This window comes from Diceros bicornis, chromosome 2 (genome assembly GCF_020826845.1).
Source record: "Diceros bicornis minor isolate mBicDic1 chromosome 2, mDicBic1.mat.cur, whole genome shotgun sequence".
In the NCBI taxonomy this organism is placed as follows: Eukaryota; Metazoa; Chordata; class Mammalia; order Perissodactyla; family Rhinocerotidae; genus Diceros; species Diceros bicornis.
Genome location: NC_080741.1, coordinates 79,726,930 through 80,303,645, shown reverse-complemented (window position 1 = coordinate 80,303,645; position 576,716 = coordinate 79,726,930). Strand labels below are relative to the sequence as shown.

Below are 576,716 nucleotides of genomic sequence, written 5' to 3'. Positions count from 1 at the left end.
GCATGAAATCTGATTGTCTTGAAGGATTTATTGATTTTGGAAGCAACCATACCAAAAGGCTGGACAATTGACTCTTTCATAGATAGAGGACTCTTTTGACACTATTGTTCCAACATCAGTTAACATATGTTACGTTATTGCACAGCGTAGATACTATCCTGAATGTGCAAAAAAACAGCAGACTTGCGCCTTGAAACCTTGAAAAAAGAACACAGATGATCCCGTCTTGCATTCTTCCTTTTTGGGTTATTACCACAAAAATAAATAATACAGGAGCTCTGTGCGGTCGAATGTGAGAATAAAGTTGTTTATAAAAAGTAGACAGCATATGCATACTGTCATGATGAAGCATAAGTGGCCACTTGGAGGAAGACTAAATGCATTCTAAGTGTCACCTTGGAATACAGATGAGAATGGAGAATGCTTCAGCACTCTCTCTATCTTTTACATCCTTCTTTCTTCTCCCCTTTTCTACTCAGTCTATACAATGCTTAAATGTCTTCCATCTCAAATGAGATCGTGAATCTTCATCAAGTTACCACTCTTTTGTGTATCTTCCTTCTTAAACAAACCTCTTGAAAGAACTGTCTACACTCATTGTCTCCACTTCCCCACTGACTGTCCTCCCCTCTTTAGGCCAGTTCTGTCTGGATTTCCCCCAATAGTCCACCGATGAAGTCCAATAGTTTAAGAATTCCTGTACTTTCAGACATTTAGATTATCTCCTGTCTTTGGCTCTCTGTGCATGCACTGGGTATTTTTCTGAGATGAATTCCTGGAAATGGAATTGGTGGGTCAAAAGAACAAAAGTTTTAACAGATACTGCCAAAGTGTCTTCCAAAAGGGCTGAACTAATTTACATCTCTCTAATGGATCTCTTTGTAGCAATTGGAATTGGACTATTTTTTCTTTTGGAAACTCCCTACCCCACAGGATTCTCAAATTCTAGTGTAGATGCACATAATTTGGACAACTGGTTAAAAGGTAGATTTCTGAACCCCACCCTTGACCTTTTAACAAGCTTTCTGGATGATTCTGATACACCAGATAAGAGTTTTAAGAAACTATCCTTACCCCCTTGGCCTTCCTCCTGTCTCTGTCTGTCCAGTGGAGCTCTTCTTGCTATGCTCAGCCCTTAAACAGTACTGATCTCAGGGCTTATCTCTTTTCGCTCCACATAATGTCCTTGAATGACATTATCCACTCACACGGTTTAAATCACCACTGATATGCTGATGTATCCCAAAAGAATATCTCCAATTCCGACCTCTCCAGAGAACATCACACCCATATATCCAATTGGGCTATATCCATATGGATATTCCACAAATTCAAAGTGACCAAAGCTTGAGGCATCACCTTCCCCATGAATCTACTCTTTCTCTAACTCAGTTGGTGGTGACCACGTTAGAAACATTTTTATCTGCTGCTTCTCATTCATTTCCCATTTCCCATCTGTTACCAAGTCGTGCTGATTATACCTTCTCAATATTTCTCCAATTCTTTGCTACCCTCTCTACCTATAATTACTGCCCTCATTCATATCATCATCATATTTCTCACCTAGACTTTTATAATAGCTTTGTAACTGGTCTCCAGGTCTCCTGCGTTCTATCTTTCTCCATCTGATCTATTCCTCTCAGAGCCAGAATGACCTACCACAAAGGCAAATGTGACGAAGTTACTGTTTTCTCTAAAACCTCTCCATAGTTCCACTATTTAGCAAGGCATACAAGGGCTTCTTTGACCCCTCCACTCTCACCAGCTTTCTCCTTCTAGCTCTTCTCATCCTGCACTTTACTCCCACATAATACCAAGCTGCTTTATTTCCCCAACATAATATGCTGTTTCATGACTCCATGCTTATGCTATTTCCTTGCCTGGAAAGCCTGTCCTCTTTGTATTTTATTTTGTCCAATTAATTTTTATTCATAGATTAAGACTTAATTTAGGTATAATCCCTTCTTGGAAGTAGTCTTTGAATTCAGCTCGGGTAAAATGTATATCCTTTATATTCCATAATCACACATTCATATTTCCATCCTTCCTTCCTCCAACAAATGCTAACAGACTGATTACTATGCATGGGCATCATAATGAACACTGGGAACACAGTGGAGAATAAAATGCAATGGTCCTTGCTCTCACTGAAACATTATAGGACTTACTGTGTTACAGTAAAATGTGGTTTTATATCTGCCTCCTCAAATAGGCTGTAAGTTCTTCAAGTTAATGACAATGTCTTACTAATCATCTTTGTATCCTCATTCTTTGGAATAGGCCCTCAATTAATGTTTTGGACAAAAGTGGACAGTATTCACCCAAATGAGATGATTGTGACTTGCAAATTATCTGAAACTTTTTATTGGTATTTGAGATGAGTCCTGAGATCAGCTTTTTAGAAAATCATTTTAATCTTAGGTTGGAAAAGTTATTTTCCATAAAATCGTCTTATAGATAAACATTTTAATCAATTGTAGGGAATCCAGAAACATGCAAATCTGACTGTCTTTAGAGCCTTGGGAGAACTACTAGAACTATAAAAATCTACCTTTGAAAGGGAGGTTACATCTTCTTCTTTATCATGTAATTCAACAGATACTTGGACTTAAAAAATTTCCTTGTAGAAAAGAAAGCATTTAATTAAAATTTACAAGAGGAGATCTGTCGTCTCTGCTTTACTATGGTGGCTTATCAGAGATAGCTACAAATGTCCCCGAAGGAACTAAAAGGCCAAACATGAGCTGTATTTGAGTGTCAGCAACTCCCAGGGACAATGGAAAGCCTTGGTACTTTCATATGGTTTCATTTAGAGGCTCAAGAAGGGTTTGTCAAGTCAGCACACAGGGTTATCAGACACACCAGATGCTTCCTTACTCAGCGTATTCAGCGTGTGTGAAAGTATATTTTGCCGAATTAGACTTCTATAACATGAGATTTCAGGAATATGACTTTCGGTTCAGGAAAGCAGCATTTGGTCTTCTTTAGATTTAATTTTTTTTTAATGCATAGGTATTCCCTAAAGTATAAGGCCTACACAGCATTTTAAAGGTGCCTACATTCCATTTCAAAGAGATGGCAGAACATACATCATGTCAATGAATCAGAACACTGCCTCACACATTTCAGCCGGGGAGTTTACAAGAGTTCTTTGGATAGTAAGAGTAATGTAGCAGATGTTAGCACAAAAGAAAGAGCAAATGAGAGGTGAATTACAGGGTGACGAGGCTTGCATGAATCTCATTTGTTTAACCATCTGAATGGTACACTCCAGGTATTAAATGAGCTAGATACTATTGAAGACAATTTTCTGAAGAGCCAGGAAGGTGGTTTAATGAACTATGCCCACTTGAATGTCTTCATATCATCTTGCCTTTTCAACCAGCCATAGCTTCCTTAGCTGTTCTCCCTAAGTCTTGTAAAGTAATGCTTTGGATGATTATGACCTTGTCATTCCATTTTCTAGGTAATGTAACATCAGGGATTATTATATGATTAGTAATTTAATTAGCAGGTGTATTAGCAGAGATTCTTTTGCAAATTAAGAACTTACTCTTAATAATCACTCGACATCTAAAAAGCTGGCAGTTTGAGGTGTGCAAATTTAATCTCTTTACTTCCTCAGACCCACCCCAGTGGCTAGAAGCTGCAATACCCTTCACTTTCTAAAATGTTACTTGTCTGAAAACAACCATGGGTTTTCACAATGCTTTCAACGGCTTAACAACTTGATCAAATTAATGATGCAAAGCTATTGGTCCAGGACAGCTTCTCTTTTTTCGCCTATCACTTCTGAAACCAGGTGAAGCTACTTACTCTTGAGTAGAGAGTAGAGACTATAATTTAGAATAATTGCCAAGAATAATGGATAGTTCTGCCATTCATTTCTCATTCACTGGAGGTTTCTCCCTGTTCACAGATGAGAATTTCAGTGGACTGGTAGGATAAGTTAGTTTTAAAGCTCACCCACAGATCTGCTACCTTCCACCTACTTCTGGGAAATAACTGGATAGAGAATAACACTTAAAAAATATAATACTTTTGTGGCTGCAAAGGCAACAGTTGCCGAAAACTTTTCTGTTTTGTAGACAATGTGGGATTTTTTAAAACGCTTTAATTAAAAGTAATTTGTCTTATACTGTAAACATCAGTATAGTAAATACAATTCGGTCTTTCCATTTTAACAACTACATCAGTTTAGGAATACATAAGCCTAGTAGAACTGGTATGAGGAATAAAAAATTGATGATTTTTTTTTAAGATTAATACTGAATCATGAGTGAATCCACATGCTATACTTTAAGTATTATATCTTGGGATTTACTGACATCCTCTGCAGGTGTCTTATGTTTCTGATAACTAGGAAACAAGGAAAGACCAGAGAGATAGATGAAACTCTTTACAAGGAAGTTCAAGGTCAAAGAGGTATAATGGGACTTTGATGATCCAGCATCCAAGGCTAACAGATACCCACTCAAAGAAGCTAATAAAATAGGAAACTTATTGGAAGCACTCATACTTATCTCCTGCACCAGTGGTGTGCTGGAGCCAGCTCTCAAGAGGCTCCAGCAGGGGAGAGACTGTGCACATCTCTTCCCAACCCTATGTTCAATGACGTCCTGTTGGTAGCTTAAAATTGGCTAAGGTGGAAGTATTTACACCATGGAAATTAGCAAAGGCTATGGATCTATCTTTTGGGTTTTTTCCTCCAGGTACACCACTGTATTCTGACCAATCATAAGAGATGGAATCTGGAGCAGAGAGTCAGGAGTCAACCAAGATTATTCTTTCTGTAACTCTAGGACTTCAAAGGCTCTCCTGACTACTCTTGCTGCTTCTATTCTCCTTCTGCTGACCTTTTCGTGGATTTACATGGCTCCCAAGTTCCAATAGTCTATAGAGAAATAGAATAAAACCAGAGTCCCTTGTATCACCAGAATGACCCTTTTTATGTACTAGTCAGTCCACGTCACTCTCTGCTCAAGTCTTCTAATGGATTCCATCACATTCAAAACAAACTCAAAGTTCTTGCAGTGACCTAAAGGGTCCCTGATCTGACTCCCTCCTCCTCTCGGATCTCAATGTCCACCACTCTCCCCACTTGCTCCCCTTTCTTCTTCTTTCTTCTGCTGTTTCTCTGATGGCCAGGCATCCTACTGCCTTAGGGCCTTTATAAATTTTACTGCCTCTGTAGCGAATATGCACTAGGAAGACAAAGCGATATTGACTACAGGGGAATGATCGCACCAGGACGAGTACCAACCAAGGTTAGCAGTGTTATGAAACATGCGCCCCGACCGGGAGGCACAAGCAATGTCTAGAGAGTAAATGAGACTCACAAAGAGATGAGAACAAAGGAAACTAAGAGAAATGCTAAGGAACAATAAAACAATTATGTGGGTAACTATGCTACAACAAAGCCTTCAAACAGTCACAGGACAAATAAAAGCAAATTGGTCACTGTTAATGAGCCTCTCTCCCTTTCAAACAATGCACGGCACTTTGGAGAGAGTCACACAATTGTGGGATAAATCAAGCATAAAATTAGCATATATGAGGTTGACAAGTGTTGAAGAATTTGAAAGTTAATGGAAGAACATACTATAATTTTCCCTAATAAATATCAGACTTTTCATAGCTTACTGTAAATCATTATATAAATCAAGAAAAATATTTCTCAAAAGATATGAAGTAGGAATGAGATATTTGCTGAGATATTTTATTAGTACTTATTTGCCTACTTATAGAGGGCAAACAGTAACCATTAGCTATGTGCCTATTACAGAGTATTAAATTATATATCTATAACATTCTATATATCATAGCAATTCAATCAGATGGTGAAATTAGAAATGCCATATTATTGATGAAGAAACCAGGGTACAGAGTGGTTATATAACTTGCTGTGGTTCAATTAACTAGCAACTAGAGTTGCTAGGACTTGAGTATAAGCAGTTTACAACCAAAGTCCACTACATTCTGATTATTAAAAAATCATTTCTTAAACAATTGCAATTTCTTTAGCGTTTAAGGCCAAAGACTTCCTTAGGTGAGAAACTTCAAAGTTAACTATTTCTGTTTCCTCAGTCTCTACATTCCAAGTCACAGGCTCTCCTGCTCTCTGCGCATCCTTGTTACCTCCCTCTTGTATTACCACCCAGTCTCCTAGCTCCCGCCCTTTCCTGTTTCAGTCCATTGTACAAGAATACAGGTGCTCACCCTGTCTCTCCCTGCTCAGACTGTGCAAACAGCTCCTCATTCCTGTGTGGTCTGTGCATCAGGGCCCATCTCCAAAAGGTTTGTAACTGGCCCATGACAATATAAGTACAGTCACTGAGAGTAAGCATTTTAGTAATTTTTATAGCTATTTGTCAGAGTAATTTGTTGAAATTAATAATGAAAGTTTGAGCCTGTATTTTGTATGTCCTTTTTAATTTTATTTTTCTAGTAGTTCATTTTTATTACATTTTATACAAGTATGGGTATGTGATGAATTAGAAAACAAAAAGTGACTTTCACCACAGATAAATTGAGCAATACTTCTCTCCTGCAAGGTAACCAACCATCCTGCTTTCCTGAGACTGTGGGGGTTCCCAGGATATGGGGCTTTCACTTTTTTAAAACAGGGAGAGTCCCAGGCAAGCCTGGACATGTTGGTCAAACTACTCTACAGCCTCTAGTCTAAATTCCAAATTCCTCTGCTTGTCTTTTACAGTTTTTTTTTGATCTGATCTCCTCTTACCAGCCACCTTTCCTTCTTCCTTTTCCCAAACACATACCATTTTGTTTTCTGAAATTAAGAATTGTCAGTGAAAAGGCTCAAGGATAGAGGACACGATTCATCCTGGATGCCAACTCTGATCACAATAGTTACCACCCAAAGCATTGAGGCCTCGTCTGAGAAGGACAGCAAGGCAGCGCAGTGGCAGGAGCGGGGATTTCCGAGTAAGATGGCGGGCACAGGTCCTGTTCTACCTCCCTCCCATGCCTGTCCCAAGAAAACGACTTTCCTCTTTAATCCTGCTTACTCATTGTAACGGTTAATTTTATGTATCAACTTGACTGGGCCATGGGGTGCCCAGATAATTGGTTAAACATTATTCTGGGTGTGTCTATGAAGGTGTTTCTGAGTGAGAATAACATTTGAATCAGTGGACTGAGAAAGCAGACTGCCCCCTCCATTGTGAGTGGGCCTCATCCAATCCATTGGAGGCCTGAATAGAGCGAAAAGAAGTAAGGGAGAACTAGCTGTCTCTGCTAAACCTGTTTTTGAGCTGGGACGTTGGTCTTCTGCACTCAGACTGGAACATACCATTGGCTGGACCATTAGATCTCTTGGTTCTCAGGCCATCGACTAGGACTGGAATTATACCATTGGCTTTCCTGGATCTCCAACTTACAGATGACAGATTTTGGGACTTCTCAGTCTCCATAATCCTGTAAATTCCTTATAATAAATAAATAGATGATATAGATAAATATAGATACAGATATAGTTATAGATATAGACATACGCACAGACATAGGCATAGACATATCCTATCGGCTCTATTTCTCTGGAGAACTCTAATACACTCATCCATAGACTAATGTGGGTATCAAAAGGCTGTTGGGCAGATTATAGGAGACACTGTATAGAAAGCAGGTAGGCAAAGCACTGAGCATGTTACTCAGTATAATTAAGCTATTATTGCTATTTCAATAGAGATCAGTGATATTGGCCATGGATCCAAGGGCATGAGGAGGAAAGTGAGAAGGGATTGCATAGAAGGCATATATTTGTCTTCCTTGATTCAATTTGACAAAAATGCATGTTGATCATCATTGGAAAGTTCTCCAATTTACTATTTTGAACTATATATCTATATTAATTCCAAGTCTCAAATATGCATATTGTTGAAAATAAGTAGATTATGTCTCTCCTTTACTGCATGAATTGTATTGTACTGCATTGCATAGAATATGCAATATTGATAAATATCTTTTTGTGTAAATAAACAAATGAGACCTCTCATTTCATAGTTGTTCTAAAACAATATTGCTTACTCTTTGCGCACCAGATGTTACATTATTTTTTTCATGATTTTGTATTTAATTGATTTAGTTGATATTGATTTTATGTTTTTTGTTGTTAAATTTCATACATTCTAATTTACAATAGAATATTTCCTAACACTATGTAAATATTTTTGGAAGGGGGAAAGTTATTTTAATGAAACTGTGAAACTTTGTCCTGTCTATAAATCTCACTTTCAAAACCAAACTTTTGTATAAGGCTTTACGCCACAATTTTTGTCTTCTTGTTTCGTATCAGCATTTCTTGTAGGTCGTTAGGACGGTAGCTGCAGTTGTCACCAGTCTAGTCAAGTGTGAATCTTACATGTGGCACTTTCTATGGTTGGATGTAAAAATTCTGTAAAAAAGTTGAAGGTCATTCTTGCCATCTGTTCATTTTTAACTGTAGGAGAATATAAGCGTTCCTTTCAAAACAATGCTTGTGTTCTTTGGAAATTAAATAATGATAGGCTGGCAGTCTGCTAGCTTGGATTAGATATACCTGAGTCTTAACAATTTCAATGCTTAATATTATCAATTACTATATTCATATTAAAAATATTCAAACTTGTGTAGGATTCTGACCAATTTGCTTAGACTACGTATTTTTGTCCAAATCAACATTGAACTGGGTCATTTCCACTGAGTTCTGCCAGCTTTCAGGGGCACAAGTAAGATCTTTGGTGGCAGGTGGACCTGGATTTAAATCCTATCCTGTGCCGCTATGTGACCCAGGGTTATCATTCACCTTTCAAGTTTTCGATTTTAACATCTGTACAATGGGAAACTAATATCTACTGCAAAGGGATTTTATGAGGCTAAATGAGAGAATTATTTCTTAATTTACTCCAAAAATATTTATTTTCTACTAATCCAAGGCACTTTTCTAGATGCTGAGAGTTCAGCAGTGAGGAACAGTCTCTATTCAAGTATAAAACATGCTACATAGTGCTTAGCACACAGCAGATCATCAGTGTTGGCTTCCTTCCCTTTTAAAGTGCAAATTATTATATACTATATGGTCTTATGCATACTAGATTATACATAATGCCTTATATTATTAGCTTTCCTTTTTAAGTGATTATGTCCCATGTATCCAACTAGGTTATTTGAAGGCAAGGAGTATATTTAACAATTCTTTCTATTTTATACAATACCTGGCAGTACTGTGCACCTAGGGCATAATAAGGAAACTGAACTAATGCAATAGCCAGTGAATGACTGGCATTTTGTCTGGGGCAGATGGGGGAAGTGGGGGTTTGAGAGGAATAGCATCAGTCTAGCTCTGAACTTCAAAGGCAGGTTCTTTGACGACTTGACTCAGTTCCCGTGTTCTACTGGATACCCCCAGGTGTGCTTGCGGAAAAAGGATTGTTATTTTTGAGGCATGACCAGTAGAGAATATCCTCTATGTGACTGGCGTTTCTTCGCATACTCTAGCATGCAAATATTAATGTTTGATCTCAGAAAAAATTAAAAGCCTTAAGCAACACGACTATTTTTAAATGTCAGTCTCTTACTTCCCAACATATTTCATCACCACAGGATTACTTTTTTCTAAATATTTAATTATCAAATTAATTTCCCTTGGATAAGAGCTGGAGTAAACTTATTTTACAATTTTTCTCCCACTCTTTCATTTTTACGCATGCATGCACACACATATACACACACACACACACACACACATACGAGCACTTTCGCTGAATCCTAAAATTGAACACATTCTTAATTTTATTTTAGTCCCAGAGAAGTATAAATGATATTAGCTCAGTAATGTGCGAGCTTTTGTTTCCAGAATTTTTTGAGTAGGTGCATGGGTTTTTAATGTATTATAATTGAATCAGCATTTTGGTAGATATGTAAGAATGTCGTCAAGAATCCATGTAACTGTTCTCGTAAATGCAAAATAATTAATCCTCTGTTTCTAAATGTCCTAAAAGTAAGTTCAGGAGAGAACAAACATTGTGTGAAGGAAAGAATGTATAAGGTCTTCAAAAAAATGTACTTTCACTTAAACAAAAATGTGACAATCATTTAACTTAAACTCTATCCATTTTATTCATTTCTATAGCTCGAGAGAGATACTTTTTTTCTGAATAATTTAAGTGTAGAGGGAGGAAAAGATGGTCCAATTAAAGGACAAGAAGGCAAAACTATAAAATACATATATAATCATATCCAACATTATTCTCTTTGAACTACCAGATTTTGGGATTTTCCTTTGTGTAATAATCACAAGAAACTATTCACATTTTACATAGTTACAAATTGGGTCTGTAAAGCCACACTTATGTCCTCTACTGTTGACTGACACTTCCAGCTGCCACTGAGATATTGACACTTGCAACTTGATTTATCATCAACCTTCTTGCCATTGTATCCCCATCACTTTTTTCTTCGTCACTCTTACTGCATAAGTAGAGAAATTATTTTTGAATGTTTATTTTCCCTATTGCACTCTACTGCCCAATCTCATTGATTTTTCCTTCATTGAATCCTCAGTCTTTTCCTTGCCATCATCTGATTCAGAACCATGTTAGGCGATGCCTATGTGACAGCAAAATCTTATAATTGGTCTCACCGGTTTATACCCTTTTGTTTCAACCCTTCACTGGTTTATACCCTCTGTTTATGCTCTTACTGGTTTATACCCTTCATTCCAATACATTCTACACACTGTCACAAAGACCAAGCTTCCTAAACAACACTGTAACATGTCTTCGTTTTTCCAATCCTTCCTTGACCCCAGAAGGGCAGAGAGACACTCTACCACTGCTCCAACGTTCTACTAAGACTTTATTCTAGTATCTTATTGCCTTGAATACATTGAAAACAGTAAATTAACAAGTAGTGAACGCTTACTGCTTATGTTAGCACTGTTACAAGCGTTATTTCTTTTTACCAAAAATTCATTTTACTGACATATAATATACAAACAGAGAAGGGCACATAATGGTACAGCTTGATGAATTTTCACATGCCAAATGCATGTGTATAACCTGCACTCAAATTGCATTAGCTTTTTTAATCACCATGGCTATTCTACGTGATATACTGTAATCTAAGGGAGGTCAGTTATGAATGAATAAGCTTGCATTTAAACCAACCCGTCAAAATACAGAGCCTATGTTCTTAACGACATTTGTAAACATTACCTATATTTGATCCAGACAAATCCATATGATTATCGTCCACCAAACATTTTATACTTTTTTTTTGCCTCCACTCATGCTATTTTTCTAACCCCAAAATGTTCACTTTTCTTCTTTCTCCCTCCTTAACTCTCTCTTTCCTTCTTTCTCCTGCTTCTCTTTGAATAAGCAGACCAAACCTTTTTTCCCATTACCTGGCATATTTTGGCAGGATGGGGTAGCAGACAGAACCCAGGCTTCAGAGCTAAAGAGTTCTGGGTTCAAATTTCACCTGGGCCATATACTAGCATTTATTGAAAATCTCTGCATATTGTCCTCATGTGAAAAGTAGATTTAAAAATAACCACACCTTAGGGTTTCTCTACAACAAAAACAACAAATATGAAATACCTAGCACAATGCCTAGCGGGTAACAGATACTGACTAAAATGTGATTCTTACCCTTAATAAGGTTCCAGCATCTCTCTCTCCCTCTAATACCTCTGTTGGTTTCCACCCATTATTTGACTCTTATTCATGCACAGCATGGTGGACTGCCTTTATCTTTGTCCTATATTGTTATTGATCCCTTTTCTTCTAATTCAGCGTCATTTGTATGTATTCCCTGTGTTTCCAAATAGACAGTAAGCTCCTTGGAGGTAAGGATAGCACTTCATATTTATATGTATTCTTCATTAAAGACACATTCTGTAGCCATCCTATATGCATTTGTTGATTCATAAACGTCCCTGTTCCTGGCACACCAGTGGATGGAAAGGTCCTACATGACAGATAAAAATGATATCTAAAAGCAACCTGCACCAGATTTAATATTTTCAATAAAATTATTTCCCCAGCTGCACTGATATATTTATAGGGAAGAAAACAACTGACATGAATTGTGTTTCTTAGTTTAATTTAATTACCTATGTCATCATAGCTCTGGGAAGAAAAAAATAGTATAATATAATTCTAACTCACTAATTCCATTAAAAGAAAGAAGAATTCAACTTTCAGTGAAATAAAAATTCAACTTTCTGCTTTGAAAAATCCACAGGACTTGGTGCTGTTGTCTTTAAATTAATGATCTAACCCCTTGGCTATAAGAAGTAGTTATTGTACAGGTGTAAAAAGAAACAAAAGCAGCCATGTAGAGAAGAAATAACTGCATTCTTGGAGTGGAAAGTAATCAGCCTGGAAATGTAAGAAATCGAGTGGGAAATGAATGAGAATCTTAACAAAGCATCAATATACCAATTCTGGCCAATGTTCCTGCCCTTTTTGGCAGGCAGTGAGTGTCATAATTTGGAAAAAAAATGTTTTTTCTTTGAGATTTTTTTAAGGGGGAAGTAGTTTGAAAGCTGTTTGTGTCACGGAGTCGAGGTTTCTAGAAGCTGTCCCAGTGTTTATTGCTGATATTTTATGTGGCAGTGATAGAAAGAAAAGATATTACATTATAAATATTGGAACTATCACCCACTGCCTCCAGGAAGGAATCATTCTTGTTCTCTTGGTCAGCTCCTGAGCACTCCTGGATGGACAGAGTCTAGGTAAGAGGAAATGAAAATGAGAAAGGAAGTAGCAAGGATAAGTTGGTCTACACAATAAAGAGATTATCCAGAGAGCACAGAAGAGAAGATACAAGGGAGACTGAGAGGGAGATTTTGAGGACTTCAGAATTAAGGTAGAGAGAGATTTTAGAGCGGCTTATTGGAGTTTGAGAGATCATGAAAACAAGAGGGATGAGGAGAACTTCAACTGCTAAAAGATGTGAATGTATTCCCCCCTTTGCCAGCTTTGTGAGAGGCAAATATTATACCAGGGCGATGATCAATGCAAGTTTCACCAGCTGAGAGCCACACTCTACTTCAGAAAAGTTAAGAAACAAAAGAACATACTCCTTCTCTTGATATCCCCCTATCTCCCCAATGGCTTTAGGAGCTTCATCTTAGGTATCCGTTTTGGGGTAACTTAGTATAATAGCAGCAGCAGCCACAACAGCTGTTAATATTTATTGAGTACTTACTATATGCCAGTAGGAAATGAATGAAAATCAGTCTCTGGATCATTTAATTTTATTCTCGCACAAATATTTTTGTGATAAGTGCCATTATTATCCCCAAATGACACATAAGGAAACTGAGACTCATAGTACCTAAGTAATTTTCCAATAGTACATACACCAATTTAGGAGTGGGACCACTCCAGATGCCAAATCTAGAGTTTTAACTACTACAGTGTTCCATAAAACAAAAAAGCAAACTGTGAGATATATTCATTGAGCACTCACTAAGTGCACCAGAAACTACATTTAGCATTTTATCTCTTTTAATTTTTTTAGGAAAAAAAGTTTTAATTAATGTTCCCTGAAGTGTCTACTAGCCCCAATCACTAATGCAATTCAGTACCTAAAATCTGGTGCTTTGATTAAGTGTTCATCAAAATCTAAACCGTTTAGTGACATGAATGCTACTAATTTCACGTAAATAGAGCTCTAATTAAAAACAAAAACAGAGCAGGGGACTCTCACCTCTGGGAAGATAGAGCAGATGTATTTTTTTTACCACCAAATACAACTTAAAACCCTGGAAATTATATATAGAACAAACACAAGAAGACTCTGAAAGATGGTTAGGGAACTTGGAACCCAAGGAACAGCAGGGTGGGTTCCTATATATCCCTGGGTTTCTATATATCCCAGATAGGGTGCTGTGTAAGTCGGAAACATGGAAATGCCAAAGGGCACAGGCTAAAAACCCCAACAAAAGCCTGAGCTCTCTAGCCAAAGGACCAGGAAAGGATAGCTTAGCAAGACAGAAAACTTTTGGACAATACCACTCTACTCCAGCCAAACATCACAGAAAAAACTGTGGCACCCACCTACACCCATGCCAGCAAAGGCTGAGTGGGAGTCTGAACTTCTACCCTTTCCAGGCTGTACCAGGGTACTCCAACCCTCCCTGCCAGCTGGTGTCAGAGAAGGCTGAGTAGGGAGTTATGACTTTCCTCCCTATGGGACAGTAAGGAAGCCACCATCCCCTTCCTGTGACATCAATGACCACATGGGAAGCTTGGACTTTCACCTCCACCCAAGCAGTAATGAGACTACACCTCTACTCTCCACTAAGGCGATGTCAGAGGAGGCCTGGCACAGAGTCACGAATTTTACCACCACTTAGTGGTAACAAGACTCCTGCCCTCACTCATGACGTCAGTACAGGACACGTGGGAGTAGTAATGAGACACTCCTACCCCTTCCATCCAGGGAGCTGTCATATCATGGAACCTATTTGAGATTTATAATTCCCATCCTCACTGACCAGCAATGATGAGCCCATCCCTGCACTGGGTGTTAATGGAGACTGAATGGGGAACCTAGACTTCTACCTCCAACTGGCAATAACAAAACAGCAAGCCTCCTTCTCTGCCATAGCAGCGTAAAAGGAAGTCAGCTAAAACAGAAGGTTTAAATAAGATCCAGAGTCTGAAAACATAATACCTGAAATGGTTAAGTTTTCATCAAAAACCACTCATTGTACCAAGAACCTGGAAGATCTCTAACCAAATTTAAAAAAGATAATCAAGGGGCTGGCCTGGTGGTGTAGCAGTTAAGTTCGCTTGCTCCACTGTGGCGGCCGGGGTTCTCTGGTTTGGATCCTGGGACAGACGCACTGCTTGTCAAGCCATGCTGTGGTGGAGTCCCATATAAAGTAGAGGAAGATGGGCACAGATGTTAGCCCAGGGTCAGTCTTTCTCAGCAAAAAGAGGAGGATTGGCAGCAGATGTTAGCTCAGGGCTGATCTTCCTCACACACACACACACACACACAAAAAGACAATCAATAGATGCGTACCTTATGATGAGAGGAATGTTAGAATTATCTGACAAATGTTTTAAAGCAGCTATCATAAAAGTGCTTCAATAAGCAATCAAGTACACATTTGAAACAAATGAAAAATAGAAAGTCTCAGGAAAGAGATAGAACGTTTTAGCAAGGAACTAGGAGATAAAAAGAAAACCAAATGGAAATTTTAGAATGAAAAATACGATAGTGGAAAAAATTTTAAAACTCAATGGATGAGCTCATCAACAGAACGGAGGGGACAGAGCAAAGAATCAATAAACTTGGAGAGAGAACAATAGAAATTATCCAACCTGAAAAACAGAGAGAAAATAAGGAAACAAGAAAATGAACAAAGCCTCTTGAACCTGTGGGACTATAACAACAGGTCTAACAACCTCTCTTGTCATGGGAGTCCCTAAAGAAGAGGAGAAAGAAAGCAGGACTGAAAAAGTACTGAAAGAAGTAATGGCTGAAAACTTCCCAAATTTAGCAAAAAACACAAATCTAAATATTCTAGAAGCTGAGCGAACTTCAAACAGGAAAATCCAAAGTTCACACAAATACACATTATAATTATACTTCTGAAAACTAAAGACAAAGAAAAAACCATGAAAGCAGCTAGAAAGAAATAAATGTATTACCTACAGAGAAAACACCAATTCAAATTGACAGTTGATTTCTCATCTGAAACCACAGAGATCAGAAGGAAGCGGCATATTTTTCAAATGCTGACAGAAGAGCAATCAACCCAGAATTCTATATCCCTTCAGGAACGCAGAGCAAATCAAGACATTTTCAGATGAAGGAAAACTCAGAGAATTTGTTGCCAGCAGACCTACCTTAAAAGAATGGCTAACAGAAGTTCTCTAAACAGAAACAAAAAGGAAACTTAAAAAGAAAGAACCTTGGGGGGCCAGCCCGGTGGCATGGCAATTAAGTTCACGTGCTCTGCTTCAGCAGCCCGGGGGTTTGAGGGTTTGGATCCTGGGCGCAGACCAGCACACCACTTGTCAGGCCATGCTGTGGTGGCATCCCATATACAGTAGAAGAAGGTGTGCATGGATGTTAGCCCAGGGCCAATCCTCCTCAGCAAAAGAGGAGGATTGGCGATGGATATTAGCTCAGGGCTAACCCTCCTCACCAAAAAAAAAAAAAAAAAAAAAAGAAGAAGAAGGAACCTTGGAACCTCAAGAAGAAAGAACATAGTACGCAAAAATATAGATAAATACAATAGAATTTCTTTTCTTGAGTTTTCAAAATCATGTTTAATGTTACAACAAAAAAATTATAACACTATATTATGTTGTTCGAAATGTATTTAGAGGGAATATTCAAGACAATTACGTTATTGATGTGGGAGAGTAAAAGGACATAAAGGGCAATAAAATGTCTTCAGTTTATTGTAAATAGTAAATTGATGACACGAGGAGATTGTGATAAGTTATGTATATATAATGCAATACCTAAAGTAGCCACTAAAAAGCTATGCAAATAAATACACTGAAAAATACTAGAAATAAATTAAAATGCAATTAAGAAAAACATTCAAGTAACATACACGAAGACATGAAAAAGAAAACTGAACAAACAGATAAAAAAGTGGCAGGTTTAAGCCTCAATATATCAATAATTATTTTAAATGTAAGTGTAAATGGTTTAAATTCACCAGTTAAAAGACAGAGATTAGGGGCCAGCCCGGTGGCGCAAGCGGTTAAGTATGTGCGCTCCACTGCGGCGGCCCGGGGTTCGCCAGTTTGGATCCCGGGCACACACCAACGCACCACTTGTTAAGCCATGCTGTGGCAGTGTCCCATATAAAGTAGAGGAAGATGGGCACGGATGTTAGCCCAGGGCCAGTCTTCCTCAGCAAAAAAGAGGAGGATTGGCATTGGATGTTAGCTCAGGGCTGGTCTTCCTCACGAAAAAAAAAAAAAAGATAGAGATTGGCAGAGTGGATTTATAAACATTAGCCAGCTATATCCTATCTATAAGAAACTCACTTAAAAAATAGTAATATAGACAATTGAAAGTAATAAAATGGAAAAATTAATCAAAAGAATGCAGGAGTAGCTTTGTTAATATTTGATAAAGTACACTTCAGAGCAACGAATATACCCAGAGTCAGAGAGTAACATTGTATAATGTTACATGGGTCCCAAAAGACATACCAATCCTACATATGTATGCACCAAACAACAGAGATGCAAAATATGTGAAGCAAACACTAGTAGATTTGAAAGGAGAAATATGCAAATCTGCAACTATAGTTGGAGACTTCAGTGACCATCTCTCAATAACTGATAAGATAATGAGTTAAAAAATCAGCAAGGATATGGAAGAACTCAACACCGTAAACCAATAGGACAGAATTGACATTTATAGAACACTTCATAGAACAACAGCAGAATACACGTGCTTTTCATGTCCCCGGGGACATATACCAAGACAGACCATATCCTGGGGCACAAAACAAATCTCAACAAATTTTAAAGAATGGAAACCATGCAGAATATGTTCTCTGACTATCATGGAATCAAACAAATAAAATAACATTAAGATAAGAGGAAAAAAAAGGCTCCAGGGGCCAACCCGGTGGCATAGTGTTTAAGTTCCCACGATCTGCTTCGGCGGCCTGGAGTTTGCAGGTGCAGATCCTGGGTGTGGACCTACACACCGCTTATCAAGCCATGCTGTGGCAGGCGTCCCACATATAAAGTAGAGGAAGATGGGCACAGATGTTAGCTCAGGGCTAATCTTCCTCACCAAAAAAAAAAAAACTCCAAATACTTGGAAACTAACCAACACACTTCTAATAATCCATCAGTCAAAGAGAAAGTCTCAAAGAAAATAAAAAATACATTGAACCAAATGAAATTGAAAATATAGTATAAGAACACTTGTGGGACATAGCTAAAGTAGTGCTGAGAAGAATATTTGTAGCACTACATGCATATGTTAGAGAAGAAGAAAAATCTCAAATAAGTAATCTAAGATCCTATCACAAGAATCTAGAAAAAGAATAGCAAAATAAAGCTAAAGCAAGCAGATGGAGGGAAATAATAAAGATAAGAGCAAAACTCAGTGAAATTGAAAACGGGAATATAACAGAGAAGATCGATGAAACAAAGAACTAATTCTTTTCAAACACCAATAAAATTGGCAAACCTAACAAAACTAACAATGAAAAAAATATAGAAGACACAAATTTCCAATATCAGGAAAAAAACAAGAGTTATAACCATAGATAATTCAGACATCAAAAGAATAAAAAGTGAATATTACAAACAACTCACATACATATATTTGATCATTTAGATGAGATGGACCAATTCCTCAAAAAACATCAATGTACCACATCACATCCAATACAAAATAGATAATTTGAATAACACTATTACTATTAAGAAAATTGAATTCATAATTAAAAACCTCCCAAATGATGACTCTCCACGCCTAGATGGTTTAAATGGAGAATTCTACAAAATGTTTAAGGGAGAATTAACACTAATTCTAAACAATCTATTCCAGAAAATACAAGAGAAGGAAACACTTCCCAGTTTATTTTATGAAGCTGGTACTACAATGGTACCATAAATAGACAAAGACAGTACAATAAAGGAAAATGATACATTAATATTTCTCGTGAATATAGACAAAAATAAGTCTTAAAAAAGTTAACAAATAGAATTCAGCAATATATGAAGAGGATTATATACGATGACAGTGGCATTTATTACTGGAATGCAAGACTGGTTCAGAATTCGAAAAACAATCAATATAATCTATCATATTAACAAGCTAAAGAAGAAAAATTATAGGATCATATGAATCTATACAGAAAAAGGATTTGAAATAATTCAATAATTCTTCATGATACAAACTCTCAGAAAAAAATAGAAAGAGAGAGGAATTACCTCAACTTTATATAGAGCATCTGCAAAAACCTTCAGCTAACATATTTAATAATAAAAGACTAGTTTCTTTCTCCCTGAGATCAGGAACAAGGAAACAATGCTCACTCTCATTACTCTTATTCAACATAGTGCTGAAAGTTCTAGCCAATGCAGTAGGGCAAGAAAAGGAAATAAAGGCATACAGATTAGGAGAAATGAAACTGTTCCTTTACATTTATTTACAGCTGATATAATTGTCTATGTAGAAAATCACAAAGAATCTCCAAAAAGAAAAAGTAGAACTAAGAAGGGAATTCAGCAAGGTCACAGGATATAAGATAAGCATACAAAAGCCAATTACATTTTTGTGTATTAACAATGAATGCCTGAGCACCAAAATGTTTTAAAATATCATACCACTTACAGTTGCTCAAAGAAATGAAATACTTAGGTGTAAATCTAACGAAACTTGTGTGCTGAAAACTGTAACATTCATGAAAGAAATCAATGAAGATCTAAGTAAATTGAGAGATATAACATTTCCTGGATCAGAAGATTCAACATAGCAAAAATGCCAATTCTCCCCAAATTTATATATATTAATGCAATTCCTATCAAAATTGCAGCAGGATTTTTTTTTGTAGATATACGCTAGATTATTCTAAAATTTATATGGAAAGATAAAGGAAGCAAAGTAGCTAAAACAATATGGAAAAAGAAGAACAAAGTGAAAGGAAATATTCTTTCTAATTTCCAAATTTATTATGTACGTACTGTAATCAAAACCAAATGGTATTAGTCGCAGGATAAACATAAATCAATAGAACAGAATAGAGGATTCAGAAATAGACCATTCAAATATACAAACCGATTTTGACAAAGGTGCAAAAGTAATTCAATAAATAAAAGACAGCCTTTTCAACAAATGGTGATTGATCAATTGGATATCCATGGTGGGGGGGGGCAGGAGGGGGGCTGGGGGGCAGTGGAAAAAGAACCTGAATCTAAGCCTCACACATTATGCAAAAATTAACTCAAAATGTATTACAGAAGTAAATGTAAAACCATAAAACTTAGGAAAACATAGTAGAAAATCTTTAGGATCTTGGGCTTATCTAAGAGTTCCTAGAATTGACAGCAAAAGCATGATCCATAAAAGGAAAAAAATAATAAATTGGACTTCATCAAAATTAAAACTTTTACTTTGCAAGCAACCCCATTAAGAGGATGAAATATAATACTGCCAGGAAGGGAAAAAAAACAAGACATTTTTAAGGTCATTGTTGCAATGTGATATTTTGGAAAATTCTCAATTTAAGATAAGGAGAAAAAGATATTTCATCCAAGGCTCTCAGTTGCCTCAAAACCTAGAAGTTAGTGTCTTAGTCTTGAAAGGAAAATTAGCTTTCTTTTGTTTGCTTAACTGGTAAATGGCAAAACAGGAGAGTATTTTTGGTGCCCAATCCTGCCTTCCAAATAAAGAAACTGAGGCCCAGAGAAGCCAAGTGGCTCCCATTTATTGACTGAGCCAGGACTAGAACCAAGATCTTCAACTTGGGTTCATTCCACTGTAGCACACTGATGTGATTAGTATAGGATTTGTAGCGTTTCATTTTGATGATGCTGGATGACTCGCAAACTGAAGGTACCCCTTTTCAATTTACTAATAACAAAAGATTCCTATATTTGACTCCAGAGATTTAAAAAAGTGACTCAAAAAGTCATCTGATGCACAGAACGGGAGAAAATATTTACAAACCACATATCTGGTCAGAGACTAGTATCTAGAACATGTAAAGAACTCTGAAAACTCAACAGTAAAAGAACACACAATCTAATTCAAAAATGGGCAAAAGATACAGAGAGACAATTCACCAAAGAGGATATAGAGATGGCAAATAAGCACATGAAAAGATGTTCAATATCATTAGCCATTAGGGAAATTCAAATTAAAACTGTAATGAGATATAACCATACACCTGTTAGAAAGGCTAAAATAGTAGTGAGAACAACAAAGGCTGGTGAGGATGAGGAAGAACTGAATCACTAATAAGTTGCTAGTGGGCATGTAAAATGGTTTGGCTACTATGGAAAACAGTTTGGCACTTTTTTTGATAAACAAAACATGCAAGAAACATATGACTCAGCATTTGCACTCTTGAGCACTTATCCCAGAGAAATTAAAACTTATGTTCACACAAGTTCTCGACATTAATGTTTATAGCAGCTTCATTCATAATAGCCCAAAACTGGAAACAATCCAAATATCCTTCAATGGCTTCTGTACCCTGAAATTCTACTCAGCAATAAAAAGCAATGAACTATCAATACATGTAGCAACCTGGATGAATTTCCAGAGAATTATGCTGAGCGAAAAAGGTCAATCCCTAAATAGCATAAACTGTATAATTTCATTTAACATTCTTGAAATGAAAAAAATCACAGAAGTGGAGAACAGATTAGTGATGGCCAGGTATTAAGAAGGGGGTGGGCATGGGAGGGAAGTAGTGTTGCTATGAAAGGCAACATGAGGAATTCTGTTTTAATCATCTTCTCTTCACCCCATTAGTGAGGGACAGATTCCTGCTTTAGGGTTATGCAACTGGACAAACACTCGACACTCAACACCAAACAAATGAGACTGCCAGTAGTTTATTGGTTCATATACTCACACCTGGGGAAGGAGGAGGCTGCGCCCTGCGGGACCACATGGGGATTGCACTTGGGAACACAGTAAACAACTAGAGCCTGTTGGAGGGAGGCTTTGTAGTATCAGGAAGATGAGGTGACCCTTGGTTCCCATGGAAGGATGTGATTGTCTTATTTGAATAAGTCTGTGGGTTACCAGGGAAGTGAAGCTCACCACTCAAGGTTAAGCAGGAAAAGTGTCTGGTCTCCATGATAAGGAGGGTTGTATGGTTAGGGGACCTTATCTGCAGGAGCAGAATGGGAGAGGAGCTTATGGTTTGGCCACTCGAGGTGCTCTCCGTTTTCCTGATATGAAAGCAACGTAATATTGGGCTTACATGTTAGACCCTAAACCATAGATCCTTATGGCAAAGGAAATTTTCTGTATCTTGACTGCATCAATACTAATAACCTTATTGTGATATTGTAGCACAGTTTTGCAAGATATTACCACTGGAGGGACTGGGCAGTGCAAACAGTCAGCAGAGTGGTGGCTTAGAAGAGGAAGAAGTATTTGCAATCACCTGGACTTATTTCAGAAAGAAAAGAGTTGGTTCTGAAAAGATTGGTAGTACTTGAACAGATAGCCTCCAAAATAATGTGAGACTGCAAATCTCAAAAGACTGTTACAGAATTTAACAATTATTCTTTATATGCATTTGTATACCATCTATTGTCCGTTGTTTTTTCTATGCAATTTAGGATGTGAAAAGAGATAGAAGACATGGTCCCCACTCCTGAGGACGGTCCAGCTCAGCAGTTTTTTTAAGTACATCTTTTTTTTTTTCTTTTTTTGTGAGGAAGATCAGCCCTGAGCTAACATCCATGCTAATCCTCCTCTTTTTTTGCTGAGGAAGACCGGCTCTTAGCTAACATCTATTGCCAGTCCTCCTCCTTTTTTTTCCCCAAAGCCCCAGTAGATAGTTGTACGTCATAGCTGCACATCCTTCTAGTTGCTGTATGTGGGACGCGGCCTCAGCATGGCCGGAGAAGCGGTGCGTTGGTGCGCGCCGGGATCGGAACCCGGGCCGCCAGTAGCGGAGCGCACGCACTTAACCGCTAAGCCACGGGGCCGCCCCTGGCTCAGCAGTTTTTAAACATATATGCATCAGAGAAAACACAAGGCAATGTAATCCAGTGTAGTTCTGGCCAGTACAATACAAAAGTACTCCCTGAGGGAGAGCGAGTTTAGGTTTGGGTGTACTTATGCAGCAGGCAATGGAAAATGCACAGTCATAATAATAGAATTTGAAGATGCAGAGAGAAAGGGAAATGAACAGACTTTGAGGTATAAATAGATACAGCAAAAGGTGCACAAATATAGTGTGTTCAGCGACAACAGCCAAAACAGAAATTTCTTTGCGGAGTATAGCTCAGTGGCTAAGACATTACATTCTGTCATTGAACTGCCTAGGTTCAAATATTGATTTTTGCCCTCTTACCAGCCATTTAACTTTGGGCAACTTACCTAACCTCTGCAAGTACCATTTCCTCATCCTCATTTCTTTATAGGATGGCTGTGATATCCAGATGTGAAAATGGGTAAAAAGGGTTTGCCACAGTGCCTAGCATATAACGTGCAGGTGAGAATTGTTAAGGAAAATTTAAAAGTCGCATAGGTGTGATAGGACCACATAATTAGAGGTTTAAATTTTCAGGGTCAGGAGTCTCAATTTGGTAGGTCCGGGAGGCCAAGGGGAGCCATGGAAAGTTTTTCGAAAGGGTTTACAACCCATTAAGTAAAATATATTGATTGAAGCAGTTATTGATATGCTCGAACCTTCCCTCTGCTGCTCTTCACAGTCACTCTTTGATCCAGGCATTGCTGTCCCCATTTCACAGATAAGGAAACTGAGGCTTAAAGGCAGTGAGTTACTCAATTTCACACACCAAGAAACATGAGCGCCAGACTTCTAACTCCGGGTCCAAAGCTCTCCACCAGTCAGTGGTTTGCATGGAGTACATAACTACAGTGTGTTGTTGACGGCTGGCCACACCTGAAAAAGGGGTAGGTTTCACAGGAGCCGAGAGGACGAGAGGTGCGCATTTGAAGAAGTAAGTGAGTATGCAAAAGTTCATTATTCCATATCGTGAAAGTAATTGTTTAAGAAAATTAATCATCTCGTAGAATAAAAGCTGGATGGGGGAGAGGTTGAACGGTGACCATAATAACACAATAATCCGAGAATATAAGGAAAATCTCTCCCTTGCTGTTGGTGGTTGGAATGGACGGAAAAAACAACTGGAATATGAAGGAAGAGTCTATGGAGAAATCAATGTATATTTTGAGGCAGAAGTTTTAAATCTTAGAACAGTGACCTCTATATCCTTTGATACTTTATATACTGATTAATTAACCTGTCTCCTTCCAAAATGTCCCCCCACATTAAAAACCACCTTCAATGTAATTAGGAGGGGCCAAGGATCCTAAAGAATTTTTCAAACTATAATGATTATTCTGAAATGTTACTGTTATTTCCCCTTTGCACAAACGTCCTAGACACATACAATTTTTTGAGAGGTTCTTTGTCTGATTTTCTTTCTCCCCAACCATAAATTTGCAAGGAGAATGGTAATTATATGGTAAACATTTGGCTTTGCCATTACTGCAAATAGTATTACAATTTTCTAATGATAAGCCTGAAATTTTCCGTGAAATATAAACACAATCAGCTGTCAAAGCCCTTTTTAATTCACAAAGAATTAGAAAAAAGCGTTCTTGGATTTTTCTCAAGAACAAAAAATGGTATTGTGATAGTTTTGTTCCTCATTTCGGTCTTTTAATGAATATTGTCTGTAATTCCCAACTCTGAATATTACTGAGTGATCACATTTTTCTTGTCTTAATTTATAGGTGAATTCTTTTGTTTGACAATTAGAATTATAATTACCTGTAATTTCAAAGCTTAGCTTTGATTTCTAAGAAAAGGAGCTACACTAAGATTTAGAATAGCACATGGATAGTGAAGTGAAAGTAAAAACAATGTGATCAAATCTAGAACAGACTAGAAAACAATTTAAGCTCAAAGAGCCAAATTAGTTGTCTAATAATCATAGAACTAGTTTCTCATTTTGACAAAACTTATTTTACTTTTAAATTTCACTGACATATATGCAAAAAAAATGTGCTTGGTCTCTTAGACGTAAGAGGGCTAGTCCCACTGACAAGATATTAGAATTTCTGTATATGTAACAGGACACAAATTAATTGGGAAATGTTCACAGTCTTTCCACCCTCCTTGAGGCCTCCGCAGAAGGTCTTGTAATTGGCACAACTTGTCCTCTCCCTTCTTTTCTTTCCTAAAGAGCAGATATCCCATGCCACTGTAGAGAAGCGAGGTCAATCTGTAAGATAAAGGAATGGATTGAGAGGGAGCATGGGAGAGACCTAGAAAGGACTGGATGTTATAGGGATGGGAGAAATTCAGAAAAATTTATGGAAAGAGACACTTCTCAGCACACGTGATGAAAGTGGGTAGGAGAGAAAAGGAAATGTTAAGAGTCTCCATGGAAAATATTCCTAGATCCTCTTTTTGTAGGATTGCCAAATATATACTTATATATATGTATAGGTCATATATATATATATTGACATATATATGATGTATGTATATATGTATATATATATATATACACACATATATATACATATATATATGATGTTGTGAGATAATAGAAAATATATACGTTGATCTCTGCTGGTGGTTCCTGGCACAGAGCTCCTGAAACCTTTGTAAATTCCTAAGTGGTAAGAGCACTGGGAACAGCTTTTGCTCTAATGAAGTGACTCTGGGAGGGCTCCTGGATGGGGGCTGGTCACCAGAAAGACCAAGCCATGATGAGAAGTTTGAAATTTTCAGGCCCACCCCTTATGCTCCAGAGAGGGGACAGGGGCTGGAAACGGAGTTACTAGTTGAACACGGCTACATGAGGAAGCCTCCACAAAATCCCAAAAGTACGAGGTCTGGAGATCTTCCAGGTGGGTGAACACATCCATGAACTGAGCGAGTGATACACCTCAGCGCCATGGGGACAGAAGCTCCTGTGCTTGGCACCCTCCCAGACTTTGCCCTATGTATCTTTTCATCTGGCTGTTCATCTCTATCCTTTTTCATGTCCTTTAATAAACTGGTAAACATAAATAAGTGTTACTCTGAGTTCTCTGAGCCACTCCAGCAAATTAATTGAACCCTAGGAGGAGGTCATGGGAACCTCAGATTTATAGACGAATGGTCAGAAGCACAGGTGACAACCTGGACCTGAGATTGGCATCTGAAGTGGAGTGGGAACAGTCTTGTGGGACTGAGCCCTTAACCTGTGGGATATAACGCCACCTCCAGGTAGACAGTATCAGAATTGAGTTATATCGTAGGATACCCAGCCAGTGTTGTGGAGAATTGCTTGTTGGGGGAACACGCCCACACATTTGCTGAACGGAAGTGTCAGAAGTGAAGTGCTCTGTATGAAAGGTAAGGAGGCACACGGGAGAGAAGACTGGGTCTTTCCTAATACTGATGTCCAATTAATTTTGAATTTCAGATAAACAACAAATAATTTTTTACTTTAAGTAGGTCCCAAATACTAGGTTATCCTCTTCCTTCTTCCTTCCCTCTCTCCCTCCTTCTCCCTCATCCTTCCCTCCTTCCCTACTTCCTTCCTTCCTTCCTTCCTTCCTTCCTTCTTCCCCTGGCAGCCTTGCTTTATATTTTTGTAGAATTGAAAAAGGATGGAGTCTCTCATGTTAAGGCACTAAAATGGAGCCAGGCAGACATGAAGAGGAGAGGAACAAATTCCTCCTTCAGATGAACTGTTGAACTCATTAGATGCCTGAAATGCAACTGCAAGTCTTCTCAAGGAAGAAAAGATTATTGGGACAGAGACCTCATTTCTGTCAAGGTCATCTTGAACATTCCTAAATTTTAATGGCTTGTTTCAATTGACCCTCACCCCATGACTACCTTGTGCCTGGAATTTGTTAAAAGACATTCAGATGGAGAAAGACAAACACCGTATGATTTCATTCATGTGGAAGATAAACAATCACATGGATAAGGAGAACAGATGAGTGGTTACCAGAGGGGAAAGAGGTGGGAGGAGGGCGAAAGGGGTAAAGGGTCACATATGTATGGTGACACATAAAAACTAGACTATTAATGGTGAACATGATGCTGTCTATACAGAAACTGTAACCTGGAATTTACACAACGTTAAAAGCCAATATGACCTCAACAACAACAACAAAAAGACATTCCTTTCCCTTTTCTTCTTTGCTTTTGTTAGACATAACTATAAAACCTTCCCTCTCCCTTCAACCTCCGGAACACAATTCAAGTGCTACTTGAATCTGTGTTCCCAGGCTGCAGTCCTAACAAACCCTGAATAAACATCTTTTTGTTTAAGTCTATCAGAGTCTACTTCATAAATTGTCTACATTTTCTACTAAGGAATGGATTTTTTAAAAATGACTTGAGCTATTGGACTAAATGTCATTGATATGGCCCTATTTGGGGATAGGACTAGGTGGATCCAGGCTCTACCCTGTCACATTTCCCACAATAGGCATCAGGGTGATGTCTTGGGAACTTTCTGAAAGTTGAGGAGAACCTGAGTTTTAAATACCTTGACTTTGCTGCAATAGACCCTTGGCACTGAAAGATCTGAGTGTTTAAGCATGAACAAGAGAATAATAATAACTTAAGAAAACCTCAAAAATTTACGAAATGTAATAATCTGTTCCAATAAAAATGATTGCATGTTTTACAGGGATTTTATCCATAATTAAAGCAATCATGGAAAGAACCAGATGTGTATAGTAAGGTCGGCTTTAGTATAATTATTTGCTATCTTATATTTGGCTGGAATTTTTAAAAACAAAGCTCATTCCCATAGCAGAAGAGAGAAGAATTGTGCTATTGCAATTTCACATACCTTATTTTAAAATTTAAATTTGAGGCAGAAATTATATACACAAAGCTATTATTTGGCTGTCTCTGAGTCTGCAGAAGACAGAGAGAACTCTTCATGCAACATGGGGCATGACTGCCTTCAGATAGGCGCTATAATTAGTCACAATAACTTTTTTCCACAGCATTAGAAAATGTAAAGTATCCATACTATGAGCTGTCAGCCTCAGCTGTCTGTATGTTATTATTCTAGTGGAGTAAACAGATAACTGGTTAAAAATCAAAGTTGAGGGGCCAGCTCAGTGACACAGCGGTTGGGTTCGCATGCTCCGCTTCAGTGGCCCAGGGTGCACGGATTCGGATCCCGGGTGTGGATGGATGCACCACTTATTAAGCCAGGCTGTGGCAGCATCCCATATAAAGTAGAGGAAGATGGGCATGGCTTTTAGCCCCAGGGAAAATCTTCCTTAGCAAAAAGAAGAGGATTGGCAACGGATGTTAGCTCAGGGTTAATCTTCCTCAAAAAAAATAAAATAAAAAAATGAAAGGTGAAAGGTTTTCTCTTTTTCTTTTTAAGTTTTGCTAATCAATTTCTCTCCCAGCCCTCACTCTTAAAGGTCTTACCTTTCCAATATTTTGCTTACAAACCTTCAACAGCCCTTCACTGAACTTTGGATAGGTTCCATGTGCTTTTTATGTCTGAAAAGGCCTTTTGTCACTTGGCTCCTGTTATCCTCTCTAGCCCCAAACTCATGATGGGCAGCTTCTCTGAGATGATCCCCTACTCCCTCTCAGTTAGGGAACTTTGTACATGGTGGTCCTTCTGGGTGGAAAACACTCTTCTCCACATCCCCACCCCTACTTGACTAACTCAGACTTATTTTCCTTGTCTCGGCTTGGACACCACTTCTGAGATGTCCTCCTTAACCAAAATCGATTGGGTAACCCTGCGATTAGCTCCTGCACCTACTGACCTTGTATTAACCATAGCAATTATTACACTCCATTGTAAATGATTACTTATTTATATGTCCTACTGGACAGAAAGTTCCTTTAGGATTGAGCCTTATAAACAACTTTATTGCCAGGATGTAGCACAGTCTCCTTACAGGATGGGTCCTCAATAATTGTCATTGAATGAATGCAGAGATAAATGTTTGTGCTGCTAGGAGTTTAATTTGCTATGGCAGGCAGATTTTCCAATGGCAAACTGGTTGCATCAGCAATGCAAACAACAGCCGTTCCAACGAGAAACCACTGAAAATTGCTGCAATTATCAAAAACAGGTGGAATTCAGGCATCTGCTTTTAGTACAATCCGTTCTCTTTGAAAAATACTCACAGAAAAGTGGTTCACTTTAGATGCAGCCAACTATGCTCAAACCTGTGTCACACATCATGTCTTTGAAACTGTATTAGTCTCTGCCATTAGTGAATATGAAGGATACTACCCTCTCTTAAACCCTCCCCTTTGGGAAGCCTGGTGGATGGCTCAGATCTCTGCAATCCATCAATCAGTGAATGATGCAGTCCATTTTTAATCTCAAGTCATACTCCAACACCGGCCATGGCTACATAGTCGATATTTGACCATTTGAAGCTTAAATTGTTTTCCAGGTTGATAACTGTTCAGTTGGTCAATTGCCCAAAAGACAATCCCATTGACTGTCTTAATAAATAATTGAAGTTATATTCTAGAATTTTTTTTCAGTCTTTTGAAGGCTGAATCAAACAAACCAATTAAAATCTGCTCATTTGCTTGGCGATCAAACTGCCAACATCTGCCTTAAGTAACCACACAGATTCAGACGACAGTGGTGGGCCAAGGTGAAAAATTTGACGATTTATGTGTGTTTCCAAACAGGGGAAGACAGTGGAACAGAAAATGAGATGGGTCCAATATTTGTTTGAATCTGATTTTGATGAGAACAAAATGGGAAAATCAAAAAAGTAATTTCAAACTCTCTTTTTAAAATAAAAGAGTATTGGGGCTGGCCCAGTGGCACAGTGCTTTAGTTCACGCACTCCGCTTCAGCGGCTCGGGGTTCACGGGTTCGGATCCTGGGCGCAGACCTATGCACTGCCCATCAAGCCCTGCTGTGGCATCATCCCACATACAAAATAGAGAAGGATTGGCACAGATGTTAGCTCAGCAACAATCTTCCTCAAGCAAAAAGAGGAAGATTGGCAACAGGTGTTAGCTCAGGGCCAATCTTCCTCACCAAAAAAAGAAAAGAAAAGAGTATTATCTCCCCTGCTCTACCCAATTATTAATAGCTTAGCATTATACATACTGGTTACAAGTACTCCAAGAGTCAGGACTTATCCTATATTGCTCTAGTTTAGCAATAGGCATTACAAATACAACCATCATTTGTGGACAGCTTAGACAATATTGAGCAAGTTTAGCAGTTCTCATGATTTACTATTATTTTGGGGGCAAGATGTACTAGATTAGTGATTAACTTATATTATTGCTTCTTGAGTGATCTGGGATATAACACCAGTGAGTTTAAATACCAGCTAGCTACCTTTAAAGTGCCTGGGGAGTTGAAATAGCTGTATCTCTGAGTATTTGTACCAAAGAGGATCAAGCTACTAGATTTGATATAAGCTTTCCCATTTATCCATTTTGTTCTGAGTGCTACCCATTTGAAAGCTCTGCAGTGTTATTTTAAAGCAGTTATGAGAATTTATTAGACACTGATGGAATATGTTGGGCCAGATATAATGGGAAAAAAATACCCAGGCTTCACTTGGGCTATTTTCTTGGGCTTTATAAAAGAAATATCGAATAGTTAATATTGTCTTGGTATTTAATATCTCATTCTGGGGAACCCTGGACATAATCGATCCTTTTGTCTTCATTCGATTTACGTTGTCTGCTCTCAGAGTCTGTTGAGAAAATACCAAATACCAATTATAAATAGTCTCGTTAATTCATAAATATGGCCTCTGAGCCTCCAAATTTTCAGCCATTTTGCTTCTATGAAACAAAAAACTTTCAACCTACACTGAGTCACAGTGTCATTTTTTTAAACATTTAAACTATCTCAACGTCTGACAGATGTATAACACAAAGCATTTAAAAGGGAAATGTTTTACTTAAGTAAGTTACAATGCTACAAAACACTGTCAAAACACTACAAAACACTTCACTTCAAATCACCGACTCTTTAAAGAAAATCCTAGAATACATAACTTCCCAAAACATCAACTAATCTTTATTTTGGGTTGGTTAGTAATTGCCTAGGATGTGATATTCTTTCGGGGTGATAAAATCCAAAAGAAAACAACCAAAAACTGGCTGGAGATGATCCATTTAGCACCCATTTTTATTGCTAGTGCAACACTGGCCAGAGGTATTTGGAACAGAAATTTCTCTTGGATAGGCCAGATGGAGAACAGCCCTATATCCTAAAGAGCTCAAGTTTGGAAATCTTAACTCTCCTCACTTCCATGATCTTGATTTGAAACAAAGCAATCAAATGCAAATACATTTCTCCAAATGGTCAGGGGGCCTCCTTCGTTGACTGTGGGCATCACTTGTGTTCAGAAGCCTCAATAATTACCATTTATAGACTTCAGGGTTAGAAACCTGCAGCCTTCACTTTCTTTCAGCTCTAAAATGTAGGAATAGCATAAACGTATTTCTAATCACTTTACTTAAAAATGTAACCCTCCCAACTCAATTCATCTGTCTCTTGCTGAATTTGATTTCCTCCATAGCATGAGGGACGATCTGACCTATTAAATAGTTCACTTATTTATCTGTCTCCCAAAACTAGAATGTAAGCTCTAACTGACATTAAGGGAAGGGATTTTGTCTGTTTTGTTCACTGCTTTATCCTCAGAATGCACACAGCAGACGGACCTAGTAAATAGTTATTGAATATAAATGAATGAATATGTTTACATATTCATCATCATTGTTTCATTCATCAAACAATAAGCTACTAATTAATAAAGACTGTCAAGCAAAAAACAAATCAGGACTCAGGGGAGGAGAGATTTGATTCAAAAATACTATTGCAATGTGGGGAAGGAGAGGGAGTTAGGGAATGGGGGCTACTGCAATAGAGAGAACACCCCTATCATAAGATCTGGAAGCATCTCAAAGGACAGGGAGAAAGGGTTGTCTCTTAGGGAGGAGTAAAGGAGGTTAGAAAGAAGTGGTGTGGGGGAGGGGGATAAGTAGGTGCTGGCTTCAGATGCTTCATCAGGAATGCTCTCCCCCAAGGTCAGCCAGCTCTTCACAGGGACCATTAGGAAGGCGCCTTCTGCTTTCCAATACTGGCAAGCACGGATCAACATCCTGGGGCCTCTGAGAGGGAAGAAGTCTGACTAAAGTTTGGTCAAGTCAAGTTAGTGGGTATTCTGTCCAGATGGGACAGTGGGGGCAAACAGGTCAACTAAGCATTAATGACACAAAGAATGGGAGTTTGGAAAGTGTGTGTCTGGTTTTGTAAATGAGGTGTGGGGGAGGGCATCTACATATCTTATTTCAGTGATACAGGGAAGTGTGGTTCTCTGCAGTAAGCCATTTCCCATAGCACAAAAGGGTGGAGAGATTTCTTGACTACTGCTATTTTCCAGGAGCACAGGGCTCAGGTAAAGTTCAACGTTGTCAAGGGGGTTATTTCTACGCCATCACCAAATGAAAAAAGGTTATAAGTATAAAATGTAATGAAACAAGAAATGACAAATATAGAAATTGTGCTGTACACCCCGTACACCAAGTCCATCATGTTATATTTTTTCCCAGTTCCAGCTCTGTCATTTTAGTAGATGTTGCCTCATTCACACATTTGTCATACATACTGACTACAAAGACAAGAAGAGTGGAAATATTGTGCAAAATTCTGTCTGTAGCTCCTCTCCATGAGCATATGCCCCAAATGAGTGGGAGATGGGAAATGTGACTGGATTCTTCTTCTGTTTGACGGTGCTAATTGTGATTCTACTATTTACAGAGATTCATATTTTTCATATATGATGAATCTCATGAACAAACCAACTACTTTTATGTGGTTCGTCCATCTTAGCGAATGGCAGATTCACATTTTTAGTTGCTTAGGCCCCAAATCTGGAGTCATCCTTACTCCTATCTTTTGCTCACATCACATATTCAATCCACCCACAAATCCCCTCTAAATACATTCATAATCTGACCACTTCCTACCACCTCCACTACCTCCCTGGTCCAAGGTCATCAGCTTGATTTTTACAATCATCTCCATCACACCAAGCATGTTCCTACTTCAGGGATTCTGCCCACTCTGCTCCCTCTGCTCAGAATGCACTTCCCCCATCATAGTTCTCTCCCCACATCTTTGGTTCTTGGCTCAGACGTCACCATATCAGAGGGGTCTTTCATGTCCATCCTACATAAAATAGCCACCTCCGCATTCCTCAGCACTCTCTTACTGTGCTTTATCTTTCTCCATAGCACTAACCACCACCATTCATTTGTTCATTCATTCATTCATTGTCTCTATCACTCTATCATAGGATTTTTTTGTTCATTGCTGCATCCCCAGCACCTAAAACAGTATTTGTCATGGTCTAGGCATTTAATAAATTTTTTGGATGAATAAAGGATTTATAGTTTCATGAAATTTAAAGTTATTTGTACAACTCGCTTGCTCTGAGATTTTAGGGGGAAAGAAAAGGAGAGCAAATTGTCAGCAATACTGAAGAATTTTTTACAGATTGTCGTGATGATCTCCCCTTGGAAAAAAGAGAAAAGCTAGACTGCCTACATTTAAGTGAAATATTAGATTCTTTTTTTTTTTTTTTTGTATACAGTCTACCATGAGTCTAAGTTAAGTCTTATAAATATAAGCTTATATTTTAAGTTCCATTCAGGTGGATATTTTTTTAGATGTTACTCATCTTTATATACTCAGCATCTGGTACATGAATATAGGTTGGCATAACTTGGGGAGAAAATGTTTAGATTTTTCTGAATTTGTATTTTCAATCAGTTGGGCCAATAGTTATTAGACCTCTACTCCTCAGAGTGGGTTTAGGAAGACAAGCCAATGAGAGATATGTCCCTGCTTCTTGGAAAGTCCTTGTGAAAGTTGGACCAATCAGGAACTAGCCGTGCTTTGATAGAGAGGGACATGAAGAGGGAAGAATGCAAAAGATCTGAGACCTGGACTCAGACTGAAACGGGTAGAATGCTATGAAATCTGCCCTGTTTGCAAAGTATTCTGAGACTGAGCCTACCTCGCACCCTCCTTGAGTAGCAACCTTGGCCCCAGACCCAACATTGTAGCAAGCCACCACCAGGATTTCATTCCCAGCCACATGCATTGTCGGGAGAAGGAAGCCAGGACCATGAGAGAATCTTGCCCTGGAACTAGGGGTGGAAGAATAAGTATAAGGGCAAAGGTGTGAGTTTCTTTCATTGATAAAATCCAATAAATAACCCTTTCTTCTTATGGATGGCGTAGGGAGAATTGGAATTAAAAAAAAACTATAAATTTCTCAAGCTGGTTGACACTCATTTGACAAGGCACTTGAAAAGAGATTTAATGTTAATGTAAAAGATATGGATATTAAAATTCCAAGAAATTTTTTTGTGTTCATTAAAATATAAATGTCAACTCAGTGCCAAAGAAGATTTATAAAAAGTGGACAGCTACAGGCTGGTGGGAGTATAAATTAGTGCAAAGTTTGTTGAGGGCAAATTGGTACTTTCATCCAAAGCATCCCAATGTCCGTGTCCCTTTTACCCAGCCGTTCCACTTCTAGGATTTTATCTTGCTTCCTCCCGCCAAAGAGCAGAGATGTTCAAAAACTAATTTATGTACAAAATATTCTTCAAGACTATTTATAACAGCAAAAATTTGGAAGGAATCTAAATGTTTAACTAGAACGAATTATTTTTAAAATTACAGGATATCCATGAACCAAAAGGTATGTTATTTTAAAATACCAGGCAGAGCAAACTCTGAGCTGTTCAATCAAAGAATAAATTGTCCATGCCAGGGCGGGGAAGTGCCAGTTTAAAAGTCTCTTAAACTCAGCATAAACGTAGAGGCCTTCCTGCTGTCGTCTGCTCTGTTCTCTGAGCTGGAACTGCGGTATAACTGTCCTCTTTCTTCAATTCTATTCTCTTTCTTTTCATATTTTTTAATATTTTAATATTTTAAATTAATTTCTAACTCCAAAGCATTTGTAATGTTTGATATATACATCAAGATTTCCAATGTTTCTTCTAAATCAGAAGACGTAGCAGGGTGAGGCTAGCACTCTCAGGTGGAGAGAATGGCCTGGATCCAGGTGGATAATCGGGATGTTGAACAACCAGTAGGGCTCAAACACCAGCCAGGCAGAGCGGCCTCCAGCTGCCATGCTGGAGCCTGGCTCTGATCTTTCCCTTCTCGTTGCTGGATCACTGGGTCATGCTAGGAGTCCTGGGAGAGGATCCAGGGCAATGTGGGGCCCTTAGGGAATGGAGCACTTGGGAGTTCACTTACCTGTGGCTGCTTATTTCTTTTTAAGAATCGTTTTCAAATAAAAAGAGCAGCTGTAATAAGAGACTTGGTCAGGCCCCCAGAGGTGACTCTGAATCCAATAATCTTTCCCCGCCTTCATCCAATCCAGAGGAAAAAAGGCCTGAGTGTCGCTAAGGCATTTGAGGGCTAGTAGAATATTAAAGGGTGAACTCTAGACCAAAAAAACTGTGGTAATCTGGGTGTCCAATAAATGAGGTGGCCTGGAGGAACCAACAAAGGCCATAGGACTGAAAAATGAGGGATGGTTTCTCAGTTTCTGCCCATCAAAAGCTTCTAGAGATGAAGGGCGGCAACTACATGATTTTTTTAATGGTTGAGTTTGTACTTAGAAAAGCAAACATCATTTTGCAGATTAGCATTCAAGGAAATTCTGCCTCTTTCTTTTCCTGGTCTGCTGACTTTAACAGATTTTCATTTATTTTGTGCTCTCTTGCTTTCATCTTTAAACACCGTTTGCTCTCTCCACAATATAGTATGACAATGACAGAAACTAAGTTTCAAAAGAGCTTCTAAACACAACGTTTAGATGGTTACAATTTCTCCTCTAAAAGTAACATATCCTACTCTTCTATTAACTCCAATAACATTCAATTATTGTACAAAGTGCCAACACTTTATTCAAAAGGCAGCCAGCTGGGAAAGGGAGCCACGCTCAGAAGACTGTCCAGAGTCAGTCTTTCACTAGATGCCTTTAATCTATAATTCAGTATAATTCTGGCCCTCTGACTACACTGACTGGTTGAAAAATGGATGCAGAACCTTCATTAGTTACCTGGAGGTAGCTAGGAAACTTTTACTAGAACTGTATAGCAAGAGAAGCTTTCCCCATGACATTTCTGAGATTCCTTTCCCTTATAAGACATAAGAATGCCTGAAAGACTCACCGGCACTTTATATCATCAATCTTTATCTTCTGAGCCCTGAAAGAGAGGTAGAGCTCTGATCATGTTTTAATCTCCTGGTTGCAGCCATGCCTGGAGCTGTGGTACTCCCATGAACCTTGCTTTTAGTATATAGCCAGCTTGAACCTAAGTTTTTGGCATTTGACTAATACATTTGACATTTAAACCTCATGAAGATTGTTGTTGTCATCAACTGCTTTGCATGGATAGTGACACCTGACCCATTTGCGTGAACATATCCATTTTGAACATACTTCAAAATGCTGAAAAGAATGAACTAAAATTGCCCATAAAAGGGGGGAATTTTTAGGTTAGCTATGTAGGAAAGAGCATCTACCCATAAAAACTCAAAAGAATGGATCTTATTTGAAGATCTTCCAACTGTGACTGGAAAATGAAGACATTTCACTCATATTTTTCTTTTACCTAACACTTGCAATAGTTACCTTTCTCTATTAGTCATTTTTGTTTTCTATACTTATATTTAATATGAGTGACTCAGGTTTACACTTGGCATACAGACGTCACTGAATTGTTTATTTTCGTTTATGAGCCTTTGTAGACTTTCATTCCTTTTTTTTCCACTTCCACTTTTTGCCTATGTCATCAGGGAGAGGAATTATTTTTTGAGTGCTCATTAAGGGTCACACAGTTTACATATATCATGTCACTTTGTACTCATAAAAAGCCTAAAAAGGTAGATTTATTCACTTTTTAAAGCTTGTATAAATGGAGACTTTGTCAAGTTTAAGTAACTTGCCCAAGGTCAAAGCTCATAAATATTGAAATGGGAATTGACGCCCAGGTTTCCTGTGTTGGTAACTCATGTTCATTCACTAATAATAAAAATAATAATAATAAATAATTATAATAGAAATAATTATACAAACGCTTACATTTACTATGTGTTAAGCCCTTTACACAACCTAACAACCCTCTGAGGTAGATACTATTTTTATCTCTGTTTTAAGAATGAGGCAACTATAGCACAGAGAGGTAAAGGCTCTTGCTCAAGATCACACAGTAAGTGATGTAGTTAGGAGTCCATTCAGGTCAGACGTCAGGAATCCTTGTTTTTAAAATACTCTGCTATACTGCATCTAATTCAATGATTTTCTCATTCTTTGGGCCAGGGCAGTGTTTCTCAAGCATATTTTTATTATCACCTCCCTAAGGCGCTCTTGCGGCTGAAATCCTTCCATTGAGAAGGCAAGCCCTAGAATATACGTTTCGTACGAGCATAGGCTGTGTCTCCTTCATCTTTATCATTTCTACTAACCCAAATTAACCTCTTTTCTCCATGACCTTTATCTTTGTTCTGTGGAATTGTATTTGGATCTTGGATACATTAATTGACTTGAATGAGCAGCATTTACCCCAAAGCAGAATAAATTACACAGCCTCTGGTCAACCGTGCATTTTTAGCAGAACTTGGATAAAAAACCCTCCCTCAGCTGCCCACCTTCCTTTCTGAAAGATATAAGAAGATGGCATTTTGAATTTAGAGCTGCAATCTACAGAAAGATTTTCCAATGAAGAGATTTAAAAATTCCTTTTTTGGGGACCTTTCGTTCAATGATATTTTCTGAAAAATGTATATATTTCTATTTGTAATGTTGAAATACTGTCTAAAATCTAAAAATATTCTAAAGAGTTTGATATTGGGCTTTCACAGAATATGAGAGTGTTTTTTCCTCAGACTCTAGCAAATTGCTTTCCATTTCTCTAAGTAAAAGGAAACTGTTTGGGGGAAGATGAATAAATTTTTTCTATTCGGGCTTTTTTTCTACTGTGAAGTTACTTGGTACCTCATGAGAAAACAGCTGTTCCTGTCTTTATTTCTACCTTTGTATCTGTTTCTAAATTAATTTATGACCAATGCCACCTTTGTTTTGTTTTTTGACTACCACTAAAAGACGAATTATGAATTAATAGGGAATTGTTAATTTCAGCTCAATCAATAGCATCTTTAATAAGTGAGGATGGCCCATAAAGAACCAATAAACCACTATTGGTAATGATTGGTAATCATTATTGGTAAACATTAGTAACTTACACTAAACTCAAAGTGACAAATATATAAAACATATATTGGCAATTTATTACAAATATCTAGGAATCAACTTATGCTAACCTTAGATTTCAGTTATATTTGTTGACTTCAGTCGACATGATAATGAGAACTATTTTCAAGGCCTTAGGAGCAGGCTTTTATGCCCGAGACCAGAGAGTAAATTTAATTGACATTCCCTGATATTCAGACTTGCCTCATCTGTATAGCCTCCACATGAATTTTCAATTCAATTTCACCCTCAAATGGGAACTCCCACAAATCAAAACACCTTGTTGAAGCAGCAGAAAATGAATTATGTGGATAACAATATTTCATCAAGCTTGAAACTCAGCTGTGTTCTGTCCAAAGCAGTAAAACTGTGTAAATAAATTGCTAAGTCATACTGAAATTGATGACTTGTATCTCATGTTTTAAAACCAGAATGACTAGTTAGAAAGAGAGAGGAGAAAAATAATTCCTTTCACATGGCACATTTTATTGTTATTTTCAAGTTCAAATGAAAGTTGGAGCAAAAGCTATCTTATTAGACTTAAATAACTTCAAATTAATATTAACTTCTGTGGCTGTTTGTATGTGTGCATGTGGATTCAGATTTTTTTGTGCGTGTGTGAGGAAGATCGGCCCTGAGCTAACATCCAATGCCAATCCTCCTCCACTTTATATGGGACTCTACTATATATGCCACCGGGCTGGCCCCTGGACTCTTCTTTTTTTAAACTAAGATTTTCCTACTCAAAGATTTTAAGAAAAACATTGTATAATTGCAATTTCATTGTATTATAACGACCACATAATTTTTAGCTGCAGAGGAGGAAAAAGTTTTCCTCGACCCTCTTGTGTCCCTGGCTGGGTCTGAAAATTAAACTGACAAAGATAGATTAACAAGAGAAAAGCACACAGATTTTGTTGAATATTTACATGTACCTGGGAGCCTTCACAAAAAGAATGAAGACCCAGGGGCCGACCCAGTGGTGTATCAGTTAAGTTTGCATGCTCTGTTTCTGTGGCCCAGGGTTCGTGGGTTCAGATCCTGGGCGTGGACCTATGTGCCGCTTATCAAGCCATGCTGTGGCAGTGTCCCATATAAAGTAGAGGAAGATGGGCACGGATGTTAGTCCAGGGTCAATCTTCCTCAGCAAAAAAGAGGAGGATTAGCAACAGATGTTAGCTCAGGGCTGATCTTCCTCAAAAAATTAAAAAAAAAAAAAAAACAATGAAGACCGAAAGAAGTGACCAGAGCAGGAAGTTTGTTTTTACCTTTAGACAAAGAAACAATAAATTTGTGAGGAATTGGCAAGACAAAGGGGTTTGGGCTAGGGGTAGTAAGTGGTGATGAGGTAACTAGGAAGATAAGGGTTAGATTAACAAGGTTGGTTTGTACAAATTCTTAGCCCCAAATTCCCCATCTTTGGTGTTAAGAATGTCTTCCTTCCCCCTGGACTAGGAGGGTCCCTTTCACACAGCAGTTTTATGACCTGTTTCAGAGAAGAAGGATGATGAGGTGGAGGAGGTCACAGTGACCTTCTGCTTCTGCTGTTTTCTCAAACTCCTTCAGCTTAAGATATTCGATATGCCAAGGTCCTATATTCTGGGGTAGCATGTTGTGAACCCCATCACAACCAATTGTCAATGAAACTTTTAAAATTTTACATAGCTGGAATATCCATTTCGGTACACAGGATAACCCAGGCCAGTTCAGCTCTCTACCACCTGTCACACATTTCAAGCACCTCCTCGCCCAACCAAACTCAAATACCACCGTGAGGAGTTTCAAAGAGGGCCAGAGCCAGAGACCCACTAACAGCTGCGGAAACAAAGTAACATTTAACAAGAGATAACAGCAGCACATCTTCTTCTCAAAGGACTGTTTGAAAATATTTCTGAATCCTGATCTGAGTCAGATGACAAGAAGGGCCACTGCTAGACATGATCTTCTACTCAGAAAAAACCACCCTTCCTTAGGTAGGTGGGAGTAGAAAAGAAAGAAAATGAACAGCTTGGAAATCAGTGTGGAAGGAGGGAGAAACATATTTGCCTGTCTATCTAGAATCCTCGTTGAATCTAAAGCTATAGAGTTTGGGTCTCCCTAATATCTCCTGCACCCAGAAACTAGGATGGGTGCTCTTACATACTGAAAGTCTCATTCTGTTGGCTGAAGTACTGCCTTTTTAAGGTTTCCCCCGCCAGATTGAAATATTCCCAGATGAGAGAGTTTATCAAATACTTTCCCTTGAGGGCTACAAGGGGAGCTGGCCTGAGCAGGTAAGAGCTTTCAGAAGGAATGCAGAGACCTGAAAGGTGAAGAAGAGTAATTTCTTCTGGAGAGGAGAGCAGGAGAAGCAGGCTAGTCAGAGAGAAACGGCATGGGGAATAATTACCATTTACTGAAAGGAAGCAAGACTAGCAACATTGGCAAGCTCCTTCTCTGAACTGGAGGGAGTTCTTTTCCACATTGTTTTAGCAAATTCCAGTGAAAGCGACATGGTTGTTCTTGCTAGGATGCTGGTCTTCATCTAGCCCGACATTCAGGCTGGGCTTCACTGCCTTTAAGTATTGAGGACATATTTCTAAGCTAGGTAGTGGGCGCCCAGAGCCTGACGATTCCCACCGATTCCTCTACAGACCACATCTGCACGAGCTCCTACACCTCTTATTTAGAGAGTGTTTCTGTGGTATGGTCCTTGTATTTTCTTCCTTCTGGACGTAGTTTATTTAGGATGGATCAGCCCTTTCTTTGATGCTTTAAGTTTTAGACATTCCAAAAAATTGGGGGGATAGGCCGAAACCCCTTTACTTACTTTCCATTGTTGTTTCTCTATTCTTTTAGCCATTTCACTGAGAAGTTGAGACGGTGCAGACCGAGAAAGAGTGGATAGGAAAGGATTTAAACTGCTGTGTTCATTTTACCATCTTTATCCAGAAAAGCAGCTTATTTTGATTATTTGAAATTTGTTCTGTTCTATTACATATTTTATTCCTCTTTTAACTTCTAGACAGAAACTGGAAGGCAAGATAGTGTTTTCAGAGATTCTGAGCTGGTTCTATATCTTTTTGGGATGTAACAATCATAGGCAATATTTATTGAGTGCTTATTTTGTGTCAGGCATTGTCCCAAGGTCCACACTAACCTTCTAAGGTAGGTACTATTATTATCCCAATTTTATAGCTGGAACATCCACCCAAGAAATTTGGTTTCTGAGTCCTTGCTTTTATCACAGTAAAATCCTGTTATACTGGGGGAAGCCTGATCAGATCCTTCGTGCTTAAAAATAAATTAATAACTCTTTGTTGTCTTTATTCTGTCCACTTGACTATTAAGTTAAAATAAAAACAAAAGAAAAACCCGTGTACCAATCTTCTACCCTATGTTGCAGTTGAAAAGACTTCATGTTTCTGAATCACGCCTCCTGAGCATCTTTTGCCTTGCACATCACAAGAACGAAACTTACAATTTTGATGCGCTGCATATCTGTTATGCTTAGGGCAGAGAAGGATAGACTCAGTGTCACCAACTAATTGCCTTGAGGAACTCAAGGGTGGGTTCAGAAGCATTTAACAGTTTAAGAAATGCAATCACCAACCACCCTGAATCAGACCAAGCCTCACCACAAGAGGGAGGCCTATGACGCTTTCCTTTTTTTTTTTTTTTTTTTGCTGAGGAAGATTGGCCCTGAGCTAATGTCTGTGCCCATCTTCCTCTATTTTATATGTGGGACACATATGTGTGGCTTGATAAGCAGCGCATAGGTCCACGCCCAGGATCCGAAAACTCTGAACCCCAGGCCGCCACCGAAGTAGAGCGTGCAAACTTAACCACTACACCACCGGGCTGGCCCCGCCTTTGCCTCATTTTTAATGCTAAGATCTCCACTCCGGGAGGCGCAAAAGCCTTATTACCATAACCCGCAGTGTATGTGGAAGCATGTTTTCCAACTGAGCCTGCGCAAGTGAATACCCACCTCTCCCTTTTGAATATTCATTCCCCATCTGAAATAAAAAGCCCCTGCTTTCCCGTGTTCTTGGACAGCCACAACTTTGGAAATGATTCCATGTGTCCTCCTATTTGCTGCAAATACACCCTACTTTGTGTGACAACTACTTCCGGTGGAGAGTCTGATTTAACTCGCCAGGAGGCAGAACCCTCTTTGGTTTCGGTAACACCAGGACCTTTATCATACAGTGTATAAAATTTCTATTCTAAAAATCAAATGTCTCATTTGGAATGATTTCCCTTTCTTTAACCCAATAAAGAAATTCCTTTTCTTTAACTTCACTGGTTTAGAACCCAATAGTTTTCCTCCTCCAGGAAATCAGTTTTCGTGTCAAAGTTCTTTTTCTAATATTTAGCAATTATGTGTACTTATTTTACATTTTAATCATATCTTTCTCTATGTGCGTATGCCTGGATTCCTTTCCCTGCCACACGTTCATTGTCAAAGTATTCAGTTCAAATGGAAGAGAAAAGCATTTCATAAGTAGCTCAGTCAGTATTCAGATCATAGAGACAAATCCTTCAATATCCTTTTGTTATGTCTTGAACCAATATCCTTTGGTTCAAGAGAAAGAATCTCTCTATGGATTTATTTTCCCTGGTCTATAGAATGCTTGCAAAACCTTATCACTCTCACAGTGATAACCATTTTAAGGTATGTCGGCAACTCGTTGCTGCCACAAGGTTAACATTATTGCTATACTGCTTTGCCATCAGTTGCTCATGATTGAAAGACTTCATCCTATGTCATCTTTTGATGCCTTACTGATACTTTGTAGGATATTTTGTTGCTGTCACAAATCCCTTGTTTTAAGAATCCTTTAGGTGATAATAGGATTGATCATCACAAATTGCGAAAGTCACATTTTTTGCAGAGGATATATTTTAAAGTCCTTTCACAATTCAAAACTCACATAATCGAAGTCACATTCTGCCAAATGCTGGCTGGTTCTTGTGTCTCCCGGCTTAAGTGGTACTTCACATGGCAACAACCCCAGTAGAGTCAATAGGTCACTCAAGATGGACATTCTGCAATTCTGAAGAATTTAAAAACTTTTAGCCTCACAATACTTGTTTCATTTTGTAGAAGACAGACTTTATTAATATTTCCATCTTGTATGATTTTAAATTTTATAATCCAAATTAGAACAAATAAAACCATACTATATTTTATTCTGTCATCTAAGTTTATGGAGACAAATAAATCTAAATCAAATTGAATTTAGTTCTTTGTTGTAATTAACCACTACTGAGAATGCAGTAGTGAGGGGAGTGAGAAAAGATACTTGTTCCTAGCACAGTGCCTGGAATATAGCTGGGGCTAAATAAACATTTCTTGAAAAAAAATGAATGGATGAATGAGCCCTTGCTGTCCCACTAAACTATTTTCTTAACATGTAATCTCCCCAGCCATAGAATAAATTTTTATATTTCAATCCTTTAAAACTTTTTATAGGCTTTTCTATTCACTTTCTTTGCATTTGTAATGCGTCATTGAGAACGTCTTACTTCTATCCTTAGTATTGTTGATTCCAAATGGAATGTGTGTGAGTTGACTGATGTCGGTGCCAACAAAACCCCATTCTACCTGAGACTACATAGGTGCAACTACAGTTTCCAGAACAAAGGGGGACAGCGCTGCTTTAGTTTTGCACCATCCAGGCTGCCTCTGGCAGGCAGGGCTCCACAACTACCGACTCACACTTCCAGGCCCTGCGCTAAGTGTGCTAAACTCATTGTCCACCTTATTTCTGAAACCACTCACATGCAGCCACCTTTCATTAATATTATCCACTTTACATGTGAAGACACAGACACTTAGAGAAGTTTATCCCAGGCCCACAGGTAATAAATGCCAGAGCTCAAGTGAAACCTGAGGTCAGACTGAAACCCTAGCAGCATCTTTAACCACTCTGTTCTACTGTCTCATGAGACATTTTCACAAAGAAATGATGAGGATGGGAGGGAAATCAAAACACCATTCTGAGTAATCAATATTACTCTGGGAAATTAGTCCAGATGATTAAAAACATAAAAAGACAGGATAACTATTTTCAACTCTCTGAAAGGCTATCATGCAGTAAAAATTCATTTAGATTTTTCTGTAGAACACCCAGAATTAGATGTTAGGATTAAGAATGGAAGTTTTAGGGTGAGCAATTCAATCTCAATATATGAGAAACACTGGTAATATCTAAAGCAAATAGATTACAGGCTGCTTTGGCAGGAAATAAAAGCTTCAATCAGAGTCACAATGATCACTTGCAAAGATGATAAAGAACAGATTTGTAGATGAATAGCTGCACCAAATGGCCTTACTGTACCTTTCAAACTAAAGATTTCATAATTCTGTCATTCAACAGAAGCTAATAAAAGAAGGCAGTAGAAGAAAGGGTGAAGAAACATTTATTGACCACTTACTTAAGAACACTATTGATGCATCATCTCACTTAATACTCACCAGGAGGTCAAGGTTGTCTATGAGGTCAAAATCATTATTTCCATCTTGCGTACAAGAAAGAATTGAAACAATACGTCCATCTCACAGACATGAAAACTGAGGCTTAGAGAATATAAATAATACGTCCAACACTGCATAGCTGTATAATGACAAAGTCTAGATTGAACCTCTGATCTTTTTGACTGTAAGCAAAGGTTCTGAGCAGAAGAAAAAACTGTGGGTATAGAACTACTGGAAGAAAGACAGGGAGACTGTTAAAGAAAAAAAATTCAATGACACTTATTACAGATGGTAAAGCAGACTTTATTCAAGACCTTTATGATAGGTATAGGGATGGCTACAATGGGATTTTACAGTGGAGGAGAGATTGAGCTCAACGCTGAATACAGCATGGGCAAGCGGGAATATTTAGCCAAGGAGCAAGTCTGGAGGTCAGTGGATGGAAACTTACTAAGACGAAACACCAGCGATAGAGGTTCCTGGCTAAACCGACCTAAGAGGATCCTTGCTGAAGACAGGCCAGGGTGATTAGACTGGTGTCTGAGGATGAAGGATGAATGGTGGAGGATGAGCAACCTGATCAGATATCAAGTGTGGAGGGTTTTATTAAACTCACTCAGCAGGGTTCTTGCTAAAACTGTATTTTATAAGTGTACAGATGGGCCCAGGAGCAGTTTCAGAAATCTTACTAAAGTTAGGTCAGGCAAAGAATCTTTGTCAAGACGAAGCATAAGACAAATTCAAAGAGATAAGCAGAAGTCAGAACCTGGAGCAATCCTTGGCTGAGGAGGCACTAGCTGCAGAGTATGCCTTTGGGGGAAGGGCTGGCCGTCAGTGGGAATGGGGGGACAAGCAGCAGAGATGAAGATATTAACACAGTGTAAACCTCTGCCGGGAAAGCCTCGTATTTGTTCTAAGGATTTAAAGTTACTGTATCAAGTATATCCAATTTTAAACTGGACTTAGAGAAATTAGGTGTCTCAAAAGAGATTAGAGCATGGGGGAATAATTCATGTATTTTTAATCAACTAAATTTACTAGCCACTGGTGAGAATCACTATGATGAGTAACGTCCAAATAATTTGGTTGTGACTGACTTCTTATGGGCAACTTGGAAATCTTAATGGGCATTTCTATATATTCATTTCTTCAATGAGTATGTTCTAGGCGCTGAATCCTCATCACTGGAAAAAAGACGTAAACCCCTATCCTCATGGAGCTTACAATTGGGAGTGGAGAACAAGAACATATAAATAAATTCTGTAGCATACTGAGAGAAGTGCTACAGAGAAAAAAAACAGCATGACAAATGGGTTATGAGGTTGGGAAGGAGCTTTCAATTTTAAATCTAACTGCTGAGAAAGAGTCATTTGAGCAAAGGCTTGCAGCAGGAGGAGAAAGGAGCTGTGCAGATATTTCAGGACAGATCATTCCAGACAGAGGAATAGCCAAGGCAAAGACCACAAGGAAGGAAACACGGCCATGTGTTCTGAGAACAGTGAAATGCGCAAGGGAGGAAAAAGAGATGAGGTCAGGGATAAGCACGAGACGAGCTCACGTAGCACCTTGGGGAGCATCGTAAAGCCATTAGCTTCTACTCTGGATGCAATGGAGAACTACTAGAAAATTCTGAGTGTAGGAGTGGCGGGATCTAACTACATTTTAAAATTATAAAATAGATACCAAAATATCTCAACACGTTCATGAGAAATGGATAGTCTAGTAGAGGTAGACTCCACAAGGAGATAAAAAAGAGGATTCCTATTGTATATCACACTGAAGAAATGTATTAAAATTCCCTTCAGATAGCTAATCTCCTCTTGCCTTAGAAAAATCATTCTCTGCTAATAACACCATCTCTCTCTGCTAGTAACACCATCTCTCGCCTGCCCCTCTTCCTGACACAGCTGCCAAAACCCTTTCCTACTGTTCTCAGCTCATCTTCAACTTCGATAACTCACTTGACAAAATAAATGCTCTCTATTTAACTCTAGAGGAAACTTCTGTTGTTTTCTCAAGCATGCCCCTTGAAAGGCTCTACACTTTACTCAACCCAAACTTATCAAAATATTCACCAGAGAAAACCAGGTCCTTCTTCGGGATAATTTTGCTGCTAAGAAAATTTTCTGCACATTGTTACTTTTATGCTGACTATTCTTTAAGTACACTAAACAGGATTTGAAATTAGGTTTTTTGAGACTTAGGGATTGGGGTCTTTCTTGAAGTTAGTTCCTTAGCACATGGACTATGATGTGTTGGCACTCGTACTTTATTTCAGAAGAGGATGCCATTGTGGTAAGTGGTGAAATATCAGGAGGACACTGAATAGAAGGTGAAGAAAAGGAGATTTTATTTCCAATCCCAAACTGAAGGTCATAACATTCCTGAATTATCCACAAACAGGCCTGCCAACCAAGGGTTGATTTGGAGGTTCATGCTCTGGTGAGACTAAGAAGGACTAAGATCTGGAGATCCAATTTATTCTTCTTGAGTTAAAGCAAAGGCCACAGAAGTAGAGACAGCCTGCAGGGAGGAGGTTGGCTGGGCCAGCGGACCAGACCAGAAGGAGGAGAGGGGAGGTGTTGAAAGAGTGGGCGGAGGTACTAAGTCGAGATTTGCTATTTTGCCCAAGGCTTAACCATTTGAATAAAGCCAGAGGCTGTGAAAATCAGCAAACTCAGTAGCACTCACTTCTTCCTTCTCCCACTTTTTGCAAAGGTGGTACCATCAGCAGGAATAACAGCTCTCTACAAGGCTTCATCGCAATAACATGTTCTCCACAGATCAAATTGGATTACCACAAACATCGACATTAAAAGAGATTGCCAGTCTTAATTTGAGATGGGGGGGTGACGCTAGAAAATTCCCTTATTTACATTTACTCCAAAAATACAATCAATGCCTTAGAGCCCTGCTGCTCAGAGTGTGGAACTCACAGGAGCAACATCAGCATCATCTGAAAAGTTCGAAGTGCAGAATCTTGGACTGCACCCAAAGCCTACTGAGTCAGATTCCGATTTTAATACCATCCCCAGGTGATTTATATGAAGATTATAATTATAGAAGTAGTGTCTTACAATAATTATTCTCAAACTTTGCACATTAAAATCATCCAGAGAGGTTTTTTAACATCCTTAAGTGCAGGTGGTACCTAAATATCATATATTTCAATTATCAGTATTTTTTTTAAATGCCCAAGTGATTCCAATATGCAGACAAGTTGGTGGATCAGTACCTTAAAGATAATAACAACATTTGCATTCAAATGGAAACGTGCCCCAAACTTTGCATGACTGATTACCACTTAGGTTTTCCTAGTACCTTGGATATTAAAAATATCAATAAATCCTATCATATAAAATTAATTCTTAAATTTCCAAATTCTAATGACATAAAATTTCTAAAATTCTGATGACATTTATTTTAATTTGCAATAGATCCATAACTGACAAGTGGTCAGAGAAATCGAGAAAGACGGCTGAGTCTTTCCACCCAGAAACGTTAACAATTCTTTGTTTTTAAATATTGTTTATAGTTTAAGGCTGCTTTTTTTAATTGAACAATTCCCTCTTTCTTATTTCTCAAATCATTACTTAATAAGGGAGATAAGGAATCTTGACTATGCCCAATACTTCCAGACATAATTATTACATATGTTTTGCAAGTTAGCTTCAGGAGCTGAAAGATTTTTCAACTGCGGGTGATACTTTTGTTGAATCAACAAGATTGACTGGTCTTGTGGTTGGTGTTTAGTGAGTCAATCATTTTCACTACACAATGGATAACATTGAAAGAAAATGTTCTTTTATTCATTGGAAGCCTATCATGTGATATTAAGAATAAAGAAAATGAACCCTCCATGGAACCAAAGTCAATCTTCCACAACGTAACACATCCACTAGGAGAAAAAAGAGTGTCAGATGAGAAACAAATTGGCTAAATTGGTTGAAACGTCTCTTTAAAATTAAGTTTACATATTAAAGAGAAGGTAAAAGGAATAAGTGCATCATTTTATACAACACAACTATCTTCTGATTTTCAGCTGTTTCATATTTCAGTTTTTCTCCCTTCTTACATTTTTAGCACTTTTGGTTACGAGCAGCAGAAAATGAAATCAAACTTGCTTAAAAAGAAAAGAAGATGAATTCATTGGTGCATATAACTAAAATACTCAGGGGTATCTGGCTTCAGGTTGCTGGATCCAGATACTCAGATTATGCCAGAGTTGGTCTTTTTTCTCCAGGTTAAGCTTTTTCTCTGCTGCCTTAATTTGTAATTAATTTTGCACTGCATAACGCGCCATTACATCCAATAAACTCCCAGTGTATCTCTCACTGGCTTGTCTGGTTTCAGTTGCCCATCATTGAATCAGATTCCTTGGTGAAGGAGACGCTTCTTGGCAATATCTGGGTTGTGTGCTCATCCAATGGAGCTGAAGATAGGGCCAACCTTGTTTCAACTACATAAACTAAGAAGAGGGGAGTGGCAGCTCCCCAAAAGACAATCAAAGGATTGATGTCAGAAAAGGGAATATAGATGCCAAGGAGGCAAAAATAACACCCTACAAAGGCTCCTATATTATTTGCCTTTAAAATAGATGCATGATATAAGAATTACCTTTGAGAAACAGGAGCCTAGGAGAAATAGGCTTAGAGAATAATCAATTTATCCACCTTTGTATCCTGTGGCATGGGCCTGCAACACATATATGTTGTATCTATTTTAGGAAAAAAATAGTGTCTTGTGTTCCCAATCATGAATCCCGGAAGTACCACAGTCCATAAAGAGGAACCCAGGGACAATGGAGGGTGGGACAATCAGGCACACTGTGGTAAGCCTTACTCACTAAGTGTTTTTTTAATTTTGTTGGGTGTGTTGCTGCATTGTGAAATCCATCTCTTCTGAGCATGGCCAAGTGCTAATCTTTTACATGTACTCTCTCCTTTATCCATCTACTGTTGATATGAAGATGCTTACACTCAGGATTTTTTTGTGTATGCGAGGAAGATTAGCCCTGACTAACATCTGTTGCCAATCCTCTATTTGCTGAGGAAGACTGGCCCTGGGCTAACACCCACGCCCATCCTCCTCCACTTTACACGGAAGGCTGCCACTGCATGGCTTGACAACCCCTGGCCGCCGCAACGGAGCACTTGCACTTAACCACTACACCCAGGCAGGCCCCAACACTCAGGATTTTTAAGTAATTTGAACAAAGAAAATGAACTTTCTGTGGACCAAGACTCTATTTTCCAAAATGCAATACATTCAGGCCTGGGCAGACCAGGGCTTCAAGCTGGGTTCCTAAGACTTAACAGATATCTGCTCTTTATAAACATAAATACTAGCTCCCAGAAATTCAGGGTGGATCCTAAGATGGTAGTCACATGACTGAAGCTGAAATCTTATCTACTTCTCAGTCTTATATTGTGTTTTTTAAGACAAGCAAAAAAGGGAAAAGATTTATAAGACTGAGTTATATAAATAGGATTGATAAATGAAATAGTTAAGAGACACTCAAATATTTTTATGTGAAAACTGTCTTTCAATGACTTATGGGTGTACTGAGTAATATACTAGATAGATGTCTAAATATTTTGTCTTTCTTGTGCCCACCCCACACCAAGAATTAGAATATCAGCCGTTACTCAGACTTGTCAAAGTGTCAACCTAAGAGATTCACAGTGTAGTATAATTTTAAAAAGTGAACCACAATTGCTTTGAAGTAGGATCTCACATCCTCAGCACAATTATCATTTTGAGCCAGATAATTCACTGCTGCAGAGGATTCTCTTACACAGAATAGGATGTTTAGTGGTATTTCTAGTTTCTACACTAGATGCCAATAACAGCCCCCCATTTTCGTGACAACCAAAAATGTCTCAGACATTGCCGAATGTCCCCTGGGGGGCAAGATTGTTTCTGGTTGAGAACCACTGCTTGAAAATCTAAAATGAAAATAATGCAATACATAGAGTACTTTTTATCAATATAATGTGAAAGCTGTAATCCCGAATACAAATATCTTGTCTCTTCTTGCCCCTTAACTTCTGGCATTGTTACAACTATTTCTTTGGAATGAACCATAAACCTATTTTTTAAAAGTTGTGGGAATAAGAATCCGAAACTGCACAATCGGAGAACTCCCCTTGCTCCAACAACCTTCAAAGGTAAAAGTAAAGAGACCGGCTGCTTAAAGCCGTGCCAGATGGACATGCTTCTTTAAATGAAGATTCCTCTTTTCCATTTCCCTTCTGATTTCTGCTGGTCACTATGGCAACGAGAACAGGAAAGATTCAGAACCAGGACACATGCACTCCAGCATGACAAGTTCAATTTAAATCTAGACCAGCAATGTAACAAAAAAAAAAAAAAAAACCTCTGCGAAACCTAGTGAGTGCATGTACACTGCCAGAGGATCCATGTGCTTCATGATGGCATTCTCAGAGTGACGCTCAATTCAAGAAAACTCTTGGGATCGTCAAGAGTGGGAAAAACTCAAATATTTTCATTAAGGCATCACTTTGCCAAATCCCTCCTGGGAGTTTTGGATCCCTCAAATCTCAGGCAGCTTAACATAGTGTCCTTTCTTAGCACTTGGAGATTTTTTCTGCCCATAAGGTAGAATGATGAATGTCTCCAATGGTAAAGAGTGAACAGGATTTTGAATATTTAAATATAGGCTGGAATACTCATATGTTCCAAGTAAGGAATATACTTACTTCTAGCATATCACTATAAAAAAAAAGAAAGAAAAAAACTGTATTTTCTAATGGGATTCTTTTTCCTTTTGGCCTATCAAAGTTTTAAATATATATTTAGAATTATGTTTAGAGCCAGAGATATATTTCAAAATTGAAATCACAAAGTACAAAACAGAAACAATGAGTTGTCTCCTAGTGGGATTAAAAGTCGTTGTTTGGGATATATGATTTCCTGATTTTTATCATTGCAGACTATTAAAGACAATGATGCCTAGGGCTTTCTTTTCCTAGACTTTGCTATAGCTATACCTCAATTTAAAGAGCTTGGGAATTGAATTTCTTACTTTCATAACGCAAAGTCCTAAAGGTGACTTCAACCTCTAACTATGGATTAGTCTTTGTAGAGGAACAAATTTAGCTATTTTACACAAAATGACTCTATAACTTTAAAAATTCTTCTAGAAAAAATAAGACAAAATTAATTAATAATTCACCCATTCCTTTCAAGAAAGAAGTTTATTTTTATACCCAATTTAATCCCTCATAATGTGTCTAAAGACTATTCTCATTTGAGCTTTTCCAAGCAAATAATGGAGTTTATAACTGTGCCTGCCCCACTATGTGGTTCCGCTTCAAACATTCCTGAGATGTATTGGAGTTGTATCTCTGTTTCCCCTTCTCCAGGTTAGTTCTTCTAATTCTAAGAGCATTTCTTAGAATTGGTTTTAAGTTTTAATTTCTTAACCAGTTGGGGGCCTCTCTTTTGGTTCAGTGTAACCTTGTAAATGAGGATGTACCAAACATGAATACACAGTTTAATAAAATGCAAAGCAAATAGAACCTTCTAAATTCCTATCGTTGTAATCTTGGTATTGTGTTACTTAAACATATATATATATAAAAGAATTAGCCAGGGTCTAAATTATGAGAGACCCTGGCTACTTATCTAATGAGGTTAGATCCTCTAGAATCCTAACCCATAGTTTTTCCTTAAATTGTCTTCATCTATACTCAGATAAATAGCAAGTTAGTTACCCCTTATATGTAATAACAATGACAAACCACTCTAGGCCCAAGACCAACAATGATGCAGGAAATTGGCTCGAGTTCACATTCTTAGGTATAAGGTGATGATGAATAATTATGTTGAACAATAAAGTATTAAAGAATGCTCTTTGATCTAAGAGTAATGTAGTATATGGCATTTACCACAGGGCAGCAACCTGATATGGATTTGAAGACTTTTTCCCATGAGGGCTTTGTAAGATAAACTTACAGGAATTTCAAATTAATTTCTCCCTTCACGTTCAGAATAAGAAAGTTAAGAAAAATGGAAGAGTACCTGAGTTTGCTAACATCTCCTCTTTTACATAAAATTCAGCCATGTAGACAATAAAACTTTTGGACATTAAGTTACATGAAAAATGATACTTTCTTGTCATATTACAGAACACATACATTTAGATAAATTTTTAAAAACCAAATATATATTTTTATGTATATTTGGCTCCCCATTAACTTTAGGTTAACTTTGGAAACTGCAATAAGTCTAAAAGGTAACAATTGGCTTAGATGCATATCTCTTGAGGATTTAGCAGGTGTTCAACAGCTAAAAATGAAAAGATAAGTAAATAAGTAAACCAAAAAGAAAAAAAAAAATCCAGAGTCCTACAAAGCAAAACAAATTATTAGGGTCAAAACAAATTAGTTTGAAAACAACTGAAATTAGGGTTCCAGTATATGCAGACACACACTTATTTCATAAAGAAAACTATACGTCAGGTCAAATAAACTGTTTGCAAAATTCCTGAGAGAAAACCATCGCATCAGATGTAGGAAAGATCCATTTTCAACCAGAGATTAGCTAATTTATTTTCTCTGATAAAATGAAGAACCATTTTGATACTGATGTACAGGGTCAGGCATAATGTGCAGGTTGAAACTATCAGGTTAAGTGATATTCGGTATTTATCTGTAGATAAACGACTTTCCCTCATGGTTAAGTCAGGAAGAGTCCTCTGTTCTCCCACTCAAGGTGAGGCAAGTGAGGCACTTGCCTCGAGCAGAAAGTTTAAGGAGATGTCAAAATTATCAATAATCAAGATAAACAATGCTTTAATGCAATATTTTTAAAAATCAAAATTAATACAAAAAATCCATGGTGGAGCAAATATCACATTTGTAAATAAAGAGAGAATCTGTATTGATTCCAATTTGTTGTTGGCAATAGCTGTTAACCATTTGCTATGTGAAAAATTTTTTAATGATTTTGAAGGTCCACTCTTTTTCCGCTCTACGTTTTAAGAAAAGAAAAGACAAATGAGCATTACTTTCTTTACTTGGTATTCAGATTATTGTTGCTGTGGTTAACTGAGAAATATTTCAATTTTAGTCTCATCATATGACAATATGCAATTGAGTACATTGCCTTATAAATATTGCTCCATGACAGTTCATTTTAGATGCCAGCAGTGGCAGTCACCAGGAACGATATCCTGTTTGAAGACATGTTCAAGGAGGGTTAGATTTTAAAAGCTCCTCTTATATTATACTTTAATTATTTTTCTTTTTATATTGTCTTAAATATAACAACTGAAACCTTTTTGCAGATACAACAATACCAACAATTATGACTTCTTTTAAATCTCTGAGAGTTATGAGAGTAGGAAGATATCTGTGAAAGTGATGACAAATTATAAAGCACTATGCAAATGCAAAGTATTAGTCAAGTTTAAAAACTAATATCTAAAAAGTTGAGATTAATTAAAAAAATTATTTTGAAATAATTACAGGCTCACAGGAAGTTGCAATAATAGTATAGGGAGTTCCCATGAACTGCCCCCAGCTTCCCCAAATCGCACCTTATTTAACTGTAGTATAAGACCAAACAGGAAATTGACATTGGTACAATCTAGAAACCTTATTTAAATTTCACCAGTTTTTATATGTCCTTGTATGTGTGTTTCTATGTTATTTTGTCACCTGTATAGATTATTGTAACATTCTTGACTCTTGCCCTCATCCTCACATTCCAAATTTTTACCAGTAATACCTATTCGACATTCGGAAAAAAATTTTTTTACGTTTGCCTTCTGTCTATGCTCACTGCAGCTAGTTTAAGTCTCCTATCTGGTCTTTATTTTTAATCTTTCCCTGTTCTAACCCATCCTCCCAACTATTACACAGTGGTGTCTATACTGGATGGCTCCTCTTTAAGCACATTTGATAGCTTCATACAGACTAGAACACAATTCCCCTATTGTTCACCTTCTCTGAATTCTACTCACCAGGCTTCTGGCTACTCCTGCACTCTTGTCTCAGAGTTCTTAAAAAATACGAGTGACATTAGAATTTATAAATATTCACAGCTATCTCCTTAAGATCATGGTAAGATTTCACTTCCCCAACTTCTTATATTAAGGTGAGCCCATGGGAATTTTTGACCAATAAAATGTGAGCAAAAGTGATGCATGTGATTTTGGGGAAAAGTCTTTAAGACTTAGTGCTGAATTTAGCATAAGCCCATTTTCTGTTGCAGTGGTAGATGTATGTGTGTGGTATGTAGATATATTGGCACATGCATCACACTATATTATAAATATTTGTTTACTTGACTATATCCCTTGCTAAATTGTGAGTGTATGTTGAATTGATCTTGTTGGAAGAAAACTTTTCTATAAAGTTTGATGACAGTAATACTATAGACTTATGACAGTAATGTAATAGGGCTGGGCATTACATGAATGAGCATGGATATGTTTTTAATCCATAAATGAATAAAATTTTAGAAAGAATTCTTACCACATACTCCTTGGAATATGCAATTATTAAGTGCAAACAGAAGACAAGAAAGGAGGGTTCAAATCTAAACTCTACCTCTACTAGCTATGTGTTTTGAATTATCACAGGGACGGTCATTATCAACCTTTCTGGATTATTGTGGGGATAAAGGAGATAACATAAAGTACCGAACGAAAAGTAGGGGCTTCTTCAGAAATCACTGGAAACAACATTGTGGCTTTATGCAAGTTTGGCTGCTCTACCCCAAACAAAGTAACAGTGGATTAATCAAGCATCATCACAGGAGAAATGAAGGGCTGCAGTGGGGCTCTCTGGTGTTGAGGGTCCAGTCAGCTTCTTTGTGTGCTGTCAGCCTCAAGAGATGGCTTGTTTTATGGTCTGAAATGGCTGCCCCAACTCCTATTGATTGCCATGTTCACTTTTCCAGCAAATAAGGAAGTGGTCATATTTCTCTACTTTAAGGTCATGACTCAGAAGTTGCACACATCACCTTTTGTCTTAGTCCACTTGGTCTGCTGTGACAAAATGCCACAAACTGGGTAGCTTATAAACAACAGAAGTTTATTTCTCATAGTTCTAGAGGATGGGAAGTCCAAGATCCCTGTGCCAGTGTGGTCGTATTCTGATGAGAGCCCTCCTCCTGATTCACAGTCAGTCAGTGTCTTCTAGCGTCCACCTCACAGGGTGAAAGGGATCTCTTCCCGGCCTCTTTTTTATGAACACTAATCCCATTCACGAAGGCTCCACCCTCATGACCTAATCACCTCCCAAAGGCTCTGCCTCCTAATACCACCATCTCTGGGTGTTAGGATTTCAACATATGAATTTTAGGGGGACACAAACATTCAAACCATAGCACTTTCCTTTGCATGCCATTGTCAGCTTTTCTTTGTACGGCCGCATCTGTTTGAAAGAGTAGCTAGCAAATACAACCTTTAATTGGGTGGCCCAACAACAATTTGGGAACCCTATTTCTAAAGAAGACAACAGAATGGATAAGTGAGGTAACAAGCATTTTCTGCCATGAGTGTTAACCTAGGTGAAAATGTGAATTTTGCACCAATTGACTATTTGATGTTTCTCCATTATCTTTCTTTCTAGATCACTGAGCCATAAAATTACATGCGTATGTTGAGAACTGTATCACACATGAGATAGTTAAGATGTAAAATCCCCCTGAGGACAGCCAAAGGCGGATGTACTTACCTTCCAGGGTGTACGGCAAGGTTGCAATGTAAAAATTAACCATTGAATGGTTCCAACAGAAATTAGTGAGTATGTAACAACTAAGCAGACAATTGTTGATTCAAGGAGTACGCGCAGAGTGAAAGAAACCCAGTATGAGGATATAGGATAGAGAATGTAATCTCTTACAATCACCCAGGGTGTGGGGCTCCAGAGAAGAAGGTGAGGTGGGCTCAAAAAAGAATGCCTTGAGCTGTGAGAACACAGTGTGGCCCTGGGACACAGAGAAAACACCAGAAATTTGGACAGACATCTTGGAAGATGCAAAGAAAAATATGTTTTCTGTTCTTAAAACAATTACCGTCTCATTGGTGGTCACAGAGCTAATATAGGTGAAAGAATTAAACAACAATGTTGAGGGGGCCCGATTAAGGACTAAAATCAGCAGTACTTACAATATAAGAGATTTTTAAACAGTGCCTCTTGCTTCTAGATTTCTTTAAAGTGTTCAGCGAGAACATCAATCAAACATATACTAATCCCTGTATTATGGACTGGTTTTAATGCTGCTATTTTAAAAATCCATAACATTTTCCGAAATACGGATTCTGGGTTTCTGTCACAAAAGTCCTTATTCTCACCTTTCAAAAAAAATCAATTGATGAAACATTTACTGAATACTAAGTAATGTGATCTGCTGTGTAGTGTGACCAAGATAGAGCTGCGGCATTTGAGATGTTTATGAAATAGGGCGGGAGGAGGAGGTAGGTTGGTACAAGGGTGACAACACCACACTATAACACGATTCTCACACTGACATGCACCGAGAAGCAAAGCACACTGGACTGACTTCATTCCAAATGAGGGCAGATTTCATGGGAAAGGTAGCATTTAAAAAATCTCTTGAAGGAAGCAAGAATTTTAAGAATCATTATTGATAGAACAGAAAGGTAAGACCACGCGACAGCAACACTATATTTGGGAGAATATTTGGGAAACAGACGCACTTGTTGAGCTCTATACAATGGTCTGTCACATACTTATCCCACCAACAAATTTTGTTAATTATGCCCCCAAACTCCATCTCTTTTGTGCCTCCTTCTCTATTGACAGTACCAGCACCTCAAGCTAAGCATCCAAGACTTTGTCATCTTTTATCTGGTAACTGTCACGGCCTCCCGTTGGATTCCACTCTGATCCCTGCAATCCATTTTCCACATGACAGCCAGACTTCTTTTTATTTATTTTTGGTGGGGGAGGAAGATTAGCCCTGAGCTAACATTTGTTGCCAATCCTCCTCTCTTTTTGCTGAGGAAGACTGGCCATGGGCTAACATCTGTGCCCATCTTCTTCCACTTTGTATGGGACGCCGCCACAGCATGGCTTGACAAGCGGTGCGTCGGTGCACACCGGATCTGAACCCCAGGCCGCCGCACTGGAGCGAGTGCACTTAACCACTACACCACAGGGCCAGCCCCCAGCCAGACTTCTTTTTAAAAGGCAAACTCCATCCAATCTCTTTCTAGCTTAAAACCTCTCAACAGCTTCCTAACATGAATAGGAGAAAATCCTCCATTTGTAACTCAACCTCTAAAACTTGGCCCTGTCTATACTCCAGTCAAATCCATCCCAATCTCACCTTTGCTCATAATGCTCCATCCACACTGATGCACTTTCATTTCCTGCTGTAGAACCCCTGAGCATTCTAGTCCTGCCTCTAGAAACAATTTCACTGGGCAAATTCTCACTCATCTGTTAGGTAGCATCTTAGGTGCCCTTCCTCAGAAAACTGTCGCCTCCAGTCCCATCTGGGTTTCTTTGTTAAAATCTCTCACTCTTCCCTTAGTCTTTTGTAGGATGTATGCCAGTTTGTAAAATGTGTGAGCATTGCCTAATGTTTGTCTCCAGTATGGCTGTTAAATTCCGTGAGAGTAGAGACCAGGCTGATCTTCAGTCCTTTGTCCTCAGTGACTGACACTCAAAAGATATTTAGTGAATAAATGAATTAATGCATGAATGAATGAGCAAAGAATCAAGGACTTTCATCAAACATGCAACAGAATGTGGTTTTTAAAGCCTCCGTCTGTTTTATCTTCACGATGTGTCAAGACACATTGAAACAACCACATTTGTGTTAACAGTGTGTCTGAGGGAAAAGTAAAAAAAATTCAGATAGGTAAATGAAAACGTGGATTTTTAAGATTGCACTGCTGGTAAAAAAAATAAATAAATAAAAATATAAAAGATAATAATTACAGGTAACAAAGTAGATACTTTAAGCACAGTCTAAATAAATTATATATTAACTAATTTACGCCCCATGCAATGGTGAGTATTACTATGCCCATTTTGTAAACAGGGAAAGTGAGGCACAGAGCTATGAGATGATTTCCTCCAGATTGCCCAGCTGTCAGGATGGCAAAGACCGGAATCCTCAGAGAGCGGCTCTTGGTCATACTGCCTCTTAGTTTGATTGTCTATTAACATAATATATTAAGTTGATAGCAGTTTCTCTGACATTTTAGATTTTACTGCCTTAAGTAATTCTTCCTTTACTATAATGAAAATATGATCTGATTAATAGTAAGAAACAAAGTTATAGACTTTGAATACAATAAAAAATAAAATAAGGCCCACAAAGTATGGTTGACATGTAAAAATGTAAAATCTATCATGTTAATTGAGATTACTAAGTATTCCATTGTTTTTGTTTTGTTTTGTTTTGTTTAAAGCTCTGTTAGCGAATTTTGAATTTTTGAAAGCATTAATGTTTCTTGTAAAATTATCATGTTTTATCCTACACCGGAGGATTTGGGACTCAAAACTATGGCACCACTCTAGAGGGGAAAATACCTATGGGTAGATTATTAACTATATCAGAGGGATCTTGGTGTAAAATAGAGCTACTTGAAATAGATTTAACTTTTTAGTAAAGAGCATTATGGTAAGACACAATTTCAATTTTCACATAGTGACTTGGAATAACTTTTACTTTCTCAATTAGGTTTTTTTGCCCAATCTATACAAACCTAGAATTTTGTAGATAGAATTACCCTCTGCTAAATCTTATTCTTTACATTTATCTGGAGCAACACTTCCCATATTACTAGAGAATGAAGGCAAATGTTTTTAGATTCAATTTGTGTTAAAATAATCCTAATCAATATCTTTTCGGTTTCTAAATAATAGTTAATTTCCAATAAATGCAACCTAATTTACACACCATTTTAAGTGACCTAAATGGCACTTAATTACAATTTTAAACCTGTCTCTGGTTTAATTACGCTTTTCAATAGATGCTAAGAAGAGTGTTCCTAAGTTTGGTATATGTTCACACACACACACCTACATGTGTAGATATGTATATGCATATTTCAATTAATGCAATATGTATTCCAATGAATATTCATTGGAAGCCATATAGCCTAATGGCTAAGATCATGAGCTCTAAATGAAGATTATCTGTATTCCAAACCTGGCTCCATCACCTATTAGCTGTGCGATTCTGTCACCTAGTAAATTCATTTATAAAATGAGGATAATAAAATTACATATGTTACAGAGTTTCTGTAAAGATTCAATGTGATAAGACAAACTTTTAGCAGAGTGCATGTTTAATAAACATTAGCCATTGCAATAGAATCATAAAATATTTGGGTCTGTTATCACAGAACTTTAGAAATAATTTTGATGAAGGGTGAAGATTTTCAATTCTGTTATTCTATAGCATTTGAAAAAATACTGATGTATTCGTAAAGAGATTTTCTGATTTGTACTGAGAGGTCCATTTAAAGTAGTAGTATTTCCCATGTTCTACTATATCTCTCATTTTGATTCATTTTTATCTTGTGATGTAGAAGGAAAACAGTGGTAAATAACATTTCAACACTCAGTGAATCTGTCTAACTATCTAATCTCAATCCATCACTCACCACTCTTATTTAGAAATCAAAAGCATTCTAAGAAAAGAATACTTACAATGAAGAGCAATACTTTAAGCCTTCAAGTATGACAGATTTAAGCAAAAATACAAATCAGTATGCAGTGCAGGGTCTGAGGTTGGGTTTTACCAATTGGCACTCTTGAGCTGAGATTTTGGCATATGGAATTTTCATTTGAGCAACAAAATGCATTTAATTGTGTAATTTACATTCCTTAATGAATGCATGTAGAAAGCAAGAGTAAATAGAGGACATTTTAATTTTTGATGTGAAAAGTATGATTGGCTCTTGTGAGGCAATGTCTTCCAAGAATCTTCTTGGCTTAGAGTATATTAATGAAATTGTTAGGGGAAATGAGAAATTGGGGTCAGTTGGTAGCAGATTATATGAGACAAACAACTCTGAGACATTTATGCCTTCAACGAATGTTTGTATACATATTTTATAAAATAATGATAAGGATTTTCCTTTTCTTTTTTTTAGTAAAGAAGATTAGCCCTGAGCTAACATCTGCTGCCAATCTTCCTCTTTCTTGCTGAGGATGATTGGCCCTGAGTTAACATCTGTGCCCATATTCCTCTATTTTGTATGTGGGATGCCGCCACAGTATGGCTTGATGAGCGGTGTGCAGGTTTGCACTCGGGATCCGAATCTGCGAACCCTGGGCCGCTGAAGCAGAGCGCATGAACTTAACCACTATGCCACCGGGCCAGCCCCAAGGATTTTCAATTTTTAAATCTACCTCCCTCAAATTATCTTTCACTATTAAGTTTTATTGTGTAATATTGAATGAAATAATAATGGGACCATAGAGCTATACTAGAAGGCTTATTAATTTTTGCCACTCACTTGAATCAGGAAACATAATATTTACATTTGAAGAATGTAAAGAATGTAAGAATTCTGTTATTTTTACCATCCCCCTTAAAGCGAAACGGAAAGTAGGTCTAAAAGCAACTTTCTGATATTTTCACTACAAGAATTTCATGCAGATATATTTGTCATTCATTTTGTTGCATAAATATTTATTAAAATATTTACTGTACATCAGGAATTTGCACATATGTATTTAAGATATCAGTATTTCCTCCCTTATTTTTCTATGATGAAGTACAATGATGTAGAATAGATAGTTACCTCTACAATAGCTTTTTTTCCTTCTTCTTTGATATAAGCGATGTGCTCATCTTAAAAACCGCATTGCCTAGCATCCATCGCACATAGGGGTGATCATGCAAATAGATTCTAGCCTGGGAGATGTAAGTGGAAGTAGTTGAATGGAGTTTCCAGAAAATCTCTTTGTAAGGAGAGAAGGAACTCAGTGAGCCTTTGCCCCTTGTCCCACACAGTCTTGCTACCTACATTCCGTAAGTATAGTGACGACAGCTCTATCCTAAAGACACAGAGCAGCAAGTATCAGAAGCCTCGTCTCCTGATGTTTTGGTAGAACTGCTATATCAGACTTCAGCTTCTGGACTTAGCACATGAGAGAAAAATAAACCCAAATCTTGCTTAAGCTATTCTTATTTGGGTTTTCTGTTATGGACATCTAAAGCCATTCTATAACTGACATTCAGGAACCTGCATTCCCAAATTCATTTTATTAAGGAATTGTACAATTATTTAAGTTCTATAAATTCAGTAGGGAGTATAAGATCTTAAAAACATGCCGCATATGTGAAAAAACCCAGAGCTAACATCATACTCAGTGATGAAAGACTAAAAGCTTTTCCCCTAAGATTAGGAACAGGACAAAGATGCTTGTTTTTGCCACTTCTATTCAACATAGTATTGGAAGTTTTACTCAGAGCATTTAGGCAAGAAGAAGTCAAAAAAGACATCCAAATTGAAAAGCAAGAGGTAAAATTATCTCTGTTCACAGATGACATAATCTTGTATGTAGAAAACCCTGAATAATACACACACACACACACACAGTTTAAAACTCATAAACAAATTCAGCAAAGTAGCTGGGTAAAATATCAACACAAAAAATCGGTTGCATTTTTACACTAACATTTTACACTAACAACAATCAATGCAAAAAGGAAGTTGAAGGAATAATTCAATTTACAGTAGCATCAAATAATACAATGATTAGTAAGAAATTTAACTACAGAGGCAAAAGAGTTGTACATTGAAAAGTAGAAAACATTGCTGAAAGAAATTAAAGACTTAAATAAACACAAATACATCTAATGTTCATGGATTGGAAGACTTAATATTGTTAAGATGACAATACAACCCAAATCAATCTATAGATTCAATGCAATCTCTATCAAAATTCCAGTGACATTTTTTGCAGAAATAGAAAAAAATCCAAAAATTCTTATGGAACTTTAAGAGATCCCAAAGCCAAATAAATCTTGAAAAAGAATAACAAAGTTGAAGGACTCACGCTTCCTAATTTCAAAACTTACTACAAATCTACAGTAATCAAAACAGTATGGTACTGGCATAAGGACAGACACATAAACCATGGGAATAGAAAAGAGAGCCCAGAAATAAACTCCCACGTATATGGTCAATTGATTTTCAACAATAGTGCCAAGACCATTCAATGGAAAAGACACTCTTTTTTCAACAAATAGTGCTGGGAAAAAATGAAGATAGACCCTTACCTTATACCATATACAAAATTTAATTCAAAATGGATCGAAGACCTGAACTTAAGAGATAAAACTATAGAACTCTTAGAAGAACATATTGGGGAAAATCTTCATGAGATTGGATTGGCAATGATTGCTTGGATATGACAGCAGAAGCACAGGCAACAAAAGAAAAAAACTAACACATTGGACTTCATCAAAATTTAAAAACTTTTGTGCATCAAAGGAAATAATCAGGAAAGTGAAAAGACAACCCACAGAATGGGAGAAAATATTTGCAAATCATATATCTGATAAGGGATTAATATCCAGAATATATAAAGAACTCCTACAACTCAACAACAAAAATAACCCAATTCAAAAGTGGGCAAAGAGCTTGAATAGACGTTTCTCCAAAGAAGACATACAAATGATCAACAAGCACATGAAAAGATGCTTAATATCACTAGCCATTAGAGAAATGCAAATCAAGTCCACAATGAGATATCACTTCATGTCCATTAGGATAGCTATTATCACAGAAAAAGACAGAAAATAACAAATATTAGTGAGGATGTAGAGAAATTGGAACCCTTGTAAGTTGCTGGTGGGGATGTAAAATGGTGCAGCCTCTATGGAAAAGAGTTTGGTGGTTCCTGAAACAGTTAAACAGAATTATCAAATGACCTATCAATTCCACTTCTAGGTATATACCCCAAAAAATTGAAACCAGGGGCTCAAACCAATACTTGTGTACTAGTGTCCATAGCAGCATTATTCAGATAGCCAAAAGGTAGAAGGAACCTGACTGTCTATCAACAGATGAAGGAATAAACAAAACACAAGAGATACATACAATGGAATTTTATTCAGCCAAAATAGGAAGGAAATTCTGACACATGCTACGACGTGGATGAACCTTGGAAATATGCTAGTTAAATAAGCCAGAAGCAAAAGGACAAACATTATATGATTCCACTTACATGAGGTATCTAGAACAGGCAAATTCATAGAGACAGAAAGTAAAATAGAGGTTACCAGGGGCTGGGGGGAGAGAGAATGTGGAGTTATTCTTTAAAAAATACTGTTTCTGGGGCCAGCCCAGTGGTATAGTGGTTAAGTTCCCGTGCTCTGCTCCAGCAGCCTGGGGTTCATGGGTTCAGATCCTGGGCGTGGACCTACACACCATTCATCAAGCCATGCTGTGGTGGTGTCCCACGTACAAAACAGAGGAAGATTGGCACAGGTGTTAGCTCAGGGCCAATCTTCCTCACCAAAACAAACAAACAAAAATACAGTTTCTGTTTGGTATGATGAAAAAGTTCTGGAAATGAATAGTAGTGATTGCACAACATTGTGAATATACTTAAGGTCTCTAATTTGTACACTTAAAAATGGTTAAAATGGTAAATTTTATATAATGTATATTTTACCACAATTTTAAAAAATGTACTGCAAGGATTCCATTTATTACCTTTCATTGTGTAATTAGTTTACAATAAGTTTAAAATAATTTTTAAAATTTAAATATATTATATTTCTTATATTAATATAGAAAAACAATCTAAAATGTCATAATAATGTGTTACTAAGAATTTTACAAAAGATTGTTATGAAAGAATATCAACTAAATCTTATTATCATGGCATATATCCTTGAGCATTTTTAATATGAAATAAAGAATCCAAAGCCATAGATATTCTATAGCTAAAACTAACTTGGGCAAAACTAATACTTGTAAGGTAAGGGATTTCAATCTAAAACAAATTAGTTTCTCTAACGACCTTTGTCATCCACCACAATTCAAAGTCTATAACATATAAGATGCAAATCTTGGATAAGAATTCTACACACCAATTATGACATCTAGCCTTGGAATTGTGATTTAATATAAAATGTATTTTGAAAATAAAATAAAATAACCCATATTGGTATTCTTTCTTAAATTTAAAAGATTTGCTTGTTTTTGTTTATGAGTTTTACTTTACAAAAGAGAAAAAGTAGAGTAGCCTAATACTTAAAACACAAGCTTTAGCCACATTATAAACAATTCTAAAGAGCATTCTATTTAATTCACTTTTTCTAATATATGTAGGAGGAATATCAGTCATAGCATTTTCAGAATAAAGGAACTAAAATGTAGAGTGTGGCCAATTCTATGATGTGCATTGAAAATAATTCTTTTAAGATTAGGAATGTGGTCACTGTATTCTGATGCCTTTGAATGTTAAGCTTCTTTTCTTTGATGGAAATCTTGCAGTTTATCTCTGAATATCAAAGCACACCTTGCTTTGAGACAAAATGGATGGAAAATATTGTTAACAGTAAGATAGGATGGGACAGAAAGTAGAACAAGTTGTTCAGTCACAAAATGCAGAAAAATAAAAATAAGAATATCCACCCCAAATTATTTCCTCAAGATTCTAAATTCTCTTTATAATCAATATCAATTCTTCCAGTCTTTTTTCTTTTTTTTTTTTTTTGCTGGGAAGGATTTGCCCTGAGCTAACATCTGTTGCCAATCTTCCTCTCTCTTTTTTTTTTCCTCCCCAAAGCCCCACTACATAGTTGTATATTCTTGTAAGTCCTTCTAGTTCTTCTATGTGAGTTGCTGCCACAGCATGGCTACTGACAGATGAGTGGTGTGGTTCTGCACCCAGGAAATGAACCTGGGCTGCCGAAGTGGAGCACACTGAACTTCAACCACTAGGCCATCAGGGCTGGCTCTAATTCTGCCAATCTTAACATAAAGTTAAGTTTCCAAATACTAAAAACTGAGTCACTAGAAAATTTATACAGTGCTCCTTCCCCACACTGCCTCATTGTGACTGCAGCGCTCAACGCTAACCACTCCTAAGCAGCATCACTTTAAGTTATTAGAGGACAAGTTAAAAGTGAAAGTGCAACTTTTCAATTTACCATTTTGTGAACATAAAAACATGTCAATTTGGTCCCAGTATTCTCTGCTTTTTGGACTAGAGAAAAATAGGAATCATTTATTTTTTGAAGAGTGTTGGACCACTGGCTTTAGGTACAATCAATGTTTATCAGGGATTGTTAATAATGCTCTGATAAAAACACATTCCATTCATTCTAGCTCTTGACTTTCAAAGGCAAGGCAATTATAAAAAAGAAAGATTGGCAAAGAAATATTGCAATATTTTGGCATACCTTATATTCTTTCAGTATGAATAGTCTTAAAATACACAATAACAAATTTTAAACTCCAAACTACGATTGCATCCAATACACGCAATAGAAAGTTAAAAATCAACTCCCAGCCTAAGCCAATTGTGTTAGTCCCATATATTTGCCAGTACGATGGGTCAGACCAAGTTTATCAGCAAAGCAATTTCTTGGATAATAACTGAGAGTCTGATACTGAAAATGCGTCCCATTGGCTCATTCATAAATGTTACTTTCACAATCTCATCACTTATATTTGAAGTTGAACCATAGCCTTATGATTAGAGTATTAACCTATTAGATACAATACAGCTCCCTGATTGACAACAAATGTTTTAATATTTTGGCCTGAAATATTTAGCTTATTGATATGAAAAATCACTACCAGTTGGGGATCCTGGGCTGACAGTTTACTCATTCACCATTTCCAAATCCTCTGAGGGTTCCAGTTGGGAGAGCTGGACGCCTAATTACCTAAAGTTAATGAAGCCCTATTTGTTATGGCGTAAGCTGGTCTGCTTAACTTGGCCAACTTCGGGACAACTAGGCATCGTTAGCGTTACCCACTGACTCATTGAACTATAAAATAAGATTTAGCATTTCATTCTCAACAACCTTTAGGTATCCAAGAAGAAAATATGTCATGACTTATGATAACAATGTCTTCTAGAAGAATTAAATTAATGAGTAAATATAAATAAGAATTCAGATGGCTTTTCAAGTAAATGAAGCAATGTCCTGAATGCGAATTCTAAGTAACATGAATTGATATTAAGACTCAATAGTCAAGCAACAATTTGCATATGAAGATAATTTTTGGCAAAATTAAGACATTTTTTGTTAAAATTAAGTAGCAGAATTAATAAGATAAACTATAGATTTGTGACTTCTATTCAAAAGTGGGATGGAATCATTGGCAGGATACCAGAGCTCCCACACCAAAAACTAGAATCGGTAATGTCATAGAAGATCTGAACAACACGTTTAACCTAATTTGACATTCATAGACCTCACGGACATTCATAGAACACTGCACCCAACGATGAAAGAATATATATATTCTTTGTGAGTGCACAGAGAACGTTTGCCAAAATAAAGCACATGACAAGTCATCAAATAAACCTAAACAAATTGCATAGAATTTCATTCATTCAAATTATGTTTTTGGAATACCGGGTAATTAATTAATTAGTCCCATAAAAAATAACTAGAATATTCCCCAGCTTCTCGGAATTCAAGCGATACATTTTTAAATAAAATGTGGGTCAAGAAATAAACCACAAAGAAACTCAGGAAATCTGTGGAACTAAATGATAATAAAGGTACAATTTATCAAATCTTCTGAGATACACTTGCTACAGTAGCTTTAAAATGCAAATGTTAGAGGAGCCTGGCCCTGTGGCTTAGCTGTTGAGTGCGCGCGCTCCGCTATTTGCTGCCCAGGTTTGGATCTCGGGCGCGCACCAACACACCAGTTGTCCGGCCGTGCTGAGGAGGCGGCCCACATACAGCAACTAGAGGGATGTGCAAGCATGACATACAACTATCTACTGGGTCTTTGGGGAAAAAAGGAGAAGGATTGGCAATAGATGTTAGCTCAGGGAGGGTCTTCCTTAGCAAAAAGAAGAGAATTGGCATGGATGTTAGCTCAGGGCTGATCTTCCTCACAAAAAAAAAAAAAAAGAAAAAAAATGCAAATATTAGAAAATAACGAAGATTGAGAATGAACTAAATATCCATCTTAAAAAACTAGAAAAATTCCAAATTAATCCCAAGGAAGTGAAGGAAAGAAATAATAAAGAACAAAAGATAAATTTGACCATTTAGGTGAAAAGTACATATTTCTTGAAAAACTGATTATCAAATCTGACACAAGAAACACTACGTCCAGATGGTTTTAGCAGTGAGTGTTTCCAAATATTTTAGGAAGAAAATGTGAATTTCGAAAAAGAAGGGATACTTCTCCCCTTGTTTGATGACACCAGCATAACTATGACACAAAACCTGATAAGAACATTATAAGAAAGAAAAATTATAGGCACATCTTTCTCATGAACATAGATGTAAAATCCTCAACAAAATATTATGATATCAAACGCAGGGATATATAGAAAGGATAATACACCACAATTAAATGAGGTTTACTCTGTGAATGCAAAGTTGGTTAACATTTGGGGAAAAAAATGTAATTTGACACATTAACCACAAAAAGCGTGGCAAATCATATCTTTGACTGCAGATAAAACTTGTGATAGAATTCAACACTCTTTACTAAAAACAAACTCACCTTCTCTATCACTAAATTTAACGTTTTCAATGCTTCTTAATTCAGTGTGCTTTTCAGTCTCTCTTGACAGTTCTTTCTGTTCAAGATTTTGGGCAACAAGCACAGGTTAAACTATAATTCAAAACGATTGTGAATTCACGACAGCCATGACCTCAAATGATTACATGCCTGAAAAACTCATGCTTAGGGAGATAACATTGAGTACACACTGCATTTACTTACATTCATGCAAGATTGACTCAACCTGTCAAATATTTAAAAATCAAAGCCAGACTTACTGCCCAAACATATATTAAATCATGTGCACAAATGATTCATATCAAAAGTCAATCCTCCTCCAGCATGCTGGCAGCCACGAACAAATCACAGTTATGCTTAAATCTGAAGAACTACTCTTCTCATATATTGTTAATGATGAGATTACACAGGCAGCAAAGAACAGGAGATGAATGGGTGTTCATAAAATATAAGATGTATGCTCTAGTAAGACCCACAGTAATTGAAAGAAATTAGATCATGGTGGCACTACGTTCTATTCTGTCTAGTTTTTTCCATCTCCCAGCAGAAGTTGATATAAGAAGAGAAAATATTTGCTGGTCGATGCACAGGGCAGTGAAACTTTCCCACTTTCGTGCAGATGGAAGCTAACTTAATCTGGTTCATATGTTCTAAGCACATCTTAAAATAAAAACTGGAGGCTGATTTGCACCCAGAAAAACTGTGCATAAAGCTGCAGACGTAGGCAAGCAATTTAAACTTCAAATATGTCATTGCAATTTTTCTTAATTACAAAGAGGTAATAATGGTACCATTTTCACTTCATCATTTGATTCTTTTTGAAACCCATACTTACATTTTGAATATTACGTCTAACCTAATTATTTCAAGAATGTTGAAGTTGCTTTAAAAAATCAATTACAATACCCGGTATGTTTTGTTTCTACTTACAAATTCGTTATTGGAACTTGCTGTCAGAATTCATCTCAGTAGACTTTCCAGCTATAATACATGTATGACATCTGTTATTTTCTCTTGCAAGTGGAGTCCTGGAGTACTTTGGCAAACTTGCTTATGAAAATATATAGTAACCATTTTAGCATCATCCTACATAACTGGACAATGCTTATCTAACAAATGCCTTTATATCTTTATTGAATTTTAAAATCTTATGCTACCATTAAAAATATAATGGGGGGCTGGCCCGGTGGTGCACGTGGTTAGGTGCTCGTGCTCCACTGTGGCGGTCCGGGGTTCGCTGCTTGGGATCCCGGGCGCGCACCGACGCACTGCTTGTTAAGCCATGCTGTGGTGGCGTCCCATATAAAGTAGAGGAAGATGGGCACGGATGTTAGCCCAGGGCCAGTCTTCCTCAGCAAAAAAAAAAAAAAAAAGGAGGATTGGTATCGGATGTTAGCTCAGGGCTGGTCTTCCTCACACACACATACACAAATATATATATATATATATATATGTATATATATATGTATATATATAAAATTATTTTTTTCCCAAGGAAAACAGAAAGCCTAGCACTAAATTACAGTGAAGTGTTTTGTTAAAGGGGTGGCTCCTTTATTTATATAACTAGTTGGCATGTTTTCCATATTAGCCAAAATAAAAGGACATGACAAATAAATTTGCCTTTGTCTTAGTCTATTATTTCAACCCCTGTTGAATCCAAGCTCCATGAAGGCAGGTGGCATGTAGGTCCTTTTCACAAATTTATTCCCAGATTCTAGCACGGTGCTTATCACATGGTAGGTGCCCAGTAAATTTCCATTGAATGGATAAATGAGTTTGCCACATGATGTCACCTTTCAAAGCTAAGAACAAAGAAATAAAAGATAAAACTTGGGTTGAAGGTCCCCAAGACCACTCCCTGTTTCAATGACTCACTAGGAGGAGTTACAGGACTCAGCATACAGTCTTACTGATAGCTATGATTTACTACAGTGAAAGGACACAAAGAACAATCAGTAAAGGGAAACACTTAATGGGGTGAAGTCCTCAGGAAGGGGGTACAAGCTTCCAAGAGCCCTCTCCCAAAGGCATCACATAGGACGTGCTTAATTCCCCAACAGCAAACTGTGAGAACACTTGTGAAATGTTTCTACCAAAGAAGCTCATCAGACTCAGAGCCCAGCATTTTTACTAGGGGCTGGTCACACAGGCACTCTCTGCCTAGCATGGACCCAAATTCCAGACTCCTTGAAGGAAAGTAGGTGTTCAGCATAAATCATATTGTTTGCATAAACAGTTTAGGCACAGTGAGACATTCTTATCCGTTCTAGGCATGGTGGGAACCCTTTCAATATCCCAGTTCCCAGATGCCAGCCAAGGGCCAACACTGCAAGCAGCCCTTTCAACGGAGAGTAGTCCCAGGACTGCCATGTTACTGTTTTCTACACAGTGCTCATTTTAATTCATCAGGCAAATACAGTGCCTCTCAACTTTTCTATTTGATCTCCTTCTTCCATTTTAACAGAGCCCTGTGGGAAATCCCATATATACCTGATATCGTTAACTGTCAGCAAATGTCTTTTAACACTAAGTAACATAACTAATAATATGTATCTCTCTTTGGTGGAAGTTGTGATGAAAACCATATTATATGGCACAAAACAAATATAAAAAGTCCATTTCTTTATTGGACTGCTCTACTATTACGAATTATTTTGGTGGTGGTCCTGAGAGGGGTCATTTTTCCAATTTTGACTCACTTTAAAAGGCAGAGATGGTATCTTATTAATATTTTGTCCCTTGAAGCATTTATACTTTCTGTAAATTATCAATGCTACAAATATTTGTTGAATGAATGAATAGATTTATGAACACATATTTACATATGCTCTTTGAAAGATAAATTTTGCCATTGGCTGAAATTTTAGTACTCAAAATTCCTTTAAAAATATTGCTTTGCTGCCTCCTAGGTAACTTGTTCTGGTTAAAGGCATAGATTTTTTTTCTTAATGAATGAATAAAAATGAGTCTTAGCTTCAAATGGAAACTGTATATGTTTAAGAAGGGAGCTTGAATTTGGGAATTATTGTCTTCTGATGGGAAGATAGGATGATTATGGTAAATTGCCTTAATGGCACCAATACTTCACCTTTCCAAGGATATGGCTTTGTCATGTAACTGTGCAACTCTTCCCAACAAGAGGATGAGTATATTTTTCCACCCCTGGAAACTAGATTTGATCACATGACTTGCTTTGATGAACAGGATGTCATTGGTCATGATGCAAGTAAAGCTTGAAAATCACTTGTGAGATTGGGTTGATGCTCTTGGGCATCTGTCATTGCCAAGAGAAGGATGGGCCTGGACTGGCCCACTGCTCCCAGGAGAAGGATGAGAGACATGTGGAGCAGAGCTGAGTGTTCCCGTCCAAGCCCTGTCTGGAGCAGCTGACCCACTGCCAACTCCCACATGTCTGAGTGAGCCAAGCCAAGATTAGCAGATCCTCCAAGCTGAGCCTGGCCTGGATCAGCTGAATTGCACTGACACATGAGAAACAAATGTTTATTTTTGCATGCCACCTGACTGTTAATAAAAGTCATGTAAAAGTCATGGAGGCAAATTACAGGATACGTTTTGCCAAGTCACAAGGAGGAGAGTTTGTAATAATACTAAGCACTTACAGCTGACTGGAGACAGACACCAGGCATTTCCTGGAAATGGTATTTAGGTTTTAAAGGATTTTTATTGGATCAGTTAAAACTAAAACATAAGAAACATTTTGCAAGGGCCATTTTAAGATAAGGCTTGAGTCATTCTAAGTTGGGCATTATAAGTTAATTTGCTGTCATTTTATATTCATAGTCTACAGAAATCGTAACTTCCTGGTTATACTCTATTCTTATCTTTAAATTTTTATTTAAATCTTGAACAAGTTTCAATGTACAAGACACCAGCATGGCAGAGTTAGCAGAAACAGAAAGGGTGGTAAACAGTTACATTACGGTGCGGTGAAGAATTCCCAAATTGGCCCTGAGTTTCACCAATAGGAGGGTGAGTAGTAGGAGCAGAAACAGAAGTGGAACACCAGAATCCCTACTTTCATCTCTCTAATCAAGGGGAAGATAAAGGCAAGACATGGGAAAAAGGAAGTAAGAGTTGTCCTATTATGGCCGCGAGTTCTCAAATTCCCAAAAGGCTTGACCTGCTCAGACATCCCTACCAGCTGAAAATAATAAGGCAACCTGCTGCAAAAGGTATTTTCTTACAGACTCTAAAGTCATTTAAGGCAAAGTCCCATCTGACTATATTAGTTAGGAGTAGCATTATCTACCATAACAAATTAATTCCAAAATTTTAATGGCTTAAAACAGTAAATATTTATTGTTTACATAATATTCTAATGTGGGAAACTTTTGTCCTTGTCACTCTTCAAGAACTCAGGCTTTATCCATCCTGTGGTTCCACCCTTTCCTAGGGCCTGAGTGTCCTCTGCAACCAGCCAATGCACAGGCAAGAAACAATGAAGAAAGTATACTTGCTTCTTAGAAGCCCAGCCAGAAGTCACCCTTTCTCCGATATTCCACTGGCAAGAACTAGTCACATAGTTCTAGTCACTTAGTTCTCCGATACTCCACTGGCAAGAACTAGTCACACAGTTCTAGTCACTTAGTTCTCCGATACTCCACTGGCAAGAACTAGTCACACAGTTCTAGTCACTTAGTTCTCCGATACTCCACTGGCAAGAACTAGTCACACAGTTCTAGTCACTTAGTTCTCCGATACTCCACTGGCAAGAACTAGTCACACAGTTCTAGTCACTTAGTTCTCCGATACTCCACTGGCAAGAACTAGTCACACAGTTCTAGTCACTTAGTTCTCCGATACTCCACTGGCAAGAACTAGTCACACAGTTCTAGTCACTTAGTTCTCCGATACTCCACTGGCAAGAACTAGTCACACAGTTCTAGTCACTTAGTTCTCCGATACTCCACTGGCAAGAACTAGTCACACAGTTCTAGTCACTTAGTTCTCCGATACTCCACTGGCAAGAACTAGTCACACAGTTCTAGTCACTTAGTTCTCCGATACTCCACTGGCAAGAACTAGTCACATAGAGGTGCAAAGGAGGCTAGGATGTGTAGTTGCAGGCTGTACAGCAGCCTGTTAGCAACAACTTTGCACAACGGAAATGAGAGTATGAATTTTAGGTGGATAACGAGCCATCCCTGCCATGCTGATACAACTGTGCTATGCCCAGGTTGACCAGTTGGCCTTCGATGTAGCAAGTGCTCAATACATGTTGGTAGAATAATTAAATTAATGAACGATCTGGACTCGTGTGCCCGTGTTTGTCCTGAAGCGTTGATACAGCTACTAGTAGTGTGTTTGTTGGCTCTCAATGAGTAATTGCTCCTTGCCAATGGCTAAGCTCATTAACTAGCTCTATGAGATAGATATTACCAGTATCCCTGTTTTGCAGATGAGGAAACTGAGGTTTACTAGCAGTTAAGTGACTTGCCCAAGGTCACGGAGCTATTAGGTGTTGAAATCAGGATCACGCCTAAGTCTGTCTGACTCTACAACTGTAACTTTTAAAGGCATTTAACGACTCCGTCACAGCTTTAGCACAATCACATGCTGATTTGTAATGGAACATTTTCCATGTATGGACATCTCTTTGCTAGTTATTGCAAGTTCTTGGAGGAGATAATCGGTCTTCAATGATTTTTGCCCCTGCACTGCCCCCTCGCTGACAGCTGGCATAAATTCAGTCTTATAACAACCTATATTGAAACATAGAAAAATAAAAAGTTGAACCATTCCTTCCATGTTGCAAATTCAGTCTATTTTAGTATATTTTAAGTGTACATAACAGTATAAATATATATAACATATATAATATATAACATATATATAATATATATATAAAATATATAACAGTATATACATATAATAGTAAGTAAATACTGTTAAAGCAAGTCAAATTCCCAGTTTCCTGTTCTATAGTCTGGTTTCAAATTAGGGTTTAGAAAAAAAAAATGGAAAATATAAACTGAGATAAGATTTCTGTTCTAATTTTTGGAAAGAAACACATCCAAGTGTTCCATGGCTGAAGCTGAAAATGAACCATTAATATAGAGCAGGCTTAATTATGATCTGGAGATATACCTTAAACATCAAAATCATAGGTATGGCTTGAATCCATCACCAATAAACTGTGTGCAGAGTTCTGAGCCCCAGCAGTTAGGAGAGCCAAGAGTGAAAAGTTCAGCTATATCCTTGAGACATATGATATCTCTATATAAAAGGAAAACCAATAGGTTATTTTGATAAAAAAGAAAAATGGTGCTAGATTATTATTTTTATTGAGTTAAAAAGCATTTATTACAAGCATCTAAAAGCTTTTTATGTTGAAGGTAGTGATCCGATTTTTCCATCTTTCACCAAAAACTGAATAAATTGTGAAAGCCTTAAATTGTGGCTGGAGAAATCCGGAGTGAGTAAGAAAATATTTGTGAAAACGCAATATTGAATTCTTTGTGAGATCCAGCTGGAGCAGATGTAGTCCTTTATCTATGACAGTTTAAATCAACTTATTCTAAAGTTCTTGGGCTGGCAATTTATTAATATTCAGTTTTACCAAATATTTTTACAAGAATGATTTTAATTTTGAGATAAACAGGTAGTTTACCTTCATATAAAAATTGATAAAAATAGAATCCATGATTTATGTTCACTGTATCAGTGGATAATTAACATCAGACAAACCTGCAAAACCATAGTGGCTTCTAGATTCCTTTCTCTCTTACATGAAGTCTAATGAGGGTTGGGTGGCCCTCCGCCATCTTGTAGTTGTGCTGTCTGTGGCTTCTAAGGCTGCAAAGACAGGGAAAGAGAGATGGGCAGGAAGCATATCCTCTTAACTGTCTTGGCCCCTAATTGACACATCTATTCTGCCTATAGTCCATTAGTCAGAACTAGTCCTGTGACCCCAACCTAACTACAAGGAAGACTGGGAAATGTAGAAGAGGAGCACAGGACTACGTAACGAGCACTGTTTCTGATCTGTTCATAGCAAAAACAGGCACCCAAGTTTCCTGAGAGCTGGTGTAGAGATTTTCCCATGGATCCTAATGCCCCCACAAAGTGTACTTATTGAGCTCAAAAGAAGTTATCTTTGACCTTTTTCAGCTGTGTTCATCATGGTTTTCATTTAAATAAAAAGACAATTATGACAGCATTGTGGTGGCAGATATTATCATAACATTCTCAATCTTGTGACTCTGAGTTTGAATTTCTTGATGTTGACCGAGGAAATTTATTTTATAAGCATCAAATGATTCACTGTTTAAACTGGGTTACCTGAAGCTTGGGGATTTAGTAGGCATGTAGAGTAGTAGGAGCATGAATGATTTAGTAGGGTTCTTCTCATAAAGAATGATATTTTTTTCTCTTTGGGTATAAATTCTGTTTCTCAGGTTCTACAACAAAACCAAAGTAGCTTGCACTAAAAGCTTTCTGCATGTATACATTGTGGGTTTGTTTTTTTGAAACACTAACTGAAAACAATACAGAATAAAAGTGATAACATAGCCACCTATTTTTCTTTTCTTTGATAATATGGATCATACAGAATGCATTATAATAAAATACTGAAGGGAATTTTTTCCAGCTTTAAAAGTTTTTAAAATTAATGGCATGCAAGGTAGAATGGTATTTTCTAGTCTTGTTCCTAAGAAAATTATGACAGCATCATATTTCATAATAATTCAGACTTATTATTCATCATTGATGTCTGAAATACTTTATAAGCAAATTACTATTTTTGCAAAGCAAACAGATTTCCTCAAACTCTGCTCACAGTGATGAGTAAAGATGTGCCTAAGGGAGTTTTGAAACTCTTCCAAATGCTCTCATATGTTAACCCCTTTTCATTATGATGAAATACAGCCTATTACTCATATGTACTAGCGGACAAGAGAAGTTATTTTAACTAGTCCTCGATCATGGGCTCTGGAGAAAATATTGTAATCATTCACCTAAAGTAAATTATAGCAAACATTCCTTACTGGGAAATAATTTTATCAGGAATTTTATTGGGACGAATTACCCTGTGCCTTAACTAATGCCTGTTTTTCCTGACTTTCAAATACCAGATGATATTATTTATAGTCACATAATGACCTCAAAAATACTTCCATTTATATATTATTTGAAGACTGTTCCCTAGACAGTAAGGATAGGTTTTGGGAATTTTGATGTCTTGTGTTTTATTTATGCCTAAAAGAGGAGTCTGTCTGTTTGGTTTGAGCAAGGTAGAAAATGAGCAGAATTACACTGAAAAGATAAGGCCATCTGAAATAGTCCAGGCCGGTGGCATTCAGCATGGAAAACCCTCTCTACTTGAAGCCCTAAATGTTAGTAGGGAGACTCTTAAAATTTATTGGCTGCAAAAATATATAATGGCAAATTTTTTGGATATGAAATATTATAAAAGAGTTGTCAGTAAAGTTGAATCATAGACACTGTTTACTAAGACAAATTGAAGAATTAAAAGCATGAGAAAGTAAAGGAGAAAAATAATTTTGTTAGAATTGGCAACTCTTCTCGCTCTTCCCACTCAGTCAATCACGTCCTGAAATGATCACGAGATAGAAGAAATGAAGATGCTCTTTCCTTGGTCTCAGTTCCCAGCAGCCTCTTGTAGTGTGAGCATCTTGTCACCCTGACAATGACTGTAGTGAAGAAGGTTAAGTATTTACATACAACAAGTCTCCTAGACACCTACCGACATTTTTATCTATTCCTCAAGCAACAAAGCAGCACTAGAGAAAAAACTCACTGTTGGGCTTACTGAGGAATAATATGCCTGTATACTAAACTTTATGAGAAATATAATGGATTTTCATCCATTATGTGATTTTAACAATGCATAATTTTCACTGTACTATCTAATTTAAGAATTTTAGCATCTGAGAAGTTTTAATTGATACCATGTAATTATCACAATAGGATCCATACCCACATCATTATTCACTTTCAGTGGGCAAAAGGGTGTGTGGACACCTTGCAGCCCTTCTGAGAGTTTCTCCAGAGGATGGTGACCAACAGTGTGAGAATTACTAATCTAGAGATTAACACTGAAAAGGCCAAAATCAACTGACTGAGCATGTTTAAAACCCATAGTGGCCAAGATTCAGCCACCTTCCTAGCAAAGCAAGTCAATGATCTACTTACAACAAGACACATTCACCTCTACATGGACTGGGGTATATAAATCAAAATGAGCATTATTCTTTGATTCAGTCCACGCCAGCAAACAGCATACAGATTACCCACAACTAGTGTACGAACCTTGGAATAAGAGGCATGGGGGTTCAAACTCCTTACCTTACACTTACTATTTTAAAGTTAAATTTGACAAACTTTTTTTGGAAAGGGACAGATAGCCAATATTTTAGGCTTTGTGGGGCAGATGGTTTCTGTTGCAACTCTGTTGTCGTAGCACAAAAGCAGCCATAGACAATGCATAAATGGATGGGTGTAGCTGTGTTCCAATAAAGTTTTATTGCAAAAATAGGCAGCAGGCCAGACTTAGCCTGAGGGCTATAGCTAGCCACCCCCGGTAAAGGCAGGCTCTGGAAATCATATTCCACATCTCTGGAAGGCTACACAAGACCCTAGCAGCAACTGTAGCCTCTGGGGAGGAGAAACTGGGTAAGTGAAGGACAGGAGACAGAGATTCACTTTTCATCATACACCTTTTTATAATCCTGAATTCTATACAGTGTGCCACATTTAAACATTAAATGAATTTACCTTTGAAAATAATTATCATTCCCACGTAGCAATTAACTTCCCAAGGCATCCATTTTGTCTTCTGTGGAAAGAGAACGTAACATCTCCTCTCTTTCTTCCACTGGGCCATTGTGGAAATAAAATCAAACAGAGGATGTAAATGTGCTTTACATAAACCTAAAGTACCACTTAAATGTATAGTGCTATTTTCATTATTTTATAACTATTGCTTTTGAGAAAGTATGACAGCTTGGCAGCTAAGAGCCCAGGCATCTGAGCCAGACGGTTGAAGACCAATCAGAACATTTTCAGTCATCTTTCCTTTCTATCACCTGTGTGTTCAAATAGAAGCCAATTCCAAACCAATACTAGGCTCAACGTAATTTAGATAGCAAATATGGCATATTGAACACTGGTACATAGAAATAGAAGTTCTAACTGCGACCTACACTTTTAATAATTCACATTATTATTTTCTTAAATCTATATCATTTACTAGAAAAAAACTGAAATAAGGAACATGTTTTCCTTTTATCATTTTTTTTACCTTTCAAGTCAATTCTGAAGTGAATCAACCTCCGACCCTGTCCTGTTGACATTTACAGTCTCTGTAAATGTTGGACAATTGGAATTGATCAGGATCAGAATAATGACCTTAGGCTCAGTAAAATCCTCAAATACTAAGTAAGATTTAATTAAATCATGTCAAATATATTATGATAAAGCAAGAAAACAGAAAAATGTATTTTAAAATCATTTTCAATAACAAATTGTAAAACTAAAAGAAATTTCAAGTTAAACAAGTTAAACTAAACAATCTATTTTCATTAAATATAAATTTATTGAGATTTATTTCAGAGGCAAATATAAAAGATTTTTGGATTATTTCCTCTCTAGCAATTGTTTATAATCACCGGAATGGATAAGTAAGAGATGGAAACATTCTAAAAGACACGAAGAAAGACAAGTGAATCAACGTAATGAAATAAAGCATTCACTGTTTATAGAAAATAATAGTACAGCACTTTGGCAATGTGAAATGTGAACAAACATTGCTTAGTAATTGGTAAAAAAGTATACTATGTAATTGCATTTGAACCATCTAGAAAGTATGAAAAAATTCTTGACTCCTTTAAGGATATTTTAGCTACAGAATCCAAAAGTAACGAGAGCTGGAGATGAAATGGAGTCTTTTGGGTATTTTTTCCAACAATGAATCCAATATTAAAGTTGGAGATGCCATATACGTCATTGAGTCTTAGACCCTGAGGTAAGGCAGCTATGAGAAAAAATATAGGTATGCACAATTCTGAACTTGAGAAGTAATAAACTGGATGGGGAAATGGATTTTGAGTAGCAAATTCTCTGGGCAGCCAAAGATAAAAGACTTTCTTATTTATAAACAGAGGCACCATTGCAAAGAACTGCTTCACTGATGCGAGAGCTAATTAAATCTTTGGGAAATTGTTCCAAGGCCTGGAAGACAGAGAGCAAATATCAAGGGGACTAGTTTAAGAGGAGTGCCCTAAGGATGAAGGAAATAAACCACAATGAATATTCTTGAGGAAAAAAAAAGGAAAACAAATAGCCATCACTGTGGGACACATTCTTGCTGTAGCGAGTGGTGGTAGAAGTTGTGAATAACATCGGGCATTTCTGCTAATTACCAACATAATAACTAGGCCATTTATATTCCAGCAATAAAATGTGTGAAACCAAATACAGTTACAAAACTTATCTTTTGAGGGACAGAGTCTGCTGAAGTGGTCTCACTAGTCCCAATTGTGGGAAAAGCTGTAGCTAGTGCCTGAAGGTAGAACTGTAGGGCTTGAAGCACATACAATCTGGGGCTTCTGAGTAAGTAATAAAAAAAAAAAAGAAAATTACCAATTCAAAACTAGGTATTAAGAGGGGATGCTTATTTGGAATGAGAAAAGAAATCACAACCAAATATGAATGTTAGCTGACAAATGACACAAACATCACAAAATCTAGGAAAAAACCTCACAATATTTAATTAATATTTTGACATGCACTTTTTTTTTTCAAAATGTCAGGGACATTGACAGTAGGAATATCATGGAGCCATTCCGAAGTCAAGATAGCTAGCCATAATTTCATAAGACAAATAGATGGAAGTGACTTTGAACCACATACACCCAAGCTAAGTGTACCCCCCCAAATCTCCTTTATTAGATCCCACATGCAGTCATGGCCAAAGTCACTCAACAGAGAAGAAATGTGATTGAAGGCAAGTCAGACGGGGCAACAGTGGTCTTAAACAATTAAAGTCAAAATGTCTTACTTTTGCAAATTTTTCAAAAACACATTGTGGTGGACACATGGTGAACACTTTGCTGAACTCCTCCCAGAACCCCTCAAGGGGCCCACGCAAGCAAGGAGTCCTCCTACTTAGCTCCGCTTCGTCAACTTCATAGTAAGTTTGCCTCTGTGCATCCAGTGGTGCTTCTCAACTGGACCTGCTGCCACTGGCAGGAGGCAAAAATAGCGTGGACCAGTCTAGTGTAAGTGTCTGACGTTAAGATTTTTAATTATAATGCAAGTGCCTGTAATTAAACTTTTGATTGCTGAGGCATCCATTTCGAAGAAATCCACCTGGAATAAACATATTGCCAGCTCTATGACACAGCTCTTAGAAAAGCAACCAGATAAGGAACCAGGCTGCACCCACCCATGAAGTTCCCCTTTTAGAAAGCCCTGGGTAAGCTAGACGATCACTTGAGTGACCCAGCTTTTCTCTTCTCATCTTTATTTATTTATTTTTTTTTTGTGAGGAAGATCAGCCCTGAGCTAACAGCCATGCTAATCCTCCTCTTTTTGCTGAGGAAGACCTGCTCTGAGCTAACATCTATTGCCAATCCTCCTCCTTTATTTTTTTGCCCCAAAGCCCCAGTAGACAGTTGTATGTCATGGTTGCACATCCTTCTAGTTGCTGTATGTGGGACGCGGCCTCAGCATGGCCGGAGAAGCCGCGCATCAGTGCGCTCCTGGGATCCGAACCCGGGCCGCCAGTGGCGGAGCGCACGCACTTAACCGCTAAGCCACGGGGCCGGCCCTCTTCTCTCATCTTAATTCCTTCTCTCAAGTTTTAAATTCACCAATAAAAAGTGACCCTGCAAAACCCTAGGCCCCCCACCCTTGGAGCCTAATAAAGGCAGAACCCCAAGTCTGCACTCCCTCTCTCTACCCGTGACATCATTGTGTGGCCCTTCTGTGTGCCACGTATCCCCCAGGATCTATGAGTAATAAAACTGGTTTCTCCAAGTTCCCTGATGGTGGTTGCTGAGGTGAGTCTTGCACTCATAGTAAGAACCATGAGGTCCAGTCCAGCCACAACCTTGGTTGGTTGAGGAAATATCTGTGGGGGCTGTCACAAGAAATACGGGCCCAGGTGAGTGCCTCAGGCATTCCCAGCCTATAGCATCACTATCAATAGGCTGAGACTGACACAAAATAGCCAGATACTAGATTTTCGTAAAAATTATTAGGAAGTTGCAATGTAATTTACTTCCAACTCCTCTGTTTCTACTTTATACTTGTAAAACTTAGCAAAAAATGAGAACACTAACAGACACAAAAATATTTAAGGGAAATTTTTTATTGTTTACTTCTTTGAAGATTCTAGATTTTCTCATAGAAAGATTAATGGGACTTCAGTTCCAAAAGATTTAGAATTTCTAGGCTCTACAGTATGATCTAAAGGATGATGTTGGAAGGTTCTCCACTCAAGAAAAATCTACCCAGGAAGAGTATTAAACTTCTCTCTCAAGCACTTATCATTTTAGAATAAAAGAGAATGATTCAAGGCCACTCCCCCTCAAATCCCTGCTAGAGAGGGATTTGAATTTGAATTTGGCCACATTATTATCAATTAGAAAACTCATGGAGAATCAGTATATTAGATCAGAGAGTCACCAACCATATATCTGAGAGAATATCACCCAGGAAAGCTATGTTCCGAAGTTTTGAGGCAGAACACAGGTAATGAATATAGATGGAAGAAAATGTTCTCTTCCAGGGAGGGTTTCTGCTTCTAGAGACAAGTCATAATTGGGCTTTCACTGCGAGTGGGTGAATAAAGCATATGGGCGTCTAGAATTCTGAAGAAGAAAAGTGAAGAAGGAAGTAGAGTGATGCTCAAGTTAAATCTTTTTTTTATTTTACAGTTTTGCCAAGGGCCTGCTTTGCCCTGAGCTCCTGACCTTGACTCAGGTGCATATATAATGCCGTGGGGTCAGAGCTGCGTGTGTAACTGGAGAGGTGAACAGTAAATTCTAGTGAGTGAGCACATGGCTCCTTTTCCCGCCAGGCATGTCGGTTAGCGGAAGTTTGATAGAGGATTTTGCCAGTGTTTCCCAAAAGGAAGTACAAGTATCACCACTGATATGCGAGATGATATGAGCTGAGTGGCCATTTCTATTGAATGCTTTCATTTGGCATTTTATTTATCTTAATGTGGTAAAGAAAAAATATATCTACTCAGTGAGTTTAAAGAAGTTATGAAGTTCCCTTTTAAAATTAATTACATAAAAAGAAAAAGTGGGTCAGTTTAGAAGAAAGGAACAATTAATATTATTTTGATTAGACAGTAGTTAGATATGACCAGAATTATAAAGGTGGAATGAGAATAATGAAGCCTGGAAAATAAGGTTATATATAAGCCTCTCCCTTCTTAGGAGACTAGAGAAGAGGCCATTTTGCAAAAGACTACAAGAGACAAAACACATTTTGCATTAAAGGAGACCCATATCTCAAATTGCTGTAATATTATCAAACAGAAATGGAAATAGAAAACCCAAAAGGTGGCTAAGTTCTTTACTTTTAAAATTTAATGGAGATAATGTGCCCATTTTTACCTATGAGGAGCTTGAGGTGTGGAGTAAGTAGGTTAATTCTTCAGGTGCCGGAAGCCAAGTTAAGATTTGACCACAGGTCTACTGCCTCCAAATTCCATGGTAACCGTTACTCTAACACAAGTTCAAGATGACATTTTGGTAAAAATTGTTAAGGCAGAGAATCAGTATGGGCAGGAAAATGGTAAAAGTCTCAGGCACAGCTAGAATATTTACTTCATTAGCTTTTCCTAGTTAGAATTTTACTAATTCCTAGAGGAGAGTTGTTAACATCAAATCCATATAGTAGTCAGGATATTCAACTGGAAAAATATAAGAATAATGCACACAAAAAATTATATACGTATACATAAGTATGTATATATACATATATTTCATTATGTACATACGTGACATAGGAGTTTGTTGATAAAAATCAACATTATATTATGCCATAGTGGTTAAGAATGAGAGATCTGAAGCCTTCTCTTCCGGATTCAAATCCCCTACCAGCTATGTGACTTTAGGCAAATTTTTCAACTTCTTTAAGATTCAGTTCCTCTAAACAAGAACAATAATAGTAGCTATCTTGTAGAGTTGCTGTGAGGATTAAATGAGGTAATATACAAAATGTGCTAAAGGTTATGCCTGAACATCATAAATGATAAATAACTATGACATTGTTATTAATATCCATTTGATGGTACAATTTAAAATAAACACAGATGCACAGAAGTTTCACTCTTATTTGACACAATAGTCAATCTGTTTCCATCACAGATTTACATATTAAATAGAACACTAAAATTATTTTCACACCAGCATTTGATGCAAAAATTGAAAGATGTATTGAAATAGTTTTAATAATATGACTATTTAGAGGAGACCCTTGCCTGAAAACTTGCCGTAGCTAGAGGAGCTAAGGGAGTAAATGTTCTATTATACTTGAGATCTTTCTGATATTTGTCCATACCGATTCTCCAATTCATTAACTTACACCAGAATGTAAGTGCTAAGGATGAGGAGGGGGCACTGGAAGCACATGGAAGGAGTGGCTAGCTCAGTCTTGGATGGAAGTGAGTCTGAATCCTAAAGGATGATGAAGAGTTCGCCAGTCTGCCAAGAGAGAGGCAGAGCTTGTCCTGGCAGGTGCCCGTTGTATGAAAATGCCCAGAGGTGAGAAAATGCTGCTCATTCTTGGAACTGCGTGTCGTCTTTGTCTGAGCTTAAAGTACAAGATGGGGGAGCTTGAGATACTGAACCTGCTCAAGTTATAATAGGGGCTGTGTGTCATGCTCAGGATTTCAGTCTTTCTCCTGAAGTTGGGAGCAGGTGGAGGGCTTTAAACTGGGGAATTACATGGTCATCTTTGCTAAGAGGCTACCAGCATCCATGTGATAAGAATTCTTAATCTAGATATCTCCTGAAGTTCAGTGAGTCTGTGAACTGGGATAGCAAAAGGAAAAAAAAATAGCCGGTTTACTTTTACTAAACAATGTAATATGTTACTAAAGAAGCACATAATTCTATGTCACAAATTTGTTTATAACATATTGAAACTTTGAATATAATTGGTTTTCTCTGTAATCCTATATATTTTATTTTATGCTTTTAGAAACATTATTCTGAGAAGGGGTCCATGGCCTTCCTCAGACTGCCAAAGGGGTCTACGGAACAGAAAAAGTTTAAGAACCTAGAGGAAGGGTTACACATGTACATACAGAGACTCTGCAAGGCTCTTCATGGCTTATGCAGGGGAATTGCCAAGAGTTCAAGTACAATTCACAAATCCCAACAAGGTAATCATTAAACGGTTTTAATTAGAAACTCCAAATACTGATAGTATTATCTAGTACTTTTCTTTACTGTGTTTTCCAGCAAGAAAGCTCAAAATATTAGATTATCTCTTTCAATACCAGTCATCTGGCAATCTCACAGGCACAACCCTGGCATTACTTCTGTTGCTTCTATACATAGGCAATGTCATAGCGATTGTTTCCTGGGGATGTCTCCCCAGATCCATCCCTCCTCCTTCTGACAATAGCAAACAATAGCAACCAGTTGGTGGATGCCCCTCTTACCCTCTCTCAGTAAGTATGATCTTGGGGGTTTTTACCCCCAACCCCAACACATATACCAAGACTAAACCAATCAACATATCACATTCTACCAATCATGTCACCTAAGTTTGTCCAATCAGAGTAACTCTCAAGATTTTGCAGGAAGAAGCTGACAAGACTCTAGTTGTTTCCGCTGGATTTGGATGACAGGCTGTGAGAATGGAGCTCCTGCAGCCACTTATGCCACCAAAGCAGAGAGGCTGGCATCAGAGGAAGAAGTTAGCACGCAGACAGCAGAGGCAAGAAATGGGGAGAAACAGTTCTGGTGATACCATCTGATCCCTGAAGACAGAGCTAACACTGAACTTTAAATTCATAAACCAAGTGGTTTTCTTTTTTTTTTTTTTTTTTTGTGAGGAGATCAGCCCTGAGCTAACATCCGCCAATCCTCCTCTTTTTTTTTTTTTTTTTTTTGCTGAGGAAGACGGCCCTGGGCTAACATCGGTGCCCATCTTCCTCCACTTTATATGGGACGCCGCCACAGCATGGCTTACCAAGCAGTGCGTCGGTGCGCGCCCGGGATCCGAACCAACGAACCCCGGGCCGCCGCAGCGGAGCGCGCGCACTTAACCGCTTGCGCCACCGGGCCAGCCCCTGGTTTTCTTTTTTATTAATAAAAATAAATTTACAGAGTGATTTAAAATTTTTATTGTTAGAAAGAAAGGATCCCAACAAAAACACCCAATGCACATGTACTTTGTGAGAAAACTCTACGTAGTTCATAGCATAAAGTGGATTCATTTTTCCTCAATTAATTTGTGACTGTGTAAAGTTATAGCTGTTATAATCATGTCTTAGGTGCCCATATTGTGTTGGACATTCCTTAACCAGAATTTTGTCAAGTGTACTCCACGAACCACATGCAGCAGGATCACAAGGGGTGTAGGCTAACAGCAGACATTCCTGAGTTCAAGGCCAAATGTATTAACTCTCTGTGGGGAAGGGTGAGTCCTGAGAATCTGCATTTTGCTCAGACACCTGGTGACATTCAGGCACAGAAGGGTCTCAGAACCCTCTTCCTTCCTAAGGCTGCAGAGAGATATGCCAGGAGGTCACTGGTACTGTACTGCACTAATTCTTCACTAGATGTTTTTTGTACTTTTACTTTAAAATTTTATATTACTGATTGAATGTTTTGCGCTGTGATTTATTCTGCTCAAATGGTACCGTATGCCATAATTTCTGAAGACCTTGGTACAAAAGTAGCTTCCCGGGACTTATTCTGGATTCAGTTAAGAATGAATGGAGGGAGCTCTGAAAATATCTGCATTTCTTTAAACCAAGTTTCCCAGGTAATTCTGATACATCCTGTTGTTTAAGAACCATTGAACTGGAGAGATCAAGAAAAAGCTGAATTCTAAGCAGAATAGAAAAACATTAAATCTGAAATCTTTGAATTCTCTTTTTACATGATCAATCCAGGAGACACCTTCACTTTTCTCTATTTGCTGTAGGTTTTTCCTCTTTTCAGCACACTACATCTTCACCCCTATTGAGGTTAGACTTCACTGTGCTCTTTATATAGAACAATTCAAGGCACTAGCAGGCATCAACCAGTTTTTAATTAGTAATACCCCTAAGGAAAAGACTTGGGCACTCTTATGGGCACTGCTGCGCCCGCATCTTGTCACTACCCAGCAGGGCTTAATGCTTGATGAATTTTAGGATATTTTTAAAGAAGGAAACTGAGCATACAATTGAAAATGTGAAAATGCTGCTGCATTCGTTAAGCAAACTCACTGTGAGCTCTGAATTCTGTTTTTGTCCCTCAGTCAAAATTGAGGTTGAGTTATGCACACATTTCAGGAATAGGAAACTATTATTTATCTCTTTTCAGGTATGGGTTTTGGCATCTTCTTCAAACTAGCTGTAGAAATTGAGCTGCGTATAGGTGAGCAGAAATGTTGCAGTTTCTTATGAAACGTTTTACAATGGCTTTAGGTAGAAATGAGAACTTTTCCTACGTTATAAACTGTCCGATATTGGGAAGAAGAGAGGGAACTGCATTTATAAAAAATTTTCATTCTACCAAATGGACAGAATTGCCTTAAATTTGTTAATTCAAGGGCTTTCCCCTGTTCTTCCCATGTAGAAGATGTAGATAGATTAGAGAGGAGAGGAGAGAGCGAGTTTTGCTTAATCAGTTGCCTATATCTATTAGGAAGCCAGAAGAAAATACACATTATATATTATAACTATGTCTATAATTTATTTTAATTAATAAATCTGAAGAGGAAAAATTATTTAATATAATATTTCTATTTCTTTACATGGAAGTTTTAAAAGTTAATATTTGTGCATTTCAAAAAAATTTTTCTCACATGTAGCAACATTAAGACAAAAGAATCCAATCACTTTTTTTTTCCCCCAAAATAAAGGCATTTTATCTTAACACTGTACAGGGTACATACATTATCCTTAAAATGAATTTCCAAATCAATCCTTGGAAATAGAGCTGCACAGAGCATTTCATTTCCACTTAACCCAATAAACGAGCAACCTGGAACACATGAAGTGCAGTGTTGGTATTTCCTAATCCTAATAACACGGTAGTCGTCTGCGTTAAGATTTGACTCAACATTTGACTGAAGCAAGAGCCTACATAGGCCTTTGTGTTACCTTAGTGGTTTATTTGACATACAAAACCATTAGGTGTTTGTTATCATTAGGGACTATTAGCAAATAGAAAATACTGTCTACTTTGTTCAATCTTTCACATCTGTTCCCATCTCGTGCATGATTTTAATCAAGTGTATCAGTGAGAGATTGATCAGAGCAGGACCACTATGGGTGATGTATAAGGACAGGACTTTATGCAAATGTGGGAGCTGGGGGAGAGGTCCATGCAAGGCTATGGTCTGCATCTGGTTTTGAGCCTCACTTGCAGTAGGTCAGACATGCTGGCCTCTGGCAGGGAAAGCTGGATATAAATTGAGGTGTCCAGGACAAACAGAAACCTGAAAAAATGAACTAAAATCCACCAAGATGAATGATGCTTAATTTCATCAAGAATGTCTGTTATGTGACATGTGTATGTATAACAAAGTGCAGGTCCTCTGTCAATGGTCGACAAGGCTTATCATGGTGCTTTGTTCCCAGTGACCATAGACTCTGCTTCAGAATTCCTCTAAACACAGATATCTAGGCATTCATTTCCAATTAAATGGAGCTGACTGAAGAGAAGAAACCCACTTGCCATCTCTAGTGTCAACACAGCATTTAAGAAAGGGGCATCCTTTCACGGGCTTCCTTTATTCTCTTGATCTCAATCCTCATCGATTTTATGATTTAAAGAGGCTGTGGGGATAATTAATCAAGATTTAAGACATTGCTTTTTAAGGGAAAAATGAATTTCAAGGTTCACCAACCAACTTATGAACGTATGCTTGGTAGAGTCTCAAGAGAAAGTATTTTATTAGCAGTAATAATATTAAAACCTACTCTTTTGAAGATTATCTACATTTATTTTTATTTGTTCTAAGCTTACATTCTTCAAGTCTATGTGAACTTGCTTAAAACAATTAGCCATTAGGGCCGGCCCCGTGGCTTAGCGGTTAAGTGCGCGCACTCCGCTACTGGCGGCCCGGGGTTCGGATCCCAGGCGGGCACCGACGCACCGCTTCTCCGGCCATGCTGAGGCGGCGTCCCACATACAGCAACTAGAAGGATGTGCAGCTATGACATACAACTATCTACTGGGGCTTTGGGGAGAAAAAGGAGGAGAATTGGCAATAGATGTTAGGTCAGAGCTGGTCTTTCTCAGCAAAAAGAGGAGGATTAGCATGGATGTTAGCTCAGGGCTGATCTTCCTCACACACACACACAAAAAATTAGCCATTAGATCTTGACAACGGGATAAGTGTCAAAAGGGGCCATGCTTTCAAAAAAAAAAAAAACAGACTTGGGGGGACCCAGACACTGCCTTCATCCTGCCTCTGTGGGAGCTCTTCTGTAGGTCTTGAATTCATAAATTTCACAAGTGCATCGACTTAATTTTCTTTCTGCTAAAAAATTTAAGCTAAATTCACATTTAGCTTAAATCTGCCTTTCTCTAGCTACGTTCATGTGATCTGAATTCTGTCCAATTCCTCTCCTCCATGGGGTCCTTCAGCTCTTATCTTTCCCCTCAAGTCTTTTCTGCATCCCAGATCTAGAGTTTCTTTAGGAATTCCTCTTTTATCACGTAATATTATTTTCACACATTCATGTACTGATTGCTCTTCTCTAGAAGCATCTGGTTTATTCATACTTCTTTCAGAGGTGAGAGTCATACTATATTTAGCACGGAATTGAGCCAGAGAATCACATCACTTGTTTTGGAATATGCACTTCTATGATAGCCTTAGAAATAAAAAGAAATTGCTTCTTTTTTTGTATCCATATCATACTACTTCCTCATATTGATCTTGTGGTCAATGAAACTCCTTAAGGCTTCCTACACAAGGTGTTTTAAGCTGCAGTGCCAGTCCTATAACTGCACGGCTGGAATATTTAGACTCGAGAGCAGGTCATTATATTTGTCATTTTTATAGTTTACTGGCTTCAAAAATATAATGGGAATGAGTTGAGTCCCCTGTGAAATTTTTTATTGAATCTACAATCACTTTCGGCAATCACTACTACATTTCCTAGGTGCTCACAAGTCAACCTTACACAGCATTATTTTGGATTTTACCTGGCCTAGTGGAGTGTTTACTTGTAGACTCAGTACCGTGGTTTCATGTTGTTAAGAGATTGCAAGCTCCACAAGAGTCTGAATTTTTCAGCTGCTTTGTTCACTGATCTACCTCTAGCAGCAGGCCCTCTCTTGTACCTGCAGAATGAATGAATGAACGTGACAAGTACCTTCCCTACACTAAATTATTTAATCCATTTAATAGCCCTGAGAGGTAAGTAATATTTTTCTTCCATTTCACAGATGAGGAAGTGATACACTTACTTTCAAATTTCAGCATGGATATTGACCAGTTACTGGAAATTAGCTCTAACATATATATGGAAAAGAAGCAACCATAGCCCAGCAAAGAAGTAGCCAAATTTCCTAAAACTGATTCGATTTTCTTTATATACAAAGTATAGCCATTCATTCACTCAGATTTTGAGCACCTTTTGTGTGCCAAGAACTGTGTCGGGTGCAGGAAGAATTAAAAGATGAAGGACAGCCCCCAGCCTCAAAAAGCCATCAATTGTGCTCAAAATAACAGAAAATGTGTATTAAGATAAGAAGAAACAGTATGGAGATGCAAGATCACTCATATGTTCATGTAAGTGTCTGAGTGGATATGATCCAAAATCATAAACAGGCAATTATAAAAAAGAAAAATGGGGAAACGCCCAAATGGAGGTCGCAATAATGGAATCAGATTACAAAATGAAATGTGCTAGAGCCCTGCTGAGCTACATAAAAGCTGAGAAGATGGTCCCATTATGACTCTTAGATCAGGGTTTATAAAAAAGACTTCATATTGATAAGAAAACCATTGATGCTTTATTGCCTCATAAATATGGTGTGGTTGACCACTTATGTACAAAATAAAGGTTTTTCCTCACTCATGAGGATGGAATTAATTAATTGAAGTCAAGCAAGGTTTTCAATGGGTCTAGCTTAACTAGTTACGATTCATATCTATTCTCCATCCTTATTCTCAGAAAAGTTCTTCTGTCAAAGGACTTCCCAGGTTATAAAGATCTTTTCTTGATTTTTTTTTTTTGGTGTTCAGGCTATTGCTTTTCTTTTGTCACTCATACCAACAATGACTCAAACAAATTATCAGTTAAAAGAGTTTGGAGCCTGACAGTTCAATTATAAAACTCTATGGTTGTAATAATCTATCAAGCCTGTATCGAATGCTTAATACACATATATTCCCACATAGTTGGCATCTGTCTGTAAACTATTTGCCTTAATTTGACTTGTTCTAGTAAGAGTAAGCATGTGATATGAGAGATTAGGCCTAATTTCAGTCTAAAGAGACATTGGGAAGATGATTCATGAAATGATAAACGCCAAACATAAAATATTCTTTTAGATCCTTCTATTCTTTAGATGGCATATTAATCTCATTCTCACCACTACTTGCAATTCCAAGCAGCAAGGTGATGGTAAAAGCCAATCCTTGTTCTCTTAATTTCAGCCAGAAACCTAATTTTTACCTTCTTGTTATTTCTATACTTTTTAATGATATGAGAAGTAATTTTGTCTTCCTCAGTTTCTAAGTCCACCATTAAACTTATTGAGAATTCTTTGTATTTCATGAGTCACTTCTCCTTGCTGTTTTGAAGACTCTTTGTTTTTTGTTTTGTTTTGTTTTTAAAGACTTTATTTTTTTTTAGAGTAATTTTAGGTTCACAGAAAAATTAAGAGGAAGGTACAGAGATTTTCCATATACCTCTACATATGATAGGCTTCTTCGTTATCAACAGCACTCTCCAGAGTGGTATATTTGTTATAATTGATGATCCTACATTGATATACCATAATCACTCAAAGCCCATCGTTTACCTTTGTGTTCACTCTGGGTGTTGTACATTCAATGGATTTGGACAAATGTATAATGACATGTATGTATTATTACAATATCGTATAGAGTATTTTCACTGCCCTAAAAATCCTCCGTGCTCTGCCTATTCATCCCTCCTCCCACCCTCCACCCCTGACAATCAGTGATCTTTTTACCATCTCCATAGTTTCCAGAATGTCGTATAGTTAGAATCATACAGTATGTAGCCTTTTCAGATTGGTTTCTTTCACTTCGTTATGTGCACTTAAGTTTCCTCCATGTTTTATTTATGGCTTGATAGCTCATTTCTTTTCTAGCCCTGAATAATAGTCCACTGTCTGGATGTAGTGCTGTTTATTTATCCATTCATCTACTGAAGAGCTGTTTGGTTGCTTCCAAGTTTGGGCAATTATGAATAAAGCTTCTATAAACATTCATGTGCAGGTTTTTTTTCGTGGACTTTCTTTGCTTTTGACTTTTGACAGTTTGACTTGGATGTGTTTAGGTGTGGATTCTTTGAGTTTATTCTACTTGGATTTTGTTGAGCTTCCTGTATGAATAGATTAATGTTTTTCATCAAATTTAGGATGTTTTTGGCTATCATTTCTTCAAATATTTTTTCTGCCTCTTTCTCTCATCTACTTCTAGAACTCCAATTATGCATATGATGGACCGCTTCATGGTTTCCCACAGGTCTCTGAGACTCTATTCATTTTTCTTCATTTCTGTTTCTTTTGTTCTCAGACTGGATAATCTCAATTCACCTATCAAGTTCGCTGACTCAGAACTTGCCAATTCAGATCTGGTATTGAGCCTCTGCTGTGAATTTTTCACTTCAGTTATTGCCAGATTTCCTATTTCTTTCTTTTTTTAATAATTTTAATCTCTTATCTACTGAAACATTATACTTTCTTTTAATTCTTTAGACATAGCTTTCTTTTGTTCTTTGAACATATTTATAATAGCTAATTAATGTCTTTGACTAGTAAGTCCAATGTCTATGCTTCCTTAGGGATATTTTCTATTGACTGGTTTGTTTTTTTTTTCCTGTTTATAGGGCATATTTTCCTATTTCTTTATGTGTTTTGTAATTTCTTGTTAAAGAATGGACAATTTAAATAATTTAATGGGACTGTCAGGAAATTATATCCAGCTCTCCCTGCAGGGTTTGTTGTTGCTATTACCATTGCAGCAGTTTTTTGTTGTTGTTGTTTAATGACTTTCCTGCCCCACTTGTGGAAAGTTTATATTCTTCATCATATGCCACTGAAATCTCAGCTCAATTAGCTTTGTGGTCAGCTAATCATTGGACAGAGATTTTTCTTAACTGCCTTAGATGAGTAAGTCTCTCATCCTCTGCTAAAAGACTCTGTGTGCTGGGACAAACGTTTAAAGCTTGGCAGTTAACAACTCTGCCTTAGTATTCACTTCCTCCTTGTGCAGAGCCTCAATGTCAGACAGAGGTGAGAGATCAGGGCCTTCTCAGCTCTTTCCTGGACATGTGCACAGCCCTACATATATGCATGGCCTGGATCACCCCGAATATGTCTGAGCTTTTCAAAGCCCCCTATGACATTTCATTCCTCAGTTTCTCTTTTTAAGTTTTCTTCACCAGCTTCTAATTTGCCCTAACTGGTAGCACTGTCTCAGGAAGCTTTAAAGTTAAACAGTTGCTCCTGATTATTTTCAGCAAACACCCTGAGGATAAGGATTTTCCCAGTGAGTAAGCTCTGAGTCAGTCTAATAAACACAAATATTGAAAATGGAGCTTTTCCAGGGAGCTGTCAGCCAGGTCAAATAGTGACAACTCTCTGGGCTTGTGATTTTGGGGGGAGATCCAAACCCATTCTGCCCCTCCAGTTACCGTTAAGCCACTAATTTCTACATATGCTGTGTTTGTGAGGCTGCTGATTTTCAAGGCTATAAAAGACCTGAGGTGTGGGGGATACAAATAGAGCAACTTAAAAAGTTTGCTGTTCTTAACAAGAGTCAGCTATTTTTCTTGAATATACATTTCTCCTATTGTTGCAAGGATTTAATTAATTTCCTGATTCTGAAAAGTTTGGTTTTTACTGTTTCTGCAAGTATTCTTATCGCACTTATGGAGGAGCAGATTTTTGGAGGGCCTCACTGTGCCATTTCAGAGTGTTTCTTCTGGTTTGCTTTTTCATATTTGTATCAGATTAATTTTTTTCATTGCTTTCAGCATATGGCTTTCTTAAACACCTTATTTAACTAATATTTTCACCATCACTTGATGTAGAAGCTAATGAATTCAATCTATAAAAAAAGTCATTATATGAATATCATGAGATTTTACAGACTCTAGTAGAGTTTATAATAAACAGATTTTTTATAGTGATAATGCTAAACATCCAAAAAAGAACTGTACAAGAGAAGAATGATTACAGAGTAAATAATTTGGAAATTTGCAAAATAAAGGTTAGAACATTCTGGTCTATGTAAAATAATAATATTCATTTTAACAGGAACATTTAGATACACACAAAAAATCACAAAAGGTAAAATAATTATAATGATTCATCATTTTTTTCTTGGGGAAATGCACATCAAATGTCACTTTGGTTAAATGGAATTAACTATGCACCAAAGAGAGAGAAAAATAATAGTGCAGGCAATTCTGCTCACCATGCATGAGTCTGGCATATTAATATGAGTTGGTTCAGGTCTTATAGATACTAACAGTTTAAGTGTCTCATTATGCTACATCTGATTCTAGTGTTTAAAGATACAGTGCTGAAAAACTCCATTTTGCAAGATCCTGTTTTTCTCTGTACGCATTGTACATGTAAACATTCCTACTCCCTTATAGAATTATATACATGATACCACGTGTGGTGAGTTGAATAGGGGCCCCCACCAAAAAAAGTCATATCCATCAGGAACCCCAGAATGTGACCTTATTTGGAAATAGAGTTTGTGCAGGTGTAATTAGTTAAAATGAGGTCATAGTAGATTAGGGTGGACCCTAAATCCAATGATTGGTGTCCTCATAAGAAGAGGAGAGGACTCACAAAGATACACAGAGAGAAGGCCATATAGAGACGCAAGCAGAGATTGGAGTGATGCAGCTACAAGCTAAGAAACACCATAGATTGTTGGGAGCCCCTAGAAGCAAGCAGAAGGCAAGGAAAGATTCTTCCCTAGAACCTTCAGAGGAAGCATGATCTGGAACACCTTGATTTTGGACTTCTAGCATGCAGAACTCTGAAAAAATAAATTTCTATTGTTTTAAGCCACCCCGTTTGTGGCACTTTGTTAAGCAGCCTTACAAAACTATTACACCAAGTACCCCATATTTTATGGGAAATATAAGGAATTTTCAAGGGTAAATTGAACTACATACAATTTGGCATTATTTTCACCCTAAGCACTGACTTCAAACTACTCCCTCACAACAGTTGTAATAGGACTCTAGAATACAAGGAATTTTATAATTCTAAATGTACAGTTTTCTTCTAAAACTATTTAAAATATAAAATGTAAGTACTAAAATCTGATCTATATCATTGGTGATATCATTCAAATGCTCTGGGATGTCATAGCCTAATTGACGATAGCTATTTTTCTACGTGTACACAGAAGTTTATGTTAATTCCCCTTATGAAATTTAGCATCTAGACACTGCCTGTATCATGCTAGGCATTCAAAAATTTGTTGAAAGAATTTTCTCTGCTTAATACCAGAATAATCCAATTTTAAAGCTGAAGAAGAACTTATAAAGGGCACAACTGGAAAAATCGGTATCTTTCCCTTTGGGAACTGAACCTCAGCGAGATTACAGCCACAGTGAAACTATAATCCAGATCCTCAGACTGATAAAATCCTCCTCTGATACAAATTGCTATTCTTATTAGAAGAGCTCCCAATAAGCTTTACGCAATTGGCATAGTGGTTAGGACGGTAGGCTTTTGAGACTGGCTTCCTGGGTTCAAATCCTGACTCTACCACATACTAACTTTGTGACTTCAGCAATTAATACAATCTTACTGGGACTCGGTTTCCTCATTTGTAGAATGGATTTAATAATCATAACCCTACATCGCAGAGTTATACAGAGGATTAAGTGGTTTAAGACATACAGACACATAATAAGGACACCAAGAAGGTTAGTGGCGATGATGATTACAACCAAACATTGTTTGTACCTTTGTAAATAGCTGCTCTGTAATGCACTTTGTAGCCTGATTCTGCATATGTTTGCCTTATTGCTTCATGTAGCCCCGGGTTTCTCAACATAGGCACTATTGACATTTTGGGATGGATAATTTTTGGTTGTTGGGGGCTGTCCTGTGCATTGTAGAATGTTTAGTGGCATCCCAAGTCACCATATGCCAGTAACAGACATCACCTCCCCCAGTGTGACAACCAAAAATGTCTCCAGCCATTACCAAATACCCCGGGGGAACATCACTTTGGATTAAGAACCACTGCTTTATTTAGTCTTTAGTTCTTTGAGGTCTGGGACTGGGTCTTATGTCACTTTGTTAACTCCCAATTATCCGCCCTTTGCCCTTGTACAAATACTGTGTTTTATAATTTATTACCTTATGCAATAATTGATGGGCAGCCTATTTAGAATTAAAATATTAGAGTACATGATAAAGGGGAAGATCCCATCACCACCATCCCATCATGACTAATATCAGTGTGTGGCATATGAGAGGTATTTCATAAATGATGGTTAAGTGAATTAATGTTGGTGGGAGAAACTGTTCCCTTTATTGAGAGGGATGAAATGTCTCCTTTATGTATTGAATCTTTATTACATGCTAGGCACTATACTAGATGCCTCGCGTGTGTTATAACAATTAACCGTTAACTACTATATGGTGGCAGAATCTCATTTTGTAGATAATAAAACTGAGACTCAGTTCAAAGTCATACAACTAGTAACAGACAGAAGCAAGCTTTCAGTGCATATCTTCCTAAATCCTCACCTATACTTTTCCCCCCTTTGATATCATGGTGTTTAAGTTAATAGCCTTAAAATGAATAGAATCGTCTATTACAGCGTCAACCTTTTGTGTTTGTTCCCTAAGACTATACAGACACAGTAGAAAGTTTCAGATAAAAATTAATGTCATAGAAACTAATGAAAGCATCTGAGGATGGCTGTGACAGACAATTTTACAGTGCAAGGTTGCAGGAAAGTAAGCAGATAACTTTCCCAAAGCTTTTCTTCATCAGTCACGAGCTCAGACCAACTTATCTTATATGACACACATCTCATCACCTCTACTCATGCTTGTAGCTCTTATTTCAGGATGGTATGTTCGCAGTAGAATAGTAGGTTCGTAGTAGAAAGTCAGTCTCAAAAAGATTTATTATGCCATTAATCAATACTCAGTGCCACAGAGCAAATAAACCATAAACACGCTGAATCTGCTAGTTCAGTTGTCTCCAATACTGTCAACCCAAAGGGACTGAGATCTGAGTGTGCTCATCTTAGGGCTGAGTGTGTGTGTACAAATGCACATATGTCAATAAAGTCCAGTCTAGAAAAATCAAAAACTATTTAATAATGACTTACCACTTTTCTCAGACGTCTCAGATCATACCATAACTTCAAGACACTAAAGTCTATAAGTTTATTCTCCCAGTTGCATTCAATTTAAGATTGTTTTCTATCAATTACAGTCAATTAGAACTTGCTTATAAATAAATTACATGCTAAATATTCAATGTAAGGCGATCATTTCTATATTAGAACGTATTTCTCACTTTATAATTATAGGCCATTTCTGCAATCTACACAACTCTATTTAACTCTTAATTTACCTGAAATATATAACATTATTTCAATTATAATCAACCACTAAATGTATCATTTTTATTGAAAAATGCATTTTAAATTTCTGGAAAACAGATTTCAGTTTCTTAATGGTGATGACTTAATGGCAGTATTAAGGTCAGATTCCACCTGTAAGATAATGTACAGAAAGATAATAAAATGTAAAAAAAGATAATAAAAAAGATATCTTTTTAATTCAGTTCAAGCCCATTAAATACTTATTCTATGTTGGACACGTGGATCTTGCACTCTAGATGCTCATAGCTTAAAACAGGAAGCAAATACAATTATAAATAACTGCAAAAAGTGAGAGAAGAAGAAGAATAGACTTAGTACAGTTTAGAGATTATATAGAGAGGAGCAGGAGTGGGGATGAGGGCCTGGGCTTTAGAAAGGGCTTCACTGAGGAAGGGATTTCTCAGCTGCAAATATGAGGTCACATATGTAGGGCATATTTAGGAGATTTGGTCTAGAAAACAAAAGATGTAATTTTACTCACTGATATGAAGTTTGATTAACTCACCTGTAATGCTAGCATTTCTCAGAGAATCTGGTAATTAGATAATATCACACCATAATTATGAGCTATAATATTATAACTAAATTCCTTTTTTTTTGTTTTGTTTGAGTCTGAAGGTCTGGGAAATAACCTTTTGGAATTCACATTTATAATAAGAACAATGGCCAACATTTGAGCACTTACTACAACCTGGGCATTGTTCTGAGCACTTTACGTGCATGATCTCCTTTAATCCTCACATCATGCTTACGAGGTGAACTCTATTGCCTCCATTTGGTAAATAAGGAAAATGAAGCACAGAGAGATCATTAACTTTCGTAAACTTACAGAGCCAAGATTTGAACCCAGTCTAATTCTAGGCCTAGTTTTCACCACAACCCCATGCTATTTCCAGACAATTAAAATAATAATATAATTAACATCTAGTTTGAAGTTTTCCCCAGTTGTCGTTTTATTTGAGTTAACATATCACATTGCCATTAAATAGACCAAGCCCAGACACTTCTGTTAAAATTATCTCTGCTTTGGTATCTACTACCTAACCCATGACCCAGCAATTCCACTTTTAGGATTATATCCATTATACTCACATGTTGATACAGTTAACAAAAGACATATACTTAAAGGTCCACAGCAGTGTTATTCATGATACCCTCGTACTGGAAAGTAGCAAAATACCTTTCAATACTAGAACGGATATACAATCTGTGGTACACTCACATAACGGAATACGATACGGGAAGGAGAATAAATGGTCTACGATCACACACAATATAGATGAATCTCCCAAACAATGTTTGGGAAAATAAATCAGACACAAAGGAGAATGTACCATATGAATCCATGTATATAAAACAGAAAAAGAGGCAAACCAATCTGAGCTGTTCAAAGTCAGAATAGTGGTTATCCTTGCTCTACAGGGTGACTGGGGTGGAGAATGCGAGAACTTTTAGTGACACTGATAATGTTCCCTTGTTTAAAAAACTACAGGTGCTGGTTACATCAATGTGTTTACTTTGAGAAAACTCACTGTGTTCTTCATTTATGGCATGTGCTCTTGTGTGTGTGTATATTACACTTCAATAAACTTTTTAAAAAATCAAATGATCTAATGCATTGACCACTGAACAGAATAGCTATTCAACAAACATATACTGAATGGAGGAAATACTAACAATTAAGCATTATCTTATTTCATCAAAAACACTGCTTTGATTATTACATATTTAGGCCTCCAACCATGAGATTATTTAAGTTAGACGTTTTATGATCTTAAAGTAAAATGACCCAAGAATTTTACTTTTCTCGTTGGATCTGGGCAGAGGATAGAAAGTACACATGAACCAAGCTGTCTCAGTGCAACTGGGCAAATGCTTTTGGGAAGGGAGCAGGGGGATGAGCAGGAAACAAGAACGGCAAATGAAAGTCTTTCAGAAAATTCTGGAGCCCGTTTCCTAATTAGTTTCTGTCATCAGAGTCTCTCAGGAAATAGTAAAAGATGGCCTAGCCAGGCGTGAGTCTACAAAGCAGTGAAGGAGGCTCTCTTCGGCTATGACTGGAGGCTCAAATTCAAGTGCGAAGGGCAGCGATAAAAAGCAACGTCTCAGTAAACAGTGATTCCAGGCACAAATCCACGGCAACCATCTTAAATTCTGTTCTCTTCCCCATTGGTCTTTTCAACTGCACAAATTATAATTGCCTTCAAAGCCATTGCAAAATCTCCAAATATTAAAAATCAGCCATAAGCGTACATCTAGAACCAAGCAGTTATACGGGCATTTACTTTGTTATTCTTCCTGACTAAAGCCTCGACAAAGTGAAAAAGCATTTTAGTCCTTAGAATGTTAATGTAAAATATTTAGAGGGGTCAAAAGTTTGCAGCTTTTAAGTATGAAAATGTGAATACTTGTCCTGAAGCACATAAAACACATTACAAGTAAGAAAATATTAATAAATTATTGGTTACTTAAATTGTGCAGCCTTTCCTAGGCGATGAAAGTCAAATCCTTTTTTTAAGTTTATTTTGGGATCCTTTGTTGTCTACTCACTGGTAGAAGGTAAATAAATAGACTAATCTTTGTGTTAGTGCTCTCTTATCTCTTTGTTAATCTGTAATTAATTTAGGGAGCAGCACATATGATTTGGGATTAGAATTGGTTTTATCTCCAACATTAGAATGCTAAATCCCTTCATTAACAGAACAGTACATGGAACAGTTATTAAACTTATTGTGTTATGTTGGATATTTGTTTCAGATTGCAGTTATGCATGAATAGATATCGTATGATGCTTTGATGACCTTTAGAAATTCTCCTGATTAAATGTTGTACTCCATTATGACATTTCTTTCCTTGTACTACCAGAGTTGATGTGTATGGCTTAACAATGCAAGTAGACACGAATGTTAATAACTTCACAATTCATTGCTTTGCTATTTTTTAATGCACATGAAATTTAGTACAAGTTTCGCTGGCTGGAGGCTTACATGAATCATATAAATTAGAGGGTAACAAAAGAACATATTAGCATTTGTTAGCCTAGATGCACGAATTTCGTACTAACCATTTTAATATGTACTACAACTTTTTCACCCTCAAGTTAAAAAGCCTTTCAATTTTTCAACCGATATCATAATTGAATTGGTTCTTTTTCTGCCTAAGGATAACAATTTTACACTGATGGAATCTTTATTAGATTCTAAGGATTATCATGATGGTACTGGTTTTTAAAATCAAACAACTCCACCCAGGGAAAGGGTATTTCAACAAAATCATGAGCAAAAAAATGTTAAATTTGTCTTTTAGGGGGAAGATGCTTGTTTAATTATTATTGCAATATAAGCTGCACAGGCATCTAATAATTGATTCTCAGGAGAAATTGCCACACACTGAGAAGGCTGTAAACCCAAAATTTCGTAAAGCAAAATTGGTCCCAAACCATGGCTGTTTTTCACACTAGGTGGTGTTTTCTTGGTTTTCTGATAAATGCATTTTTAAGTTAGTACTTGAAATAAAATTTTAGAAGTTATAAGATAGAACCTTTCTTTTTATAGCTGAGAATTTTGGTTTGTGTCACCTTATTTTTTTTTGAAATGAGATTTAATTCAGCAACTTACATCAAGTTTTAATTATGTCACACGATTTTCAAAGGCTGAATCATATTCTGACAATGGCCTGAAAAGCTTCAGGGTCTCCAAAATTAAAAACTCTAAAGTTACACACAGGACCTTACAGATAAGCTAGGTAGGCCCTTGTATTTTCAAACAATGAATCTGAAATCTGGAAAAAAGTACATATGTAGTACAATCAAGAACTTTGATTGGTTCTTGTGAATTTTATCAGATCTTTGGTTTCTGGCTTAAATTTGGGAGAAGAGCAAAAACAGGGTTGTTGATCATAAAGGAAGAATTGAGGAAGAAAAAGAACAGCTGGAGGGAAGCAAATTCATGTGACTCTCTTGACTGCAAGACACAGAAAGAGACTGGCCAACACGCACATGCACAAGTACATATGTGCACACATTCATACACACACACACACACACACACATACACACATGCACTTCAATTGAAGGGAAATAGGATAATTCACCAAATCAAAAGAAGAATATCTTCCTCTCTAAAAGATGTGAATGAGGGCAATTCTGGGTTTCCAGGTAGCACTAACTAATGGACATATGCTTTTCCTTTCCAGCATTAATCCAATTTTCTTCTGATAAGTGTACCTAAATTTTTCTCTCAATAACCAACTCTTTTCTCAATTAGCTCAAGAGGGAATATGTGACCTTGGTCAAGCCAATCAGAGCATCACGTTTTCTTAGCCTTGGCAATTGTCTAGTTACTCACATGTAATCCAATAAATAACATCTTTCTGACACTTCTGAGAAATACTTTTATTCCTGCCACTCCGAATTTGAACCTTAGAGATTTTATTTCAAGGTTATTGTAATAATTTATTACCACTGAAAACAAACTACTGAAAGTTAGTAAAGATTTAGGGAAAAAATATACACATACAGACTACAAAACCATTATGTGATAAAGCAACTAATGTAGCAAAACCAAGCCTGACACTTGCACGTAAGCCTCATAACTAATATAGTTTTAATAGAGTGAATGCTCAGTAAATGATGCCTGACACTGGACAGAGATTAAATGCACAAAAGGTCTTCACTTAACACCAAACGTTAACCAGCTGAAGAAGGCCTCCACTTCCATTAAAATCTTGGTGATTCTCTGGAGACGATCTCTACAAAGCCACTTAACTCTTTATCCTTAGCAAAATCGTTATATTTAATTAAATGTAGGGATGATGAAATTAAACTAGAGTTTAAGTAATCACTTGAGTTCTAAAACAGGAATTATTAAAGAAGATTTAGATTCCTAACTAAATAAAATATCTATCAATAAAATATCCAAAAGTACTATTTATTAAAATTGAACTGTGACAGTAGGCCAGTCTCTGTACTAGCTATATTGCATCATTTTCCCATTTAGTCTCCACAATGACTTCCAGGTGGGCATAATTAACCCTACTTTCGAGTCAACAGACAGAGGTATAGTGTTAACTTGGTGAGCCAGGATTCGGATCTGAGTGTATCTGAGTTAAACCAACATCCTTTTTCTACTTCCAGCCCTTGCCTATCTATAGATATCTTTTGATTATATTCATATCATCACAATTTTGATACTGAGTTTTTTTAAATCTTAGGCTCAAACTGAATCGCCTTCACATATTTAGAGCTCAATTTATTACTGACATCTCTCGTATCAGGTGCCCTCCCCAACAAACAAAACCAGTGCTGCTGGGATTGTGAATTTTTACAACTTTTCTAAAGCATTTGGCAGCATGTTGCAAAGGTTTAAAAGTTCTTGTATTGTTAGAATCAGCAAGGTCAATTCTAGGAATATATCCTAAGTGGTTGAATGTGATCAACTTGTTACATTTCAGTGTAATTTAGAACAGTAAAAAATTAGAACACAACTAAATGTCCAAAGGAGAATTGAGTAAATCAGTTATTGCTTAATAACACCATGGAACACTTTGAAGTCATTTTTACATTTTCATAGAACAGTATATAATAACATGGAAAAATGTTCGCAATATATAAAACAAAGCAGGACACTACACGTGTAATATGACTCTATAGTCCTATTTTAATACATACACAGAGAAATTTTTGAATAAAAGGATTCTAGGAAATTCTTTGCAAAGGCTGTTGTGATTGCAAGGAATAAAAGAAACCCATTGGAGCTAGCTTAAGCATAAAAGGTAAATTTATCATAGGATCTAGGGGTATCTAAATGAAGGTCAAGATAGAAATACAATAGGGCCTCAGGAGAGATTGGAACAGGGCACTAAAGAGCTCTTGGGAAACAAGGCAGTTACATGCTTGACTCTCTCTCTTTCCTCAAGGCTTCCTGGTCAGTCTCTTCTGCTCCTCTGAACACCTGTTTTATTCTCCTTTCTAGACTGGCTTACTTTGCTTGCATGTGCACATGGCATAAGTTGAGCACCCAACTATACCCAAGTTCACATATGCTCACTTGAAGCAATTAGGGAAGGCTGACTAGTATCTCTGAATTCAAAAATAATAGGAGTATCTCATTGGTCTACCACGAGGCGCATATCAGTCCTGGTTCATAAATGGTGGCGAAGGCGACCAGGTCACAGATTAGGAATCTGAGTGTTAGTGCCAACTCTAGGGATTGGGAGTGGGAGGTCAGGGTCTGAGACACCTAAAATTTTTCTATAGGAGGAAAATAATTTTTTTGTTTTTGCATTTTTTATGCTTTTCTGAAATTTTCAATGTGAACGCATGCCTCTTTTGTATTCATGGAAAATAATTACCAAAAAAAAAAGATATCTACTGGGTTGAGAGAGGCAATGAACATACCAGATGAGTCTTCCCATGTGGGCAGCAGAGCCACAGGATATTCATACCCTGCTGAAATTATCATAAGAGCTAAGGGATACTCTGGCTAGGAATTCTATACAAATCTTCCTTCATCGCTACACTCTCTGCCCCTACAGGTTTCACTGAAGATCCTGAAGGTCACAGCAAAATATCTAATGACAGAGGAAAAGCTCAGCTGTGGAGGTCAAGGGGCCAGGAGGGTTGGAGGCCTCAGCTTCATTTGACACCCGGAGAAGATGGGTAAGGAATACAGAAGCAGCATGAAGTGATGTAACATTTACGCCTCCTCAGGAGAGAAGTGTGTCAAGGTGTATGTCCCACCTTTAGGAAGTGACTCACACTCACTGATTTGTAATTTTGTAAAATGAATGGGCTAGAACCAGATAATTTATCGCTCTGAAAACATGTAGTTCTAAGTATTTGGTAAAGAGTAATTCATAAAATAATGAGCTTTGGATATTAACTTGGTTGTTTATGACGGCTAAAGTATATATTCAAGCTATTTTGGCCTGTGTGCTAGAAAGGAATTTTCAATATTTGGGTCTTAGTCATTTATTACAGAATAAGCCTTGTCATTCAGGAATAATCAGGTATGCAATACACTGCTATTTTAATGGATTTTTAAACCCTCCTTCATGGTTCATTAACATGGATGGACATAACTTCAGAGGTCATAAAGCACAATAGCTTTCCTATACTTAGTTGATGAATAGGTCAATCAGCTTACTTCATAGAGTCAACAACATTCCAGGTAAGCACAAATTGAAACTCACATACAACTAATTGTATATGGGACGACCAAAATGTCAACTTAAAAATAATGTCCACACACTAAACTATTATCAACTATATGAGACTGCCTTGCCTTTTTCGTTTACTCTGTCTATATGTCACAATGTTCCCACTAAGAGAGCTTCAACACTTTTTTCATCTTTGAGAGAGAGAGAGGGGTTGAGAAAACATAGTTTTGCATATGCAACAGGTTAAATTGTCACCCTCAGTTTTTTTTTATTATGGGAGCTAATTCTCAGTATGCCACACTCATTATTCTGTTCTGTTTTCCTACTGCCCACTACACAATATTATTTTATTTTCAGGTCAATGTGGCTCTTTTTTTAAAAGATGTGCTACGCACCATAGATGTACTTGAATTCCTTCCTTGATAATCAAAAGCCTGTCAAGAGGTTTGCTGGCATTCGACTCTGATATTATACTGTTTGACATCATTCAATAATGTGTTACACACTGAACAAACAAGTGTTACTCTTTAGTCTCCAACATATGTCAAAATAAATGGCTATTTCAGTTCTAGTTTTCACGGAGTGACATTTCTATGTGGTGTCATGCTTTTATCTATCGACCTTAGCTTCCTGGAATGATGAGCCTCAAGACCAAATAGTAGCTCTATTGTTCCCCAGCATATTTTTAACAAGTTGTCAAAACCAGAGATCCATTCCAAACAATTTCATGAAACAAATTGTCATGCCTCATCTACTAAATTGCTTTATAATCTTCTGCACCACTGGTACTAAGACTACACCCTGTCTTCAAGCTTCTGATTTGGTGAACTTCTGTTTATATTTCTAGGTAACTTTTTGTCACCATAGCTACAGGTTTCTGGATTGTTAATAAACATTAACAAGATTATATCTTGGGATCATCTGAAATAATTGAGATTGTTTAAAAGTTATCTTTGTAAATTGCTTTGTAGACATTGTGGAGGCTAACAAAGGAAGAGATTCAAAAACTGAATTAGATGGATCTATGCCAGGCACTCAACTTCAATGCCAAAGTCTTGCAGGGGATAATTGAAAACTGCTTCACCAAGTTAGTCTGAATTTCTGTGTTCATTTGTTCCCTCTCCCAGTGCATTTTGTGATGGTTAATATGACAGATACTCGGTTACATCAATTTTTTTCCTTAAAAGATTTTATAGTCTCCCTTTGCAATGTGGAGTCTTTTAGATATTTCAAGTAATATCTTTGCCTTTCTCATGTTGTTTATATATTATTTTTGCAAGTGAGTCATGGTAGTAAGAAGAGAAAAGGTGCATATTTGAATCCTGGAGAACATTCTTAAACTAAAAAATAATGTCAAAACAATTCACACTGTAAAGAAATCAAAGTACTAAAAACAAAGCAATCATGTCCAGCTCTGCTGCATTCCGCACTCTGTCCCCCAACTACACAGAATCAACTACTTTTAAATATTTTGATATTAGGTTTTTCTAATGATTATTTCCAAATCCTAAATAGTACACTTACTCTGATATTCTTACATTTATCAGCGTTAGACCCTATTAAATATCTAGTTAAAATATGAGGACTTACCTCATGTATTCTGCCTTTCATCTCCTCTCCAACATGTAATTAACATTGTAATGAGCATCTTTGAGCTCATGTTTACCATCAGTGTCCAATAAATTCATTGATTCATTCACAAGATAAACATGTATTTAATAACTATGATGTGACCAAACCTTTTACAGGTGCTGGGAATATAGCAGTGTACACAACACAACAAGCCCTGCTGAACTTTCACTCTAATGGGAAGGAGGGGGAAATAGACGATAGAAATAATACGCCAGGTGCTGATAACAGCTGAGAGTGAAAAACGAATGCAGTGTAAGGAGCTGAGCGGGAGTAGACCTATTTAATATAGGATCATCCCAGAAGGCCTTTTTGACAAGGCAATATCTCAGCAGAGACCGGAAAATAATGAAGCGAGCCATGTGAATAGAGGGAATATAAGGAACAATAGCAGAAGCATAATTAGTCTGAAAACGACTGGCAAGAAGCCCACTGCAGATGGGGCACAGTGAGCATGAGGATAGGAGCAGAAGATGGGAGGGTTTGGGACAGTGGGCAGGGAAGGGGTGTGTTGCATTTCATGGAGAACTTTGTTAGTCAATAATAAGGAAGTGTGTGGTATACTGAGTGAAATGGGGTCCCAGCAGCAGCAGGCATCATGATGAACAGAGAAATGCAACATCTTCACCCACCACATCTCAGGCCTGGGCCCCTCCATCATAGCCTGTGTACAACATAAGCACCCCTAGATTCTTCTAACAATATAATACTATTCTTAACAATGCTATGGAAAACCCACTGGAGTAGAGGCAAAGCAATGGTAAGAATAAGATTTTTAAAATTCTTCTTCAGATTTAGTGTGTACTATTATTTGTTGGATTAATAATTCTCATCCAGTTTTCCTAAATTAAGATTGAGTTGTGCATTTTGAAAAGGTGATAAGCTTAAAGCCACAGGTTACACACCAGCAAGTTGATAGAAATTGGCAGAAGTATTCTGGTCATTTAAAAGCCTCCAAGTAGTAGATAATTGACCTTAGGATTCCACATCCTGTTGCTGCATCTTATTTCATTCAAAAAATATTGGAGGGCCTACAATTTTCCAGATGCCACACGAGGTATTGGCACAAAAATGAGTAAGATATAGTCTCTATCCACTCTTTTATGGCAACATATTTTCATTAATAAATTATGGAAGGGTCAATCATACCTTGGCTGCTGAACAAGCACTTTTTAAGGAGCATGAGGAAGGGCAATTTAAAAATCATCTCACCGAATACGCTTTTCTAAAAATTTTAAACAATCCCTCAATAGGAAGCTTTAAAAAATTATTTTTTTGTTTTTCTTCATTCTCTTTTATAATGATCCATGTCAAGTTTGGCAAATACATAGTATCTTCCCTCCCCACCCATGGCAAAAATCACTAATTTATCATAGATCCCTTTCCAAATGGACTCCAGCGTAATCTCAGAAATATTTTCTGTAATAGGGCACAAGATAGCAGCAAACAGTATTTTCTTTGGAATAGATGAGATGAAAACTCATTGCCATCCAAGATTTGAACAGACACTTCACAAAAAGATAATATGACATACCTCTACAAAAAGACTCAGCTTTAGGGGGCCTGCCCGGTGGCACAAGTGGTTAAATGCACACTCTGCTGCAGCGGCCCGGGGTTCACCGGTTCAGATCCCGGGCACGCACCAACACACCACTTGGCAAGCCATGCTGTGGTGGCGTCCCAGATAAAGTGAAGGAAGATGGGCACAGATGTTAGCCCAGGGCCAGTCTTCCTCAGCAAAAAAAAAAACAAGGAGGATTGACAGATGTTAGCACAGGGCTGACCTTCCTCACACACACACAAAAAAGACTCAGCTTTATTAGTCATCAGGCAAATGCAAACTGAAACCACAAGGAGAAAGTAATGGCTAAAATAAAAACTGACAATGCTAAGTGCTGGTGAGGATGCAGAGCAACTGGATGTGTCACTGTAAATTGTTTAGATTGTAAATTGGCTCAACCACTTGGGAAAATTGTTTAACAGTATCTATAAGAGCTGAATATATGCATTCCATTCTACCTAGCAATCCATCATTGTTAGTGCCATTGACCATGCATGTACAGCATGGTGGAATCTTGCCCAGTCTTTTTGCACTATCCCTTCACCTTCTAGTGCTATATCAGACAATGCCCCACTGATATTCATAGAGTTTTCATGGCCAATTTTTTCAGGGGGTGGCCAAGTTCTTCTTCCTAGTCTGTCTTAGTCTGGAAGCTCCACTGAAACCTGTTCACCATGGGTGACCCAGATGGTATTTGAAATACTGGTGGCATAGCTTTTAGTATCACAGCAACACACAGCCACCATAATATGACAACTGATAGACGGGTGGTATGGTTTCCTGATCGACAAACCAACCTGGGCCACAGTGGCAGTGAGAGCAGTGAATCTTAACCACTAGACCACCAAGGCTGACCAAGCAAAATGTGCCTATATGTTCACCAAAAGATATGTACAAGAATATTCATAGCAATACTATTCAAAACAGCCAAAAAACTGGAAATAACTCAAATGCCTCCCACCATTAAATGGATAAATAACATTTTTACATTATTATTATATATTATATTTATATAATACTATACAATAATGAGAACAAACTAACTCAGCTACTTGCAGCATGGATGAAACTCATAAACATAATATTGAACAAAAGTCAGAAATAAAGGAATATATAATATAAAATTTTGTTTATGTAAAGTTCAAAACGCAAATAAAGCTAATCTGTAGTGTTAGAGTTTAAGACAGTAGTTACCATTGGGAGGTTGTGACAGGAAGGGGTAACCAGGTCGCTGGGAGTTGATAATATTCTAGGTGTTTGTTACATGGTTGGGGTCATTTTGTAGAAAATGAATTGAGCTGTAGTCAGATCATTTGTACACTTTATCATACGTGTATTATAGTAAATAAAATGTTCACTTAAAAAAATTAAAACTCTTGGCCATCCTTGAAATCCCAGCAGTTTTGGAATTTCCACTATTTCCAATCTGAAAATCCGCTAATTTTTAAATTTTTCCCCCAAACAAACATCTATGCTTCCATTATAAGACATCACTATAATTAACTGCAAGAACGTTTAGAAATAAAATTTCAGATCCTGAAAAATGACCCCAGGTTTACTGTAAAACTAATTTCCTTTTTCTTCTAAATGGACTCTGTCTCTACTTTATTTCACTTGATTTTATCTTTATGTCAAAATTTTATTGCCAATTTTTTTTCAAAATGAGCTAAGTAAAACTTTGGAATAAAATACTTTAAAAAAGAAAAATGTTTTAAATTCTTAATACTATGAGTTTGAGCATTTATTAAAGCACTTTTTTCATGAGTTGGGAAAAAAGAAAACCAAAAAATAAAAAATATAGGGCTCAGGTACATTTTTCTCGCACTTTTTATTCTTACTGCTTATATAACTGTTTCTCTTCCTACACTTTCCCTATGAGTCATCTGAAACATTTGCTATTTTCTCTTGATCATTATTTCTTTGGATGATAAATATAAACCATGTATTGCAAAACTTATTTGGTAAATTCTCAAATATTTTTCCTTATATAATTTTTGTATGTAAAGCTGTCATTTCAACTCACTAGATTTATAACCACAAAATTAAAAGCTGTTAAAAAGAGAGAATATACTTGAGATGATTTGTTTAATGCAATTTTGGAAACTTCATTCTTTTTGCTAATGATTGACGTAGAGGAGGGTGTGTGATCTCATTCCTGATGGAGGTGACAGGAGAGAAGGGGCTGTTGGGACTTAGGGAAAGATGTTTTTCTGCTGAGAAAGAGACACTGGGGAAGATGGAGTTTTTCTGCCTCTACTACAATATCTGGGCAACAGCAGCAAACACAAAATCAATCAATGAAAGCCAAAACTCACAAGCTTAATCTTTACCTGACTATGATAAATAAACTTGTGACTATTCATGTTTTTGCAGTTGACTTAACCTGTATTACAGAACAGAATTTACAGAATTAGAATAATGAGCTATCATCAAAGAAAAGAAAGATGGAACAACCTAGACCTTGATGACATTATTGATCTATGGAAATTGCCTCACCTGGAGCTGACATATCACTGGAATTCTACAAGTAGGTGTGATAATAAATGTACTTATTTTTAACCAATTTTTCATTGGAGTTATATAAGGAAAAATCAAAACATCCTAAGTACTTTAGAGGGACAAGTCTATTCTCTTTTAGACTTCCCCAACTACTCAGCACAATGCCCCAAACTTGACAAGTGCCTAACAAACATTTCCTGAATTTGCAATTTGGGGTTTCAGTTCTTTATGCCTATATATGCTAGAGCAGTGTTTCCAAATCTTTTTTCACCATCAACTCCCCCTTCCCACTTCAGAAGAAAAATTATATTATATTTGAATTTATTTAAAATTGATTGATAATTGATTAATTCAATTAATTTGAACTTAAATTTAATTTCACCCTAAGGACAGATTGCCTTTTAGAGTGCAATATCTCCCCCCTCTCCATTAAGAATACATATGTCATCCCCCACGTTCACTGCAGCATTATTCACAACAGCCAAGACATGGAAGCGACCTAAGTGTCTATTGACAGAAAAATGGATAAAGAGAATGTGGTATATATATGCAGTGGAATATTACTCAGCCATAAAAAGGAGGAAATCCTGTCATTTTCTACAGAGAGTAGAACAGGGGTTGCAAGGAGGGTAGAGGAAATGGAGAAATGTTGGTCAAAGGTACAAACTTCCAGTTTTAAGATGAATAAGTTCTGGGGATCTAACATATAGCATGGTGACTATGGTTAACGATACTATACTACATACTCGAAAATTGCTAAGTAAACCTTAAATGTTCTCATCACCCATAAAATATATAGTAATTATGTGAGGTGATGGAGGTGTTAACTAAGCTTATTGTGGAAACCATTTTGCAACATATACGTGTATCAATCATCACATTGTACAACTTAAACTTTCACAATGTTATATGTCAATTATATCTCAATTATGCTAGAAAAAAATTAATGAAAAAAAGGAAAACACATGCTAGAGGATATCTAATTATGGCTGAATTTTTACCTAGCACTGTGTGTGGGTTGGTGGCAGAGGTGGAGGTTGTGTGTGTGTGTGAGTGGAATATCTCATTTTAATTGCTAAGTAGCCTCCTGACACAAAAATGACAATAACGATGGCTCATCCTTCTAACTATGTAAAGTATTCTTCTGCAATACATAGTAAACAGAATTGCACAAATATAAATATTTACAAGTTTACTTTATCATATACAAATAAATGTTGTCTAGATTACAACTTGTTTTTTTAATATTTTATTTTTGTGTTGAAAAGAACACACATTTGTAGCATTTCTTCCGTGGATGAGTCATATTTTCTGAAACTTGGTAGGAATATTTTTATAAGATGCATTATACAATACATCAGCAACTAATGAAGAAGAAATAATGATGACTGTGCACTGTAAAATGTATTAGAACACTAATTAGACTATTGCAGAAATGCTTACTGATGTCCTTTAAACACCTGCTTGGTAATTTATAAGCCTGGGTGTTACTTCATTTAACAATACACGCTTAATTAGGAGACAGAGTTAAGATTAAATAATAAACCCAGGACAGCCCAGCATGCTCTATGCTTTTAGCTTTCTACCTCATCCACAAAATTTAAGGAATGATAATTCCATTTACGGGAGAAGCAATAGATAGATTTATCTGTTCCCTCAAGGCAGATTCTAATCACTATTATGAACTTCATTTCATAGCATGGCAGAGCAGATTTAGGGATGAGGGTGTGTACAGAGATATTGGAAAGATGTTAGATGGAGCTGAGAGCAGAAAACTGATCATTTCCAGGTGTGATTTCCCCAGAGGCCAGGTAGCCCATTTCTCTGCACTCAATAGAAACAAAATTTCTTTAGGGTTTCCATCTTGGGCTCCTGCATTGGGAACCTGCTGTTTAATGGGCTTGCCACCCCACTTGCACACATACTTTATTTCTCCCTATTTCTAGTAACTTGAATACAATGAAAGCACCCATAACAATAAAGATGACAACACCCAGCTGGCCACAACTGGGGAGTGGTCTCTTACTACTCAAAGAGTGTTCCATGGACTAGCAGTATTGACCTTACCTGGGAGTTTCATTAGAAGTACACAATCTCCAGGCCGGCCCCGTGGCTCAGTGGTTAAGCGTACACGCTCGGCTGCTGGCGGCCTGGGTTCAGATCCCAAGCGTGTACCGACGCACCGCTTGTCAAGCCATGCTGTGGTGGTGTCCCATATAAAGTGGAGAAAGATGGGCACAGGTGTTAGTTCAGGGCCAGTCGTCCTCAGCAAAAAGAGAAGGATTGGCATGGATGTTAGCTCAGGGCTGAGCTTCCTCACAAAAAAAAAAAAAAAAAGAAGTACACAATTCTGGCCCTGCCCTAGACCCACTAAATTAGAATCTGAATTTTCATAAAATCCCCAGATGATTTGTATGGCCATTAATTTGTGATGCACTGCCCTAGAGCACTCTATAACTGACGGCCCACTCAAAGCTTTGATTCCCTGCAACCCTCTTGGGTCATTGTAACAAATACCTCTTTGTCCCTTAGCTAACCTCAGTGGGCTTCTGTTATTTGCTACTAGAAGAATACTCCAGATAGCCTCACTTTACTTATTCAATCAATTTTATTTCTTAAAACAAAATAAACTTTAATTTCCAAATAATTTCCTTTCCCCAAGAGGCATTAAAATAAATAAAGATTAAGGAATATTCACATCGGAGAATCTGAAATTAAGAGCTATTTGTTGTGGTTTAAAGGGTGACTCATGAGTCTCTGAACACAGAATAACCACCCATGAATTTATTTCTAGGCAAAGCCTGTCTCCACCTATAACGAGTGCTTCTAAGAATAATATTGTGCTGATAAATCATAAGAAGAAAAAGGATGGAGAGAGAACCTGTAGATTAAGAGAGACTTAAAAGATATTTCAGACTAAAATAGAGGGACAAGACTACACTAACATGTCTAGGGATGCACATTTGGGTGACAAAAACATTAAAAAATGATTACTATAAAGTCAGGATAATGGCTACTCATGGGAGAGGGAAGGGATTGTGATTGAGAAGGAGCACGTGAAAGGGACTTTTGGGGTAGGTGGCAAAGCTCTATTTCCTAGCCTGGTGGTGGTTACAAAGTGGTTCCTGTGAAATAATTTATTAAAGCAAACAAGCATACCTCAGAGACATTGTGGGTTAGGTTCCAGACCACCACAATAAAGCAAATATCACAATGAAGCAAATCATAGGAATTTTTTGGTTTCCCAGTGCATAGAAAAGTTATGTTTACATTTTACTGTAGTCTATTAAGTATACAACAGCATTACGTCTGAAAAAGCAATGTACATACCTTAATTAAAAAATACTTTATTGCTAAAAAATGCTAGCCACCGTCTGAGCCTTCAGCAAGTTGTAATCTTTTTGCTGGTGGAGGGTCTTGCCTCGATGTTGATGGCTGCTGACTGATCAGGGTGGTGGCTGCTGAAGGTTAGAGTGGCTGTGGCAATTTCTTAAAACAAGACAGCAATGAACTTTGCCACGTCAATTAACTCTTCCTTTCACAAACAATTTCTCTGTAGCATGCCATGGTGTTTGATAGCATTTTACCCACAGTAGAACTTCTTTCAAAATTGGAGCCAATCCTCTCAAACCCTGCAGCTGCTTTATCAACTAAGTTGATGTAATTCTAAGCCTTTTGTTGTCATTTCAACAATCTTCACAGTATCTTCACCAGGAGTAGATTCCATCTCAAGAAACCACTTTCTTTGCTCATCCATACACAGCAACTCATCATCCATTGAAGTTTTATCATGAGATTGTAGCAATTTAGTCACATCTTCAAGCTCCACTTCTAATGCTAGTTCTCTTGCTATTTCTACTACATCTGCAATTACTTCCTCCACTGAAGACTTGCACCCCTCAAAGTCATCCATGAAGGTTGGAATCAACTTTCAAACTCCTGTTAATATCATTAGTTTGACCTGTTCCCATGAATCGCAAATGTTCTTAATGGCATCTAGAATGGTGAATCCTTTCCAGAAAGTTTTCAATTTTCTTTGCCCAGATCCATCAGAGGAATCACTATCTATGTCAGCCATAGACTTACAAAATGTATTGCTTAAATAATAAGACTTGAAATTCGAAATGACTCCTTGATCCATGGGCTTCAGAATGGATGTTGTTACAGCAAGCATGAAAACATTAATCTCATTGTACATCTCCATCAGAGCTCTTGGGTGATCAGGTACATTGTCAATGAGCAGTGATATTTTGAAAGGAATCTTTTTTTCTGAGCAGTAGGTCTCCACAGTGGGTTTAAAATATTCAGTAACCATGTTGTAAACAGATGTGCTGTCATTCTGGCTTTGTTGTTCCATTTATAGAGCACAAGCTGAGTGGATTTAGCATAATTCTTAAGGGCCTTAGGATTTTTGGAATGGTAAATGAGCATTGGGTTCAACTTAAAGTCACCAGCTGCATTAGCCCCTAACAAGACAGTCAGCCTTTCCTTTGAAGTTTGGAAGCCAGGCATTGACTTCTCCTCTCCAGCTATGAAAGTCCTAGATGGCATCTCCTTCCAGTATAAGGCTGTTTCATCTACAATGCAAATATGCTGTTTAGCGTAGCCATCTTTATTAATTATCTTAATTAGATCATCTGGAGAACTTGCTGCAGCTTCTACATCAGCACTTGCTGCTTCACCCTGCACTTTTAAGTTATGGGGATGGCTTCCTTCTTTAAACCTCATGAACCAACCTCTGCTAGCTTCAAACTTTGGTGCCCCAAAACAATTGCAATAGTAACATCAAAGGTCACTTATCACAGATCACCATAACAAACAAAATAATAATGAAAAAGTTTGAAATATTACAAGAATTACCAAAATGTGACACAGAGACATGGAGTGAGGAAATGCTGTTGGAAAAATGGTGCTGATAGATCCGCTGAATGCAGGGTTGCCACAAACCTTCCATTTGTAAAACACGCGCTATCTGTGAAGTGCAATAAAACAAGGTATGCCTGTATTTGCTACCCACTCATTAGTCACTTTGTTGCAGTATCTCAGTGCCTGTGTTCAAGTAACCGTTATTTTATTGAACAGTGGTGACAAAGCACCAGAGCAGTGAAGCTGGCAATTTGGATATGCCAAAGAGAAGCCGTAAAATGCTTCCTTCACGTGAAAAGGTGAAAGTTCTCGACTTAATAAGGAAAGAAAAAAAAATGTATGCTGAAGTCGCTAAGATCTACAATAAGAATGAAGCTTCTATTCATGAAATTGTGAAGGAAAAAAGAAATGTATTCTAGTTTTGCTGCTGTACCTCAAATACGTATATAGAGGAAAAACATAGTGTGCATAGGGTTTGGTACTATCTGAGATGTCAGCATCTACTGGGGGTCTTGGAACGTATCCCCCGTGGATAACAGGGGACTACTGTACATCATCTTTTTCTTTGGTTAAGCACCAGACGAAAGAAAGAAAAAAAATTGCATTTTTCTCTGTCATTTTGTATTTCTCTGAATACTAGTGAAGTTGGCCTTGTTACTTTTTACATTTATTAGTCCTTTGAATGTCTTCTATTCATATCTTCGGCTCATTTTTCAATAGGGGCATTCATCCTTTTATTATTACTCTCTAAGGATTCTTTATACATTACAGATATTAATTTTAGTGTATAATACCTGTGCCAAAGTTGTCCCGTTTTTATCTAATTTTTTATCACATACAGGTGTTAACCTTTACTCAGATATCTATATACATAATTTTTCCCTTTATGCTTTCTTTCTTTGCCTTTCTACTTAAAAAACTTTTCCTTTCCATGTATCTGTTACCTATTTACAGAAATTTTTCTCCTTATTCTTTTATGATTCAATAAGTTATATAATATTTAATATTATAAATATTTTATGATTTGGTATTTTTCCATTTGGCATTTATTTAGATGCATTTTGTGAAGTAGGGATTCTAACTTGTTTTTTCCCCTCAAGTAGTCAAGTATTATTTATTCTAAAAATAAATCCCTCTGTCCTAACGTACTTGAATTGTTTCCTTCTTCATCATCTAATAATTACAAAACCAGGATGCTTTGTCACATGGAATCCCTTTGTCATAGGTGACCATTCAAAAGTTGACAACAGGCAGCTTTAAGTCTCTATAGCTGGAAGTATTATTCCTTTTTCAGAAACAGATGTGCTTTGAGAAAATAAAGAACTTTTAAGGTCCCCATTTTTTTCACAGGATGAGTAAGAAGGAGAGAGAATCTAAACTGTTCTATAGGCAATTCTGTTGCCCTTCTCTTGTGCCCAAAACATAAGTTTATGACACTACCACAAAATCAAAATAATCGTTTGTGTAATCTTGAAATAATGTCGAAATTTTCATGAAGAGGGGAAAAAACTCTTTATTTTTATTTTGAAGATAAGGCTTAAAAATGTAAATAGCCTTAGAATAGTTTACATCTTGACCTCAATGAACATTAAGTATGATACTGATAGGAGTCAACCCTGGGAACAGGTATTGATTGTTGATCGGGGATCTTGTGCCTGATAGGGCATGCTGGAGATGAAAAATGGAGGCTTTCTATCACTAGTCTTGCTATATCCTCCCTTTCTAGAAAGGCAATCATATCTTAAGTACAATCTAGCAATCCTTCTCTGGAAGATGAGCAAGTGAGTCCATCTAGAGAAAGGCAGGGAATTCTCTAGGTTGTACATTTCATTTGACCCTTCTGATGAAAATCCTAAATCATAGGTTGATGAGAAAGAGGAGATAAACAAGAAGAGTTATAAACTCAAGATACAACAACGTACCACAAATACACATAAATCACACTTGTGCTATATGGGAAGCAAACCAAATTCCAAAAAGAGAAAAATAAAAGGACATGTATTATTTCTAGAATCCAAGTGGACAATGCTTATAATTTCAGGGAGGGCAGGGATAACATTTAGATGACTTAGGTGGTAAGTTCTCCAACCCCAAGGGATGCAGTGGTTCAGCACCAAGAAAACATTATGATTTTGTTGTGCATCTAGGAGCAGGAGATAACCTTTCCCAGGGACATGACGACCTGGACTGCTATAAGCTGGATCCATCACTAGTTTAACATACAGCTAAGAGGTTGAAACATGTTCACTGCAACAAACTTAGCATTTTATTGAAAGAAATACATAACAGTATGTTTATTCTTAAGCAACAGAATGGTCAAGTGAAGACACTTTCTTTTACAAAGAGACAAAGAGTGCTTTTCTTTTCAATTCTATTTTTTCCCTCTTAAATTAACGAACTCCAAGCATTCTCCAATGCAAAATATTCTCTTACAAGAAAGTGCAATGCAGTCAGTCCAGAATATAACCCCTTGCCTGTACGCCTTTATACCTGATTGTGATTACTTCCAAATAAGATATTGTGTTTTCTCATTCATATTTCCTTCCTTGGAAATTGACTCCTCTTTAGGTTATAATATCAAGTCAAATTTTCTCATGGCTGAAAGCCAAAAACTGAAATATATTTATGGTCTTAAACTAATTGCACTGCTTTATAGGTTAAGTATTAGTGTGGAATTCTTATGAAATAGCATCTCTATGATATTCTCCATTGTTATTAAATAATATATTCTTTTGCTTTTTATGTGAAGGTTAAATGGGACTCTCTGTATATTTCCCTGTCAGTGATTTTATCATTTTGTGTTTTTGTGGTGGTGGTTGTTTTATTGTGCGTGTGTTTACCGATTTAACGATAATCATTATTTGGATGATTGTCCAAATCAACATCTCTGGACTTGTGCTCTCTTCTTTTTTTTTTTTGCTGAGGAAGATTAGCCCTGAGCTAACATCTGTTGCCAATCCTCCTCTTTTTTTGCTAAGGAAGAGTGGCCCTGGGCTAACATCCATGCCCATCTTCCTCTACTTTATATGGGATGCCATCAGAGCATGGCCTGATAAGCGGTGTGTAGGTCCACGCCTGGGATCTGAACCTGTGAACCCCTGTGCTGTACTCTCTTAATTTTAACACACACCTCAAACTTCCTGTTGGATATTTCCATTTCTTCTCACTATTACCTAAAGTTTAGCATGCTGAACAATCTATATGTCCAGTCCACAAACAAATGCCTTCATTTGCTGGTTTCCCTTTTGGTCTATACTAGGCAGCAGAGTCAGAATTCAACATTAACAAAATCAACATATTCTAGTTAAAGATGGGGCTTGAAAACTTTCATCATCTCTGCCTCCTTCCCCATCCCTCTTTCCCCTTACATCCAACTATCCACTTATTTGGTTTTCTTTCTATAACTTCCCCCTTCATGTACAAAAGAAAGCAAAGACAAAGACATAGCTTTCATGTCTTTTTCATCTGAGGCCTTGAGCAGAGGTCTTCTCAGGCGCCACTGCTGAGGCCTCCTTATGCAGGATGGGGGTGGGAAAGGAAAACCTTGAAGATGCATTTCTCTGCTCAGACTCAGTATCCAGTACTTTCCTACTCCTAGACCTCCCCCCCTCCTTCCCCTCAGCTTCAGGGGCCATAAAAATGCCAGAGCCTTTTGTTCAACACTCCCTCAGCAGTAAGACCACCACTCTTTGCACTGACCCCTGACCCTGCATGGGTGTGCAGTCCATGGGGAGAAATGAACCGCGGAGTCGGTGCCTTCTCTGGTTTTAGACTCCTGCTGTTACCAGCCAGAACGTGATCAAAGGCTTCACTCTCATTTTTGGCTCGCTGCTTTTAATCGGGAGCAAGGCCCTGCCAATTCCTTCGTGTAAATAATAAAAAGGCCCTCTCTATGGAACAGATAATTACAAGGAAGCGTGTTCTCTGGGCAGATGTGTTCAAAAGAGTCCTCTTCCTCCAGGCGCATGGGGCCAGGGCTTGGAGCGGGGAGCTCAGGCCATATTTCACCCTTGTCTCTTCTCCAATCTGCACCATCACAGGGGGAGGCTAGGCCCTAGAGTGGACGTACTGGCAAAAAAAAGTACTACATGGAAGAAGGAAGGGGCACTTTCCTACAGATAGTAAGGCTCTGGGCAGACAACATGCAGAGCCCACCTCAAACACCATGGGCTGAATGCAGCAGCGGCTGCAGGCACAACTGGATTTGGGCCTTTAGTTATAAGCAATAGCCAAAGCAATGTGCAAGTGGAGAGTGAAGCACATCCTGTTCCCTGTCAGAAGGCAAGGTACAGATACAGGACGGAGATAGAAATTCACCTAACCATAACACAACGGAGGTGGACATTTTTATAATTTTAAAAAAAATCGCATAAAGAAACAAAAGGCTCTTTAAACAAATACTCAAGAGTGTTCACACCCATTGTTTAATTGGAACTGTAATGAATACCTCGAGAAGAGAATGTTTATCCAGTACTTTCTCAATGTTTGTGTTTTGTGAATCATTAAAGGCTTGGATCTCTAGTCTTGAACTTTCTATTTCTATTGCTAAACTATAACTCCTATCCACAAACTAAAGAGCAGATGAAATATAACTAGAATATACCTTTCAAGAGAGAAATGAATATGTACTAAGAGCAGTTCAAAACAAAATTTGAGCTTGAGCAAGGATCAGTACCAAACACTCCAAACATTTCTCCTCTGCATGCGGCAGTGTTTGAATTGGTGGCCCTTATTGGATAGAGAGGTGATTGAAGTCTCACTGTATTCAAAGGTGACCTGAAAAACTATATTTTTCTTCGAAAAGTATTTGAAACCTAACCTTTACCCTCTAAGTATAATTTTTCAAGTAAGCTTTTTTTGAGGAAAATATAATAACCCTGATTTTTTTTTATACAGATATGTCCTTCCTAGGTAGAATAATAATCTGATTTCTAAACTGCTTTTAAATAAGTATTATCATTTTACCTACTTAAAAAATTCAATATGAATGTAGTCACAGATCCTATTAATTATTGCACCTTTAAAATCTATTTTCACCATCTTAAATTTAACACTTTTATAATGAATACAGTAGACAACAGACATTCACAGGTTTATAATTTTATGATTTTGACAATTAGCAGTAACTATGATTGTTTATGACACGCAGTAATTCATAATTTTCTGGACACCTGAATTTGAATTGCCTGTGGGGAGGTGGACGCTCAAGAATAAGTCACTTAGCTAATGATGAACACCCTCATCATTTAGCAGCTGAACACCTCACAAACACTCATCTGCATTAACATAGGTTCTAAACCAACCTGCTTAAAATTGCCAGAGGTGACTGTGTTCTGACACATGTGGAGTGGGTTAATGACCTAACACAATGACTCAAATCTGAGGGTGCATTAGAATCATCCAGAGGGCTTTGTTAAAACACAAGTTCCTGGGCTCCACTCCAATGTCTGAGTTGAAAATTGAAAATTTTCATTTCTAAGAGTTCCAAGGTGATGTTTTGATAACCACTGATCTATAAGATATTACCCATTTTATGGTTAGAAAGAAATTTTTTCAAAGTAAAATTTCCTAAACGAATATCAGCAGTAGTTTTACCAATACATTCGTTGTATCAAACAATTACAAGGCATGGTTTGGGTCAGAACTGATATTTTGCTGATAACACCGTCTATTCTGGTTGGCAAAATATAAAAACACTTCTGTACAGGGTGTTAAATAGTCACTTCACTGAGAGAAGTAAGTTCTTCCCCTCTCTACCCATGCCACTCCCTTCAACCCATGAACTTAGCAATCAGATGTTAATAACCTGGCATTGTAGGGGACCTCCAGAACGGTTTCAATTGGTCATCACCCTTAGTTTTAGAAGCAAAGCATAATAGGAACCCAACCTCTCTTTTGTCTAAGACCAATCAGACCTCACCTTATCAGGAGGTAGGTGGGGAAATGGGGGACATAATAAGAATTCTTTTTGATTAAAGAAAAGAGTTGGCAAGCTTATGTATGCTCATTCCAGTAATGGTGGCTTTCTACAATGGAGTAATTTCAAGATTCTGTGAATTCTTGAGGCTCCCAAATCACCCAGGCTTGTCCATTTGGGTCAAAGATCAGAAAGAAATTTGAGAGGAAAACTCCACCATTAATTGGAGTGCACCTGGTTCCAGGGTGCTCTCTGTACCTTTAGAGAGCTGGAGTGGTGACAGCCAAATTAGGATTCTTGGATTTGGGAAGCAGCCATCTCAAAGATTCAACTAGATAAAAATGTCAACAATATTTTAAAAGTTGTCTCATACATAAGCATATGACATAATAATGAACACATAAGAATTTATCATCACCATATGTTTTTATACAATCACTGGCTTTCAAGATGTTCTAAGGCAGCACTAATACAGATATCCAGGGGAATGTCTTAGTCAAATCTTTGACAGATTTTCCTCCTCTCCCTGTTGGCCAAATTCTTCATGTGTAAATTACTCTAGTTTAAATTTAATCACTTTTCTACATTTGGTCCTTAGAGAAACAATTGGTGTACCTCATAAAAAGCTCCCTCAATTTGAAGCTAATGATCTAAAAATCTCTAATACTTTCTCTTTCCTTTCTTTCTCACCTATTCAAATCATTAAGCACCTACACCAGGTACTAGGCTAGGTACCAGGGCTATAGATGAACAAAATGTAATTTTTGTCTCATGAAACAAATAATATGAGGGAAAATTACAGGCTTCCAGGAGAGGGTAGAAGAGTGGATCAAATTTGAACTGGGGAACAATATACAAAGAAGAAAAGCATGAGAGAAGGCTTTGACTTGGGAAGCTATTTTGTGTAGTGGAGAAAGAGGGGACTACGTGGCTGAAGCAGAGTGGGCAAGGGAAAGGAAAGAGCATCAAGGCCACAGCCTTCATGACCCTGTTGAAGATTGGGACTTTATCTTAAGCATAATAGAAAAGATTTGAAGAGTTAGAAGTTAGGTGTGGTATGAGCAGATTCAACTTTTTAAAAGATCTCCGGCCTCAGTCTGGAGACTGGATTGGAGAGGACTAACACGGGAAACAACCAACGATTGTAGCATTTCATGCCAGACATGATGGTGGCTTGAACTAAAATGATGGCAGTGAACATGGAAAAACAGGGACAGTTTTGATACACATTCAGATGGTAAAATAATCAAGATAATTTGGCAGTGAAGTGAATATGGGGGATCAAGGTAGAGGGAATTATCAAGGATGTGAGTGGTGGTGTCACTTCTTCCAAGTTCAGGGACAGGGGAGATCAAGAGTTCATTTTCAGTTGAGATGCCTATGGGAATTCACAAGGAGACATCATAGGTATGGAAGTCTCTCTATACAAGTCTGGAGTTCACAAAAAATGAGCTTTTAATCATTTGGTCATTAATATTTGTAGAAGTGATATAGTATAGTGACTAGTTTAGGCTTTGGATTCAAAGACCTGAGAGTAGGACCAAAGAGATCATGAATCCCCAGAGAAAGACTTTGAGCTAGTCTAGGAACTGCTTTTATTTTATTTCATTATTATTTTTGTGTGTGTGAGGAAGGTTAGCCCTGAGCTAACATCTATTGCCAATCCTCCTCTTTTTTGCTGAGAAAGATTGGCCCTGGGCTAACATCCGTGCCCATCTTCCTCTACTTTATATGTGGGACACCTGCCACAGCATGGCTTGATAAGTGGTGCATAGGTCCACGCCTGGGATCTGAACCTGTGAACCCCAGGCCACCAAAGCTTAGCGTGCAAACTTAACCACCACACCACCAGGCCGGCCTCTACTTTTATATTTTTTAGTGATTTTCTAGTTCCAATTCATGAGTATCCACATTGGACACTTGATCTTATGGGTGACTTGGTCTATATCTTGAAACCAAAAGAAATAAACATAGTGGATTTCCATTTAGCTCTGCCCAGATGACTCACTGACAGAGGCTAGATAAGGAGCATAAACTCAAAGGGATCAATAATCAAAACAAACAGTAGCTCCATCTTGCTCTGGAGACTTCTTTATCTATCTAACTATATATTTTTACTCTAATTGCTTGGCACTCTAGTTAATGATTTCTATGAGATTAAACTCTATGACAAATACTTCTGATTCCAGCATCAATCATCTCTGTAACAATGCCATGCCCTAACCACTTTGCTCAGATGACATCAGTAGAGCCAGTGAGTCCTATGTATGATATCTGCATTTTCATTGCAGTTTGAAGCAATAAGCAAATTCTCAGAATATTAACTCAGCACCAAAAAGAATCTATTTCATGCAAAAAAAATCATTACATTTTTCATATTTCTACATAGACCTTGCTTTTCCCTGTACTAGCCTGGGAGATACTCTCTCCCTCGGCTGAAGGAGAGTACAGCTTCATGGCAAAGTCACATTTGGATAAGGAGTGTCTTAATATAAATTACTAAATTGGTCATGAATAACAAAAAAATGTTTCTCTAACATGGGGGATAATTTCCCTTCTATATTAAGCCCTGATTGGAAGAACTCTTTCTGCCTTCTGCCTCATCACTCATAAGACTTATACTTTATTGAAAAGTTACTATATACTTACTATCCATTATGGTAAATTCTTTGCAGTGCATTATAACTTAATCGTCAACCGCTTTAAGAGGCAAGATATACATAATACTTTTATGTTTATTTATATATTTTATGTTATAAATCTAAATATATTCATTTACATATTTTAACAGTCAAATAATTTGAAGGTTAATTTATGCAAAAGTGAAATGTCCAAGGTCATCCAGCTAGTAAGCAGCATTTCTAAGACTTGAACCTTAGAAGATATGATCTTCAATCTGGGCTCTTGAGCACTAAAAACATGATACTTTCAGAATCATTCTTCTCTTTGTAAGATTTCACAATATCCATGGCATTGTTTGCCTCAGTGAAATTAAAGATTTGAATAAAATACCAAAATTTGGAAGACCACCGTCAAGAAGCTTTCGTGCATGACCTTTGGTATTTTGAGACATAGGTAGCTTGGTCCCCAAAGATGAATCATTTTCTCAGACTAAAGGCAACTACTGAGAATTACAGCAACTTGTTCAGCAGCCGCATCTACTTGCAGTGAAATGCTTGTCTTTAAAAATGATCAGTTCTCCCAGACATCCAGTTCATTTTCCAACTGTAAATTATTTAGAAAAGGTATCACCTATGCAGTTCTAATAAATTCTATGGACTATTTCTCATGATATCGCATTTATATGAGAATGTGAACATCCCCATCTTTTCCCTCTTTTGAGCCAAAATAAAATATAGCAAAGTTGCTGAAAACTTATATTAAAGCACTGGAATTACGCTTCCAAAAATAATCAGGATATAGTCAAATAGAGTCTCTTTGTGAGTGAAACTGATTAAGAGCCTGACATATTTGTGAGCCACAAACCAACGGCATAAAAGGTTACAAGTAGATGTCTATTTGTTTTAATGTGAAAACCATACCACTCACTGTGTGCATATTGTTTTAATGCACATCTCTTCCTTAACGAGTTCCGAGTAATAAAACGAAAATTATACTAGAAATATCATATGGAATTATGTAACGTAATGAACAGAGTTTGCATAAGGTTTCTCTTCTATCCAGGAGATTAAGTGTGTAATTCACTAAAACCCTGGATATTAACAGCTCCCATATCTGGATGGAACAGCTTTAGCTATAAATGAAAATTTCATAGAAATATAGTCCAGTTTAAAACATTGTTCTAATAAGAAGTTGGGAGAGGGAGAAAGTAATATTTTTACTTAGATTTGTGCCTTACCCTATGTGAACATGCTAAGGATGGTTGTACTTTTTTATATAAAACACAAGAAATGTGCCTAAAGGGCATTGTTCATTTTACCTAACACACAGTGATTTTTGTCTCTTCTTAGGAGTCACCCTCCCCCTTTACTCAATCATGATCCTTATATCCCAAAGTAAGCATATTGAAATGTTTTAAAAGTCCTTCCTTACACCATCCAACAGAATATTGTCCAGTTGAGTTCTATAGAGCTTCATCTTCAAAAGCCCATTCTAGGAACACAGCTTAGCAAGGTCTTTATTGCTCACATAATCTTTAGATCTTAGGGTGTTTGACAAGTGAAGAATGTTAGGAGGTAAACCATTTCTCAGATAAATCAGCCAGCAAATCGCAAATATCAGTTCCTGTTAAGTGAACCCTGTGATTCTGTCTTGCAGTTCTTGCGAATAAGAAATCGTATACATCATTGAAATGGAAATTAATTTTCAAAAATCTGAGATTCTTTGAGATTTATATATATGTATATTTGTGGAAATGAACTCTGCATATTAATAGTATACTCATTTCCCTAAGTTCTGTCCTATACTAACATCCTTGGAGATAAAAGAGACTTCAACACGTGGGAGACTTAAACAAGTAGAAAATGGTATATTCTAGAATTCAAAATATAAAGGTCCTTTCAGTTTGCTTCCAAGATCAGCTGATTGGCCTCACTTTCCTTATGACTAAATTTAGCATGATACTCCCTTCTGAAACAATTCAGGCCTAAAGGCATCAGATGGAGGTGAGCAAGTTAGGTGTCCAGGTGGGGGTTCAGGTGGTGGGAGGCGCAAGAGTGACTAGAAACCAGATGATCAGAGATGAGGAGGGGTCTTCATGAATGAGTATGGGGTGGGGTGGAGGAGGTAGCCCGGCGTGGGGTGTCCGAGTCCCGGCAGGGTATGGAGGGCTACCTAGCGTGAGGTGTTAGAGCCCAAGAGGGGTTTGGAGGGCATCCATGTGGGAGATGGTCTGTCACAGAGGTATCTGAGCCCAAGCAGAATGAAGTTGTCATCCACGTGGGAAAGCATCCTGGCTCAGGGTGTCAGGGCCTTTGTGGGGTGAAGAAGGCATCTGTTCAGGGGTAGAATGCAGTGGGGTAGTGGTTTGGGGGCAGCACTCAGTACAAGATACAGGGACATGGACAGGAAGAGGAGATGTGCTGGGGGTGTCGGCAGGTGATGGTGGTAATTCTAACTTAGTAACACACAGAGAGATTGATTCAATACTTAAATATCTTAAGGGACGTGGGAACTGGCTTTGTCAGTGTCAGAGAAAGCAATAACAAACCAAAATGCCACAGAAACTAAGCAGGTGTTCACTGACTCTGTTTTATGGAAGGGCAATGAGGAAGCACTTGAAAAGTTCTACTGATTCCTTGAGTAAGTGAAACTATACTGTTAGCCGACAGATGGGTCTCAGATGAGGCCTTAGATTTTCCTGAGACTTGATGCGTAATTATGCATCATAGACTTAAAGGCATGAATTAAAGGCCCAATTCATCCACATGGAGACCGAGGAGCCTGAAACCAATGAAGGGTGAATACGTGGGATAAATTGGACTAACTGATAATGGTGGGGACAGATGATCCTTCTCCTCCGTAAAATACAGATGAGTAAGTTACTGTGTTTCATGGGACTAGCATGGGAAAAGAAAGAATGGCATAATACAGCTAACATGAACTGGAGATTATTATATGCGGAACTCTGATACATGCTTTACAAGTTTTGTCTCAACTCTCATAGCAACCCATCATAAGTACTGGTAATATGGATATTGTAAGACCATTTTGCAAATGAACAATGCACAGCTTAGAATTTAAATACACTGCTATTTGAGACCTTGGGCAAGTATATTACTGGATTAAAGATCTTAGTCTGTCTGATTTCAAGCCCTTATTTTTAGGCTTTATACTCCCTCCCTAAAATGAAATTAGTCTCCTAGTATGATAGCCTCTCTGATGTTGCACCATTCCCAAACTGCAATAAGTATCTATCAGTGCACGTCAGCCTTGGATTGTCTAAGAAAAAAATGAGGAACTGTTTATAGCTTTAAGATAATCAGTGTTTTCTAAAGTAATGAGTTACTCCTTTTATCCCAATGATAACAACTGATATATTTTATGTGCGAGGTGAGTTTAACTGTGTTATCTTTTATTCTGATGGCTTTTCACTCATGGTGCCTTGTTCCCTTATGTGTTTATTGATTTTTAACTGCTTGCTGCCCATTTTGCTCATAAACTTACATATAAAATTTCTTTGAGGCATGGGATGAAGATGGGTACCTCCTGTGAGGATTTATGGTTCTGGCATAGAACTTAATAAACTACTACATTGGAAACACATCTAAGTTCCTGGCTTGAAGTGCTTTTGGACTAACCATATTTGTTTATGTTGCAAACTTGTGCAAATGTCAGCCTGTGGTTATATATTTTCAGAGGAGATATTTTACTCCTTCAGCCAGTACCAAGTTTGGAGATAGGCAATTTCTCTATTTTCACCTGGGTACAAAGTTATCTCTAATTCACCCTTATATGGAGGGTACAGCATTTTTGAGTCCCAGCTATAAGAAAAGAGGATCTTGGCTTTGACTTGCCCATTTTGGCTCAGCCTTAGGATTTTTTTTCTTCTGTATCAGCACCCACTCCAGTCCTATGAAATATCTAAGACTGATACTTGGTAAAACTGGGATTCACACGTGCCCTCAAGGTGAAAGCTGGCTTCAGTCTCCAATTATTCTTGGGTTCTTGCCTTCACTCAGCTATTGCTCTAAATTCTTTACTTTCTTGTCAGAATACACGTGCATTTCTTTTCTTTTCCATTTTATTGTTTTCAGAAGAAAGGTGAGTTCTAGATCCACATCTGCCACATTGGTAAAAATTGAACCCAGAGGGTAAGTTTTTCATTATTTATTCAGTTATTTAAACTTTAGAGTTTGGTGATATGCATTGCTAAAATTCACTGGAGGGAAAAACTATTATAGATGACCTGGATTGTGTTATAACTTTAAATTTAAGAGGAAACTGAATATATTTCAATCTTTCCTCTGTTAATGTATTTCTTTTCTTTTTATTGAAGATCAATAATTTTCTTTCTATATTTCAGGGATAATGATTTACTGACAGGCCCACATGGAGACTTACATTCTATGCTAGTTTCCATACTAAAAAAGCTGTCTCACTTGGTAAGCGACATAAGCTCTCTGGACTACAGTTACAAGAAGTTGGTGACCTCAAAAGGAAAGTTTTGTATTTCTTGTAACTACTTAATCATGGATAAGAACAATATATAGATGCAAAGATTAAGTTACAAAGAGGCCGTTCTGGGACTAAAATCTCATTTGTAACCATAAAATCCTTGAGTGCGTTGATTTTAAATCAATGCAATTTCATAGCAAACACTCTCTACTTGTAATTCTGGTGTCATTTGGTCTCACAAGACCTGATCTAAGGTTGGTAATGCTTACTACATTAAAACTTACCAATGCCACTTGGCAAAATTAAACTATGTTAGTTAATTAAAATATGCAGTATTTAATATGCTGCTTCAAATTGTTACAGATACTTGACAGGTATACAAGAGATTCAACAACTTGTCTTTTGGAATTCAGTGAGTGGAGCTCCTTCCTTTAGATTTATGTATAATCTTGCACTTCACAAAGGAAATACATTGGAATGAAACAAGAGTAACCCCACAGTTTATTTTTACTTCTACTTATTTTGTATGAAATATAGGTTTTTAATAATTACATAGTCAAATCCTCTTGTTTCAGTCCTGATAAAAGCAAGAAACAAATTTCCTCTTGTTTAGTTAAGTCCTAATGAAAACTAGGAGGTGATGCTTAGTAAACGCACAAATATTTGCTTGTCAATTTTACATAAATGTTGAACTTGGTTCAGTCAAGATGCTCCACTGATTGGTTACGATGAAACTAACATATTAAGTAATCATATCAAAAAATGTGTTTTGAGGATAATAGTGTTGCCTGGCACCGTGTCTGGCACATAAGAGCATTAGCATTTAATCAAATACGTGTGGACTAAATCAATCACTGAATGAATACACTGTATAATGGATTCATACATGTAAAATAGCTCAATAAATATCTAATAGCACATTATCCTTAATCCTATTAACTCATCAAATAACTGGTCTAGGTCAGAGCTTTTAGATTTGTGGATGGACTCAAGAGGGTCTTCATCCCCTTGGAAATTATGTGCAAAATTATGAGTTAAATGCCTAAATGTATTTTTCCTTCCTAGGGAAAGGATCATTGATTCAGAAGTTTCTTAAAGTGTCTGAGATGAATAAAGGTTAAATATCACTATCTTAAACAAAAGTAGACTTATTATTTTTAATCAAGTTATTTCTCTATTCAACATGGTGGCCTTTTATAAGAACAACAAGGAAAAATACCCTGACATAGCCAAGATTTAGGATTTCAAAAGAACAAAAGCATTATTAGGCTCAGTCATTCACTTCCTAACATAACAAAACCTCACAAGAGCATCAACTCCACACGGGCAGGAATTTCTTTTGCCTTGTTCACTGCCTATATTTCCCAGCACCTAGAGTGGCGCCTGGCTTATCAAAGGTGGTCAAATCTTGTTCAGTAAATGAGTTACAATTCAAATGAACACTGCTTTTTAAAAAAAGAAGAAGAGGCAGACTTATTGGTTATATTTCAACAATTCAGTGATCTATCATTATACATATTTACTAAACTCAAAGTAAAGGATGCAAAATTCAATATCCTCAAAAATACCAAGTTATATAAATTTTAAATTTCACGTGAGAGCTACTTTACATGGTCAGATTTTGGAAATGCCCTTAATAATTAACTTCAGAAATATCTGAAGCTATTTTTTAAATGGCCTATCATAATTTTTGAAAATCTTCCTGGTGAAAAATATGAAGAACTTTGGCCAAGTAAATCCCTGTTTATAAAATCTGGGATGTTATAGTCAGGTTTGAAATAAAAAATTGAATAATTTTCTGATTGCTCTATTGAATGGTTTCACATATGAGAGTCAAGCTAAAAAGTCACCCAATTTATTTTATTCAACCGTCAAAAACCTAGTGCACGAGTACAATGTGTTAATGAAAAAGATAGATACCAACAGAGCACACTATGCAGGGGAAAATCGAGAGATCCATGCCTTTGATTTGTGTTTCCTTCCAAAAGAGTTAAATCACAAATTATTAGATAATTAGACAAAATGAACTAAGGAAAAAAAAATAATCAACAACTAACAGTGAGTAATACATTATTCATTAGATCCACATTTACCTGTTAATGAAAATTTAAACCTACAAAAGCACTTACGGGGCCAGCCCCATGGCTTAGTGGTTAAGTTTGCGCACTCTGCTATTGGCGGCCTGGGTTTGGATCCTGGGCGTGCACTGATGCACTGCTTGTCCAGCCATGCTGAGGCTATGTCCCACACACAGCAACTAGAAGGATGTGCAACTATGACATACAACTATCTACTGGGGCTTTGGGGAGAAAAAGGGGAAAAAAAGGAGGAGGATTGGCAATAGATGTTAGCTCAGGGCCGGTCTTCCTCAACAAAAAAGAGGAGGATTGGCATGGATGTTAGCTCAGAGCTGATCTTCCTCACAAAAAAAAAAAAAAAAAGCACTTAGTGATGATCTAATTCCACAATCATTTGACAAATGGGAAACCTAAAACCAAAGAGGCAAAGAAGTGAACTGGCTTATCTCAGATAAAAGAGGTAAGGCAAGAAGTTAGACCTTAGGATAGACAGATACTTGTGTTTTCTGACAGCCATTTCAGAAGATATTTCCCAATAAAATGAGAACCCACTTGTCTCCCAACATAGTTAATGAATGAGTGCTAGCTGAATTCATTAATTAGCTACAATTTTATTTCCCATATAAAGAAAAAGACATACTATAATGTGCTAAAAACCTCAGAGTAGTTAAGAACTAAGATGTAGGTCTTGTGTGAACTGATGGGTGAATATTAGCAGGTATGCTAGTTCTTTTATTAAAGAACTGCCCAATAAAAATCAAATTGTGGGGGCTGGCCCAGTGGCTTAGTGGTTAAGTTTTTACGCCCTGCTTCGGTGGCCTGGGGCTCGTGGGTTCAGATCCCGGCCGCCAACCTACACGCCTCTCATTAAGCCATGCCGTGGTGGCATCCCACATACAAAATAGATGAGCACAGATGTTAGGTCAGGGCTAATGTTCCTCAGCAAAAAAAGGAGGATTGGCAATAAACCTCAGTTCAGAGCCAGTCTTCCTCACCAAAAAAAAAAAGAAAGAAAAGAAAAGTCAAACTGTGTATAAATGGCTTTCCTGCTAAAATCTTTTTTTTTTTTGAGATTTTATTTATTTATTTATTTTCCCCCCAAAGCCCCAGTAGATTGTTGTACGTCATAGCTGCACATCCTTCTAGTTGCTGTATGTGGGACACGGCCTCAGCATGGCCGGAGAAGCAGTGTGTCCGTGTGCGCCCAGGATCTGAACCTGGGCCGCCAGCAGCGGAGCGTGCGCACTTAACCGCTAAGCCACAGGGCAGCCCTTTCCTGGTAAAATCTTGATGGGAATATTTTGGTACATCATTTTGGAGGGTCATTTGCCAATATCTATCAACATCAAATATGCCTATCTCTTGACCTTGCAATCTCATTTCTAGAACACAAGCCTACAGATATGCACACAAATTGACCAGGATATTATAATAGTGACACTATAATAGGGAGAAAAAAAGGCAAATGGTTAACTTTACTCAATTTTTAGGATTACAGAGAAGTGACCATTTTAAAAGTTTTTGTAAAAATTTTAGTCCCAGCATCTAGGATGCATTTGATATATAGTAGGAACACAATAAAATTTAGTTTAATTTTTTAAAAGCACAGAACTTGACACAACACTTTGTACATAGAACTTCAACAAATGTTCTCAATCAATTCATTCTACCCTAAATGTCCTCACTCAACCTATTGGGAGGTACCACGGTGCAATGGTTGAGGGCCGGCTTTCGTGATTGGTGCCAAACATCTAGATACTTATCTAGGCTCTAACGCCTAACCACTCAAAACCTGTTTTTCTTTGGTGTCTTTTTGTAAGGCAGGAATAACAGCACCAACCACACTAGACTGTTTTAAGCAATTATCCTAACATCAGACGCATGGCGAATGGCCATCACCATCATCACCTGTATACGCACACAGGTGTTGCTTGTCCGGCCATGCTGAGGTGGCATCCCACATACAGCAACTAGAAGGATGTGCAGCTGTGACATACAACTATCTACTGGGGCTTTGGGGAGAAAAGGGGAAAGAAAAAAAGGAGGAGGATTGGCAATAGATGTTAGCTCAAGGCCGGTCTTCCTCAGCAAAAAGAGGAGGATTGGCATGGATGTTAGCTCAGGGCTGATCTTCCCCACAAAAACAAAACAACAAAAAAAGGAGTTATACACTCCAAGCATCATTTTTGTTGTCTAGGAAGCAGTTAAAATACTGGCTCCACTTTATTGGGTTGTAATGGAACTCAAAGGAAATGTTGACTACGATATTCCTTTGTGTTTCACATATTATAAAGAAGTATTTAGTAACTGTATTTTAACAGAAATCCTGAAAATTCCTAATTGAAGTAGACGTCTAATATGATATTTATAGTGAATTGTGACAGGGCTATTGAAGGAAATAGTCATTAGTAATAACAAATCTATTTAAAAGAAAAATATACTAATATATCATGTGCCTACTATAGAGAAATTCTGAAATTATAATAGTATATAGAGTAAAAAGTCAAAATTCCTTCCTTCCCTCTCCAAGTATAACCATTTATTATGTTTGGTGTATTTTTTGAGGCATATGAAACCACTGACTAATATTGGGCTTTATATTTTAAAAAGGGGCAATAGTTTATGTTTTGCTTTGCAATTGTACCTTCTATAGCCCCTCAAATTATATGACAAACATCTCGAATTTGATAATCTATAAAGTGTCAACTGGTATAAATTCTTGTGATTGCATAGCTCCAAAAAGAAGCAGACAAATTTTATTTAGATCAGGAATCAGCAGTTTTCTTTCTATAAGGCCCAGATAGTAAATGTTTTCAACTGTGAGGCTCGTAGGGTCTCTGCTGCAACTATTCAACTCTGCTACTGAGGCATGAAAGCAGCCAAAGACAATACTGAAACAAACAGGAATGGACGTGTTCCAATAAAACTTTATTTACAAAAACAGCCAGACTTCAGCTAAGTCTGTTTTGCTGAGCCTTGCTTTAGATCACTTTTTAGCATCCAACACTAGTGCCATAGTACCCTAAGCCAGACAGCATTTACACGAATTTTATAACCTTGTGTAAACTCATGCAAATGGGAGATTTCATGCACGACCTTTAATTTTCAAAGGCACAAAATTGTTAAAGGGTGAGTTAACCACTGTCATAGGGCAAATAAAAGGCATCTTGTATAAAACTGGTCCCCATGGATAGAATCCTATCAGAGAGAGCCTTACTTTATAAAGAGAAAATAGCACATTAGTTACTCTCCATTAAATGAAAAAACAAAAGCTACGCAGGAAATATTAAAAGCATGTGGAGATTGAGTGAAAAAGAGAAATAGATGAGCTATGGCAGCAAAAAGAACCATTTCAGTGCATTTTATTGATCATTAACCTTTTGCTTTAGAAGGCATCTGAAAACAACAGAGAAGTGTGTTATTGGTCGGGCACGAAGCCTCTAATGATGCATGAGAATACGTGCTCAAAAATGTCAAAGTTCACTAGAGAAATCACATATTGGCAGTTACAATGTTTTTGATATTGTGTTATACCGAAGTAAAAGGGCAACAAGCTGACTTCTCTTGTAACGCTGGCTTGGGGAACTTTTGTGGTATTTAGTAAAGTTAAAACAGAAAGTAGTTCAATATACTCTTGGCCTTCTTTCTAGACTCGATCAGATAAAACTGATAAAATATCAATGCCATGGACATATTTCCTATCATGTATGCATTGAAAAAGTGTCAAGGATTGGGGCCAGCCTGGTGGCATAATTGTTAAGTTCATACACTCTGCTTCAGTGGCCCAGGGTTCTCAGGTTCGGATCCTGGGCGTGGACCTACACACCGCTTATCAAGCCATGCTGTGGCAGGCATCCCACATATAAAGTAGAGGAACATGGGCATGGATGTTAGCCCAGGGCCAATCTTCCTTAGCAAAAAGAGGAGGATTGGCAACAGATATTAGCTCAGGGCTAATCTTCCTCACCAAAAAAAAAAAAAAAAAAGTCAAGGATTGACCAAAATAGTTATATTAATGGTCGTTCAACAATTTACCAGTATAGATTGCTTGTCAAAAACTGGAGGACCCACTCATAGATAGAGACAATCTTAGATATATAAAGCATGCCTCTCATTTTACTCATTCTGTAATTGCGAAAGTCAGAAATATGTTCCTGAGTGGTATCTTATCTTAGCTATTACAAATATTAGAATAAATTGTATTGAGCCTATTTTTTTTTCTAGAATAAAAAAAGTCTACAAATAAACTTGAGAGGGATTTGAAAAATCTGCAAAGTTTTGTAGGATTACACACCCTTCATACGTCACCAAATAAACATTGGTATGCTAAAAAAATCCTACCACACTTAGAGCATTATACATTTAGGACCTCAATCAAAATTTCTGAAGCTGCTTTATTTGGAAAATAATTCAACACTACCTTTTAAAATGAACTCAATTAATAAAATTAAGCTTTGCAGGTGTATTAATTTGGTGGAGATAAAAATGAACTTTAGACCAAAAATATTAACTTGTTATAAGGGTAGGACTGATTTCTTGATTTTTGTTGACAATGATATACATCTACCTGAAGAGAAGATAACATTTATAACGTGTGGTATAAATAAAAAGACCAAGGACACATTAAAAGAAAAAATCTTCATTGATTATCCCAAAGGGATTTTTGGAATGATCTAAAATGAGTTGGCCTGTGAGTTTTACTTTAGGTGGTCAAGCAAAAACAAAACAAAAACAAAGTAAAAAGTCATCCTTTGTTTCTAGTTTCCCATCTCCTCCCACACTGAATTCATCAACACTAATATTGATTCTACTGCAAAAATCTCACCAGTGTTCCCATTCCTCTCCATCACACTTCCTCCACTCCAGCCCACCCACTGGGCATTCTGTTTGGGAGAATAACACTAACCTCCTAACTGGCCTCCCCTCCTCAATCCATTCGACACACAGTGGCCAGTATGATTTTTTTAAAACTATTTAAATAAAGAAAAAAATGGTAACTCTTCTACTTAAACACTAAATTGCTTCCCATTTTACCATATATAAAATCCAACTTCCTTATTATGACCTACAAGTCAACAAGATGTTGTCTGCTTCATCTGATACCATTTTCTCTCATCCAGACTCTTCTCTTGCCTCGAAGCATTTGTTTTTGTTTTTTTGTGTGTGAGGAAGATTGGCCCTGAGCTAACCTCTGTCAATCTTCCTCTTTTCACCGAGGAACATTATCTGTGAGCTAACATCTGTGCCCATCTTCCTCTATTTTGTATACGGAGTGCCACCACAGCAGGGCTTGATGAGCGGTGTGTCAGACTGTGCCTGGGATCCGAACCTGTGAACCCTGGGCTGCCAAAGTGGAGGGTGCGAACTTAACCACTATGCGACCGGGCCAGCCTCCTTGCCTCAAAGCTTTTGACTTAATGATTTCTCTGTTTGGAAAGCTAGAGTCTTACCTCCTTTTACAGTTAGAAAACTCTCATCCTTTAGCTCTTTGCTGAAATTTCCTACCTCCCCTAACTTTTCACTTGGTAAGTCCCCCTTTCTTCTCACTGTCACTATTAATCCACTCACTGTTTATTTCCTTCACAGTCTGCAGTTATTCAGTTCATTTTTTGCGTGTGTGTGAGGAAGATCGGCCCTGAGCTAACATCTGCCAATCCTCCTCTTTTTTTTTTTGTTTTTTGCTGAGGAAGACTGGCCCTGGGCTAACATCCATGCCCATCTTCCTCCACTTTATAGGGGATGCCGCCACAGCACGGCTTGACAAGTGGTGCGTCTGTGCGCGCCAGGGATCCAAACCGGGGAACCCCGGGCCACCGCAGCAGAGCACGCGCACTTAACCGCTTGCGTCACCGGGCTGGCCCCTTCAGTTCATTTTTTGATCTCCTGCCTAATGCCTATTACTTCTTATAGAATGGAAGCTCCACGAGAACAGAGGTATTGTTTTTCTCGCTAACTGCTACATCCCAGTGCCTAGCATAAAGACCCCCCAGAACAGATAATCAGATATTAATTAATAAATGAGACACACATGAAGGATAGAAGTTCTGCAGATCCAAGAATAAAATGACAACAATATCAGGTACACACACAACTAGATGTTTTATAATTCAAGTCCCATGTCCTTATCAGGCATTTCTTGAACATATCATAATTACAACAGGAGATTAAATATAGATATAAAAGGTAGGGAAAATATTATACTAATGAAAGTTTAAAAAACCCTTTTGTTTATGCTGAAGAAGCACAAGACAGTTTAAGAACAGAATGACTTTGCTTATGTAACTAATTTCCTGTCTCCAAACTCGACAGGAGCCTGATCTGAAGGATTCCTCTATCAAATGTCAAGTCTCAGTCAATGACACTATTTATTGAGCTTCTATCTACACCAGACTATGCTGTGTGCTTTCCATGTATTCTATGGTAATCCTCACAACAACCTTATTGAGTCGCTAGACTATTATCCTCATTTTGCAGATTAGCGAATCTAGAATCTTTTATCTCAACAGCCCATAGAAATAAGAAAATTTCAGCAAATCATCTGGTAGGCTGATGGAAAAAAGGCACTACAGATTTGACTGCTGTGCTTAATCATTTATGAATCTTAGTTTTAACTTCTGTCTCTTGCGGGAGAATGGAGAGACTGTGGAGGGTTCCGTTAATTAAGAAATGAAATGTCTTTCTCCATGATTCATGCAGAAATGTCAGTTACTGAAGATTGGTATAGGAAGAAACAGGAAAGAGAGGATTACATCTTACGGAAAGATAGGAGAGAATGATGCGGAACTCTCATTCATTGATTCATTTTATTAACTATTTTATTTATTGATTGCCTGCCAATTACCAAGCAGAGTGCTATAGGCTAGAGATACAAAGATGAATAAATGCATTCCCCACCCTAGACACAGTTACTGTCATTTGAGAGACAAGTAAACTAATAAAAAAACATGCTCTGATATCTTAATAGACGGTATTTATAGAACACTTTTCAAGAGTTAAATATATACCTAACTTCTGAGTAAATAAAACAGTGCGAAATAAACCAGTGTCAGATGCTTTCATAAGACGGTAGAGAAACATTAAAAGCACAATTCATTGGGGCCGGCCCGGTGGCGCAAGCGGTTAAGTGCGCGCGCTCAGCTGCGGCGGCCCGGGGTTCGCTGGTTCGGATCCCGGGCGCGCACCGACGCACTGCTTGGTAAGCCATGCTGTGGCGGCGTCCCATATAAAGTGGAGGAAGATAGGCACGGATGTTAGCCCAGGGCCGTCTTCCTCAGCAAAAAAAAGGAGGAGGATTGGCGGATGTTAGCTCAGGGCTGATCTCCTCACAAAAAAAAAAAAAAAAAAAAAAAAAAAAAGCACAATTCATTAAATAAAATAAGGACTACACATCTTAGTATACAGATACATAACAGAAAAAAATTTTCAGAATGAAATAGAAAAAGTCGTATTCCTGTGAAACAAGAAAATATATTTTCTTAAAGTTTGGCTGTTTACAAACCTATCCTACATCCCCAAATCATATCATATTGTTATTTATTTTAGATATAAAGCTGTCAGATTAATGTGTGTCTCATGCAAAATTTCATCTTTGATTGTCTGAAGTTAATTCCTAAGTGCCACTGCCTGACAGATGGTTTCAACTTTTATATACTTACAATAAGGAGACAAGTTTACCCTTTTCAGGAAAACTATCTAAATCTGATTTCCAATGATTCTTAAGGATCAAATTAGCATCTATATTAGACAGCTGTCAAATGTCCAGCATATCCATGTGATATATCTGACAGTCAATTGTCTTGCAAACCAACTGACATTTTTACACTGACAAGTCAAATTTAAAGCATTTTTTCAAATTAACATTGTTGGAAGTACAAACATATAACTGTAAAAACAAATACTTGACAAAAGCATTTCCATTCTCAAAATATTTTTTATTTAAAACTTTTACAGTTTTATTTTTATTACCCTTTATTGAAATAGATTTCTCTTCTTTGACATTACTATAACACCAATTATTATATATTCCCATACCTACAATCTTTATTTAAATTTCAGTGTAATCTCTGTATTCAGTTTTCAATATTCTCTTTTCTCTTTCAGGTGTGTCTGCTTTATGTTATTCCAGATTTTCAGAGATTAAAGTTTAAAAAGTTGAAGATATATATATAACATATATTAAATATAAATATATATTAACAAATATAAATATGAATGTATATATAAAATACATATTAATAATAAAATATATATTTATTTTATATATATTATTTATATAGATAAAAGTTAAAGAATATATATCTGTATATATTCTTTAGAAAAAAGAAAAGGTAAATAAAACAGAAAGATATATACGACACTCAGATTTTACATAACACAGCTTTCCCTCAGGCTCTATCTAGTAACCTTAATTTGATTTCAGGGCCTCCTCCCAAGCAAGCGTTTCTGTAACTCCCCTGACCACTTCTGATTAATCACCAAATCTCTCCATAAGGAACTCCACCATTCACCCCCTTTGCCTAGCGATGCAAATTCAGCTTGTACTTTATTATTTTTTGGATTCTGAGCCCATCATTGTCCTATTTTATTTGGGTCCAAAAATGATTTAAGATTAGAAAAGGAAAACGTTCTGCTTACATCATCAAGCATTTGTTTGTGTGAATCAATGAGGAAAATGCGCATTTTAAATCTTAGCCTGATCCACCTTGTTGGCTCTAAGGACCTGATAGGACAAAGTGTTTTCTCCCTCAAGACTCTTGCCTGGATTAGCATTATTTCACCAGCTGCCACGCATATAGTCCCACAATAGGAAACAAGCTCACGCCGGCGCCTGAGAAGACAATGCTGTGTTAACAGAATCTGAAACATAAATCTGAGATGAGGCCTAAGGACAGTAGAGTCCACATTTTAGAGCGTGGAGCTCGACCACCACGTGAGAGTTGCACAGCAAAATGGGACAAAACAAGTTTTGTGACTCAAACCCTTGACACATGCTAAATAAGAAGTCAGGGGTGAGAAAATAGAGAAAGATTTTTGGGGAGGATTTGGGGTCTTCCCATCACAACCACCCATCCTCCTGAAATGGGAAGAAAATGGTTTCTTCCTCTTTACCTCAGTTTAAGAAAGAGGCTTCAAGCAGACCACTTTATGTCACCCGTATTTTGAGGACACAGTGGATTGGTATGTGTTCTCCACATGGAACTATCTGAAGGACAAGTCGTCCAGCCAGCCTTTTTGAGTTGGAATTAAAGAAAAGAGTTTGCTGCTGCATTGGTATAGCTTGTAAATCTAGAGTTTGTCAGGGCAATGAACACCTAAGTTTTCCAATGTACTTGGATAAGATGTGGAGCATCTGAGAGGGCAGTTGGTGCCTTTAACTCTGTTCCCAAATGCTACCCGGGAAGCCAGCACGCTCCGTAAAAACAAGCTGGAGGAACAGATCCGAAACGTGTAGTGTGAGGAGAAGTACGGAACCATTGAGCTCCTTACTCAAGGTATTTAGTAAGAATTCCCTAGGGTGGGGTGCTGGGTGGGAAGAATGTCTCCAAAGAACCCATGCAAATGACCTCAATGGACTCTCCTTGGACCTTGGAATCCTCACAGCATGGTGGCTCTCAGGACAGTCATTTCTTACACGGCATTTCAAAGTTGAAAGCACTTCTGTCATATTCCATTGGTTAAAGCAGCTACTGGCCAATTCAGACGGAAGAGGAAAGGAAACAGACCCCATCTCTTAATGGGGATGTGTCCAAAATTTGCAGCCATCTTTAATTTGCCCACAAATTGAGGAAACTGATACCAAGTAGGTGCTCATATGCTGTCTCTTCCTGCCTCCTTAGCTTTTCCTCTGATCAGAAGCTATGGTTAGTGAGAAAGCAGAGAAACAAGTTCCAGGTGTAGGAAAGAGAGAAGCTATGTCCATCTCTCCTATTGAGACTGATAGGCTGCAGCAGACCTGAGATGAGAATGGGGGCAGTTTTGTATTGTTTTGTTTGAGTTAATTTAGGCAGGAAAAAATAATTATTGACTGGAATACTTTAAGAAGCACATGAAAATGACCAGACATGGCATTGGACTTGCCATAAATTATATTCAAAAGTAGAGAAACAACTAGCATAAGATATATTTAAAAGGGTGATGAGCCTATTAGAATGGCTAGCATCAAAAGGATAAGAGATAACAAATGTTGGCCAGGATGGGTAGAAAGCGAACCCCTGTGTACTCTTGATGAGATTGTAAACTGGTACAGCCACTATAGAAAACAGTATAGGGGTTCCTCAAAAAAAGTAAAAATAGAACGACCATACGACCCACCAATGCCATTTCTGGGTATATATCCACAGAAAACAAAACACTATGTTGAAAAGATATCTGCACCCCCATGTTCATAGCAGCATTATTTATAAGAGCCAAGACATGGAAACAACCTAAGTGTCCACTGATGGATGAATGGATAAAGATATGGTATATATATGCAATGGAATATTATTCGGCCACAAAATGAGGAAATCCTGCCATTTGTGACAACATAGATGGACCTTGAGGGCATTATGCTAAGTGAATTAAGTCAGACAGAGAAAGATAAATACTGCATGATCTCACTTATATGTGGAATCTAAAACAAACCAACAAACATCAAACATAGAAAAAAAGATGAGATTTCTGGCGGGTGGAGGGAGCAAAAATTAGATGAAGGTGGTCAAAATGTACACCGCGAGTTATAGGTAAGTATTAGGGACGTAATGCGCGACATGATGACGATAGTTAACACTGCTGTATGGTATACATGAAAGTTGTTAAGAGAGTAAATCTGAAGAGTTCTCATCACAAGGAAAAAAATGCGTTTTTTCTTTTTCTTTTTTTATATCTATATGAGATGATGGATATTAACTAAACTTATTGTAGTAATCATTTCATGATATATGTAAGTCAAATCATTATGCTGTACACTTTAAACTTACACAGTGCTGTATGTCAATTATATCTCAATAAAACTGAAAAATTATAAAATAAAAGGATGATGAGACAAAAATAAGATGCTTTAGTTATAGCCCATGAGGCTTGCTTGTTCACCATAACTTCACAATACCATTACACCACTTTATTTTTTATATATACCCAAGCAAATTATAAAGTATACAAGGCATTATCTTAATTAAAGCAAATATTTTAATAAAAATAGCATAGATAAGGCTAAATATACCCTTGACTACAACTCTTAATCCCAGTACTGCCACTTCATCCCAGAAGTAACCACTATTACTGATTTAATGCATTTTCTTCCAGACCTTTCTATACTTTTATAAATGAATGTATACTCATGGGAAATATCATTTAAAGTTTTCAGACACATAGAAACATATTCAGTTTTTCATATTATATTTGCCTGTAATATCCAAAAACCCGTCTTGCATATTTTTCCCTTGTAGATTTCTTTTTAACTACTGCATGCTAATCCATAGTATATATTTATCACATCGCATTTGATCTTTTTCCTTCTGGTGGACATTGACATTGTTGTCAATATTTTTTTCTTTCACAGACAACCATGCAGTGAATGTCCTTCTCATGTTACTTAAAAGTATTTTGATGTAAATCTCACAGTTTACAAATTCTTAAGTCTAAAAGGCAGCGTTTTAATTAAATTCATTCTTTCATAGAACTTAATCATGATTTCTGATTTTACTTTACACATTATTTATCTTATTAAAAATGTTTTTGTCCTGTCTCAGGTAATTTTTACTTGTTTGTATTTTAGAACATTGGATACCAAATCTAATTGTTCATTTTAATTGACTTATTAGACAAAAATCTGTAGATTCCTTGCCTCATCCTGAGAGACTTTGAATCAAGATGACTGGGGAGGGGCCCAATTCTGATACTTGGGTTTGAAAAGCTCTAATATAGAGAGAAGATCTAAAAGCAAACTCCTCCTTCTATTAAACTTTTCCTAAAGATAATTTTCAGGATAAGGCATTTCCATGTATAATCCAGTCTCTACCATGGCAACAGTATCTACATGACAATCTAATGGCCTAAGACAGAAAGTGGTGCGACAGGCTGGTTTTTCTAAACATTCTGTGACATCAAGATCATCCTTACATCACCAACAGCTGTGCACAGGGTCTGTCTGGGCCTAGGAAACAGGATGTTCAAGAAACAACCAAGAAAAGAATCTGTAGAAGATTCTGCTTGGAAGGTCTTCCAAGACCTTCTATCCCAAATTTTGTGGCTGAAAGGCTTCCTTGTTTTTTTCTGCTTGTGGGAGAGTGACTAATCTTTTAGGAAGTGACAAGTGATCTGAAGTTTGTCCATGAAAAAGAAAAATATCCAGATCAATATGTTTAATTAAGGAAATTTTCTTCTGAAAATCGCAATATCAAGATCAAACTCTGTTTTCATGTTAAACTCAAATTCTCAAAAGCATCCCACAAATATGAATGAGCCTGAAGATATGCCAAGATGGCATGCATCTTTCACTCATAAAAACGTGAAGACATCTTAAAAGTTTATCCTTTATCTGTTTAGAAAAGCTTTAAAACAACTAAAACACTGAGATCTGAATACGATATTAGAGATGGGGGAGAAAACTAACGTTTTTCGATGCAATTTTTTTCCTTTAAAAATACCATTTGTCTGGAGGAAGAATAATTGAAATTGAACACTTAGGGACTCAGGGCCCAAAATTACTTACATATGAACATTTGGAGAAATTATTCTGGACTAGTAAAGGAAAGAGGCCGTTTTTCCTTTTTGATCTCCCTTTTGAACCAGAGAAAAAGCTGTGGGCATCTCCTTTCAATATGGCATTTGCTGTGTCAGTTTTCACTTGAGCAGCAAGCAAGTGTACAAATGGGATCAATGAAAATGATATGAACTCTGGAATAAAATGCACAAAGCATTTCAAGTATTAAGAAGTGAGCACTAACCTCATTCCTGCAGTATTCTGGATGGGAGAAAAGCAGAAATCGGTTGTAAGTATGGAGTGTTGAAGGCTTACTTCCTTGGGTAGAGCAAACACCATGTTATATGTATCATTTCACTTAATTATCACACAATAGAGGTAGGCCCGTCTCACCTCCACAGGTGAGGGAAGGAATTTAGATTGGTCAGGTAATTTGCTCCAAAGCACTAAGCAAGTGAGTGGCCGATTTATGACTTTATGACTATCTAATTGTAAAGCATAATGTTAATCATTTCTCAAATCCTCCTCTATCATCCTTTCTAGAATACAATTTAAGTGTACCTACCAAGACTAGACAGCTCAGCTCACAGCTCTGCATAATTTCCTTCCCACCAGCTCAGATCTGGAAACTTTCCTTAGGCAAGTTACCATCTGTGGCAAGTCATTTCCAGTTGCTTAGGAGCATTCTAGTTCCCACATCTCTCCAGAGCAGCTGGGGCTCATCTACCGTCACAAACACCTGTCCCGCTAGCCGCCCTTTCAACAGTGAGAGGGCTGTAAGCTGAATGCTCTCCACAGGACTTTACAAGTCTCTAGGTAAAATTATGGGTATGTGTTGTTATAAAGGAAATTATCTTTCGCAGTATCGAATGACTTTTCAGTGAAAGGTGAATGTCCATGAAAATGAGTGAAATATTTTCAATTATTATTATGTTGGAAAATATACCTAGCACTTATTGCCCCTTTGCCTTTTCTTTAGATTTGAATTTTGACCTACATCTATTGTTCTCTCTTTCTTCAAGATTATTTCATTACTATGAAATGAATCTCCTGAGTTGTGGCATGAGTCAACTAGAATTTTGTTTTCACGCTTCTGCGTTCCTTAGCATCTCCTCTTATAGAAGCGGGGAAACAGAAGGGAGAATGGCCTTTTTTTCCTACAGAAAGGGCCTAGTCAGGGGTTGCATAGAGACAAAAATGATTAATTTCTGAAGGGAGAAAGCTTTCTTCGTGTGGTAGCAGTAGCCAAAGACATCTCCTTTTGTGTTTCCAGTCCCAATGCGATTTATTTATTTACATATAATACACACACACACACACACAAACACACCAATGTGACCATGATAAACTATATATAATATATAATTATATATAATTTATTATATATATAGTTTATAAATATATATAGTTTATCATGGTCACATTGGTTTATAACATTATATAAATTTCAGGTGTACATCATTATATTTTGACTTCTGTATGGACTGCAACAGGTTCACCACCAAGTCTAGTTGCCATCTGACACGTTATGCCTGTGTCCCTTTACTCCTTTCGCCCTCCCCCCACCTCCTTCCCCTCTGATTGGTCTGTCACTCATGGGTAGCGATCCTGGCAATTGGAGGTAACCTCTCCAGGTAAGAACACAAAAATAGCACGTGCTCTCAAAATGGGCTTCTCTTGGACATTCTTCACATGATTTCCTTTTACTCAACATATTCCTTTCTGCCAAGGCTCTCTAAAAATTCCTCAGGCTCTTCAGACTAATGTTTAGAACTTTCTCTGCTGCCTCGACCAGCCCGACCACGTCAAGTGACTCTGGTTTCAACCTAATCACTATAATTCATGAGGAACATGTGAGGTCATAAACAGGCCTTATTTACTGAAAGGCAGAAGCAGTGAAGCCTCTGAGATTTAATATCTTTCTGAATAACATCCTGTGAAAAATATTACTGGCCTTGATTTGTGGCAACATTCTGAGCTATTCTCCATTTGGGTCCTGTTTTGAGAGTAAGGACTGCAGCCAGCAGAGGCTGAGCTCCTCACACGTGCCCAGTTTTGTGCTATAAGCTCTATAAACATTCTCTTAGTTCTCACAACTACTTGAGCATATATTCTAAAATATCTTTCTCATCCTCAAATTACTGTCTAATCCTTTCCCCTACTTTATTACTTGCATGTGAGCTCCCTGTGAGGAGGAATCTTGTCTTATATCTCTTGTCCCAAGACCAGTGTCTGAAACTCTGGATGAATTAATGAACTACCCTTTGAGGTAGATACTATTATTATGCGTATTTGACAAGTAAACCTTGAAGAATGATTCAGCCTTTAAAACTCAATAATAATAACAATAATATTATTAACATTAGACTCTGTTATTGAGTACCCAGGAGCCACACTATGGTAAAAGCTTTCTGTGATTAGATCATGTCATCCACCAGAACAATCCTCCAAGGCAGGTCCTTCCATTGGTGCCATACTAGAGACAAACATGGTATCTTACGGGGATTGTCCAAAGTCACACAGTTATTCCGGGACATGGCTAGGATTCCAACCCAGATGCATGACTGAGAACAAATGCTCTTAACCACTAGGCTATACTGCTACTCCCTTTTTCCCAATTTGGACAACTTTCCCAATATAGATGATCTACTGCTTATAATTATTTCAAATAAAATTTCATAATACCTCTTATTCTCCTAATTATCATATCTTATTATGTCCAGGGGCAGCACAGGAGGAAAAATTAAGAAAGCAAAACAGGAGAGGCTAGGACGAAATGGTGAAAACTTCACTGATTTAACTCAATATATATGTACTGAACAGATAAAGATGAGCCATGCATGATGAGGGTACTTACTGTGCCCGAGTTTACGATCCCAATGAGCATTTCAATGTGTGATCTTGAAATTTAGCCTCAGAAGGGCAGCCATTCTTGTCTGGATGCCTTGGAAAGGCCAACACAACAATCACACTGAATGGATGCTTCACTTCCTCCTTAGTGAGTCTAGATATACATTTTACATTAGCTTTATGTCTGTCACAAGCTACTGTCTGATGCCAAAGTAAATCTGCTAATTTGCCATTCTTATCATTTGTCTCTGTTTTTTTCTGAGTTTTCCCAGGTAAGATCCAATTACACAGGATCTAATTCTTTCTCTTCCCTACAGTGTTAATGATCAAGGTAGAATCATTAGGCTCTAAGATAATTTCAGTGGGCAGAGTAAGAGCAAAGAATAAGAATGAAGACTGATAAATAATAGTAGCATCCTTTCTTACAAATTTAATTTTGTATCAGTGTATTTATTTGGTGTACAAGTTCAAGAGGTAATTACCACCTACATGTAAAGCAAAACGTTAAATTAGGGCACAGGGCTCAAGTAAAAACAACAGCAGAAAAGCCTAACAATTTAAACGAACCATATTCCAATCTGTTTACACATTTTCTTTCAAAAGAATGGTACAATTTACTAATTGCTAATTTTGTAATTGCTGCTGTGGGTTGATTTTACCTCCAATATTTACTGAAGTGAATCCAAATTATAATGAATATCACTACAATTTTCATTTTTAAAAAGGGTAAAATACTTCAGAAGAAAATAAACCCAATTAAAATTAATTTGAAAGTTAAAAAAATGATGGCATTATAAGAATATGAAACGGCAGGGGGGATTTTAATTGGGAAAAAAGAACTTGTAATATCCTAATCATTTTGCATTTTCTTTATTTCATTGATTATACTGTTAGGTTTTCATTGAAAATGGTAAAATTATTGAAAATCAACACAAACCATCTTCAAAAAGAATTAAAGAAAATGTATGATGAAATTTAAACAAAGCTTAGAAAATATTTTTAAAACAGATACATAGTTTTATAATTTTTACTTAAAGAATTCTGAAGCTGGGTCAGCTTTAGCTTGGATAACTTTCCATGTAAGAATTAGATAGTATCAAAATTTATAAGAGCCAAAAGAAGGCTTCCCAGGTTTTCATTTCCCCAATTTGAACTGTGATCAATAATAGAGGCAGAACAAAGTACACTACAAATGGACACTAGAGATGCTTACTCAGAATCTCTAAATCTGATGGATCTGATTTTGAGAGGGATTAAGAACCTAATCATACCTTAGAGCTCAGGGGTGGCAGCCAGATTGCCTGAGTTAGAATCCTCTTTTAATATGCCCTTCTTAGGATGACCTTGTACAATTTACTTAATCTTTCTAAGCCCTGGTTTCTGCATCTGTAAAATGGGCTTGATAATAGTTCCTAACTAATAAGACTGCTGTGAAGATTAATTTAGCAAAGGTAAAGTGCTTAACTCAGAGTCCGGCACATAGAGAGTGAAGATGTGTTATTTAACCTTACCAACGTTGTATTCCTATGAAAAAATTATCTGATACCAGAATGACTTTACCCTCTCTTCTAGGAACTCCTGGAATCATATACCTTTCTTCTCAGTAGAATGAGATTGAAGGAGAGCTTTAAACACATTAAAACAAAGCCCCTTCAAATGCTGTCTTTTGTCTTCCAGAGTCATATATTTACCAAGCGGTGAGAAGAATCATTAACGATAAGAGCAGACTCGAAGCACTCACACACATCATTTCACTTATGAACTCCCAGCCTTTTAAGTGGGTAGTGCCAATAACCTCAATTCATAAAAGAGGATACTTCAGCACAGAGGAGTTTCGTATTCACTGAAGATCTGACAACTCTATGAGGACCCTACTACCATGGTCCCATTCTGCAGGTAGGGAAACTGAGGCTTAGAGAAGTTATGGAACTTGAGCAAGACCACACCGACACTGATTGGTGAAGGCAAGATTCAGATCAAAGCAGTATGACCCAAAGCTGACCTTCTGACTCTGCCAGGTCACACAGCCCTGGCGTCAGAATGACGCTGGGACTGGTTTCGGTGGTATAAGCTGTTTCTGCATATCCCCCAGGTCTTTGCCTTTTATTAGGGTACACTAATGCACCTAATACAACCATACTTACATTTAAAATCACACCCACACACACATACTCACACCCTGGCACATCCCTTACACATACTTTTCCCCCTTAATTCTCTTACCTCCAAATATATCTTTGAATTTTCATGTAAGAAAATGATTATATTATTATTTTAGTTCTAATTTTCCTTACACCAACAATAACATTTAAAACTGTTTGCTAATTAAAAACTAATCTTTTTCTAGTATATTTTTTTCAAATATTTAGAATATATTATACCATAAGGATTGTTTAAAAGCAAGTCTCTAACAAGGAGAAAGTCTATGGAGGACTTGATAAATTGATACTAATCTTAAGAAAATACTTGTCAAAAATGTGCAAGTAGCCACCATGAACCAAATAAAGTCAGGAGAAACTAGATACCACAATTCTATAAAGTGAATTTTCTGCTTCCCCTTTCTTCCCTCTCTTCCCATAACTGAAATACCTTTAATATACAGGGAATTGTCTCAAACTGCTGATTTTACTCAGTCAATAGGGTATAAAAATAATTTTTAAAATACCCTGTTAAAAGATGGAAAGACTAAAAGTCGGCTGAAAAATATAAGAAATAATAGCATCAGCATAACTATTACGGTGCCCTCCTATTTCCTTTCTTAAAATGTTCTTTTTGACCATACCACAGTTAGTTATGCACGGGCATTTGATTGTTATAAATTTTATTAGAATAATAGAAAATAATACATACAGATAACCATAGGATACACACACAGAAATTTAAAGATAAGTTTTATACTTTTCAATATGAAACAAAGTATATATCTCACAGAGATATATTGCTAGAAATGCCGTGAAACAATAGAATAATCATCTTGAAAATGAAAACTATAGGAACATATTATAGGAATTACTAAATAATAAAAAGGTACAACTCCATTACATGTAGCATAAAATACAGGTATTGGAGAAAGTGTTTCCCCACTTTTTGAGTGGAAATAACATATTCATATGAAAGCTACTTGTCATTCAGTTTTTTTCTAGATATATACAGTATATACATACCTTGTAGAGAAAGTTATAAATATTTTTCTCCTTTGTTCATAATGACTTTATTTTAAATGTATCTCTAAATGTAAAGTAACTTATGGTGATATCAGAATTTTGCTAATTTTTATTCTTCTTTGATATTGGAACTGTTGGTCTCAAATTCTGATATCTTTACAAAGAAGAACAAGTTCCTGCAAAATGTGAAAGTGGTAGGAAAGAGGTAAAAAATTGATTTTGCAATGTCTAACACTCAATCTGCTGATTTTCATATATTCTTTACATATTGCTATGAAGTCATGTCTTCAACAACCTTTTGAAAACCACGTATTGAAAGACTGAGTCACACATATCAAAGTCAGCAGCATCACCATGATTCTATTACAAATTTAACTCAGGAACTAAAAAGCCTGCCAGACTCACTCAGATAGACGGTTGAATTTCATTAAAAAACCATCTCTCCCATCCAAAAAAGAGAGGGTCCCTTAATGGAATCAGAAACTGGAAATGAAGGATCATGTGAATTTTGTTTAATATTTGGGTCGAGATTCAGGTCGTTCCTTATTTTCTCCACCATGTTTTAATAAAACGTAAAAGCTTGTTCGTAGGTATGAAGGATACAATTCCTTTGTAATTTTTGAGAAAGGATAAGATGGACTCATTTCAATTTTATAATATAAATGAATGAAAAAGAAAGCATTATCTAGAATGGAATGAAAACTTTAAAAATGTGGCTGGCCTCATGACTTTGATATGGTTAAATAAATCCATACTAACATTTTGCACAGGTCCAGCACATTAGGGATAACAAAGCACTTTCACATTTCTTTCTTTATCTTTTAACAAGTACTTCACAGGGCAGAGGCATATAAGATGGGTACTATTATCTCCACATTTTAGAGATGTGTAATTGAGAAGTAGAGAGAGCCAAGTGATTTGTAAAGAATCTCACAACCATTTAGGAGTATACCTGAACCAAACAGCACTCTTCCGACCTCTAGTGTAGCATTTTCCAACCACATTCTTTTAAATCACATGCACCCTCTTCCAAACAGGGTAATTTTTAAAATGTGTCTTTCACTCTTAAGCATTTCAAAGAAATATTTCAAAATAATACTGATTAAGTCTTCTAAACAATTCTGTTATAATGGGAAAATAGCATTTGGATTCAACGAGTTTTTCTATATTAAAAAAACAACAAACGTGTACGTGTCTGTCTCTGTGTGTGTACATGTAGGAGCAGTGAGTCTTTATCCATAGGCAGTGCTTAAAATCATAGCTTAAGAACATCTATATCAAAGTCTGAAGTATGTAATAGGTAAATTCCTTTGGTTTATGAAGTAAATATTAAGGCATTTCAGATTCCTCTAAAAGGATTTACTGTTTTTTTTATTAATTCATATTTTACCTCTGTAGAAAGTTAAAAATACAGAGTTGAAAAAAACATGCATAACCACTGCATTTCAAGAAAGCACTTTTTTTGTAACCAATTAACTTTCCAATAAATAATAAAAAAGAGTTAATATCACCAGAGCACATTTACAATAAAGAACAGTACCATAGGTATATAACTTGACACAGAGTGGACATTCGAGATGGCTGAAGTGGAACCTCTTGCATCCATATCTGTCAAAGGTGATAAACAGCTCATTAATAAGGATTGTACCAATATAAGAAATCAGGGCAAAAGCAATCCCTTTCTTATCAAAACCAAATCAAAGCATGGACCCAACCTAGGACCATAAGTTATTATTAGCCCTCATTTTATTTATCAACGTAGCACATAGTAGTTGCCAAGAGTACCTATAAAACAGTGATGTAAAAGTTTTCTTCAACAATTCTAGGCTTTGTTTATCTAGTCTTAACTTTAATTGAAATTGGAAAAACAACTTAATTATTTTGAAAACAATTATACTTTATTACAGACAATTTTGAGATAATTCAAAGGTTGAATTAAAGAAAACTTCATTGGATAAGGGTTTGGAAAATCTGTGTTTGTTTCCATTTTTTGCATTTCTAGGTAAATTATTATGCATAATATAAAACATCATCTTAAAAAAAAAGCAATCAATAAAAGCGCCACTTTTCTAGAGATGGCCTTGTCCACAGCAGTCTATGCAAGCTCAACAAGACGGCAGATGTCAGATGAAAAGGCTACTCTTGACTCAGCAGCTCTAAAGTGCTAAAATAGTGTCTGTCCCTGCCAAAGCACAGAACCTACTCTTTTTAATAGTTCTTCTTTGGCCATATTGTAATGTTAACTCTATACCTTGCACTATTCTAGGAAAAAGAGAGCATGTCTTAATTACTTTAAAACTCTAATAATAATAATAATAATAATAATAATAATAATAATGAGCTTAAATTAATTCCTGGTTTTGCTCTATTGAAGTGCAGATAGTTTTTAAACTGTCTGTAGTCCAAAACGTTTTTTACAGATTTTTATGTTGCAGAACTCAGTTCTGAGATAAAGACTTCCTATTTTCTTAGTATAGTTTAGTTATTTGTTTGTTTTAGTCTAAGTATTGCAGTCTTTATGATTTCATGGAAAGATAAAATTCCTCCATGTTTCCACGTCTCCCTTTCTCCCCACTTGCTAATGATGTCAGTCATTTTGTTTTCCAAGATTAAAGACAAAGGTTTTAATCTTGAATGCCCAATACTACAGACTAGGCCAAGCTCAATGAAAAAAAAACAAAGAACAAAGTTCTTTATGTCACTAAGAACTACAGAATAGAATATGAAGACACGATGGCTTCTACAGTACTTAAACCGAGGCTTGAAAACTCCAGACTTGAGATTTAAAAGAAAAGATAAAATTTCTTCTACCATTGTCATTGACAAAATACATATCCAAGTCTGTTTTTCTCTACTCTAAAAGTGTAATTTCTATAATAAAATAAGTTTCATTTGGATTTTGAAAGGAAAAGTTAGTGTGAACCTCCTTTGAAATCAGAAACTAAGAATCTTTGTTTAAAGATGTGTTTTGGTTTGGCCAAGTGGTTTATGACTTTAACGATGTTAATTTTTTCTACTTTTAAAAGAATTTTTAAGATTTATCTATAATTTCTAGAAGGCAAACAACTGGAATATTAAAACTCTTAAAAACAGTTTGTGGGTTCAACATTGCCCTTGAGAAATGCATAAGGAATTTGTTTTTTATAGGCAAATTTAGTCATAGCTCAGAATAAGGAAAAAAATTCAAATTAATAAAGTTTTACTAAATATTTCTCGACATCTTTTCTATCTTCCTGCTCTTATCTTTCTCCTTATTTTGTACCACTTGTGAGGAATTCCCCCAGCCCTTATCTCCCATATCCCCAAACCTCAGCATTCAGATGAAAAACATGGTGGGAAAAAAGAACGGACAGAGGGGCGCGGACTGACTCCCTCTTGGGGGCTCATAACTCTGACGTGGTAAATAAAAAAAGTGTCGACTTGGACCAACTTACTCGTTATTCTTGGAATCCTGATCTGTTCACTGCTGGTCCCATCCCCTCCATCTGTTGTGGCCTTAACTTCAATAATGTAGTCCTCCATAATGGGCAGCAGAAGTTCAGCCGAAGTTTTATTTGTGTTCAGCACTTGCACATTATTTTGACTGCTAGTCCTATAGAAAACCTAAAATGCATGAACAGATCCATTTACTTATATTGCCTGCTTTTATTTTTTTCATAGAACTTAGTACTCTATGTTGCCTTATTTACTCTGTCTTTCTATGCCCTCTAGAATACAAATTGCGTTCACAGCTCTATCCACAGATCTTAAACTAGAGAATCATCAGGTTCTCAAAACCAAGGAGGTGGGGAAGAGTGAACCTCACCCACGGAAGAGCTGAGCTGGGATGGATATTTGTAAGGCTAGAGAGATGGGGCAAGGCCCTGCTGTACTGATCTTGAATACCAAACCAAGTAATCAGAGCCAATACTTTTTTTCATTGCTTTTAAAGTAGTATATAAGTGAACATCAGAAGTAGCAAACTAATTAACATAACAAACAATTTACAAATATTTTGTCCAAAATTCCCAAATGAGCAGAATTATTTCACTTTAATTTATATTGAAGAAATCAGACATTTTGGAAAAATACCCTTTTTATAAAAAGCTTGATGGGTGCATGTCAAAATTAGATTCAAGAAACCATATCACCAACATTTAGAAAAATCATTTAAGCCTAGCTTCCCTTGGAAAGTACTGCCAGAAGTAGAAAAAGAAAGCATTGCAAATGCTACAACTGACCTTGTATCCTGTTACTTCTGATTCATTCTCCATTGCTTTAACTTGTTCCCAGTTAAGTAACACTCTTGTGTCTGTAGCATTCCAAACAACATTCCCTGGCGGCTGACTGGGAGCTTGAAATGCAAAATGAGAAATTAAAACAGATTTGAGCATGGAGGGATACTGTACATAGAACAGATAAGTGACAGTCATAGGAGGCTGGCAGAAATAGAGCAGAATCTCTTTGGTAATACATAGTGTATAGGCAGAATCAGAAAAAATTACACAGTAGCTAAATTTCCTCTGAAAAAAGCATTTTAATTAAATTGTGAGATAATTCATTTTATCATATTCATTATATACTTTAGGGCATTTCTCATTTGTTGCAATGGTCTCCCGGAAAACACACTGAAAGTGGAAATAAGGAAATCCCTCTCTCCACCACTAGAGGGTTGCTTGCTGATGGGTCAGGAAAGGCAGGCAGCGTGACCCTCTTTGACATACCCAGAGGCTGAGAGAAATTGCCAACTGAGCAGATTAAAGCTGCAGGAAATGAAGTGTGGATGATTTTTAAGCTAGCCTTGTATGATGAGATGAGCAAAATGGGAGGCAATCAAAAATAAGGATTACTTAGATTTATTCCCATGAAGTAATAGCTACACACATGAAAAATTGCAGCCAAGAGTCTTCATTTTCCAAGTTGAAATCAATTTTTGAGAAAAATAAGGCTAAACACTTAAATGTTAATGAGAATTCCATTAGATAATTAATGAAACTCTCTAAGGTTTAAAAACTTGAATTCATAGTTTAGATTCCCCTCATGAACATTACATAGTAAACTCATGCTGGGGGAAGGGGGTTCAATAGCATTTGTCAATAGCAACACAGACAGGACACTGAACATTCGGTTTCTTGTCAAGCACAAAACAACAAATGTAATATTACCCATTTGGCAACAGCATCACAATTGCCCAAAACAGTGCTGAAATATGTCGTACTTGTGGATTTCGCCACAGAATGTGATTTGGTTAACTGAATTTGTAATGGGAAAATGATATAAAAAATTGGCTATGCTGAGAAATTTCTAAACATCATTGACTCATGTCACGAGGGAAAAGACGTTGGACTTACAGATGGGAAGAGCTCTCAAATACGTTTATGTGACTAATGACACCAAACGAGATTGTATTCCCTGCAGATTCTTTTGCTTACTGTCTGCTCTTTAACACTGTTCTACATTGCCTTTAAAATTTTGTGATCTGGTATTAACACCGAGTTTAGGTCAGCTCAGCGCATTCAAGCTGCAACGCTTTTATAACACAAAATCCATAACGACAGTTGCTTAGTGTTGAAATACTAATGACCGTGTTCTGGTAGCTCAATCCAAATGATATGAATACACAATTATTAGAATATCTTCCCAAAGTCCGTGATTTCCTGTGGCTTGACAGCACTAGAAAAGGACAGGTCTGATTTGACACAGCTCAGATAACATACTTTAGCATGGTTCGTCCTGCCAAAAGATGTGCACTTGGAGATTATAGAAAACTTGAGTAACTTTGGTTGAAACATCTATTCTAACACTAGTCTTGCAGAAGAAATGACTGCAAGTATAACATTAGGGTTTATCTTGTGTAAGACCCAAAATTGATGAGTTGAATGAGTTCAGCCTGAATTGAATACTTTTTGAATGGACAAATAGAAAAAAAACAGGAAAAGGAAAAATCAAAGGTTTGTTCTGCGTCTGATTACTCTTATTTTGAAGCACATTGGTGTTTCCTGAGCTTCAGAGAGTCATGTTTCATTTTCATCATTTTTGCTATCTTTAAAAAAAATCACCTCAGTTTTTAAAAAGCATAAACATCTCCTTTAGCCTTGTCCCAAACACTAATATTCACACAAGCATGAGCCTAGTATGGTAGCTACATTCCTATAGTACTCTCTATAATAACTGAAGCATTATTAAATTTTTAAAAATATTTGTGAACCACCCTAAAATCATCTCTCTTACCACTACTGGTAAGAATAATATCATCTGGGAAATTATAGACCAGATGAACTTTCCTTCCATGTTCAAAATCCTATTATTGTTAGTAACTAATGGTAATTAAACATCTATAATATGTTAGGCATGGTAGAATGTGATTTTATATAATATAATTTACTTAATCCTCATTATGTTGCATTATAATAATGTTCGTTTTGGTATATGGGTAATCTGGACCCAGAAAGTTAAAAAAAAAGATTCTACACTCGTTCATAGCAGCATTATTCACAATAGTCAAAAGGTGGAACCACTCAAATTGTCCATCAACAGATGAATGGATAATCAAAATGTGTTATATATATAAAATGGAATATAATTCAGCCTTAAATATGAAGGAAATTCTGACACATACTACAATATGGATGAACTTTGAGGACATTATGTTATGTGAAATAAACTAGTCACAAAAAGACAAATTCTGCATGATTCCACTCATATGGGGTAGCTAGAGTAGTCAAATTCACAGAGAGAGAATGTAGAATGGCAGTTGCCAGGGGCTGGGGGAGAGGAAAATGGGGAGATGTTATTTAATGGGTACAGAATTTCAGTTTTGTAAGATGAAAAGAGTTCTGGAGATCAGTTGCACAATAACTAATCTTAACACTATTGAACTGTACGTTTAAAAATGAGTAAGACGGAAATTTTATGTTATGTGTATTTTTACCACAATTAAAAATTAAAAGCAAAGAACTTGCTAAGATGCCCAACTACTAAGAGGTATCATGTGGATTGAAACCAGGTCTCGTTAATTCCAAAGTCTATGTTTCCCGTATACATTGTACTAACTACCCATATTACATTGTACTAACTTCCTGTGATCTTATTTAACTCTTGAATGATTGACAACAGATTTGCAAATGATGTAAAAATGAATACTAAACATGTATGTCTCAAAATATATTCAACTTCCACTTTCGTAGAAATGCTTTTCCTGATTTCTCAGTCTAAAGTAGGGCCCCTTTTCATATACTAGTTCCTCTTTCTTTATAATTCTCATCAAAGTTACATTTCATATTTAATTTTGGTTTTATTTTTATTAATATACAGTTTCCTACTAACCCATAAGTTCCTTGTGAGCAGAGATAATGTCCAGCATGGTCTCTGACACAGATAAGCCCATATGCTAGTTTTTATTCACAAGCCCAATGCCTTGCCAAAGGTAGATATCAAATTAGATTTTGTACCTGACTGCTGTTTTAATGCAAGAGGTACTAACTCAAGGATTAAGGAAACACTTTTGTAGTGTTATCAAAAAATAAGTTTGATCTACTCCCTATGTGTCCCTAACAAATGATTCATGCAATGACAAAGTAAGATTCTGAATGGGGTAAAGATTCAGAATGAGTACTAGTGAAACAATTCACCATCACAGCAGCAGGGCAACATATGGCTGGTCACATTTCTCAAATGCAGCATATCAGAATTCAGAATGAATTTTATAGCTACACGGTTGAAAGTTTTCTAAGACACATCCCAATAAATGCTATAAATTTCAAAAGGACAAAACGGGGACATGTAACACCGACCCTCAGCCTTGAGAGCTCAGATTGAATATGGCTGACTATATTGAGGCTAAGATGATAAGGAACATAATACAAGGAAAGAATAAGAAAAACAGCAAAACAATTGGTGTATTAAACACTTAAATGATTTATTCAATAAATATCTATGTGTTAAGGGTTAAGGGGAAAATGAATAAGGAGGTGACGACATCTGGAGTGGATTTTGAAAGATGAATATGAGTTGAGTTTCACATATGTAGAGGCAGGGAGAGGGGGAGGTATCCCAGGCAGAGGGATAAACACATGCCAAGGCACAAAGGCAGCAAACAGCATGATGCAGTGGGGAGCTCAGAAGTTCCGAATAGTTACAAAGTAGGGGTGAGGAGAAGGGATCAGAGCAGATGCAGTTGGAGAGGCAGGTAGGAGCCAGCTGCTAAAAGATCTAGAAAAGGAATTTTTTTGCAGGCAATTGGCAAGCACTGAAGAAGTGAAAGGAGGGAAGTGATGGGATCAGATCTGTGATGCCATCAGGTCTGTTTCCATAGATCTTTGTGGAGGCACAGGCAGAAGGAGGAGAATCTAGGTGGGTGATCTGTAGGGAGTGTGCTATAGCACTTCGTGTAAAAGATTATAAAGAACTATATGAAAGTGATTATAAAGAACCATATGAAAGTGATGGCTGGAGGGATGGAACAGACCTGAAATTTGTGTAAGGATCAACAGGTCATGATGATTGAGATCATATGGGTTGTGGTCATAAGAAGCAAGGCTAATTCTGGCTTGACAGATTGGGTGAATGACATAGATCTTGGGGAACAATGCCTCTATCTGGAATTCCCTTCAGTCTCTACATATTTAACAAGTATTTCTTACATGTTAGGGATCCTCCTGAGTACAGTGAGCACAGAGATAAATGTGTTCTCTGACTTCTAACCATAGGCTATATTATTGGTTCCTAAACATCAGTCCTTGTACCACTAGAGATGATTTTAGGTGGATGACACTTTTAATCATAAATATTTACATATTTTCATGGTAGGAAAATAACTATCACATGCAATTCTTGACTCATAGATAGAATTCTTCTGGATGAGGCCAATATTGATACGTCTGTGGTAATCTACTTTACACAAAACACATAAATTATTAAAACTAGGTTCTGAATAATGACATAGACCAAAGGCCATTACACAAACATAAATAACTCGGATGTTTTCAGTTACACGTGGATGTCTGGTAAGCACCCCAAAATACACAGTCATAATTCAAACTAACTCTGACCTAAGGAAATATTTACTATAAATTATTCATCTTAAACTAAGCAATCAAGAACAGAATATCACTCTATTAATAACAATCGTAAAGACTCTGATTAGCTCACTGCAAAACTTATTTTCAGGTATGCATTTTTGGCAAATAGATTAGGTTTATTTTTCTTTGCTTTTCATTGTATTTTCTAACTTTTACACTTTTTTCTATTTAAGTAATTGCTTTGCTTTCATTTTTATAGAAAAAAATTATGGCTACTATCTTGTAATGGAGAGTATTAGTGATTCCCTATTTATAGCAATGATATAAAGTTGCCTTTTAAAATAAATATATTTAAGTATTAAAGTAAATCTATTAGGAAAATAATAATACAGGTTGTTTGAGTATGTGGCTAATATCATGCAAAGATGATGGAGATTGCAAAACACTGGGCAAATTACAAATAAAGTGAAGTTTGCTTATTGTATGCTCCAACCTTCTCTTTAGTAAATCTTCATTCCCACTTTTGGTTTCCATCCTTACTGACATTTGGTTACCTTGTATTAAGCCATAAATGTCCTTCTTTTCTACCTTACTAGGGTCAAACCTCAAGTTTCAACCCTCTCCCTCCACACTCTCTAAAAAAAGGCTACCTACCCTTGTGTGCCAACAGAGACTAATCTTGTAATACCACAGACAAGATCTACCTACTTGAAGACAAAGGCCTAGAAGCAATGTGGCCATTTACAAATCACATGTCCTGAGTTCACTCTCTTAACCTAACAGAAGCCATAGTGTCTCAACTGTAAAAGAAGGAGAATAGCTCGTAGAGCTGTTGTTATAATAAAAAACAGGATAGTGAAACTTTTATAACTGTAAAGCTTCAAATTGGAGGTTGCAACCTGAAAGCATCAGCCAAAGCCAGCTTGCAGATGTTTTTTGTCTACCCCAAACACTGTATTTTAATTTCGCTTCATTGCCAATATTTAAAACTCAGGAGCTTTCATTTAAGTTCTAGATTTCTGGGTTCTTGTACAAACCGGAAGATCAGAAATGTTGGTCCTATACTGATGGACAGAAGAATGGGCTGGAGCCAAGAAGAGGTTGCCCACCCCCCCACCCCTGCTTATTTAAACCTGCCTGGCCATTGAAGGCATTTGACTTTATCCTTCCTCTTTTTAAATAAAGAGTAGTTTGGGGTAGTTTTGATATATTCTGAGGATATTTTACTGACATCTTTAGACAAGTAATCTAGCTTGATGGAATAAATTACCTTGTTATTTCTCAAAGGCTTGAGGGTGTAGACACTGAAGGAAGGAATATGAAGGAAGAAGGGTGCAGGCAGATGAAAGGGCAATTCAGGGATCCTTAGGGATCTCTCAGGTACCAGAGATTTACTCTCAGATCTTCTAGAAACATTTTGTTCATATGATCCTTATTATTGGCTGGTAGGGTTGACTGTATTACTGTTTAAAATATTTTGTGGTTGATTGTATTATTATTTAAAATCGTTGCAAGTCCTCCGTCCTTTAGCACCCCCATGGGAAGATTATGCTTCCATGCCTCATTCTCACTGACATTTGGCTTGGCCATGGGACTTGTGGTCCCCTGTGTATAGGAAGACATACTTCCCCTTCTCATTGGCATCTCACTGACATCAGACGTTATCATATGACTTGTTTCAACCATGGAATGTAAGCAAAGTGAAATGGGCCACTTCCATGTGGCAGCTTTAAAAGCTATTGAAGGGCATGGTTTGCCATTCTCTTTTCCCTCTGCCATGAAACCAGCACGGCCCAGAGAGTGGCTGCTCCTTTAGTGTGGGTCCTGGAGTGAAGATGGAATGGATCAGATCTGAATGTCACTCACAATGGACATGTAGTATGGATGAGAAAGAAACACTTATAGTTTTATGCCACTGAGGTTTGGAGGTTTTGGATATTATAGACTGTATTAGCCTAGTCTTACTGATATAGCTATTAACCAGTAGTCTAAATAGCAGCACAATGAATTTTCATAAAGGCAGAGTCAAGTACCTTAACAGTATATCTGTTAGGACTTCTGATTTCACTTTTTGTGTTCTATCCTGTATGGAAGCCCAACCCACAATAGGCTGATTGAGATCCACACTTTATTAGAACTAATTTGATATATGGTCTACATTTTGCAATTTTTTGTAAATCATATCTCAACTTTCACATCCTATAGATTCTTCCTCTGTCAGCTCAATTTCTACTGATGACAGTTTGCTAAAACAGAAAAAAATGATAAAAATGAATTTAATTCTAATAGAATAGTGGCATATCACTATATTTACAGCACAACACTAATTGACAGGCTATAACATTATTTCAATAATTTAAAATGCTATGTGACAAAAATAATATTATGCCAAAGGCTTTTATTATTATTACTGTTCCTTAAGCACCTATTATGATATCCTTTGTGTATCTGATTATCAGACTCCTCAACATCAACTTTATAGATTTTACTAAGTTTGCAGCCACTTGCTCACAAAATGATTACTATAAGGCTGTTGATTGGATGAAGCTGGGAATATAAGACTTTTCTACCAAGAAGAAATAGCTAAATCAATTGTGGTACATTATCACAATGGAACATTATACATACACTAACATATTTATGAAGAATTATTAATGACATGGGGAAACAGTTTTGATATCAGGTAACTAACATATGGCATAAACTCCACTCTCTAAGAGAAACATTCTACAGAACATAAGTCTGGAAAGAAAGACTAACAATATTAACGATGGTATTTCTGAGTGATAGAATTATGGGTGATTTTTATTTTCTTCTCTATATTTTCTTTTCCCCATGTTTTCAACAATGAATATGCTTCCCTTTATATAATAATAAGTAGAGATTGTTAAAATAAAGAATATTACTATCCAGAATTTTCAACGGTGATATCTCCATATTGGGAATAGTGAAGCTGGCATTTACTTTCAAACTATGGCAGTTTAACAACATATGCTTGCGTGACTAACTATGCAAAACTCAGCAGATTTCTCAACATTTTCTTGACTACCTGATGGTAACGAGATGACTAACATGATAAGTAGTTGTTGTCACCAGTAGCTTGAAGGTATACTTTGCACTTGGATTTCACTAGAGTTGAATATCAGCATTTGTCATTAAACTGCTTAAACATATGACATCGTGCAGAAATCACGTGACCAAAAGCGACTTTCTCCCAAATAATGAGATATATGTGTCTTGGAATCATTGAAATTATTATAAATAAACTAATTTCTTATCCTAGTAAATTGACTCAATTCTTAAAAACATCTGCTTCTTAACTCATCTGAAACTTAGAAAAGCCTTTCCTTGGGTCTGCTCTATAATGTCAGGGAAGAAGGTCTTTCTTTGTTTTAAATGACTGAATTTCCTTAACCAAAATCTCTCTTTCTTTGGATAACAAAATATTAGAATTTGTAAACCAGCAGAACATTTACAAGTTTATAGAGAATTCATAGGCAAGCGGGACAGATTCTCAAAAAAGTGCCAAAGCTCCTACAAAGTAAAGTTCGTAAGATTTATATATCTGGCAAGAGGAATTACTTGATTCTATATTAGCTGAAACTTCCTCATTGAATTCTGGGAAAGTTCAACATTATATTGTTATCTTGCTTCAGAGCTTACAAATCAGGAATAACTTTGTTGAAGCCCATAGACAGGGAAAAAAAAAAACAAAACTCCCACATCTGAGGAATGCGCATTAATAAGCAGTGTGTTCCATTGTTATATGTGGGATTTATGGTACACCACACACAAACAAGAGTAGGTCACATATATATGTGGGTTGTGATACAGAGAAGAGTCAACAAAGAACATTCAGTCACCTAGACAGAAATTCCCTTTTAGTCTTCCCATTAGTTTGAAGAGAAAGCTGGATTTGATGGCTACTAGGTCTTTAATATCCCTTAATGCTAACATCACAAACAAAGAGGGAGCGGGTTCAGATCTCTGAAAGGGCAAGAGTATGTTACTAGTATTTAAAATGGACAGTGCCTTATTTTTTCATTGTATTTATTATTATTGTCATCGTTACCGTTTAACTTATTATTTTGTTAACATCTACTTATGGCAATGATACTGTTTTTCATACTCAGAGAGAAAGTTGGTTTGCATTTCCTTTAAGTTTAATTAAAAATAGTAAGTTAATTTTTAAGAAAAAATATTAGATACATATTAGTAGAGGAGGCCCACAGAAATGGCAAAACATCGAGAAGGCAGACCACATGTAAAATTTGTGAAACCTTGCATTGATATGTATTCTGAGTTATACTTAGACCAGATGATTATATAACTAAATTTTACACATGAAACCTCTAGAACTTCCAAATTGCATGTTTGAGGCAAGAATATTCATTTTATCAAAAACCTCTAAAATGTTCTGACTCATATTCTTTTAGTGCTTTTCTTATTCACATTTCCTTTTCATTTACTGAGCACACACCTCAGTGGTTTACTCAAATTCAGGCAATTGATTTTGGCTCAACTTACATGGATAAGCATCCCATTTGGAAAAGCAAAAACTCAAGCGCAAAACTGACTGTACTGTTTAATATAATTGTTTTCTCAAGTGGACACACATGCATAATCATCAGTGAAGGCATAAGAAATAGGATCCTTTGTTCCAGGGGAGGGTCTGGGCATGTGAGTCAGGTCAGGCCAATCAAGGTTTTCCACCAACTGGCCACAACAATTGGTTCTGGAGGAGCCAAGAAGAACCCTAATTAGCAGTGAGTGGAATAACCAGGATGGAGTTACCCACTTTTCCCAGCATGTTTAATTGATAGAAATAGCCCTTGAAGTGCTAATGACCATACTGCTACCTTGAAGAGGGAATCTGGTAAGAATGATGCCACCATGGAACAGAGCTAAGAGATGGAGAGGGTCTTGTCTGTTCAACAAATACTTATAGGGCATCAAGTATGATTACTTAGACACTGCAGCTAGAGGTCTGGGGATAGAGTAATGGTCACGACAGGAAAAATCTCTTCCCTAAAGGAGTGTGCGCTTCAGTCAAGGTAGGCTGGAGAGACAACAATCAAATAAATAAGTATGTGTTATAGCATGTGTGGTGGCTCTAAGTGCTGTGCCCAAGAAAAAAGCAAGGAAGGAGATAGGGAGTGTCAGGAGATGAGGTCCTACACTTTTAAAATGGCAGTCACGTGGCCCTGAGATTATATTTGAGCTAAGACCTGAAGAGATAGGGGAGTATGCCAGGTGGATATCTGGAAGAAGAGCTTTCTGGGCAGAGGAAACAGCAAATGTAGAGGCCCTGAAGTGAAAGGGCAATGAGTGAGGCAGAAAAAAGTAGGAAATGAGTTGCAGTAGGATTTGGAGGATAGGTTGTATAAGGCCTTGTTGGGCATTTTAAGGATTTAGCATTTATCTGGAGTGGGGTGGGAAGTGACTGGAAAGTCTGAGCAGAGAAGCGACATCATCAGCATCACTCTGGCCTAACTGAGGCAAGGGCAAAAATGGGCTGAACAGTAAGGGGCCATTGTCGTGATCCACGTGAGAGATGCACCAGCTTGTACCATCGTATTGCAGTGAATGCAATGAGAACTGGTAGATTCGTACAGAAGTCAGATTCTGGATCCATTGTCAGGTATGAGAGAAAGAGCAGAGTTGAAGGTGACTCCAAGATTTTGGGCCTGAGCAACTGAAATGATAGGACTGAATTTACTAAAATGGGGAATATTGGAGAAGGGACAGGTTTTAAATGGGGTGAATGGGGCAATGAATAACTTAGTTTTAGAAATATTCAGTTTGAGACATTATTAGATGATCCTTGAGGGCGTTGTTTGAGTGCTGAATCCATCCACACTGAATTACCACTTGACTTTTCAGCTATACAAAGCAGAATATTCTCCCTACAAATTCTTTCTTGCAATCTCCAGACATAAAACTCTCAATGTTTTCTTTTAAAAGCCCACATATTTCCTCATTTATATGCCATCTGCAATTTTTCATCAGTGCCTTTAGACAGAAGATGTTCTTAAGAGTTAGCTCTCTTTGGGTTGCAAGTAACAGAAATCCATCTTAAATTACTTACAGGCTAATTAGTGTTTAATTTAGAAATGCTTTCGAAAAACACAAGTATTTGGATATCAAAAATTAAGTGTTTAATGGAAACTCCAGTACCTAACTTGAGAATCCTCATGTTATTTTACGTTAATCAAAAATATCACCTAAGATCTGTGTTGATATAAAGCCTTGCATACAGAATTCCATGATTATGAGTACGTGAAACTTGTACATTTTAAAGCAAGATGGTAAAGGACTATAGCATGTGTTTTGAATTCACAATGCTCAGTCAAGAGAAAGTACATTTGATTAATAATAGTACTTGAGGCTAGCCTACTTCTTTAGATTTCATTCATCCATTTAGCCACCCACTCAATATTTAATGAGGGGCTTCCAATGCCATGCTGGGCACTGGGGCCAGGTGAATAAGACACAGAAGGACTCTTTCCCCCATAAAGTTTACAATCTAGAGGGGAAGACAGATAGCAAGCAAGTAATCAAAGATGTTATTTTAGTTCTTCATGCCTGAGGCATGACGATAATTCTCTTCATAATGATAATCACAAAAGCTTTACCAAAATTCTTAAACAGGATTTGAAGCTAAACCCACGTCAAAGGTTAGGATGACTAGTAAGAGCTGCCAGTAACAATATTAGAAATAGCTTTAAAAGATTTTGTTTTATTTTGTTTTGTATTTTGGTACATTTGAAAAACTAACATAAAATTTAAAAATTAACGCATGTTCTTTACATACAATCTTAGAATGATTAGGGATTTTAATTATCTGTATGAATTTCGCACCAAATGTAGGAAACTCTTTCTTAAAAACACCTACACATCAACATGCAGATTCCAGTTGAATTGCAGCAATGGGAGTGTATCACTCGCAGAGGGATTTTATTCAATTGTTGGAATTCCCAGCAGACTACAGCTTCATGAGCACAGGAGTCCTGTCTATCTTTGATCACCTTATCCAGTTCCTGAGCATGGAGTAAAATCCCAATAAATACTGGTGTTAAATAAGACAGGAATTGTCTAATTATATGGTTGAAAGAGAGGATAGCACAGTGGTTAAGACTATGTCTGGTTTTGGACAGCTATCTTGCTACATGCCCTGTGATCTCAGGAAAGTTACATGACCTCTATATGCCTCAGCATCCTCATCTCTAAAGTGAGACTACTCATACCTTCCAAGCCATAGTGTTGGTGTGAGAATTAAGAATCAATATGCAAAACATACTTAGAACAGTGACTGAAAATTGCTCAGTAAGTGTTAGTCATTAAAATCATAATCATCATCATTATTGTTGCAAATTTCTACTTTAGATTGGGTATTTATACGCTATCTCTAAATTATAAAGGGATTTTTGCTTATTTTTAAAATTTTATTTCACTCGTACATTATCATGATATTCCTATTGATTTATAATCAGTTTCTTCCTTGTGCCTTACCAATTCACTAAGTTCTTTACTGATTCCATGATGATGGCACACTGTCTTTTACAATCATAATTTCCTACCAACTAATCACATAAATTATTAAGTCAGAGGAAACAGCCAGATAAACTTGTTTGCATATATTTTTGCAATCAAAATTTTTGATGGATACTGTGCCTTGAATATATAAATAAGGATGTATATTTAAATCTTACTAATTCAGAATTGTTATTGGGAATACCAAACATATTTAGTGAGAAGTTCTAAATACAGGATATTTTCAGTTAAGTATTTCCAAACCCACATGCTCCTTGGTCTAACTTCAACCATGTATGTGTTATGAATAACAGGTTGGGTCAGGCTTCCCCTAATAATTAGTGAAAGATAATATTTAATTATCATATTAGTTGGTTGCTTGTCAATGTATGCTACTAAAGGGATTAAAATGGTTTGTTGCTAAATTTTTGCTCTGCAAAAAACTAAAAAAAACCCCATTTTTACTGAGTTAATAAATTTTGAAAATAAATTAAGAAAAATAGTTTTCTGCAAGTAAAAGTAATGGGTCATTATGTTAAAGTTTCTAAATACCTTCGTGCCCCACTTTCCTCACCTTTAAAATAGAAATAATAATGGTAACTACCTCATGTGGTAGTTATGAAGTTTAAATGTGGGAATATGTGAAAGTACTTGGGACACAGAACATTCCAATGGCTATTAGCTATGATGATGACAATGACAACGGCAATTCAAATAGTTGCATTGTGAGAAAGTAGCAATACAATGATTAAATATATACTTGTGTTATCAGTTTAATTGAAATATTTGTGGGAGACTACAAAATTGCAAATCACTTATTTTCTTGTAAGCTAATTTAAAGCCAAGTTAGTGTATAGCTCACAACTGGTACTTATGAATTTACTTGTGAATACACAACTAACAAAGACTCAGCTTTGAAGGCAACACTGACATCTCTGGTCAGATTTTTTAAAGTATCAATATATTCATGTGGATGGTAACCTTTTATTGTACATTGCCATCTTTTGAATAATGTAGGAAAGAAAAGAAAAAATATCACTCCTGATTCTTTTACATGAACTTGAACTTATTCACGCTTATCAGATATCCTCAAGCTTTGGAGAATGACAAATACATGAAAATAAACCAATTAAGTTGACCATATTTTAAAAGAAAAGTGGATAGACTTGACTAAACATCCCACACTAAGAGTTTTCAAAAGGTGCACATTCATTTTCAACTTGGGGTATCTACCTAAAGATTTAGGGATATCATGAAGACAAATATGTGTGGCCCTGAGTTTACAAGGGTTTAGAGTTGGATTTATATTATTCAGTGGGCTTACTGACTTGAGTTGTCCATTTCAAATGATAAAGAAGGCTACCATTTTAAACGCAAACTATTTCCTTACCATTCAAAAATCGGAATATACGTACGAGTTTTCTTGGTGGTTGCATTAACTGTGTCGCTAAAGGGACCTGTACCAGCACTGTTGTAAGCCCGGACCGCAGTGTAATATGCAACGTTGCTCTTCAAGCCACGGAGTCTGGCTGATGTCTCATTTCCTGTCACTTTCACTTTGCTTGACGACTCCTCTTCTCCTCCATTATTCCAGTACCGCACCTGGTGGACAGAAGACATAAAAGATGCAAAAGGTTAACAAAATAGCATCCTTTACAGTCATGTGCCACATAAAGATGTTTTGATCAAGCAGGAATTGCATATATGACAGATGACATATACTATGGTAGTCCCATAAGATTATAATGGAGCTGAAAAATTCCTATCGCCTAGTGACTTTGTAGCTGTTGTTAGGTCGTAGCACAATGCATTAGTCACGTGTCTGCGGTGCTGCTGGTGTAAACAAACCCTCAGGTCTTTTAGAAGGTATTCCAGAAGAAGGCATTGCTATCATAGGATATGACAGCTCTATGCGTGTTATTGCCCCCGAAGATCTTCCAGTGGGACAAGACGTAGGGGTGAAAGACAGTGCTATTGATGATCCCGAGCCTGTGTAGGCCTAGGCTGATGCGTGTGTTTGTGTCTTAGTCTTTAACAAAAAAGTTTAAAAAGTAAAAAAAAAAAAGGTTTTAAAAATAGAAAAAGCCTATGGAATAAAGATATAAAGAAAGAAAATATTTTTGTACAGTTGTACAATGTGTTTGCGTTTTAAGCTAAGTGTTATAAAAGAGTCAAAAAGTTTAAAAAAAATTTAAAAGTTTATAAAGTAAAAAAATTACAGTAAGCTAAGGTTAACTTATTACTGAAGAAAAGTATTTTTTATAAATTTAGTGTAGCCTAAGCGTACAGTGTTGATAAAGTCTACAGTAGCGACAGTGATGTCCTAGCCCTTCACACTCACTCACCACTCACTGAGCAGCCTCCAGTGCTGCAAGCTCCCTTCATGGTAAATGCCCCATACAGGTACACCGTTTCTTATTTTTTATACCCTATTTTTACTGTACCTTTTCTGTGTTTAGATATGTTTATACGCAAATACTTATCATTGTGTTACAATTGCCTACAGTATTCAGTTCAGCAACATGAGGTACAAGTTTGTAGCCTAGGAGTAACAGGGTATACCCCACAGCCTAGGTGTGTAGGAGGCTATATCATCTAGGTTTGTGTAAGTACACGCTATGATTTTCACACAATAACGAAATCGCCTAACGATGCATTTCTCAGAATGTATCCCTGCCATTAAGTGACGCAAGACTGTACCTTAAGTGATTGCCATTAAAATGGGCACTGCGATTTATTTATTTCATCATTTATTCAACAGATATTTATTAAGGACCAACTATGGTGTGAGGTGCTGCATTAGGCTCTGTGCCACAGAGGTCAAAGAAAAGGGACTCTAGAAGGAGACACACAATAAACAAGTACACAAATAAATCAGATAAATTCAGGGAGTAAGTGCTAAACACTACTAGACCATAGCCTTATAAATGGGAAAATGAAGGGGAAATCTGCATATCTAGCAGAGTGAGCTGCTCCCCCTTCTCAGACCCTAATCAACCGGGCCCAAGCTCCACTCCAGAATGCTGGCAGCTATGCTTAAGCTCCCCTGGATGGCGCAGATTCTCTGTGAAGAAAGTGAGCTGTCAGGGAAAAGACCATCAAAAAGCCAGCTGGCCACTGGATTGTCCTACAGCAATGGCCAAGCGTCAACAAGCCCACCTGTGCATGCAGAGCTGGAAGAGAAAAGGAAGGCAGGTAACGTGGTTAAATATAAGTATATATTAAAATGTTTTATTTGTACTTCACTACTCTCAATTGTGCAAAATGATCTGAGACTTCTTATACAGGTATATACATACATAGTATAAAAATATAAAGAGTTAATGAGGATATTTGATAAAAAAAGAAACAAAGGTAGAAAAACTACCACAAAAAAATACTTGTTCCCTGACTACCTCCAATGTATGTTATAAAGTTCTGCTATGCTTTGCGACAAAGTCTAGATTGTTCATAAAGTAAAAACAGATACAAGATCAACAACAGCAACAAAACAACCAAACAAATGGCTCACGGAAGGCACAACTGCTCCTCATGTTGCAACCAGATAGTACCATTTGACCACCTAAAGCAGGGGCCAGACACTTAAATAATTTGTAAAGCAGACTGAGTATATATTTCTTACTTTCATAAAGAAATATGCGCTCTCCTGTCTTTCTTGCAATATATGCCTTTTTTTGTCTGACTTTTATTTTTCTATTCTTGATAGCAAAATATGAAAACAGGAAACCATTTCTTAAATTTGTGTAAGTAAACAGCTGTTTGAGCCCAATGGAAATGGCATTCGATCCTTAGCCATCAGAGTTGTGAAGACAATAAAGACTGTGGGGACTGTGGCAAAGGACAGCCAAGCTCCATCTTAGTGATGCAGCCTCTACTTAGCTCTGGTTGAGTAGGGAAGGTGGACCCAGTGTTTACAGGGCTGTTTTTTTTTTTTTTTAAGAAAGCAGAAACCTTGATTTTAATGTGAAATACCCCAAATTTTGAGTTGACTCCATTTTTTTAAAGACAATGTGCGGGCCAAACAAAATATGTTTACGGGCTGCAGAGGGTAATCGGTTTCAGTCCTCTGAGAAAAATACACTAGAAGTTACTGTTTTTTTAAAAAAATGAGCAACTATAAAATTCTTTCTTTAAAAAAATTAGTAGCAGGGGCCGGCCCCATGGCTTAGCAGTTAAGTGCGTGCGCTCCACTACTGGCGGCCCTGGTTTGGATCCTGGGCGCACACCAACACACTGCTTGTTGGGCCATGCTGAGGCTGTGTCCCACATAGAGCAACCAGAAGGATGTGCAACTATGACATACAACTATCTACTTGGGGCTTTGGGGAGAAAAAGGGGAAAAAAGGAGGAAGATTGGCAATAGATGTTGGCTCAGGGCCAGTCTTCCTCAGCAGAAAAAAGAGGAGGATTGGCATGGATGTTAGCTCAGGGATGATCTTCCTCAAAAAAAAAAAAAATTAGTAGCAAAGTATAAACCTTAGGTTTTTCAATAATGATCCTAAGTTAGCACACTAATATTCTATCAAATCAACGTTTTCCTTATATGTGTGTGTATATGTGTGTATATGTGGGTGTGTATGTGTGTGTGTATATATATGTGTGTATGTGTGTGCATGTATATTTATATATATTTACATTTATATATAGGGTCTCTTAAATTCATGCAAAATGCTGTGTTCATGTATGTGTGTATACGTACTTTTCTTGGAAAAGAGTTAGTTTTTATAAGAACCTCAAAAGGAGGATGTGATCCCAAACGATTAGGACTAAAGTGAATACACAGTTTCTACAGCTTTAAAGCATCAAATTAACACTAAAACTTGATGGTGACATTTTAGCAAAAAAAAAAAAAAAAATCCATATATCTGACAGCCCCATTTACCCTTATAAAAGAAATCCACATAGATTTTATTCATTAATTAAAGATAACATGCCAAATTGTCTTTTATAAAGCCACAGCCACGCAAATTGTTAATGGATACTAAAAACTCGTATACATTCTAAATTCACCAATTGTAAATACGGCAGGTATTGCTAAGTCTAGATGACTCCAAAATGATAAGACACTTTTCCTGCCCTTGAGAGCATTGTCTAGCTATTAACTTAGAATGACACATAATCAATAATTATAATAAAACATCATAGACAGCCTGAAAACTTGTGGCCTGGGATATAGATTGGGGAAAAAAATCACATAATTATGAGCTATAATAATCCTCCCTTAACAGATGGGAAAGAAGACGCAGGGAGGAATAGAGGAATAAAGTAACTTCAGCAGGATCATCCTGTTATACAGGCTGGTCTCTTGTTAGGTTCCAATCCACGGGCCATTCCTTTTCTATGTCAAATTACCTCAATATAAGTTGCTTAATAAATTGTTCCTTAGGAGACTGATTTAAAGAAGAAATAAAAATAATTTTCAATTGGCATAGGGAATATCTTTTATAAACCCATCTATAGGAAGTACCTGAAAGTTCTTGATGGCAGTATGTTACTAAATCACTTTAACCAATCTCCATGTATCAGAATGAGAGATTTTACTTTTGGATCTCGGTTGCTGACAGGTATTAGAAACACTTAAACATAGAGAAAATTTGTGCCAAATTTGAACATGATGTAAGTTAGAATTGATTATATAATCTTAAATAGCTTTACCTAAAAAATTGAATAAATATGCATATAACCAAAACATAAAGAAACAAAGCAGTGACATTAATATTCCCAATTTTCTGTAAGTAGCTAATAAATTATGTTCTATAAAATTTAGCTCAAAAATATTTATAGAAGAATACTTTTTTTAAAAAAGAGGGGGGACTGGCCCCGTGGCTTAGCGGTTGAGTGCGCACGCTCCGCTACTGGCGGCCCGGGGTTCGGATCCCGGGCGCGCACCGACGCACCGCTTCTCCGGCCACGCTGAGGCCGCGTCCCACACACAGCAACTAGAAGGATGTGCAACTATGACATACAACTATCTACTGGGGCTTTGGGGAGAAAAAGGAGGAGGATTGGCAATAGATGTTAGCTCAGAGCCGGTCTTCTTCAGCAAAAAGAGGAGGGTTAGCATGGATGTTAGCTCAGGGCTGATCGTCCTCACAAAAAAAAAAAAAAAGAGGGAAAAGTCAAGAATGAAATAAAGACAAAGACCCCATTTTTCCTCTGAGTTGTGTCCTGGGTTTAAATGGTAAAAGTTCTACACCTGAGAGAACAGAATATAACTTCAAGCTAATTTGGATTTTATAGGCACAACCACAATACAGGGATGAAGAAAGGAAAAGTGTCCAGGATGAAGGAACAAACTCTGGAAATACAATTGTGCAGAAGTTAATAGAACATTGACAGAACATAAAGGTAGCATCTACAAAAGATGAGCAGAGAGGCAAATATTACAAAGCACATGAAGAATCCCCCTAACAAGAAAGTCAGTCAGCAGACTCAACCAGTGGGAGACTAGCTACAATACACCGATCTGAAATGGATCTTAAAATAAGTTTGTTTAAAATGTCCAAATTTACTAAAGAAGGGACTAAATATATAATGCAATAATAGGAGATTGGGCAAATCTGAAAAATATCAAGGTGAAGTCCCACACCTGAAAAATACAACATGAAAAAATAAGATCAGTGATGGAATTAGCCTTCCACCTTCTGAAGACTAGAAGGGAGAAGAGAGAATCATTAAATCCAGAACATGGAGAAAGAAATAAAAATTACGAAAGCAAAGTTAAAAGACACTGAGGAGAAAATGATGTTCCAACCAGATTTCCAGAAAGAGAGATTAAAGAAAAGGCAGCAATAAAAGAGAAAATGTCTGAGAATTTTCCAAAACTGAAGAAACAGGAATTTTCATGTTGTAAATTCACTCAGAATTTAGTGGGCTAAAAATAAAAGGCAAATCCACTCCAAAGGAGAGGATGATTAAGACTGAATTGTGGCTCTCAATGTCTTTTCATCACTATATACCTGAGAGATACAGGTCACCCTCCTGAATAGTTGTGAGTCACTGTGCGTTGGTTTTGCAAGTGCAGAGTGTGCACCTATAGAGGGAATCAACTGCCTTTCTTGGCACAGCAGATGCTAAGGTGGAGTCACACCTGAGGCAGGGTCTGTCTTGGTCATCACCATAGCCCTACCACTCAGCAAAGCCTGCACATACTGAGCCCTCAATATTGTTGAATTCTTGAATGGCTTGAACAAACGCAGTCTAAAAATGCCTCCCCCCTCCCACCACAGATATTCACTGTGACATAGTAAGAAATATATACAGTAGTCCCCCCTTATCTGCAGGGGATATGTTCCAAGACTCCCAGTGGATGTCTGAAATGGAGGATATTACCAAACTGTATATATACTATGTTTTTTCCTATGCATACATACTTGACGAGAGAGTTTAATTTATAAATTAGGCACAGTAAGAGATTAACAACAATAATAATTAAATAGAACAATTATACCAGTATACTGTAATCAAAGTTACTGCAGATCTTAGCAACCTCAGCATACGATATCTTTTCTTTCCTTATTAAGTGGAGAACTTTCCCCTTTTCCCTTACAGGAAGCACTCACGGCTTCTCTCTGGCATGTCCCAATTGCCAGCATCACTACTCTTGCACTTTGGGGCCATTACTAAGCATACAGTGGATACACTGGACAAAGGGATGATTCATGTCCCGGCAGAACGTGGAGAGATTTCATCAAGCTACTCAGAACAGCACAGCAATTTAAAACTTATGAATTGTTTATTTCTGGAATTTTCCATTTAATATTTTTGGACTGTGGAGGACTGCTGTTGACCTCAGGTAATTGAAACTGTGGAAAGCAAAACTGCCTATGAGGGAGGACTACTGTATTTGGTCTCTGCCCTGATTTCCTGGCGCAAATCTCCTAAACGCTTGGGAATCTCTGAAGTGATGTGTCTTCTTGTATGTATGCTAAAGAGATTTCTTGTGGCTGGGGGCTCCTATATAGCACCAGGATGGAGGCTAGTTGCCAGGGGAACCAACCAAGCTATTAGAGGGTTGTAACTTTCAGCCCCACCTCCTGACAAGGGGCTGGAGGGTGAGTTAATTAGTTTAACTAATGGCCAATGATTTAATCAACATGCCTATGTGATGAAGCCTCCATAAAAAAATCCTAACTGAAGGGGTTAGGAGAGCTTATGGGTTGGTGAAGACATGGAGGTGCTGGTAGGATGAAGCGCCTGGAGAGGGCATGGAAGCTCTGCATCCCCTCCCATATACCTTGCCATGTGCATCTCTTCCATTGGGCCAATCTTGAATTGTATCCCTCATAAGAAATGGATAACAGGAAGTAAAGCGCTTTCCTGAGTTTTGTGAGCCATTCTAGCAAGTTATCAAACCCAGGGGTCCTGGGAACCCCTGTTTTATAGCCAGTCGATCAGAAGTATGGGAGGTCTGGACTTGTGATTGGCATCTGAGGTGTGTGTGTGGGGGGGTGGGTAGCCTTGTGGGACTGAGCCCTTAACGTGTGGGATCTGATGCTAACTCCAGGTAGATCGTGTCAGAATTGAATTGAATTGTAGGATACCCAGCTAGTGTCGGAGAATTGGTCAGTATAGAGAAAAAACCCTACATATTTGGTGTCAGAAGTGTTTTGTGTATAGAGTAGAGAGGAAGAAATTCTTTTTTCCTTTTATTCACCAAGTTAAGTACTCAAGTCCTGATATTCTATGTGTGTATAAAACACTGGAACTCCAATTTCTTGATGAGATAATACAATTTTTTGTCCAGAACCATAAAACCATTTCAGGAGCCAAAATATTTTTTCTGGGTAAGTAAAGAGAAACCAACTTGAGCAATGTCAGGATTTAAAATGCTATCTCTATTTCTACAAGAAATTTGGTATTCCAAAAACTAATGTCCCTGCTGTGAGGAGTCCTTAATATTACTGCATCGGAAATTTCACTTAATTTAAACTTAAAAGGAAATGCAGTTTACAAAAATAATGTATTGAAAAATGGCACCTTTTTTAGCCATTAAAGTACAGGTATTAAGTCAGAAATGTTATTTTAATAGACTAAAATAATTTTGTTTGTACTTATAGATTTTCAGAGAGACAAATATTTCAACTTAGCTGCTAGACTAAACACATTTAAATAAATATCAGGCAGGCAAAACTGCATTCAACGGGGTTTCCGAAGACAAATCCAGATCTATCTTGATCTCTTCTTTACTCAGCTTTTAGTTCCAGGAGGGCTGACCCATATGAACTACATGTCAGGCTCCCTTGCCCTCTGGCTTCTCACTGAATTTGGTCAATAGAAGGCAGGAGATGGGAGGGTGGGAGGAGAGAGAGGCGGGGTATTTACTCCCTGGATCCCTCACTGCTGAACCACAGTTTGCTAGGGACTATCTTTGCCTAAGAAAGAACACTGCTCCATTCGGGAAATCCTCACTCACACACACAGTTACTGCTCTCTCCAGCATAACAAAACCTTCCACCAACTCCAGAAGTCTGCATTTTATTCACTCGAATTTTTGCCTGCTTTCTATTTATTTAAATGTGTCTGACTTGTTTCTATCCAATTTTCCTATGTACATGTGACTCGTTCTAAAGTAAAGTTAATTCTTTGCCTGCTAGTAGGGAATCAGACTCAATGTATATGTCTTCTTTTCCAGTAGAATTTTCATCTTCTCAAAAAAGTACTCAAATATTTGACATCTTTTTCCATTCTAATTAAAATGTTAGAAACTAAACACATTCTGTACAGCTGTTTAGAACAGGAGGCTGCAGGAAGATACCAGTGAAGTTCTAGTTTGGTATTCTGCACACATGTTTAGTTACATTCCTCTGCCAAATCTTTTTTTAAAAAATCTACTAGGTTCCTCAAAAACATGCTACTGTGTATTATTTCACAAGTACAGACTTTTGTTTCAATCACTTATCAAGGTCAGTCTCCCAAGTGTTATTCTTTAAGACACAAAATGACTTTAAAGAAATTGATTGCATACACCATGCTAGAACTTGGGAGCTTTTGTTCCTCAGGCACCCACTGCCCATGAACTTAAAGGCTTCTGCAACCTCTTTATCACGTCTGTATCTCTTGTTCCTATCCAAAAGGCACAGAAAAAGATCTGAGCCTGAGTGTCATGGCTTAGCAGATGAAATAAATTGGAGCCCAGGGAAATGAGCTCCTCCACTGTTACTTGGTCAAATCAGAAAGAAAATTAGTCTAGATGCTAATGATGATGTGTGCTCAGCATGCCACATGGCACATGATCAACCCTCACTGAGATGAGAGAAAAGCAGGAGCTATTAACAATTTTAAAGCCATACTGGGGCAACTGCAACCCAGAGAGTTAGCCATATGACTGGTAATTAAATACTCTGCTAAGTCATTTATTTTTCCAGGTTAGTGTTTAAATCATGACTGAAACTATGAAAATACATATTTTTATCTTGGTATGATTATATAAATTATTTCTTAAGATTTCCCCAATTAGGACATCTTTCTCTTAGCTTGTTTTCTTTCTCTTCATACCGACCAAGCACTCGGGCAAGAAATTTTCACTAGATATTTCCTTTCAAGACTGTATACGTGCTCCATTTGGATGGTAGGCTTGCCACTCTTTACACAGATAGGCAAGATGCAATGCCTTCCAACCCACAACTAATTTCAAGAAAAGTCCCATTTGCTAACCGCCCTCTCATCTTTATGCCTCCCATCCTAACGGCAAGACCAGCAGGAAGAGAAACAACAGCCACTGAGTCACACACTCACTGGTTTTCAAATTTTTCCTTCCGATGAAATCTTAGCTCAATGCCCAATATGCAAAACAGAGAAAAGTGGAAGCCCCAAAAGTCTCTTTGGGCCATTTTGACAATGGCTGCTTTATCTCATTTAATTCTCTAACGATGCCGTTGAGTTATTTACTATTATCTTTATTTTAACTGAAGCTTGGAGAACTTTAGTAACTTGCTCATGGCCACACAGCAGTAAGCCAGTGGAGCCAAAATTGCATTTATTCAATCAACACATATTTTTGCATGCCTCTCGGGTACCAGATAGGATTCTTGGCACTTGGCGTACATCAGTGAACAAACAGGCAGGGTTCCCTGTCCCTTGTGAAGGTTATATTCTATCCTAGAGGATCTGCATGCAGGTTTGTCTAATTCTAAAATCCTGTGGACTTAACGAGATACTCTGATGGCTCTACTAGGATTCTTTGGTTTTTCTCGCTCATTCAATCAACTTCTCTTTCCTGGTATGGCCAACAGTGGTGTAATTCCACTTTCTGATAGAATAGACTTATCTGGATGACTTCTTATCAGCTTAAATTTATATATTCTAAAATCAACATCTACCTGCCCCCACGCTGTCAAATGTTTGCCAGCAACTGCTAACATTCCTGTGGTGCTTGGAAGCCCACAAAGCCATTTATATACATTCTCCTGGGTAGTTCTCTTAACTATTTCACAAGCTACAACCAGGTCAAGAATTATGATCCTGTCATGTGGTTTGTAAAGGGCAAAGTTATTAATGGGGGATGCGCATCTCAGTCTACTGTCTGAGGAGTGCAAAATGTGTTCATTTATTTTCTTTAAGTAAATTTGATTTAACACTGAATTCCATAACCTGTTCAGCTAATGGGAAATTCAACTTCAATCACTCCTGGGGCTCCCTTCCCAAAGCCTTGCCAAGATAATTTACTATTATTACATTGATTTGATCCCTTTAGCCCAAGCACTTCTGGGCCATGCTCGGGTAATGGGAAATCATCGCTGAGTGTGGGAAACACAGCTGATCCCTTCTGTGGTCTTGCCACCAACCTGGGTACTGCCAGGTAGAAAGCTATGGGCTCCACGAGATTTTGTAAGCCTCAGACCTTTATTTCTTCCAATGTCACCTGAAATTTCTCCTGTATTTTTTTCTCAGTGGCATTTTTTCTCTTTTCACCCTCCAGAATACATAGAACAATCTCTTTAATGGCTTGAGCTTTGGAAACAAAGCTAGGAAGGAAGGGATCTTGCAGACAACTCCTCTTGATAGCTGTCACAAACTCTCTTGAGGCAAAGGAGCTTAGAGTTGAGGAATTGCTTGAGAATATTTACTAGGGAGAAATCTATAAATTAATATCTCAAAAATGCTTCTGAGATATGGCTTGCACTTACCGATTGCTTATTATTCTGAGCCAGAAACTGAGAAGCACATTAAATGTCTAATCTCGTTCAATCCTCTCAAAATCCTAATGAGGTTAGGTTTATTATTGTCCCCATTCTGCAGGTGAGGAAAATGAGGATCAAAATGTTAATGTAACTTTTCCAGCACCGGCAGTGAGTGGCAGAGTTGAGATCTGGCACAGATTTGACCTCAGAACTACGCTCCTTTACATCTGTGCTCCCCATCCCACTTACCTTTCCTGTCAACGCCATTTCTCTAATCACTGGGGAGCTACTATTGGTTGCCCACCGTCTGTCTTTCATTGCTTACATTCACTGTCATGGAATTAAAAGAATTTTCCATCCAAATGTTCTTCGGTTCTTTTAAGATGCTGATCAAGTTGCTCTGCTACATTTATGTGGTGTTTTACTTCTTCAATCTCACTTTCCTTTCCTTAAATCTGGGCAGCTCTGTCTCTGATCAAGTCTCTCTGTGCCAAAACCAGTGTTTCCTATATTTAAGTGTGCAAGAAGATGTTTCCACGTGGATAGTTACCGAAAATGTACATTAACAAGACCTACTCTTAGATGTTTCTTTTCAGAGGGTCCAGGGAGGGTCCTGGTAATTCTGGTGAAGGTGGTCCGTGGTGCATGCTGTGAGCATCACTGCTCCAGCCTATCCTTTCTCTACTTTATCATTAATATTTTTTTCAAGTCAACACTTGTTTGGTTACAAGGAACAGAAACTCTCTCAAGTTCAAACATAAAGGGAGTTTACTGAAAAGGACGGCAAGGTGATATTCTGAAAAAGAATACAGCCAGGCCACTAGAGAACTGGACAACTCTCAAAGAACTATTCTATTTCGTTCTCTTTAAGGCTCCATGGGTCCTTGTCTCCTCCATTCTCCAGGGTTGCATGGGAGTATGTCTGCTCCATCTCAGCTCTGCAGACCAGCTTTGTCCTGCTTGCCCATGGCCTTAGCTTGAGAAGTCTGAACTGAGTCCTAAATTTGACATATCACCGCCTTACACTCACGAATTACAATCTCTATACTGCTTACTTCACACATCAAACAAGAATCTGACTAGCTCAGCTTAACTGTCCATCGGCTCGTTGCCTTTGATCAAGTGGCCTCCCTGGTGCAACTGTTTGAGGTTATGTTGGCAAGTGCAGGGGGTATACAGCCCTGTTTTGCAAACGTACCCGTGGAAGCCTCCCACTGAATCAGGAGTTACAAGCATGAGAGACGGTTCCTAAAAAGATGGCTGTGGCTGGGGATGAAATCACAACTATGACCACTACAAAATCACCGTCAGAGAAATCTTCTTAAGACTTCTATCTTGCACTTCTAAGCTCAGCTGCTCCCAGTTCTCGCTAACCAAGTATGGGGCCCAGTCAGAATGGTTCTTTTTAACACTCAAAGCCCTCTGTGACCTGGCCCTTCTGTACCTTTCTGCAGTCACCTCTCCTACAGGAACCTTCTTCTGCGGGTGGGCCTCTACTCCTTCTGCTCCTCCAACGTGCCATGCTCAATCTGGAATGTTTGCCACTTTCTCCACATTTACTTAACTTTTCCTTTAAAGTCTTGTTAAGCCTTACGACCCTTATGAAACCTTTCAAGATCGCTCATCCTTTTTAACCATTCAAACATTTTCTGTTTGAGCTATTCTGACCTTCATTACATTTGGTCTAATGTTATCCTCTGTTTCAGATCTTTCATCTTATTTCGCCAAAGAGAGTTCTTTGAAGGCAAGAATTACATTACAGACAGCTGTCTTCTCTAGAGCCTAGAAGAGAGTCACACAATGTAACAAGGTCACCGAGAAAGTACCACAAAGAGCTGGAGGAAAGCAATTTCTGACTGGCATAAATATCCTAAGAACTTAAATACTGCAGTTCAATCTCACTCTTATTTTTTAGTCAATCCATTTAAAAGATTTGGCCCATATGATACACGATTTCCTTTCATGTTATTATTTTTTCTTTTCTACCCCAACTAAAGTTATTTTCATTCAACTTGTGGGGTTAAATTCAATATCTATTGATAATCACACGGGACAACGTGCTAGCAAAATTTCAACAAAAGTCAGACTTTAGCTAACATGTCACTGTTAAAAAGAATTTAAATGAAAGGAGACAAGGTACCACGGCAACATACATACATGAGCCATTTAATAGCTAATTCATTTTAAAAGAAATTACCTCATAGCCAAGTAAGTGTCCATTGCTCAACTTCCAAGGAACAGCGTTCCATGACACTTCAATTTCTGAGGAGGATAGGCTATTTGCAGAAACTTGAGATGGAGCTATTGTAGGCTCTGTTTGGGAACAGAAAGTGAAATATAATCACCATTTTGGTGGTTAATTTGAAAATCTAGTGAACTTCTTTTTTAAAAAAGCACTTTAACGTATTTGAAAATATTATAAAACATCCTATAAAAACATTTGAAAACATGAACCATGTCTTGGTCAGTTTCCATTTCTTAGGAATAGATGGCATCAGAGCCACAGGCTTTCCTTGCTAAACAGCCATGGCAATTTGTACTTTACTCTCTTGCATTTCTTCTTGGCATCTTACTTTTCATCCTTTCTTTCTCTTTGTTCTCTCTGTCCTATCATTATTTCTCTCTCCTTCATCCCACAGCTCCTGTTTGGGAACTCCTGTGCCCACAAATACTACTTATTTGTATAAACAACTGTTCAACTACTACTTTATTTTTTTGTCTTGCCAAACAAAGTCAAGCTCTACAGAGCTCATTTATTCAATAAGCATTTAGGGAGTGCCTTCTCCAGCCCAGGCCCATAAGAGGAGCACACTTAAAGGAGATGGAGCAACTTCCAGGGGTTTACCCTTTTGAGGGAGTAGACGGACATGCATAGAGTTTATTACAACAGTAAAAGGATCCCTTTGTAACAGACAACTCTTGGGGCTTTATGAGGCTCACAGTGATTCTTTAGGGCATAGCTCTGAGAAGGGATGCCCCCTCCCCCAATACCCATTTCTGACCCTGCTCCCGGCCACGGCTGATTGATACTGAGAAAGATTCTTGGTCCAAGGATGGGGCTCTTAGATGTTCTCTCTTGAGAATCTGAAACTTGGTTTGGAGAGACGAGGAGTACTTGGGGCCAGCCTATCTAGTCCTGGTGCCCCAGAGAGGCAGACCAGTTTCTGAGGCCCCAGAGCTTCTCTGATTAAGGCTCTTCTTGAGGTTTGCAGTTTAACTCTCCCTTAGATTCAAAGAGGTCCTAGTATATTTCCAATAAATCCCTTGCTTTTTTCATAGACAAGTCGAATCCACTTCTGAAGGTTGGAACAGAAAGACCTTTCATCAACTCACTAGCGGTGACAAAAATGGGAACAGGAGAAGGAAGGTGCAGGAGACAAGGAGGGGATAAGGCTGTGGCTGTCCCTCCCATCCAAAGGCCAGCTCTTCTGGTCCAGGATGCACAGGTAGGCAGTGCCCAAAAAAACCCTGGTTAATTGCCATCACTCCCCAGACACCTGACCTGCCGTTGTAATGAAAATCCTTGGTATCTTGGAAATGAGATCTGGCTATGAATATTAAAAGCTCTTTCTTTTGCAAAGATTTTTATAATACCTGTTTGTTCTCTCAGAACTCAGTGGAAAAATAGAGGACACAAATAGGAGATGAGGGTACTAAGAAAAATTGAGTCTACTTATTATTTTTAGGAATAACGACTGTGGGCCACTTTTTGCAACTTACTGCAAGATCTGGAGGTAGAGGAGATACTGTGAAGTCACATTTCATGAGCTCAGAACAGTTAAGAGCAAAGACCTTGGGTTAAAATACTAGCTCAGTAAGCCTCTATGGATTTTGGCAAGTTTATCAACTTCTTTCATCAAACTTCCATTTTCTCGTGTAAATGGGGAATAATAATATTACCTACATGTGATTCCTCCTTAGAAAATTCATATTAGGTGATGTCTGGCAGATGGCGAGCATTTATACATGTTAGCTCCTGTCATTCTTATTAGGAAGAACCACATAAGACAGCCAATAATTACCAGCTTTTGACCTATAAAATGGCAATTTCATATGATGCTCCTAACATTATTATTATTGTTTTCTAAAGAAGTGCAATATCTGAGGCAGGTATAAAAGAAAGGCAGAGAAATGGAATGGATCCAGAGTGGAGTATGTATGACTCTACACCAGCTGGAACTGGTGAAACATATCCTTCAAATCTGCACATTCCACACCTCCGGAATGTTAAACTTCTGGTTCTCCTCCTCCATCCTCCTAATATCATTTTCTCAGGCCATAAGAATCATTATAAAACTTGAGACTAGAGCACTTTCAGGAGAATATCTTATTCTTACCCCAAGAAGAAAGCTGTAGAAGACTGTGCTATTCCCTGCTTCACAAGCTAGAAGTTAGGATGTATTCCTCATAAAAAGATTTTTAACCAATTGTTACATCCTCTAACTATCCTTGAGTCTCCTACTTCAAGTAGGCAGGGTTGATCTTTATTACCAGAACTGGGAATCCAACTATGACTTCAATCATTGTTCTTTTGAAGAAATATATCTGAAGTCACAAAGAACTTTCAAATCAGTTTTTACAGCACAACTGGTTTATTAGGTTGGAACTGATATCTAATCATAATGTTTTCCATACCTTCTTCTGCAGAGAACACTGTTGTCACTGGGCTAAACGGTCCTTCACCTTTGTTATTATAAACACCCACTTTAACTTCATACAGTGAAAATGGCATGATGGTTTCATTCCTAAAGACATATCTTGGGGTATCGGGAGATGTGACCACCGTCTGGATCCAGTTGGTAACCCCAAGAGGACGGAAAGCAACAACATATCCAAAACCTTCACCATTCTGCAGTTCTTCAGGGACTGGCTATAAAGGAAAGACATATTAAATCACCCTTACACATAAAGGCGAGGCAAAAATAAATGGAGCTAAAATCCTTAATCTTTTGTAAAAACCACCAAATAATAATCTATATCATATTAAGCAGTTGGATAAAAAAGGAGAAGAAGGTGAGTGGGACTAGTCAGCTGCTTTTAAACAGACATATGCCACTCTTTCATAACCATCCAGACAATGAACTGGAATGTTCTGAAATTATTCAGATTTTTGAGCATCTTGTAGCCCCAATCTGAGTTCTGAATAATAAGATATACTTTCAGTTGAATATTCTCATTTCTTAAGTCAAATAAAAATCATCTAACCCGGAATACCGACATCATGGAAAGAAATTACACATTGATATGATAATTAAGTGCAAAGGAGTAAAAAAAACAACATATTACACTCAAAGCTGTATTTGGATCACGTTAAAAATTCCTATCGACACTCCCTCGTGATCTCTTGACTTTTTATTTTTTCATCAACATCTTCAAATAATAGAGACATTCTAGTGCCTTCTGACTTTAAATGTGTTAATTAAATTTTTTCCTAATTATGACATAAAGCAAGAGCTGAAACAATGGCGGAAGCAAGCACTTGCTGGAATAAGTGGCATCATCAGTGGGTGTGCAGCTGCAGGTAAAGGCGTGAGGACAGCTTGAGAGTAACCAGCCAGGATTTGGCTCTCACTCCTGCACTTACCGGCCAGATGACCTTGGGCAAATTGTTTAATATCTCTACACCTAGTGTTTTCATCTATAAAATGTTGCAAGGATTAAATGAAAAAAATATATATGCAAAATGCTAGGAGCAGTGATGAGCACAGAGTGAGCATGCAAAAATATTAGCTCCTAGTACTACCACCACCACGAGCAGCACCACCAGTACCATCCAGGAGGCGACGAGGATTGGGGAAGAGCATCACCCTGAGGGGGAAGATGCTGCCCAGACACTTACATCCCAGGTTATCACCAGTTCAGACCGGCTTCCACCTCCTCCACTGACTTCAGAAGGAGGCACTTCTGGAACTGTGTAGGTCAGAAAGAGAGAAATGAAACCCTATTTGCATTTGGTAACACTTATCTGAAAGAAGACTCAGTATGTTGCTTATTTTTAACATTTGAAATAATTTGAGCATCAGCACATTATACGTATATGTCTGTGTGTGTGCGTGTATTGGGGAGATGATCAAATCATTTATATTTGCAGGAAATTATCAAAAATTCAAAGTCTCTCAAACAGTAAGGAAAAAAACGACACAGTATGAAGGTTAATAAAACAAGGAAAAGTGATTCACCGGAGATGATGGAAAATCAATCCAGCATGAGCGTTTAACTTGTGACTATTCCAAGTGGAGATATAATTCTCGGGACAACATTGGCTTTACATAAAAATGACCTAGACTCAAATCCTCTAATCTTGTTATGAGATATTCTTTATAATCCTCACACAGGCATCAGATTTCTCACTTACATTGAGAACTCTACGCTTAGTAAGTTTTATGACGCAACTAAAATATAAGTTCCCTGAAAGCCGGTCTTTGTTCACAGCTGTATCCACCGTAGCCAGACAGTGCTTAGCACATAGTAGATACTCTGCAAATATATGTTGTGTGAATAAATGAACAGAGCACCAAGACAGACGTGGTTCCCTGATTTCTCATAATACCTGGCATAAATATTATATACATTGTCCTGAGTAAAACAGTATCATTAAAATTACTGAAATGTATTCCATGACTCCTATCTTGGCTTGGTTCCTAAAGTGATATGATAGCTACATTTCAAACATTATTTCAGCTAATATTAATTAATATTACAGATTCTGAAAAGGAAAGTCTTTAGATCCTCTCAGATGTCTCAATAATGTAATACTATGTACACTTTCTAATTTTCAGTTTTAAGGTTAGGATAGTTTTAGAATTATAAAAATAGTCTTATGGTTATACTAATAGTCACCCCACATGGAAAATTTTAATGATGATCTTCTCTTAATTTAATACTTGAGGAGCCAAAATATACCTATTCATCAAGTGCTTAAGCTCATTCACTGAGCTTGGTGGCAGAATGAGATTTCCTAGCAGCAGAACTCCCAAATGTCATTATCCTACCAATTTGTCAATGCTTGTTATAAATGAAAACAGCACTTCCCCTATTAACAGGGTGACTATGTCAGATAGTAATTATAACCTTAAGTGACAAAAACATATTCACTCGACATGCACTAATGAATGCTGACGATGGACTGAACTCTTGGAAATGTCACACTACATCAGAACCACTTACATGTGTGTCTTTTGACAAACGCCATATGGCCAGTTCTGCCATTAGACAGGTCAGATAATTGTGACAATGGATTATTGAGGCTGATCCCCTGTTGGCCTGAGACCAAGTCAAGGGAAATGGAAATACACACCCAGGGAAACCTATTAACCCATTACTCAGAAAACAAAAACACTAACCTGCCTCTTCAGTTCTTACTTTTTCTGAGGGTAAACTGGGTTCTCCACCTCCAATTTTGTTACTGGCTACAACCCGAAATTCATATTCCACCCACGGATTCAACTCGACTACAGTAGCTGTGTGTGTTTTCCCATCAATGACCTCAGGCACTACAAAGGAATATTTCAGAGAGGTAAGAGTCTGCATGTCTTAGCATTGACTTGAAATCCATTTACATGTCCCGATGGCATTTGTCTCTCCTCCGTTACCTGTTGTGGCAGTTTGCCAGCCCACGGAGAAAGGTGTCCTTGCCTGGACAGAATAGGAGATAACTGGGCTACGGTTGTCTGTACCTTCTTTCCAAGAAAGTTGGGCTGTTGTATCTGTAATTTCATCTACTTTCACATTTTCTGGTGGTCCAGGTGAACCTAAGGTAGGCAATAACACAAACGGTGGCTAGCAATTCCATAAATGTCATCCTCTTCTACCAAAGTGAAGACGAACTATGTCACATGACTACTAATACTTCCAATTGATCCCAATTTCAAAAGCACTTAGGGAAAAAAGCCATTTATATGGCAATAAAACTACCACTTTTTTTTTCATATTTCTGTTGTTAGAAATTAAATCTGGATGTGAATCAATAATTCCAAAATCGTAATACTCCACGATTGCAAATGACATTTGCTTTTTGAGGCCTCTGTTCAGCAGGATTCCTGCACTTTTCCAAATTCATTGTCCTTTACTTTTGGTGTGATGCCTTTTCCTTTAATCTATTGGTACATCTCTGTAGTTCCTAGTTTGTTATCTAGAGATGTTTTATTCTATGATGCACTCTGGTCATTTTTTCAGCCCCATAGCAAATCAGTACCTTGGACAGCAGCTCAGATTGGCAGATTTTCTCAGGCATTCTGGATGATCCTGATTCTTTTGGAAGTAGTCACACACACACACACACACACACATTCTATCACTCTTCTCTTTCATATTAAACACTATCACTGAATTAATGACATGCTCAACAACACATCAGCTTGGCAGCAGCTGTGGAATGCTTATTACAGTGAGAGCTATTTGAAGAGGAGAGTCGAGATTTTTATTTCTTTGAATTAGCACCCATCCTTATTGTCACACCCTCTGGTCTATTGGGGGGAGAATCAAATCAATATTATGACTCGCATGCTCATATGCTATCTTATCATGGTTTTTCCTCCAGTCAGGAATGCTCAGTTAAGATGTGCAATTACAAAACACACTGAGGCATTAATGTTTACCTCTCACTATGAGGTCGGCAGCAGACGAAACACTATCCACCCCTGTTTGCACCATACACACATATTTTCCACTGTGTTTCAACTGAATGTTTCTGATCATTAAATCACCAGATGAACTCTGTTGGAAAACACAGGTAATGAGCACAGTGTTATTTTGAAAACACAAAGAATCTTGAAGGCTGTGACCAACAACACCATTGGGATGAAATCCACATTTAGAGAGAAGACCAAGGTGGTACAAGACTGAAGACTGCTACAATGGAACCTTGGAAATAAAAACAAGTTAAAAACCATACATGACTGCAGACATAGATTTCTGTAGCTAAATAAATGACAAGCTTTCCCCTGGGCATTTATGGTTTCAAAAATAAATAAGGGCAGAGATTACAGTCTCAGAGTCTATTTATTTCCACTAGGGTGACACCTCTTTTTATATCCACTGCTCAGCACCAGCTCAACTCTTTTCTCTGGTTCCAACCTCTTTGCAATTATCTGCCTGAGAAGAAGAGTGAAGCATTTAGGTATCTGGTGGGAGATAAATGCAGCACTACAAGGGATTACCACGGTTGAAACACTTTTCTAAACACGTTGGAGCTTAAAAAGCCTAAGGCCGTTTAATTCCTTCACTACCGAATTTAGGGACAGTCAGTATGAACTCCTCAATCAGAAGAAATTAAAACATTTTAAACCCTAAAAATAACGGTTGTCTGTAAAGACATTTGCTGACGTCCCCCAGCACCAATTAATGGAGCAAATGTATTTCTAAAAGCTCAACATCAAATCGTCCTCATTTTAAAAGAATGTAAAATCACGTTCATAAAATGACTAACCGCAGGCCAGTTTCACGCATTAGTAAAAACATGGATTGAAATAAAATGATTTGGAAAGCAAAGCTCTTTGAAAATGATTACTTACTGAAAAATCTCTAAAAATGGTACAGAAGAATAAGCAATAAGTGTTTATCTTATTAATTAAAAGGATAGTTCTATTCTTGGGTTTTCCTAATATCTGTTGAAAGAGGGATTCTACTATTCTGCTTTTAGGTAATTTCCTAAGATCTCCTAGAGGGTAATTTCTTAAATATTGCTTGCCCTCCTTAGGATTCCTAATAGGCTACATATTCTCTGTTGGTTAGATTGTATGGCTTGAGCCTGAATTTCTTAAGTACTGGGAGAAGACAGATGTGAGGTGATTGATGGCTGTAATTAAATGATAATGCAGAAACTGTTAAGTTTGCACATTTTACTTTCATCAAACTGAACTTTTTTCTTTCCTTCCCTCTTTCTCCTCAGGGTTATTTAGAACTGTATCCCCAGGACACAACTTTCAATGCTTGCTGACTTTTAGAAGCTCTTCAGGTTTTATGAGCTCCATACACTCACAGGAGGTTGATTATCATTTCTATAGAAATCTCTTATTTTCAGTGAAGTAAGAACTGTTACTATTAAATTTCATCAAGGGTGAGTTATTATTCTTCCCAGTGTTTATTTGCTTATTTTGAAAGCAGTTGGGTAAAAGAGAATTGGAACAGGACTTAATTTATGTCCTTAGACACATGAATATACCTTTTAGGCATACTGGCTGGTTTTGTTTCTTGAAGGAGTAAGGAAGAAATTGAAGTTGGACCTGTCATTTCTGTTCACTTTTGGTATTGATGTGTGAAGAGAGAAATAACTTAGCTAGCTCCTGTGAAAACCGAACCATCTTCCTGAAGAAATGGAGTTAGGCTCACCATCAGGGAAAATATAATTTTTAATTATCTTTACACACTGTAGAGTGGAAAAAGGAAGCAATAAACTAAGAGACGTAGACAGTAGGAACCAGCTGTTTTTTTCAGTACCAACATGAAGTTGAGTGGATGAATACATAAATGGAAAATAAAATTTAATAAGAATTAAGAGGGATCCTCCTCTTAATTTTTTGTCTCTCTCAATAAAATATATTTGTATTGTTCCTCTTCTAGGGCTTTCTCCCTCTTACCCTATTTATCGTCTTTTAATGAAGCAATATATAGAATCAAGATTCATCTTAACAAAAGTTCATTGTGAGCTTGCCATATTAGATTCACTCAAGGGTAGAGAAGTATCTAACGCATGGTCTCTGCTTGGGTTTAGGATATAAACGCAAGTCACGGCAACAGATATATTCATGTGAAACAAGTTATTTTTACAAATTTAGAAAGTTTATTTAATTAAGATTAAGTAAAATCACATGGCACCATGTGTAGACAGCTTCAGAATAAAAGAGACAGGTGATTTCAAGTCCTGCTGAGGACGTAGAGCAACTGGGACTCCTATTATTGCTAATGCAGTGCAGACTGGTGCAACCACTCTGGAAAACTGTTTATAACTATCTACTAAGGCACGACACATGCATAATCTATGACCCAGCAATTCTATTCCTAAGTATATACCCTACAGAGATGTGTGCATATGTTCACTAAAGACATTTACAAGAATGTTTGTACAAGCACTACCCATAATAGCAAAAAAAAAGGGCAACGACCTTAAGTCCATCACAATCAAGTAGATAAATAAGTAGCAGAACACCCACTTAAGGAAATACTATTAGGCCATGAAATAGATTGAACTATTTCATATAGTTCATACATAGACCAACATGGCTAAGTCTCAACATAAAAGTAATAAATAAATCAGATAGAAAAGAGCACAGGATACTAATCTATTGTGTCAAAAATCTAGATCGTTGTTACCTTTGGAGGGATAGTTAGTACTGCAATGAGGCACCCTGGGGACTTCTGGGTGTGGGTTATGTTGTTTACTGATTTCAGGGCTGGTTACTTGAGCGTGTTCATTTTGTGAAAATTCACTGGGCTATACATTTATGATTTGTGCATTTTTGGACAGAATATAATGGCTCTCAAAATGCAGTTATTATTACATATAACTATACCTCTAAATGATCTACTTTAAATAGGATCATAGGTTGAAGTGGTCAAATAACATGATTGTAACTCTAAAGTCAAATTTCTTTCACAAGAATCGGACATTTAATAATAATAATTTAAAAGTGTTATTCATTAGAACATTCTATAATTTCTTATCAAGATGCAGTTGAGTATTCCCAGACATTTAGAAAAAAGATAAAAAAGGAAAAGGAAATTCCAAAGGGAAGTTTCACTTACATCAAACTAATTCTTGTCCCCATCAATTTTTCACTGTTGATGGTTAGAATACAGCTAATTACTGATTAACTGTGATAAAGGAGATAGGAGAGGAATGTCCAGAAAAACTCAAGTAAAATTAGTCAATTATACCCCAATAAATCTGAGAAAAAGAGAAGGGGTAAAATAGTACTCGATCGATTATTTCTCAACATATTTATCAACAAAATTGCATCTAATATTTAGATATATTGAGAAACGTTTGTCATTCTTTAGAGTATAAAAATAATTCAAATAAAAAATTTAGGAACACTAATAATCTTTGAATACATTCTTAGGAACACTAAGAATTCTTTGACTAAAAAATAGCTTGTAGTTCATTATCTGTTAAATTAGTTTGTTAGTCTTTGTATTGTTTTCCTAAACTCTCCTTTTTCCCCCTTCCCTCAAACAGAATGGAACAAAATTGGGAAGATGCAGAGTCAAAGCTTTACTTTTTCTCTCTCTCCATCCCTACTTCCCTTAAACCTCCCTCCTCAAAGCACAGCAGTGTAATTCTCAGTCTTTCCAGAAGGCAAGTCCCTTTTCTATGCTGCTGACCACAGATTTACTGGGAAATGAAGCTTTTGGCAGTGGGAGAGGCCTATTCCAATGGCTTACATGTGAGTTGAAGAAGCAGGAGCCATTTCCCTAAGTCACATGAATTTTAGTTCTTTCTCAAATGCCCTATCTTTTTAAAACAAGATCATTCACTCAAAACTGTTTATTAATTGCTGTACTTTAGTCACTGACAACAGTCCTTATGTTCATGAAGTTTACAGCTGAAAGACAGTCATGAATCAAATGACAACAAATCAAAGTAAAACTACAACGTAATGCAAGCCCAAAGTACATGGAGGAATCTATGATTTTCTGGAGTTTCAGTGAATTGATAATTGAGCTGAGATTTGCAATATGAGTACAAGCTAAGGTCTCCACTAGGGCACTTAAACATACGCAGAGGCCCTAAGGCAAGTGAGAACATAGTCAGTCTATTTGGGGGTAGGGGGGTAGGGGATGTCAGGGGTATAATTAATCCACAAATTATTAATCTGTCTGCAGAAAACTAAAAGTTGATTTTGGGTTCATATTTACATCTTGATGACAATAAAATTTTTATTTTTTTATATTAAAAAATTTTTAAGCTTTGTCAGAATTACTAGATTATCCAATTATTTGTTCATCTAACTATATAGATTTCTCCTAGGAAAAAAATCGTATTTCCAGAACATGTTATAGGTATGAATAGTAAATGGATTTATAAGCCAAATCATCTTTGAAATAAATGCTATGGGAAAATCCAGTGTGCACAAAATGAAATAGAAGAGGAGCTTATTAAGTTTTTCTTAGGTGATGACGCTCACGGAATTTTTCATGTAATTTAAAAACCACTTTGCACTGAAAGAAAAACACTACAAGATGTGATAACCATGCCAGGTGAAAATTAATAAGCAGACAGATCATTACTGATTACAGGTGGGCTGAAAGTACATTATGATATCTACTATATGCTAAAAATCAAGGTATGAGGTAAACCTTGGAACTCGGGAAACTTCTTGAACAGTGCAAATGTAGCATAAACTTTCAGTATAACAAATTATCAGCAAAAACTAATTCCCTAGCAAGCAATCTCGATGGAAATGCTGCCGCTGGACTGCCAAGAAGTATAATAATTTTCCAGCTTAAAGGAAAAAAAACCAAACATTTGACGGCTATTTGGAAGGCAAGGTTGACTAGGCCATCCTCCCCCTTTTTATCACCTTACACAGCCTGTTATTGCATAGGTTCCAATATTAATCATTCATCCCATCACTGGGTTGCCTTCCAAACCCTGACACTGCATATAAATCATATCCAGGTGCCTTGAAAACAGTCGAACCTACTGGTTCCGTCTGGAACCTGGGTGGTGGTTTCCTCTGTGAAGGCCCCTGAAGGAAGTGGTAGTAGATAAGACTCACCTCTGTATTTCTAAACAACCAAATTAAACCTTGCCCCCACCAACCCCAAAAGGCTGCAACAAGGTCACCTTCGTTACAAACGTGCACTGCTCACCCAAGGAACAGAAATAATTAGGAGCCACTGAAACATGAAAACAGGCCATAACACTCTAAACAGTTTTAATTTTTCTGACTAATTAACAATTTCATCTGAAATTGTCTGATGCCTGGTTGTCTGAACAGGTGATATTTAAGGCAGGTCATATGCAATCTGTTAATATCAAAATTTGCTCGACTTTCTTTGGTACCAATAAACTGGAATAATCATTCCACTACAGGATTTAGATTCTCAGCTTGTCCCATCATAACTATTTTGAAAGAGTGACCCATAAAAGATGACAAAAACTTGGTCAAAGGCACTTCATGCATATCTTAGCTTGTGTCAAATGCTAGAGTCACACCTCCACAATATTTTTTTTTTGCCATATCCTAGCACCAAATGCTCTATTATTTACTTAATTTTTTTCTTAAACTGATTAACTTTTTTAAACTTAAATTTTTATGGAAATTGATACGGAAAATGTATGTTTTTACCTTAAATGGAAAACTGCTGACCAAAATAATAGTTAACTGCCAAAATGCATATAGTGAGTAGAAAATAGTGCAAATAGACTCTGTCCAAAATAATGTAAATAGACGCCAGCTGGACATTTTGAAAGTCTCTGAGCTGAGACCTTTGCTCTCTTAATTAAAATGGGAGATTAGCCAAGTATTAGAGAATCATTAGTGACAAACCTAACACCATACTGAACCATTCTCCTTGACTTAACTTAAATGATTGAAATGAAATTGAAAATAGAATAGATCTCTCATTCGATCTTATTTAATATTGCCTATTGGGCAATCTTAACGATGGGGATACGCTCTGAGAAATGTGTCATTAGGCAATTTCATCGTTGTGCGATCATCATAAAGTGTACTTACACAAACCTCGATGGCAGAGCCTGCTACACACCTAGGGGTCTATGGTACTAATCTTCTGGGACCACTGTCACATATGTGGTCCGTCATTGATGAAATATCATTATGCGACCCATGACTGTAGTTCTCGATGTTGGCTGTACAATGAATTCATTTGGGGAGTCTTTAAAAAAATATATCAGAAATGCCTAGGCCACATCCCAGAACAATTAAATTAGAATGGACTAGAAAGAGGAGACCTCTAGGTGATTCTAACGAGCAGTTATGGTCAAAAATCATTAAACCTCCTAAGATTTTACATTCTTCATTTTCACTCCACTTAGAAATAAAAGGCTCAAGATAATCGCTCAGGTGTTTCTTAACTCTAAAATTCTGCAATTAATAAACACATGGAATAATCATTAAGTCAGGCTATTTATTGTTGGTTCATGAGCTTAGAACAGCACTCCTATACATATTTTAATCTTAGAAGATGAGTGAGAAAACTACTACTTATGAAACAGGTCCAATATGTCAAGCACAAGGCTCATTTCCTCGACATTAGACTGTGGTGGTATGCTCATTATAATTTTTAAAACAATAGTTACCGAAATAATTCAACATGCAGGTAGATTTCTATAGATTAATACAGAAACTTATTGTTGGTCAGCTTAAATCACTCTAAGGATGACTCTGGATTGATGTGACAATTCTGACATAGAATGAAAGTATTTCAAGTCACAAGAGCCTACCCCAAGTAACAATTTAACTCGTGAATTAAATTTCATTTTTTTTTAAGAAGAGCATGTTGGATAAGAGATGTTGTTGCAGCCATCTTTGGAAAACACAATCTGTCACACCTCTCCAGATTCCTTCTGTACCTGCATTACTGCCTCTTTTTTGGGCAGCTGACCTATTTGGACTATATATAAAACGGTTCCCTTACCCTCTGCCTTTTCCTTGGGTTCTTCCCATCAGGAGATCTAAGGGAGGGCAAACAGTAAGTTTGGGGTATTTATTCACCAAAATTCATCTTTGCACGGTTGTTCTGAGTGACTGTGCCAAGAACCCAAAATAGGTTAAAAAAAAACCCCAAAATCCTGGTCTAGACACTCTTCCTTTCATGTCAGTAGCCTGTCTGTGAGTCCGAGAAAAGACTCCCAAGTGGTCAGAGAGAATAAAATTATACCCTCTCCCAGAAGAGTTGCTCCAAAAGAGGTCACACTATCTTTATTACAACAGCAGACTGATGTATTCCAACAGTTTTTGTGATACTTCAGAAGTGTAGATTTTTCATCTCAACGTCTTACTGAAGAGGATAAAGAAAGAAAGACTAGGTTTGATATCAAATATGACTATCATTAGACTATTTTTCTGGTAGAAAGTATGATCTAAAATTTTAAAGTCAGTATAAGAAAAACAATTTAAAAAATCAGAATGTTTACTGTAATAAAAAAATCTCCACCTAAAATTTTTTACAATTGCATCAAAAAGAATAAAATACCTAGGAATAAATCTTACCAAGGAGGTGAAGGACCTATACAATGAGAACTACAAGACATTATTGAGGGAAATCCACGATGACATAAAGAAATGGAAAGATATCCCATGCACGTGGATTGGAAGAATAAACATAGTTAAAATGTCTATATTACCTAAAGCAATCTACAGATTCAATGCAATCCCAATCAGAATCCCAATGACATTCTTCACAGAAATAGAAAAAAGAATACTAAAATTTATATGGGGCAACAAAAGACCCCGAATAGCTAAAGAAATCCTAAAGAAAAAGAACAAAGCAGGAGGCATCACAATTCCTGACTTCAAAACATACTACAAAGCAATAGTAATCAAAACAGCATGGTACTGGTACAAAAACAGACACACAGATCAATGGAACAGAATTGAAAGCCCAGAAATAAAACCACACATATACGGACAGCTAATTTTCGACAAAGGTGCTAAGAACATGCAATGGAGAAAGGAAAGTCTCTTCAATAAATGGTGTTGGGAAAACTGGACAGCCACATGCAAAAGAATGAAAGTGGACCATGTGCTATCGCCATTCACAAAAATTAACTCAAAATGGATCAAAGACCTGAAGGTGAGACCTGAAACTATAAAACTCATAGAAGAAAATATAGGCAACACACTATTTGACATTGGGTTTAAAGGAATCTTTTCGGATGACATGCCTACCCAGACTAGGGAAACTAAAGAAAAAATAAACAAGTGGGACTTTATCAGACTAAAGAGCTTTTATAAGACAAATGAAACCAGAATCAAGATGAACAACCAACCAACCAGCTGGGAGAGAATATTTGCAAAACATACATCTGACAAGGGGTTGATCTCCATAATATATAAAGAACTCACACAATTGAACAACAAAAAAACAAACAACCCGATCAAAAAATGGGCAGAGGAAATGAACAGACACTTCTCCAAGGAAGATATACAGATGGCCAATAGGCACATGAAAAGATGCTCAACATCACTAATCATCAGGGAAATGCAAATCAAAACAACACTAAGATACCACCTCACACCCGTTAGAATGGCTATAATCACCAAGACAAAAAACAACAAATGTTGGAGAGGATGTGGAGAAACAGGAACCCTCATACACAGCTGGTGGGAATGCAAATTGGTGCAGCCTCTATGGAAAACGGTATGGAGATTCTTCAAAGAATTAAAAATAGAGATGCCCTATGATCCAGCCATCCCACTACAGGGAATCTATCCAACGAACCTGAAATCAACAATCCAAAGAGGCTTATGCACCCCTATGTTCATTGCAGCATTATTCACCATAGCCAAGAAGTGGAAGCAACCTAAGTGTCCCTCGACTGACGATTGGATTAAGAAAATGTGGTATATATATACAATGGAATACTACTCAGCCATAAAAAAAGACAAAATCGTCCCATTTGCAACAACATGGATGGGCCTGGAGCGTATTATGTTAAGTGAAATAAGCCAGAAAGAGAAAGACAAACACTGTATGATCTCACTCATATGTGGAATATAAACCAACACATGGACAGAGAAAACTGGACTGTGGTTACCCGGGAAGTGGGGGTGGGGGGTGGGCACAAGGGGTGAAGGGAGTCATATATGGGGTGATGGACAAACAAAAATGTACAACCCAAAATTTCACAATGTTAGAAACCATTAAAACATCAATAAAAAAAAAAAAAATCTCCACCTAAAATTTCTGATTTTTGAGTCAAAAATTTTCAATTGGCCCAAATGAGCCATTTATTCTTCACTTTCTTATTCACCTTCAAATCAATTAAATGGTATAATTAAATATATTATGTCTTGCAAAGTAGAATGATTTTCTTTCTGAAATTGGAGCGTAAAATCTAAGGCAGCATGAACAATTACAACTGAGTAATAAAAAGGCAAATAACCCAATTAAAAATGGGCCAGTCACCCTGACTTCTGGTTTTCGGTCAGTATTTAAGCAGCTTAGCATCACCACTCTGTCCTAACGGCAAGTAAAAAGCTGAACAAAGTAAAAAATCAACAACTCTTCTTAGATTTGGCAGAGAAGTGGAGTCACAGAGAAAACCACTGCCTTGAAAACTGGAGAGACCAACAGGCAAATACAGAGAATCACAACTTACTGGAGCAGAAACTCACAAGCAGAAACTTCCACAGTAGCCAGTACTGGGGAAGAGAAACCTGAACTGTAATTGTTGAATTGCTGGAGGCTCAGTGTGGATAAGTCTGAGAGCTAAAACCACAGGGAAGTCTTAGGTGGTTCCCCACGCTTCTGTGAGTTTTACCTCCAGGTCCTCACAGTGAACAGTGGAGAAAAATCCCCTGGTGTTTCTGGCAGGGGAAGGGAAAAGGAACCATTTTGAAATAAGTCAGAGCATTCTGTTCTTTTTAACAAGGTTTGGCTTCAGGAGAAACTATTTTACCAGAGCCTATTCTGCTGAGGTTTTATCAGAACCTAATACCTCTTCCTGGGGGAAAGGAAATATCCAAATCTGGCTCCCTCTAGCCTTCCACAATGGGGAAAAGAAAAATACAACCTGCAGCCATCTTGTCTCACCAAACGAGTGAGGAAAGACAAAGAAGCATCAGTGAAGTTCATAGTCCCCGGGCACTGCTCACCAAAAGAATGAGACCTAGGGGCAGGCGGACTCGGTGGCGCAAGCAGTTAAGTGCGCGCACTTTGCTGCGGTGGCCCGGGGTTCGCCGTTCAGATCCCTGGAGCGCACTGACGCACTGCTTGGCAAGCCATGCTGTGGCGGCCTCCCATATAAGGTGGAGGAGGATGGGCGTGCATGTTGGCCCAAGGCCAGTCTTCCTTGGCAAAAAAAGAGGAGGATTGGCAGATGTTAGCTCAGGGCTGATCTTCCTCACAAAAAAAAAAAAAAATGAGAACCAATCATAGGACTGCAAAATGCTTCCCCTCTCCCCACACCTTACCACTACCTTAGTAAAGTCCCGTTTACTGCAGTTCCCTTCACCTAGTACATCATGCCTGCCTTTCACCGAAAAATTACAAGGCATGTTAAAAGGTAAAACAACACAGTTTGAAGAGACTGAACAAGCATCAGAACAGGCATTAGATATGGCAGGAATGTTGGAATTCTCAGACCAGGAATTTAAAAGAACTATGATTAATATGCTAAGGGATTTAATGGAAAAAGTAGACAATACACAAAAATAGATGGATAATGTAAGAAGAGAGATGGAAATTCTAAAAAACAATGAAAAATAAATGCTAGAATTCAAAAACACTGTAACAGACATGAATAATGTCTTTGATGGGCTCATTAATAGACTAGACACGGTTGAGAAAAAAATCTCTGAGCTTGAAGATAAGACAATCAAATCTTCCAAAACTGTAAAGACTGAAAAAAAAAAAAGAACCAAATATTCAAGAACTGTAGGACAATTACAAAAGGTATAACATACATGTAATTGGGAATAGAAGTAATATTGAAACCCTAATGACTGAGAACCTTCTCAAATTCATAGCAGACACCACACCACAGATCCAATAAGCTCAGAGAAAATCAAGCAGGATAAATACCATAAAAACTACACCTAAGCATATTATATTCAAACCTTAAAATCAAAGATAAAATCTTGAAAGAAGTCTGAGGTAAAAAACACTTTACCTATTGAGGAAGAAAGATAAGACTTATATCCAACTCTCCTCAGAAACCATGCAAGCAAGAAGAAAGTGGAATGAAATAGTTAAAGTGTTGAGGAAAAAAATCCACCAGCCAAGAATTCTGTACCCTGAGAAATTATCCTTCAAAAGTGAGGGAGAAATATACTTTCTCACACAAAAAAATCTTAAGGAAATTTGTTGCCAGTACACCTGCCTTGCAAGACATGTTAAAAGTAGTTCTCCAGAGAGAAGGGAAATAATATAGGTCAGAAACTTAGACTTCTATAAAGAAAGGAATAGCATCAGAGAATAAATAAGTGAAGGTAAAATAAAACTTTTTATTTTTCTTATTCTTAATTGATCTAACAGATAACAGTTTGTTCAAAATAATAATATCAAAAATGAACTTGATTATGCATATATATTATACATAATGTATATACATACATATATACATATGTACACATTATATATATGCTTATATATGGATCTGTATAAGTAAAATGAAAGACAGCAATGATACAAGGGACAGGAGGAAGAAATTAGGAATATTTTGTTATTATAAGGTACTTGCACTACCAGTGAATCGGTATAGGGTTATTTGAAAGTGGAACTGGATTAGTCGTAAATGTATATTCCAAACTCTAGGCTAGCTACTGAAAAACAGTAAAAAACAACAACAAAAAAAATCGTATAATTGATATGCTAAGAAGGAGAGGAAATGGACTCATATAAAATGCTCAATTAAAAGCACAGAAGGCTAGGGGCCGGCCCGGTGGCGCAAGTGGTTAAGTGTGCATGCTCCGCTGCGGCGGCCCAGGGTTCGCAGGTTCAGATCCTGAGCGCGCACCGCTTGGCAGGCCATGCTGTGGCGGCGTCCCACATAAAGTGGAGGAAGATGGGCATGGATGTTAGCCCACAGCCAGTCTTCCTCAGCAAAAAAAGAGGAGGATTGGCAGATGTTAGCTCAGGGCCGATCTTCCTCACAAAAATAAATAAATAAATAAAAATAAAAGCACGGAAGACTGAAAAAGTGTGGAAAACAAAAATAGGAACAAAGAACAAGGGCAACAAATAGAAAACAAGAAATATGGTAGATATTAATCCAACTATATCAATAATCACCTTAAATGTCAATGGCCTAATTATATCAATTAAAAGAGAGATTGTCAGAGTGGATCAAAAAACAAGAACCAATTATATGTTGTCTACAAGAAACCCAGTTAAATATAAAGACACACACAGGTTAAAAGTAAATAGATAGAGAAAAATATACCAAGCTAACATTAATCAAAGAAAGAGGGAGTAGCTATATTAATTTCAAACACAGTTGACTTTAAGTAAGGAAGGTTATCAAGGATAAAGAGGGGAATTTCATAACGATAAAGGGGCAATACTCCAAGAAGATATAACAATCCTTAATGTATATATGCCTAACAATAAAGCACCAAAATACATGAAGGAAAAACTAATAGAACTGCAAGGAGAAATTAATGAATCCACTATTATAGTTGGAGAATTTAACACTCCTCTATCAAAATGGACAGATCCAGCAGGTAGAAATACACTAAAGACATAGTTGAACTGAACAGCACTATTAATCAACTGGATATACATTACTCCATCCAACAACAGCAGATTATATACATTCTTAAGCTCACATGGAACATTCACCAAGATAGACCCCATTATAGGCCACAAAGCACACCTTAACAAATTTAAAAGAATAAATATCATGCAATGTCTGCTCTCAGATCACAATGGAATTAAAATAGAAATTAATAACAGAAAGATAGCTGAAGATAGCTAGAAAATTCCCAAATACTTGAGATTAAACTGTACACTTCTAAATAAAAAATAGGTCAAAGAAGAAATTGCAAGAGATTTCTTAGAATCTTAGAAGATTCTTCTTCTAATCTCAAAAGATTAAAAATATTTTGAACTAAATATAATGAAAATACAGTATATCAAAATTTGTGGAATGCAGAGAAAGCAGTGTTTAGAGGGGAATTTCTAGCATTGAATGCATATATAAGAAAAGAAGAAAGGTATAAAAATCAGGGGCCGGCCTGGTGGTGTAACAGTTAAGCTAGCATGCTCTGCTTCAGCAGCCTGGGGTCCGTGGGTTCAGATCCTGGGCGTGCACCTACACACAGCTCATCAACCCATGCTGTGGTGGCGTCAGACATACCAAATAGAGGAAGATTGGCAACAGATGTTAGCTCAGGGCCAATCTTCCTCACCAAAAAAAGGAAGATATAAAATCAGTAACCTTAGCTTCTACCTTAGAAAACTAGAAAAAAAGAAGAGAAAATTAAATCGAAAGTAAGCAGATAAAAAGAAATAATAATAATTAGAGCAGAAATGAATGAAATTGAAAACAGAGACTCAATAGAGAAAAATCAATGAAACCAGAAACCATTCTTTGAAAAGATTAAGATCAATAAAATTGATCAGCCTGTAGTCAGGCTAGTTAAAAAAACAGAGAGAAGAAACACAAATTACTAATACCAGAAATGAAAGAAGAGAAATCACTACAGATTTCATGGACATTAAAAGGATAATAAAGGAATACTATGAACAATTCTATGCCCACAAATTTGATAACCTAGATGAAACAGACCAAACCCCTGCAAGTCACAAACACATACAAGAAGAAACAGACAAACTGAACAGGCCTATACTATTAAAAATATTGAATCAATAATTAATAATCCTGACAAACAGAAAGCGACAGGCCCAGATGGGTTCACTGGTGAATTCTACCAAGCATTTAACGAAGAAATTACAACAATTCTCTGCACTCTCTCACAGAGAATAGAAGCTAAGGGAATACGTCCTAACTCATTCTATGAGGCCAGCATCACCCTAATAACAGAAACTAGACAAAGACATTACAAGAAAAAAAAACTACAAACCAATATCTCTCATGAACATACATGGAAAAGTCCACAATAAAGTATTAGCAAATCAAATCCAATAATGTATAAAAAATTATACAACACATGGGATTTATCTGAGTTATGTAGGGCTGATTCAATATCTGAAAATCATTCAATGTAATCTATCATGTCAACAGGCTAAAAAAGAAAAATCACATTATCATATTAGTAGATGCAGAAAAGCATTTGACAAAAAAAAAAACTCCCAACCTATTCATGATAAAAACTCTCAGCAAACTAGGAATAGAGGGCAACTATCTCAACTTGATTAAAAACATCTACAAAATACCTACAGCTAACATCATACTTAATGGTCAGAAACTTGAAGCTTTCCTGCTAAATCAGGAACAAGGCAAGAATGTCCATTCTCACCACTGCTTTTCAACATTGTACTAGAAATTCTAGTAATGCAATAGGACAAGAAAAGAAAATGAAAGGTATATAGATTGGGAAGAAAGAAATAAAACTGTCTTTTTTCTCTGATAATATGATCATCTATGTAGAAAATCTGAAAGAATAAACAAAAAAACGAAATCCCTGGAACTAATAAGCAACTATAGTAAGGTAGCAGGATACAAAATTAATATACAAAAGTCAACTGCTCTCCTATATACCAGCAATGAACAAGTGAAATTTGAAATTAAAAACACATTACTATTTACATTAGCATCCAAAAAAATGAAATACTTAGGTATAAATCTAAAATACACATAAGAACTATATGAGGAAAACTATAAAACTCTGATGAAAGATATCAAAGAAGAACTAAATAAATGGACAGATATTCCATGTTCATGGATAGGAAGATTCAATATTGTCAAGATGTCAGTTTTTCCCAACTCGATCTATAGAGCTAATGCAATCCCAATCAAAATCGCAGCAAATCAATTTATGGATATTGAAAATGTAAATCTAAAGTTTATATGGTGAGGCAAAAGACCCAGAATAGCCAATTCAATATTGTAGGAGAAGAACAAAGTTAGAGAATTGACTCCACCCAACTCAAGACTTACCATAAAAGTGCAGTAATCAAGACAGGGTGGTATTGACAAAAGAATAGCCAAATAGGTCAATGGAACAGAAAAGAGAACCGAGAAATAGACCCAAATAAATACAGCCAACTGATCTTTGACAATGAAACAAAGATAATACAATGGAACAGGGATAATCTTGTCTATAAATCATGCTGGAACAAGTGGACATCTACATGCAAAAACTGAATCTAGACACAGACTTTACACCTTTCACAAAAATTAACTCATAATGGATCACAGACCTAAACGTAAAATGCAAAACTATAAAACTCCTGGAAGATAACATAGGAGAAAACCTAGATGATTTTGAGTATGGCAATGACTTTTTAGATGCAATATCAAAGGCACAATCTATGAAAGAAACAATTGGTATGCTAGACTTCATTAAAATTAAAAACTTCTAGCTCCCTGAAAGACAATGTCAAGAAAATAAGAACTCAAGTCACAGGCTAGGAGAAAATCTGATAGACACATCCAATAAAGGACTATCATCCAAAATATACGAAGACTCTTAAAACTCAATAGTAAGAAAATTAATAACCTGATTTAAGAATGGGCAAAAGACCTGAACAGACACCTCATCAAAAAAGTATACAGATGGCAATTAAGCATATGAATATATGTTCAACATCATATGCCATTAGGGAATTGCAAATTAAAATAATAATGAGATATTACCACACCTATTAGAATGGCCATAATCCAAAATATTGACAACACCAAGGATAAGCATGTGGATCATCAGGAATTCTCATTCGTTGCTTGTGGGAATGCAAAATGGTACAGCCACTTTGGAAGACAGTTTGGTGGTTTCTTACAAAAGTAAACATACTCTTTAATACAATCCAGCAATCTCGCTCCTCAATATTTACCCAAATGAACTGAAAACTTACATCCACACAAAAACCTGCACACAGATGTTTGGGGCAGCTTTATTCATAATTGCCAAAACTTAGAAGGAATCAAGATGTCCTTGAGTAGGTGAGTGGATTAACTGTAGTCGATCCAGTCAATGGAACATTATTCAATGCTAAAAAAAAATGAGCTGTCAAGCCATTAAAAGACATTAAAGAAACATAAACGTATATTACTAAATGAAAGAAGCCAATCTGAAAAGGCTACATACCATATAATTCCAACTATAGAACATTTTGGAAAAATACAAAACTATGGAGATAGTAAAGATTACTGTTTGCCAAGGGTTTGGGGGAGGCAGCAATGAAGAGGTGGAGCACAGAGAATTTTTAGGGCAGTGAAACTATTCTATGTGGTACTATAATGATAGATACATGTCATTATACATTTGCCCAAATGCAAAGAATATACAATACCAAGAGTGAACTTTAATGTAAATTATGGACTTTGGGTGATAATGATGTGTCAACATAGGTTCATGGATTATAACAAATGTATCACCATGGTACCAGTTGTTCATAGTGGGGCAGACTGTCTCTGTGTGAGGACAGAGAGTATATGGGAATTCTTTGTACTTTGCAGTCAATTTTGCTGTGAACCTAAAACTGCTCTACAAAATAACATTTATTAATTTAAAAAATGGGCCAGTCATAAAGGACTACATATTTTATGATTCCATTCATACAAAACGTCTGAAGGGGCAATCATATAGATAGAAAGTCGATTAGTGGTTGCCTAGGGCTGGGATTGGGGAGGTGGGAGAGGTGGGGGGTTACAGTTAAGGTGTGTGAGGTCTCTCTCTCGCTCTCTCTCTTTTTTTTTTTTTTTGGTGAGGAAGATTGGCCCTGAGCTAACATCTGTTGCCAATCTTCCTCTATTTTGTATATGGGATGCTGCCACAGCATGGCTTGATGAGCAGTGTGTAACTCTGCACCTGGGATCCGAACTGGTGAACCCAGGGCCACCAAAGCGGAGCACATGAACTTAACCAGTATGCCACGGGGCCAGCCCTGAGGTCTCTTTTTAAAGTAATTAAAATATTCTAAAATTGATTTTGGTGATGGATGCACAATTCTGTGAATATACTAAAAGCCATTCAGTTGTACACTTTAAATGGTAGAATTGTATGGTATGTGAATTATTTCTCAATACAGCTGTTAAAAATAATCTAAGCCAGCATGAGTAAAAGATAATGCTATGATCAGCAGATAGCATTTTCCTTCTCATTTAGTTTGATTTATTTGTTCATTTATTAGATTTACTAGGTTTACCCCTATTTTTGACATGTCCCCTCTTTCAAGATGTGTTCATGAAACTTGAATGTATTCATGACCTGAAGCCCTGCCTCCTTTTGCAAACAAAACAAAACAAAACCAAAATTATAAACTCCTAGCTCTTTCCACCAATCGACATGAGCTTCCAGAGATGAGATTTTTAAAATCTCATCTGAAAGTATCTGTTATGGATATTTACAATTTGATGGATCTGAAGGAATTATAAGCAATATCAAATGAAATATTACTGACTCTCGTAACTTTTAGAGATTTTAAAAGGTATTTGTACATAACTGTGTTTGGATTTTCACATGCTGGTATATACACGATCACATTCACAGGTATGTAAACATACATATTAATATCTCTTTGGTGGTAGCTTACAGTTTGCAATTGGCTAACAGGAGGAGTGGGTCCAACAGTGGAATCCCAGTACGTCCTAATTTCAACAACAAACAACAGATGTCCCCTCCCCAGGAAAAAAAGTCAACTCCTAAGAATTAGAGTGATGCAATTTTATTGAAAGTTGTGGGAAATCAAGATGAAATTCACAGCAAAATCTCCCTGAAGTTTTCTTTAAATATGTGCATCTCCCCCAAAGTTTCTCTCTCAGTGGCACTAGCCTCTCTAATGTCCTCAAATTTTCTTTTGTAACCCTCTCTGAACAGTAGTTCTAAAATCTGCCCCATATCCCTCTTCAAATTCCCACAGCTTGTATATCCCATTCAACCCATAAAAAGTTATGAAAACTCTTTGGAAAAGAATATAGATTTTTTTGACTATATGAAAATGAAAAGTTTTATGAATGACATAATAGTAAACGAAGTTAACAGAAAAGTGACACACTGAAAGATCTTTCCAGCAAACTAAACTAAGATATAATTAATAACTTGAATACATAAGGACCTATTACAAATCTATAAAACAAAAATTCTGAATTCCAATAGAAGAAATGAGCAAAAGACAAATTTGCAATTTATGGAAGAGGGAGCCTATATTGTGAGACAGGAAATGGCCAGTGCATACTGTGAGTTTGTGTCTAAGTGAAGGATTTTCTGCTGTGATCTCAGGAGAACACAGTCTAACGGATACATGAAATAGACGATATGAAAATCTGATATTTGCAAATGTCAGTTTCATTACTTTGTCTCCAGCAAAACATAGGTCTTATCTAGCTGATGTTTGTCTGGAAACAGTTTGTATTTTGTCTTTGTAACTTTTGAGTCATTCTCTATTGCCAGATTGAAAAAAAAAGTTTAGCATTCTTCTATATAGTAACCCAGGCAGCTGGGTTTTTGAGAATGTTTCTAGCTAGAAATAAAAAGGTAATTTTTTCTCTCTCTCTTTTCTGCAGAAGTAATCTTGTATTTCACAAGAGTCAGCATTAAGCCCTCAATTTACTTGATTTGGAGGAGTCAGTTATAATTCTAAATCTTTCTTTAGTATCCAAATTACTAATAAGCAAATGGAGAGATTCTCAATCTCATTATTAATGTGAGAAATGAGAATCTGGTGATAATGAGATATCACTTAACCATCTGTTTGAAAAATTTCTTTTTGAAAATCAAGGGAAAAAACCACGTGTGTGGGAAACGATTTGGGGAAACAGGCACCCTCATGTTCTGCTGACGGGAACATAAACTGCTGGAGCTTTCCTGGAGAACAATTTAAAAACAACGCTACCACTAGCGCTAGTAGTAGTAAGAGTAATAATAACAACAACAGCAACAGCTAACACATGTTGTTCTAAGTACTGTATACATACCTCTAAGTAAGGTAATCTTATCACCTCAGTTTTACAGATGAGGAAACTGAGGCAAAGGAAGATAAAGATCAACAGTTCATAAGAGAATGAAACAGCTTTCAAAAACTGGAATTCTAAGCTCAAATTTTTTAATGCTGAAACTATATGTTTATAATTCCAGTCAGATCCAACAATTCCTTACCTGAGCAAATACCTCCCAAAACTCTGGGAATTACTCAGAAGGTGTCATTATTCTTCTTTCCAAATACTATTAACTATTCTTTTCCTTACCTGGTTTCTTACTCTAAACACTCTCAGAATTATTTAAACTGGAATCTAATTGTTAGTTATTTTAAAACCATGGAAAAAATCTAAGAAAAATTAAAAGCCTTACAATACACAGCTGTTTTATTTCATCTAGGCATACTGATTTTTTTTTTCTTTTTTTTTATTGGTGAGGAAGATCAGCCCTGAGCTAACATCCGTGCCAATCCTCCTCTTTTTGCTGAGGAAGACTGGCCCTGAGCTAACACCCATGCCGATCTTCCTCCACTTTATGTGGGACGCCACCACAACATGGCCTGACAAGCGGTGTGTCGGTGCGCGCCCGGGATCAGAACCTGGGCCGCCAGCAGCAGAGCGCGCGCGCTTAACCTCTATGCCACAGGGCCAGCCCCAGGAGTACTGAATTTTTATAATTCTTTCCCTCTCTCTATATATCCATCCATCCATCCATCCATCCACTCACCTACCTTAAGAAAGTACTGTAGTTGAATTTATTCAGGCCTCACATACTTGTGCAAATTATTAACATGTATTTTATCTTTTGAGGGAGTTTTTTTGTCCCATTATACTTTCTTATGGATTACTGTTGATACATAAAAATGTCATGACTTTTTGTAAATTTATTTTGTCTCCAAATAGTTGACTGAAATTTGATTATTTAAAATTTTAGAGTTGATATTATTAGGTTTTGAGTACCTGAAATTCATTTTGTCCTCAAATAACGGTAATTTTGTTTTCTGATTTCCAAAGTTAGACCATTTATTCCTGTTCATATCTTACTGCATTGGCTCAAAAATCTCCAAATGGTTTTCAAGTACAGTTGCCCCTTGGTATCCGTGGGGGACTGGTTCCTGGACCTCCTCCCCCCACAGATACCAAACCCATGGATATGCAAATCCCTTATATAAAATGGCACAGTATTTGCATACAACCTATGCACATCTTCCCATATACTTTAAATCATCTCTAGATTACTTATAATATCTAATACAATATAAATGCTATGTAAATTGTTGTTATACTGTATTGTTTAAGGAACAATGACAAGAAAAAAAGTCTGTACATGTTTAGTACAGATGCAACCATCATAGGCCTTTTGATCCACGGTTTTTGAATCCACAGATGCAGAACCCATGGATACAGAGGGCCAAATGTAATGGTATTTTTGTGTATCCTTGTCTTGTTACCGATTCTTGTTACCGATTTAAATAAAATTATTTTGGGTATTTCCCTTTAAAGATATTTTTGGGATGGGGATAAAGTATTTTACTGTTCCTATAATAGGTCATCGATTTTACTGAATGTCTTCTAAGTATCCATTGTGAATATTGAGGTCTATTTTATTAGATTTATTGATACGATGCATGCACATTTGCTAGAATAACCCCTAATAGTTTATGAAGGGTTATTTTTTAAATATAATGTTCAGTCTGGTTTGCTAAAATTTCATTTAGGTTTTCATACCATATTCATGAAATTGATTTATATCTATTAATTATTTGCTCTCTTGCCAAGTTTTGTTCTCAGGAACATGCTAGCTTTACAAAACAAATTGAAAAGATTTTTAACTTTTTATGTTGTCCAATAGTTTATATAACAGAATGTTTATCTGTTTCCTGGCAACGTGAAAAAAAAATCTACCAGTTAATTTATCTAGCCCTGGAATCCTATTTTTTTGGGAGGGATGGTTATTGATTTACATGTTTTCATAATTATGGATCTACTTAGGTTTTCTATATCTTGTTAATTTTGATCATTTATATTTCCCCCCACATTCTCGATTTAATTGGATTCCATTTACTATATATGACTTGAACATGGAATGCTCTATTTTTTTATATTTCTTTCTTATCTATTATATTCTTTCTCACTTCTAATTTTAGTTTTTTTATCTTTATTACTAATTGATATTTTCTAGAGTTTATCTATTGCTTTTTGACATTCCATCCATGCCATTTATTCTTCCCATCTCCTTTCTATATACAGTCATGCATCATTTAACCACTGGGATACGTTCTGAGGATTGCGTTGTTGGGTGATTTCATCCTTGTGCAAACATCCTAGGGTGTACTTACACAAACCTAGATGGTATTGCCTACTACACACCTAGGCTATATGGTACTAATCTTATGGGACCACTGCCATATATGCAGTCCATCGTTGACTGAAACGTTACGTGGCACGACTTTTGTTATTTTTTCTTTTGTTTTATTATTTTTCTGTCTTAAATTTTACAAGGGTGTGAAAAGAATGAAAAGGAATGTGTGTTTTCTATTTGTAGGATAAATATTTTATATATTTCTGTTACTTCCATTACAATATACAGTTATGTGCTGCATAAGGACGTTTCGGTCAACGATGGACTGCACATACAACTGTGGGTCCATAAGAATAGTATCATATAGCCTAGGCGTAGTGGTTATACCATCTAGGTTTGTGTAAGAACACACTATGATTTTTGCACAATTACAAAATGGCCTCACAACATATTTCTCAGAATTTATCCTCGTCATTAAGTGACGCATGACTGTAGTATCAAAACTGTCTTTTTCTAATTTTTTGGCAAATTGATCTGTCAATGGTTGAAAAACAAGCTCTCAAAGACTACATAACAATTTTGTTTCTCATTTTTCTCTTTGTTTTTGACTTGATATATTTTAACGGTGCATTATTTGGAGTATTATGATTCACGATTATTATACCTTCACGGCAGAGCAAACTTTTTCCAAAATAAATTTAACCTTTTTACTCTTAAGGTCTGCTTTGAATTGTTACTATTATTTTTGAAGTTAACGCTTGTTACTTTCTTTCTTTGTTGCATTTGACTAATAAATACTTGCATATCTTTTTATTTACATCCTTTTATTTATAGCCTTGAATTTTGTTGTAACTGTGCTGTTTTTATGGGTTTTAGTTTAAGTTACATGTTACTTGGTTTGACTTCTGCTAGTCTTCTTATAAATTTAAATCTTACAGGGTTTCCACCAGGGGTGGATTTGGACCATTCATCTTAGCAAACATTGTACTCGATAAACAGCCTTGAGATACCAATAACACTTTAAGTAGGAACTGAGCCTCTACATGCCTGGTTGAGCAAATGATGACTTGGGAATTAAACTCAACTTCAACTGTTTTGTGCATTTCCCTTTTTCCAACAGGCGTAGGAGAATCCTTGTTTTTTCATCCCCAAATAGCATTGTGGGAGGAATGGGCTTCAGGGAAGTGTGTTCAAGATGAATAATGATAATTCCTCTGGTCTAATCCCCAATTTATGGGCTCATTACTGGGTATATTCTCTTAATGATCCTTCCAAGTCAGCTGATGTTTTGAATTTGGACAAGATATAAAATTTATAAGACAGTCCAAGTGAGAGATGTTTAAAAACTCAGAGTATCACCACAAGTCATGTTTGGACTAAGTGCTTTGCCTCAGATCTATATTAAAAATGCACATGCAACCTTTTATATACTTGTGTATTATATTATTTGCAGACTTTTAGTCCTCATACCCAAATAATTCTATAAAATACATCAAGTCAAAGTGACCATACTATATTATTACACACAAAGGATTACTTTCAAAGATATTCTCTTCTACCTCCGAGAGCGGGGAAACGCAAGTGTCAGGCTCACAAGCAGCTGCTGTAACTAGAGTGAGACTGTGGCCTGTGGGAGATAAATCACATTGACGCCAGCCAGTTAAATGAATGGCAGATTGGTTGTCAGCGCTAAACTTCTTATTGCTTCCAGTGACTTTTATCCACACACATTCTAATTCATCATGGATACAATTCCACAAAACGTTTGTAAAGCTGTACAGTGTGGCTCTCTATATTCCTCATTTCTAAGGTACCTGCACCACATCCAGTTTATCAAGGCATGTTCACTTAGACATCCTTACAATATACAGTGAACTCGTGGTGTGTTCAGTTTCAAAAGTTTTTATCTACAGTGAACCCCCATCATATCATATTAGGTCTAAATCCAAAAGTTAGCTTATTATGCAAGTCAGAATTATTCTTGAATATTCTTAAAATCATACTTAAATTGCCAGGCTCTAGATCCATAAGTACCAGCCAATAATGTTCTTTTGTTTATCTTGGACTATGGGCTATTATCTCCTTTTTCCTGTCAGTGGAAGCCAAGGTATATTTAAAAGTAGAGAAAGAAAAATGTTATACTGGGGTGAACGATGGAATCTCTTTCCCTTTTCTCTTTCTTTCTCTCTTTTCTTGGCTGAGTTCATGGAGTGGAATTCCGTTGGTTAAATATGAGTACGATAGAATGCTACCATATACATTTTGCTGGGTCTGTGTCTCTTCTTATAACTACACATACATGAAATAAAACTGTATATGTGTGAGTACATACATTCTTACCTATACATACACAACTGTAAATAAAGATAGCTATACCAAGGAAAAAGGAGAGAGAATAGTGTTCCAGGAAGCAACTGCAGTGCATGCAAAATTTCGTGGTGGGAAGGAACATGGCAAATAATAAAAACTGATGTGAAAATAGACCAGAAAATGAGAAACAGGAAGTTAAGTGGCTCAGTCATGGGCATCAGGTAGTAAGCAACAGAACCTAGGACTCATATGTATCTGAATACAAATGCCCCGCTTTTCTAATCACACCACACGGTGCCTATAACTGAGACTTGCTTGGCAAACAGCAGACTTAAGTGGCATTCTTTTACTGCTGATTTATTCATACGACTTTGATTTGTCCCATGGGCACAGGCTGAAGCTTGTCTTTGGACACACACGTCTCCTTTGTGATATGTCAATTTGCTTTAGACACTTGGTTTGATAAGCTTTTCTGAATATACAACTCTGTGCGGAAACCTGTGACTAGAGTCACCACACTCCTTTGGCATGATGTTCAAGTGTAGACAATAGATCTGATTTAAATCGTTGGAGCCTTTTGAGCTTATGGATTTTTCCCAAAAGGTGTGTGTGTGTGTGTGTTTTAATAACAAATGAGTATTGAATACCCAGTAGTGTCCCAATGACAATTGGCCGAACCAGTTGAAAGCTATGAGTTAGATTTTCCATTTTCTAAACTACTCCTCTCCTTTTTAAAACATGGTTCTTCCTATCCACATTTCTAGGCAACTTTGCCACTTTCCAGCCTCCTCACTCACATTCTGCTGCTGTTGAACACAGTTGACATACCTATAAACATACTGGGATAGAAGACAAGCAGACTTTCTAGGTATTAATGTGAATGTTGCAATGAATACACAATCAGAGGACAAGAGTTGTTATATGATTCCCTTCTCATGCAACAGAAAAGCAATTTACTTAATTGCCTATGCTTAAGGGTAATGTCATCTTGTATGGCTTACTATTTTATACTGATGGGAGCATATTAAGTTACTAATGGCACAAGCCAATAAAAAAATTCATAGGCCATGAACTCGCTTGTTAGAAGAAGAACAGAATTGGAAAGTGATAGGATTAATTTATGAAATTTCATGTTTTAGATACCTGACTCCTATAGAGAGATGACTTTATACCTTATGTAGAACTTATCAGTAAAGCAGTTACATTATAATTTCAAATATTCTTAACTCCAAGCCCCTCTTACAGAAAACAGCAATCTAGCTCAGTCTTAGTGAATGTCTCTTTGAGGATATTAAAATCAAACTACTTTGTGTTTTTAGTCTTTCAACATATATTTCTTTAGCATTAGCTAAGATGAAGGGCACTGTATTGGATAAAATATTATCAACAATTTAAAATCCAGCAAATAAATCACAAACACAATTCTCTACATAATACAGCAAAGGTAACTAATGTTTCAAATCAAATTCTTTATCTAAGAATTAAAGTTAGAATCAGAGCTGGGTTAGAGGACAAACCTTTTACAGATTGCATAAGGCGTCTTTATGAAGGTAACATTCTAAACTTTTCCCTTTCCCTTGCCTTCTCTCCAAGGACACGCAAATGATAAACCAAGCATGGAGTAAAGAGTGGGCTGAGAATACTGACATATGCCTTTTCCTGTTGTGAAAGAAGAAATTAGTGACTTTAAAAAAAAAGGGCATTTAAAGCAGTAGTGAAAGAAAAGCTAATGGATCGCAGCAATTGATAAAGTTCTTGAAAGCCTTGAATCAGAACAATCAGGAAAACTAGAACTTCTAAAACAGAATAAGCCAGATGATAGAAAATAGAAATGACACTGAAATTGTACTTAATTGTGGCTAGGTATTTAAACGTTTCCACTTTTTTTCTTTAAAAGACCATCTGTATTAGGTTACTAGGGCTGCTGTATTAGGGTTACTGGGTGGCTTAAAACAATAGAACTTTATTCTCTTACAGTTCTAGAGGCCAGAAGTCTGAAATCAAGGTCTCTCTCCAAATCTCTAGGATAGGATCCTCCCTTGCGTCTTCCAGCTTCTGGTGGCCCCAGACACTCCTCGGCTTGTGGCAGCATAAATCCAATCTCTGCCTCCCTCTTCTTCTCTCTGTGTCTGTGTCTTCATGTGGCGTTCTCCTCTCTGTGTTTGCCTGTGTCCAAATTTCCCCCCTCTTATAGGGACCTCAGTCACACTGGATTATAGCCCATCCTACTCCAGTGTGACCTCATTGTAACTTAACTATACATACCTGCAACAACTCTATTTCCAAATAAGGTCACAGTCTGAGGTACTGGTGTAAAGGAAAATCTCTTTTGTATCTCCTCTACTGTCAACTACTAGACTCACACTCAGAACATATCATGCTTCTGACACTACATGTGTGTCTTTTCCACATCAAGCAATTCTCCAACACCAGTTCTGACACTGTCTACCTGGAGTTAGCATCAGACCCCACAAGTTAAGGGCTCAGTCCCACAAGACTGCCCCCACTTCAGACACCAATTGCAAGTCTCAGATTGTCACCTGTACTTCTGACCGACTGCCGATAAATTGGGGTTCCTATGACCCTCTCCTTAGATTCAATAATTTGTTAGAATGGTTCAAAGAACTCAGGAAAACACTTATGTACATATACAGGTTTATTATAAAGGACATAATTAAGGTTAAAGATGAACAGCCAGATGAAGAGATATATAGGGTGAGGTCCAAGAAGGGTCCTGAGTTCAGAAGCTTCTATCCGTGTGGAGTTGGGGTGTGCCACCAACTCAGCATGTAGATGTGTTCACCAACTCAGAAGCTCTCTGAACCCTGTACTTTTGGGGTTTTTATGGAAGCTCCGTCACATAGGCCTGATCAATCATTAACTCAGTCTCTAGCCCCTCTCCCTTTCCCAGAAGATGGGAGTGGGGCTGAAGGTTCCCAGCTTTAATCATGGCTTAGTCTTTCTGGTGACCAGTCCCCATCCTGAAGCTATCCAGGAGCCCACAAAGAGTCACCTCTTTAGAACAAAAGATACCCTTATCACCCAGTAAATTCCAAGGTTTTTAAGAGCTCTGTGCCAGGAACCAGAGGCAGAGACCAATATATTCTATTAATTCACAAGTAGGCATTAGGACTTGAACATATTTTTTAGGGGGACATAATTGAAGTCATAACACCACGCTTTCAAGTTGCACACAACCCTAATACATCAATATACCTATGTATACATACATATACATTTAACAAGAAATCTTCGTCAAATGAACATAGCTGAGTTGACCATCATGTTGTCTTGTCCATTAGGACAAAATGCAGACTCTACTATGTACCACTGACACCTTAGCCAAACAGAATGAAGCTCTCTCTGAGTCACTGCAAACAGGCCCACAAGCGGAACTGGCCTGTGACTCCGGATTCACAGACATGTGACCAGCTGTGAGGCCTGCTACGAGTCTGTGTGGCTCACCAACACTGAGTCACTTAACAGTTCTCCTTAAAGTGTCCATTTTTCCTTGAAATCGGTAATTCTTCCTCATGTAGAACCATCACAAATGAGGAGACAGAATGGGATATTAGAAAGCATTTGTATTTTGAGGACACATAGATCTAGGCTTGAATCTAAGTTCCACCACTAACTAGCTCAGCGACCGTGGACAAGTTAATAAACTTTTCAAACCCTTAGTTTGTGAACCTGTAAAATGAAAATTCTTACTGCTAATGTCCAGTGCAATTGTGAGGATTAACTGGGATGAAGCTCCTAGCCTGACACATACATAGAGGCACTTAGCAAATGTGACTTCATTCAACTTCATAATTAATATGCCATGTTGAAAATAAACACGTATAAGAAAACTTTCCTCCATGGGATACTAATGACAAAATCATCACGAATAACAACATTTAAAATAAGTACAATAAATATCAAATTTAATTAAAATTAAAATTTATAAGTTGAAGTAAATGTGCTCACTTTCTACTAATTATAAAATTAAAATCAGATCACAACAGATTTGAGAACCCAGATTCACTCATATAACAAACATTTCTCGAGCATCACCTATGTGCCAGATGTTTCTTTAGGGACAGTGTCAGAGCCACATACAATATAAAAAGCATGAGGAAAATGTCACAACTTACCCCACCAACTTTCTCAAAGTGAGATCCATCTTTTTTAAAATCTGTGAGGGCCCCATTGAAATACCAGGTAAACATGATGTCTAACAGGGGGTCATGCTGCACCTGGCAGGGCAAAATGACGCTTTCTCCAACCGAGACATCCATGTTGGATGGTGCCAAAGTTATTCTCGTTGGTTCTATTGGAGACATAATAAAGTTTTAAATGAAACTTTAGCATATTTATTTTGATGAAAGCAATTTTCACAGCCAGATTGTTAATCTAACTTATAATGTGTATGTTTGTATATATACACACGTACATTTAAATACTTAACAGTCTTAAAGATTAAAATAGACATTTTGATGCAGACCTATCACATATTTCATCGGATCTATAAATTGTTGTTAAAAGAATTAGGATATCTGAATTTATAGGACATATAAGTTTAAAAAATTGAAGTCACCTGTAAATAAGAGTTATAATACTACTACAAAATCAATTTCCACTTAGTTTTATTGCTTCATGAAATATAGGAGTAAAAACAGAAACCACTGTATTTTTACTAACTCCGAATGACTGGACAATGCATTACTCCCAAAATGTAGATAGACTAAAACACTGAAACACAAATGTTTAGAATAGGTACAATGAGAGGGATACTCAGTTAAAATGTTAATAATTAATGTCTATTTTCTCCCTAATGTAAATGTCCGCATGTACATTTCTTTGTCCCTGTCGTCACCACAGTACTTCTATCTGCTGTGAATTAAACTTCTCTTGACCCCACTTTCTCACTGCTACTTCCCATTTCTTTGCTCCACGTTGCAGCAAAAGTCTTTAAAAAGAGTCATTTATATAAGTTGTCTACAATTCCTCTACTAAATTCCCTCTTTAACCCATTCTAGGCAGGAACTCATCTGCTTTCATCAAGGTCCCCGGTAATCTCTGCGAAATCCTATGGTATATTTTTGTATTAATCTTACTTACTTGACCTTTCAGCATCATCTGCTACATTTGATCACTGTCTTCTCGGTATAATTCCTTCGCTTGGTTTCTGGACATGGAACTCTCTTAGTTTTCTCCTACCACACAGATCACTCCTTTTCTGTACCTTTTACGGTCTCTCTTCTTTTCCTAAATCTCTTAATGTTGGCCTTCCTCAAGCTCAGTCCTTTGTTTATTCTCTGTCTTTACTCACTCTCTTGATAATTTCATCTAGTCTCTTCTTTTCAGGTACCTATCTACAGGCTAACAATTCTCAAACGTATATCTCCATCCTCAATCTCTCTTTCCAAATCCAGATTTATACATCCAACTACCTATTGGCATACCTACTTGGATGTTATAATAGACGATATTATTCATCATTATTTCTTTCAGGGCACATAGTAGAATTAAATTCTTAATGCCTCTGAATTCATGCATAGCTAAATGCTATGCTTCAGCTAATGAAATATAAGTAGGAGTTATGTGTGGCACTGACAGGCAGAAGCATGAAAGAACTAATGGACAATTTTCCATGTCTTCTTCCCTCTTCCACAATGATGGACAATGTGCCAGATGGTGGAGGCACTGGGACTCTTTTTCCCTGAATGAACAGAGCATAGATGACCCACCATGGACTTGCAGCATGAGCAAAAAGTAAATTGTTGCTACTTTAATCCAATGAGATCTTGGATTTATTTGTTATTGCAGAATACTGTGGTCGGCTTCACAGACATAGAGCCTAACAAACATCTCATACTCAACATATCCAAACTGAACTCCTCATCTCCTCTTCCCCAAACCTGTGTAACCTCAGCCTTTCCCATCTCAGTTGTTTTGACAGTCATTCATCCTGTTGCTCCAAAGACCCTACAGTCATCCTTGTCTCCTTTCTTTCTTTCTTTCTTTCTCTCAGACCGCACAACCAATAGCAACTCCTATTGACTCTACATGCAGACTATATGCAGAATCTGACCCCTTCCCATCAATTCCTCTGCTGCCACCCTCAACTGGATCATCATCAGCTCCTGCCTGGATTGCAGCAATGGTCTCCTGAGACTTCTCCCACTTCCAGCCTTGATTCCCGCACAGTCTGTTCTCAAAAGAGCAGCTAGAGAAACCCTTTAAAAATATATTTCACATCACATCATTTCATCATGTCAACTTTGCACCAGCCTCCACTTTTCACTCTAACTAAAAGCTAAAATCTTAACAAGGTCTACAAAGCCCCCACATGATTGTCCCCAAGGAATCTATTGGTTAACTCCTTCATCCACGAAATCTTTGTCCAAATCTCTCCTTCTCAGTGAGGGCTTCTCTGATCCCTCTGTTTCATGCTCCAGCTTACCTTTCCCATACACACCATTGTATTTTCTCAATTGTTTGCAATTTTTTTCCCTTCTAATAATTTCCTTGCTTTTTATTCCTAGTACTTATTTTGTTTCTACCTCTGGCAGAAGGTAAGCTTCATGAGGGCAGCATCTCTGTCAGTTTGCTTACTGATAGGTACTCAATTTTTTTCTTCGGGGGAATAAAAGAACAAATTCTATCCACAGCTCTAAGTAACTCTTATTGATGTCAAGGATTATTCCATGGACATCTCCAGGAAAATATCAAAGATATTGAAAAAGAAAAAGTGTACCCCAAAGATCTGACATAATAGAATAGCAAAAATAAAAGCAGATCATCAGCATATGCTATTTGTAATTCTATTGCCCATCATGCCAGTACAGTAACTAATGTGTTCCCTGATGCACAGTGTGGTGTGTAAAGAAATATTAAGAATTATTCTCTTGATTTTCACCTGTTAAAAATAACACAAGTTCTACCTTCATAGTGCACTGCATATTGTGAAAAACATTTTTTTCTTTGGTCTTAATAACATACCACACAATGCATCTCTATGTAAAGCAATCTTCAATAAATGCACCTACCTGTAACAACCAAGTATGTTGTGCCGTTTGCTTTCCCAAACTGGTTTTCTGCTATGCAGGTGTAAGTTCCAACATCAGCTTTAGTCACATTGGCTATTTTGAGTGCTCCATCTTTTAAAAAAGAAATTCTAAAGGAAATATAAATTAGACAAATAAATGTATAATAGTCAGTTTTTTTCCAAATAAATAGCAATTTTTTTTACAGAAGTGCTGCCTTAAGCTAGTATTTTTAAGGCAAAATAAACCAGTGCTTAGCCTTCGTGAGAATAAAGAAAATTAAAAGAAAATTTATTCACACATACACAAGTGAAAATATGAGAAAAGATGCTCTACCAATTCAAGCTTTTCTTGATATTTTTACACAGCATTACTTACCATTACACCTAATTTTGAGGATGGCTTTATCAAATAAGTGTGAAATGTTTTCCAAACATATATGGTGTGGTCGATTACTCATGGGTTAGCCTTATCAGTTTGGAGAAAATAAAAAGTAGACATGACACTATTTCCCTTAAATTTGAAACAGCGTATAAGAAATAAGAATCTTGCTTGCCTTTCATTCTGAACTTGGGAGAGCCACATTTGATCCAATATAAATCCAAATTTTGCAAAAGAACATTTGCATGGTCCCCTGTGAGCAATTGCAAAGAATCTGGGCAACACACATGAACATTGGAGCTTCTGAGCACAAGCTTAAAGTACTTGAAGCTTTTGCATCTAACTAATTAAGGAAATATAAATGAATGCCTTACATGTGCTAGGCACCGTGAAGAGTCTCTGGGACCACCGTGTGAACAAGATAACAGTCCTCACCATCATGGAAATAATAGTCTAGTGAGTGGCACAGACAACATAATTAAATAAGTAACTTCAGATTTTTGAGAAGTACCCAGAAGGAGACCGACAGAGTGATACAATAAAGAGTAATTGCTACAGGGAGTGTTTCCACGAAAAGCCTCTTAGAAAAGGTGTCATTTGAACTGAGAAAGAAGAATGAGAAAGGGTTAACCTGTCATTAGTCCAATGCAAGAATCTTTATTGCCATCTTGTCTACCCATAATTATTCTCCCTTTCTTTGAATTCATAAAATCTTTACTATCCATACATTTAATATTTAGAATGCTTTTATCTTTTGTGGTTCATATGTTTGATACATGAGTGTCACATCTATCCAAAGGGATGGTAAACTTCTTAAAAAGGTTTGTAACCCCAGGGTCAGTGTGTCATGATATATGTAAACCATGGACAATAAATGCCTCCAACTTTGGGGCCATACAATAGACAGGAAAGATGCTGAGGACATTAGGCTAAAGTGGAAAATCTCAACTCAATCTCTAAATACTATCCTGTTTGTTGCAAGATTTTTAGGTGTGTGTCAAAAAAGTGATTACTAGTACAAGTTTATGTATCAAAAATATACAAGACATGGATTTTACATTGTACATATGTGTGTGTCTATGTATATATTCCTTTAATAGCCTGTTATTCACTTTCACTTGTATCCTGGTTACATTTGCTTGATTGAGAAAGTCATGGTGGCATTAGAGCAAGCACAACACAGCGACCTGTTGGTAGTCCTGGGTAGAGCTATGCATAAATGTTTATTGCTCATGTGATTTTTTTTTTTTTAATATTTCAAGGTATATTTAAAGCAAAAGGGTTTGAGAACAATGGCTTATAAAGCTAATCAGGGAACACAAAGCATTGTATTTCAATTTGAGGTATTAAGTTGAAGGGTTAAAAATTCCAAGAATTTTCCTAGGAAGCTATTAAAAAAAGTGCTGTATCTGATTTCCCTCATGGAACCCTGACCACTTTGTTGGGTACGAAAAGTAAGCTCAATACTTTTCTTAAAGAGATGATCAAAGAAAAATCTCTCTGCCTTAGCTTATCAGAGAATAAAGATTTTCTCAAATAGTGTGCAATAATAATGAAAAGAGGAAATGCTGCAGAAAGGTACACATGAACGAAAACTCAGGACATGGAGACTGTTTTGAGAAACAGAGGGAGTAAATTTAAGGAAACGTAAATCGGATCAAGTAATCCTGCTGTACCCCCTCCTGCCCAGCCCTTACTTAGAACCCTTCTCTGGCATCACATTGCCTATAGAAGAATGACTATATTCTAAGCCCCCGAGCTGTATTTTCCCATCAGGACCCTGCCTCTCTCTAACTTCATAAGGCCTCTGTCATTCTACCCCTTGTTTGCTTTTCTCCAATCAAACAACTCTTCTTTTACTTGCTTGTATGCTTCTTCTTGTCTTGGGGCCTTTATAAAAACTGTTCCTGACGTCTAGTTAATGTGTACTCAACCTTCAGATTTCAGTCACTCCCCTGATCCCATGGGCTTGGATTAGGTCTTCCTATAATTGATCTTACATCTTCTGTGCTTTCCGAATAGTATTTGGCAACTGGCCAATTATTTATTTGTGTGCCTATTTGACTAATATTTTTCTCCTAGAGTCAACTGTAAACTCTCTGGAGGAAGGGATAGTATCAGGATTACTCACCACTAAGTTCCTAGAACCTTGAACAGTTCCTGGCACACAGTAGATGCTCAAAAATAATACTTGTTGAATGAATAAATGACTGTATGCCTTTAGAGAGTTGCTGTAGAAGAACTGGGGCTGGTGAAGGCAGGTTGCAAGGTACTAAGGACTTTATGAAGTATAAGGAAATAAATTCAGAAAGTGTGCTGACTATTATGCATGCACACATATATATATGGAACCAAGGAAGATGAGGTAATAGAAGGCTGGATGAAAAGAATTACCTTCCTAGAATAGGAGGACTGAACATATACTTTGCTACTAAGGAAGAAGTCAACAGAGAAGGAGAGACTGAAGGTAAGGGGAGGGAGAGAGGGAAGGATGAAAAGTGAGGGAGAGAGAGAACTGGTAGAGAAAGTCTCAGAAGAGGAAGAAATGAGTATAAACAAGGGCAATGCTCCTGACCCATTTTGATTGCTAATCCTTTCTGTAAAATTTTTTGGCCACGAGCCCCAAAGAGAATAGAATTTGACCCATAGCATTGCTCAATAAATTTTACCTACCATTATTATGAAAAAGAAAGTGCAGATTTGCTGGAGATTTTAATATGTGATGAAAGCAAGCTGCAAGATGATATGAGAAGGTCTTGAAGACATTTAAATAGTGAGGTCAGCTCATCTGTTCTGAGGTAGAGGGTGGAGATAGAATTGGAAGCTCCCTGAAGCTGGGTAATGTATCACTTCTCAGGGTAGTATGCATTAAAACAAATGTCTCTTGTTGACTGAACAAACATTCAGCATAAGCTTAGAGCTTTTGATTTGGGTACCACAGAACAGAGACAGGCAATTTCAGATACCTGCCCATGGTATGAATTAGTGTAACAGCTAACCTTTCAGTACAAATATAGAACTATTAGAAATGTTGGAAGAACTAGAAATCCTTTAGTGCAGGAGGTTTAACAACTCTAAATGAGCAAACCTATCCTCATGACTACATTGAGATGAGGAACAGTTTCAAAGGCAAAGCTAACACCTTAGGAATCACACACAGACTCCAAAACAAACATATTGACTCAAAGAATGCAAACTCTGTACATTGTAAAATTTTGAGCTAATTGGATATTTTCTTCCTAAATTGGTTCTTCCAGTAAGTTTTAAGAGGCCCACAGGGCATTTCACACAACATAAAACTAAACAATATTCAGTAAATGGATGGAGTAATTGTTTCTCAACAGAAAAACCTTCAATAACCCATGCTTCCCTACAGAGATCCGAAGTGAAAATTTTATACCACTTCGCTATAAATGAAATTGCTTTCTGTGCTTTCTGGGAACATGTTTTGCTGCCAATGGGTAGAGCTGAAAATCTAGATAATAATGACTGACTCTAGTCTTGGCACAAAGTTAAATGAAGATTTATGAGATTAACATTCAGAAATGTGGTACTCCAGTTTGCTTTGAGAAATGTGCAATTTAAATCACTGTGGCATTTTAACTCCTTGATCAGTTTTATAACATACCTTTATATGTACCATTTTATTGGTCTTTCCTTTTGTAGTAAAAGAGGTTAATTATTTCACTTAACTTTGTGCAGTCTATGGTTAGTTTGGGACAAGTAAACTTAATTGCTCTAAGTTGCTCTAATGGTCCATGCTATAATTCAGTGATGGCACTGAATTTATGACTGTTAAACCCTATTTGTTCAGAAAGTAGACTGTTGTCTAGGCAACGTTGACCTGTACTTTATGATGACATTTAAGCACCCATAATAATACAGTATGTTTTTAGAATGGGAAAAGTGAGGAGTATTATGCATGCAAGGCAGGATTTCTGAAAACATTGTTTTCCCCTGCCTATGTTCTGAATATTACGGTAATTTATTCAACTTGAATTTTAACAAACACGCTGTAACTCTACGCTTTCTCAGGAAGCACGTCTCAGTGGAGATGAGATCATGTGAGATCGTAATGATTAAACTGCTGTATAGAAAATAACAAGGCTATTTTGGATTTCACCTTCTGAGTACATATTCTAAGAGATGGATGCTTACAATTAGCTGTAAGAGAAAAGTACTCACAATGCATATATTACAGGATAAATTATGACAGTTAAGAAAAGCAAATATAAATTGACGAAAATGCATGAGAAAATAAATGTCAGAGAAAAAGAGCATATAGTGCATGTTCTCATTTACAACTCCTCTCATCCCCGTACACTTCGTGAAATACCTTCTCTCTCTTGAGTTCAAAGACAACCTACAACAAGTATTTAGGAAAATAATATTAGAATTTTCATTCTTTTAGCTATACCATTTTGGGCTTTCATCTTTTAAATTCCACAGTGTTAGTTTAGTGATTTATTGGTTAGAAAATCTCCAAGGAAAAGAGAGGCAGAGCAGAGAACATTCAGCAGTTAATTATCCTATCCTTGAGTAACCACCAGGCTAATAATACGCAGCTTTGTTATTTTGTAGGACACACACACTACGTGGAACAGGCACCTGAGGTCCTAGAGAAACAGGGCTTAGCTCCACCCTATAACCAAGAGAAATACACTTTTTTCATATCAATTAACACTTTTTCATATTCCCAAGAAGAGAATCAATAATAAAGGAATGGTTTCATTACTTTTATAAAATCTTTCCAAATGCATATATAACAAATATATTTGGAGCTAAATTTATTGTGACAGTGACACAATAGATTTTCCTTCTAAAATGGATACAAATCTATAGAACAAAAGGCCCCAAAAGGAAATTTCCAGTTTGAATGAATACATAAAACTATTCATCTAAGTAATCATGAGGCCCAGGCAATAATCCATTTGAAACATTTAAATCCTTATACAATAGAGCATCTGCAAAAATGATAATACTCAGATGTATGAGGTAGTAAAACAAAAAAACATGACAAACAATTTTCTGATGGCTTATGTAGTCAAAGCAAATCTTGAAAGAATACTCATTAAGGTTCCAAGTGGCCCCATACTTGACATTATTCTTCTCTACCTGAGAGAGAGATTCATGAGCCAAATCAATGAAAATCAAAATGTCAGCTTCATTACTTATATTACAGATAAAGCTGTTGCAAAACTGCTGAGGTGAGCAACAATGGTTTCCTGACACTTCATCCCAGAATTAGGCAGACCTAAGCTCCCTAGCACAGGTGGACCACCACGGGTGCTCCCTGGAAGGGCAACCTCCCTTCCTGCATGGTAAAGAGAACAGCAGAATATACTCATTCTCTATAGGCAGGCAGCCACCAAAGAGAAAGAAGGGAGAGGGCTGAGCTACAATGTCAAGGTCTTCCACTCAAAATCAGGAGTCAGACACTCTCTCTGTGGAGGGCTTGGAGAGAGGCCCAAGAGTTATTCCAACGGGTGTCCTTCATCCTAAAGACTAGCCGCCCTGGAATGGAGCTCACCTCCAACAGCAATGCTACAGTGCGAGATACTTACATTGCCCGCAAAAGAGAAATTGCATCAACTCAAGGGATGCAGAAGGTGCTGAATATTTTTTGGCTGCTCAGAATCGATTTCCCTTTCTTTGGTAAACAACATTGATCTTCCTTTGGGGAATTCTCTTCCTCTACTGTATGCAGTCTAGGTAGGGCTGTAAATCAAGTTCCCCTGTGTGATCCTAGCTGAGGGACAGATACATGGCACACTGGCAGTGTTTCTCAAACTTTACTGCGCACCAGTCACCTGGAGGACTCCTTAAAATACCCATTGCTGGGCCCACTGCCAGATTAGGTCTGGGCTGGGGCCCAAAGATTTGCATTTCTGACAAGTTCCTAGGTGATTCTGGTGAGGCTGATGTGGGGACCACACTTTGAGAAACAGTATTCTAAGCTATGTCCTTTGCACTCTCCCTCCTCAAACTTTGATTTGTGACACAGAGACAAAAATAATGGTTAGTTCACTCATTCCAGCACTTGCTGTGACAAGATGGCGCAATGCCTGTTGCCAGGATTCCTGGAGCCATCCACTTTCCTGTCCATTTCTAAGTCAGTTTCTGCAACTTATCTAATAATTCTGTGTAATATCCTTGAATTACTTCTCAGCTAATAAGAACTATCTAGAGTTCCTAAATCCCTAAAGGATACAAGCCACCAAAAGTTGGTGCCATGCACATAGTATTTTTTTGATAAATATTTGTTGTCTCAACCAATATGCAGAGTTCAGAGAAAATATTCTATATACAGAGTATAAGGTTTTATCACAAATCAAGAGTGGCCCAACAAACACCAGCTCTGATGTTGAATTCTTACAAGATAAATGGTTTTGGCTCCACACCACCAATTCCAAGGTCACCTCTTTCATAGATATCCATCAATATTTAAGAGGCTCATTTACAATCTTATGTAGTATTTCTAACCTTTCCGGGACACAAAGTTCTTTGAGTATTTCAAAAGTCTGAGGATCTCCTCTGCAGAACAAATGCACACACATACACAACAATAACAACAACAATAGGTCTGATACAAGTCAAGATGAATCGTCTAAGTTTCTGCGGACATCAGGTTAGCAACTCCTGCTAGCAGTTCAACTCATCCAATGACATAGGAGTGTGTTGGAACCTCTTTGTCTTGAAGGCTTCCGCGTTAGCCTTTCTAGATATGCTTTATGGAGATTATCTTTTATGATGACCATGTGCATTTGGTGACTGGCTCCTTAAAAACTATCTCACACAAAAGTAGAGTGGTAATGTTGGATAGCTCAAGAATGTAGAGTATTGGGTCACACATTTGTCCATACGCTGGGGTGGGTCCCAAACTGTTTTCTGAGAAAAATCCCAGCCCTAATAACCTGAATTTTCTTGTCCCTCCTCCGTGTAGACGTATGATCATTGTCTTTTCATGCACAGGTTCTGGTGAGCCACCACATCTTCAATAAGAAGATATAAATGTTAATACTAGTTCAATTGATTCTTTAAGCATCTGACTCTTCATTTTCACAATAGCACCTTCTCTGGACCCAGATACCTGATACTGAACAAAACCTTTAAATAATTTGTTTTTCAAGCTTATTAAAAACATATATGTGAGAAATAATATTCGTGGAAGATTGGCTAAAAGAAATGCAGTCTTGGGCCAGCCCCACTGGCCTAGTAAGTTTGGCACGCTCCGCTTTGGTGGCCTGGGTTCAGTTCTTGGGCGCGGACCTAAACCACTCACGGCCATGCTGTGGTGGCGACCCACATACCAAATAGAGGAAGACTGGCAACACATGATAGCTCACAGCGAATCTTCCTCAGCAAAGAAAAAGAAAGAAATGTGGTCTATCTGTTCTTCAAGACTCTTGAGTCTTGATACTCAAAGTCACCCTTGGATTGTGAGAAAGAAAAAAAAAAAAAAACCTTTAATACTCATTGTATTTTATTTTAAGGATGTTGACTGCTAGTACTACATTACTCAATGTTCTCTCCATGACAATCCACTGGATTTGGACATATACATTTGCATATTTTTGCCTGTGAAGAGTTGCTTATCTCCTTATCAAATGGTTTCATTTCATCTTCTGAACACTGTGGATTGTATAATCAGCAGTATTTTTCTCTGCTCATTTGTTAGCAGAAAGCTCTGAGCCAAAATTGCGGATCTCAACTAAGTGAATGGATCTCTTGCACATGTTTTGTAAACTAACCTCATTCATTCATTCTATAAGCACTTATTGAACATGTACTGTGGACCAGGCTCTGTAATAAGCAATGAGGATTCACTGGGAAGAATTTATGTTGTCGTAATATAACTTACATTCTAGGCACCTGGGCCCTGGCATATTTTTTTCTCCTCAATGTCCACTTTGTGCATATTTTGAGATAAACTGTCTCAAGTTCTTTTTGGAATCAGACATGATGTAAGTAAATGAAATAAACTAGAAGACATAAAGTTATTAAAATGAGACTAGAGTAATAAAGAAATAATAAATAATATAGTGAAAGTGTAAGGTTTTTTAAGTACCTAAACTAGAAAAACATATGAACTTATATCAAGCTTTAAAATACTATGATTTTCCCAATTAAGTAAATTAATAAATACTGTGGAAAATTAAGTGCCTAATAAAATCTTTAAAGTCAAAGGGGCCTGTCTCTTTAGCATTTGAATGTAAACGGTTAGAAAAGACTTATTTTTCCAAAAGAAGATAGATTTTTATATTCAACCTCCATTATAGATTTTTTTCAGGATTATAGACTCACAAAGGGTCCAACACTCTCATCTTCCCACAGAAACTGCTCTGGCAATAAAATCTGCATTAAGATGGAATCATAAAATATTACAAATAAGATCAGGAAGTAGAAAACAGGTGAAAGTACAAAATGCATTTTTTTGAGTTTGTTAGGCAGTAAGAAACTTAACTCAGTGTACTCACTCATTAGAACTTACACAACAGATCATAAACTATGAATAACTCTTTTCTGGCATCAGAATGTGGGAGGCAGCAACCATCAATACTGATCTGCATGTTTATTCTTCTCTCATAGAAGTGCAATGACACCACACCTAATCATCCGTTCCACCATCCACCCATCCACTCACCCTTATTTCTGTTAAAGGCCCCAGGGAGAGGGAAGAATATACCAAAATATAGCACTTTTTCATATTTTTAATAGGAAGTCTCAAGTAGAAATCTATAAAAAAATCAATTTTATATATTTCTAAGTAGTAATTGCAATAAATTAAATAAGAAAATTATAGGTACTTTTAAGACATGACAAGCTATCCAAAAAAGAATGAAATTCACTTCAACAAATATTTGTTGAGTATTTACACAGCACTAAGTGCTTTGAAATATACAAGTATGAGTAAGAACCAGCCCCTATCTTTTAGAGACTTACGGTCTAATGGCCAAGGGGGATACATATAGTTCATGCACAACTAACCATAAAATGTGATCATTTGCTATGATATATTACATCTGAGGTACAAATTCATCCAGCTCTACCTCCAAAATACACAGTATCCTTTTCTTCTTTTCCTCCACTGTTACCTTAAACTAAGCCTCCAGTAAGTCTTGCCCTGCCAACTTCAAGTTGCCTCACCTAACCAGATTCATTGCTTCCCTCCTTTCTCTCTTCAACCCACTCTCCACACTACAGCCAGGGTCCTCCTTTATCTGGATCATGTCACACCCCTATGTTAAAACTTCCAATGACTTCTTATTCCATTTAAAATAAAATCCCACATTGTTATCATGGTCGTCAAGGACCCCACTGCTGGACTCTGTCCATCTCTGGGACCTCATATATTATTACTCTCCCCTTCCGCGCGTGACACTTCAGTCACACCAGCTTTCACCTTGATTCTCAAGTCAGTCAATCTCATTCCCACCTCCAGGCCTTTGTTCTTGTTGGGGCCTCTTCCTGGGAGGCACTTCTTCCAATTCTTGGCTCACTGCATCTTACCATTTAGTTCTCTGTCCAAAAGTTACAGCCTTAATGAGTCCTTTTTTGAAATATCCTATATAATTATATTTTTATTTTCCTTTATGACTAAATAAATTATCTTTTTAACTTATTTGTATTCATTCTCCCTTCTGCAAGTTCCACGAAGAAGGGACCGTATCTGTCTTGTTCACCGTGGTTTTCTCAGAGCCCAGCATAATGCATGGCACATGGTAGGTATGCCAGATTGCGCTTCCCCCAGGTGGCCAAAATAAGATTTCCCATCCCGCATGCTTTCCTAGAATCTTGTCACTCTCCCATTAAGAGGTAGAGTCAAACTCCCTTCCCTTTGAATCTGGTTAGCTTGGTGACTCACTGGTAACCAAAAGAATGCAAGGAAAGCGAAGTTTTGTGTTTTCTGAGCCTAGATGACTCAGTTTCCACCTTGCTAGCTTCAATATTCACTCTGGAAGCCTTTAACTCTCATGTAAGCATTTTGATTCCCCCAAGGCCACCACGTTTTGAGGGAACCCAAACTAGCCCACATGGAGAGACCACATGGAAAGGCTTTGGGACTGCCAAAGAGAAAACAGGACATAGCCAGCTCCCAGTTGCTCTAGTCCAGCCACTATCTGACTGTAATCACATACACCCTGAGCAAACACCGCCTAGCCAAGCCTTTCCCCAATATCTGACCCATGGAAAATGTGAGCTACAATAAAATGATTGTTGTTTTACACTACTAAGTTTTAGGGTGATTTGTTATGCAGTAATGGTTAATGGGAACAGTAAGTGCTAAATAAATATTTGATGCATAAATGAATGTTGAAATGAACAAACATGTATGGAGCAGAGACTGAGGCTACAGAGATAGATGAGGAAAAGGCTCTGTGAGCATCCAGTGAGATGGCCTTCTGCTCAGTCGATACACTGTGTTATATGAAACCACGAGAGTAACAGAAGAAAGAGCAATTAATCTCTCCTATTGGGCTTTAAGAAGGTGTCCCAGGGCAAATAACAATAAGCTAGATCTTGACTGGTCAGGAGGGGCTTTCTAGGTTGAGAAAAAAGGATTCCAGCCAGAAGAAATTGCAAGAACAAAAATGCAGAATGCAAGGAGAATTCTGTTTCTTTCTCCTTTTTAAAAATTATTCGAAAAGCAATAGCATGCACTCTTGTAGTCTATCTTGATAGTGTTAAAACCGTCACTGTTCTTACTTGGAGAGAAAGCCCCTGTTTTTTCCTATCTTAAATATATGAGCAGAAAAAATGCAAAGGTAGTAGGTAATGATACTACAGGTGTATACAACAGCAGTGATATGTTTTCTTTGAATTTTCAGTGAGAGCAGGGATACAGAACATTGATTGGGCTGTAGGCAAATGCATGTGGGATTTTTGGGCTTAAGTGAGAAATGCTCTATGACCAAATGAAGGTAGTATAGGTAGATACACCCAGTAAATAAAACGTTTATGCTGAGCACGGATATGAATTAATTTACCCACTTCTAACAAGGAATGGGTTTGAAGTGGATTCCAATGCCCAGTACATTCAGACTCATTAACCAGTTTTCCCTTACCAAAATCATAGCACTGACAACATATATTTTCAAGTGGCCTTAATTTTGAAAAGCCATAAAAATCAAATTTGAAATGTGGATTTAAGTACCACATGGTCATCTGCAAAATTCAGATGATACAATTTTAGAAACCATTGGAAAGCAGCAATTTCTTTAATAATATTTGGTGGAATTCATTTATTTAAGAAGGTTTAAATAATGTTAAACTCGATTGTCATAAAAAAGAAAGGTCTTTTCTCACCTTTCTTTTTAACCCAGTCTTGTTACTCTTAAGTATCTGAGCAACACGATGAAAAAAAGTTAATATTAAAAACAATATCAACAGTAGCAGGTGCCTATTTCTGAGAACCTATATAGAAACCACTATAGTAGATGCTACACACACATTATTTTATTTTTATCTTTGGAACTAGAGTCCACTGAAAGAAAGAAAGGGGCGCCCAGAATGTGAGAGAAATGGGGCAGAGACAGAGTTGGAAGTAATTTGTCCAGAGGAAACCTTATCCTTTCTCTACCTGTCAGGGAAGACAAGCTTTTTAGCCAACCTCTCGCTAAGAGTGTGTGCCAAGCAAATGCCACAAAAGCGACTGACTAACCCTGCAAGGTAAGAATTTCTGGCCCCATTTCACAAATAAGGAAACCAAGACTCAGGGGTTAAGTAACTTGTCTAACACTCTGTAGGCGGTAAGTAGCGGAGCCATGATTTGACCCACGTCTTTTTGACTTCAATGCTTTGCTCTTTCCACGTGCTACAATTAAATCAAGAAGCAAATAAAACTTACATTTAACTTCATCTGACACAGTGAACAATGTGCACAGTAATTAGTACACTGCATACCAATTAGGCATAATAATTCATGTAAATAATGGTACAAATACACACGCAAAAACTTAAGCTTTCTGTGGTTAATAGGGGAAGATGTGTAGGTAGGTGTTGGTGGTTGGAATGAATATCCAGTTTCACCTCTTGTCTATGCAGTCATTTTGTTCAGATAGTGTTTTCCCTACACTTCTGCTTTGCTCAATTTTACAGATCCTTCAAAACATAGCTCCAATGTCACCTTCTTTGAGATGCCTGTCCTTAAGGAGCTGCTCTCCCACTCCTCAGGGCTGAGACAGCATTTCTTCTCCGTGTTTCTTGCTGGCTTATATATACCTCGATTATAGACAGGGTGGCAGTGCCCAGTTTCTTCAGGCCAGTTCCAGGTTATGTGTGTTGTCTTGGAGGTAATTACTAACAGCGCCCTCTATCTCTTTCAAAATGTCTCAGTTTATAGAATTTTATGGTCACCTTAATCATATAGTCTATTCCAGTGTAGTTGATGGCTAAGTTTTCCACATTCTAAACAGATTGTGTGTGAGCTCCTTGATGGCTCTATTTCTTATTCATCTATGTATTTCCAGTGCTGGGCACAGTCTCCAGTGCTGAATAAAGATAAGACAAACTAGCAAACAGCATGAATACCTTCCCTGCAGACAGGAAGCAGGGGCATCATTCTCTGTTCAACTAATATCCAGGTCCTGAAAGTGGCAGCATCACACATATTAAATAAAATTCTCCCTTGTTCTTGAAAGTTCAACAATTACAGATTGGGAGTTAAGAACACAGGAGTAAGGCATTAGCTGAAATCACAGCTACATGCCTCAGGATAGATTAATCAAAACTCATCAAGCTTCCATATCTATCTGACCATTGTGAGGGAACAGCTGTTTAGAAGGGAAGACCGATGATGAAAGAAAAGATAATGGAGTCTAGCTCTTTGGGTCAAAGGAGGCAATGGAAGGCAGACAGAGAAAGGAGCAGCACTTGGAACAATATGAAGAAAAATAGATTCTACTGTGATAGGAGAAACAGGAACCAAGAAATGTGAGGGAATGGGGAAGGGATGGAGATAGAAACTATTTGGCAGAGGAATCCTTGTTCTTCATCTAAGAGCTTGAGCCAAGGGGAAGTGCCACCTAACAGATTTGCTAGATAGTAACAGAGTTCCTAGACACCTCTTTACAAAGCACAACTACAGCGATGAGTAGCATTGGCAGCAATGCCATGTGGCTCTTGCTCTGACAGAATTATCCTGGTTACTGGCAAACATTTAGACTCTGCTTCTAAGTACTGTCATTGAATTACTCAATGTTTCACCAAAGGCAAAAGTGACCTGTTGGGAGCATTTCTTGAGTTTTTAAACTCCTATATGAAGCTACTCATGAAATCTGGATGAGATGAATATAAAATTGCATGTAAAATTTTGTTTAAAAAAATTAAGGTATATTTTATATACAGTATAAATACATCCTTTATGAAAGGCGACAGTTCTGTGAGTTTTAACAAATGATGTAGTCATGTAACCACTGTCACAATGAAGATCTAGAACAATTCTCTCATCCCCAAAAACAACCCCACACCCCTGTATAGTCAAGCTCTCCACCCACTCCCAGCCTCTGGCAAGCAGTGATGACTTTTCCGTTTTTCTGTCCCTAAAGCTGTGCCTTTTTCAGGAACGTCATATAAATGGAAGCATACAGCATATAATGCTCACTGCCTTTTAAAAGCCAGCTTCTAACCATATGCAAAAAATACATTAAGAATTGGTTAATACATTTTAAAAACACTGTCTAGATTATGGCTATTAATATTTGGAAAAATCTTTACTATTTCTTTAAAAAGCATTTAAATTTCTATAGTATTAAATGCTGCATAGAACATCTGAAACAATTTTAATGTGTTTAATTAGAAGTAATGGGCCATTCTTTGACTCTCTTCTGAACTGAGGTTATTGCAATAAAATATTTACCATTATAAGCCATAGCATTCAAGTGAAAGCCCCATTTTTTAAAATAATTGGCTAATGCGTTTTAAGTACTACTAAGTGATACAGAAAAGCTAAACATTCTTTAAAATATGCAAACTGGTTATTTCTTCTGGCATATCATGCCTGTTCGCATTCTCTAGGGTCAATTTTACTTTGCTTAAAGTAGACAAAACTTCTTAATTCAAGTCGTTTGAAAACACGTGGATTTAAGTGAATGAATGAATTCAACAGCACTAAAACATTGACAACTGGTGAGATTTGATGGTCAAAAAGGTAGAGCATTTCTGTTTTTCCGGAAAACCTGCTTCCTGCAGGGGGAGAAAGCACAATAACTTTTCTCAATACTGGATGATACAAATACAGAACAAAAAAAAAGCAAAAAGAACTCCAACTTTACTCAATATTGATGCTAGTAATTTCAAAGTTTAGTATATTCGCACATCAGGTGACTTAAGTTGACCTTTACTTAATATATCAATTTCTTATAAATTGTCACTGTTAGTTATTTAAATAGGATTGTAAAAACAGGCATCCTCTACTCATAATTTGATTCTATCAGCTTCAGAGGTAAGATGTAGACCCTCTACCATTCAATGATATGTCCCTTCCCAGACAATTTTATCTACTGCATGGTTTCAGCTACCATCTACATGCTTGTGACACCTAAATTTCTATCTGTAGCTCAGGCCTTTCTCCTGAGTTCCAGATTCATATAGTCAACCTCTACATGCACATAGATATACCCAGTTGGTTTTTCATCAATAAACTTCAAACTCAACCAATCCCAAATTGAACTTATCATATTTGCCCTCACTCTTGCTCCTTCCATAATGTTCCCCATTTCACTGAATGGGTCTACCCATCTCCCTGATGCCTAAGTTGGAAATTTAGGATTCATCCTTGACTGGTATCTTCTCTCCAAATCTTTAACATAATCAACTCCTAGGTCCTAATGATTTACTTTCTTCTCAACCCCCTCAATACTTCTCTCCATTCTCACTGCCATTTCTTGAGTTCCGGCTATAATCCTCTCTTGTTCAGATGGGTGAATTGCTGCTAACTGGGGTTCTTGCCTCAAGTTTTCCTATCATTCCAATCCATGTTCTCCACTGCCACCATTGTGATTGTTTTTAAAGCATAAATTTGATTTCTAACTCTGTTACTTTGACTTTATTCTGTTGCTTCCCAGTGCCTGTAGAATAAAGTCCAAACTCTTTAACTTGGCTTATGATGTCATTCACCATAAGATTCCTGTTTACCTCTATAGCCTGACCCTCCCTGCATTCCCCCTCCTAAGGCACTTTACACTGAGGTGCACTGAACATTGAGTTATTCAAATATCTATGCTGTCCTTGCCTCTGTGCCTTTGCATGGGCTGTTCCTCCTGCCTGGAGCACTCTTCTCCAGGGAACCCTAGTCACACTTCAAGTCTTGCTATAGACATTACATTCCCCAGAAAGCCTGCTCTGCTCCCAAACTTGGAGATGGGGCCTTCTCAGGTAGTCACTGAACATCCTGTACTTTGCCAAATGAGTTTTATTGTAACTGCCCTGTGTTACCTGTCTACATATCCTGAAAAGCTACAAACAATGGGATGGACTTCTCTGATAAAAATTAAATAGCTAGTGCCTAGCACATAGTAGGTATTCAAAATATTTTCAAACAAATGAATGAGCACTTAATTTTAAGAGCTCAGGAATCACTACTTGCATTATAAGCCCTTGTTATCTATTCAGAGTAGCTTTTCTAAGACCTCTGCTGGTATGCAATCCCATTATTACCTTAGCTTGAAATGCTCTCTCTACTTGAAAGCAATAACACCGATTTCTTCAAAACTATTCTGTAATTCAGTGTCACACTGACTTAGATCCACATTACTATCACTGGTGCATAATTACCATGCTGTTATTCCACTGATATAAAAACTTACAAACCAGGTAGATCATAATTATTCAAATGTATTGTGTGATTTACATAGTAGACATATTTATCAGTTTATACAATTTTTAAAAAGACATATTTAATCCTTGGATTTGTTTTTCTGATTTAGGCTTTGAATGATATATATATACACACACACATATATATACACACACACATACACATACACATATACATACATATACACATATATACACACACACATATATATACTTAGTCAAAAGTGTATTTGAGGGGCCGGCCTTGTGGAGTAGCGGTTAAGTTCACACGTTCCGCTTCGACAGCCCAGGGTTCCCTGGTTTGGATCCACAGTGCGGACCTACTCACCGCTCATCAAGCCATGCTGAGGCGGCATCCCACATAGAAGAGCTACAACTCTACAACTATGATATACAACTATGTACTGGGGCTTTGGGGAGAAAAAAGAAAAAGAGGAAGATTGGCAATAGATGTTAGCACAGGGCCAATCTTCCTCGAAAAAAAAAGAAATCAAGTCTGTTAAAAAAACAAGTGTATTTGACACCAACAGCCTCTATGCTAGGCTGGAGAAAGCTTTCCTAAAAAAAGCTAATGGATTTAAAAATCCTGCCATAAATACCCCATCAAAAATTTTTAGCTTGTCTTATATTTTCAAATGCATCAATGAATTCACTTGTCCCTAAACTGAGATGAATCTGTATGTTTTAGGTTGGAACAGCCCATGACTGAACAACCACAATAAATGTATCATTTAAAGTGCTTCCCCAATTTGGCCAAAGCCTGCAGACCAAGACAAGAGCGATAGACATGGGACTTTTGTTGCCAAACGTTGGCTGAGGTCCATCCTGATTTCACATGAACTTGGAGAAAACTCAAATCTGCAACTTGTTCAATAATTGCTTCTAGCAGCCTTTTCCCTAAGCAACAAGGCCCTGGCTCATCAGTGCTTTCTGCTGTCCAAAAAGATAAAAGCAAAATCCATACCACCAGAGGTGGTGCTGTGTACTGAATGTCTGAGTCCCCCCACAAATTCACATGTTAAATCCTACTCCTCGGTGTGATGGTATTTGGAAGTGGCCTTTAAAGAGGTGATTAGGTCATGAGAGTGGAGCATTCATGGATGGGATTAGTGCCTTTGAAAAAGAGACCCCAGAGAGCTCTCTTGCTCTCTTTCTGCCATGTGGGGATATAATGAGAAGGCAGCTGTCTGCAACCCAGAAGGCGGCCCTGACCAGAACTCAACCAGAACTTGGCACCCTGATCTTAGACTTCCAGCCTACAGAACTGTGAGAAATGGATTGCTCTGATTGATAAGCCATCTAGTTTATGGTATTTTGTTATAGAAACTATAACTGACTGAGACACCTGGGAAGGACTGCAGCACTGTGGACTATCTCCTTAACTGTGTTTCCTCTTTTTAACCCTATTTTTATACCTGAAAGTTTCCTTATTCATAGGGAGATATTAGAAATATTTAATTCAAAATGGAGGGTCAGTAGGCTTGAAAGGGCCAGAGAGGTAACATTTATGAACATGAGACATTGCTGGAGTAACAACCGTTTTCCCTTTTCTTCTTGAAACATAATCCCAATTTCTCATTGGGCACATTCCCACCTAAGAAAAAAAAAAAAAATCCATATTTCCTAGCCTCCCTTGCAGCTAAGTTTGGCCTCGGAACTAATTCCTGACCAGCCAGGTGTAAGGAAAATTACAGCATGGGACTGCTGGAAAGTTTCTTAAAAGGGAGGAAGTGTAACCTGATTTCCACCTTCCTCCCTCTTGTCATTGGGAGATGACACTGGGATGACATTGGGAAGGATGTCACTGGGAGGCTGAAGTGCTAGCAGCCACCTTGGTTCATGACATGAAGACAGAGGGGTAGCAAGATTAAAGGGGCCTGTGTCCCTGATGACTGTGGACTCGGCTGCCTTGTCTGCCTACCTTCTGAGAGACCAATCCGCCAAGGAGCCACTCAACCAACAAACAAAAAGCTTCTATTTCTTTCAGCCACTGTTACTTCCAACATGTTATTTGTAACATAATCTCATTCTTACTAATCAGTTAACTACAAATATCAGACATTATGCTAAATGCTTATTTTATAGCAACTATGTAAGGTAGGAATTACTATCTCTATTTTATGGATGAGGGAATTAAGGTTCAGAGGTGTTACATAATTGACCTAATGACACCAAGGTAGTAAGTGACAAAGTCAGAAATCCGAGGTGAGATTCTGGAATTTATACTCTTTTTTCCTGCATTATCCTGCACTCTATAATGTGGGAGTAAATCTCTTGTTGTGTGCCTTTAGCTAAATCCTTTAATCTTTTTTATTCCTTTTTAAAATTAAGATTAAAATCCTCTGCCTACAATAGGCACTACTGTGAGGACAAGTGGGTTTATTATCGTGCAAAGCATTGAAGTCCTTGGGACATAATCACTACTTAACTTTACGGACACAATTAAAACTATTGAAAAATTTTTTTGACCACAAAAAAGTCAGCAGTTATATAGGAAGACTTAACTTCCAGCACGGCCAAAATTAACTAACTTGTGCCACAAGCCTATACTTGTTTAAACTGGCTTACAAATTTAAACTCCAAATCACTAATTCACTTTCTGTTCCAGAAATCTATTCTGTGCAGCCTAGCACTTGGCCGGATTGTGTTTAACCGCTCTGCTCACAACTTTGCCTTGTCACCCTGCAGTGGCTGCCTATTAATGGAGGTGTCTCCCATTAAATACTTGGTGGAACTGCAGATTGTGCCGTCATAACCAACTCATGAAAACATCTTTCATCTAAATGTCGGGCCTATCATCTAAAGGCAGGTCAACCTGGTTGTCTGCAATAAGACCCTGTAATTTTGGGAACGTAAATCCACATTTCTTGGCCTAAGGTTTTATTGTTTGTTTATTTTCCCCTCATCTCCAAAAAGAATAATGTGGACTCCAGACCACAAAGGCTGAGACCACCTCTAAGATTCTGGGCTTCCTCTACAAAAGATGGCATTGAAAAAAGCTCAGTGGTTATGCCCTAGAGTCAAACAGACATGGATTCAAATCCTGGCTATGTGACTTCAGGTAAATTACACGATTCCTCTAAGCTTTAGGTTTCTCGCTAGTAAAATGGAGATACAACGATGATCTATACATCATAGAGTTACAGAGATATTTAAAGGAAATATGCATGTAGAGCACTATATTAGTTTCCTCTTTCTTCTATAACAAATTACTACAAACTCAGTGGCCTAAAACAACATAAATTTATTGCCTTACAGTTCTGGAGGTCAGAAGTCCAGTATGGGTCTCCCTGGGCTAAAATCAAGGTGTTATCAGGGCTGTGTTCCTTCAGAAGGCTCTAGAACCATTTCTTGCTCCCTCAGGTTGTTGGTAAAATTCAGTTCATTGCGGTATTTTCTTGCTGGCTATCAGCTGTGGGCTATTCCTATCTTATAGCCTAGTCTGAGATTCCTTTGCTCATTGGCTGCTTTCTACCATCTCCAAAGCCAGCAATCCCAATCAGGGTCCCTCTCACGCTTGGAATCTCTCCTGCCTCTTCTCTGATTATCATACATCTCTTTCAAATTCTTCTGCTTTCCTCTTTCCCTTTTAAATGCTCAAGTGATTACGTGAACCCACCCAGATAATCTAGGATAATCTCCCTATTTTAAAGTCAACTGGTTAGCAACCTTAATTCCACCTCCAACTTTAATTATCTTTTGTCATGTAATGTAACATAATCGTAGGTTTCCAGGATAAGGAGATGGACATCTTTGGGGCAATTATTCTCGCTTATCGCAAGCTCTGAGCATAATACCTGGCATGTAGTAAGTACTCAATAAATAACAATAATAGCCCATATTTATGTTTACTCTCTGCCAGGTATTGACCTAAGTGCTTTATGGATATTCACGTGTTTCATCCACATACCAAACATCATAATGTGAAGTATGTACTAATATCATTATCCCCATTAACAAATGAGGACATGAGGCACAGAAAGAGTAAGTCACTTCACTGAGCTAGTAAAAGACAGAATGAAGATCTGAACCCAGGCAGTCTGCCTGCAGAATCTATGCTTTTAACTCAGCCCCATTCTACCTCTTCATTTTAAATGTTATTATAATAACCAGGAAACCAAGAAAGGCTTTGCTTAAACGAATACCAGTAATGCTAAGTTATTTCAATACAGGGAAACAGAAATATTGGTATTTATTTGGCATATGCTGTCATTATGTCATCTTCCCTTTGTCCTGGGATGTTGGGCCCATCGGGATGCTGAGTGAGGGCGTGGGTCCAGGGCTGACATTATTTTATCATTCCAGTTTGAGTCTTACCAGGCGACTGGGGAGGACATTCCTTTCTAAAACACAGTATTCTATGTGGGAAGAGGTGAGATACATCTCTATTTTTAGATTTCAAAAACATACTACTATCAGCATGACACTATTACAGAACAAAAATACTACTATCACTGTTCTTAAACAGCTCACATTTTACTGAAATGCTGCTGCATTTCATTTCTTACTGAAAACCTACATCGGCATCACTATGGAAAGTGAGAAGAAAGTAAATCACCACCTTTTTGGACAAGAGAATACCTTTCATTCTCCTGTACGATCACATCTCCTTTCTTCCAGGAAGAAAGGGCCCTGGGGGAGGCTCTGGGTTTACACTCCAAGCTGACCACGCTGCCCACCTGCACCTGAATCAACTTCTTCATTGGCGTCTTCGAAAAATCTGGAGCAGAAGCTAAAAAGGAAGAAATAAGAAAGAGAATGAGAATTCGAGGTTTGATTTAATTTTTTAAAATTCTCATGAATTTCAAAGATGGACATTATAACCATTTTTAAAGTTTCTCGACACACAAGATGTCAGTACTTGATTGACTGGATGCCACATACAGGATTTCAATGCTCAAAAAGTAATTCTTCCTATCATGTTTCTGGCAGGTTCTAATTCTTGAGACAATTACACTATATGGGAATTTTAAAAGTTTACTGTGACGTTTTAAAATAGCTCAATCATGAGTTTATTAAAATTAAAAACATTTATCACAGAATGTTCCTGAAAGTTAGTTTCACGAAGACAACAATAGGGTCAGTCTCTCTTGTGACTTCTAGGATGCAGCACTTGGTGCTGTGCCTGGCACTCAATAGGTGCTCAGTAAATGTTTTTAGAATGAAGGCATTGGGGGCCGGCCCGTGGCTTAGCAGTTAAGTGCGTGCACTCCACTGTTGGGGGCCCAGGTTCGGATCCCGGGCGTGCACCGACACACTGCTGGTCCAGCCATGCTGAGGCGGTGTCCCACATACAGCAAGTAGAAGGATATGCAACTATGACATACAACTATCTACTGGGGCTTTGGGGAGAAGAAGGGAAAAAAAAGGAGGAGGATTGGCAATAGATGTTAGCTCAGGTCCGGTCTTCCTCAGCAAAAAGAGGAGGATTGGCACGGATGTTAGCTTAGGGCTGATCTTCCTCACAAAAAAAAAAAAAAAAGGAATGAAGGCATAGTATTGAATCATTATTCTCTTGCATAAAAATTATCAAGATCTATTATAAAATTTTCATGTGGTTAGGTTTAACTTCCAAGTTGGATAAATACATTATAATATGCATTATTATATTGTTACAATATTACATTAAATATAATATGTAGAAAACGTTATGTTTGCTAATAATGCATGGGATGCTGATCCTAAAACAATACCTGAGCCTTCAAGATACATAATAATGTATCATTTGAATGAAATCATATGTTAATCAGAAAACATTCTCCCTTTTACTGCAAATATGGAAAAAAGTTAAGAACCTCAAGTAGTTCCCCAAATATGTAATGCTCTGTCTTATGGCAAATTCCAGTGAATATAATTTATTTTTTGTAACTGGAGATCATGTAGTGGATTATATTATATTATGCACACGATTGTGGGTAAAGAAGACGTGTTATCCAGAGGTTGTTGGCCTTAAAAATTAAGACCGTAAGAAAATAATTTTTGCTAAAGCAAACCAAAAAAACCTTTATATTTGAATAAAATCTTTTTTTAAAAACGTATGTCATATTTTTCACATACAGAAATGCCATACAACATGTTGGTAGGGATCCATTCATTTTAAAGATGAATAAACTATGGCTTATAAGGTTAATTTAATACAAGAATACAGCAGTGCTTCAGCTGAAGACTTGTGTGCCAATTCCACTCTCTTTTTGTCCTAATACTCTATTTCTCTGCCATGGATAAGAGCAGCCAGATTTTCAGCTGATGGTCTGTCCTCCCCAGGCTTCAGTCTTCTTGGTGCGGATGATGTGTTTCTAACCTGCAGGCACCAGGGATTAGAGACCTGCCTCTTGTTAAATTAGGGTTTCTCAACATGACACTTGACATTTGAGGCTGGATAATTTTTTGTTGTGATAGGCTGTCTTGTGCATTGTAGTACATTTAGCAGCTTCTCTGGCCTCTACCCACAAGATGCCAATAGTACACGCTGGCTCCCTCCTTCCCCGCCCTCCCCCTCACACGTGACAACCAAAAATGTCTCCAGACATTTCCTAATATTCCTTGGGGACAAAATCGTCCCCACTTGAGGATCACTGAGTTAGATCAATCAGGACCTTCCAACCTTCTGGCCATATGGATTGGGCCAGCCATGGGTATGTGACCCAAATCGGGCTACATGGGGCCAATAACACGCAGGACTGTGACTTCCATGAGCAATTAAGAAAGCCATCTTTATTTCACTGGATTGACTTTGGTAATGGAAACTGAATATGCTGGAGGACATCATATAAAGCCTGATAATGGTGATGATTTTTGAGCCCCGGATCAAGTTATGCTGAAATGCAAATATATATTTTAATTACACGATCCCTCTCTCCTTCCCTCCCTTCCTTCCTTCTTTCTTATTTATGCCATACTACACTACGTTCTGAGTTGTGGTTGGATTTTCAGCTATTTGCAACTTAAACTGTTTTTCTGGACAATTGCCCTAAACATGACACAACATACTCTTTCTTCTTTTAACCTAAAATGCAAGAAGAAGAAAGTAATTTAGAATTTCAAGTAGTTGCGCCTTGGTTAATTAAAGCTTCAGTATGCCCAATGATTGATGCTTCTAGCAGGGTTACTAAAGACAAAGGCAACTCCTTTTAGATCCATACATAACTGATTTGAATTTGGTATTTACTTTTATGGCCCAGCAAGAGAGAACACCAGTCACTTATTCTCCTAAAAGGCGTTGCTTAGTTTGTAATATTGGAGTTGCATGAGGATGTCTTAGGTCAACACTTTCTCCCTACTGTTGCTTTACCTCAGCCTTTGTTTGGTCCAACTCTGGCCATGATTGCTGCTTTCCCTTAGAAATCATTAAAATGTATACCTTGATTAGAAACCCTGAATGATTCTGTTGGAATACTATAGATGGTATTCAATGTAGGAATCTAATATGAAAAGTAAATATCTCTGCTGCTGGCAAAAATGGAGGATTTAAGAAAAAAAAAATTACAACAAGAGAAAATTAGTCTTACCGACAACCTTGAGTTCGGCACTGGAATAGACGACACCATGTTTGTTTTCTGCTACGCATTGGAACATGCCAGAATCAGTCACGTTTAGGTTTGATATTGTAAGGGCACCATTTTCTATCTGTATTCTCTCCTAGATGATAACAAAAATGTCTTGCATATAAACGTATATACCATTTTAGAAGAAAAATGAAAACCACTGACTACCATTTCAGTCACACATAAATTTCCTTCATTTTCCTCAGAGGATGAGGTAATCTGACCTGATATTTAAGCTTTTCCTTATTTGAAAACGTGAGACTGATTTAACAGAACAGCCACACACTGGAAATACTAATAAGCATTCTTCAGTCCAAAAGTATATCAGTAAAATAAATAACAAAGCATGAGGTAAAGTATTGCAGCCATTTTATTTTTCCCTGTGGTTAAAGTTGCAGACTTTTAAAAATGTACAATCCTTTCCATCCCACCAGCTGGAAAGGTTTTCAACATTTTTTTTTAAATCACGCAAATTAAAGACATTATAAATTCTTTGTACTAAAAAGGGTTCTGGGAAACACAGTTATTAAGGGTTTTTAGGTAGTATGAGAGGTTATGTATAGACATTTGAAGGAACATAATTGACTTAGTACACAGTTTTTTAAAAGAGGAAAATTACATGGCTTGAAAAGGAAAGTGATGGAGAAAATAAGTGCTCATGTTACAAGGTAACCAAGTAATAGATACCTCTATTCTCCAGAGGCTATGCCAAGTTGTCAAACAGGAAAAAGGAAATTACATTCTATATTTGATTAAGTAAGGCCTTCTCTAATTTCAAAACCAAAAAAACTAGTATATCATTTTACAGACTAAATTCACAAAATCACCTTTTCCCAGTGAAATTCAACATAGAAAATATTTCCTCCCTGGCAGACTGGGGACTTGATTTTACGCATACTTTTTCCATCCTGTAGCACTCCTTAGATGCCAATGAACGTGTGTAAACTCAACAATTTACTTTGGCACTAGATACTAGAGGAAGCATTTACTTAACACAAAGTGGAGAAGGGGAGGATTAACCGGGCACATTACCTTACCTCGAGCACAAGGGCTTCTCCATTTTTCAACCATCGGTAGGAGGGTTTGGGCTTACCACTTGCCCGGCATTCCCAATAAAGATTATCCTCCACAGCGATTTCCACATCTTTTATGAGCTGAACCCAATGAGGCTTTGCTGCAATGAAAAAAAAAAGATTCACACCACCCAGCAAATTAAAAAAATCTACTTTATCCATGTAAATATAAATGGATATAAGACTGTGAGCAATGGATTAATGTGAGCATAGTGGCTAAAATTATATTTAATTCCCTAAGTTTTTACTAAGTGGATATACAAAATGTTCCTAGATTTGAGGATGGATTTTGCAATCTGTCATTTCCTAAGCCAAACTCATTATGCTTTCTCTGTTTACAAAATTCTAGGCACTATATTATAGTCTTCAGATGTCTATTAGTTGATAATAATGCAGGTACACAAAACAGAATTTCTTTTCCAAGTGTATTTTTGATCATGACATCACAATTGATGACAATTTAATACATGATGACAGCAGATACTAGTCTTAATTATGCACAAAAATTAACATCCATAGAAGAGAAACTTCTATATCTGAGGAAAAATATATTTCCTTCAAGTTAGAAATAACAATTAAAGTACAAACCAGGGAGCATCTTACGAGCTTCTGTGCGTGAATTAAAATCAAAGCAGGGAAAGATGGATAAATTGGTTCAATCTGAATCATATGATTTTTTATCAAAAGAAGTAATTCATGAAACTTTAAATTATGTTATGCAAATCAGTCGCATCAAGTGGATTCATCATTTTCACTTACGTTTTAGAAGATATTTGGAAAATTCTTTTTACAGATAAAAGGAACATACCACTTACAATGAAAGTCACTCAATATACACAGTATATTCAGCCAAGTCTCAGCTTGCATTTTACATCCAAAACTGGGAGGTGAGAGGTTTTACTGGTTTCACATTGCATTATGCATGCGATGTGTCCTGTGGGATTCACATTTGCATCCTCCATATGGAGAAACAGTTTATCTATTTCTATTTAATTGCAACCATGGGAAGGTTTGTCTCTCCATTTCTCTCTCATAAAATTGTTTTTTTTAAATAAATGAAATTGAAACAAAAATACAGCTATTTAGCTTTTAGAGAAAATGTACTGGTCTAAGTTTTACATTATTATTATTATTCTTATATAAACTACTTATCCAGTTTGAGGTATAGTTCAGTCCAAAATCACTTCTCCCTACTTTATATTAAAACGCATTTTCTTCTTTCAGGAATTATCAGCCTAGACGGAATGAGACCGCAAACAGACTCACACATGCACCTGTGACTGAGACCCAAGTTTCTAGCAAAAATTTCCACTGGCTTCTCATACTACTATTCTTCTTCTCTAAGTGGGAGGATAATTTGCTGGACTAAGCCAATCCTGAGAATCCAGCAGCCACGTTAATTGTGATTTCCCCCCTAATTCATCATACAAGATCCAAATATTCTATCAGACCATTTTTTACATGAAATATTAAAGCAGATAATCAAAGAACTGCATGGCATTTACTGAATATCCTAGTCTTAAGACAGAATTAGAGAGTAACTTTCATGAAATTCTATCTCATTAATTTCTAATTTATTTCTTAGGTACATATCATATTACCTACATAATGGACTAAAGCAATAGTCTACCTCCTTTACTAAGTATAGTGGATGATGTTGGTTGTCTATTGTGCATCCATTTCCTCCCTTCTTTATTCCTAAAATAGCCTCAGTTCTTCATTGAGCTATCCCCTCTTCCATACCCTCACACTGTCTATAAAATCCAGAGAAACCTGATCTTACTTTCTGTTCCAAGCAGAGGCTCTTAAGTTGTCAAAGCCAATTCTCCTTGCTAGTGATTAGTTTAGGAAAAAACATGCAGCCAATGAGATTGGAGAAGGGAATTGCAAGATGTTTTGGAGAAAGGAAGGATGAGCAAGAATTAATGTGCTGATCACTGCTGGCAGCCATTCTGTGACTGGAATGGAAACTAACATGCAGAGAAAGGGAAAAGATACATGAGGGCAGAAAAAAAAAATCACAGAGAAACTGAGCCAGGGCGTGATTATAAGGCACTGGAATGCCAGCTTAGCTTTGGATTTCTTGTCACACAATTGTTTATCATTTATGCAGGGCTGCTGTCCAACATAGCTAAAAACATTCTCACTGAAACATTAAGACAGTTGGATTATCCTGTCCACTTCTCACCCTGCAATGGCCACTTCTTACCCCGGGTCAGGCAGTGACTGCTTAGAAAGGAGGACAAAGCTAGGATATGAGAAAAAGTGACTTTTGGGGTGGCCTTAGAGCCGTACAGACACATGGGTTAAGTGCTCTCAACCCATCTCCATAACATCCAGTCAACAAGTAGACCTTGACAACTGGGTAACTCCAAATTAGTGCTAAGTATTGTAACCAAATCAAGTAACAAGATGGGAGAGTTACAACACAGAACGACTCATGCTATTAATCCATGCCTCCATTTTCTTCCCGACAGATCCTAAAATCGTGCAATAACAAGTGTCAGTCTAATCAGAGGTAAAGCACCTGCAGACTTCAAGTTTTTTTGAGGCGAGTCATAATTTTAATATCTGTCTTTGCAAACTTTTCCTCCCTGCAACATTTATGTGTGATATACAAGTTTGCACTGCAAACCGATTCAATTTCCAGTTTCTAAAATAAATAGAATATAAGGCAATTTGCCTTTCACAAAAATGGTCAATTCCCACTAGTCTTACAATGTTTCTAATGATTAAACTGCAAATATATATTCACTGAGTTTGCATCTTCATAGATTTTACAGTCCACTTTGTAAAATCATGGATTATACTTTCTAAATTATGCTTCCATCAAAAAACCTAGTACATTTTTAATAAAAGGGATTTGAAAATAAATTTTGAAAAAAAGGACAATCTAATTTTACTACAAATAGACTCTAAATAAAGGTAACAGTATTATCCTCTCCTTACCCAAACTGAACAGTACATCAAATAAATGTGATTACAAATTAAAGGCAGCAAACATGGTACAATTACATTATTAGAAAGGATAGAATAACACTGAAAATCTCCACAGAGCCTGAGTTTATGTGGTTTGTCTAATGCAGTAATTGCAAGTTTTCCCAGTAGGCAGTGTCTTTCTGCTTAGTAAAGATAATAAAGAAAGATATACAATCACATTTCTTAGAGATGGCAGACTGAAAAGAGATCTCTCCTTGGTATGGTTAAGTGTGTAAAACGTAATTCTTAGGGAAAAAAAGTGAAATATTTCATTATCATATGAATCATTTTAAAATGCAAAAAGAATATATTATGCCTCCAACTTCATTGCAGAATTCCATTTCTTTTTAATTCTTTCTATGATAAATATTTATCCTCATGTAACAAAATGTAGAACAGAACAAGTTGACATTGGATTTCTGCTGTAATCTTCCACCTCCCCAACAACATTTTATACAGAGAACAAAAGCTAAAAATCCATTTTGCCCAAAGTGGATGCTCACCATAGTAAGTGAGACGCCCTCTGGCGACATTTTTCCCTCGTGAATTCTCAGCAATGCATTCATAGGAACCTGCATCTTCCTGTTGGAAGTTGGGGATTTCAAGCACACCATTGAACTTCCTCAATTTAATTTTACTGGAAAAAGGCAGTCCATCACTTCTTCTCCAATTAATCTGAGGTACGGGACTAGGAAGAAAATTGTCAAGTTATTTGCTATTTTAAACTGATGGCTGGAAGGCACTGACAAAATAAAGCTTTTGTTAGGATAGAGCAAAAAGGCACAGATTTTCAAATGCAGAACAACACCTCCAGTTGTCAGTTACATAAACCTGGTGCAAAGATTTACCTCTTTAAGTTATAGTTTAATAAAATAAATTGTGCATTTTCTTGAGTTAATTCATGACTTAGAAAAAAAAGTCTAACCCACTGTATTATAATTCAACAAATGAACAAGCAAAAGAAAAATAGCAACAATTTAGTTTATGAAATTAGGCAGGCATAGTCATTTTCTGCAAATTGCCTTTAAAGTTTCAAACTAAATTATGTACGTGCATTTTCCCTGTATTTTATTTTTCCTTTGCTTCTAAATGAAAGAAAATTTTAAAAAATAAGGAAAAGAAGAGTTTGTCAAAAACTATCTTGGTCTCTTATAGCAACCTAATATTTCAGCACATCGGAGTAAATGTTATAAGACTTACTTTCCAAGGGCAAAACATTCCAATTTCACAGTTGAACCTTTAGCTGCTGGAAGAGTTTCTGGAAACTGAACTTCTATTTTTGGTTCATATTCACCCATGACACCTGTAAATCCACAAAGTTAATAGTTTCAACGTTTCCTTTGAAATTGTCCCATTTTTCTTAAATAAAACTTTCTTTTGCTCCATTTTGAACAAGCTTCTCCAAGGACTGACTCACCAGCCACCCATTAGGTACTTTTAGAAGCAGGGTTAACTTGAGCCAAACATGCGACATTAATAAACATTCAGGAACTTTAGGACTCGGTGATTCATAAATTGCTGCTTACAGAGCAGTTCCGAGAAAACAACTATGCCTTTTACATTATATAAAATAGGAGGCTTTTTTATTCTGTATTCAATTTGGACATTTATAGTCAACTGAAGTATACAATGTGTTATGACTGTTTGAAATATCCTAAAGTGCAAAAATTATGGGAGGGAATCTACTTAATGGTAGCCTGGTAGCATAGACACCAATCCTAACATATTAAATGGCTCCCTGGAGACAAAAAACAGTAACTTAATAAATGCCAAAGGTTAAGCTCAATTATAACTGGCTGGAAAAAAGTGCTCAGATAACTTTTGGTCATGGCATTGTGCTGTATCAGATATGGTTTCGTGTAAGTGGGGCAGTCACTGAGGTTTACATGTCTGCTTCCTTTGCAGAAACAGCCATGAAGAGGTTGATGGACTCCCTTGAAACAGCCATGAAGGGGTTGATGAAACAAATTTTTTTCTTTTTTTTCTCAGCTTTATTGAGATATGATTGACAAGTAAAAAACTGTATATATTTAAGTTGTACAATGTTATTTTTTTGTTTATAATGTGATGATTTAATATATTAATATATTACAAAAAGATTACCTCAACAAGTTAACACATCTAGCATCTCACATAGATACAATTTTTAATTTTAAATTTTTTTTAATTTTTATGGTGAGAACCCTTAAGATCTACTCTCTTAGCAAGTTTCAAGGATACAATACAGTATTATTAATTATAATCACCATGCTGCAGGGGGTGGAGGAAATGAGGAGATGCTGGTCAAAATGTACAAACTTTCAATTATAAGATGCATAAGTTCTGTGGATCTAACGTACACTTTTTTTCCTTTAATTTTTTTTTTTTTTAGAGATGCTTTTTAGCCTATAACAAAATACCCAGAGCTTTAAGAACCTCAGGCTGGCAAAAATCAGAACAGATGACTTCACAGGAATGCAACTTGAGCTCCAGGCTCAAAAGGGCCTCATGCTTGGTTTAATGGTCTGTTGTCACCATCTTGAAATTCTTAATAATATCTGAACAAGGGATTCCTCATTTTCATTTTGCCTTGGTCTTTGCAAACCATGAAGCTGGTCCTGGGTAAAGACTATGTACAGGGACCTATGGTTTATGGAATCATTTTAGTCATTGTACTCATAAATATTTTTTCTTCTGAAAAAAATGAAATGATAATTCTTCAAGATATATTTTTCACTTTTTCCCATTTGTTTTTGCTCATATTCACAAGACTTCACTTAGAATTGCACCTTGAAACATTTCATACCGTCGGAACGTAGCACCAACGGAGTGGGTGAGCCCAGTACTCTGGTGTCTGTCACTGTACTTGTCACCACACACGTGTAATTTCCCACATCGGATGGCTCCACCTTGGCTATGTAGAGGTGGCCTGTCTCTTGCGAGACAAATCTCCGACTATCTTCTTCAACAAATGATGGATATTCATTGAAGATCCAAGCATATGATAATTCTAATAAAATTTTTGGAGAAAATTCCATTATTAAGGAAAGTTTTCCATAGTATATTAAAAATATACAAAACCACCTTTACTACAAAGTAAGGCCGAGTGTTTTGGGTGCAGGTCCTGAAGAGAAACAGTTATGTGAAATGATTCTGCATTCATTCTGTATTATTATGGAGGACACTGCTGATTAGCATTCTTGTGGGAGCAATATTAGTACTGCCATCATCATCGCTACTCGAGACACCTCCTAACAAGTCTCTCTGGCTTCAGTCTGGATCCCTTTTAATCCGTATCTCCACACTACACGTTCTATGATCTTTCAAAATTACCAATCTCATCATGTCAGTTCCTGACATAACACTTCCCGCAATTCCTTAGTACTCTCAGGAATAATGCGAAATTGTTTAACTTGAATATGAGACCCTGTATGGTGAAGCCCCTGCTCAAGGCCTCAGCATTTAAGAAGCCTCTTGCTCTCTCTTGCACCTGGGTCTTTGTACATGCCGCTCTAGAGCCTGCAATATCTTTTCTCTGTCCATTCTTTTACTTCCTCCTCTTTCAACACCAAATGCCACTCTGCTGAAATATTTCCAAATGGTTTTCAAAGCTTGGTTCCAACTTCAGGAATCACCTCCTCAGAGAAGTCTTCCTTAATCCTTGTCCTCTGGGTAGGTGCTCCTCTATAGAGCAACTCTAAACTTATTTCAATTGAAGCACTTATCACTCTGTATGTAATGATCTTACTTATCCATCCTCCACCAGTTGGTAAACAAGTGACGTCAATTTTTATCCTGCCTGTCCCCACTCCCCAATTAGGGAAATGAAACATTCAAAAACATTTAGTAGACCTCAATAAACATTCATTGAGTTAATTAAGGATAAAATTATGCTACTAATTATCTCCTAATTAAAGTCCAATATGAGAGTTTTCTTGAACTTTAGGGTCAAGGTAAACCAACTGTCTCCAAAGGAACTATTGTTCTTCTCCTCTGTGATAATGAAGACTAAATAATATTATGCTGCTTTGTTCTAGATGCCCGTATTTTTTAGAGCCAAGCTGATATTTAAGCACAGTTACTGTGGTTGGCTTATTTGATTCTTTCTTTCAATGGCCCTATTTTCTTTTACAATTTTATTAACCTTATTGCACGGGTTCGTTACTGTAATGCTTTTCCAAAAGAATTTTTGGAAAATATATAATCAAAAAAGATTTAACGAATAATTACTTCAAAAATATATTTAAGGCACAATTCCAATGGTGAAGGGTCTTTCTATTTGGTAGAGCAGGACAGTGAGTGAGCACACCAATAACAATGAGACTGTGTAAGGGCTGGGTGAGAGCTGCTATGGGTTTCAGAGAAAGGAGAGGTGACATTCTTTTATGATGGAAGAACAAGCATTAAAGGACAGGGGAACATTCTGAACGACAGGGATAAAAGCACTCCAGGTGGAGTGAAGGGCATGTGAAAAGTTAGCAGGGAAGAGAGCCTGGTAAATACCTGGTGGAAATGAAACGTGATGACTGACTCCTTTTACCTTCAATGTAAATGTGAATGCTTGATGATTCCAAAAATCAGCAGGTCACCAGCAAATTGTACAGATGTTCAGAAACACTGCTTTTTAACCTTGAACTCATCTTTACATTATGCTATTGTATCAGCAGAATGTTTCATGAAATTCCAATTAGTCATGTGATAGGCTGGGAAATCTAAAGTTGTTTGTTGGACTGTTTGAAAAAAATGTGTTTCAAACACTCACTCCACAGTTGGCCTCATGCCTACCCCAATGGTACTTTTTTCTTGCAATAGTACTAAATAAACCATAGAGAAAAGGGATGCTGGCAAGGTAGGTCGAATTTGTTCTGCAGGTGTTAAAACTGACAGCTGTGGTAGCAATAGTCATTTAGTGTCTTCCTGCTGCTCTAATCAAACAGTCCCACCCCAACATCCCCCAACCCCCACAACCTCACCTTGCTTTAAAGGAGGCAAAGCAATCTTACTCTGCTTTCCAAAGTTTTCTATTTATGAAATTAATAGGATTGTCCCTCTCCCTTTTATCCAGCCACAGTTAAACTTCCACTGCTCCCCAATATAATAGATCTTAGCTAGGCATTAAGAATAAGAAGTCAATCTTACTAAACCAGTTTATACCAAAATGAGAATAGCTGATGGAAAGAACTCAGATTCAGAGTCAGAAAACCTAAAATCTAATAAATTCATATAAGAAAATATTATACAGCAAGGAGAATGTATAAATAATAACAAACGCAACAACTTAGAATAAATATTACATGTCACGTTGATTGAAAATGTTCAATACAAAATATGTTATAAGACTCCATTTGTAGTATTTCTTTTAATCCCAGATTAATATTGTTAATACTTAAATATTATACTATTATTACATTGTTATAGAGATATTGTGGTAGCTTTGCCTATATGACCTACTAATGATTGATTGTTAGGAAAAGTAAGAGAAGGAAGTCAAAATTAAAATCATTTTAAGGCTGTTCCCAAAATGAGCATGAAGAGGTGAATACATATAAATCAAAGAGTGGACTGTGGTGGACATGGAAATGTCCCACTCGGTCTCACTACAAGAGAAGCTACTGCATAGAAGGCAGTTAACCCAGGGCCTCCACCTGCTGCCCATGATGCGGTGGCTGCACTTCCCTGGGCTGTTCCCGGCTAACTTAACTCCGTGGGGGTATTAATGTTGGCCCACTTCTGTAGAAGTCCTCTCAAGGGCAACTTTGGCTTGGAGACTCCCCATCACAACATCACAATATTCTCAGAACCGTGCTGTAGTCTGGCATTCTTCCTATCTAAGTTTTCCTCCTGTCTCATTGTTCACAGATATGAGTCTGAGGCTCTCTCGACCTACTTCTGCTCCCTCCCCCTTTATCCTTCACAGGCACTTCCTCCAGTAATTTTTTTTTGCAGTCTGATCCTCTAATCCCATCTTAGGGGTCTGCTTCTCAGAGGACCTGAATTGACATAGGGTTGCTGAGATTGAGGAACACACTGTCCTCTGTATTTAAATTGCCCCTCTTCTTGGACCTGGAAGAAATTTCCTTCTTCAGTGACTTCCTTTCAAATCACTATCCCTCCCCCCAACTTCCATCAAGATAATCCCTTCACCTCTGTCCCCACCCATCTTCAAATATGCAAACTGATTCCTAATTGATTCTTAGTACCTGCCCTGCAGACAAGCCTGGACAAGTCAGCATCCCAGAGTAAACCAGTGTAAGCCTATCCTGAGACCCCAAACAAAGAAGAAAAAATTTCACCATTTATGGAAACTTCATCTCCCTGGGGTAAGTTATTGAGCGGAAGTCCTAAACCATCATACATAATTTAAAAAACAAATGGAGAGAAGTTGCTGTTTTATAGGAGTTAGGACTTTGCATTCTTCTTTTAAGAATCAGTATAATCAGGCAGCTTTAGAGATCTATCTTAGACTAGTATACTGATATTCCTTGAATTACAAAGGGCTTACCTTCTTAAACAGTCACTCAATGCAAAATTGCATATGTGATCCTCACAAAATTACACAGAAAATACATATCCTGTATATTATACAGTAGTATAGAAAGACATTTTGAAGCGTTTCCATAAACACTCCATTTCTCTTCACATTCTAACAGTACAGTATGTAGTATAATTTTAAATTAAAAGCACAATAATATGGCCTAATTGTGACCAGGGAACCAGGCAAAGAATGGGTTACTAAGGATCTGATCAACAATTAACATGGTTTTTCAGACAAGAAGAAATTATGTGTTCTGTTTTGCAGAAATTGATGTCTCCATTTTGCAGATGTTGCTATCTTGCAGAGAAACTTACACGTTTGCATCAAGACGCCTGCAAAATGTTCCAGCTCCAAGCATCCTAAAGTTACCTTAAAGTATTTGGCATCTTAAATTCTCCTCTTCTGGAAGGGTCCAAGCAGCCATTCTCAGATCATGCGATGTATATAGTAATAGTTTCCCTGAACACAGTTGTTACAAATACACCTGTTATCTTCTGCTCTCTTTGGTATAAAGTCTCCATGGCACTAAGGTCAGGGAGACACTGCATTGGGAGCTATCCCTGGTGTTCTCCATTGCTTGTGCAAGCAATGAATCTTTTCTTCACCTACTTCTGCCTTGGTTGTGCTTTTCAGCTCTGCACTCACCAAGAGAGGAACCCACTGAGTTCAGTTAAATAACTATTGGAATACGATATAACTAGAATCATACAATGGTCTTCCTCCACTACTTCTCAATGCATCCTCAGAAAAATTAGGAGAATAAAGACCCTGACTAACAACACACAAAAAATGAACTCTAAGATTTTGAGCTGGGAAATGCAGAAGAAACAGGAAAAGTAGAAAGAGGAACCACTCTGGGGATAGAGGAGGTTGTACTGAAAATAGATTTTGAGATTCAGGCAGGTAGTCTAGAAATAGAGACTTTTAATTTTAAATATAAGCTTAAGAGAGAGTTTGGGCTTAAATGGAATGGTAGGCAGAATAATGGCCCCCAGAAGAAGCCTACACCCTAATCCTTGAATACGTTTCCTGACATGGCAAGAGGGACTTTCCAGCTGTGACTAAATTAACGATGTTGAGTTGAGAAGATGATCCTGGATTATCTGGGTGGGCCCAATGTAATCACAAGGGTCCTTATAAGAGGCAATCAGGAGGGTAAGAGTAAGAAGAAAGAAAACGTGATGACAGAAGCAGAGGTCATAGTCAGAGACAGATATTTCAAGACACTATGCTCTTGGTTTGAAGATAGAGGAAGGAGCCATGAGTCAAGGAATGCAGGTGATTTCTAGAAGCTGGAAAAGGCAAGGAAACAGATTCTTCCCCTTTGAGCCTCCAGAAGGATGCAGGCCTGCCAACATCATGATTTTTAGCCAAGTGAAACTGATTTTGAACTTCGGACCTCCAGAAGTACAAAAGAATAAAGTTGTGTGCTTTAAGCCACTAAATTCATGGTAATTTTTTACAGGAACAATAGGGAAATACTATTCATGGCAAAAGGGCTTTGCAGATGTGATTAAGTTAAGGGTCTTGAGATGGGAGGGCAAAATATCATCACAATGGTCCTTATAACGAAAAAAGGGAGATAGGAGGGTCAGAGAATGAGATGTGACTATGAAAGCAGAGATCTGAGTGATGTGATTCTGGCTGGGGGCCAACAGCCAACGTATGTGGGAAGCATCTAAAAGCCACCAAAGCAAAGGAATGGATTCTCCCCCAGAGCCTTCAGAAGGAACACAGCCCTGCCCACATCTGGCACCTTGATTTTAGCCCACTGAGACTTGTGTTGGACTTCTGACCTATAGAACGTTAAGATAGCAATTTGGGCTATTTAAGCCACTTAGTTTGTGGCAATTTGTCACAGCAGCAACAGGAAGCGAGCACAAATGACGATAACAGATAATAATCGGGTGTTGACTATGTCCAGGTGCAGAGCTAAATGCTGTAGATAATATTTCCAAAGAAAAACAAATGACCACAGACAGGAAAGTGGAGAAAGCCTGCACTTAGAAAGTTTAGGGAAGAATCAGATTTTATATAATAGGATTATAAGATCAATATAATGGGGGTGGGGTTACTCCAAAAGAGATGGCAAAGTACACAACCCGAAAGCAGATGAATTAGTGCTTGATTGTTTTATACAACGATTCAGAGTCTTAAAGACTTATGGAAAGAAATCAAATTTGTATTTAATATGCTGTACACTGTCATGAAAGGTACAGAGAAATTTGTAGCACCTACCTACCTTTCTTTACAGACTTGCTCATTGAGATGGAATGAGTCATAATTTTTATGTCTTAGAGAGAAGATCTGCATTGTTTCATTTATTGCCTGCATGACTGTGTTAAAATATATACGGCATCACTCTGATTGAAAACATCAGAGAATTATTATATGATTTATTGCATTCTGAATAAAGCAAAAGATACCAGCTATAATACTATCAGAATTTACTGATCATAAAAATCTGCATTTGAAATAAATGTTAATTGTATATTGCAATGTAAAATATATATCAAATCAGCATTCTTTGGAGATTTTTCAACATCATTTTATGTATGATGATAAATACAAAGCTATAATAAAAATGATAATTTTATATACTCAAACAAGCTAGACTTTACGAAACCTTTCACAACCTCTTGTGTAAATCACAAACACATTATGCCAAAACTACTTGGCCACTGGGCTTTCTATTAACAATGCTATGTGAATATTAGGAATGTGAAATATTTTTTATTAGAGAGTAAAGAGCTTTTACCCATCAAAGCCATAAATTAAGAAAATGAAGTATTGAAATTCTGCTTTCTAAAAAGTAGTATGTGATGAATGACATCACTCCTCCAGCCACATTTCTTCCCAGGTCACTTACGCATAAGGCCAGTCCCTTTAACAAGAAATATGTCACTCTAGTGTTTACCTGGAGATACATTAATACACACACTATGACATTTAAGGGTTTATTTCTAGTTCCATTATAAAATTCTATTATGAGGGAGATTTAATCCTCCATATAGGCATTTTCTAGAAGAAATTCTGTCAAACAAAATTGCAGTTGGGTAAAATTGTAAAAGTAACTTTGGCCATCTTCTATGCTGCCAACTGGGAAGTTTGACCTACTTTAAAACAAGACATATTTAAAAGGGTGTGAGAGATTGCTTGATGTCATTCAAGATTTTTATCACTGATTCATACAATTGGGAAGAGATTTTTGCTATGGAGCTTACAGATGACCCTCCAGATTGGTGGAGGGTCTGGGACAGAGTACATATTTAAAAATGTAAAACAATGTAGAAAGTTGAAAATAATTTAAGGTTTCAAAGAACAAATGATCAATGGTTAGGATTGAGAAGTCCATACAGCAAAGTAGAAGGCATCTGCGGACACTTCCAACATTTCAGTGTGTGTCTTTCAAAAGTTGGTTTGTAAGTTGCTGCTTTGGGGCAACATTACTACAGTCATGTGCTGCATAAGGACATTTTGGTCAATGACGGTTGGCCCCATAATGTTAGTACCATATAGCCTCGGTGTGTAGTAGGCTAGACCATCCAGGTTTGTGCGAGTACACTCTATGACGTTCGCACAACAAAATAACCTAATGATGCATTTCTCAGGATGTATCCCCATCCTTAAGCACCACGTGACTGTATATATAGTAGGTCTCCTTGTTTAGCCTATAAATGTGTGCCTAATCCATTCTGATTTAGAGTACTATCAAATCTGATTTTGAGGGTGCTGAGATAAGGAGAATAATGACCAGGGAGGGAAAAAAAACTAAAAATGACATTTCCTTCCTCCTTTCATACTTGAGGGCTGATTCTAGGCTAGAGGTCAGCAAAGTACACGAGAGGGTCAAGCCCAGCCTGCTGCCTCCTTTGTACACTACATCTTTTGCAACATACTCACACTCATTCAATTGCTATATCTGTGGCTGCTTTCATGCTACAGGAGCAGAGCTGTGTAGCTGTAAGAGAGAGACTATACGGCCAGTAAAGCCTAAAATATTTATCTGATCTTTTAAGAAAAAGGTTGCTGAGCCTTGTTCTAAGTCAGTATTATCTGTAGATCAAGTTATGAGGTTGGCAATCCCTTACCTGTCTGACTTGACTTCTACGCCTCTTCTTTTCTTTATATGGCTGTCATGTTGTCCTAACTCCACACGGAGCATCACAAAGCTTAGGCTAGTCCCCAAGACTCCACATTTCCTTGTTTCTCTCTCTTGCTTTAGTTGCTGCCTTTAGGGAGCACATATGAGCCGTTTCCATTGTGTAATAAAAGTGTCCGAGAGATAATGCAGTTTCCTGATACGCTCTGTGACCACCACTTTTGGTTCTACCATTTTCTCTTAGGATCTGGAGTATTTTCAGTGGGTACCCACATCTTCCATCATATTCTGACTTGACAAGGCACTGCCATTCTTTGCCTTCATTTGTAATGCTTCTGCCAGGGAAGCTCCTCTCCTAACAAGTGCCTTTATCTCTTTCCTGGTACCATGGCTGCTAAAAGGGATGTGGTGCCAAAGTGAAGCTCTTTCCTCCATGTTTGTTGATACAGAAATGTGAAGAGCCCTCTAGAGGCAATTTTGTATTTTTGCTTGTATACATGCATTCTTCCTATTCTCATGAAAAACTCTTTTTTTCAATGAACCTCCCCTCTCCTATCCTTAGTTGGAGTTGTTTTGGTGGGACTGACCCCACTCCTGTCTCCTTGCTCCGTGGAGATCTCAAGATGAGGAAGTATAAGTGGGGGCCAAATCAATGACATTCAGCAACGATTTGGGGTAACTGAGGAGGAGGACTAGCAAAAACATTGGCAAGGCATTTACTGACATAATTCCTTTGGCACGGGCGCTAAAGAAGCATGACACTGCTAAAGAGAGTAGTTTAAATTTTCATAAAAGAAAATGTGACCTAATGAGGACTGGACAGAGTTATTGCGATGCTTTATGAAGACGTGACAATTCCCTCGTGCCACAGACCTGACTTGCAGTTACTGCAACCCCCAACTTGTGTGTGGACTTGCTGTATGGTGATGAGACTCAGGAAGAGAACATAATGCATTTCTTCTCTGCTTCCTTATTTTTATTATAAAAATGTACCTTTTCAAGGATTTCAGAGACCTTGAAAGCGATTTTAAGATTAGTTCAAAACCCAAATGCTGCGACGACTAGAAGTTTCATTGCCAAGACCTGCTTGTGCAGCTAAAAGAAAGTGCTTTGTAAGAGCACACTGTGCACACTGCCACACTTGGTACAATATGCACTTTGGTGTGCGGCTCTTAAATAGATGCCAAATCCCTTCTGCCAGGTTTGCACTTTCCTTATCCCTTAAACTGAATAATGGACATTTTTATGACTTCAGTGACAGTAAATAATATTTTCTTTTTAAGTGCAGTCCAGGAGAAGGTAAAGAATCTTACAGCTCATGGGAGTGCTAATTGGAGCCAATTAGAATTTGATTGACCTGCCTTGCTATTAAAATAATATGCAAAATTTACACTGCCCTTGCAAAATGGAAATTTTCTTTAGTACAGGCTAACTACAGGAAGCCCAATCTTTAATGAATCCAAAGGTGGTGCTTTTGGGTTATAATTCCCACATCAACACTCAGAAGCTAATTCCAGAGAGAGGCTTCATAGGGTTGCAAATGATACAAAAGAATTCTATAGATGGGGAAAATGTGCAATAAAATAACTGGAATAATTAAGGGCTAGTGAATAAATGAGCAGCATGACAATAACTCTGTCCATTCCTCATTAGGTCTCATTTTCTTTTATGAAAATTAAAACTCCTTTCTTAAGAAATGTCACGAGGACTTGATATTTCTCTTCTTGTTACATGGGTGATTTTTTAAAGCAGAATAAAATGTCTGTTTTCACTGGCAAATAGAAATGAGGTTATTAGCAGAAGATGAAGTCACACTGCCAAATCACAAGGGTCTTCTTACCGGGGACGATTAATGAGTTCTTAGGAAGCTGGAGAAATTAATGTTTCTCTCTCTCTGTCTGTCTGTCTGTCTGTCTCTCTCACACACACATGAAAAGTACTACTACTTACCATTGGTAGTATATCAAACCATTCATCAAAATAGAGTTAAATACCATTTAAAAACTTTTATTTTATTTTATTTTATTTTATTTTATTATTTTTGTGTGTGTGAGGAAGATCAGCCCTGAGCTCACATCCATGCTAATCCTCCTCTTTTTGCTGAGGAAGACTGGCTCTGAGCTAACATCTATTGCCAATCCTCCTCCTTTTTTTTCCCCCAGAGCCCCAGTAGATAGTTGTATGTCATAGTTGCACATCCTGCTAGTTGTTGTATGTGGGACGCGGCCTCAGCATGGTGGGAGAAGCGGTGCGTCGGTGTGTGCCCGAGATCCGAACCCAGGCCGCCAATAGCGGAGCGCGAGCACTTAACCACTAAGCCACAGGGCAGGCCCTAAAAACTTATTTTAAAACAGATTTTTACCCTTTTTTATCTAACTTTTCTGAATGATAGATTAAAGAAAAATGGTGGATTCGTTATAAATTATACTATTAAAGTAGTGCAAAGCCACCTGATGTTTTTACATGGCTATTTAAATATTTGATTATGCCAGGATATGCATTTATGCTTGAATATCTGAAATAAACATGATAACAAAAAACAATGCCCAATCAACAAAAGCAATTTCTATCCTTCAAATCTGTAGGGCTCTATAAATGCCAATATCTTTAGGCACTGAAGGATAGCTTTAGAGATTTCACGGCAGCCTCAGAAAGTCAAAGTTTGCAGGCTTTGAGAAAAGTGATAGAAAAAGAGTCAGAAAAATAGCGTTTGTACTCCCTCATGTTTCCATGCTTGTTATGCTAAATAACAAATATATATGTTTACACATACATTTCTTCTCCATTATCTTTCTAGTCCTTGCCTACTTGGCTATACAGATATATCTGTCCAGGGAAGACTATCACTCTGTAGAAATGTCCTTCAAAGCCTGAAAAAAATTTGCTATAGCCTTTTCTTTAAGAATTTGGCTAAAAAAAAATTTTGCTGATATTAGAGAGAAATATACATAAATAAATACAAGTTTACTGCTCAAGTGCAGATTTCAGTTAAAATTTTCATTTGTTTGATGTTTGTCTTTCTTAGAAATCGTCTACGTTGCTGATCTTTGATTGTAAACATTTAATTGGATTATTTATCAAATCCCCCATATTGCTGTTACTCCATGCTTGATCCCTCCCACTTAACCGCTCTCTCTTGACAGTACACCCCAGTTAGAGCAAAGAATGATTTCTAGTCACTGAGGGATTCTGACTTAAAGCAGCATCTGAATGTCCCTAATTCAGCGACTCTTTCCCAATTTCTACTACCCAGGGAGAAGGAACAGTAAGAGGTAAAAGTTAGCAAGAAAATAGTATATTGCTCTTATTCTATCCATTCCCTGTCATTATGAGCCCCTCAAAATGATGGCTGTTTATATCATGTGACAGTCTCTAAATTTTACAAAGAACTTTTAATCTAACATTAATTTCTAGTAGTAGCTTTGTCCTCGCTACTTAAGCGGGTTTTCCTTACCCCATTTTATTTTTCAACATCCCAGCTATCTTTTTACCAGCATACCATCTTTAACTAATAGATGTGTGTTCTATTGGTCAATAAAGGTAGATACGTAAGAATGAATGAGCAGCATCCTGATGTACATATAGTATGTCAAAGGCAGCACTTTAACCATGAATTCTGTAATACTGTCTTCCAGTGCTATGCAGCTCTCACATTTCTGCATCTGGCTAATGGATTAACGACCCTTCTATTCATTCTTAAGGAGCCCACTATTCTAAACTGAATCTGGCTCTAACATAAAAATGTTGAATGAATACTGGCTTCACTGCGATTTTCAAAATTGCAGAACTGGAGTCCATTGAGGAGAAGAGTTAAAGAAAAGAAAAACTAACGCATCCTAATTAAAGTTAAAATCAGTCACTGAGCTCATTGTGCAGAAAGGTTTCCAAGCTCATGCCATAATCCTTAGTTGGTAAAAAGGTCACTAGCCTTTTAATTCAACTCAAATATTTAATATAATCCAAGTCTGATGATTCTATTGACAGTTGTCCCTAAAATGGAGTCAAGTTTATATTTACTACTTCAATTAATTTCTTTCCTTTTAAATTTTTCAAATAAGAAACAACTTATAATAGAAGTTACATAATATAATATAATAGCACTGGCTCTTCTTTTTGGCTCCAAATATATTTACCTGAAACAATACAAAGAAATACAATGCAACCACCTGCTCCCTCTTTCAAACATTTCTGTACAAAGCGCTTCTAAGGAAGGAGACAGGTTTCCTTGTGAAAAGAAACAACAGCAATCATGTGAGTACGCTACAAGCAACAAGATGAAAAGTTTTGCTTTCCAAGAAGCAAATAGGTAGATCTATAGGATAAGAGCATTAGATTCAGCCTTGATCAAAATCAAGAATCAACTTACCTAGGAATTTTAATCTGTTTGATATAAATGTTCATTGATCCTCTTTCAACTGGAGGGATACTGAACTTTATTCCTTCAACTTCTAATTCAACATTACATCTTCTATTTACTCTAACAATATTGCACTTTTATTTTCCAAATAAATTCATATTAAACAAGTACTGATTTACCCTACTTGAGTCTTATCCCATAATACTAACTGAGGTGATATAAAGATCTTCTTTTCTGTCAATTACATTTCAGCAGTTAATATTCTGTGATAAGTGAGGGCAATGTATCTATTTTAGTTACCCTGTGGGACTCTAATCTCTGCTTCTAGACACTTTCTCTGTCTTTTTTGAGACCATATGTTGTATACGGCTCTGGGAATTACTGAAACTGCTCATATTTGTTTTATACGACATTTCATTTCAACAACATATCTTCTGGGAAATTTCTGAGCATGTTTATTTCTTTCATCCCTTTATTTTAATTCAATTAGTTGACCTTCGGCTGACATGCAGTAAAGGACTTTTCTAGCTTCCAATCTGAATGTGTTAAATCAAAGAGTATTTAGCATACCATGTTGTAGATCAAGCAATTGCATAGCTATATTTCATTTCTGTAGCTCATAGATACCTATCATATTTAGGCTCTGATAAAAAAAATAAATTTTATCACTTCTCTTTAGAGAAAGATTTTCAAATTGTAGTTAGAGAATCTGTTTTTGCACCTTGTTTCACCCGAGGAAATGTAAGAAGGTAATGAGATCAGTCTTAGCAATAAGGATTTGATCATGAACTCCTAGAATGCTAGATGACTTGTAATGGCTTCAAGTAGATAGAACACGGAACCTGTTCTGTTGTCTCTCCAAATTTTCTTTTGGCTTCTGATACACAAAGATATAAAGGGAAGCTTTGCTATTTATTAACAAGGAGAGACAGCAAATAATGTGGATAACAGAAATTCAGAGAGAATAAAGTACTGTTTAAGGACACAACAGTGTTTGATAAAGCTATCTCTCTGATTACAAAAACAACCAGAAATAAGCTTTTTGGGGCATCTTTGGAAGGAAGAAGGATTTCTGCATTGGAGTCAGGGGATTTGAGGTTTAGACTTGACTTTGTTCCACTCTAGGTATGCGCCTTTGGTAAATTCGCTTAAACTCTCTGGTCTCAACTTTTTCTCCAATGTGAAAAATAGGAGGGCTGCATGAGATGGCCCCAGTTGCCAACCTGGCGGATATGGATTCTTTGGGGATTGTGGAATTGCCATAAGATGAGAGAATCCATATGCATGCTGTACTTGATGGAGAAACTGAACAAATTATATGTTACTATATATATATATATATATATATATATAAACATACATATACACATATATATGTAAAACATATATATATACACTATATATATTATATTATATATATACACACACACTTACAGGTCCTGTTATTTAAAATGTGTGAGCTATACTGTGATTCACAAAAATATATACCTTTTAAAAAGTGTTACTGAATTCATTGCGAATTTTGGGTATCATGTATACACGTAACTCAAAATACAAAAGGCAGTAAAAGCGGCTAAGTTGTGTACTTATTGTGAGCGAGATACTGATCTTAGCAACTTATACATACTAACTTCTCTAATCCTCAAAAAGTCTACGAGGAAAGTACTATTATCCTGTTTTACACAGATAAGGCAACTAAAACAATTAAGGAAGTTCCGAGCAATAAATAAAGTTAGAGAGATTAGAATCCAGGCAATGTGGAACAGAGCCTAAACCATTACACAGTGCTGTCTTCTCTATGTAGCTTCTCAATCATGTGAGTGATAGTAAAATTTTGACAGTTAAAATGAATCCATGAATTCAAAAGAGTTGGGGACCACTGGTGTTTAAGATCCCTTCTATTCCTTAAAATATTGAATCTCCTCCTTTACACGTTTCACTTCTTAACAAAAGATAGTCTAGGGTCATAGTTAAAAACAAGCTATTGGCAAAAAACCAAAAACCAACCAACAACAACAAAAAACCATGGCTAGGATTCATCCCTGGTTCTGGTACCTACAGCTATGTAATCTAGGGCAAGTTTCCTTCCTCTCTATGCCTCAGTTTGCTTGTTTGTAAAATAAAAATAATAATAGTACCTACCCAATAGGTTTGGTGTGTGGATTAAATAAGACAATACATATAAAGTAGTTACAGGTATGCATGACAAATTGTGAGTGTTTAGTACATGTCTGTGGTTGTTGTCACTGTTTCTGCTGTTTTGGTCTTGTTTCATTATCCTCTGTAAGTAGCCTACAAAGAAGTTAAATATGCAAAATGCAGGTTTTGTGGAGGAAGCAGAGAGGCAGGGCTGCATAACACATAGACTGCAGTGAACCAGCCCACTTTGATTCAAGTAGTGAAGATGTAATTTTCACCGGCAGATCACAGACAAAACCAACTGGAGGAACTTAAGATGCTGGTAGAAGAGGGCAAGGCAAACAGGTGTCAAACAAGTCTTCTATGCTTTGTTGACAGTGAGAAGCTCTGAGACGATGATGTGCATGTAGACATTTACTCCAATAACCAACTAGGTTGAGTGGTGGGAGCTGCTTTTTAATAGTGTTTTGGTGTACTTTTAGGAGACACTGAGATATATACTACTGGATATGTAATTACTATTACATATAAAAAACAGAAGGGGAACATGGCAAGAATACACTTTCATCAAAACAGATAGAACTGGACAGAGCAGGATAAAATAATTACAGCACAATCAGGATTAAAACTTTACTCTTTAAAGAAAATGTAAGTCAATGGAAACGTTCTGAAAAAAAATTCATCTGGTCTCACTTAAATAGAAAGCTAATAGACCAAACTTTGATTCTGAGAAATAGTCAAAACGCAGGCATGACAAAATGTAGCATCTTTTTTGCTAGATTAATCAGATGAGCTAAGTTTGCAGCAAAGGCAGGGGTTCACAGTACAGGTGGTGCTGAGTGAGCTGGGGAGTGGGTATGCTGCTCGGTGTAGTGCTGAAAACTAGCAGTAATTTGGAGTTCTATTTCTAACTTGCTTTTGGAAATATTTCCAAATGGGAATGATCATTTCTAAATGTCAACTGACTGTCTCCAATCTTAAGTCATGGAAATATCTCATGGAAATACATCCCTATGAGGATACTAGGATACTGATATTGCCTTTAAAATCAGAAGAGCTGCTATACAAATGCTCATCTCCATGCCACTGTTTTGAGCGGTATGCAGATATTAAATGAAAATGAGAATAGGTCCCCATTCCACTTAACTTTTGAACCTTAATGATGACATAAGGACACAGGTAGGAAAAGAAACAATTTATATTTAACATTATAACATCACACATATAACATAGGACCCTGGTAATTAAAAATGTTCTCTCCTTTTCTTTAGTTGACGAATTCTCATCCTGGACTTAAAGGAAGAATGTTTAAAGGCAGATGCTTAGTCCAGAGTAGCTCTCCTGGCTGATGGCTGAGTCAGGATGGTCTACTACAGAACCTCTGAATAGCCACACTAGCCCATCATAGTGCTAGGATAGCTTCTGACATAAACCATTTCACCAGATTAAAATTAGCCAAGTGCTTTTGAAAAGGTAGGCACCTAATAGACAGTAAAAACAAATAAGTTAATACTGACAAATTAAAAAGGGACATGAATTTAAATAAAAGTCTACACTGTAAATATTTATAAGAAACTAATATTTTAGAAGTTTATTGAGTATATAAAGCATCTTGCAAATATTAATTACGTAGTTCTTATGATCAGATACACTCAAATTGAGCGGCTGTCAAATCATTGATTTTAGAATTTCAGGTATTTTAAATATGACTCAAAAACTCAGAGCAAGAAAAATCATAGCGTATGAATATTTGGGGGTTTTCAAACGGTTTTAAAAAATAAAAGAAACAAAGATACATAAAATATAGCTTTTACAGTCCAATAATATATTTATTTTTATTAAAAACTTTCCTGCAAAAAAAGCTGTAAAATTAACCCTAATAATTATAATTATTTTAACAAGTATTTCCTGGTAAGTTATATTCTAAGGGGCAGTTAAAATAGTCTTTGGATACAATAGCCTTTGGAAATTCTACCCATTTTTCTTCACAGGACATCTCACAAAATTGCCTACAGGCACACAGGCAAGAGAAAATTGGCCTTTACAACCTCAACAAAGAAAGTACTCTTGTAGCCCACTTGGCAGGAAGTCCTAGATAAAATCAGGGAAATCAGATTTTATAACGATTCATCCTTTTCTTATACTTACTTAAGAGAAAAGGACAGCTAGTCCACCAGACTTTCTTTTCTCATCTCTTTTGTTAGTTACCAGGTTTTAATTTGATTATTGAAGCTAATTCCCACTGTTTTCCATATTAGAGATCAATACGTGAACTCTTGGCATGTGTTCTGATTAATTTTTCAGTTGGGATTCACAATGTCGATATACAGCTTCAACTGACTTTCTATGCAAGTTATGACAGGAGAAATTAAGGCATTTAAAATATAATTGTAATTATTAAAATTATTGACCCTTATCTCTCAAATACTGTATATTAAACTAGATATTTATAGATAAACTTTATAGAATTACATTCGCTTTTATATTTGTAGAAAGACTAATTAAATTAAATCACTCTGATATTGTCACTGAATTAATGAGTTGGATTAATTTTGGAAGTTACCTTAACACACTGCTTAGTAAGTAAGAGTTTTCTAGTGACATGAGAGAAAACAGGCATCCTCCCTTTATCATGGGAAGAATATGCCTGACTCTAATAAAGTCTGTTTTTTGTGTATGTGTGTGAGAAAGATCAGCCCTGAGCTAACATCCATGCCAATCCTCCTCTTTTTGCTGAGGAAGACTGGCCCTGGGCTAACATCCATGCCCATCTTCCTCCACTTTACATGGGACGTCGCCACAGCATGGCCTGACGAGCAGTTCATTGGTGCGCGCCTGGAATCTGAACCCAGGCCGCCAGCAGCGGAGCACGTGCAATTAACCGCTATGCCACAGGGCCGGCCCTAATAAAGTCTATTTAAAAACCATTTTATACAAACATGACAAATAAAAATAATCCACAAAAGGGCCATGGCATTATTTTTATGCCTTATGCTATGCTTTGAAAAGTGTTACATATATGAGAAGAGTGCCTTATAATAACAATAACAACAAAAACAATAATAATAGTTATCATTGTAAGAGCAATAGCTAATACTCATTTTAATGAGAATTGACTTTGTGCCAGGTATTTAGTTATTGCACAATGACATCTCCTTTAATCTTCACACCATCCCATGAAGGAGGAAGTATTATCCCCGTGTTACTGACGGGAGTATTGAGGCCCATAAAGGTTAAATGAGATCTCACATATAGTAAGGGAGGAAAGCAAAGCATCAACCCAGCCTGATTCCTAAGCCCTTGCTCTGAAAATCTAAGCAGTTCTGCACCCACTAACTCAGACTTGTCATCATTATCCCTTCTTTCTCTTTAATCCAAGCTCTATTCCATATGCCAAGATAAAAGAGAGAAATTGAGGGCCTAAAATTTAGATCCCAAGCCTAATGACTTGGAAGGAAGCCTTATTATTCTCTCTGAAATAAGTAATGAGCTCCTGAAAGACATAATTAAGATTCTTGGGAACAAGCATGAGAAAAACTTGTAGGAGTCAACACTACACTTTTGCCTTTCTTCAGATCTCTTCTGTTAAATTGATGCTCTAGTCACATGTCTCCCTCCCCTCCCATTGTAGTTAAATGGTACAGGGAATTATATGCAATGATCTTCAAAAGAGTACTCCATGAACTATTAAGAACAAACATGTCATTTATTAGCCAGACAATCTCATTAAGGAGCATTACTCCAACAGCCAACTGAGGGCTCTAATAGAGCTGCATTTTCAAATCCCGCAGAATTTGACCTAAGTGGAACCAAGGTCTAGAATGCCAGCCTTTGTTAAAGGGTTTGACTAAAAAGAAGAAAAATGCTAAACAGCCCTAACAGCATGCCTTTTTATACTTTATCTTTCTGCTGAGAGTCTGCTTTTTTGAAAAGGCTGTTTCATGACAGAATAATTGGTTCTGATTCCACAGTTCTCTATTTCAATGTTCTTCCTTCCATGAGGCCCCAGAAAGCTTTGAGCTACAGTGGGGAAAAAAAAATTAAGAAATAGACTCAACTCATTTGGAAGCTCCACAACACAGTCTGAAAATTAGGCACCAGAGAGCAAAGCAAAAGTCACAGAAGGAAAGGCATCCTTCCTCAGAGAATTGCACACCATCATTGTCGTGGGCAAACCAGCCAAGGCCTGCCAGGCAAACCAGGTCAGCCCGACACCTCTCCTAGTCAACAGTAACCACCCACCCACAAGTTCTTCAAATGCCTACGGAACACCTAGCAGATGCTTTCCCAACACAAATTACACCATTATAAAGGTGGTCATGGGATAACAATAAAAGTCCGATTTAGCAGTGTTCAGACAAATGGGTGAACGTAACTGGGACAATCAGAATTATGATACAAAAGTTAATTTAGGTGAAAAGGTAGAATTATAAAGGCATCGTGCACTCTGAAAGTATTTTCCTTTACATTTATTAGTTTCTCTGCCACTACTCTATTTATCAAAGTATAATAAGAACCCATTTGTGGTCATGAATTACCGGAGATGTGTCTTACCAGAGGAATTAAACATGTAACAGCCTGTAATATAAATGAAGGTGTTTTAATAACTTTGAATTTGGCAGCCCAATAAAACATTATGATCATCTTGAGATTTACGCTGAAGCAGCCTTGCTTAATGGAAACAGGCTCCACCTGAACAATCTATGCCTTGCCTAACTACATGCTTCCTCCTTAAAATGATATTGTTTCAGATTAAAGAAGATATGAAGTACAATACTATGATAAAGACATAAAGTTGCTAAGAGTGCGGACATTGCATAAACAGGAAATACTTGTTTCCTGAGTTGAGAGACAGTATTAAGCAGTGCTCCAGAGCATGAACTCTGATGTGACTCTACTGCCCTTCAACTATGTGACCTTAAGGAAGTTTCTTACTAACCCTGAGCTTCAGTGTCCTCATCTGTGAAACGGAGAAAATAATATGCTTGACCTCTCTGCAGCTGTTGTGAAGATTAAATAATTCAATATATCTCAGTGGCACATATTAAATGCTCAATAAATGCTAGTTCTTATTATCTTTTATTGTTTTTACTATTATTTTGTACTCTCATACTTACATTCTTAAGTAAAACATTGCCTTTTAATTTTGATGAGAATTGTAATGTGACTTTACTCATGTAAGAAGTAGAGATAGGCCCTAGAATGAAAAGAAGGTAGGAGAAGGAATGAAAAAAGGACGGAAGAAGGGAAAGAGGCAGAAATGAAGGAAAGAGAGAGGGGAGAAAAGGACAGAGTCTAAACCAGGGTCTGGGATTGCTGAGTATTTAACTCAGGCGGATTAATTAAAGAGCATACTCCAATAGAGAGGGGCCGTGCTTAGGCAAAAAAAGGTTATTGATGGAGGAAATTATAGGTGACAAGGCAAGGGAAGAATGCGCACAGCTCTACGTACACTTACTCCCTCCCTCCTCCTTCTTTCTTTCCTTTCTTCCTTCCTTCCCTCCCTGTCTCTCTCCTTCTTCCTTCCTCCCTCCCTTCCTTCCTTTCTCCCTCCCTCCCTCCTTCCTTCCTTTCACTTAACAAACATTTATTCGGCAATCACTAAACACTTAGAATATCATAAAAGTACATTCTATAAAAACCTCAATAACAAAAGCCAAAAGATTAGATATTAAGCAGAGAAGATACTGCATAGCCAAACAAGAGAGAGGGAATTCAGTGCTAGTACATGTGTGCATATATAGTAATGAACAAGCTAGAGGGAGTCCCTGTTCTCAGGGAGCTTACGTTCTAGCAGTGGTAGATAGTATACTAATGAGAAAACACAAAAATCTATATCAGAAAATATGAAATGATGATAGTAGCTATGAAGAGAATGTTAGAAAGTTGATGCAATAAAAATGGACTTGGGAGAACTACTTTGGGCAGGATAGTCAGGAACAGCGCTTATTTTCATAATTCTTGAATTGAGTTTTAGCATTCATGCATAGAGCGCACCATTTTAAGTGTAAAGCTTGGTGAGTTTTTATCTATGTATATACCTGTGCAACTATCACCTAGATCAAAATCCAGAACATTCCCAGAGATTTGGTTCATGTATTTTAGTTTTTCATAAATGCTATTGTGTTACATATCTAATTCTCTTAATTTTCTTCACCAGGTACTATTTTAAGATTTATCCATATCGTACCTTTTACCCATGGCTTCTAACCTCTGGACATACTCTATGATGTGCATCAACCACATTTTTACTTATCCTGTATCCCAGTCATGGCCTCCAAGGCTGCTTCCAACATTCCAGCAGTCTAAATAATACTGAAAGGAGCATCCTCAAACATGAATCCTGATTGAGCTACATGAGAATTTCTTTTAATACACGAGTAGGAGCAGAAAGTCAGTGTCTGAGTCAATGAGAAGAATACTTTGACTGACCAAGCCAGACTGCTTTCCAGAACACGCGTTACTCTGTACTCCCACCAGCACTGCATAGCTGATCGTTGTTTAAATTTAGATGCTCTGACTTCCCATAATTTTGAAAATCTTTTCATACAATTCTAAAACTTTTGAATTTCCTTCTCTTAAATTCACTGTTCCTTCCCTTGGCACATTTTTCAAAGTGTGTGGCTGCCCCTTTCTCGATGATTTCCAAGCAGAGTATTATTAAGGAGGTAACAGTTAAGATGAGATGTGATTAACAGGAGGAGTAGACCTTGAAAAGGTCAGGGAGTACCAGGCAGAGGGAACACCCAGGACAATGGCCCTCAGGCAGGACTGAGGCTGCCCTGTAGACGCAACATGCAAGACTTGTACCAGTGTGGCTGGAACACACTGGGAAAGCGGGAAAGGAGTACAGATGAGGTCAGAGAGTGAGGAAAGGCCAGAAGCAGTCCTGTGATTCAAATCTGCCAGACAGTGCGGAGTTCTCATGTTCCATTCACAGAATTTTTAATGTATCTGACCTTTTACCAGCCATCAATGAATGGGGAGTGACAAGCACAACTGTAGCTCATATACCTCTGAGAGTTTAATAGTAATAAAAGTAGATCAACAATTGTGATTCAAAGCACTTAAAACATCATAAAAGCACATTCTATACAAATCTCAATAACAAAAAGGTGAAAGATTACATATTACGTAGAGGAGAATTTGTGTAGCAGAATAAGATATCACTGAGAGAACTCATAAAATTGCTTACTGCTCATGGGAAAAGCCAAAAAGAATAATAATAATACACTTATTTCATTAGACCAGTCTGTGGAGATGTTCACCTCAAATTAATATAGAAATGAGTCTACATAAGGTAAGAGATTTTGAGATTTAAATTTAAGGACATACTGTTCTTCTCATTTATTAAGTCAAAAACTCGAAGGGTAGTAAGTTAATAGCTATAAAATACAAAAATAGAAAAAAAAAAAAAAAGCCTGCATCTGATTAGTGAGAACATTATAGAGAGAGTCTCAATAAATAAACTCAATAAATAAACAATATAACCTTTCAAGATGTTAAGTATATAGCAACAGAAAAATAATGTGATTTTGAAGCAATGTATTACAAGGCTCCTAGAGAACAGAGATAGAAGATTCATTTTTTAATTCCAGTATAGAGCAAAGTGGCAAAGGATTTGTCATTCGAGTGACATCAAGTGACATTTTATTGGGACATATGACATGGAATCTTAATTTGTCTTTCTGGCCAACAGTAAAAAGTCATTATGAAGATGATGATAAATTTTCCATGATAATAAGCAAAGAGGAGTAAACACTGAGGAAAGTGTATTTATGTTTACCTAGAGATAAATGAAATTTTTCAGATGTTAAAAGAAAAGTTAATTTTGCTTTTTAAGTCATTTGAATCGAAAATATGGAGTGAAACTAACAAAGCTAGTTTTTAAATGCTGTGAGAAAGATAAAACGACCATCACAAACAAGAAAATCTCTGGTTTCTTTCTGTTCTTTATCAGTGGCTTCTAATTTTAAAAGAAAATATAAATTTCATCACTCTTTGTTACTCTGCTGAAATAAGTAATTTGATATGCATGGAAGTGTTTGAACTCAGAAAAAAAGAGTCTATAAATATAGAACTCTCATTATTTCAAATAAATATATGAAAAATGTTTAATGTGCAACGAAAATGAAATATATGTTAACAAAGTGATAAGATAAAATGCAAATAATATAAATTGATACATGATCAAATCTATTGTAATTAACTGAGTAGCCTGAGAAGTTTAGAATAGATACTTGCTTGCACACACCTATAATGTTGATTCTGTTTTCCTGCAAACTGTTTATGTCCGTTTCTGTTTCTTCTACTAGACTCTAAGCCTCTCAGAGCAGGAACATCATCCTCATCTCTGTGGCCCCAGAGTGTGGGATGGTGTAAGAGGTCAGGAAATGTACGAACGCAAGCAACTGAACCACTGTACTCCATCAACAACTGACTGCAACACATATGCTTTGGGGAACAAAATCAAGATGGGCTTTTCTCAGCTAGTCTGTAATCATCCGTATGCTAGGTAGACATTCACCATCAGCTGCTATATCTTTACACACACACACACATAAACACACACATACATGAATTGGAAAGACCCTGAAATTAGAGCAAGACAGACTTGCATCTGAGTCCCAATAAATACATATTTATAAAACACCATGAGAGGGCATGGCATTTAGTAAGGGTTATATAAGTGCTTGATGAAAAGAAAAACAACAACAAAAACCAATCCAGGCCATGCCCATGCTGGCAATTACTTAGTCTACCCTGGGCAAGTTATTTTACTGCTCTGAGCCTGGGTTTTCTTTATCTGAAAAATGGCCTAATATTTCTTACTTCACAGGGTTTTTGTCAGCAGTAAAATGTGAAAATGAACAGAAAAGGATTTAGCATGCAGGTGTTTAAAACACATTGCTTCTTTTTCCCCACTGCTTCTGTCTACATTTTAAAAACTGATTTAGCTCAAGTGTTTTAATGTGTGTCTCAAACTCTGTTCTTAATAATTTACTTTTGGTATAGCGAGTTTCAATGATGAAAAGTCGTGTAATAAGAAAGATATATAGATTGTTAGCTAAGGGTAAAACTTCCACACTTTGCTTAACCTGTAGTTGCGACCTGCTTACCCCCAGGGCGATTTGTATAAACCTCCATTTATTGCTTGTCACATGGGTTACAAGTGTCTTTATTATGTGCCTCTCCCTCATTAGACTATGACCCGCATGAAGGCAACAATGATGTCTTATTTATTTTTGTATCCTTTGAGCCCAGCACAGAGTGGGTGTAAAATAGATACTTGCTGAATTAAATAAACTAGTTAACCTGGGGGAATCTCAAAAACTCAACTCTCCTGCTTATGCCTGGCTGTATTATATAAATGACAAGGTTAAAGTGTTTTGGATAGAGATTTATAACTGGGTCTTAAAATAGTTAAAAATAAATTTCTAAAAGACGCGTCTAATTAAAATTTGTCAGTAAATTTTACACAAAGAAAAGATTCTCCAAATTAACATAAGGCTCTTTTTTCTCTCCTTCAAAGATTCCATTACTTTTTCTTTTAACTTTCCTGTTTGTTTACCTTCAAACAGGAGGTGTTCCTAATAAACTCCATTTAACAGATAGGAACACTGAAGTTCAGAGCTGCTGGTAAATTGCCTTCTCAAACAAAAGCACCATCCCAGTTGGGGTCATGACAGAAGTCCTGTATCTTCCATTACTCTTTCAATTAGAATCTGCTTCCTGGTAATTAACACATTTTCTTTAGCCTGCAAAATAATCTTTCTTTGTAGAGTTCCAGGGTGAAACATTTCTATTTGAGAAAGACTTATTTTGGAAAGTTTTATAGGAACTTGCAATTGCAGGCCATTGTGAAAATCATTGTGCCATTTTAGATTTAGGAGTGTAATTGTGATCAACAATTCCCTGTAACCATGGCAACACAATATGCCCCTTTCTAGTTGTTTACTTTTAAGGAATTAGAGAACTATTTAAGGATTAAGATTCCCATACATGCTATATACCAGGTGACCTTTACAAAGGATAAAAGAAAAGCTCTGGGTATTCAGCTTTATAAATCAGTGCTGGTGATTACCCTGGGCTGCATAGGTATATGTAAACATCGCAGCTCTTGGGAGCCATTTATAAGAATCCAGCAATAACTATGATATTTTAAGAACTGATTTGCACACCAAAGGAAACTTTAATATAGTATTTATGTTTTCATAAGTTTGTGGATCAGTGTTTAATATCAGTTATGAGATCAAAGCAAAGGATTCCCTATATCTTGGATTTCCAAATGAGAACACATTCATGATTTTCACTACCTCCATTAAAGATATATTAATATAAGAAGAAGAGAAGGGAAGAAAAACTCAAGAGAGATAAACTTCTGACCTTGTAATAGAAAAATTCTTCTTAAATGACAGGTTATGTATGGCTGGTTACTATGAGACCAACTCAGTTATTAATGAAAATATCAGAAAAAAAGGCTTAATGCATTCTGGTTCCACTACTTAATAAAATCCAATTTAATTTACTCTTGAAGCTCAATCACTACACAAGATGAGAGTTTTTTTAAACCACAATTTTCTAACTGTTCATACTAAAAAAGAGATTCAAAGTGTCCTTATTGTAAGCAAATTAGTTTTCATAAAAGCATGTACTCAAGATAGAAAAGAGAATAGGAAAACAGAATTTACAGAAATATTTTTTTACCAGTGTAGTTCTAAACCACAGGGCTTTCATCCCTCTAGCTGAATCTGAACACTCTCTTCACATTCTCATTCATTCTCTCTCCTCTCTTCACACACAGTTATCTGAAACAAGCTGATTTAGGGGCTTAAACACTAAAAAATAGTATTTGTAGGAACCATTCTAAAACGTATGACACACTTCTTTCTCCCAGAAAAGTGAGCCTGAGGAACTAATTTAACTCTTACAGCATAAGCACTATGCAACATAATGTGATGAGGTGTAATAAACTGATGCCAAGAGATGCTAAAGGGATTCAGTGATAGGGTTGGAAACACTTTGACGACTGCTCCCCGTCCTCTCGTTTCCCTCATTCTCTCACCTCCACACACCCTAGTTCTCTGCTACTCAGTGAGTCATATTTCCAGAATAGCCCATTCTTCTAAGCGTTCTCATCTTCCTCCAATAACCAAGCTTTTATATCAGCAAGCATTTTTTTATACCTACTTTTAAGCAACAGGCTTTGGCTGGGAAGTGTTGATGAATGAAGCCCATGTTCTCCTAAGAATAAACTTTGCAAAAGATACAAGGTCTTTTATGTTTCTTAGACTGGAGGGTATGCTTCCCAGGAGCAGAAGCCTGGGTGCTAGGGATATGTGAGCCCCTGGGACTTCACAACCTGCATCTTCCTGGGGCATCAATTTTACCATGTGGATGTATTATGGGGTAGAATGCAAAAACTGCATGAATCTTTAAAGTAAGATATGAGACTTCAAAGGATTCTTGGGCTTATGGTTGCTCTCCCATGGCTGTGTCCCAGAACCCCTAAGGTCTGTGTTTTTTCTCTCCTCGTCCCAGTAAAAAACACAGAAGCACTGCTTAAGGCATGGGTATGGAATTATATAATGAATAGATGAGGTTTCTAATAATCTGGCTTGGGTCCTTAATGATGGATCATTTTTTTTTTTCTCCTAATAACAGCCCACCAAATGAAACTTCATCTAAGCTCATAAAACTTTAAATCTTTGGAACTCACCACTTTCTACGTTGTCTCATTTAGAGCCATGCCATTTTTCCTTCTTCTGTATTGCAAACTATACTTGATTAATCTTTATGATAGAAACTTTCTATAGTACATTACCTTGAATAAAGTATGCAGTAAACAACATTTCAGTTGTTCCAGCAGGTTCTGGGTTCCTGTTTATTGAGTGTATGCTATATACTAAGCATTACTCCTGGCTATAAGGATACAGGGCTGAAAAATTTAGCGAAGTCCTACCTCATGTGGAGGTAGATTCTAACCGTGGTGGTGAAAAGGCAGTGATTTTCAAAATACACAAAATAAATATGCAATAAAATGTAAGAAAATGATAAATGCTGTGAAGAAAATAGAGCTGGATCATGTGATACAGGGTGACTAGGACAGGACGCTGCTTTAGATGCCATGGTCAGGAAAGAGGCCATCTCAGCTGAGCCCTCAGTGGCAAGACGAAGTCAGCCATGCAAAGATTTGAGGGGTGAATGTTCCAGGCAGATGGAACAGCCAGTGCAGAGGCCCCAAGTGCTGGGAGTTCTGGGAGGAGCAAGGGGACAGTGAGTCCGGGTAGAATGAAAGGTTGGGACACTGAATAAGAGGATGTCCTGAAGTGGCCTGAGACCAGATGCTTTGGGCCTTGTGAGCAGGGTAAGGACTTTGGACTTGACTTTACCTGTGATAAGCAGCTGCTGAAGTGCTTTAAGCAAGGGAGTAACACGATTGACTTTACATTTTAAAGCCCTAAGTGGCTACTGTGTGGACAATGACTACAGGGGTAGGCTAGAGTGGAAATAGCAAATCAGATAGGAGACTCATCCAGTGACAGGGACTGGCAGTTTCAACCAGACTTAGTGAACTGCAAAAACTGTGCAAGATTTTGTTGAGTGGAATTGCTCACAGAGTATAAGGTGTGAGGGAAAGAGAAGAATATGGCTCATATGTGACATTTACTGACTATTTACAGAGTCAAAGTGCTTCACACGGGGCCAGCCCGGTGGCATAGTGGCTATGTTCGCACCTTCCGCTTAGGCGGCCGGGGCTTCACCAGTCTGGATCCTGGGCGCAGACCTACTCACCGCTCATCAAGCCATGCTGAGGCAGCGTCCTACATAGAAGAACTAGAAGGACCTACAACTAGGATATACAACTATGTACTGGGGCTTTGGAGAGAAAAAAGAAAAAGAGGAAGATGGGCAACAGACGTTAGCTCAGGGCCAATCTTCCTCAAATGAAAAAAAAAAAAGTGCTTCACATGTGTTCTCTCATGTACTCCTCCTAACAACCTGTGAAGTTAGGAGGGCAATTATTAACCCTTGTGCAAGGGTTGTGCTAGGCGGTTGAGTCGGATTGAAACCAAAATTTGGATTGTACCCACAAACTTTATGATGCAAACTTATCAGTTTAGAAACTCGTTCTTCAGTAGGAAGAAAGGTGGAACAGTCAGAAGGAGGCTGAAGGTCTAATCCAATCATGGCCTGACCTGGGGTTTGACTTTCCTCTACAATATCCCCATGCCACAAAGCACTTTGTGTTCAATATTTTAAAATTTCAGTTTTTTGTTCTCAAGAGTATATACTCATAAAAATGTTACAGGAAATAGGAGCTTGTTCAAGGTGATAATGAAACCAAAAAGAACTTCCTGGGCTTTTAGAAATATTCTGACCTCCTTATGCATGTTAGTCACTAAACGCATTGATATAGGGAGTTGAGTTAATTCTCCTTCTGGTTCCCTTTTCTCTCCTGTCTCTAGGTTTATGGATACCCCATGCTCTGCCTCCTCAGAGCTTCCTTTACCAGGAAACTCCTCCTTATCATGTAAAACAATCTTTTTACACGCCATCTCCTCTTTGATACCTTCCCCCTTCCAAGCTCATAGTACTTTCACCCATTGGGCTCTTATGGGACTCACCCTTCTCTGTCTTTTGTTATTTAGACCTACGTCTCTTCCTTCCTCTTCAACATCACAAACTATATCTGACCTATCTTTTTGATAGAACCCACTCTGCTAGTATAGTACTTTGAAAACAATAAGCACAAAATAAATATATACAAAATAGACAATATCTAAACTGCTAGGCTAAATTTATCTCTATAAGGAGTCCATTCTATTTTAGAGAAGATGCCAAAGAATCAGGGATTTTCTGTCTTAAATCAATTTGAGTGAAAGTGAACTCACAAACATTTATTAATTCAACAACTATTTATTAAGCCTTTCCAATGTGCTAGGGATGTTGTGCACATTGGATAAATAAAAGAAAAAGGAAGATGGCTATCAAGTCTTCTCAATGTCCATTACTCTGGTTTATCTAATTGGGGGACCTTCAACATGATAAATCATTTCCACACCTGTCTCTCTTTCACTACAACTCCACCCTTTCCTTCCAACTGAATCTGAAATCTGTTTCCTTTTAAGAAAAGCTTAAAAAAGAATTTTCCTTGTATAACTCCACATGTTCTTAAATTAACCCAGGACATAGCATGCTGTAGTGGAAAGAAGAATCAGTTATCAGGGAACATGAGTTCCAGCATCACGCTGCCAAATATCATGGGATTTTACTCAAATCAGTTGACCTATAGAGGACTCAGTTTCCTCAGCTGTAAAATAAAGAAATTAGACTAGATTTTTCTACTGTGTGTTTCATGCCTAGCACACTACTTTAAATACTGAAGTGAGTATAAAACAATGTATTTTGCTCCACAGCTACTGATTTTTTCGTCTGTAGGGACATTTTTAGGGTACAGAAAAGAAGTGAGAAAAAGATGGATTAGACAAGAGCAGTTCATATTCCAGCTATAGAAATTGTATTACAAGTCCTCACTTCTTGCGCTCTTGAAGGAGAACTGAGACACACAAAAAGTCTCTCACAATAATCCAAACTACCGACTGAACTTTACACTCAAAGATACTCATCATAGCATCATAACAGCAAAAGTCCAAACAACCTAAACAACCAATAACAGAATAATGAGGAAAGAAAGGCTACTTCCTTAACCTGATAAAGAGTATCTGTCAGAACAACAGAAGGCACTACCCTTAGTGATATAAGAGCAATGAAATTCTCCCCAGGTATATTTCAAAAATGGCTCTCCTTGCGGCCCCGTGGCTTAGCGGTTAAGTGTGCCCGCTCCGCTACTGGCGGCCCGGTTTGGATCGGGGCGCGCACTGACGCACCGCTTCTCCGGCCATGCTGAGGCCGCGACCCACATACAGCAACTAGAAGGATGTGCAGCTATGACATACAACTATCTACTGGGGCTTCGGGGGAAAAAAAAAAGGAGGAGGATTGGCAATAGATGTTAGCTCAGAGCCGATCTTCCTCAGCAAAAAGAGGAGGATTAGCACGGATGTTAGCTCAGGGCTAATCTTCCTCAAAAAAAAAAAAAAATGGCTCTTCTCATTGTATCTTCTAGGAACACTTGAGTACCACCAAAGAATCTATTGACATTAATGAGGTATTCAGAAAATTTGCAAATAAATATGGAAAACTAGGTAGTTTTCTTCTATATCAGCCACAATCTTTAGAAAAATAATATGTAAATGGCTAGTTTAAAAAGATATGTGTAATTTATTTATGCAGAAAGAAACAGAAATTTACTGAAAAAATTGTTATTATAAGGCTAAAGCTATATACCATACTCATGAATGTGAAATCTCAATATTGTAAAGATATCAATTTTCTCAAATATACAAATACAAGATAATTCCAATCAAAATGTTAAAATTTTTGAATGTCATAATTCTGATGTGCATTGAGAAGAATGAATGTACTTGAAAGACAATTTTTTCTTTTTTGCAAAATAAGTTGTATAACAGGGGGATTTTCTCTACAAATTATTAAACATTATGGAATTAAAATAAGTCTAGGATTTAAAATATTGTAGTGATATTGTAGGAATAGAGCAGTAACACACAATAAAGAGTTCAAAAATTGATCCATGCATGTGTACAGTCATGTGTCATTAACGAAGGGGATACTTTCTGAGTAATGTGTCATTAGGCGATTTCCTCATTGTGCGAACATCATAGGGTGTATTTACAGACACCTAAATGGTATAGTCTACTACACACCTAGGCTATATGGTACTAATCTTTTTTTTTTTTTTTTTTTGTGAGGAGATCAGCCCTGTGCTAACATCTGCCAATCCTCCTCTTTTTTGCTGAGGAAGACTGGCCCTGGGCTAACATCTGCACCCATCTTCTCCCACTTTATATGGGACGCCGCCACAGCATGGCTTGCCAAGCAGTGCGTCGGTGCGCGCCAGGGACCTGAACCGGCGAACCCCCCGGCCGCTGCAGTGGAGCGCGTGCACTTAACCACTTGCGCCACTGGGCTGGCCCCCGTATGGTACTACTCTTATGGGACCACTGTTGTATACACAGTCCTTCGTTCACCAAAACATTGTTATGTAGTGCATGACTGTATATGTATATACGTAGGTATCAATCTACCTATATGATATTTTTGTATGATTGAGGTGGCATTTCAAAGAAGAGGGGGAAAAACAGATTATCCATTGAAGACTGCTCAGATAACTAACTAACCATTTGACAAAAATGTTGCCAAACCCCTACATCACACATTATACCAAACAAATTCTAGATGGATTAAAATTGAAATTTAAAAATATAATAAAGTTACTAAAAGAAAAATATAGATGAACATATTTGTAATGTGGGGATTTTATCAAGAATGACACCAAAGGCAGAAAACCATATATAAATCAGAGGCTTAACTATATAAAATTTTAATAATTTAATAAGGCAAAATAGCCAACAAAAATAAAGTCCACTAAATATAATGACCGAACGCAACAAAGTAGAAAAATAATGCGCCATATATGACAAACAAAATTTTAATCATCCTAAAAAGATAAGGAATGATTTAAAGGCATTATTTTAATAAAGTTACTTCTTTTTACAAAAAAGATTGTTTCTAAGGTGTTTATACTAACATAGGGAAATGCTGAAGCTATAATATTAATAGAAAAAAATACAAAATTTGTATAGTAGTTCTCAATTATGGAAAAAAAATATGTGTAACAAAAAATAAGACCGAGTAAATAGACCAAAATGATGGCTATTTTGGCATTGTGGTAATATGGGTGATTTTACCTTTGTGATTTAAACCTGCTAAATTTTCTAAATGTTCTATAATAAGCATCACTGCTTTTATCACCTGAAAAAAAAAACACCATGAACTATATTTTTGAAACTATCTTCAAGAGAAAGGCTTGGGTTCATTTCGAAATCTTACTTTTTATATGTTCCTTAGTTTAACTATATGCAGCAGAGAGCATATGCCAATAAATACCTCCTTTCTCCATGTGTGCTATTTTTCTTCATCCAGACAGTTTTCTTCCTTGGCAAATCTATAATTTTGCCAAAAGGAAAAGAAACTACGTGTGCACACATGTGCATGCTCAAAGGAAATAAGAGCTAAAATATAACAGCTACATTATTTCTCATTGCTAGTAATTATTTTGTTTCTGCCAGAGGAAGAAAGCAATAATGAAAAGATATATAGGAGAATTTCAGCAGTGAACAAGTACTTATTAATTCTTTTCAGGGGTAAAATGACAACTCCACTTTGTTTTTACACTTTGTCTTGAAAACTATACAAAGAAATAAAAGTTTTGCTGTTAAGTAGCATGTTCTCAGACCTGAGGATTCATAGAATGATGTGGCAGAATTGAAAAGGTCCTTCATTCTCCCTTGGAATCAAATGTTGAACTCTACTGTAAATTTAAGTATTAACTTATATTTTTCTATGTAATGTTATATTTTTCTATGTAATGCCCAAGATAAAGCAATGTGAATCTTTTGAAAAGCAATGAACTGAAGAATATATATATTCTGTGGGTAGAAGGAGAACCACAAGTGAGAAAATACAAAGGTGTGGGTAAAATACAGCATGCCAAACGTTCTTAGCAGAAGATCCCAAATTTTTTGTCCCCATAGAAGCTTCTTAAATAGCAAGTTTGGAAAATACTAGTAAATAAATACTTGATAGTAAAATATAACATCACATTGCATGTATTCAAAGATATCTCATTTTGATAAGATATAATACCTTGTGGACATTTAAAGGAATCATATTTTCTCTCTGCTTGGAATAGGAAACATATCATAGAGGCCATATATAGATATATACACAACAGATTCTCCAATGGCGGTTGGTTGTGAGCAACATGATAAGTCTCTAGTTAACCTTTCTTTGACCTGATATTTTCCAATTTAGCCAGATTGGCCCAGGCAATCATTGGCTTCCTGCAGTTAGCTTATAACTTGGGGTAGGAAGGGCCTTATGCGGTCATCAACAATCCTTGAACAAATTCTGCTCCACTGTGGGAGGCAGCAAACTTCAAGCTAATGTGCTTCAAAGGAAATTAATTTCCCACTGGTCTTGCAACTTTGTGTTACATAAATCCCGGGATTTAGGACGAGGAATTTTTCTGATGTGCTTTTGAAAATCTGACCCAACTAGTGTTTAAGGAAAGGGAAACAAAATTCTCCAGAACATAATGTTGTAGGCCTTTAATAAAAGGTTTGCTTTGAGTAAATCTTATCCCTGGATTATGTCCCTAGCACAGTAACAGTGGTTGGTTTTTACAAGGTATCGTAGAAATAAGAAGGGCAAGTATAGGGCGTGCTCAGGAGGCAGTGCATGTTTTAATTCTTTCAACTGCATGTGGATTTGGAAGTTGGCCCTGTCCTTGGAGGGGACATAACCGAGGCCTGAAACTGACTTGCAATTTGAATCTCTCTTGATGCACTTCCAAACGGGGCCAGATTGCTGAAACCATTCTCAAACATATGCATTCAAACTCCACCCCCCAATTCTTGGCACCGATGGTGCCATACCTTCGTAAATCGACTTAGAATTCTCTGGAAAATGATCTCCATTTTCCAAGTGGAATCTTATATACAGCTTTGTTAAAGGATTCCTTTCCCTTCCTCAGGGCAATTATCCTGCAATGGAGGCTCTTGCATCCTATGTTTCCAAAAGAATTTTCATAGAATTCATTTCTCCTTTTGTCTTCTAATGAAATCTCCTCATTGTTCCAGAGAGACCATTTGAAGGTTGTTTTCCTAAGTCTTATTAGTATTCTAGTAGGACTAAGATAGAGTATGAGTATCTATACAATTATCTACTCTACTATATTTTTTCAATTCCAACTGTATTATATTTTTTCAGTTCTAATGCAAACACACTACACACAGCTTAGAAGAAGCAGTTTTCCATGACACAAATTTATCAAGAAGTTTGCATATATATAAGGGTTGTATGTTATGTCCCCATCAGGATGTCTTATCACAGTCCTAATAAAACAATTGCTAATTGTCCCAATTCCTATTAAAATTGATTCAAGGAATCTGTCCCTAATCATGTGCATAACACCTGGAAGTAGACAAATAGAAATATACACAGATACTATTCTTTGAGTAGAACATTCTCACATTTTTGGTTCTAAATTTTCTCTACATAATACTTCTAACTAAATTTCCAGGCTGTTTAATGCTTGTTTCCTTTGACTAGGAAGTCAATTTTTGGCTTGTTTTCAATTTCTCTCAACTTGCAGATATCTGGATATCCATTGAGTTTTGGATTTCATCCACTCCTTTTACTTCCTGGAGAATTCCTTCAGTGTATTACGATGTTCTGATCATAATGACTTGGTTTTAGCAAACCAGCATTTCTTTCAGTTTAATTGAGGATTCTTACTAATGCCTCTTAGCTTGGAATTCATACCTCCAGTATACTTCACTAAGAATCAGAAAGAAGTCATGGATGCTTTAATACATTCCAATGCCCATTGGAGATACGAAATTTTGCTTCTATTCTACTTCACTAATAGAAAGATTAAAAACGTCTTAATTTCCCCTTCTGGATGTTACAATTCTCCTTATGTGTCTGTATCTCGCTCTAATAGTCCTTTAACTCCCCTTATTCTGTACTCTGTTACTGTAGAGAACAAAATCCTCTCATCGTGTGGTGAAGGACTGTTAATTCTCCACCTCTAAGCTAATCTATGGTGATGAATCCAAGACTCAGATCCACAGATAGGGAAAACCAAAAAATAACTTTCACTTTTAACTTTTAGCACTGGAGTAGGAAAACTCATACAAACGTCGCATTATAACCATGGGAAAAACAAAATAGATCACATGAGTGTCTGTAAGTGGTTGGCAATATTAACTACGTGCCAAGAATTAACATTTCATGTTTATACCAGATGTCAGGTATACCACTTCTCTCTCTGAGCTGTCAAAAAGCATAATACAGAGAGAAAAGGTCAAAGAATCCTGAGGGATGTTAGTGGTGCTTAAAGGTTATAATGATTGAAAAAGATTGCTTTAAGTCTACATATATCACCACTTCAGATGTCATTTCATATCTCAAGTGGAAACAGAATAGGCCTTCTTAAGAGATTTGTGGAATACAATATGTTTTGGCAGTAGTGTTGAAAACACACTATGGTCACTGTAAGCCAGACAGAATGGGTCCCCTTATCTTAAGATCAATGATTATGGGTGATTGATGGACTAGTTTCCCCACCAGAAAACACCAGTCTGTTGTTATTACTATAACAGATGCAATGTGATCCACACATAATTAATTGAATTTACAAAATGCCAGAAGTACATTAACTAGTCAAAGCATTCCTTATTTTTCTCCCCCAGATTTCATAATGATATAATGAAGAACCCACCCCCTAACGTATCAAGAATTCTACAGGCAAGATGAATCTGAACAGTACAGGCAACGGACTCCACGTGCTCACTGATAAAATAAGATATGCACTCCCTGTATTCCTCTCTCCCCTCCTCCCTCCCTCTCTCCCTTCCTTCCTCCTTCTTTATAATTTGTCAATAGAGAATCCTATCTTTACAGAATATTCATATGGAACTATAACATTTAAAATCAGTAAAAACAGAATTGTTCTATTTGAAGAGGAAGTTGGGGAAATTAGAGGTCAGTACTTTCACAAACCTTAAGTATTTTCACAAACCCTTAGAGCACTTGCAGAGGATATTTGAAAATTACTGATGTGCACGATCCTCAAGCTAGGTGAGCATTCCTAAGTGTGCTCCTCAGAATATCTGGTCCTGCAAGATGCTGCATAAACAAAGGGTTCTCTTGCCAAGTAAGTTTGGGAAAAGCTGCATACTACAGTCCTCCTCTAGCTTATGTAAAATTAATATTGTCCTATTAAAAGCTCTGAGAAATAAAAGAACGATGCTTTCTTTTGCTTTTCCTAGCATTGTTGAAAAAGCAATTTTTTTTTACCTGCTTCATACTTTTGCATGATGCCTGTTACTGTTCCAAAAGAACACACTGTGGAAAATGCTGGTCAATGTCACACAAATGGTCTCTGAGGATAACACATGCTGATAAAAGTATAAAACCACAAGAGAAAATAAGGACCCTATGGTGGGAACACAGAATTTACCTTTACCAATTGTTTTTAACGTATCAACCCATTAATCAGATGGTCTTGTCAGGGAGGCAGTGCATAGTAAGATTCCTCATCTGTGGAAGGTGATCAATAAAAGGCAGTACAGCGAGTATGTGGGATGTTGTATAAAAAGCAGATGGGGTAGCTGGCCCGGTGGCATAGCGGTTAAGTTCTCGCGCTCCGCTTTGGCGGCCTGGGGTTCGCTGGTTCAAATCCCGGGTGAGGACTGATGCACCTTTTGTCAAGGCATGCTGTGGGGGTGTCCCTCCTCAGCAAAAAGAGGAGGATTGGCAACAGATGTTAGCTCAGGGCTCATCTTCCTCACATGCAAAAAAAATTAAATGGGAAATTAAAAGCAGAAACAGCAATGGGTTGCACAATGCATAATACTTCCAAATATAACAATGCCACTGAAAACATTAAAAGTACGTTAGAAAAATGAGAAAAACAATCCTTAAATTATGGAAATCCTAGATTTACATAAAAATTTACATTAGGAACAACAAATGATTTCCTTATAGCTACAATAGAAGAATTAGCTGTTTCTGCTAAGTTATTGTATTTACTCTTGGGAAAATGCTTCTTCCTCACCAGAACTGGCCTTTAGCTGACATCTATCACTGATCTTCCAAATTCACCTCTTTCCAGACAAAATCAAATTCAATCTCAAAAATTACAGAATTTGTACTTATGCATACTAAAATCTCAGCATTAGATGACTTCATTGTGTTTAGTTGATTGATTTATCCCCACTTTGGGAGCATAATGCATTTGCTAAGAAAGTGTGGAAATTAATAAAAGAAACCTTAACTAAACTGGTGTCAGGAAAGTCTGTAACGGGAGCTCTCACGCTCTATCACACATCAATTACACCAAACAGGAATAGATGAACACTTGCACCTTGGACAGGAAGTAAAGCTACTTTACTACTGAAGGAAGATTTCTCTCCCCAGCCGGCAACAGCCCAGCCAATGAGAAATGCCACAGCTCGGCCAATGAGAAGCCATTGTTGCCCTAAACCATTACCTTCTTCCAATGGATTTTCTTTTACAGCAGTGCCCCCCTACTCTCCCTTTTTCTCTATAAAAGCAGCTCCCCTCCTTTGTTTTCTGGATTTGCCTATGGTTCACCATAGCATGCACATCCCAAACTGCAATTCTCTTGGCTATTCCTGAATAAAGTCATTTTGAGATGAAATAACAGGAGGATTTGCTTTTTAAGTTGACAAAAGTAATGATGTAAACTAGCCTAGAAAGAGAGAACACTTAATTACTTCAGGAAAGTTTGGAAAACAATTTACAGAAGGATTGACACGCTACTTTCACATACTATAGGCTTCCAAGAGCCCATAATTAGCTGTTTTAATTAGTCTTGTTTGGAATTATTTTTATGTACTCCTGAAACTAATAAAAGTGAATTTTTAAAGGCCATAAACCGTACCCTTAACTGTCTCACAGGTTTGTATTCCCGCAGATTGTTGAGTGAATGAGGCTTATTCTTTTTTTTTAATTAGCATTAATTGAATGTCCTTGAGGAAGAAACTTCCCACTGTAGCCTACAAGCTGAAGGCACCCTCAAACCATGTATTGTTTGACCCACACTGTTTAAAACATTTTGGAACATTTTGCCGACATATAGTTTCTAGCTGTTATTAAAAAATCCAAAGATCTACTTTCTCCATGGCACTAATCAGCTGGAACTAGGTAGCATGTGAACCCTTTGGATAGAGAATGTTCTCTTCAATTGACCACAGTCTCTCCCATCCTGAGTTGATGCCATTTTTCATCATGATATATTGCTGTTCTTATGTTTTCTTGTTGGTAGAGTTAGAATAACATAAACTAGTTATTCTATCTAGAGCTGTATCAAATGTGGGGAAATTGAAAGACAAACTACAAAGGCCAAATAGCTAAAGTAAAAAATCAGAGAGCATATGGTCAATTATATTATTATTAGGACTTATTTGTTGCTCCTCTTTGTGACAGGACACTTTCTGGCCCTTTTGATCAGCATTGGCCATAAGACTTGCTTTGGAAAATAGAATAAGAGCAGAAATGATGTATATATCACTTGTACACAGACTGAAGAGCTCTGACAATTTTCTTTTCTTTCTGCCATTAGAATGACATATCCCAGATAGAGGCTGCTTTTTCTCAAAATAAAGAAGTCACGTGGGATACAGCTGCAGCCAACCCACAGCCTAGAGCCTGCATGAATAGGAAATAAACCTTCATTATTACAAGCCACTGAGACTTTAGAGTTGTTTGTTACTGCAACAGAACCTAGTAAAAGCTGACTGATACAGAACAAATTTCACATAAATAGTGAAAAATATCTCTATGTGTTTAATAGGCAAAGTGTATCTATGTCTAATGAATTTAACTTAAGAGGACATTAGGAAAAAAGCCATGATAAGAACTGTCACCAGCAAATGGAAAATATATATGACAAAAAATTTAATGAACTCAAATAAGAACTGTATTTTCTATGATTTTAAAAATGCAAATAAATGATGCTGTTAAGAGATGTAGCTTTCTCACTGGAAAAAAAATTGCCTAAGCCTCATAGCCTGGCCCTGTTCATCCATTTGAATCACTTGGCAGGCCCCTGCAGACCTGTGACAATATGCAAAGGCGATCACTGTGATGTTTCTGTGAATAAGTTTAGAAACTGATTCTTGCAATCTTACTAAAAACTTCGTACATGATTCATTTCACAATTTCCTAGTTTTAAATCGTGTTGTCATTTCGAAGTCCACTTTGCTAAATTTAATAGGGAAAGACAGGTTTTAAATAAGAGCCAAGCCTAAAAGAAAAAGTGATCAGTTTTGAAACTCTCTCCCTACAAGACCAATCTGGGCATTCCTCTAGACAGACACACGCCTTTGAGACAAAACACACGCACACACATACACACAGACATATAACAACAACAATAAACAAATCAAACTACTCAGGGGTGAGATGCCAAGCGGGGCCTATAAGGATCAAAAGCTATGCAATCTTAACCAATGTTAGGAGTGGTACGCAGTTCCTGTGACCATCAAGAAGCACAGCTGACTGCTGGGTACCCACCAGCTACTCCCCACCTGGGAGGGTGGAAGAAAGCCAGGGAATAGTCAGTTACACACCTAGGCACACCAGCAACCACGCTTTCTAAGGCAGTTAATGTCAATGAAGAAAAAATTCAGCTGAGATAGGAACTGCCTAGCTTATAAATAAATGAATATCAATGTTCTATATAAGCCAAGAATTCTACTTCCCCTTTAGAGTTCAAAATGTCCTATTTAATAAAATTCAGTCATTGAAATACTTCAACTCGTGCACTTGCTCCATCATAAATGACACTTCTCTATTCCTCGAAACATTTCTTTAAAATACTTAAATTTGTATGACTTAAAGATAGTATGCCTCAAAGTGTGGCTCAGGGACCATCTGAACCAAAAATCTCCTGGGTCATTTACAAAGAGTGCAGAATCCCAGGAAAGACCCACACTAAGGGGTCAGCATCTCTGAGAGTGAGATCGTGGAATCTACATTTTAAACAAGCCCTCCAAACGAGCTGCTTGTGCAGCCCCTATAGTTGGCAAAACACTGCTCTACAGACAGGACTGTATCTTCTATGTCTCTGGTCCTAATGTGCTTATTTTCAAAAGCACAGGTCTACATAAGTGTGGCAGATACTGGCTAGCTATACTCCCAATCTATTCTCACTTCTCCTTGGCACAGAGTGGACTACATTTTCTCAACTCCTTTGTTCTTGGTATGGCCATGTGACTGGGGACCAGTCAACAGAATGTGCACATAGGTGACATGTGCCATCCAGACCCGTTCCATAAAAACCACCCAGGCAGCTTCTCTTGCCCTTTTCTCTCTGCCAGCTTGATGGAGACAGAAGCAGTGACCATGGATTTTAGATATTGAAATGAAGGGGCATAAATGGATGAAGCCAGAAACCTACGATCAAAAACACTTGACTTGGACTTTATCTGAGCAAGAAATACAGTTCAGTTTGAGCCAATATATTTTCAGCTTTCTTTGTTATAGTAGTTATGTGTATGTAGTAGTTATAGTTATGCGTAATCTTAATTAAAACACTAAGTATGTATAAATGCATTTTTATGGCAAAGCAACTAACATTTAGCTCTCCCTCTTGCTAGTGCACAGATCAATTCTTAGGTCTCACCTAGTGCTACTATGGAGTTTTTTCTGACAAAAAGCACCAACTAATGATCATCCTCAATTTCTGCTTGGGATGTTCAGAAACAAAGCATTTACCGTCCTTGATTCGCACTAAATTAACAATCTAATTTTTAACAGAAAATATCAGTCAGAGCTCTGCATTTTTTAAGTAAGTTCTTGTCGAAGCACTCTCTCTGTAACAGTGGATTTAAACTTTCAGCTTACACATGTCATTTTTTTGATAGGCTTAAGGCTCCTTCTGACTTCTGTCTGTGGGTGGATAGAATCAGAGTGAGGAGAACTTGACGGTCTTTAGAGTGGGAGAAAATGACTTTCTCATTGTACCATGGCAGACCATTTAGGGGAGCTGAGAATGGAATGGGAAGGGAAAGTGTGAAGCCACGCAGCTGTGATAAAATAGATGAGGAATGGTCAGTGGCTTCCCTGAAATTTGGGGAAACTCACTCATAGACGGAAAATACAAGTGGTAATGAATACACAGTTTCTTCCAACTGTCTTCCATGACGCTGCCCCCTTCCACAGCTATTGGTGATGTATTCAGTACTGACTTCAATCATAAAAGGATGCTGGAAAAACCCAAGGACACTTGTTGAAACATGTAACTGCTGTTTGTTTATTTTTTATATTAAATTTCCTATTCTCCTTGCATCAGTTTCATTACCTGCCCCCCGGCCCGCCTCCCCCCATACACTGGTGTTGCCATAACAGTAATGCCCTTTGCATTCGCTATGAGCCTTTGGCTGTGAGAAACAGAAACTCACCAGCCAGCTTAAGTAAGAAAAGGGATGCGATACATATCCACATACTAGGGCTGTTGCATGGCCCCCAGGGGAAAGAAAGGAGCTGCCACGGGAGGAGGGCTGGAGACCTACAGCCAGGCAGCCCTTGGTCTTTACGCTCTGCCCTGGTCTCTGTTTTAGTCTCTGTAGGGCTGCATCTTTGCCCAGGTGCATCAGCTTTCTTGGCTGCCTAATCTACATGACAGAAAGGGTCTGCCTCAAACTCCCAAATTCAAAATTGTAGCACATCAGGTCAAATACCAAATTTCCAGAAGAGGGCATCTGATCGGCCCAGCTTGTGTTAGATTTATTCCTCTGGGCCAATCAGCTGAGGCCTGCTGGAACATGCTAGCTGTGGGTCCAGCCTGTGGAAGCCATGCGAGGAATTCCCAGGGGGGAGAGGCAGTCTTTAAGGCTTGTACAGGACAGGCATCTCAAAGGCATCCCTATGCCTCTATCTCTAAGTATAACTGTGTTGTTAAACAAGACACAGTCAAGTCTTTCATCCTGAACCACACACAATCCAACCAGAAGGAAAACCCAAACATTTTCTAGAACTAAGTTTTCCAAAGTGGGGTACAAATATTCCAGGCAAGACAATCCCTTGGGGTACAGGAAGAAAATATAATAAACACTCTTTATAGATTTGATTTTATTTAGATATTTTAAATTTTTAGGGCCGGCCCCATGGCTTGGTGGTTAAGTGCACGTGCTCCGCTGCTGGCGGCCTGGGTTCGGATCCCGGGAGCACACCGACGCGCCGCTTCTCCGGCCATGCTGAGGCCGCGTCCCACATGCAGCAGTTAGAAGGATGTGCAGCTATGACATACAACTATCTACTGGGGCTTTGGGGGAAAAAATAAATAAATAAATAAATAAAATTATAAATTTTTATATTTTTTCATATAGGAAACATTAGGACTATAGTATATTTTTTACCTATATAAATAAATCAGAGATTTCAAGCAATTCACCTGTACTACCTTCTTAAATCCTCACAACCACGCTATAAGGATAAGTTCTGTGATTATTCCCTTTTTACAGATAAAAAACAGAAATCTGGAGGTTAGGCAACTTGCCCAAAGTTTGTAGTAATGTCAGAGTTAGAACTGGAACTCAAGCAATCTAGCCCTGAGATGCTGGCTTGTACCCACGACACCTCATAAGTATGTCTGAGTGTGTGCATGTGTGTGTGTGGAGCGGGTGGTGGAGCTTAAATGTTTTAATTATATCTTTTAATTATATCAGTGCATCTATCAAAAGGGTTTGAAGAGTATTATCCTAGAATGCAGAAAATGTGTAAATCAAAAAATTGAAGCCTATGATTTTTGTAAGCATAGGAAATTCTCCTTCCACAAGCAATAGATCTAGATGTGAAGCCCAAATCTATTGCTGTGTGGCTTTGGAGAAATCACCTAACTCCTCTGAGCCTTAGCTTGTCAGTGTAGAATGGGAATAACTCTCCCTTCCTTGAAGCCCTGTTACGAGCAATAAACACAGTGTCTGGCTGAATAAAGGCACCTATTATTGTCATTACAGGGCTAACTAGTCACCAGCAAACCCACCTTTCTCACTTCCTGTGGGCCCAGAAGCCCCAGAGGACAGAGGAATTCGTATTTATCTTTCTCTTTCCTGCATACTAGTCTCAGCGCCTTTCATTGGTGAGCAGTTTGGGGTGAGGTTCAACAAATATTGATTTGAATACATTCCTACTACGATTACCAGCAATGCTCTCAGTATTTTTTTTGTGTGTGTGTGAGGAAGATCAGCCTTGAGCTAACATCCATGCCAATCCTCCTCTTTTTGCTGAGGAAGACCGGCTCTGAGCTAACATCTATTGCTAATCCTCCTCCTTTTTTCCCCCAAAGCCCCAGTATATAGTTGTATGTCATAGTTGCACATCCTTCTAGTTGCTGTATGTGGGAAGCAGCCTCATCATGGCCGGAGAAGCGGTGCGACGGGGCGCGCCCGGGATCCGAACCCGGGCCGCCAGCAGCGGAGCGCACCCACTTAACCGCTAAGCCACGGGGCCAGCCCCAATGCTCTCAGTTTTCTCTCTATCTAATACTAAGCTTATTTCAGTAAAGGGCCATATTTATCATAATAAAATAGCATTATAAGACATAAAACAACCACACATCAACTTATATTTGATGGATGCATGAATAAGTCAATGAATGAATAAAGTGGATGGATGGACGAAAGAAAAAAGAGAGGAAGGAAGGCAGACTCAATGAATATTTTTAATTCACAGTTTCCACATTCAAGTACTTTGGAGAAACTCAGGATTTTTCATCTCCATTTCCAACGGAAAAAATGGATGTTCGGCAAATAAGACTATTCACTGCAACAGATATTCCCTTTAGAGACCAAAACATTTTGCCGTTATCCTTAAAATAGCAGCTGAGGTTTATGTGTCAACTGATTCAGAACATACTTGTCTGAATGCTACTATGAATTTGTTAATATTTTGGACTCCTGTAAATGTCAATAGTCACATCAGCACTCACATATATTCAAAAAATAGTTTTGCAATTGTGATATATTATTCATTCAGTCTACAGATAGATTCTCTAACTCTTTCCCATGACCTGTTTACCTACCCCTGGCTCCCAAGGTTAGAAGCAATAAATTAGGAGCAATATTCTATGGTGCAGATTCTAATTCCTCAATAACCCACCAATCATCTGCTTTCTCTTGATTTCACAATTTGTGATGGGATAAATGCAAGCTATGATACAACTTTCAGATTTAGGGAAAGAGAAACCACTGGGTTCTCAGAGGAACATTTTACACAGTGACCAGTGATGCAAATATGATGGGAGCCAGAAAGCATATTCTGTGCATGAACATTTTATGTATTCTTTACTTCAAAGTTTTGTTACTGTTCTAAGTTTGACTAAATTACAAACATGAACAGTAGAGAAGTGTAATTCAAGGAAAAATGAGTGCCTAAGACAAGATGGTGTTAAGATTACAGATTAAGTTATTTGGGGAAATTAATGTTTTGATTCAGATCACATCCAAAACCACTAAGTAATATGTCTAGTCACCTTGATGAAGGGTCTAGCAACTGGAAAAGTCTTTCCAGAAAATTCCTACTTGGCATCTTTTCTTCAGGTTCCCCCATCTAAGCTACCTGAGATGACTTTTGTTTTTTGGTCTATCCATCCTGGGGAAAGAAAATAAAATAAAGATGTCGACACAGGGGGTGTAAATCCCATGCCATCTGGTTATGTTGCTAACAGTTCTCGCCTCTGTCACACCAGGATTTACAAAACAATTTTTAGCATAAAGTCACTTCAGCCTCCACTACCTGCTGTTCGGCATCTCACATTCTCCTTTTCACATCCCAAAGGCCATGTTGTTGTCAGAGGATGACAGTGTCCAGGGCTGTCATTTCAAGAATAGGCACCAAGCGCAGACAAGGGAAGCCGGATCAGAGACCGAAGCCGTTTACTGATTAAACACTGGGACAGACTGAAGCCTATTCTCTACTCTGGACAAATTTCATTAGCCAACTTTGGACAGAAATCAATTCTTTATTAACGTGTGTATGCAATAACTTGACTCACCTATGAATTCCTGTCTAATTAGTAATTATCATGAAGTGCGCATAGACTAGTCTTGTAACTTTATTTATATTAGAGTAATTTTTCTTGTACATTTGAATTTCTAATGATTTTGTAGTGACATCAGCAACTGTGTGGTAATTACACTAATTCCCAGCTTTTCACACTATTGATTACTATAATAATAATTAAGCTACAGATAATCCATATCCAGTAGCTTATTTTTGGCTTGTCAGTTGTTAGTTTTCCAACTAACTTCCAAGGGGATACTAATTCCTCTCACCTTGGAGAGGGACTAGATTGTTCTGCAGAGAACACGATGAACAGGAAGTGACAGAAAATGTCACAGAATGAGTGGCAGATACAACGCCTCTCAAAGGACAGTAACCTGTGTTGCTTAGAAGTTATAGGAACTCCTAGTCCCTATATATATTCCTAATTGTCACCCACCATGAAACAATTTTTCCTTCTTATGGCATCAAATAAATGGCAACTCCTCTTAAGCAAAGCAGCCCCAGGGTGCTGCTACTTTCCTATAAATTATCTGCACAGATGAATTAAGGGAGTATGAATAATATATGCAGTTTCCATACTTCAGGACCCTTATTTTGGCTCTTTCCATGTATATCATCCTAGTCTATTTGAGAAGAACATTTCTGATTTTTATCCCAAATAAACATAAGATAGCTAAAAATTTATTTCACCCAGAGAAGAGATTTTGACACAATTTTACTACGGGCTAATAATAGAAGAACTAGAACCCAGGAAACAAACCAAAAGAAAGGTAAGAACAGCAAATGCAACCTTAATAAATAGCCGTGCAACAGTTCTTACAGGTCATGTTGCTGGCTACAGGAAAACAAAACGAAAACCCACACCCAACACCTTTGGTGTTAGTCCCAATTTCACAACCTCCCAATCAGCAAATGAAAAATGCCTTTCTAGTGCAGGACCCTATAGACGCCTGAATGTTCCCCCTGCAAGGAGAAGGCAGAAAGCAGTGAGGGACAGACACAGCTGCGTGGGGCTCATCACATCCGCCAAGGTTTCAAGGGTGCATGACTCACAGCAACCGATGTTTCTTTGTGTCTTGCCTCATCTGTCCTTTACAGCAAGAAGTGCGGGCTCAAGGCACTCAGGTATTAGCTGGCTGAGCGCTCAGCCTCTTGGCATCTCTGGGACTGAGCTTCCAGACTCTACCTTAGATTGTCACTCATCCAATTCCTCTCCATACTTTTAATCAAAAGAGTCTCCTAGCAGATGATGTCCACAAAGACCCAGCACACTGTTTATCATCTAAGCAGCACTCAATAAACAGAGATGACTATTATTATTTTATTATTCTGCCTTTTGTCTACTCCATTATGCTGTTACTCTGTTAGGGAATATGATGGATGAATAAAATATGATGGTGTCTTCAGTAATCAGAAAATAACAATAGAATTAAACATTTATGACTACTGAGAAGGGACCAAGTAGAAACAAAGAAATGTGAAGAAGTGAATAAAAGTCATACCCAGTGGTGAAGATGGGGAAGGGCAAGTGCATGTCCTGCAGGGACTGTGGGATTTGCGGGAAGAGGACCAAATGGATCACAGCGTGGGCCATGAGCACCATGTATCACATGAACTGATAAACTCGGGAGTAATGGCTTCAGCTGCACTGTGACCAGCCTCACGTGCTCCACTGAATTAAAAGTCCCTAAGTTAACGAGGGATCAACCAGGGCTGATACCGGGTGCTGTGGTCAGAGTTCACTTTGATCTTTCAGAGCCTGTACAGTCTGCTTGGCACCCAGGGCATATTGGTTGTTAAATGCTTATACCTCTAGAAACAAAGTTTCCAGTGAATTCTCAAAAAGCATTTATAACTGGCCAAATCTAAAAAAGGATTCCTTTATTCATTTCATGAATGTGTTTATTTGTTCAACCAATACTTAGTGACTGCCTGTTAGAAATCAACCTTGTGCTGTGCACTTGTGTGCAGAGCAAACACTGAAACAGGCTCTCTCCTCCAGGAGCTCACAAGCCAACGCATCAGGACAGTGGATGTAAATTGTGATTATCTCAGCGTTAGGTAGACTTGGATCAATGCGAATCATGTTTTCAGTGTCTAAATCTGATGCTCTGGTCCTCATCATTTTACTCCACAATCTAGCACTGAGGAAGGTATGCTTTGGTTCAGTTATTTGTTCTCCCACCCATGCTCCAGGTTCTTAAGGGCTAATGTGCCATATCTGGGGTGATTTCTTTCCTCCTTCACCTACGATCCTACTTGACTTCCACAGTTATCCCAACTTGCGCGCTTTAAAAATGAAAAGAGAACTATATGAAGTCACCAAAGGGAGAGGTAAATCAGGATGTCATTACTTAGGAGAGCTCTGATTGGCCAACAGTTCTCTAATTTCATGACATTAGAAAAGATTCATCTTTTGAACATGTTTCATCCAACAGCTTATTAAGACATTCTCACTGTCTGTATGCCTAGTCAACTAAAAGGTCCCTCCTTTGTTATCAGCAAGTATATCTAACCATAAAAACACTCAAAATAAATCACTCAGTCAGAATCTTAAATTGGGTCAACATTCCCAACACTCATCGCAGATAGGACTATCTAGTTATTATTTTATGTTGATTTATAAAATAAATTTCAATTATTTTTATATCTCTCTACTAGGTATAGTTCTAGCCATTATTAATGTCTATCTAATATTTCTCCCTCTTTTTTTTTTGATGAGGAAGACTGGCCCTGAGCTAACCTCTGTCAGTCTTCCTCTTTTTGCTGAGGAAGATTAGCCGTGAGCTAACATCTGTGTCCATCTCCCTCTGTTTTGTATATGGGACATGGCCACAGCATGGCTTGATGAGTGGTGCATTGGTCCCCGCCCAGGATCCGAACCTACAAACACCGGGCCGCCAAAGCGGAGTGCATGAACTTAACCGCTACACCACCAGGCCGGCCCCAATATATCTTCCTCTTTTATCTCATAACAAAACCCTTCTTTTCTTTTGGAAACTACATCTTTTTCATCCCAGTGCTTGTCAGTAGATGGAGCTGACTCTGGTCCTCTGCTGCAGGGATAATTTCATTAGCAAGGTTGATCCAATTAAAATCAGGCGCCATTGAGCAACAAGTTGTCTGGTCCATCAAGATCTTTAGCATTAAGGACCATAAGAGCTTTGAGTTACCAGGATCCATCTCTGCCACCACAAGGGGACTACGTGACAATGGAATCAATGTGGAGGGAGGCAGAATCAAGAAATACAAAGAAAGACCAATTTTTTATGAAATTGGTTGAACCCTTGGGTCCAGCAGATTGGGTTCTCACAGAACAAATGCTGAGATAGAGTTTGGGATAAAAGATTTTTATCAATGATCAAAACCTGTGAAAGCAAGGAGGCAGAAGCAGGATTAGGAAGAGAAAGAAGTCAAACTGTGATATGGTCCAACAAAGCCTTGGTCACCCTGGCAGGAAGCTGTGCAGAGAGTACTGCCCATCAGAATCGTCCAGTGTTGGGCAGAAATGGCTGATCCTTTACATCCTGCCTTGTTCAGTCACCAGATGTGGGCAGCCCCTGGAAGACTGAGGCTGTGAGCAACTGGCTCTTCACAGCCGAGGCAGATCAGGAAGGAGCTGAGAGCTAGAGGCCATTTGCTGACCCCACTACCCACAGCGAGGTAGCGAGTCCTTCTGGGCGGCACATCTCTGTGTCAACCATACAGCTGTACTAGAAGCCACTTGATCATCCCAGTTACGTGAGCCAGCAAACTTCCCATTTTCTTCAAGCCAGTTTGAGCTCAGTTACTTTTATTTCCAATCAAGAGACTCTAGGATTCCCTTCATAGTTAAGGTTCTTCTGTAACTTCAAGATTCAAGCAAAATATATACTATTGAAGTTGACTGGGGAACCCAATTTAAACCCGTACCAGTCAACACGATGCAATCATACCTGCTAATCAAGACTCAAATCTGCAGTCTCCAGCTGGCTCAGACATTTCGAGTGATCAGATACTCAAGATGGGAAATGTCTGTTTTATTGACAAGTCATTGAGGGAAAAGGGCTTGCGTTTATATGTCACAGAACAAATAAAGTCCAGCATATTTTCATTTGAATACGCTTCACTATGATGGGAAGACTTCTCAGTTTTGCCTCTGGTCAGAAAAATCCTCTCTAACCTGTTTATCTCTCAGTAATTCTCTTCCTTTCAATAACAGAACATGTTTGTTTCTCTGAGAACAGTGATTTATACATTAATAATGCCCTCTTTGCTCCCACAAGTGACTGAGTTTGCAATACTGAGCATGAGAGGAAAATCAAACCAGCACTCCAGGCTCATACTGGGGAGCAGTGCTTATTAAATTATTTTCGTATGTGCTAAAGTTCATCTTCACTCTGGGTAGCTGTTTTGTTAAGCTTCTGAATTTTTAGCAATATTTCAATTTATACCAATGTAGCATAAAATTTATAATTCCAACACCCCAATGAAAATGATATGAATATACACACATATCACTTTCATTTATATATTATACATATATCAAGAGGTCTAACATCATATATTAATAAGCATGTGTAAGTGTGTGTGTATGAGGGAGAGGGAGAGGGAGGGAGACAGAGAGAGAGGGAGAGAGAGAGAGAGAGAAAGAAACCACAAAGATTCCAATGTATGTCATGGTCTAAAACTAAATAACAAATGATAATGGTGTAAGGATAAAGCATTGTTCAGCAGCATTAAGTAAATGAAATGAACTTGATCTCACTTGCCTTTAGAACCCTCCTTGTTGGAATGAGTAGATTATGTTTATAAACTTCTCTGGATGGAATATCTTTCGTAGAGTTTCTCATATTCCAACTCAGCACACAGAATCCAATGCTTGGTTTATCAAGTTTCTCAGGGTAATTTACAGAAGCAATAACAGTACATATGCTGTGGGTCTTGCCCTGAAACTTATTCAATAAGTATAAAAAGCAAAAACAGAGCACTTCCTACCTCCGGAGTGTGGCGGGGGGCCGCAGAGCAGGACAACTCCCTGGCCTTCACGCACTGACACTGTACTTCTCATTTTGGTTTTAAAATTTTCAAGATCTGATTTGAAAACAAAACAAAACAGAATTTCAGAAAAGACAATAAAATCAAAATGTTCACACAAAGACATTCCTTTCTTCTATAGGGTAATTTTTAAAGTCCCTTCTAAGGAACCTCAGGAGAAGAGCATGTCCTTTGAGACGGAACAGTAGAAGTTTGATTTCCTTATTAAGGCTTCTAGAAATTCAGAAATACAATAAAAATATATACCCACTAATCCTATGTTGCTGTAATAGTGTCAAAAAAGGCCTGGGCTATCCAAAAAGGCAAAGCATGTATTAGAATTAAAAAACCAGACAATATGACTCAAAGGAAGAAATGAAATATCTGGAACCAAAAATATACATAAACTGATAGCCACATTTGCCACAGTGATTCACCAAATCATGAAGACTTTTAGCTTCACCTTATCATGAATTTCTCTCCTAAAATACTTTATCATAAATAGCCTAAATAAATTTTATTCTACCTATAATTATTGTTATTTACAAAAAGAGTTGAAAATATTCAGTTTCTGGTTACAAGTCCTGTTTGTCCCACATCTTGAAAGGTTCTGTAGAAGACAAGTATGACTGGAATAACCAATTAGGTCGAATTCAAAGGATAACAGTAAATTAAATGGCATGATCCCTTTTATTTTTAGTTCTGAAAAAATACAAATGGTTTTTATAATTGCCTAAAGAATTTTTTCAAGTGTTTAATAAAGCAATCAAGGCAAATAGTATTTTGATCACCAGTGGTTATTTTTTAAAAAAATTAATTCCTTCCAATAACAATCCAGGGCAGCAAATTCTGATTCATACTCTCTGCTTTAAACTACAGAATGGAGAAATTTCTGTTGGCTTCATTTTGAACAAAGCTTAAGCCTATGGGGAAAAAGGGAAGAAAAATCTACTGTTTCTCTAAACTCTGATTAAAAAAAAAATACTTCTGAATTTCACAGTAATATACTCAATGGTGTTGCTTTCTGTATCAGAACAACTGCACTGTCAATTTGTGAAGGAATATACTCATTTCATAGCTCTTAAGGGTTGATGTAAATTGCCTATGTGGTGACTATACAAAATGAGGCAGTGTAGGTATTTTAAAACACAACTTGGAAAATTTTAACTCTGCCTTGAAAAATGCAAAAATCAAAATAATTATCTTCAAATAGATAAAACTGCAAACTGTAGACACATATGAATATCCTAAGCACCATGAATCAGTACATCAGAGAGAAATAAGAAAGTCTATGTGCTTCATTTTATTGTTACTGAAAAACAGTAATAAATTGCTAGGTTATTAGCATGGAGTAAAGCAATTCAGCAAAACTCACATATATGTGCCTATAAAAGAAGAAAAAATAATGTTTATGGTCTTATTTTAACCAGAGGTTACCCTACAAAAATGATATGATAACACAGCATTATATCATCTTAAATGTGTAACTAAAATGCAACATTATCAAAACATCAAGGCTCGTGAATGTAACTGAGTTGGAACTGCAAAATTGTACCATCCAATGTTTCCCAATGACTAAATGGAAGTACATCATATCAGAACGTAGCCTACACATGGAAAAATAATTTCAAACAATTATTTTTTGACAACCAAGTATGTATCATCATTGCAGATTTCTTACTCAATTCCTTGTTCTGTTACATAACTTCACAGCATGGAAATTATTCATCACTAATTTTAACTAGAATATGCAAAAAAGGATCAAACAGTTCTCAGAAACTAATAACGTCTTCTCTCCTCCAAAGGCAAAAATCTCTTTTGCCTAAGCACTAATACTGCCTGGCACAGATTTGTCCATCGCTCTAGACATTCACATTGATACTGCCTTTACAGTATACGAGGGCAAGGAATACTATTTTGGGATACCTGATCTGGCCAGTTCATGGAGCAAATGCATCAGGGATAGGAAAAGAAAATAACTGTAGTGGCATTGATGTGTTTTCCAGGGCTTTGTTGCTGGCAAAGCACTGTAATTACAATGGATTTTTTTTTCCTATAAAGCAGAATCTCCTGAGTTCTTAGCTATGTTACTCAAAGTGTGGTCCAGGACCATCTGCATCATTATCACCTAGGATTCTTATTACAAATGCAGATCTCTGGGAATCACTTAAAACTAGTGAGTTAGAATTAGATCTGCACTTTTAACAAGCTCATTAGATGAAGTTTATGCACACCAAAGATAACTTTGTAGTTTCCCATTAAGATGTATAAAGTTCAAGTTCAATCCAGATTAAGTATATTAAAATACATCTCAAACTTTCTGGAACATATGAAAGCGTCAATGAGATAAAGAATCTGTTAAATATCTATTTAGTACCAAGGATGGAAAAGGGAGCAGTCACGTATTAAACAAGTATTTATTGACAGCCTACAGAACTTCTGCCTTTGTAGGCTTAGTTCTGAAGGTATTAGTCACTGGGGGCTTCCTTTCATGGAGAGCCCTGTCTGGTTAGAGACAGACTTGAGACCAATAGCGGCACTTTAAATGGCCTTGCTCTAATGGTGGAAAGCATGTAGAGGAAGGAAACTTAACCTTGAGATGTAAAACATGCTTTGAAAGAGCAGAAGTTGGCCAGGGCAATAGAGGGTGGTGTGTGTGTGGGGGGGGATTCTTTTCAGACAGAGGGAGCAACAAAGGAAAACATAGATCCACAAGAACATATGTTATGTTCGAGGTATAGCAAGATCCTCCTCCCCTTTTTTTGAACACTAAGGACTATAGAGATAAAAGTAGTATTAATACCTAAAAAGTTTCAGATTACTGAAATATCTTAGCAGATTATATATGTAACCCAAATCCAAGTCAAGGCTGCATATGATCCAATCTTGGCAAGAACTGTATTAGAACAAGCCCTGTTTAGGAGTCAAAATAAATAAAAAGTAATTCCAGAAATTATTGGGTAGAAATTTCTCAGATTTTTCTTTTTGGCTCCTCTTCAACTCTTGCAAACTCTGACATTATTCTGGAGCCTCGAATTAGTCAGACTTTGAAAACAAACCAACACAATAAAGAGCATCTACCAAGAACTACAACCAGCATCATATTTGATGGTGAAAGACTGAATGTTTCCCCCCAACATTAGGACTATGACAAAGATGTTCATTTTCACCACTCGCAGTCAACATCACACTAGAAATTCTAACCACTGCAATAACGAAAGGAAAAAATAAAAAGCATTCAGTCTGGAAAGGAAGAAATAAAATTACCCCTATTTGCAGATGATATGATTGTCTAAATAGAAAATGAGAAGGAATCTACAAAACAAAAACAAACTCCCAGGACAAAGTGAGTTCAATAGGTCACAGGATACAGTTTCTAGATACTAACAATGAACTTGCAGAAACCAAAGTTAAAAACACAAAACCACTTACAATCCTTTCAATGAAAAGAAAATACTTAGGTATATGGATAATAAAATATGCAAAGGATCTATATGCTGAAAATTAAAAGATATTGATAAAAAAGAATCAAAATCTAAATAAATGCAGACATACACCATGTTCATGGATTGGAAGACTCAACATAGTGTCAATTCTCCCCAAATTGATAGTAGGTTTAATGCAGTTCCTATGAAAATCCCAGCAAGGTTTTTTTTGAAGACACAAACAAGCTTATTCTAAAATTTAAATGCATAAGTACAGGCCCTAGAATAGCTAAGATAATCTTGACTGAGAAGAATAAAGTGGGAAGAATCACTCTACCTAATATTAAGGCTTATTATATAGCTACAATGATCAAAACTGTGTGGTACTGGCAGAGGGACAGACACACAAATCAATGAAAGAAAACAGAGAACCCACAAATAGACTCATGTAAATATGCTCAATTGATTTTTGACAAAGGTGCAAAAGCAATTCAATGGAAGAAGGACAGCCTTTCAATAAATAGTGTCAGAGCAACTGACAACCATGGGCAAAAAAATGAACTTTGACCTCAATCTCACTTATATGTAAAAATTAAATCAAAATGGATCATGAATTTCAATGTAAAACATAAAACTAGAAATTGTACAGAACTTTCAGAGAAAAACATAGGAGAATATCTTTGGGATCTGGGGTTAGGCGAAGAGTTTTTGAACTTGACAACAATAAAGTGGACTTCACCAAATTAAAAACTTTTAGCCGGTGAAAATTAAAAACTTTTGCCTTGTGAAAGCCCATGTGAAGAGGATGAAAAGACAGGCTACAGACTGGGAAAAAATACAAGCAGACCACTTATCCAGTAAAGGAATAGTATCTAGAATAAGTCCTCTCAAAACTCAGTAGTGAAAAACAAAAGTATCCCATCAGAAAATGGGCAAAAAACATGAACAGACATTTCATTGACAAGGACACACGGATGGCAAATAAGGACATGAAAAATGTTCAACATCATTAGTCATAAAGGAAATACAAATGAAAACCACAATGAAGTACACCTATCAGAATGGCTAAAATAAAAAATAGTGATAACACCAAACCCCGGAAAGGATGCGGAGAAACAGGATCACGCATACATTGCTGGTGGGAATGTAAAATGATACAGCCACTCTAGAAAACAGTTTGGCAATTTTTTATAAAACTAAACACACAACTACCATATGACTCAGCAATTGCACACTTTGGCATTTATCCCAGGGAAATAAAAACATATGTTCACACAAAAATCTGTACACAAAAGTTTACACAGCTGTATTTGAGACAGCCCTGAACCAGAAACAACCCAGGTGTCCTTCAATGGATGAATGGTTAAACAAACAGTGGTACATACATATCATGAAATACTCTTCAGTAATAAAAAGCAAGGAACTATTGATACACCCCACAACTTGGATGAATCTTCAGGGAATTATGCTGAGTGAAAAAATCAATCCTGAAAGGTTACGTGCTGTATGATTCCATTTACGTAGTATTTTAAAATTACAAAATTTTAGAAATAGAGGATAGATTAGTAGTTGCCAGTGTTTAGGGAAGGTGGGAGCAGAGATATGGGTGTGGTTATAAAAGGCACTGGGAGGGATCCTGAGTGAGGTGTGGATACACAAACTGCACTGATAAAATTGTGTAGAACTAAATACACACATATAAATGGGTACATATAAAACTGGGAAAATCTGAATAAACAAAGATAAAATCCAGCTGTCCATATTTTTTTATTTTCTTCCCTCTTCCTCTACTAGCTACAGCCTAGAAGTGGCTCCCCACGATTCCTCTTCTGCCCATCAGCTGTGCTGCTCTACGATATCCCAAAGCTCTAATCACACCTCGGGGCCAGTATCTCCCAAGCCACCATCAAAGGGAGGCATGTAGAGCCAGGAGAGAATTACACTCCTTATTCTGACTGTTTTCCCTGTGAACATTCACATAGATCATTCCCGGTGTATAAAATACTCTACCTTTACATCTGTCTGTTAATTTTCTACATTGGGCCAGGTGTTCTATTGGCTGCTCAAGCATTTCACTTTCAGGTTGCTCTCCCCACCCCGTGGAGAGGAAGACATGACCATAAGAAATCAGCAACGCAAACAGAGAAAAGAGACTGGGGTGACTCTGATTTCCTCTGGCATTCACATGTTCAGCTGGGAATCTGATTCCACTTGCTACACATTGCTGGTGTTGGTTTTTCCATGTGGATTAATCCAGGTAGGCTATCAAGTGGAGGATGTGGAATGTCACTCAGTATAACTGCAGGGCTATAGGGCACAAGTCTACCTCTGTAAGACTCAAAATCAGCCAAAGAATGACTATCATTTCCCAGCAAGTCAGTTTGGGAAATGCTGTGTTAAACCAAGTTAAATGAGTTTCTTTATGCAGAATAAGTTGGAGACCTTAGTATAAAATATGCACTGATAAGGTCTACCAAGGTGGGATGGATATTACAGAGTGTCCTGAACACATCTGACCAAAGAATTCTGTGTAGAACATTTTATGAGAAATGCTGGCAATGGCCATATGTTGAATTGGGTACACATATGTGCTATTATGTCATAAATAAAAAAAAGATGACAATAAGAGACTGCAAAGTAAAACAAACCATTTTCCCCCTAAGAGGATTAAAATGGAATGTAAAACTAGCAATAAGTCTGAAATTGTGGCCAGCTGACTAAATGGACCTAAAGTTTAAAAATTTAGAGCTCTGCCTCAAAACAACCCGGGATCACTTGCAATTAGAGCATAAGGAGCTGATAAAAGCATTATCAGTGAAAATTGCATGTGAGCTTTACTACTTGTGTAATACCATCCTATTTGATGCTATGACGTGAAGTGTTACCTTTTCAATTAAAATGCAAAATATTACCCAGCAGTGATAGTTGAATAAATTGTAAAAGGAACACAGATATAGGCAATCTAACAGTCTTCCATGCACAATGCCTTAAAGGTCTTTAATGTTTAATGTTGAAATGCTTAGTGGTTTGTAGTTACCAAATTAAATCATTACCAGAACAGCGTAAATGACTGCCTTTGAAAGAATCAGATAGCTTCCAGTAAAACAAAAGTTGTGCACGTCTATGTAAAAGCTAAGAAAAAACTCAATGAACACACCCAAAAAGGCAATAAAATTCAAGATGCTTCCACGATCAAGTGGTAAAATTTCAATCAGTTGAAAGTCTAATTAAAGCACCCCCCACACAAAAAGAAAACCATGGTTCGGTGGATGCCCATGACTTTCCTTCCTTTTCCTCACACATGCAGAAGCCTCTGGAAGATCTCCCAAATGTGAATATAAGACACAGCCAATTGACTCAATCATCTTCAGTATCGGCAAGATCAAAACTTAACCATTATTTCCTGCTCTGTATCCAAACCCCCCAATTCAAAGTGTCTCCTCCTCTTTCGTTCTCTTTCTTACTTAACATGTCAGTCAAATTCTCAAAACAGTTAATCAATTACGAAGTTCCTAAGGGAAAATTCTACCACGGCAGGAGATAGGTGTGTCTTGGGAAAATAAAAAATTTCCCTTATGTAAAAACGATGGCTTGCTCAACAAAGTTCAATGGTGTCTTAGTTTTGTTTCCCCAAAAGCAGAGCCTCAGAAAGGACTTGGGTGACCTAGTTTATATGGGAGATGATCTCAGGAGGTAGGAGGGAATGGGAGAGTAAAAGGATTGAACAAAACCACCATCTGGGCGCATTACTGAAGCTACTAGTGTAGTCAATGAGGGTTTGATTCTGCCATGAACCTCTGATAAGTGTACAGAATGCCTTCTGGAACCATCACTTTGAAGATGGGAGTCTGGGGCATTTATACACAGGCTCCCAACCCCAACAAGGGTTGGAGGGCTTTCCCTGGGGGCAATAATTCCCCCATATCTGTCAGAGCTCCCACTCTGAACTTTCATGGAACTGTCTACTCCCACTGCAAATGAATCAGAGGTGGGCAGAGGGAATGTGATACTGGGTACCAAAAAAGTCCACTGCAAACAGATTTCGTACTTAAAGCTCAGCCTCTTTAGGGGTTTAAAACAGGTCTGGAGCCAGCCCTGTAGGCCTAGTGGTTAAAGTTTGGTGTGCTCCGCTTCGGCAGTCCAGCTTCAGTTCCTGGGCGCAGACCTACACCACTCGTCTATCAGTAGCCATGCTGTGGTGGCAGCTCATATAGAAGAACTAGAAGGACTTACAACTAGAATATACCACTATGTACTGGGGCTTTGGGGAGGACAAAAAAAAAAAAGAAAGATTGGCAACAGAAGTTAGCTCAGGGTGAATCTTTCCTAGCAAAAAGAAAAAAAGACAATGTCTATTTAATTCAAACCCAGCACCATGGAGTATGTATTTAAAAAAAAAATGAAAAAAACAAAACAAAACAGGTCTGTCCTCTCATTTTCCAACCAGACTTAAGTATTTAGTATTTTCTAAGCCTACTTAGGAAACAGGGAAGCACTTAATAAGATCTTAACATCTTCAGGAACTGTTTTTTTTTTTTTTTTTTAAATACACGTGGGAAATGTTGGCACAAAGGGTAAACTCTAAGCATCTAAGTGTATTCTACAAGCCTCTTCCACATAGGGATTCCACAGTTTAGCCTCCTCTCCATCTCCCATCACCCCATTGCTCAGGCATCCCCAACCCTCAGCCACATCCATTGAAGCAATAACAAACTATTTGGATTTCCCCAAGCACAAAATGCTGGTCCAATCATGCAAATGGTGTTCCCATACATTCATTGACATAGCACACTTTTATTTATCTTCAAAACCAGCTTCGGCCACATCCATTTCCTGAAACTCTTGAAATTACCTCCATCCTTTTCCTTCTATATTTTCTATACTTTCATATTTTCCATTTGTTCTCCTATTCTGGGATCTCCACCAAGATCAGAGCAATGTCCTTTTCATCATTATATCTCCAGACTATAGCATATTTCTTGGCATTGTGTGGGTCATCAATAGATGTTTGAAATGAGTTAAACTGTCTTTGCATCCATCATATCATTTTCCTTGGAATCTCCATGATGGGGCTCCCCACCAAAGTTAAATCCTCTGTGTTTGTGTTGCAGACTTACTAACTTTCTACCAGCAACATTTAGGAAAAGAACACAGGAATGGGAACACCAGGGATCTTGTCTTTGCTCTACCATAATCCAGATCCACATGACTGGAGGAGTGTCACTTGATTGGTCTGTGCCTCCAAGATTTTCATTTGTAAAGTGGGGACACCTGCCCTCTGAACCTCGCAGGGTTTTTTGAGAGAGGATCTCTAGTATCACAGATCTGCAAGCCCTTTGAAAAATGAAAAGAATTATAAAAGAGCAAATCATTCCTTTGGAGTCTCTGGTTTTACAACTATTCTTATTTCAGTCTCCCTCATCTCTCCTTTATGGTTTCAAACATGCACAGATCACCTCATCTAAAAAGCAAGACATATCTGCCAGCGACTCTCATGCCTGACTTTTCTTAAACAACACCCCCTCTCTGCCCATGATGATTTCTCTGTTTCCTTCCACTTTTTAACTTGGGTTGAACTCAAGTCCTTGTCCTCTGGAGTCAGATAAACCAGGTATAAGTCCCTTTCTGACACTGTTTGACCTGGGACCAGTTACTTCACTAGTTGATCCACGGTTTCATCATCTATAAATTGAGGATACTAATAGCAATTATCTCCACTATTGTTATGAGGAAGAAATAAGACAACTCATATCAATTACTTAAAACAGTATCTAACTTATGTGTTCAACAAATGACAGCTATCATTTTTCTTTACATTCTTTGAGAAATCTTGCCAAGTCTGAAGTCTACCACTATGTCTATATCAATGGTGTGTCCATCAAAATTTTGATTCAAAACATGCATTTTCTGCATGCTTTCCAGATGTATTTTGGATGTCCACTTGCCATCTCATATTTGACATTTCATTTTCCTATCTCATAGTGCCCCCTACAAAAACCAGTTCCTCCTCCAATTCCCATCTTTCTGTTGTTATTCACTAAGACTCTCATGTCCAGTTTGTCACTTCTCTTTCCTACATTTGCTCAATCCATTCAATTTTATCAGATTAATTGTTCTGCAAAGTCCAGCCTCTCTCTTCCCATTTCTCATTTCTCACTACCACCATTTTAATTTTACTGGAACTATTTTATGATGCAAATTCAGTTAGCACGTATTCAGCACATGTCCCCAGTATGCCTGTCTGTCCTTTATGCCTCAGCATCTCCTATGTCATAAGAATATGCTTTATCAACACAGACTAAATTGATATATGAAGACATTAATGAATGAATAGATCTGCTAGGCTCTATAATAGAAATTTGCTGGAATTTATCTCATTTAATTTTCACAAAGCTCTATTATAAAGGTATTGTTTTTCCATTTTCTTAAAAAACTGTGGCTCAAAGCAATTACGGACTTTGACAAAGGGATGTGGTAAGTGGTAGAGCCAGTTCCATTGATTTCAAGTCCAGATCTTTTTATCTTTATAGTCTGCAATAATTCCATCCAACCTTCATGCTGTTCTCTCCACCTGTGGTCTCATCTCTCCCATCTAATCCATTTTCCCTGTACCCACAGAGTTGAGTTCAGTTTTGTTCATAAAACACATCCCTAGTTTTCAATACCTGCTCAAAAATCTACATGCATTTCTCATTGCCTAGAAGATAAAGTCCACATTCCTCGTCCTAACATTCATTCATTCGTCAACAAATGCGCATGTATTTGTACATGTATATGTATATGAAGTATGTATCTATGTTCCAGGTATTGGGACAAGAGAGTCTGGTCTGTCACTTTGAGTATTTCTGCTCCTAAAACTTTACTATGCCCTAACCTTCTCCTTTCAACTTAAATTTATATATCTCAAGGTCTAGTTAAAAATGTTCATCCCGGGCCGGCCCCGTGGCTTAGAGGTTAAGTGCGTGCGCTCCAGGTGCTGGCGGCCCGGGTTCGGATCCCGGGCGCGCACCGACGCACCGCTTCTCCGGCCATGCTGAAGCCGCGTCCCACATACAGCAACTAGAAGGATGTGCAGCTATGACATACAACTATCTACTGGGCTTTGGGGGAAAAAAATAAATAAATAAAATTATAAAAAAAAAAATGTTCATCCCATGTGAAGGAAGGATTCTCTGACAATTCTGAACTATTATGGTAATTGTGTTTTAGATTTATCTGTCCCACAAGACTAAGGCTGAGGGCTGGGTCCTCCTCCATTTCCCCTTTTTGCACCTACCTGTTACAAATGGCTTCAACTTAAGCAGTATGATCCATTCCTTCTATAAAAGATACTGTGAGCTGTCCAGAGCACATGGAATGCTTGGACCTAGTAACTACTCTCTAGTATGTCCTTCTGCTTCTCTCAGTTGAATTAGTTGTATTTGTTAATAAAACTGATCACACTGGTCACATTTTTTTTGTTTTTTTGCTGAGGAAGATTATCCCTGAGCTAACATCTGTTGTCAATCTTCCTCCTTGTTTTTGCTTGAGGAAGACTAGCCCTGAGCTAACATCTGTGCCAGTCTTCCTCTATTTTATATGTGGGTTGCCGCCACAACATGGTTGACCAGTGGTGTAGGTCCACGCCCGAAATCTGAACCCATGAATCCGGGCCACCTAAGGGGAGCATGCTGAACTCAACCACTAGGCCACCGGGCTGGCCCCAGTGGTCACATTTTTTTGTTGAGATTAAGTTAGTAGAGAAATACCCAAAAAGTTGATGAATTATGTGTATGACAATAAAAGGAGATGTTGTTTATATAAAAATAAATTTAAAGATTTCTGTAAAACTCAATAAAGGAAATTCACCCTTTCCCCAAGATTGATGCCAAAATAGGCGGAATAGACGGGGTAAGATAACCATAAAAGCTTGCAAACACAAAATAAAAATCTTTAGACTAATTCCACACCCAAGCTGCTGCAGAAATGTTTTAAAAATTATCACTCAAATTCAGGAGCTGGGCCGTGGCCGAGTGGTTAAAGTTCTGCACCTCTGCTTCGGCGGCCCAGGTTCACAGGTTTGGATCCCAGATGCAGACATACTTCACTCATCAGCCATGCTGTGGAGGCATCCCACATACAAAATAGAGGAAAACTGGCATGCATGTTAGCTCAGGGCAAATCTTCATCACACACACACACACACACACCACACAAAATTATCACTTAAATTCAAGGAAAAACAATTGGAAATCTCAGAAGATTCATAATGGGTGTGGTTTATATAAAGAATACAATGAACTGCTAGCATCCAACCTTTAACCAAAGAAGAGTCTTTGGCACTACATTAAAAAACAAACAGAAACAAAAACCAAAACATTATACAGTTACACATTTGAAGCAAAATACAATTTTTTGATATATATGTACCTTTGTTTAATGTTTACATGTTTAAAATTTTTTTTTAAATTAACAGTCCAACTACTGGTCCCAACTATGTCAAGTAAGAGAGTTCCTTCTTTGTTAAGAGAAAAGTAAATACTGAATAATTAAATAAAATAAGAAAAATTAAGTACACTTTATTGTTTCTGCTATTCAGTTTTGCTCTTTTAGTTTACTAGATCTAGGAAAAAGAAAGAAAGAAACAAACAAAAAACAAATCTCCCCACTTGATTATGGATGTTAATTTCACCTAGAATACTAAAGTTTAAAGTAGTTAACGTAAAATGAGGAGTAAATCTTTGCTTTCTGAAAAGTCTTTACTTCTTACACTTCAAGTACATTAAAAAAATCCTAACTTTGTCAACAAGACTACATTAGTTTTTTAATTTATGTGGCAACACTCTGAATCCTTTTCTTTTTCTTTGAAACAAAGATCTTCAGGTATCTCAGAGGTTTGAGATAATTCAGAAAATCTGTGAAAACCATATTTTAAAAGTAAATCTGATTTTAATAGAGACATAGAAAAAGCCAGTGTTCTTATATAAAATATTACCAAATAAAGAAAGCTGGATCTTCAAGCTGATTAAAAAATGTTAAATTTCAAACACTGACCACTGTGCCGGGTGTGCTGCTGTGCCGGGTGTGCTGCAGAAGAGTTGGAACGATTAGTTATGCAACCATGTACTCACTCCTTTCACTTAAAAACATCTACTTGCCAATTTAGAAATAAAAAGATCACACAAATAAAATGACAATATTCTGAATATGGAAAAAAGTCATACCACTTCAATGTAATTATCTCAATTATGTTCTCAAACATTTTTAAAAAGCTTTTCAACAGTCTAGATTTAAATGTCTCAACGGCTTCTTCAGCAAAGAATCTGAAGGTAGACAGACTTTAGCTGGAGTATCTGCTACTAACACGAGCTACATGATATTGTACAAATTTCTCAGACTCTTTGATATGCAAATTCTTCTGAAAAATGCAGATTATCTGAAACACACAGATAATATGATCTGTGTTAGAAAACTGCTGAGAGGATTAGATGAGAAAAAAAATCCAAAATTCTTGGAATGTATTAGGTGCTCAATTAAGCATTAGCCTGCTGCTTCCCCTCCCCAGGCAAGGATAAGGTCCACATGTCCTTCTATCCTCGTCTATGCAGACCTATGTCATTCAAGCCCAGATAAAACGTTTCCTTCTCCTTTGAAGCCTTCAACAGCTACTCCAGTTTATCCACATTTAGTCTCTTATTTTTTTATATGCATGTCTCCCTCCCCAAGAACATCATAATTTCTATTGCTTTCCCCTTGCAATTAGTAGAGTAGTTGCTAAGTAATATTTGCTGAATTCAACACATGAAATGAGTTTTAAAAGCTCCTGATATTTGCTATCTGTGGTCTGCTGAGTATATCAGTCACCGAGACTGTTTATAAACTTCATGGAATGGTTGCCTTTAAGACACGTGATTTTAGCAATGACTGTATGGGGTTACTTGACATGCTTACTTCTAGCCATCACAGGAATGATGAAAAATAAAAATAAATTAGCATAATGCAGTAACTCTCCTAACTCTACAAGAAAAAATATCAAACATGGAATCCTTATCAAGGATTCACTTGGCAGCACATTTCCAGATTAATAGCACTGCTCACAGGTGATGAGAACTCCTACGGTCTGGTGTTCAAAGAACACACTTGTTACACAGAAAGAAGCTAATTAGGTTTATTTTTTCTTTAATTATATGAATACTTCCTACTGAAAAGTTTCATAAAAATTGGAAACAGACATCTAAGATTACTTATAGATTGCCTAAAAGAAATACTTACCTAATCCAAGTTAAATGGAGATTACTTTTGAAAGGATTGCAATGAGTGCACAGATCTCTAGAGACCCAAGTGTTTTATCTCATATGATTCTCAAAAAAAAATCTGTGAGATAGGCAATATATATTATTATTTCCAATTTTGATATGAGCAAACCAAGGCCATGAAAGGTTAGATTTTGCCCAAAGTCACACCGCTAATTAAGTGTCAGAGCCAGGCTGATGGCACATCCTCTGATTTCTAATTTGGAGAAAAAGGAGGAACATCACATCAAATTGAAGTTTAAGCTTGATTCCTTTTCAGTCTTTAGAAACTCTACCTTAGAAAATTTAAATGGATAATATTTGCCCAATTTGAAAGTCATATTTAAGGTACATTCATTGTTTCAATCATTCACTCAATTATTCAACAAATCTTATGAAGTGCCTACAAGGCTGAGTGAAAGAGAATGTGTTTGTCCTGAAACTTGCTGACTGGTTCCTTAACCACTCAGTGCCTTGGTTTCCTCTTTCTCAACAAGGAAGTATAACACCTGCCCAGAAATCCCTTGGGGTTTAACATGATGATCAAAGGCAATAATCGATGAAACAGAGCTTTCTAAATGTAAATGACAACACCGTATGTAGTGTAAATGCTCCCCTTAGTCATCACTCTCTATAATTTTACGTAGCATTATGTTTCTCAGAAGTCATCATTCAATATTGTAGAGTGTATTTACTGTTTGTTTATTTAGTACTCGCCCACCCCTATTCTGGCTCAAAATTAAGTGTCACAAGACTAGAGACTTTTTTCTGCTTCATTCTTATATCCTGGGCACACAGAACAGTGTTTTGCATATTTTATGTATTAAGTATATAAATAGATGTTATCAGATGATTTCAATAAGAGATCTCACTTTCTTAGACACCTACATTAATTGACTCAAACAACTAATTTATGTCCAGTGGTGGGAGATTGATAATATCTTAGACCACTACCTTGTGTGGCTGATTCTGTTGTTCTGCTACAGATCTCTTAATTATTAACTTAAAGCTTACAAAGCAAATAGCTAGAAAAAAAATCTCCCACAAAATATAATTGTGAAATTTAAAGAAATTTGTGTATTTCCGCCTAACTTTAACACTGGGTCAGACTTAACTGTGTTATGTACATCAATTTCAAAACGTTTATGAACAAACAAACGTATGCAATTTACAACTAGCGGGGAATAATAAAAAGTTACATTTGTAATATGATCTCTTGTTAATTTTTATGAGGTCTTTAAAAACATTTAATTCAGACAAAAATCAACCTAATATAAAGTTATTTGAGAAAATAAAGACGTATATTATTTTGTCATTTTAACACCATACCCTAAAATAAACTAAAGCATAATAGATGGATATAAATATTATGATATCCTGCTTGTTGCCATGGAAACATCGCTATCAGTTAACCTCTGAATATGCATTTCCCTGTTTCTCTGGCTAAGCAAACAAACACAAATTCTTACTACTTATTTTCTTTATAAGTTCTATCTGAGATCCAGAATAAGCAAAGAAGAAGAGTGCAATTTTGTGCTACAGAAATGCATTATACTTGACACTAGGTGACACATGGATCCATTAGTCTAGCAGACCCCCACTCTTTGGTACTTAAAGAGCCCTTGAAAAAGGTTTCTCAGTTTAAATTTTTAAAGCACAAAAATGTACACAAATTAGAAAGCAATTAGGGCAAATGTGCTGATGCAGAGGGTAAAATGAAGTGAAAATGGGACAAATGTAAATATATTATTATAGGAACAAATGTGCCAACTTATTAAATGGGTTATATATTGCCCTTTGGACCTGTCTGTTTATTCAAAGTGCCAGAAATCATGAAACTGATAGGAGAATTACACTCCATCAATCCTGTATATGATGTTTCTCCATAAATAAACTCTCTTTTGCATTTAGCCAACACGATGAAATAGGCTACCATTCTCATACAAAAGATTTCCCCATAAGTATATATTATATAATAAGATTGACTTTCTAAACACTGAGGTCTCTACATTCCTGTTCTACTCAATTTCATTTTTTTGCTTAATTATTACATAATCAGTGAGGAGGTTTTTACAGTAAAATAGATTAATGGGATATGGGTCTGAATTAAGGTTGTGGAAATAGGATAGAGAGGAAGAGAGGTATTTTAGGAATACCTCTGAGAGATGAAATTAGGTGATTGATATTGTATGGAAATATCTGCAAGGAAGAAAAGTGCCAGAGGAAAATCCAAATTCCTTTGCACAGCTTATGTGGTCCAGTGGGATCTGAAGCCTGTCTATCTCTTCTGTACCATCTCTCCAATGCCTGTGGCCCACTCTCCATTTCAGTCAGATGGAATTCCTTTCTGTAAACTGCAAAGAGCACAACTATTTCCTGTTTCTCAGGCCTTCTTTCTTCTACTCCTTCCACTTGGCTAACTACCTTTAACCCCTCCAGTCTCAGCTTAGGTACCATTCCCCACAGGAGGGCTTTGTTAACATGTCCCTTATCATAGCACAGTGGTTTCATCTACTACAGGAACTTCATGAGGGCAGGGAACTCTTGGTCAAGGCTTGTCACTTAGTATGTGTTGTATGAGTTTCCTGGGCCTGCTGTAACAAAGAACCACAAACTGGGTGGCTTAAAACAACAGAAATTTATGGTTTCACAGTTCTGGAGGCTGGAAGTCTAAGATCAAAGTGTCAGCAGGGCCATGCTCCCTCTGAAACCTGTAAGGAAATCCTTCCTTGCCTCTTCCTAGCTCTGGTGGCTGCTGGCAATCTTTGGCGTTCCTTGGCTTGTAGATGCATCACTCCAATCTCTGCCTTCGTAGTAACATGCATTCTCCCTGTGTGTCTCTGTCTTTTCATGGATTCTTCTTATAAGGACACCAGTCACACTGCATTAGGGGCTCACTCTACTCTAGTATAACCTCATCTTAACTATTTACATCTACAACGACCCTATTTCCAAATAAGGGCACACTGTGAGATACTGGGTTAGGACTTTCACGCATCTTTTTTGCTGAGACACAATTCAACCCATAACAAGTGGTAAACAATACTATGAATAAATATTAAAGCAAGGAAAAATGCATGTCTAGGGCAGAAGGGGCGTTCAAGAACAGAGACTTGACCATTTCTCACACTACCGCTGCATGTTTCAGAGGCTGAGCAGTAGATACCCTACTGAAAGCCAGGCTTCCATGTCTTGGCTCAGAACCTTTCACCTACCAGACAATGAACCATGTTTAATCACAAGCTTCAAGATCATGACATAGGGCCTCTCGGCTTGGCGGTTGGGTGCGCATGCTCTGCTGCTGGCGGCCCGGGTTTGGGCCCCGGGTGCGCGCCGAAGCACCGCTTCTCCGGCCGTGCTGAGGCCACGTCCCACACACAGCAACTAGAAGGATGTGCAACTATGACATACAACTATCTACTGGGGCTTTGGGGACAAAAAAAAAGGAGGAGGATTGGCAATAGATGTTAGCTCAGAGCTGGTCTTCCTCAGCAAAAAGAGGAGGATTAGCATGGATGTTAGCTCAGAGCTGATCTTCCTCACAAAAAAAAAAAAAAAAGATCATGACATAATTCTTTAGACTCTTCTTATGTCCAACAGAGCTAACTTTCTAGTTTACAGCAAATATTTTTTTTCTTGGTGTCCCTACTCCCAATCAACTGGCAGTTTAAAACTAAATGTAGCATAGCTTCACTTTAAAAAAATTTTTTTAATTACCACTTTAACTAAACTTTGATATACTTCTAAGAAAACCATCTTAATTGAGGCACTTTTAGCAAAAATTTAAATTTTCTCAATTACAAACCTGTCAGGAACTAGCTGAATATGACCTGTTCCTTTACTGCTCAATTAAGGGACATTATCAACCATAAAAAATTAATCTTAATTAAAATCCACAAATGGTTAAAATTAGGTAATGTTAAACATAAATGATTCTGAGTATTTTTACATATCACCAAAATATCCTACTCATGCTAAGCTCATACATGCTAATATAGAAAGATGATAAAAAACTACACACTAGCAGGAACTAAATACAGCTATCTTTTCTGAAGCAAACAGACTAGCTTCAATAAAGGATGCAGTGTCTAGACAGCTATTGCATTATTACTCCATGATGAATCCTGCCTTTCAGGATGCTTGCTGCCACTAACGGCATTCATAATATTTAGTGCACTGATGATATATTTTCGTTAGGAGGTTAACCGATGTTTGCAATGCAACACTTTCTAGAATGTGACAGTCTTCTGACAATAACATATGGAAACATTAAAAACTACTCTTGTTTTATGAATGCTTTCTAGTAGAATCAATGAAATTAAAGAGAAATGCTTTAATGAGATATGTATTTAACTATGACAGTAAGCAAAAGTAGCACTACTAAGGCATGAATTTGGAAAGCAATACATTTTATGCAGCTTCTTAATGTGTACTGCCAAAGCAAGGGGAACAAAAATGAAGAATGCTGCAGTAATGCTGGTAGAGAAAGATGTGCTCCATCAGTAAGAATCACAGGACAAGACAGGGCCTCTGCAACGACATCAGCAAATATTCTTCATGTGTGTTTGAAAAAAACACAGGAAGATAGGAAAGTTTAGTAATTTTCCTATAATTACTAGTTTGGGGCACAAATGAACTTGAGGTCAAGGCTGCCACCCATGGTTGCACACGTTCTGCACTGCATAACTCAAGCGGGCATCTATCACATGGACTATGATGTGAATAGCACCCTTGAGGATTTGTGCAGTGCTCAATTGTCACCACCATACAAAGAAGTTTTGCTTAAATGCCAAGTTGTCACGGTCCTGATCTTTACACCATACTGCACTAATTCACAATGTTGTTGCCTAGGGCAAAGGCAAGTAAATGCCAGGTCTGAATTTCTCTGTCAACCCATTGTCAACCCCTATTCGGTCAAATCTACCTGCCTCTAGTCAGACCTGTAGGACTCATACCTCTGACTTCTAGGGCATTGGTTTTAGAGTCAGAAGTACTGGTGTGAGTCGCTTAATAGCCCTGTAACTCTGGGCTAGCTGCTAATTCTCTTTGTGACTGTTTGCTCATCTGTGCAATGAGAGTAACACTTACCTGGATTACTTCAGGAAGTTCTTAACAACAATAAACAATAAAAATAACGTGTGAAGTTGTACTATGCACCAGACACTGCTCTAAGTCTTTTTCAAGCATTAATTGTTGCAGAAAAGAGATTTACTCTGATTTGCAGATAGAAAAGAGATTTACTCAGATTTTTTGAGGGTTTATTTAAATTGGCCGGGGAATATCTTACTACTTTAAGAGGATTCTGTAAGAGCTGCTGTACATATGTATATATATACACATATATTTATATGTATGTACATATAAATATAAATATACATATATTAATATATATAGAGAGAGAGACTCTACACTCAATGTTGATATCATAAGCCTTAGAGCTGTACTGTCCAATACAGTGGGCACTAGCCACAGGTGGCTATTGAGCCTCTGAAATATGACCAGTCTGGATTGAAATGTGCTGTAAATGGCTTTCAAAGACTTGGTGTAAAATATGTTATCTCATTAATAATTTTTTTATATTGAATATATGTTGAAATAAAATTTAGGATATATTTTGTAAATAAAATGTAAGATTGAAATTAATTTCACCTATTTCTTCTTGCTTTTTTAAATGTGGCTACTGGAACACTTTAAATTACATACGTGAATTGCATTATATTTTTATTAGACAGTGCTGCCTTAGAGTATTTTGCTTCCGGAAGCCAAAATACTCATACTCACACTTCCAGAGATTAGGGTCCGATGGTATGGTTTTGACTTTTAGACAGACTTGCATTGCAGGGCATGCCAAGAAACTTCCCTCTAGTATCTTCTAACAAATATTCCATACCAGGTCTTATTATATGTGAATATAATACAAGTAGTTTGAAAGTTTCAGAGAATTTTTCCTTCTTTTATTCCATTTACCATTATTTCATATACATGTATCACCAGGCTTCTAGCGGGATACAGATGGCACACTTCAATGGGGTAATTGGAAGACAGTTTGATAAAAAGCACGGTATGAAGAAGCCAACAAAGGTTGATGCAGTATTAGATGGCTAGTGACAGTGGGGAACCAGCACACACTTAGGCCTGAAGGGTGAGAGGAAGGTTGGTTTCCAGAACCCAGAGAGGGTAGCTGTATGGAGAAGGGTATTGTCAGGAGCCGTGGCCTCCAGTAGGGGGACTCCTAGACAATAGACAGAGACGATCGAGCAGGGAGAGAGCTGGGTTAATAAATACCCTGACCTTTCCTCTTCCCACTCTCCAACTTCCTACCATTGCCTCCCACTAGCCAGAACCAGCCAAAAGCCAGACGGCAAGGTAACCCTGTGATGTAGTCCATACGGCTCTCCTGGGGCATACAACAGGGTGGAAGGTGGATCTGGAAGGAGAGATGGAAGACAACTAGCACAGTATGTATTTTTCATTGTTCTGAAAGACCATTCTTGTCAATTAATTAAATAAGGGGAACCAGCAATTACATAGAAAATAAGACATACTAAGATGTTCCCCAAAACACATTGAATTGAATATCGTTGAAGTATCTGGCATTTTTGTTTCCAGTAACATCACAATAACACTCTTACCACCTGTCCTATTTTCAAGTTCAAGATTTACCATCAATTTTCTCTTGGGATGAATGACCGAGTTTGCAGATGTTATAATCCCTTAGGTGAAGACTTCATAAGGAGTTCCACTGCTCCAAGTTACTAACAGTAGGAGAAGGAATGTTCTGGACCCCAAATTAAATTGCTTTATTTGAAAAATATGAAGCATTTTATAATGAAGAGATAAAAGCAATCTCAATAGGTCATTTTTTTCCCAGCTATTTGGGGAATAACTCATTCTGGCAGACTCATCAGGATGCAACCCAGCTTAAAATTGGATGATCCATGTAGCCCATTGCCTGATGTCATTTTATGGATGAGGCACTCAGCTGGGAACATCTGCTTTAAGATTTTCCAGGTTAAAGCTTTGTCTTCTATGCTACATGGGGCAGAACTCTAGGGTTTTTAACCAATTACTTACACTGATACTCAATATGATTCATGGGTCTTCTATGAACAGAGAACCTATTCATCTGACCTCCAGGAATTCCATAATTCACATCCACAATGAAGTGGGTAAGTCCTGTGTCTAGGTGAGAACAAGAAGGCAATTTCATCTTTCTTCCTTGTTGTTTATATCCATTCTAGACAGACAGTTTATGCTGTGTACACTGCCAAATAAGACACATAAATAGATAGGTTTCTTTTAACCAACAACATAGAATAACAACACAACCACTAGATACGAGTTTTATCTCATGGCACTAGATAAAGGGATTAAGACATCTGTCTCCGCCTAGAAAATGAAAGAGACTGTGATAATGTAAATACTAACTCTCTACTCATTCTTATTCTCCAATGTGTATAAGTTATTATTTTATGGCATCAGAAAGCAAACCACTTGGATGACTCTGACAAGCAGGCAAAGTGTAGTGTAATACCAGGCTCTGAAATCAATGCCACTTGCTAACCTGAACAACTCAAATTACTTAGCCTCCCCACACACACCTAATGTTCTCCAGCTATAAAACAGGGAGAACAATACTACATACATTTCCGGGTTGTTGTGAATATTAAATGAGATATCATGTACAGGGGCAGGATAAACACTAAATATTAGCTATTACTAGAAGGTATCAGCCCCACCAGAAATGTCTTTCATGGCTGTATTTAACAAAAGGCCCTCAGAGTCTACCAGAATGGTGCATTTCACAACTCTCTTTCTAGGTCTTTTGCAAAACATTCTTTGTTTTCTGTTATACAATATCTATCACTATACATCTCACATTTATCCTTGCTTAGTTCTATGAAAAAGCTAGACTCTTCTGACTATCATATATGTTTTCCATATTCAAGATGAAAAATTTATAAACCAATATGTTTCATTTTGGTTGCAGCTATCAGGACACTTCCTAGCTGTTAGAATTACCATCTCCCAGGTGCCTCTAAGCCTTTTAAATGGTCTCCTTCTATTTTTATCTGTGCTTGCCTTATTTTATATTAATTTCCTTCTGTAAGCCAACTTGAGTCTTTGCCGAAGCCATTGAATATAAATCAGAAGGAAATATCTATGTATTATAGAATAAAAATTAATGTAGATTCTTTGTGGCTTCTTCTTGTGCCTGCTCTGGGGCCATTTCATTGCCAACTGACATCCTGCCACAAGAAAGATGAAGTAAGAGAAAATGACTGAAAATTAAATTAATCATTTTTAGATGAGGTTTTGAGTCTTAAGTAAATCATATCATTGCAGTAAAGAGTTTAATTCTGAATTATTTATATACTCTTTTAGAACACTAATCTCTTTTAGTCATCCTTGCTCAATTAAAAAGAAAAGGAGCCATCACTTTCAACAGAGGGAAGAATAAAATCCACTTTGGTTTATAACAATCATCAGGAAAGCATGTTTAAAGTGAAGATTCCCAGGCCCTGCCCCTAAAGATTCTGATTCTGTGGGGGAGGGGAGAGAACTTTGGATTTATTAAATATAAAACACATATAATATAAATATAAATATAAAAACATAAGTCTGGCTAGTGATCTGAGGGCCACACATATTAAAATTTTGCATAAAGGTACAGAAAAGGTAACCCTGTGATGGCAGAAAAATCCTCTGACATACTTTATCCTTCATCAAAACGTGAGCCTGGGTTGACTGAAGTCATTTCGATTCTGACATTTACCAAAAGCCATTTGGCATTAATTGGCCTTCTTCCAAATATTCAGGAGAATAGCCAAAGATTCCATTTTACAGTAAGCCAAAAATATTTACCCAGGACTCTAATATTCAGAAAAATATTCTTAGAACATTGTCATTAAGCAAGAGAAGGATTTGAAAATTCTGGACACATAAGGCAATTTAATTATATATTTCTCAAAAAGAGCATGTTAACATGCTCTTTTTTATAATAATTTGTTATGATCACGTGTACTTATATAATCATTTAATAGCAAGAGAATGAATCACATTGGGTCTATCCCCCTTACCCCTTATCTAAAAAATGAAAACAGTCCTTTGCTTGCAGGCTTATGAAAATTAAATGACTTAAGTTGCTAAAATATTGTAGGCTTTCAGTAAATGGTAGCTGTAAGCATTTATTACTTTGGTAGGGAAGCTTTTATATTCTGTTTTGTAACTAATTGAGATATATTTTAAACATGTACAGTTTTTTGATATACAATTTTAAAAAGTTTTTGAGTCTTTCACTTATAAGAATATAGACACACACCAACTATCCACTTTCCTGAGCACACCAGAGACTCAATATTTTAGACTAATCACACATCCGTGCAGTCTATAAATTATCCTCAATTTAAGGACTTGTTCGTTCCAGAAGTTCATTTCCAAGGTGGTCTGACTGGAGAATTCAAAACACAAAATACTTAAATGTGAACCTACTACTCTTAAGCATCTGCCTCGACCTCCACCACTCTAAGAGTAGTAGAAGCCCATTAGATCTTGGCGTAGATGAGAAGCTGATCAGCCCCCGTCCCAGTTATCTATTGTTGTATAATAGCCACCCCAATAAATTAGTGGCTTAAAATAACAATAATCATTATTTTCTTCACAAATCTGCCATTTGGGCAGGGGTCAACAGGGCAATCTAGTCTCTACTCCATGTTGGATCAGCTGAGGCAGCTCCACTTGGGGCCAGAAGATCTACTTCCAAAATAGCGAGTTGATACGGACTGTCAGCCTGGACTTCAGCCAGAGCTGAGAGCCAGGGCCTTGGTTCTCTTAATGGGCTGCTTGGGCTTGCTCTTGGCACAGTTGCTGGGTTCCAAAAGGGTGTATCAAAAGAGGACCAGGAGTACGACCTTTTATGACCTAACCTTGGAAATCATATAGTATCATTTCTACCATAATTATAGGCCTGCCCAAATTAAAAAACTGAGCATAGACCCCATCTCTCTATGGAAAGAGTGTCAACATTACATGGAAGGATGGCAGCTCTTGTGGCCATCCTGGAAAACACAACCTTCCACAACCTTCTTTTTAATTCTCTCCTCCCGTAATCTCCTACCTATCTCTAGGATCATTTTTCTTAGTCTCCTTCAAAGGCTTTTTCTCCCTGACAGATGCTCAATCTAGTCCTCTTCTCAATCCGCTTATTACCAACACTAATTTTAAAAGGCTACAAAAAAAAAAAAAAAAAAAGAATATAGAAGGAAACTGCAAGAAAGAGTGCCTCAGAAATACTAGGAAAAATTTCATACTTATTGGTGAAAATGCAAATGGGTATAACTTTAGAAAGCAGTTTGACAAATTTCTATCCATCTCCATAAAAGGTCCATATACAAAGATCTTCATTACAGTACTATTTACATAAGAAAAAGGCTAGGAAAAAACCTAAATGATTCTTAATAGAAACCACTATAAAGAACATGGGTCATCTGAAGCCTTGGTTCTCAAGCTTTGATGGGCATCAGAATAACCTGAGGTCTTCTTAAAATTTGGTTGCTGGGTCCCCTTCAAGAGTGTCTGATGCAGTAGATCTGAGGTGGGGCCTGAGAATTTGCATTTGTAAGAAGTTCCCAGGTGAAGCTGATGTTGCTGGTCTGGGAAACCACACTTTGAATCTACTGGTCTATGCCGTGGGCTATTACACAGCTGTGGGGAAAAAAAAAATCAGAGCCATATGTTCTGATATGGAACAATCTCCAAAATATGTCAAATGAGAATTATAAAGTCCTGGACAGCATGTCTGGATTTACTACTTTAAAGGATCTATATCTATATTTGCTTGAACAGGCATATAGGAGTTGTTGCCTGGTAACCAAGGATACGGGGGTGGGAAGGAGACAACTTCTTCATTGTAAATCTCTTAATATTGTACATAGGCATATATTATTTTTTAAATAAAGATCTATCTACTGAAAAAAGTTTTTTAAAGCAATTTAAGACTATGCAACTTTAATTACTTTTCAACTGATTAACAAAACCCGTGTCATCTTCCTTGCTCAGGAGTATCTAACATCAAAGGTATTACCGTAGCATAAGATTTGAAATCTGGAGAATCCTAAGGCCAGCTCCACTTATACATTTTCTTGGCAACATATTAGGATTATGTTGCATTAATGGGCTGAGAATGGGGGGGGGACAGAAATGAAAAATGATGTGTTTCTTTTAGAGCAGTAAAGTACAATACTGAACTAGTAACTTAATGTCAGCATGTAGGAACAGAGGAAAACACAGAAAGAGATAATCTGCTCATTTACCATTAGGGGGTATGAGTTGGTGAAAGCACCTGATACTCAGACAGGTTTCCGAGGTGCAAAGTAAATTATCTAAAACAGTGGGTTGTTGAGCATTTCTTTAAATAGGAAGCCAACAACTGGTAGGAAGTTTCATTGTAGCTAATTCCCATGCTCAATAAAAAAACAGAAAACTTTTTCTATTTTCCTTGTTACCACATAGGTTAAAACTTTTCTGGCAGATGAACATGTGGTGTTCTTTTTTATCTAGCTGAGAGTTTGAAATGTTCCTTTTATGTTGAAACAGCAAATTACTAAGAGTACACTCAAAGGAAAAATAAAATCTATTTAACAAGAAGTTTTTTATATACACTCCACATACTATAAAAATAAAGCAAATAAAATAATTCTAAAGGCGAATAAACACAAAGGTTATAAAACTTCTACAAATATGCTATAATCTGTTGATAGTAGAGTTTAATATTATTAAAACACTATATTTTATAAGTTCTATGGTAAAATTAATATTCCAGTAGTTAATAGTCTATTTCATTTTAATATTAAAACCTGATATTTTATAGAATCCTGTGATACATAAGATTATATAGTTGACTTTGATGGAAAAAAAAGAAGTCACCATTTAGTGTAACAGTGAGAAAAATTAAAAAGTGTTTTGTTTGCAAAAGTTTAGTGTACTCCAAAGGGGTAAGAGTTTTCAGAAAATAACTTTCCATTAAGACAAAATTTTAGATGTCAGATATGCATAGGTGTTAACAGCCTTTGATTTACACTTAACTGGCCAAAGTTTACATTCACACTTGTTCACCAACTATGTGCCTAAGGCAAATTACCTCAACTCTCTGAGACTCAGTGTTCTCATCAGTAAAACAGGAATACTAGAACAATAATAATAGCATATACTTCAGTCAGGATAAACAGCCCTCCCCCTTGACACTCCCTCCACCAAAAACCCACTATTCAAATTTAAAATATTGTTTACAGTATAGGGGGAAGAAGTTATGGAACCATTCCTACTACCATTTTAAAATAATTAAGGCAATGAAAAAATGTTTACTTTGATTCTTCATGTGTGTGCCATAGGCACACTCACTATTAAAAATAAGAAATCTTTTACATTTAGCATTTATAAAGATAGCCTGATAGAAAGGAAATTCATTAAATTTTTAATGCCTTGCCTTGCTTCAGAAAAAACTTTGCACGGCTCACAATAGATAAATTAATACATGACAACAAACAAATTAGAAGGATCTAAGAAATTAAAGTAAAAGCAGGGATATAAAACACATAAAATAGAGTCAGGAACTGTCAATAAAGTCCCATCTACTTATATGCAGGTCACAAATTTCATTCTGAGCTAACAATTATCAAGAAAACAAACATTTGGTTGGTTGGTTAAATAATTCACAATGTCCAGCAAGCTTTTTTTTTTTTTTTTTCAATTCCACAGGTAAAACACAACCAGCCTGATGCCAAGACCAGATAAAAGGAGTCCTACAGGTTCCCATAAAGAGGATCCTGTTGGTATAAAGAGGAGCACCCTCACCTACATCTGTCCAGGGCACCCAGTGGTGAGTATTTTAGGGCTGCTCTTCACAGCGTCTTCTATGTTAGCTGATGAGTTTACTCTGGGTTGACCATGTAACTTAACATCTAGACAAAGACAATTTTGAACATGAAAATAGGCATTCACAAGGCACAAAGCAGGGAAAACACATGTAAACTGAAAGGGTCCCAGGCAAATCCTGACAAATGGTCACCCTTGCTGAATCCATCAGTAACAGTAATTCCACACAGACTGAGGGAGGGAACAGCTGGTAATTTGATGAGGTTCAGATACACAGCTCTCTCCTGGAGTAATCTACACTTTATCAATTTCTAATTAGCAATAGAGATTCGTAAAACTTAGACAGTCATCAACAATAAAAAGTAGCTTACATTTTTCAGGACTTACTATGTGCTTTGGGCTAATGGTTTCAGGAGTTGGCAAACTATGGCTTGAGGGTCAAATCCAGCCTGCCATCTGTTTTTGCTCAGCCTGGGAGCTAAGAATGATTTTTATGTTTAGCTGAAAATAATCAAAAGAAGAATACTGTTTCATGATGTGAAAATTATATAAAGTGAAAATTTCAGTGCCCAGAAATAAAGTTATTGGAACACAGCCATACCATTCGTCTACAGATTGTCTATGGCTGCTCTCCTACTACAAAGGGAGAACTGAGTAGTGGTGACAGAGACCAAATGGCCTGCAGAGAAGCCCGATTCAAAAAGCTATGTACTGTATGATGCCATCTATATGACCTTCTAGAAAAGGCATAACCGTAGATACAGAGAAGAGATCAGTGGTTCCCAAAGGTAAGAGATAGGGGAAGTTTGACTACAAAGGGGCAGCTGAAAGTGTTCTTGATTTGACACTGGTGCAATTGTCAACACCCATAGATCTATATACCAAATGGTATGGATTTAATCGTATATAATTAAGAAAAAAAAAACTGGTCTGTTTGGTTCCAAACCCCATAGCCCTGGAGACTCAACAGAACACAACTTTTTCTCTTCCCAGTTCCGTCTTCTTCCAGCTGGAAGTTACAGATCAACTGTAAATGCCCAGTCTCCATCAGTTATCTTTAAATACAAGAGCTACATTTTATTCAATTAAAGAATGCTAAACTCATCTGCCTCCTGAGAAGATCAGCCAAAGCCTTTCTTGACTTGACTGACCAAGCGTTCCAAAACCATCCCACACTGACTGGACTCCTCGGGGCTTCTCAAATCCTCCTCTCTCTGCCTTGTAGTAGGGTATCTGTGCAGTTCTCTCTACGGAGCTTGCTCTCTTTTCTCTACGTTGTCTCTTCATACCCCGTATATTCTCCCAGATCCAGAGGAATCTCACTATCATTCTTCTTCGTAACAATCCATCAGCAAGTTCTGTTACTTCTGTTATCCTATCTCTGAATACCCCCTCTCCTCTTCCTTTCCTCCTGAACCTTTCCTCTTCATTCCCAGGACTAAGATCCTTATCCAGGCCAGCATGATCAATCCATTCTATCAGACAGCCCCAACAATCTTCCAAGTACAAATCTCACTCTCCTACTGCCCTGCTTAAGCCACTCCAATGGCTTCCCACTGACCTGACTTCTTAACAAGGCTTGCAAGATCTCTGTCTTGCCTGTTTCCTCAGCTTCATCTCTCTCCGCTAATCTCTGTAAATTCTAGGGCCCAACCATCAAACTTCTTTCAGGTCGCTGAATGCTCTATGTTTGTTGCTTTTCCCACCATTAAACCTTCACACATGCTGTCCTCACTCCTGAGACTCTCTTCCTCTTCCCTTCTTACTTTCCTCTTCTACCTCCTATTCATCCATTAGTTATCAGTTAAAACCTGTCTTGAACCTTGAAGGGAGCTTGCCTAAATGCTCCCAAACAAGATTATGCCCTTATTTTATTACCTCCCATTGCACATTTCTTTAGGTTTAATTAATTCTGGCTTTTATCTTTTGCCTGGAGTACTTTAAAGCAAATCCAAACAGCTCATTATTTTACTTTAAATACTGTAGTATTTTTTCTAACAGCTATGACCTTTTTGTTTCAATTAACATAACAGCTTTACTATTATCACACATAGTGTTTACTACATTTTCTCCCAGTCTGTAGGATATCTTTTCCTCCTCTTCCCATGCTCTTTGGCAGAGCAAAGTTTTTGTTTGTTTTTTAAAATTTTGATGGGGTACAATTTATAAATTTTTCCTTTTATGGATCATGCTTTTGGTGTCAAGTCTAAGAACTCTTTAGCCAGCCCTAGATCTCAAAGATTTTTATCTATCTTTTCTAGAAGTTTTATAGTTTCACATTTACATTTAAGTTCATAATTCATTTTGAGTCAATTTTTGTATCAAGTGTGAGGTTTAGGTGAAGGTTAATTGTTTTGCCTATGCATATCCAATTGTTCCAGCACCATTTGTTGAAAAGACTATCCTTCCTCCATTGAACTGCCTCTACATCTTTGTCAAAAACCAGTTGAGACTACATGTGTGGGTCTGTTTCTGGATTCTATTCTGCTCCCTATTCTATGTGTCTATCCATCCACCAATATAACACAGTCTTCATTACTATATCTAAATAGTCATCTTTAACATCAGGTAGAGTGACTCCTCACACTTTATTCTTATATGTCAAGATTGCTTTAGCTATTTAAGATCTGTGCTTTTCCATACAAGTTTTAGAACTTTTTTGTTCTATATCCAGAAACAAAACAAAACAATAAGAAAAAAACTTGCTGGGATTTTGTTAGGAACTGCATTAAACCTACAGATCAATTTGGGGAGAACTGACATCTTTATGATGTTGTGTTTTCTAATTTATGAATGATGTATGTCCCTCCATTTATTTAGGTATTCTTTGATTTCTTTCATCAGCATTATAGAATTTTTAGCAAAGAAGCTGTAGGTGTTTTGTAAAGTGTACATGTATTTCACTCTCTTTGTAGCAACTGTAATTATTATTGTGTTTGTAATTTTAGTTTTGATCAGTTCATTCATTATTATATAAAAAGGTGATTTTTTTGTGTGTTGAACTTACCTACTTGGACCTTGCTGAACTCACTCAGTTCTAGGAGATTTATGTAGATTACTTGGGATTTTAGGCATTATCATAGAGATAACTTTACTTCTTACTTTCCAATATGTATGCCTTTTATTTATTTTTCTTGCCTTATTGAGGTGGCTACAATTTCCAGTACTACGTTGAATAAGAGAGGTGAGAATGGACATCCTTGCCCTTTTTCTTATCTTATGGGGAAAACCATTCAGCCTTTCACCATTAAATGTGATGTTAGCTGTAGGTTGGAGATGTGATTCATCAAGTGGAAGTAACTACCTTGTATTCCTAACTTAGTGAGAGATTTTATCATGCATAAATGCTGAATTTGTTAAATGCTTTTTCTGTGTCAATTGACATAATCATATGATTTTTCTTCTGTAGCTTGCTGATATGGTGTATTACACTGATTGATTTTCATCCATTCCATCATGTGAGAATACAATGAGAAGTCTGCAACCCAGAAGAGGTCCCTCATCTGACCATGCTGGCACTCTGATCTTGGACTTCCAGCCTCCAAAACTGTGAGAAAGAAATTTCTGTTGTTATAAGCTACCCAGTCTGTGGTATTTCCTATAGGAGCTTAAATGGACCAAGATAACAAGCTTTTTGTTTCACTGATTTTTCCTCCTCCTCCTCTTCTTTCTTTTTCTTTTTGTTTATGCCATTTATTTGTTGAAGAAAATCAGTCATTTTTGTTGTTGAATTTATTATGGAATAGGTTAATTGCATCTATGTGGTTTCTTTTAACTTGAACTTGTATCCCTTAAACTGGTAGTTTGACTTACAGGCTTGATTAAAGTTATTATTTATTTTGGTTAACCATTATTCATAGGTGGTGCTGTATATTTTCTTTGGCATCCAATCAAGAGGCACCTAACTCGGGAGGCCCCTTTTTCGGCGATGTCAAAATTGACCAGTAGGTTCAAGTATTGTCTGTTTCCCAACCTAGATGCATTAATCTCCATTAATCTGGAATCACTGGTAAAATTGCAATTTCACTTTTCAATCTATCTGCATCTAATTTGAATCATATTGTTGGATACTTAAATTATCAGACAATCACCAAGATGGGCTGACTAAATAAACATGAGAAGTGGGTATGGTAGATACTAGTGCTAAATAGGGAGGGATATTTCAATATGGAGTGATTTTATAAGTGGTCAATTCATTAATGTTTTCTTGTTAAAATCACTTTTGCTACTCAATTTTATTTCACAACTACAAAGAATCAGATAACGACTACTTGTATATTAAGAAGGCATCTTATCCTTCAAATGACCTATGCCCTTCCACTATAATTTATCCTTCTAAATTAGAATATAAAGGTGGGAAAAAGCAACAGTGTGGTCTTCCTTTATTTTACATATAAACTTGTAACTCTCTCCTCTAAATGCATACAACTAAAATATTGGCTGTTGAATATTATAATAAATATCTCAAAGAATAAAACTCTTATTTCATCCAGTCTTCTCCAGCTATCACAGCACTCTTCAATCTTCCTTTCATATTTACCATTTCCTCAGAAAAAATGATTCTTTTGTCTCTATATATTCATATATCTATACCTTTGTTTAAAAAAGGACTACTGCCTAGAATACCACCTCCAAAAATCTAATGTGGTGTCAATATTCAAAGTTTTTAATGACCTGTGTGATATGGGCACCAACAAATTAGATTGACTATCAGCCAGGAAATCCCACTGGTGGGTAGCAGCTTTAGAGCAGTCCTGTTACAAAGCCTCAGTGTTCTTTAGGAAACTATGTCCTAGGCCACTTCTTCTACAATATCTCTACTGATTCCCCCAGATTCCCATAGTCCTATATAGACATTAAAGTGAAGATCACATCATTTCCTTTCAATAGTTATAGCATATATAATTTCTCCTTCTAGTCTGTAAACATCCTGAGGTTAAGAGCTCTCTGATTCTTCTTTGATGTCCTTATTCTCCCTAGGATAAAGCCTGTCCTCTATTTATTTAAGAAAGATCTACAAGTTTTTGAAGTCCAAGAAGAATTGGCATCTACAAAGTACAACATTTCATATCCTTCCTAGCCTTGTTAATCTCTCCCTAGTCTGTGCTTCAATAATTTCTTCAAATTGTTACCTGTATATCAGTCTGTCTTTCCTGTCGAGTAAGGAGTCAATTAAGAACACGGAAGCATGTCTTTATAGCTCCTATTTTTAGTATAGTGACTGGCACGCAGAACTTGTTCAATAAAGGATTACTAATTTAAATAAAGCATCAAATGATTTCAGTAATCATTGGTTCAATGAAGATGTCTAACAACTCTTATCCGTTAAGTATTTGATTTCTACAATGTCTAGACTTAGCTAATTTGCATTTGTCTGTCTTTTCTGCAATTAGACTGGAAACATCATGAGTCTGCCATGTCCCTTTTGTCTCTCCTATAGAGCTTAATATCCATAAATATCTGGAAATGATTGATAGATACCATCAATGTGAATAGACATGAATTGCAATTAGCACATAAATGTGGAAGATTAAAAGCTGGCTATGTAGGTAATAGGATTCCGGGCAGCTGGGAGAGGGAGTGAGGCACATCTACCCTAGTCTCCTGCTGTTACAATCCACGGTTCTTTCTCTCACAATGAAGCCAACTCTCTTCATGAATGCCACTATGAGGAACTAATTGGTTTTCTGGATTCCAGATTTCCTACACAAGATGTCAAATGAGTTTGCACCTCATGCAGACATATCTCACAGCAGGGACAAGACTATCTTAGAAATGTTACATGTCTCCAGTTTAACACTGTTCTGGCTGGTTTCCTGGACAGCCATTTAAGGAAACCTGAAAAACATGTCTTACGTTGTTGTTGTTTTGTTCTCAGGTCAACATCTTCCGGAGAGCCAGCACGTCTTATTCACGCCCTTCACTTTCTCTCTAATGAAAAGATGCTGTTGTCTAAATAATCTTCTGTCTTGTATACTAGTATCTTTAAATCAATCCATATTACACAACTGTTGAATTTGAAAACAAAAATTCACAGGGAAATGAAATGGTGGTCTCCAGCTGAGAGTGTATGTACAGGTTTTACTATTTTTATTATAGTTGATCCAACGGAAATTTGTAAATAGACATTCCCTAAGAACCCCTTGACAATGTCAGTTTCCTATTAAATCTAGTTGGGCCTTAAATGCTTTCAATAGTTCTTTTTCCCTAGAGTCAAAATTCATGGACTTTGAATGAAAAATACTAGGCTTCAGAATATGCCTCTCCTCTTGCTAGCTGTGTCACCTTACAGAGTTATTATGAGGAATAAATGAGATGACCACGTAAATGATTTTATTAGCACTGTGCATGGTTCATAATAAATGCTCAACATTATTTACCATTACTATATCTCAAATATACACGTTGCAAAAAAAATCATAAAATCTGTGCTTTTAATAAGCAGCACTTAAAATTCTGAACTGAATGTACTATCTATTGGCCCCCAAATAAACTTGGTTATGAGACCCAAGCTAATGTATTCTGATTTCTTCTTTGCTGAAATACTTGATGGTATGTACAGATGTAAGAGCAAGAATGTAGAAAAATAGTGCTAAGACATGACATGAGGAGAGGGATTTACATGAAAGAATGACAGTGGAAGAAATGCTGACAGCTTAAAACCCAGCTGCCAAAGCCCATAGCACTTACACCTCAGTCCAGAGGAGGCCAGTCAAAAACATTTACTGAACAGCTCTGCACCCAGAGGACAGTATGTGAAAAGTGCCTACTCAGGAAAAAAAAAATCCATTTTATATAGTAAGCCCATATCACACAACTGTTGAATTTGAAGACAAAAATTCACAGGGAAAAGAAAAGGTGATTTCCAGCCAAGAGTATATGTACCACATTTTACTGTTTCTGTTACATTTGATCCTGTTGCAATTTGTAAATAGACATTCTCTAAGAACCCTCTGACAATCTCAGTTTCCTATCACACCTAGCTGAGCCTTCCATGCTTCTCTTAGTACTTAGGAAAGTGGCTGGTACACAGTAGGCCCTCAGTAACTATTAGCTAGCTTCCAAAATTATGCCCCCCCCCCACCACTGTGCACCATCTGGGGATACAAAGTATATAAAATGATACCACACAGAGTACTAAGTACTGCAGATAGGCTGGAGGAACAAAAAGTAAATAAAGGGGCCCGCCCCATGGCTTAGCGGTTGGGTGTGCGTGCTCCGCTGCTGGGGGCCCGGGTTCGGATCCTGGGCGCGCACCGACGCACTGCTTCTCCGGCCATGCTGAGCCCGCGTCCCACATACAGCAACTAGAAGGATGTGCAACTATGACATACAACTATCTACTGGGGCTTTTAGGGGGGAAAAAAGTAAATAAAGGTCCTTAACATTACTATTTCATTCACAAGTCGGTTAAGGATTGTGGGGATTGGTACACTACTTAAGAAAAAAAGAATAATTTAGACAGTAAAAAGTTATAATAGAAAAAGAAAACAATTGGACTACAGCCTCAATTAACCAAATACCTCTGAAACAGTTTTTCCTTGCTGCTGCTTTAAGAATCCAGAAAGCACTGTAAAGTCGTGATTGTTTCCAAGGGCATTAAATTCCTTCTTATTCTTCCTGTCCAGAAATATCTTTGCACACAAAAAAATACCTTTGTCCATCCAAGAAAAAGGTTATAGTGGAATACTCGTTTTTGCCTGCGCAGCATCCATTCCTCTTTTTGGTAACAGAACCTTTAATTTCCTCTCAGGACACACTCTCCCTTCCCCCAGTGAGGCTCAACCAATTGGTGTATTCCATTCACTTGGTCAGAGAGTTGGACCAGGATGGGCAGGTCTCCTATTCCAGGTGGGTAAGGCTTACACCTGGGATTCGTGTTTGAACCCTGAAGGAGAAGCAAGTTCCTTTCTCCTGAGATTGCTCAACTATGCTGGCAGCGATCTTGACATGGAGAAGATAGACAGAGGGTGCCCCAGAGTGAGGCCAACAGAAAGGTAAGTAGAGACCAGAGGTATGAAGGCCTGAGGGCATCATTTGAACCCTTGGATCCAGCCAGGACTACAGCCAATTTACCTAGACTTTTCAGCCACAGGAGCCAAAAATCCCCTTTGGAGTTTAAGCCAGTTCTGATTTGAGTTTCTATCACTTGCTGATAGATTGCTCAACTATGCTGGCAGCGATCTTGACATGGAGAAGATAGACAGAGGGTGCCCCAGAGTGAGGCCAACAGAAAGGTAAGTAGAGACCAGAGGTATGAAGGCCTGAGGGCATCATTTGAACCCTTGGATCCAGCCAGGACTACAGCCAATTTACCTAGACTTTTCAGCCACAGGAGCCAAAAATCCCCTTTGGAGTTTAAGCCAGTTCTGATTTGAGTTTCTATCACTTGGCACTGAAAGAGTCCAAACTAAAACAAGTGGGGCCTGAACAGACATAGAAAGACGCTGCCAGAAAAAAAAAAGATGGAGAAAACAGGAGCAGGCAAGTTAGGAGGCAGTAACAGTGGAGGGAGAAGATAAACACGTTAAGCAGCATAATATCAGTCTTACTAGACACTGAATTCCCTGCAGAGGAACTCATGGCCTAGTTGAGACAAAAAAAATTTTGAATTGCTGACATCACTGAAACATGCTGTTAGAGAAATCATGATTAAAATATTAATAACAAAGATATTCACAGTCAAGAAAGAAATAAAAATATGACAATGAAACTGAGATCAATTTTCAAAATATTATGTTGGAACTATTATTGTGCATTAGGAGACATAACTATTTTGATGGGAGGAAAAAAATAGAATATGTATAATTATATGTCTTATCATTAATACCTATTCTAATGGGAGCTTGATGCCTATTTGAGTTGTCATGGAGGAAAATTTATCTAAAGATCTTGAGTGGAGTGAAGCATTTTATTAAGTTGTCTACTGGAAAATCTGGACCAAATAGAGATTTTTATGAGACATTTTCAGTGTAAGCATTAAAATAAATTTAATAATTTGAGAAAGTAGTTATCACAAAACTTTGAACTTGATAATCAAGAAGTCATAATCAAGATATTAGGAATAAAAAAGAAATGTGAAATAAATGAATATATCCATTGACTTTAAATCATTATATATTAGTGTTCTTGAGTAGAAAGGATAAAAATTTAGGGGGAAAGTGATAGACAGTATTGTTAATCGTGGTTTGCCCATATAGAAAAGAAAAATTGATTAGTGTTCACTGTAGGAAACTTTTGTCAATAACTTTACCAAATCAAATAACCAAAGTGATGAAATATTCTATTTTATAAAACACTGTCCTTTGAGATTTTGAATTAAAGTTCTAAAGTATAATTTATGGCAAATACAATTTTTTTAAAGATGTACTGTACTTTTTTTTTTTTTTTTGTGAAGAAGATCAGCCCTGAGCTAACATCCATGCTAACCCTCCTCTTTTTGCTGAGGAAGACTGGCTCTGAGCTAACATTTATTGCCAATCCTCCTCCTTTTTTTTCCCCAAACCCCAGTAGATAGTTATATGTCATAGTTGCACATCCTTCTAGTTGCTGTATGTGGGATGCGGCCTCAACATGGCCGGACAAGCAGTGTGTGGGTACATGCCTAGAATCCCAACCCGGGCCGCCAGTAGCGGAGCACGCGCACTTAACCGCTAAGCCACGGGGCCAGCCCTGTACTGTACTCTTGAGTGGCATATTCTTTGCTTTATCACGGAAGAATTAGGGCAGACAATTCACAAAAGAAAAAAAAGTGATATTAGTATGTCTTTTGCAAATAAAATAATTCTAAAACTGACAAACAAGAGATACCTTACCAAATGTAGAATTATGAAAATATGTACAGTGAAATATTATGTTTATAAAAGCTATTTTGATTTTTAAAGCCCTAACCCCAAATACAACAAATATAAGGGGGAGGGGGAAGAAGACAAAGAAAAAAAGGTCCTCCAAAAGAGACCATTAGTCTGAAAATTACAGGATTTCATGTATGATTTTAAAGACATTTTCCAACATCTGCAAAATAGAATCACAGCTATATAATGGATAAGCATTAAACCAGGACTCAATTAAATAGATGCTCCTATAGAAGAAGAAATTACAGAATATTTTTAGCATGCTACAGCAAAACACAAGAGCTTAAAAATTCTGGTACACGATACACCATAAAACACCATACACATATAATAGTGCCTTATCTGAAATTAAAGGGTTGAGTTCAATTCTAGCCTTTTCACAAGCCATTTGGTTTTAAGTTTAAATATACCACCCAAGCAGCTGCTACCTTCACCAGGCAACACTTTGTTTCACAGACAAGCCATAACAGTTCTGCTATGGACAAGAAATTGCTTTTCGAGTTCTTAAGAAGTGATAAAAAAAAAAAAGAATCCCAATAGGGCAGCAATAAATGAACACTCCTACAGTGACCAAACAGGAAAAGTAAAACAAAACAACAGGCAGATGATTTCTAAGCAAGAACTTTTCTGAGGTTCAAGGAAATAAAACCGATCTATCCTGAGAAGCATTCAATCTACTTCTACTGTAATGGCATTATATTGGAACAGAAGAAAACCCATATGGAAGAATGCCAGTTAATCAAAGGGCCAAATGGGCGGGCTGACGATGTTGCCAGCCTTGAGAAATTTCCAAGTCTCTGGGATACTGGACTTCACTAAGACAGGATTTCACAAGATTTATTTTTTATACAATTGCACTCAATTTGAAAGGAATCAGAATCAGCTCCACAGAAAGCTAAGCAGCACTTTTTCTTTGATCCCTACAATGATACATATAACATGTTTTGTATTCAAAAATATTTATGAGAAGTTCAAGTAAAATGCTATTGATATCTCAAGCAAAATCTTGAGTCTAGAAGTTTTCCATGACTGATAACTGACAAACAAGGGAAGAGAGCTGAAATATAGCCAAGGCTTAATATCAAAGAAGATATAAAATTTTTCCAATGAAATGAAATAAACACTAAAATGTATATGCAATTAAAAGATCAGAAATCATTTAGATGCTCAGACCTGAGACCAAAGAGTCTAACAATGAATTTCATATAATATCCAGCAATTTGCCCATATTAATGGAGATGGCTCCATTCTAATACCAACACCTCTGAGATAAGTGCTGTATTTGAATTCTTACAATTAACTGATCAAATTTTTAATGATGGCATCAGCTAAAACCAACTGGACAAGACAAAAACCACAGCTGGGGAAAAAAACAAAAAAACCCACATTAAACAGTCAACTGGCTTTCCATGAATGTTACCACATTTCAACATAAGAATAGGGAGGTTTCTAGATTCTCTAGAGTAACAACCCTGTGGTTAGAGCAAACAAGGGCCACTTTCAATGATCAACATCCACAGACACGTGACAGATGAGTCTATTTCAGATGACAGACTTTGGAAGAGTTTAAACATTATTCTCCAAACTGTGAATTACATCTTCTTACAGAAACAGAATTTCCAAGCCCTCCATTTAGTTGTTAGTTTCAATAAGTACTCCCTAGAAGGTAAAAAGGCAAGAGGATTCTAAAGGCCACTGCTGCACTCTGATATTTTGAAAATTCTCAATAAAAAAAGAAGAAAAAAAAGATATTTCATTCCAAGCTCTCAGTTTTCTCAAAACCTAGAAGTTAGTATCTTTGCCTTGAAAGGAAAACTAGCTACATTCTGTTCAGCTTAACTTCTACACTTAGAATCATACAAGGGTAGAACAGGAGAGTATTTTAGGTGCCCAATTCTTCCTTATAAATAAAGCAACAGAGGGGCAGGGAGGCAAAGTGACTCCCTAAATTTATTGACCAAGCCAGGACTAGAACCAAGGTCTTCAACATCTAATCTTGGATTCATTTCACTCTATCACATTAGTGTGATTAGTACAGTATCTATAGTATTTCATTTTAACCCGGCTGGATGACTCTCCAATCAAAGGTACCCCTTTTCAGCCTAATAATCCAAGAAAATTTCTACAACTGACCCCAGAGATTTAAAGAAGTGACTCAAAAACTCAGGTGACCCACAGAATGGAAGGAAACATCTGCATATATCTAACAAAGGACATGGACATAGAATGTATAAAGAATTCTTACAACTCAATAATTATAAGACAAATAACCCAATTAAAAGATGGGCAAAGGATATGAATGGACGTTTCTCTAAAGCAGATACACGAATGAATAAAAAACATGAAAATGTGCTCAATGTCCTTAGTCGTCAGGGGGATGCAAATCAAAACCACAATGAAATACCACTTCACACCCAGTAGGATGGTTACAATCAAAAAGACAAATAATAACAAATGTTAGCTAAGATGGGAGAAATTGGAACCCTCATACATTGTTGGTGGGACTGTAAACTTGATGCCGCCCCGGTATCAGTTCCCCTACATTAAACCCAGCATATATGGGGTTAAAAGCAAAAGCACTCATCCTCTTTCTTTGCTTCTCTAAGTTACATGCATATGTAAATATCGGTTTTTTTTTTTTTTTTTTTGTGAGGAGATCAGCCCTGAGCTAACATCCGCCAATCCTCCTCCTTTTTTGCTGAGGAAGACGGCCCTGGGCTAACATCGGTGCCCATCTTCCTCCACTTTATATGGGACGCCGCCACAGCATGGCTTACCAAGCAGTGCGTTGGTGCGCGCCCGGGATCCGAACCAGCGAACCCCGGGCCGCCGCAGCGGAGTGCGCGCACTTAACCGCTTGCGCCACCGGGCCAGCCCCTAAATATCGGTTTTTTAAACCTTTGTATCCCTGAACTTCACAGGGACACCCACCTGGGATTCCCTTATCTTGCCATCCCCCTCCCTGCCAGCAGCCTCACAAGGCCAAATATAGGCTGGCGGGAAAGCACAGAGCAGCAAGGCCACAGGCTCCCGCTCCCTACAAACAGCTACATTCCTCACAACCTTTAAAACCCCTTGCCTCCCATCTTTTGGGGACATGGGACAAATTTAAGAGCTCTCATCTCCCAGCTGACGTCATCCGAAATAAAAACTCTTTCCTTGCCATAAGCCTGGCGTTCCAGCTTTATTTGGCTCCTCTTGTGTGGTGGGTAAAGAACCTGGGTATGTATCCAGTAACAAACTGGCACAGTGACTTTGTAAGATAGTATGGCATTTCCTCAAAAGGTTAAGTATAGAGTTATCATGTAATCCAGCAATCCCAGTCTTAGTTATAAACCCAAGAGAAATGAAAACCTATATCTACACAAACACTTGTACCAAATGTTTATAGCGGCATTATTCATAATAGTCAAAAAATGAAAACAACCCTAATGACCATCAAGTATAACAGATAAACAGCATGTGACTTATCCATACAATGGAATATTATTCAGCAATAAAAAGAAATTAAGTACTGATATATGTTACAGTATGGACGAATTTCCAAAACATTATGCTAAGTGAAAGATGCCAACCAAAAAAGACTACATATTGGGGCCGGCCAGGAGGCGCAAGCGGTTAAGTGCGTGTGCTCCGCTGCGGCAGCCCGCAGTTCGCCGGTTCGGAGCCGGGGCGTGCACCGATGCACTGCTTATTAAGCCACGCTGCGGCGGCGTCCCACATAAAGTAGAGGAAGATGGGCATGGATGTTAGCCCAGGGCCAGTATTCCTCAACAAAAAAGAGGAAGACTGGGATCGGATGTTAGCTCAGGGCTGGTCTTCCTCACACACACACACAAAAAAACGACTACATATTGTATGATCCCATTTATATGAAATGTCAAGAATGGCAAATCCATAGAGATAGAAAGTAGATTAGTGATGTCCAGGAGGGAAATGAGGTGGAAGGAACACCTGGGGGGAAATAGAGAGTGACTGCTAATGGGGTGCAGAGTTTCTTTTGGGGATGATGAAAATGTTCTAAAATTGTTTGTGGTGATGGTGAATTTATATATTGCATACATATTATACACAACTCTGTGAATATACTATAAATCACTGAATTATACACTTTAAATGGAGAATTATATGATATGTGAATTATACCTCAACGAGCTGTTATAAAAAAAGATCATCTGTACCTGTCCCCTATCCTGACTCACCACGCCCCCAAATACTGGCAGGACTATTGTTAGCATATACAGTGCCTGTGAAAGAATTATAAAAAGCTGTTTTCTCTGCACAAGACAGAAAGTCACCCCTTCCTCCACATTGACACAGCCAGACCTGGGGCAGGCTGCCTCACTGGAAAGAGAAGCTTTAGGGGGATTTTATCCACGGGCAGGGCATGGCCTACATAAGCATGCATGACAACACTGGCTGATATTATTACCAAAGAAACATACCTACCATGGAAGACATACTTTTTAGATTACTTATAGATGATGACATCAAATCAGTATGCTTAATAACAAACACATCCTCCTTCTCCCACCATCTAACCCCCTAAAATATCCTGGTCGTCTAATGTTTATCTTGGTGAAGTATGCCACCATCCATTCAAGTCTAGAAGAAAAATATCCCACAGCCCCCACATCCAATCTGTTACCAAGTTATATCATTTTTATCTCAAGCTTTCTAAATGCCAGCTCCCCTTCAACAATCATCAGCTGTGTAAATACAGGTAATCATTTCCTACTGGCCTCCTTATTTACATTCTTGATCCGCTTCAATCTAATTGCTACAGAGCAGCCAGTCATTTGATCTGTATGTCCTCCTGTTTATTGGCCTCTAAAGTGCTAGGAATAAGATGGCTTATGTGAACTTGAATGATGAACACCTCTGCCAACTCATCTCATGCCACTCTTCCCTTCAGAGGCTTCACTGAACTGACCTTCATTCAGGTCTAGATCATACTGAGTTCTTTCTTACCTCACTTTTTTAAGACTAAAGAATGAAGCCTCAACTGTGGAATTTCAGGTATCAAAGACAGATTATGGGGAAAGGTGAGGCTGTTGTTTTCCTTTCAAGTATCTGCCACAGTTTGTATACATTTTTGTACTAATTTAATGAAATTCTTTTTTTGTGTGTGTGAGGAGGACTAGCCCTGAGCTAACATCCGATGCCACTCCTCCCCTTTTTTCTTGAGGAAGAGTGGCCCTGAGCTAACATCTGTGCCTATCTTCCTCTACTTTATATGGGATGCCGCCACAGCGTGGCTTACCAAGCAGTGCGTCGGTGCGCACCCGGGATCCGAACCTGCGAACCCCGGGGTCTCAGAAGCAGAGCACGCGCACTTAACCGCTTGCACCAACGGGCCGGTTCAATTTAATGAAATTCTATTTTCTAGACTCTCAGTTCCATGAAACCAAGATCCTTCTCAGAACGCCTAGCCTTTTATAACATGCCTAATAACAGCAAATAATCAATAAATGCTCACTGAATAAATAAATGCATTCTAGCCATGGAGTCTCGGAAAGCTCTTTTGGTGGCTCACTCTTACCATTATAACTCCACAGTGAAAATGTTCTCTTTACATCTAGTAGGTGTGCTGTCAGGATTGGGCCACTTAATCGAATCATGAACCATGTTATGCACATGTAATCAGAATCTCCGTGATTAGGACGCCAAGTTCAACTCAACCTCACTGGTCTAGATAATGCTCTACTATCCAATATTCCAACACAAGAGTGTGCCCTGGGATGGAAATTTATATCAATAGGCTTTTAAGAGAAAATGGATTGGGAAACATTCTGATTAATTTGGAGATGTTGGCCAAATGTGCTACACCTACTCCATCTCACTCATTCTTACATATGAACCTCAAAGACTTGAGAATCGGGGTAAACTCAGCAAACTCAGTGGAAATTTAGATTAAGATATTTGTCAATGGAATCTTCTCAACCAGCTTATCCCCCAAAACGTAGATCCTGAAATAATATTGCATATAATGAATATTCCAAGATATCTGCAGTTATTTTACAAACTAAAACATTGTTATGATTCAAAAGAAATAACAAATACATTCCATTTATACGGAAAAGCATGAAACACAGACTGAGAAGTTACTGAAAAAATGTTGACTTTTATAGAATTTTAGTTTTAAAAATCACAACTTTCCTATGTGACTGGGTTGAAAAGTATTATGTTTGACTAAAAACTTTTGTTTTGTTTTTTAAATTCATATAGCATGAATGGCGTACTAATAAAGTTATAGCTTTCTGTTTTAACTTGTTTTTAGACTATCAGAGCAAAGCAGCTTTGAACTTCATCAAAGTCATTATGTTCAAAGATGAAATTTATGTTTTTAGCCACACTATTTAGTTCTGAGAAATAGCACTGTCTATAACTCACAGCAAACTAGGCTTCTACTAATTATAACACAACAATTTTAGCTAATTAGTCTTTAGTACTTTTTCGTTTCAGACACAGCCAGCCACTCTGGGATTCAAACTTAAAATTTTCTGCATTTCTTTAATCTTTCTTCAAACTTCTTTTTCCAAATCTCAATGTGCTTTTAAAGATTATCATCTTAAAGTGAATAATGTGCTACCTCCTCTGCTGGTAGAGGGAGGAGTAGTTCTTTGTACGGGCATATGGTCAATTTCTATTTTACACAAAAAGATTGCAAAATGGATAGCAGCAAAAAAGGAAGGGAAAAAAGGGTAAAAGCAACTCTGGGCTGAGTAGATACTGTCTTACATATCTTTTGAAGAGAAGGGGGTAGGATATTCATAATCCAATGTAATGCTTTTCATTTCATAGTGTATCTGCTCTCAACCTCTAGGTCAGAGGTTACTAACTGGTGACCCCTGGGCTGTATCTGGTCTTCAGACTTGTTTTGTTTGATGCAGACAGGGTTGGCCTGTGCAGTGTTTCCATAAAAATTAAATTTAGTCTCTAATATTTAAAATGTCAAGATATTTCATGTAAAGAATGGATTTTGGCTTATCTCAAAAAGTGATTAATTTTGGTAACACTGTTCCTACATTTTCTCATTCATTACTTCATTCAGGGAACAAATATCGAATGAGCCTCTACTAAATTCCAGGAACTCCACCAGACTCTAGATATAGCAGTGAACAACAGTCTTTCAATCTAATAAGGGAGACAAAAATAAACAAATAAAAAGATGTAAAATGTTAGGGAAGGATCAAGCCTATGGTGAAAATAGAGAGAACAGAAAGTGATTTGTTTCTCACTTGTCTTCTTAGGAAGTGACATTGAAGCAGTGACCTGGATGAAGTGAGCAAGCCTTACAGATCTGAGGGAAGGCCTTGAGAGAAGGCATTCTCAGCACAGTAAGGAAAGGGAGGGTTAGTGGGGCTGGCTGCGAGGAACGAGTGAGGGGAAGCGATAGGAGGTCACATATGGGAAGCAGGACACGGCATGGGGAGCCAAGGTAATGACTGAAATCTATTCTTATTCTTATGGGAAACCATTGGAGGGTTTGAGCAGGAAGGGACTGATTTCACAAGTGTGAAATTAAAGAAATTACTCTGGTTGTTGGGTGGAGAACAGAAAATTGTGGGCAGTGGGGGCAGGGAGTAGTACTAGAAAGAGGTATGAATTAGAAAGCTATGTGAGAAGGCTACTGCAGCACGTGAGGTTAGAAGGGAGCTTGACTCCCATTCAAGTGGTATCAGTGGAGGGAGTGAGAAGTGCTCAGTTTCTGACTATATTTTGAGGGTAGAACCAATGGGATTTATTGATGAATAGATGTGAAGTGTGAGTACCAGAGAAAGACAGATCTCAAGGATGACTCAGCCTTTGGGCCTGAACAACACAACAAATTCGCCTTTACCAAGGTAGAGAACAGTGGAGAGGTGGAGGATTATGGGGAAAATCAAGATTACAGTTTGGAAATATAAGCGTGAGGTGTCTACTGATATCCAGAGTAGAACTGGCAGATGGTTATTTGAACCTGAACCTCAAGGGAGAGGTCAAAGCCGGAAGTTTGAATTTAGGAGTAATTAAGCGACAAAAACTGGGCAGCTGAGTAGTGACTGCCCCCTTTAGAAAGAGCATGCCATCATCTCTGGTCAATCCCCGACCTTACTACTCCTTATTGCTTACACAAAGCATGCTTCTCTAACTAACATCATCTTCCTATGTAACCAAATTGAATAGAAATATAAAAAGCTCAAGAAATGGTAGACTTCCAGTTCTATAAACTGCCTTGCAATGTTGATTAAAATACAACAAAAATTAAGTTGAATGCATAGCTGAGCAAAACGTCAAGCTGCAAAGCAGAGCAATTAATTCTAGAGCTTATGCCGTGGTTGCTGGGGTAGTGGAATAAGGGTGTGGAGAATGAGAGCATCAATCTTGGCAATCTGGTAGCTTAGGCTGAACTGCCCATGTGGAAATTGGAGATGAGGTCTTGGGCCTAGGAAATGGCCATTTGGACATAAGCCCTTTTGCACACAGCTACAAGTGTGAAGGGCTGTACTCATGGTTAAACCCACCCACAGACCCAGGGAGAGACTAGAGAGTTAGTTTGTTCATCTCTTTCTCGTTGGAGTGAGGTTGTAGCAAGGGTGACAGTTTTGGAGGGGGTAGGTATTTCAATGAAGAATTCACTACGTTGGGCTTATACCTCACATGGTTTGGGGTTTCATATATATTTAACATACAGTCAACCCTCATTATTTGTGGATTCCATATTTTCAAATTCATCTACTCTCTAAAATTTATTTGTAAATCTCAAATCAATATCTGCGGCACTTGTACAGTCATTTGTGGATATGCACAAAGTGGGGAAAACTCTGCGTCATTCCACACACACGTTCCCAGCTGAGGTTGAATGAGATGATACTCTTTCTTCTTGTTTCAGTCTCAGATGTAAACAAGTATCCTTTGGGCTGTATATTTAGTGCCACTTTTTTTTTTTTGCATTTTTCTGCTCTTTGTTGACTTTGCTGTTTAAAATGGACTCAAACACAGTACTGAAATGCTGTCTGGTGTTCTTAAGCACAAGGAGGCAGCGCTGTGCCTTACGGAGAAAATACGTGTGTTAGACAAGCTTCATTCAGGCACGAGTTATAGTGCTGTTGGCCATGAGTTTAATGTTAATGAATCAACGATGTATATTAGATAAGATGCCTTTAAACAGAAACATGCATAAAACAAGGTTATGTATTGATTGACTGACGAAAATGTTATGACCAGAGGTTTGCAGGAACCTAACTAACCACTGTATTTCCTCTAGGAATGATGGTTCAGTATTCACTAGTTCAGTGTTAACAATGATTTCACAGAACAGAATAACTACCATGAATAACGAAAATTGACAATACATGGTGGGCTACATCGAGCCAATATATTAACACAAAACAGTGCCCGGGTAGATTATATTTCTGGGGTTCCTGGAAAAAGACATAAAAGATGCTGGGTATGGACATTCCATAGGCCAAGGGTAATGGGAATCTCAGATTGGCATGGGTAGGTGGAAATTCTGCTAAAAATCAAATTCACATCAAAAATTATAAAAAATGGAAATATTCACTACATATCTGAGAGTCAAGATACAAATCAGGTTAACACCAACAATATCCTGAGCTAACAGAACAACATTAGGAAAGAACACCTAAATACACAAGACTTTAAACAAAGTAATTTATAAAACGGAGGCTGAATGTCAAACCATCAGAAAAAACAAGATGCTCTGAATAGAGCACAGGAACATATGACAAAGAACCAGACAGATGTCTAGACATGAAAAATATAATCAGTGAAATTCAAAACTCAAAGGATAGTTTAATGGTAAATTAGGCAGAGACGAAAGAATACTTAGTTAAATGCAGGCAAGAACTAAGTAAGTAACAGAACAGTGCAAAGAGATGTGGAGATGGAAAATATGAAAGACAAGTTAACAGAAATGGAAGAAAGAAGGAGAAATTTCAAAATATATTCCAAAGGTAAACCAGAAGGAGTAAAGAGTAGGCATGCAGGATAAACAAAACTAGAAGAGATAACTGCTGAAAAAAGAGTTTTCATAAGACATGCAACCCAAGATTCAAGAATCATACCCTAGAAATGTATAAAAATGATGGTAGCTTATCCTTGGAGAGCATGCACTGTGTACTAGGCACTGTTCCAGGTGCTTGACATATTTTAGCTCATTTAATCCTCACACCTGAGGAGTCTACTGATGAGGAAGTAAGTTCTACTGCTATCCTCCCTTTATAGACGAAGGGCCAGAAGCACAGAGAAGTTCAGAATCTGTCCAAAGTCACATAGCTGGTAAGTGGTAGAGGGGATTCAAATCCAGGTAGTCAGCTCCAGCCTCTGTGCCTTCAACACTACACTCTACAGCAAAAGTATTTTTTTGAAGAATAAGGGCAAATAAACACACTTTCAGAACAAGGAGGAAAAGAGAAGAAAAACAAAATGGCCCTGACCACTAACAGAAACTTTTTAAATGGGTTTCTGTAAGAGACAGATCCCAAAGAAAGAAAATGATCTCAGATGCCAGAAAAAGGGTGCACAAAGGAAATAGTAAACATATGGGTAAATTTTAAAAAGACCACTGATTATGTGAAATTACAATAAGGCTTCCAGGGAAACACACATATCCAATTTCTCCCTTCCTCCTGAGATTTTCCCAAAACTAGGACTGACTTGCAGTAAAAAGAGATTTTTTTAAAGACATAAACCCCCAAAGACAGGAAAATATAACAGCAAAGTACAATAAAATTTTGGAAGCTAGAAAACGGAAGTGATAGTGTTAACTGGTTTGGCATAACGGAGAAAGATGACTTTTAAGCTCATAGTGAGGAAAGCCTAGAAACGAGTAGATCTATGCGCAGAATCCTTAAAATGCTTAGGATTGGCAGTAGCAGGCACACCTGGAAAAGGAAATAAAGTGGAGGAGGTGGTAAAGCAAGAATTTAAGGAGCAGTTGGATACCAGATCCCCTGTCCCACCCATATAACCAAAGGAGTGTCACTCCGCACCAGAATAGAAGAGGCTTATGCTCTAAAGAGCATAAAACACAGGATGTCGGGATAGAGGTCACCAGGCAGATTCTGTGAAGGGTCTTGTGAGGAAACACGTGAATTAAATAAATATATGCACACTGGATGCTGCAATCCAATAGGCTTCTTCTCCCACCAGGCTCCCAGAATGCTAGTGGCGGCCTTAGCCATCCAGGAGGAAGACTAGATTCTTTTCCCCTCTGGGGAATCTGACCTACCCCAAAGGGAAGAACTAAAAATATGGATATTAAGGGAAATCCAAGGGGATGAGGTACAGTATAAGGAACCTCCCAGTGATAAGCTTCAGGATGTAAATGAAGACTTCAACTAGGTTGTTAGCTCCCCACTCTTAAGTCTGTGCCAACAACCAGGGATTACCAGATATGTACAAGAGAAATTCTCATTTGAAAGAGAAACCAACCAGCATAAAATAGAAACAAAGCCACCTGGAAAAAACAGGTTGTATGGGGGAATAAAATGATGTAAAGGAAAAAAGGTCATTCATACCTTCATGTGGTATGAAAAGATATTGCAACTATTAAACTAGAATATGATATAAAGAGGAAATTTAGAGTACAAAAGTCTCTTAAATTAAAAAAGTATAATAGAACACTCAATAGAAGTGTTCAAAGAAAGGGTTGAAGTAATTTACCAACAGATAGAGATGAAAATCAACAGAAGGAAATTTGCATAGAATGTGTGTTTGCTGGTGGGCGGGGTTGGGGGGTGAGGATCACTAATTGAGGTGATCCAAAATGCAAATAATGATCTGTGTGAAACAGAAAATAGAGAAAACTGAGAGGAAATCATAATATCTCTCAAAACGAAAGGACTCATGTTCTGACTCCCAGTATCTAGGATGTTAGATAAAATTTGACCCATACCAAATCAAATCATTGTGAAATCAGAACACTGGGGACAAAGAGAAAATCCTACAAGCTGCTTCTAGAGAAAAACATTTCCCTCTAAATAAGGAATCAAATGGCATCAGACTTCCCAACGACAACACTGGATGCTAGATAACAAAAAGAAATATCTTCAGATTTCTGAAAGGAAATGATTTCTAACATCATATTCGTACAAGGCTGAGTCTCTCCATCAAGTATGCCCATATAATAATTTTTAGAATACATGGTCTAGAATGATCACAGATATCATTCATCCTTTCTTAGGACATTTGAGGACATGGTGCTCTAAATTGACGAGCACCAAGAAAGAGGAAGACGTGGAATATAGTTGAAGGGAGATCCCAAGAAGACAGTTCTGCCCCTGATGTGCAGGGAAACCAGACTAAACAGAGCACTCCCAAAACCTCCAGGACAGATTTCTCCAAGAAGATAAAACTGATTGATTATCTGATGCATCTTATTATCTGAGAAGATATCCAGAAAATTGGCCAAAATTTTGGTTGACATAAGACCATAGAAAACTAAGAAATTAAAAAAACAAGATTACTGATTTTGGGAAAAAGAAAAACTATACATGAAAGGAAAAATAATCATAATTAAAATTTGCTACAAAACTCAGCTCTGAATATCATTTACTAAGTTGTTATAATGTATAACACTGAAATTCTGACCCAATAAAATCCTGTAATAACATGCCCTGAGATAATGCAAATTCAAACAGTAATCAACTACAACTGACAACTGGCATCTCCCCAGCCCCCTACTCTCAAAACAGAGGCAGGTGAAATGGTTAACTCTCTGGGGAGTTGGATGGGAAACTCTGGGGAGTTTGGGAAACTGACTGGCTTGTGATCATTTGGGACTCTATCCAGTTAGAGTACATTAAGTAGAATATAGTGTGAATTTCCCTATTTTTAATTTTGTGTTTTTGTAAGAGTTATGACTTTAAAAATGCTGTTTTTCACAGACCTCATAAAAAGGCAACCTCACATTGCTGTGGTGGCAAGGTGGTGGTATGAGAGTGTTATAGTACCAGTTGGCAGATCTCATGGTCAATAAGTAATGTTCAGAACTAAAAATCAAGAAGTAGCAATATAAGCAAGTTATTCAGAAAAATTTAGGTAAGTATCAAAAGAGCCAGTTGAAAAGCTGAAAGTAGTTACCTCTAGGAAAGGAGAAATAAAGAGGATATGGGCAGAAGCCTGAACATTTTCCTTAAAAAAGAAAAAAATAATCTATGTAGAAGTTTGCACATGCTTATTACATTATTTCTGATATAAAAGAAAAACCAAAAAATAAAAGAAACAGTAGCAATACTGTCTAATCTATAGCATTAAAAAATTTAATAAAAACAGTGAACAACAAGAGCAGAGTATTCTGGAGGAGGGCAATACAGTTTAAAATATCGCAAAGTCCTCTATTGTTGGAGACGTTGGCTAACTTGAGACTTTGTTAAATATGCATACTAAAATTTCTAGGGCAATTACTATAAGAAAATAAATAGGGTGTATAACATCTGATGTTACTGAGGGAGAAACAATTTCTCAACCAATCCAAACCAAGAGAAGAAGATGAAAAATCAGAATATATTAATAGAGCAATATTAATATATTAACATCTAAACTATAAGGCAAAATGATTTATTAGAAATAGAGGGTCATCTAATGTTGACCAAAAATATGCCCCTTCTAAATTTTTATACTTCGATAATTTACTAAATACATCATGCAAAAATGGACAGAAATACAAAGATAAACTGAGAAATCCACCATCATTGTGAGAGAAATTGATAGATTAATTAGATAAAGCATCAGTAAAAATATATATGATTTGACCAACACGATTAACAAGTTGAACCCAATGAACATATGGAGAACACTTCTCTGGTTAATGGGCCACTAGGTTAGAAATGAGTATCAAAGGATGACAAGGAAAACTCCATGTTTGGAAATTTAAAAACACATATCTGATAACTCATGGATCCAAGAGAAAATCATAATACAATTATAACAGTTACAGAACTGAACCATAATAAATATGCTATATGTCAAAACCTTGGTGTACAGCTAAAACTGTGCACTTTCAGGGAAATTTAAAGCCATACATACATAAAGCCATATTTACATTAGAACAGAAGAAAGGTAGAAAAGTAATGAGTTAACCGCACACAACTTAAGCGATTAGAAAAAGAATAAAGTAATCCAAGAACTTGGAAAGAACACCAAAGAGCAGAGTAAAATGAATCAAATAGAATAAAAAGATTTAAAAGTGAGAAACAATAACGTCAAGTTCTGACTAGTTTGATTAAAAAGAGTACTAAAATAATATTTAGAATGAAACAGGGACTGTACTTACAGATAAAACACAGGTAAGAACAATAATAAAAGAAAAAGTTTTGAGACAACTTTTTGCCAAAGCATTAGAAAACATAAACAAAATGGACAAAATTCCTAGAGAATATACAACTTATCACTAAGAAATAGTATGATTAGTCCTATAACTATTCAAGATATTCAATCAATAGTTAACATATTTCCTGAGTGAAAATTCCAGGCCTGGATGGTTTTATTTGTAACTTCTATCTTATTAAAGAAACAGATAATTCCAATATTTCTCAAAATTTTCTGGGGAATATAAAAATAAGGAATATTCTCCAGCTCATTTTTAGAAGTGAATATAACTTTGATACTACAGCCAAAAAAAAGGATAGTATGAGAAGAGAAAATAAAAAGAAAATCTCCTATATGAATATGTATGCAAAAATACTAAACCAAATATTAGCAAATAGATAACATCCAAGTATTAAAAAAATTTACATAAAAGCCAAGTTGAAATTAACCTAGGCATAGAAGGTTGATTAATACTAAAAAATTGTTCATTATATTACAAGGTTAAAGGAGAAAAACAGCATGAATATCTCAGTAAAAGTAGGAAAACGATTTAAAAGAATACAGCATTCATGATAAAAACTAACCTAGAGAAAAACTGCCTTAATTTGATAAGGAGTAGCTATAAAATCTATTGTAAACATCATATCAAATGGTGAAATATTAATGGTATTAATTCTCTTTAAGATCAGGAGCAAGACACAGATATCCACCATCAAAATATCTATTCAATGCTGTATTTAGGCTAGAGAAAGTATAGTCATATAAAAAGATATAGAAGGGAGCAACAGTGGAGAAGGTACCCAAAACTCTCATTACCTGCGGATAATATGATTCTCCAAACACAAAAGCCCAAACAAGCCAGAGACAGTGACCACACATGGCAAATCAGTTGGTTAAGAATGGACTCTTCAATCAATTGGCTTGTGAAGATGACTTCCCATATTGGAATAAAATAAATGGGTAGCTCTACCTCACGTAACACACAAAAACAATTCCAGATCATTGAAGACTTAAAAGCAAAAAGCAGAACATTAAAATTTTATAAGTACATTTAGGAGAATGTCTTTACCATTTCAGGATAAGGACGAAAAATTTTTAAAAATTCAGAAGAGAACATAAGCTATAAAGAAGAAGATTGATACTTTAATTTAAAATTAAGAACATCTGTTCATCTTTCGACAGCATCAAGGGAAAAAACTAGCTAGTAAAGAGGAGAAGATATTTGTAGCATACATAACTGACAAAGGATTAATCTAGAGTATACAAAGAACTCTTGTAGTTAAAAAAAAAGACTACCATCCTGTGAAAAAGTCTCTAGATAACAGAAACATAAATAGTCAACATATTTTTGAAAAGGAGCTTATTTTGTAATTATAGAAACACAAATTAAAAACATAGTGAAATCCAATTTTATATTCACCATATTTACACAAATGAAAAAACAGAACACTGACAAGTGTTGGCAAGGATGCAGATCAACAGACACGAAAATAACATTGAAGAATAAAAAAGTTTTAGACATATGCATACTGTATGTGATGCCATTATATAAAATTTAAGAAATTAACAGTGTAAAACAATTTTACATGTTGTTTAGAAGCACATATATATATATTCAAATAATTAAAGAAACACATTTAATTCAGAACAGTGAATACCTTTTAAAAGGAAGAAGGGAGAGAAGAAAATGTCATCAAGGTGACTTACCAGGTAAGTTTAATTGTACTTCAAATCTTAAGTGGTGGCTACACAGACATTCTTTATGTTTTTCTCCATACCATTTGTACCTCTAATATAATTCATATTAAAAATATAATACATCTCAAAAATGGTTAAAATAAAAACATTTTAATAAAGAATTATAAGAAATTCAACAATAACACAAAACTATTAACAAAGCAACGATATTTGGGGTTTTGGAGGTACCTCTAACCTTCTATGGTTGAAATTAGAGTTGACAAAAACATCTCCAAATGTATTAAACAAGCACCAAAATTATACATATGTAACATAAAAGCAATTAATAGAGAAAATACCTACAATTCAAACACTGCATTATTTTACATATTTCTTCCTCCACAGATTTTGTCTCTGTTCCACAAAGAATCTATTAGAAGGAATAGAGAAAGCCTACAGAAAGCAGGCTTCTTAAATTATGAATGGCCTTCCACTTTCATTTTATTTCAAACACTATTTTCAAGCAACTTGATTAATTAAGATAAAATTTCTTTGCATTTTTATGTATTAAAAATGGTGCACTGGGGCCAGCCCAGTGGTGTAGTAGTTAAGTTCGTGTGCTCTGCTTCAGCAGCCCGGGGTTTGCGGGTTCGTATCTGGGCATGGACCTACGTACCACTCATCAAGCCATGCTGTGGAGGTGCCCCACATACAAAACAGAGGAAGATTGGCACAGATGTTAGCTCAGTGACAATCTTTCTCAAGCAAAAAGCAAAAAGAGGAAGACTGGCAACAGATGTTAGCTCAGGGCCAATATTCCTCACTAAAAAAAAAAAAGTAAGGTGCATTGACTATACTCTCATTTACTCATTTACCCATGATGCACATTTTAAGTACTTTCTTCATGACCAACAGAAACAAAGAAGTATTACTAAGCATGGAAACATACAATATAGGTCAAGAGAGGAGACATTGCTGTAGTGAACACTTAGAACATTTTTCAATGATAGCACTTTACAGTCCATTTGCCTGCAGCGAAAATAGTCAAGATCCCTCTGAACCGGAGTCATGAGAATCCTACTAATACAAGGGTCTCCCATCCTAATCTCTTCTTTCAGTTAATGTATTACATCCTTTCAAGGTTGCTAAATAAAAGAAATGCTCTCTTATAACTGGTAATTGGCAATCTCTGATGTATTTATCCTCCACTTCCTTTGCTTCCTTCTTTGGTTTCTTTACCAGAAACCTATATCCCAACCATATGAATTCAAAAAAACATTTTTGACCTTTCCAGTCTAATGTGGTAGCAGGCTTAGAATACCCAGTTTTGCTTCTTCTAACTTCTAAAAAATATTTAGGAAAACACCAAACAAATTGCAAAACAAAAGAATCTCACTGTACACCAAGACTGCTAAGCAATCTAATACCAAGCATGGGAGTAAATAAAACTTGTGAAGCAGATGAGGACGGACCAGGTGCAAACCCAGGGGACTAAATGGTACATCTGGTTTGCATTTTGAAAGAGAGAATTCACAACAATTGTAGGAAGATACTTTGTACCTAATTCATTACATGTATCCTGATAGGGTACGCCCCAACTCAGAAGCAACAGCACCAAACAAAGAAAACCAACAACTTTTGTTGGGAGGGGCAATGCACTATATAGTTTTTGCTAAGTATGCCCAAAATCAAAGTCCCAATCACTCTTAACCAGGCCCATATCTCAGGGATGTGTCTGCAGAGAGCAACCTGGAGGGATAAGGTAATGTTTCTGTCCAGGACGAAGAGCAGGTTTGCTATAAAAGAGGTGGATTATCTAAGTGCACTGTTCCTCATCTGTGAGTGCAGCATCTATCCTAGCCATATCATATGACCTCCGTGGGACTTGGGGACAAGGGTAACTGAAGTATGTTGCTTACTGTGCTGTGAGTAACGGTCCTTTGTCATTGACCCAGGAATATCGTGTCTTTAGTTAGCCTCCGTGAAACAGCAGCAGGCTAGTTTATTAGTGTTTAAGTAGGATAAAATAAGATCGTGGACTCAAGTTTATCCTACTCTGCTTATAAAGCAGGCCAGGAACTAGTGGCAAACTGGAAGAGGCACAATGTAATTTTAGTAATTGTATTTCCAAACAAGTCATACTCTTCAGGAGGGAATGACTGAGGAAAAACCTGTAAGTTAATTATACTTCACATATTACAGGGTATCAAGAATCTATAGCAGAAAAATATCACTACATAAGAGGAATAATGTATTTGGTGAAAGCGTCTGGGAAATAGGGAACCAAATCGGGAATTGCACGTGCTCCTATAGATCAGAGAAGATAATAGTGACCTGTGCACGTGGAAAAGAGAGTAGAGCCAAGGTAGGCCATCGACACCATCTGTTGGCAATGGCTAAGTCTGGACAAAATTTGCTTTAGAACCTACTGAAAATACTTAAGCATAAAAATAGATGGGGTCAGCCCGGTGGCGCAAGCGATTAAGTGCCCACGCTCTGCTGCAGCGGCCTGGGGTTCGCCGGTTCGGATTCCGGGCGCGCACTGACGTATTGCTTGTCAAGCCATGCTGTGGCGGCGTCCCATATAAAGTGGGGGAAGATGGGCATGGATGTTAGCCCAGGGCCAGTCTTCCTCAGCAAAAAAAAGAGGAGGATTGGCAGATGTTAGCTCAGGGCTGATCTTCCTCACGAACAAAAAAAAAAACAACAGAAACACCAAATAGAGGTAGTGGAGGAAAGCCTGCCTCTAAGATCTAAAACAACATTTCAGAAAGCTGACTGTATCTTCAAAAGCATACAAACAAATAGATGTGGCCTCAATAAATCAGGACCAGAAATTCATAGGAAAGAAGAGTCTGAGATAAAAAGTATTTCAAGAAATGGGCCAAAAAAAAAAAAAATCCAATATATAGACTATCAGTGCCTTTTTAAAATACAAATAAATTAGACATGAAACTAAAAGACATGTAAGAAGGAAAATTTCCTGATCTGTGTACAAAATGTGTAAGTATAATACAAGAATCTTTCAAGTTCTCAGCAAAGTAAGTTAAAAGAGATTTAAACCTAGCTGCATGCTGGAAATATATATGTTTTTAACTAAAAGGATGAAGAAAAAATAATCTCATATACAGCCAAGTCAAACAAATAATACAAAAAAAAAGGAGGTGATGGTGAGCTCCCAAGAAACAGAAATTAGTCTGATCCCAGACTTCTGTTCACTAATACTATTTCCAGAAAATAACAGAGAAACACACTTGAAATTCTTTGACAAACAGCTTTGGGATCCAACATTTGTACCAACCAAAAAGTATCTTCACATTTAAGGCACTATATGACAGTCTTTAAAATGCAAGAGGATGAAACAGAGTTATATTTTTAAATGTAACTTATTAAATGTTAAAAATATTTAAAAATTGAGAAATTAAAAAAATAAGAATGCAAAAATGGGAAGAGGTCTTGTGGCTGACATTACAGCCAGGTAAAACATAGATACATCATAGATTTTAGCAAAATTCTGATTAAAAACAATATGCACATATAAAATTATTCATAAGAAGAGTATTACATAATTATATATAGACTATATACAAACACATACATGCATATGTACATAGTACCTAATATATATATGTATACATAATATATATAGTACAATGACATAGTAACAATTTAAATCAATAACCATGGAAATCACCAAGACTGCCAAGTATACAGTAAGGGAAAAAAGGAACTAAACTTCTGTTTAAAATAGAGGGATTCAAAAAATAATCTAGATTTAAAATTCTGACTACTAGGGAAATAAATCTTTGGTAAACTTAAGGGTGACCACTTATATAATATAAATATGACATATAGGCTTCAAAATACCCAGGAAAGATACAGGTAAATAAAAAACCAAAACACTGTCCAGAGAGCAGGAAAAGAGAAAAAATACAGGAAAGAGCAAGTAAGTATGAAACATGAAACACACAGAATATAACAGCAGGAGCAAAACCAACCATTGCCATCATAAAAACAGAAAGCAATAGAATAAGCCATGCATTAAATGACACATCATCAATTTATTAATGGCTTATGGCGGTGGGGGGAGAATACTACCACATTATAAGAACACATGCTTTCCAATTTCAGAATTAGTGGAGTGGAAAAAACTAAAAGAAATCTTAGAACCAAGGTAATCTTCATACACATTATATACCAAATACACAACTAAAACAAAGGAGAGAGACTAGTAAGAAGACATAAGAAGTAGAAAATAGTCAAAAGAGATACTGGGAAGATAAAAACTAAATTGCACGTCTGGTCCCAATTTTAAATTCCCTGGAGAAAGAATGTGATTTTCTCAGGTTGGGCTATGTGTTCACCCAAGTCCAATTAACATGGTGCAAACTTGGCTGCCAGAGCCAGGCCTCAGCGGGGGGTGCCCTGAAGGTCACTGTTAGCGGGCAAATCCACAAAGAAGGTCAACAATACGTCACATTCTTTTCTTTCTCACTGTCTTTGTGCCTTGATATTTTCAGATTTATCAGATGTAATTCTCTAATTTAAATGTTCTTCCAGAGCCACGATTATGTCTGACAATTCTTTCACATTCTTTTCATTTTAACGTAGTACAAAGCACAGACAATCTGCTCAATAAACATTCTTAACTGGATTCTTTTTCCTCCCCTCACCAGAATCCTTACAAAATAGTAAAACGAAATACACACACACACACAGTTTAACCTCTGATTTGTACAGTATACAGAGATCCAAAAAAATCACATCACGTTGTTTTCTCAACCTATTTATTGAATTAATAAAATCCATGTATTGTTTCTGAAATCCAAAATGACCACACAAATTCAGCTACATATTCTTAAATGTTGGACTTGCTAGATGTGTGAATGTAAACTTACAGGCAAACTGGAGTTTAGCTTCTCTGCTGACAATCGTTCCAAGCGAATTTGTGGCAAAACATTGGTAACTTCCTGTATCCCAATTTCTATTGGGGTTAATAACCACAAGATTTCCTCCGTTCAATTTATAACGATATTCCATACTCAGATTAATATCACTTCCATTCAGTTGCCACCTGTAAAAGAAACGTCAAGGTTTTTCCCCTCTTAGTATATTCAAATTTTTTTTAAAAGTCTACATTATAAAATCCACTTTAAACATCATCTCTCTTATAATGAAAGACAAAAAATATATTATTCAATTGTTATGTAACTGAAGATCAAATATGCCTCAGTTATTTATCAGAAACTAAGGGTAAGTATAGTAGAAAGTACAGCAGAGTAGCTTCTAGAAGGTAAAAGATTTTTCAAGATTTTCTTAAGAGGTGAGACTAATTTAGTTTGTTCACTAGGGGAAAAATTAGGCTGGTTCTGTATAGGCAAAGATGAAGTAGAAAGTTGAGGTAATTATCTCATATACTTCAGGCCAATCTCATGCTGCCCATGAAGGAGGAAAGGAGCACATTTCTTTGATTTACCCAGACTGACTGAGCACATTTAATAAATTAATTGGGTAAGTGCTCAACTATCCATTTCAATTTGTCTGGGTAAATACCTGTCCCCGAGGCCCTCTCCACTCTTCTAAGCCATCACAGTGCTATTTACTAAATGGTACTCTGTGGTAAAAGACCCTAAATGCCACCCAGGGGCTCTGAAACAGTAAAGGCTCCAACCCCAGAGCCGTATTTATCAATGAGAAGCCAAAAGGAAAAAACAAGCTGGTTTTTAAACAAGAATTTTTCAACAGAAAAACCAGAAGTTTTTAAACAGTAAGTATACCGGACACATCAAAGTAAATTTCACCTTTAAAAACTCATTCATATCCCGCAATCTCAAGAATACATCCGTTGTATAAACTCAGCCATCTACCTCCTAGAAACCTTAATTCTCATAATAAAATTACACTGTTATCAGTTCTATAAATTTTAGCGTTATAACAACAATCATCTCAACTGTTCTTTATAATAATTTCAAGAAAATGTGTAATATGATACCCATTTTATAGATGAAGATTTCAATAAAACAGTTGAGTGAGTTGTCAACTGTCCCAAGACTATTAACCGACTGGATCAGGAGTAGTACCCACTTGAATTCTAGCCCAGAGTTCTTCAATCACATCATAGGCCATCTAAAAATTGTTGTCTTAATATAGAAATTATTTAACCCAGACATATTATGTACTGTAAAAGCATGTAAAGAAGTAAAATGTGAACACTATCACATATGAAAGTGCATGAAGTTAAATGAAATATTACATAGCTGTGAAAATGTATGAACTTTTATAAATATGGAGAAATCTCACAAACAATGGTGAAAAGCAAATTTTAAAAATGCAGCTTTATACCATTTATATAAAGTTTTAAAACATGTAAAGTAATATTAAGAATTAACTGAATATATTTTAAAATGTTTGAAAATGATACAACACAACTTTAAGGTATTTTAAAACTCTCATGGAGAGAAAGTGGGATGTACTCAGGGTATGAACACTGGGAAATTTAGCTTTTTTTGGTTTTATTTCTTAAACCAAGTAGTGGTTATATGGATGTTCATCATTATACATGATTGTATGTTTATATCATTTTCTATATCTGAAATAATGCATAAGAAAGTTTTAGTGATGGGGTTATAGGAAATGGATAATTTTATAAGTTTGGTCCCTACTGCTCAAAGTAATATTTTATCATTTGCTTATTTTTTAAATTCCGACTTTCTTGATTTTTCTTTCTGTATTCACATACAAGTCTCCCAGGTTTAAAGTAACATTTCTCCTGAGAGGCCAGAATGAAATAAAGAGGAAAAACTGGAGACTCCAATTCTTTTCTTTTGAACTTAGAGCAAAATTAGAAAGAAATAGAAAAAGCTGTCACCTCTTTCTCACTTGTGGCAGACTTCTGCTATTGGTTTTTTTGCCTTGTTTGTAGATTAACCCTCTTATGATTCTTCCCAGGGTGCATCCATATTTGCATGTACATTTAGAGTCCTTTCTTCTATTTTCACTTTAATTCTGCCCTTAGAGTTTTGAATTCGAACCATAAGCACTTATTAACCCTCCCTCATCTTATTCCTCCCCAAATCCTAGACCACAGAAACTCAGAAAAGGAAATGAAATACAGGAAAATTGTCCATCCACATTCTGTCTGAATACTCTGCAGTCTTAATACACAATGTGGTCTGCAGACCAGCATCATCACCATCCTCATCATCATCTGAGAGCTTGTTGGAAATGCAGAATCTTGGGCTCTGCCCTAGATCTAGTGAATCAGAATTGGCATCTTGATGAGATCTCCAAGTGTTTAATATGCATATTCAAGTCTGAGAAGAACTGGTCTACACTATTCCCCAGTGGCAACCATGGACTGCCTGGGGGGACACAAGCAGATAAAAACTCCCCACTCTTGATTTAGCCTATTTCATACTCAACAACTATAATTAGAAAGCTCCTTCCCCCTCCCTATATCCCTTCCTTCCTACCTCTCTCCCTCCCTCCCTCATGAAAAAACATTTATCGAGTGCCTATATGTCAGGCAATTTTCTAGGTTCTGAGGCTGTGGTGAAAAAGGCCCTGGCCTTCATGGAGGTTATATTTTGTGAAGACTTTTTTCCTCGCTTCCTAGTTCCTGCCCCACCCCCTTGTCTAGTCCCCAGGCCTTAGCCATTCGTATCATGTAACAGCATAATGAACAGAAATGGGATTCAGAACCAAGTGTACCTCGGTTTATGGGTTGGACTCACCCTTCACCAGCTGTGTGACCATGGAAATTAACTCTCTGTGATAACAGAAAATATATATTGGTCTCTGTCCCCAGCTCCTGACTGATGGCTCCTGAAACCCTTGTAATTTCCTGAGTGATAACAGCATAAGGAGCATCTTTTGTTCTAATATTTGGTCTTTGACCCAGGTTCCTGACACAGAGCTCCTGAAACCCTTGTAATTTCCTGGGTGATAGGAGTGTCTTTTCTTCTAAGGAGGTGACTCTGGGTGGGCTCCTGGAGGAAGGCTGGTCACCAGAAAGACCAAGTCATGCTTAGAAGCTTGGAATTTTCAAGGCCCCCCCCATTCTTTCGAGAAGGGAGAAGGGCTGAAAATGGATGGAAAATGATCCATCAAGCCTATGTGACGAAGCCTCCATAAAACCTCAAAAGGACTGAGTTCGGAGAGCTTCAGGGTGGTGAACGTGTAGAGGTGCTGGGAGAGTGGCACGCCGGACACAGCATGGGAGCTCACACATCACTTCCATCTGGATGTTCCTCTCTATCCTTTATCATAACCTTCTGTAAAAAGCTAGTGAATGTTAAGTAAATGTTTCCCTGAATTCTGTGAGCAGCTCTAACAAATTAATTGAACCTGAGGAGCGGGTCATGGGAAGCCATGATGTGCAGCCAGGTTGGACAGAAGTTATGAGTAACCTGGGGACTTACTACCTGCGATTGGCATCTGAAGTGGTGGTGGTGGGAGCAGTCTTGTGGGACTGAACCTTAACCCCTGAGATCTGACACTATCTCTAGGTAAATAGTGTCAGAATTGAGTCACATTATAAGATACCCAGCTGGTGTCACAGAGAATTGCTTGGTATGGGGGGAAAAAACTCCACACATTTAATGACCAGAAGTGAAATGTTTCGTGTGAGCAATAAAGGAGACTCACAGGGAAGAAACATACAGTAGGGAAGAACTGGATTTCTTCCTACATAGGAGGTGGAAAACTGAGGTTTTTCATTTACACTCCCCTAAATCTAAGGTTTTAACATGTAAAATGAAGAGAATGTCATCTTTCTCACACGATTGTTCTATAAATTTATTTAGACAGTGTATGCAGAGCTCATAGCTCAGGGTAGGCCTTCAACAAATGGGTGGGCACCATTATCACTGTGGGAATAGGCTCAGTTAAAGGCTGCAAACCTGTCTGTCCGCTTTGCTTTCCTTTTATTCCATCCCCATTGAGTACATGTTGGTTATACATAATCTGCTAGATTCAATGCTTTTGGTCATCTCCTTTCATGTGGAACAAATTGTGTCTTCCACATATGGTTTGTCTGCATTTGTACCTGCCTGAGAAGTCAGCAAAATATGGGACAAGACACATGCTAGGCTTGACCTTCAAAGAATAAAGCTGACAGTAAATCACAACTGGGTGGGTTGAATTTTTAAGCTGTAAATAGTTTGTCAGTTACTAAGTGACTTAGTACCTGCAGTGGGAAAAATTCCTCTAAATCCAAATCAGGAAAGATGTCGTTAATTTCACACACTTTTGAATGGAAGACTCTCACAACAAAGGGTCCTTGTGTTTTCGTTACCTACAAAGTACAGTTTGTACGGGGAAAACAAAGATTTTAGCTCTAGAGTTAGAATGTTTATGGCCTAAGCATGCCTGATGGCTTCATTTGAAAATCATGTTTTTGTGCTTAGCTGATGAATAATAAAGGTATAGTGGCTATGTAGAAAATGGTAAAGATAAATAAAAATATGGAGAAGCAATTCTTCTTTCCTATTGAATAGCTGGAAAGATTGAGGAGATCATAAAGTATGTGGGAAACTACTTTATTTCAGTAAGCATCTAAGATCTAAAAGCTATCATCCCAAAGTTTTGACTTAAGAACCCGAACGGAAAAGATGTGTTCTATTATGCATAAATGTTTCTTACTTCCTTTAGCTCAGTCTTCATCATATAGACACACTCCCTAGATTATTTCACTTTGTGAAAAGGCAAAAACTACTCTTTTAAATGTGTTTCTGCTATACCAAAAGTATAAGTGCATTTGCTTTAGAAAACTCCTCAGAGCTAAGAAATACTTGAGATACCCTGAGGAATGTTAATTTTCTTTTTACAAAGCAATATAATTATTTCTCTCCTTTCTAATACTATTTATCATTAAATGGAACTCATCCCTAGATGATATAAAATTTCTTAAGATGTTATTAAACATTGATTGGTTTTCCGCTTGCTGAAAATACGTGAATTCAAAAGGGCTGTCTTTGTTTAAACTCTACAATATGTAAGCAATCTCTGGGGTCTTGGGAGTCCAAACATTATTTTATCCTGAGAAAATAGTGTACTTAAGTTCCTAATGCAAAATATTCATATTTGGGCCTGCTTTCCAAATATTTCTTATATTTTCATCTGTATAAGAAATATTCAGAAAAACTGAAGGCATACACACATACTCCTTCTTCCACAAAGTATGTGTCCAATAAATCTACAAATCTAAAATCTTAGACTAATTTGCTTTGCAAGTACATTGTAATCCAACTATCCAGAGTTCATACAACACACGGTAGTAAAGTGTGACAGGTAAATGGCACATTCAGGTCACAAATTTGGGAAGCTTTCAGAGGTAGATATTGACTTTTGGTTTTGCACATTCGCAATTCTTTGTAAAAATTACAGATGTCTACCTTTATGCAGGAATTTTGAAGTTCATGAGAAACTGTCAAAGTCTCAGAATGAAATCTTTTTGAAACATGGAAATTGTTTAAAACTTAATAAAAGTAACATTTGCATATCCAAATTCTATTCCAAAAGGCTTAATGCAGTGATCCAGAGCAAAAGAAGACAGCCTTATGGCTCTTGGGGCTACATACACCAGCATTTCAATCATATAACATTTACATTGTGCTCCAGAAACAGACTAACCTTGTAGCTTTAGCTTGGTGGTAAATGTCACAAGATTAAGTACCTTTGAATAATCATCATGTTGCAACACTCTTGAACGATCTTCTAAGTTAACTGTCAGCTTTCAGTGTTCAAACACTCATTCTACATGAATTAGGGTTTGCTTTTAGAATCCACGAGTGAGACATAGTTTATTATTCATATTCCACACATCTACTGATTCTCAGCTAATGAACTCTCATCCTCTTTATCTGCTTAGTGTGGAGGTTATATGTGAATTTGATTTTGGGCCAATAACTGGAGGTGAACACTTGGAGTGCTGGAATGAGAAGTCCGGGCTGCTTACTCTGCTGCTCTACCTGAGCGAGTATGCATGGGATCAACCCACTTCTTCCAAATCTCAGTTACATCCTCTACACAACAGGACACTGAAAGTATCGACCTCACTGGTCAGAGGCTAGGCAGATAAAGTGAGTGAGAAAACTGGGCCAAGGCTACAACAGAATGGTGGAGTCTACAGCAGATTCCACCCCCAGCCAAAAAAAATTCAAATACAATTTCTTTAAAACATTGTGCATGCCCCAGAGCCAAGAGTTTTTGAATCTTGATTATAAAGCATAAGGTGTCTGACATAGGAGATATTTCAAAACTGGTAGTTATTACTTTGAAATCATGAAAACTATAATTGTTACTTCCAGGAAACAAACTAAAACATGAGTGGCTGAGGGTATATGAACCATTGCCTTCCAATACAAAGAACAAACTACGTGTAAAAGTGTGTGTGTGTGAATGTGTGTGTGCAAACACAAATTTATATAATAATGAGTTAAATCAGTATAAAAAGCCTAAATTCTCAGGATTAAAAGGTGCTTTTCAAAGCATATAAGCTCCTCTGGATGATGACTATCTCAAGTACTGCTGAATTCTCACCATCAGCCATAATAGCTGGTACACGGTAGGTACTCCAAGAAGTTTCCTGAATGGAGTAATCTAATTGTACCCTCTAACCTCCATAATAGCCGTCCCTAACTGTGGTCATCCATATTATCAATAAACATCTCAAAGATGGGGAATTGATGCACAACTATTTTCATTTACTTTACTAGTTAGTATTTATTTACCATACTAGTTATCATCAGATATGGCAACCTCTTACACAAAACCACACTAGTATGGAATAACAATAATGAGTATAAACATAGATATATCTTCTTGTTAGTCTAGTTTAAGGCACCAAGCCCTGAATTGTGTCTTCCACTAGAATTTGATAACAAGCTTAGAGTATGCTACTCTTTGAAACTGAAATGAACAAAACTGAAAATAAATCGAATGACTTCAGGTAGTTTCAAAATAAACCCAGGATATCATTCACCTCAAAGTTGATTGTATAAAGTTACTATCCTTCAGGATATCTACACTATCGCACAAAATATGGTCAGGAAAATGGAAATATAAGCAATATTCTGGAGAAAAAGAAAAAAGAATGTCACCTGTTAGACTTCAATAAAAAACAAAGCTAGAAGAAGAAAATAACTTACTAAAATCTTTAGGGGGCTGGGGTTGGGTTTGGGAAATCTGACCACACTAAACGCTTGTTAAATCAACAGGCAATACTTTATTTGGGGTTTGACAGGAAAATTAGGAATTTAATCACAGAAGCAATTTGTGGTTTTAGATGCCGCTTTCAAGTTAATAAGCAAATGCATTTGTGTTCAAATGCAATGTTTGTTAATATGTTTACCGAAGTGATGAGAATAATTGCAGCCCTTGAAAGAATGAATGTCTGAATTTGCATATTCAATACTTTATCCAAAAATAACTAGTTAGGCTTCAGCAATAATTGCTGAAGATATAAATGCGTTAAATTGCGATGCTGTGTTTTTAAAATCTGTTTTATGACACAGATTCCCATTTCTCATTCATTGATACATTTTAAACATATACATTAAAAAAAGCAGATTAGAGTTACACTGGGATTAAAAACAACTGTTCAGTTTACATAGTTATAGCTTAGTTCAAATTGATCAGTGATTGTTTTAAAATTATTCCAAGGAGAACTGTAGAAGATGTTTGCTATTTCTGCCTTCCCTGCAACCATTATGGCTTTTCTGGTAGCAGCTGTCTCATTCTCCTTTGAAAAGGCCACACCTCACACGACCCAGACCCGGCCACTCAGAATACTCCCTGTCTCAGACCCAAGAATATGAATGTGACCCAACTGATTTAACTTGTGTTTGATCAGTATGTGTTACCCTTCCTCCTCACTCCACTGCAAAAACATAAGAAAGAAGAACAAAAACAAAAGATGTGAATTAGTTTTTTATACTGCCATCTTTAGTTTCTAAAATCTAACCTCTACATTCCTCCTGGGTATTGACTGCTGACAGTATTAGCTATGATTATTTTTCATGTTTTTCTGACACCACTCGGACCCTTTGATGACATGAATAGGAAAGATGCCCTCTTCTTCCAGTTGATATTACGGGGAGGATATAAGTAAGTCTGGAGTTTCAGCTAGCCATCTTTGTGACCTCAAGAGCAATCTGTCTTCAAATGGAGCCAAAAAAGAGGAATCACTCCAAACTTAAGAACATTCTATAGAATAAATGATTGACTGCTTCTGACCCTCCGACCTTTCATGACATTCTTGACTTCTGAGACATGTTCTAATCCCAAATTCCTCTTTTTCGTTTTCCCCCCATTGAATCATTCCATTTTTTTTTTTTCATGCCACCAATTGAGCATTCACTATCTGTCAGGCATTTGGAATGTGAGGATGAAGAACACACAGTGTTCACCTTTAAGGGAGTTACATCCTACCAAAGCAATCACATTTTATTTTGATCAGCTTTAAGCACTGGGTGCCAGGGGCAGTACATTGTTGGAGCATGGAACCCAGCACTGAGAATACCAAGAAGGCCTCATGGGAGACATGGTAGCACAGCCAAGTTTAAAATGCCCTGTAAGAGATGCTGTCTACCTCTACTTGGCTCAGGCGCTATAGATATTCTTTATTTTTTATGGTTTTCAATCATTCCAACCATGTGAACATTTCATTGCTCTTAGTGGCTGATTGTGGGTGTGGGGACCACAGCTCATCAGTTGAAGAAGTCAGGATGCTAAAAGGAGTTGAGCTTGAGGATAAACACAGAGAATTGGGCCTAGTGATCTAGCAGAAAAGACTATATTTCCTTAAGGGCCAAGAGAATTTAGAGAAACAATAACTCTTATTTGCCTTGGGGCATAAAAGTAAAATAATAGTCACATCAGATCTTACATGGTGGCAAGATATATGTAAGGGACAAATTGCATATAATCAAAATTATGCTTAAAATATGTCATATATTATTATATAGAATATACACAGTATATATACTGTGTATATTCTATATAGTGCATATATGCTGTATTTTTTATATTCTACACATAGAATATATATACACATATATAAAATTTATAGCATATATAGGACATATATTCAGCCAAATATAGTACTATATATGTTACCATGTATAGCATTATGCCATGTATATGTGTGTATAGACAACTTAAACCTCCTTTCCTTACATTTATTCCTTGAATAAATGGTGAGCAGAAATCAGTCTATTTATTTTCTTTTTCTTTTTTATACTGCATGCATTTAGTTGACTCAGTAAATTAAATATGTGTAGAATGTGACTCCATTACAGGGAACTTAAGAGGGTGAAACGGTAGCCAGGAGAGACCAGTACTTTGCAATGGTATTGAGTCCTTACAACTTGTATATCCAAGATTCCTTACACCGTACTTGATTAAAATAGTTTGCTTGTTCTATAGAGCCAGAAGAAAATGATGTTTTGGTCATTTCCTTGTGAAAAGAAAAAAATGGAGGAGCCTTTACAGGAAAGAGCTGTGGATCCAAGGGTCAGTCTAGAGCAGTGGCAACCAACAGAACTTTCTGCAAGCATAGAAACTTTCCTCTGTTCTGTCCAACACAGTAGCTGTTAGCTACATGTGGCTACTGAACACTTGAGATGAGGCTGCTTTGACCGAGGAACTGAATTTTTACTTGAACTGATTTAAATTGACAGGGCCACATTTGGCTACTGGCTACCATATCGGACAGCACAGTGCTTAAGTCTTGAGCTAGCCTAAACATTGAAAATGCAAAGTCCACGTGACCCACATTCAGCTTTATGACTTATTTTCTTTGGCCTACATTATGTTTAAAAAGAAAAGCAGAGTCAACACTATAAGGAGAGAGTTTCCAAAAAGAAAATATCTGAACTTTAAGCATCTCTTGAAAAGCTTTTGTAATACTGGACCAACACTCCTGGATAGTAACAGGTGGCCAGTGCTGAGAAGCAGTCGTGACCATGTGCTGGGCTTGTGGCTGAGTACTGGACAGCTTCCAGTCATTACTCGATGTGTCTATATATTCTTAAGGCAGGCCCACCTCTTTTAGTTTTGTTACTTGCCTGGTCCCTATTGGCACTGGCATATTTTACCCCAGTCCAGCTTAAATATATGGTCACTTTAAATGCTAAATGGCATCAGTACAAGTGACCAAAAATCCTTCTCCTTGACGTCTTTCATATTAGCAAATTGTGGGCATTTCTAACCTTATGAAAAGTCAGAGAAAATCCTTCCTATTTAAAAAAAGTTATTAATACTTCCTCAGGGTAACCTCTTTCAACATCATCATCAATTACGATGAGACTGAATACTAATTAACCTTTAAGTATAGGCTTTGGGGCTCAGGCGGGGAGATGCAAAAGAAAGAGTACAATTCTCAATTAAACCCTAAGACAAGTAATTTCTCTTGAGAATTTCTGAACTTTTGGATTTCTAATATGGCCAATTAAGAGTTCTTTTTACCCAATGGGATAATAACAAAGACAAAAATCTCTTGTTAGGCAATTTTGCCTCAGTCTACAAGACAGGCTCTGGGCTTTCAAAGGACATTCATTTATAAGACTCAAACTTTATTCTGAATCTTGGGAAACATGTTTGGATTCCCTTTAACTTGTGGTTTCACACGACCCCCTAATTTTCCTCCTTGGCTGGCTATCTATCTATCTACCTATCTACCTATCTATCTACCTACCTACCTACCTACCTACCTTCCCTCCTACCTATCTACCTACCTATCTGCTTACATTCATAAATACTTATAAAAACATATCCCTTCTCTGACTTCATGTAAAGAAATCTCCATATCCCCTTTTTTATGTCCTCAATGTTATTACATATTTATCTGTAATTTTTAAAGGATAGTAAAAAAAAAAAAAAAAAAAAAAAAGAACAAGAAAGCATATTTTCTTCTGAATTATTTAAAGAATAATGTGGAATAGCACCTGGTTGACTGAAAGTTAAAAGCTAGGGAAAAAAAAAAATCAGGCCATAAATGAAGGTGATGTCTAAGTACATAAAGTTATAATTATAACCTACACTATTTTATACCCCTATTTACTCCATCAGCACAACCTATTTCTTATGCAGATAACATGAATAACAGAGAGCTGTTGCTTGTTATAGGAAAGCCTAATATTTTCACAATGAAAAGAGGTTCCCTTGTGCATTTTTTATTTTTTTTTGTGAAGAAGATCAGCCCTGTGCTAACATCTGCCAATCCTCCTCTTTTTGCTGAGCAAGACTGGCCCTGGGCTAACATCCGTGCTCATCTTCCTCCACTTTATACGGGATGCCGCCACAGCATGGCTTGCCAAGCAGTGCGTTGGTACATGCCCGGGATCCGAACCGGCGAACCCTGGGCCGCCGCAGCAGAGATCGGGTACTTAACCGCCTGCGCCACCTACCTCCTGCTTTTTTAAGCTCTCAATTTCTAGAGACTATAAACCTTCAGTTTAAGTGAAATTTTATATTGGCTGAACGTCTTAACTTCAGAAAATCTTTACAGCTATAATGAAAGTGTCTGCCTTTTTTTGGCTACAAACCAAATATTTTAAAACAACACCCAGCATCTTAAATGTCTTCATTTATCAGACTTAAAAACCGATAAATCAATTTAAGTCACACATCTCCTAGTCTCAGTTACAAATTTTGTTTAAATTTAAAAATATAACATCCCAGGACATATGATAAGACATAAGTACTGTGCAAATGGCAGAACTTTTTCATCAACATTTTATACGTTATCAATATGTTTAAACACATGCTCTCTGGAATTACAATAAACACCTCGTATACAAAGAAATAATTATAACAAAAGGTTATTTCTAGATTTCTAACCTCGATATTTCTTGCTATTTGGTAAAACTTTACAAACATAATTAATCAATTCATTTAGAAATACACTTTAGGGGCTGGCCCGGTGGCGCAAGCAGTTAAGTTCACGTGCTCCGCTGCAGCGGCCCAGGGTTCGCTGGTTCGGATCCTGGATGCGCACCCAACGCACCACTGGGCAAGCCATGCTGTGGCAGCGTCTCATATAAAGTGGAGGAAGATGGGCACGGATGTTAGCCCAGGGCCAGTCTTCCTCAGCAAAAAGAGGAGGACTGGCAGATGTTGGCTCAGGGCCGACCTTCCTTGCAAAAAATAAATAAATAAATAAATAAAAATAAAGCCACTAAATTAAAAAAAAAAAAAGAAATACACTTTAGTATGACTAAATCTTGTATCTTGATAATTTTTCAGCTGAACACATTTATCGTCAAATTAGTTATTCATAAGATAAATGCCAGGAAATACAACTTTACTGACAACAGCACAGCCCACACATGAGTCATTCACATGGATTCTTTATCATATTTACAGTCATGTCTAAAAGGATAATCCTCCATTTCAGGGAGAAACAAACAGATGCATTTAAAAAGTATTAAAATGTCCTATAAAAATGCAGGAAACAAATATTTCCAGGATAATGTCTTGATAAGTTGATCTGCTCATCTTTCCCTAAAAGAAGAAAATATTTTCAGATATTGCATGTGATTAAGTCTGGCTAACTGAACTAGCTCATAAAATACAGTTTCTTATATTTTCAATCATATATTATACTTTTCTTATTTCTATAGGGAGAGGAAGAGGCAGAGAGAAAATTTCTCTGCCAATTCTGACCAGTAACCTGGAATCATGTTTATTTTGTTGCAAGTACACCACAGGTGCTCAAAAAATATGTTGTTGAATATTGCTGAAAAAGATTGACCTTGATTACTTCCAGATGCAAAAATACAAAGGTCTACCTTCTAACCCAGTGCTGACCCAATTTAACAATGACTGTTGGCTTCTATTATTTACATGGGTTAAGAGAACAACAGAGGTTCAATAAGATCTACATTACTACTCCAAAGATTTAGAATTTTATTAATATAGGCTAAAGTCTGCTTGCTCTGCAGGTTATAGAAAAGGTTTTGCTAAGCAAACTAATAATGTAAACAGTTTTCGAGACAAATGCTCATAGTACTCAAAAGAACATGTTTTCAAGGTGCCTCCAGCACCTTCTCATAACCACTTATATGAAAATAGCATATGCTATTTATAAATAATTCATTTCCTTGTTACAGTGAGTCTCCTAAAACACCTAAGAGTAAAAACTGTTAATCTTCTGTTATTTAATAAGGTAAATATCCATCCCATCGAAATAATCCATCATCCCCAAAATGGTAATATTTTCTTCTTCAGGTGATGAGAGTTTAGATTTTTTCTATGTCTTTATACATTTCTGTGATGTTTGAAGGTTGTCAGTGAACAAGTATTATTCATATAATCTGAAAAATATATACTTTTACATGAAAAAAATCTAATACATATGTTTTTCTTTTCAAGAATAATTAAAAGGACTTTAGTCAGAAAGTATTTTATTCTTCTACACTTAATGAACCTTTAAATACACACCCAGTAAAAATGGTAAATGAAGAGGAACAGATGCTGAAATATCTTTTTTTAAAAACTATGATTTCTAAATATCTTTAGAACACATTTAATTTTTTCCCCACAATGGATGTGTTCCCAACGACTACATGTTTATACATTAAAACCCAAGTTTATACATTAAATCGCATTATAAATCAATGAAAAAACATTGCTTATTTAAGAGATTCTATGATGTTTTTCTTTAGTCAAGAAATCTCACTGTAAAGTGAATAATCAAGCCGATATATATGGTATGAATCCAAATGTTTATGTATCGGATCTGTTGAATATAATACATGAAGCAGTCATGTACTATATCTTATTGCTGGCATAACTATATTGAAGCAAAAAAAAATTCACAATTGCCTCATCATTTTTTCTTCATTTGGATTTTTAAACTTTCCACTGTACCTGTAATGAGGTGAAGGGTTGCCTCTTGCTTCACAATTTAAAGTTACTTTTTTATCCTCTGAGCCAACAGGGAAAATGCTGTTGCTGGGCTCTCTGACAAACACGGGGCCTTGTAAGAGAAGCTCACCTATATGGGGGGGAGACATCCAAAAAATAATCATAATAAGTAAAAGGTATTGTAAACCCTGCATTCTAGAATTGAAGAAAACAAGCAACTAGTATCTGCTCTTTAGAAAAAAGGAAGAAAAAGCAGGCATTGCTTCCCTTATCCACAGAGCAGAACGCTCTGTAGTCACTACCTTGTTTATGAGCATCAGGTAAACTGTTCTTAACAGCTAGTAACACTTCTCAGAGAATGTAAGTTAGTATAAAAAGCATTTCCATATTAATAAGATTGCTTAAAACCACAAATAAGGCTTAGTATTTACTTTCTATAACATAAACTAGATGACTTTTCATACATGAATAACCTATTACGGGAAGTCTGTCATAAGCCCCCTTGCAGAACTAAAGTTGAATTCAAAACCAGTTGAATACCTGAGTATTATCTTTCTCATAAAATCTGCCAGCCACGCAAACCTGAAGGTTGGCAATGTTATTTTGCGATTTTGAACTAAAAACAGTTACTATGTGGTGAGATTTCTATTTTATTTCTAGCAAACTGAAGGGAAGGATACAGCACTAAACAACGGTGCTTTAAAAAGTGTTTTTACTTTGGTTAAGAGAGCTTGCACATTCTCTGAGAATTTCCACATACACACAAAAAAACCCAAAAATGTCTCTCTTTGTACTATGAATTCAAAAAGGAATGAGATAATGTCATCACCAAATGCTTATGCTACTTGCAGTTGTATAACCATTGCCAGAACATTTCTAAAAACAAACAAATATACAGGGAAAAAAAAAAGCTCTTTACTCTTGGAATTCTCAGTAAAACTGCAGAGGAGTTCCTACTGAGGCAGAGAAAAAATGAACAGACTAAGCGACAAAGAGCATCCGTGAATAGTTAGACAAAGAAAAGGAGATGGAAAAGCACCGAAAAAGGCACAGAAACTATGAACTTATATCTTGGCTACTTCAAGTAGTAATAACATTAATAAAAATACTTACAATAACAAGAATAATAATATGGTATTGAAAATAATCACTGAAATGATGAAAACAACAGCTAAAGCTACCACGAGAATCCTATGTGCCCATAACTGTTCTTTAACCTTGACAAAGCTCTGTGAGATAATCACCATAATTATTCCCAACGTATATAAGAGAAGTGCTGAGTCTAGGAGGGTAAGGTGACATGAGCAAGTTCATGTAGCATTTCAAAATGTACACCCTCTAGAACATCTGACTCCAGAATCCATGCAGTGACACCCTCTTCCTCTTCTCTTTTGCACAAAGAATTTGGCCTTGCCCTTGGTCTGGTTTTTGCCCTCAGCTTCTGGGTGGTAGTAATATATGTCATACTGATAGAATGTCTTTGTTTAGGGCGGAGACTGGCTATGTGGATCTGAGGGTGGGACTGGTCACAACTGATAGTCTTGGATGGGAGCTCGCCACATCAGAAAGCCAAACCATGTGACTGAGGGTGAGCGATTTGGGTCACAGGGTATCAGTTGACTTGGAGATTGCGCTCAACCTTGTGCACAATCAGTCCATCATGACTAGGTAATAAAGCCTCAATAAAAACTCTGGACACTGAGGCTTGGCGAGCTTCCCTGGTTGGCAGTACTCCTTGCATATTGTTACACATCAAAGCCAGGAGGGTAACACACCCTGAGGACAACAAAAGCTTAGCATTTGGGACCTTTCCAGATTCTGCCCAATGTGTCTCTTCATTTGGCTGATTTTAGTCGATATCCTTTCCCTATAATAAACCACAATCATGAGTATAATAGCTTTCAGTGACTCCTGTCAGTCCTTCTAGCAAATTATCAAACCCAGAACTTGCAAATGGTGTTAGAAATGCAGGTAGTCTGGACACTGTGTGCTCAAACCTCGAAGTCTGGCTAATTCTGGGCACCTTTCCACGGAAACATCATCATCCAGTTAACCCTGACTGCTGCCTACCAGGCTCTAAGGAGGCAGCTTGCCCTTCTCCTTTGCCCTTGGTCTTTATTTATCTATAAGAAGAAAGTACCACAAGAAAAGACTTCACTTTTTCTTTGTGGAAAAGAACAACCTCCAGAAGAAATGGATTTTGAAATAGCTACTAACATCCTTAATCAAAAAGAAACCATGTTGTCATTTATTCATTTTTCCTCCTCAATAAAATTAAAACAATAGTATGTTTCATTAATTTGAATTTATTGTCTTACAAAGTTGAAAATATTTCTGTCTGTAAATATTTACAAATATGGTGGATTTTTCATAGCATTTTTCTAGTGTAATAGCTTCTGATTTTGAGTGACATTTTATTTATGAAATGGTATAGCATCATTTTTCTGACAACCTCTGACATGTGTAGAGCTGGAAAGCAATGTATTAACATAATGGTATACATGTGAAGATGACAGAGAAGTTGGGGAGGGAAATGGACAGAAGGAAAATCAGGTCAAGATAAGAAGGGGGTGATTTCAATGAAAAAGACAAAAATAGGTGTTTTTAAAAATCTCCTACAAGTGACTACAATGAAAACCCAAATGTCCATTCCATCATAATCTAATGAAAGTCAAACCCCAAATGATGCTCTATTTCTTCTCTAGGGACCACTATTAATTTTAGACAAAGGTGCTAAATAACTAGAAGCACTTCTTTTCGGAGACCATTTTGAGAGAATGAAAACAATAGCTAATTTGCTAACATTTATGTGCGAGGCACCATACTGAGCCCTTCACATTCCTTGCTTTCCTTATTCCCAGGCTGCCTTTGACCCCATCTCCTACTCTCTGACGTACAGCTGTGGCACCATCCTTGTCTTTGCTTCTTAGACATGCTGAACTTGTTGTCACCTTATTATTCTTGCATGGTGGTTTCTTTTTGTCACTCAGATTTCAGCATAAATGTCATCTGCTCAGCTTAAATGTGCCTAGCCCTCCCATCATCTAAGTCATTACTCACCCCTCACTTCCACCAGTCACAGACACATCAAAGCACATCTCACTGTATCTCACTATATATAAACACCATACACGATTAGATATGTTTGTTATTTATTTGTTTCTAATTCATTGCTGTATCCCCAACTCCCAGAATGTGGCAGATAATCAGTATTTGTCTGTTGAATGAATGATTAAGATGAAGGAAAGAATTCTCACCATAACCCTATATAAGGCAGATACTATCGTACAGCTAGTGATTGATAAAGCTAAGATTTTCACTCCAGAGCTTATGTTCTCACTTTGTACATTGTTTGGCCTCCTCAGCAAAAATGAGGCACAGAGAGGTTAAATAATCCAACCACGGTAACACAAATTTGTTTTTGTTTTTGTTTTTTTTTGCTGAGGAAGATTTGCCCTGAGCTAACATCTGTGCCAATCTTCCTCTATTTTGTACGTGGGTCGCTGCCACAGCATGACCGCTGACGAGTGGTTTAGGTTTGTGCCCAGGAGCCAAACCCAGGCCACCGAAGTGGAGCGCATCAAACTTAACCACTAGGCCACAGGGTCAGCCCCAAGTAACACAATTTTTTTGATGAGAGACCTGGGATCAGACCCCAGTGCTCACATTCTTGGCTTGTTTCCCTTTCCATTAAATCGCATTGTCCTAAATATGGTCGAAGGTGAAAATTCACCATCTGCTTGCTTTTTCAACTTCAGCATTTCCTGATGACACTGGAGTTAACAGCCTCTGAGGCACATATCCACCATTTCTGAAATTTAGGGCTCCTAAATGCTTTTCAGACCATCAGCTGCCATTCAGGAGCCTCCAGTGACTCTTAAAATGTAAGTACAAATTAATAATCAAACATGACAGGTCGGTCCATACTTCATACTCAGGAAAGAGACAAAGGCCACTCAATCTTGCTTCACCGAAATGAAATAGGTGATGAGAGATGCTGAGGTATAATGTTCTAGTCTCTTGCTAGCAATATAAACTTAAAAGGAATAGATTCTGAAGTCTTTGCTAGTCTAAAAAAAATTATCCAACATTTTCTTCAAAATGAATTTTGATCCTCAAAAGGAGAGAACCTTGACTAGTCACACAAATATTCATAAACAGCAAAAAGCAGCTTGGCTGAAAACAAAAGAGGGCCTCTTGCCTAACTAAATGGATTCAGTGTAACATTTAGATTGATGCTAAACTTTACTTTTTGTGACAGGGGCATTTTTTGATATGCTACCTGGGCTCCAAAGCTCCATTTTAAGTTTACAACCTAAAATAAAGGGCATATAACATTTCCGAACAGAACTAATAAGTCCAAAACTCCAATCCTGAGGTGTTATTTTTTTCCCCTAAACACCCACAGGTTACTAGGAATAACTGCCTTTGAATGTAAGTACAAGCTTTATGAGCTCCTAAGGTAATGTCACGTAAAAGATCAAACTGTGGCCAATCAATTCTAACGGTCATACTCCATACAATCTTTATGAAGACTGACAAAGAGAAATAGACAAAAGATTCCAGGCAGCTGTATTACTTTTACTAAAAAGAAATGAAATTCCTAAAAGACTAGGACATTATCTCTGAAATTCCTACAGAAAAGAAAAGCATATCCTATCTTCCCTTGCTGATTTACATCATATCCACACGACACAAAACAGGAGGATATTTTGAAATGAGGAGGGTAAATCCAAAAAGGGAGCTAGGGTGGGCAGTGCTATTTAAGGCAGAATTTAAGAGTAGGTGGATCTAGGAAGGAGTTTTCAATATTCTTACAAGGTATCCTAATCAAACAGAATGAGCTCTAGCTGTGCCAGAGAAAGTAAAATAATATGCCACCACCAAGTCGAGATCTGTACTCTAGGCTCTACTATTCTACAGGAAAAAAAAAAAAATTTAAAGATGAAAACATTTTGTAGCAGTGGGGCATCATCATTTTTTTGGCATTGGTGGTTAAAAGCTAGAAAACGCCAAAGAAAACAAGGAATGACTAAAATAAAATTCCATTTATATTCTTCCAAAGTCAGGAGAGGATCAAAAATTCAATTTTAAGGTAATTTATTTATTTAACAAATATGTGAATGCCACACACGTGCAGCATGTGAAAGACTAGCTGTGGCACACACTGCCAGTTGTCTACTCAACAGTTCTTGCCCACTCTTTTTCCTTGCCTTCAGAACCTTCACCAGAGATACTGAAAGCACCAAATATATTACCTCCCCAGAACTCCTTATAGTTCTTAACTGGGAAGCACGGTAGACAGGGGAGATTGAGTTATGAGATCACTAACAGCCAAAAAGGGGTATATTAGTTTGCTGGGTCTGCCACAACAGAGTACCACACACTGGGTTGTTTGATCAACAGAAAATTATTGTCTCACAGTTCTGGAGGCTGGAAGTCTCAAATCAAGGTGTGGGTAGAGTTGGTTTCTTCTGAGAGTTGTGAGGTAAGGAGCTGTTCCAGGCCTGTCTCCTTGGCATGTAGATGGCCATCTTCTCGCTGTGTCTCTCCATGTCATCTTCCCTTTATGTGTGTCTCTGGGTCCAAATTTCCCCTTTTTAGAGGGAGACCAGTCATAACGGATTAGGGCTCACCCTAATGACTTCATCTTAATGACTTACATCGCAATGCCCCATGTCCAAATAAGGTCACATTCTGAGGTCCTGGGGATTGGGACATCAACACACAAATTTTGAGTACAACCCATAACAAGAGGTAAGGGAAAATGTGCTAGAAGCTTCTAGGAACAAGTCTCTACCCTGATTTTGAAAAAAACAAAAAAGAAGAAAACGCTAATCTTCCTGCTCTTCGTTTTTGATATGGAAACTGTCAGGTGAGGAAGGAAAGAATGCTGGGAGCTACTGTGGCCATCTAGACACCGTGAGGTAGTGTCTCACGAGTTACATACATAACTCCAAACATCACGTGTTAGAAAAATAAACCTCATTGCATTTTTGTCACCTGCAGGCGAATGTACTGTAACCAACATGCTAGAAAAAATGAGAAAGGCAATAGAGCTTACTTAAGATGAGAAAGGAAAATAAAATGCTTACCAGGAATAACTAATTTATCCATTTCCCACATCTAGAAATGTCATCAAGCTATTAGGTTTAAAGAAAAAGTGCTGGGGTGTGGCACACACCTGCAGTGTGATAGTTAGCATAAGAGACACCTATATAACGTGATAAAATTCCTTTAAATTGCTAAATTAATAGTTTACTACATGATTTGTTCAATTTTTATTTCATGTGTTGTCCATAAACAAAAACAGAGAAACTGCATGGGAAGCAGTATTCAATAATTAGGGAATAAGGATTGAAAGGGACTGTTTAAGCTTTACAGGTGTGAGAAATAAATGTTCAAGGAAAAAAATGCTCCTCCCTGGAGTGGCAGAACCCTTTCAAAGCATGACAAAGTTTTACCAAGAACTGCATTTTTCCTTTCATTGCAACGTGCCTAAAAAAACACAAAAATGCCCACACCCATACACATGGATAGACATAATGGTTGTGTTTAATGTTAAATATCTTAACGTTAGCACTTTACTTTAGTAAACTAATCACAGATTTTGATGAAAGTTATGACCTATTTGTACTATAGTTGAGTAAAAGAAGAGAATTTGGAAATACTTCTGAGGATGCCCAATATTTTATCTTGACACTTCTAATCCAATGGCTGTATTTCTGATTTTTGAAATATTCTTTACAATTGAATGAAATGGTTAACCAATTCACAGTAATACTGCAGGAAATAATGTATTTGGTGGGGGGAAGCTTAGAGAAGATGGGTTGAAGTCTTTGTAGATTAAAATGTTTTCATAATATTTTATGGCTTTCTTTAAATTTGTGTTATTGTCTTGTTATGAATATGAGTTCTAGTACTTTTGAACCTCCCTGACATTTTTCGATAATTCTCAGCCCATAATTATACTTTTCTTGTTAGATGGTTTAATAGCAACTCCACATGATAAAAAGAAGTTACAATGCTATTGTTAGATGCAGTGTGCAATGTGTACAATACACCAAGGACTACACACTCCATGGCTCATTTATTTGAAAAGAAAAAACACTTACATCTCCATTTTCTATTATACCAACTTTCATTGAACATCTTTGAAATGTGCAAATTCACAAGGTTCTCACAAATCACATTGAATTGAAAACACTTCATTAATCAACTCATTTAAAAACATTTCTTTAGCATACTTCTCTTAAAGGTTTTAACAGAGATTATTATATTTGTGGTTTCTATTTTTTACCAAAGTCAAGGCTTTTTGGTGCCCAGGCATGATTCCCTTCATGTATTTTAGAAAGAATGTTTCTTATCAAACTCTAGTTCAAGGCCATTGTTTCTATGAAAAATAATTATACAATAAAGAATTCCTATTATAAATTGGTTGTAATGGAAAAGCTATAAAGAAGTAACACTAGCTGGTGATTGCATGTTGTAGTATTTTTGCAGCTGTAATCTCATAAAGTAGAAAAGAGCATAATCTTTTCCTGCCCACACCTTAGTAAGCAGAAGCCAGCCTTATGTTCGTAAATGTTTGAGTACATAAAATACCATTTAGTTCCCTCTTCCCACTTCTTTTTGCAATCAAGGATCCTGCTTTTATGTTTCTAGATCACTGAGGGGGATTAAGCTGGGTTGTGGGGTAGATATAGAGATCCAAGGAAGCAGGACGGAAGATGCTCATTCCCAAAACTGTGTCTGGAACTATGGGGGTGGGGGTGGGGGGTGTCGCAGAGATGCCTGAATTTGAATAATTAAATAATTTCTCAAATTATTATTATTATTATTTTGGTGAGGAAGACTAGCCCTGAGCTAACATCCATTGCCAATCTTCCTCTTTCTGGTGAGGAAGATTGGCCCTGGGCTAACATCCGTGCCCATCTTCCCCTACTTTATATGTGGGATGCCTGCCACAGCATGGCTTGATAAGCGCTGCGTAAGTCCGTGCCTGGGATCCCAACCCTCAAACCCCAGGCCGTCGAAGCAGAGTGTATGAACTACGCCACCGGGCTGGCCCTCAAATTATTTTTCATTTGACTCAAGATTAAAAATTTACTTTTCACCATGATTTATTGCAGACACAGTGTATGTGTGTACACACTCATATACAACTGATAAAAAGTTTCTTGAAACAATATTAATCCTTATACATGCTGGATAATAATATTTTTTTCTATTCTAGTCTACCCTATTCCATCCAATCTGCTTTATCTTATTCTATTTTTTTAACTGCTAGACATAAACTACTATATTAATATCATCACCCATTAGTGAGTTCCCCTCCTTAATTTGATAATCCCTGGTCTAGAAGCATGCCTCTCTTGCCCCAATGTCCTAGACTATTATTTTTGGGGAGGCTTGTGATGATTGCACGGTATTTCTTTAACTTTCTTCACTTAGGAATAAAACCAACCTTGACAATGAAGGGAAAGAACCAACACTTTCAAATGGAAGAGTCTGTGGTCCCAAGATGTAGTAATGACAAGAAGACCTTTCCCAAATCCAATGAACAGCTACACCCTTGGAGAGGAGAGCAAAGAATACTGGCATTGCTTGTAACCTTGGCAAATAAGGAAACATATTTTATTTTGATAAACATTGTTTCTTAGTTCTATAATATGGAGCAAAATCCCTCGTTATATATACCTAGTTATAAATGCACGCACAGTCTCAAATGTCAACATATGAAGGGAAAATAGACATTGCTTATTAGGCCCTGTACTAGAGACTTCATATCTAATTCACCTAATTCTAAGTGAATATTAAAACACTCTGAATAAAAAAATGGTACTCATTTTAACGGTACTGCTTTCCTTAATATCGGCACAGATCACAAATAAGTAATCCTCAGGGCTGGTGAGGATGAGTTAAATTGGCTGCTCTCTATATATTTTCGGTAAAACCATTCTGGTGAACCACTTGGTGGTATGTATGAACAGCCACAGTCATGTACGAAGTCGAAAGAAACTTTGCTCTCAATTCTTTCATTAGTCTTTCCTTAGTATCAGCACTTAGTAATAATCTTTCCCCATTCTAAACTCTTAGAACAATTTTTGTATATTTTATTCATCACAATATCCCTATCCTATTATATATTACCTTTACTTGTTGTTCACTCATCTCTCCTTCATCCCCAGTCTTTAAACTTTTGGAAGATAGTGACTATATTTAACACACATTTCTACCCCCTAAGCATTACTATCATATTGTATATATTAGAAAACAGTAAATTAATGTTAGAATGGAAATTTTTGTGTGTGTGGTTTATGCTTCATTGCAAATGGTTTTAATTTACGTTATAGTTGGTCAAAAGAAAGAATTTGGCCATTCGCAGGATAACCCTAAGCAATTATCCTGTCTCCAACTGGAATATGTGCGTCCAACTACAAAATAACTAATTTTATGAAAATATGAACTTGTAGAAGCTAACTGAATGACTGCACCTATAACTCTTAAAAAAATATCCCCACTGTGTTCTTACAGGCATCTACTATCATTAGGTGGATATTTCTATTTGGGCAGTTTGCAGGATCTTGGTCAACTACACCTCATCCACTCCTTTCTGAGTACCGAAAATACAGGTACTCCACAGAAGTAGCTTCACCAAAACCAAACATAAATAGCACTTTCAAAAGCAACAACCCTCTACTAGTCATCTCGTATAACTTCTGAGTGCTGAAGCGGAGCCCCATTTCTGGATTGTAATCATTTGTTTAAATGTAAGAGCTGCCTTAGGCATTAAAAAGAAAAAGTTGAGCTTTTGGTGGGCTGTTTCATTACTCACATCTCTAAGGAAGTTTACCGCGCTTCAAGTTACTTTCAAGAAAGGACAACATTTACACGGGTTTTCCTGTTCCAGGGAATGGATCTCTTTGCAAAACACCCGCAAATTCATGACAAATCATTTGTATGAACCATGAATTTAGTTAACACATAACCAACAAGCAATTCTTACTTTAGTCTAAATCTTCTAAAGTTAGGACGTAATGGTAGGATTCGAATCAGTCACCTCCTGGCTGCCTGAATACTTTCCACATTTCTGTCTCTTCATCTCAGAATCTGAACTTTATTTAGAAAGGCACGTTTGCTTTTCAGATAGGACCTGAGCTAGACTGTCTTTTCACGTTTTCGCAAATCTGAGACTCTTTAATTATATGAAATGTATATGATGTGACCCATCATATATATTTGGAAATTTTGTCGTGCAGCTGCACACTGGCGGCTACTGGGCCAAAGTATTAGGCATAAAGTGAAATTTGATCTTTTTATTTAAAAAAAAACAAAGGTCTAGCAATACCAGGCCTTTTTTCTCCCATTCTCAGTCCTCAATTCGGCACTGTCATAAAGATAGAGCATGTGGCCAGGTTTCCTAGAAGGCACCCCTACAGGGAGTAAGACATCCAGGGTTGCCAGTAAGATATCCACCTATAAGCACCTGAAAAATAACTTCGTTTACCAAATAAATTATCTTACTTGACTTATGCCATTGTCCTTCCTGGACAGCTTTCCCCATCTATCCTTCAAGACACAAAGTCTCTTCTGATTCTCCAGGCAAAATTAATCCCGCTTTATCAGAAATTCGACTTAGTGCCTTGGATTATACCTCTCCCAAAGCGTCTGTATTTTAGCAATTTGTGTGCAGCTTGCCTCCTTTTCCCTCAACCTATGTCCTGTTTTATTCCCTCACAGCATATTGCAAAATATCATGCACAAGATAACATAAGTGCTTGATAAGAAATGATCTTAAAAGACCTATATTTTTGCTTTAGAACAGGGGTCAGAAAACTATGGTCCATGGGCCAAATTCAACTGCCATCTGTTTTTGGATGACCATGAATCAAAAGAATAATATTTCAAGACACAGGAAAATTATATGAAATTCAAATTTCAGTGTCCATAAATAAAGTTTTATTGGAACACAGCCATGCTCACTTGTTTATGTATTGTCTATGGCTGCTTTCCCATTACAATGGCAGAGATGAATAGTTATGACAGAGACCATATGGCCTGCAAAGCCAAAAAATATTTACTATTGGAATACTTTATGAAAAAATTTGCTGACCCCTGCTTTAGGAAGGAGCACGTCTACTAGGAGGAACAATGACTTTGTGTCAAGACAGACATGATTTTTTTTCTCCTAATACTACCATCTGGCTTTGGGCAAGTCATTTAAGCTCTCTGAGCAACTGAGTTCTCTATTTTTACATGGGAATAACATCAATATTATAGGGATTGTGATGCAAGGATAAGCAATATTTTTTAATGCAGCAGCAGTGCAATAAACAGTACTGGATATTATTATTGCATATTTTTGCTTAGCCCTTGCATCAAACTGTTAATTACATCTGACTGAGGAATAGTAATTTATGAGAAGGTAGTCTAATAAATGACTTCATTCATTAGAGCCCCATATCTACATGGCATGAAAAATATGATAGAGTTGTCCTTATCTTCATGGTAATTGTGAACACTGGCACCTGTGTTCAGTTATCTGGTTTGAGCAAATAATTGCAAGTATTACGTCTAAGATAATAGGTTCCTATTAATCTGTGGAGGGTGGTAACTTCAAAAAAAGAAAAAAAGGAAATTTTTATAATGCCCATCGCATCAGTTCTCATTGAGAGACAATTCTCCAACAAGTATTTACTTTCTACCGTCTTTAAATACTTACCAAAGTCATATTAATTAGAAACTCACAAAACCAAGCAGCAAAGAGCTTTTGAAAACTCCATGAAGCAGAAAAAAGCATTCGATTCTCTTATATACTGTTGTTAACCGAATGTTCATTTTGTATATTCTCTCATGATAGGAATAATGGCCACAGCACTGAGTATTCTCAATTTGCTTTGCTGTGTAACCAAGCAAAAAGAAAAAAAGGCATTTGTGGCATTGTATATGCTGCAGTAAATATTATTCCTTAACTAAAAGACAGATGGTCACTCAGAAACCCATTCAGTGCACTGTTCAACAGCCAATACCTCCTAACTATCCACAGAATTATGATCTGCATATGACCACTTCTCTATTTTTGTCCATATTTCGAGTTTAAATATCATTCGCATGTGTGCACGCACGCACTCACATACACACTCATGGGATCAGAATAAAAAGCTCTGTTTTCCCATACAGTCAAAAAGTCAGGCAAGATATTTAAAATCCCATAAAATGAGATTTAGTAATGAAAAGCTTATTTGGAAACTAAAAATCCAGGAGCTCTGCTTCAAAATCTTAAGGCTAATATAAAAACACACGCAAATTACCATCTACCTTTAAAATTCCCTGGGTAGCACATCAGACTGCACTTCATGTTGCACAGGTTCTTAGAACAAGAATGTGTGATGCCACCATGAACAATGTAGAACAGGGAAATGCTATCCCCAGTATTCATATGTTCTTTGAATAGCAGTTGAAACTTACTAGTGCCCCACGTCCATGGGCAACACCAATCAATGTCACAATGGCAGCCATGGATTCCAGATTTGCCTGGATACAGTAAGTCCAGCCAATAGCAGTCTTCACTACCCCTCCCTGCTTGTAGGATTGGAAGAGCAAATAATGTTCACGCACTTGGAATAAACAATGAATAAGTCACCAGAGCCATTGAAAATGGCAGCCTACACATTCCACTCTCTCAGGTCAGCAGACACTATAAAGATGGCCAGGTAAAGAAAATGAATGGAGTCACAGGTTCAGAGAATGTAGATTCATGAGTCCCCCCACCATCACACACCATCACGCACCTCCGCAACCAGCCCTTGAGTTTTTTCTTGACTTCCTTCCACAAACAGAAGCTGGGCCTTTGATGATGATAAAGTAAGTCCAAGAAAAGAGCAGATTCTTCCGTGAAACAGTCGCCCAAGGTCACCCATCACAAGCTAGGGTTCAGGTCTACCAGAGGGATTAGACAGTACTTGTTTTTTTAAGAAGCTGATCTTTTTAGTTAAAAGGAACAAACTATCTCTTGTTTAACTGACAGGTGGGAATATTCCTTTTGTCTCCAGCAGTCCCATAAATAAGAAAAGTAAACCCAGATGGTATAAATTGAAAGTAATGAGCCAAATACCAACATAAGAGCTTAATTCCTCAGTTGCCAGGCAGAAGCTGGAACAGTAAGCACACTGGTAAATCTAATGGCCAGGGAGGGGGACAGTACTTTTTGGTCTTTTTTTGGCCAACATCAAGTTTGTTGTTTTCTTTCTTTTTAAGCAATAAATACTAACAATGTACTATGACCAAAAAGCACAGTGTTTTCCACTCAATAGATGATTTTTAAAAGAAATAGAATGTGGAGCAAACATTTCATTATCACCAATATTTGAATATTAACCATCTAACATGGAATTTTATAAGCAGTAGCATCGCAATGACGCCCAATTACGCAATTGGATCTGTAACGTGACGTCAATTATTTTAGGCTCCAATTATTGTGTCAATGATTTGAAAAACCAAAAAATTAATAAAAAGGATGTTTTCATTTCTATATTTATTTTCATTTGTATATTTACTTACTGATGGACAAATGAATTCTAACACTTTGTCCATTTCTAGAAGTCATTTGCTTTCACATTTTCACTGACACTCTTCAAAGAAATTAATATGGTCTTCCTTATGGGCATTATTAGTTGGACTTATAGAAAAACAAAAGAAAACTGGCAATCACTGAACAATTAGCAACCACAGTAAAATATCTGGGCTAAACCTCTCCTTGTCAAAGTTGGCAAATAAAAACTCCAATAATGTTGTTTAATAATGTAATACTGCTTTAAAATTATGGAAAGTCATATCACAAATGATAAAATGACTATCTTCTCTCATAGTTTCTTCAAATTATACAGAGATACTTATACATGTCAAGATGCATACATAATTTGATTGTTCCCTACTGCATATTGTTCTCATAAAATCATTTTAAATTTAAAATATCTCTATCTAAAATAGCATCCAATGTTGCATATCTAATCACAGAGTTCTGTCACTTGACATTGTCTCAAACTTCAAGAGTCGGTTGATGTTCAAAGGTAGCAACATGCAGAAGTGAACACGAATTGTTTCTGCATATCTCACTCTTGGGGAACAAAAGGCACATGGCGACTTAGCGCTCACTAACAAAACAAGACGTGTCACTTGTCAAAATATGCTGCAGTTTTTCAGTTAGAGTTTTGCTTTGAAAGTAATATGGATGCAGAAGTGGTCCCTATGAATGGACACTTTCTTATGTCCAAGCTTTGAATTTACTAAGTGGGGATGGGGTTGGGGTGTGGGTGAGGCTTTAAAGGGATGAATGGCCAATGGCAGTCACCCGAGGAAGTGGGGAAAGAGATCCTTAAGGAATACCCCCACAGGCTTCTTTACTGCCAGAGGGTCTGAATGATACATTAAGCAAAAAGAAAAAGTTTTAAAACTCAGAGGAAACAGAAAATAGAAAGTATGTGGGAGTGACACTACACAGTTGATACGAGAATGACAGAAAACAGATGTAAAACACCTTGCACAGTGCCTACCACAGAGGACAGCCAAGTGATGGTGGGCATTATTTTTATACAAGCTTAGAGACATGGAGTGGCAACCGATAAAAATGAGGAAATGGCCTATTTCCACACTGGTGAGCATTTTTATCAAGTCAAACTCATGTAATGATCAGCAAGATGGCACAGGCATAGTATAAAGGAAATGTATACCATGTTTAAGGACCTAATCTCCCAAACACTCAGCAGTGGGTAAGATGAATCAGCAAGAGTTACTTGAGGCAATAAACATTAGGATGTGTTCACGATTCACTCCAGGAAGGGAGAGAGAGAGAGAGAGTCTTCAAGAGAGAAAGACACGAGTAGATAAACATAGAAGCCAGGCCTAGAACTTACGAAATACCAACCCCAATGTATTATGAATGGAATTCTGATCCCCTAAACCACTTGTCACACCAAGGCAATCCCAGACAGTTAATACCTGCTAAGTGTCAAAGAACAGCTCTATCTAGAAGGAGCCACTTTCCTTTCAGCAGCCCAACCTCCCTGGGAAACTTTAGTTTCTCTCCATTCACTTAAGGCTATTCACCTTGAGAGCAGTTAGAAAAAGTTGAAAACACACAGAAATGTTTTCAATACACAACTCATCCCAGGGCACACCTAGGCTGTCATGCACATACACACTTGTCTCCCAAACGCTGGTAAGTATCAACACTCTCCCTTACCCAGCAACAAGGAGGAACAATTTGGTATTTTTCTATAAAAGGATCTAAACACACCATACTCAGAAAAGGCTCAGTGCCGTTCAAAGCTCCATGGATGGAAATTCAGGCAATCTAGATTAAGACCCCATGGGGCCCATAACTAGCGTGTCATGTGAGCAAGTACCTGAAAGGGTCTAAAACGTACTGTTCTCATTTACAACACAGACAAGGTCTGGAATATGCAAGCATATGTACAAAAATAGATGTGTGTGTATGTGTGTAAATATACACATATAATTCAGTTTTATCAAAGATTACTGTTATCAATGTATTTTCTTCCTTCCTTACCAAATATTTCTTCCTTAAAGGTCTGCACTCCAATAATTCAGGGCTTCCTGTTCACAAGTCTCGGCAGTTTTTTCTCATACTCCATCTTTTTCCAACTCTTCTTTTTCCTGAAATACTTCCTCACCTTCCACCTTATCTTGCTGACTTGGAGATCCTTCCACATATCTGCTCTGTCTTTCTTGACCTCTCACTCCCCGCCCCTGGGTTCTGAGTTGCCTCCTTTCATTTAACTCTCCAAACACCATTCTTAAACACTCTCATCAGTTGCTATCAGTATGAAAGCACCTCACTATCTTGCTCTCCTTCCCTGATACCCGCCCTACACACACACACATTGGGCTCTAATCTTTTGGTTTCAACAGACTGGTAGCTCATACCACCCAAATACTCTTCAAAGCACCTCAAAACTCAATATGCCCGAAACACACCCAAATTCCTGCCTCCTCCTGTGTTTCTTCTTTCTGTTAATTGCCTCATTATCTTCCCACTCAATTTCAAAATCTCAAAAATCCCCTTCAACCATCTCTTCTCCCTCACCAGGCACAACCACCCAATTGCTTGTCATATCCTTTCAATTCTGACTCTGTAATTGCTCTTATCTCCAATCTTATCTTTTTGACTCCAACTGTCCTAGTTTGGGCATCAACTAGGGCAGTTGGTCTCCTTCTTTTAGTTTTTCTCCCTTCCATTCTGTCTTACAAACATCCCATTGGGACTATGGTCTCATAGCAAAGCTAAGATGCTACATTCCTTGCTTAACAATCTCTAGGCCCCACTTTTTTTTCCCTAGCCTTCTCTCCACCACTTTTCTTGAAGTGTGCTAAGGACATAGAGTCTATACCTGTAATTTCCAACGGAAATATGACAATAGTTGATAACACTGTATTATATAATGAAAATTTGCTAAGAGAGTAGAACTACAATGTTCTTACCAAAAAAAAAGACATGATACATGACACATATGTACGTTTACATTTTGTATTAATAAAAAAGAAAAATGAAACAGGTGAAATTAATTTTAATCATAAATTGTATATAATCCAATATACCAAAATATTATCATTTCAATAAGCAATCAATGGGATATTTTCTATCCTTTTTCATAATATGTCTTTGAAATTCAGTTTGTATTTTATACTTATAACAAATCTGAAGTTGAACTAGTCACACTTCAATTGCTCAACAGCCACATTTGGCAAGTAGCTATCATATTGGACAGTGTAGATCAAGAGAAATACAGGCTGGGTTTGAGACGTGGCTCCACTTAATAATTGCATGTGACTTTAAGTAAGGTAAAAATCTCTCTCTACCTCGGCTTCCTCATGTAAAGTAATAATAATACCTATCTAATAGGGTCATAGTGAGAATTAAATAAAATAACACAAACTGCTTGAGCTCGAGTTGACATGCAATCAAGTTTCAGTATACATCAATTGTCATTATCAAAGCTATTCCATGGCTTGCCATACATGACTAGGAGCCAACTCTATGTTACAACCTTCTCGAAGCTTAAATGATCTTTCCTGACTGTTATGGACTGAATGCTCGTGTGCCCCCTCCACAAAAATTCATATGTTGAAGCCCTATCCCTCAATGTGATAGTATTAGGAGGTGGAGCCTTTGGCAGGTAATTAGGCTTAAATGAAATCATGAGGGTGGGGTCCTCATGACGGGATTAGTGACCTTGTAAGAAGAGATCACAGAGCTTGCTCTCTCTCCACCGCATTAGGACACAGCAAGAAGACGGGAGTCCACAAACCACGAAGAATGTTCTCACCAGGAATCGAATCAGCTGGTACCCTGACCTTGGACTTCCCAGTCTCCAGAACTATGGGAAATAAATTTCTGTTGTTTAAGCCACCAGTCTACAGTATTTTGTTATAGCAGTCTGAGCAGACTAAGACATTGCTCCATTATTTTAAGATTATACCCAATTTTACCATAATGGTTATGTCCATGGGCTGTGGAGTGAGGCTATCTTATAGATTGCTTTTCGAATTCCAGCTCAAATCCTTATTAGCTATGTAAACTTTAGGAAATTCCTTAACTTGTCAGAGCCTCAGGCGCTCATTTGTAAAATAAGGATAACAATAACGAAAAGCTCAGAGAATTGCCAAAGGAATTAAATGACATAATTCAGGCAAGGCACTTACCTCAGTGCTTGGTTCAAAGTAAGCGCTCAATACATATTCACTACAATTATTACCATTTTAAGACCCAGCTCAAATGCTGTCTTCTGCATGAATATTTTCCATCTTCATTTCTATAAGTTCTCTTTTCTTTGAACTTCTATGTCAGTCTTTTTGTATTTTTCTTAAATAGGATCTGAAATCTTAACATTTCTCTCCTCTTGTTGTTTACCTGTGCCTTCTTTCCCCCTAGACTGACAGCAACCTGATTCATCTTGGACTTCACCATACTACTTAATACAATGCCTTACACAAAGCCCTCAGTAAATGCCTGCTGAATGGCTGTTAAAAAAGATAATTCAGGTTGCAATGTGTGGGATGCACTGGAAAAGAAAGGAAAAGAAGGTAGGAAGCTGAGGAGCAAGCCCCGGGCAATACTTCAAGTGAGAGATAAAGACATAAGCTGCCTATGGAAAGGTGTCCTGGAAGTGGGAATGGGGATGGGGTGAAAAACAGAAGAATGATAAGGAAGTAGAATTTAGGGGAACTCTCTAACAGCATAAACATTGTCTCCTCTTTGCTTATAGTCATCTTTCTAAGACACGTGTTACTGATCAGAATCAAGATTCCTTCTGTTGTGGCTTGTATAAATGCACGCATGCCCATGTATGCATTCCTGTGTGTGTGTTTCATCTTATTCTCAAAGTTCACCATTATTCATAAGTTAATACTGAAGACTGTGCCCTTACATAGCAGGAACCCAACACATTTAGCTCTAATATAATTCACGGAAAGACATAATATGCACAGGGGTACTTACAAACACATTTATGTGATGAGTACTTTAAGACAGCTTAACACTTAGGCAATAGTCAATTAAATTGGTTTGAATGAGCACTTTATTTGCAGGAGTCAGTGAACTAATCAACAGATACTTTTGAGAGAATAGCTACTTTAACAGCTAAACAAAATTATGGGTTTTACTTAACTTTATGTGTTTGTATAACTCTTAATAGTATTTCTAATACATATTATTTTTCAAGTCCCCCAAATGCCTTCTTAGTCACCATCAAGCTTACAAAAATCCAATATGCAGAGTTATCAATGATCAGAGTTATAAGAACAAAATACGCCAACAATGGTTGCTTTTCCCCCCTGATTTTCACATGCATACGCCAATAAACTGTCAAGATTTAAATGGGATAAATGAAAAGCAATTCAAGATTTAGCGTGCTGCAACTGAAGGATTGATTTGAAATAAGTTTATCGGTAAAAACATGGAGGATGTCAAGATTTATAAGCAGAGATCAGCGACATCTCCATTTCACCAGTATCAATGCTATCAAATCATATTATACCGCACACAAATACCATAGAATAAATGACAGTCATTTGAGTTTATGGCAACAGTTTACTTGAAGTGACACATTCAATGCCACAAACTCATTTTCTCAGTGATTACAAGTGTGGCGGTATTAAAACCCATTGAAAAATATTCCTCAATTATTTCAGGGAGAACTTGAACAGTTTATTTTGCTTTCAAAGCCTTCCTTAATCACTCCTTGGATGAAAGACTAACAGAAAGTTATTCACATTAAGATGACAAAGAACAAGATGGAACCTATGACTGAGGGTCCCGGAAGATGTGTCAGGAGGCTTGCTTGGTATCTGCACACAAATTATTGGCTTTAAAACAAGCAGAGGTTATAATTTTCAAATGCAGCCCAAACATGTGAATTTTGTTTGAATGGACACGTTGTCCATTACTAAGTCTACACTGCTGAAAGAAGCCAAGGCTCATGTTTGGTGACCGTGCATTTTATCGTTAATTACAGTATCAACAATTTTTAAAAAAATTATTTAATCAAAGTGATCTAAGTCATCTCATAAAGCTGATCTATGGTCTCAGTTATAACAGATTTAGGGATACATATGAAGGGACATAGGCCTTCATTGCCTTCGTAACTCCTGAAAGGGGCAAACAAAATTCATGTATCAATGCAGCTCTGCAGAATAATGATTATGCCAGGTCATGGGGGTAGGGGTGGGGCAGCATGTACTGTATTTTATGCTGGGGCCATGTCAATATGATGTCATGGAGGAGCTGCTTTCTTCTGATCTCTCTGATCTGAATGCACACAAACAACTTTTCCCTCGGGTTGGGTTTCCTGGTGACTGCAAGCTGGCCACCTGCAGCACCCAGGGTTTCAGGATTCCTCCTTCAGATACACTAAGAGAGAGGTCACTTTCCACAAAGTTCGTACAGCAAGTCCTTGAACCAATCAAACCTAGTGGCTAAAAAAATGCCATGAGCTCACTGGCTTAGGCCCATCACTGGGCAAATGAGATAGGTTTATCTTTACAGCTCTGCGTGGGGTCAGTCTCTTCCAATCCTCACGGTTGCTTTATGATCGCAGAGTAGAGCAGATGTTAGAGATGCTACCACAATATCCACCAAAAGAATGTTAATGACAACTGAAAATCATCTTCCTTTCCAAGGTTAATCCCCTCTATGATTAACGGCTACTTACTTTGACAAGTAATTTACAGGTACTACCAAAATATTAGTAGATTCCAATATGTTGATTGCTCACTACAAGATTAAGAGAAGAATTTGATGACATAAGAACATTTTAGAACTTTTACAGAAATATAATATTTTCCATGATGGTGTTTTTAACTAGGCATCAACAATGATTTTAGTTATCCAAGGAAATTTCTCTTTCCAAAAGTCTTAGATTTACCTAAGCTAGTCCCACTATAAGATTAAAACTAAAAACAAAACAGTAAATATACTCTACAAAGTTTTGAATTTCTGCATGCATTAAGGACTTGTCTACATCCATCAATGACAACAACTGAACTCATCTGACAAAGGATTCAGTATTTGCAGATAATACACAGTCAGGAAGTACTTAAAACTTTTCATGTGAAATCAAAAAATTCCCCAGTGGCATAGTGGTTAAGTTCGTGAGTTCTGCTTTGGTGGCCCAGGGTTTGCCAGTTTGGATCCTGGGCGCGGACCTACGCACCGCTCATCAAGCCGCGCTGAGGTGGCATCCCACACAGAAGACCTAGAAGGACCTACAACTAGGATATACAAGTATGTACTGGGGCTTTCGGGAGAAAAAAGAAAAAGAGGAAAATTGGCAACAGATGTTAGCTTAGGGCCAATCTTACTCGAAAAAAAGAAAAATAAAGGTTCCCATTATCTTACTTCATATGGGCTCCCTTTGGGCTAGTAGGTGTTAGAAAACCTTTGCAAAATGGTCAGGTTTCTATTTTATAAATGTCTAAAGCAGTGGTGCCCAAAAGAAATATAACAAAAGCCACACACATATTTTAAACTTTCTAGTAGCCACATTAAAAAAGGTTAAAAGAAACAAGTGAAATTAATTTTAATAATATTTTTACTTAACCAAATATATCTAAAATATTATCTGTTCAACATTTAATCAACATAAAATTATTGAGATATTTTATTTAATTCTTAATATTTTTGGTAACAAGTTTTTGAAATTCTGTGTGCATCTTACATTTACAGCGCGTCTCAATTTGGACCCACCTCATTTCAAAGGCTCAACGGCCACGTGTGGCTAGTGGTTCCCATATAGCATAGTGGACATCTAGAGTAACTAATACGGTTACGCAATTAACTAATAGGTAATTAAGTACTAAGACAACAATCTCCTTGGGTCTTGATGATTCTTAGCCCACGGCCGATCCCCCTGACTTTATTCCAGAAAAGAAACTATTGAAGTAGTAAATACTAGTGATTAGGGGACTATACTTTGATTTAAAAGACAAATAGAAATCTTGATACAACTACACAGACTGGGAAAGTTACTTAAACTCTTAGAGACTGTTTTCCTTGTCTCTAAAATAGAAATAATAACCTCTACCTCCTTGTGTTTCTGTCAATTAGATGAGCTAAGTGAGGCACTTCCACAGCATCTGGTATGCAGTGAGTGGGCTTCCATTCATTAACATTGTTAGTATGGTTAATTTTGCTGTCATTACTATTGTTTTCCTCATCCAAGTGTTTCTTCCTTTTCTGGCTTCTTAGTATGCTGGAGGGTTCTCGTTTCTATCTCTGTTTTCTACCTAGGTCTCTGGCTCTTAAACTTTTTATTTTTTATTATGTTTTATTTTTGTTGAGGAAGACTGGCCCTGAGCTAATATCTGTTGCCAATCTTACTCTTTTTGCTGAGGAAGATTGACTCCAAGCTAACATCCTTGCCCATCTTCCTCTATTTTGTATGTGGGATGCTGCCACGGCATGGCTTGCCAAGCAGTGCATTGGTCCCCACCCAGGATTCAAACCTGCGAACCTGGGCTGCTGAAGCGGAGCATGCAAACTTAACCACTACACCACTGGGCTGGTCTTAAACTTTTTTGACAGCAACGCTGTAAGAAATATATGTAACATCAGGATTCAATATACATATATTAAAACGACAGTTCCATGAGGACTGGGATATCATCTGTTTTGTTCACTGCTATATCCTAAATGCCTAGAAGGGCTCAGCAGACAATATTTACTAAGTGGGCAGTGCATGCTGATCTACTCTGCTCCATCCTTTTTTAAAATTCTATTTTATTTATTCTAATAAAAAAATACTGGTCATAATCCACTAAACTTATTTTTTTTTTTTTTACCCACTATTTGGTAGTGACCTTCAGTTTGGAAAACTCTCATCCCTGTTTTGTGCTGGGTGTTCATTTCACCCATGAGGTACACCTCTTAATGTGGACAGAGGTAATCTGCTCTAGACTCAAGGTGACCTAGAGCCTTAAAGTCACCCTTGACCCTTCTTTTTCTCTCATACCCCACATATACTGCATCCACAAATCCTCATGATTCTACCTTCAAAATATATCTAAATTTGACCGCCGACTCTGCTACCACCCTGGAGTCAGCCGCCATCATCCCTCACCTTATCACTGCATTAACTTCTAACTAATGCCTCTACTTGCTCCCCTGTCCCTCTACCATCAATTTGTAACACAGCGTCCAGTGAGATCCTTTTAAAAAATAAGTCAGAACATATCATTGCTCTGCTCAAACCATACTACGTTCCCTAACTGTTCATAGCAAAAGCTCTAAATACTTTCAGTTATTTACAAGGTCCTGCATTTTTTGCTGCATCCATCTCCACATTATCTCTTGGCTCTCTCTCATCTACTGTTTCTCTCCCATAACTAATCCTGGTCCAACCATGTTAGCTTTCTTGCTGTTTCCAGAATACTCGGCACGTCATATATTAGAACCTTTGCATGGACTGTTGACTCTGCCTGGAGCTCTCTTCCCTAAATATCCATAAGGATAACTCATTTACCTCTGAGTCTTTGCTCAAATGTCATCTTTTCATTGAAGACTAACCTGATGCCCTCATTTACAATGGCAACTCACATCCCAATCCCTGACACTCGCATCCTGTTCCGCATGTTTTTTCCCCCATAGCACTAGCAACTTCTAACTCCAAGTCATTTTCTACCTTAATGTGAGAGAATGTAAAGCCCACAGGGACAAAGATCTCTGTCCATCTTCTTCACTGAACACAGTGTGTGGCACATAAAAGATGCTTAATAAATATTTGCTTAAGAATGAATGAAGCCTAGCATTTTTGAGGAAAAACAGCCAAGTTCATCTTAGAAAAAACTCTTGGCCAGAAATGGCTATTTGCCTCTTTGTTGCAGGAAGAAACCAGCATCAAAACAACAGAAGAAAACAGATGAAAAACGTGCACAAAATGATGGATGATTAAAGTTTAAATGTGAAAAGATAGAAAATACAAATTATCAAGCATTTGCTCCATTGAGTTTATATCTTTAGCTAAACACTACTCTAAGTGATTTTATACAATATGTTTTTACTTGCCATTTATTATGAAATTTCCCTATATCATGAACAGATTTATAACTTTAAGACATAAAAAATGGACAATATTGGTTAACAGAATATCACATTCACAAGCTGGCCTTTTAATATAAATTTTACTAAGTCCAAATGGAGTACCAACATTCAGTATATAAAGTACTGGATGAAATCAATACTCTTTAGAAAACTGGTAAGAGCCAAATTCTTTTTCATATTTCATAAAGATTACCAATTCTCTAAGTAATACTCTACATACAATTTATCATATATCAATTAACCCAATTCTCCCTACAAACCCTTAAAGCTTTTTTATCAACATATCCAAAGAATCAAATTTGACCTTTAAATTTGTTTAAGATGTCTTAATTATTTTAGTAAAATGGACACTTTTTCTGTAAATTTATTCAGAAATATATAAAATATTTCTCAAAAATGCTGAAATACAGTCAATAAAATTTGCACATGGTTTAAATTTATAACTTAAAATGTTAAACCTTTGCAAAAATGATCTCGTTTTCTTTAGCTACACTTCCACTTGTTGAGTATATCTTCCTTTTTTCACTTAATTGGAAAATTTCAAGGTTGCTGCCATAAAAGTTGATATCACGAGCAATAATATTGCTATAGTATATTTTTGCCCCTTCTACTACAACAGAACTCAAATTTGAAACTTTGTAAAGAAGAAGAGAATCCAAGAAAAAGAATAATATTTTAGTTTTGATATCTGTATCGGTCTTTCTCTAAAGACCATTTGAAAAGGCAGAATTTGTAAATAATTACTCTTTTTTTCTTCAGTGCTAGATGAGCAGCAGTCAAAGAAAATGTTTTAGGAACAAAATTGAGACATTACAGGGGAAATCATGTTAACAAAACTTTATTTTAAATAAAGTTCGAGGTTTTATTTTTGTTTTTATTGGTTATAGATTTTTTGCCACATATTATCATGTAAATATTTGAACAATGTTTGAAGTTTGACATAAGGGGCTCAGAAATCTACTCCAATATATGCATGTCTTCCAGAAACATGTGTTTTATCTGATAGTGCATTTGGCCTCATTCCACACCAACTTCCTCCTCTTAGAAAAGAAAAATGATAGGTTATTTTTTAAATTAGTTTCCTTAGGTATCATAAAGAAATTGTGTTTATGTAGAACACTGGTCTTCTTCTCAGGAGATGGGTGCTGAATTGTTTAGGGGTGAGAGGCGATGACTTCTGTAACTTACTCTCCAATGGTTTAGCCAATCAATCAATCAATCAATGGAAAAAATATACATACATATGTATACAGACAGAACAAATAAATAAAAACGGTAAAATAATTAAATCTAAATGGGGTATATGTGGGTAGTCTTTGTACCATTCCTTCAACTTTTTGAGTGCTGGAGAATTTTTATAATAAAAATAGGAAGACAATAAAATAACCCCCAAAACTAATTGTTGTATATATACCACTTTATTTTTAAAAATCTTTCTCTTATTCATCTACTCCTCCAGCAAATAAAACAAAACAAACAAAAAGGAAATATATCAAATGATTTATAATAGTTGCTTTTGTATGGTGGGTATATGAGACTTATTCTTTTTTCTTTCTACTTTGCTCTAAATTTCAAATTTTCCAAAATTAAAAAATAAAATAGCCTATCTTCATTTTAGGTCCCTTAAATAAGTTATTTGCTAAAAGAAAAATAGTATTGTTTTTAAGATTAGACATGAAAATACCAGCATTCTTTAAAACTTATATTCTCCCTTGCAGAGTTACAACTTTCAGCTCCTTTTGGAAACAAAAGTCATGAATCAACATTCTCAAATTCTGATTGATTGTTATATTCATAATACTACAGGAGATCTATAATATTAGGTGTCATTATATTTGCTATGGAAATAAAATGGCTTACAAAGAGATGAAATGAGAATCCAATTATCAGAAGAGAGAATTAGAATTTTCTCTCTGGGAAAAAAAGATTTGTTTTTCTTTGCTACTGGTGGAGTATTATTTCAACATTTAAAAATTATTTAACATATGACTTGAGTATAGTTCTAACCTCAACTTAGAAAATACAGCTTATTGTTACCTCCTAGGCAGCCAATGAATGAAAGCAGGATCAACTGATTCCATGACAACATCATCTTTAATTGCCAAAAGCAAGAGTAACTCTTGTCCAGTCTCTGATGAACAGAATGCTTTGTCTTCAGGTAAATCCTTTAATCTGTAAAATATACGTACAAAGAAGTTAGACTTGAAAAAATGAATTGTTTTAAAAAACAGATTTTCTTCTTTTCATAAAACTGTATCATCCACAGCCACTCAAAATCCTCAAATGAAATGAATCTTTTCTGATAAAAAAGAGAAAATGTATGGAATGTAGATACTTAAAAACACTTTATATAACTGATATGCAGATGGAAGGAGCTTCATAGAATTAGAAATGTTCAATAATACTGAAATGGTAAATATTAATATAATAAATATTAAAACTTTTGCTGGATAATAATTACAACAAATAAAGTATTATCCTGAAATTCTAACTTTTCTCATTTTCTCTAATAATTACATTTTGTTAAAACTAAGAGTCAAGTGAATATCTTGAAGCTCTGCTTTTTGGAGTTTCTGAATCCCTCATAAGGCATACAAATTATAAAGAGTATTACCAATGATCGTCTTAACCCTATTTTTTTTCAGAGACAACTTCAGAAAGCCCCCAGTTACATACACTTCATAAAACAGATCAAAAACACTAATGGTGGAAACTGTTCAGTCTGAGAATCTTGCAAACAAAACTATTTTGTTTTTGTTTTCCTGAGTTTTCATAAACTTGAATGTGCTGGTTGAGAGGAAATAATTATGTGAATATCTTGTGTTATTTTTAGTGGCAATTTGAAACTAAACTGCATGGTTAATGATTAAGTAGGTTAGATATACACACCTAAAATGAGAGAACCTTTTCTCGACTGCTGAAACTCAGCTGGTTCCACAGGGGAGTTAATGATGTTAACTCAGCCACTTGAGCAGAGAAGCTGTGCAACTCTGATTCAGCAGCTGCTGCAGATTGGGCTGTATTAGTTGTTGTCGAGCAAAGGAGAGAAGGCTTTGTTAAGACAGTAGTTCTTAACCATGGGATCCTGTCGTGTGATGTGATGTATTCAATCAGAATTAAGTGTGTCCCAGATAATAATAATTTCAAGCGTGACAATATGCTAACTTGCAAGTTATGTACTTAATATATTAAATCAGTCATTCCTATAACAATGCCCTTCTTGTTTACTTGCAATCTAATATATGTTCTTGGGTGGGAAGTAAGAGGTGGAATTGTAGCTAGAATGTCTGGATGCAGGCATAATTCTGAATTGGCCCATGGGAATCTGGAACAGGTGAAAATGCAGTTGAGAACTACTGTTCTAAGAACTGCAGGTTAGCGACTTACACCATCATGGGATCTGTGATCATCTGTCACTATCCTCATTACTACAAATTGCATGTGTCTCAGTTTGACTTCTCCTTAATACACACACGGCAAAATGAATTCAAGTGTAGGCAGTTTACTTGGGAGGTGAAGGACAAAAACCAGTCAGGGCATGGGGAAGTGAGACAGGGAAAGGAAGGCAGCCAACAAAAAGTAAGATATAAAACCACCAACACCTGTGTGTGACTGGCGCTTATTTTCACAGGGGAAACTCTGGAAATACAGCCAGTGAAGAACCTATGCCTCAGAGTCATCCAAGAATTATCCTTGTGTTGCCTGGAGTTACCCCTGCCAAGGTGCAAGGGAGCTGGTGTATTTGTATACCAACTCCCATTAGTCATTGTTTGGAGGCTATTCTTAGGGACTCTTAATTACCCAGCATTCCCAGCCTCTCACTGGAGCAGCAAAATGGCTCCGCAGGCCAAAAAATGCCTTCAGGTAAAGACTGGTGGCAACTGGAAGAGGTATGTGCACTGAAGTGATAAAGGCAAAAGGATATGAGTGAGGCATACGTAGTATCTGTTACACTAGGCATATGAAACTGAGAATATTTGAAGCTATTTTCAATAGCATCAGGTCCCAGGAGACTGATGGCCAAAATTATTGAATGATTTACGTATGCAAAGGAGGAGGGCACACATTCTACCTCAATCAATCATCATACTTCTCAAACTTTTCCAGTGGTTGATTTCCCCTACTTGGACTGAAGGCTTTCAGATACCTAGCCTGCCTTCCTTTATTTCTGCTCAAACAGTGACACATTTTGTGTCCATAATTATTTTCAACCACTAACTTGAATGATAACTGAAATCATTCTAGATTATATTTAATTTATAACTGACAGCTATAAACACCATAACATCCTTCTAATTATACATGTCAGGAGACTGTAGTCCCAAAATCAGAAGGGTGACACACACACACACACAGCAGACAAGCTAGAAATTTTTTTTTTTTTTTTTGGGTGAGGAAGAGTAACCCTGAGCTAACATCTGTTGCCAATCGTCCTCTTTTTGCTGAGGAAGACTGGCCCTGGGCTAACATCCATGCCCATCTTCCTCCACTTTATATATGGGATGCCTGCTGCAGCATGGCTCGATAAGCAGTGCATAGGTCCGTGCCCAGGATCCCAACCTGCGAACCCCGGACTGCCGAAGTGGAGCGCGCAAACTTAACCACTAGGCCACCAGGCCAGACCCCAACCTAGAAATTTTTTTGAAAAACTTTCAAATAAAATACAATAGCAATCGGTCATAAAAGGCATGGAAACATGAAATGCAATAATAGGACACATGATGTGTCAAAGAATCATGAGCAGTTAGGGAGCAACTGCAAAGTATATTAAAGTCTGGAGACAATGGGTAAGTCTCAACCACTAGAAAGGCTTGAGGAGTGTAATATAGATTGAGCTGGCATTTCCTCCCTTGAGGAGTTAAGCTTATCCAGTTTATACACTAGATTTAACTTGGAAAGAATTTGGTAATAACAAAATAATAGATTCAAAAAGAATAAGTAGTTGGGATTTTCAAGAAAAAAAAAAAGGATAAACTTTAGCAAAGGATCCTGTAGTAACATCATCATCACCATTATCATCATCATCATTATTAAAAGTTACCTAAATGTTTTTTAGGTAACTTTTTTTTAGGGTGGGTGGGCAAAGTAGGTGAAGGGGATCCAAAGGTACAAATTTCCAGTTATAAGCCATGGGAATATAACTTACAGCATGGTGACTACGGTTAACAATATTGTACTGCGTATTTGAAAGTTGCTAAGAGAGTAGATTTTAAAAGTTCTCATCACAAGAAAAAAAATTTTTTTAACTATGAATAGCGATGGATGTTAACTAGACTTACTGTGGTGATCATTTCCCAACATATACAAATACTAAATCATAACATTGTACACATGAAACTAATATAATGTTATATGTCAATTATACCTAAATTTTAAAAGTACCTAAATAAATATGTGAAGCTTTGCTCAATGTCATACAGAGAACAAAATATATGGTCTATGTTCCAGTACTGCAATGGAAAAATAAAATGTTATAAATGCTTATAAATAGGATGAGAAGAAAATTACCAGACTGACACATCTCTGAAGGTAGGACCACATCTTATCCATCACTGGTTGCTCCAATATTTTAAACACACTTGTACATAACAGGCTTTAAAATAATGTTTCTTGCTGAGTTTGAAGAACAGTGAATAAGTCAACTCAAGAGATTAAATCTTTGCACTGGACATGGAGTGAGTGAGAAGCATTTCTATTGGAATGAAAGAATAAGTGTCACACCATTTGAAAATTATTTCAGGAAATGTGTAAGAAGGCATTAAAAAGATAACTTAAAAACGCTATCTTTCCAACATTGCATTTCCAAGGTAACATGCATATGTTACATTTAAAAAGTATAAATGTGTTCAAAGAAATTCTAAAGACTTTTTGAATATTCATTAATTCAGTAAGTATTTATTGAGCATCCATTAGGTGCTGGGATTACAATTCTGGAGGATGTGGAGGTGGGAGTGGGGTTGTCAGATAATTGATGATCCCTGCCCTCATGGAGGATACAAACTAGGGGGAGTAACACATGATTCAAATAATCACAAAGTATTTGTAAATTGGCAACTGTGAAAGGTATAATGAAGGGGAAGAAGTTTCTATGAAAGCCTCAATGAGAACAGCACTCATCAGGAAGGTCAGGGAAAGCTGTTCTGAGGACATGGAGTTATCATGGAAGACAAGAAGAGATGATATAATCAGATGTGTGTATGTGTTGCAGGTTGAGGCAAGGAAGACATTTTCTAGACATAGACAAAGACTTAGCATAGCCTTGAGTATGGTAAATAGGCTGGTGAGGAGCCAGTGTCTGGACTCTCTCCCATCAACTACCACCTCATCTCCCAGGCTGCCCCAGAACCCCACTCCACCTCCCTAGATCCACCACCTAAAGAGTCAATGCCTGGCTCAGCAGTGGCCTTCCAGAATCCTGCTCTAGCTCATGTTACTTCTGATTGGTCAGTGCCCATGCCCTACTGCTGGTTAAATATTTTGGCAATCACTTCTGGGCATAAGGAATAGAATATGCAAAGGCCCTTAAGTGTTCATTGCTTGTTGTAAAAACAGAAAGAAGACTAATAAGATGGAATACAGATGGCCAAGTTGAGTGCGGTTTGAAATCAGACTGCAGATGTATAATGGGGGTCGATATTACATGCCCGGCTAAAAATATTAGTCTCGGGGTAAAGCTCTTTGAAAAGTCATTGCAATTTTAACCAGGAGTTGATATAATCAGATTTGCAATGAACATTCAAATCAGATGTATTAAAATCTGTATTAAGTTTAAAAAGATGAAAACATTTTGCAGCACACCAATCTCATTCTTGCGTTCGAATTCAAAGGAAAAAGAGGCTAGACAATATTAGGCAAACTACTATCTGATTTAAGAGAAGAAATATACATATATTCTAATATTCTTATGTATGCACACACACACTGTGTCAAGTTTGAAGATAAAAAGAAACTTCATTCAGAAATATTATTTTTAAAAATTATGCTGCTCGTTTTTGATCAATGCTAAAGTAGGGCATTGACTTTATAAATACTGAAGGTAATTAATACAATCACGACCTGGCTTCTCAGCATTGCCAAGTATCGTCACGGAGAGAAGCGACATATAAAAGCTCGTCCCACTTCTGAAATCACCAAGCTAAAATAAATACAAAGGAAGCTACTAACGGAAGACAAATACAAATCAAAATGTCATCTGCTACAATAAGAATATTCTACTACTTACAGGAATGTTTTAAATCAAAGACAAAATAGATACCCTTTAGAATTTTCTCTGCTAATAGGCATTTCTATTTGGGGGCTAAAGCTTAATATATTCACAGCATGTTTCTCATGGCGGTCTTTAGACAGCCCCCAAATTTAGCACATATTGACAACTGTACCATCTATTCTTAATGTCAGCTGAGCTAAAAAATGCTAGACCTTGGACTCAAAACCAAAAATGCTCTGAATAGTTGTTCCTGGTTGCTCTAAAAGAAGAGATCATTTGTGGCTTTTGTCATATGCTTTACAACACTGCTACTAAGATTGCGGATCATGAAATATTGACATGTATTTATAATAATAAATGTATACAGGCAACTTTGAATGCAGTCTTGGCAAATGCTCAGAGTTAAGTTTCTTTGTGGGGTGGAAAGTTTAGGTGTAAGAATGACTTAGCTTCATTTCTATCAGAGTAACAAGTATCTAACGAACAAGTATCTAACGAACATTCTCTTTTTCCAAGAGACAAACCCTACAGCAATTTTGTTCAGAAGGATTACTTAACACCTCTCTCACCTGCACAAAACATCACCTCCAACTTCGATATCTGAGAAACAAATTCTATTCATGAATATTCATTGTTCTCAAACCCCATCCAAAAAAAAAAAAAACTTTGAGCAGATTAGAGACTTTTAGTAGAGTAAAATATGCAATTGTTAACGAATAAAAGTTTGATGCTTAGGAGTGTTGTATTGTGAGTCTTCTAGAATGTATATTAACTCATTATCATGGTATGCAACCGTAATATCATAGCAGTCAACTAATAAATGACGTGAATGGCTTGCTGAGACTGCACATCCTGCCAGATCAGAAATCAGGCATCATATACCCACTTTTTTCTCACTCATAATCATAAGCATTCACACATTCATAGTCTGCACATCTTTCAGAAATGCAGTTCATCCACTCAGCATACTAAACCCTAAACCCGTCTCTTTCCTGCCAACACTGGCTTGGCAGGGGATGAAATTTACATGAACATTGGGTTTCAAGTCCAAAATTTTTGACAACTCCACACACGCCCTCCCTACAGTTCACAAGCATTCAGCAACTAAGGAGAGGGGAGAATATAATGTCCCCAGTTTGATGCTATCTTCGCACCAGCAGTTCTGTGTTTACAGTAGCACAATCAGCAAATAAGGCAAATGCCAGCTGGAAGTCATCTCATGCTCCTGTGGACACCTACAGCACTTTATCTTCCTTCCTCTGAGCCTCAGCACTTTCAGCACCTTCCATTATAGTTATTTAGACCACGGCTTCCCTCTCCAACTAGACTACAACCTGCAAAAAAACTGTGACTCACAACCTTTTGTAGGTTAAGGTCCCTTTTGAGAATCAGTCAAATCCGCGGACCCATCTACCTCTCTACTCCAAATACACACAGACTGACATAAGCTAACTTTTGCTTTGAACACAATTTATTTTATTCCACTGAAAAATAATTTCTTTTACACAGACATAATATCTACATATATACGCATGTATACATATACACACATGCATGTGTGTATGTATTTGGAGATTTATTTCTTGCTTCCTTTTTCATGAAGAAATTAATGAAAACACTATCACAATGGAATTAAATATAACTTATGGAGATGGAAAAGAAAAAAAATTCTGCTAAAAAAATAAATGTTCCTGAGAAAACTACTGTTGAAAGGCTTGACAAAGGAAATTGAAATTATGAAGCTGTTTTTGGTATGGCGAGGCATGCCATCTCTGACATCAGTTAACTTCTCTTTTGGTCTTGAAGCAATCAGCGTACACGGGCAGTAGCAAACGGAATCAGAGCTTTCATTTTACATACATTACAGTCAGTGAGTCAGCTACAGAAAAATATTGCCAGAACACTCTGAGATGCCTTACATTGATTTCAGAGCCTCTTTTACTTTGCCCTCAACTCAAAGAGATCTTCTCTGGCAACTCAAAGAGATTTTCACTGATGCTACATCAGAAAAAAATTACAAGTCCGTTTTTCCATTGGTTCCACTAGTTTCATCCAAGTGCAAGCTGAAGGGAAAAGACACAGCTACCAAATCATGTCAACCCATTTCCTGTTTCAAAATATTAGACAAAATGTCCACACTTCTTAAGTACACTTGACAGAGGGTTTACTTCCATTTTCTTGCTTTACTTTAAGCCTCAAACTCACGTGCCCATTTCCAGGGCACTCTGCCTTACAAACATCCCTCCAATCATGGGTGACTACTGCTCCTTGACACGCAATTATGATCCTTGTAGCGTGTTTCAGGACAAGACCTTTGTTTTGGAGCAAGTCCAAGTTTCAATCAAGTTGCAGGATTTTCTACCGGAATCTTTATCCCTGAGAAAGATGGCACTGTCTAATGTTTTTCCAAGGCAGTCAGACCTAAGGTGCTCTTGGGGGATTTTTTTTACATTCGTGTTTCCACTGAAAATAACTTTGCCCTAAATAAAAGACTTAGACTTTTGGGTCTTCCCACACTTAATGATGATAGGAAAACCAAGCGATAAGCAAATTCTGTGACATAGCCTTATCCTTGACATTTTCCAAATTAAATAAGCAAAATGAAGAGACAAATTTCTATAATTACAGAGGGGGCATTGGTTTTCTTTCCTTCTTATCAAATGGGAAATTACTGCAGACCCCATGACATGCAATGGGGAGCAATGTACCTTTCATGAGTCTGCAGAACAACACTCCCCGCCACCATATATTTATTTAGAATTTTAAAATATCTTAGTAACAATATTATATAAATATTGTTCTACAAAGACAATTTTCAAAATATCAGGAAGGAAACTGAATAGTAATATAACAATCACTGCCTTTTATTGAATGTTTGTTATTTTCCAGGCACTGCTTCATACATTAACCCACTTCCCCCTCACAACAATCCTTGAGGGTTATTCTATTACCACTCCCATTTTTCAGATAAAGAAACAGAGACACAGATGGGTTAAGACATTTATCCAAGAGAAATGAAGGCAGAGCTGTGTATTTTCAATATGTTTTTTTCACACAATAGTAATCAAATGGAATGCTTAAGCAATCAGATCGTTAGGGAATCATAAAGCATAACCTGATATTTTATGTATTTTTAAGGATTTGTATTAATACAATTAGCAATTGAAACTAGTTATGTAAGTGATAATGCATTAAATTTCATTAAATTTTTAATAAATTAAATTTCCTCTATAAAGAGAAAGGACTGGACTATTTAAATAAACAACTCTTTGTAGAAAATTTAAAATATATAAAAGAATGTAGAATGAAAATTATTTTCTTTCTCTAGTCCCTGTTCCTGAGTGCATGGTTCTCCTCCCCAGAGACAACTGCTGCCTCCAGTTCTCATATATCCTTCCAAACTATTCTGTGTGCTTCTAAATGTATACAGGTGTATACTTTTTGTCCCCATACAAAAGGTAGCATACTTTTCACACACTACTTTGCACCTTATGTTTGTGGCTTACTGTGTCTTTGAGATATCTTGATTTAATCCCAAATAGGGTTGCTGCATTCTTAATTCATGCCTACCATAGGGATGGTGCGTTATCACAGTGCGTATACTTGAAATCAAGCAGAAGAGACACGGATTGATTTCTTAAAACATTAGCAATTTTTTTTTTTTTTTTGGTGAGGAAGACCAGCCCTGAGCTAACATCCAATGCCAATCCTCCTCTTTTTTGCTGAGGAAGACTGGTCCTGGGCTAACATCCATGCCCATCTTCCTCTACTTTATATGGGACACCACCACAGCATGGCTTGACAAGCGGTGCCTCGGTGCGCGCCCAGGATCTGAACCGGCGAACCTGGGGCCGCTGCAGCGGAGCATGCTCACTTAACTGCTTGCGCCACCGGGCCAGCCCTAGCAAACATTTTTAAAAAGGAAAAAAAATCCCACTTCATTTCTACCACGATAATAGGTCAAAAATATGTAAATAACTTTGCTTTGAGAGTCGAACATAAAAGGGTGAGGGATTGAAAAGTGCTAACAAGGACTTTTCGGCTGCGACATAAACAGTTCCAAAAGGGGCTCTAGCTGCGCACACCGAACAACAGCATTCTGTTCCTTGCCTTGTAACTTTGGATGAAGGAGGTGATCTTGCTGAGAAAACCCACATTCACTGAGTGCCTACAGCATCTCAGGTCTAGGCACAGAGAGGATATTTTTAAATAATCTTTGCCCTCAGAGGGCTTCCATTCTCAAGCAGCACAATGACCCAGAAACATTTTAATCAAAGATGCTGGACTGAAGGAGAGGGGTCTGTAACAGGATGTTAACGTGAAGTTCCTTCAATCACCAAGACACAGCTCATGTTTCATCCCAAAGGTAAGGGAGGTGCCAGAACAGAACGAGGGGCACATTTTCAAAGGAGATTCTACAAACCATTTGTCTGGCTCTGAGGCCCTCACTCACATCAGAGGTGTCTGGAGACTGAGAAGAGAATTTGAGCCAAGTCTCTTTGGAGAGAATTCTGGGAGTTTCACCCCCTCTGGGGGAGGAAGAAGGGTATTCCCTTACCCCTCCAGGAGGTTGCACTTTAAGGAGACCACAGAGAGCTGCTTTTGGGGGGATGCAGTGGTCTAGGACAACACTAAAGAGCAAGAGTAGGCTGAAGCAGAAAAGAAGATCGCGACTGATGAAGGAAATGGATCCTCAGAGATGTGAGGGCACAGGATGCATGGCGTTTCCTGTGAGCCAGACATACACTCGAGCACCTGCAGGAATGTGGCTGTCATACCTTGGGAACCACCTGGCCAGGAAGGAGAACTTCCAGAGGGAAGCCAGGATATCTTTGGACTTCTGGTGGCTGAGAAGGAGGAAGTGACCAGCTAGGGGGGGAGTGCATCACCACATTAAGAGAACTGAGAGACAAATGTACCCAAAGTTTGGGGATCTCTAATGAACCCATGAAAGGACCACTGGAAGAAAAAACCAGTCCTCCACTCCTGGCAAGTCCAAGTGCCACAATCCTAAATCACTACAATGGAATCAATCAAGTAAAACTTGCGGGCCCCTTTCTTCTCTTCCCTTGAAAAACACTAAGCAGAACTAGAATTAGCCAGTTAGGGGGAGGAGGTGTAGACGTGCTAGGTGAGAAAAGAAGTCAAAACCTTCTTTCCCTGACTGCAGACCTCCCTCTACAGCAGCAGCTTAGCCTGGGGAGGGAGATTAGTTCTATCTTTAAATCAAGTTCTAAGTTTTAACTATTACACGGGACAGGGTATTTTAATTTTTGATTGAAATATGTCCGATACCTAGGCACTATCAAAAGTAGAGTAGGTGAGGCTCTTTGGGTTTTCATCCAGGAGCAAGAGAGGAACTCCTCCTCAGAAAGAATCTAAGGGGACAGAGAGAGACAACAAAGTTGCCCTAGGGTCATAGCCATGAGCTGCATCTCTCCAATGTACAGTTGCAGATAAGAAGTAAGACCAATGGTTAGAAAATGGGGGACATCATAGGACATCCTAGAAGAGGTCACATCTGAGGAAATTCTTAAAGAAAAAAGAGGGCTTATCTAGGTGACAAGAAGGAGACAGGTATGGGAGAACATAACATCAGCAAAATCTAGCGCAGTAGGGCATTCCTGGGGGTGAGTGAAATGACTCAAGGGAAACCCAGAAAGCACTGGGCTGGGAGAGAAGTGTGAAGAAGCCCAATGTTTCAAGCGTGAGCAAAAGAAGATGAACTCCCTGAAGAAGACAACAAGGAACATTGCAAGAAGCCCAGTGCAACTCACGAAAGGACTGTGTTATGAAAGTTACTGGCGCATGGAGAGCACTAAGTTTTGCAAGGGAGTGAAGGAGAACATCGAAAGAGATTGCCCAGGACTGGGAGTGGGTATGCAGAGTGACTGCAAATGGGCAGAAGTGATGGAAATACTCTAAAATTGGGCTTTGATGATGGTTGCGCAACTCCGTCAACTTATTAAAATTTGTTCAATTGTACACTAACATGAGTGAATTTTATGGTATGTAAATTTTACCTCACCTTTTTAAAGCTATTTTTTTTTTTTTTAAAAGGCAGAAATGAGAAAGAATGAAAGCAAGAAAGAAGAAGAAGGGGAGAGAGAGAGACTATAAATTAAGGCCTTCAAAATGGCTTTGGTGATGTTATCATGCCCAGTTTCAGCAGAGGCCTTGAGAAGCATCAGCCGTATTGTGGCGGGGAGAAGTGTGAATAGACGGCGAGGAAGTGGAATCAGCGAGAATCAGCTACTCATTCAATAATTTAGAATGAGAGATGGGAGAGCGGTTAGAGATGGGTGGAGGGTCGATAGAGAGTCAATGAAGGATATTTTTAAGTTGGAAAATTCTTGAGCATATTTATAAACTGAGGGGAAGAATTCAAAATGTAGGAAGGAAGAAGTCTGTTTTTCTAGAGCAGAGAGTCTTCCTGGAGCTAACTTGCATGGTAATGATTCTGCCTCAGCCAAAATCACATGAGCAAGATTAAAAGTATACGCTGAAAAGGAAAAAGAAGTGATTCACTACTGTTCAACAGCTAAAAGAGAAAAGATAGACTCTGGGATGGAGGCTTCTCTTTCTGGAGTATTTCAGGCTGGTCTCTGTGGCTCCTTATTAGTGTCTCCAAAGGATCATAGAAACACGGATACCTGACCAGGGACCAGATGCTCAGCATGTCCTGTCTGTCTGTTGCTGTATTTTTATTTTCATAGGTAAATTAATTTAGTACTCATGGTTTGTTCTTATGGAGTCACTCCATTTTGAGGAACTCTAGAAACCAAGCACACTGTACCATATCTCCCTCTTGGAAAGCTGAAACTACTCAGGTAGCATACCTAGACTGACCATTCTAAGTAAACATCTCAAAGCACTCAGATACATTTAGGAAGGCTTATCACTAAATAGGATACCGATAGAGCACTTCAGAGACTCTCTTATTCCCCAGATGTCTAAACCACAATTCCAGCACAATGGGTTCTAGGTAGACAATAATGGCAAATACTAAGTACTTAATGTGCGCCAGGCAAGATTCTAAGTGCTTTATAAATATGAACGCATGTAATGTCACCATCCCCATTTTACAGATGAGGTAACTGGGATAGAGCAAGGCGAACCAACATGCCCAATTTCACACAGTGACCCTGCCTGAGTCTGGTATTTCTAAGTCAGTCCCTAGTTATTATTATTCTGCCTAAGCTAGTTGTTATTATTCTGCCTAAGCCATTCTTGCCTTACCCTAAAACATGGGCAGAATGTGGTTCTCTGAAGCTTTCTATTTCTGTTCAAAGCTTCGCTAGGCACATACACAAGGTGAGGTGATGTGTTCAGGCTCCAGGGAAGCGGATCTCAACCGGGGGTGATTTTGCCCCCCAGTGGACGTTTGTCGATGTCTGAGGATGTTTTTGGTTGTCACAACTGGGGAGGGGAGGGGTGCGGACACACTACTGGTATCTAGAGCGTAGAGGCCAGGGTGGGGCCACTAAACATTCTACCATGCACAGGACAGTCTCCCACAACAAAGAATTAACCACCCCAAACGTCAATTGTGTCGAGGCGAGAAACCCAATTTGGGGGCAGTTTGACATCAGAAGACCCTAAAACCAGCTTCTGTCCAGCCTGCCTAGCTACTGTTCACAACTTTACAGAAGAAAGGCCACACTTCATCCTTCACGTGTCCTGTTCTCATACAACCACGAGCCTTGTGGGAAAACAGAATATAAGAGCATGATGGCCCTACTTTTTTAAAATAACTTTTTATTACGAAAAATTCCAATCACATACAAAGTAAGCAGAATAGGATAATGAACTCCCACACACCCATCACCCAACTTCAACAAATATCAATACTCTGCCATTCTTGTTTTGTCTACAGCTCCACTCACCTCACCACCCACTCTTCCACTTTATTATTTTTGTTATTTTAGGTATAATTTGCATACATTAAAATATACAGATCTTGGCTGTACAACTTTTTAATATGGAATTTCAAAGAATTAGTTGTACTGTAAAATAAAACAAAGATCTTCCTACTGTAAAGACAAAAGTATGGCTCCATGAATTACTGTAAGGCAAATCCCCTTGTATTGTGGCCTCATGTTAAGTATCTCTCCTCCTCCGTCTCTCTCATATACTCCCCCAGGGATGGCTTCCCTGACATCCAGCTTCTAAGTCAGTATTTTTCAAACTTCAGGTTGTGTCCCATTTAGGGGGTTATGCATAGGTTTTTTGTTTGTTTATGTGTTTGTTATGAGGCAAATGAAAGAACAGAACAGAATCTATCAAAATGTACTGAATTAAGTAAGGGTTAGATTTGGTTTGTACAATGATACTACGGAAATGCAATATATTAAGTACTGAGCCTGGAAAGAACTAGTACTTCTTACTATGAGTAGTGGTCAAAATAGTTTAAAATACAAGAGAGGCAGAACAAATTGTGGTTAAACATAGTATATGTAGACATACACATATATATTTATGTGCGCTGTGTGTGTATATACATATACACATATATATGACCTGTGGCATATCTATACACACACTCACACACACAGGGTTGTAAAACCTTGGGCAAGTTGTTACTTAAACCCCTTTTGCCCTCATATTTTACATCTGTAAAATGGCGGTGGTAAGTACGTACATAATTGGTTTATTGTAAGAATTAAGTAAGACTGTGATTATATGCTGAGCCAACTCCCTGGTATTCAAGATGTATAATTTCCAAGAAATTAAACATAATAGGTATCTTGACTGGAGATGATTCAAAGATTTAAATAAAGTACTAACTCGAACATAGGTCTCTAACTCATTTTAAAGAGACATTAACTGCTCATGGACTGCTTACATTGTTTTTTAAAATACTTGTTCTGCTTAACTGTGTATTTTAAAGTTGCTTTATCACAATGAATGGAGTGATTTTGACACCTTTTGGAAATGCTAATTGTGGCTATGAATAGTTATATGCTTAGAATTCACACCTATTAGGGGCTGTATCTAGGTGTATAAAACATCCACTCTATCAACACAGAAGTGTAAATCTAAATTGAGGCAAACTGTGATACCAGCTTGAATTTATACCCACAGTATCAATTTCAGCTGAGGAGACAAGAGGGGAAAAGTACTCCCTCCCCCTCCCCCACGGCAACAAGCCTCTATTTGTATTCATAGAAATAAGTAATGGTTCACATGAAGCCCATTAACCACAATGGTGGGAGAATAATCTGTAACGTACAGATTATTGCATACCTGTATGGAATAATCTGGAATCTACAGATACCAAACCATAAGGAGGGGGCAAGACTGAGAACAAGAGTGTGTGTGCCCATCTAACTCAGCCTTGGGGGCTGTCCACACGGTTCAATGGGAGCCCAGGGCTGCCAGACACTCTGATTTTTCAGAAGACCCTGGACATACAGAGTTTTATACAAGATCTACAGTTTTCAAACATTAGCAAGCAACTAATTAAAACCACTTCAAAACATCTGTGAAGATCAAACAAAAATTACGTCTGCAGTTTAGATTCAGTTCATCCTGAAACCTCTGACCAAAATGCACTTTCCTGCCTAAAATTCTGGAAAGCATAATTGATCACTATGTTGCTGCTGGAGCAATATACAACACTGTATATTAGAAACACTTGAATATTTTTTCTAATCAGGAATACAAATTTTTAAAAAAGTTTTTGTTTTATCTTTTCATTGGGGGAAGCGTAACAATGGGGGAGAAGATGTATCTCCCCCACTTTTCAAAGAAGAAAATATCTGTTATGTAGAAAGTATTCCATTTTGTTCAATGAGATGGTTCTCGTCCATCCACTAATGAACTCATGTCTAAGAACCAAAACTTGGTAATCAAAGTTCAGAGGGTCCTGAAGACGGCCCAGATTGAAGATTTCCTTGGCTCTGTATACATAGGCTGTCACAGACCACAAAGAGCCTCCCTCCCCTCTCTATCCCAGCGTGCCACACAGATAGTAACATATGTTAACATGTTCTATGCATGCCATATGGGAGATATTAGGAAAGCATTTGTAACTACCGGCAGGAAAAGTTTGAAGACCTTAAGGAAGACTTTTAGGTGCAACTAAGAGCTGCTACATTTCAGTGCACACAACAATAATCAATGTGGTTTCATGTCCCCACACAGTTAGACTGATGTAGGGGATGAAACTGAATTTACCAAGAAGCTACATGCAGATTTGGAGGTAAAGGTCCAACTCTGAATACCAGTGCTGCTTCTTCAGCACCCAGAATTCCGCTTGGATGAATACATCTATGATAAACATGCTCTGGGAATGGACTTTGTGATTTGTGGTTTGTTCAGAGCTCAGATTCTGCTTACATCCTGCTTCTCTAGACCCTCCAGCCCAGGTACCACTACGTGTACATTCCACATATTTTGTTTGGTAGAACCAGAACATGTTTCCTTCACGTTTCAGAATAACAAACACAAGCAACAGTTTTCACAAATACGTATTCTAATTTTCCTAATACTGTATACTCAGACTATGAGGATATTAAAGAACCAGGAAGACATTAAAGTTAGTAAAGAGTGTCACGTGGGGATGGCATGAAGCTGCCCAATGTCTACCCAGTATAAAGCGACAGCTGCTTCTCAGTTTTAGACAACAGTTGATAACCTGTCATCTTTTTGTTTTTCCATTGACAAGTCATTTTCTTTTTTAACACAGGGCTGGTCTAACAAAACTTGCCTGTAGACAAGATGTGGGTGGTACACCAGAACTTGGAGTCCTCTGAATATACCGTTACAGGGGAGAAACAATAGAAGAACAACAATAACGAGAAACCTCTTAAGAGACTCTTCTTCAAATAAAGATAAGCTCTGCTGTGCTCAGCTTCTGCCTAGCCACTTCCATGAGCATCCCCAATGTATGCCCAAAAGCCTATCATGGTGCCTGACCCACAGGACACACTCAAAACAATATGTGTTGAATCAAAGAAACATCAGATTTCGGGCAGTAGTTGCTACACTTGGCTCCATATCAGACCATCGGGGGGAGCTACGCAAAAACGCCGATCCCCTGGTCCCACTGCATCATAATATCCAGGCACCAGGCCCAGAAATTTTTTTTTTTTTTTTTAAACTTCTCCAAGTAATTTTGCTGCAGGGTCGTTGATGCATTCAGAACAACCGGCTAGGACACAGTGAGCTTCCAAAATTCTAGCCCGAGCTGTCAGTAACAAGACTGAAAGGTGTCTTCACCTCTGTGGCTATTTTAACATTTTTAACTTTGGTTGATTTTCCCTGAATCTCCCAGAGGCAGAATGGAAAGTCCAAGTTGTTCACCAAATGAGTTGCTTCCAAAAGCACAAGCTGTTTCCAAAAAAAACCACTGAGAAGATTCAACAAAGGCCTCAGCTGGAAACACATTAACAGAGAAGGATGAATTTCCTTGAAGACTAAAAAGACATTTCCCAGCTATGGAGGCATGGAGGTCTGGAAGTCCACAGGGGTGTGGCAAGACTGAAGAAAAGAATGCTTATCCAGAATTCCCAGAGAGATGGACTTGGAAAAGATTCCAAGACACAGAAGCCTGGAAGGGCAGCCTGACAGGAAGGGACACGTGGATAGAGACAACCCAGATAGATGAAGGATCTATGATCTGTCCTTCCAAGCCTTGCTCATTATCACCCGTTTCACAATTCACAGGCTCTGGGAAGATTCTGAGAAATATAACAGAACACCTGGGGAGGCAGAATGAGGGTTTGTCATTAAAAAAATAAAACCAACACCTAAGTTGAGTTACAGAAATATAGGAAGCAGGATTTCTTGTGCCATCTTAGCTTGGAGGTTGTGATTCCAACTCCTAACACCCTTCTACAGCGAGGCTTTTTCTATAAACTTGGGCGTGATGCTGAGTTGAAAGGATTTTGTACAGATCAATTAGTAACTGTTTGTGAAACACTTTGGTGGGTGCAATGAGAATGCTCCTTATTTTGGTTACATAATCTACTAATTTTACAGTTTGAAAGCAGAGTGATTAAGGTTTTATCAGAAGCTAAGAAAGCAGAGAATGCTGAACTTCAGTTAAAATTCTCTCCTTAAGCATTCCTCCTGAGCTCAATTATTTGCAGAGTCAGCCATCTATTATTTTATTTAGCAAAGCTGGTGCTTTGAAACATATTATCAAGAAAACAACAGAAAAGATAGATTTCGATTTATCGTGATAAAAATCTTGCTATTTAATGTTCATTTCGGAGGGGTTCCATTTTATTGGAGCATGTGTATCTGAATAGATAATGTTTATCATCATTTGGACATTCTGAAATCTAAAGTATTTTATGATATAAAGGATATAAAGAATGTGTGGTCATTCAGGTTCTTCGTAGGTGGTTATTCTTCTGTGAAATGCATTTCCCTGAGGCAGGAATGGAGGAAAGAAATCAGAAACAAAGCTGCCCGCTCTGTAGGGACTAGTCACTAAAAGTCAGGAAGTTGCTGAAGACTTGCAGACACAACCCAACCCCCCTCTTCGCTACATTCTAGGTTGGTATCTGGTTCAAGTGTACACTGCACAGCTATGGCAATGATGTACAGCTCTTCCCCATTCAGACTGGGCAGTACCACACTTCTTCATAAATACTTTGAATATCACCCTTGGTACATGGAATAGTTTAGTGGATTTTTCACATTATACAGGAGTATATAAACAGCTTTTTTTATCATATTTTAAATAGAAAGCCTCCCATTAACTTCAATGTGTGCTGAGATATTTTCCTCTCAGCATATGGTCTCCCATGGACACAAGCCTGACATAAATGAGCACATATCCCGCACAGGATAGATGAGGACAATGGGATCCAACTATTAAATGTACCCTTTTGGGCAGGATTGTCACTCTGAAATTTCAGGATTCAATTTATTACAAGTATTTAGTACCAAATATTGGTGCTAAGAAATGTTTCTCTTAAAGTATTAATAGGCAAATGCTAATAGTAATTCCTGTCGTTTATTGACTATCTTGTGCCTGGTACTGAGCTCATTTACTCCTCCCAACAGCCCTATGAGGGAAGTACTATAACTATTCCCACTTATAGAGAAGGAAACTAAGGCTTAGGGAAGTGAAGTAACATGCCCATCATCACCCAGCTAAAGCAGAGTGTTCTGGAGTCCACTCCAGTGGAATCTTAGGACTAGAGCTGCTGTAATCCCACCTCCTGGAATATCCATGTGCCCCTTTCATCTGTTTAAAACATCAGCTCCTTCTGGAATGGAACAAAAAAACTATAATTTCATAGAACATCATCCAGGCAGTCCCTACATCGATATTTCCACCATGGAATTCTGGTGCTACTTTTCTGTTAGGTACTGGTCATCATTTCTTCTTACTTTTACATTTGAGTTCCCTGACACATTTGTACTTTCCTTGCTCCTTTGAGACTCTGAGGAGGGGATGAATGGGTGGGTGAAGAACTAGGTTTGGAAGTGAGTAGGAAAAAGGAATGTGTAGGGGGCCAGCCCCAGTGGCCTAGTGGTTGAGTTCAGCGTGCTCTGCTTGGGCAGCCCAGGTTCAGTTACCGGGCGTGGACCTACACCACTAGGCTGTCAGTGGCCATGCTGTGGCAGCAGCTCATGAACAAAAAAAAAAAAAAAAAAAAAGGAAGATTGGCAGCAGATGTTAGCTCAGGGCAAATCTTCCTCAGAAAAAAAGAATGTGTAGGTACAGTGAAAAGTCCCTGAGTACAGTCTAACCATAAAGGCATTATTTCCCATGTCCATATTGTATTTGTTCAGACAGTAGGCTCCATTTGCTAGGAAGAGGTGACGGAATGACCTGGCAGAGAGCTTTCCAGAATGGCACACACAAAATCCAGACCTGCATGACCTGTCATGCAGCACATTCTCTTAGGGAAGCTCAGCCCCCAGCGGACAGTGTTTCTAAGAACTAGGAAAGTGCATAGTTAGCAAATCACTTCCCTCTTTGAGGGCTGGCAGCCGTCCACGTTCAGAGAAGTATATACTTGATATAGAAAGCCGGCTCTGTGAGCATCTGAATTTCTCTCTGGTTTCTATTTCTGTTTACATTTTTTCCCGAGATTTTCTTCATTGATTTCCCTTATTTGTCTTTCAATAAAAGGGGTGTGGGAATGTGGAAAAGTACGAATTGACAAATAATAAGGAACAGTATTAGATTCTCAAGTTTGGGGGATTTCCTTCATATACTGCTTAACAGTTAATATTTCTATCCTTACCATATGAGTTTGTATGAACACTGACTTGGTTATAAATGATGCATCGGCCTGTCTTTGGCGCTTAGCACAGGCTTCCTGTATTGTTATTTTCTTTATGTACGTCCACTGTCTCCGAGCAGATGGTCACTCAAGTTTGCTGAGCATTTACTGCATGCCATTGTACACAAAGTGCTTCACATGGATTCTATCAATTAATCGTCACACAAACAGAAACGGTAGGCACTGCTCTTATACTAAAGAATTTGAGTTTGAGTCTTGAGGATTTTGAGTTTGAGAGATTAAGCGATTTGCACGTGGCTAGTTAAGTGGCACAGCTGGCAGAAGATCAAAAAAGCTCTACCTCTCTACTCCCATACACTGCCTCCTACCTGCTAAAGACTCTCTTCTGCTTCTCTCTACCCAAACTCCATAATTCATCCCAAGTCATCAGGTATGTAAAGAATAAATGATACAGACAAGTGGATCATTGAATCAAGCAATATTATGTAAGCAATTATTCATCTATTTTATATGCATGTGTATATAGATACACATATATACATACATATACATATACACATACACACACACGAGGGTAGTATATTTCATTCATGTGTTTGCAATAATATACGGATTGTTCTGTAGCCTATTTTTACATTGAAAACATCACAAACTTTTGGTTTTAATTTAATAAGTAATACAAATCCATTGTGTAAAACATAAAAAGTCAAAAAGAATAATATCAAAATTACTAAAAATCTCACAATCTAGAGAAAATCATTGGCGGAAATTAAAAAGTTAGAGAATATCAAGTGTTGGTGAGTCAGTGAAACAAAAAGAATTCTATCCCGTGATGGTAGGAGTGTAGGTTCATACTAACCACTGTAGACAACACCGTGCCATCATTTGGTAAAACAGAAGGCACAGAAGCTCCTCTCCTGGATATTCACGCTAGAGAATATCCTGCACATGTATACTATTCAACATGCACAAAAATGATCCCAGCAGCATTATAACAGCAAAAACATAAAACAAACCAATGTCCTTCAACAAGTGAGTGGATAAATGAACTGTGGTAGATTCGGTCAATGGAATACTACAGAGCAGAAAGAATTAACGAAGCATAGTTTTATACATCCACATAATTGAATCTCAAAAATACACTGAATAAAAAAGCACACTGCAGAAGAACAGAGTAAATAACATTCATGTGAAATCCAAAAAAATATAAAACTTAACAGTTGTACAGAGTTACGTGAATACATAGTAAAACTAAAACAAAAGTCAAGAAAATGATAAATGTAAAATTCATATGGTGACAACCCCTAGGGTAAGGAGAGAAACGGGAATAGAGAGGAACATAAAATAGCCTTCAAATCCACTGATAATGTTATATTTCGTAAGTTGTATAGTGGGCTCATGAGAGTTTAGTTTATGAGAGTTTAGTTTATTGTTTATAAATTATGTACTTGCAACATATATTCTGAATGCATGAAATGTTTATAAAAGCAAATATTACAGATTTTTTTCAAAACTCTATAAAGGTGGACTTGGAACAAAGAGTTAGGTAGACTATGATGGCAAATTGGTTTTATCTTACATGTCAACTCTCACTGCTTGGTTGTAGCCTTCTGAAAACTATGTTAAGAAGGGTGCTCAGACGAAATCTGAGTTCAGCTGGAAGGAGTGCCATGATCGACTGCCTATGTCTGCCATGGGTGTAGGAGGAAGCCACGGTGACTCGAATGCCATGGGTTTTATCATTTCTGGTGCATGACATATTAGAATTACGGCTGTAAATGCAGTATGTTCCAGCCTACTCTAAGGTGAGAAGCGGCTTAATGAAACACTAAAATGTATGAATTTCATCTTATAAATATGAGAAGCCACCAAAGCTTTGGAATAAAGATATATTTAAAGAAATGATTTAGCAAAATTAATGTGCTGGCAACTTGCAAAATCATAAGATAAATCAGACCTTTAAAATAGTAGATTACTACTAGGGAGAGTTATCAAAATCCACATATCTTTGCTCTACCCAAGCAAAATCTGAGGCTTTGAAATGTACATATTTTAAAAAGTTCTTAATGCAATTCTGATCCACACAGATATTTGAGAATCACTGAGTTATCATTAACTGTTTAGCTAAGATGCACTAAACAGTATTAGATAGCATGATGAATCAGAAACAATGAACGTTCCAATTTGACATGACTTGACAGTAATCACAGTCTTGACTGTAGCTAACTGTAAATTTGTCTATCATACATATTGTTTAAACAGTGTTCAAAAGAGTCACTAATTTTGATCCTATTTGTTTACTTCTACTTTTATAATTGAAAAGTTCTCTTATGACTTCATATATATATTTTTATAACATAAAAAGTACTGATTAAAAGAATGAATTTTCAGTTTTCTTCTTTAAAGAATAACTGCTACCCAAATTGACCTAAAGTTAAAAACATCGTGTGTTAAATTTCAAAATATTCAATGGGCAGAAAATACATGGAATGTGTGGAAAAGTGGGACACAAGTAATCAAGATAAGAGAACACACAGGCAGAAGAAGACAAGGTGACCAGAAAAATAAAGTTTAAAACAGCATATAATTCATTGCCTGGGAGTGATAATCCCAGTGGTAACAGATCTTCTGAGAACATTTTACAAACGATGTAGCCAAATTCAGGCTTTTGGATTTAATGCTCCAGGCAAAGCACTGGTTATGACACTTATTGTTTTCCTACCAAGAGGGTGTTAAAATGAAAATATTCTGAGATCCAAAGTGGAAAAAGATAAAAATATGCATTTATTAAACATATAAATTATTATGAACAAGCTAAAATATTTTCCAGCTAAAATGGTATAAACTAAGTAGAAGATCACAAGAAGTATCACACATTAGACCTTCAACATTGTTTTCTAATTTTATACAGAAGATATTCTTAACATTCATATTTTATGTACAGATATTAACTTGTATCTCCCTGCCCCCCCTAAAAATAACACCAACACACAAGGGACACTGTCATCACAGCAAATGCACAAGCACGAGCAGTATACAGTCAAACACGTAAATGGACGATGGTTTGCATAACAAAGACTTCACGGGCCCAGTTTTTCAATCTGAGAAGATCACAGAAATGCCAAAGCTGGGCAGAAAAACTGAGACAGCACGGGAAATGAAACTGGACAGACGGCAATCTGGTGACCATCTAACCAAGTCCTCAAATCAAGAGTTTTTCCAGTAGAAAAGAAGGTCAAGTATAAAGACTGCTAAAAGAACACAAAAAAAATTATTCCTTCTTTGCAAACGGCTTTTAATCACATCTGACTGACAAGTTCAAGCTGAACTTTCAATTTGCAATGGTGGAGTTTGTAGAGTCACTGAGGATCAATTAATCAGCAACTCTAGGAATGCAAGAGTCAGAAAGAACACAAACTGATTTTTCTATATTGATCACAGACCACAAGGCAGAAAATAAATTGGGGGAACTGACATGGAGGTCAAGGTGACATTGAAAGGAGAAAGGCATTATTAGAATTTCTTCTCAATAAACTATGATATGAACTCACAACCTTATGATATAACAATATACATTGACCAGCTCAAGATTATAACACGCCTGACTTTGAGGAACTTGGAAGTTCAAAGGAGCCTTTATCCATTCTCAGATCATATTGCCGAATTCTTCACTGAATAATGTCAGAATGTTTTGCTTTTAACGCAGTATTTACAGTATAGTTTTATGAACATTAAAAGTTATTGAATGATGTATAGCTATCTTCATTTTATCCAAGACTGCTATTTATGAATACAGAAACTTTCTCAGGCTTAGAGCATGGAATATAGACAATCTTCTACTCTAAAATACAGACTGTATGAGTGCCTCTAGAAATATATGGCTTGAACCAGCTCCTTCAGAGTCCCTTGGGGTGCTTACTTAAAAAAAGACAGTTACAGAGCCAACCCCCACCCTTGGACTGATTGAGAACATCAGTGTGAAATCAAGGAACCTACATTTTATACATATAGCCTAGTGATTCTCTGATATAATGAGGTTGAGAAGCACTGGAAAAATCTTTAAAAAGAATTTGAGGCAAAGAACAAGTGATTGCAAAAAATCTTACATCATCCCAAAACACTATACACAATACGGCAGAAGTTCCAGGAGACAGTTGTCAGGGCATATGCCCTGCAGAGCTACTATTTCAAATACCCACCAGTTAACTCACAGCAATTAGTGGCTATTACCCCAATTAAAATTAGGATGTCTATTATTTGCTTTAAAAATTTCTAAATAAAAAGCTATCCTAAAAATTTCTCTAATCTCTGATGAGATGCCAGTTTAGGCTCTTAAATCCTTTCAAAATAATTATCTGAAGGTATGTAAGCTCTTTGACCCCTCCCATCCTCAAACTTTAGGGCTTTGTGAAAATCATCCTTTTGGAATCGCCCCTAACCTCCTTAACATCTTAATAACTCTAAATCCACTTGGTTATCAGTTTTACCAAATTCAAATTCCATCACCATGTATATAAAGTGTCCATAAAAGCCCAGTTGTCTATTCACAGATATCAATGTAATTATTTTATTTTGACATTCACATATCTAGTAACTGCATTGATTTAGACTATAAATTCATTAAGGTCAAGGGAAAGGTCTTTTATTTAAATTGTATTTCAATTTAAATTGACCTTTCCTTTTTTCTGGCAAAAACATCTAGAATCTTTAAATATGAAATTCACTTTCTTAGGGATACTCAGATATTCAGTGATATAAAGCAAATACTATAAATTTGTTGTATGATTTGCTACTAAAAAAAAAACCCGGGGGCTGGCGCTGTGGTTAACTTCCCGCGTTCCACTTCGGCGGCCCCAGGTTTGAGAGGGATGTAAACACCGCTCATGAAGCCATGCTATGGCAGTGTCCCATATACAAAGTAGAGGAAGACTGGCAACAGATGTTAGCTCAGGGCCAATCTTCCTCACCAAAAAAAAAAAAAAAAAATCCCACACTGACAATTAAAGAGAAAAAAAGGAACCATTTAGATCACCACATCAATAAAGCTGTCTTGATAATGGTAGCCTGCACTTTACATACTATCCTCAGGAGATAAAGAGCAGAGTTAAGAACTGGGTCCAATCCCTGTTCTTAACCACTCAACTATACCATCTCTTAGTAACTTTTTAACATTCTTCTTGATTTGTTGTCATTTCTTGATACTTTAAGCAATCAGTCAACAAATATCCATATTCACAAGCATCCAAAATAATTTTTAAAAAAATTTCCACTTTTTGTTTTATTTCATTGTATTTATTTAAATTTTGTTGATTTAGTAAAATTAATTATTTTCTTTTATTACTTCTTTTCTCTACTTCACTCCTTTCCCAATCTATATATATAACTCTGTCATTCCCATCCCACTTTTTCCAGGTTCACAAGCCAATAGAACAGATATTCTTCCATAGTTTCCCCCTTATTTATTAATTTATTTAAACATACATGTATACATTCATACATGTATATTCATACACAAATATATACCTACATAAAGTGTTTGTCATTGATCAGTAAAATTTACATTGTTTTCTCTGCAACTTGCTATTCTTACTCAGCAACACGCAATAAAAATTTCTCCAAGTCAATTGGCATAGCTCTGACACATCATTTTAAATAGTTATTTAATACACTGTGAGTAGATGTATCAAAACGTGTTCAACCCTTTCCAACACTTTGATAGCCCGAATGGAATAGACACACACATATTTTCATTTATAGGGAATAGATTCCCAGAAATGAAAATCTATGTAATATGTAAATTTAAAAATTTTAATAGACATCACCACATTGCTTTACTAAAAGGGTAAAACAATTCATATTTCTACCTGGCAAGTAAATATCATCACTTTTTCACATTTGCCATGACTCATGAATTTAAGCTGCTTTTTATATATTTGCTAGTTCCTTCGTTTTACTTTTCCATGAATTGCCTGTTTGTTTGTTCATTTTTCTATTGAACTGTTTATGTAGACACATAATTTACCAATGTCAATTTGTAAAAACTCTTTGTATATATTATGGATATTAACACTTTGCCTGTCATCTGCTTTGCGAATTTTCCTTAACATATTTTCCACTGAATCTCTTAATGCTAATGTTTTCTATAGAATAGTTTTTGAAGTATTATACATTGAAAATACGTCTATCTTTTCTGGGTTGCAATCTTGATTAAGAATAGTTTTCTCACCACTAAACTAAACATCCAGTCTCTTAAATGTCCTTCTAAGATTTTACTTCATTCATACTTAAGCCCTTAATATAGAATTTATTTATATATATAGCAAAGTAAGGGTCCCATCTCAATTTTACTCTAGATGGATAGCCATTTGTGCCAGCACCACTTCTTAAATGAATCATCCATTTCCCATTAAAGTGAAATGCCATCTTTGGTATATATTAAATTCTCATACATACTAGGATCTATTTCCAGATTCTATATTCTAGTCCACCAATCTGTCTATTCTTTTTTTTTTTTTTAGATTTATTTATTTTTTTCCCCCAAAGCCCCAGTAGATAGTTGTACGTCATAACTGCATATCCTTCTAGTTGCTGTATGTGGGATGCGGCCTCAGCATGGCCGGAGAAGCGGTGCGTCGGTGCATGCCTGGGATCCGAACACGGGCCGCCAGCAGCGGAGTGCGCGCACTTAACCGCAAAGCCACAGGGCCGGCCCTATTTGTCTATTCTTATACCAAATCATGTAGATTTGGCTATAGAACGTTTTTGGAAATAATGGTGATCAAAGGCATCCTTGTCTATTTCTTGATTTTAATCTTAGTGGATGGCCATTTAGACTAATACGTGTGATTTTTGATAGTTTTTCCTACATAGCCTTTACCATATCTAAACACTTTCTATGAAACGAGGAATGGCAACTGAACTTTACCAGATGGCTTTTCAGTATGTATTTACTATGATCATATGGTTTTTTCCAAACTAACTTGCTGACTCTGAAGACATAGTGAAATATTCCCACATTCCTGGAATAAACCTTCTTTGGTCAGAGTTATTATCCTCTTAATACACTGCTGAATTACAATTGTTAATATTTTAGTTAGAACTTTTACATTTTAGTTAGAATTATTTTTCCTAAAATCACATGTATATTGGTCATTTCCTTCTTATTCACATCAGCTTTTGACATTAAAATGATATAGACTTCATACTATGAACTGCTGAGCTTTCTATGTTTTTCTAGGGCATTCACTTGGGACAGACAACAGTATACACTTATGGTCTTGCCCCAAGGATATGGTAACTCTTCCACTTGACATAATAAAGTCTCAAGGGACAAGGTGGACGTTCTGCAGAACACGATGTTATACTAATAACATCATGTTAATCAGACCAAATGAGCAAGCTATGGCAAGAATATTAGAAGCCTTGATACAATACATGTGTTCCAGAAGGTGGGAGGAAAACCCTACCAACATCCAGTGGTCTGCCTCACAGCTGAAGTTTTTCTTTTAATTGGTCCAATGATCTCAGGCATGTGGGGACACTTTCACCAAAGTAAAGAATAAACTACCGCATGTTGAACTTCCCTCCACTGGTTAGGCTTCTTTCTTCTGAATACTTCTTTGACCTGTTCACCAGGTGATACAAAGGTTGCCAGCGTTGAGTGGGCCCAGAGCAGGAAAAGACTCTGCAGCAGACCAGGGCAGCAGCACAAGCGGCCCTTCTCCTAGAGCCATATGACCAGGCAGATGCTACTGCTTTAGAGGTATCAGTGGTGGGTAAATACCTTGTCAAGTTCCTGGCAAGTCCCAATAAGAGAATCACAACAGACTCCCTCTGGGTCCTGGAGCAAGAACATGCCATCTGCAGTGAATTATACACAATATGAAAAACAGCTCCTGGAGTGCTACTGAGCCCTGGTGAACAGAGACGTCTGACATTACACGACCATTTCAACAGAACTGCCGATCACAACCTGGGTTCAGTCAGACCCACCAAGTCACACGGTCAGGCACACACAGCAGAAATCCATCACAACACAGAAGCGCTATTTCTGGGATCAGGCATGAGCAGGGCCAGACCGGCCAGCTGTGTACGTGAGTGTAAGTCAAAAATAAATTGCTACACCACATCTTCAATCACAGGTGACCCTGAGAGACAGGAGTGAAGGGAAATCTTCACAATGAGCAGAGCATTCATTTTCTGTTAATAGAGAAGTATTTCAAGGTAAGAATATATATGGAGTGATAGGCAGTCGTAAATAGCTTGGCTAGTTGGTCAGGAACCTAAAATAAGACAGACTGGTAGATCAGGGATAGGGTGACCTGGAAAACAGGCATGTGAATAGAAACATAGGAGTGGGCACAAAATGTGAAGATCTTAGTATTACAAGTTGACACACACGAGAGAGGCACCTAATAACCAAGTAACGCAAAACAGCTAGCCAGATGAGATCAGCCAGCTTTTGTCATCAGTCACCATAGAGCTGGCACAATGGGTGCATAAATGGAGCAGCAGTACAGATGGTGGCTATGGATGGGCCCCAACGCATGGTTTCTGCACTCAGCAAAGCTAGGCCAATGTGTCATCAGGACACTGATGTTGAGCCCCCAATATGGCACTATTCCACAAAGAAAAGCAAGCCACTTGGCAATAAATCGATTACATCAGACCCCTTCCATCCTGGAAGGTACAGTAATTCATCTTGATGGAAACTGATGTATATTCCAGGTATAGTTGTGGCTTTTCTGCCCATGGGTCTTAGCTAGCATCACTATACAAGGGCTCACAAAGTATCTGAATCACCCAAAATGAGATCACATATATCAATCACATCAGATCAAAAAACCTACTTTATAGCAATGGAGATGCAGACGTGGGCACAAGTGACACATGGACCACTTGTCTTAACACACTCCACACTACCAAGAAGCTGTTGGCCTGATAAAGTGATATAACAGCCACTTTTTTTTTTAACAGACTTTATTTTTTAGAGCAGTTTTAGATTCACAGCAAAACTGAGTGGAAAAAACAGAGATTTCCCCTATACTCCCTGCTTCACACATGCACAGCCTCATCACCTATCTACATCCCACACCAGAGTGGTACATTGTTACAAATGAAGAACCTACATTGACACATCACCACCTAAAGTCCATAGTTTGCCTTGGGGTTCAATCTTGGTGGTGTACATTCTATGGGTTTTGACAAATGTGTAATGACATGTATCCCCCATGATAGTAGCATACAGGGTGTTTTCACCATCCTAAAAATCCTCTGTGCTCTGCCTATTCATCTCTCCCTCCTCTGACTCCCTGGCAACCACTGATCTTTTTACCGTCTCCATAGTTTGGCCTTTTCCGTAATGTCATATAGTTGGAGTTATACAGTATGTAGCCTTCTCAGATGGGCTTCTTTCACTTAGTGATATGCATTTAATGTTCCTCCATGTTTTTTTATGACTTGATAGCTCATTTATTTTTAGTGTTGAATAACATTCCATTGTCTGTATGTTATCACAGTTTATTTATTCATTCGTCTACTGAAGGGCATCTTGGTTGCTTCTATGTATTTGCGATTATGAATAAAGTTGCTAGAAACATCTATGTGCAGGTCTTCATGTGGACATAAGTTTTCAGCTCCTTAGGGTAAATACCAGGGAGCGCGATTGTTGGAGAAAAGTTTATTCAATTCCTTAGCCCATTTTTTAATTGGGTTATTTGTCTTTTCATTGTTGTATTTTAAGAGTTCTTTATGCATTCTGGATATAAGTCTCTTATCAGGATATCATTTACAAATATTTTATCCCATTCTGTCAGTTGTCTTTTCACTTTCTAAATGGTGTCCCTTAAAGCACAAAAGTTTATAATTTTGATGAAGTCCAATTTATGTCTCTTTTTTTGTCACCTAGATGTCATAGCTAAGAAACCACTGCCTAATCCAAAGTCATGAATATTTACACTTACGTTTTCTTCTAAGAGTTTAAAGTTTTAGCTTTTATAGTTAGGCCAGGGATCTATTTTGAAATAATTTGCTGTACAGTGTGAGGCAGTGATCCAACTTCTTTACATGCAGATACCCAGTTGTCCCACCACTGTAATGACATTTCAAAGGTACAGTTGAGGCATCGGCCTATAGATGATTTCCTCCAAGAATGAGGCATAATCCTCAAGAACACAGAATATACCCTAAATCAATAACCATTATATGCTGTTGTGTCCTTAAGAGGTAGAACACAGACGTTTAGGAATCAAGGGAAGAATCAATAGAAGAAGTGGCCTCACACGACTTTCACTGACCCACATAGGAAATTTCTTTTTTCCATTTGCTAAAACTCTGAGGATTTAAGAATTCTTGTCCCCAGAGAGAGAACATTTCCACCAGGGGACACAACCAGAGTCCCACTGAACTTTAAGCTACAGTTTCCACCTTGTCATCTCAGGGTCTTCATGCCAGAAGATCAACAGACAAAGAAAGAAGGAAAGGAAATGCAGCCAAACAATCTAGAATGGGTAGAAAAGTTGAGAAACAATAAGTGTCTCTACAAACACTAATTTATACAGTATTTTTAAATACATTCTGTATAATAATATAGATTTTGCACCTGGAGACCAGTTACAGAGGTGAAGAATGTATTTTGTCCTATTACCTGTCCCGTGGTAAGTTTCTCCCAGAAAAGAAACTGATAAGAATCCTGGAGAAGCTGTTTCCAAAACCTATTGTACAAAGCAAGTAGATGCATTCAACACAAGGGGTGGACTATAGTAGTTCCTTTCAGAATGAAGCATTCATGACCCCAGCTGCTGGAAATACAGGTGACTGAGTCCCTCGGCAGGAACCACCTTCAACTAAAGAGTCACCTTACTCAGAGCTGCATCTCCCTCCACAGGGACAGCGTGCATGCAATGACTACTTATTGTATGGTACATAAAGGTGCAGCCCTCCACCTCAAGGCAAGGCAACCTTTAAGGGCCATCCCAGCCCAGATTTCTCCATAGGACGGGCTGAGGTCTTTGATGCTACTGCATCACAGCTCACTTCCTTCCTCAGCCCAATCCTATTTCCTTTACTCTCTTCACAGGGGTTGATCTTGAGAGCACTCTCAAACAAACTTCCTATATGCAGATCTCTGTCTCAGAGTCTGCCTCCCAAGGAATATAACCTAAGATACCTTCCAATTTTAGGAGTAAATTTTTGCACACTCCCCTTAACAGTTAGTGATATATCCATGTATCCCTATGCCATAGATTTAAAATGGTGATCTGTGGCATGCAAAGCCCTCCTGCTGAATATTTTTTTAATCAGATATATATCATTCTAAGAATCAAATGGGCAAAACAACAGCAAAGAGTCAATTTGCTAGTATTTGGTATAAGGGACTTGGATCTGAGACCTTGATCTGCTATTTACTGTCTCTTTCACCTTGGGTAAATTACTTACCATCTTGCATCCTATCTCCTTCATCTGTAACATGGGGTTAATAGTAGTACCTGTGTTCAGGGGGTCACCTTAAGAACTAAATAACTTAAGGCACAGAAAAGTACTAAGCATAGAGCGCGATAAACATTAGCTATTATTTTCATACTCAAAATTATTACTAGGAAAGAACACACACAAATCACTTTAAGCCCCCGTTCTGAAACTGTTAAAACTTTACCAATTTTTCTTGTCTACCTTGGACCTCAGTTTCCTTAACAGCAAAATGAAGATAGCAGGTGAAAAGCTGGTATGGTAGCTTTCTGCTCCAAAATAAACTGTGATTCTTTAGATGCACACACCTGACTGATTGCCATCAGTGGGTGCTTCAGTATTAACAACCCCTGAGATATTGATGATTCCTCTGCAGCAAAAGAGAAGCACTGGCCACCCCTGCTCCTTCGGGGCCTCATTAGAGCCTTGCTCCCCAGCAGCTTGGAGGATTCCTCATTACCAGGGAGCTTCGGCGTGTGGCAGTCAACGCATACCCTGTGACGTACACAGTCTACCTCAACAAGCAGGGAGCTTTAGGCTGGCAGTCAGTTCAGACAGAACTGAAGGGTAAGTAGAGAAGCTTAAAATAAACTAAGACACACACAACCAACCTGGACCAAAAAAGAGCAATGTTGAGTAATATTTTAGTACTCGCGCAGTGCTCAAAGGAGGAAAAGAGGAAATAAAGAAAAAATTTCTGCCTCCTTAGAAGAAATGAAGGTGCAGCCATCCTATTTCATTTTGATTTTTTTCTTCTCTTTGGATGGCTTCCTAATCACACTATGCAGTTGCTTAATATAATAATATACCAATTTTGTCGCTCCCCAAAGTATATTTCAGTGACCCATAATCAGAACCATGGCGGCAATTCTGTTATGATGAAATTCAACGTCCAGACACTGAGGCACCAGAATTATTTGTAGTCCAAAATAATTCTTCTAGTCCAGAACATGCATCTCCAAGGAAAGTAAGATCTTGTACCATTCACTCAAAGAGTGGCAACTCAATAGACATGTAATTTTTCCTGTCACCCATATGAACTGGATGACCATGGATGATGTCAATATACAGTGTCAACAGCCCTCAGGCTCTGAAGCCAGACAACCCTCGGTGCAAATCCCAGCCATGCACTCACTGGCTAGATACCATCCCTGCACCCTTCCAAGCATCAGTTCCTCATCTAAAATAGGAATAACAAGGTACCTACCTCTTGAGGACCAGAGGAGCTATTACCTATAAAGCACTGAATGCAGAGCTTGGTATAGGGTGGTTGCCTGATAAGGGTTATTGCTTATTATGGATAATGTTATTATTTCTGGTGACCTCAACAGGAAGCAGATCTTATTTGTGCATGCCTTAGATGCCTTATCTGCCTATAAATGCCTTATAATTTTTAATTTTATCTATGAAATAAAATTAAGATGTAATGAAATTTATGTGTGCATACATATATACACATTTATGTGTATACACACATGCAGGCACATATAGAAATTAAAAATAATCTATCCATGCCTCTCCATCTCCAGGCTATCACCCTGGTTCAAACTACTCTAATCTCTTAACAGGATTATTGAAACAGACATTTAACTAATCTGTCTGCTTTTACTCTTGCCCTTCTCCTTTCCATTCCCCTCCCAGTAGCCAATATTCAAAACCTACATCACAACCTTAGTTAGTCCCCTGCTTAAAACTCTCCAGTGGCTTCCCATTGTCCATGGAATAAAATCCAGACTCCTGATCATGGGCTACAAGAGCCTACACGATCTGGTTCCTGTCTCTCTCTCTAACCTCCTCTTTTCTCACCCTCAGTCTCCCTCACTATACCCCAGCCACAGTGGCCTTCTTCCTGGTCTTCAAGTAAGTGAAGTTTATTCCCTCCTCAGGGCATTTGCACTTGCTAAAGGGATTCCGCAAATCTTCCTTCTGCCTCACTCTCCCATGGCTTGCTTTTCATCTCATGTTTCTGGTCTCTGCTCAGGAGAAGCCTCTTTTCAAAAGGGTCCTTCTTCCCTCACCTCCTCCATTACAAAACCATGTTGTATTGTCCTCATGCCCATTATCACTCCCTGGATTTACTATATTCATTTATTTTTACATTTAGTGTTTCTCTCCTTTCGACTAGCATGGAAGCTCCATGAGAGAAGGACGGGGTACCACTACCATATCCTTGGCACCCTCTGCAATACTTCCGTGTAGTTAGAACTTACTAGGTATTTTGTAATTACTAGGAATTCCTGAAATCATTTTTTAAAGAGGACATACCTTCTCATGCACCAAAACAACATATAATTATGTTTTTTACAGAAATATATTTTATTTTTATTTCTACTGACCACATATTTTACAAATAAGAAAGGCTGGATTGAATTTAACATTCAAAATGCAGGTCCACATGATCTTTAGAAAATGTTTCCAAGAAATATGAAGTCAGCTATTTTCACAAACCTGACTCATGCAGGACAGTAATTTACCTAAACCCCTGGGATCAAGATTCTATAAGCCTCTTGGCATTTTCCCCATATTTCCACCAACTACATCATTTTTTATTCTCATTCACAGCAGAAATGACAGACAAAACAAAAAATTGTTGACATGTTTGCAGGTAATGGATTCTGGCATATATAACTAGCTGCGAAAATAAATATATTCAGAGGTTTACACAGTCAGATCCAAGTAAAAGTAAATTAAGACCTGTTTTTGTCGCATCTGGTGTTATTTTCATAATTTCCCCAAATATGCTGTTTTCCTCTCTTTTAAAATTTTTTGCACTGCCTTATTTTCTTCCCTTTTTAAATCTTTCCTTTGGCATCTGAAGGAAAAGCACACACGTCATTGTTACTTCTTCTCTGTTTGCCAAAGAATTAGATGCTATGGCAACAGCATCCAGAAAATGATTATTGAAAATAATTGGAGCTTAGGCATGGACACAAATTATATCCAGGTAATACACTCAAAAGGGAAAATGAGGGACTAATGATGGGCCTATGAAGGTAAATACTTTTGCTCAAAAATGACTTCATGGTAAGCCTGGGAAGGTTTTTATCCTCTTGGAAACAGTGGCCACACACAGTTTTTCCTCCTGTCTCTCCCTTTACTACCACGGCTCAGCACTGAACTCTGGCTGGCTGCTTTATTTTAACACAATTTCAGACGGCTTTCGCTCAAGTTATTGGGAGCACCTCTCCCTCCTGGACATATCAACTTTACCAATCCTTTCCTTCAAAGCAGTTCAGACAAAAGAAAGAAAGAAAACAATCACTGTATTTGACCTTAAAGCTGATCGCTTGAATTTCAGGGCAAATAAAAGCAGTGGAAACGTAAACCCCACAGTGAGCTTCTATTAGAAAGGCTAAGAGACACTGAGGCATCCCTGGCATGCAAAGAGATAATGCCCATTTGAGAATAATGATAAAGCAGCTGCAGATGTTCAGTCAATTAGATTGCCTGATTAGCTCAACATTCCAATGCATCATGCAAGTCAATACCGGATTGTCCCACTGTTCCTTTTCTGGGGGAACGGCTCTAAACGGCATAGCCACCACAGCTGCTGGTCTCCATCTATTTGTTTCTACACATTCTACTACTTGACCTACCTCTTCTTAGTGCATCTTTCGGTTTCCAAGTCGCAGATGTTCCTGCTTTCTTATTTCCCCTCTTCAGAATACCTTTTTCACTTGAAACCAAATAAACTCAATGGAAAAAAAATCCACATTAACTCTTCAAATTGTGGGAGCTAAAAACAGACATATCACCGCCTACTGAAAAGGTTACATTTGCAAGTGCCAAGTTCCCCCGATGTTACCGCTAAGCAATAATGGAATCCAATTTACAGTTCCCCTAATGTTCCTATTACAGGTGGAGTGGACTTTTGCCATTCTGTCTGGGCAGGCAGCCTCCTCATTTCTTAGAAATGAGAACTTGCCCCAAGTACTGAGGCAGAATCCCCCAGAACAGAACTCCAATTTCCAGAAACATATTTTCCCAGGCTCCCTTGCAGCTATAACATAGCACATGTCCTAGGCTCTGACAAGTAAATGTACCCACCCTAGACTATGAATGGGAAGCTTATGGTACAAAGTCACAGGGACTGACAGCATTCATGTTAGGGGAGAGTGACGGTAATGGTGGTAGCGCCATTCATTTTCTGGAGAACACACACAGCAGTGGCTCTAGCACTTGGATCTTATGTTGGTCATGGTATTCACGATACAAGCCGTGAGGTCCGCCGTGTTCTTGATGTTCTTGGCTGTGTAAACTCTTTGCTTGGCTCTCTGGCCCTCAGAGATATTTTCTCTTTGGTTTATCAAACATCCTTTAAATAAATTCCCTCTCTGCTTTGACAGCCAGAGTTAGTTTCTACTGCTTGCAAATTAACCATCATGACAAATACAGCCAGAGGAGAACAATGATATGTGACTGTTAGAGAACAGGCTGGTACAAAGAAACATATCATACAGTGACCTGAATAAGACAGAAACTTATTTCTCTCTTACTTAACAAATTAGACTTCAGCAGCTCTGTGCCATGAGGTTACCTGGGGATCTACTTTCCTTTTAACTTCTTCCACCATCCTCCTCTGGAAGGTCAAATTTAGCTTCCACCATTTTCACATTTCAACCCAGAGGAAAAAGAAAAGAGTTCAGTGGAGTACAAGCAAGTTTTTTTTTGTTTGTCTTTCGCCACTTTTTTTCCTACTGCTGCTGTAAAAAATTCCACAAATTTTATGGCTTAAAACAACATAAATTTATTATCTTGCAGTTCTGGAGGTCAGAAGTCTAAAATGAATCTTATGAGCTAAAATCAAGGTGTCAGTAGAGCTGTGATCCTTCTGGAGGCTCTGGGGAAAATTTGTTTTCTTGCTTTTTCCAGTTTCTAGAGGCTATCTGCATACCTTGGCTTGTGGCTCCTTCCTCCATCTTCAAAGCCATCACTCCAATCTCTGCTTCCATCAACACATCTCTATGACCCTAATCCTTCTGCCTCCTTCTTATGAGAACCTTTGTGATTACACTGGGCCCACCTTGATAATCCAGGATACCATCTAAACATCCATCTAAACATCCTTAAGTTAACTACACAGAGAAAGTCCCTTTTGCCACGTAAGGTAACATACATATTCACAGGTTCCAGTGATTAAGACATGGACCTACTTGAGGGACCATCATTCAACCAACCACAGAATGGAACTCACAAGGGAACCTATCATTTTCACTCACATCCTATCAGCCTGAAATTAGCCACACAGCCACACCTAGTTGCAAGGGAGCCTGGAAATTTCAGTCAACCTTGTGAACATGTCTCCTGCCACACTCAATGATAATGGTAAAGGGCAAGGGTTTCTGTAATTGAAAGGAAGATGAGAAGAATGGAAACTGGTGTGTCAGTCAGGGTTGTCCTTGAAGGAATGAGATGGCAAGCTCAAATGGTATAACCGAGGAGAGTTTAATACGGGGACTATTCACAAATGTATGAACAAAGTTAAAGGAACTGATCATGAGATATTACTCTAAAATTAGCAACAGCTGAGAGCTTTTACCACTCATAGGCTTAAAGGGGCAAAAGGAGGTATACTGGTTTCCCAGGACCGCCATAACAAATTACCACACACCAGGAAACTTAAAACAACAGAAATTTATTCTCTCAATGTTTTGGAGAAGAGAAAACTAAAATGATAGTGTTGGTAGGGCCAGGCTCCCTCCAAAGGCTCCAGGGAAGAATCCTCCCTTGCCTCTTCTAGCTTCTGGTTGTTGCTGGCAATCCTTGGCCTTCTTTAGCTTTGGCAGCATAATTCCACTCTCTGCCTCTGTCTTCACTTGGTCCTTTCCTGTGTCTCTTCTGGTCTTCAAATCTCTCTGTCCTTATAAGGATACTGGACACCAGCCACTGGGTTTAGGGCCCACCCTAATTCAGTATGACTTTATCTTAATTTGATTGCATCTGCAAAGATCCTATTTCCAAATAAGGTCACATTCACAGGTACAGGGGGTGAGGACTTGAATGTATCTTTTTGGGGAACACAATCCAACCCACAATAAAAGGAGAAGCTACCAAGCATTGGAGAGGGGGTTCTAGCTTAAGAAAGCGTTGTTTAAGAGAAGCTGTGGCCTCCGGTACAGGAACACAGCCAATTTATGGTAACTCAACACGGAAGCAGCTGATGCTCTGACTGCACCCTCCTCCCACCCTCTGACTTCCTGTCGTCCACTGGTTAAACTCAACTCACTCGAATAGAGGGGTGGGCAGCAAGAAGGTCCATAGTAGCAATTCATAGAAGTCAGCCTCTTAGGACACAAAGCAGGTTGGAGAGGGCTGTAGAATGGATGTGGAAATGCAGACTCTAGTGGGTGCTTAATGTCTCTGCCACAGGGATCCTCATGAACGCAACGCCTTCTGAATTGTTGGTAGACGAATATGAGACAGTCGAAATCAATTCAACATGTTTGAGTTCCTGCTGTGTGACACATACTACTTTAAGCACTGAAGTGACTACAAAATCTGAAATCTGGCACCTACAGTGACTTAGCTACTGGAGAACAGGGGGCACCTGCATATCCTCTAAGAGGGAGGCTTTTTTGAATCCTGAGAAAATAAAGGGTGGAACCTTTTTCAAATAATCATTTCCTCTGCTGACAACCTGGGGATCGCTTCTGGGTATCTGTTTTCAAGATGCTCAGAGTTGCCCAGAGGAGATGCACAGCTAAACAAAAACAATTTGATGGGAGTTTTAAGAGTATGTAAAAAAGCTAAGAGAATACAAATGAGGGAGCAATTAGCGGAGTTCAATATACTGTTGGTTATAATTTACCGGATTCCTTCTCCTTGAAAAATTGGCAATCTATGAAAAATAAATACGAAAATATCTGTGTTAGCAAGATACGAACAGTTCTCAGTCATTTGCTATAAACTGGGAGTTACTAATTGGAATTGTTCTCAAAAACATTCCTAGTGGCAGTCCCTAAACCTTCTAAACCAAAATAGAAAGAAATTCCTAAGCATTTTCAGAATCATCAATACCAATTTTCTACTTTTGAAAGACTGTGAAGATTATACCAGTGCTGTCCTATATAGAAACTCATTCATTTAATAACTTTTTAAAACATTTATGTGACATTTGAGTAGGACTTCCTAAACCATTTAATGAAGACAAATGGGAATGTTCTCATTTGTATTTAAAGAAAGCTTAATGGAGACTCGAAATATATCTATGTCCTTAGCGTCCATGTGTACGCACATGAACATGAGCAGGTGTATATGTGTTTGGGGACAACAGTTTCCTTTGTTCCTTCCATGTGGACAGAATCCCATTAACTTAATACTGTGCCTTCTTATTCCCTTGCTCCAGAGGATGTGGAGCAACTTAATTGCCCGGTACAGTTGGAAACAATAAACTCAACACACACATGCTCACTCCACGCTTCTTTCCCTCTGTTCCAAGTTTGCTCTGCTGCTCTTCTGGAGCAGGTTCTGCAAAGTGAGGCCTAGCCCAGTCCATCTTTGCCTATAACAGGGTAGAAACATCTCCTAATTCTAGGGTTCAGCCTTAACAAGCTCACTCAGCCAACAGAACTAAAGTTCTGCTCTCCAACTTGGCTTCTACCAGTCACAAAGGTGATGATTAGGTGTCACACCTCTTCTTTGCTTTATTTTTCAGGATCAGGACCGGCCAGGACTTTGCCTGAATCTGCCCACTGCCTGGCTTCTTCCCCTCTCCTATCCTGCTCCCTGCTTCCCTACCAGTTTCCGCTGGAAGCATTTCCTAAAAAATTCACTAGTACAAAAGCCGTCACCTAGGGGTCAGTTTGGGGGACTCTAACCTAAGGGAAAGACCCCAGAGCTTTGTCCCAAGTGAGTAGCTGTTTCCACAGAGGCAGGAACTAAAGTACAACCTGGGCATTAAGCAAAAGTGCTGGGGCCTCTGCACAGGCAGGGCAGCGCAAGCCAGACGGCAGCAAAGGGGAAGGTGCTCCACGTGTCTCCAACAAGGTTAGGTGGGTAGCTTCGAACTTCAAGTGCCGGCTGCCACAGCTGACTAAGGTGACATTGCTGTTCCTGGGCAGGCAAGACTGAGGCCAAGATTTTATTGCAGAGAAAAGAACATGTACAGGCCTTTTTGGCTTTGGTAGGCATGATAATTTTTGCAGCTTTAAACAGCTTTTCTCCACTTGGCACACAGAACTGTAATGTGGGGCCTCGGTAAGCAGCATTAAGTCAAGAGCCTAGAAGTCATTCTGTATTCCAGGCCAAAGGCAGGAAGCTGTGGTGAGACTAATACTGAAGTCATTTTGTTTGTCCATGGACTCAAGAATGGAAAGTTCACAAATGATTACTGAGTGACTTTAAAGTATGGTCTTATAGGTCAGTACACAGGTAATGTCTGGGCCCTGAGGGAACATGTCAGAGACATAAATAGAATTCAAAAGACTCTTAATCAGAAGTTTTGGTACTCAGTAGTTCCTGGGGCAGAAGCTTCAGCAGCATCAACAGCAGCCTCAAGTCCACGGATCAGCAAAGAGTGAGTCTGCAGCTGAAACAAAGGGGCAGATAAGGGAGAAACCATTGCAGGGAGACACTGAGGCAGCATGACAGCTACTGAGGTGTGGAACTGAAAACGCCCAGTATCAAGAGAGATAAAACCCACACCCAACTTAGTGCTGGACTGAGTGAAAATGAAGAGATAACTATTGGAAAACAAAGAAAAATATCTTAAATAAGACCTACTAATTAGGGTTACCATGACTGCAAATTTTTTTTAACTTTGCATATTAATTTTCTATTGCTGCACAAGAAATTACCACACACTTAGTGGTTTAAAACAACACAAATTTATGATCTCAAGGTTTCCATGGCTCAGGAGTCTGGGGTGTGTTTTAGCTGTGTCCTCTGCCCAGGGTGTGTCAGCCAGCCGGGGATGTGATCTCACCCGAGACTTGGGGTCCTCTTCCAACCAGGCTCAGGTTGTTGGCAGAATTCAGTTCCTTGAAATTGTAGGACTGGGTTCCCCATTATCTTCCTAGCTGTCGACCCAGGACCACTGAGCTCCTAGAGTTCACTCTCAGGTCCTTGCCACAGAGACCCATGGCAGTTCACAACATGGATGTCTGCTTTCTTTTAAGTCAAAAGAAGCTGATCTCTCTAACTTCCCCCTCTGCATCCAGAAGGAGAAAATGCTCTGCTTTTAGAGGTCTCACCTGACCAGGTCAGACCCACCTAGATAATCTCTCTTTTGCCATATAACATACCAATATCACCAGAGTGACATCTCATTGTATTCACAGAGTTCCACTCATATTCAAGTAGATAACACAAGACATGTACACCAAGAGGATGAGAATCTTGGGGCCACCTTAGAATTCTGCTTACCACACTTTGCAAATCAACAGTAATGTCTAAAACACCATTCTCTGAGCTAGTAAATAGTATGCGAAGGTGGATTTTTCTACCAGGTCTGGCAAATGGATAGTGTCAAATTTAACCTCTTACTAGGAGACAGAGTTTCCATTCATGTAGAAGACTCTGCAAGTGAAGTTGCAATCAAGATATTCTCTATCAGCTCCTCTTGGTCTTAGAGCACTGGGTCTCTGGCAGCATTAAATGCTGGCTTTTCAAACACAATGCTGGCTGGGATAACTGCCCTGGAGATTATAGACTGGCTTTGTTTTTTTTTTTCTTAACTCAGATTATGGTGTAGTGGAGCCAAAGCTGCTTGATAATCTTGTGGGTTCTATTAACTCTTAGGCTCTTTAACAGCAAAAGACATCAGGGGCTCGGCCTCAATTTCTGAGGTTTTTCTTCCTCAGGCTGCAGAGGCCCAAAGATCACCAATTTTCTGACGCATAACTGAGAATAAATTGGAGGGAATTGGTCTGGGGGTCTATTGTTACTTAAGATTTTGAAATTGTAACTGAAAGACAAGAAATTTGACTGTAGACTTAAATTCATTTGAACTTGAATGTGTTTGCTATTTAACTTCTAAGGAGATTTAATCTTTAGACTTCACTTCTTCCTTGGGAATATGATAATGGAGCAATTATTCATATTTGAATTTAAGGCATCTCTAAGATAAAAAGAATACAATAGAATAGAAATACCATAAGGTGCCACTTATTGCAAGGATAAGTGCTTTTTACATGAAACTATAATTTCTGAATTACATATATGTGTATATTTGTGATTGGTTATGATATAAAATATATTCTTACTGTAGGTAAGAATACATGTAAAGTGTATTTAATACATATAAAGTGTTTAAAATGGTCTCTAGAACATAATAAGCAGCCCTATATTTTAAATAGTGCTCCTACCTGCTGGCAATGCTTGCTTCCTTGGCCCCCACACACTCAGATTCTAATGTGATTGGCCTGGGATGCAGCGTGGAAGGAAGATGGTGATTAGCTTAGAGGTACAGATCTAAGACTTGGCCTTCACTGGTTGTGTAATTGGCTGCACAAGCCAATTAACTTCTCAGGACTTCAGCTCCCTTATCCATAATATGGGGATTATTCTCTTGGCTGCTTGTATAGGGTTACTATGAGGATTAAATGGCATAATATACATAAAGCACTTAGCAAAGTGCCTGTCGTATATGTTCTCAAAGTGATAGCTATTATTCAGACACATTAAAAACCTACAACAGGAAACGTGGAACTCACGTTTATTGATGCTTTTTGTCAAAATAGTCTTGTCTTTAGATAACATATATTAGAAACCATTATTTTACACTCAGAAACTAGGAACAAAACTTACAGAACTTGGGGTCTCTCTTTCACTAATACCAGTTATGAACTCTTGTTAACACATTTTGTCACTTCCTTCTTGTTCAACTACTAGTTACCCAAGCTCATCTTTGCTCTTTCTGAGTTCCTAGCCTTTTGCAGCTATTCCCACCTCCCAATTAGGGTATAACAGTAAATGTGGCTTTGCGTCACCTAACGACCTCTGTCTTAACTACCCCACAATCTGCCCTCCACCTGCCACTGGCTCCAAGCCTTTGCAACTCTTCTCACCAACTTCTTTAGTGTTTCTGAGTTACTTCTAAATAAAATAAATGGGCCTGCCTTGCTTTCCCACTTTCTTCACTAAGAATTGTTACACTCAAAGGTGATCAACTTGTGTACATATAGTCATGTGCCATATCATGATGTTTCAGTCAACAACAGACTGCATATATGACAGTGGTCCCATACGATTAGTTCCACATAGCCTAGGTGTGTAGTAGGCTATACCACCTAGGTTTGTGTGAGTACACCCTATGATGTTCACACAATAACGAAATCACCTAATGACGCATTTCTAAGAGCATATCCATGTCGTTAAGTGACACATGACTATAATGCATTTCAGTGCTCTAGGTCTCTAAGGACAGGGAAGTTAAGAAAATACCATTTTATACCCCTCAGGAAACAAATCTTTAAAAATCTGATAATATCAAACACTGGTAGAGAGAAGGCAAATGAGAACTCTTCTGTACCGTTAGAGGGAGTGAAATTAGTGCTACATACTTTGGAAGGCAACTGGAAATCATCCAAATTTAAAAAGTACTTATTCTTTCACAGTACACTTACTGATGAACCAACAATGTCACTTCTGAATATCTAATATAAAAGAAATCTTCCCATATTTGAAGAAAGAGGCATAGTCCATGATATTCACTGCAGTCCTGTCTATACTAACAAAAATCTGGGACCAATGTAAATGTTTATTAGAAGGGGAACAGCTACTTAAACTATGACATATTCCACTATAGTACAGAATACTGTGCAGAAATTAAAAGGGAAGAGTTTGATCTATTCATAAGAAAATATAATGTTAAGTGATAAAAGGAAGATGCAAAATGACACATGATATTTACGTAAAACAGTATACAACTATATTTTACATTTTCTATGTGCATGTGTGAGTATAAAAAGGGCCAACACATAAATGAACCTCTTAAATTTGATTGTCTCTGGAATGGTGGGGAATCTTACCTGCATATTTGGATTTTATTAAAGAATATATTAATTATTTGTATAATTAAATACTTGTTTATAAAATTCCACTTTCTAAAAGAAGAATAATAGAGCTCTATTTTGCACCTTCCACTGCAGCAGACAATCTGGTAATAGATGATAACTTTTATGAGAAGCCAGGGGAAGCCCAGGGCAAGGAGTACATGGCTGCATGCATGAGAGGATACCTGTAATCTATAAAATGAGGAAGATCCAAGATTTCATCTACCTTTCATGTAGGCCTATTTGAGTGCCTGGAGGAACTGCAAGCACCATCTTTAAATCGCCACATTGGGATACAGTCAGTGCTTAGACCGGGTTAGGTAGAGTGGATGTTCTTTGCTTTCACTCATAGACGGTGCATTTGAGGCAAGTGGGGAGAGCAGTTTCCCACAGGGCACATGCCTTCCTAGCTGAATGCCTGTAGCCCAGAGCTGCACACCTTCTACCCAAACTAATGGAGGGGATCAAAGGGACTCCAGGGAGTTAGGAAGGACCTACTCAACCTGAATGTATGAGCTTACTCCTGGCCCCCAACATTCTAGGATACCCCAAGCCTCAGGGGAATGGATGGAAGGGATTGACACAGCAGTATGTCTGAGGGTGGCATGAGATGGAGTGGCAGATGGGCGGGCTAAAGAAAGGAAAGACTTCAATTGTGCATCCTAAGCACCAGCTCCAAAACACCAGGCTGCCTCAGAGTAAGCTCAATGCATTTTCTCTGCATTGATAAATATTTCAGCATCTATGTGATAAGTCACAATCACCATTGGTATTCTGATCATGAAAGATAAATATCTATAGGAATGAAAGTTTAGGGCAGTCAATGCCTAAGCCAAACCAAATGAAAAAGCCCAGGAGTCATGGTCTACCTACACACGAAAATGTTTTCAAAGGTCCAGGACACATTAAAATTATACCCAACCCAAATATCCCACAGTAAGGGACTGATTAATAAATTATGGTATATCCACTTCTGGAATACCATGGTCCTACCAAAGGTGTAGCACAGAAATACCTTGTTTGACATGGAAAACTGCTTAAAAGAGGCAAGGAGCAGTGAAGTTCAACAGAGGTATTCTGGAGCAGACAGCCTGGGCCTGAGTCTAGGATATGTCATTTTTGGTCTGTGGAAACTTTAGCAAGATTCCTACCAAAATTCTTAGCTAAGACTTTAGCAAGACTCTTAAGCTGTATCTCAGTACAATAAAACGTCTCACAGGGTTGTTATGAGGATTAAATTAATATACACATAAAGACTTCAGAAGAGTGCCTGGTACTTAGTAAAAGCTCAATAAATATCAGCTATTATTATTAATATTATCATTATTCAAGAAATGCAGTTAAGTGAAAAAAGCTCAAGTCAATGAAACATTTTCCCATTTTGAAAAAGTATATACATAGATTTATATATAATCTATATCTATATAGAAATAACTCAAACACATAAACACAGACATATGTGTATCAAAATTCAATGATTTAGAAACAATTTAAAAGATACAACAACTATTGTTATTGGGTACTCTAGGAAATATTTTATTTCCTCTCTTTGCTTATTTGAATAGCACAGTTATTACAAGCCTGGACTCTGAAGCCAGATCATTTATGTTCAATCTCTGGCTCAGCCACTTATTAGCTGTGTGACCTTGGGAAAGTCATTTAACCTCTCTGTACCTCACAGTTTTCCTCATCTATCCTAAATATGGTAATATTAGGTATTCTTAAATATAGTATTTAGGTAATTGTGGTATTCCTAATTATGGTAATAATATTTATAGCTACATTAAATTAGAATGAAATATATATCTTATTTTAAAATCATGTTATTTACCATGCCACATGGATTGCTGAAGATCAAATGGTTTAAATATACGTGAGATACATGAAAGCCTCATATCAATTTTTACTTTTTTGTCACAAGTCTAAAAAAATGGTTAGAATTTTCAGATGAAATGATCTTACATATAGAAAATCCTAAAGAATCCACAAAAGAACTATTAGAACTATAAACATACAATGGAATATTATTCAGCCATAAAAAGGAATAAAGTACTGATACATGCTGCAAGGATGAACTTTGAAAACATTATGCTAAGTAGAGGAAGCCAGACACAAAAAGCCACTTACTGTATGATTCCATTTATGTAATATTTCCAGGATAGGGAAATCCATAAAGGCAGAAAGTAGATTAGTCATTGGTAGGGGCTAGGGGGAGGGGAAAATGGGAAGTCACTGCTAATGGGTACAGGTTTCTTTTAGGGTGATTAAAGTGTTTCAGAATTAGATAGTAGTTGTAGTTGCACAATCTTGTGAGTATATTAAAACCCACTGAACTGTATACTTTAAAATGGCAACTTAAATGGTAAGTGATTTATATTTCAAGAAAGAAAACTGCTGGGGCCGGCCGCAGGGCGTAGCGGTTAAGTGCGCATGCTCCGCTGCTGGCGGCCTGGGTTCGGATCCCAGGCGCACACCGAGGCACCACTTGTCAGGCCATGCTGTAGCGGCGTCCCACATAAAGTGGAGGAAGATGGCCACAGATGTTAGCTCAGGGTCCATCTTCCTCGGCAAAAAGAGGAGGACTGGCATGGATGTTAGTTCAGGGCTAATCTTCCTCACAAAAAAAAAAAAAAAAAGAAAGAGAGAAAACTGCTTAGAACATTTTTAAAAACTGAAATCTCACTTCTAAAATTCCCAGTTTATGTTTCATTTGACTAAACCAAAGCCATTTTGGTTTGCTTTCAAAGTTAAAGATATGCCCATGGAATTCGCGTTATTTTCCTCTCACAACAATTTTCCTTTCCTTTTCTTTTCCCCAGTGTCACATCCATGTTTTCAATCATCCCAATGGCACCAATCACCTTTGGAATCAGATGTTACTAAACTGGGTTAACCTCAAGTTCGATTTTGGAAGATTCTTGGAAAAATCAAAACTTACAGCTTCCACCAGGCATTTCCTGAAGGATCCACATTACCTCTATAAACTTAGTCCTACCACTGAAAAAAATTAAAACTGCTGATCAGAAAGGGAATACATGATGTTAGAGAGCAAACTGCTCACTGTAATGAAAATACATGCTTTTCTCAGAAGCATTTTCTATCCATCAAAAATAAAGCAAGTAGGTAATTTTTGAGACATTCAATTGTGATCTATTGCCCCTTCAGTCTCTCCCCAACACACACGCACACACAGACACAATGCTTCAAACTATATAGGCAGGCCATTTGTGGTCCCCTTGATTTAGGAGAGGATATCTCAATTCCTGGCTTTTTTCTCCCTCAATCTCCTTCATTTTTTGGTGTCCCTGTCTTAAACCACGTGAAGTCTTTCTGGGAGGCTTCTCAGCCCGCTTGCATGGAGATACCCACTATTCCAGCCCACAGTGTTCCTGGGAATCCAGCACTTCTACTTTTTCAGAGTCAATCCCAGGTGGGTAAACTTTTCCTAGGTTGGCCATCCTGGTACCCTGTGTGCAACTTTGCTAGGTCCCACACAGATACTCCTGCCCCAACCAAACCTTCCAAACCTGGGAGCTTCTACCACCTGTGCAGTGTTGACCACAGGCACTGCTCCTTCCAACGTCCCAGACCTCTGCCTCCTTCTAATGTTAAGATTCCTTCTCCTGCCTCTCATCACCTCACTCTCCTCCTTCCTCATCCTTCTCCTCTTCTTTTTTTCTTCTCTCAAACCTACAGTCTCAAATTTTTCCTGGGGAGCAAGTGCAAAGAAATATAGTAGGAAAATCACACAGATTTATATCTTCAGAAATTATCCTACCATTCATATATGTGAAAATAAACACAGTTCTCTGATCTGAGCATATCAAATAAACTTCCAATATTCTCATCAATAAAACACAAGAACTTGGACAGCTAATCTCCGTAGCCTCTTCCCATTTAAAAAAGAAAAAAAAATTCAATATTACATATAATATACCTCGTTAAAATGGAACAAGGGGAATTCATTCCCCAAACTAGACAAGACTACACACAATTTCTTGAGTGTAGAAAAAAATAATTCTTAACCTGGCCACAAGCAAGGAGAAAACAATTTAATAAATCGATAAAAATTGAAATCACATTAATCATTTATATGTAAACCAGAAAAGAAGTTCTTTTTGTGGCTGAGATAAAAATCAGAGCGATCGTACATTATTCTATTAAAAATGCCCTAAAATTGTATCTATTCTTTAGAAAAGTTTCTGTATTTCTCATATTATAATACTGACTTTATACTAAGTAAAAGGGGAAAAAAACACATACCCTGATGCTTAATGATTTTTTTTTCCAATTCAGAAAATAAAAAAGTATTCCTACATAGTCTTTTTTAAACAAGTGCATGTTTTAAAAAAGACCAAATTCAAATAACGCCTTAAATCCTACTTCCCTACTGGAAACATATAGTGTTTATCTTCTGGGCTCAAACTCCCACTCCTCAGCTTATTCTAACTCACTTCTCAGATTAACCACTGATGCCTGTAGAATCTTAGTGACCATCCTCGGCTTTCTAAGGAGAGGGAGCCATGAATTTGTAAGCAGTCTTCATACTATCCTGAGAGTAATGCAAATAATAAACACCGCCCCGGAGTTTACTGTGTGCGTGCTTCATTCAGGAAGGAGACAAGACACATACCTCTCCCTGGAGAAAGATCCAGTTACTACTCCCAGAACACAAAGTCAAGTCCTCATGACCTAAAGTTAGGGAAAATGTCATTCAGGGAGCTGTGCCAAAGATGTTTTAGATGAATGGATAAACTAATATCAAATGAGTATCAAATGCTTCCATGCACTATAAAAATGAAGAGATACTTCACTAAAACAGATCGTTAATCCAAATGATATCAGGAGTTTCTTCCTTGGAAGCTGTGATTTCTAACTGTTCAAACTTTCCAAGTGATTGCATTAAAATGCATCTGGCTTCACTCCTCAATTGGCTTCACAGCATTACTTATTCTATTATACGTTTTCAAGAGTGGGGAGAAAAAAAAAAGAATTATAGTACGTGTATGTTACTGAAATGACCTCAAATCCAAATAGCATAGTTCTCTCTCATTTAACCAATGCATATTTCATTTTTACTACCACACAAGATCTCAAGTTATTCTAAATTATTCATGATCACTCCTTCTCAGTAACATCCATACGTTCTCACTCACCCAAAAGAGAAAAGCCATTTCCATTCTTGATTAGTAGCATTTGCAACTTACCACCTTTCTTTAAAATGAAAGAAGGTTGAATACTTCCAAAAATAATCATTATACTTTTGGTAAAAGCTAAAGACTTAGGTCATACTAGCATTAATTCTAGTCAAAAGTTTTATCCCAAACCAATGATGGATGTTACCGACAGAAATCTATGATTAGATGTTTTAATATTAATTATGTTACCAATACATATGCAGTTTGCAGAATCCTGAAACATGCCCGGCACAAGGCAGGCATGTATATTTGTTGAATGAACAAATGAATGTCTAACTGATGGACGTTTCACTTTAAATGTTAAAAAAGATATACTTGTTTTATTTATTTATTTATTTATTTTTGTCAGGAGGACTAGCCCTGAGCTAACATCTGATGCCAACCCTCCCCTTTTTTCTCGAGGAAGATTGGCCCTGAGCTAACATCCGTGGCCATCTTCCTCTACTTTATATGGGACGATGCCACAGCATGGCTTAAGAAGTGGTGCGTTGGTGCGAGCCTGGGATCCGAAACCCGGGCCGCCGCAGCGGAACATGCACATTTAACTGCATGCACCACCGGGCTGGCCCCCAGATATACTTGTTTTAAATGTTCCATATTTTCATTACAATAAATTTCTGATAAATCTTTACCAATTTGCAAATTAAACATTGAAAATATCAACTTCCTCACAAGGTGAAGTTAATGTTATTTATTAACTCTGTATTAAAGAAACCCAAAATGCTTGTATACTTAAAATTCATGTTTTTATTCAGCAAGTTATGAACAGAAGTGGAATATTAAATAACTCCTTAACCAGACTCTGTTTATAAAATGTTAAAGAAAAAGTTGAAACTATAAAAATATTACAAGAAAGAGTACATAAATAAAATAAAATCCAACAACTTATTCCCAGATGCCATAGTCCAAGTTTTCTCCATTGTTGGAAATTAATGTAAAAAATTACAAATAACACACAACTTAAGAAGAATCTCATGCAACACACCACTTCTGTTAGTAAGTTACTGTGAAATCAAGTTCTGTGACACACTGTCAGGTCATCTAGAGTTAAATGAGAGGACTGTTCTCTCACCACAGGGTGGAATATGGACATCTGTTCTCTACAAGCGCATTCTGCAAGTTCATTTACAAGCACATTGATTAACCCTCAGAGTATTCCATGAAATCAGGAATCATTAACAATTTATAGCTGGGCTAAGTGGCATGTTTCAGGAAGGCTAAAGTGACACAAAGGGTCTCATGACTTATTACATTTTCCATATGTTCTGGAAAGGAATTGGGAAAGGGGACAAAATCAGAGTTTTCATCACTAGTTGAAAAAAACTTAAAAGTTTTAACTAGCTTTGATTTAAAAATCCTGTGTTTGTTAATTATACCTCAATAAAACTAAAAAAAAACTAAACAAACAAATAAATAAATATAAAAACTCTGTGAATTTGTCCCCTTCCTCAACAAGAGTCAAGAGTGAACTTTCATATACCAATGTGAAACTTGTACCTAAACATACCAACAACTAAATTAAATGTAAACAGTCTACTTGCTGCAATTAAGAGAGAGAGACTATCAGACTGAATAAAAAAGAAGCAACTATTTGCTCTTTACAAGAAATAAACTTTAAATATATGTGATAAACAGGTTGAAAGTAAATAGGTAATAAAAAAAATTACCATGCAAGCTCTAAGCATAGGAAAGCTAGTGTTATATACAAATATTAGACAAAGCAGACTTTAAGACAAAGAACATTAATAAAAATAAAAAGGGCATTCCATAATGATAAAAGGATCATATCATTAGGAAGAGGTAACAATCCTAAATGTGTAGGTATCTAACAACAGCACTTCAAAATACAGGAAGCACAAATTGACAAAACAAAGAAAGAAATAGAAAAATCCACAATAGTAGTTGAAGATTTTAAAAGCACTTTCTCAGTTATGAATAGAACAAGTAGACCCTGCCCTCTCCCCCTGAAAAACATCAGTAGAGACACAGAAAATCTGGAAAACAGAATCAGCCCATTGGACTAATTGGCATTCATATAACACTAACCCAACAACAACAGAGCAGGCGTTCTTTTCAAGTGCACTTGGAACATTTATCGAGACAGACTACATGTTGCTTTATAAAATAGGTTTCAAAAATATCAAAGAATTGAAATAAAGTACTTTGTCTGATAAAAAAAGCACTAAATTAGAAATTAATAACAAACGACAATTTGAGAAATCCACAAATATCAGGAAGAAAAAAACAATATACTTCTAAATAACCCACAGATTAAAGAAGAAATTAAATATAAAAGAGAAAATATATTGAAATGAATAATGAAAACACATCATATCAAAATTGAGCAATGCAGAAAAAGCAGTTCTTACAAGTTTATAATTTTAAATCTTAATAGAGAAGAAGAAAGGTTTAAAATTAACAATCTGAGATCCTACTTTAAGAAGCAAAAATAGAGGAGTCAAAGAAGCTCAAAATAAATGTAACAAAGAAAATGTTTAAAAATAAGAGCATAAATAAACAAAAAAATTTAAAAGGACAAACAACAGGTAAAATCAAAAAGGTAAAGTAATATTTCTTTGAATATCTTAATAAAATTGATAAGTCACTAGCAATACTGCATAGGAACAAAAAAGAGAAAACACAAAGTCCAACATCAAGAAATGAAAAAGACAGCATCACAACAGATCCTACAAACATTAAAGTAATAAGAAAAGATAATGTAAATAGCTTTATGCCAATAAGTTCAGTAAATTTGACGAAGAGGACAAATTCTTTCAAAAACACAAATTACCACAGTTGATGCAAGGTGAAGTAGAAAATGAAAGTTATCACATATCTATTAAGGGAATTGAACTTGAAATCAAAACTCTTCCCATAAATAAAGCTTTAGGCCCCAACTAGTGACTTCACTGGTGAATTTCAATATCAGGAAAATAATACCAATCTTACACAAACTGTTTCAGAATATTGAGGAAGAAGGAATACTTCCTAACTCATTTTATGAGGTCAGGATTATCATGATCCCCCAAAATTTGACAAATATTACAAGAAAATTATGAAACAATATTTTCTCATGAAAAATTTAAAAAGCTCTTAAAATTATAAAAAACGCAAAAATCCTTAAAAGTATTAGCAAATCAAACATATTAGTATATAAAAGGGGTAATACATCATAAAAAAAATGGGGTTTATTCCAGAATATAAGAGTGGTTTAACATTAAAAATACCAATCAGTATAATATGCTACATAAATAAAATAAAAGAGAAACATAATCATTCTCAATAGATAAAGAAAATGCATATCACAAAAGTCATCACCTTCATCATAAAACTCTCAGCAAAGTAGAAATAGAAAAGAACTGCCTTAATACAATAAAGAGTACGAACAGAAAACCTACAACTAACATCATTCCTTTTTTTTTTTTTTGGTGAGAAAGATTGGCCCTGAGCTAACATCTGTTGTCAATCCTCCTCTTATTGCTGAGGAAGACTGGCCCTGGGCTAACATCCGTGCCCATCTTCCTCTACTTCATATGTCGGATGCCGCCACAGCATGGCTTGATAAGTGGTGCATAGATCTGCGCCTGGGATCCAAACCCGCAGACCCCGGGCTACCGAAGCGGAGCACGCGACCTTAACCACTACGTCACTGGGCTGGACCCTAACATCATTCTTAATGGTAAAAATTAAACTCTTTCCCACCACCATCAGGAAAAAGGCAAGAATGTCCTCTCTCACCATTTGTATTCACCATTGTATTGGAGATCGTAGGCAGTGTAATAAGGCAAGCAAAGAAAATAAAAGGCATTCAGGCGGGAAAAGAAAAAAAGTAAAGCTCATTATTCATCGACAACATGACTGTGTATAGAAAACCCCATAAAATCTACAAAAGAAAAGAACTACTTAGATTATAATGTGAAATTAGCATTGTTTCAGAATACAAGGTCGAACATTAAAATCAATTGCATTTCTAAATATAACAATAAAACACTGGAAAATGAAAGTTTAAAAATCATACTTACGATAGCATATAAAAACATCAAATACCCAGGAAGAAATCTAACATGTATGTGTGATACTCCTACGCTGAAAACCACAAATATTACTGAGTTAAACTAAAAATGACCTAAATAAAAGGAGAGATAAGCGATGTCCACTGATTGAAAGATTCAACAACGTAAAGAGGTCCATTCTCCCTAAATTGCCTTATAGATTCAATGCAATTCCTTTCAAAATTCCAACAGGCCCTTTTGCAAAAATAGATAAGATGACTCTAAAATTTACATGGAACTGTAAAGGATGTAGAAAAGCCAAAACAAATTTGAAAGAACAAATTTAAAAGACTTACACTAATTGATTTAAACCGACAACAATTAGGACAGTGTTGAAGTTGCATAGACAAATAGATCAATGAAAGAGAATGCTGAATCTATTCAGAAATAGATCCCCAATATTAGGTGAATGTTTTTGCTTTTTGTTTTTTAACCACAGCACCAAGGCAGTTCATGGGGGGGGGGGGAGTTTTTTCAATAAACCTTACTGCAAAAACAAATATCTACATAAAAAAATCCTCAATGCCTATGTCACTCCACAAACATTTATTTGACATGGATCATAGATCTAAATGTAAAACAGTAAACCATAAAGCTTCCAGAAGAACACACAGGAGAATATTTTCATGACCAGGGCAGGACACACAAAATGTTAACAATTTCGAAAAATGATAAACCGGATTTCTTTAAAAACTAAAAATATCTTGTCATAAACAGCATCATTAAGAAAATTAATAGGCAAGGCAGTCTAGGAAAAATATTAGCAGTACACTTGTGTGCTGAATATATAAGTAAATGATGAAAAGATAAAAATCCCTATAAAAATGGGCAATAGACTTGAACAAACACTTCCCAGAAGATACATAAATGATAAATTAGCATATGAAAGGATGCTTAACAGCATTAGTCATACAAATTAAAACCACAGTACTGTACACTTTCTCATTTACTAGAATGGCTAAAATAAAATAAATGTTGGCAAAGAAGGTAGTAACAGAGATCTCCAAATATTGTTGATGAGAATGTAAAATGGTATAACCACTTTAGATAATTACTGTGTGTGTGCGTGTCTGCGTGTGTGTGTATGATCTAGGACACAGAAGAAAAATCATGTTCACAAATGAACGGTCTACAAACGTTTATATAATCTGTATTTATAAGTGTCTCATTTGTACCTGTTGGATTTTAATTTATGAGATGACTGAGTGATGACACAGAGAGGTTAATGCCATTGAAAGAAGATTTATTACTTACATTTCTCAACAGAAGCGGCATGCCATGCCACACGGGGCCACATGGAGAAGCACCAGTGCGGGAGAGGAAGCAGAAGCAGGAGCGAGGGGAAAGCATGGGCTGCAGTGTTTAATGAAGGAAAGGCAAGGCAGGGCAGCGTGAACAGCTCAGCATTGGCTCGTTTAAATAATTATGGAGGGCTCTGGGGCATAAGGCCTGTTCCCAGTTGTTTAGCACCTGATTCTGGGTTGATTTAGGGCAGTGGAAACATGGGTTTGGTGTCTGAGAGGTACATAAAAGAGGTGGTTCAGAGCATGGGCTCTGATCACAGGAGAGATGTAAACAATCTTGGCCAGTAGTGTGGCCCTGTAATTAATGGAAGCCAAACAGACAAATACAGAATCTCATAAAATGCACAACAACAGTAGCTCAAGAGCAGAAAACAACAAAAAAGTCCATCTATAGATGAATGAATCAACAGTTTGTGATATATCCCTATAATAGAATACTTCTTAGCAATTAAAAAAATTACTGACAGACGCAACACCACCTAAACAAATCTGAAAAACATGATGTTGAGAAAACAGCCAGACTGTAAAGAATATATACATTACGTTTCCAGTTATATGAAGTCTGAGAACACACAAAACTCTATTAAACAGGAATTAGAAGTGCCTGCCTTGCGGGCTGAGAGATTGGGATTGACTGAAAAGGGCGACTGAGGGAAATTTCTGGGAGAATGGAAGCGTCCCGTATCTTGGACGCTTGGAGTGGGTGCCTGTTTGCGGCTACCTGGGTGTAATTAATTGTCTAAATGCATCAAACTGAACACAGAAGATCTGTGCATTTAGTTGTATATCCATTATACTTCAATTTTTTGAATAAAAAAAATTTGTCAGAGAAGATTATACATTTGAAGCACAAAAGTGCTTTATCTACATTTACTGCTTGCTTTTCACGTCTATCCTGTATTTAGAGTCCAATAGGAAACAATTAACTGCAGTCCTTCCAAGCATAGGCTTTGCAGACAGACAATCATAGCTTCTAGTCCTGGCTCTTGCCCCTGGTTCTTATCCCAAACTCTTTGTGACTTTTTTTTACCAAGGTACTTATCCTTTCTAAGCCTCAGCTTTTTCACCTAAAAAAAAAATGGGATAACAGTACCTACTTTTTACCTACATAAACGCTCTGGCAACATCACAAGATAGGCGAGCCACATACTGATAACAGCAATCACAGCAAAGCTAATATGAATGATAACATTGCTAAAACCTACATCAAACATGTCTCTAGGATGGATAATTATATGGAATATGCATTTTCTTCATTTGTACTGTCTATATCACGATAAATTTTGTATTTTATTTTTTACAATAAAACCTGACACTTTATACAGCTGACACTCAAAAGAGATAATGCATGGGAAAATGGCATGTCTGTTATAATCTTGTTTCTCAAAAAGTATGAATTGAGGCACTGCACTTACAACGTGCTCTTCACGTCTCATTGCATATGATCCTTACAGCATGCCTATTAAGTAGATACTATTATCACTCTCATTTGATGGTTGAGGAAACTGAGGCCTAGAGAAGCGCCATGCTCGAAGATGGTAAATGGATAAGTGGTAGAGCCAGGATTTCAACCCTAACATTAAGAACTCTGGTTCTTTCCATCTTTCCATCCTGACAGCCTCAGCAAATTGGCTAATTCCAATCTCATGACTGCAAGATGGTTGTCTTCAATCAGGAATCACATCTTTACACAGTACCCAAAGTCCAGAACAAAGAAAAACATTCCTCTTTGTCCCTTTTTAATCCAACCAGTCAAATAACTAATATAGGTGTGTTTTCTCCTTTATATAATTCCTTTGAAAGGAAGAAAGTAGGAAGTGGCACATCTAGCTTCATAAAATAGTGCAGCTGTGATTTTTACATGTGTGGAGAGTCATTGGATTCAAAGATTCTGACGGGTCAATGTCCACAAGTCACAAGCGAAGACTTGAGCAAATGAAGCCAAGCTCAAGTGACTGGGAGAATCACAAATTAAGGTGTAAATTCCACACTGCTTTTATGTATGATTGCAACAGAATTTGGAGTATCTAATTCATATTACTTTAAATGTTAAAGGATAAGTGTATATAAGTCTAAACTCTACGGATTTTCTGTAAAACAACTGTGGGAATTGAGTCCTTGCAAACCACAGAATTAATCATTTACTGACATTTGTGGGCTTAAATTGCATTAGATTTCTTATTTTGAAATCAGGTTTTAAACAAGTAAAACACTACAAATAATTGACCATCCTTTATAGTATAATAAACTGAATTAGATTTTATATTTGTATTTGACCCAAAATCTCTTAGGGAGTAATACTGTAGGACATACCAAAAAAATTACATGCTAACTTGATCATTAAATATTAAGTATATGTACATTTTAAGGCACACTATAAAGTGAAAACTCTTACTTAACTTTGCAAAACCTTTATATCTATCATCTTGACACACTAAATGGCTGTCATAACAAAATCTAATGATTTTACTATTTCAAATAAACAAACATAAAATTGCAATTTTAATGTCAGATAAATACAGATTAAAAAGAGATCTCTATTCACGCCCATTTAAGAGTTTTCTTAGCTGTCAAAATGAGCTACAGAAGAACAAATGGGAATTGCATTCTATTTTATTTCACCTTTCTGCAGGGGCACAGTATGAAATTCTTTTCATGTAACTTCCTTGTTAAAATTACAATGTATCAAGTAGAATACCGACCCACTGGGATAATGGTAAAATTACTGTCTTGGCATTCAGACTTCATTTCCTCAAAGATTTTGGAAGTTGTGACAAGCTACTAGATGTCTTCAAACTACAAAGAAAGGAAAAATATTCTTATGTTGGCTGGCACAGGACAAGACAGCAAACAAAGGCGAGTGTTAGCCTCGGGCAATGATTCTCTACAGAGATTCCAGATCTGAGAAAACCACTTATCAAAATATTTGTTCTTCTATAGTGATAGAGGAGGTTTCCAACCAAACATGTAATGGATAGTTCATCAAGAAAACACATAAAAGTCATTAATAAAGTGGGAGACTGGAGGGAGAATGCTAAAACATATCTACCCCATTAACTTCCTTACCTGGATTGACTACCAGAAATACTCCCCTTGATCTTGTGGAATTAACATCCCTTTCTCTGTCTTGTAACCTGCATTAACAATGAGGAATACACTGTGCAGGTGGAGGCAAAATGTATTAGGAAAATATATCCAGTGACTGATAAATAATTATAGTGATGGAACACAAGCTGGACTGGCTGGTAACAAACAAACTGTGTAGCTCTGAGAAGTTGGCTGAGTGACTTCACCTCTCCCAGACTCGTCTTTCCCATCTGATCAAATGGGTTAATAATAGTACCTACTTCATGGGGTGTTTATGGGATTCAATGAATTCATATACATAAGGCACTTAGAAAGTACCTGATATATACTGTAATTAATATTATATACAAGTTACCTAATAACAATATAATTATATTATAAATGAGTAAAGCAACAACTCAAGCAAGACTATCTTAAACACTACCCAGGACATACCAAAAAAGTATAAAGTCTCTTTTCTCAAGTAATGTTTAATCTAATTAGGGAGCACAGGAGTATCTGTGGTGTTTGCTAGCCTTTACCTAGCATCTGTTCTGCTTTGATTTTACTTTGATGAGCTGCCTCTCCCAGCTACGCTCGCTCCATATATAATCAGCTTCCGTATCAGCAAAATTTTGATCCACAGTGGGTTGAATCTGCGGATGCAAAACCCACGGATACAGAGGGCCAACTGTATTCATTGTACTATGCCACCTTACTATACTATACGAGACTTGAACATCTGGGATTTTAGTATCCAAGGGGGTTCTTGGCATCAAGAACCAAGGCGGCGGATACCGATGGATGACTATAACTGAGGTGGAGCATTTCCCACTTTTCCTTGTTCTTTCAAACATCCAAGGATAGGCATGTCGCAGATCTGGCCAAAAAGAACCAATTTCAGAACTTGGTATCTATTAGTAAGAAAACAAGGAGTCAGAAAATCACCTCACCAGTGGCAACACCCCTAATGGAAATCTGGTCAACAACTTGACTCACTGGTAACTGGTCTGCAGCTGTAGCCACCACATTCACGTGGATTCTACAAATATATTTACGTATACATATACATACTTAGCTATCATTTTAAATGCCAAATATGAAGAAAAATGATTCCAAGCTTTAATCCAAGCTTCATTGTTACAAATATATGCAAGCACAGGCAACTTCATCCTATCTTCTGGGGTGCTCATAGCCAGCCATTTACAGATTAAAACAACAGATTACATTATGAGTTAATTTTCTTGCAATTCTCTTTTTATTATACTTAGGGCCTTATGTTGGCTTTTTTGAAATCATGTGAGTAATTTTGTTGTATTACCTATGAATTACATGTCAGTATATAAAGGGGATGTTACAAAATATTAGTTATATACATGATTTTTGAGAACCACTGACTCTAGGGAGGGCAACTGAAAGAATAATACTGTTGTCAAAACGTAAGAAGCTGTGAATGCCAGGTTAACAACATTTTTTAAAAATTTTCCTTCAAGCATCAAGAAGGTATTATAGTTATGTGATGAGACAGTGGTGTGAAGACACTTGTGTTTGAAGATAACTTATATGATAACATGCAGGGTGACAGGGAAGAGGAGAAACCAGGGAGGCTGCAGCTGTGGTCGTGGCACTGTGATAAGAAAAGCCTGAATAGGGGAAACGGCTGGGGAGATGGATCTGAGGAACAAGGCAAAGATGACTCCAGCATGATAAGTGACTGGGTTTGGGAGAAGAGGAAAGAATCAATGGTAACTCTAAGGTGCTGTTTTCCCTGACAGGGGAGACTCGTGGTCCTGAGACAGAAATAGGGTGTGAGATGAGAAGCCACATCTGGAGAGAAAGATGAGTTCAAGTTCAGACATACTCGAGTTTAAATCAACAGCAAGACATTCAAATGGAAATGGTGGACAGAGGTTGTCAATTTGGGACTCAGCACAAGAAAGAATCGAAGGCTGACAATACATAATCAGGACACAGGAGTAACAGAGTTATAGACAGGAGGGATTCTCTAATGGAAAAAAGAGGGGAAAAAAAAAAGAAAAGGCAGTCAAGGGCTGAAGCCCAGAAGACATCTACAATCGAGCAAGGGAAGAATGATAAAAATCAGTCAGACACAGCAGCAGTTGGACATGCGGGAAACAACCCCAAAAGTCCAGTGGTATGAAAGTCAACAGAGGTAGAGTGACAGAGGAGAACAGCAGCAAATGGCACTGAGAGCTTAGAAACAAGGATGGAGACACAAACCTCGAACTTGACATTAAGAAGCTGCTTGTGATCTCAGGAATGCCACTTCTATGCTGCTGAGATCAGAAGGCAGACGGGAAGGCAGTCAAAACCAAGAGAAGACATGAAATCAAGGGGGCAGGTGGAGGCCCCCTGTTCTAGAAACTCAGTGGTGTAAGGGAGGGCAACAGGAAGAAACCTCAGGTCACTAATTACTGACTTTCATACAGGATATGAAAAGATATGTTGATTTGCACAGACAGAGATTTTAACCTAGATTTGAGAATTGGGGGAAAAAACCACATCTACTCCAAAATATCACTCGGCAAAGAGAAAAACAAAATGAAATACACATATATATTTAAAAACTGTATCCAATGATTCTTTAAGAAATTAAAGAAAGTAACACAAACACTTTCTCTAAGCCCTCAGACTTCAGGATGTGATCCTTCCATGTGGCTTGGCCATGAGGCTGATGTTCTGGGTCACTGTTTTCATGAAGGAAAATAAGGGTAAAACACAGACTCCTAATAGGAATTTCCTTCACAGCAAAAGATTGTGGGTCATATCTAACTGAAGATTAACCTCTAATGTTCTCAATAAACTTATTTTTTAAGAGTTTAAGCAAAACTCTGGATTTATGTCTTACGGATCATAAATTTTCTCTAGAAAATCTCTTTTGTGGTAAGGTTACAGAATGAAAATATGTACAATTTACTAAGTCAACAATGGTTACCTTTAATTCATAAAACTAGCCGCTACTGAGTGACTAGTATGTTTTAGGCACACAATAGCTTTAAAATAAACTTAGCTTCCTAAAATGTAAATGAATATGCAAATTGACTCAATATTCTAACATGTATTATTAGACGCTGAGTTTTTGGTCTTGTTTTTTTATTTAGAAGATGTCACACAAATTCTGACTAGCAAATTGAGAGTTTTATAGCTTGGCAAATTTGTTTTTACTTTAGAACGATTTATGACAAGGAGTCTAAAATGCACTGTGGCTAATTAATGACTTTTTTGTGGTTTGACATACATAACACATTAGCTTTGCAATATTTTCACCTCAGATCCTACTGAATCATCTCCTTCTAAAACTTCAACACATGTAAGTGGTTGAAAGAATAGAAACTCCATTTTCTCTTCTGTCTCATAACAATTTCCGGTGCAAAGGTGATTTGCTATTGAACATGAAAGAATGGACAATGGACGGACATGGAAGGTTAAAAGAAGATTACATGTGACTTCAAATTTCCAAAAAATATAGCATACTAGTCTAGAATTCCTAATGTTGTTATAAAGTCTAAGTGCTCACAAGAAGGGAAAACATTTTCATTAATGCCAAGAAAATACTATACCTATTTGAGCAGAATAATTACAACTACTACTGATTTAGTGTTTCTGTGCTGGAAACTGTTATTTTTTAATTTTGACAAGTTGAATTTACAGATGAGGAAACTGAAGCTCAGTCAGTTTCATTTTCCAAAGACCATATGTATATATACATATATAATATATATATATATATATATATATATATATATATATATATATATATATAGTTAGGGGGATGAAGCTATGTAAAAACCTTGGTTGGGATTGTTTTAAGAACGGGATCAACACTAGCTGCTGCTTCTATTATTTTAGCATCTGCTAAGAGGAAGCCCACTTTGACAGTAAGAGATGGGTCACTGGCTTGAAAATTCTTATAGAAAAGAAATATCAAATATACACCCCTTCTCCCAACCCCCTTTTACCGCCAAGCCACGATAGAGTAATCTGGAACAGAGTGACTGACAATTCACTCTCGAGAGGTGGAAAAGGAGAGATGGCACTTTGAATGGAGGACACAGAGGGAATAAAAGACCTAGGGAACATGGAACAGAAGAGATGAAACTCCAAAGGGAATGTTTTATTCTAGCTACACACCCAGTGAGAGATGAGGATGAGCTGAGAACTGGAGGCAGGCTCTCAATGGGCTGTGAACATCCCATCTGTGGTAACCTTCCTAGTGCATGTCATGCTGGCACGCTAGGCTATAGGGCTGTTCACTAGCGGACAATTCCATCAGTTCTCACACTTATATTAAACACACAGCACTACAGTTACATATTCCACACAGTATTTCCTATTTTAGACAAGTATTAAACCATGTATAAAAAAACAAAAGAACTCACAATGTATCACCGACATTGAAATCAATGGATCCCATTCCCTGAGCAAATCAATAAATGTAAAATAAGTGTGCAATGAACTTGAGCACTAAGGGTCCTTCCAGTTGGAAATAGTGGAATTTGGTCATTAGAGGATATTACCGTTTAAGAGGCAAAGTTCCAATGTCTTCAACAGGGCATCGGTATGCGCCTTAAGGACAGCAATTTACCTGGGATTAATCCATTTACATTCAAGTGAAGTGTGACCAAGTATCCTCTGGAATTCAGGTCCCTCTCATCCTCCTAACTACTCTGGCAAGAGAAGGAGGCAATTTAAATACACCACCCATTTCATTTACACAGAATTCTAAGGCAGCAAAGTAATGAGAGGGGGAGGGGCTCCATTCACTACCCCATCAGCTCAGAGGTGTGACACAGGAATCTGTCAATGCATATTGATTGTACACAAGGTTCTCTAAATCAGACTTATTCTAGGTTTGGTCCTGAACCAGAAAACCACTCTTTATGACCATTTCAATAAGAGTTTATCATTATCCTTGGAATAATGATTTCATTAGATACAAAACTCTTCACATGATTTAATACTTTATGTGAAAAATCTCTATACTCTAAGCAAAAATCTTTCTAGAACTACATTTCATCAGGCAGATTTTTTTTTAATGAGTAAGGAGTAACTCAGACTTTGTTCCTCCTAGCTACTGAGCTGTGGCTTTGTGAAATGGAATTTACAATTACTAAGAAGAAAACAGCCCCAAATCCCACAACTCCTTTCATTTAATTATTCATTACATTGATCAGCACATTTATTTTTAAAAACACATAAAGTTAGAGCAGCACTCACATAGAAAGAAAACTTCTTGCTAACTTGCATTACTGTGGACTGGGGAAGTTTCTTTTCCAGGGATTTGTACTTTACATATGTAAACCTTAAAACCAATCAAATATCATCACAATATATTTAAAACAAGCTTACAATGTTAAAAGCCATCTTTGCAGGTGACACTTTTCATCCTAATTCACTCATCAAGATCAATTTCTGTTTATTGTTCTTAATCATAAAAATTAGATAACTCTGGCAATACTAAAAATAAATGTGGTAATGATGAGGAAAAGAGGATGGATAAGTCATTTGGGAGTTTTAGAAATTACTTCAGGTTTTACAAATCATGTTAACTTTTAGTAAATCACAAGACATCAGTTTAACAGAACAGACTTTCTAGTCACCATACCAATTAAGGGTATCTTGGACATTTCTAGAAGAAAATTTAGAAGACACGTAGGTTCCCTTAGAGTGGAAGATTGTCTGTATATATGGCAGCCAACAATTCCTCTTAACGCTGTCCACTATGCTGCCTCTCCCATTAAGAGGGAGTCTGTTTCCCCTACTGTTGATTCTGGACCGGTCTTGTGACAGGCTTTACCCTACACAATGCAGTAGAGGTGCCCCCACCAGTCCCAGGCTCAGACCTTACGAGGCCTTGCAGCTTCCACTTTCACTCTCTTCAAATGTAAGAGAAAGAGAAGTAAGCATAGATTACTGAATGATGACAAGTGAGAGAGAGCAACTCATCCAGGTCCCAGTCAATCCAGTTACCTCAGTGAGGGACCAAACTTGTGAGTGAAGGCATCTTGGATCATCCAGGCCCAGTCAAGCTACCCCAGCCAACACCACATGGATCAAAGATGTGCTGTCCCTGAAGTGCCCTGTTTGAATTCCCAACCCACTCACACAGAACTGTACACAATAAAATGAATGTTTTAAACTACTAAATGGTGGGATGGTTTGTTAGCCAGCAATAAATACCTCATACATTTATAGTTGAATTCAATACAGTGTGATTTCCATAGTTATACCATCTTCCTTAATATAGTAAGCAACTCATACTAATTCTATAAAAGAATCAATGAACAAATACTTCCAGAGGCATCCACTAGATGTAAGGCATAGAGATAAAACTAATAACAGTAACATCAACTGTTTAATGTGAGCTTAAGCATGATTATTTATTCACCAAATAAATATGGAATGCCTACTCAGATTCAGGGAGTGTGTCAGGCACAGGTGACCAGCACTCAGAGAAATTTTACAGTTCAGAGGGATATGCAGGCAAGTAAAGGCAATTATAATGTAGTATAATAACTGCCATCATAGCAAAGAGTTAAAATCTAGATGTGGCCATTTTTTTTAAAATCTAGAAATAATTACGTTGAAGCAATATAATAAGCATCCCAAGAAAGGTAGCTACATTGCCTTTTTTTTTTTATAATTTTATTTATTTATTTTTCCCCCAAAGCCCCTGTAGATAGTTGTATGTCATAGTTACACATCCTTCTAGTTGCTGTATGTGGGACGCGGCCTCAGCATGGCCGGAGAAGCGGTGCGTCAGTGCGCGCCCGGGATCCGAACCCTGGTCGTCAGCAGCGGAGTGCGTACTTAACCGCTAAGCCACGGGGCCGGCCCTACATTGCTTATTTGTTGTAAGGATTAAACAAGGTGGTTAGCATAGCGCTTAGCATCATAATTAACCCACATTAAATGGTGCTGAAAAATCTAAACTATACAAAGAGTTACAAGAATTCAAACAGGGAAAGATCAGGAGTGGTTTGCAGGTTATTTGTGGATTTTACTTAATCAGTTCAATATTTTTGAGAGCCTACTCTCTGCCAGGCACTGGGGTAGCCAAGAAAGACAAGTTTCCTATCCTCATATTATTCAACTTAGAAAACAGACATTAAATAAGGATGATGAGAGATACAGAAAAGTAGAGCAGAAGACTGTCATCTGGTCAGAAAGTATCATTTAATTTGAAACTTGTAAGAGAAGTAGGAGTGAGCCAGGAAATTGCTGCTGGGTGACTGTGTATGTATGAATGTATTTGCGTGGTGGGGTGGCGGGGCGGAAGCAATGGGGTGGGGAAGTGTACTCCAGCCAGTGGTCACAGCATATGTGAAGGCTTGCTCAACAAAGTGATGATGTCCATCATCACTAAGAATCAGAGAACACAGGTAGGAGTTCCCTGTGATAAGGCCAGAGAAGGCAGGTGGGGTGCGATTATGGAGGCTTTATGAGCCCAGTCAAGTAATCTGGACCTTACCCTAAAATCAACTGAAATTCACTCAAGTTTTGTAAGGAGTAAGGATTTAAATAGGATTTCCTGTTTAAAAGAAAACATTGGCTGCAGTGTGGAAATAGAATCAAAATAGTCAAGAATGGATATCAGAGACAGGAGAAACCAAACTGGATGCTTTTCTAATAGTTGAGACAAATGATGACATGGTTTAGTTGAAAATGTTGGAACTAAAGGTGGAGAGAACCAGGCAGTTTCAGTAGATATTTCAGATGTAGGGAAGACAAAACTTGCTTGCTAATTTGCTATAGGCTTCAAAAAGAGGAAGAAGTCAAGAAGAAATCCTAGGATTATAGTTTGACCAATTGATTTGATGCTGGTGTTGCTTTCTTGCAGGGAGAGTGGAGAACACTGGTACAAAAGTAACTTTGGCAAGGACATTGATGAGGTCAGCTCTGTACATATTGAGGCTGACAGGCTGTGAAACATCCAAGTAGAAGTGGTATATTGATCAGCATAAGCCAGATTATGCTGTACTAACCAACAACTTGAAAATCTTCGTGGCTGGAGACAGTGAAGTTTATGCTCATGTTTGAGGTCTAGTGTAGGTCAACGGAGGGTTCTGTTCATGGCAGTCACTCAGGTCTCAGGCTCACGGAAGCTCCAACATCCGCTGCCATGGCCGCAGAAGCAGATGAGGACACAAGGAACCATGTATTGGTTCCAAAGCCCCTGCAGGAAGTGACTAAAAGTGAAATGTTCACATTTCATTGGCCAAAGCAAGTCACCTGATCAAGCCTGCCATCATCAATCGGGCAGGGAAGAATCCTCCTCTCCCAGGGAGGGGTAAATGATTCTCAATAGTTTCTGAACAGTAACAAAGCAAACAAATAGATAAAAAGGTTTAGATCTTTTGATAAAACTAACCAGAGCAAAGAGAGAAAGAAGAGAGACATGAAGTTGAACTTTAAAAATGATGGGCATGATTTTGACAGAAGTAAAGAAAACCACTGGGAGGATTCCAGGTATTAATGTGGGGCAATGGAAAGGAAAGCACCACTGGTAGATGCAAGTTTTTAGTTAGTTTCTGTGTTCCTCTCTTTACAAATGAAGGGGAAAAGAGGAAAAAAAAATTAATGACTCATATGAGCGAGAAGGAAAATGAGCCAACCAAAGACTCTATGACCGAAAGAGCCTAAGAGGGACAGCCTTGGAAAGAAGGGAAGAGAAAAGGTTAAGCTAAATAGGGAAGCTGAAAAAGGTCCTGAAAAGGATGCTTAATTCCAGTCCTAGAGATGAAATCCCACAGAGAAAGAGAAAAGTGGGAGCACTTGGGTCTGAGATGAGTAGAAAAGTTCACTCACAATCACCATGGAGGACAAGGCAATAGTTCCCATTTACAGTTATATAAATTTTTCTTACAAGTGGAGGCTATTCCGGAGTGCAGCATGCACTGATTCCAGTCATGGGAAATATGGATTCCATTTCTGGTTAGGTCATTAACCTGTTATTTGACCTGAGTCATTCTATGAATCTTTTTGGCCTCACTGGTAAAATATATTCCAAGATGCTATGCTTTATAAGAATTTCTGGATTAAAAATAAAAGCTATTTACAGAGATTTTACCTAGTTTTACTCCCTCCTCAGTCTCCTGTTACTTTAGATTCACAACAGGGCATGGCCTCCAATTCACCTCCATGCTCTAATAATATCCGACACTCAGCCCAAACCAAGGTCTTCCACTATCACAACTTACAACTCGCCAAGGATCCCCTTAAACACACTCTCAACTACAGCAAGCATGGAAAGGATGCACTGGTTCAAGAACTTGCCAAGCCAGTTTTTATCAACCAGACAGGCTGTGCTTTGACTTCCAGCTCTCCAGACCTTGAGGATTCAGTTCAATCCCAGATTTATAAGAACCCTTCTCTGATCATTCTACACGATAGGCACCTCAGTTTCCTTGAATTCTTCTCAACTCTCTTGTCTTTTAACATATTCTACGAGTATATACAAAATGTATATAGTGAATAATAACAGCATTAACACTAACATAATCACAAACATCAACAGAAAGCAAATCTATTGAGTTTTCCTAAGGGCCTGACCTTACCTTATGTATTTATTACAACAGATCTATGCAGTAGAAACCAATACTCCAACTTCACAGATGAAGAAACTGAGGCTTAGGAGAGCCAATTAATGTGCCCAAGGTCACAAACTATTAAGTGGCAGACAGAGTTTGCCTGGATTAAGAAGCATACACATTACAACTAGTCAAAAATTCCTGATACTGTTCACTAGACTTGCAAATTCATATCAGTTCTTCCAGTCGGACTATACATTATCCAAAAGCTTGCACGATATTTTCCACCTCTGCGTATTACTGGTCCTCACACAAGACTCCTTCACTTAGGCAGCAATTAGAGAGTTATAATTCATTCATAGGCAATAAAGTGACATTTTACATTTCCTGTTTCTAATTTGAAAGCTACCTAAAATCCAGAGGGCATTTACAATGCTTAATGGATATGAGGTTTGGTGGTACGGCAGATTGCATTACTGGCCCAAATTCTTCACTCCCTCCTGTATCTATGCCCTTGGCCCTGTGACTTAACAGTTCCTCCCATTAAAGGGGCAGAGGATAGTTCCCCACCCTTGACTCTGAGTTTGGCCATGTTTCTCGTTATGGCCCACAGTCTGGTAGAAGTGATAATATTCCAGTTGCAGGCCAAGATCTTAATAGACTTTGCATGATTCCACTTGTCCTTTTGCACTTCTGCATTTGACACGAGAACAGTTTCCACCAGGGAGCTTCTCCTTCAGCCTGCAAGCCAGAATAAGATGTGGAAATACCTCAGCCAGCCAGACCTGAAGCCTGAGCAAAGCAACCCAGTCAAGCCCAGCCAAGATCTGCCAACTCCCATGGACCCATAAAAAAATAAGCAAGCCTAACTGAGTCCAGCAAGGCTACCCCAGCCAACCTGTAAGAATGAAAGCTATACAAATTGCTCTTGTTTGAGGCTACTGAAATTTTTTGGTTGCTTTCTATGCAGAATTATTGTGGTTACAGCTAATTCATATAAGTAAACTTTATTCTTGTTCACAAATATCCCTTCTACACCCCCAGACCTGTGTGTGGACTATATGTCTCTTCCCCTTGTCGTGGGCATGTAATTTGTCAATAGCATGTCAACATATGAGACATATGCCAGGACCTAGCAGAAGCTGTAATGTGCTAGTAATGCTTTGGTTCAACATTTTGCACTTCTGCTATAAGATGTAGAGACCACAAGAAAATCTTGGACTTCCAGCCTCGATATGATTAGATAAGAATTTGGGGGTATAGTTCTTGTGGAGGGGGAGAGTGTAATGTGTATATATGAGACTAAAAGTGTATTTTGTGTGCAGGAGACTAAGAGAGGTAGAGTATGGTATACTATATTATTATTTGTAAACATTCTCTTCTCCTCCTCCTCTTTTATTGGCCATACTTGACTTCTGGCCAATGAAATGTGAGAAAACCTGATGTATGACCAGTACTAGTCAACTCTTTGAATGCAACTGTGTAATTCAACTAAGCCTCTTGGGTTTCTGCCCTCTGCCATGAGAATGTGTCCCAGATAAGGGCCTTTCTTATCAAGGCCCTTGATGTATGACCAGTACTAGTCAACTCTTTGAATGCAACTGTGTAATTCAACTAAGCCTCTTGGGTTTCTGCCCTCTGCCATGAGAATGTGTCCCAGATAAGGGCCTTTCTTAATCTGGGTTCCCTGAAGCAAACTCTGAGATGAGGAAGGTTTACTGAGGAATGCTCTTGAAAGAAAAAGCTGTAAGGAAGTATAAGAAAGCATGAACAGGCAAAGGGGGACCCTGAAATTTAAAGCAGTTGCAACCGAGGCCTCAGTTGGTCCTAAAGGGCTTTCTGGGGCTGGGATGGCCCTTTAGCATTGTACTAAATTAAGGGAAGGGGACCAGGATTCTGTGCCCAGGCATCAGCCAGTCACTAGCATGGGTCACGACCCAAGAGGAGGCATAACCTTAGCTGAGACAGTTCCCTGTGAAAAGGGAAATTCTCAGTGAGGGATGAAGCTGTGAGCCACCAGCAGCTGATACTCCACGCAGACGTGGGTAGGTATGTTGGCCCTAAATTGGTGGCCTGGATGGAGCACCACAGTACCCACTATACAGCTGTACCTTCAACCTGGATCTCAGAATGAAAAGCCACCTGGAGCAGGCACACAGTCAATCCACAGCATGGAAGAGAGCCATGTGACCCATTGCCCACTCACAGCTCTCAGGTAATGCAGTTGAGTAATGACTCTCCTTAGAAGCCACTGAGATTTTCAGATTGTTTGTTACCAAGGAAAAGCTGACTGATACACTTGTAAAACAATAAAAAGAGGTAAGACCTCACATTTTTAAATACTTACATTTTTAAGTGTTTTTTTAAAATTATAATATGTGTTTATGTGTGTTACTGCTATATAAACTATCCCAAAACTTAATAACAAACACAATTTATTTGCTGATGATTCTGAATTTGACCTGAGCTCAGCTGGGCAGTTTGTTTGCTAGTTTTGTCTGGGGTCACTCATGTAATGTCAATCATCTGATGGCTTAACTGGGAGTGGACAGCCTCACTCATGTGACTGACTATCATTCTGGCTACTGGCTAGCTATTGGCTGTTGGCTCTGTCTTTACCCAGCCTCTCAAACTCAAAAAGGCTGGCCTAGGCTTCTTTACACGATGGTCTCAAAGCAGGAAGAGGGCAAGAATGTAAGCTCCCAGATCTTAAGGCTGAAGCTCAACATTCACAGTAATACCATTTGGGCCACATTTTATTGCTCAAATTTAATAGGCCTGCCCAGATTCAAGGGGAAGGGAAACAGAGTCACTGCTTAAAAGCAAGTCACCATACAAAGTGCCAAGGAAGGTATTTTGCAGCCATCTTTCCAAACGGTCTCCCAAAGAACTGATGTGTGCTTTACCCTTTTCTAAAGTTATTTTTCTCTGAAGATCAAAAGTAAATTGTATAGTCGCCTTCCCTGCCCCTGAAAAAAAACCCTGCCAACAAATATAGGTAGTAATCTTCTCGATTAGAGACAATTGAAAACATTTACCCACCTAGGGGTCAGTAGAGAAGAGTCAGTTCAAAAACATGACCCTAAAGCAAGAAAGAAAACTTTAAGGAAAAAAAAAAAAAAAGGAGAGGAAGAGGAAAATAAAAAGAGGAGGAAGAAACTGACTAACTTTAAACAACATGGGCATACAACCCAAAATGCCTCCCTTCATTTGATTTTATTCTCTTCTGCTTGAATGCTCACAAAATGTCTGCATTTCTTACTTTATGAATTTTATGATTTGGTGTTAATTCTGTTCCCTAGTCTAATCTATGTCTTGGGTAGTGTGTCTGTGTGTGTGTGTATGCGGGCGCGTGTACTTGTGTGTGTGAATGTATGGAAGGTCAAAGTGGGGTGAGAAGAATGACAAAGAAATAATCAGATTAGTAATAATCAGATGGAAGAATAAAAAGATCAAGGTTCAGGAGAAAAGGCCGTAAGTAATTTCTAGTTAAACGACAAAAGATATTTCCAAGCGAGTCATAATGCAAAGTCATTTACAGCAACAGACAATTATGGCACTATTAGATTAAAAAAAGATAACACCTATTTCTAGAATTTCCCATTATATGGAAATATGCCCTCCACTTATAAGCATCTTCACAGAATATGTGGTTTGTTTCATAATATAACAAAATCCATATATTGAGACTCTTTGGATCCTTTTAAAAACTAACACTGCCACTAAGTACTGCAGAATCAACTCTATAGGGGCAATTACTGTTTAATATTGGTGAACTAGCTCAATAAATTAGTAATAAATATAAACATGTATATCTTTCCATTGCATATGAGAAAAAATTTATTTAATTGTATGAAAAAGTGAGAAAGAGAAAAGCTTTGACCTACAAGGCTCAAATTTCAAAATTGTACAGCCAACGCACTCATTTCCCGGTTGGGTTTACTCAGCAAAACAAAAAGAACTCCTAATAAAGCTCACTAAGAATAGCTGAGAAAAATGACAAATTGTCTAATATACACAAATGTAAATGCTTTTGTAGGCAAAGGGAACGGGTAGGGTAACCGAGGTACTGTCTACTGGCGCATGCACTTGACTCTGGTACAAACGTGCCTTATCTGTATTCCAGAGCCTTCAGAATATTCACCGGAATTAGTAACGATGACTGGTAATCAGCAACTTTCTCCTGCTTTACATTCACAGAGGCAGCTAGCCTGAGTGAGTAGCAGCCATCAGATTAGATCACTAGCTATATTGTTCTGGTTGATTTTAATTGCCTAAAAAGGGTCATTACCATCTTCTGCAATGTGTTAACTTAAAGAGTGAGTATTTCTATATAAGAAATAAAAATAGACTGTGATTCAGTTAAAAAGTACAAGGAAGTATTCAGTTGCATCTTTGCCCTGGCGGCATAAAAATCCTGCCCAAGTCTGATTACACTAATAAACAAACACGCTTACCTGCAGAACTTTTTAAACGTAGTACGGAAAGTCAACACAGATTCCCAAACCGACGACCACAGAGAGCCACCCAAATGTCACTTTCTGCTTTATAAAATGCCAAGACTTCCATTTCCATAGCAACTTTTACATACAGGCATCTCCAAGGAGAAGCAGTTCATGGTATTTAAGAACAACAAGACAAATATTTGCATGGAAAAAGGTCTATGGAAGTGGAATTTTTGAAATCTTGAAGACACTTGCAAAAATACGCCATCAGTGTATGCTTACATGGAAAGTTTATCTCTCAGGATATTTGTTCTTTAAATTAAAATCCTAGATACATGAATCTATTCAGGGGATAAAACTGCATAGAGCTATATACATACTCATAATGGTGACAACTGAATAAGGTCTGTTGTCTAGTTAACAGTCATGCACCAACGTCAAAATCCTGGTTCCGATATTATACTACAGCTATATGCAATGTGACCATCGGGGGAAGCTGGGTGAAGGATATACAGAACTCTTTGCACTATTTTTGCAACTTCTTGTGAATATAATTATTTTAAAACAAAAACTTAAAAACTGTAAGTTACCAAGTCTCACCCCCACAGATAACTCAGAAAATCCTGTAAGGGCCAAGGAATTTCCATTATTTCAACAGAGCAGTAATGTTTCTAGAAAGATCATAAATTGGGAAGCAGTGAAAGATAGAGTATTTTCAGTGCTATAAGAGGGGCTTTCTAACTGAAGGATGATTGGTGAGACTGATTAACGCCCACAAGGTTTTTCCCCCATTTATAAGTAATTATTCAAGGTTTAGAAGGGTGTGCTTTTGTTTTGTTGTAATGCAGTCATTTAGTTCGTTCTTTCATATGCCAATGTTTTACACTAATAAAATAATGAATTTTGAGAGTTCCAAATTACCCCCTTTGCACTAAAATAACCCAATTACATCAAGGACCAGCCCTCGGTATGAAAACTTTTAGCTTGTGGTTCCTTTAGGGCATATGTTTGTCACAGAATTTTCTAAATTCAGACCATATCAACATACTCATCTGTTGTCAAGTAATGATTTGTCACCCAGAAACTGCAAAATACAATAAAGTCTTTAAATTATACACTAAAATAATTTTAACTCCACTAAAAAGTAGCCCTAATATAACTACTGTAGAATTTCATGTGAATAAAAGAGATCAGACTTTCTTTCATTCCACAAGTATTTACCAAAATCGTAATACATGTGTGCCACTCCACCCACAGACTATCAGGAAAGGCAGATATTAAACAACTGTGCAACATTAATTAAATTCTAATTCATTATCCTTCTAAAGAAGAAAATTTTAAAGAAGCAAGGAGCTCCAACCTAGTCTGGGAGTACAGTAAAGGCTTCCCGGAGGAACAGCTAGGTGGGTATCACCCAGAAAAATGGTATGATGGGAAGTAAAGAGCATTCCTGGCAAAAATAACACTCATTTGAGAGAGGAGATGAGTTGAGATGGGAATGAGGGGCTTGTGGTGGAAGCTATGAATGCAAGGACCCCGAAGCCAAAAGTGTCACTGAGTTTTCAAGGAAGTTAAAGAAAGCCCCTATGGTTGGAACTTCAAGAATGGGGGAGAACTAGGGCGAAGGAGTCTCATGCAGACAGACTGCATCAGGAGCATTCTTCCTCTAGGCAGTGGGTGTCCAATGACACAAGGTGTCTGGCTCATGGACTCATATAGTCGGAAAGACTGGCGCAAGAAAGGGAGAAGGGGAGGAAGGCTGTTTCTCAATCTGCTGCATTTAGGGAAGAAGTGTCAAGGGAGTAAGTGCTTGGAACTCAGGCTGGCGCATAATAACCCAAGTGAATGTTCTTGTATTTTTAAATAGTTGACTGGTTACAGGGACAAAGGGAGAGGATGGTGCCAAAGACCCCTGGTGCCACATGCCTTGAGAACCACTATTTGACTAAAATAAAGAAGAGATCACCTAAGCTGAAACCAGCTTGGGAGGAAAAAGGATGAACGCCATTTTCACCCAATGGGTTTGAAGTAGCAGATATCCAAGAGATCTAAAAGATCATGAGCAACATGACAGAAAGAACACCCTGGGAAGGTTAGCTGCGGACTTCTGAAGAATACGGACAGTCTTGACAGGATCTTTGGTCACAGGGGCCCTCCGGTCACACCCTGTAAACTCAGTACCCCCCAAAAGCATAGTTCTCCTGGGTTTATCAAACTCCGCTGTGAGCCAGGTACTGTCATAGGAGCTGCTCTGCAATAGTGAGTAAAAACAGATGTGGTAACTGCTTGCAAGGTGCTTACAGAATAGTAAACAAGGAATCAGATAAGGAAGTAGTTCCAAGTTATGATAATGCCATGGGGGATATGAGGTGTCCTAATTTGGAGGAGGAGGGAAATTAGAGAGCCCTCTCTTAGTAAATGATATTTAAATTGTGACTGAAGGGATGAGCAGCAGTCAAAATCTGTGTGCGTCTGTGTGTGTGTGCGTGTGTGTCTGTATACACGTGTTTGGGGCTAAAGGCTGGAGGGGGCTACGAGGCAAAGGGAGAGAATAAGCCCACAAGTAAGAAAGAGGTCAACCAAACCACAGACAAGAAAGCAAGCCTCTGCAGCTCTTGCTCCCAAAATCATGGCATGAGATGATGTTGGAGGGACACGCAGTGTTTAAATCCTACATGGCTTTGTAGGTAATATTTATTAGTTCTGAATGCAACAGAAAGCCACTTAGGCGCTTTGAGGAGGAATACTAATTTAACTTACATTAAAAAAAAAATACTGCCCCGACTGCTCTGCAGAGAATGATTTGGGGAAGGAAGCAAGAAAGGAGGCAGGAAGCCAGTGCAATTGTCCCAGGAGACAAGATGGTGACTTGGAATAGGATGATGTGAGTGGAGATGAAGGGAAGTGAGCAAATTTGAGAAATATTTCAGAGTCAGAATCAAAAGGACACATGCGATCTGAGCTGTACTGTTGCCCCCAAAAAAGAGTATTTAAAGTATTGTAATGGTCCCAAGAATTTTTTATCCTACTAAAAATAGTATATTGACGGGCTCATTTGTCAGCAATATAACCAAAGTGGTTTCTGAACTACAGATCTCATCTCTTAATCTTTGAAAGGCAATCAAAGTCAAGCGACTCAGAAAAACAAATGGGACAAATTTGTTCTCCTGTTTTAGAACATAGAAAATTTACAATCTGAGTTATAAAGGCACCTAAGAGAGTGCTATGGAATCGCTATAACATATATAATCTATTTCTTAAAATGTCAATATGTCTGTAACAACGAATATGCCTATCTTCTGAATTATTTTATCCTACTTAATAAAAGTCATTTTTTCTCACTTTTTGCAAGACAGCTTCTTGCACACTAAAGATTCTACAAATATTTACATTCCAAGTAGCAGAGCTGTTTGAGATGCTATAAAGTTCTGCAGCCACTTCTATTACAAACCTTTATTTCTTGTTTATAACATGTACATAAAAGGGGGGAAATAAAAACGCACTATGGATTGAAACTTGGCATACAAAGTTTCAACCAAGGAGTGCATTTCTCCTGCAGCAAATTTTCAAAAGAAATGTTCCACTGTGTTTAGGAGATAGATGGGGGGAAGTGTGGGGGGAGGGGTGGCGGGGGGGGGCAGGGCGGTGTAGAAATCAAAAACCATTTAGCATACTTGATCCATTTCTGAAGGTTTTATACAAATTAGATTTGGGACTGAGATCTGTTACCGCTCAATTTCAAAGAAATGTTCTTTCTTAAACTATTCTGTGGGCCAACATGGTAATTATCACCAAACACCTTTGCAAAAAGATAATATCCTTTTTGCAAGGGAAAGAAAGGAATATCCTTTTTGCAAGAAAGGAAATAGTCCACCAGCATTAAGTGACTAATAAATGTATATTTAAACCATGGGAGCAACTCAGAGATGCTCACCTTCAAAAAGACAAAGTAACTCCCTAACATCAGAAGGCTTAACGGTGGTGATGACTAAATCAGAGATGGTGAATAAACATGCACAGCATCAATAAATCCCCATGCCATCTGAATATCTCTCAGTATATAAAATTAACATTATTTTACTGCTAATAACTTACTAAATGGTGATTGGAAAACACAGAACATTGAACCAGTAATATGCTTCTCTGGTGGCATTTGGCACAACATAGTGATACACAGATCTGGCAGTTTGAAAGGGGCCATTATATCTATATAGTATTTCAGCACAAAACATATTAAGAGGTAATGAGAACTTCAAGTTGGACACAAATTACACTGTAAAAACAAAGCTGGAAGATGTGTATTGAATGTGTGAGAAGGAGTAAGGAACTTATAAAAGAGAAAGACATATTTTGCTAGCAGAGGGAAGAGGCTATTAGTTTGTAATAACTAGGCATATATGAAATGTGACAGTGATAAAATTGAACATAAATCAGCCACAGAAACGCTACAGCTTGTTGTCCGCAGCTAATCTCTGCTCCAGTTGAAATTGCTCAGCACTTTGGTCCTGTTAAATGTTTTGTTGCCATTTTAAGGGACACTTGAGCTATCTGGTTGTGTTGTGAAGGATATTTAAAAGAGTTCTCCTGGAGAAATGAACTTAATGCCTTCATGTCTTCAGGTTGACATTAATGACATCCAGACAGCCAGCAGGACACGGGGCTGAAGGCTATTGTCTGAGGCAGCCACTGCCTGAATCTATTATCCTGCAAATCAATTAGCCACTCAGTGTTTCAGTTATCCCATCTTTAGACAGGAGAGCTACACATTGCATTCAACCTCCCCAAGCAACTAAAAAAAATGTGCAGCAATTTGCTCTATTTCCCTGGTGGCTATCAATCCTTTTGGGGGTCCTCAAACCACTTGTTGCCTCTCAAGTGACTTCAAGCAAGCTTTGAAACATCAGTCATCCCTGAAACCACTATTTTTATAATTTGCAGGCAAACATCTTTCCATGAGGGAGGCTGAACCCTCCCAGACGTCTTTTATGAACAACATTTACAAGAACCTGTCTCACTGCAAACAGGGACTGGTACGTATAAGGCATTTTGCAAATGTTGCTCAAAAGGTGAATAGTAACCTGCAGACAACTTCCTTGCTAGTACCATGGCCCACAAAGAGTTAAAACCACAACCTCGGATGGCAGGTTAGTGCAGCCAAAGTCAAGTTACTGTTAGTAAACACAGCTAGCAAAGCAAAAGTAACACATTTGACTTCGATATTGAGACATAATAGCTCTTTCAAAGGCAATTACTCCTTTCAACCTCTTAAGGGCTCTGACTCATTGTTCTGATTAATTCCTGTTTTTAATCTATTTACACATCAGGATTCTTTTTCAGCTAGTGTGATATTCATCTCTGTGGGGGTTAGACAAAAACCACAGCACATACAGCCTTCTTATTTTTTTTAGTTATTCTTGCTTAATCATTTTTAAATTATTTCTGGATTTACCTACTCACCATTGGAGCTGGGGTTTCTGACCTCCCTACTGCACATCACATATCTCCGTCTGCTGCTTTCTCTAGCTGTTCCCCCCCATCTTGGTTTGAGGTGAACAGACTGGCCACTCCTTTCCCAGAGCTCTGTCTGTTCCCTTCTCTTTGGCTCAGAATGGAGATTTGCTCTCCTCACCACAGCGGGCACCGTTTGTTATCAAATCATTCCTCTGGGCGCATCTCCTTGTTGTAAATCAATAAGCAAATGCAATGCAGGGAAGGACACAAAGATTGGTGAGCCGTGCGGAGCTTTGCACAAGCAGAGCCCAGAAGCTGTTCATTCATTTCAAGCAACCAAAAAAATTCCTGATGGTGCTGTGACTTGGGGTGCCCGGCTGGCTCTTCCTGATTTTCTGTTCCTCATATTGTTACCTGCTTGGTTCGCTTTGCAGGGCTCCTCAGAGAACGGAGCAGCAGCCAAGACTAGGGTCCAAGCTCAAAAAACCTGGACCATGGTCCATCAGAGAAAACCCAGCAAATAAACGCGACAGGGATTCCGTCCAAGGCTGCAGATTTGAAAGTGGAAAGAAAGTGCAGCTTGGAAAACTTGATCGCTAATCGAACAATCCTCCACCCCGGCTTCTTTAGAGCTGGGAGCCAGGAAGAGGGTTTCCGGCAAAAAGCCATTACATTCCACCCCCTGCACCATGAACCTGGGATTCTTCCTCTGCACCACTACGGTTCACAACTTTCTTTTTTTTTTTTCAACTTTCCCTGGCCAAATCTTCTACGCTAAGCGCAAACCAGCGAGACCCACCTCGCATCTCCCCAAGCTCGAGGTGGAGATGCGGACTTCCCCCATCCCCAAACCAATCTTCGCCCTAGAACGGGGAAAAATAATCACCCCAAAGCAAATCAGCTGAGAGAAGCATCTCTTATTCCCGACCCGTCGGGTGCATGTCCCCGCAAACAAACTTGAGAGCTAGGGAGTCGTGAAGCCAGTGCGTAAAGTTTGCCCCGGCCGGGCGGAGCGACGAGCCGGGCATCCCCGACCTACCTGGTCCCTGCACCTCACAAGGCGCCCGCCCCGCCGGCCTGCCAGCCGCCGTTCGCCGGGGCCCGCTGGGCCGCCGTGCGCGCCCGCGCCAGCCGCCGCCGCCTCCGCAGCGCCCCAGTCCGCGCGGTCCCCGGCCGAGCCCGCGGCGCCCGCCCGCCGCCGCCGCCGCCGCGCCAGGCTGCTGTGGCTGCCGCCGGCGCCGAGAGAGCGCTGCCTGCGCCTCCGCCGCTCCAGCGCGGGCACAGGAGGGAGGGAAGACGAGGCGGGCGGGAGGGGCGGGGAGCGCGGCGCAGCAGCCAACGAGGTCCCGCGCCTCGAGCCGGCGGCGCCCCCCGCGCCTCTGCGCCCGGACGGACCCCGCGTTGCCTTGCGCTCGGCCGCGTGCGCCCACGTGTGTCCGGCCTCCGCAGGGCCCTGGGCGGCGGCACGGGAGAGGGCGGCGGTCAGCGTGTCGCCGCTGGGTGGCCTCGTTCGCGCACAGCTGGGGCTCGGGGAGCACGGGGTTAAAGGTAGGAGTTCCACTTCTAGGAAAGCCTCCTGTGGCTGCGCTCCCACAAGTGCGCAAAAATTACCAATTTTCATATTAAAGAGGATAATTATTACGGGTTCGCTATGTACCAGGTAGTGGAGTGCGCAATTTAAGAGAGTTAGTTCTTGGAGTCCCCAGAGCAACCCTAGATCTATTGTTATATTCCTGATTTAGTGGTGCGGAAATTAATTGGCCTAAGGCTTCAATGAGTCAGAATAATGGCAATTGTATTCTTACGAGGATCCTTTGAGGTAGGTCTTATCACCTTTATTTGCCTAAATACATACAGTGAGTGGTTGGTTGGAGGACGTGGACTTGAATGAAAGCCTGTTGGAAAGTCTTAAGCCCTTGCCTTGGACAGCTAGGCTAGATTTACTTCCATTACCTATGTAAAGGTTATCAGTGCAGCTTTACTTGTAATTCAGAAAGAATTGGAAACAACTTACCTGCCCATTAAATTTATTAAAATCAATTAAAACATAATGGAGGGGGCCGGCCCGGTGGCGCAAGCGGTTAAGTGCGTGCGCTCCGCTGCGGCGGCCCAGGGTTCGCTGGTTCGGATCCCGGGCGCGCACCGACGCACCGCACTGCTTGGCAAGCCATGCTGTGGCGGCGTCCCATATAAAGTGGAGGAAGATGGGCACAGATGTTAGCCCAGGGCCGTCTTCCTCAGCAAAAAAAGAGGAGGATTGGCGGATGTTAGCACAGGGCTGATCTCCTCACAAAACAAACAAACAAAAAAAACATAATGGAGACATACAGTGGAATACAATGCCCGGCTCAGAGAGGGAGGTACATCTACTGCTATTGGCGTGAGGTGACCTTCAAGAGGTACAGTAGTCCCCCCTTATCCAAGATTTCGCTTTTCCCATTTCAGTTGCCCGCGGTCAACTGTGGTCCAAAAATATTAAGTCAAAATTCCAGAAATAAATGATTCATGAATTTTAAATTGTGTACTGCTTGGTTCCACCGCATATTGCCAGGATGTGAATCATCCGTTTGTCCAAGTATCCACGCTGTATATGCTATCCAACCGTTAGGCATTTAGTAAGCCTCTCCGTTATTAGATCGACTATCCTCGTATCACAGTGCTTGTGTCCAAGTAACCCTTATTATACTCAATAGTGGCCCCAAAGCGCAAAGAGTAGTAGTGATGCTGGCAATTCGGATATGCCAAAGAGAAGCCGTAAGGTGCTTCCTGTATGTGAGAAGGTGCAAGTACTGACTTAACAAGGAAAAAAAAAAAAAATCATATGCTGAGGTTGCTAAGATCTAGTGTAACTTTTATTATAGTATGTTGTTATAATTGTTCTATTTTATTATTGATTATTGTTAATCTGTTACTGTGCCTAGTTTGTAAATTAAAACATCATAGGTATGTATAGGAAAAAACCTAGTATATATAGGGTTCAGTACCGTCCACAGTTTCAGGCATCCACTGGGCGTCTTGGAAGGTATCCCCCTCGGAGAAAGGGGGATTAGTGTATTGTTAGGAGAAAGAAGATAGTTCAGGAAAAGTATTAACAGTTTTGTGCTTATATACATGTGTGTATGCATATTTACATTCACAATTTCTAGAAGGACATCATAGGCTACTGTTAATACTCATTGAAGGACTGAAATTGGGGCTAAATTTGACAATTATTTGACATTGTTTTTAAAATTTATCATGTCTAATTTTATTTTATAGGAAAAAATCTAGTCATGTTTGTTTAATTAGAAGTAAACAAGAATGTACAGCCCTGTTCCCTCTTCTCTCCTTTCCTGGCTCTGATTCCTACTGTCAGAGAGACACAGCCCCTCATCAAGGGTGGCAACCTGGGCAAAGGAGCCCTGAGAGGGGATTTAAGGAAAAGGCTGTTTTGACTGCTCTTTCTCATTCTTGCTCATTTCCCCCAGAAATAAGTTTTCCTACCTAGTCCCCTGCAATTCAGAATGGAATTTAAACTGTTGGAAAAACTCTTCTTAAGAGGGTTTAAAAGACAAGAGGCAGAAGGCAGGTCAGTAAGAATCAGGGCACCGCTCCCTAAAGTAAACCCTGCATGCAGGGCGCCAGCCCTTCCTGCTGGCAGAAAGAAACTGCTTTAAAGGCTTGGACAAGGCAGCCCAGAACTATTTTAACAGTGATGACTCTCTCTTTCCCCATGAGCAAGGAGCAGGGTCCAGGGATACACTGGGTAACTTTCTCTGATGCTGGCCACTTTTGTCCAGTCTCTCACTTTATCAGGCAACTGTTCTTCCCTGTAAAAGTAATGGCTGGATTTAAAAAAAAAAAAAAGCTGGGGTTATTTATGTTTTAAGAGGGGGGAGGCAAGGATAGATAGAGCTCACTACTATAAATAAAAATGATATGCTTTTTCCCATCAGAATTAAATTGCAGTAAATTTGGGCTCCTTAAGTTCTCTCTACTTAGAAAAAGAAAAAATAGAACAGGTACGGAAAGGTTGTTTATGGTCGTTTCAGTTGTTATTGGTTACTGTAAATAATCTTTTTGCTTGCAATCTGGCAACATGTTGGCAAACCCCCTGAGTGTGACAAAATGTTTTATTGGGTAGAACTGGTGTATTCTGGAAGGAACTGAGATAACTTTACATGCAAATTATGCTCACGCCATGCACCTAGCGGGTACAATTACTGCCATGCCCACATCCATCACGGGAGTGCTTCTTCTCTTAATATTTTCAGGTTGATGTCTCATAATGCATTTTCCTTCTAATATATACATATATGCCCTGCCTAATGGGAAGGGAAAGAGCATTTTCATCAAGGAGGGGAGGTGGCGCCAGGCAGCAAAGTGACAGGAGGAAGACAAGAGAGAAGTTTCTTTAACTTAGACAAAGAGAAATGGAAACCTGAACCACTCACCGCCCTCTCCAAATAATTAGTCTTTTCCAAACTCAGCTTACATTGCCTGTGTTGGTGAAAACTGATTAGTGCTGGAAAGGGATTTAATGGAATTTCGAATCTGTGGTTGCAGCAGGAGGGGGGAACATCCTACATTTGTAGGAGTAACGGTGAAGATTTACTGTGAGCCACAGTTTCATGGTCAGAACAGGTTAAGAAGTGTATAAATATATGTATATAGAGAGATATGCATCATTTTATTTCCTCACTTTGCTCAAAATGTAAAGCATAATGTGAGTCAACTGAAAACCTGATATTTACCAAAAGTTGATACACAAGAGCAGGTTTAAATAAAATTTCCATCCAATTTCTGGGCCGGAAGCCCAGGAAATTAAAAAAAAAAAAAATTAAAGGCACATGTGGGTCTTCTCAGTGTGAATGCCGGATGGAGTTTTTATTGAATTTGGCCTCGACTGATTGTAGCATTACAAGCAATTCTGCAGTTAAGTTTCAGCAGCCATTTAGATGGCAAATCCTTTTTTTAGGGTATTATAACTAAGAATAATAACTTCCTTTTTATATGGCACCTTTTATACCAAAGCACTTTAAAGTGTGAGATCATCTTCCCGTTATTAAGCTACCCTGTCCGTGTTGGCATATAGAAGCTATTTCATGCCACTGACACCACATAACAGTTATTTGTTTGCCTGTTTATGGTGTAGCAAAAGGAAATGAAGAAAAACTTCTGCTAAACCCACAGACTGACATCCTTAGGTAAAAGTATAAATTGGAAGGTAGCCGAGTTACTGAGTTAAACACATCTATTTCTATAAAAAGAGGTGTGGAGTCTTAGTTTCCATGGGTGGAAAGACAAGTACTATGGACATCGCCATGTTACTGTCCCGAAGTTCTAGCTCATATCTAGATGTAGAGATTGTAGGTCAAACTGGATGATTCTGGAAACATGAGTGCATATAAAATGCTTAGCATTGTGCCTGGAACTTAGCTCTGGATACTAATCAAATATAACTAATTCAGGTATCTGCTTGTTTGTTTTTTTCCTCTGAAGATGTTTGCTAAACAAAACATCTGAAGATGTTTTCTTGTCTAACATAGCTCTGCTGTCATTCTCTTTACTTCACAGAACATATCCCTATGTGACATTCTTTTTTACATATCATTTTTTTATTGCCAGTATCCTGCACTAGAATGTAAGCTATTCAGAAGTGGGGACTTTGTTTTGTTTACTGTTGCATTCACAGCTCCCAGCACCTATCTGACACACACATGATAGGTGTGCCATAAATGTTTGTTTAGTGATTGAAAGAGCTTCCAGTGTGCGAGGCACTATATTAATTGCTTATATGCAGTACTTTGCAACCCTTACAACAACCTCATGAGGGAACTACTGTTTTAGCACCTTTTCACAGATGGAGGAACTAAGATATGGAAAAGCGACCTCATGTAGCTGGAAGCTCTCTCTTCCAAGATTACACAAACTGTGAGTAGCAGGGCTTGGCCTTGATTCCAGGGGTCTAATGCCAGACTCTCTGCTGTGTGCTGTACATCCCTGCGAGTTTCAGTGGATTTTGTTAATCATCTAGTCTAGCACTTCTGAAACTTGACTATGCCTGCAGACACCTGGGGATCTGGTTAAAAGGCAGGTTCTGATTCAGCAGGTCTGGGGGTGGGCCTGAGACTCTGCATTTCTACCAAGCTCCCAGATGATGCTGGTGCTGCTTGTCTACAGAACAAACTTCGACAAGCCAGGATATAGTCCAGACCTTTCAGGTTAACACATATGCCAGCTGGCACATCCCAAACTTTAAGGATGTGAATTAATGGAAGTTAAAAACAATATTGGAGTTACTTAAATAGTCATGAAATCATAGAATTCAACTTAGAATTATTTCTTCTAGGTTTACTATCGCTAGTCCGGAGTAAAATCTCAAAGAATATTAATTTCCTATACAGAAGAAGAACAGATTGTATAACTTTCCCCAGTTTGTTGGTCTTGGAGCTGGGATAGGAACTACCTGACGCTTGTCTTTTTCTCTTTTTGATCAGAATGTGCTAGATCCTTTCGATCAGTTTTTTAAAGGTAGATTTCATGGCAATTTGAAATGGCAACTGAATGACAGAGTTAAGAGAGTTGGTAAAGGGAATGTGCACAAATGTAGTTAGCAATTGCCCTTTGGTAGGGATGAGGTCGTTGTCAACTTAGGAAGAAATGAGACCATTTGAAATGTTCACAGCTCTTAAATTGAAAATCTCTTATGTAGCACACTAAAGGTTACTATATATAAAGAGCCTTCATTCTAATGTATGTGATTATACACAAGCAATGTAGGTTTACAATATAGTAACTCTATTTATGTTTTTTTTGCCCAAATATTAAAGGGAATAACACTGTCTTTCCCATTTAAATATGATATTTTAAAAAAGAAATTATTATGTATCTAATGTTACTTCATTGAAAATATGAGCTCTTGTACAAAGTGACAAGCTTTTCAATTAATTTACCTCATCAATTTTTTACTGTCAGTTTCAATAAGTATCTATTTTATTGGTCTGCCTGAAGTGTTCACCCCTAGGTTGCCAACATTTTTGGAATAAATATGAAGATTTTTTTCATCGCTAAAATGTAGAAAACATTCCTTACATGTTTGTATTTTAGTTCTACTAATATTTTTATTATGATGCTAAGTTTTTGATGATAGTAAATTTATTGATATTAAAAGTGGGCTTCTGCTCTGGGTGTATCTTTGAAATGCTTTATATATCTAAATAAATCTTAGCTCATATGTTGAGATAAAGGGTGTTTTCTAAACTTAAAGTGAAAGAAAGTTCTTCATAGGGAATTTGAGAATGAAAAACAAAAACTGTTTTTTTAATGAATGCAGAATGGCTAGTATTAGCTGAAAAATTATTTTGGATAGAGTATAAAGAATAAAAATATCAATTGTTTTAGTCAGCTCTGGCTGCTATAACAAATTACCATGGACTGGGCAGCTTAAACAGAAAACATTTCTTATACTTCTGGAGGCTAGAAATCTGAGATCAGGGTACCAGCATGGTTGAGTTCTAGTGAAGGCCCTCTTCCTGGTTTACAGATGGCTATCTTCTCATTGTATCTTCACATTGCAGAGAGCATAGAGAGAGAGAGCAAGTTCTATGGTCTCTTCTTATAAGGGCACTAATCCCGCTCATGTGGGCTCCACCCTCAAGACCTAAGCACCTCCCCAAAACACCATCTCTTAATCCCATCACATTGGGGGTTAGGATTTCAACATATGAATTTTGGGGGGATATAAACATTCAGTCCACAACAATGATACAACATAAGTTGAGGTAAAATACTATGCTAGATAGAAAACATTGTGCAGAAGACCAAGAGAGAGAAGCAAGGAGAACAAATTTATGTTGATTTAGGTGCTGTCATCACCTAACGAGCCTATACAGTAGTATGATAAATAATATTTTGACAGCATTTATAAGCATCTGTATCAAATGAGTCTTTTAATCTCTGAAAAAGGAAACGAAATAGTTTTACATTTCAGCCAGTTTACCCTATTGAAATGCTTTTTCTTTAATAACTTAATGCAGCACTAATGAGTAGCCATAGATATAAAACAACAAAAGTAATTGATTCTGTCATAATTGTGGAACATCTCACGGCCACTTGAACTTTAAAAGTAAAAAGATCTGTTTCCACTATTTGCTAATAACTGAGCAGTGTCTTGGGAAAGGAGTAGTTTTCATACCTAGTCACGACTAGCCAAAACAAAATGAACCCCTTTCTTCCTCCAGGGGTTGGTAGAAAAGTGGCTGATTTCTGAGGTTCTAATGACCACCTGGGGACCTCTAACATGGGTCAGCACACGGTGTATATTAAAATATTCATTGATTGAACAAGCATTAAGTGATGTTTCTAAAATTCTTTTTAATTACACACCATTCATTTTGATCACCTACTTTTGAGTTTTCATTTTGGTCAAAATGATGAAAGGAAAAGAGATTTTTCTCATTGGAGCACATACTTCATTATGCAAAAATATCCTTTTGAGAAACTGATAACTAGAATCTTTTAGTCTAGTGGTTCTGAGACTTTTGCTGCACGTTAAAATCACGTGGGGGACTTTAAACATTCTAGATGCCCTGTCTTCACCTCATGCTGATGAGTTTGTAATCTCTGGGGTGCCATACCCAGGCATCAGTTTGGTTTTTAACTGCCGATGGGATTGAACAGTGCAGCTAAATTTGAGAAGCACTGCAGGTGCTCAATTTGTATCCCCCCCAAAAGACATGTTGAAGACCTAACCCCATGTACCTGTGAATGTGACCTTATTTGGAAATAGGGACTTTGCAGATGTAATTAGTTAAATTAAGACAAGGTGTTATGGATTAGGGTAGGCCCTAATGCAATGACTGGTGTCCTTTACGAGGAGGAGAATTTGGGCACAGGCATACAGAGAAAGGAGAATGCTACGTGAAGACATAGAGACAGATAAAAAGAGGGAGGATGGCCATGTGACTATGAGCTGAGATGGACATTGTGGAACTTCAAACCAAGAAACACCAAGGATTTCCAGAAACCACCAGAAGTTAGAAGAGAAGCATGGAACATATTCTCCCTCTGAGCCCCCAAGAAGGAACCAATCCTGCTGATACCTTAATTTTAGACGTCTGGCCTCCTGAACCAGGAGAGAATAAATTTCTATTCTTTTAAGCTCTTGAGTTTGCAGTAATTTGTTACGGCAGCTCTAGTGAACAAATGTAGTACTTCTTAGTCAATCTAAGGACAAGGTTGACTTGCAGTATGTGTTTCCTCCTTTTTATTTCATTTAGCCATCTAGATGAATGGGTGGGCGGGTTCTAAATTAATAGCCATTTTCATTGACTATGCCAGAGTAAATATTCTGCCTCCTCCCATTCCTCCCTCATGCCCCACCACTGCCATTAAGCCAGGCAGAAAAATTCAAAGCACTTATTTTGATAAAAGATTTCTTTGGATCATTATATTTTTTAGGAGATTAGACTTTACCACTTGTCATTCCAAACATTTGTTTGCTTACACACTTTCTATCATGGTCCATAAAATACTGTGTGAGTCACATCACTGCAATATTTTCTATTTTAACCCAGTCCAATTGCTGCGGGATACAATCAATAAAATCAAAACATTTTTAAAGTTGAAAAGAATGAGAAAGAGGTAACTTTCTTTTTCTCGAATCTTTTGGCCAAGATGATAGATTTTTTATGGGAAAACGTATTTTCCCATAAAAAATCTCTTCCATGGTTTCTTTAGTACTTATGAAATGATCCTATGCTACAAAGTATTTTAAAGATGAGATTAAAAGAAACTTTAGGTGACTCTTAATAATCTTCAAGCTGTTATCACAGTCATTGGGAAGCCAAGTAAGCACATAATTTGGACATGGATGCAAACAGTCTAGTAATCAAAAGCTGATAAAGCAACCGCTTTCCCAATCAGCCATTTTAGATGACTAAATAAGTAACTGTAAGTGTGACCTCAATTGATGAGGTGACATTCTGGTTATAGCATGAATGTGTGTAAAACTGCAGAGCAGGTCTAGAAGCTTATAAACTGTAACCCCTAATATGATTGTTAGGTACCTCACACCCCAGCTAACAGAAACTAGAACTGCAAATGCAGGTATGCGATTATAAAAGCATTGGTGAGAGGTGCAATTATAAAAGCATAAGTGAGGGCAGGCCCCGTGTCTTCGCGGTTAAGTGCGCGTGCTCCGCTACTGGCGGCCCGGGTTCGGATCCCGGGCGCGCACCGACGCACCGCTTCTCCGGCCATGCTGGGGCCGCGTCCCACATACAGCAACTGGAGGGATGTGCAGCTGTGACGTGCAACTATCTACTGGGGCTTTGGGGGAAAAGAAAAAAAGGAGGAGGATTGGCAATGGATGTTAGCTCAGAGCTGATCTTCCTGAGCAAAAAGAGGAGGATTAGCATGGTTGTTAGCTCAGAGCTGATCTTCCTCACAAAAAAAAATAAAAATAAAAGCATAAGTGAGATGTTATTTGACGGTTAAAAACACAAAAGAGACAATTTACAATTAGGGGTTAGTGAGTCAGAGGAATAGAAATACCACTGGTGGAGAAAGAGAGCTTCTGACTTCTCTTGTCAAAGATTGCTAGTTTCTTAAATAAGTGTTACTAGTATTTTGGCTAATCCTATTTTGATCACTAGGCAAATTTTGTTGGGGCTATTTCTGGCTTTTACGTCCTCAGGGTCGTTAGTGGGGAAAATGCACATAATAAAAGGAATTATTAGAAGGAGGAAGGTTAGAATAATATTACTCAGATGATTACAGAAGAAAAGTCTCTTCACCTATGAGAGCCGATATACTTTATACATAGCTAATGGCTGAGGACGTAATTTATGGCACCCAGGGTAAAACGACAATGTGGGACCTGTTGTTTAAAACACAGGGAAAAAGTGTTATATATAAACAAAGCTTTTTCCCTTCTTCCACAGTCTCTCTCTTTTAAGAGTTGTCATGATGTTTTTTTAGTTGCTGTTTAATGTCATTCTATGTAAAGGAGACTTAAAAATGTTAATTATTAGCATGAATTTTGCCATGCATCTTTCTGTTGTTTGATGCCAGTTTTAAATGCAAATAGAAGAGCATTTAACTCATATGTGGAATCACTGAAATTGCACAATTTGTGTTTTGTAGCTTCTGCATGCATACGTATTTTGTTCTTCCCAGAACAATGGAAATGCTGGACAATGCTAACTCAGCTGTTGTTATTTAATCTGACGTGCATGCATTCTCCTAATACTCTATTTTTGGCTTATTGATGAACAAGAAAGGACTGCAGGGAAAAGGAAGTATGGGTTGCTCTATCTTTTGCTTACCTTAGATGTCGTAATTTTCACATTCGAGGTTGGCTACTACAAGGAAGTAATGACAAATAAGAAAGCATACAATAGGGTTTTTGGGTGGTTAGTATTTCTCAGAATGCTGTTGCTCTGTGTCTGCTTTTGAAGCAAAATTCTGATCCCAGTGGAAAGTGTGGCTTCTCAGGCCTATTAGCACCTTGCTTACTCATTTGTAACCAGTTTACTTTTTACTCAGTTTGGGTCTTGCTGAATTCCTACACAGAGTGGTTGCAGCGGAAGTCTGTGTTTGTGGGGCTTCGAGAACACTATGTGTGCATGGTGCAAGAAGGAATGTCAGACACACAGATTGCACATTTCTCCTCTGCTCAAGCGATGTGCTCTGTTGTCCAGTGGGTTTCACTTACAGAACACAAGCTTAAAGATAAAGTTATTAAGACTTGCAAGACAGCCACAGCATAGCGTTAAACAAGAGCAAAGCAACTTGCACGGGTCACACTGCCATGAAGCTGCCCTGGGCAAAGCCATTATGAGCCTATAATTATTATTTGAAATTTAACTCTTTTTTCACTAGCATAAAATGTTCTGGATTTGTATGTAAGTTCTGGGGTGATAGCCAAAGGTTAATCTAAAAGGTTACTTGAGGAGTGTTAAAAAATAGTGCTTTCCAACTAGAAGGATGTGCAACTATGACATACAACTATCTACTGGGGCTTTGGGGAGAAAAAGGGGAAAAAAAGGAGGAGGATTGGCAATAGATGTTAGCTCAGGGCCAGTCTTCCACAGCAAAAAGAGGAGGATTAGCACGGATGTTAGCTCAGGGCTGACCTTCCTCACCAAAAAAAAAAAAAAAAAATAGTGCTTTCATTTTTTAGCTATTCTATCCAAATTTTGACTCAGTAAAAATCAATTTTTTTCTTACATGGAAGAGGAAGCACAGTATCCCTGAGTATATTTTCATATTTTTCGTTTGCCATTGTCCTTTCTTTGATTCATGCTGTAAATTTGCTATTGAGAACTACTCACAATCTATATTCTGGATCTCCAAAGTTATCTAACAAGCCACAGGCAATTAATATTTACTAGAGAACAATACAATTTCACAGACAGTCACACCTTCCCTCTTCTGCACTCATTTATATGCATTTAGTTATTTTTAAAAATTAGTGTAGTCATTTATTTTGGTGTCTTTATTTCTTAGGGAACAACTTTTATACCACATGTTTACAAAGTGGTGATAGAGTTCTTAGACACATGGCTTTGTGATTCATTGATAGAGGCTTTGAGGCTAAATCTACGCCTTCCCCATTGTTCCTCTACTTTTTTAGAGGGTTCTTGCATTTAAAATTTAGATCATTGACTTTAAGCAAGAAATGGCAGAATCTCAGAACTGGCATACGTTACAAGAAAGCAGCCTGGGGCATACACATACTCTTCCAGGTTTTAATACTCCCAGGTGTGGCTTTTGTTGAAAACACTCCAACTCCACCCTGTATTTGGTATGCTGCCCTGTTTACCAAGAGTGCAAATCTCATGTAAAGCTTATTCTTAATAAGGCTACTAGGATCAGAGCCAATCAAAAAAGGAACAGCCTTCATAAATATTCACACCTCACCAGAGACTTAGCTCTAACAAGTAATGAATAGTCATAGGGTATCTCGTCATTGACTGAGACCCATCAAGGCAAAAACAAAACCCCATTTCCAAAAGCAAAATAAAGGAAGCATGTCTGCAAAGTACAGGCTAAGATTAGAATTATGAGAACATTGTTTCAGTTTAGAGATGTTTTTGTTATAGTCCATGTATCATTTATTTTCTCCCCTCTCAGATTAAATATAGATTTTTAAATATAAATATCTGTTTTAAAGACCTATTTTTCCCAATGTACCATTTTTTTTTCCTTCTATTTGGATAACTGTGTGTTCATATGCCACAGAGGGCAATAAGACGCATGCATTTTCTCTATATAGCACATCTGTTTGCTTACAAGACTCATGGGACGGTAGTAGGTGATTTTTAAAATGGTTTCTGGCTTGTGGTAGAACATTTTATCCTGCAAACTGGAAAACCGCTTGGTTCGGCTACCCTCAATTTGAGAATAAAATATTTGGGCTTAAAACATAAAGTGGGTAGAGGCATATGGGCTACAATGAGTCAGGAAGTATTCTGGACATTAAATCTGGGAGAGCGGGGGAAAATGTGTCTCTCCTTCCTTATTTCTCCCTTTACTGCTTGCTAAATAGAATTGTCAAAGCCTCCAACCTCCTGCATCTGTTGCAGTGTTTTGTAAATTAGATATTTGGAAAGCACTGTTGTCTTTCTGAATCTGTCTTAAATGTGATCAGTTCTCTGTTCTGAAACCCCTGCAATTAAAACTGATTTTGTAGGTATGTGCTATGAACAGGACACCCATGGTTGGATGATATACTTCCCCTCTTCACACCCTCCACTTGCATGATTAAACTACCACAGAGATTCAGAGGACCTCTAAGTATTTTAATGTATACACAAAGTCAGGCCACAGAGAATTTCCTCATTTGTCCATTTAACACTCTAATTATCCACCCATCTTTCTCTCCATTTTTCTCTCTATCTTTTTTAAGTAAATTGTAGTTGACTTACAGCAAATTGTCACCTCTTTCCCACCCCACCTTCAATTCTAGAAACTTGCAACTGCCTACTAAATTAAATACAAATTCCTCAACTTTATTTTCTGCTGCTTCTCATTAGGACATTATCAAAGTCAGGATGCTTTGGGTACCAAACAATAAATACCCAAACAAAAAGGAAAATGTATTTGTTCAAAGAACTGAAGAATCCCGAGCTAGCGTTAGCTTTAGACACAGCTAGATTCAGAGCCTCAAATCATGTCATCAGCACTCAGTCTCTCTCTTCCTCTACTGTCCTTTGCATTGAATTCAGTATCAAACATGTTATCAACATTTGGTGACCCTGGCAGCTCTAGGCTTACACCTTTCCAGCTTTAAGCCTATCTGAACGAGGTTGCTCTTAACCCCACCTCTTCCAACAGAAGTTCCAGAATGAAATCTCATTGCACTCATTGACCCAGCTTGGGTTACTTCTTATCCTTGAGCCAGTCTCTGGAACCAGAGGAGATGATGCTATGATTGACAGACTTGAGTCATATTCCCACCCTTGAAACTAGGCCCAGAGTCAGCTCCCCCTAAACCACGTGGACTGTGATACTTGTAGGAAAAGTAAGATCCTATAGACAAATGAGTAGAGGGTTGAGGCTGGGCAGGAAATAACAACAGGCATCCATCAGAAGCCACAGCCTACATTTCTTGTCTTATCTTCTCCTATTTCCCTAAAACAACCTACTGTCAAGATCTCTGTGGCTTTATCAGCCGCCATACAGGAGGATGGCAGTGGAGATTTTGTGCGTAATTGAAGGTCATGAATTTCAGTCATGCTTTAGGGAGCTATAGTCCTCTTCCCAAGAGACTGCAGTCAGCCACATAAGATATTCAGGAAATCTTTCTACAAGCTTTTAGTCCAAAACCTAGTCTTGAAATATAGACAGTTTTTGGGGAAACTGGACCTCCGTTAGGATAAAGGCTTAAATGTAGCCTCAGAGTTTTAGTGACTATAGGTTCTCTCAGATGTTTAATTATATTTTCAGCATAGGTTTAATCGGATATTGAATATCACAAAGCACAGATGGTAAGCTAATTGTTCCAACACCCAGGACCTCCATGTGAATTAAGCCCCTACGACCCTCACTGCAGTATAGTGGTCAAATAAGCATCTCAGTACAGTTCTCTGGTTGCCTATCCCATTGACCTGTTCAAAGGCCATTTCTTAAAGGTATAATTCTGCTAAGCAGTGAATCCCCCAATAGAAAATAGGATGCAAAGACAAGTTCTTGACTTACAAGAATCCTTGAAGTCTAGCCTGTGCCTGTTTCCTATTAGTCATGACCTTAGGGAAGACCTGAATAAGCAATTTAGTCATGATCTGGTGTCTTCTAGACCCTTGCTCATCAAACTCTGGTCTGAGAACCAGTAGCATTAGCATCACCTGCGAGCTTGTTAGAACTACAAAACCTTGGGTTCTTCCTCAGAGAGCCTTCCCAGCATCTGAGATTTATAGTTTTGCTGCAGTATATTGAAGTAGTTAAGAACCAGTCTCTAGAGCAAGACCACAGATCCTTAACCTTTCTGTATGTACCTCTGTTTCCTTAGCTTTTTAGTGGGAATTGTCATGGTACTGACTCCTATCACTGCTGTGAGGATTATATGAATTAATGCATAAAAGTATCTAGAACAGTGTCTAGGACATAGTAATTCCTCAATCAATATGAGTTTTTATAATATAATAGTAATTAGGACTATCATCTCGTTCTTGAAATCGCAGATGAGAACAATCCATGGTCAACTCTTTAACCAAAGGATATGCAAAGATGGAGAAACACTTTCATACCCTGAGGCATATGTATACATCCTCTTTTGCCCTGACTTTTGAATCATCTTTCGTGAGTTTGGTTCATCCCGCAGAGATCATTTTGTTCATTTGGCAATGATTTGGTATTTTTTTCCCACTTTTCATGCAATGTACCTGACAAAAGGGCTTGTACCTTCATCATATTCCTTCAGCTTGGACATTGGGTTGCTTTTGTTGTCTGTCCTAGGCATCCTCGACAGCCACACAGGAATCTAAGCCTTCCTGCCTCACATTCATGAAACACCTCAAGTTAGCCTTTTAATATGATTGCCAAATACGTTTGTCAAGTTTTACGTGTAGTCTTTGCTCTTGTGAGTTTATTTAATTGGCATTAAAATAAAACATTAAAAATATACTACAACTTTTATAACCTACTTTTGGCATTAAAATTTTTTTTTAATATCTTGGTAGCCTCAAAAAAGGGAAGCAGCGAGGGGGCGGGGCAGGGGGCTGGCCCCATGGCTGAGTGTTTAAGTTCCACGCACTCCGCTTCAGCGGCCAGGGTTCATGGTTTCTGATCTCAGGCGCAGACCTACTCCACTCATCAGCCGTGCTGTGGAGGCATCCCACATGCAAAAAAAATAGGGGAAGATTGGCACAGATATTAGCTCAGGGCTAATCTTCCTCAAGCACAAAAAAAAAAAAAAAGAAAAAAAAGAGGAAGATTGGAAATGGATGTTAGCTCAGGGTGAATCTTCCTCACCAAAAAGAAAAAAAGGGAAGCAGCCTCTGGCCCTCTGTTCCAAATACCCTTAAAATTACATCTTTCTGTATTGAACCTCCCAGATGCCACCTTCCTCTAAACCCTCATGACAAGTTCTGAACTTCTCACCGAGTCTTCATTATTTCTTGCTTTGAATTAGAGTCGTTGGGTATAAGCCTTAAATAACATTTTGAGTTCAAGGAACTATTTATACCTGCCTGTGCAATATTTATATTTTTTATGATGTACTTGTTTAAGCCTTTCAATAGGTCATAATCACCTGGAGTACAGGACCTGTGTTTTATTCATTTATGTATCGAGTAAGAGCCTGGTGCAGGATTCTGTGCACAAAGTTGGTACACAGTTCATGTTTGTTGAAATGGCATGAATCTTTTAGTCTACATTTGTGTTAGGAATGTCTGTGTCTTGTGTGCATCTTGATGGTCTAGATTATAATTGGTAGCGAAATCCACATTTTGCTTTTGCTCCTGTGAATTTATAAAGGATTGCCCCTCTAAGAACAGTCCTTTCCAACACGTGTCTCTCAATCAGATAGAACTGACCACATATCTTTGGCTCATTTCACGTATCTTTCACTCCGCCATATATATGCTTCTGGCATGTTGTCTGTCTTAGTTTATGTGCCTGCCACGTTTTGTTATTCTGTGAGCGCTTCAAAAGATAAGAACAATTTTTTTTCATTTTTGTATCCTCAGTGCCTAGATCATAAATTTCAGTCCCTAATCATTTTTTATATTAAGGAAACGGAAAAATGAATTCTGATGTATTATTTAACCATCACCATGATAATGCTTGATAACAAACTGCCCCGAGACTCAGTGGCTTAAAATAACAGTCATTTATTTGTGCTCGTGTGTGTGGTTTGACTGATCTGGTGGTGCTTGGCTGGGCAGCTGTGCTTCCAAGTGTGGGTCTGGCTAAACGTGGCTCCTCACCACAGATTGGGCTCAGTCTGTACCACATTTGTTGACTCTGGGGTCCTGGCTGAAGATGCAGCAGTTACCCAGGGAAACTCTTCTCATGGTGGTGGCAGAAGTGCAAGAGAGCAAGCCCTACCACATAAACACATTTCAAGCCTTTGTTTGCATCATAATACTAACATCAAGTTGGTAAAAAAAAAAGCCAAATGGTTAAGCCTAAAGTCAGTGGGTGGTTGAGTACGCTTTGAGTGTATAAGAAGAATGAAAAACGTTGGGGGCAGAGGGCATAGATACAGGCAGGGGCAAACAATTGTGCCAACATTTCAATCCAGGTTATAAAGAAGATTCGTGAAAGAGATAGCAGTCCTAGAGTTGGATGGTTTAATTTAGCCATTACTGTTCTAGGATTTATTTGTGGTCAGAATCCAAGGTATCTGATCATGATTCTACTTTAAATCACATTTGAAGATCTCCTGAGTTGATGCTTATAGAGTTGTCTTTTTACTGCATTTAAAATATAAATTGTGTGCATTTATGGATATCAAAATGTTGCTGTGCCCTGCTAACTAAATCTAAGGTTAGTTTCTTTCGTGACTAGGTTGTCCTTATTATGACCTTGGTTTTGCAAATCCCCCTAGTGAAGTTGCTTCCTTAATAATTACTAACAATCATGACCCTCTGTTCAAAGAGGGAATGTTATTTAATTGGCTTTCTTCCTCATAATCAAGTCAGACTCTGTGAACAGCTAAGAATGTGTTTTTTTTTTTTCATTTGTAAATGAGCATGATTTTAATACAAGTTTATGCAGTGGTTCCAAGATTTACTATTTTGCACCCTCTGCTGGGGGAAAAACAAAGAGAATTACAGCAGATGTGAAGTAAGTGATTTGGGATATGAAGTGAAAGCCTTAGATTAGAAGAGCACTTTGTTCATAAAAGTCTTTCATTTCACAATTATTATGAGAATATGTTTCTGTAACTCTCCTTGCATAAACAATATATTATGAAATTTAAATTCATGAAAATTAACCTAAAAATATCCAATCTTACAATTTATGGGATGCAGAGATCTGAAAAATCCCTTTCAAGCCTTCCCAGTGGGTGGATTTTGGAATATATTTAGGTTAAATCCCATTGATAAGAACCCAAAATATCAAGAAAAGGAAATATTAAATACCCAAAGAACTAAGACTTAAATAGTACTTTCCATTAAGGGAGCCACAAGCTTGTAGTTTTCTGTTCTGCATTCCACAAAAGAGGTTGTCAGCTTATGCAGTACTTGAATTATAAGGAAACAAATATCTTTTTGTTTAAAAAGTAAATTTAAATGCTGTCACCTCTTACAGTGAATTACTAAGAATGCTAATGGCAATATCCACTGGCATACACTTTCATTTAAAGGTCTCCACATAATGGCAAAGACAGCCTAAAATTACTTCAAGTTATGTTCAAACATAACATAAATCTGAATTCCATAATGCTTTTCATAAGATAGAAGAAAGCAGCTATCTCTAAAATATTCTCCAGCTCTTATTCGTAACAGGTGAACAGTCTCATCACAGTGCAATGATCACTTAGAATGACAGATGTTTTAAATAGAATAATATTAGGTTCAAACAGACCTTTTTATTTCTAAAGCCTTTAGAAACATCTGTGTGACTGTCCTAGTTTATATTGAATGCCCTGATATATTGTTGAAAGTGGTCAGACTTATCCATTTCCCACACTTTTATAATCCACTATTGAAAGAATATTTTAGCCGACATGGCTGTCTCAGTAGCCTCTGGAGCAACACAAACCTGATATTTTCTAATCTGAGGTTATTTTTCAGGTCATCAATTCTATTTCCAAACATCTGACAGACCCTGGTGTTCTTAATTAGAATGGTGGCACATCTATCGATCATTATCTTTTATGACTTCAATTTTCTCCTCAACTTGAAACAAGTTCAGAAGCAGGTTTTCACAGACCTTGTCTGTTGCTCTCCGAATCACATCTGCTAGCACTTACTAAGCCAGTCTGACATCATTTGATAAGTAAAACACATATCCTCAGATGTTAAATCAGAAAGAGAATGGCTTACCTCCAGGGAAGGGACCTTGAGGGCAAAATGGTAACTTCTGATCTCTGTCTGTTTCTCTCTCTCTTTTTCATAGAACCACAACCTACAAAATTTATGAAAATCATATGTTAAATATAAAATACGAATATGAATAAAATTACATGTCAATATTTTGTTGCTAGTGTTTAAACGATATAGGAAACACACATATGTTACCTTTGTAAATACAGCCCTTCTAAACAGTGGGCCATGGATGGGAGTACCGGGAAAAGAACCACAATGTTCACTTAGCTGTATTTTCTGCAGGTTGATGCCCTGAGAAGACGTCATGTAATCTGGCCTCTCCTTTCCAGCATTCTCTTCCATGTTTCTCAGTGTATGCTGTTTTAGTAGACCCTGTGCCTTTAAGAGCTTTTCAAAATGCTGTACTTGTCCATTTATTCATGTGTTATAACCTGTCTAGAGTATCTTTCCTTCTCATTTCTACTTCTTCACATCAGATTATCTCCAGCTCATGTACAATAATTAACCATAAAACGTCTTTTTCAAAAATGTCAGCATAAAGTGATATTTTTTTCCGAAGAGTAGGACTAATCCAATTATTTAATTCATTTCAATTAATTAGCTAATTAATTATTTCACATATTTGTCCTTTTAACACAAATTTGGATTGAGTTGATTAACCTTTATACTCCCAGATCCAGAGCCCCTTTGCAGTTTTCTCCTGAGGAAAAAAAAGAAAAACGTTCCATCCAGTGGCACCCATGGTGTTGATTGTCGCAATACATTTTCTTACCACATAGAGAAAGATCTTAAATTAAGGTTTGTCTCATCTTCATTCTTGCACTTGTCATGCTTTTTCCTGAACATTTCCACCCCTGTATTAGTCAGGACTCTTACGGTACAGAAAACACAATCAAACTAGCTCAAGGTAAAAAAAGGGAATTTATTTATTCATGATGTAGCAGGGATTGATAGAGGGTAGTTCTCAGAATGAAAGGAAGAGCTCTAAGGCCTTATGTACTGAAAATGAAGACTCAGTGCTTCCCAGATACTGTCTGTATATATCTGTCTTCTCTCTCTGCATCTCTCTGCATTGGCCTCTTTCTCCAGCTCAGCAAAGCTCTTTCCATGTAGTGAGGATCATGGCTGCCAGAAACACCAGTTTCAAAACCGAAAAGAGCCATTCTCTCATTGTCTGGTCGTCTGGGGAAGGCGTCTGATTGGCCCTGCATTGACTCACTTGTTTACCTCTTAGACCAGTCACAGTTGCCTGGAGTTAAAAGACTGTTAGTGTGAACCATATGTAATTCTTGGTTTTATAGGTTCAAAATGGTCAAATATAGGCAGTTTCATATAGTTCAGCTAAATAAGGATCAGGCCTGGGTCACATACTACCCTTGGGTCTAGGTGGTCTATTACTATGACCTAAATAATGAGGTGACAAAGCTGCCAGACAGCTGAAAAATTAGTTATTACAGTTCCAATAAAAATATTTTATATATTTAAATAACTGAAGGTGGATAATATAATTATTACATGAGGAATTTATTATATGAGGACTTAAATCATGAAAATATACCTGGAGCAACACAAACCTGATCTTTTCAAATCTGAAGTTATTTTGCAAGTCATCAGTTCTATTTCCAAACATCTGAAAGATTCTGGTACTCCTAATTAGGATGGTATAGGCAGTTCTATATATTTCTTTTTTTTTTTTTACTAAAATGGATTTTACTCATAAGTATCATATTTAATATGCTAAATTTCATAACATATATAGCATTTAATACCCAATTCTCAAGTAATTGAGAACCATATTCTGAAATGTGTCCTATCTTCTTATACAAAGCCATTATGCTATATTAGAAGATGAGTGCTTATTTATTTAGGATCCTATAACAAGAGATATTTCAAAAGCCTTTTAAATAGCCCATAGGTATGAGACTGATATTATTCCTCTGGGCTTTGTAAGTTTAAAGAGTACAGGTCAATAACAACTTTATTCCACTTGAATACAATTATTTATGATTGAGTCTCATGAAATGCCAATATCCAACCATTTTTGACTGACTGGCAATTTCATATGGTTCAAACTATTAATCCATGAGAGAAATTTATGCCAAGTCCTGCAAATTGACTTCATACAATATGAAATTCAGTGTCATTCTTGTTCTAGGTCAAAATTTGTACAGGAGAATCTCCCTCAGTTGTAGCTTAAGTCACATGTTTTCACAGCTGTTAAAAACAATAGTTTGTTGCAATGGTAACATGTACCCAAGTACAACTATAAGTGGAGAAAGGATAATTTTCCAGTGCTGCCTGGATATGGATGTGAGATCATACTAGGATTCCCAGATCTCCCTAAAGGAGCAGAGGCCATGCCAGTTTTGTTCATTGCTTTGTCCTCAACACTTAATACAGAACCTGGAACAAAATAGGCGGTTAATATAGTAATATTAAGTGAACAAAAATAAATATATGTAGATGTTAGAATGCACTTTGAAGTAATTTTCTTGATGAAAAAAATTATGTCCTTTGTATATGAAAAATTAAATTAGGTACCTGCCATTTCACTGATGGCTTTGGTGAACAAATTGTGAGATAACACACTAGAAATGCAATGCTGTGTGTAAAGAAAATAATAAAACGTTCAAGTTAACGTACTAGTGGTGTCTACTCCTGCATTTTAAAAAGGTGAAGAGACTGAGAATTAAAGGGGATAAAATAACTTGTCTAAGATCACACAACTAGCTAGATAGGAAGAGAGAACTAAAACCCAGGACTTGTGAATCCCACTCTAGTAGTCGTTCCATATTTTAACTAAAAGAGAAAAATTGAATGTGTTTTGGACTTATTCAGTGTTAAAATTAGTAGTTCTTTAAGTGGATTTCACTGAACTAAATGCAATACAGCAAGTCAGCATGTACCCCAGAACAATATCTCCCTTTGGAAAGGCTGTATAATGTTTCTTAACATTCGTTTGAGAAAGAACCTCAGACTTTTCATTACCTCTCTACACCAAACATTGAAGAAGGCAGGGTGTGTTTTACCTTAATATTTATGAGTTTAATTTATTACTTTGATTTTGTTTTCTAAATGTGCACATGGATTAAAACCTTGTGTTAATGCTTTCATTTATTCAGTAAATATTTATTGAGAACCTACTGTGTTACCAGGCAACACTAGTGCTGGAGATACACAGGTGAACAAGACATCATAATGCTTTCCAATTTGAAACTTACAGCCTAGTGAAGGAGACAGACCAAAAAAAATCGAAGACCAATAAACATACTTATTGCATATTATGAAAAGCCTTCTTAAGAAAATTAAGTGGTTGCTAAGGTAGAGAATAGTGAGGGATGTTGAGGTAACGTGGGGCAACCAATTTAAATACAGAGATCAGGAATGTGTCCTCTGAGGAAATTACAAATAGACTGAGACCTGAATGATGAGAAGGAGACATTCAGAGATTGAAGAGAAGAGCACTGTACACAGAAAAAAAAAAAATGATGGCATGTGCAAAGGCCCTGAGATGGGAAAAAAGTTAAAAAAAAATCAAGAAATAGTGAAAAGAGACCAGAGTGGCTAGAATGCAGTGAGCAGGGAGAGTGGGGAAGAACAACTTACTTATTGAGGTTAGGGCTTAGCCTTGTTATTACCAAGAAGATCTTTCTTTCTCTTCGTTGGTTCTTCTTTATTATCTGACCTGAGTTAAAGAGGTACTTGGTAGAGACAATCCCCCTTGGGCCTCTTGCTCCCTTACATGTCTTGCTGGCTAAAGCTACAATCTTTACAACCCTTCTCAAGTATTTCTCAGGGTTATTTATTCAGCCGGTAACCTTGAGAGATGAGCTTACATCTTGTCTGGACGAAGTGCAGGCTTCTTACCTTTTGTTATAAAAACAGTGGATTTCCCCAAGCTCAGAGTTCTCAGCTGCGACACAAACCCACCGTGTGTGTAGCACCTAACACATTGCCCCCCATTGGACTTGGGAGCAAGGGTAACTGATGCAGATATGCTGATGTTCGTGCCTTTTGCTGCACTGTGAGTAGAAAAGTCATTTCTCTCTGACCCAGGAGTCTTGTGTCCTAGCCAGTATCCATGAACAGTAACAGGGTCATGTTAGCTTATAAGTACAGTCATGCGTTGCTTAATGATGGGTATACGTTCTGAGAAATGCATCCTTAGGTGATTTTGTCATTGTGCAAACATCACAGAGTGTACTTACACAAACCTAGATGGCATCGCCTACTACACACCCAGGCTTTATGGTACTAATCTTACGGGACCACCGTCATATATGCGGTCTGTCGTTGACTAAATCGTTGTTATGCAGTGCATGACTGTAGTGTAAAAACCAAATCCTAGACCTGACAATGTGTTTGTTAACTTCTCAACAATTTGGGGGAAATAATAGAAAGATAAGACTTTACCTTTTAAAGAGTTTAAGCTAGAGATTTGACTGAACACAGTCACATTAACTTTTAGTGTGATTTTTTAATGAGGAAGAACATATGAGCATATTACTAATGTTTGGTTACCATCTGTGAAGAGGTGCAAAAATATCATTTGATTACTTTCATAGGGATAATAATATATTATTTTTAAAAAAAGAATTTCTATTCTATGTGAGTGAATTTTCACCTTGAATTTATAATGTCGAAATACAAATAAACACTTTAGTTTTATTATATACTACGGGGGAATCTTTGTCTATTTTGCTTAAGTATCTGTACCATAAATATATTTTTCTAAGTTATTTTTATTTCTATAGTTTTTATTTATTTTTCATAATAATATATTAAAATACATAGATGTCTAAGGACTCTTTCATTAATGTGCAAGATTGGACATTATGATATTATATTTTTTATAAAAGTTGTCATTTTTATAACTTGGGTTATAAAATTCTCTGAGACTCAAACTGCAAGGGAGTGAGTCTTTTATTCAGGTCATTGCAACAGGAAAAACTCTCAAAGGGAGTGTTTCCTCAAACTTGGGGAATAAGAAGGATTTTGCAGGGGAAGAAAACAAAAACAGCAGCACACCTGCTGCAAATTGAGTGGACTCTAGTGAGGGGAGTCCTTCAAGTGTACGGAAAGGAGAGGTGGTTTTTTGCAATTTGGCCAATAACAGTCCTTCACATCCTTCACATCCTTCACATCCTGTTCTTGGAATTTTTGACTTAAAGAAGAAATTTAGAAAGAGGCAGTTTACCTATTAGCATAAAATCATGGTAACTGAGCTAATTTTTTCCAAAATGTTCACTTCTGTGTAAGATTCTTTTGAAGGTTGACTAAAGGACCAACATCATTTTTCTCAAATGTGTCATTTAATATTACAGATGCTGTAGCCAGATTGTCAGTAAAGTTATTTTTAAAATAAACTAAACTTCTAGATAAATGTAGTTATTTAATATTCTACAAGGTAGGTTTTGAACCTCCCCTTGTGAAATCTTACATGAATGCACATTTCACTGATTAACTGTGGAACAGTGATTTAGTCTACCTCAAACTTATAGTCTAAATATAATCATTTCATTACTGGTAACAAATCACCTTAAGAGTGGTTACAGCTAGAATATTTCCTCACAATCTTGAATGAAATGTTGAATGTAACTTTCAGTTCTATCTCCCTTTATCATGCTGCAATGAACCTGAAGGTTAATTTACTTCCCATCTGCCTTTATTTCTTATTGTGTCGATCTCATGCTTTTTTCCTCACGAGAATATAGTCTCTCTATTTCAAACCCCCCCCCTTTTTTTTCCACTTGCAAAATTGGGCAGTTGATTTTCAGTAAGATATCACACTAACAGATCATGCTTTCATTAACATAATATAAACTCTCTCTTTTCCAATTAATCAGCTGATTGTGTAATATGAATTTTTGTTTTGAAGCAACCTTTTTCTTTTTCTTCTCCTATAGATGAACAGCACTTTGAAAGCTGTAAAAAGCAAAGACTGCTAGACCTATCTGAATTAGTCATTCTAAATGATATTCACATAACCTAGGCATATATTTTCAATAATGGAGCTATTATTACTTTTTCCTCTCTTTAGACTTTGTCAATACTAACTAGCAAATGACATAATAATATCTGCATCTAAATCTATTCAAGGAGACAGGCAATTGAATAACAGCATTTTTTAATTTCAATTGGAGTTATGATCAATTTGAAGAAAAACTTGGATAGTCTGATGGGACGTGTGCTGGATTTGTATGCCAGTTCGGTCATTCTCTATCAAATTATAGGCAGTATAGTATAACAGTTAAGGACATAGGTTTGTGGTCAGTATCACCTGGTGACTCTAATCTTAACTCTTTAGTTCCTGGATCTGCGAGCTTGAGCAAATATCTAAACCTTGTTTTCTCATCTTTAAAATGGGGCCCGTAGGGCCGGCGCCGTGGCTTAGCGGTTAAGTGCACGCGCTCCGCTGCTGGCGGCCTGTGTTCGGATCCCGGGCGCGCACCGATGCACCGCTTCTCTGGCCATGCTGAGGCCGCGTCCCACATACAGCAACTAGAAGGATGTGCAGCTATGACGTACAACTATCTACTGGGGCTTTGGGCGGAAAAAATAAATAAGTAAAATTATAAAAAAAAAAATGGGGCCCGTAATACCTAGACCAGAGAGTTGTAATGATATGTAATAATTGCTTAATAAACTCTGTAGCTCTGTTATCATTATTACTGTTACTAATGCAGAGCCACTATTCATTGACCAATCTCAGATGCCCATGATGAAATGGCAGGACAATTAGTGTCTACATAGCACACACACAGTGCCTTATTACCCTATTTAAAACATAAGAATAAACCTCAACAGATATGTTATCTTGGCCTCAGTTTAGATTGCTGGAGCATATGGATTATGAACTTAGACACTTTTAATTCATTCATCTTTTTTCGTCAAATACTTTCAACCTTTTTTTTTATCTTGTGTTGTGTAAGTCTGTTGTTATTATTATTTTACTGTGCTTCAAACATGACATCAGTACCTGACAATAATATGTCAGTGTTTGATATTTTGTTATCACACATATGAGGGAAAAGAGTTCATATTCTTACTTTTTTTCAATTTATGTTGCTTCTGCCTACTTCCAAGTATTGCATTGTTATAAAATGTTTTCTTTATGTTTTAAAGCTGCAATACATCATGAAGGCAGCAACCTGAGTCATGAAAAAGGACTATAACTTGCAGTTGGAATCTTGGAGTCACATTCTAGTTTCTCTGCTTGTTGGTCATGGGGTCTTGGATCAGTTATATACACTGGAAGAATGTCAGTTTCCTCATTTATAACCTGAGGATGGAAATATACCCCTAGGTTTATAGTGACGACTAAAGGAAATAAAAATAACAATAGTATTGCAAATAGTAGAACATATATAAGTGTAAATTGTTGCTATGAAAGTGACTCAAATCCCAGCAATGTAAACTAATTTGCTGTTAAAAATGTGACATAATTTTGAGATTTTTGTTTGTTTTTAAAGTAAATAATTTGTATCACTATATATGTTAACTCTGTTTCTTAAATTTTAAATATGTCAGCTTATATTAATGTTAATTTTTAAAATGCAAATTTGGTGTCTCACACACATTAGGATGATGACTTAAAAAAAAACCAGAAAATAGCAAGTATTGGTAAGGATGTAGAGAAATTTGAGCCCTTGTGCACTGTTGGGGGGAATGTAAAATGGTACAGCTGCTGTAGAAAATAGTGGGGTAGTTCCTCAAAAAATTAAAAATAGAATTACCATAGGATCCAGCAACTCCACTTCTTGGTATACACTCAAAATAGTTGAAATCACGTCTCAAAGAGATATTTGCATATCCATGTTCATAGCAGCATTATCCACAATAGTCAAAAGGTGGAAGCAACTCCTCAAGTGTTCGTTGACAAATGAATGGATAAGCAAAATGCAATATATACATACAGTGGAATATTATTCAGCCTTAGAAAGGAAAGAAATTCTGACACATGCATTAATGAACATTAATGAACCTTGAGGACATTATGCTAAGTGAAATAAAGCAGTCACAAAAAGATAAATAATGTTTGATTTGATTCGTATGAGGTATCTAAAGTAGTCAAATTTGTAGAGACAGGAAGTAGAATAGAGGTTGCCAGAGACTTGGGGGAGGGGAGAATTGTTCTTTAATGGGTATAGCATTTCAGTTTTTCGAGATGAAAAGAGTTCTAGAGATTGATTGCATAACAATGTAAATGTACTTGACACTACTGAACTGTACACTTACAAATGGTTAAGATGGTAAATTTTATATGTGTATTTTACCACAGTTTTCTTGAAAAAGCCAAATCGGTGTGTGTTTGACCACCCGAAAGCTCTATAAAGTCAATGCGTAGTATTTTAGAGTGCTGACAGGGGTGTCAGACAAACCTTGCTCCATTGCTTACCCAGGGAGTTCCTAACTCTGGGGTAAGTAACTCTGAGCTTGAGTTACTGCATCTACAAATTAGGTGGGATTAATGCATCTACTTCAATAGTGCTGTTATGAGGATTAAAAGAGATATTGTTCTTAAAGCACAGCAGGGTATCTGTATTTGTTTGCTCGGGCTGTCATAACCAAACACCACAGACTGAGTGGCTTATAAAACAGAAATTTACCTTCTCAGAGTTCTAGAGGCTAGAGGTCCAAGATTAAGGAGTTGACAGGTTTGATTTCTCCTGTGGCCTCTCTCCTCAGCTTGCAGACAGCCGCCTTCTCACTGTGTCCTCACGTGGCCTTTCCTCTGTGTGCACAGGTCTGTGTCCAATTTTCCTGTTTTTGTAAAGACATTGGTCATATTAGGGCCCACCCTGAATACTTTGTTTTAACTTAATTACCTCTTTAAAGACCTTATCTCCAAATACAGTTTTATTCTGAGGTATGAAGTCTTCATTGTATGAATTTTGGAGGGGACACAGTTCAGCCCATAACAGTATCTCATATACGTTAAGTGTAGAATAAATGTAAACTGGTGTGTATTTATTATTTTCATAGATAGATGCTTTTATTGTGCATATAAAATATGATATTCGTCTCATAATAGATATGTTTTGAAAATGAAATGTGATATGCATAAGGTCATTTATTCAGCAAAATGTGACTCATCAATCAATTGAATAGACGAAGGCCTTCTATGAAAAAGTAGAGAATTAAAACATGGTTCATGTTTTCTAGAAACTGAAAATGATTGTTATTATTTTAATCATAATATTTACGTAACACTATATTTTATACTGTTCTTTTATACATTGTCCTGTTTAATGCTCATAAGGACCTTGTGAGAAAAATGTGGGCCTATGTTTTAAGGTTATGTCTTTATTTCTATTGCATCTGGTTCTAAAAATGAATAGTGATGGTTTTCAAAATGTGCCCACTGTATCATTTTAAAATAGAAGTGAGGCAATCTTAGCAATAATCCAAGGGTGAAACATTCACAAAATACTGAGAAATATGGATTCAGTGGACAAAATGAGCATATGTCACACATATTTGTGTGTGTGTGTGCATATATATGTATAAATATATAACATACATATATATATATTCATAAAAGTTTTATACATAAGTGAAACATAAGAGGACTGATACCAATTGGCCAGGAAACAAGAACAAAGGAAAATACGGCAAAAATCACAATAGTCTTTGCTGAGGGCTGAAGGCCTGTTATTTAGGAGTGCTTCAGGATCAGAGACAGTGGAATAGGAGGGAAAATTGAGGTTTGATTTGAGTGTTTATATGGGCATCCACCTTTGTGATGGTTGGGTTAGGGCCTCTGAGCTTTCCTCAGCCTGCGCTGTTTGTTCAGGGCTGGAACAAGATGTGTGCTGGAGCACAGCGGGTTGACAGCTCACAGTTCCCATTGGAAACAGGGTGTCCTATCCACAGCAGACAAGCTACTGGCACGTCCTGTCCAGAAGCCTATTCTGCTCCTTTCTCCAAATGGCCAAGGGTGGGCTCTTGTAACCACAATCAGCTTCTCAAATTAAGATGTAAATAGCAGAAATTTTTAAGTATTTGAGGAAAACCTACACAGTGAAAGAAAAGCACTAGAACTGGGGAGAAAGAAGAGAGTTAACAGAGGAATCAGAAGATGCTTTAAATCAAGAGATCTCTGAATGATCAGAGAGGATTAGCATCCTAATCATAACAGGCCAGAAAAATAACCTATTCAGGATCTTAAATTTTTTTTTTGCTTTTGGTGAGGAAGATTCGCCCTGAGCTAACATCCATTGCCACTCTTTCTCCTTTTTTTTTTTTGGCCTGGGGAAGATTAACCCTGAGCTAACATCTATGCCGATCTTTCTCTGTTTTGTATGTGGGATGCCTCCATAGCATGGCTGATGAGTGGAGTAGGTGCTCGTTCGGGTTCCAAACCCACGAACCCAGGCCACTGGAGCAGAGTATACAGAACTTGAACCGCTCGGCCATGAGGCCGGCCCCTGAAATTGTTTTTAAAAAGAAATTCCTGTGAAATAATTAAAAAAAAGATTTGCCGAATAGCTGAATTGGCACAACTACAGAGGAAATTAAAGAGTGGGAAAAGGAAGCCCAGGTGTTTTCTGAAAATGTATTGCAAAGGACAAAAGAGATGAGATGATGCATCTAGAAGTTTCAATGAGATGAAGAGAGGCTGAGAGAAAATAATGAGGGAAAAATTTCCCAATAGGTAGCCAGCAGGATAAATGAAACAAATACTCCTTTTTCAGCACTCTGGTAAAAGTTCAGAATTTCAGAATTCCAACAATCAAAAAAAAAAAAAAAAAGCTAAAAGGCAAACAATGAGGAATAAAAACAGAATAAAACAAAACAAATTACCTACAAAGAAATGAAAATCCAAATGAAATGATGTCAGGGTTGTTTTCAGTAACAATAAACATAAGAGAACAGTGAGAAGAAAATAATTTTAAATCCAGAATTCCTTCTGCTAAACTGAGATTCAAGTATATGATCAAACAAAACTTTTTTTCTTTATCGTGGAAAGACTCAGAATTTTATCATACAGTCTTTGTCTGAAGGGATTACTCAAGGATATGTACCAGCAAATAAAGAAAGAAAGAAAAAGAAACTAGAAGCAGCTTGGTTACAAGAAATTGTGGTAGGCACAGAACCCGGTAAAACTGCCCTATTGTTAAATCTAAAAACTCATTGCTGGATATGTGCATCCCTATGTTCACAGCAGCATTATTTACCATAGCCAAGACATGGAAACAACTTAAGTGTTCTTCAGCGGATGAATAGATAAAGAAGTTGTGGTATATATGTACAAGGGAATATTATTCAGCCATGGGAAAGAAGGAAATTCTGCTTTTTACAACAGCATGGATGGACCTTAAGGGTATTATGCTAAATGAAATGTCAGACAGAGAGACATATACTATATGTATGATCTCACTTATATGTGGAATCTAAAAAAGAAAAAAACAACCTCATAGAAAAAGAGGTCAGATTTGTATTTACCAGAGGTGTGAGGTGGGAAGAGGGGGAATTGGATGAAGGTGGTCAAAAGATATAAAATTCCAGTTATAGATAACTAAGTGCTAAGGATGTAATGTACAACATGACTGTAGCTAACACTGCTGTATGGTATATATGAAAATCGTTAAGAAAGTAGATCCTATGAGTTCTCATCACAAGAACAAAAACATATTGGGGGCCAGCCTGGTGGCATAGTGGTTAAGTTCGTGTGCTCCGCTTCGGCAGCCCGGGGTTCACAGGTTTGGATCCCAGGCAAGGACCTGTGCAACTCTTATCAAGCCATGCTGTGGCAGGCGTCCCACATAAAATAGAGGAAGATGGGCATGGATGTTAGCTCAGGGCCAATCTTCGTCAGCAAAAAGAGGAAGATTGGCATCAGATGTTAGCTCAGGGCTAGTCTTCCTCAGACACACACAAAATTGCTTTAAAAAAAAACATTTTATTTTATTTTTTTATCTATATGAGATGATGGATGTTAACTAAACTTATTGTGGTAATCATTTCACGATATATGTAAGTCAAGTCGTTATACTGGTACACCTGAAACTTACACAGTGCTGGATGTCATTTATATCTTGATAAAACTGGGAAAAGAATTAAACTCATTACTGCACAGGAAGAATTTTATGTACCTGTGAATGTGAATGTGAGATCGGTGTTAGAAAATGCAGAAAATACAGGAATAAACAAAAATGGGAAGGAAGAAGGGAATGTACATTTTTATGGACGAGATTTAAAAATAATAAGTGAATGCTATTTCACCAAGATGCATGTTTCCAGACAATGTCTTGTGAAAAAAAGACCACAGATATGAAATTGTGATATAGGGCTTATGTTGTTCCGTAAAGATTTGCATGTAGGAAAAAATGTAGAGAGTGAGCAGCAAATAGAAGCCAGGGGACTAGTTCTTAACACAGCAAGTTCCCTTTTATATGATGGGGTTCAGGGCACGCTACCCTAAAATATGTCGCCTGGGCATATTGAATATTTTAAGCTGAAGGGGTTTGAGAAAACATCACAAGCAGGAAGTTCATTCTGACCTTTTCCCCACCATTCTCCCCTGAAACAGGTCATAAAACCCTCAGGTGAGAGGTGCCCTCTCTCTACCGAGAGGAAGGGAGCATCCTTATCTCCTAAGACAAAAGGACTCCAAGAAGAATCCTAACAAACGGGCCTTGCTAAGTTTCCCCCAGTTTACTGCACTTACGTCATACTCTTTAACCTATCATGTTCCTCCATCACTGTCTGCTCGTCATCAAACCGAGCATAAAATGCTCGGATCAGACTGTCTTTGGGTCTTCATTTCCTTGTGAAGGCTCCTGTGTCACATAAAACTTATATTAAATACATTTGTATGCTTTGTCTCCACTTTGTCTGTATTTGTCAGTTTAATATTCAGACCCAGCCAGGGTCCCTAAGAGGGTCAACGAAAACTTTTTCCTTCCCCACATATACATGACCATAACCCAAGGACCCCCTCTTCCCCTCCCAAAAAGCTGCTCCAAATTGCTTTTGAGACCTGCTAGTGAAGGAAGGACATTTTACTCATAAAATGATCTCATTTGTAAAAGGCTGTTAGAAAGGAAAGTGCTGATAATATGCACCTGAAAAGAGGTCAAATGTGTTTGAAAACTTGAAAAATCAGAGAATTTATTTAGAAGTCAGAGAGGAGTTTTACACTGAAAATCTGTAAAGGAGTCCTGAAGTTTTTCAAGGGAGTAAATCATTGAGATTTGTTTTTGTTCTTTAAGTTTTTAACTCATGGGACATGAAGTTCTCTTAAATGTGTAATTCTTTTAATTTTGAGGAGAGGTTTCATCAAAATACATTTTCTTAATTGATTCAAGTAGTAGCAAGCCTGTACAAATGACTTTCTGAAGAATAAACGGAAAAGTCATTCACAAATTTGCCCCTAAACCGTGCATAGGCTAAAGTAAGTTAAGTACTATAAATGATTGAAAAAGCAGATATTTATTACATTATATAAATGATTCCAGAGCGTAGAAACAACTAAATATACAATAGTGGGATGATTGGATAAATTTCAGTGCACCCATACCATAAAATAATATGCTGACATTTTACGAGATAGACCTCTATGTGCTGACATAGAGGAATGTCCAAGACATAATATTTAGATAAAAAGTCAGAAAAAAATATAGTGCATTTTCAATTTATGTTTTGAATTAACTATATACATGTACTCAAAAATACGTATAAACTTAAATTCATATATGTTAATAGTGATTACCTCAGAGGAGGAGAAGAGGTGGCGGGGGTGTGTGTGTGTGTGTGTGTGTGTGTGTGTGTGTTGATGGAGTGGGTTAGAAGATTGGGGAGAATTGAGACGTTATGATGTATGTATTTCTGTATTTTGTTAATATTTTATAATCAGAATGCTTTATTTCTTATTTTGTAATGAAAACATACTTCAATTAATAAGATAAAATAGGGCCGGCCCCGTGGCTTAGCGGTTAAGTGCGCGCGCTCTGCTGCTGGCGGCCCAGGTTCAGGTCGCGGGCGCGCACGGACGCACCGTTTCTCCGGCCATGCTGAGGCCGCGTCCCACATACAGCAACTAGAAGGATGTGCAACTATGACATACAACTATCTACTGGGGCTTTGGGGGAAAAAACAAAAGGAGGAGGATTGGCAATAGATGTTAGCGCAGAGCCGGTCTTCCTCAGCAAAAAGAGGAGGATTAGCACGGATGTTAGCTCAGAGCTGATCTTCCTCACAAAAAAATAAATAAATAAGATAAAATAGAAGTCATGCCAAAGTACTTCACTTTCATAGAAAGATGAAGACACTGAGTCTTGGGTTTCCCAAGCTCTTTGCTAAGTCAGAAAGTTAGAATATCACCTGAACTCAAGCCCAGGTTTTTGGAACCCCGGTCTCCCCTCTTTAAAGTGATATATTTATTTCTAACTTTTATATTATTTTTATTTAGTTATCTGCATATTATAAATTAGATGTGGGGAGATTCTGATTACAAAGCCACCATGCACACATACTTCATATGTGAATTGCAGAAAAAATAACCAATAGAAGGGCACAAATTAACATCACTCACTATTGCATCACTTAAAGATAACTAATGTTAAAATTACAAGGTATATGCTTCTAGTCTTTCATATGTGCTCATATATACTATAAATATATTTAAAATTAAGGTTATATGTACATATTTATATATTTCTAGTTTCTACATATGTCCATACATATACATATATACACATGTTTACAAAATAAAAGTCATAATATACATTATGGCTTTTTAAGAATACTATATAAAATTTTTTTCCTATGCCGTTAAACAGGCTTGTAAAAGCTGCCTAAATATCTGTGTATTACTTTATCTTTTCTATGGCTGTGGCAGGACTTAGTAACCGATTCATTATCATATGAATTTTTGCTGTATGTATCTCTGAACATTTCTTTACAGCAAATCCCTACAAATGAAATTTCTTGGTCAGCACTCACACTTTTAAGGCTTTCGATAGATCTCCTGGAGTTGCCATCCAGAAAGTTTTTACCATGGCCAGTTCATAAGCAGGCTATTTTCTCATACTCTAGACAGCACTAGATAATTAAAATAAATTTTAGTATCACTAAAGGCTCCCAATGTGATAGGTGCAAAATCGTATCCTTCTGCCTTTCAGACTCCACCATTTAGTGCCCATTGCAGTGTCTGACAGAATGCATAATACTCTGGGCAAATCTATACTGTGAAAAGCAAGTAAGTTTTCAGACGTTGAAAGTATCCACTTAGAAGTGGGTCATTTGGGAAGAACTCTGAGTGCCCATTATGTTCTAGGTATAACCCAGATAACAACTGAAGTCACGCACTCTGTCCTTTGAGATGCAAATAAAATTAGTTCAAACCTATTGTGTTGTCCCCAGGAAATATAATATTCCCTCTACGATGTCTGAATCTCAAGGAGCATATGCTTCCATGGTAACCTAGTACTCTGAGGTCTTGCTCCGTCTGCACTTTCCCCTCTCTCGCAGCGCACCTGCAGAATTGTACCCTCCTCCTTGCTCTGTCGACGGGACACGGACCACACTTCTACACCACTCATGCTGTTCAGTGGTGTGTGTGATGGGTACATCATGGGTGAGAATTAGAGTTATACCCCAATTCTACCCAGCAAATGACATTTATAAATTATGAATTTATGAAATGAATAGAAATTAAATATTAGCCATCCCCATTCTTAAAAGTCATTCAGCCAGCACACAAGGCGTGTCTCATTGCCCTGCTTTCTCCTAAGGCCAGCACCTGCTATGTCCATCTCAGTCCATCAGTCCTTCTCTATCCTGCAGTCTCCTTTCTTCTGTTTATCCTCACTCACCCCTGCCCAACCCAAACCCTGTTAATTTCTTGTGTAGAACAGTTTAACGATCGCTCTTCTATCTCAAAGCCATACATCCAGAGGCCAGGAGACTTCACTTTCATATGTAATTGTGCTCATTCGGGAATGTTCCTGGACAAAGACAATTTTCTCCCAATTAGGAATATTATTATTAGCATTTAAAAGAACATATTCTGCCCCCTCATTTGAAGATACAGTGCTTGGAAGGCTTGATTATATCAAGGGGAACAAAATCTGATTCCTGCTCTCCAGGGTCTCCAAATACAGCATTTCTTTCCTAGCCGTATTCGGGACTCAGATGTTCTTGCTAGGCCTCCGACCACCTGTGGACTTTGATTGCCATCGGTGATCCTGAGCTGCCCATATCCCCGAGAAACTTGAAAAGATGGACACAGGGGGAGTATACTTCACTCTAGAAGGATGGGTTAAATCTGGCACATGGTCATTCTGTCTGGATTTGTGAACTCCTACATTTTGCTGTCCCATATGCAGGGTCCCTGCTGATGCTATGTCTTATTGCCAGTCTTGACTCATTACGATGCCAGAGAGCTTCTATGCCAAGCCAATATGTATTGAGTTCATCCAACTTGAATCTTGTCTTTATCCTATTTAGCATTCTGAATGAGTATATGTATTTTAGGACACTTTCTTTAGTGACAGAGGCCCAACTCAAATTACCTTAAGAAAAAAGAGAATTTATTGATTAATGTCTTGGGAAGCCTAGTGATAGAACTGACTTCAGGGAATCCGGAGATTAAAACAGTACTGCCTGTTTCTCTTTCTCTCCTTTTGTTTCTCTTAGCCAGCCTCCCTGCCCTCTCTCTCTCTCTGTCTCTGTCTGCCTGTCTGTCTCTCTTGCTCTGGAAAATGGCATACTATAGAAGAGGTAAGAGCAGCTGCTGTAAGAGATACCACTACACAGAATCAAGCAGGATGGTACCATAGAAAGAGTTCTGATTTGGCAATTAAAACACTGAGTTCTAATTCTAGCTTGGGCTCAAGCTACCTGTAGGCCTTTAAGAAACTTTGTTAATTCCTGGATCTTTTCAGGACTTGGATTTTTCATCATTCCAGTAGTTCACAATATACTTCATTAGAATTACCTAAGGATCTTATGAAAAGCAGGTGCTTGAGCTGTACAGCAAATCCATTAAATCACAATCTCAGAGGAAAGAGTTCCAGACTCTGGGAACACCATGGATGCTGATGTGCTACCAGATTTGAGCAACACAGAAATAGTCCATCTTTTTTGGAAGTTTCCTCCCAGATATAAAATTTATGACACTAGCAAGTTGTAGGAGGCCCAGATCCAGCTACATACTACATAATATTTTGTAAGTTCATCATAAAAAAAGACAATATCAGGGCCAGCCCTGGTGGCCTAGTGGTTAAGTTTGGTGCACTCTGCTTCAGTGGCCCAGGTTCGGTTCCTAGGCGTGGACCTACACTACTCGTCTGTTAGCAGCCATGCTGTGGTGGCAGCTCCTAGAAAAAAAGAAAAAAAGAGGAAGATTGGCAACAGATGGTAGCTCAGGGTGAATCTTCCTCAGCAAAAAAAAAAAAAAAAGACTATCATTGTAAACAGTTACAAAAGAATCATATGTTCCAATTAGACTTTACATTTCTCTGAGATGAAATAAAAGGGAAATTCTAAAAAGATCACAGAAAAACCTTTTCAAACATGCAGGGAGCATGGCATGCATGCACCCTTCATATATAACTATCAAAAAGATAAATCAGTAACTTGTGGGAAAAGAACAAGTAGTGGTGACTAAATGAAATGTAGATCTCATGGTAAACCACCATGGGAATTTTGGTGACAAAACACAAGACAAAGGTAAAAATAATCCTATAACTTACTAGGTAAACAAGGAGAGACAAGGTAGTTCTCAATACTCAGAATAGTGGTCATGACACTTCTCTGTGCAACAGGATTCTTGCTGCCTTTTATACCCAGCTTAATAGCCATAATTTAAGGATAACCAAATTGTGACCACTGTTGGATCCTTCTTGATTCTAGATGACTCCATTAATGGAGGCCTCTCTGCCTACATTGACTTAATGGAAAGTTTGGGAAAATTTTATACCCAGGCTGTCTGTTTAGGCAGAGAATCCTACAACACCTTTTATCATGAATTAGGCAATCCATTTTAGGAGGGGCAGAAAAACCCCTTATCCTATGTGAAAATTTACACTTTGTATTAGTCAAGGCTCTTTCAGTTACGGGAAAGAAACATACAACTCAAATGAGCTTACAAAGAAAAAAAAATAAAAAAAAAAAGGAGGGTATCTTATTGGTTCACATAATTGGAAGACTAAGGACCCGCTTCAAGTCAGCAGGTTCTGGGGTTCAAATGCTGTCAGTAAGACTTTGTTTTCCTAACTTGGCTCCATTTGCCTAATCTTGGCTTCGTTATCATACAAGCTTTCTCCGCTTGGCAGCCAGATGATGGCTGGCAGCTCAAATAATTATTACATCAAAGTAATAATGCTGAGAATAGTTTATTAAGTATCTACTATGTTCTAAGTACTCTACATGTATGAATTCCTTAATCCTCACAGTAGCTCTGTGTGATCGGTCCTGTGAGTTCCCCATTTTAGAGATGTGAAGACTAAGTCAGAGAGAAGTTAAGTAATTTACCCAAACTAATGAGTAGCGGAACTGGGCTTCTAATCTAAACTGTCTGACACCCGAGCCCTGGTCAGACCTGGATCACTTGCTCTTGGTTTAGGGGAAAGAGACTGGGTCACCTCAATGTTATGGCTGAGCATGATTATTATAAAATAGGAAGTGAGGGCATGGTTTCCTCAGAGGAAGGGATGATGGAGAGACAAAACCAAAAGACTGAGACTTATTTTTTTCCTCCCATTATTGAACAGTACATCTAAATAGAAAAATTGCATTTTGTTGAAGGACCAATATAAGAATTAATTAGAATTAATCTAAAAGTTGGAGAGGTCTGGGAGACTAATTTTGGTGGGAGGAAGTGTGGTAGTCAATGAGATTGTTAGAATAAAGGAAGCGACAAAAATGGGAAACTACAAGAATCCGCCTGGGGAAGGTCATTTGTTTTTTCCACCTCCTTAGTAGTTCAGATGAGTTTTTGGAAAACATTTTGATTTAAAAGCACAGAATAAATGCAAAGATGTTCAGGTCTTCAGGAAGATAGAATATTGCTGAAAGATAAAGGAAAGTGAGAAGTAAGTTGAACATATTAGTTTGAAACATCTTAAATTTACTTGCTTGTGTGTTTACACACACTCAGTTGGTTCACATACACACATACTTTTTTTGGTGAAAGCATCAGAAGTGAATGTTTCTTTATATCAGAATCAAGATTGATGGCATCTTTTACTTGGTTAATTCTTTTTCCTCTAAAAGGCCGATCTTTCTTTATTCTCTGTGCCCCGACTGTTTTTTAAAAAATGGTTCCAAATTGCAACAAAACTCACCTGAAAACAATAAGAAGATAAAATCAAAACAAATAAAACGGGGGTCAAGCTACGCAACGCACCCTCAGAAAAACGGTAAAACACCTTTCTTCAATGTGTTTTACCACATTTAGCTGGTTCCATGGCAAAGGCCAACCTGTCGTTGTTATGGTAGTAGAATTTTATGTGGGGCGTATATGACAAGAGCAATCATTTTTACTTTTACTGCTGAGCAATATTTTAGAATAAGATTTAGAGAATGGCCATAAAGAAAAATGTAAACCCTTCTCTCTCCAACAATGTATTGCAACTTACTGGTGCAATATACTAGGTGGACGATTTTTATATTCTGGAAATATTTTCATATATTTTTCCGTTACTTTTTGGGATGGTCCCCTTCTGCATATTATGGGGATGATTTAATGAGAGAGTACAGTGGCAATGAATAGGGAGGCTTAAAGCAGAGAATTTTTTACTGGTGTGTTTAAAGAATGTTCTCAAAAATTCATCATTCTTTTGAACTGTATTGGACTATTATACATATTGAATACATGTTTTAAAAAGTGAATATATTCATCTAATAAAGTATATTTTATTTGATATATTCTATAGGAAAACATATCAATGTGGTTAGTCCCACCATGACTGATATTTTTCTAAATGAATTTTACCTAAATGACACTGATCACGTTTTAACCAGGGTCCTACTCCATTAAGGAATTTTTACCTCTCTCTGGGAGTCTTTCTTTATCATTGCAATGTGATAAGAGATGGGATACTTGGAAGACATTAAAAACAGTGTTTAAGATTAGGCTCAATCTTCTTAAAGTGAAATAAAATCTGATTAATGTACAAGCAATATTGAAGTGTTTTTGAAACTAGATATAAATATAAGATTTCAAATAAATTAGTGAATTTGATAGAATGAAAATATATTGAATTAATTGAATGTGTTTATAGTTATTGAGATACAAAGTTGAACAGTAAAAATATAATACAATGTCTCTTACGGTTTTAAAAGAAACTAGTTTTGTTCATTTTTTTCCATTTAATAATATTTTTATAGTGCTTTCTGAAAAACTTTTCAAGTTTAAACATGTTTCCATATATACCTATAGACAGATAATCATCACAATAATGTGGAAATTAATTTCATTTCTCCATTTACTCATTAAAAGTGTAATTTTCGTCAAACCAAATGTATTTATTGATTTTAAATTTATCTTTGAGAAGATGGCATGGTGTACTGTTAGTGGCACTATACTTCATTACAGTTTAAAGATATTTTTTTGAAGTAATATTTCTATATTTGCTTTACTAGATAGAATATTTTTTATTTCGTCTAATTAGTAAGATCTTCCAGGTTTTGATTAGCTGTCAGTAATGTGGGCAAATTAATTTCTGCCATATTTTAATTTTTCCACTTTGTAATCTTCACGATTGTGTATTTATTTTTTTCTAAGGGATGATTTTTATAGTAAGTCTTCAGAAAGATTGTTAATTATTTTCACTAATGTTTAATACAACACCGTATTTAATACACTGATCATGTATAAAAGAAGGCAGAGATTGACACCATTTACTGTCATTGAGATGGAATTTGTATGTGTGTCTGTGTGTGTGTCACATTTTATCGTACTTACCCCCTGGAATTTAATTTCTAACTATTTAAAATTAACTTACTGAGCTGAAACTGGTAACATATAGAAAGATGAATGTCACATGCTTTGAGTATGTTTTAAATAGATAAAAACAAGCATAGACTTTGGAGACTATAGTGGTTGATTATTTCCCATTCTGCCCAAAACTCTTCACTGTGAGTATAGCCACTGAAGTAATTTGGTTTTCCAGTATTGATTCTAGATCAGTCCCAGGCTTCAGTGAAAATACCAAGCAAGGGACTGATTTTAGTAAAACTTTTATGTTCACCAACCTTAAAAACACATCAATATGTTGAAGTATATCAGTTACAGAGTCAGCAGGGAAAAATGCAAAAATTTTATTTCAAAAAATTTAAAATGTCCCACATAACTTGAAGTCAGAGGTCTATGTGGTTTCTCTTTGATTATTGAGCATTTCTTTTTTAGCAGGGAGGCAGTGATTAGAAACAGAGGTTTCAACGTCAGATATAATTAAGTTTGGGTCCTGGTTCCACCTCCTACTAGCCTTGCATCAATTTTCTGATTTATAGAATGGAGACAATAATACAGTAGTCCCCCCTTATCCATGGTTTCACTTTCCATGGCTTCAGTTACCTATGGTCAACTGTTATCCAAAAATATTAAATCAAAAATTCCAGAAATAAACAATTCATGAATCTTAAATTGCTCACCGTTGTGAGTAGCGTGATGAAATCTCCTGCTGTTCTGCTCCACCCCACCTGGGACGTGAATCATCCCTCTGTCCTGCATATCCACGTTCTCTACACTATCCACCCATTAATCACTTAGTAGCTGTCTGGGTTATCAGGTCGACTGTCAAGGTATCGCAGTGCTTGTGTTCAAGTAACCCTTATTTTACTTAATAATGGCCCCAAAGCCCAAAAGTAGTGATGCTGGCAGTTTGGATATGTGCAAGAGAAACCATAAACTGCTTCCTTTAAATGAAATGGTGAAAGTTCTTGACTTATGGAAAGAAAAAAAGTCTTATGCTGAGGTTTCTAAGATCTATGGTAAGAATAAATCTTCTATCCATGAAATTGTGAAGAAGGAAAAAGAAATTTGTGCTAGTTTTGCTGTTGTACCTTAAAATATGTATGTATAAGAAAAAACCTAGTATATATAGGGTTCGGAACTGTCCCCATTTTCAGGCATCCACTGGGGGTCTTGGAATAAGGGAGACTACTGTACCTACTTCATAAGGTTGTTATAAGTATTAAATGACAAATATATACAAGCCCTTAGCATACTGCCTGGCTAAATGTTAGGGAACAATTACTGGTGCTGCTGTTACAGTGTTGCAGTTGTTGTTATTATTGTGTACTGCTGGTAAGATGGTTTGTTAATCAGGGAATCATACCATTTTGATCTCTTAAGATACTAACAATTGGTTACCTAGGAAAGACTGGGGAAAGCTAGTAAGGATAAAGTATGTTAGCAGATTTTCATTTTTATAACCAGGTTCTAAATCCCCTGAACTTGCTGGGATTTTCTTAACCACAGAATCTGGGGGGAGGGGGCAATGTGCTCTTATCTCAGCCACCTAGACTGTGGTAGAGTGGCTCCCAAGCCACCAGTGGCACTCCACACACGTGCTTTGGAAATGAAAGACATTTGACTCCATTGGAGTACTCAAACCTATTTGTATTCTGTACATGTCACGGAGACTTGGACCAAATCTGTTTGTTTTCCACTGAATCCCCAGTATCTAACACAGAGTCCAGAATATAACAAACACCAAATACATATTTGTTGAATAAATTTATCAGAGAGGACATTAAAGCACAGTACCATTGAGAACTGTCTCCTCTCCCCTTCTGTCTTAACATTCTGAAATACATCAGCAAATCTGTTTTCTTATCAAGTTTTCAAGTGATTGTTTTTCTCATTGCAGACATGTAAATCTGTATTCCTTGGTATTAATTATTGTTCTTGGGGTAGAAAAGGAAGAGTATATTAGAAAGATACTGGCTTACCTCATTGAATCCAAAGGAAAAATTGAGAAAGAAGAAGGAGAATAAGAGCAAATTCAAGAGTTTCACCATAGTGATTTGACTCCTAATAGCTCCCCGTCCTTGTGTCTTCAAATTTCAGGAAAGAGAATCTAATTAGCTCGGCTTGGATGAGTTGTCTGCCCTTGGACCAATCAGCTGTAGCCAGAAGTAGTATCACTCTTTAGTAACATGTTTGCTAAGAGTCTATCCTTGTGGGTAGGACAGCTAGTTTGTAGCAAGTAAAAGAGGTGGAAGACAGCCCATATCTATCAGAGGAGCTAAACTATGCTGTGGTAACAAATAACCCCAAAGTCTCAGTGGCTTAAACAAGTTTCATTTCTTACTTTCAGCACATTTCCATTGCTAATGGCCTGGGGGCTCTGCTCTGCATCATCCTCACTCTAGGACCAAGGCTGAGAGAGCAGTTAGTACCTAGAAAATATGCTGTCCAGTAGAGTAGCCTCTAGCCATACGTGGCTGTTTGAATTTAACTTTTAGTGAAAATAAAATAAAATAAAAATATAACTCCTCAGTCACATTAGCCATGTTTCAAGTGCTCCATAGTCTTATGTCTTGTGGCTAATGGCTATATCTTGGACAATGCAAAGAACATTTCCATCTTTGCAGAAAATTTGCAGAGAATGTCCCCATGGAGCATCAAGAAAGTCAGGAAATATAATCCAACTATGATGGTTAATTTTATGTGTCAACTTGACTGGGCCACAGGATGCCCAGAAATCTGGCTAAACATTTTTTCTGGGTGTGTGTGAGGGTGTTTCTGGAAGAGGTTTGCATCTGAATTGGTGGACTGAGTAAACTATGGGGCTCTCCCCAGTGTGGGAGGGCATCATGCAATCCATTGAGGGCCTGAATAAAACAAGAAGGCAGAGGAAGGTTAAATTTGCCCTCTGCCTGACTTCATGAGCCAGGACACTGATCTTCTCTTGTTCTCGGTGCTCCTTGTTCTCAGACCTTCAGTCTTGGACTGTAATCTATACCATCTGTCCTCTGGCCTTTAGGCCTTAGACTATACCACAGGCTTTCCTGCATCTCCAGCTTGCAGATGGCCGATTGTGGGACTTCTCTGCTTCCGTAATCATGTGAGCCAATACCTTATAATAAATCTTTTTCTATATATTTATATATTTTACTGGTTCTGTTTCTCTGGAGGACTCTAACTAATAAACCCATTATGTGACTAGAAGTAGAAACCAAGAAATGGTTAACTAGCACTAATAACAACCCCACAAACCAGCCGGCCTTTACTACAACAGCAAAACTAGGAACGATGTAGTACTTTTGAAACACTTTTTTTCCTCAGTGAAATATTTCTGACTTCTGCTTTCCTTAGGAGAACAGTGTGAAAACCTTCACTTTTGATCTGGAATGGTCACACCATCCAAGAAGCTACCTTGTGTGTGTGTCTGTGTATGTATAAGGAAGAAAGAGAGAAGTGGGGGTGTGATGGCAAAAATCTGGTGGGTTTTGGTACTTCTTTGTGTAATTCTACTTGAGGGCAGTATCCAAATGATTTGTTTCTGCTTTTAGAATACCAATCTCGTATGACAATATGCATTTGAGAAGCTAAATGAAAAAAGTATCTGGTCTTAGGAAAACAAGGAGAACAGTTATGCTGTTGAGGAAGACCACTTTACTCTGTAAAACTCTGACAGCAGCTATAGTAACAATAGTCGAGAACATTCACTATATGCCAGATATTACACTAAGTCTTCTACATGATTAAATTATTTAGTCCTCATCCTCAGATTTTTACAAATAAAGACTTATTAAATAGCTGGCTTAAGATCATAAGACTAAAAGATGGTAGACATGAGGCTGAAATCCTGTCTGTCTGACCATTCCAGATTCCAAGTCCACGTACTTGGTGAGTTCAGAATACTGTTCTTCGTTGTTTCCTTATGTTTTCCCTTCTCGGCACCAAGATGATAGCTATAATTAGAGAGCAAATTTTAGAAAGTCAGATTTGCTGAAGACCTTTAATCTCTTTTTGAAAACTTATCTTACAGATGAAACAAGTGGGCTACCTGGGGTTAAGGCTGTTGATTAAGGTCACCGAGGTAGCTATTAGCAGGAGTAGGATGGAGACTGAAGCCTGCTGAGTACTCTGGCTGTTTACATTTACAGGAGCAGGGGAAAGGATGATGATTCTACAACTACCTGATATATTTTCATTTATTTATTCCCACATTAATTCACTTAGCAGATATTGGGGAATATTCTACATTTCTAGCCCTCAGGTAGGTCATAAGAACACAACTCTAATCAGACATGGTCTCTACACTTATGGGGAGTGTTATTAATCGTGGCATAAATTTAGTTACTTACTTAAAACTTTGAGATATTTTCTATCTTTGAAGCTTTGGAGACTTTAAAATAAATGTTCGTTGGTGTTAGCACCCTTCTACTCTAAAATCAGTTGTATTCTACTCTAAGGTCAGAAGAGCACAGATGCTTCTCTAGAATGGACAGTGTCACTCTGGTTTTCTTAGGCTGCTTAACATTTTACTCTCGGCAAGGCTTCTGAGACTCTCTGCCCATCACTGTGTTGTAGGGTTTTCTGGATTTGAACCAGTAACCCAGAAGTGATAGAATTTATATTCTGTATCTGACCCAGTTACAATCTCTGACACCTCCTGTTTCCTCTAAAATGTTGATTTATTATTGCACAACAGATCTTTATACATTTCTTCAGTCACAAGATATGCACAGCTGGCTGCTCATGCACTTGTTGTTTGAAGACCTTGGTTTCTGAATTCTTTTAATGCTTAGCCATCTATCTTGAATGCTCAGTTTAAGCAAACTTGACTCCCTTTTGTTATCAGATACCATATTTATAAGGGTAATTTCATGCCATTTACACAGGAAAAGCATGGCATTTGCTTTTCACATAAAGAATTATGTTTTGTTCTTAGTGCTCTAGAGATTGTGAAAAAATACCCTATCGCTTTGGAGGATTTTCCCCTGGAAATCATTAAATCTTAATCTACTTTCTAAAATTTTGTCTTATTATTTTGACCATATCCATTCGAAATAGGTTTCTGCCTATTTTCTGCAAGGGAAAAAACAAACCATCTTCCAAACTAAAATCTATATTTCATGAAAAAACAGACAAAGGAAAGGAAGGCAGTTATTAATGTGTAGTATATCATGCATATCTCTTCCTATGTTTTGAAACCATGCATCAATTACATAAAATTGTAAAAAAAAAAAGCATGTACATGATAGATACTTTGTTAACTTCTACATAGGCCATAATTTATTCTCCATAAATATTTGGTCATTTGGATTGAGAGGCATACAATGTAGTGGACACTGTTGGCTCCCCACAGTGTGGGGATCCTGCTTTTCCCGTCCCCACTAGATCCTCCCCACTAGATCCTGCTTTTCCCGTCCAGTTCACCCATTCATCAGCTGCTGTGAAGGATGGCAACTAATGACTTTCTACTCTGAAGAATTGGCCTCCCTTCTACAAAGAGTTAGTTAGCCTCTGCTAAAGTCACCCAGGAGGTCACACTGTGAATCACTGATCTGGAGGTACTAACGGCCGCCATCTTCCCTCTGTGTTGCAATTTTTCTTACAGATTCCCCCATGGATCAGACAGGGCTAGACTTAACAGAGACACATTCTTGCTTATCTCCTTTCCCTGCCCTATTGTCACATCCCTCCTTCTTTTGACATCTTACCCATATCAGTGCTACAAGGCTTTTAAGAAGGTTTTCCTTTAGGATTGATCTTAAAAGGTAATAAATGATATGGCCAAGTGTGAGATGATGGACTTTCTTTCCCCCAGATTATTGGGGACAGAGAGCTATGAGTGGAAAATCTACTTGATAATTATATCATGGAAAAGGCCACCTCAATAGCAAGGCCAAATTTCCAAATTGACCCTAGTGATGGATCAGATTTATATACTCATGGCTAATATTGGTTTCCTCTTTTGTTTCTTGATTTCTCTCATCTTTTCAGATGTAAATGAGGTATTCTTTAAAAAGGACAAATCTTGTAGAAGAATTTTAAATAACGTATATAGATACTGTCCCTTCCAGGAAGGGAAGTTAATTCTCCTCCACTTGAGTATGGGCTAGAATTGGTATCTCACTTCCAAAGAATAGGGTATGGAAAGGAAAAAAGAACAGCTTTACAGTGGAGGAGCCTAGCAAACACTACTTTAACCAAGTGATCAAGGTTAACATCCTCCATGATGACTCATGTTGATATCATGAACTCTCTGAAATGATGTCATAAGTAGGTCACTTCACCTCTCTGGTATTCTTCTTCCAAACCCGTAACCCTAGTTTACTCCTGAGAAACCGTCAGGCAGACTAAATTCTATGAAATGCCTGATGAGTATTCTTCAAAAATGTCAAGGCCATGGAAAACAGGAAAAGATTGACAAACTGTCACAGATCAGAGAAGACTAATCACAGTATCCTGGATTAGATCCTAGTACACAAAGAAGACGTTAGTGAAAAAAACTCATGAAATCCAAATAATGTAGGTAATTAAGTTAATAGTGTTGAAGCAATGTTGATTTCTTAGTTTTGACAAGTGTACCACAGTGATGTAACATAACATTAGGGGAAATGGTAGGAAGGGTGTACGGGAACTCTCTCTGCTATCTTAGCAACTTTTTTGTAAATCTAAAATTATTCCAACATAAAAAGTTTTATTAAATAGAGAGAGAGAACCATTGCCTCAGTGCAGATGCTTTTATATTCGACAAAGACTAACGGAAAGTAGCAGAACTATTGTGAGAGAGTAACCCTAGATATAATGGGCTGCTTTTAATCTAGATGCCCCAAAATGTGGAATTCTAAATTAATTTGAAAAAAATTAATCTTTTAGTCTTTTAAAATCTTTTAATCATCCAAAATAAATTTTGAGGTCTCGCTGTGTGCCAGACACTGGACGTAAATAGTCATTCACCTACATTGTATAGTATGTGCTCTAGAGACCCGCTCTCTGAGCCCAGATGTTCAATTTACTTTGAATAATTTAACTACTTTCTGTCTCAGTTTATTTAACTGTAAAATGGGGGTGATAAGAATGGTACTTACTTTACAGAGTTGTGAAGATTGATGGAGACAAGGCACAGACAGCAGCTGGTACAGAGCCATGAGCCACGTGTTAGGTATTATATCATTATTATAAGGATCAGATGCATCGATTTGGTTTTATTAGCATTACTATCATCAACTACTCTTACATTAATTTTATCAACTGTAAATTTTTAACATATCTCTATCTATCTATATATATATAAAATTAACTTGAGTCTCATAACCTTGATATTTCGAAGTAAATACATTTCAATTTGTCTTTCAATTTCTGAGGTGAATATTTGGGGGCATTGGAAGGAAAAATGTTGCATAGTTCTGCCAATATACAAGTCAGTTAATAGTGTGAATATCATTTACTAGAACTTAAATCATTAAGAAGAGTAATACATTTTGGTTCTCTAAATGATACGATTTAAAGTTCCATCATATTTATAATACCAGTTTGGGGATGTTTATTATGACCATTTAAAGAAGAAATTGAGGCCATGTGTGAAAACTGCATTTAAATATATTAAAATAGATGGATAAATTGAGTTATGAGACTATATATAAACAGATAACATTTCAGCTAAGGAGCTGAGACCACACTGGCACGTGATCACAGTCTGTTCTCTCTTGCTGGCTGCAATACAGAAAAGACTGTTTTCCCAATCTTGTCACTTGCATTTCACCCTTTATAGCCACAACCAATAAAACTACTTTGGGCCATTTGTTTACTGACATTAAAGTGGATTTACTAGACTGAAAGCCGTTCTATTGTCCCTTCTGGGCTGAATCAACTTTATTTAAATGGTAATTCACTCACATATTTCTAATCCCCTTCAAATGCTTCCTTTGTTTATAACAACCAAAGATATTGAGGATTTAGAAAAACAGTTTGCAAATATTATTGAACATATTGGATAATGGAAGCCTCGCTCTGATACTTAGTAAATTAGACATTCGTAAAGAAAATGGAATATTTCCATTTTCAAACTAACGATTTAATACGTTAGACAAAGGATTTAAACATAATCCTATATGTATAATTAGTCACTAATTCTGGTAGATAGTTAATAACTACTCTACGAAAATAGAGTCTGTTATCATAACTTCCCAAAAGTCATTTCTATTGTGTTACCTCAACCATTACCTTTTCCCCTTTGTTAAAAGCTTTCCTCTAGGAATAACTTAAATTTTCTTCTCTTCATTTGGGTCTTTTACCTTTTGATTTATTATTTCATTAAAATTTCTCTCTCTTTTTTTAAAGGATACTTTTAGAACAAACTCCTTGGAGTTAGTTTGATGTATCTATTTATTTGGCCTACAAACTTTACAGTTTTGTAAATGCTTTCTATTTCTTCTCTTTTAAAAAATGTGTGATTTGAAGGTTTTATATGCCTACACTTCAGAATGAAATCTATGAAACCATAGTGCAAAAATCAACACTAATTCGTACGTACACATTAGCGTTGTCCTCTTAACCACCTGATTGTCAGGAAGGCTAAGTTGACGTGTCAACATGGTCAGAAAAGATGGAGAATATACAGGCAACTGGATGTGGTCTTGGCATATTTTTATATATTTATCAAAATTTGATTAGAGGGACCTCAGTTTTTAAAATTTTGTTTGGTTCAAAACTGTTATGATCTAACATTCCAGTTAAAAATCAGAGATTCTGTGTCTGGATGAAAAAGCAAGTCCAATTATGTGCTGTTTATAAGAAAAAACCTTTAAATGTAATAAAATAGAAGATTTGAACACTGTCTACCAATATCATGGACCAATACTAAAAGCATTATGTTGAGTGCAAGAAGCCAGGCCCCCCAAATTATATATGAGTGATTCTGTTTATAAGAAGCCAAGGACAGGCAATTACAAGTTTATAAATTAATTTAAAAACAAAAACAAAAAGCCACCTAGTGTTGACACTGGTGAACACTTAGCCATTAATGATTAGGTAGCTAGTGACTAAAGTTTTACTAAAGTTTTTAATTGTAGCTCTGAGTTGTTTGCCTGCCCATCGCTAGCTGTACTGCTTAGGCAGTATATTATCCAACTCCCACTAGGTTCCTATAGATAACACCTCCTTGGTGCCTGGATCACCATGGTAACGGATGCTTGAGCTGTTTTTCAGAAATTAGGAGTCGACTCTTGTCTGGTTCAGGATGGTCGAGACTACCAACCCACCAACTGGGCCTGTGCAGGTGGCCAATAAGTGACCCTTTTGATGTCGAAGGGCCAAGAACTCCACCCTCAGATTATGCTAACACCACCATTTTGTGAACATGCATCCTATGAAGAGGCATGAAGTTTGACTACACCTGTGCAGATCATCAAAATACCTCTTTCCTCCTTGCCTCCAATCATCTATCCCCATGCTTCAGACCACCTTGCCCCCCTACCGCATAAATATCCCTGAGTCCCCATTTTCGGGGAGGTGGACTTGAGACTCATTCTCCCACCTCCTTGGTTGGCTGCCTTGCAGTTAAAACCCTTTCTCTGCTGATGAATGGGTGAACTGGACTGGAAAAGCAGGATCTAGGTGGAGAGCCAACAGTGTCCACTACATTGTATGCCTTACCTCTCAATCCAAATGACCAAATATTTATGGAGAATAAATTATGGTCTATGTAGAAGTTACCAAAATATCTATCATGTACATGATTTTATGTAATTGATGCATGGTTTCAAAACTTAGGAAGAGATACGCATGATATACTACACATTAATAGCTGTGATGATTGATTTTCTGTGTGATGGTCAAAACGAACCTGATTCGGTGACAGTGTACTCCCTGCATCAGAGTTAACTGAAGTGCTTGTCATTTCCTGGGCTACACCCAGGTCTTTTGAATTAGACTATTTTGGGTTTAAGGCCCCCAAATCTGTATTTTCAACACTCTTCCCAGGTGACCTAAGTAATCTGAAGTTTGCAAATCATTGGCCTGCAAGATATTAAGAAAGAAGGAATGCCAAATAGTATATAGACAAGCATAGGTACAGAGAGGCGGGGTGACCTATCCAGTGTCACACTGTAAATGAGTTGCAACATGTCTCCTAACTCCTGATCTTTGGCCAGTCCCATTTTATAACACATAATTCTTAGTTTAGATATAGTGTCAATTAAGTGGAATATGTTGTGATGCTTATATCACAAGTGACCTTAAGTCGTGTCTACTTCCACTTTCAATCCCAGGAATAATCTTACTTTCATGCATTTCCAGGCTTGTATGACACATCACATTCAGTATCACACAAGAGAAGTTGATGTGGGATTTATCAGAGGGGGGTGCTTATCAGAGGGAAGCAGGCTGCTGCTTAGAAGGGAAGAAGAGATAGATGGTGGGTACAAGGAATAGACAAGGAGAGGAAATAGAAACACTCAAGTCTCTAGTGTATGGCAAAAATAAGAAACAATAATCTTTTAATTTAATTTAATTTTATTTTATTAAAAGAGTATTATTTTTTATTTCAGAAATAATCTTTTAATTTCTGGTTAAAAATATCTATATCAGGTAATAATTTGTGGACATAAGTCTATTGACACATTAACTAAATTGAAATTTAAATATAGTACTATCAAGAAAGGTACATTTATAATTAAAACAATTTTTTGCAAGTGTTCCAAAGAGTCTTATTATCGTTAAGATAGGTGATATACTCAGAAGAACATTAATGCCTCATTTTTTTCAGTCTTATAGGAAATAAATATTGTTTTTTTTAAGTTAAGGGCAATAGAGATAAAGCTCCAGAGTTGTAGGGTGATCATAAAACTTTGATCCTTGATTCTGATAAAAAAATTACTTTATTATGACACATTTCTTTTTTGTGAACCTAGTTATTCAACATTAATCAGTCTAAATTTAGCTTTTTTTTTTTTTTTTTGCTAATTGCCATAGGGAATAGTCACATAGGTATTTAAACAATAATTTCATAGTCTCTTTTATTAACATATATACCTGTAATTTTGACACAAATTTTAAACTAACCTCAGATTATTTCTCAGAAGCAAGCTGCAGTATATGAAGAGGAACAAGGTATAATTCATTGAATTCATTGTATTCGTTAAAAAACATGAACTGATTTTCATCAATGTCTTTGAAATAACCATTGCTTACATCCACAATTCAAATATAACTCTTGGAATTCCTTAAAAGACGTGTTTGTTAAAATAGGTGACGAGGGATAACTAGTCCATTTTTAATTTTTTTGGAGTGAGGGTAAAAGTTTGCAACACATACATGAACAGAAATGCCAATTTGAAGATTATTCAGATCTTAATATCAATATCAACAATCAAAACAACTCTCTAAGTTCTGAAAATAGATAATAGAGTCCTCTGTAATTTTCAAAATACCTTCACAGCCGTTATGTCCGATCATCTTAACAAAAACCATGCCATAGGAGGGAGAGGTTTGATAAGCACATTTTAACCACTGAAGTTATTGAGGCTTGGGTTGTCATGATGGGGTAAACAATGTAGGGCTTTCAGGTGCTTAGTGGTTATTAATCACTTTTCTCATTTAATTGCTGAGGAAATTAAGGGTTAAGGAAGAAAAGTGATTTGTAGAAAGATACCAAGTCTGGAGTTCTGGAGACTGGGTTGCTAACTGGTCAAGGTCGTCTTCTACAGGACTGCACTGAGTTTGGCTGAACACAGTGATCATATTGAGAGGACTGAGATCTGATCATTTCACTTGTGCCTTATGAGTACAGTCAGAGAATTAAACTACTAGTTCGTTTTTATTCTGGTTTCACCCAATTTTCCTTCCAATGGTTTTCTCTCCTCTGAGTGGCTTCTTTCTTTGTCTTTGATTAATGTGTTACAGAGAGGTGACTGAGATCATAAAGTTGCTGATAGTAGCAGTGATAACAATGACAGCATATTCTGAAAGAGGAATATGAAAATTGGATGTAAGAAATGGGCATTTCTCTCATTTCTGCCACTATTCACCTATATGAACCAGAAAGAGTCTACATGGAGGGACTCTTGTAATACCTGTATTATTTCATTCATAGGGTAAGAATAAAAGGAAACCATGTGTTAATAGAGTTTATAAAAATAAAGTGCCATACTTCTCCAAAGAAGATATACAGATGGCCAATAGGTACGTGAAAAGATGTTCAACATCATTAATCATCAGGGAAATGCAAATCAAAACAACACTAAGATATCACCTCACGCCCGTTAGAATGGCTATAATCACCAAGACAAAAAACAACAAATGTTGGAGAGGATGTGGAGAAACAGGAACCCTCATACACAGCTGGTGGGAATGCAAACTGGTGCAGCCTCTGTGGAAAACGGTATGGAGATTCCTCAAAGAATTAAAAATAGAGATGCCCTATGATCCAGCCATCCCACTACTGGGAATCTATCCAACGAACCTGAAATCAACAATCCAAAGAGGCTTATGCACCCCTGTGTTCGTTGCAGCATTATTTACCATAGCCAAGAAGTGGAAGCAACCTAAGTGTCCCTCGACTGACGATTGGATCAAGAAAATGTGGTGTATATATACAATGGAATACTACTCAGCCATAAAAAAAGACAAAATCGTCCATTTGCAACAACATGGATGGCCCAGGAGGGTATTATGTTAAGTGAAGTAAGCCAGAAGGAGAAGGACAAACACTGTATGATCTCACTCATATGTGGAATATAAACCAACACATGGACAGAGGAAACTGTATTGTGCTTACCAGGGGCAATGAGGGTGGGGGGTGGGCACAAGGGATGAAGGGAGACGTATATATGGTGATGGACAAAGAAAAATGTACAATCCAAAATTTCACAATGTTAAAAACTATTAAAACATTAATAAAAATAAAAAAATAAAGTGCCATACACGTGTAATTTGTTTCTCTAAAATTCCATTGCTGTTAGATTATGAATAACTAAATTGAGAGTCAAATAACCTCTCTTAGGTGCATGCTGGTCTATAAATAGATTCCGCATTAGCATCATAGAAAACCGGGTTTAGAAGGTGCCTTAAATTATTTAGTCCAACCACCCCACTGTTGTTTGGATACCTTCAGCATAAATAGAAATTATATAACTGATGAAGGTATTTGACCTTATATCCAGACATTGCATTCTAAGGTGAACCTATTTAATTTTTATACATAGTAGTGATATATTAAGATGAAAGTTTTGGAATTGTGGAAAGTATGAATGTATGTGCAATGGAGTTGTAGCTCACTTGGGGATTAAGTTAGAAAGTTGGCACTAAATTGTTCATAATGGCTTGGCCCAGGGCTGTCAAGGTTTAAGAGCCATTACCTAGCTTGTGTTGTTTCTCTGCGTTTATCTTGTGGGTTGTTGGAGGCTAAGGTTTACCTTGGGGAGGAGATTGAAGGTGATGCGTGCAAGTGGCAAATAAAGGAATGGTTCCCTCTCTTCACTGACTTCTTGGGTTTAATTTGCTTATGTTGAATGTGTGTATTCTGGGACTCAGTTGGACCTAAATTTATTTCTAATGTTTTTAAAAAGCACTGACTATAACACTACAATCTATTGCTCATAGCCTCAGTCAGCACTCATATCCATGTTCACACACCTTCCCTGCTTCTCGGAATTTCCTTTTCTCCTGGTCATTTTCATAAGGCTTGCGCAGCTTTGTTTTAGTATAGCGTGACTGAACATCCTCACATCTTCAACTTCGTCTTGAAATTCTTCCAAATTAGAACTAGCTCCCTCTCCTTCTTTCGTGGTTGACATTCACCTTCAATTCTCAAGAACTGAGAATTGGTAGAGATAATAGCACTGATGATGTATACATAAAGTCACAGGGCAGTCTGAACAGAAGAAAACCAGCCCCTTTACTTACAGAGTGACGGTGCCTGGAGGTGTAAACAGTGATTTGGTGTTTGTGGGAGGATCAAGTACTCTGACCTGTGCGTTCATGTTTTAGCCGTGTTTTCTAACTCAGTTTCTATTTACCTGCTCCAAAATCCAGACTTAGATTTTGGCAGCCAAAAGTAATTGATTTCTTGGACATCTCTTCAGGAATTTTGGATAGTTAATTTCCAGATTATTAATTCCCAGAGGTCAAAATCTCAAGTTATTTATATACATAAACATATATCAGTATACCTGTATATGCATATAGGAAAAACTCACTGTTTTTTCCCTTTACTCTCACACAACACTTCTGACACCAGATGTGTGGGTTTTCCACACAAAGCAATTCTGACACTAACTGCCTGGAGTTAGAGCAGACCCCACAGGTTAAGGGATCAGTCCCACAAGACTGCCCCCCTCTTCAGACCACAGTCATAAGTTAGTGGGTCCCCAGATCACCTACAACTTCTATCTGACTTGGCTACAAATGTGAGGTTCCCATGACCCCCTCCTTGGATTTTGCTAGAGCAGCTCACAGAATCCAGGAAACAGTCTACTTATTATTGCTGATTTATTACAAAGGATATTTTAAAGGACACAAATGAACAGCCAGATGAAGAGGTACATAGTGCGAGGTCTGGAAGGGTCCCAAGCGCAGGAGCCTCTATCCCTGTGGAGTTGTGGTGAACCACCCTCCCAGCATGTGGATGTGTTCACTGATCTGGAAGCTCTCTGAAGCCCCTCGTTCAGGGATTTTTTTTTTTTTTTTGAGGAAGGTTGGCCCTGAGCTAACATCTATTGCCAATCTTCCTCTTTTTCTTTTTTCTCCCCGCAGCCCCAGTACATAGTTGCACATCCTAGATGTAGGTCCTTCTAGTTCCTCTGTGTGGGATGCCGCCTCAGCATGGCTTGATGAGCGGTGAGTAGGTCTGCGCCCAGGATCAAAACCGGCAAACCCCGGGCCGCCAAAGCAGAACGCACGAATTGAACTGCTATACTGTTAGGCTGGCCCCAGTTCAGGGAATTTTTGGAGGCTTCATCACATAATCATGACTGATCATTAACAAAATCTCCAGCCCTCTCCCCTTCCCAGAGGATGGGAGATGAAGCTGAAAGTTCTAAGCTTCTAATCACGGCTTGGTCTTTTCTGGTGACCAGCCCCCATCCAGAAGCCTACCACGAGTTGTCTCCTTAGAACAAAAGAGGCTCCTCTCACCCAGGAAGTTCCAAGGGATTTAGGAACTTGTGTCAGGAATAGAAGTCAAAGATCGAATATTAGAACAAAAGATGCTCTTAGCACGTTTTTGCTTAGGAAATTACAAAGATTTTAGGTGTTCTGGACAAGAGCTGGGGATTAACACCAAAATATATATTTCTTACTATATCTCAATATCACAATGCATGTATATATATTTTTTTCATGAAGCTTTTATTGTCCCTACCCCCCTAACTGGGCATTCATTAGCTCACACTCTCTGTTCTCCATTGACTTTGTGCTACTCTTATTAGTATCAAGATGCCCCTGGCATCTGAGTGCCTGGGCTTGTATCACAAAACTGCTATTCCCTAGTTATGTGATTTAGGACAAATTACATAACTTTTCTGAAACGTCAGTCTTTCTGTCTGTGAAATGGGGATGGCAATCACACTGATCTCGTAGGATTCATAGGATTGTTGGGGAATGTTGAGTGCCTAGTACAGGGCTGGCATCATATAAACAGTCATTAAATATTAGTTCTTAAAGAAAAGGTGATCTATATCTATCTACATCTGTATATCTATCTGTTTATGTCTGTATCTCTCTATATGTATCAGATGTAATATTATTCAACCATAAAAAAGAAGGAAATGCTGCCATTAGCGACAACATGGATGGACCTTGATTATGCTAAGTGAAATAAATCAGAAGAGAAAGACAAGGACTGTATGATCTCAGTTTTATGTGGAATCCAAAACATGGAAACTCAGAGACAGAAAGTAGAATGGTAGTTGCCAGGGGCTGAGGGGTGGGGGAAATGGGGAGATGCTGGTCAAAGGGTACAAACTTCCAGTTATAAGATGACTTCCAGGACTCTAATATATAGCGTGGAGACTACAGGTACCAATACTGTATTGTATACTTGAAAGTTGCCATGAGAGTAGAGCTTTAATGTTCTCACTACAGCAACAAGAAGAAAGTGGTCATTATGTGAAGTTAAGGATGTGTTAACTAACCTTATTTTGCAATATATATGTGTCTCAAATCATCACATTGTACACCTTAAACTTACACAAAGTTATATGTCAATTATATCTAAATAAAACTGGAAAAAATAAATATTCGCTGATATTATTCTCCCTATAATCTTTTGTTTTATCATTTCTGTACTCATCTAATTTCCTCATCTAAATTTTAAACTTGTAAAGAACAAGGATTTTATCTCACCTAACTTTATTTTCTAATGCCTGTTATCTCATGCAGTGACAAACTGTGTAGCACTTAGAAATGATTGTGGTCTCCATGGTCAGAAAGACATGAGTTCACATGTAAATTCAAATCTGGGTTCTGATACTTAAGGGCAAGCCTCCTTTTTTCATATGTAAATTTAGAATAATAAAAATACCAAGGTCATAGGTATTATTGGGTTTCTATAACATAAATATATGAAGAACTTAGCTCAGGACTTGGCACATGGTACAATGTCTGTTAGTGTGGTGATCCTCTTATTGTTATCACTTGGAAAAAAAAAAACTCATGTAAGTTTGAAAATCATCAAAATTACTAGAGAGGAAATTTACAAGAATGTGAACTGATTTCATATAATCTACTGAAGCCCTTTCTCATGCATGTGGTGAAATTAGTTGCACTTTTTAAAATGGGCAGTATCATATTCTAGAACTATAGCATTTTGGAGACAGCAAATTTTCCCCTTGATCAAGCTGATCAGAAAATGCAGAGGTAGGAAGCGGAATTAGTTAGTGAAAGAGAACACAAATCTTTAATGATGCTGCCTTGCTGACCTCTTAATATTCTTTGGCCTCCATTTCCTCCAGTGGTAATCTCTAGCCATCATAAAAGTAGTAGTTTGGAGAAGATTTCTAACTTACTTTATCTGCTCTCTCATACTTTTTATTCTTCCGTTTCTTTCCCTCAAATCTAGGACAGGAGATGCAGCTCATTATTTAATTAGAGCTTCAAAATATCCCTGGGTGGAATATAGGGCAGGTATAATTATAGTCCATTTTAAAATGAGAACTAGCCCAGATAGGTTAAGTTAACTGTCCAAGGTCGTACAACTGCAATCACCAGTAGGCAGGACATGAACCTTGTCTTTGGACTCCAAGTTCAGTGCTCTTCCTAGCACATCAGGCTGGTTGTGAATTTCAAGACTGCTTGGACCAGCCCATTGTGCCGTGGGTCATTTTTAACTTGGGGTGAGAAGTATGCATCTTGCCATCAACTCTTCAGTCAGTTAACAAGCAGCAACTTGTTGTAAGCATAATATGTGTTATAACACTAGGAGACAAGAACAATTCAAACCCCAAACCAAATATAGCAAGAGAAGAAAAATGTTTATATATAGGAAACATATTAGCAAAGTAATATCCTTTGCTGATGCAGCTAAAAAAAGTCTGTATATGGTAAGTATCATTTCTACTTGGTTGCTTCTTGGGATTTTTAACACAGTACTGAATATTTGCCTAGGAAAAGCATGTTTTAACAATAAACCCAATTTAAAAAATACAAATCTCCTATTATGGGTTAGTCTATAAAGACACCATTCACTTGTATGAGATACAGGGGCTGTAATATCCAATTATACTTTGAGCTCATTCCAGGGAAAATAAACATCTGACCTTTTGTTTTTATTTTTATTTTTGACCTCTCCCCAAAATGCTGAATATAAATTCTCATACACAAAAATCACCAAGAAAATATTATTCACTGACTTACTGAAGGTAAACCTTATTGAGCAGAAACACCTTCCAGTTTCTTGGAGGGGCTGGAGTCAATAATTCATCTCTTTGTAGATGCAAGTGAAAAGCAACTCTCAGCACAGCTGCCTGCTCCCGCTCTGTGTGGTGATTGATGGGGGAGGCAGTAGGCAGCGAGTGCTCTTAAGGATTTCTTGCAGGCAGGGTTCTTAACCTGAAATTCATGTATAACGTGGGGCTTCAGTGATATACTTAACAGGGTCTGCAAACCACCGCTAGCAGTATGCCAATATTCCTATACACCTTTATATATACACCCCAACTGAAACATATAGAAACTTAGTCCCTCGTTAATAATCCCTGATGTAAACCACTAATGTGGCTAACTCAAGGAATTAGATATCACAAGTCCCAAGAGAATTGTGTAGCCCACTGCTTCTTTTATGGAATCCAAAGGAGTAGGTGAATGTTGAAGCATTGCTGTCGTACCTTCACTTCTCCAATCTTTGTGGACTATGGGTAGGATGGACTATTGAGATAACATGCCTTAGCCATAAATTTCAAGTGGAGGGTGTAAAAATAAAGAAGATTATATTGCCTACTTCTGTTAGGAGTCCAAAAATATCCCATTAGATTCACCATAAGTGATACCCATGAAAAATGTGGAATGAACAGCTATATAAGGAATGGTAAAGTGTTGGGAGAGCTGAGGATTTTAGCTAAAAAGAGCTAGGTCTGTCAGGAGGAGAGTATGTCTCCAGAGAAGGGAATGAGGTGGATAATTGTATTGCAGTCATTAGGGTAGTCATTTATTAAATGTTCGGCTTTTAATGTTCCCGAAGATCTTGTTTTATTTCCAAAAGTTCTTCTGTTTTGTACTCTTTAGTAGACTCAGGGTTTGATGTCTGCCTCCATCAGATGTCCTCTTCTTTCCTCACCATTGGATTATCTTTTCATTTTCTCAAATTCTCTTACACTGCAAGCTCTACAAAACATATTCATTTGGTCATCTCCTGTATAGATGTATGGAATCTATATACAAACATCTGTGTTGAGAAGAAGATGGTAAGAGAACATATCAGCTTTTGTGCTGAATATCACTAGATATCTCTTTTTTTGCAGGTATTTCAAGTCTACCAATCTCTTTTTATTTTTTCATTGTCTCTATTAAATGCATGTGATTTATAGTGAAATTTGCAGAGGTAAATTGGTATCACAGAATAGAAGGTACTGTAAAAGCCATGGTTCTGTGATAAGTACAGTAAGTGATGTTTGCTGTCTTGGGAAAAATTTCTTCATTTCTAATCTAGAAAGATGATAGTTGTCAGTTACTTGGAATACCTTTTTTTGTTAGTGGATTCTATCTATGATTTATATTGAATTTCTGAAGAGTAAAAATGCAGATTTCACTTGGTTAAGGCTAAGAGTGAAGGGAAATTACAGAAATGCCAACTCTGGACAATTGTCGCTTCTGAGAGGCCAACTCTGTTGATTATGCTTCTTCCAGATTTGACACCGTCTTGTCCTAAAGATGAGATTTTATAGGCCACAGAGTTCACTGTAAAAGAGGTTCACTGCTTTATTATAGACACTAAAAGGAAGAGAATTATCCCAGTTATCAAGCTGACAATACTCTGTAAAACAAGTATATTAATTTATGCACACACTTCCCATTGCTGTAATTAGAGGTGAGAATCATCTCCTAGCAACGAGCCTGTTCAACCCCATAATTACCAGTGTCCTTGAAGGGTAGTATTTATTGAAATTTTAAAAAAAAGTTCTAATAATATGTGATCAGAGGAACGGATTTTGTGAACGTGTCATGTTTTGGAGTTACCTGCCTGAGAATTAAACTTTATGTAGGGGGCCAGAGCAAAGTTCGAGCTTAGTTAATATATTAACATTTTTTTCTCTTTGACAGGTTTAAAAAAAGTAGAGGTAAAAAGATTATATAGATATAAGAAAAATACCTTGTTTATATAGTAGAGAACCTGAGCTGTTATGGATACTCAGACAGGTTTTGTGGTTTTATTACACTCAACAAAAATAGTTGATTTTAATTTGATGCATATTTCTAAATTAGTAACGAAAGAATTTAATTAGTATACAGTTTTTAACTATTTGACTTCAAACTTCAGATTATTCAGTTTCAATTATATTCAAGTCTGTTGATGCTTTTCAAATAATAAAACCCTTTGTTAAAATCTGGAGGGTTATAAAATTTTCCATATCAAGTAAGTAGATTTCTTCCTCGGCCCGATGAAAGAGAAATAACAATTATTAAACTCCCAAATGATACTGGGTAAGCTTAAACTGGGTAAGCTTAGCTCTTTACAAAGGATATTGATGTTTATGGTAGGAAATGAATAGCTGACTGGGTCATTTCTACATTGGAAAATACAAGGTTTTAGTTTGGATCATTTAGGTTCAAGGTGTTGTGCTTTTTAAATGTAGCACCAGTTAAAATGCCCTGTATTGCCTCAAAACTGCCAGAGGCATTTCACCTTAATGTCCATATAGTTTCTAGTACATGTGTCAAACTGTGGGAGAAGCAAATGTGTTTTTCCAGTTGCTTGTTTCATATTATTTTCCCAATAGATCTAATTTCCATATTGAAATGGTGCGCATGACTTGTCCAAATTTTAGACCATATTTTGTTTTGCATCTGGGTTTCTCAACCATCTGCAGGCTTCAGGCCACACCCCTTCCCTCCTCCTCCCTCCTTCCCGATGTCCTTCCTTTCTTTTCAGTAGAAATCAGAGGAAAACACCTGATGTGTTCTTTGTTTCTATGACTATTTTGTAATGTCAGGGCTGGCTTGGTTTTCAGATCCAACTTTTGGTAACATTTTCTCACTTATAAGACTCTAAGACACTGATTTACTCTCCAAGCCTTCTTAGCCAGGGCATTAGTCTACCTGAATAATAGTCAAAATGGGATGATTGTTGCAGGTGTCTTTCTTTTTTTTCCCATATAAGGACAGAACATATTTATTTCATTACTTTTTCATGATCAATCTCACCCAGTTTTAATTTGTTAAAAGACTTAAAAATAATTCAGGGTAATCTAAATATTCAACTATAATACTTATTTATAAAAAATTGATGGAGAATTTTTCAGAAGCTGAAGTTTTGAAAGTCACGTAGACCTAAGCCTCATGGAATGAGGAGAGTCTGCAGTCTATGCACAGCAATCAGGTCCGCTCCTCAGCACTTGAACACTCTCCAGGACTGCTCTTCTCTTTCTTGCTTTTCCCCCTTAAATTGTATGACTTCTTTTCCTTTCCTCAACCATTCCTTAAGATCTCCTCAACCACCCCTCTTCCTGGAATGCTTCTCCCCAGAATCTACATGGCTAACCCCCTCACCACCATCAGGACTGTCCTCAAAGACCTACCTTGACTGTCTATTTAATCTTGAAACATATGGTCCCACCCCATCATAAACTTCTCCTTCCTCTCACTCTGGTTAACTTTTTCTTTTACCTATAGTACTCATCATCTTATACCCTACATAATTTACTTATTTATTGTATTTCTCATATATTACTTCAACTCCCATGCTGGGATGTCACCTCCATAAGGACAGGAATATTTGTCTGTATTGCTCATGGATATATGTTCATTACCCAGGACAGTGCTTGGGGCACAATAGGAGCTCAATAAATATTTGTTGAATGAATGAGTTACTTTATATGACCTATTTGGTCTTTTAGATTTGTCTCCATTGCAAAGCAATACCATAAAAGAGACCAGAAATATTCTTGATTATCCTTAAAAGTTAGGATGTAAAGCATATAGACCTTGGCAAATAGAATAAAATAATTACTGAGGATGACCGAGATTAGTTACCACAAATGGGATGTGGTAGCTCAGTTTGTATTGTTAGCCCCAAATAATAAGATTCAAAACACCTGCTTTGTTCTCTAGAAGTAATACTATTAAAGAATTGTATTTATTGCAGTAAAAATCTTCTAACATTTTAACACAATAAAATGGTAGATCATCAAAAAATTTTCTGAGCAGAAGGAGATATGTTGTGCAAGTTTTGTAACGATACTCATCTGAAATAAATAGCACATTGTGATTCCTTAAGGAATACCTGGAGTGTTTGCAATCAGAGTAGGAAATAACTTTTGTTTTCTATATTGGAGTATTTTTTCCAAATTACTGATACTATTAAAAAATGAATTTTAAACGTTTTTTTTTAAAAAAAACTTAGAGCTGTGAAACTATTTTAGGTAAAAAATAAGAAAGATAACTTCTAAGTTGTACTCTAGTTTATATTCAAATAAAATCTAAGTAAATATAGACTTTTAACCTGAAAATGAATTGTTTATAGAATGATATCTTTTGTGAGACAGTCATTTTCCCTGTAAACACACAATTAATAAGCATTCACCCACTAATTGCAACTTTATTAGGCATGGTATTTGCTGATTGAGAAAAGAATATTAAAGAGTTATTGACTGAGAAGAAATGTTCAATTGCAATCTCAAGTTTACCATATGGAGAAAAAAATGGTTTTCTTTGAAGAGCGGGAGAGATTTAATTAAACATAACATAAGGAAAAGGTTACTTTCTGTTAAAATTTAAAAGGTTAAGAAAGTAAGTATAAAGAAGTCCATGACACCGGTTTTTCCAAATTCTCACTTGGTTTGCATCATGCAAAGCAGATAAGTCGTGCATCCCCCCAAAGTGGATAACGGAGGTATGTGTATAACATAAGAGAACATCTGTTAGTAGGTCTCTCCTGAAAAAATGGGAAGAGCAAAAGCTTACTTCTTTCAGAATTAATTTGATAATGAGAGCTCTCTCAAACCTCAGATGGCTCAACACAGAATAGCGCAGAATGGTAAAGTGTAGAGGGAATTTCCAATGTAAATTGATAGGTTGATGGTAATAAATAGATGCAGAGCTAATTCTTTCCTTACTAATTGCTAATATAATCATAATGCAGTAAGACGGTGTGGGAACACATGAATGTAAACAAAAGAAAAAAGACAGGTCTGTGTATTATTATGTCAGTATGAGATGCAGCAGTACATTCGAGGATGGGGGAAAACTCAGTTATTTTTTTTTTTTATCATCCTTCCATGAGGGAATTGCTCTATTTCCAAAAATAAGTTCTTAAAAAAAGAAAACTACAGCCTGTACTTTGAAATCAGGTGCAATTATGCTATTAGCAATTGAAACCATCCCCATAGTAGGAGAGGCTTAATTTAAACTTTTTAAGTCTAAGATAATTGGATTGACTATTCACTAGTAACTAGACTGGATTTACTGGGATGGCCAATTCTCCAGTCCAGTGAATGTAATCTCCAATTCAGGATCATCAGGGCACATCTACGGAAAATTTCTATCTTAAGATTATTTTTGTGCCTATTAAATAAGACCAAAAGAGATCTAAAAATTGCTCTGAGTTTCCTAGCATGGTGATTGGAATTAAGGTAGTTCTGTTGATAGAAATGCCCTTTTCATAAATATTTTCTTATTGTCATATATAATTATGTCAAATAGATAGTTAATACATTTGAGGATAATGGCAAGTGATAAGTAGTGCGAGTGGAAACATGTGTTTGCATATTGAGTTATTTATTCATAAGTTGCTCAATGCTCCACTTTTCAACTAATTAGAAAGAAGAAAGAACTCATAAACTAAGTCATATTAAGATATCAATGACTAATATTGTATTAAAATTTTTGTATTACTCTTTCCAAGACTGTGTACATCTTCAAACAGAATGTCTAGAGGTGGAGATATTTTAATTTAAACTGTGTCTCTAGATAGTAGTAGAAGTGGGAGATGTATTTGGATGAATGCTACCTTTCAAATCAAATACCTCAGGATGATTTCTATAATGCTTATAATGAGTGTCCTGCTAGTATATTAAAATGAAACTTCTCAGTGGGTTCTGGTTCTGGATAATATAGAGTATGTACACTCCACTCTCTCTCTTCCACCAAAAGCAATTGTAAACCTGGACAGCATGCTTGAATCAGTTATTTGAGGACTCTTAAAAGTAAATATATTCATAATAGCCAAAAAGTGGAAACAACCCAAATTCCATCAATGGATGAATGGATAAACGTGTGGTACATACATGGAATGGAATATTATTGAGCCTTAAAAAGGAAGGAAATTCTGACACATGCTATGCTAAAATGTGGATGAACCTTGAGGACATTATACTAAGTGAAATTAGCCAGTTGCCAAAAGACAAAAACTGTATGATTCCACTTAAACGAATTATCTAGGGTAATCAAATTCATTGAGACAGAACGTAGAATGGTGGTTGCCAGGGGCTAAGGAGAGAGGAGAATGGGGAGTTATTATTTAATGGATATAGAATGTCAATTTTGCATGATGAAAAGTGTTCTAGAAGTGGATGGTGGGATGATTTTACAATAAAGTGAATGTACTTAATACTATGGAACTGTACACTTAAACTTGGTTATAATGGTATTATAGACTGAATTGTGTCCTCCCTGCCACTTTCATGTGCTGAAGTTGTGATCACTAGTACCTTACAATACAACTATATTTGGTGATAGGGCCTTTAAATAAGTAATTAAAGTTGTGGTCATGAGGGTGGGGCCCTAATCCAACAGGACTGGTGTCCTTATAAGAAGAAGAGACACCAGGGATGTGCATGTCTGGAAAAAGGCATGTGAGGACACAGCAAGAAGTCTACAAGTCAAGGAAGAGGCCTCGGGAGAAACTAAACCTGCTGACACCTTGATCTTAGACTTCCAGCCTCCAAAACTGTGAGAAAATAAATTTCTGATGTTTAAGCCAAGCAGTCTGTGGTATTTTGTCTTGGCAACCCTAGCAGACTCGTGCAGATGATAAATTGTGTGTATAACTTACCACAATTAAAAAAGAAAGTAAATAGTTCCCGATGGGTTAGGGAAGAAGACTAGGAATGTGTGGTAAAGATTACCATTTTCCCCCTCTGGTATCCTTCCCACCTAAACTCCAGGAGGCTCAACCCAAAATGGGCATCGATAGAGTCAGAGAGAGCTCAAGAAGTCCTTCACTTCTGGCTTGAGGGAGCAGAAAAGGGAATTCCTAACTCTCAGACAGAGTGGAGAAGATCTCCATGTTTTTCGTCTCTGTCCTCTGTGCTCAGCCCCCAAGCAACCCTATGACGCTGCTGCAGCAGTAGCAGCAGCGGCGTTGGGAGCCCACGGGAGTCAAAACTTTGAAGGATGAGAAGTATTCCTCTCTGATATGAGGAGATGGCACCTCAAGAGGTGGGGAGGCCTCTGTTGCTTCTTTTTTTTTGTCACTGGCTTCCCATTGCTTGGTCCTGATGCAGGTGCAGTCAACATGTAGCAGAATAGGATAACTGAAAGCCTCAGGTTTTTTTTTTTTTGGGGGGAGGAAGATCAGCCCTGCGCTAACATCCATGCTAATCCTCCTCTTTTTGCTGAGGAATACCGGCTCTGAGGTACCATCTATTGCCAATCCTCCTCCTTTTTTTCCCCCCAAAGCCCCAGTAGGTAATTGTATGTCATAGTTGCACATCCTTCTAGTTGCTGTATGTGGGACGCGGCCTCAGCATGACCGGAGAAGCGGTGCGTTGGTGTGCGCCCGGGATCCGAACCCCGGGCCGCCAGCAGTGGAGTGCGCGCACTTAACCGCCAAGCCACGGGGCTGGCCCGAGCCTCAGGTTTTTGATGGGAAGACCGAAAGGGACTTATGGAACCTCAAAGTACTGGAGAGAGAACAAATAGAGAAGAATTTGGGAAAGCAATGTCTTACACATGTGTATAGACTTGTGTTCACCCTCAAGCTGCACAGTCCTGGATTTGACCCTAAATAGCATACACAGACTTGGAGATCTTATCTATATGATAGATAGATCACTACCCAGGTCCCAGACTGAGTGCTTGGTAGTGCACATGTGGGAAGATCCGAATAGCATAGCAAAGGCTTTGAAACTGAACTGACACTGGAACCACATCCTATAGAAGGCCCGTTGGAACTTGTAGACTGAAGCCAGCCAGGTAGATTACCTGCCAAAATAAAAATATAAACATTCACCATAGGATCTCTTCAACACTCAGAGTCTCATAATATAATATTCAGAGTGTCCAAGATACAATCCGACATGGCGTAGGAAGAGTGAGAAAAATTTCAACTCATTTGGGTAAAGAAAATCAATAAATGCTAATGGCAACATGACATGGATGTTGGAATTATCTGACAAAGATTTTATCAGCTATTGTAAAAATACTCTAACAGTTAAGGGTGAATGCTTTTGAAACAAATGGAAAGATAGAAAGTTTCAGCAAGGAAATAGAAGATATGAAGAACCAAACTGAAATTTTAGAACTGAAAAATATAGCAGAAATTTTTTAAATTACTGGATAGGCTCAAGAGCAGAATATACATGACAGAGAAAATAATCACTAAACTTTAAGATAGATCGATAGAAATGATCCAATCTGAACAACAGAGAGAAAGACATAAATATTATCAAAAATTGAACCAAGCCTCAGGGAACTGTGAGACAATATCAAAGAGACTAATGTATACATGTCATTGGAGATTAGAAAAAGTATGGTGTAGAAAAAAATATTTGAAGTAATGATGTCTGAAAAAGTTCCAAAATTTGGTGACATAATCCTACCGAAGCTCAAACACACTGCAAACAGGATAAGCCCAAAGAAATCCTCTTCCAAACACATCATAATCAAACTATTGAAAACTAAATATATCTATTTGAAAATACATATTTTTGAAAAAATATATCTATTTGAAAGCAAACAGATAAATGACACATTACACTCATCAGAAACTATGGAGGCACAACATTTTTAAGGTAATTGAAGAAAAGAACTGTCAAGACAGAATTCTATATCTGGTGAAAATATCCTTCAGGAATGAAGGTGACATAAAGACATTCTCAGATGGAGGAAAACTGAGAGAACTTGTTGCCGGCAGATCTGCTTCAAGAAAAATTGCTGAAGAAATTTCATCAGAAGGAAGGGAAATAATACAAGACTGAAGAAAGAGCAACATAAATAGTATCTGAGTAAGTATAATAGACAATTATTCTGTTATCACATTCTTTAAAACATACTTGATGGTTGAAAGAAAAAATTCTAACATTTTCTGATGAAATTTTTATTGTTTGTAGATAAAATACATAACATAAAAAGGAAGAGGATAAAGAAAACTATATGATGTAAAGTTTCTGTATTCACTGGCAGTGGCAAAATATTGATTGGAAAGAAACTATGAAAAGTTAAGTGACCACGGTATAGTCAAAAATCAAATAGATACATTAAGAAGGCATACCAAAATATGTTCAAACAACCCAAAAGATAGCAGGAAAGGGAAACAGGGAAACAAAAACAGAGAGAACCATTAAAAACAAAAATGGTAACAATGTTGTAGTAACTTTGTGTGATGAAAGATGGTAACTAGTCTTATCAGAGTGATCATTTTGTAATGTAAATAAATGTCGAATCACTATGGTGTACACGAAAGGAAAATAGCCAATTTTGTTGTATATAAATTACACCTAAATTACACATAAAGCAGTTAAAAACATAATGGTAGAACTAGATCTGAACATATCAATAATTACTTAATGTGTAAATGTTCTCAACACAACAAATAAAAGAATCTCAGAATGTATAAAATACATGACCTGTGGATATGCCGCCCACAAGAAATTCACTCTGGGGCCAGCCCAGTGGCACAAGCGGTTAAGTGCGCGTGCTCCGCTTCGGCAGCCCAGGGTTCGCCGGTTCGGATCTCGGGCATACACCGACACACCGCTTGGGAAGCCATGCTGTGGTGGCGTCCCATGTAAAGTAGAGGAAGATGGGCACGGATGTTAGCCCAGGACCAGTCTTCCTCAGCAAAAAAAAAAAAAAAAAGAATTGGCAGATGTTAGCACAGGGCTGATCTTCCTCACAAAAAAAAAAAAGAAATTCACTTTAAGTATGGTCATATAGATTAATTAAAACTAAAAAATGCAAAAAGATATAGCATGCAAACAATAATGAAAGAAAGCTCAAGTGACTAATTAGAGTGCTCTGAAGAGACTTTAAAGCAAAAATAATTTGCAGGGATAATGATACAGTTCAATTCACCAAGAAGACATAGCACCCTAAATATGTGTGTGCTGAACAATGGAATATTAAAATATATGAAGCAAAAACAGAAATGAAAGGAGGGACACACAAATACACAAATATATTTGGAGATTTCAATACTTCTCTATCAGTAGTTGATAAAGCTAGGAGGCAAAAAATCACAAAGATAAAGAACAACTGAAAAAACCATCAACAGACCTAACTGGTATATATGATTGATATCATCAGCAGAATACCATTCTTTTGAAGTATACCTGGGACATTAATCAAGGTAGACCAAACCGTGGATCATAAAACAAATCTTTAAGAATTTAAATCATACAAAGTATGTGCTCTAATCATATGGAATTAGACTAGAAATCATTAACAGAAAGAAAACAGGAAAATCTTGAAGCACTAAAAGATTAAACAGTACATTTCCCAATAATCCATGGGTCAACCAGGAAGTGTCAAGGGAATTTAGAATATATTTTTAATTGAATGGAAATTCAAGTACAAGATATCAAAATTTTGTGTGATGCAGCTGCTACAGTGCTTAGTGGGAAATTTATAGCGTTAAATGCTTATATTAAAAAGGAGAAAGGTCTCAACTCAGCACTCCAAACTTCCACCATAAGAAACTAGAAAAGAAAAAGTAAAATAAATCAAAGCAAGCAGAAATCAATGACATTTTAAATAGCGAAACAATAGAGAATCATCAGTGAAACAAAATATAAGTCTTTGAGATGATCAATGGCATTATAAAGCTCTGGCAAGACTGACAAAAAAGGAGAAAAGACATAAATTATCAATATCAGGAAAGAGAGACTATCCCTACAGACATAGAAATGATAATAAGAGAATACTACAAACAACTCTATGAACATAAATTTTCTGACTTAGATAAAATGGACGCATTCCTTAAAAACATAAACTACCAAAATTTACCCAAAATGAAATAGATGGTCTAAATACTGCTATATGTATTAGAGAAATTGAATTTGTTGCCTTCAACAATAACCTTCAAAAACAGAAATACCCAGGCCCAAACAATTTTGCTGGTGAATTCTACCAAACATTTTAAGAAGAAATAACACTAATTCTATACAATCTCTTCCAGAAAATAAAACATCCAGATTGCATCTAATTTTTGATCTGAGGCTGGCATTACCCTGATTCCAAAGCCAGACAAAGACAATATGAAGGAAGAAAAGTAAAGACTAATATTCCTCATAAGCATAGATGTAAAATCCCCAATAAACATTAGCAAATATAATCCAGCAACATATAAAATGAATAATACACCAAGACCAAGTGAGGCTTACCCTACAATTTCAAGGCTTTGAAATGTTAGGACATCAATCAATAAAATTATTCGTTTTTTACCAGTCAAAAGAAGAAAAGCTACATAATCATCTCAACTGATACAGAAAAAGCAATTGACAAAATTCAGGTTGCATTCATAACAAGAACTCTCAGCAAACTAGGAACGTAAGAAAACTTCTGTTGCGTAAGGCCTCCAAGTAAGGTCCAACATTATGTGCTGCCATGTCATCTGGTGAGACCAGGAGGGCCTCGAATGGCATAAGCACAAGTTGCCTTCCCTCTTCTGTTCCTGAGGACAAGATCCCCTATCCAAACAACCCTCCTTATCAAGGGGATGAGGCACAGATCCTGCTTATTCCTGACTAGTGGGTTTCAGTTTCTTGCCACCTCTTGGAATTATTCAAACAAGCCAATCATATCTTCACATGGAAACCGTTCTGCTGTCACCCCACCCTCTTAATACTGTAAACCTGCCTCCCATGGCCTCTGTTTGATAACACTGTTCCCAGGTGCGACTCCCTGTGGCCCTGCATGGTGTGTTCCCCATGCTGTGAATATATGTGATTAATAAACTGTTACTGATCTCATCTGTTCAGTGTTGGATGTCCCATGTTTGACCATCCCCATAACCGTAGGGCAGGAATCTCTCCCTCACCAACAGGGTGAGTAGAATGCAATTAACACAATGTCCTCAGCTTCATAAAAGGAATTTAAACAAAATGTACAGCAAACATCATACTTAATTTTGAAAGACTGAGTGTTTTCCCTGTAAGACTGAGAACAAGGCAAGCATTTTGTGGTAGGCAGAATTTGGAGTTGGCCCCAGCATTGCCACCCCATAGTATAAACGTCCTGTATAATACTATCCATTGAGTGTGGACAGGACTTGTGAACGTGTTGGGGTAGTCACTCTCTTGATTAGGTTAATGTTAAGTGATAAAGGTTGTAGTATTGTAACTTTTAAGATTATAGTAGATTATATAAAACTCTGTCTTAGAAGACTGTAGAGAGATCCTCCTGTTGGCTTTGATGAAGTAAGCTGCCATGCTCTGAGATGGCCACATGGCTAGGACCTGAGCACGGCCTCTAGTTTGTGAGAGCAACTTTGGCCATCAGCTAGCAAGAAATGGGGACCTCAATCTTAAACCAGAAGGAACTAAATTTTGCCAATAACCTGAATGAACTCAGAAGAGGACTCTCAAATCTTTAGAGGAGAACACAGCTGACCCCCTGATTTCAGACTTGGGAGACCTTAAACAGAGACCCTTCCAAAGCCATGCCTGGACTCCTGACCCACAGAAACTTAGCAGGTTGAGTATGTGTTTTGTTAAGCTGCTAAGTTTCTAGTAATTTGTTATGCAGCAATATTTGACTAAATAGATATCCTCTCCTCACTCCTATTCAAAATTGCCCTAAATCACTCCTATTCAAAACTGGAAGTCCTAGCCAGTGAAACGGTATGCTGGGAAAGAACATTTACACATGGTGACATAGGACGTATCCAAAATATGTAAAGAACTCTCAAAACTTAACAATTAGAACACAACCCAATTAAAAAATGGGCAAAATACTTGAATAGGCACTTCTCCAAAAATGGCAATAAACCTATAAAAAGATGTCCAACATCATTAGCCATTACAGAAATGCAAGTTAAAACTACGAGAGAACTCCAAAATCTAGTAGAGCGGCTGAAAGAAAAAGTACTAGGGGCCGACCCCGTGGTGTAACGGTTAAGTGCGCACGCTCTGCTACTGGCGGCCCGTGTTTGGATCCTGGGTGCGCACTGAGGCACTGCTTGTCAGGCAATGCTGTGGCGGCGTCCCATATAAAGTAGAGGAAGATGGGCACAGATGTTAGCCCATGGCCAGTCTTCCTCAGCAAAAAGAGGAGAATTGGCATGGATGTTAGCTCAGAGCTGAGCTTCCTCACACACACACAAAAAAAAACAATTAAAAAAAAAAAGTACTAACACTATCAGGTGTAGATGAAGATGTGAAACAACTGGAATTCTCATACATTGCTGATAAGAATGCAAAATGCTACAGTCGCTCTAGAAAACACTCTAGAAAACTCTTGGCACGTTCTTATAAAGTTACACATATGATGCAGTAATCTCATCCCTTGGTATGTACACTAGAGAAATAAAAAATTTATTCATGCAAAAATCTATATAAGGATGTTTATATTGGTTTTAATCATAACTGCTCTACACTGAAACAACTCAAATACCCTTTAACTGGTGGATGGATAAATAAACTGCTCTATCCATGCAATAGAATATTGCTCATCAACAAAAGGAGGGACTGTTGAGATACGCAAGAACCTGGATGAATCTCAAAGGCATTTTGCTGAAAGAAGCCAGTCTCAAAAAGTTGAAGTAGTAGTCAGAATAAAGAACCCCCCACCCCCCTCCACTGCCGCCAAGACATCTATCTTCTAATTCCTGGAACCTCTTCATGCATTTTACCTTACGTGACAAAAGGAACTTTGCAGATGTAATTGAGTTAAGGGTCTTGAGATGGGGAAATTATCCTGTGGGGTCTAGTGTAATCATGGGATCCTCATAAGAGGGAAGCAGGAGGGTGAGAAGGTAGAAAAGGTGATATGATGATGAAAAAGCAGAAGGAGAAAAAGCAATATGATGTTGGGCATGGGCCAAGAGATGAGGACAGCCTCTAGAAACTGTAAAAGGCAAGGGAATGGATTCTCCACTAGGATTCTCCAAAAGGAGCTCAGTCCTGCTGACATCTTGTTTTTAACCTGATTTAAGACTGTATTTGGACTTTTGACTTTCCAAAATGTAAGATAATAAATTTGTATTGTTTTAAGCCATGAAGTTTGTCATAATTTGTTACAGTGTTTGCTATTGTTATAGCAATCAGAATCTAATACAGTTGTATATTATGTGACTCTATTCCTATGACATTTTCCAAATTACAAAACTGCAATGATAGAGAGTTGATCCAATGGTTGCCGGAAGTTAGGAGGAGTGTGTAATTGCAAAGGAATGACACCAGGGTGTTTTTGGAGTGTTGGAACTATTTCGTATACTCGGGGTGGTGGTAGTTACATGTATATGCCTACATTAAAATTTATAAAACTGTATATACACAAAAGTCATTTTACTATATGTTAATTTTAAAAACTAAAAGAAAGAACAAAGAAAACAACTAATACAACATTCTACTCTTTGAAGAAAACGAAAGAAAATTCCCTCCAAAATTTTCATGTATATATAAGAACTATTAATGAAGAATCTAAATGAACATTTTGTTCTTCTATATGTAACTTGACTTTTCAGCCATGAAAAATTGTGATTCAATTATAAGCTAATTAATGGGATTATTTTCAAACTGAGTCTCTTGTGAGAGGAGTTTGGTTTTGTAAAGGGAAGGTAGTGTAGGGTGTAATGGTGCTCAACAAAAAACGTGAGGCACCGAAGGCCTTTTACTTATAAGTCTCTGAGTTTAAGCAAATAAAGTGGAACAGAAAAAACTAGCTAGGTAACTCATGAGTCTTTTTCCTCAATAGAAAAGTAGGAAAAGAAATTAAAGATTTAAAATTAAAACTGAAAATTTACTGCAGGCAAAAACATTTACTATGAAAGATAAGGCAGAAATCTGATAATATTGAACAAAATTATCCATTTATCTATCTTTTTCATTCAAGAACCAACCAAAGACTTCTTGTTTTCTGATCACTATGAAAAACTGAACAGGTGTTGGTGCAGAGCAGACAATGGTGCCTGGTTAAGATTCAGTACCTCATGCAGTATGAACCTAGCATCCATGTATTTCCTTTAATTTGCATTGCTTTACTTGATGCTATTAGGTAAAATTTAGTACTTCTAGACTACTCTGGGTTATTTACAGCTCTATTAATAAAAGATTATAATTCTGGATGTGAGATGGGGATGCGAGGATAGAGTGGACATTTGTTGGTTATTCCCTTTAATCCATTTCTCCTTTTTTCTTCCTCTCTGTTGCTGATATGAAGGAAGAAATTTTTATCTATGACACCTTTTGCCAATCATCATCAAATCATGAGGGTGAATGATTTCTGGTGACATAAGTGCTGAAAAAAGCAGAGCAGAATGGTTGACAGAAACCAGTCCTTTGACGATATCAAGCCTATCCTAAATCCAGCTCCTGCACTTTTCAGGTACATAAACCAAAAAATTTCCTTAATTGCTAAGTCAATATGAGTTGGTTTTCTGTAATAAATAACAGTTTCATACCTGGTTTAGAAGGAAAAGTAAGTTCTTTTGTGGTTTGCAGAATAATGGCCAACCAAAGATGTCCACACCCTAATCGCTGGAACCTGCGAATAGGTTCTTATCTGGCAAAGGAAAATCGAGATCCTAGATGGAATTAAGGTTGCTAATCATCTGGCCTTTAAATACAGAGATTATTCTGGATTATCAGGATGGGCCCAAAGTAATCAGAAGCATCCTTAAAATTGGAAGAGAGAGGCAAAAGATATGTTAGTGTCTGGGTGATACAACTTGAGAAAGATTGAACAGGCCACTGCAGGCTTTGAAGATGAAAGTCTGGAGCAAAGTTCCAAGGAAAGTGGGCAATCACCAGGAACTGGAAATCAAGGAAGTGGACTCTCCCCTAAAGCCTCCGGAAGGAACACCATCCTGACAACATGTTGATTTTAGCCCCATTTTGGATTTCTGATCTCCAATACTTAAGATAATAAATTTAGGTTGTTTTGAGCCACCAAGTTTGTGGTAATTGGTTATAGTCGAAATAGGAAATTAAAATACAGTTAGTTATCAGTTCCTGCGGAAAGCTCTCCCTCGTATCCCGAGTTTGGTTAGATGTCTCTCAGATATCCTTCTTCAGCACCCTGCCCATGGCTCTTTTGTGATCTTTAAATCCTTCAGCATTTATTTCTTAAAAATAAGGACATTTTCTTACATCATCAGAGACAGTTATGAAAATCTGGAAATTAATATTAACGCAGTATTTCAATCTATAGTCCTTATTCAAATTTTGTCATCTCATTAATGACCTTTATATCAAAACTTTTTCTTTTTTTTTTTGCTTGTAAAGGATCCAATCCAGGATCGCACATTGCATTTAATTGTCTTGTCTTTTTGTCTCCTTTTTCTGCAACATTTCCTCAGTCCTTTGTCATTTACGTCAATGACATTTTTGAAGAGTACAGGCCAATTATTTTGCACAAATATCCTCAGTGTGTTTGTCTGATGTTTCCTCTTGCTTAGCTTCAGGTCATGCATTTTTGGCAGGAATACTGCAGGAGTATCCTTCTCAGGGCATCATATCAATAAGCAGATGATGTCAGTTTGTTCAATTACTGGTGGTATTAACTTTGATCACTTGTTTAAGATGGCAGCTAGCGGTTTGCTGACTATAAAGTTATTAGTTCCCTCTGTATAATTAATAAGTATCTTGTATGGAGATACTTGTAGACTTTTTCCCACTAGTTTTAGCATCTATTTATGGTCCTTGCCTGAAAAATTATTACTGTAGTGGTTGCCAAATAGTGATTTTCTAATTCTCTCATTACTTCTGTATTTATTATTGGAATTCTATTCTAAGAAAGAGTTTTCCTTTCTCTTCCATTCATTTTGTTTTCTCATATATCTGTATGGACTCATGGATTCTTATTTATTCTGTGGGTTATAATTCATTACTATGATGATGTATTTTGCTCAGTTGTCCCAGATGTGGCCAGTGGTAGTGCTTTCAAGCTGACTCTAGTGTTGTTTTGATATGTCCCCATGATTCTTTGAATACTTTCTTACAGTCTGGCACAAAATACTCTAAGTTCATCTTGTACTTTCCGTGTCCCAGCCCTGGAATCAGTCATTTCTTCAAAGAGCCCTGGTTCTTTTTATTGGAAATGGTATTTAGAAACCAAGATAATAGATGCTAGGTGTGCTTCTTGCTACTAGGGTCTCATTCCTTCCAGGTCTTTTCAGGAAACAGACCTATCAAATAGAGAGGAGAATTAAGTCTTCAAATATTATTCTGAACTTTTCTACTTTTCCTTTCATTTCTCTATCAGTTTTTGCTTCATGTATTTTGAAACGCTGTTGTTGAGTGCATACTCATTTAGGATGGCTATGTTTTCTTGGTAACTTGACCCATTTATTATTGTATGATGTCACTATCTCTCGTAATATTTTTGTTCTGAAGTCGACTTTGATATTAATATAGTCACTCCAAATTTCTTTTTACTTTCTGTTTTAAAAACAGTGTTATTGAGATATAATTCATGTATCATACAGCTCACCCATTTAAAGTGCTTTTTAGTATATTCACAGAGTTCTGAAACCATCACCATAACTTAAATTGAGAAAACTTTGTTCTCCAAAAGAAATCCCATACCTATTAGCAGTTAATCTCATTCCTCCTAGACTCCCTACTCTCAGCTTTAAGTAATCTTTCTAATGTACTCTTTATATAAATTTGCTTATTCTGGACATTTCATGTAAGTGGAATCATACAATATGTGGTCTTTGTGACTCGCTTCTTTCACTTAGCATAATATTTTCAAGGTTCATCCATATGGTAGCATGTATCAATACTCATTTGTTTTCATAGGTGAATAATATTTCATTTATGATATATTTGTTTTCTGTTGCTGATATAACAAAATTCCTACAAATTTAGTGGCTTGAAACAACATAAATTTATTATCTTACAGTTCTATAGACTAGAAGTCCAATACAGGTCTCACTTGGCTAAAATCAAGGAGTTGGCAGGGCTGCATTCCTTTCTCGAGGCTAGGGGCAAATCCATCATCCATTTCCTTGTTTCTTCCATCTTCCGGAGCCTGGCCTCATTCCTTGGCTTATGGCCCTTTTCCTCCATCTTCAAAGCCAGCAAAAGCAGGTAGAGTTCTCACATTGAATTACTGTGACTGACTGATCCTTTGCCTTCTTCTTCCAATTTTAAGGACCTTGTGATTACATTGGGCCCCCCTGACCTTTCAGGGTAATTTCCCCGTCTCAAGATCCTTAACTTACATCTGTAAAGCCCCCTTTGCCATGTAAGGTAACATATTCAAAGGTTCTGGGGATTAGGACCTGGACATATTTAGGGGGCGCAATTTGGATACACATCATTGATTTATGCATTTATTAGTTGATGGACCTTTGGGCTGTTTCCACTTTTTGGTTATTATGAATAATACACTTGTACATTTCACGTACATATGCTTCCATTTCTCTTTGGTGTATACTTAGGAATGGAATTACTAGGTGGTGTGGTAACTCTATATTTAACTTTATGAGAAACTGTTAAACTATTTTTTAAAGTAGCTGCACCATTTTACATTCTCTCCAGCCATGTAAGAGGTTTCCAATTTCTCCACATCCTCGCCAACACTTGTTATTTCCTGTCTTTTTTTATTATAGCCATCCTTACATTTTCCTTTCTGATTAATGTCTGGATGATAAATTTGTTTCCATCATTTCACCTTTAACCTATGTATTTATATTAAAATGGTTTTCTTGTGAACAGCATAAAATGCATCTTGCATGCTCTATGTATATATGTATATATATACTTTAGCAATTTTTTCTTTTTTTTTTTTGTGAGGAGATCAGCCCTGAGCTAACATCCGCCAATCCTCCTCTTTTTTTGCTGAGGAAGACGGCCCTGGGCTAACATCGGTGCCTATCTTCCTCCACTTTATATGGGACGCCGCCACAGCATGGCTTACCAAGCAGTACTTCGGTGCGCGCCCGGGATCCGAACCAGCGAACCCCGGGCCGCCGCAGCGGAGCGCGCGCACCCAACCGCTTGCGCCACCGGGCCGGCCCCTATACTTTAGCAATTTTTCATATTCACTTCTATAATAAATTTTTGAGAGCCAAGTTTTAAAAAATATGGAACACGTCATGAATTTGCATGTCATCCCTGCACAGGGACTATGCTAATCTCTGTATTGTTCCAATTTTAGTATAGGTGCTGCTGAAGTGAGCATTCTTATAATGTTTTTACTCGCTTATATCCTTACTAGATCATAGGCCTTGTGAGGGCAGAGATAATATTTAATCCACTTATAATTTTCTTTCCTAATCTTGTACATTAAGTATTTGTTGAATGAATAGATGAAGCTTTACAGAATTTTACTGTACAAATTTTATTCAGAGAGCTTAACACATTGTTGGTTGTCAATTGGTTCTGTTATTTTGTGTTGGAGGCACACCTAAGAGTGTTGGTTCACACTTGAAGGAGTACTAAACTGAACCCCATTTTTTTGTACAAGATGCTTATTTAACTTTGGTTCCATCTGTTTCCAACTGTTTACCAGTCTAACAATTACTGTCTTCTTTCTGCTGACTCTCTTAAGTTCTTTTTGTTCTAATAATTATGTGGTCATTTTCAGGACTGGCTGGATATAATGCTCATTTAATGTTATACTATTCCACTCTACATGATATTCCACAGTTTGATCATAAGAGGATAGCTCTACACTTGTAGCAGAAATAAATTTGGCACACAATTGAAATTGTTGGCACACAAATGAAGAGGTATCGAGTCAACTGGTGTGCCATGGCATTACAATGCAAAACAGCAAAGTATTTATTGAAAGAATACATTTAAAAAATTTTTAGATGTGACAATATTTGAAGAGGGCTACAGAACATTTCATAAATGGTGTCTCCTATATCTTGGTCGCTGTGATATTTTAGAGTCTGCTGAAGGATTTGTCAGAATTAATTTACAGATATAGTATCTGTTTTTACATTACTAAGGAAGGAAACATAATTTAGTTTTAAAAACAAAATTGTAGACAAAGCACAGACTCTTAATCCTGAGTCATTAGGAAAGTCTTAAATGCACACAGCCAATGGCTTTTAATTATAGAATAGGTATTGCAAGCTTTAGTTTCATCTAATAATATAAAAATCTGTCTTTAATACCCTAGATTAAATGGAATAGATGGTGTTTTTTAAAAATAGGTATATATTGGTTTTTTATGTAGGAGAACTTACTTTAAATTGTTTTCTAATTCTTTTCTATTTATCACATTTCTCACCTGGCTCAAGTTAAAATTCCTTGGGTGTAGGAATCACGTGTTTTAGTTGTTTGGTACTTTCACAGCAATGAAAAGGCATAAGAAGTATACATAATACGTGTTGATAAATGTTATTTGATAGCATGGTGCCTCTCTGACAACTTCTGTTCTGCCCTTACCTGGATACCTCTTCCAACACTCTTCTTCCTGTGGGGCCCACTGCTTCCTTCAGTCTCTGCTCCAATGTCACCTTGTTACAGAGCTTTACTTTACTGTGTTACATAAAATCTCAGTTACTTTCTCCCTGGTTCATTCTCCTGCTTTATTTTTCTTCATTTAAGAAATAAAACTATGAGGGCCGGCCCGGTGGTGCAGCGGTTAAGTGCGCGCACTCTGCTTCGGCAGCCCAGGGTTGGCAAGTTCAGATCCAGGGCGTGCAGCAACGCACCGCTTGTCAAGCCATGCTGTGGCGGCGTCCCATATAAAGTAGAGGAAGATGGGCACGGATGTTAGTCCAGGGCCAATCTTCCTCAGGAAAAAGAGAAGGATTGGCATCGGATGTTAGCTCAGGGCTAATCTTTCTCACCAAAAAAAAAAAAAGAAATAAAACTATGAGTTTTCTATAGACAGAATAAGAAAGTATGTGAGAAATTCTAATAAATTTTTAAACATAAGCTTAATTTTTATTATGACAGTAATATATGTTTTTTGTAAAAAATTAGAAGCTGTGGGGCTGGCCCGGTGGCACACGCGGTTAAGTGAGCACGCTCCGCTGGAGCGGCCCGGGGTTCACAGTTTCGGATCACGGGCGCGCACCGAGGCACTGCTTATTAGGCCATGCTGTGGCGGCGTCCCATATAAAGTGGAGGAAGATGGGCACAGATTTTAGCCCAGGGCCAGGCTTCCGCAGCAAAAAAGGAGGAAGATTGGCAGATGTTAGCTCAGGGCTGGTCTTCCTCACACACACACAAAAAAAATTAGGAGCTGTATAAGTAAAAGAAAAAGTTAATTTTATCATGCAATGGCAGAAACAAGCTTAATATTTCAATTTCACACTTTCCAGGGTTTTCTTTGTAAATATTAACTTATTTTCTGCTTTCATTTCTAAAGTTTAGAACACAAATAAAACATATGTTTTTAAATTACAATGGAATATAATAGACCATTAATTTTAACTATTTGGAGATGGAAAAATTTAGAAAGCTATGTGATGTGAAGAAAGAATTCGAAATGCTATATTAACTGTATCATCAGTATAAATTTGATTTTTTTAAAAGAGTAAAAATAGCATCACATTTTCCAATAGTATATTATTAAGGAAATTAGAGATTTTATTAGTTATTTAATTGACATTGATGCTTAGATGAATCTATTTTAATTTTATTTTCAATTGACTAGATAAGTAATGATAAAACATTTTAAACAAAATTGAGTTTTGCCATAGGTTTTTTTCTCTCTTCCATATGGTATGGATTACGTAATATCAATTTAAAACATTTATAGAGTAAATTTAACCTGCACAAGTTGACATTCTTAAAGTCAACAGAGATACAGAGGTCAAAAGATTCTCTGGCATGTTTAGTCAACAAAGCTGAACATAGTAATATTCTGATTAAAAGATTGTTTCTATCTTGGCATTGGTTTTGGGAGATTCAGTTTATGCTGATATGGAAGTGGAAATGTGAGAGAACAATTATGATGACGATTCAAGTATTTGGTGCCAGTGGACACTTTGAGATTTTTTCTTCGTTTTTGTCTAATACTAGTTTGAGTATCTGATACTGATGCCAACACCTACCTTGCAAAATTGTTATAAAGACTAGAAATACATAATCAGTCGAGAATTAAGCACAACACGCATAGTAGACAACTCAGCACACAGGGACTTATTATCTTATGCAATCATTTGCAAGTTAAGTTTTACTATTTGCTCACACACTGAGCTAAATTTGACCTTTTTTTCCCCTAAATATGTCTTGCCAACCCAAGGTCTCAGCAATGACTTATTCTTTAGAGAAAACCAGAATACCGGCTATTATGTCTAGATTTTCTAACAAGCTATGTGACATCGATTGTTCTTCATCTATCTTTCTATCCTGTGAAACAGGTAATATTATCTGTTTACCTGTGGCAATATAGGTAGGTGGTAAAGACAGAAGACAATACTTGCAAATAGCTTTCAAAATCTATAAAATATTTAAAACTATTTTTTATATTTAAACTATCTTTTCAGAGGTTACAAATAGGTGACCCTTGGACTAGTTGGGCCTTAAGACATTTTTTTTGGCATATTTATGAAATTTCCTTTAGGAGGAGCCTGTGTTCTCCGGTTTACCATATTCTTCACAACTCATGTGCTCCTATTTTGACCCATTTTATTAATTTGCATTTCCCGTAGATATTCGAATTGCTACCACAGCTCTTAAGTGTTGAAAATGAAAGCTTATATTGTGGAAACATTGAAAACTTCCAGTCATTACTTTGTTAAAACAAGTTTAGGTTAGCAGATCCTCAAAGTTCTTTTAGCAGTGTCAACCAATGTTGTATTGTTACTTCCAAGCAAGAATTCTTATCAAGTGGCCCCGATAGAACTTAGGGGGTTTGTGAATTTAAGTGGTAAAATATGCAAAATTATTTTCAGCGTGTCCTTTAATTATGAATGTAGGCAACAAACCACAACAGTGTTAGCAGTACCTATAACTCTGTCGCTAATAGAAGTTACTGATATTTTTGTATCACGTTACACATTTTGCACGTCTTGAAATATTGCTCATCTTTACTTTGAAATTACGGCGGTTGTTAGACCCACTGCCAGATTGTGTTATTTAATATGTTATTAAAGTGCATATATTGCTGTGTCACAAATTTGTTTTATTAATATTTTGATAATTACATTTCAGAATGTGTTTTCTTTGTATCCTTTGTAACTCAATGTGTTTTAGTTCAGGTACTTAACAATATTCTGAGAAGTACCTTGGTGAGAGAAAAAGAAAACAAGAAAGAAAAAAAGACTATTGCTCCAAAACAATGTTCCTTTATCTAAAGAAAGTACTTATTAGTTCAAAACAACTTACATGTCAATTGTGTGCTGTCATATAATCTTTTGTTTTCAGTGGAAGAAAACATATTGGAAATATTTATCTCCCAATTGCAAAACTATTCCTTTAGTCAATGTTTCTTTACTTAAAAACACCCTTCTCACAAACACAATTATATGCACATTTCATCTTTTAATACACTTAGCTAAAAGGAGCACAAAATGGTTTAAATTATGTATTAAGAATTTATTACACCCACCACTATATTTACATAGACTTGAAAAGAGCAAAATAGCACTGTATAAATCACGTACAATGGGTTTTTGAACCCATACAGGGTTTTGAAAACCTATATAAAACATTCAATTGTAAAATTTTAAATAGCAGACCTGGACTTTGAGAGTCTGTACTTCAATAATACACAGTTATTATTTGCTGCAACTGCCCAATTTATGTTTTCTGCATGTTGGAGAACCAGGCAGCATTTTAATCTTAACGTCAGCTGTGAGTTTGTGCAGAAACGCAATCACTCCAAGTGCTTCTCTGTGTCTTTGGAACTATCAGTGTCATGATATTCCATACTAATGTAGCTTTCATCAAATCAGAGTTTAAATAAGAAGGATTATGCTCCTGCTGAACAAATTTTGTTTTTTCTCACATGCTTTCTTGAGAACTGATTATCAGAATTCTGACTTTCAAGAGAACAGTATGGCATTAAAAAATATCCAAGATATTAAAAGACAGGTCAAAATACCAAAGTCTTTTATTTAATACTACTGTAATATTACCCTCCACCACTCTCGCAAAAAAAAAAAAATGAAAGTCAATATGGAGAAAATATGCAGATATATTATAATTTTATATCTCCAGCCTAGGTTTCTCCCTTTAACTCCAGACCCTATGTAGTATCTAAGAGAATGGTAATATTTTATACATTAATAATAATTTTCACCGTTCATGCTAGGTTGTAAACTCCAACAAGTGGTGGTTTTTCTTTTGGCCCATCATGTCAAAGCAGTATGCATTGGAATGCTTTATTGGTGAAGTGATCCTAGACAGTATCGTAAGGGCGTGAGGAATGGAGACAGGGAGAGGAGGAAGCCGATAAAGAGGTTACACGGTGAATCAATACCTATGGAAAACTGTGGGAGAGAGTGTGGGAAACCTGTCAGAAGCTACGATAGTTATTCTCCAGCTCTCATCCATCATTGGCTGCCAGCTACTCTGGAGGCATTAATGCTGCTGCACTTTCTACTTTTTGTGGGTCCCATGCACAGGTCAAGAGGACATGAGAAGGCCCTCAGGTAGACTCTCGAGTGATCACGGGATAAGACCTTCCACACCTGCAGGACTGATGAGCACAAAGAGATATCAGGAGAGCCCAGCTGTGCCTCCTACAGCTGTCATATCAGGACATGGTGAAGACAATTTTTGTGTTATTCATAGAAAAGAAGCTATATGAGGTTAGGAGGGAAAATCTCATAGATATTCTCAGAAGAATGGACTAAAAATAAAAAAAAACACATTCCAATGCTTTTTAAATTTTTGCTGTTATCATAATCATTTACATTTTTTCAACAGAAGCATGCATCTCTTAAAAAAACTTTCAGGGAGAAGGTAGGTGGAAGGTATGAGCAAAGTGTGTGCAACGAAGAAAGAAAAAGAACGAAATTGCTGTAGTGAAAGAAAGCAAAATGTGCTCAGTCTCCCACAGTATTTCAGCACAGAAGGCCTGAAGCAAGAACCAAGGGCAAATATCTCATCCTTTACTCCCACAATGCAGAACTCATACTGTGAAAATTAACAGTCTTTTCTTCATCAGAATTAAAATCACACTATTTGCAGACATAGGCTCACACTTTTGAAGTAGTTATATATATATTTTGGAAAGAAATTATTCATCCTACAGCCTCTATTGGAAAATGCCTCAGAATTATGGGCAGTTTCTCACTGTGAGGTAATAGTTTGTTTTACTTCTTTTCCTCTGACTAGAAAATGAACTCTGTGAAATCAGGAACTATATGTGTTTTTTTATCATTTACTAACACAATGCCTGGTACATAGTATTCACTCTATATGTGGTAGTTGAATGAGTGAATTTAATTGGATGCATTAAATGAAGTCCTTTCTATAATCTAGTAGTTCTTAAAGGGGGATAATGGGAGATGATTTTGTCCCCCACCTCCCCAGACATTTGTCAATGTCTAGAGAGATTTTTGGTTGTCACAACAGGAGGGAGGGCGCTACTGGCATCTAGTGGGTAGAGGCCAGGGATGCTACTAAACATCCTACAATGCACAAGACAGTCTCCGCAACAAAGAATTATCCATCCCGGCATATCAACCATGGCAAGTCTGAGAAACCCTGCTATAATATCTATCAGTGTTTGGTCATTCACATATTGTCTTCACCCTTTATAAAATGTCTCTTAGTCAATAACCAGCAAGTTGCTTTTTTGTCCAACGTTAGTCAATCTCTCTTAACTAATCATGCACTAAGTTATTTGATTCTAATATGTCTGCCCGGAGTTTGGGTTCTCCCAGAAGCCAACCCAGAGACAAGTATTCCTATGCAAGTAGTTTATTTGGGAGGTGATCTCTGGAGATAACCAGTAGGAAGTGGGGAATTGAGGTAGAAAAAAAAAGGAAGCCAATCAATGGTGTAGCATTATCAAGATATTTACCACTGTGGGCAACTGGGGCTAAGTCCCACTAGAGAGCCCTGGAGACAGGGTAGAGTATAGCTCAAAGTTATTCCCACTTAGGGGTGAGGACGCTAGGATACATACCCACTGCCTCCCTTTCATCATTGGCTGAAGGCTGCTTTCAGAGGCTTTAGCTCTTAAGCACCACTGGCTTGCCGTCCACACAGGTTGAGTATAGTCCACGGCCAGATAAAGACCTTAGGCAGGGCCGGCCCCGTGGCTTAGCGGTTAAGTGCACGCGCTCCACTACTGGCGGCCCGGGTTCGATCCTGGGCGCGCACTGACGCACTGCTTCTCCGGCCATGCTGAGGCCGCATCCCACATACAGCAACTAGAAGGATGTGCAGCTATGACGTACAACTATCTATGGGGCCTTTGGGGGAAAAAAAAAGGAAGAGGATTGGCAATAGATGTTAGCTCAGAGCCGGTCTTCCTCAGCAAAAAAAACAAAAAAAAGAGGAGGATTAGCATGGATGTTAGCTCAGGGCTGATCTTCCTCACCAAAGGAAAAAAAAAAGACCTTAGGCAGAGAGTCATGGGTGTTCATTTTAAGCAGCCTTTTGTATAACAAAATAAGTGCCAAGAGGATATTGAGGCAAGAACAGCAGCTACTCCACCATGATATGGCAGGTTTATGACCAAATATGAGTTCACACAGGGAGTTATGTAACAAAAATTGTTTACTGTGAGTTTTTGCTAAACTCTTTCTTTTCTTTTTGAAGACTCAATACTTTGTGTTGTGTTGTGTTTTGTTTTGTTTGCTGAGGAAGACTGGCTCTGAGCTAACATCTATTGCCAATCCTACTCCTTTTCTTTTTTTCCCCAAAGCCCCAGTAGATAGTTGTATGTCATAGTTGCACATCCTTCTAGTTGCTGTATGTGGGACGTGGCCTCAGCATGGGCGGACAAGTGGTGCGTCGGTGTGCGCCCAGGATCCGAACCTGGGCCGCTAGTAGTGGAGCGCATGCACTTGACCACTAAGCCACGGGGCTGGCCCGAAGACTCAATACTTTGATCCTTCTTCTTCTTAATCCTTGTGATATTTTAGGATCATAGAATCCTGAAGCCTTTCAGTGTATCTAACCTAAGCTCCCCCATAACTTGGACCAATGGATATTTAGCTTCTGTTTCAGCATTTTTGTCCTACTACTGTCTAACTACTTGATTAATTAAATTCATGCCAAGCAAGAAATAGTCTGTTTTCCTTTGTGTTTTCACTTTTCGTTATGGATTAATGAATGTCAGACTGTCCTTGACATCTAGATCTATTGCTGTTGGAAATGCCTTGACATTAATACTTGATTTATTCTTGGAGAAAGATATTAAACTCAAAAGAATTGGCAAATTTTAGGTAGCAAATGGTGAGTGTTTGAAGGTCTCCATGTTTCGTGTACATTTATAGTTTAAATATTAATGAAAGTTTTCCATTAAATACTCATTCCAGATAAGTGTGTGATACTAATTTATAAGGAAACACAGAATTAGTTTTATAGAAACTTCTAAAACTAGTATAAATCAACCCCCAATGCAATATTCATCTCTGTCCACACATTATATTAAAGTGTGCTAAAATGTGTAAATTTAACCCTGATACATAGGGGGCTGAAGGCTCTTTTGCATGATTTATGGGATCCCTGAAGGATTTATTTCTCCTCCCCAGTCGTTTTTCTACTATCGTCTCAAGATTTATATTATCCAATCAGGTAAAGACCACTTTCAACCCTATTTGAATAACTGCTGATATGTCATAACTTTTCCAGAAAGGTATATCAGATCTTCTGGTGATGTTCTTTGATTTGACAAATCTTGAACAGCAGAAGTTTGGCTGCTGAGATTTTCAACATCAATCCACTCTTCTTGTTCTTACAGGTCTTGTTTAAGTGTTGAAACACAAAAATGAACTGTCTACATCAACTTCTCAAAAACTACTCCCCCCAAAACAGAAAAGAAAAAACTATTCAATTTATTTTAAATTTAATTTGAGGAAAGAATATCAATATAGATGATTTTATGATAGTTACAACAATTTACTGCCATGCCATAAATTAATTCTCTTTCACTTAAGTTTAACTTTTTCTTCAAAGTTTGATTAGATACAATGAAATTTTTGTGCACAGTTGCATTTACCTCACATTTGAGTCACTGCTATTATTTATATCACTCTGTAGAGAGTTAACAAAGGACAAGAATGTTAGATAAAGACTTTTTACACTTTTTTTTTTTTTTTTGCTGAGGAAGATTTGGCCTGAGCTAACATCTGTTGCCAATCCTCCTCTTTTTGCTTGAGGAAATTCGCCCTGAGCTAACATCTGTTCCAGTCTTTCTGTGTTTTGTATGTGGGTCACCACCACAGCATGGCCACTGATGAGTGGTGTAGTTCCGCGGCTGGGAACCGAACCCAGGCCACTGAACCTGAGTGCTCTGAACTTAACCACTATGCCTCGGGGCCAGCCCCAACTTTTTACACGTTTTACATGTTATTTTATAAATATTTTATAGAAGGTTGATCTAAGATGAAAAAGTTGGTACTATAAAAAATGTTATTTAAAACATTAGGTCATGCCAATGGAACTATTTTCAAATAGTTTATGCCAATTATGTTACAGAAGAGTTTCTAACACTATGAAAGACACCAGTTTTAATGGTGTTTTACAGAAGGATGTTTCTTGAAGAATGAATTTATATATTTAGACAGTGAATCTGCTCTGAGTTTGCCCTAGTTCCGTTTGTGATATATGGATTCTGTTTGGTATCTTTGACAAAGTGCTATAGCAATCAACCTGGTTTTTATTTAGCATTTGAAAGGGCAATCGGCCAAATTCTGATCTCAGATGTGTGAACTTATCACATATTTCATAAAATATACTGCTTTGCGATATCAGAACTGGATTTGAGACATTTATGGCAAAGCACAGTACATGAGAGGCACGTGAGGGTGGATGAATTCATTTTCAAGGAATGAACTTGGGGCTTGACTCGTGCCTTCAAGAACTCATGACTTTTATTTTTCTCTTCACATTCCAGTCAGTTCAGGAAACTCCTTGTGATTGATCAGTGGGCAAAATAGAGAGGCTAACCATTTGTGTGGGAAGAAAGAAGGGCTGAAAAACTTGGAAGTCATAGATTACCTGAGAGCTACTCAGTGCACAAGATGGTTTTGTTTTCTTTGATGATCCCTAATTGAACTAGTCATTGGTCATTTGCCTTCTCCCACAAGCATGTTCAAAATTGCAGTTATCTTTACTTTTACAGTGGGTTTATACTGCCAAATATGATCACTATTTTTTAATACAGGCTTTCTTGATTTGATTCTTTCGCTTTCTGCACCTCACAGTGAGTAAAGGTATAACAACATTAGAAGGTGGCAGAGAACTTTTAATATTTATACAGTTCAGTCAACCTTCTAAACCTCCGGTCATCTATGAAAGGCAATCCAAAATGTTTCATCCCTTGAAGCTTCTCCATTGAGTCTCAGAGGGCAGCTTAATTGCATCATTAAGAGAAATATTTACTGCAGGAACTCATATTTTGTACATTTTAAGTTTTATATTCTGTAACCTGATCATCTGTTCCATACACCATATTTCCACTCTATTGTATATTATTACATTTAGTTGATTGCAGTTTTTTGACAAGTTCTAATGAAATATCCACTTGTCAAGTTTTAGTTTTCTTTACTGGAAGTATGGCTCTTAAACATTATTATTTAATATGACTAATAATACCTTTTTTGGATGTAGGCTACATTCTGATAGACACTTAACTATTCTGAAGGAGGTAGCTTTATTTTTAAACATGCAATTCAATTGAAACTGACATTATGCAGTTCAAAATATATATATTTAATCTCCTTTCACTTTGAAGAATTACAATCCCAGAATGCATTTCTTTCTGTTATTAATAACAACTATACTTGAAGATAAAGTCCTATAGGCAAACTATATGCTGACCTTCACCACACACTACCTATTTTAAGTGGATAATTTAAAACATACACACTCAAATGTACTATCTTTCTTCCCTGTTAGATACTGTTTAAATATCTCCTCTGCAAGAGTCTCAAGCATAAATATTTGGTGTGTTTTATTTTAACTAACCCTTTTCACTTTGCAACAAACATACTGTTTGCATCATGTAGTAAAGACAGTTTGCAAATCAGGATGGATGGTACGTATGAGTGAGAGAGATCAACATTAGCTTCTAAGTGGCTATGAAGAAGATTGGGATTTTTGAGTCTTAGTCCTGACTTTCCCATTGGTTCAACATGTGATAGGGAAAATTATTAAGTGTAATCATTTATTCCAACATTTTACAAAGGAGTCTTACATCTTTTAGAAATACTGAGACTTACAGTGTAATACTTTCTACATTTCCATGAGTAATGTTGCCTATAAACATTAAACATTGGAAAACCTTAATGTACTGGTCAGACCAAACTCATCCATGGAGCTGTTGGTATAGTTACTGTTTTTATTATTATTGTTGCAGGAAGTGCAATACATAGCTACCATAGTCCCTTTTAAATTGAATTACATACCTATCATTTAACATCATCAAAAATGAATGTCTAGATATGAAACATAGTTACCTAAGAGTTTATAATATAAAAATCTATTAATCCAAAATTAATCATCAGCAACGGCAGTTGGTGATTCAGTGACCAATAAAGACTCATGAAATATTTCAAAATCTAGTATAGTTACTAAATTTTTTGGCGGAGTTACGTATTTAATATCTTAGTTTCACTGATGAATCCTGCCTTCTCTAATCCAACTCTTTTTCTTTTCTTTTTATTTTTGTGAGGAAGATTGGCCCTGAGCTAACATCTGCCAATCCTCCTCTTTTTGCTGAGGAAGACTGGCCGTGGGCTAACATTCATGCCTGTCTTCCTCCACTTTATATGGGACGCCGCCACAGCATGGCTTGCCACGCAGTGCGTCGGTGCGCGCCCGGGATCCGAACCGGCCAACCCCGGGCCGCCTCAGCAGAGCGCGTGCACTTAACCGCTTGCACCACCAGGCCGACCCCTCTAATCCAACTCTTAATTTGGCCAACTTTAATTTTTATTTAGCCTGACTTTTTACTAAACTATGATAATTAGCTAAATGCTTAGAATTCTACAAATACTTTTTGAGCCCCTACTGTGCCTGACACCACGCTAGGCACTGAGTAAATGCTTACTCATAAAGATACCAGTAAGGCATCGTTCCTGACCTCAGAACTTGACAGTTTATTCAGATACAATCTATGATGTGATAAGAGTGATGATAAAGAAATAAAACAGGGAAGTACTAATGGCACAGCTAAGAATCCCAGTAAAGAATAAATCATCGAAATTCTTTGTGATCCATTTTTTTCAACAAATATTTATTAAGTACTTACTATCTACTATGCCTTATTCTAAGTACTGGGGTATGTCAGTGAACAAAACAGACAAAATCCCCATTCTGTTTAGGCCAACATGCTAGTGGGGGGAGATGGCAAATAAATCATAAATAAGTAAATTATGTAGTAGGCAATATGTGATTGACCATTTCCCCCATTCAATGCAAATAAACTTATATCCTAATAAAGGGACATATTTGGGGCAATTTTAAAAAACTATTTACCTCACATTATTCCTGTTGACTATTCAAGTATATTTGAAAAATATGAAATAAGTTCTAGGTTTACCTCCCCAAATTTCACGTTTTTTTGCTGCTAAGATGCACGTACGTTCACATATTTAGTGGCTCTGAAAACAGTGTCGATTAATCAATAGGATGTAACAATCGTTGTCAACAGGGCAGCAGGTGCAATGCAAGTCGTCACCAGCTGTGCACGCACAAACTTGGAGTTACGTCATGGTGGCAAGAGGGGACAACCACTACCCCTCGACCTTTCAGTTAACACACCGTTTATGAACTCGTTAAAGAAAGAGTATGAGTCCTGGTTGTGATCTGAAAACTTCCATTAACTCTTTGTGTAAGAAAGCACCGGATCAGAAGTGTGTTGGCAGCTTAGAAGAAAAAACTGGAGACATCGGGGAGCAGCCTTTTGAGAAATACTGTACCGCCAGTGCTGTCCGTGGCACAGGGGATGATACTCTGTGGGAAAAAACATGGACGTAGATGACTCTGAGTAGAAAAGGGATTCAGGAAAATTGTACTCTGAATGTGAAAACGTTTTGAAAATACATATTCTACCCAATTTATTTGGCTTATATTTCCTTGTTTATGTGTAGGCAAGAGAGAGATGTTCAAGATTAGCTAAGTCTAAAAGAGCTCTGCAATATTTTAAAATAAACATTTCAGGTAGTATGAATGTATAATCAGTCAAATTGGAAACTTTTTTCTTCTTTTCAGTGGAACATAAGTTATTGGTTTGTGTTATAATTAATGGTGTCTTAGGTTTTATGAAATACAATAATTTTATAAGCGATAGCTGTATTTTCACTTTTATTCATGAAAATGATTATTTTCAAATGTGGGAAATTTTTTTCTATATTTGAAAACTATCACAAAAAAGATCATCTCTTTGGATTTTTACACATGAGCCTTCCATGATCAGCAGGTAAAAAAGATTGAGACATCTAGGGTAATTAAACAAGGAAAGTTTCATTCAAATGATTAAATAATTCCTATAAGCTATCAGGTGGAAAAGAAAAAGTCAATGCATTAGCTCTTTTTGTCATTCAGAATAGTTCAGTCAGGTTTTTGAAGACCAGAATGTCTTTTTTGTTTGCTGAGGAAGATTCGTCCTGAACTAACATCTGTTGCCAATCTTCCTCTTTTTTTGCTTGAGGAAGTCTTGAGCTAACATCTGTGCCCATCTTCCTCTATTTTGTATGTGGGTCACCACCACAGCCTGGCTAACGAGTGGTGTAGGTCCACACTCGGGATCTGACCCCGCAAACCTGGGCCACCGGATCGGAGCAAGCCGAACTTTACCAATATGCCGTGGGGCCAGCCCCCAGGATATCTTTTTTTTTTTTGGTGAGGAAAATTAGACCTGAGCTAACATCTATTGCCAATCCTCCTCGTTTTGCTGAGGAAGATTGGCCCTGAGCTAACATCCGTATCCATCTTCCTCTACTTTATATGTGGGGCACCTGCCACTGTGTGGCTTGATAAGTGGTGTGAAAGTCAGTGCCCAGGATCTGAACCTGCAAACCCTGGGCTGCCGAAGTGGAGCCCTTAATCACTACGCCACTGAGCTGGCCCCCAGGATATCTTTCTTTAAAGAGCCATTTTAGCATGATTTAGAGTTTTTCATCTTCACCACTCTGACTTTTTTAAAAAAATATTTAAGTATTCAAGTTGATTTATAATAATGTAGTTTTCTCTCTGTATTCAATTATGTTTGCATAGCTGTTGCTCTTTTGTGCATTCTGAGCAGGGAGACTTAAAATTTTCAACCACTATTATTATGACAATTAAGTACAGTTGATTGTCCAACTGCATAATTGGAGATAAATGGTGGGTGATCAAGAATTGAGCAAGTGCCTCAACTCCTGTTTTGTACCTATCACAATTTAAGTCTTTCTTCAACCTTTGGGTTCCTGATCTTCAGTTATTACCCTACTTACTCCCTCTTCTGCCTCATGCCAAATCACACACACAATGAGTAATATTTTATCTTAAAAACAAAAAGGGAACAGAAAAGTTTTTTCTGTACCTATTTGGTGTATTGGGGAAGGAAGGAATTCTTTCTGGTACTCCTCAGTTAATGCCCAGTGGCTACTCTCTTCAGAGTTTTGGATCAATTCTGATGAAAAACAAAGTACAGCTATTGATGGATGATGTTAAGTCATTTTAAAAATCAGATAAAATCTGGACTTTCATTTACTGTTTTTGATTTAAGAGTGTAGTACTTTTCTACTTTTATGACCAAATGTCATTTTTAAAAATATAGGAATTATTTATGCACGTTATTGTTTGTGTTAAAAATATTAATAAAATAAGTGGTCTACATACTATATGGTAATAATACTGTTAATATTTTTACTACAATTTCTTTCTAAATTTATTGGTAGACTTTTCACGTTTTAAGTTACATAATTTCCTTTTGTAGTTGAGGATATTGGTGAAATTATAGAAAATCTAAATGACATATTACGAGATTCTTATCTCAGCAACAGGATTATACTGGCATGTATTAGTTCTGTGATGTGCCAAGTAAATGAGCATTTTCTCTTTAATTGGCATAACTGTAAATTTTATCTACTTGGATGCAGTTTTTTCCTTTAAATGTATTGTATTCTGTGCTACCTTAAGAAACAGAACACACTTGACTTTACTTGAGAGGACCCAAAAATCAGGATCATTTTTATAAATATTAATTCTTCAATGGCAATCATAAAAAAAGGATTTTGGGGGAGGAGTTTTTTTGTTTTTTTTTTAGCTCTTTTTTTTTTTTTTTGTGAGGAAGATCAGCCCTGAGCTAACATCCATGCTAATCCTCCTCTTTTTTTGCTGAGGAAGACTGAGCTAACATCTATTGCTAATCCTCCTCCTTTTTTCCCCCCAAAGCCCCAGTAGATAGTTGTATGTCTTAGTTGCACATCCTTCTAGTTGCTGTATGTGGGACGCGGCCTCAGCATGGCTGGAGAAGCAGTGCGTCGGTGCGCGTTCGGGAGGAGTTTTAAGGGCCAGTTAATTATTATATGAAAATACTTTTATGACTAGTGTTTTCTGCCTGGGGCCATCTCTTTCACCTGCTTTTTGTTCAAGTCGTTTTTACCAGCCCCTCTAGACCTCCAATGTCCGTGACTACCAGCTATCTTTTTTATATTTGTTTTCTTTCTATTTTTGTCCTTTTTCCCCTCCGTTTTCTTTGGTCTTTTCAGGTTTTTTTTCAGACTCCTTGGCCTTCATACTTTTCAGATTTGGCTAATAGTTATTAGACAGCAAGAGCAAATCCCTACTTTGTTTAACATCACTAATTTAGTTCTTTTTGGCTGGATTTATCGGTAGGGTTTTGTATTCCTTCTCTTGTTGGAAGCATTTCAGAACATAGGCCATGCCTGCTATCAAAGTGCTGAATATACATAGTGTTCCTGTAATAAAAATGAGAGCCTTTGGATACCAATTTTATTAGCTTACCAAAATGTGACTTCTCTATGCCAATTTTATATAATGTGGCATTTGGATACATAACAATATTTTATGAAGGACACTATGTGTTGTTGCCAGAATTTGTATCTGATCTAATGTCTGTGAGTGCTGTGCCAACAATATGGCTAATGAGTAGATTAAAAAAAACAAATCTGACAATTATCTGAAAAGAAAATGTTTACTCTTTACAGATTATAATTTATATGATTCCATGAGATAAGAAGTGGATAGTGAAAGCTCTTTCTTAAAAATTTGAAATTTATCTTCTATGTAAATGACACATCTCTGTGTCTCTTTACCATCCCAAACTACTCGAATGAAGTCACCAAAATAATCAGAAAGCTCGTGACTTAGAGTTTTTACCATTAGCGTCTGATATAACAAGGACCCAAATTTCATGATGAAGTATAGTTTGGCAAATAATGTAACCACGCTCATGCATCTTTTATTTAAGCCTTCTCTGTTGTGTAATTGCTAACGTGTGCCTTTTAATTACAGCCCTTCCTTGACTACAATGGGGTTATATCCTGATAAACCCATCATTAAGTTGAAAATATCCTAAGTTGAAAATGCATTTACTACACCTAACGTATCTAACATCATAGCTTGGCCTAGCCTACCCTAAGCACGCTCAGAACACTTATATTAGCCTACAGTTGGGCAAAATCATCTATCATAAAGCCTATTTTATAACAAAGTGTTGAATGTCTCATGTAATTTACTGAATACGGTACTGAAAGTGAACAACAGAACGGTTGTATGGACACAGAATGGTTGTAAGTGTATCAGTTGTTTACCCTCATGGTTGTGTGGCTGACTGAGAGCTTTGCCTAGCTGTGCTGCCCAGCATCACAAGAGAGTATCCTATGGCATATCGCCAGCCTGGGAAAAGATCAAAATTCAGAATTCGAAGTATGGTCTCCACAGAATGCTATCACAATAAAGTCGAAAAATTGCAAGTAGAACCATTGTTCGTCGGGGACCGGCTGCATATGTATTTTTAGTTAAAACATATAATTTTTGGACTTGCCTCCCAATTTCTACATGTGAAAATATGTAAAAGAACTTTGTGAATCAAACCTATGTCTCTCTTTTGCTGTGCCTTCACGACTCCTACTCAATTCCAAAGCGGTTATATTTTTAAAGGAAGAGATAATGTGATGGGATATATGAGCTCTTTCAAATTAATAGTGTATGTAAAGGCTAAGGGCCTGGCTCTGGAGTCACATTAACAAGCCTCAGTGTCATTATTTTTAATTGTGAGCAAGCCAAACTTTTAATTCCATGGCTTTACTTTCCTCATCTATAAAATGGGAGGGGTCAGGGGATATTAAGGGTACTTAATTTATAGGGCTGCAGAGAGGATTAAATGAGAAAATACATTTAAAGCACTTAAATATTCCTGGCCTACAGTAAACATTTGATAAATGTTAGATCTTATAAATATATTTTTCAGTAACTATGTTACATTTAGAGATGAAATGTAGGAATGAACAAGAATTTACAGATATATGTATTGGAGAAGCCATGATTATATATGAGAGTCACGAGTCAAAGGACAGGGTGATCTTTCTTATATATATATTTCATTGAATAATCCATCTTCCAGAGTATGCAATCTAGCTTAGTCCCAAGTGGAAAAACCTTCAGAATGTAGCCAGGAGGTTCAGGTTTTACTTCTCTGAATATTACCACTGTGCTGGAGAGGAAACAGGGAATGATACTGAGTGGATTTGATTTTTTACTATGTAGAAATTTAGTGTCTAAAATGAGTTTGTATAAACAGAAGTTGATCTTTTAAAATTTATGACACAAAGAAGATGATTCGGTAGATGCATGGTAATCACCGTTACTTCTGAAGAATGTAAGATACAAGTAACACACTTTAATTTTAATATAATATTTTCAAATCTGTTAACCAGCCCTGATGTGTGGTGCCTAATTTCAAAGATAATATAGGAGACATTTTGAAAGCCAAAAAGTAATAAAAGTTGCGATGTCTGTTGCTATTTCCAGACACAAAATTAAAAAGCGGTATAGCGTTTGAGGCTTAATTTTCCAGAAATGCCTGTTTTAAGTTATTAATGATTCAGTTGTCAAATCTAAAATATAGTAGTTTTTTTCACATGCTTCAACCTTTTTCTCTCTCCCTTAAAAGTGAATTGAAGTATTTTGTGAGTTTGAGTTGCACAGTATTTAATAATTAATAGTTCATTTTGTAGTAATGCATTATTCTGTTACAATAGGATAATGAGCCATTTAATCAATGGGGTACTAAAACATATGTACTTTGATCCATGTCTCAATTAATCAGTCTTCCAAAAATTTATTGAGGGATTCTAGAAATTATGGAGAATGCTGGGGTATTAAATATTTTCAAGGAGTTTAAGTCCAAATGGAAGACAATAGTAATGCATATGTCACAAGTAAAAGCCTAATTAACTGTACCTCATAGAGTATAAAGGATATTTTTCAAAAACTCTAAAATAACAGATAAATCTACAGAGCCATCAGCATTTCATGCAAGTCATCCCACTTTACAGTGCAGTGCAGAATCACCAGAAGAGTTATAGAAACTGGCTCAATATTTGACATTTTTTCACTGCACTAGCCAGGTCATGCCATGCCGTTGCAGCTCACAGTTCTTATCCCTACCTGGATAGAGACTGCTTCACCAATAAATATATCAATACCCTATTCTGGAAGGCTTCATGTACTTCTCATATCCTATACAATTTCTGCATAAAGTTGTAAATTTGCTGAGGGAAATGGGAAAGCAGTGTAGAGCGTAGTAGCCCCTATAAAATAGAATGGAGAATTGACGGTTATTAGTGTATCATTTTCTATTGCAAAATGCTTAGGATCTGCACAGGACCACCACATGTGGTTGTTTAATTTGTGTACTGCACCACTCTCAGGGATACTATTTACATTATCATCTATGGAGAATGTTGTGCACAGGAAGACTTCCACTATCATACGCAGTACCCCTGTAGGTGCTAGTAGCTGTCATTTGCTTACTTAACGCGGGAAACTTTTTTTCTTCACAAACGTTTTATAACAGAGAGGAGTCCCCAGGCTAAAATGCAGATTCAGTACAAAGTAAATGGGCAGCCTTTTCAAAATAGGAACGACTAAGTCAGTACAAGTGGTAGTGGTGGTGTATGCATGCTGTCAGTTACGTTAAGGATCCATATGGCAAGATTTGGACAGAATTTTTTGAAGGGGTAAGAATTTTATTTTCAGTTTCCGTTGTTTGTCCAGGTTCTGTATCAGTTGCTTTTGAAAACTGAATTGGTGAAAAGAAGCTTATGTTTTTGTATTGAAGGATCTTCAGTGAAGCTGCAAGCAAATCTCTCTGCACAAAATTTAACAATTAAATATTAGTTTAACTCTTCTATCACCTCTTGGGTTTTTACCCACCTCCCTCAAACTAACTCAGCAGGGTTAAGAATATTTCTAATGACTGGAGACAAAAAAGCGTATTTTATGTGTACGTTCTGGATAAATGCATGTAAGCTTATGGTTATAGTATATTGGGATACAACATCGTAGGCTGAAGAACTGTGAACAGAGAAAGGAGTGTTTCAATGTACTAACATATGCTGTATTCAGATTCAGCTGCCATCATTTTCCTTCGGCGTATTTCTGCATAGAGAAGGGACACATAGATGGGACTGCCATCTTGGAAAGATAAAGTAGAAGAAACTGAATTACATACGTCTCACCTCTTATCAGTTGAAATCATTTAACTTGATTAAAATGGAGAAAGAGATGCCTACTGTTTGATGGACACTGCAGACTCAGCTCCCTGATCTATAGTGACAAAAAACAAGAGTGTTCGAATAGGGCTGGGTGTTGGGTGGGGCGTTGATTGGGAAGGGGTAGACTGGACTTTTTGAGGTGATGGACATTCTATATCTTGAATGTGATGGGAGTTCCATGGGCACATCCATTTGCCAAAACTTACTAACTGTACACATATAATGGGTGCATTTTATTATATGTGATTTATATTTCAATAGAAGTGATTTTGAAATACTAACTGCCTATATCCAAAAGGAACTTTCAGGTAGAAAATATGTTTTTTTTCTGTATTCTGAAGGGACAGTAGTACATTCTGTATATTTAAAAACAAAGGAAGAAGCATTGTTGAGAATTAATTCCTGAAGAACTGTGAATTTAACTAAAAGTAAAAAATGACAACATTGTTTAAAAATCTTCCAGGATATTAGCTCTCTGAGTGTGTGTGTGTGTATGTGTGTGTGTGTGTGTGAAGAAATAATTATCCTATTGCTTAGTAATCTAAAAATTTATAAGTTTTTTGCTATAAACATTGAAAAGTTCTCTTTCTTAAAAATTGTAATATTGATAGAAATTAGTACATTCTTTCTGAAATATTTGAGCAATATGAAATATTCTCCTCTTATCCTTCCTTGCCTCCTAATACCCACAGCTCAACTGGGACTTCACAATTGGGAGGCCACACTTGTACTTTGATGCATAGCACTTCAGATTTTATTCACTCATTCATTAAAGATTTTTGGTATGAATGAGTGGGTTTGCAAAGTAGATACACACACATTAATTCTGCAAATTGAACTTAGCTTAAGTATTTCAAAAATATTTCAAACATTACTAAGTAAAACTATATTGAGATCTAAATTCAGTTGATCAATTTAAAGTATGTGTTTTCTCCAAAGTTTATTCCAGAGGGATTTTAAAGTAGTAAATATTTTAAAGTTGTTGATTTCTAAGGGATATTATAGCAAATGTTTTAAACATTTTAAAATTACATATAAATTACAAAGCATATATCTTAATGAAGTTCAGCAAGTCTTGACAAATGCATACAAGTATAATCCAGAACCCTATAAAGACATAGAATTTTCCCACCTTCCCAGAAACTTCTCTCATGAGCTTTCTCAGTCAATACCTGTCCCAACCCACCTCACAAACGCATCAACTGTTTTAATTTCTTTCACCATAGATAATAGTTTTTTCTGTTCTAGGACTTCATATAAATCGAATCAAACTGTTCGCACTCTGTATCTAATCTCCATGGCTTACCAACATGCTTTTGAGCTTCATACACCTATCAGTAATCTGGTCATCTTTATTGTTGAATAGTATTCAATTGTAGGACTATGTTACAATCTGTTTGTCCATTCTGCCTTTGATAGATATTTGAGTTACTTCTAATTTGGGGCTATTATGAAAAAGTGTTTATGACCATTTTTATACAAGTCATTTTTGTGCATGTGTGCTTTATTTCTTTGGGATAAATAACTTAGAAATGGAATTGCTGGGTCTTCACATTAGTGTATGGTTAACTTTTTGAGGATCCACTAAACTCACTTCTAAAGTGGTTGTATGATGTTATACTCCCACCAGCAGTGCATGCAGTTCTGGTTAATAGGCAATATTTTCAAGCTATTAACTTCAAAGGGATTTTGGTACCCACTATTTTAAGAACCATGAGTCTAAATGGACAATTTGGCCACTGCCATCAGGGAGCGACTTTCAGCTTTAATAGGTCATTTTGTAGGGCAAGAGTTAAATGTCAGAAACCAAAGAACAGTTTAAACTTCTGCTAATTGTCAGGTGTATTAAGAAAAAGTCCTTGACTTTTCAGCTGTCCTTGGCAGATTTTACAATTAGCACACATACTCCAGTATTAGATATATTTTGAAATATTATAGAAATTTGTAGTTGCTTAAAACAGAACATAATTTCCTGTTTTCCTTCTCAAAAGCCTGTACAAGCCACCACGTCTCACTGACTTAATTGTCAAGTGCATGTCCCAGCACAGAAATAAACACATGCCTCAATTTTGTCCCAAGTCTTCGAGTTCTCACTAACCTTGACATTTCTTTATACTTCTTAAGTCTTCCAGTGGGGGCTTTGGGGTCCCATAGACATCAAATTCTCACTCTACCCCTTGTTCGCTTTAGAATTTGGGCGAGTTAGTTAACAGAGAAGAGGACAAATGGGGGCCATAAAAACTACATGAATTGATGCAAATAAAGCACTTAATTTAATAGAGGATGGCCGGAATTTGTAGCTGTCAGATATCCCAGCAGCAGGAATCCGTTTCCTGAACGCCAAGCCATAGACAAAGTGTGATACTTAATGATTTCTAAGTGTATCCTGTTTTCCCTTTGCAGTGTCTTTATCCAGATTGTTCCTACCCTCTAGGCAGGTCTCTCTCCCGTTTATTAGAAATCTAAATCCTCATGGTGGTGCTCAACTTAAAGGCCACCACTTTATGTGTATCTCTCCGAACTTCCTCCCCAGGAAATAAACAAACTTTCATTTGAAATCTGACTGTCCTTTAAGAACAAACAAAACAATTTTGTTTTCATTGCAACTTTTCACCATGTTTTATACTATTAGAGGAAAGTTATAATGAAAACAAAAGTTGTTTTGTTTTGTTATTTATGTATCTTACTCTTTGAGAGGTAGAAAGAGTACCACACCGTATCATTTTGCCATCTTTATCATCACCGGGAGAAGTAACCTTTATTGAAGTGCTTGCCATGTGCCAGACTCAATGCAAAGCACTGACATTATTAAATGAATGAGTCAAATGCACTTGGGAATTTTTTTTAATCTCACACACATTAGTTTCCTTCCTCCAAACTTTCTTTTGAATATGTTAATTTCCTCCAATCTATTATTGAGACTCAGGGTGGACATTACATGAAAAATTAGTACAGAGAATGCTACATTCACTTAGAGTTGTGACAGATTAAAAATCACTGTACACTACTAATGTCTGATTTCCACTACTTTTTAAAATGTTTTTTCTCTCTCCCTCACTCCTTTCCTCTCTTTTAATCCTAGCCCATATATGAGTTTCGGCATAAACATTCATAAATTGGACTAGGGTGAGGATGAATCACGAAGATACTATATGAGCTTTCTAAATACATATCTGCAGTATGAGATTTAACGTTTCTGTCTACTGGAAAGTGCCTCAGTCTTTAGCAATGGACTTTTGTAGGTCATCTGAGAATACAGGGTAATTTTTCAGGCATTGAAGAGAGAAACCCATATCAAAAAAGGATTTTCTGCATGTCCTTGAAACTTTCTCTGATTTAATCAAAAGCTGTGTTGTCTGTATAATAAGAACTTGTGATTGAAATGTGGTTTGTTTATTAACTTTATTGTAATTTTAGACACAATGGTATTTTTAGGTAAATTTACTCTAAGGTACAATTTATATACAATAAAATGAACCTATTTAACTGTATAGCTTAATGAGTTTTGACAAATGTGTACCCTGTTCAACCACCATGATTCAAGATGTAAACCGTTTCCATCACCTTACAAAGTTCCTTGGTACCCATTTGCAGCCCATTCCTCTTAGTTCCACCTCCAGGCAGCCACTTTTTTGCTTTCTGACACTGCAGATCAATATTGCCCTTTACAACTTCACATAAATGGAATCATACAGTCTGTACTCTTTTGCATCTGGCTTATTTAGCTCTCCATAATATTTTTGAGATTCATCCAAATTTTTTTTTTCACTTGATCTAAGAGCTGTCATAAATTCTTTTTCAGATATAAAGGATATAGAGTAAAATATCCATTGATGTTCTTTTTTCCCATATGGATATTCAGTTATTCCAACACCATTGTTAAAAAGGTTTTTCACTTTCCACGCTAAACTGACTTGACATCTTTGTCAAAATTTCAATCGACTGTATATACTCTCTATTCTGTTCCCGTATTCTCATTGTCTACCGTCATGCCAATACAACACCGTCTTGATTACTATAGCTATACAGAAGTTCTTAAAATCAGGTGCGAATTTTGCTCTTCTTTTGAACTTGACTTTATTTTTTTTCAAAATTGTTTGACTATTCTAGATCTTTGGCATTTCCATATAAATTTTAGCATCTGCTTATCAATTTCAACCAAAAAAGATGGGAGAAGTTTGATAATGATTGCAATGAAATATATTCAATTTGAGAAGAATTGACATCTTAATACTATTGAGTCTTCCAAAACATGAACATTGTGTAACTATAGACCTATTTAGGTCTTCTTTAATTTCTTTAAATGTTGTAGTTTTCTTTGTAGAGATTTTGCTCAATTTTCATTGCATTCATTCCTAGGAAGTTGATTTTTTTTAATGCAAAAATAAATGATATTTTAAAATTATTTTCTAATTATTCCTTGATAAAGTATTAAAGTGCCATTGATTTTTCTGAATACTGATCTTATATCTTGCAGCCTTACTGAATTCACATATTATTTCCGGTAGTTTAATTTTTTTGTAAATTCTTTCAGGTTTTCATATCTTCCAGGAATAATGACATTTTTACTTCTTCTTTTTCAATCTATAGACCTTTTTTTCTGTGTTATTGCGCTGACAAGGACTTTTAGTACAGTGTTGAACAGATGTGGAGATAGCAGGCATCCCTGCATTGTTCCCAATCTTAGAGGAAAAGGAGTTAGTCTTTTACCATTAGGTGTGCTATTGTACGTTTTTCATAGATACCCTTTATCACACTGAGAACGTCTCATTTGATTCCTTCTCAGTTTTCTGAGAGTTCTTATCATGAATATGTACTGAATTTTATCAAATGCTTTTTATGTATCATTTGGGGTAATCATATGGTTTTTCTCCTTTCTTCTGAATATATGGAGAAAGTATGTTGATTAACAATCCTAATGTTAAAGCTATCTTTGATTTCTAGGATCAATTCCGCTTGGTTATGATGCATTATATATTTTATATGTTGCTGGATTTCATTTGCTAATTTTTAAAAATATTTTTGTACCTATAATCATGATGGACATACATTTCTGTCCTTGGATTGCCTTTGACTTGGTTTGGTATCTCAATAATGCTGGCCTAATAATATAAAAAGGACTTTTTCTTTCCGTTTATTTTCTGAAATAGTTAAGATTTTTATCTTAAATGTTTGAAATACCTCGTCAGTAAAGTCATCTTGGTTTGAATTTTTTTTCTTTGTTGGAAAGTTAACAAAAAATTCATCTTGTTTAATAGGTATGATACTGTTCATATTTTATTTCCTCTTGTATTAGTATTAGTAAAAATGTATTTTCTTGGAATTTTTCCACTTCATCTAAGTTTTCATATTTTTTGACAAAAAGTTGTTCTTCAATATTTTCTCATTATTTTCTTTTAGTGTCTGTAGGGTCTGTAGGAGTGGCTCCTTTTGTATTACTGATATTGATAATTTATATCATAAGTTCTAATCCATTGATTTATAAGCTTTATCCTATGCCAATACCACACTGTTTGGATTACTATAGCTTTATTATAAGGTCTTGAGGTTTAGGGTAGTATCAGTCCTCTGAATTTATTCTTCTTCAGTATTGTGTTGGCTGCGCTGAGTGTTTTGCCTTTCCATATAAACCTTAGAATCAATTTGTCAATATTCAAAAAATAATTTGCTGGGATTTTGTTTGATATTGCATTGAATCTAAAGATCAAGTAGGGAAGAATTGACGTCTTAACAATACTGAGTCTTCCTATCCATTCCTTCGTACCTTCGTCTGTATCGTGCTGGCTGGTCTGTTTTTGCATTTCCATATAAACATTAAAATCATAAATCTATAAAATGTTCTTTTGTTTTCCATTCTCTATTCTCTTTACATTTCAGTTTGGTTAGTTTCTATTGTCCTCTCTTCAAACTCACTGATTCTTTCCTTGACTGTGGCCAGTATACTGAGACCATAAAAAGCATTTCTCATCAGATACAGTGTTTCTGATTTCCAGCATTACTTTTTGATCTTTTTTAGAGTTTTCATCTCTACCCGTATATTACCCATCTGTTTTTTTTATTTGTTGAGATATAATTAACATAACATAAAATTCACTGTTTTAACCATTTTAAAGTGTATAGTAGAGTGCTTTTTAAAAAATGTAATCACAATATTATGCATTGAGAGTATCTAACCCCAAAAATAAACACTGCACCTCCCAATCTCCCTCTCTCCCATCCCTGGCAATCAGTAATCTACTTTTTGTCTTTATGGATTTATCTGCTCTGGATATTTTATATAAATGGAATCACACAGTATGTGGCCTTTTATGTCTGGCTTCATTTACTTAGCATAATGTTTTCAAGGGTAATCAATATTGTAGTATTTATCAGTAATTTATCCTATTTTTTGGCTGAAAAATAATCCATTACATGGACATACTACAATTTACTTATGCATTCATCAGTTAAAAGAAAATTTGGGTTGTTTCTACTTTTTGACTATTATGAATAATGCTGCTGTGAGCATTTCTGTACAAGTTTTTACATGAACATATGTTTTCATTTATCTTAGGTATACACCTAGGAGTGGAATTGCTGCATCATATGGTAAGTTTATGTTTAACTTTTTGAGGAACCACCAAATTGTTTTCCACAGTGGCTGATCGGTTTTACATTTCCACCAGCAATGTATAAGGGTTCCAATTTCTTTATATCCTCACTAACATTTGTTAATTTCTATTTTTATGATTATTGCCATCCAGTGGGATGTGAAGGGTTATCTCATTGTGGTTTTTATATACATTTTCTAATTACTAATGATGTTCATCATTGTTTCATGTGCTTATTAGACATTCATATATCTTCTCTGGAGAATGTTTGTTTAAATCCTTTGCCAATTTTTAAATTGAGTTATTTGTCTTTTCATTGTTGAGTTGTAAGTATTCTTTGTATATTCTGGGACTAGAACCATACCGGATATGTGATTTGCAAATATTTTTTTTCCTATTTTCTGTGTTACTTTTTTCCTTTTCTTGATATTATCTTGTGATACACAAAAGACTTTAATTTCAATAAAGTCCAACTTAACTATTTTTGTTTTATTGTTTATGCTTTTGGTGTCATGTATAAAACCTGTTGGCTGATCTAAGGTCACAAAGATTTACAATTATGTTTTCCTCTAAGATTCTTGTAGTTTCAGCTCTTACACTTAGGTCTTTGATCCATTTTGAGTTAACTTTTGTATATGGTGTGCAGTAAGGGTCCAGTTTTATTCTTTTGCATGTGGATATCTTGTGTCAGCACTATTTGTTGAAAAGACTATTCTTTCCATCATATAATTGACACCTTTATCAAAAATCAATTACTATACATGTATGAGTTTATTTCTAGACTTTCATTCTATTTCATTGTTTTATATGTCCATTGTTATGCCAATACTAACTGTTTTGATTGCTTTTTCTATGTAGTAAGTGTTGAAAATGAGAAATGTGAGTCTTCCAACTTTGTTCTTTTTTCAAGACTGTTTTGGATATTTGGGGTCCCTTCTATTTCCATAAGAATATTACAGTATTGGGCCGGCCCCGTGGCTTAGCGGTTAAGTGCGCGCGCTCTGCTGCTGGCGGCCCGGGTTCGGATCACGGGCGCGCACCGACACACTGCTTCTCTGGCCATGCTGAGGCCGCGTCCCACATACAGCAACTAGAAGGATGTGCAGCTATGACATACAACTGTCTACTGGGGCTTTGGGGGGAAATAAATAAATAAATAAAATCTTTAAAAAAAAAAAGAATATTACAGTATTTTTGTTTCTCAATTCTTTCACTACTGAAGTATTAAATAGTTATCGTAGTATACTATTTTCATTCTATTGTCATTTCTTGTACCATATATTTTTGAGTTATTTTCTTAATGGTTGCCTGAGGATTATAATTAATCTTAATTTATAATGATATGTCAGGTAAATATCAACTTAATTTCAATAATATGCAAAAGTTTTGCTCCTATATGGTTCTGTTCCTCACCCTTTTTATGCTGTTGTTACAAATTTAATCTTTATAAATTGTATGCTCATCAACATAGATTTGTATTTATTTATGCAGTTGTTTTTTTAAATCAAATAGGAAGAAAGATGAGTTACAGACAAAATACATTAATATTACCTTTTATTTATATACCTATATAATTATATTCATGGTCTCTGTGGTTTCTGATGAGACAACAGTTATTAATCTTATTGAGGATTCTTTTTATGAATGAATTGCTTCTCTCTTGCTGTTTTCAAGATTCTGTCTTTGATTTTGTTTTTTTTTTTCTTGGTGAGGAAGATTGTCCCTGAGCTAACATCCATGCCAGTCTTCCTCTGTTTTGTATGTCGGATGCCGCCACAGCGTGGGGTTGATGTGCGGCGTGTAGGTCCACTCCTGTGATCCAAACCTGCGAACCATGGGCTGCCGAAGAGGAGTGTGCGAACTTAATCACTACTCCACGGGGCTGGCCCCTTGTCTTTGTCTTTGATTTTTTGACGACTTGATTATAATGTGTCTCAGTGTGGATCTCTTTGAGTTTATCCTACTTGTGATTTGTTGAACCTGTTGATATATAGATTAATATTTTCATCAAATTCGAGAATTTTTGGCCATTATTTTTTCAAGTATTCTTTCTTTTCCCTTCTCTTTTCTCTTGGCCCTCCTGTTATGTGTTTGTTGGAATACTTGATTGAGTCCCACTGGTCTCTTTGGCTCTATTCATTTATCTTCAGACTTTTTCTCTTTTGTTCCTCAAACAAAATAATTTCAATTAACCTATCTTAAAGTTGGCTGATTCTTTCTTTTGTCTGCTCAAATGTACTATTGAGCCCCTCAAGTGATTTTTTCATTTCAATTATTATGCTTTTCAACTCCAGAATTGCTATTTATTTCCTTATTATAATTTTGGTTTCCTTATTGATATTCTCTGTTAGTGAGATATAAATTCTCATGCTTTCTTTCAGTTCTTTTAACATGGTTTCCTTAGCTCTTTGAACATATTTAAAATAACTGATTTAAAATCTTTGCCTTATAAGTACAACGTATGGATTTTCTCAGGGACAGTTTCTATTGATTGCTTTTATTCTTATATATGGGTCATACTTTCATGGCTCTTTGCAAGCCTCATAATTTTTTGTTGAAAACTGAACATTTTGGATATTAAATGTGGTAAGTCTGGAAATTAGATCCTTTCACCTCCCCAGGATTTGTTATCATTGTTTGTTATTATTGTTGTTTTAGTGACATTTTTGAACTAATTTTTAAAGTCTGTGTTCTTTGCTGTTTGTGACCACTGAAGTCTCTGTTCCTTTATCTTATCAGCTAATGATTGGACAGAGATTTCTTTAGTTTCCTGCATAAAAACATCTTCCAGTCTTTGCATATCTGTTCCATGTGTGTAAGGGTACTTCTTGGACACTTAGTCAGGTAGTTTCCAACTCTGTCTTAGCCTTCCCTTCCTGCTTGTGCAGATCCTGAAAGTTATCCAGATGTGAGATTCTAGGGCCCTCTTAGGACTTCTCTGATCATGGACCCAGCCCTGAACATGCATTTGGTCTCTATATTCCCAGGAAAGTGTCAGAACTTTTCAAGGCCCTTCTTCCCCAAAGCATCTTGTTTCCCAGCCTTTCCTCATAAGCTATTTAGGTAACCTATTGTTTGTCTTTCCCACTGTTATCCTTTGTTTCAGGCAACAAAGTCTAAAACATTTCCCTGAAAATTTTTTCCACTGATGCCCTCTGGATGGCTTTAGCACTGGGCAAGTTCTGAATTAGGCTAGATAATAACAGGCCTTTTCAGCCAGTCTTCTATGAAGCCACCAAACAGGTCAACCAAGGACAAATCTTTGCAAATGAAGTCAGCTGTGCTCCCTTGGACACTGGTACCTAGAATGCAAGATGTTATTTTCAAGGCTGCTACTGAGCTAAGGCACTGGGGTGGGGGCTGGGGGTGCAGTGGTGGGTGGAAATTGGATATGTTAAAATATCACAAACCTTGTTGTTCCCATGGATATTCACTGAGTTAAAGAAGCATTCCCTGAATTGCTGCAGTCTTTTCATTGATTTCAGACTTCTAAAAATAGTTGATTCTGACAGTTTTTGCCAATTTTTTAGTTGCTTTTATGTAGGGGCAGATTTTTGAAGTTCCCTTACTTCTCCATTTTTGCTGACATTACCCCAGAACCTTACTGGTCTGTTCTTGCAT

The 576,716-nt window shown here is 37.3% G+C and overlaps 1 protein-coding gene and 1 non-coding gene across 6 annotated transcripts; both read right to left on the bottom strand.

The window, feature by feature from the left end:
* Positions 1–148,357: 148,357 nt before the first annotated feature.
* Positions 148,358–427,878, bottom strand: LOC131419011 (contactin-3). 5 transcript variants are annotated; one of them, XM_058563641.1, is made up of 23 exons: positions 427,787–427,876; positions 393,342–393,476; positions 367,691–367,817; positions 353,716–353,891; positions 296,363–296,458; positions 247,314–247,517; positions 245,729–245,831; positions 245,032–245,216; positions 241,514–241,650; positions 240,441–240,570; positions 237,514–237,664; positions 216,739–216,866; positions 213,841–214,016; positions 185,963–186,080; positions 184,958–185,116; positions 184,709–184,858; positions 183,205–183,275; positions 182,001–182,235; positions 179,563–179,678; positions 166,659–166,845; positions 152,932–153,044; positions 152,146–152,314; positions 148,358–150,319 (listed from the first exon to the last, which is right to left on the bottom strand). In XM_058563641.1, exons 2-23 carry the CDS (start codon positions 393,394–393,396, stop codon positions 150,219–150,221), a joined length of 3,087 nt encoding a protein of 1,028 aa, XP_058419624.1. In that variant the 5' UTR covers positions 393,397–393,476; positions 427,787–427,876; the 3' UTR covers positions 148,358–150,218. The 5 variants fall into 5 exon arrangements, with proteins under 5 accessions (XP_058419624.1, XP_058419632.1, XP_058419642.1 ...); XM_058563649.1 differs by lacking the exon at positions 184,709–184,858; XM_058563659.1 differs by lacking the exon at positions 247,314–247,517 and having other exon boundaries at positions 427,787–427,875.
* A 118,884-nt stretch (positions 427,879–546,762) lies between these two features.
* Positions 546,763–546,866, bottom strand: LOC131421565 (U6 spliceosomal RNA). The gene has a single exon (XR_009223905.1). It is a non-coding gene; the product is annotated as a U6 spliceosomal RNA (small nuclear RNA).
* Positions 546,867–576,716: the final 29,850 nt, after the last annotated feature.

Bases quoted from the DNA above. Each gene is read 5' to 3' on its own strand.
- LOC131419011 (XM_058563641.1), bottom strand. From the start codon at position 393,396: ATGATGTTGTCATGGAATCAGTTGATCCTGCTTTCATTCATTGGCTGC. The intron at 182,236-183,204 runs GTAAGTGTCTGG...TTTCCTTTATAG, and splicing joins AACTGGTGATAACCTGGGAT to CCAGTCCCTGAAGAACTGCA. The intron at 179,679-182,000 runs GTATGGAAAACA...GTTCCCAAACAG, and splicing joins AGTGTTCTCTGCAGAAGAAG to AGCCTACAATAGCTCCATCT.